This window comes from Callorhinchus milii, unplaced genomic scaffold (genome assembly GCF_018977255.1).
Source record: "Callorhinchus milii isolate IMCB2004 unplaced genomic scaffold, IMCB_Cmil_1.0 Scaffold3, whole genome shotgun sequence".
Lineage (NCBI taxonomy): Eukaryota > Metazoa > Chordata > Chondrichthyes > Chimaeriformes > Callorhinchidae > Callorhinchus > Callorhinchus milii.
In genome coordinates, this window is record NW_024704744.1 from 46,841,091 (window position 1) to 47,417,806 (window position 576,716).

A 576,716-nucleotide genomic window follows, 5' to 3' on the forward strand; every position below is an offset into this window, starting at 1 on the left:
AAGAGGAGGGTTTTGAGGCGGGACTTGAAGGAGGGTAAGGAGGGGGCGAGGCAGAGAGATTGGGGGATGGAATTCCAGAGGTTGGGGGCAGAGTGGCTGAAGGCTCTCCCGCCAATGGTGAGGCAAGTGGGTTGGGGGAAGTGGAGCAGGCCGGAGCCGGCTGAGCGGAGGGATCTTGGTCCTCACCTTCAAAGCCCTCCACAGTCTTGCTCCCCCCTACTTCTCCGATCTCCTAAACCCCTATCACCCTATTCGCTCCCTCCGCTCAGCGGGCTCTGGCCTGCTTCACGTCCCCCGTCTTGCTCGCCCCACTATCGGAGGGTGGGCCTTCCACCACTCTGCACCCACCCTCTGGAATGCCATCCCACAGTCCCTCCATCTCGCCCCCTCCCTCTCCACCTTCAAGACCCACCTCAAGGCCCTCCTCTTCGACCGTGCGTTCGATCTCCCTGCTTCCCCACCTGCCTTCCACCCTCCCCACCCCAACCCTCAGCTCAGGTCTGTAATTCTTTCTGTCCAGTGCCTTGGGACGTCCTCCCGACGTGAAAGGCGCTATACAAATGTAATTGTGTTGTTGTTGTTATGTATTTATACATATGCTTAACTCGACACTTCTGAAAACTTGTCACTGACCACTTTTCCCTTGGAGCAACAAGACATTAGGAGTCTACTGCAGTACAACCAACAATTTATATTTATATAGCTCCTAACGTGGAGAATTTTTCAAAATATTCACAACTGACTGGGCATCCGAACTCGGGGAGAACTGAGGAAGAGTGGAGACAAGTGTCCGAGAGTACAGTTGAAGAGATAGGTTTTACCAATGGTGAGTAGAGTGGGTGGAGGACATGAAGCAGCCTCATGTTTGACTAACAAAGGGAGCAATCAATATAGTAGGGTCAGTGGTGGTTGCAGAAATCAGGTTGAAATTAGTCTGTTAGTGAATAACTTGAGAGAGGATATATGATACAATATATAATATATGGTGACATGTTTCTCAATAGATTTGATGTATTATCTAACTACTTTAATGCCTTAAACAAAAACAGACGTCACTGGAAACACTCAGCATTTCAGGCAGCATCTGCAGAGAAAGGAAAGCGAGTCAACGTTTCGGGTCCATGACCCTTCATCAGAACGGTTTCAGATTTCCAGCATCTGTAGTATTTTGCATTTCGTTTATACTCTAATGCCTTGCATGCTGAACTGCCCACCTCCTCCTTAAACAAGCAGACCATCTGCAACACAAATCCTCTTCCGCACCTGGAGCCTGCCTCCAGACCAAGATGTTTAGCAACCATGAAAAGTTGAAGGAAAAGAACATTTACAGAGCGTCTTATATTATACAGCACACAGCAATGTATCCAATTGATTATTACAAGTAAGCAAGAGTATCCAAGAAATAAGGAATTTTCTTGGCTCAGAACTGCGTCTGGGGTAAGGTATGATCAAAGGAGGGCAATGTGGTAGAAGTAAAGGAGCCGGTCCTGGTCAGGGACTGGATGTGGGGAAGGAAAAACAGCTGTAGGTCGAACCTATACCTAGACTGCACATCGGTTAGGTGAGTCTGAATGATAGGCTGGGGAGGTTGAGGAGGTCAGAACCGCAGGACAGAAGACGTTGATGGGAGCTAAGCAGTATGGCTTCCATCTTACCAACATTTAGTTGTAAGAAGGTTGCCCTGATGTCTGCCAGACAAGCCAACAGAACATTGGTGCATTTGGAGTCGCAGCTGGAGGAGAAGTAGATTTGTGTGTCATTCTCATACATGTGGAAGTTTACCCCGTGTCTGCGGATGGCGATCTTCACATCTTATTCACTTCAATTCACTCTGACTTTCATTTTCCTTTGATTTGGGCAGTTAATGAACCCTAATTACAGTGCTCCCAAGTTGCTTGACTGGTCCTCAAAAATGGTCCATTCCTGATGGAATATTTTGACATGGCTCTCTAAACATTTTGATTGTCATACAATCGAGAAGGATGGTGTTGTCTTTACACAGAGACTTTGAGGAAGTACAAGTATACTACAGTATTGTGTGAATTTCTAATGTTTCTTTCACAGGGAAGCCAGGAGTCAGAAACAAGAAACCTGCTACCTTTCTGAATACTGAGCATGAGTCAGTAGAGAAGGAAACTAGAGGAATTTGGGAATATAATCAGAACATTTACAGTATATGAAAATGTATCAATTATATGTTTTAGTTACATGAAAAGTAAAATTCAGTATTTGTTGTGATAGATACGATGCTGATAACCATTCACATATCCCTGGAATTAGATTGAATCTCTGCACTTTCTTATCCAGCTTCAATATAGACACAAATATCTGTCACTGGTTAGGAATTGTTCCATTACCCACTCGTGTCACCCCGCAACTCTATTAGTTTACAAGAACGCACTCACACTGACAGACAGACACCAAACATCCTGCCTTCAAATGGGCTTATTTAACTGGAGCTTGATGGAAGTTGACAATGTTGTCTATCAGTTGTATCTGAAGTCATCGTCCTGGGGTTTTCCTTTCTATTATATTTTTTCTAAGTAAGAGTTAGGTGTGACTTCAATATCTCATGTTTGTCTGGAAAACGGTTGACACACCACTGAAAGATATTGCCATTCCAGTCCTCTGCTTACTATTGTTCTGCCAGATTAAGACAGTGTCAATGCAAATGACTTGCGCGATAGAGTCATCAGTGAGACTCTGAGATAACATGTCCAAAAGGCTATAGCCTCATTTTCTCGCCTTATCATTTACGCTCAATTTCTTCTTTGGAAACAAAATGACTAGACATGGAAATTGAAGCCCTGAAGATCTCTTGCACTTTTCTGTGTTAATTACTCTGTACTAAGAGGTCTGAGCATTATAGACACATTACAAAGCTGAATTTTTCTTCCGCAGCCTGTAACACAGACTTCAAAGTTTCCATCTATTCTTTGAATCTTAAACTGAAGATGTTGCGTTAAAGAAGAAAAGCTGGAACAATTCATGTTTTAGTGAAATTTATTGAATGAAAGATCTGTCCAAACTAAAAGGTTTCTAAATAGATCCATGTTGTCTTGTCTCAAGTGGACAGCAATACTGCATTAACCCTACAAATGTGTATTTGTCAGGCTTAATTTAGGGGTTGAATTTATTTTTGAACAGGATTTCTTAATAAGGAATCTGAATCACACAAATAGGGACTTCCTCTAATACCAGAAATTATCACACTGACCCAAGGGAATTCTGCTTCGGAGCAAAGTTCCTGTGGATTGACGGCAATTATTGAGGAGTTCAGTTAAGAAACACCACTTTGATAGGCTGGCTTTACATAACATTGCTTTGTGATCCTAATGCAGCAATTTTCAAGGATGTACATTCTACATAACAGGAGAACCTCAATAGACTTGGATGCAATGTCTTACGACCACAATATAAGGTACNAAAAAATGCCGGACTTCAAACTGTTGTTGATGACATCACTTCCGGATGTCTTACTGTGCTAAGTGGCACCTGCTTTGTTTCTTGAACATGCAGTACGTGACATCAGCAATGTTTTTTGCTTGTGCATACAATCAGAAACGAACAAAATACAATGGTGAAAAAATTATATATAGATGTAACCCTTGTGTCTACCATATGTTGGTCACTAAAAATTGAAATCTTTCACTGCAAATTTACTGGGATTTTTCATTTTAAAGATATTGTAGTGGTTTGATGGGCTATGGGGATAGGGATTAGATGCTTAAAGGGGTATGGAGATAGGATAGGGCAATGGGATTGAAAGAACAACTTGCTCTGGGAGCCAATGCAGACTTGATGGGCCAAATGGCCTCCTTCTGCGCTGTCAATTTATATGATTCTAACATTATTTTTGTGATCAGCAAAAGCTGAATCCCAAAATGTAAAAAAGTGAAATCAAAAGATAATTACATCACAAATAGATAACATTATATTAAGGGCTGGTATCAACTCACATGTAACAATTAATTATAAATGTTATAGATAGATGATAAGAATAATCCTTGTATTTGATATAGCCATCAGGAGGACATCTTAAAGCACTGTACAGGATATTATTATAAAATGTTGTGACTGTATATTCCATGGAACTCAATCATATTTTGAAGATACACAGAAGAAGTTTGGGGACAGAAAAACAATTGAAAATGAAAAGCCATAATAGCTGAGTTTTTTCTAGTGGCAGCAGGGAGGTTATGTAGGTGAAGGGAGGTTGAGCAAGATAATGAATCACAATGAAACATGAAGAGGTAATGTAGCAAGTGGATTTAATCAATAACTGAAATAGGTTTTGGAATAAGATTGATTTCTTAAAAGGCAAACAGTTTCTTACTCAAATTTTGAGTTAAGAAGATGGCTTTCAAAACAACAACTTTAATTGCAATACAGTTAACTGGGTGAAACATGGTAAAGGGAAAGACCAGGAAAAGAGGTTCAACTGAGTGGAAGTGACTGCAAGAATGTCAGAAGACACATGACACTGAATAGAATTCCTGAAATTGTCTTGTATGTTAATATAAATTGATTTAATACATTGTCATTTCCAACCACATTCTCTAATTACGGACACAGAGTGGGGATTCTTTCTAGTAACTGGACTGCACCTTACAAATGTCATTCATAGCCAGGGGAAGGTCACATCACAAATGTCACCGACCCCAATCCATGAGAAGTAGATCAAGTCAGAGTGGAGATCCCAAGATTTGGTATGATGTACTTCTGTTTTCCTTATTAAACAACTCTATTGGAAATGGCTGTATATGACATCCCAATATACATAAGGATAAATACTTTATCTGGAAGCCTGTCCAAAAATGAAAGTGTAAGCAAGTTGTTGTGTTTGTTGTATTTTCAAAAAAGGAAAGCTTAATGCTATTAGGGAGCAATTTTAATATGAATTGAGAGAAACTTCATGTTTTCCGGGAATAATTGTAAGGCATTCCGTTAAATTAAATACTGCTGAGAAAACTAATAATAAAATCAAGTAATCAAGACACCTGCTCTCGAAGTAGAGAAGCAATAAAGTAATTATGACAAAGAGAACAATTCTACTGAACTCAAGCATTTAGAAGAAGCTACAGTTAACTAAAAATCTACAGATAACTATAAAAAGCTGAAGTTAACTATAAAATATATAAGCAAGAGACCTGGGTTTAATTCCTGGCAGGGCAAAACCTTGGGCAAGTTTCCTTACTCCACATGCCTGGTAATAATCCCTCAAGAAAACAAATTGGTCACTTCAATCCACGACTGTTTGTGGGACACGGCTGTGCACAATTGGCTGCTGCGTTTCGCCCACAAATATACAGTCAATTAATTTTACGGTATATTCTGTGAAGTGTTTTGAGACGTCTAGAACATGTGAGAAATGCTATATCAAATGCAAGGATTATTATTATTATAAAATACTAATACATCTATCACAAGAAAATCAATAATATCATAATAATCCTTAGATTTGACATAGAGTGCTCTGAGATGATCTCCTGACTTGAAAGGCATTAAATAGATGTAAATTGTATTCTATTATTGTAGAGACTCATCACTTCAAAATAGTTCAAAGAACTATACAGAATTTTCTGTATATAAATATAGTGACTGTGTATTTGTAGGCAAACACAGCAGCGCATTTTTGCAGAGCAGTGCCTCTCAAATAACCATGAATTTTTTTACCTTGAGGATTGTTGATTAAGACACCAGGAGAAACACCCTTCTCTTTTCGAACAGTGCTGTGGGATCTTAAATATCCTGAATAGGCAGGCCGGTTCTTGGTTTAATATCTCATTTGACAGGAAGCATTTCCAACAATACAATGCAGTGTTACCCTATGAGCTCCAAGGCCTGACATGGAACTTGTACGCATCCAACAAGGCTTTTGTTGTTCCTAACATATGAAGGATATTGCACGAAGACACAATTCCAAGGGCAATAATACATAATAACCTAAACGTCAATACAAACTAGGTTACATTTTGATGAGTTTGTATGTGATCTATGTCCTATTAATGCACAAGGCTTTCTGAGGGTATCTAAGGTTTAATATTGACAGAACAATTCTGTAGATAGACATTTTAGGCAGCTTTGTGACTGGTTTTAAAGAAAACATGCATAGTATTCGCCATCAAATGAAAATGTAGAAACACACATAGCTTTACACAGGAGCTTTTATTAACACATTCATTTGGAACTAGTGAAAACTATATTTGAAAATGTTGGAAGTAAGCTACATAACTAATCCACATTAATCCCCTCAAACTCTGTGGACACATATAGTAAGAAGAGAATGTAGCATTTATTAAACACTCAAGGAAAACAGATGCATTCTCTATAATGGCCTGCCTAGAATTTGTAGAAGAATTTACAAATCTGCGCCTTTATTTTCAGACCAAAAAAACAAAGTGCGAGAGACTCAGCATACAAATTAAAACAAGATATGCATCAAGGACAAATGAACATTTTGAAACATAGAACAACATTTCTTTACTAAAATCAAAACCATGAACTGGAAAATATATTCAACTTCACTGCTTGGTACGACTAAAAATATGTCGCTGTTTGTGGAACATTCCTGTGACAAATTGTCTGCCACGTTTGTCTACAAATCTACTCTCACTTCACTTTACAGTACATCCTGTGAACTGCTGTGAAGCATTCCAATGAAGTAATAGGTTTCTACATCAATGGAAGGATTATTATAATGATTATTGTTTTAAAGGAAAGCAAAGACTTCTACATTTTTGAATGTTAAAAGGTCTCTCGGTACCCAAAGGGTTAATTTGCAAATACCCTATAATCTTATCTAAATGGAACAATATATGTTTCTTATGAGCCCCAAAAAGTTATTTTTTGAAAAAAATTGTATTAATATATCCAGTGTTCAGTCTGTACGGTATAGATATTTTATAGATATTTTAAATTGCTGTGTTTGTATCAAGAAACTCTGTATCAAAGAATGAGATTCATTTCCACATAAAAGCAGAAGGCATTCTGGAACAGAAGGAACAGAGGGAAGTCATTATTGATAGGGTTAAAAGTGAAGGCGCTCGGCTTGGTGACATTTTGGATCTGTTAACTGTTGGTAAATGGTTGATTTAAAGCCTGTCTCTAATGCTTAGGCCAGCCAGCATATGCAGTTAATTTCAACAGAGCGTCAGATAAGAAACCCAGTGACAAGACCAGCACTCAGGGCGAGCCTGGGGCAGTCAGCAGTGGTAGAATGCTGCACATATCCCCAAATGAAAAGTTCTTTCACCAACACAAAGCTAAATGGATCTGAACCTTGACAATTGTGGCCAACCGGCTATAAGTGATGTCCTGCCCAACATGTCATTATGCATCTCCTTCTTTCTTTCTTCCAGAAGCGATTGAGAAAGCTTTGACATTCAAATACCAGTGCATTATTTGACAGATGATTTAGTACTAAGACTTGATGAATAAGTTCAGTAATAAATGCTCCTAAAATGCTTGAATGGGCGAAATTTCAAAATAGAATTAGAAAAAGAAAGAAGGAAACCCTCTGTTTCAGTGCCTCAAATCTACTTTTTATCTTTTCAATCAGGTCTGTAAGGATCCATTGTTGCAGTGGCTTATACATATCAATGTGTCTGTGTGGGTTACTCTGTTTTTGGCCTTTGGCTCTCACACGGACTAGGATATCACGGCTTTGTGAAAATCTTTTTTTAAAAAGCTTCTAATTTAAGGACATTTGACTGATTTTCGCATGGCTTGCTATTGTTTTGAGATAGGTTTAGCACAGTTTTCAAACAACCTGGGTGTACTTTGGGAATTAAGGTTCAATTATGCGGAGATACGAGTATCGGTCCTCATTATTTCGTCAACAGCTGAGCTGGCTCCAAGGTGACATGCTTGGCAATGGAATGTCGGAATCGAGTCAATCCCCAATGGTGGTCTCATTAGTATGATTCCGTTGCCAGGAATGTCCACAGGACTCTAAGGCATTGCTGATGACAGACCGACCAGCCTGGCTCATCGGCAGGACTCGGAGGGGATGATTTTGTGAAGTGCCAAATTGATGTGGTTTACTGAAACTACTCTGACTGAACATGTGTTACAGATAAAAATATAGAATTTAACCTGCAGACACTGCATGCAAATGTGATTATTCATAATTATTCAAGGAGTAAACCACAGGTATGGTGAAAAGCAGATAAATGGGATTGAAGGAAGTGCTCTTTAGAAGATCGACACCAACACGGTGGGCCAAATGGCCTTCTTTTGTGCTGTAAATTTCTAAAGTTCTATTGTTCTAAGTAATTCATTGTCACACCATAATTGGAATATTCACCCAATTTATTTTTATCAATGAAGAAGTTGTTGTTGTCGAACAATCAAAAGAAGTATTACAAAACAAAATCCTTAAAGTAAAAGACTCACAAACTTCTTCAGCTTATCTAACTTCAATAATGTTATATACTGCTTCTAAATTGCAGATATTATTTAACGCAGTAAATTTATCATCCGGCAATTCCAGGTTTTTAAGCAAAACAATATTGTTTTCCATATAATTTTTTTTCATCATACAATGGCAGTTTAAACAATTTTCTGAGCTCCTTTCACTGGCATTCACAGTGAGGTGACAGCCTGTTTCAGAAATGGAGTGAGTGCATCAGAAAGGTGACTGTTAGATAGATACTGTGCTTACGAGTTGTTCCTGAAAGTGAGGGTGTCTTGCCGCAGAACAGAATAGTATTTACTTTGTATCCTCTGACAGCTCTCAGCAGTACTGTCATGTAAACTAGAGTCACAGATCACAATACAGATCTCTCTACACAACCCTATTGTGTTGTGTATGGTCACAATGAAATGTTACATTTATCATATGCATTTTAATATCTCTGATTCCATACACTGGTATTGGTGGAATAACAATTATAGATATAAGTCTAAGAACACAAGGGCCTTAGACCTAGTTAATGGAAAATTGAAACAACAACACAGAGAGCCCATCAGTCCTTTTCATGCTCATCAATCATCTACGTATAATAATATAATCCTTGCATTTGATATAGCGCTTTTCACGTCTTCTAGACATCTCAAAGCGCTTCACAGAATAGACTGTAAAGTGAATTGACCTTATATTTGTGGGCGAAACGCGGCAGCCAATTTCGCACAGCAGTGTCCCACAAACAGTTGTGGATTGAAGTGACAAATCATAGAATCATAGAATCATACAGCACCAAAAGAGGCCTTTCGGCCCATCGAGTTTGTGCCGGCTCTTTGAATAGAGCAATTAATATCAATCCCACTCCCCAGCCCTTTCCCCATAACCCTGCAAACCCGTCCTCCTCAAATACCCGTCCACCGCGTTTTTAAAAGTAGTTATCGAATCAGCCTTGACCATCCCTTCAGGCAATGCGTTCCAGATTCGAACAACTCGCTGTGTGAAAAAATTTCTTCTCATCTCCTCTCTGCTTCTTTTAGAGACTATTTTGAATCTGTGATCTTGAGTTACCAACACACCCACCAGTGGAAACAGTTTTTCCCTTTCCAACCTATCAAATCCCCTCATGATTTTGAAGACCTCTATTAGGTCTCCTCCTAACCTTCTCTGCTCCAATGAGAATAATCCCAGCCTCTCTAGCCTTTCCTCATAATCAAGGTCCCTCATTCCTAGTACCATCCTCGTAAATCTCCTCTGCGTCCTTTCCAATGCCTTAACATCCTTCCTATAGTGCGGTGCCCAGAACTGGGTGCAGTATTCTAAATGAGTACTAAACAGTGTTTTATATAGGTTAATCATAACCTCCTGACTCTTGTACTCTATGCCCCTATTTATAAAGCCTAGTATCCCATATGCCCTTTTCACAGCTTTTTTTACCTGTCCTGCCACCTTCAAGGATTCATTTACCTGCACCCCCAGGTCTCTCTGTTCTTTTACCCCCCTTAAGATTGTATTAACCAGTCTATATTGCCTCCCCTCATTCTTTCTACCAAAATGCATTACCTCACATTTCTCCACATTGAAATTCATCTGCCATGTGTCTGCCCATTTTACCATTCTGTCTATGTCTTCCTGCAGTTAACTCCTATAATAATATAATAATAATCCTTGCATTTGATATAGCGCTTTTCACATCTTCTAGAATTCCCAAAGCGCTTTACAGAATATACTGTAAAGTGAATTGACTGTATATTTGTGGGCGAACGCGGCAGCCAATTGCGCACAGCAATGTCCCACAAACAGTCATGGATTGAAAATGACCAATTTATTATTGTTTTGCTTTGGAGGGATTATTATTAGGCATGTGGAGTAAGGAAACTTGCCCAAGGTTTTGCCCTGCCTGGAATTGAACTCATGTCTCTCACTTGCAAAGTGAGTGCTCTAACCACTGAGCTATAGGACTCCAGGACTATCCTTCTCACTCTACTATCCTACCCAACTTTGTGTCGTCAAGCAGTCCTGGAACTCATACTCATTTGATTACAAAGGTTGGACTCATACTGTGCTACCAGATCACTGGCTGCTGCTATTAAATCTGAAGGAGTTAAACTTCTAAATATCATTATGCCTCATGTTTAGTCAACAGTCCCTTTGCTTGCGGTCTCTCAATATTTCTCTCTCTTCCTCTGCAATTCACTCTCTCCAGGGATATAGGGTTTAGTGCTTTTCTCTCTCTCCTTGCAGATTCATGATTGACGTACCGTGGGGAACGGAACTACACTGTTTAGCCTAAAACCAACATGCTTCTTGCATTCACTGTAGTGTGTTCACTTGTAAATCACCCCCTCCCCCAGACCTTACTCTTAAATCCACCTGGACTATCTGCATTATGGAGAAAATGTTGGAATATAATTGAATGCATTATTAAGCAAAAAGAGCAAGACACCTCTGCTGGCATTTATGCACAGAAAAGTAGATCACAACCTGGTTTCTCCTACCATGATGAAACGCCTCATTCCCTGATTGATTTTTGTGAGAATTTTCGTATATGCTCAGTCTATTTCCAGTGCTCTTTGACAGTCAGCTGAAAAGTCTAGAAATATATTGTTCAGGGACTGGGAAAATACAGTAGACTTCACTTAAGTGTATATATAAGGAACATCTAACTTTTTGGCCGGATAACATTTTAAAAACCAAACAATTTCCAACTTCCCATTCACTGTCTTCAGCTTTGGTTCACTTAAACCCGTACCTTAAACCTGGGAGTTCGCCTACAAATACATAGTCACTGTAAATCCTGTGAAGCAGTTTGGGGTATCCTTCCAACATGAAATGCCCTATACCAAATGCAAGAATTATTGTTATTATTTATTACACCTTCAGTATCGCCCAACTCATCCAAATCAGGTTGCAACAATTTTCACCCTAGCAAAGATTAAAATTGCATTTATCCACTTTATCTGATCCACAGATTCTCGATCTCATGATGGATAGATTTCAAGGTTTTCACTCTCACTGTAAATCCTTTCACACCCTAACACCTCCATAACTCTGTGATCTTCTCCTGCCCCAGTCCTCTGCTCACCCATCCACTCAGCTAGCTCAGGATGCTACACATCCCCAACCCCTCCACCCCACCATTAGTGGCTGAGTCTTCAGTTTCTATGCCCCTAACTTGTAGAACTCTCTCCCCTCCCTCTACCACGCACTATCACCCCCTCTCTATCTGTCTTTAAATGCTGCCTTAAAACCTATGTATTCGACCACACCCACGGTCCTTTCTTCCTTTCTTTCTCCCTTGCTTGGTTTCTGACTCTGGCTTTGTAAAGCTCTCCAAGACAGAATTCTATATCAAGAGCACTAAATAAATGCAAGTTGTTGTTGCTGATGATGATCGCATTGGTTGCTCAATCATATATCAAGTCTCAGTACTGACCATTTCTTTCCTTCTCCAATAAACCAGTTTGAAACATTCAGTACATTTGCCACTGTATTCTTACTGCAGCTTCTGGATCTCTTTCTTTACTGCGAGCCATCAAAACTTTGAAAGACTATCCGAAACACTGACTGTCCAGTGCCTTGGGACGTACTCCAACGTGAAAGGCGCTATACAAATGTAATTTTGTTGTTGTTGTTATCTCTGTGCAAATACCACTCCCTCTCAGGAGTTCAGTACTGCTATCAAAAGACTGCTGAGATGGAACGCACTAGTTTAATTTGTCCACTACCTGTAGCCTTGATAAATATAGAGGAGGATCGTGCCCCTATCAAAATAAGTACTGCACTGTAGCCAAACTATCGGTGGCCGGACCTTAAGGTTTTTTGCCCTCACTTTCTGGAGCTCCCTCGGAACAGGCTCGACAGGCTGAATGGCCTACTCCTGTTCTTATGTTCCTATGTTCCATCCTGGAGTGCCTCTAACTCACTCGCTGCCTCACCTCGTTCAAGAGCTGTCTCAAGACTTACCTATTTTAGTTACTTACCTATTGACGATATTTTCACCCATCTTACCCCTCCTGACCCCAACTCAGCTCCCACCCCCAGTTTGAGTGCACAACCAATACTGTTACGTTCTTTTAGGTATCCTCTTGACGTGAAAGGTGCTTTATAAATGTAAGTTAGTTTTGTATTGAATTGTGTGTCTTAGCTAAAATAATTAACTGAAATTAAAATAACTGTAACTTATCTCTACATGTTAAAGGAGTCCTGTAGCTCAGTGGTTAGAGCACTTGCCTGGCAAGCGAGAGACCTGGGTTCGATTCCCAGCAGGGCAAAACCTTGGGCAAGTTTCCTTTCTCAACACGCCCAATAATAATCCCTCAAGAAAAAAAATAATAATAAATTGTTCACTTCAATCCGCGACTGTTTGTGGGACATTACTGTGGGCAATTGGCTGCCGCGTTTTGCCCACAAATATACAGTCAATTCACTTTACAGTATATTCTGTGAAGCGCTTTGAGATGTCGAGAAGACATGAAAAGCACTATATCAAATGCAAGGATTACTATTATTATTATAAATATGTGGGCGATGGCAGCAGCTAATTGGGCACAGCAGTGTCCCACAAACAGTTGTGGACCGAGTGACCAAACATACATACAGCCTTTTTGAATTCTTAAAGGATTATTACCTCTGGAAAAGTAATCCGCAAATTGACTAACAACCGGGTTCCTACTTATTGCTCGGTAAACAGTGGGATGTGGAGTAAGGGAACTTGCCTAAGGTTTCATCCTGCCCAAGAAACAAACCCAGGTCCTCTCGCTTGTGAGGTGAGTGCCTTAACCAATTCGCTACAGGACTAAAATAATAAATTCCAAGAAGAGCTTTGAGCCGTATTGATGACGTGACGTCACAAAATCAAATGCAAGTCTTATTATTGTTAATCCACAAAAATATAACCAAGGTTTGGATGAATGAGGATTCCTGGTAGCTTTTTGTTGTCTGCCTAAAGAGTTAACAATGGAATTCTCAACCATTATTGGATTTTGAGATGATTTTTAATGAAATCATACATTTGAAGAAATGGAATCAGCATGTGTCTCACATGCTGCAAGATAAAATAATTAAAAATGTATTATGCAAAAGCAGCGGGGAAAACGGTGGGGGTTCTCTCTTCTAAAGAACGGGCTGCATCAGTGGATTAAGGTTCAATGAAGTTCATTTCATAATAAAAAAAACTTTATTGAGTTCATTGCTTTTGGCTTTCAATCGAAGGTTCTGCTTCACTGTCATTAAAAATGCTTAAACAGCATTTGTTTTGCTCACTAACTATTAACAGCCAACGCTAAAGGTGCTATTGGGTGTGTCAATATATCTATGTTTTATATTACAAGTACCAGTATACACTTAAAAATTCTTACATATCAATAGAAAATTATAATAATTCTTGCATTTGATATCGAGCGTTTCACATTTGGGAGTCTGTCTCAAATTGCTCTGTAGGATTTACTATAATGTGTAGTAGTAGCTGTATTTTAGTAGGCGAATGCAGCAGCCATTGTGCACGGCAATGTCCTACAAACATCCATGAAGTATTTATGTTGGATTATGATGGATTATTTATGTTGTGGAGCAAACTGTATTTAAAAAAGTAACAGTACTTTGTGTCAGTGGTTAAGGAGGCAGTGGTCGGTGCAATATGTAATATGCTTCTGTAATGGTACATAATATCTAATGTGGCAATTGACATCCGTGCATTGTTCACAACTTCCATTGCAATTCTTGCAAGACAAACCCTAATGGGTAGGGTGGTCCTAGCTCGACAAGCAGCGGGAAAAACTTCTATTTTCAACCTTTAGCCTTTTTACAGTCCAATACTCGGTTTGATCAGAAACAGAAGTCTGATATGATTTTTCTCATAGATGTTCACTTTCCGCAGTAGTTAAAGATGCAGCAATTCAAATCTGCAACACCTTAACATTATCAGGATATTAGATGATAGCTTGGATCCACAGGATCACAATTTCTACATGTTAAAACAACAATGTGAATTTATATAGTGCACTTCACGTAGGATAACATGTTAGAACACTTCACAGGGATGGTGTCAGACCAGGAAATGGGAACAAAAGAAGGCAAAAAATCAGTAGTAATCTTAAATCCAACCTGGTTCAAGTAGTTTGTTTTACATTTAGAATAAAATTAGTAAACGGTTGTAGTAAAAAATAGCATTGGGTTTAAAGCACTTACAAAAATAACCACAGTAAGAAGAAAATGCTCAGGACAAAAATGCTTTGAATATTTGACCTTTGTTGTACCATCCTAAAGTAAACTCTTGTCTTTTCTACCATTTTTATTTCATTTAAGCATCTTGCCACAAGACCAAAGAATTAGAATTCCATTAAGTACGTATTTTTATTTTTTTCCCTGCAGTCTTAACAGCATCTTGTAACAGGATGTTTTGAAGTGTTCTGTCATACCAAATTGTACTTTTCTATATAAATGAAATTTAAATTTTGCACTAAATTAAATACAAATATATTATAAGCTTCTTACTGCATCCTAGAATGTATAGTGCCCTCTGGTAATTTTCTGTCTCAATGCCTCCTTCACTGCTCTAGTTATGCAGACAGAACAGTGGGTAGATTTTCCCCCTTTTGTGTCAATTTCTCAAGATAATAACAAACAGTAAGGATCAAATTATTTATTCTCTCCTTCAGCCAGACACAACGTATTGTTTGTGACAGCACCCATTGTTTCTCTACACTGAAGTACCAATAGAAATTTACACAAGGTGCAGCCACATACTTTAAAGAGCTTGAAGTTTTCTATTCAAGCAAAGAACCTGTGTGTTTCCACAATATAAGCATTAGAATTTAGCTCAAATATCCATAGCATCAACGTGCTGCTTTGATATTTAAATTATGTTGTACAAATGTTGGATCCTACTGAGAATTAGTTCCTGCTGGCCATTGAATCAGACCACTGCATGTTAATTAACTAAATACTTATGATGTATAATATTGCTAGAACACCAGTTAAAAAGAGCTTTTCCAAATATAACGCTGCTTTTGTCTAAAGAATTAAAAGTGCTCCAATCAACTTTGCCTTGACAGCAATGACAGAGAAGTTAGGTTTCAGTGTTTTCTTAAAAAGAGTGTAAGATCTAAACAGATCATGGGAATAAATTTACAATATGTAAACTAATAATGATCACTGCTGATAATTAGCACATTACAAATTGGAAAAGAATCCCCTAGTCGGCCGAGAGTGAGCACTACTCCTGTAATTTAACCTTGGTACTTCCTTCAAAATGTTATAAACCATGAGAGCAAACTCTGAGAAGTTTATAGTTATCTCATGTCCCATCAATTAAGTCAGAGATTCATACTCACCCATAATCATGTCAGTGGGGGACTGCATGACTCAGGTGGTAGGACTCTCACCTCTGAGTCAGAAGGCTGTGGGTTTGATTTGAGGATTTTAAGATCATTGCCTGGCCAGTGTTGTTTGTGCTTTGTGTGAATTATCTGCTGCATTTGCCTACAAATACACAATCATTGAACTTTACAGGGAAATTCCGTGAAGTGCCTTGAGCCATTTTAATCTGATACAGATTATCTCAAATGCAAGGATTATTGTAAAGCAATGTCTTAATTAAAGTCATCCTAATAACAACAGTGTTACTTCAGTCAGAGACGGGAGAAGTTGTACTTCAGTCAGAGATGGGAGAAGTTGTACTTCAGTCAGAGACGGGAGAAGTTGTAATAGGGGATAAGGACGTGGCAGAGTCCCTAAATGGATACTTTGCATCTGTCTTCACCCTAGAAGACACAACAAGTCTGCCAACAATAGCGATGCACCAAGTGGTTAAGGACAGGGAGCAATTTAGGGAAATTTTCATCAGTAGAGAATTGGTGCTCGGAAAACTGTTAGCACTAAAAAGTGACAAATCCCCCGGTCCAGATGGCTTGCATCCCAGGATTTTAAAAGAGGTAGCTTATGAGATAGTGGTGGCCTTGTGTCTGATCTTCCAAAATTCCTTGGATTCTGGAACAGTCCCCATGGATTAGAAGATCGCAAATATTTAAAAAATAATAATAATAATAATAATAATAATAAAAAAGGTGGAAAGGAAAAGATGGGGAACTATAGCCCAGTTAGTCTTACATCAGTGATAGGAAAAATTTTAGAACCATTGATTAAGGATGTGGTAGTGCGGTATTTAGGGGAGCACAATATAATTAGGCCAAGTCAACATGGCTTTACAAAAGGGAAGTCATGTTTGACAAATCTCATGGAGTTTTTTGAGGATATTTCGAGTAAACTAGATAAGGGTGAATCAGTGGATGTGGTCTATTTGGACTTCCAGAAGGCATTCGATAAGGTGCCGCATAAAAGGTTAGTCCAAAAGATAAGGGCCCATGGAATTGGGGGAGCATATTAACGTGGATTGGGGAATGGTTAAGGGGTAGGAAACAAAGAGTAGGGATAAACGGCTCCTTTTCAGATTGGCGGAATGTGACTAGTGGAGTGCCACAAGGATCAGTCCTTGGGCCTCAGTTATTTACCATCTACATCAACAATCTAGATGAGGACCTCGAAGTTAATATATCTAAATTCGCGGATGACACAAAACTAGGAAGAAGTGTCAACACAGAGGACGACATTAAAAAAATGCAGCGAGACATAGATAGGTGATTGGGCAGGTAAGTGGCAGATGAAGTATAATGTAGGGAAGTGCGAAGTCATCCACCTACGTAGCAAAAACAGTAGAACGGGTTATTTTTTAGAAGGGGAGAGATTGGAATGTGTTAGCGTCCAGAGGGACTTGGGTGTCCTTGTACACCAATCATAGAAAGTTAGTTTGCAGGTGCAGCAAACAATTAGGAAGACAAATGGTATGTTAGCATTCATTATGAAAGGATTAGAGTATAAGAGTAGGGAAGTCTTGCTGCAACTGTATAGGGCCCTGGAGAGACCACACCTGGAATACTGTGCACAGTTTTGGTCTCCTTATTTATTTAAGGAAGGATGTACTTGCCTTGGAGGGGGTGCGGCGTAAATTTACTAGGTTACTACCAGGGATGAAGGCGATGAGTTACAAGGATAGGCTGACCAATTTGGGCCTATATTCTCTGGAATATAGAAGAATTAGAGGGGATCTTATAGAAACCTGTAAGCAATGGGATATGGGGATAAAGCAGGGTTAGGTTATTAGCTGGAGTTAGATTAGAAGATCAGCCATGATTGAATGGTGGGACAGGCTCGAAGGGCCGAATGGCCTACTCCTGCTCCTACATGTTATGTTATGTTATTTATTATGATGTAAATTGTTATAAGTTTGTCAAACATTGAGGGGTCATAATAGCACAATCGTATCACAAGAACAATCTACAGCTAGTGATTCATCATCCAATGTCACTGCTAAATATTCCTTAAATACCACACTAAGTAAGGATTTTCTACAAAATATTTACACTCTTTATTTGGAATTAGACCAGCATTCACACAGTCCACCTTTCTAGTCAGTTTCCTGAGTCTTTTTTCTAACCAGGCCATCAGTGTAGGAGCGCTCAACAAGGACCAGTGCCTGGGACCAGTTTGTTCACTACTCAGGTAGGTAAATAGATCAAACACCAAATTGAATTATAATGAACACATTTGCAGTATTCCTTAAAGCATTTGTTATCTTAATTAACACAAAGTATACTTTCAAGAGTCTTGCAAATTTGCCTTATAGTGTATTACTTTGAAATGAGAAATGTGGAAAGTGAAAAATGAGTAAAAAGGAATTAAAATAAATCATTTTCAGGATCCATAAAATTAATCCTTACATTTTTATCACATGGAAAATAATAATCCTAATAATAATAATCCTTGCATTTGATTTTGCGCCTTATCATATCACATCCCTCCAAAACAAAACAATAATAAATTAGTTATTTTTAATCCATGACTGTTTGTGGGACACTGCTGTACGCAATTGGCTGCTGCGTTTCGCCCACAAATGTACGGTCAATTCACTATACAGTCTATTCTGTGAAGCGCTTTGAGATGTCGAGAAGACGTGAAAAGCCCTATATCAAATGCAAGGATTATTATTATTATCTTTGAGACATCTCATAGCGCTTCACAGAATATACTGTAAGTGAATTGACTGTATATTTTGTGGGCGGCCCATTGCGCACAACAGTATCTTACAAACAGTCGTGGATTGAGTAACCAATTTATTATTTTTTTAAAGGAATTTTTACCCCTGGAAAAGCATCCGCCAATTGACTTGACAACCAGTTACTACTTACTGCTAGGTAAATAGAGGCGTGTGGAGTAAGGAAACTTGCCCAACATTTCACCCTGCCGGGAATCAAACCTATGTCTTTCACTTGCGAGATGATTGCTCTAACCACCGAGCTACAGAACTCAACAATGGGGTCTTCCTGGAGCTGAACTGGCTCCAAGGTGACATGCCTGGCATTGGAATGGCAGGATTGAGCCAGCCCTCTGTGATAGTCTTGGTAGTCTGATTACTGAGCCACGTGGATCCGCAGTATTCCAGGGCACAGCTGATAACAGCACATCGGCAGGACCTGGAAGGACAGACCAGTCACTGAGGGCAGGGAGCCATTCCACTCAACTCCCGTTCACCCTGCAAGCCAAAGCCCTAACAGGTAGGATGGACCTAGCTGGACAAGCAGTAGGAAAGCTTCCCGGACAGCAATATCAATGGCAAGCTATGCAGTTTTAGCAGTACCCCAATGCATACTCTGGGGTCCCCAAGCCTTGGCTCTTGCTAACCTCCACCTAATACTCTTAAGCATGGTGATGGGTTTCCACATGTGTCAGACACCCAACTGACCAAAACATTTTTTAAATATCTCATAGTGCTTCACTATGTTAAGTTTTCAAGAAAGTGTATTTGTGGGTGAACATAGCAGTCAATTTGCATCAAACAGTGTCCCACAAACAGCCATGAAGTGAAGTGCCATTTTTTAACAAACCTGGAGATTATTGACCAGGACATTTGGAGCACTCCCTTCCCTTTTCAAATCATGTCATGGGATCTTTCATATCCACCTGAACAGTCTTCAATTCAATATCTCATCCAAAGAAAGGTACCTCCAGCAATGCAACATGTTTTAAACATTGCTTTGGAGTTTAGAAAGCTTAGCCTAGAAAGTCCCGATGTAGTATTTCAACCCAATTAATTATTGATTAACAGGCAAGACTAGTACCATCTGAGCCAGGCTGTCACCTAAATACTCTTAAGCGTGGTGATAGGTTTCCACATGTGTCAGACATCCGCCTGACCAAAAAAAAACACCTAAAATGAATTTAAAATTAATTTTAACCTTTCTTTTGGTACCACCCATCCTAACAGAATTAAAATATTTTATCCATCAATACAAGAAACAGTAAAAGTGACGGAAAATTCTGAGATGCGGTTAATACATATTGTGATTTCAATTATTGCAGATTGATAGCAGCAACAAAAACAACTTGGATTTATATTGCACCCTTCACCTGGTAGCATTTTGGAGGGTTTAACAATAAAGTTACATAACTGATGGACGTGATAATCTGAGAATTATTCTGCTTTTATAAAGCAAAAATTTTAAGAGTTTAGTGTATATATATAGTTTAGTACACATTGGGGTTGGAAAAGCAGCAGTTCACTGTAGGATTTAGGTGTCAACATGGCTCAGCTCATACTACTCTTGTCTCAGAGTCAGAAGGTTGTGGATCCAAGCTCCAAATCAGGACTATGAGCTCATATAATCTAGGCTGGCACTCCAATGCAGTGCTGGGGATGATGCTGCATTGATTGGAGGTGCTGTCCTTCAGATGAGATAAATACATATTACAATACAATACAGATCTACATTTATATAGTACCTTTCACATCAGGAGTGCACCCTAAGGTATTTAAACTGAAGACCTGTCTGCTTGTTCAGGTGAAAGTTAAAGATCCCATGAAACTATTTGTAAAGAGAAGGGAATTTCTCCTGGTGTCCTGGTCAAAAATCTTTTGTCATTCGCTTCATAACTATTTGTGGGACACTGCTGTGTGCCAATTGGATCGCGCATTTGCCTAAAAAATACACAGTCATTGCACTTTACATTATATCCTGTGAAGCACTTTGAAAAATTCTTAGGACATGAAAGGTGTTTCACGTGCAAATGCAATGATTATTTCTATTTTCTCAGGATTCACTGAGTGCAGCTCAAACTTCCTAACAATACACCTGATCACCGATTGCAAATTATAACTGACCCAGTATCACTGCTCTCAAACACCAAGTGTAGAACACTGGAATCTCTCAAGTTGGCCTTGATGTACTACGGGTTACCATTTAGAATCCCTGTTAGTGACTCTATGACGTTGGAATTGAATCTCTTTATGAAGTACTTTTTTTTCAGCACAAATTACATAGTTACCACACAAAGGTTTTATTTTGGAAATGAGGAAAGCTCTTTCCTTCTTCAATTATGGTTTTGAGAGCTGCTGGGTAGCCTGCCTCAGGAGCTTACATGAGTGAGTGATATCAGGAAGGTAAATTCCAAAACTTTCTGCCACAATCCAGCAGTGGGGAGATAACCTGCGAGAGATTGATTTGCTCCTCCATTTTCCAGGATTAATGCCTATATCACAAAATGTTACAAACTGCAGCACAGGCAGAATTATTTTCTGAGTATGTGAAAATAATGTATTGCAACATGAGCCTACTGTATTAATCAAAACTGAGCCATTATTTAGATGGCAGGATTAGTTGTGCCAAGATATATGTTCTTGTATATCCAGAGTCACCAAGCATTGATGGAACACAATCCTCCAAATAAATGATTGCAATTCATCACCAGAGATTTGATTTCAGTCCACAGTATTTCTGATAGAGATTCTTAACACCCAGGCTGAACCGATTGGATTATTCTTCTACTTGTCATGAATGTGACAGAATTCCACGAAGGATAATGTCACAGAAAAGGAATATTTGTATGGTCTGGGGGTACATGAAATTGTCTGTAATGGTAATTGTGATCAGACAGAGGTGCAGTCACTACACTTGACAGGAATTACCTGTGAGTCATTTCAGATATCTCAGCAAGTATGGCACTAAAACAAATACAAGTTCTTTATTTTACACAAAGGTATATTTTAATTAATAATAATCCTTACATTTGATATAGCGCCTTTCACAAAGGAAGGATGTCTCCAAGCACTTCACACTATTTACTCTAAAGTGTGTATTGTAGGTGAACAAATTGATTTACTGTGCAAAACAATTTGCACACAGGAATGTCCCGCAAACAGCCATGAAGTGAATGACCAATTTTATTTGGGGGATTGTTGGCCAGGACACTGGGAGAAACTCCCTTCACCTTTCAAGCATCCATTCCATGGGATCTTTAATATCCACCTGATCGGACAGAGAGGACTTTGGTTTATTCTCTCAACTCAAGCAATGCTATGCTCTCTCAGCACTACATAGGTTTGTCAGCCTGGATTGTGAACTCAAAGTCCCAACATGGGCTTGGACTCATAACTTTCAGGCACTCTACTAATGGACCAGAAGGATAGATTGAACTTTTCCCTAAATCTAATCCATTAGGCCTGGAAGCACTTGATTTCAACATCAGGAATCACCCTGAATTCTTTGCTTTGAGCAATACCAAACCAAATAAAGAATTAAATAAAAATCCAGAAAACATTCCACGAACAAATCAACTATTGTCCACCCTAGGGAAAACTTTTCAAGATTTCAAATATTATGACATCCAGTGAGATTTTCATAAAGCACTGCCATTTATTCTCTTAAATTTCAAAGTCTCAAGACCCTCCTCTTCGACTGCACCTTCGGCCACCCTCCTACTCCTACCCTTCCAGCCCTCCACCCCTCCTGATCCCAACCCCCTGCTCAGGTCCAAATCCCTGACTGTCCAGCACCTTGGGATGTCCTCCCGATGTGAAAGGTAATTTGTTGTTGTTGTCTTGATCCCATTGCAGATAGCACAGTTGATCTTGAAACTGCTAAATAATGCACTTAAAGATCAGCCTGAATTAGGATCAATGATAATAATAATCCTTAATAATCCTTGCATTTGATATAGCGCTTTTCACGTCGGGAGGACGTCCCAAAGCGCTTCACAGAACACACTGTAAAGTGAATTGACTGTATATTTGTGGGCGAACGCGGCAGCCAATTGCGCACAGCAATGTCCCACAAACAGTCGTAGATTGAAAATGACCAATTTAATTATTGTTTTTGGTTTTTTGGAGGGATTATTATTAGGCGTGTGGAGTAAGGAAACTTGCCCAAGGTTTCGCCCTGCCTGGAATTGAACTCAGGTCTCTCGCTTGCAAAGCGAGTGCTCTAACCACTGAGCTACAGGACTCCACATATCACTGACAATGATGTCAGTGATATGTAGAGCTCCTACCTCAATCTAAATCATGTTCGCCTTTTTCATGATTTATTTCTCCAATAGTAACATCCGGTTTTGTATCAACAGAACTAAGTGAATCTTTTAGCTTGCTGTTCCAGTCCATTTGTGTTCTAGATTACCTCCTGTGTGACTATAGTAATTATATTTTGAAGTTTCAAAACACAACAGGCTACAAAATTTGATATGTCACAAGATGGAAATATTTGTATTGCACCTAAATCCTTTCAAAAGGAAAATGAAAAGTTAATCTTGTACTTCAAAGTTCAACTACTGAAAGATTTAGTTAGGTTCAGTGTAGATAATCAAAATACTATATTTGAGCAGGATTCTTACACACTAATAGCTTGTGGAATAAATGTTATACTCATTCAAAGAGTGTTATATGAATATGTACCTGATGTAGCCTTGGGGCATACTTCAACAAAGACGTGTGAAGAGAAATACTGTAGAAAATGTACATATTCTTTATTAAAAACGAATTTACATATTAAACAATGATTATATTTTATTAAAAGCTTTTGTTGAAAGATTGTATTAGTCATGATCAATATCTCTGTTGCAATAGCTTCCCGTTATACAGAATCAGATCAACCGGTGCATGACAATCCATTTACCTGGAATGATGGTGAGGTTTTTTCAATCCCATCATCAGGCAAACTAATAAAAATAGTAAGGTTACAAGTATTTAGATTAGGCACATCTAAATTTCTTGAATAAAGATTGGAAAGTATTTTTTAGGGTAATTGTGGTCTGCTGTCCCTACCTTTCTTAATTCTAGCAAAAGTATAAATATACATAAACAAAGGAACATAGGTACAGGAGGAGGCCAGTCAACCCTTTGAGCCATTCAATTATATCATGGCTGATTTATTCAACTAATCCTGTCAAACAGATGTTGAATATCTGATGTTGTTGATGTCTGGTGAAGAACTTCTGCCTTTCAGAATCAGATCCAATTTTTAGCATTTCATTAGAATTCCCAAGAACCTGTTGAAACATTGCTCCAGAAATTGTGTCGGAGGAGTAGAATGAGTCTCTATTTCTGCAATTCAAATTCCTTATAAAAGAATTCCATTGAGAAATACCACACAAAAGGCACTCATAAAAGCTAAACCTCTTAGAGAAAGCAACCAAAAGGCTGACCTAGCTTGTTAAAGGCTATCAAGGTGGAGCTTGAGGCATGCTGCAGATGTGAAGGGAGTAGCTTACTGCCTTCAGACCAAGGGTTACTGAACTTAAAGAAGGGAAGACTTCAAAGTCTAGCAGAAATCACCGAAATACTACAGAGGAATTTCCTTTCTGAAAGCATGGGCAGAAGAGGGATTCCAGGGAGCTCAGAGGATTTTGTAGGTGCACAACTGTCTCAGGTAGTGAGTCTACTACAACAGAGTCAACTCTGTCAGGAATGATTAAGAGCAGTGTTTAAGAGGTTGGGGCCCACTTTGGAAGACTGTATTGAAGCATATCCTCTCATCTAAGAATACTTACACTGACATCATTAGGTTTGTATTGCCAGTGACAACAGGTTAGTAGTACCTTCATGTGCTATTCCATTGTACCTTTCTAAGCAGGGAAATATTGATAGACCTGAAATTACATCTTATTGTATTATTGCTTTGTCTCAAAACATGGCCAGCAATTCACAAAGCCCATACCAGCTGGTTTGCTCATTGACTTTTATAAATAAAAAATAATCCTTGCACTTGATATAGCGCCTTACTATGTCAGTGAGAAGTCTCAAAGTGCTTCATAGAATATACTGTAAAGTGTAATGACTGCATTTGTAGGCAAATTTGCACACAGTAATGTCACATAAAACAGCCAGGAAGTGCATGACCAATTTCTATCTAGGGAATCATTGGGCAGAGCATTGGGAGAACCACTTTCTCAATTTCAAATTCTGTGACAAGATCTTTAATATCCACCTGATCAGGCAGACGGGACCTCAGTTTAACATTTTATCTGAATGACACCATCTCCGGAAATGAGGCACATCCCCCAGCACTGCACTAGAATGATTTGAGATTTAGGATTTGCTGGCTACAATTATTGCCGTGCAACTAGAATTTGCAAACAAGAAGTTGCAAATAGGCATAACAAATGCAGTTTGCAAATACTGTATTGCAAAATGAAAATATTTGAATAATCTGACACCTGAAGTTCTCTCCTCCAAAATTCACAGTCCCCTTGCCTTCTAAACTTTACATCCCGAATAAATCTGCCCTTGCCTCCTCATATGGCATTTGTTGCTTCAGGTATTGGGGTAAAACCGGATGGGCTCTGACCCTTATGGAATAATTTTCCTTTGATCATTGAGAAGTGATGCTTGTGACTCGGTGATTTAGTCAATGCAAAATCTTTTCTGTGGCAAGCATCCTTTCTCTCCCCTCCTTACCTCTTCCTTTTTGTGCATTTGTTGTAAGGAGCTGACCTCTCCCAGCGACACTTCTGCCTATGGATTTTGCATTTCACAATTGCATGTGCTGATTTTTTTTTAAAAAATCACTCAATTGGACATTAGATGTGTACAAGCCTAAACCACTCTTTAATGTGACAGCATTCAATACTGCTTTTCATGAACTCAAACAAAAATGCATTTTTTATGGAATCAGAAGATTGAAAATGAAAAGCAGATGAGTGTAAGGTACTGTATGTAGGAAGTGAGAACCGGAAACAAATTGCTCCATCAATGGGACAGTACTTACCAAGGGGAACACTGAAAGAGATGTAGGGATGTTAGTTGATTCATCAATCATCATGTCAAAGCAGTGTGAGGCAGCAATACACAAAGCAACTGGTTGCTGGTCTATATTGGCAAATCAGTTGAGTTCTGATGCCCAGAGGTTATACCGAAACTATAGTGTTTTGGTTAGGACACACCTAGATTACTGCAGTTCTGGTCATCATGGTGTAAGGGGGCTGGCTAGAGACCTAGAGACAGTGTAGAGTAGAGTCAGATAAGTCAGTGCCCTTCAGGCTTGAAAAGAGAAATCTCAGATGGGACCTTAGAGTGGTGTATAAGTTTCTACTTTTGAATGCACCAAAACAGTAGAATAAGAGAACACAGGTTTAGAGTTGTAGAGCAAAGTGAAATTTCAGACAGACACCAGAAAATATTTTTTTATTATTATCCAGAGGCTACTTAATGACTAGAACAGGTTATCAGGAAGGATGATTGAACTCAAGACATTGGACGCATTTTTTTTTAAATAGGCTCAAAGCAGTGATGGAACGATGGTTGGGTGGGTATTGTAGAAGAATGAGATCAGAAGGACTTTCCTCAACCAAACTGATCTTGTGGGATCTTGTGATCCATCAGTATTTAGGAATCGCTGTATTTCATCAGTGTTTCGCTAAAAAAAAAAAATATGATTTATTCCCAGTATTAATAAAAAGAGAAATGTCAGTTCCTACAGGAATTAATCTTGGCTTAATGAGCAATTAAATAGCCTTGTTAGATGAAATATTTATTTTGTTATATGCTTCAAAATTCTAACAGGCAAACCAAGTAGTCAGCAGATTTAAAGTTGTTTAGCATGCTAAATAAATCATTAGTTTTTTTCAGAAAGGATGGGTTTACAATTTAACAATTTAGTTGGCAACAAATTTTGCCTTATGGATCCTGGGATCTGGGAAGCACTGCAGCAATGTCAAGAACTACTACGGTGGTCAAAGAAAAATGTAGCTTATTGGTAGAATGCTTTGAATCAGAGACAAAATTGTTGTCAGTTTAAAGGAAAATATGGGGTGAAAAATAATTATCACATTGAATTGCACCTGCATAATAATATTACAGTACTTGTATTTGATATAATTGGCAGCAGGTCTGAAAGCATTACACAAGATTTATTTTGAGGTTGATTGTGCATTTGTATAATAATAATCCTTGCATTTGATATAGGCCCTTATTATGTTGTCGAGGTATCTCAAAGCGCTTCACAGTATATACTGTAAAAGGATGTGACTTGTGTGGGTATTTTGTGGGTGAACAAGGCAGCCAATTTGTTCACAGCAATGTCCCATGCACAGGCAAGAACTAGTTTTATTTGGGGGATTGTTGGCCAGAACACCAGGAGAAACTTCCTTCTCTTTTCGAATAGTGCCATGGGATCTTTAACGTCCACCTGGGCAGGGAGATGGGACCTTGGTTTAACATCTCATCTGAATGACCGTATATGTATATGTCTACATGTACGGAATATGTAGCATATGCATGTATATGTTTACATATATCATTAATAAGCACTGAAGATTTACTGAAGCCTTTAAATTTAGTTTTATGATTCAAAATTCCTTACTTTACCTATTTTTGACTGCCCAGCTATCTGATTTTGACAGATTCCACAGGTCTCTCAATCAGCACCTTTTCCTGTTGTTGACTCATTCTTTATCTAAACTCCTTCATTTTATTTATCCACTAATTTTAGGTGTAGTTAAATATATAATGTTAAAATAATTTATATCTATATGTATGACAAATTAATTTTTCCCATGTCATTAAATAAGTGCCAGAGCAGCTATTTGCACCTTCTGTATAGTAAAATACAGAACTTCACAAACTTAATGTTCATATTAATCACATCTTATTTTTATACCTGGTGTAAAAGACATGATTTCTGTGCAATATCTTAAAGATTTTTTGATCACCTTAAAATGTAAACCTGTTTTGCAAATCTTTAAAGGTAGAATATCGCTTGTTTTTTGCTGTGGCACGGGATTTATAACATACTGTTTTCGAAAGTGCTGTTTTGCAATGACTTATAAATGACTGCTCATCCCTATATAACTGCTGTCTTTAGTTACAGGCATATAGGTAACATCAGTTTTCCTTCCCCCAAGGTGGAAATACCAGATATCTATCTAGCCACTTGGCAAAGAATTCAAAATCAGAACATTGAAGCAGATTTGAGTATCTAGAAACCTTGAGGCTCACGTCCCTAACATCCAGATTATGATGTGCATCAGCACATTTACTGCCTTTCTCCTCAGATCCCTCAACCATATTTTCTGATGTGTCAAGTCCTTTGGATAAAACGGAAATAATTTCAAATCATAACATGTTTCACCTGCTACATTTTTCCTTGAGTTTTGTGAAATTTACTCTCAATACCCTTTATTCTCAATCTTGCTTTCTCAATGAAATGCAACTTACTTTGTCAAACACAAAAAAAACTTAGAAAAGACCCTAGGTACCTTCAACTTTAAACGCAGATGAAAAAATGGAACGCAGTAAACCTGTTAACTGCATTAACCACTTTACTGATCCATGTATTTCTTGCAGTACTTTGATTATATGACATAGCCCCAGTAGTTGGAAAATCATTAATTTTTTAAAATAATAGTTTATTGGTATGCCATCCCTGTAAGTGCAGTACTGGAGCATTGGCCTCTCAGCTGGGAAAGCTGAGCTCAAATCCCAGTCTTGATTGACATTCGCACTCCAGCTTTCCCTAGAGTGCAATTTGCCAGTCTGAGCTTGTTCATCTGGAGGAGGGAAAGGAACCTGGCCAGAGAAGCATCCTTACCGTATTACTCAAGAATAATCCCTTGCAGGTCTACCAAAATACAGAAAAGATTCCATACAAGGATATCTCTTTAGGCTGCAGTATTCCAGCCTCCTAACCAAGGTGGATAGCATGAATGACACGGGAGGCTCATAAGATTACAAGAGAGGATTAGATGACTAATAGGGGAAGAGAGAAAAAGTAAAGGGGCACACAATCAAAATAACGGGACAGAAACATTTTCCAATGTATAACAAGACAACCCGTAGTAGCCAAAAGAACATAACTCAATGTAAATAGAAATAAAATGATTACATTTTATCCACTGACTGATTTAAAGGAAACTACTGCTAATCTTTGTGGAACTGCATCTGTTTCGTGTTTATGTGTTCAGCAAAGATGTGACATTTTACAGACTGTACAAAACCTGAAAACAGCAGCTCAGACCTTAATATAGGTTAATGCTGTCCTGGAGGCTTTTTCTTCAGACCCATAAAAAGGTTTATAATGGCAAAGCGGTTGAGATTCAGTCTATGCAGCTTATTTCTGAGTTTTGACTGTTTACAAGTGTTCACTTGAAGACACAGCTCTGTGCTTAACTGAAGTAGAAGCTCCTGCAAATCAAGGTCAAGGGAATAGTTGCAAGTGTTAGACCCTAAGGGACCATACAGTCTACGATAAATCTACAATTTCTGTCAAAGGACCAACTTTTGGGGTTCTCTACTCAAAAGAATAAAGCAATTTGGATTTTACAATGATTCGTACAAAAGTATTTTTTCCAATAATTTAAGTGACTTATTATTAAACCAGCAATTTATTGTGAGTCTAGAATTTATTTTAATTGGAGACAAATTTGCACATTTAATACCCACATTATGATATGCACATTTTAATCTGCGGAGATCTTGCATAAACAAAATACATTAATTTATCTGTGTTTATGCAGTTTAACAATTAACAAAAATAACAAACAGAAAAAGTACCGCTGATCGATCTGTTTTAAGATGCAGTCTGTCTTCAATAAAATAATTTTTTTTCAAGCCCCCACCTAAGTGGAAGAGTGCCTTCTTAACCTTTCTAACCATGGCTCATCTGGCCTGCAAAGCTCTTTCCCCCTCATTTCCCTGCACCAAGCCATGAATGTTAATTGAAGCGAGTAATTCGGTGCATTGTTGAAGGCCAGCTGACGGGGAATGGTGTCAGCTGCATAGGCAGCAGAAAGCCGACATCTTAATAAAATAGCCTCAGGCAAAATCCCATTAAAGCCTTCAGAAGCTTGTTTCCCTGCAGTTGAGCAGGTAGGCGGCGAGCGGTGCGTGGCAGCCCGAAGCACTCTCGGGGAACACAGTTCAAATAAAATGAGTGCTGTTAAAAAAATATCATCCGGGCTGGCTCCTCAGAGTCATTTTGCAGGCAGGGAAACAGAGAGAGTTCCTTGATGTAGGGGCTGAGTGGCTCTGGTATGACGGCACTGACAGGGCTGTTAGCAAGCTGTACTCTTCCATTAACGAGTCACATAGACCTCATGGTGACCTTTGGGGAAAAGAGGAAGAGACAGTAGAGAGAATTCAAGAAAAAAGGGGAGTAGATATTAAAAAAATAGACAGGAGATTAGTAAAGTAAAATGAATTGATAACCTGACCACATATGTCAAAAGTGAATTTTAAGCAGGATCAACAGGGCTGACGGATTAAAAGCGTGCAGACAATTTCTAAATGATTTTTTCACATTCCATTATAATTTAGGATAGTGTGGGTGAGAAATATTTATTGCAATTTGCTCCAGAGTGAGATCATTTACTTGTACCAGAATTAAATATAGTGTTAGCGTTGTGAAATCCAGTTTTCCTGAGTAACAAACTAAAATCACAGATATAGCACAGATGAGAGGGATCAAGCAATGGTATATTATAGTTACCATAGTATGTAATGCAAACATCACAAGGATATAAAGAATTTTACGATTTGCAAATGATTTGTACGCTAACTTTCTTTTACTGGCTTGGAGCTCTCTAAATACAGTCGATCAGGTTGTGTTGAGGCAAATTAGATGTGATTGATTGTAATCTTGTGTTACAGTGTGATATTAAAATGCATTACGCATTGTTTGTTGGTGTGGTTTTGCGACTCTCTCTCTACTTGCTGTAATAGTTCTATTGTGTTCAGACACTTTACAATGGTTTTGCCACAATGATGCCTGTGGTATAGAACTGAAGGGGCAAGAATGGCCTTTTCTTTTTAAACGAGAACTGATGGTAGATTTGGCAACGTATTATTATGTCTTTATCCATTAATTTTTTTTATCCTCCAGTTAAATTGATCATGCACCTGACTGTTTCTGGGAGCTTTGATGTGTGCAAATAGGTTGCACTGCACTTGACAGCTATTACCTGTGAAGCGCTTTGGGACGTTTCAATGTCGTATATACTATGTTTCGATACTATGCCTAATGTATTATCATGTCTGGAATTACAGATCTAAATATTTATAGTAGTTTCATGACACAGTCAAAAAAGGTAGCTATACTCAAAACACAGTGAATGTGGCACATAATCCCTGACCTTGCATGCCTGTGCCCAACCATTTACAAAGAGAGTAACAGATTGATTCAACATTTTTGGAATTTAGACAATCTAGAGTGAATGCCCTTGTGGAACTAATACAACTTGAAAAGGTTATGTCTGTCCCTGTTCAGGTATATTTTAAAGACCCCTATTTGAAAAGTGTTGGGAGCTTCTCCTTGTGTCCTGGCCAACAATTCCTCAGAGAAAAACTAGTCATTCACTCCATGGCTTTCTGTGGGACATTGCTGTATGAAAACTGGCTGTTGCATTCACAAACAAAAGACAGAGTCACTTTTACAGTTTATCCTGTGAATGACTTTGGCACATCGAATGCAAGGATTGTTACTATTGAGTATGTTGTGACAGCCAGCAGGAACTCTGCTCCAAAGCAATTACTTCTGAGAGGAGTTTCTACAGGTTGAGTGATATATCTCCAGTTACAGGAAGGTGTTCCTTTTTGCCGCTATAGGTGTTATTACTAAAGAATCCTGTTTAAAAGAGTGCTGGATTTACATTACAGTGTAAATGTTTTTCTAGAGGAAAATTTGGACAGAAGACTTTCAAAGTTAATTCCAAATCAGATTTTAGTTGTTTGTCCTAAATTGACCCATTTTGGATCATCTCAGATATCTCTGCCCATCCCCCAGATAATTTGGTAACAGGTGGTGTATCAAGTATTGCCCAAGGCTGTGCTATTCAACAGTCATAAGTCCAAAGTTTAGACTTAAAGAGCTGAAGAAATAGTGCAATACTCTATTGAATCCACATCTGAAATCTGGACTCGCATTTCCACACAACATCGGGCTCAGAGGCTGAAGTGCAAGTGACACCAATGCATGGTTGTCATTACTGTGACCAAGGCTTCAACATCTGGACCTCAAAACATTAATTTTAATTGTGAAAATGTTTCCTCAAGATGTTATTATAGATCTCAGAAGTACGTTCTCAGAATATTACTCTAAATTAGTTACACACAAAATTCCTATATTCCATAGCAAGTGAGACAACAATCATAATACATGTATTACTTCTAATAATAATAATCCTTGCATTTGATGTAGTGCCTTATCACGTCTTTGAGACGTCTCAAAGCGCTTCACAGAATTTACTGTAAAGTGAATTGACTATATATTTTGTGGGCAAAACACGGCAGCCAATTGGGCACAGGAGTGTCCTATAAACCGTTGTGGATTGAGTGACCAAATTATTGTTACTTTTTTAAAAAAAAGGGATTATTAACCCCAGAAAGTGATACGCCAATCATCCAACAACTGGGTTCCTACTTACTCTTAGGTAAATAGAAGTGTGTGGAGTAAGGAAACTAAGATTTTGTCCTCTCACTTGTGAGGTGTTCTCTAACCGATATGCTACAGGACTCCACAAATGAGCATCTGTTTGCTTAACCTTTGTAAAATATGAATATTTTTTGGAAGGAATTATTACCCCCAGAAAAGTGATCCACCAATCAACCAGCGACCGGGTTCCTACTTACTGCTAGGTAAACAAAGGCATGTAGAGTAAGGGAACTTGCCCAACATTTGGCCCAGCCGGGAATAGAACCCAGGTCTCTCGCTTAAGAGGTGAATGTTGTAACCACTGGGCTACAGGACTCCACCTGTAGCTCAGAATAATATTACTCAATAGCTGTAATAATCAGAACCAGAGCATAGTTAGTTAGGTTTGTGGACAATTTTGTTAACCTATGATTCTCATTTACGCCTTTGTTAAAAGTAAAACTTCTAATACTGTAGAACTCCCTGAGAGTAAATATTTGTATGGCTTGCTGATGAGCCCCATAGAACAGAAAAGTCCAAGATTTGATCTCTTATAATACTGAACAGAACTGTGAAATGCTACAACTGGCCTCAGTGCCTCAGGACTAAGGAGAAAAAAATCAGCTGGAGATCAACAATATCAACAACAAAATTACATTTATAGAGCGCCTTTCACATTGGGAGGATGTTCCAAAGCGCTGAACAGTCAAGGGTTGGGGTCTGAGGATGGGGGAGGAGTGGTGGAGGGGTGAGGGAAGGCAGAGAGGTGGGAGGGTGACCAAAGGCACAGTCGAAGAGAAGGGTCTTGAGACCGGCCGGCCCTGAAGGAGACAAGGGAGGAAGCGAGGCGAAGGGACCATGGGATGGAGTTCCAGAGTGTGGGGGCAGAGAGACTGAAAGCCCGGCCACCGATGGTAGGGCCGGTCGGGCAGGAGAAATGTAGCAGGCCGGAGCCCGCTGAATGGAGGGAGCGAGCAGGTTGGTATCAGTTGCTATCATACTGTACCTGCTCAAAAATTGATATGGAACAAGTTCAGAATCATGCCACCCTGAGATACACCCAGAGTCCAATAGCCTGCTGACAACAACAACAACAACAACAACAAGATTCCATTTATAAAGCGCCTTTCACGTCAGGAGGACGTCCCAAGGCGCTGCACAGTTGGGTCATGACCCGAGCAGGGGGGAAATGGTCAGGGTGAGGGGAGGGAAGGGAGGGAGCGAGGAGGGGGGAAATGGTCAGGGTGAGGGGAGGGAAGGGAGGGAGCGAGGAAGGGGAAGAGAGTCGAGAGGGGAGCTGAAGGCTCGGTCAAAGACCCTCGATGAGTAGGTTTATTGATGAAAAACAGTATCTTGGATGAAGAGCAATGAGTGGAAAACCTTGAATAATTTCCTCCACATTCTTACATTAGGACTTTGAGTTTACAATCTGGGTTTACAATCCAGTACGGTACTGGGGGAGTGCTGCATTGTAATAGGTGCTGTCCTTCAGATGAGATTTTAAAACAAATCTTTGTCTGCCAGTTCAGGCGAATGTTAAAAATCACATTCCACTGTATGAAAACAGAAGGAGGTTCCTCCCAGTATCCTTGCCAATAAACTTCCAAATAAATTGATCATTTTGTGATGTTTGGTTGAACTTGCTGTTTGTTATTTGGCTGCTATATTTGTTCACTCAACCAGTCACCACACTGGACAGCAATTACCTATAAATGTACTTTGAGATGTTTAGACATTATAGGCACCTTATCAAATACATTGATTATTATTTATTATTGATTGACCTGAATTTTAAAAAAAATAGCAAAATGTTTAGCTATGAATTATCTTTGGCCTTTTTAAACCCTGCCAAGAAATGAATGAAACTATTATCTCTGCCACTGGGGAGTTGCTGAGTTGAGGCCTGATATTTCCCTACAGGGACTGAAAGAAATCAAGGGTTAGTCATCCTGGCTTGCCCTTGTAGTCTGTTAGCAGCTGGATTAATAGCAACATTAACAGATGCCAGGCAGAACATCCCCCAGTCATTAGAACAGTGTAAAGTTGCAGCAAATTAAAACAAATTAACAAAAAAACACCAATAATATAAATATGAGATAACAGGCATTTGCCAGTAAGTACACAAGCACTACAATTCCAAATGATGCACATTTAGATATTTCAATGTTATAGGCACTGTATCAAATCCAATATTATGTTATTAGAATGTAATAAAATAGAGACGTTTTATTTATGTACCTCTTGTCATGTTGAAACAGCTAAACAATAACAATTATGTGAATATATAGAGGACCCTTCATGCAGGATAGAGTCTCAGAGCTCAAGGTGCTTTAAAGTAATTAAAGGAGACAGCTTTTAATTCCATGGTCTCAAGGCTGAGAGCCAGTAAATGACCAGAGTCAAAGGTCCACAGAGAAAGATATTAGTTTATTACCATTATAAGTATTGCAAATGTACTTAGTTTACATACAGTTACTACAGCTATCTGTTAGTTTGTTAGCATATTTTTGAAACCTGATCAAAAAATGTGCATTTCTATAGCACATTACAATTATTATATATTGGGGGTACAAAGGTTTGTGTCTGGGTGTGTCTGACACACGCAGAAACCCATCACTCTGCTTAAAAGTACCAAAACCAAAGGTCCACATATATATCAGCTATACATGGAAACTTCCCTGTGACTAGAGCGAAATGCACATTCTCTCCCCAGAGAGTATTAGGCACAGGTTGGGAAGAGCCAAGGGTTTGGGGACCCCAGAGTGTGTGTTGGGGTACTGCTGGATGGAGTTTAACCAATTAAAACTGCACAGCTTGCCATTGAGAGCCTGGTATGGCAAGTTTCCACTGCTTATCCAACTAGGACCATTCTGTTTGTTAGGACTTTGACTTGCAGGGTGAACAGGATCTGAGAGGGTAGAATCACTTGCTCCCAGTGGATGGGTAGAAGCAAGTGTTGCCTCCAAGTCCAGGCTGGTCGATCTCTCACCAACTGTGCCCTGGAGTACTGCAGATCCGTCTTGCTGAGGAGCCTTCATACCAGTCAAGGAGACCCCGGTTAACCCCTCCCCAGCCCCCATCCGCCCCCCAAACTCCTCACTCTAGGAGAATACAAAGTAATACAGTAATTTGTTCATTAGACTCTGTGTACGCTCAGCATCAACAGCATGTTGCTTTGTGAGGGAACTCTGGTATCATGTGAGACTGTTAATGGGTTATTTGAGTGAATATATCCACATTACTTTCTGTTCAGGAATATAATGCTAACAGCTTAAAAAGATGTTCAAGCGAAAGCAATATAATTGGATGTGAACTATTTTATTTTTTGTTGTTTGTTTCTTCAATACATTCAATTTACGCACATGCACTTCTAACGTATTAATAGTTATGTTTTCTCAAGATAGGCTGCAAGATGATGGCGCTTTTTATGTTGAGCATGGGTTCACTACTGGCCAAGCTGAATCCAACCCAAATACTTGCATATCTTGGGACGTCCTCCCGACGTGAAAGGCGCTATACAAATGTAATTGTGGATTGTATTTACGTTGCTGGTGTCTGTTAAGTAGTAGTTGACAGATCCTTTCACTCTTACTTCCATTTAACATCTCTGTTCATGTCTGTTCCCATTCTTTAACTTAATACACTGCATAATTTGTGTGTTGCGCTCAAAGGCTTGACGCAGTTTTTAAATGTTTCAGTTTATTTTAGCTTGTGAGCTAAATCATCTGCACTGACCCTGTAAGTGTCAAAAAGCAACACTTCAGGCTCATGACCTGAGTGTTTTTCCAATTTCCACACTGTAGCTCATTCCAGTTTGGGCCATTAATGTATTCATGTTTTCAGATACTCTAAAGCCTTTCCGTTCATGTACAGTAGCACCATTACAGGCCGATGGGGTAGGTTTATAAGTAAAGTACTGCAGTCAGTTTCAATGAAAACAGTTTGGCAAATTAAAGCTTTATTTTAAAAGAATCCTCTCTCAACTGTTCCCAACAATGTAATTTCTCAAGAAACCAAAGCTTCTTTAGTTGAAGCCCCTAGTGGATAAAGCAGTGGATAGAATGAAGTGAGAAATTTATTAGAATGATACCAATACACATGACACTTTCTGACGTTCTGCTAGAATCGTAGAAATTTACAGCACAGGAGGAGATCATTCGTCCATTGAGTCTGCACCAGTTCTCAGAGCAAGCTGTTCAATCAATCCACATACCTTACTCTATCCCGACATCACTCTATCTTTTATATACCTGCTTCTGCCACATTACTTGATAGGTCATTCCACATCCCAACAACTCTCTGTGTGAAGCAATTCTACTAGGCTTTACTTTCTATCACTCCGAGACACCCATGTGAAGGGGGCTGTATAAATGCAAGTTGTTGTTGTTTCTAGGCTGGATAAAACTGTTTCTATACCTATCAAAAACATCATAGAAGTAACCCAAAAGGTCTAGGCAACTACCTCCCATGTATTTAGAGATGATAATTTGAAATTATAAGCACTATTTCAAATGCAAGGATTATTATCCAATAATCAAGGATAATATTCCAATCAGCAATTTACTCCTAATTGGGTGATGACACCAGATGGAATGAAGGCACCTGATTTTTCCTCATTACTAGATGTCTAAGGTAATAATTTCTGCTTGGTTATTGGACACAAACTTTCACTACTGTGCTGAGCATCACTGCTCAAACCAGCTGTCATCTCTCCTCCTTTTTAACCTGAATTGAACTGAAAGATCGCTCACATCAAAGCACCAGCCTACTTGGAGTTCTGTTCTTGAACCTCAAAGACATTCCATGTTTATCAGAAGCACTGCTGTCTTCTTTAAAGCTTTGTTTATACTGAGCGTTTGTCAGCAAATTCCTCCAATTGTGGCAGCGGTTTGCCACCAAGCTTACAGTATAAATGGGGGTGCTGCCAGCGTGCTTTACACTGGAGGCCTGCTCCGTTGGCAGACGTGTTTTCAGTCACTGTTCCCGGTGTCCACAGTAGTATAAACGCATCCGGTGCAAATTTAACAGGTTTCTTCTTCAGGATCTTGTCCAACTCTACAAGATCCTATAGAATAAATAGCAAATTCTGCAATTTTTTTACTGTGTCCCGTGGATCTGATGAGATTTAGTCGAATAAAGTAAAAATCCTGTTGAAAGATTTTGGCAGGAAGGTAATTATGAAATCCTTAACTTCAAACCAACTTCTTTATTAGAAGCAGGAGAAGGATTGTGTTGTTTCATAAGCCACCAGTCAACGCAGTTTGCAATTCAGTGGTCCCTGGAAAGCAGAAGGAATAACAGGCCAACACTCTTATATATACACAACACACATACAAATTTTAACAGTTTTTGTTTTTGAACATCTATTGCAAAAGATAGTTGAGGTTTGAAAGAATTGTTTTAAGCTAAAACAAAAAGCTATTCATCTTTTTGAAAACATACCTTCCTTCTGAACAAATACGTAACCTTTGGATTTAATGACACACAAACTCTTCTTTTCTACGGTCAACATGAAATCCAGTGGCTTGCTGTGCTCTTCTATTTGTGCTGAAGGCAGAGAAATAGAAGCATTTCTAATGTCTAAAGCAAGCAGGAAATGAGCATGTTCTATTAGTCTTGAGTTATCTGAGAGGCATCCTGTTTGAACAGAGAAGCATATCTTCAGTGTTTGCCAAAGTCATTAGAATTTTATTACATCCCTAAAATATCTCTGTAAATTTTTCATAGATTTTCAAAGCTTTTAATAATACGCTTTCAATATACTGTTTTCATTGCATGCACCATAATAGACAGCCTCTTCCAGTTCAATGGAATTTTTATTTTAACAGAATTCAGAAGTGCACCATATGATCAAAACCCTCTAATGGGTATGGTTGTCTTTGCTGGACAAGTGCAATGCTATGAGATTACAATAAAGATGCATCTTAAATCCCTATTTTGCACTAAATTCCCCTTTATGTCTCTCGAACTGTATGTTTTAAGACAGACATATCACAACTGCTATTTTGTATGATTAAAAATGATTAAATGATTGCTTTGTGGGGTGTATTTTATTCTCTCCTGTTATATTTGTCCCATAGTCTCTCTGGACTATGACTTTGCTACAGCATAGAGAGCAGATGGGAATATTTGCTCTCTCTGAATCATGTTCTTCAAGCACTCAAGAGTGCTTGTGAACAGATTTGTGAAAACCTTGTCTGATATTCCCTGTAGGTGATTTGATTGAGGTATTTAAAATAATGAAATAAATTGTCAGGGTAGATAGTAGATGACTCTTCCCTCTGGTAGACAGATCAATTACAAGAGGTTATAGCCTTGAAATCAACTAACTCAATTAGAAATTAAGAATTTCTTAACACAGAGAGTTGAAGTGTGGATTGTTTTGTCCAAGAAAGCTGTAGAGATGGAATCAACAGGGATGTTTGAAAGACAAATAGACAAATGCTTGAGTAGTAGGCAAAAAGGATGAAATGTTGCATTTTTTTAAATTCTGCCGAAATATAATAAACCAATAGAACTGGCTCATTGGGCTTAGTGACTTCCTCCTATTCCTATTTCCTAAGCTCCTAGAATGGTTCTTGCCTCTATTTGGCACTTGACACAGTTTCCCCTGGTTATCCAGACCAACAATCCCCGAGATAAAATTGGTCATTCATTTCCTGGTTGTTTGTGGAATATTGCTGTGTTCAAGTTGGCTGCCGTATTTTCCTACAAATATATAGTCACTGCAATTTATAATAAATCTTGTGAAGTACAGTGAGATATTTCAACAACATGATAGGTGCTGTATCAAATGGAAGATTTATTGTTATTATTATCATCACAAGAGAGGTTCAGATGGAGAATCTTCAGCCCATTTGATCTCAGATTACAGAACTTTGGCTCTGATGAGATTTCAGGTCCAAGCTGAAGCATAGCATCACTGTGTAATGTACAGGGGATTTACTGGAGAGAGAAACAAAAGACAGGTATGCCAAATTGCAGCCACAAGTTAGCCATCCCTGGTCTAAACTGATCAAAAGACATGTTTGTAAAATCATAACATTTCAATTGGGAAAGCCTCTAAGGGATGTAACAAGGAGAGACACTGTTTTCTTTCTGAAATTGATTTTAAAAAAAACATGCACAAGAATCACCAGAATAAACTAATGTCTCTATACAAAAGTCAGAGTTACAATAGTCTGGTGAGTTTAAAAAAAACACATGAATTGAAAACAGGGATTCTGGAAGAATAGAATGAACAGGAATAGAATAGAACAGGAAGAGAATGAACAAAACCAGGGCACTCCTCGTCAGGTCGGGCATCTAGGCAGCTTGGTATAGATGGAAATCTGTGAGGCCACAAACCTACATAATCAGAAATACTGAAGAACTTGCCCAATACTATTGAAGCTCAATGCCGCTATAGAAGGATGAAGGATGATCCACTATGGTGGGTATTCTGAAAGAAGATCAGAAGGGGTGAAAGACATTTTTCATCTGAACTAATCTTGTGATCTTGTAATCGTGTGAATTGCAACTACTTTCCTCCCGACGTGGATGGAGCCCATTGGTGAGGAAACCTATGATTTAGAATGGTCTGCCATTAAGACTGAAGGAGAGCAGCTTGGAGATGGAAATGCAAAGAATAGAGGAAGTCTAAGGAAGCTTTCTTTTAACAATAGGGTCTAAAATATTCACAAACCAGAATCCAACATGACCATTTGAATTACTATTGTTTTAAAATAGATTACAGCACCATCTTGTGGCAGAACTGGGGCTCTTATTTTCAATGGAGGTGTGTTAACGTGGTGCAAGTTTAACTGTCCTATTAGTTTCACACGAATATATATTTCAGCATAAAGCTCTCCATTTATTTATCTCAAACCCCTGAGGTCATGTGTCATATATCATAGGATTATTACAGCATGTAAAAATTAATTTGTCAGCTGCCTGGATAATCTACTGTTGCATTGGAGATATGTAACTTATATCAACAAAATCTATATCAGATGTGCTCCAGACCGTTATAAAATACAGCTACACATGTAATAGTACTAGTCTTTATTTTTCAATGAGCTTCCAGTAAAGATTAAGCCATTATGTACATGATTGTGACAGACCAGATCTTGCTAATGTAATAAATGATCTTCGCACTTGATATAACACTTTATCACATTGCCAAAACATCTCAATTCAACTTTATTGTAAAGTATAGTGAATTGTGCATTTATGGGCAAACAAATATACATTGTAAAATGCACAATCTATTCACTTCATAGCTGGTTGTGGGACATTGCTCTGTGCAAATTGGCTGATATCCTATTTACCTCCAAAAGCTACACAATCACTAAACTTTACAGTATATTCTGTGAAGCATTTTGAGACATCTTTCTGATGTGAAAGACGCGATATCAAATATAAGGATTATTTAATCAGAAGACTGAGAAAATTTTCAGAGAGGGAAATACTAAAATGATATGTTTGCATTTTAGTGAGAATTAAGTAATTTACGGATTTGACATTTTTCCCAAGCAATTCATTTAAGAAGTCACAGAAGAAGAATGGTGAAGGAATCTGAAACTGTCTGTATGAAAAGATAAAACTTTAAGGTGACCCAAATGAAGTTTGCAAGATCATGAAGATGACTCACAAACTGCTCATGAGGGTATACATTTCCAGGGGATACAAATTAAAAGTCAGGAACTTAGTATTAAGAAAGGAAAACAGGCAGAACATTTTTTATACAATGAATAATAGTCTTGTGGAATAAATTTCCAGAGAAGGGCATTAAAGCGGACAGTATAAATGGGCTCAAGGGGCAACTGGATGTCTTTCTGGAGAGAGTGAAGAAATTGAAAGATATGGTGAGAAGGGAAGTAGCAGGGATTGATCAAACAAGAAAAGACAGGTTTGTAAGGTCTAATGGTCTTTTCCTGTTCCTTAAAATTCTTCTGTGCCTATATCTAAAAGAGCCATTAATAACACTAATAGGTTCCCAAATGAGTTAAGTTCATTGGTTCAATGAATCAATGCAATATTTCACAAAATGAAAAGGAGGAGCCTGTGTACAGAAAGAAAAAAAACAAATGTAAGAGGCAGAGTTTCAAATTTGTAAGGTGCTTCTCCAGAGAAAGATAGAAACAACTGAAGAGTGTATCAACTTATGCCACTCTCATGTGTCTGGAAGGTAATAGTTTCACTGCGCGTTTATCAGAAGCTTCAAAGCAAATAGTTTCCACTTGTCCTTTCAGCAAGAGAATTGTCCAAAGCTCATTTGGAGAACCTTTGCTCTTTCTTATCCTATGTTCCTATGTGTCTTTTGTGGTCTGAGTGATATATCATTTCCATGAACATTTGAAATAATACTGCTCTGGATAGGAATAAACATATTTATTATTAGATGGACAAGTCAGCATTGTGATGATGATGATAATAGTGAAATTTGATTTAAACGCACTTAATGCCCTCTGATCAAAACTCAGATATTATAATAATTGGGTGTTAGTTTGGATCATGGAGCATGCCCCTTTGAATATATGTCTTGAACTTATATGTATTAATCTGCAGGTTTTAGTGCCATTCCTATTCTTGGAGTTGTAATGTTTAATTAATTTGAATAAATAAATGGTGGATTGATATTCCTCCTAAACGGCAACCAATATAATCCATAATGTTCAATAGCACTGTTCACCCTTTACATAGAATTATGTAAGGCAAAGGAACAAGCCATGTGGTCCAATTAGTTTCTGTATACTCCACACAAGCTTACACCCTCGTATTCTCCTTTCCAAATCCCCGTTGTTCCTTTCTCGCCTCTATATCCTCTTAAAATATTTTTTTACTCTAACGACAGCTTCTAGCAATGAGTTCCACATTCTCACCAACCTCTACATAAGACATGTCCTCCTAAACTCCCTATTAGATTTGCTACCGTCTCTCGTATATTTATGGCCTCTTGTATTAGACTCACCAACAAGTGGAAACAGCCTATCAACCTCCACCTTATCAAATTCTTTCAGAACCTTAAACATCCCGATCAAGTCCCCACTCAACCATCAACAATTTAGAGAGAAAAGCACCAACCTGTCCAATCGTATTGACAGATTTATCTACTCATTGATGGTAACTTTCTTGCAAATCTTTGATGTACTTTCTGCAATGCTACTATGCTACCCTTCAGGACAAATGTGAGCAAATGCAGCTAAAGTAATTTATTTTGACCCTCAAGTGTCAAGTTAACAATTTTTTAGGGTGGTAATTGGGATAAACCTTGATGACATAATTGGGAGATATTGAGTCTTTTAACCATGAGTCTTCATAGTATGACCCTGGCATGCTCTCAAGGCCAGCATTATGGAACATATAATGGTCTACAAATTTTTGGACGTGGAGCCAGGTGTGTAACACATACGGAAATCCATCACTTTATTTAACAGTATCCAAACTAAACACAGCATGTGGAAACACCCATGTATTGAAGTGAAATACACTATCTGGAAGGACTCATCCTGCTTACCTAATTCTGGAGAGTGCTAGGCACAGGCTGACAACAGACAAGGCTTGGGAATCCCAAAGTGTGCATTGGGGTGCATTGGAATGTGCTGGAGCTACCAGCAAAAATGCACAGCTGAAAGCTATCGTCTGGCATTCAAAGCACTGTCTGGCTTTCAATATTGCTTATTCAGCTAGGATACCTATTGGGGTTTTGGCTTGCAGGGTTTAATGGCTTGCAGGGTTTAATGGTCTTCAATATCGACCAAGCTCGATAATGAATTTGACCATGATGTGGATGAACATTTAGACAGATGCCGCTCGAATCTAATACATTCTGCAAGCAGTAGTTATACTATGTGTATGATAAAAACAAAAAATGATAAAAACAACAATTTTACATTTATATAGTGCCTTTCACATTGGGTTGATGTTTCAAAGTGTTTCATAGAAATATCTGGGCACCCAAAATGAGGGTGGGACTTGGAGGAAGAAAAAGAAGAAATAGAAAAAAAATATGAATACTGATAATCTAAAATTGAAACAAAATCCTGGCAGCACAAGCAGCTTTTGAAAGAGAGAGGTAGGTTGCCATAACGTATGTGAACCTCCACTGGCTCCCCATCCCCCAGAGGATTGATTTCAAGATCCTCATCGTAACCTATAAGGCCATCCACGGCCTTGCTCCCTCCTACCTCTCTGACCTACTATCCCCCTACCTACCTGCCCGTACCCTCCGTTCCTCCGGCTCCGGTCTGCTCCACGTCCCCCGCCCCAATCGCCCTACCATCGGTGGTCGGGCCTTCAGCCTCTCAGCCCTCAGGCTCTGGAACTCCATCCCCCAGTGCCTTCGCCTTGCTTCCTCCCTCTCCTCCTTCAAGGCCGGTCTCAAAACCTTTCTCTTTGACCGAGCCTTCAGCTCCCCTCTCGACTCTCTTCCCCCTCCTCGCTCCCTCCCTCCCTTCCCTCCCCTCACCCTGACCATTTCCCCCTCCTCGTTCCCTCCCTTCCCTCCCCTCACCCTGACCATTTCCCCCCTCCTCGCTCCCTCCCTTCCCTCCCCTCACCCTGACCATTTCCCCCCTGCTCGGGTCCTGACCCAACTGTGCAGCGCCTTGGGACGTCCTCCTGACGTGAAAGGCGCTTTATAAATGGAATCTTGTTGTTGTTGTTGTTGAACCTTCAACAGAACTGCGAAATGATGCTTCAGCAACTGACAGAATTAAAGATAACATAAATATCCCCTGCTCACAAAATGTAGAAGAGTGAACAAATTCAAGCCAAATATATAAATTATATTGATAACTGAGGAGCAATTCTAATGGCTTTCTAAAATTGATTATGAACACTGATAGAAACACTTATTGTAATAACGCTTTCATTTGATATAGTACCTTTCACATCAGGAAGACCTTTCATATTGCTTCACAGGATTTCTGTAAAGTAGTAACTGTGTATTTCATAGGTGAACACGACAGCTAATTTGCAAACAGCAATGCCCTACAAATAGTCGCAAAGTGAATGACCACTTTTTATCTGCAAGATTGTTAGCCAGGACACTGGGAGAAACACTCTTCATTTTTGAATAATGCACCATTAAAGTACACTCGTGCATAAATATGAACAGAACTAGGTTGACAAATCTGTTAAAAAGTTTACAGGATTGAAATATAGCCCATAGGGACAAGTCTGGCTGGGCATCTACAGAACATATTGTGGCCTTTTAGAAAGGGAGAGGGTAATACAACCTTCAAACTAATTATTTTATTTTGATCAATCCAGAGTTGCCATAATTCACAAAAGGCAGAGAAGCACATATTAAGTACTATATTCACATTATGAAGGTGATAAAAGATTTAATTTGTACATGGCCTGTGGCTGAGTTAGAAGTGCTGCTGAATTGTTCATTATTGTTAACTTATGTCCTCGATAATCACCATCTGCGAATGGTATGGTGATATATGTGATTTGAAGTGCAGTAGTGAGGATGGAACACACTGTTGCAGATTGTCTTGAGTTATCAGAGCTGGTGGCATTAAATGCATGTGTTTTACAGAGAGTGCGGTCTACACTGACACATGAACATTGCTAACAGTCCATCTGTACAATTGTATATTAAGTGGTCAATCTCTGATCATCAGTGAATTTACCAGCCTTGATGTTGTGAGCTTCTAATGATAGTTTCCCATTGTAATCACACATCACAAAGATCAGATAATACATTGACCAGCAGGGAATAAGACAAGGTCGCTAAATTTATTGACATGAGAATCAGCCTTTTGATAAAGAACATGGTTGATGAACAGTAGCAATCGCCTTTATTTTATTTTATTCCTTGATGTATAATAATAGTAATCCTTGCATTTGACATAACGCCTAATCAAGTTTTCGAGACGTCTCAAATCGCTTCACAGAATATACTGCAAAGTGAATTGACTGTATATTTTGTGGGCAAAATGCAGCAGCCGCTTGTGCACAGCAGTGTCCCACAAACAGTAATGGATCGGTGACCAAATTATTACTATTATTTTTTGAAGGGATTATTACAACAACAACAACAAAATTACATTTCTAAAGTGCTTTTCATGTCGGGAGGATGTCCCAAGTTGCTGAACAGTCGGAGATCAAAACCGAAGCGTGAGGTGCGAGGGTTGGGATGAGGTAGGAGGGCGGCTGAAGGCACTGTCAAAAAGAAGGGTCTTGAATCATGCCTTGAAGGAGACAAGGGAGGGAGCAAGGTGAAGGGATTGAGGGATGGAGTTCCAAAGGGTGGGGGCAGAGAAGCTGAAAGCCTGGTTGCTGATGGTAAGGTGGGTCAGGCAGGAGACATGGAGTAGACCGGAGCCTGCTGAATGGAGGGAGTGGACAGGTTGATAGGGGGTCAGCAAGTCAGAGATGTAGGAGGGGCAAGGCTGCGGAGGACTTGAAAGCAAGGTCGAGGATTTTGAATTCTATCCTCTGAAGGATGGGGAATCAGTGGAGCCGAGCAAGGGTGAGGGCGATGGGGTCACGGAGCCTGGTACGGGAGAGGACATGAACTGCAGAGTTCAGGATGATCTGCAGCTTGTGGAGGGAAGAGTTGGAGAGGCCGACAAGGAGGGAGTTTCCGTAGTTGAGCCTTGAAGTGATGAATGCGTGTATGAGGGTTTCGATGGCCTGAGGAGTGAGGCAGTGGCAGAGTTGGGCAATGTTACAGAAGTGGGGGAAGACAGAGCAGGTCATGGCATGGATATGGGGGAGAAAGGACAGTTGAGAGTCAAACAAGATACTCAGGTTCCTGACTGGCTTGGTGAGGTGAAGTGTGCATCCTTGGCTGCTGATGCTGCCAGTGACCGAGGTGTGGAGGCGCTGGTGCGAGCCAATCAGGAGGGCCTCAGTCTTGCTGACATTCAACTGCAGAAAGTTGGCTCTCATCCAGGACTTGATATCTGACAGACATTCTGTCAGGACATCAGTTATCCTGGAATCGGGGGTGGAAGCAGGGAGATACAGTTGGGTGTCATCCACGTACATGTGGAAGTTGATCCCATGTCTACGGATGATGTCACCAAGAGGGAGCATGTAGAGGTTGAGAAGGAGGGGACCGAGGACAGAGCCCTGAGGAAAACTGCACAAGACTGTGCCGGGGGCTGGAAGAGAAACTATTGGCAAAAACAAATTGGAGATGGTGTGAGAGATAAGATCTGAACATTCAAGGACAGAACCTTGAAGGTTGAGGTGAGAGGAAAGGTTGGTGGAGGAGGATGGAGTGGTTCACGGTATCGAAGGCAGCAGAGAAGTCGAGGAGGACAAGGAGGCAGAGGGAGCCCTGGTCACAGATGGACAGGATGTCATTTTTGATCTTGACCAGATCAGTTTCTGTGCTGTGAGCAGCACGGAAACCTGGTTGGAGGGACTCGTGAAGGGAGTGGTAGGAGAGGAAGGAGCAAAGCTGGGAAGCAATGACTCTTTAAGGACCTTGGAAGAAAAGGAAGGTTGGAGATGAGCCGGTAGTTAGAAAGCAGGGATGGGTCCAGGGAAGGTTTACCCCCGGAAAAGCGTTCTGCCAATCAACTAACAACTGGGCTCTTACTTACTGTTAGGTGAACAGAGGCGTGTGGGGTAACAAAACTTGCCCAACGTTTCGCCTGCTTGGGAATCAAACTCAGGCTCTCTCACTTGCGAGTGCTCTAACCACTGAGCTACAGGACTCCACAATAAATAAGAATATATTGGGATATAGTGCAATTTTTAATAACGCATTTGATGTGTTATTTATCATGTTAATATTAACTGAAACTCCCTTCTGTTTTCAAATAATGTCCAGCATTTCATCTGAAGTTCAGCACAGCTCTCCCCCAGCACTAAAATGTCAGCCTAGGCTATGATTTCAAGTCCTGAACTGGAGCTTGTACCAAGAATCTTCTGACCCGGAGGCAGGGTGACACCAACTGAACCAATCATACAATCATGCAATTAGTTTGCTGATGTATTCTGCTTCTTAGGCTTTTGAACATTTATTACATTTTAGAACTCCTTCACCCGCAGCAAGCTGTGGTGATGAGAAGACTTCAATTTTGGGGTGTAACAAGCCTGGTGTGCTTCAGAGGTGCACATCTGTCCGCACAGCCACCATCATTCCGACATGGCAATTAAACTATCCAACATATGCCCCTGATGACTGTTGGATACATTTCGTCCTTTCATGAAATTAAACCTAAGCTCCACGGACAATGTCCTTTATTTGGATCCCAAACATCCTGGAGGAGCCTCATCAGTTGCTCAAACTTTCTTCCTTGTACTCATAATGTTGGTGCATTTCATATTGATGCATTGTAGCCAAAAGCTCATTCTAGCAATTTTGCCAGTAGCCTAGGGATGCACATATATTTCTTGTTGATGAGGAGCAACTTAATTATACGTAGCATATGTCTTCACCATAGAAGTGCAATTTTTCCTGCTGAAAACATAAGTTATGATCCAAGCGATTTAGAGATCACATTTATTAAAAACATGGTTAACAGAGCTTCTGGATATTATTGGAAAAACGAAAAGTGTGATTTAGTGTTTGTAATGTAACTCAAAATACTTTGTTGGGAATATTGCTATTGTCTGTGAAGAATGATAATTTGTATCACAAACTCTGCAGTTCAAAAAGGGGGATTAATACCATAAAAAATGTACTTTGCATTTTTCATATATGTCAATAACAACAACAACTAGCATTTATAAAGCGTCCTCCATGCCAGGCCATATCTCAGAGCACTTAACAATGGTGGAGCCCAATGCCGAGCCAGGGGGAGAGTGAAGGTGCCCATAGGCACGATCGAAGAGGAAGGTCTTCAGGCGTAACCTGAAAATGAGGAAAGAGAGGACGAGGCAAAGGGATTGAGGGAGTTCCATAGCTTTGGGGCGTAGTGGCTGAAGGCATGGCCACCGATGGTGGAGCGGAGGATTCGAGGGACAAGGTGGAGGCCAGATCTAGTAGAGCGGAGGCAGCGGGTAGTGCAGTGAGGAGAGAGAAGGTTAGAGAGATAGGGTATGCCAAGGTGTGGGCCGAGGGATTTAAACACTAGAGTGAGGATTTTGAATTTGATCCCCTCTGTGACAGGGAGCCAGTGGAGTTTGGTCAGGATTGGGGTAATCGGTGTGCGGAATTTAGTGCAGGTGAGAATGCGGGCAACGGAGTTTTGGCTGAGTTGAATTTTGTGAAAAGTGAAGGGAGGGAAGACCGGCAAGGTGGGTGTTAGAATAATCCAGCTGAAAGGTGACAAAGGCGTGGACAGGGATTTCGGCACAGATTTGAGCACGGATTCAGAGAGTTTTAAGGACAGATCAGATAGGTTGAGGTGGTCAGAATCGCAGTAATAATAATTTACTAAACTGCACTTAGCATTCTGACTGAATGGAAATTTCTCTTCAAAAGAGTTACATTAACAACAATCTTCATTTATATGGTCTTTCATGTAGGGTAATGCCTCGAACAGACGTACCGAGATGGTGTCAAACACCAAGTGGGGAAGGTGGGGAGTGGGGAGTTGGAGAAGGAAAGTGACTATCATTGAGATAATATCAGCTGAAAATTTTAGCACATTAAAGTTCAAAAAAGGTAGAGAAATTTAACATACACCTTAAAATTTAGCATCTTTTTGTAGGATTATAGATTTTTGAAAGTTATTTAAAATTTCATGAGTTACAATTATTCAAAATGTAGGAGCCACAGATGAGGTAAATTCATCTTGTGCTCTGGAGCGCACCAGGCTTGTTACACCCCAGAAATGAAGTCTTCTCATTGCCATGGCTTGCTACAGGCCAAGGAGTTCTAAAATGTAATAAATGTTCAAAAGCTTAAGAAGCAGAATACATCAGCAAACTAATTACATGACAATCTGCCCATGTAGAACAATAAAATGTAGATTAAAACATGTAAATGCAGAGGCATTTGCAAATGTGTTTGTTGTAAATAGAGCAAGATGCAAAGGATCATTTTGATTCCTTCCTTTCTCAATAACTAGAATAATTTTTCATCAGGAACAAGTGTCACAAGACAATATTGAAAATCATGCTAGCTGAATCGAAGTTGGTAATAATGTGGAGGGAGGAGTGAAGTGCACTCACTGATCACAAATATTACCAGCCATTTCTTCACAATTATAATAAATGGGAGATCAAACAGAAAGCATGGAGCCTTACTGGAGGAGATGGTTTGAAGAACAGTGTGATTTGTGTGGTATAAATAGAAGGGGTGGGTGACAGCAGTTTTGAAGGCGATGGAAACTGTGCCAATGGACAAAGAGATGTTGATGATGTATGTTTGCAGGAGGAAGGCAAGGAGGTGGACCAAGAGATTGGGTTGAGGTAGCATGTGATGAGCTTCATTCGGGAGATGACAAAGGAGAGAGGAAAAATAGAGACAAGCTTGAAACTATGGTGGGAGGGATGGGTGGGACCCGGAGTGGGTGGGGGAGGTGGGGAGAGGGTGGCAGTAGCAAGGGCAGAGACAGCAGAGGTGATTTTCTCAATTTTGAACCCATGAAAGTCCATCATCTCTTCGCATCTGGAGCTGGAGGAGAGAATGAGCAAGACGGGTGAAGGAGCTGGTTTGCGGTGTAGAAAAGGAGCCTGGGATTATCCTTGGTCTCCAGGATGATCCAAGAGTAGAAAGAAGATATAGCTGAGGTGAGGGAAAAATAATTAGTCTTAGTGCAATCCAGCCAAACCTGGCTGTGGACCGTTAGGTTGGATTTGAGCCAGGTCAGCAGCACGTAACTGTGACTTGAAAGGAGTGAAGGTGATTGGTGTACCAGCAGGCAACGGTGTCAAGGATATTAGTGAGAGTGTTGAAAAGGAGAGTGATGAAGGAGGTTAGGTCGCTCAGGAAGAGATCCAGAGCGGCAGGAGTTCAGATGATTCAAGAACAACAGAGAGGCAATTGTTTTCAGGGGCTGAAGGAGATGGAAGTGGGTTGGTGGCAAGGAGTGGGTTGAAGGAGTTATGGGAAATGAAGGAATGGTCTGAGATGGCTTTATCAGTGATAGTGATGTCCGAGACAGTGAGGCCCTGGTAACCAATAGGCTAAATAATAATAATAATAGGTTAAAGAGTTTACCATAGATGTGAGTGTCCGAGGGAGAGATTGTGAGAGGAGATAAGGGAGGAGAAGTCAGTAGGGGTGAAGCAAGAAGGGGTGAAGTGGCAGTTGAAGTCACCCAAGATGAGGAGGCGTTCAGAGCAGGTATTGAAAATTGCCCCTAATGAAACTTCAAAATAAAACTTTGTGCAGCTGAGGGAAATTTAGAAGGTTGGATATATAGGAGAGGAAAACGCTGGAGTGATTGTGTGTGGGGTGGGTGGCGGGATTGATATATAAGGAAATTTTTTAGGGAGAGATTGGAAGGATGGTATAAAGTGAGGTGTTCATAGGAGGGAAAGGTTACAGAGGAGTAAAGGGATACACCGAGTGGAGATCTGGAGATGAGAGTCACACCAGTTGGGTCATGAGGTATGCTGGAAGGGTAGCATCAGTGAGGGGTAAGATGTCACGGGGTAATTCAAGTTTCACTGAGAGCGAGGATGTGAATGTTTTCATCCACAATGAGCAGAAAAGTACTTAGAATAGAACGGAATGAATATATTTTTAAAAAATTGATGGAAACAATTTTAATTTTAAACCTAGATAATCAATAGAATAAGTTCAGTGGGACAAATAGCATCCTGTTAAGCTACAATTTGTATGATTCTGTAATCTATTTGTGTACCAAATGCAATTTGCACTTTTGTAAATGCAACATATGTTTCTTTCTCTGTCAATTTCTTGAATATTCTGAAAACTAGATAAATTAGAACAACAGACTAGTTTTGAATAAACATTTATAAAATTGAAAAAAAACTTTGTGCAGCAATACATCAAAACATTACTAAAGCCACTATTCTGGGTGACAATGTGTTAATTTTGTTTTCAAATTCTGGATTAAATTTGAAAATATTAACCTTAAAGATTATGTTTTGAAAGACGAGCTTCAAAAAGTGCCTGATTAGCAAAAGCATATGTTTCTAACTATTTTCTTTGCCTCCTTCCCACGTGAATTTGACATTGGTATCGTGAGGGGTTGATTTTTTAATTAAAGACAAGGCAGATTGAGGGAGTATCAGCATTCAAGATCTTCAAATAATGAAGGAAGTTGATAATGTGGGGCTGATTCTCAGGATACAGATTCAGAAGCTTGAGTTAAGGAGGTACTTGTTTTACACAAAGGTCAACAATTTGAGCAGATTGCCTTGCAATGCCAATTGATTCCTTTAAAGATGAACTGAAGAGTTTTCTATAGGAGAAATTTAGAGTCATAGAGATTTACATATAGAAAATTGCAGTGATATAGATTAATGTACAGAGTGAAATGCAGAATGATATAGGTTTATGTATAGAGAAATGCTGTAATATAGATTTATATATAGAGATAAATGCAGAAAAATACAAATTTATATATAGAGGAATCCAGAGTGCTGCAGATTTAATGTATTGAGGAATGCCGAGGGGTACAGATTTTTGGAGTGAGGATGCTAGCTTTAAATTTGGAGTTAGGAACAACTTTCAGTGTTCTGAGACATTACCCGTGGGAAGCGCGCTATATAAATGCAAGTCATTGTTATTGTTGTATTAGTAATTGTAAGTGATGATTTTAATGCTCATGACTGGGAAATGCTCATTAAACTAGGTGACCTCTTCTGATCATCTTAACCATGGCTTTAGTTTCATAATAGAACCCTGAACACGACCACATAATTAGCAGGGTAGAAAAAAAGATCATTATAAACGTCGCATGGAAAGACTAAGTTCAAAGAATATTTTAAATCGTATGAATGAAAGATAGAATCAATGTGCCTTATTTACTTTGGTATTTCACTAAGCCACTTTGAATCGATTATCCATCCTTTAACAAGCTTCCCCCAAATGGTTTGATTACTCAGACTTCCCACTAGAGGATAGTTCATTACCACAGGCAGTGTTTAAAGGAATATTTTAAGTATGATTTTGAAAAAAGGAACTTTTGGTATGGTTGAATGCTTACGTTGTGAAATTATAACTCACTCCCAAATTTTGTTCAGAATCATTTGATGCTAAGTCACTATTTGTGCACAAGGATTTTCCCTGACGGTAATTCCTTTCTCTAATTCAATCACATAAAAAACTATGCCTGGAGTTGTCGAGGACTCTTCTGTTTTAAATACAAGGAGAGAGCTGTGCTTGAATTGCTGCAAAAACTTAGTGTGGGTGAGGGTAAATGTACATCAAAGTCAACTGTCAACAAGGATATCAGGTGCAGATGTGTAGCTTTTTAAAGACAAAATTTATCCCAGACGCACCGGATTTTATCAATCATAATGTTTATTCATTTGAATTTCTCTTTGTTTCATGCCTTCTAAGCTGAGTGAGCAAACATTAGACTGTCCTGTGCCATCCGGTATCCATTCTGTACTCAGACATTGTTGAGGAATGGAATCAAAATCAGAGCAAATGCAAGTGGATACTTTTTTTGGAAGCAAGCAAGTACTGGAATAAGGGATTTTTTAAAATATTGTTTAGTTAGACAAATTATGAGAAGAGTTTTAATAATAATAACAATCCTTGCATTTGATATAGTGCCTTATCACATCTTCTAGATGTTTCTAAGCGCATCACAGAATATACTGTAAAATGAATTGACTGTATATAATAATAATAATAATAATAATAATAATCCTTGCATTTGATATAGCGCTTTTCACGTCGGGAGGACGTCCCAAAGCGCTTCACAGAACACACTGTAAAGTGAATTAACTGTATATTTGTGGGCGAACGCGGCAGCCAATTGCGCACAGCAATGTCCCACAAACAGTCGTAGATTGAAAATGACCAATTTATTATTGTTTTGTTTTTTTGGCGGGATTATTATTAGGCGTGTGGAGTAAGGAAACTTGCCCAAGGTTTCGTCCTGCCTGGAATTGAACTCAGGTCTCTCGCTTGCAAAGCGAGTGCTCTAACCACTGAGCTACAGGACTCCACGAATATATTTGTGGGCAAAGCATGGCAGCCAATTGCACAAAGCAGTGTCCCACAAACAGTTGCGGATTGAGTGATCAAATTATTATTTTGATTCTTTATTTTTTTTCTTGAAGGATTATTATCAGGCATGTGGAGTAAGGAAACTTGCCCAAGGTTTCGCCCTGCTGAGAATCAAACCCGGCTCTCTCGCTTGCAAGGCGAGTGCTATAACCACTGAGCTACAGGCATATATTATTGATGCTTCGAAGAATTGTTTTTAATATGACAAATCTCTGCTCTTGCAATTTTCTCTAGTTCCATGAGAGATTTGATATAGCACCTTATCACATCTTCGAGACATCTCAAAGCGCTTCACAGAATATACTGCAAAGTGAATTAACTGTATATTTTGTGATGGTTTTTCTCATCTATAACCCACAGGGACAATTATACTACCCTGTACTTCTCTGATGGCTGAGATCAATTTATTCAGCTCAGAATATGCATTAAAATGTGGACCTTCCAAGCCAGTGCAGTCTAACGTGCTGTTCACTAACACTTGCAAATGTCCGCGCTTATGATAGGAAATCCAATTGAACGAAACGTTCACCAGTGCTAATAAAACAGCACATGTTACACATCTGGGTGATTCAGTTGGGGACAAAGGGTGGACTGGATATACTGGTAATCAGGAAATTTCCTGAGTGTCCCTGGGAATGGTTCCCGATGCTTACCAACCTGTCAGCCTATTTCAGAAGTGCCATTTAAGCCCGACAAAGTTTTACACTCGTAGATGTTTTATGCTTTTGGGTGCCATGAATCGTCGCCCCCATTTTACTCACAGTCCCAAGCCCTCTCAGGGCGCCAGTCCACCCTTGTCAATGATGTACAGTTTTATTGCCTTAACCGCCTCTGACTCACAAAAACACTTACCAAAGTGCCAATTGACACTAATTTAAGAAGACCTGATTGAAACAGACGACTCTGAGCTTGCTGGTTTTACAGCATTCAAGCACAGCAGCACATAGATTGACAATTGCCCCATTTCTAACATGCAAGAGTTTACTGTACGTTTATTTTAGCCACGACTGTTCATGGGAAGCTACAGATAGTGGAACTCAAAGTGATTGGATTATTCAATAACTCCATTCTGATTTACAATGACATTTTAATGATGTCATCAGTGAAATATTTAGCAGGAATCAGTCTCCATGCTCCACCGTCCTGCAAATTTTAATTATTCAAATCCTTTGCACAGTGAATGTGCCCTGTAATTTGATTGAATCCATATGAATTTAGTGCAGAATATTTTCCATGCAAGAGTTGTTTTTTGGCTCCAGAGATTTTAGCCTTGAAATTCTTATGCTAAGAGTTCAGTGTAAGAGTTCTAAAAAAGGCTATGAGCAAAAGGCAAGTCACACATGTGTAATGGTGCTTTGCAATAAGCAAAAGAAACATAAAACATATTCTAGTTTCTCTGGCTCAGATATCATGTGTGTCAGTCTGGTGCAGTGGTAGTACTCTTACCTCTCAGTCAGAAGGTTGTGGGTTCAAGCTAGGAGTGTGTTGTATTGTCAGAGTTGCCATCCTCCAGATGAGATGTTAAACTGAAGTCCCATCTGCCTGTTCAGGTGGATGTTAAAGATCCCATGGCACTATTCAAAAACAGAAGGGAGTTTCTCCCAGTGTCGCGGCCAACAATCCCTCAAATAAAATTGGTCACTTACTCCTTGGCTGTTTGCTGTGCACAACTGGCTGCTGTGTTTCACTCACAAAATACACAATGACCTTTACAGTATATCCTGTGATGCGCTTTGAGACATCTCAATGACATAATAAGGCGCTATATAAAATTTAAGGATTATAACGATTGTTATTATTCATTCTAATATCTTTAGTTACTCCAAATATTCAGAACCTATGCTATTGGTGAATGGCAAGTTTCTCAAGGGGTTGGGCTTGGAAGCATGACATGGGGAGACCAGACGGTATGAAGGGAATAATCAGATGGAATTGCTTTGGGAAACAAATACAAATACAACTGTAAAACAAAACACAAATTGTGCAGATGCTGGAAATCTGAAACAAAAACAGAAGTCGCTGGGAACAAGCAGCATCTATGGAGAAAGGAAAGTGAGTCAACGTTTTGAGTCCAAGACCCTTCATCAGATCTGAAGAGTTCAGTGTAATCTGTTCTGACGAAGGGTCGTGGATCCAAAACATTGACTCATTTTTGTTTCTCCATAGATGCTGCCTGACCTGCTGAGTGTTCCCAGTGACAAATACAATTGTACAGTTTACATCAATAAAGAAAATCATCAATATATTTGACCACATCAGCAGCAGTAGTGAGGATTTAGGGTGGGGGAAATGAAGCAGGCCAGTATTTGCCAGACAAAGGGAGTGGCCAGGTCAATTTAATTGAAAGAGGTAGAGTGGGACGAGATGGTGGAGGGATTTGAACATGAGAACAAGGATATTGAACTCAATCCGTTGGGGGTTGAGGAGCCAGTGGAACAGAGCGAGGGTGCGGATGAGCCTATTGCATGTTGTTTCTGGGAATTTGCTGTGTTTGCTGCCAAAATGAGTAACTAGACATGGCAATAATCACTGTGAAGCATTCTGACAAGGTTTGATGTTGTAGGTCTATAAAAATATATGTTCTTCATCATGAACCAGAGATGCAGCTGCACAGCTGAAGAAATACTGACATCTATTGACGACTTTAAGATTATCATTCTCATAATGAACTCAGATACTGGAAAACTGACCGTGACCTGACACCGGGAATGAAAAGTACCATTCATGCCTTTGCTAGAGTAGATTATTCATGTCATTACATCAGGGCAGCTCAACACAAAATTTATTTTCCCAGGTTGTCTCTAATCATTAGTTTTAAAGCACAGCACAGAACAACAAGGAGAAAGTGCTGTCTCCTTTATATTGAGAAAAAACAATAATCCTTACATTTGATAAACTATCTTTCATGTCAGGAAGACATGATATGCACTTCACAGGATTTGCTGTAAAGTGCAGTGACTGTGTATTATCCAGGACACCAGAAGAAACTCCCTTCTTTTCGAATAGTGCAATAAGTATTTTAACATCAACCTGAAGAGGCAGATAGGAGCTTGGTTTAACATCTCATCTGAAGGACATCATCAACCGCAGCAGCTCCCCCAGCATTGCATTCGGGTGTCATTCTACACTGTACGTTCAAAGCCCCGACAAGGGGCTTGACTCAGACGCAAAACCTTCTGACTCAGAAGAAAGAGTGTCAACAACTGAGTCAAGCTGACGCACTACAAGTTTGGAGAACCAGACCTGAAAAGCTGGAGCATGTTTTTCTGTGGAATTCAGCCTGTTTAAACTGTTCATCAGATTCCATAGAATATAATAATAATCCTTGCATTGATATAGCACCTTATCACATTGTCGAGACGTCTCAAAGTGCCTCACAGTGTATATTGTAAAGTGAATTGACTATATTTTGTGGGCAAAACACAACAGCGCACAACAGTGTCCCACAAACCGTCTTGGATTGAGTGACCAAATTATTATTACTTTTTTTTTAAAAAAGGGATTATTACCCCCAGAAAGTGATCCGCCAATCACCCAACAACTGGGTTCCTGCTTACTCCTAGGTAAACAGAAGTGTGTGGAGTAAGGAAACTAAAATTTCGCCCTACCCGGGAATCAAACCCAGGTTCTCTCGCTTTCAGGTGAGTTCTCTAACCGATACCCTACAGGACTCCATGAATGAGCATCTGTTTGCTTAACTCTTGTACGCACTTGCAGTTTGTTTGTAAGTCTCAAATGACAACTTTTGCTATCAAAACTCAAACCTTCCCAAAACCAGAACTTTCTGCTCAGAAGTGACGAGCACTTATATTTACTACATAAGGAGTTCTGAAGCAACTTCTCAAGGTGGGTCTTAATTCATCGAAAGGCACAAGAATTGATTCATTTACATAGAGTGTGGTGGAAATGTAGACTTCCTAGGGAGGTAAGTGTATCAATAAATTCAAAAGGGAATCAGATAGCTACAGTATATAGAAAATAATGCCACTGAGAGGTCCCGACCCCTAACTATCCAGAGCTTTGGGACGTTCTCCCGACGTGAAAGGCGCTTTATAAATGTAACTTTGTTGTTGTTGCTGTTGTATAAAATATAGCCCAATGTAAGATATTTAGTTGTTATTTTTCAATGTGAGACTGGTCAAATGGACTTCAATATAATTTCCGCCCTGCATATTCCTATGTGCACCACAACACTGCCAGCAGTAAAAGCTACTATCAGCCTCAATTCTGTAATGTAAAGGAAGGCATGATAGATATCATGCAGATGTGGATTGAAGTATCTTAGTGGTTAGAGCAATAGCCTCGGGTTTGATTCCCAGGCAGGGCAAAATATTGGAGTAAGTTTCCTTACTCCACACACCTCTGTTTACTTAGCAATAAGAAGGAACCCGGTTGTTAGACAATTGGCAGATCACTTTTCCAGGGGTAATAATCCCTTCAATAAATAAATAAATAAATAAATAAATAATTTGATCAATCAATCCACGTTTGTTTGTGAGACACTGCTGTATGCAATTGGTTAACGCGTTTCACCCATAAAATAAACAGTCAATTAATTTTACAATATGTTCTGTGAAGCGCTTTGAGACATTTTAAAGATGTGATAAGGCGCTATTTCAAATGCAAGGATTATTATTATTAGATATTTATTTATGCAATACTTAGATTAATGGGTAATGACTAACTTCTCCCTTTTAACTTGCAGGTATGTTTATGTCTCAAATACTACATGAAGTAGTTAAGACTACACTTAAGATGTAAGCCTAGCTCAGTTGGTAGCAATTTCGCCTCTGAGGAAGAGAGTTTATGTTTTAATCCCCCACATCAAGATTTTGTGCTCACAGTCCAGGTTGATGCTGCATTGCAGGACTGTGGGAGTGCTGCATTGCCAGATGTACTACATTTATTATTATTATTATTAGATTTATTATTATTAAATGTCCTCCCTCTACAAGCTGCAGGTCATTCAGAAATCTGCAGCTCGTGACCTCTGCAACTTGTGTCCTCTCCCAAACATGCTCCATGACCCTTTCACCCCCACCCTCACCTGGTGCTACTGGATCCCCAACCCCCAGAGGATAGAGTTCAAAATGCTTATTCTCGCTTTCAAAGCCCTCCACAGTCTTGCTCCTTCCTACCTCTGTGATCTGCTAACCACATATCAACCTGTCCATTCCCTCCACTCAGCCTGCTCCATGGCCCACGCCTGGCCTACCCCACCATCGGCAGTCAGGCTTTCAGCTTCTCTGGCCCCACCCTCTGGAACTCCATCCCACAGTCCTTCCATCCTGATTCCTCCCTTGCCTCCTTCAAGGCACGTCTGAGGACCCTCCTCTTCGACTGTGCCTTCAGTCAGCCTCCTACACCTGCTCTCCACCCTTCCTGATGTCAACCGTCTACTTGGGTCTAAATCCCTGACTGTCCAGTGCCTTGGGACATCCTCCCAATGTGAAAGGCGCTATACAAATGTAATGTTGTTGTTTGTTTTTGCTGTTGTTGTCCCATCTGCCTGTTCAGGTGGTTGTTAAAGATCCCATAACACTATTCAAAAAAGCGAAGGGAATTTTCTTCCTCCAGATCAACTGATCGTTAGTTTTATTTCTGTTTAAGGGACCTTGCTGTGTACACATTGGCTGCAGTTTTTATCCACAAATATAGTCACTAATTACATGTGAAGTACGATGAGATGTTTTGAGGCTAAAGGCACTATCTCAAACGCAACAATTATTAAAATGGAAGAGTTTGTGTGCAACAAAGAGTTGTCCTTCTTTATCTATCTTTTAAATTCCACTTTAAGACCTACCTCTTTGACATTGGCTCTGGTCATCTCCCACTCCTCTTCTCCCATGCTCGATGTCTAACCCTACCATTGTGCAATGCTTCGAGATGCTATATGACATGCAGGCTGCTGCATAAATACAAGTTGTTGTTGATGATATATTGCTGCCTGTTATACTGTGAATGTGGCTGTCGAGTTCTCAATGTGGCACAAGAAACTGGTGGGAAGCTGGTCCGACTGTGACTATAGTGGCTAGTATTTGGATCATTTAAAATAAATAAACAATCACAGGTCATTACACAAAAATTTGGACCATGATCTGAGGCAAAAATCACAAACTAATAATTACTAAATATTTAGAGTATTGTGGGGTTTCAGATTCCTTATTATTTACTTATTTATTATTATTCATTTATAAGCATTATCCACAGAAATAAGTATTTTGACAAATTTCAACTGGAATACCCCAGATTTTTGTTTGAATATTCTGAATTCAGATTCCTAATATTGTGCAGTGTCAGTATGAAAGAGGTCAACAACCTTTTCTATCATTTAACTGTATATTTCACCAGAAACAACACTGAGAGCAATATTTAGAAACTCAAACCATGAGGTAAGTGGCTGATTTAAAAGGAAAATTGTACATCATATAGAAGTAATGTCAGACTCTATACCTACAGCACTCCAGGCCATAATCATAACTGCATTAATCCAGAAACCACATTTTTCAGTGGCACTGGAAAGAAGGTCAACTTCTTGTTGGCTCTTTTCTAACAGTTGTAACTATAAATTTCAATGATATAAAATCTTTGATTCAGCTACGAAATCAAACTGAACAAAGACACTATTATTCCAGCAGTAAGACAGCGTTTAATTTTTTATAATGAATATTTAAGAATGTTTTTCCTTCCAATTTTCTCCCCTCAACTCATTTTCTCCGGAAGACATTTGACTCCTTTTTTTCCTTAACAGTGTTCAACTACACAAGCTCGGTACCTTGTCCAAGTTGTCATTATAATAATAATCCTTGCATTTGCTATAGAGCCTTACCACGTCTTCGATAAGGTCGTTTTTGTGGGCGAAACACGGCATCCAATTGCACGCAGCGGTATCCCACAAACATCCTTGGATTGTGTGACCAAATTATTTATTTATTGTTTATTTATTTTAATTTTTTTGAAGGGATTATTCCCCTCGGAAAAGCAATCTGCCAATCGACTGACAACAGGGTTCCTACTTACTGCTAAGTAAACAGAGGAGTGCCAAGTAAGGAAACTTGCACAATGTTTCACCCTGACTGGGAATCAAACCCAGGTCCTCTTGTTTGTGAGGCGAGTGCTCTAACCACTAAGCTACAGGACTCAACACTCCATGTACAAGGTTTCTTGACAGTGAGTATTGGCTGTTCAGCAATTAAAGAGAATTCAAATAGTAACCAAATGCAAAACAAAAGTCTGATAAAATGCTAAAAATTTACAAAATAATATTTATTTCACCTCAGGGATCACAAAATGGTGGTGCAGGGATCCTGAGAAGAAAATACACTTACCTGGAAAGGGGCACCGCAGGCTGGTATTCGTTCAATTGTTCTGTAAGTAAGTTAAGGAATGCTTTACAGAACACTGCAGTTTTTTTACTCTATAGTTTTAACCTATGGAGTTTTCAAATCCTAAATTCCCAATGGGTGCTTGGAAATTTTTCTCCAGGAATTGCCCCAACCAATTGAACGTTTTCACAAATTAAACTTCCATTGGCTAATTTTCTCAAGTTATTCCAGGGTGTAATTAAATCAAAGTTATTACTTAGATTCTCCGAACTGAAAGGATAAATCAACCACTTTAGTTTTAAGCCATAAACCTAGGCTAAGGTGAAGCTATTTATATATCATTATGAACTGCTGATTCAAAGGGACAGAAGTTATAAGTGTGTTCATGATAAACATCTCTGGAAATGTGTGTATATGTCTATATATATATATCAGGTGAGGATACAATATTCAAATATTAAATATCTAGAGGTATATCAAAAACAAATGCATTAACTATTATACCGAGTTTGCAAATGTAGACGTACTAACATCAGTAAAATGCCTTAATATATTGAATAATAGAAAAATCATTGCTTTTATTAGATTATGTCATGTTTGGTTTTGAAGTGAGTTAACTTAATCATTAATCATTTATACATAAAGAAGATGTATTCATTAAGCGAGGTGGAGGAAAAAAAGGTGATTAACAACAACAACTTAGTTTATATAGCACACTTCATGTGGGGTAGCATCTGGGAGCACAGATCATTGATCATTGGTCATGTGCTGAAATGAGGCCAATGAGATTGTTCTCCTTCTGAGACACATCTATATTCAGTGACCTGCAGGATTTCAATACTTACAAGTCCTTTCTGAATCCTGTGGAGAATACCGCCCTTTCAACTCCAATGGGAAACTCTTAACAACAAAGCTAATCAAATACTTGATTGCGTCTCGAGGTCTTTTAAATCTAAATAGAAAGATGTTATTCTAACATCTGAAAGATTACTGATGAGGCCAAAAGAAAATATGACTAGTCAGAACAGGCCAAAGTAGCCTTCTGTGGAGCTCAATATCATTCATTGTGTTCTTCCAGATTAAATTTTGGTTCACTACTTTTAAACCAAACTATTATTGCTTTGCAGATATTTAACAGATTGTATACTGCTTTCAATGTGACATAGCATCAGGAACTAGCGCTGTAGTTTGGAGAATGACAAATATAAAAAGAATCAATGTTTGTTATAATAGGGTGGATCCATCTATGGGTGCAATTTCATTGAATAAAAATGTTCTACTTCAAAGCAAAGGGTCCAGCATACTGAGACTTTCACTGACATTCACATAAAAAGCTACATTTGTTGCACAGCCTAAACCCCTGTCTTTCTTGCCATTGTCTTTGAATGTTTCTATTTTTTGTCACTGGTTTGTATCTACTGTTAATTTTGTTCCGCAAAATATGTGTGTTGCATTTTCCCATAGGCTTTTAGAGCTTTTGACATCAAGCAAGAAGAGTTTGTCTGATTCAAAATACACTTTAGACTGTCACTGTGTTTCATAGCAGATGTCATACTGTAACAGTATTCTTTTCTACATCCTCTTTGATTCCCTTTGAAGACATCGATGTCCTTTACATCCAACGCAAAGTTCCATCATACCACATTTCTACATATCATTTTCTCCAAATATTGAATAATGAATATTGCAAAATAAAATTAGCAAAATGTATGGAATGATGGGACATTTTCTTATTCACCTCATTCTTTGAGTAAACTGAGAATAAATTATATCACCCAGTACACTTAATACATGTGTACAGAAATGGATCTGTAATTCTACAGGGATTCAATTTAAAACTCTTTGAATTTAATCCTTAGTGCTAGAATATCATTAAACAGTATATTGTAGAAAATTACTACAAAATCTTAGCTAAATTATATTTATAGCCAGTGAAATATTTATGTGTTTGAAAGAGATATGCAATTAATTGCAATGGACACTGTACTGGAATTGTACAAACTTCCTTTATTGATACACTTATAAGTAGTATATAATTAAGTGAAATCTATTGTTTATACACAGCGAGGATGCTTAGTAATGTCATATCATTGGAGAGCTGTCAGTCAGGCCTCCATCCATCTGGCTAATTGGCTTCTTGCCGTATTTCACTCATGTTTTTCTTAACTGGTCGCCTCTGGCAAGAAATGCAAATGACAGACAGAACAGTCTGGCAGGCTGCAGCTTCTTAATTATCTGTCAGTGTAAAGACCAGTAGAGCCCAGGTCGCACCGTGGAGTTATGCTAAGCAGCAATGCATCTTGGGGATAGAAATGACAGCTCATTTTCCTTTTGCGTTTTTGTCAGACTGACACCATAGGTATGTGGATTTCCCAGTTTTCCAGTCAACACCTGGGCCATTGCTCAAGAGAGAATAGTGCCAAGTGTCTGCCTTATTAACTCAATGGCTTCTTTCCTTCTCTGAGACAGAATTGTTGACAAAAGTCAGTGGTTGTTCATGCATCATGGGAAATGGCTGCCACAATTATGTCAGGAGACTGCCAGACACTGTTTTTGTTACAAATCCAGGTGACAGAACACTGTCAATTCTGAAAACACTTTCCTCCATGAACTGCAAACTTTATCAAATGACAAATTAGGCAACACTGCATTTTCCTCACTCTCTGAACTACAGTTTGCCTACCAGTGTGTAAAAAAAAAGGTTTGGGTGCCTCATGTTAAAATATTGTTCAAAATCAATAAAACATTGATCAGCAACTTTTATCAGTTGATAAAGATAATTAGGAATTTTTTGAAAAAGTTAAACAAATAAAAGTTTATTATCAATGCCAGATAATAATACTCTTGTTTGATATGGCTAGGGGAATATCTCACGGTAAAACGAGCGTAGTAACTGCAATTTGTAGGTGAATTAAATTAATATTGCAGCTTTACAAGATGAGGTTGTACAGATTGGGGCTGTATAGACAGTTTGAAACTGCATTGTCTGAAACCATTTAACAAGAACTATGCTGTCTCAGTTTATATTCAATTAAACAGAATTGTATTGTCCACTGGTAGAGGTTAACATACTGATGATACTTTTCTATATATATCAAGATTTGGTTTTACCCACTTAACCATAAAAGACTGCTATGTACAAATTCCACCTGGGTCTAGATTTATTCTGTTAACATAGCAACAACAACAACAAAATTATATTTGTATTGCGCCTTTCATGTCAGGAGGACGTCCCAAGGTGCTGGCATTTGAAAATGTGCTGAGCTTGGCAAATTGTTGAATTCTGTTTTAAACTTTGAATACCATATTCTGGAGTTTCTTAAACGAATTTACAAAAAAAGGCTTCAAAATTAACTGCAGTACTGTATTTAAGAATTTGACAAATTCTGGACAATGCAAAATGCAATCTAACTAAATGTGTAACTGATCTTCTGCTGGAAGCACACGGATACCGGGCGAGAATAGAGTTGTTGATCTGTGATTTCCGCCCTCTCCTCCTCCCTCACACGTGAATAGACCACAGCGCTGTATATCCACATGCTAGATAAGTAACCGTACAGTACAGTTAAGTAATTAACCGGCACAGACACGATGGGCCGAATGGCCTCCTTCTGTGCTGTATAATTTTATGATTTTATGAATTACACATCCTTAACTGCACTGGAGCTGAGTTCTTGAATGAAGTCAGTGAAATTCTGCACAGAAAATGCCATCCTTTGTGTTTGTTCTGTGAACAAGGGCACAATCCCCACCACCCCAGTGCAAGTTTAAACTAGCAACTTAATTTAGTTTTGTCATTCAAAATTAGGCACACTGCATGATTTGAGAGAAAGACAGACAACAACAGACAAGACAGACAGCAAGATCCAGAGGAGAAAGAAAGAGAGATGGCATATTTGAGTAGCAACTGTTTCCTCTTATAAATTCAAGGGCTCGGACAATAGCCTACATATTAGTTGGGAAGGCAGAACAACAACAACAAATTACATTTGTACTGCACCTTTCACATCAGGAGAAACCCATAGCGACAGCTAATAACTAATAAAATTCACTACCCTCTTCAACAGGAGCATTCTCGAGGACTGAACCCCTCAGGAGTACATCATATCAACAGGTTTTATGGTATTTACTTGTTAAAATTATTTTATTTACGATCACCATTCATCCTACACCCCTGTCTTATTGTTTGTCTTGCAGTAACCAATTGACGCTAGTACTTTGGATCAGACATTAAACTAAAGTCCATCTGCCTGAAAGGGCATGATTACGGGCTGATAGAAATACTGGGCTGCATTTTGCACTATTTCTTAGTAAGATTTCTTAATTAAGAAATTAATACATTTCTTAATTAAGTAAGAAATCTTGTAGTATATGATGCCAACAGCAATGCCATTCCAATTCAAACTATTTTGTGAACAAGCTGACGTGACATCATTTCCCTTACTGGAAGGAGTTCCTTTCCAGATTTCTCAATTAATCGCATGAAGAAAAATTTCAAGATACCTGACCATCAAGTACTAGTACGTGCAAGCACAAGTTTGTTTAAAGAGTGTGGTTGGTATTGTTACACTTAGGGCTTGTAGATAGTTTGTATATTCCAAGGACCAGCTTGTAATCCTGTATGCAATGACTATATTTTAAAAAGTAAAGTTATGATACATAGAATCATTATGGTTGATTTCTAGTGTGTAGAGTTCTCAGTGCAACATCTGACCGTTTTATTATGTCAGAAAACGGGATCTGAATATTTACATCAATATCCTTAAAAATCAATCCTAAATGAGCTGTTATTTAACTGCAAATCCATTCCACAATAGATGTTAATTGTTGTTTAAATACCATCAGTTATTTTTTACACGCAATTTTGCCAAAGTCTCTAGACAACCTAGCAAAACAATGGAGTTGGTTTTTTTACTTGCAGTCGTGCCTTGGGGTTATTTCAAAGTATATGAAGGCAACACCATTTAGTTGGCATTTTTAACTGTATTTCCTCTTGCCAATTGTTTCCATAAGGAGAAGTTTAACTCAGCCTCAATTAGAAGAGTGAAACAAACCCTTTCCATGATCACCAATAATTTTCTTTTAGTCAACTGGAGACTTAATTGTACAAGGGCAAGATAGTACTGTCTTATATTCCTCTCATTTTGTTAGGATACTCAATGGCTGCCAGGTCAACTACAGCTCAGAATTCAGATTTAGAAAAACTCAGCATAAACATAATGAACAGAGGAACGTAAGATTCAAATGCAGTCTTGATTCCCTCTTACACTTCACTGGAGCATCGCCAAAAACAAATAGAAACATATCACAGAGTCTTCTGAAGACTCTTGTGGTGGGGATGGGTGCGGGGGAGAAGAGTGACATTTCCATTTCCTGAAGGGAAAAGGCATTCCCCCTCAAACATTCCCCACTGCTCAAACATGCCTCCTAGTGGTTACCTGTGAAAATGTATCAACATAATCCCTATAAATGTCCATCAATTGAGCAAACCCACCCTCTTGGTCAAGGAAGGCAGAAGGGATGCTGTGTGAATTTTGGTGCAATGAGAGAGAAAAGCTGCATCATGAAGTTGGCTCCATACTTCTTATTTTACAAATGTAGCTAGGGTAATATTTAATGTGTAGGGTAATATTTAAAAAAGTGATTATGGTCATTGGTTTGAGTTGAACAATTTATAGAGTATAGACTGAGTTTATAGTTTATAGAGTACAGAGTGGCAGACTTGTCCAGTGGTGGCCAACCTATATGGTCGGCCAACAAAGAAAATGTTCTTGATTGAATATTTGTTGATTGAAGCCATAAATTAAGAAATATTCAATCAAGAAGAAAACTGAAAACACACTACCAATCAAACATGGGCTTACTTAGACTTTGGTACAGTCCAAATTCCCAAAGATTCATCCATTTCAAACAGAGAAAAAGATGATGCCCAAGTATAAAACACTTGCATATTTCCCTTCCCCCCCCCCCAGATACCTGCCATTCATGTGTGTTATGCCACCTCAGTGATCACGTACCAGTTGATCAACAATAGCAACAACTTCATTCATATTATGCCCTTCATGCGGGGCAGCATCTCGGAGTGCTGAAAGGTCACTTAAAGAATGTAAACCTTTGCAGTTTATATATGCCATATCCGAGAGCTGTTAGTTGTAGTCTGTATAGTTGTAGTCAATCACACTCCGGTAAAACGTTCCATGTTATAAAAAGATTATAGCCTCATTTCAGCCTACTTGTCTGGTGACTAATGCCAAAATGTGGAGTCCTGTAGCTCAGTGGTTAGAGCACTCGTTTTGCAAGTGAGAGACCTGAGTTCAGTTCCAGGCAGGGCGAAACCTTGGGCAAGTTTACTTACTCCATACGCCTAATAATAATCCCTCCAAAACCAAAAACAATAATAAATTGGTCATTTTCAATCTACGACTGTTTGTGGGACATTGCTGTGCGCAATTGGCTGCCGCGTTCGCCCATAAATATATAGTCAATTCACTTTACAGTGTGTTCTGTGAAGCGCTTTGGGACATCCTTCCGACGTGAAAAGCGCTATATCAAATGCAAGGATTATTATTATCAGTATTAAAATCAATATAATGCAATGGCCAGTTGTTTTGTGATGTAACCTCCTCAATAACAATGCGTGTGGTATATTTGCTTATCCAAGACATGTCCCCAGTGGGAGTTTAGAATGAGCCACTAGCATAACAGTTTGTGGCTGTTGTAATTTTGACTGTCATGAGTAGTGCTGTGTGTACTGATGAGATCTCCTGCAGTTCAACCTGCACTAGTTCATGGAGTTCAGCAATAACTTCCCTTGGGAGTTGCAACATCCTGATGCATTGCTCCTCACATAAAATTAAATGGCTTGATCTACTTCTGGAAAGATACTGCCTAGGTCGTGGGACAGAACTGGCCTCCTGCTGTTATACTGTGATCTGCCATCTCTCCCTGATCTCTCTCCTCCTCCTTCATGATTACAAATCCTATTAGGGGATTCAGCACCACATCCTTCTCCAAGACAAGTTAAAATACTATGTAATATTTGCACCAGCATACCTCAATTATCCCTTGCAAAAATGGCAGTGAAGACAGTTGCTGATTGCACTTAATCATGCACAGAATGTTTCACACTTAGGTTGAAAAGGTGAGAATTTGACCCAAAGTTTATGAATATTGAGTCCGGCCAACAACCAGATTTGCACACATGTGAACTCACATTCCACCACAATTTACTTCTGCATTCAGCGGATTGCACTTCCCACGAGATCAGTGTGATGCACATCCGATTACTGGCACAATTAAAGATTTATGAATCTTTTGCAAATACTGCTTGTCTGATCCCACTCTATTCAATAATGGCCTATAATTATGGGTATTTTTGAAGGTTTTATTCTTTAGCTAAACGATCTACAAAACAATGGTACCCAAAGTGTTTTGCAGATCATTCAGCTAAAGAATAAAACCTGAGTTTTTCTGAATTATAGATTTTAGATGTGTTCCTTTAAGTCATTTTGCTTTCACAATTGCAATAACTTTCTAAAATTGAATTATCTTGGTAATTTGCTGCTTACTTGTTAAATATTATTGGAATACATCATTTTGTTAAAGTTGTATTCATTTTCAGATCGAACGAAAATCAGAAATGATCTTGTCAGCATTCTACGGAACTGTAATTCAGTGTTCCAAGACATTACATTGTGTGACCAGTGTCATAGTGCTATGCTAAATGTAAGTTGCTGTTTTGAGTTGCAAACAATTACAATTCATTCACCCATAAGATTTCTGGGGCCAAGGTATAATGTATTTATGTTTTGTGTGGGAAGTATGTATAATGATGATCTAGGCTTAAATCAATCATTATATAATAATAATAATAATTTGATTTTGCATTTGATATAGCTTTTTTCATGTCTTCTAGACATCTCAAAGTGCTTCACAGATTATACTGTAAAGTGAATTGACTGCATATTTTGTGGGCGAAAACGCGGCGCACAGCAGTGTCCCACAAACAGTCGTGGATTAAAATGACCAATTTATTATTGGGTTTTTTGAGGGATTATTATCAGGCATGTGGAGTAAGGAAACTTGCCCAAGGCTTCACCTGCCGGGAATCGAACCCAGGTTTCTCACTTGCAAAGCGAGTGGTCTTACACTGAGCTTCAGGACTCCATCTGATGGAAGCAGAAAGTGCAGAAATAAATTACGTAACCTTCCGCAATAATCTGTGTATGATACTGCCAATGGAATTTTGGAATAAGTAGTTTGAATTCTCCTGTCAAATGAAAACTGTAGATTGATTATGCAGTTTATTTCGGTCACATATCTGGTGCATCCATTGACGAAAAATGTAGACTGTTGCAGTACTGGTGTTGCACCACAGGATGTCACTAACACATTTAGAAACATTTATCAATTACAACTCATGCTTGAAGATATCCAACCATCATGAGAATAGGAGGAGGTCATTCAAATTGTTCCATCGGTTTAATAAATTAGAACGACTAGGGAAAAATTCCACCTGGGTCTACATTTACTCTAATTATGGAACAGGTTAGAGTATCCAGAACTTGGCACAGTTTTGAATTTAGTTTTATCTCTGAAGCCAGTTTTCTGTAGTTCTTGAACATGTTTAAGTTTCTAAGACATTATAACATGTCCACCTAGTACTAAGAATAATGATGGCTATGATAATTGCTTTTAAAAAAACTGTATAAAAGATTACCTCAACTTTCAGTAGATAACAGCGAGGAAAGTGCTCTGACTCACACAATCAGGTTGGCTCCAAATGATTTAGCACCTCTACATATAGAGTGAATGTGCATCAACCTGAAAGAGGCAGTGCACCTCTATATGTAGGTAGTTCAATAAAACTATACAATATTTAATTTCTCAATCTATTAAATTGCTTATTTAAAATAGCAAATGCAATAAAATCATTATCTTTTATTGCCTGGAAAACCTGGTTGACTCCAGCATTATTTGTAAGTTTATTAAGTGCAAACAAACAGGAGGAAAAAAGGAAAGAAACTCTTCCCCTTTCCCCAAAATATTGGAAGTGCATAAAATAGCCCCAAATTCCAGATCAACAAAAGACTTTAACAAGTCCCATTTGTATACACAATAGATCTATGGAATCATTGCTAATATCAAGACTAATTGCTTTGGATCAGTTACTTCAAATGAACATTTGACAGGCAAGCAAGCACTGATGCCTCCAGGCAACTGTTGAAGAATTAACTAGACCCACAGAGGTGATCATGTGATGATGTGAAAGCCAGGAACCTTTATTATAGTCAAGAGGTATTTTACTGTAAAATTTACAACACAATGGTATGCACCAGATTAATTTACATAATAATAATATAATAATCCTTGCATTTGATATAGCACCTTATCACGTCTTTGTGACATCTTAAAGCGCTTCACAGAATATACTGTAAAGTAAATTGACTGTATATTTTACATTAGAGCAAACTGCAAATAGATTCAATATAGTTAGTTCTCCAGTTATCATAATTTAAAACTATTGCCAGCGCCTTGGTATGTGAAAGGTACTGTATAAATCCAATTTGCTATTGTTGTTGTTGAATATGCAAGGCGCAATGAGAATTATTGACATTTTGAATAAGAGCGAATGTTTAAGATTAAAACTATTGCCTCAGACGCACATATATATATATACACATGTACTAATCATAGAGTTAGTATCACATAGAGTTAGTATCACTCTCATCTCAGAGTCAGAAGTTTGGCACCAACCCATATCACGATTTTGTCATCAATCACACCATTGCGCAACTAACTAATGTAGGGAGCTGGGGGGGGATTTCCATCTGGGTTTGGAAATTCCACTGCTCTACCAGTTAGCCAGAATGAGAGATGTATTTTGTCACTGCTCACCCATTTTTGTGCCCCTTATGTGCATGTATTGTGTCCTGAAGTACTCATATACTGTATCGCAAAATATTATTTCCAAAATAAATATATAAATCTAATTTGCATTTGAAAATATCAACATTTTCTATGTTTCGTAGATTTGCCACTTGCTCACTGAAATCCTGTTTCCACATATTTGTTTTGAATTTACCCCCATGTCCTCTGGCTCTACTGTTCTGGATAAGATGAAACAACTTGTCATAGTCTACATTAACTATTCCCTTTAGAATCTTAAAAACAATAGTCATGTCACCTCGCAACCTTCTCTTTTCTAGTGTGAACATGCCCAACTTAATTGCTCCTCATAATCCAGTCCCTCCATTCTTTCAATCATTCTGGTTGCCCCCTTCTATATCCTCTCCATTGCTGCAATATCCTTTTTGTACTGCAACAACCAGATCTGTACACACACAGTATTCGAAGTCTGGTCACACCGATAATTTATAAAGTGGTGGGATTACCCTCACTATTTCGACTCAATATCGCCATTTTAATATAACCCAGCATCTGATTTGCTTTACTCACTGCCACCAAGCATTGTTGTGAAAGCCTCAGTTTATTATCAATCAGGGACCCCCAGGTCCTTTTCATTTTCCACACATATTTTTTTCCCATTTAAATAATAATCCCTTTCTGGATTTTTTGTCCCCATGTGAAGCACTTTGCATTTCTCTACATTGAATTTCATCAGCCATTGGTCTGCCCAATTCCCAAGTATGTTCAAATCCTCCTGTAACCTATCCTGTTTAGCTTTGCAGTGGACCACCTGCATTAGCTTTGTATCACCTGCAAATTTTGCCAGTGTGCTTGTGACACCTAGCTCCAGATTATTTATGAAGATATTAAACAAAAAAGATCCTAAAACATACCCATGTAGAACTCCACTAGTAACATTCTCCTCGCCTCATGAAGTTCCTGTACCACCACCCTCTGCATTCTATCAACCAATGACGTATGCATCGTAAGATACTTCCACTGATTTCGGCTTCCTTTATTTTTAGTACGACTTATGTGAGGTTTACTGTGTACACCTGAAGCATCTCAACAATGTGATTATTATTATTATTATAATAGTTTGCTATTAATGGTGACCTAAGCAAGGCTCAATATGATTATTGTCTGATCCTTATGTCATGGTGACCAGAAATGTGTAGAGTATTCAAAATGCAGTCTGGACCAGAGCACTGTACAGCCTGAGTATGACTTCTGGGCATCTAAGCAACTGATTTAGCAATATTGGCTAGCTAAAAAGTTTGTCTTGTTTATTGCTGCCTCAATGGTTTTGAAATGGTGAGCAAGGAATCAACTAACACCCCAAGATCTCTTTCAACTTCCCTCTTGGTAAATTCAATCCTATCTATGGAATACAGTACTTGTGTTTCCTAATCTTGGATTGTATACCTTGCATTTTTAGTATTAAACTTCATTTGCCAGTTATCAACACATATCCTATCGACTTCTCTTTGTAGGACCCTTGCTGTCTCCTCTGATTCTACAGTTCCCCCCAATTTGCAGTCATTTACAAATGTAACTATCTTATAATCCTTACATTTGGTATTGCGCCTTTCATATCAAATGGATGTCTCAATGCACTTCACAGGACATGCTGTAATATGTAGTGACTGTGTGTTTTGTGGGCGAACAATCTTACAATGGTTTTGCAAATCCAGGTCATTCATATATACGAGGAATAGGAAGAACAGGATGGGTTGTTGTACAGACCCATGAGGCACTCTGCTTAACACCTCTCCCCATTTTGACCTCGCTCCCTTAAAAAAATCCTCTGCTTCCTTTTCTTCAGCGAATCCATGTCCATGTCTTAAAAGTTACAAGTAGTTGGTTCTGAGAATGAGTGCAGTGTAATACTTGGAAGAATATACAGTATTTTGACTTTTCATTTATAACTTGGGCATCAAGGACTGAACAGGATGTAGTTTAATACAGTATTAACAGTTAAATTATTTAACTACACTCTATCGAAACATGCAATGATTGCTCAATCCAATCATTACAAGCAAAACAAGCCTAGTTTCACAATAGCACAAGATTAGTTGGTTTGAACTAAAAGACCTGTAACAATAAGATTCATGTTTTATTTTATCAGTGCATGCTTGTCAAAGTTAGCCTTGGTCATCAATCTTAGGCTTCCAACCTTAAGTGTGTGACTTGGATAATCGTATTGTTGTTTAAGAACATATGGGCTCTTAGATGTAGCAAGTACATTAACTGAAGGGGTGAAGTAATTTTGTGTGTGTCTCACTGTGGGGGGTAGATTCTCTGGAATTTTTCCTTTTTGTAATGTAATTAGAGTTATAATTCGCCTATTTTGCTAAAATCCTATATTCCAACTTTTACTGCAAGTCTGTTTCATTTGGTTATGTTTTTTTTGTTGGTTAATTTTCCACAGACAATTGACTAAAACAGCAAACACTAAAGAATGAATGACTGTTGATAGATTATAAACGGATCTGGGCAGCCCTGTCAACCATCCATCAAGCAGGATGACATCTGAGTCAAGGAAACAACGCTTGGCTCTTTTTCTGCCAAGACTCCTGATAAGCAACTTAAATACTGTACCTTACATTGTCGCAATAGATACTTTGCCTCAGACAAGCAGAACAATGCCAGAAAATAAATCCCCTTTTTGCATATTGTAACATGACCCCAGGATGTCTCGAAGGGCAATGGGGAGGAAGAAACAGGCACAGTCATCAAGGTGGGTTGAGCACAGGTGGCTTTATTAATATCAACCACAAGCACACACAGGTAAGACCCGCAAGTAACAAAGGACACACACATTCCTGCGGAACAAGCTCTGGCAGACGAAGAACGTATCATGTTACACAGTCAGCAAAGAAAGACCATCGCTACCCTTTACCTCGATTCTGGCAACTGAATTTTACGAACTGTTTTCTTGAAGGGAATAGGCCATGTAAACCTATACCAAAAGGAGAAGCACTAGATGAATGGCTAATGACCAACTGAACTGGTCTCATCTCTGAATGGCAATGATTATCTGCCTTGACTGAAACTTGGGCCACCCATCATCTTGGGCTCAGAGGAACTTGCTGCAGATGTGTTACAATTAAACAATGTAAACATATTCTAATTAACCAAATAACTTACATATATAAAATCTTCCTTCATGCAATTCCTACTTGATTAATAGGATTAATAGGAGTTCATTTATAAACCAAAAAGGATAAAGCAATGACTTAGTATCAAACAACGAGATATTCAAGACAATTTCAGTTTGAGTCCCGGATACTCAACCAGTCAAATTGTTATCAAAATTACAAAAAATGTATCACTGATACATACATTGACTATCTCATCTTAGAGTGTCATTTAGATCCTCAGTAATTTGTACCACAGTAGACTCCTAATAACTCATCAATCTAAAGGAAAAAAGCTCAGGAATCAGTTTTCCAGAGTGGCGAGTTAGGCATAGGTGCTCCCGATCCATGAGAGGTCTCTGTGATCGGTGTGGGCGCTTGGCAGAGATTGGGTGCGCATGGTCAGATGCATCACAGAGGCCTCTGTTTATTGGCAGGCTCTGTATGAACTCCTGCTCTATCTTGTAAGTACTTACAAGAATTTCTAGAATGCTTCTGGTTATGTGTTAAGCGGAGTGACAAGTAAAGCAGAATTCCTTATTAACATTTTGCATGGGAAACAACAACAACAACAAAATTACATTTGTATAACGCCTTTCATGTCGGGAGGACGTCCCAAGGCGCTGGACAGTCAGTTTTTCAGACCTGAGCTGGCGGTCGGGGTTGGGAAGGGTGGAGAGCAGAGGGGGGAAGGAGGGTGATTGAAAGCACAATCGAAGACGAGGGTCTTGAAAAGATGGGTCTTGAACAACAACTATTAAGATGGGTTTTGAGGACAGGAGGATGTCCCAAGACACTGGACAGTCAGGGATCAGGACCCAAGCATTGGGGAGGGGTGGGGTAGGGGTGAGGGAAGGCAGAGAGGTGGGAGTGAGACTGAAGGCACGATCGAAGAGGAGGGTCTTGAGACCGGCCTGAAGGAGTCAAGGGAGGAAGCGAGGCGAAGGGACTGTGGGATGGAGTTACAGAGTTTGGGGGCAGAGAGGCTGAAAGCCCGGCCACCGATGGTCAGGCTGGAGACATGGAACAGGCTGCATGCAGCCTGCTGAACGGAGGGAGCGGGCAGGTTGGTAGGGAGTCAGCAGGTCAGAGAAGTAGGAGGGAGCAAGGCCATGGATGGCTTTGAAAGTGAGGACGAGGATCTTGAATTCGATCCTCTGGGGGATGGGGAGCCAGTGGAGTCGGGTGAGGGTGGGAGCGATTGGGTCACGGAGCCTGGTGCGCGAGAGTACACAAGCTGCAGAATTTTGGATGATCTGCAGCTTGCGAAGGGAAGAGTTGGGAAGACCGATGAGGAGGGAATTACCATAATCGAGCCTTGATGTGACGAATGCGTGGGTGAGGGTTTCGGCAGCCTGACGGGTGTGGCAGTGGCGGAGTCTGGCAATGTTGCGGAGGTGGTGGTAGTGTTAGAATATACACTTTTTGTATAATGTTAGAATCATAATAGATGTTGCAAACAGGTTAACTTTTAAGTTAAGTGTGGGGGGCAACTGGACTGACACTCATGATTAACACTCAAGAGTAACAAAAGGCAACCCTCAAGAATAGCAGCTAACGAGCAAGTTGCTTAAACTAGAGGGCCTTAGTACCATCCCGGGATACTGATAAGAAATAACCAGTCACTTAAAAGGAATGTACTAATGATCCCACCTTACAAAATAACAAGCACCAGATAACAGGGGTCTTAAGGACAATGTGTATGTGGGCTGAGGAACGTACACCCGGCATGATTTCAACCAGGTGATCTAATGTCCGCACCATGATTGGATGAACATCGGTGTAAGAGTTCCGTTAACTTTGTGTACGGGGCCGTCCCGGGTCGCGGACACAAGGATACGGTAGATGGGGCCATCCCGGGTCGCGGACACAAGGATACGGTAGATGGGGCCATCCCGGGTCGTGGACACAAGGATACGGTAGATGGGGCCATCCCGGGTCGCGGACACAAGGATACGGTAGATGGGGCCATCCCAGGCTGCGGAGTCAAGGGTACGGGAGATGGAAGACTGAGAGCTAGAAACACTAAGACTGAGGATATCAGATGGAAGATTGAAAGCTGTAAGCAAGAAGACTGAAAGCATGAAGAATCAAGCTTGTGTGCTGTAAAGGCACAGTGTTGAACTCGAGATATCTACGGTGGTATTGTTCTGTTATAAGATCTGTTGATTGTACCGGCCTTTGGTCTGACCCATCGGGATATTGGGGAATAACGAACGACTAATAATAAAACAGTCAGATATCTGGTTGCAAACGGATTATGGCTGATTTTATTTTCTAACAGTAGGCAGTGCCGGTCATGGCACAGATGTGGGGGAGAAAGGACAGTTCGGGGTCAAACAAGACACCCAAGTTCCTGACTGGCTTAGTGAGGAAGCCGTGGTGCCGTGGACACTGATGCTGCCAGTGCCTGAGGTGCGGAGGCACTGGCCAATCAGGAGGGCCTCAGTCTTCCTGACGTTCAGCTGGAGAAAGTTGTCCCTCATCCAGGACTTGATGTCGGTCAGGCAGTCGGTCAGGACGCCAGTAGTCCTGGAGTTGAGGGTGGAGGCAGAGAGATAGAGTTGGGTGTCATCCGCATACATGCAGAAATTTAGCCCATGTCTGCGGATGATGTCACCTAGGGGGAGCATGTAGAGGATGAACAGGAGGGGACCGAGGGCAGAGCCCCGAGGAACACTACATGAGACGGTGCGGGGGCTGGAGGAGAAGCCGAGAAGCGCTGTGGGCAGCACGGAAACCCGATTGGAGGGGCTCATGGAGGGAGTGGGACGAGAGAAAAGAGCAAAGCTGGGAGACAACGGCTCTCTTAAGGACCTTGGACAGAAAAGGGAGGTTGGAGATGGGCCAGTAGCTGGTTAGCTGTGTTGGGTCAAGGGAAGATTTCTTCAAGGTAGGAGTGATAGTGACTCCTTTGAGGGGGTAAGAAGATGAGAGATTGATGATGTCGGTGAATAGTGGGGCAAGGAGGTGGAGCTGGGATTTAAGGAGAGGGGTGGGGATAGGGTCCAGGGAGCAGGTGGTGGACTTCATGGAGGATATGGTGGTGATGATAGAGGAGGGGGTGACAGGTTCAAAGATGTGAAAGGAGGGATGTGCAGTGGTCGAAGTGTGGGAGGGCTGAGTAGGGAGGGGGTGGAAGTTGGGAGGGCAGTGGCAGCTGAGCAGATTCCCTCGAAGGAGGCAAGGGAATGCGGAGTGGCAGAAGACATGCCCACCAATAGTGGGGTAAGCGAGGCAGGGGATATGAAGCAGGCCGGAGCCCGCTGAGCGGACGGAGCGAGCAGGATGGTAGGGGGTTAGGAAATTGCAGAGGTAAGGGGGAGTGAACGGCCAGGATACTGACAGCATGGTCACTTAAATATTAGTGACAACTTAAGCTAGGGTAGAGTTATCAAGAATTTACTGTATTTACTACCATATATGTTATTCCCACTACAAGGCCCAGCAGAGTGGTACCATTTAACTTACTGTATTGCAATCTGAGGTTATGGTCCAAGGAGCTTAAGCTACTGGTATAGACCAGATGGACAGATTGTCAGGAGGAGGAAGCGATTTCTGAGGAAGGTAATGATCACGTACATTTTTCATATACTCCTCAGCAGTGTTGCTTTCTTTCTTGAAGCAAATGATGTAGCATTTTGGAAAGAAATGGCAACACAAAATGCCGTAGTTTGATGCTAAAATGGCAACCATTTCAACTGCTGGGAGATATTGGCCTTGGGTGTTAAGGTACACAGGGACAAAAGACACCCATACAATGAGGTAGATAAGCATGCTGAATGTGATAAACCTGGCCTCATTATATGCGCCAGGCAGCTTTCTCCCCCTGAATGCAAGCAAAAAGCAAAAAGTGGCAAGTACAGCAATATATCCCAGCATCACACCAAAGGCAACATTAGAGCCTTCATCACACTGTAGCAAAATGATTCTTGATTTGTCGTAGCTTTCCGATAAACGTGGAGGTTTAATTCCTAACCAAATTGAGCAAATAATCACTTGAATTCCAGTGCAGATTATCAGAATTAATGTGGGCTTATATAATTTTTTCATTTGTTTATGGACAACGGGGTCAAATTTAAATGCCAGATTGATCCTAAAAGATTTGATCAAGATCCACGAAACGCAAACAGTGAAGCTTATGCCGAAAAGAGGCTGCCTAATAATACAGGTGAACTTTTCTGGCAGACCAATAAAAAATCCAGTACTAGCGAAGCTGAGGATGAGGGAGACTAGAATTAAATAACAGAGCGAACCTCCAGCAGCCTTTACCACTGGTGTACTCCGATTCAGGATGAAAATGATTATGGTTACAATTATCAAAAGGATTCCCAAAAAGGCAAAAACTAACAGTACAATCGCAAACCCATTGCTCCATCTAAAGAATTCCGTCTTTCTGTCAAAGCATTTTGAGCTTCCATGCGGAGACCACTGGTTATCTAAGCATTTGAAACAAGTATTTGTATCTGTAATCGGGAGAAAAAATGAATTCATCATTTGATAAATAAGAACGTAGGAACAACATACAAATATTTAGCTCATCAAGTTGGTTCTGCCAGTTTATTAAATCGTACCATAATTTTTAAGTCCCACTTCCCTGTCTTTTTTTCATACCTGTTAAAAACTTTCCTTCTCAAGTATCTATCTCCCTTTTAAACATCCCAATTAAATTTGTTTCTCTAATTGTCTGAGCAGAACATTTCATGTTTATACAACCACAACTCTCAGTTTGAAGAAGTGCTTTCTATTTTTTCTGATAATAATAATAATCCTTGCATTTGATATAGCACCTTATCACGCCATTGAAATGTCTCAAAGAGCTTCATTGTAAAGTGTATTGATTATGTTTTGTGGCCAAAACACAGTAGCCAATGGCACACAGCAGTGTCTCACAAACAGTCGTGGATTAAGTGACCAAATTTTTATTTTTCATTCATTTATTTTTGAAGGGATTATTACCCTTGAAAAATGATCCGTTAATCGACTAACAACCGGGTACCGAATTACTACTGGGTAAACAGAGGCATGGGGTGAGTGAGGATCCTTGTCTAAGATTTCGCCCTGCCCAGGAATCGGACATGGGTCTTCTCGCTTGCGAGGCAAATGCTCTAACCACTATGCTACAAGACTCCACGTGATCTAACTTTTTAGATGTAATTTTAACATTATATCCCTTCATTTTGAGGTAAAAGTTGTCCACTATCTATCTGTCAATTCTCTTCATTATTTTAAACTGATCTGAAAAGCAAGTGTCAAATTCGTACTATTTTCGTAATGCAGCCACAGTCTGATAAAACATATTGTTTAGGTTCCATCTGCCTGTTCAGGTTGATGTTAACGAACCCATGGCACAATTTGAAAAGAGAAGAAAGTATCTTCTGGTTTCCTGGCTCACTATCCCCCAGACAAAAAAGGGTGATTCACTTCATGGCTGTTTGTGTGATATTGCTGTGTGAAAACTGGCTGCCACATCCACCTACAAAATACACAGTCACTATACTTTACAGTAAAATCCTTTGAAGCCCTTTAAGACGTCTTGACCAACATGATAAAGTTATCAAACTATATAAAAATGCATGGATTATCATTATTGTATTATTATTTACTGATGGCATGTCTTATCACCTTTTCATATCACATTATTACTCATTGATACTTACCCCAATGTTTTGAGTAGAACCCCTCTGAACAATTTGCACATTCATAGCAACAGGAGGGTAAGGTATTATTTTGAATCTTCCATTGTCCGGGTTTGCAGGATTGGGAACATTTGGAAAATATTTTCTAGGAGGAAGGTAATTAGGAAATAACATTATCGGATATAGCACATAGGTAGCTTGGGACATAAGTGCATGCATCCACCAGGAAGGTGGAAGGCGAACTAGATGGACCTTAGTCTTTTTTGTCTAGCATTTCTTATGTTCTTATGTTCTTATAATTAAAGCATGATTACTTCTCTGATACAAATATCAAATTTTCATAAGATATGGCTATAGCCTTTGTCAGAGCTGTATATTCTCCTCCATTCTGGACTCCCTTGCCCCCCTCACCTCCCGAACTGCCTCATACTCCCGTAAATCCCCCTGGTACACCAACCATCTCTGTTCCCTCAAGGCACAGGTGCGAAATGCCAAACGGCCTGGACCAAATCCAAACTAACGGTACATCGGCAGATTTGGCTTCACCACACCAAGACCTACCACTGCTCTCTTGCCTCTGCCAAATCCTCCTTCTACTCCAAGGTTAACTTGGAGGCAAAGGACAACCCCAGGCTTCTCTTTTCCACCACTAACCATCTCCTCCGTCCACCTTCCCATACCTCGCCTATCCTCTCCTCAAACTCCAACTGTGAGGAGATGCTGGACATCCTCGAATCTAAAATCGAGGGGTACATTCTGCCACTTCAGGCCCATCCACAGCCATCCCCACATCACCTCTCCCCCTTGACCCATCCCCCACCCATCCCCGCCTATACTCCTTCGACCCTATCACTCCCTCCTCCCTCACCACGATTGTCTGCAAACTCAAACCCACCACCTGCTCCCTCGATCCCATCCCCCGCCTCTCTCCTTGTCTCCCAGCTCCACCTTCTGGCCCCTCTCCTGTCCGATGTCATCAATCTCTCCTTGTCCACCGGTTCAGTTCTCACCCTCCTGAAAACAGCCATCATCATAAAAAAACCTTCTCTGGATCCAACCCTTCTCTCCAGCTACCGCCCCATCTCTAATTTCCCATTCCTCTCCAAGGTCCTGGAATGAGTCGTCGTGTCCCAGCTCTGCTCCTTTCTTTCTCGCCATTCCCCCTTTGAACCCCTGCAATCCGGCTTCCACGCTGCCCACAGCACGGAAACAGCCCTGGTCAAAGTCACTGATGACATTCTGAACATCTGTGATCAGGGCTCCCTCTGCCTCCTTGTCCTCCTCGACCTCTCTGCCGCCTTCGACACTGTCAACCATTCCATCTTCATACACTGCCTCTCCGCTTTACTCAATCTTCGCGGACCTGCCCTTGCCTGGTTTGATTCCTATGTCTCTCACCGTCTCCCTTTTGTCGCCTCTAATGGTTTCTCCTCCAGCCCCCGCACTGTCACGCCTGGTGTCCCCCAGGGCTCTGTCCTTGGCCCTTTCCTCTTTAATATCTCCATGCTCCCTCTTGGTGACATCATCCGCAGACATGGGGTCAACTTCTACATGTATGTGAATGACACCCAACTCTATCTTTCTGCTTCCATCTTCAACTCCAGGACCAATGCTGTCCTGACAGACTGCCTGTCGGACATCAAGTCCTGGATGAGGGCAAATTTCCTACAGTTGAATGTGAACACGACTGAGGCCCTCCTGATTGGCTCGCGCCAGCGCCTCAGCACCTCAGGCTCTGGCAGCATCAACCTCCATGGTTGCTCACTACAACTCACCAAGCCAGTCTGGAACCTGGGTGTCTTATTCGACCCACAACTGTTTTCTCTCCCCCACATTCAAGCCATGACCCGCTCTGCCTTCCCTCACTTCCGTAACATCACCCGACTCTGCCACTAACTCACCCCTCAGGCCGCTGAAACTCTTGTTCATGCCTTCATGACCTCCAGTTTCGACTATGCAAACACTCTGCTTGTCGGCCTTCCCAACTCCTCCCTCCACAGGCTGCAGATAATCTAGAACTCTGCAGCCCATGTCCTCTCCCGCACTAAACTCCGAGACCCCATCTCCCCCACTCTCGCCCGACTCCATTGGCTCCCTATCCTTCAGAGGATCCAGTTCAAGATCCTGGTCCTCATATACAAAGCCCTCCAGGAGTCTGCGACCTCCTAACCCTTCCAACCAACCTGTTCCCTCTACTTAGCTGGCTCTGGCCTGCTTCACGTCCACTGACCCACCCACCCCACCATTGGCGGGAAAGCCTTCAGCCACTCTGTCCCCAACCTCTGGAATTCCATCCGTCAGTCACTCCACCTTGCCCCCTCTTTATCCTCCTTCAAGTCCCACCTCAAGACCCTCCTCTTCGACCATGCCATCAACCAGCCCCCTTCCCCTCGCCTCCCTTTCCCCCCACCCCAGCTCGGGTCTGAAATGCTGTACTCTGTCCAGCGCCTTGAGATGTCCTCCCAACATGAAAGGCACTGTACAAATGTAATCTTGTTGTTGTTCTTGTTGTACATACGTTGGGGAAGAAAATTTTGTTATATTAATTAACAATAGTGCTGCTAATTAATATATCGTTGAAAAATGTGATCAATCAATAATTAATGCATTAAATGGTCCATTCGTGATCTCCCCTCCCCCCTAAACTATAGTTCAAAAAGAGTTATCTCAAAGGAGATTTTATAGAGGTATAAGCACCCCATGATGCTACCCCATGTGAAGGTCACTATATAAATGCAAGTTGTTGTATATAAGATGATGAAATGTGATAAAATAAAACAATAGTTTAAATATACTGTGGTAGCAGAATAAAAGGTCACAGGTTAAAGTTATGAAAGACAATATTAAGACAGTATTTCTTTGAGATATCTTTACAACAGCTATCTGGGTAAGTAGAGAGGGTTGTAAAACCCAGAATGGTGGGCCTATGTAAGAAACATGTCCTACTCTAATGGGAAATTTGGAAGATTGGTATTCAGTAAGGATGAGCTGAAATGAGCCAAAGGACCTTCTTCAATTGAAAGTCTCTTGTGATCTTGTGATGGAAAGCAGTTGTCTCACAGTATTGTCTTGTAATTATAAATGAACCGTGTGAGTTAGTATAACAGAGAATAAATAATCACCTTCAGAATTCTGCTGAAATCTGGGTTATAAATATATATCTTCTTATCCATAATGTCGTAATTTCCTATGATTGTGAACTTTGTGGTGCCATTGGCCACCTCCCAGTTTATTAAATCATATCCATTCATTGAATCTCCAAATCTGTTAAAATAAAAGTCTTTCCCCATTTCAGGGAATTTAACCTTTCGCAGTTCTTCAAGTAGCTGCAACCAAAAATATTGATTACAAATTGAACAATCATACATCTAAATATAACATTGAAATATCAAAAAGCACATCAGCTTATCAAGCCACTTTCCTTAGGCTCTTGAAGAAGCAGAATTATTAAATGAGAATTTCAGCCAATTCTTTATTAATTATTAACATAATTATTAATTTTCTGATTCTCTCAACTGGGCCAATTTGCCTTCTTTGCCATTTATATTTTACTCTCTCTTGGGAATGTAAACAACATTGACTCTTTTGCCAGCATTATTGCCCATCTCTAATTGTCCTGAACAGGTGATGGTGGGTCTATTGTTTAAGCTGCTGCTGAACTCGGGCAATGATCCTCCCACGATATCATTCCAGTGAGTAAAGAAAATAGCTTGGTTCAGTCAGTGATATTCTTGCCTCTGAGTCAGAAGATTGTGGGTTCATCAGATAATCAAGTAGGCTAAAAGTGCTGGGGTTGAATTGCATTGGTGAAGGTGCCCATCCTTTCAATGAGATGTTAAACCAAAGTCCCATCTGTCTGACCAGGTAGACATTAAATATCCCTGGCACTATTTGAATAGAGGAGGGACTTTCTTCCAGTGTATTTCTTTGAGATAAAATTGGTCATATACTTTACAGGTGTTTCACTCCTCATAACACCTGTAAAGACAGGGTGAAACCTTGGGCAAGTTTCCTTACTCCACACTCCTGATATTAATCCCTCAAGAAAAAAACAATAATAAATTGGTTATTTCAATCCACGACTGTTTGTGGGAACACTGCTGTGCGCAATTGGCTGCTGCTTTTCAGCCACAAATATACAGTCAATTCACTTTACAGTCTATTCTGTAAAGCTCTTTGAGATGTCGAGAAGATGTGAAAAGCTCTATATGAAATGCGAGGATTATTATTATTATTATTAAGTGAATATTCCTCTTATTTCAAGCATGCTTTATTGACGGGATATAATTACAACCAAGGGTACCACAATTTTGACCCTAAAATAAAAGCCTGGAGTGAAAGATTTAATATTATTTTTAATATTATTTTAGAGTGCCCAAGTCTGCAGCGACATTATTTATTTAAATTGTTCCCTATGCAAATCTTTATTTCTCATAGCTAAAATAAAGTGTTACTTCTACGAGCTCACCAAATGATAAGTGTTAAATTAACAAAATTAAAAAGAGTTTTAGAGAATTCTGACCAAAAACATTCATAATAAAATGACTACAATAATTGCTAACTTTGAGTCATAGATTGCTCCATCACAGATAATGTAACTTAAGCAAACCTATGTAAATTGATCACTTTCCCTTTCTCTGCTAAGCAGCTCCTTTAAGCAACCTACCATCTGATCTGAAAGCACATTAAAGCAGTTCAAAGTATTTTGTTGAGATTTGGAACAAAAGAAGCAGTAGTGGTGCTTTCTTATTACTTGAACTGTGTAATGAATCAATGGCCTAAATCAGACCAACGTCTCTGAAGTCTCTGAACTGCCAGGGCTGAGCCTGTGGTGAGGGAGGACAAACCCTGGCAGTCTAGTACTGCAGTTACAACAATTAGTGTGACATGAGGGAGATTGATTTCTATGATGACTACAACAGGGAATACGTACCAGAACATGCATCTGTGTGCAAATGCTTTGGAATTCCAAGGGGATTTGAGAATTAATTTATATTTAAATAAATAATTGTTTTCTTTAATCTTAAAAAAAACATGACTAATTACCTGCCATGGCGCAAAACTGAATGTTCTTTGACATGTTCCTTCTTGACATTTTAGGACCTTCTTTATAGCGTAAGCTATTGTTCTGACTGCCAAGTATGTTGCGTAAGTGCCACTCATCTCAGCATTTCTAACTAAAAAATCATCATCAATCTCTGTGAACGATTCATTTCTTTTGGTGCAAGCAAGAGGTGACAATAACTTCAGGGAGTTGGGCAGCGTGCATTGGTGTGAGTTTGAATTGCAGGTCTCATTGTATCTGAAATATTCATCTGAACAATTGAAACGCAGTTGCCTGTATTCTTCAAGAAACCTGTTCATGGTTCCTGGAGCAGCCCTTAACTTCTTTAAATGCTCCAGAAAACCTGGAATGTTTCCATTTTTGAAGGAAGTACCAAATACCTTTCCAATCTTTTGAATATTCATCATGCTGGAGACTTCTCTTGAAGTTGACCAGACATCAGTGGCAATCCATGTTCTGGTAACATTGTGTTCCATTACTTGAGTGAACAATTTAATGATAAGTGGTATTTTAGCAAATATAACAATGACATTTGCATTTGGAGTATTTTTAATTTTGGAAACTACTGCTTGTATTTTGTCGTCAGTTGTTTTGTCACCTATGTAAGTTGGAATCAGTTCTTTCAGACCGAAGCATATGTTAAGTTTTTGTGCTTTCTCGACAAAGCTGGCCATTGCAGACTGGCCATAGTCATCATCTGTCGCGATGATGCCAATCCAGTTCCAGTGAAAGTTGCTGACGAGACGTGCCAAGGCTTCCGTTTGGTGGATGTCACTTGGAACTGTCCGACAGAATGAAGGAAATCTCACTTTGTCGCTGAGGATTTCAGCAGATGATGCATAACTAACCTGCCAAAACATTCAGAATAAAAGCTAATTTATTTGGTCAAGAATGTTTGTGAATGTTACATTCAACAAAGACATTCATCATTTATCCACTATTAACACCATTGACCACATTGAGCAGTGCTAGTTTAGATACAATTGGATCTGATACAAAGCAAAGTTTTCTTTTTACTACTGCACTGTTCTGCTTAAAAGTTAGGGTTCCCAATAGCTTGACTGATAAAGCCTCTGCCTCAGGTGAAACTAAACCATGCAACAAATCTGAGCAGTCCCAGGCTCTAACCCCAGCCTCTGCTAACTTTGCTGATCTCAGCTAGCGAATCAGTTAGAGTCATAAAATAAGTAAATAAGTAAATAATTCCCTTATCTGCGATATGGCACTTGTAGATGTGGGGTGAAGGCAGGACTGGTTGAACAGCACATTATAGCTTTGGCTGAAACTTTGCTCCAAATGCAGTGAAAGAGGTGTTCACTTTTGATGAGACTTAAAAACAAAATCCATCTGTCTATAAAGGTGGACATAAAAGTGTCCTAGACAACAATCCCCCAGATCAATTGATTTCTCATCTTATGGCTGTTTCTAGGGCCATATAATGTACAAAATGGAAGTATAGTACTTTGCAAGCGAGAGACCTGAGTTCAATTCCAGGCAGGGCGAAACCTTGGGCAAGTTTCCTTACTCCACACGCCTAATAATAATCCCTCCAAAACAAAACACAATAATAAATTGGTCATTTTCAATCTATGACTGTTTGTGGGACATTGCTTTGCGCAATTGGCTGTCGCGTTCGCCCACAAATATACAGTCAATTCACTTTACAGTGTGTTCTGTGAAGCGCTTTGGGACGTCCTCCCGACGTGAAAAGCGCTATATCAAATGCAAGGATTATTATTATTATTATAGCTGAACCTAGTGAAGGTAACACTTAATGTATTCAGCACTGAAAATAGTTCACTTACTTGAGGCATGAGGAATAAGTTGAATATCCTGGCAATTGAAATTGAAAGTTCAGAGTAGCCTTCACCAACAACAGCTTTTACAATGGGTTGGTAATTTGTATAATTGCATTGAACGTCAAGGCAGGTCCCTGATGAATTTGCAGTAGAAAGAAATCTCATTGACGCTGTTAGAGCCCTGGAGGTATCTGCGCAGGTGTCATATATTTCATATCCAAGCTTGATACCAGGCAATAGAGTAGAATTGTTTATCAACTGAATGGTGTACATCATGGCCTCTGCTCGGAGAAACCCTTCAATGTCAAATCTATTTTAAAAGAGAACAAATCAACGTTATATTATTTAACATTTTCTTTGTCTTTAAATGTCCTGCAATGCTCATATTAAACAAATAAACATTCCGGAGCATATTGCATTATTCCGAAGTGGATTCAGTTCTTCAATTGTTATCAGAAATAATTAAAGAACAGTAAAGTCATTGTGGTTAAATCAAGTCTTTAAAACATGTCCTTGTCTTCAGGTTTCAGATTGAATAAACCCTCACTTCCGGAGATTGATTTCTCCCACAGAATTTTCACTTTTCAAATAGCGACCATGTATTACTTTACTTAGTGACCAACAACAATTTCATTCTCAACAAATGGAACAACCTTTTAACTTTAACTATTGCTATTATTAACAAAAACAACAACAACAACAACAAGATTACATTTGTATAGCGCCTTTCAGATGGTATGCAGCAAAGAATCACAAAATCAAGTCTTCTAGGAGTTGAATTCAAGACATTCATGATCCTTGCTCAAATTTTGTTTTAAAAAGCGAGCAACAGTGTGAATCTGATGCCTGGAATCGCTGATATCACAATTTTGTGCAAATACTATGATAATTGTTCACTGGAAAATTAAGAAAATAAGGAAGCATAGAATGCCAAAAGGTCCTACTGTCCATCAAGTTCATGTTGCTACTGTGTAGATCATTGGCTCTGGAACTCTATTCCCCAGTGCCTTCGCCTTGCCTCCTCCCTTTCCCCCTTCAAGGCCAGAAGTATAGTACTTTGCAAGCGAGAGACCTGATGAGAGCTACAGATGCAGAGCTGTTTTGAAGAAGTTAACTGATGCAGAATCAACTGCACTAGTTAGTTGATAGTCTGTTCCACACATACCACATCCCTTGGGTTAAAAACAGTCATCTTATTCTCCTGCTTTCCATTGGGCTAGTAAACGTTAAATCTGTCAAGTAGCTCTTTACTCACATGCTATGCAAGTTTATGTATGTCCACATCCATCAATATTTTAAAGACCTCAATCATGGTCTTGCACCATTCTACCTTTGCAACCTCTAAAACCCTACCAACCTGTCCACTCCCTCCACTCACCCAGTACTGGCCTGGTTTATAACCCCTGCCCTGCTCACCCTAACATTAGCAGTCCCTGACCTGTCCCCACTTTCTGGAACTCCATCCCAGAGTCTATTTGTCTCGTCCCTTCCCTCACTTCATCCAAGGTCCATCTGAAGAACTTCCTCTTTGAACACACCTTCGGTCATCTATCGCCTGCTCCCACCCGTTTGACCCCCACCTCTCCCAAATCCATGTATCCAGCTCAGGGGGAGGTGGGTGGGAGGGTGGGGGGGGGCATGTAGGGACATCCTCCCAATGTACAATGTGCTATATAAATACAATTTGTTGTTGTTATTGTTCCTCCTCTTCCATCAACACATTTTATTTTCTCCATTGTAAACTAGTTCAACCCTGTAAACTTCTTATTAGTTAACTGAAGGCCCTACATCCTAGAATCATCCTTATCACTCTTCTTTTATCCTTATTACTCTTCTCTTCCTTATCCACACTGTCACGTCTGGCGTCCCCCAGGGCTCTGTCCTTGGCCCGCTCCTCTTTAATATCTACATGCTCCCCCTTGGTGACGTCATCCGCAAACATGGGGTCAACTTCCATATATATGCGGATGACACCCAACTCTATCTTTCTGCCTCCATCCTCAACTCCAGGACTACTGCTGTCCTGACAGACTGCCTGTCAGACATCAAGTCCTGGATGAGGGCAAACTTTCTATAGTTGAATGTGAACAAGACTGAGGCCCTCCTGATTGGCTCGCGCCAGCAAATGACATCCTGATAGTGTTTTGGTAAAGCACACAAGTTACATTGAAACCACTAACTATGTTAATTACTGGAATTTTCTTTATCCTTCCCTCAAGACTCAGATCTGCCTTCAAATAAAAGATGTCGCTATGGGAACCTGCATGAGTCCCAGCGACGCCTGCCTGTTTGTTGGCTAGCTAGAACACTCCTACTCAGGTCCACTCCCTGACCTGTTCCTCAGGTACATCGATGACTGTGTCGGGGCTGCTTCCTGCTCTCGCAGTGAGTTAGAAGCATTTATAAATTTTGCTTCCACCTTCCACCCCTCCACAAAATTCACATGGACCATCTCTGACTCTTCCCTTCCTCGACTTCACTATCTCCATGTCAAGTAACAGACTATCCACAGACATTTTCTCCAAGCCCACCAACTCCCACAGCTCCCTTGATTACACCTCATCCTACCCAGCCTCCTGCAAGGATGCCATTCTATTTTCCCAGTTCCTTTGCCTCCGCCACATCTGCTCCGACAATGCAACCTTCCATGCCAGAGCAACCGAGGTGTCCTCATTTTTCCTCGACCGAGGATTCCCATCAACAGTAACAGCCAAGGCCCTTGACCGTTTGCTCCCTACTTCCCTCACCTCTGCCCTCACCCCTTCCCCCCACAATCTTGGAACCAGGATAGGTTCCCTTAGTCCTCATCTACCACCCCACTAGCCTCAATATTCAACACATCATCCTCTGAAAGTTACGGCACCTCCAGCGTGACTCATCTAACAAACACATATTTCCCTCCACTCCCCTCTCTGCATTCCGAAGGGATCGCTCCCTCCGGGATTCCTTAGTTAATTCAGCTGTCAGCACGACCAGCTGCTCTCCTTCCCCTGGCACCTTCCCATGCCAGTGCAGGAGATGTAATACCTGCCCTTTCATCTCCTCCCAGACCACTATCCAAGGCCCCAAACACAGGTTCCACGTAAGACAAGGGTTTACATGTACTAACACCAATGTAGTCTACCGAATCCGCTGCTCACGGTGCGGTCTCCTCTATATTGGGGAGACTAAGCGCAGGTTGGGTGACCGATTTGCAGAACACCTCCATTCGGTACGCAAGGTCAACCCTGATCTTCCGATCTCTTGCCATTTCAACTCACACTCCCATTCAGAGTCTGACCTCTCCATCCATGGTCTCCTATGCTGTTCCAGTGATCCACAGAGAAAGCTTGAGGAACAACATCTTATCTATCTGCTAGGGACCCTACAGACCTCTGGCCTCAATAGCGATTTCAGCCACTTTAAACTGTAACAGCTCACCTTTCTCTCCCCCCCTTCTGTTACCAGAAGAGCTATCTTCTGTTATCACTACAATCATTACCCCAGACACTCTGGTGTGTTGCCTGTTCTGCACCATTAACACCTCTTCTCCTCCAGTTTTGTTTCAACACCCCCCCCTTTTGTTAAAAAAAATACCCTTTTGTTTTACGCCACTATCACTTCTTTAACCCATAAACTAATACATTCTTTCCTTTGTCTTCTCTCCATCTTTTTGTCTTCTTTGTTGTCCTTGTTCTGCCTCCCCCTCTCAACTTGTCCTTAAAAACCTTTCCCTCCCAACGTACCTCAGTTCTGATGAAGGGTCATGGACCCGAAATGTTGACTCACTTTCCTTTCTCCACAGATGCTGCCTGACCTGCTGAGTTTTCCCAGCTCTCTCTGTTTTTGTTTCAGATTCCAACATCTGCAGTATTTTGCGTTTTGTCCCCCTGCTCGGGTCCTGACCCAACTGTCCAGCGCCTTGGGACGTCCTCCCGACGTGAAAGGCGCTCTATAAATGCAATCTTGTTGTTGTTGATCTGCCACTTGCTGCTCAGTGAGTTGCCTCTATTGCCTAAAGGAAAATGCATTGTGTGGCGGGATGTACCTTGGATCCCGATGTGTTTTTTCTCAGCATTAAGGCACTATTTATGCTAGCATTTTCCAAACAAGCTCATCATATTTAGGCCAGAATGCTTCAGGCAATATGCATCATTTTAGTTGACCCACACTTCTGTCGGTTAGGTGAGAACATGCAAATACAGAATATAGTGCTCTCTAACCACTGAGCTCCAGGACTCACCAAGGTAGTGAGATTGTGGAATTCGCTGCCTGAAGTTGAAGTTTAGTTGAATCAGATAGTATAGATGTATTCAAGAAGAAGGTAGACATTCCCACGAAGGAGAGGGGAATAGAAGGGTTTAGGTAACAGATGGGTGAAGACTCGTGTGGAGTATAAACAGTGGCATAGACTGTTTGGATTGAGTGGCCTCAATCAAGACTGAGATTGATAGATTTCTTGTGGATAAAGGGATTAAGGGATATGGGGATAAGGCGGGTAGGTGGAGTTAGAATAGATCAGCCATGATCTTATCGAATGGCAGGGCAGGCTCGAGGAGCCGAATGGCCTACTCCTGCTCCTATTTCTTATGTATGCCTGCTTCCATGCTGTACATTGTATGTAAACAAAACAGACTCACTGCAATAAGTGGTGCTTGGCTCACACTACTTTTTATTCAAGTCCTGAAGGTATCAATCATAAAAGTAAAAATAGTAGTGATAGTTTTCTACCAGTCAGGGATAAACTTCAAGGTAAGGTAAAAATAAAATAACAGCAAAAACATCTGCATCAGTATTAAGGTTAAGGCAGTATCACACTTCCCTGGAGTTTCCCTATTAAATATGTCTTCAGCTCCAAACCACTGGAATTGATTCCTATTGATAATACAAATTAAAGCATTTTCTAACACTAAACCCTTATTGCTATGCATTTCATGAAGAACAGAACTCATTTAACCTGATGTTAGGGCTCATTTTTTAACTGGGGGAATTGACAATTCACATCATTGAAGTTTATAATACATTATGTATTTGAATCACACATAAAAACAGCTGTATTTTGCACCAGATGCATAGATGTAATTAAACGCATCTTTAATTAAGTAGTTAACAACAAATGAAAAAGATTGGTTGCTAATTATATAATTAATAAACTATTTCCATTGGATATTTTAATCCAGGACATTCCATATTTTACCAATGTTAACACATGGCACACCCTAAATCTGTGTTTATAATAATAATCCTTGCATTTGATAGAGCGCTTTTCACATCTTCTAGACGTCCCAAAGCGCTTCACAGAATATACTGTAGAGTGAAATGACTGTATGTTTGTGGGCGAACGCGGCACCGACAGTTTATGCACCATCGCCTATGTTAAAGTGCTTCATTTGTAAAATGAAGTGACTGTGTATTTGTGGGTGAATATTTCAGTCAACATGCACACAAACAGCCATGAGGTGAATGGGTTTATTTTTTAGTTGGGGGATTGTTGCCCAGTATACAAGGAGAAACTCCATTCTCTTTTCGAACAGTGCTTTACAGCGTGCTTTCAAATAATAAGTCTTTAACATCCATCTGAGCAGGCAGATGAGTTCTCAGTTTAATTTCTCATCTAAAGGATATCATTTCTGTCAATGTGATACTCCTCCTGCACTGTATTTGAGTGGCAGCTTGGACTGCTCATAGATAACACATGCATGTAACAGATGTCATTGTCTCTTATTGCATTGGTATCAGGTGTTTCAATTCATATACTGATACAGATCTACAGTAACAATGTTTTAACTCCAGAAAATAACTTGTTAGAGAAAATGCAACAAGATTAGTATTTTCCCTCTCACCTATTTCATGTTTTTAATTTCCTTCACCTTTAATTCCCGCCTTCTCTATTTGCCTTTATTCTTATTGGAATTTGATTTTTTTTGAAAAGAACAACAGGGGTGTTACCAATAAGAATGGTTGTTTATTCAGTTCCTTTCTTCTTTCTCCAGCTTTTATATTGCTTTGGCATCAACTAGAATCATATAATCTCCAGTAACATATTGTCCTTCCACTCTTTTTCTCAAGACCATGCTTGAGGCTCTGCTTCACCTGAACCTCTCTTGTGATCTTGTGATGTATCCTCAGTGAGAGACATACCAGGAGCATTATTGAGTGACAGTCACAAAAAAGTAAATCATGTCTCTGGAGGAGGCTCACCTTACAATGTGCTTTTTTCCTTGCAATGAAGGTATGATTTATGCTGTCAAGCTTGTTGACTCTTTTAAAGCAACTTCCATTATTTCAATCGAGTATGGGATTTCTATGTCTGCAGGTGCCTAATAATGTTGAGTCCTTTTTGAAGCCAAACCCAATCAATTTAAGATTAAATACAGTTTGTTCATATAGATTTTATTTTCAGCCTAGTAATGTATCACTCCTAATCAAAAAACCGAGTGCAAACATTTTTTTTTGTCATCCTACAAATTTACAAGTACACAGTCAATACATTTGGCAACAATTTGCCTCTGAAGCATCCTTTATAAGTGGCTATATGATTATTATTACACAAATTATAATCCCAACAACGAAAGACTTACCCTGTGCATGGTAATGGCTCTGGTCTGGAGCGGTTCGACAATCCCTTCACTTGCTGATGAACTGCAAAGACTCCACCAAGGATTATATCGCCTGGATCTTTGGCTCCCACAACATCATTTGGTACAACACAAGGATTTCCAAGTGAGAGATGGAAAATACAGTACAAAAAAAAGCACGCAACATTCACACTCAGCATGATTCTTCAGTATTGCTGGAGTTCTGCAGTGCTCTATTACAATCAAAGAATTTAGAAGGAACACAATGTATACCACGGAGAGAGCGATGGCGGTTTCAAATACCCTGCAATCTCCTCACAAATATGTACTACTGGTTTCAGAACAATTTCATTAAATTAGCTGCTTCTTGTACATCGAAAATACAAGCCACACCCTGCCTCATTGGTTAATGATTGTTAGACTGAAAGGAGTTGCATTTATTCCAATCGAGCAGAACACGATTACGTTTCACTACGTCACGAGATGCCTCTGCTAAACCAGTAAGTCTATCAATTCTGTGGCTATTCATTTCAATAGTAATGTTGGGCATGTGAAAATGTGGCAGAGGGCCAGGAGATCACAAGATATACAGATATACTGATATATATAAGATATACTGGAAAGTGCTGTGTTTGTATTTCATAGGCAAATGCTTAAACCAATTTGTATGCAGCAATGTCACATTGTCCAGGACTCCAAGAGAATGTCACTTGTCTTTATGAGCAGTGCCATAGCATTTTTAATGTCCGTGTGAACAGGCAAACGGGAATTTGGTTTAATGTCTTATCCAAAGGACAGCACCTCCATCGATGCAGCAACACCGCAGTACTATTTTGGAACATCAGCCTGGATTGTGTGAGTTCAAAGTCCCAACATCAGGCTTGAACCTGCAACCTTCTGACTCAATGGTGACATGTTCGAGGTTTTTTGTTTCCAAGAACATTTGTACAGAATTTATATATTCTTTTAAGTTGTTGCTATGAAATTAACCTAAGGTAAATGGAATAAATGAAGTAAGTTAGTTCAAGGGACCAGAGCAGTGTGGCAGTGCTGGTCTCATGACTAGGGGACCTGCAAACTTGTATGAATGGAGACCGATGTCTGCTGGAATGTTGCCTTTGTTGTTTGCATGGTAATGTTTCGGTCATTTGCACCCCGCAGGTAGCAGGAACTGTTAAAGGAAACTATGTCTGAAAGAGACCTGATTTACATGGAAACTTATCGTTTGCATGAATGTGTATTGTGACTGTGCGAGTGCACTCACAAGGGGATAAAAAAAATAGGTTTTGAGCAGGCAGCAGGGTTGCACCCTGGAAGGGACTTGTAACAAACAACAACGACAAAGTTACATTTGTATAGCGCCTTTCATGTCAGGAGGACGTCCCAAGGCGCTGGACAGTCAGTGGTTCAGACCTGAGCTGGGGGCCAGGATCGGGGAGGGTTGAGGGCAATGGGGGGGGGAAGTAGGGTGATCGAAGGCACAGTAGAAGAGGAGGTTCTTGAGATGGGTCTTGAAGGAGGCAAGGGAGGGGGCAAGTCGGAGTGACTGAGGGATGGAGTTACATACGATGGGGGGCAGAGTGGTTGAAGGCTCGATCGCCAAAGGTGGGGAGGGCGAGGTGGGGGATGTGAAGCAGGCCTGAGCCTGCTGAGCGGAGGGAGCAGGCTGGTTGGTAAGGGGTTAGGAGATCACAGAGATTGGGGTGAGGAAGGCCATGGAGGGCTTTGAAGGTGAGGAGCAGAATCTTGAATTCTATCCTCTGTGTGATGGGACGCCACTTGGTGTCGGGCAAGAATGGGAGTGATAGGGTCACGGAGGCTGGTGCGGGAGAGGACACAGCCTGTGGAGTTCTGGATGATCTGCAGCCTATGGAGGGAGGAGTTGGGGAAGCCGACAAGCAGGGCCTTCTTTATCCAAATCAATGTCAGTGTATGATCCCACTGTCCTGCTCTATTTAACGATCCATGCAATTTGACACTTTTACTTTCAAATGGACAAAGTTAGTGACAAAAATACTGTTTAATACTTTGGTTTAGTTTTTGCTGCTTTATTTGATTTGTCTTTGTTATGTACCATTTATTTTAGCTATAAATGAATAATGGCACATACAAGATATACTGCAATGGAAATTTATTTCTTTATTTGTGCAGTGCTGGAGGTATTTAATATGATTTGCTCTTACATATGTCATAAAGTTCCCACTTCTCCCTCAGTACCCACCACTCTGATTGTCAAGCGCTTTGAGATATTGTTCACCTGAATGGTACTATAATATGTAAGTTACCAAACATATCTGCAGTGGCTGTATGTATGCCCTTTGGAATGCTTCCAGTGTTAGCCCGATTTGCTTTTAGATCATATTGTCCCATTTAACTATTGCTTCAAGTAAAGTCTTCCACTTCAAGATCCTCACACTCACGTACAAAATGCTTCACACCCTCGCACCTCTCTATCTCTCTGACCTACTCGTACCCCACACTTCTGCCTGCCCGCTTCGCTCAGCTAACACAGGTCTGCTGCGCATCCACCTCGACATCTCTGAATCACCATTGGTGGCCGTTATTTCAGTCACAATGCGCTTAATCACTGGAACTCCCTGCCTCTATCCCTCGGCCTTGCCTCCACTATCTATTTTTAAAATCCATCTCTTAAACCACACCTATGGTCACCTCCCTCTTCTCCTTCATGCTATGCATCGTCCATGGGAACTCCATCACTGTTTATCGCTGCAAAATGTTATCCTACATTCACATCTTCTAGACGTCTCAAAGCGCTTCACAGAATATATTGTAAAGTGAATTGACTGCATAGTTGTGGGCAAGATGCAGCAGCCAATTGCGCACAGCAGTGTCCCACAAACAGTTGTGGATTGAAGTGACCAATTTATTATTTTTTTTTCTTGAATGATTATTATTAGGCATGTAGAGTAAGGAAACTAGCCCAAGGTTTGTTCTGCTTCTAAAAGAGTGGCTTCCAATCGAGACCTTTAGATGGATATTGATTGCATCCCATAATAGCAACAAAAAAATTGTGATGAGGATTTGGTATGTTTGGATATTTTCTTTTCTTTAAAGGAAATTGTTCATAACACAAAATTTTCCAAGAAAGATTTTTTAGAATTTCATTTTGTTTCCTGCAACTAAGCACCCTTTTTCCATCACCCTCTTATGTTTTTAATAATCTTTATAGTTAGAATTTACATTTGTCACAAATAATAATAATAATAAACCTTGCATTTGATATAGCACTTTTCACGTCGGGAGGATGTCCCAAAGCGCTTCACAGAACACACTGTAAAGTGAATTGACTGTATATTTGTGGGCGAACGAATCAGAACTGGAAGGACATAATAAGTTAAAAGAATACAATGCACAGACTCAATCTCAATCATTTTAATCATTTTATTCTTCCATCATTCTAGATCTACAAGCATTTTCCAATCATAGGTTTTCTTTTATCATAGTATTTTCAAAAGGCTTCTGGCATTTTAATAANTTTTTTTTTGGTGGTGGGGTGCATATTGGTGGTGGGGGGCAAAGAGCGAGATTGGTATGGTCCAAACTACGGATGAAAATAATGCCCCAGAACCACCAGCATAAACTCCTACTGTTTTGTCAGCACAAATAATTTTCTACATCTTTTGTTGCAATATCAGACTCAAAGATCCCATGTCATCTGTTTAAATTCTAGTTGTTTTCTAATAAACCCACACTGTGTTCATAATGTACCTGATGAAGTAAATTAATAGTCAGTCAACTTGAGAGTTTTTCTAAATGCGCTTACTTACCTTGTTGAACATATTGTTCAAAACCCCCAACCCCCTAAAAAAATCCTCTTAATGTATAGATCATCTAAAACCAGTTTAGAAATGGCCACAGACCAATGGTCAGAGAATAACTGAAATTCTGTTGGACTGATGGCATGCATACGAGGGAGGCCAGAGTTTGACATAATTGACGTAAACACCTGGGAGTTTCCCTCTAGACTGCTAAAAGTTCAATTCAATATTGACTGAGGAAAAGGAAAAAAATCATTGATTGATTCACCATGAGATAATTCTAAGTACCCACCACTGGTAGTCACAGGGAAGCACTGACAAAGGCCGCAGAGGCGCTCACAGGTGCTAATTTGTGCTCTTTGTCAGGATTTGGTACCTGGAACTCAGGAAAATATATGGGAAGAAAATGGGGATTACAAATGTTTTCGTACCAAAAAAATATTGTTTAACCTACAGCACCAATGCCAGAGACTAAAAGCAGCACAGTACAAGAAAGCTAGATTAAACGATTTAACATGCATAAAGTTGAAAGTAATAAACTGATTGATATCACACATGTAATTGCTGCTGGTTTCAATGCTTAAGCTCCAGGGAAGCTGCACTTATTTTTCAACCGTTTGAATCATTGAAGCATTTTCTGGCCAAGTGTAAGAATCGGTTACAAAGTCATCATAATCTGTGCTGTACATCATGGAGCGGACAAAAGTTTCTTTATCTTCAGGCTCTGGGTACACTGACGTCATTCCATTTTTGTATGCGTATTCCACAGTCTGAAAGAGAAACAAAAGCAGGTTTTCGATCTGGACCTGGAAATAAAGAATTTCTATATTTATAGCTTTCGATCATGAAGACGTCTCGATACGCTTCACAAGCAATTCCAATCCAGATCAGTAATTATTGAGGAAATGGATCCAAGTCAGAAACAGTAGAGTTCAACATTTATCATCATCTTCGATCTCGCAATACTTATGTTTGGAGGGGCTCATCAACAACAATAACAACAAGATTCCATTTATAGAGCGCCTTTCACGTCGGGAGGACGTCCCAAGGCGCTGTACAGTTGGGTCAGGACCCGAGCAGTGGGGAAATGGTCAGGGTGAGGGGAGGGAAGGGAGGGAGCGAGGAGGGGGTAGAGAGTCGAGAGGGGAGTTGAAGGCACGGTCAAAGAGAAAGGTCTTGAGACCGGCCTTGAAGGAGGAAAGGGAGGAAGCAAGGCGAAGGCACTGGGGGATAGAGTTCCAGAGACTAGGGGCTGAGAGGCTGAAGGCCCGGCCACCGATGGTAGGGCGGTTGGGCGAGGGATGTGGAGCAGACTGGAGCCAGAAGAACGGAGGGTACGGGCAGGTAGGTAGGGGGATAGTAGGTCGGAGAGATAGGAGGGAGCAAGGCCATGAATGGCCTTGTAGGTGAGGATGAGGATCTGTGCAGACAGATCCCAACATTTCTGACAACTATCTGCTCCTCGTCGTCTATGGAGAACAAATTAAGAGTATTTGTTCAGCAAAATGTAACAAAATGTTATATTTCTTTACTGTGACCAAGGTGTCAGTCTCTCTCCCCACTCCCAGGCATCACTCCACTAAGTCAATCAATCTCAATTACTTTACATTGGATTCCTCTGGCAGATGCATGCAAGACAATCAGATAAAATAATCCAATACTTAATCATTGACTAATTAATCATTAATTGGGTAGGATCAATAAGGGAGCCAGCAAACTCACTATGGCAGGACTTTCAATTTCAAGGAAAGAGGGTTCTATCTTTAACCCCTCAACGGGACTTCCCCCTCATTCTTGACATTACTTTTGTAAAGTCTTTCTTATTCCTCTTTCATTAAATTTGGGCACAGCCTCACATACTTCATTCTACCATCCCCTCAGACCTTAAGTCTAGAGTCATGATACTTTTTAATACGTCTAAATATCCACTTGTTTATTTTGCTATATTTGTTGTGTTAAAGTCAAAAACAATCGAAAGCCACTTTCAATGGTTTTCATGCTTCTGGTCTATCAGAAGAATAAAATCCAAGAATGTGTGAAAGATGCTGAATGAGGAAGACCAGACTATTTGCTAACAGCACTGGCAGACACCATTACTCCCGGAAATCGTCAATTAATTAATGAATGGATTCCTTCTTATTAGTAGGTAAACAGAATCAAGTAAGGAAACTTGCCTAAGGTTTCGCCACTTCCGGGAATCGAACCTGGGTCTTCTCGCTTGCGAGGCGAGCACACTAACAACTGAGCTACGGGACTCCTGGCACCTCATTAAAGGTCTGCTGAAAAGCTGCACATACATAACCTCATGCCATATATCTGTACATTTTTTGAATATCACTTAAAATTTAGCAAGCATGACCTATCCTTCAAAAATCCGTAGCTCAAATAATCCCTGGCTTTTCACATGATCAAAAGTTCCATCTTGTGTAACCATCTCTGAAAGTTTACACCAATTGAGGTGAATCTAATTGATGAAGAATTCCCTGACTTATCCCTTTCCCCTTTATTTGAACAGAGGTTTAACATTTGCCACTCTCCAGTCCTTTGATGCACCATCCACAAACTCTAAAAAATCTTTTGAGACTGCAAGTCTACCAATTGTTTCTGTCTTCTCTGACCTTCATTATTCTGTGATTACAGGTTTGATGCCATTTCTATTTTAAAACCCATTATTTTTTTAAATACATTTTGCTTTTAATATTAATTCTCTTTCTAATCCCTCTTTGATACTTCTACAATCCTACTTTCACTTCCTCTGTAAAAAAACACAAAGAAGATACTAACCATCGCTGCCGTTGCCTCATTCTTAACTACAAGATTGCCCTGTTTGACTCTAAGTGGTTCCATCATTTCTTTGACTATCCTCTTACTTTTATGTGCTTTTAAAAGCCTTTGCTGTTAACCTTCCTGCTCGCTGCCATTTAATCTTCCACCCTTTAAATTTATAGTTTTATATGAAATCTCCTTTACTGATTAGATGTGAAAGTAGTTAAGACTTTTGAAATATGAGATATGAGAAGCTAATGAGTATCGCCTTGCTATAGACTGGAAGAATCAGCTAGGATTCCACTCTGTATCACTATCCGGTGACTCATTCTGGCAAGTGGATATCCGATAAGGAAAGAATGAGAATCTGTATTATGGAATAAATACTACTAATAAAGCTTGCATTTGATACGGAAGTGTTTCACAATATTTCTCCAAAGTATAGTGTTTGTATTTGCTGGTTAAAAAAAAATCCATTGTTAATGATTTTATTACCTGCACGGCCAGTTTTAGAGAAACGTCCCGAATAGTATTGAGTGGTGGGTATAAGCGACCTTCAGCTAAATGTTCCTCACACACCTGCTCAGCCAAAGCCTGAAACACAAGAGTAAAATTATTTAGATAAAATAGAAGGTTTAATACATTATTGAAGTAATAAAATGAAATATTTGGCCTTCTTCCTTCTTCCAATGTCACTTTCTCTCAATTCTCTCACTCTCACTCTTTCTGCCTTTGTCCTATTCTGCTTCCTTCATTCCTTGGTCTGCAAATCTCCCTTTCCCCAAGCAACTGAACAGAAACCTCATCACAATACACTGACAAGCTTAACATTCAAACACATCTAAATCCATACACTTCAACCAACAGGAACTATTTAAACAAGTACACAAATGTTAAATTAGTTGTTGCTGCTCTATGTCGCTGTACTAACCCTATCTCACTCATCTGATATAACTTGCTAAATAAGTTCAGCTGAGCTTAATCATACCAATATATAACATTTAATTTTAACTTTGCTTGAATCAGATCAAAATGTCACAGAATACTTCACACAATGAATGGCAACAAATTACATTTTTGGCTAGCACACATGGCAATCCACCATCGTGCAAAAGAGCATCAAAATCAGATGCCAGATATACATGCCATAAAAATGTCCCTGTGCCTGAAATAGAATGCACGCTATCTATCTGGAGGGACACAACCTGCTTAACTAGTTCAAAAAGTATTAGGTGCAGGTTGGTGTGAACCAAGGCTTGGGGAGAATGTGTGCTTCCTTTTGGTAAGTGGACAAATTGCTGCCCCATTCAAGTCCTGTTGATGCGCCTGGCTGGCTGATCAATCATAATAATAATCCTTGCATTTGATTTAGCGCTTTTCACGTCGGGAGGACATCCAAAGCGCTTCACAGAACATACTGTAAAGTGAATTGACTGTATATTTGTGGGCGAACGCAGCAGCCAATTGCGCACAGCAATGTCCCACAAACAGTCGTAGATTGAAAGTGACCAATTTATTATTGTTTTGTTTTGGAGGGATTATTATTAGATGTGTGGAGTAAGGAAACTTGCCCAAGGTTCGCCCTGCCTGGAATTGAACTCAGGTCTCTCGCTTGCAAAGCGAATGCTCTAACCACTGAGCTACAGGACTCCATCAATAGTATCCTAGAGTGCCATGTGCCTGCATGGCTTAGGAACCAGACAACTGATACCACCAAAGAGGCAAAACTCAATTAAAATTTTCCATTTCCATGCATGACACCTTGGAGCCAGCTCAGTCCCAAGGAGACCAGAATAATCTCCCCCAGGAGGATAGTCACTAGCTTGTCATTAGACTCTGAAAAGCACAGGTTTGAGCCCTCACTATGTGCAAGCACTCGAACAGCAGGTATAAGGAACTCAAATGCAGTGACATGTAATTGTCATGTAACAGAACATACATTAATATCTGGGCAAAATAGTCTGTCTGGAGCAGGGGGAGTTGGGGGTGTGGGGGGAGGAGGGTGTAAGGGAGGAAATGTACTACAAAAAGAGACACCAAATTCCATGCAACTGGTTTAGGAAATTAAAGTCTATTTCCAGTGCTTCCAGTATTGTTCCCAAGCAGTTTGTTTTGATGGTTAATCAATGTTGCTTTAACTGCTTTAACAGGAGTCTGATCCACACATTCACTGTTCAGTGATGAAGCAAAAATCTTTTAATGCAGTCACGAGTCAATCATAAAACTATTCTCTTCCCATTGTTGGCAAGTTCTGACCCTGATTACAATTCACATCAGCTCAAACCAAACAGGTATTGCAACTCGAATCTTCATTATCTTATGCATCACTTCGCATGAGCACACTGTTGTGCTAAGTCATATCTAAAAATTGTTATGCAAAGGAATGCCATTAAGTATGTTATCTCAGGTAATCCCTTCAGTTATTGATGGAAAACAACACGCCAACAAACATCATGCTGGAAGTGGACAGCAAAACTCTCCACAGCTGAGTAAGTGCAAAAAACATAAAAAATGATCTACCTTGAGAGGTTTCAAAGGTATTTGAAGTTAGTAAATTCTACAAGTATTCTAATGTGTTGCAGGATGACCCTCTGGAATTCTGCCAGTAATTGACCTCAGCTTTGACCTCCCAAAGCCAGTTTGTAGCTTAGTGAGACCACTAGCACCTGGCTTCAATGAGAGTCCGAGTGAAGTTCTGTAGGGTCAGCCTGAGACACATCTCACTATCTGCAGGATTCACCACATCAAATCCATTTGCAAATCTTGATACCACTGCCCTACATGCTCAAACAGGGGAGGAATGACTGATGACAGTGTTGCTCAGCATTGCTGCTACACTTAACAAAAGAAGAATTTTTTTGAGTTACAATAATTTTCAGATTTCAACAAAATTGAAAAGCTATGCAAAAATTACCAGCTCTTCCTACTGACCCCCAAAAGGGGTGAAAGTGTAATGTTTCATCAGAGTCCTGTAGCTTAGTGGTTAGAGCACTCGCCTCGCAAGCGAGCGACCTGGGTTTGATTCCCAGCAGAGCGAAATGTTGGGCAAGTTTCCTTACTCCACCCGCCTCTGTTTAACTAGCAGTAAGTAGGAACCCGGTTGTAAGTTGATTAGTGGATCACGTTTCTGCGGGTAATAATTTCTTCAAAATAAATAAAAATAATTTGGGTACTCAATCCACGGCTGCTTGTGAGACACTGCTGTGTGCAATTGGCTTCTGCGTTTCACTCACAAAATATACAGTCAATTTACTTTACAGTATATTCTGTGAAGCGCTTTGAAACATCTTGAAGACACAAAAAGGCGCTATACCAAATGTAAGCATTATTATTAGATACAATAAATTCTTGAATCAATCATGAAACTGTGGAATTTCAATAACTAGTGACTGGTATTGGGTGTAAACACTCTCCAATTTCAATACAATAGTTTGGGCTGATGCCTCTTTTCAGACCCTATTTTGGATATTTACCAAATGATACCAGGTCAAAAACATTGTTTACTAATCCCAGAGACAGCATTTGAATATTGCTTCATAGGATATTTAACATCTAGTTAAAGTGGTGAGCGCTTCTTAGCCCAAAGCAATTGAAAGTTACAGTCCAAAATTCCACTAATTCACTCCCACCCCACCACACACAACCATCTTTTTTTACAATAGTCACAATAGTCAGGCCTGAAGATTTATGTGCGCTCCTGATTGTGAAAAGCAGCACATTCATTCAGCCAAAAATAGAATATCTCAACTCATTTGGTATGAAAGAGTTCAAATGCTTCCTCTCAGGTTGATACACAAAATTTTCTGATAGGAAAATTAATTTCAAGATCTAGGGTAATGTAAAAACTGAATTAACCAATGTAATTGAATTGTACGCTGTACACATTTTGCCCCAATGGCTGAAAGTGCTGCATTTCAGCTATGTATTGAAGTATCAATCATCTACCAGTAGAAGGCAGAGGTTTCCTTTGTAAATGTAGGACACAGTGCAGAACAGGATTAATGCACAAAATTGATTTAATTAATGTATTTGCTCAGGGTCATTTTGGATGCAGAAAACTCAAGAAGGATAGTTTATGAGCCCAAGTTCACAATGTTTCCATGCATCAGGATTGTGTACATTTTAATAAAAAGGACCGATTGCAATCATCAACATGATTAAAGGACAAGGAACCAAAGATCATTCAATAATCCTGCCTTTGTTCAACAACAATACCTTGCATTTATATAGCACCCTAAACACAGGATATCTCCACAGAGTGAAATTATGCCTTCCACGGTCAGAAATGTAAAATTGCACGATCCCTTATCGCTACTGCTAACCATTAAGCTCTCAAACCCAGCTCACTAGTGGGTGGATACCACTAACTCATTTTAACTTTTATATTTCTTTTATGCAATTTATCTACCATCTGACAGCAGAAATCAGCCTCAAGGCTGTGCCCGGTTGTGTAGAGCTCAGAGAGAAAGTGATCTGTCCCACACCACACCTGCTACATTTTCCTGAACTGAACTTTCCCAGGCTCAGGAAGGTACAAAGACGTCATCCTGAAAACAATGGAGCTGCTCAGTGTCCTCAAGTAGATTGCATCAGAATCGTAAGCATAAGGTGGCAAGTTCCAGTGTCTTGACTATTATAAAGAAAATACTGGTTTATAACTTTTTTTTGTACTTTATGAATGTTGAACAAAAAGATGTTTTTTAGATTTTATTCGGCATTCGCCTCAATCATCAATTAATGTTCTATTAACATTCCAGCCTCCTCCCACCAAATATAGTGCCGGTAACAATACTTGGATCTCAACGCAGCATCGGCAAACCAGACATCAATGTGCTCTTCTGGTTTGGGAATGAAATTAAAATAATCATCATGGTCACATTTGAATTATAATTCTGTATGTTGGCAAAGGCCTTATTCCAAAGTATTTATTTAAAAAGAAGCCTCCAGCATTTATTTTAGCACAGATGTCACAAATGCTGCTCGTGCTGACTATATAGTAAAGGCATAATGAAAGGTTAACAGGTGCAATCTTCAGTATATGGCAGGAGGCAACACAAAGGAGGGTTTGGGGAAATTTCAAACTAAAGCGTCCCCAACAAATTGTTTAATATATAATAATAATAATAATAATAATCCTTCCATTTGACATAGCACCTTTCACATCAGGAGGATGTCTGAATGTGCTACACAGGATTTTACTGTAATTTGGGCACAGCAAATAGCCATGAAGTGAATGACCAATTTTATGTGGGGGATTGTTGGTCAAGACATCAGGAGAAACTCCCTTCTTGTTTCGAATAGTGGCATGTGGTCCACCTGAACAGATAGGAACTCGATTTACTGTCTCATCTGAAGTATTGCACTTGCAACATTTCAGCGCATCCCGAAGACTGCATTGGAGCGTCAGTCTAGACTGGTCGAGTTCAAAGACCCAACAAGTGGATTAAACCCACAACCTTCTGACTCAGAGGGGAGAGTGCTACTAATTGAGCCAAGATGACACAATAAAGCAAAGAATTTATAAAATATAAGGGGCGCAATGCTAACATTTTGTAGCTATTGGTATGTGCCGCCCACAGCACAGAAACAGCCCTGGTCAAAGTGACAAATGACATTCTGTTCATCTGCGACCAGGGCTTCCTCTGCCTCCTTGACCTCTCTGCTGCTTTCGACACCGTTGACCACTCTATCCTCATCCACCACCTCTCCTCACACCTCAACCTCCACGGTGCTGTCCTTGATTGGTTCAGATTGTACCTCTCACACTGCCTGCACTTCATCTCCACAAAAGGCTTCTCCTCTAGCCCCCAGACCATCTCAGGGCTTTGTCCTTGGTCCCCTCTTCTTCAATATCTATATGCTCCCTCTTGGTGACATCATCCGCAGACATGGGGTCAACTTCCACATGTATGCGGATGACATCCAACTCTACCTCTCTGCCTCCACCCTTGACTCCAGGACAACTGCTGTCCTGACAGAATGTCTGTCAGACATCAAGTCCTGGATGAGAGCTAACTTTCTTCAGTTGAACGTCAACAAGACCGAGGCGCTCCTGAGTGACTCCAGTCAGCGCCTCCTCACCTCAGGCACTGACAGCATCACCATCCATGGTTGCACACTCCACCTTGCCAAGCCAGTCCGGAACCTTGGGGTCTTGTTTGGCTCTCATACACGCCTTCATTACATTGAGGCTCAACTATGCAAACTCACTGCTTGTCGGCCTCCCCAACTCCTCCCTCCACAGGCTGCAGATCATCCAGAACTCTGCAACCCATGTCCTCTCCTGCACCAGGCTCCGCGACCCTATCACCCCCATCCTTGCCCAACTCCACTGGCTTCCCATCACACAGAGGATACAGTTCAAGATCCTGGTCCTCAGCTTCAAAGCCTTCCATGGTCTTGCTCCCCCCTACCTCTCCAACCTCCTAAATCCCTACCACCTGTTTACTCCCTCCGCTCAGCAGACACCGGCCTGCTTCACGTCCACCGCCTTGTTTGCCCCACTATTGGCAGGCAAACTTTCTGCCACTCTGCACCCATTCTCTGGAACACCATCCCGCAATCCCTCCATCTCGTCCCCTTCCTCGCCACCTTCAAGACCCACCTCAAGACCTGCATCTTCAACCGTGCTTTCGATCTCCCTGCTTCCCCCCTGCCCTCCACCTTCCCCAACCCTCAGCTCGGGTCCGTAACTATCTGTCCAGTGCCTTGGGAAGTCCTCCCAATGTGAAAGGCACTATACAAATGTAATTTTGTTGTTGTTTTAGAAGAAAAATAAGCAACAACAACAACTTGCATTTATATAGTGCCCTTCGTGCTGGATGGCAAGTGTGGTGAGAATTCATTATGCAGGACATCATTGCAAATGGTCTCGAATGTCTCATCTTCATAAAATTTGTGCTTCAAACTTTATTTTAAATAACAATAACAAATCTTACAGAATTTACTGTAGTGATTATTTCATAGGCAAACAAAATAAACTTTCACTTGTACAATATGACCGAGACTCTTGGTTTTGTTATAATATTATGCTTGTCGTTGGTGTATTACCTCTGTAGCTTTATTTTAATCACTCTATCCTGAAAATACTTTTTTGGGAGGTTTGATTGGAAAAGGCTACAGTAATTATTTTGTTTTCTGAAAAGCCCTGGAGTGCAGCAGAAAACTGCACAGAAACTATTAAATATAAAGGTGTAAGTTAAATAGACTTGAAAATTAGAACATAAATTGAAGGTAATCGCCACAGAAGCAAAAGGAGAGGTTAGGAGATATTTTGGGGGGGACAGAGTGTGGAATCCGGTGCCTTGGAATGTCCTCCCGACGTAAAAGATGCTACATAAGTGCAATTTGTTGTTGGAATGACCTATTACAAACCATGGTTGACGAAGAATCCATATCAGCTTTTAAGAGAAAATTAGATAAAAATCTGAAAGGGAGAAAAATAAGGGTATTTGAAAGTATAATGAGCTGAATGGCCTTTTTCTGTGCTGTACATTTCTACGTTTCTACATTTCGATGGTATGGGAAAAGATATGAGAATGAGACTAATCAGACAGCTCTTTCAGAGAGCCAGCACGCACCCGATGAGCCGAATGTCCTGCTGTGCTGTAGGTTTTGCTTCTATAGTACACCATAGCAAAACGGTGAGTGCTACAATAGTGCATATCTAGTTCATAGGGGACTAGCCTACTTCTCTAATCTTATGCATGCCTGAAGAGAAGTTTGTTCAAGTTATAGTAATGTTACTTCATTCTACAATTTAAGTTAATTAAAAATACACTATAAAAACAACTTGAGTTTATACAGTTCCCTTCACGAAGGATAATGTCTCAGAGCTCTTTACAATGATGGGGATGTGTTGGATGCCAAGCACAAGAGAGTGGGGAGGGTGTTCTCACCGAGGTCCTTCCCACAGTTGCTTGTCAATCAAATACACTTCCTCAAGTTTAGTCAGTCAGCAACAAAATGATCAAATGGAGAAATACCAAGTAAAAAAGAACAGAAAGGACCACAAAATAGAGATATATCAACTATGTCTTTCATGCTCTAGCATCTCCCCAAATGTCTGATTTGCTTCTACCCCATTCCTTTGCTTGCCCCCTTTTATAATAAATAATTATATTTATTTATAAACAAGTTTGGTTTGGACACTCTTAAGCATGGTGATGGATTTCCGCAATTGTCAGACACCCAGCTGAGCAAAAAAAAATATTGCTGATGAGAATGTAAAGAAACCTGTAGCTTGTTCTGACATTCTATCCAGCGGGGAAAATGATCGTCATGTCCTTGGTCCCCTTTGAGCCTATTTGCCTTTTATTACTTCTCCAATATAAACATGTTCCTATTTTAAACATCAGGAATTAAGTCAGACAAAGCACAACATCTTGGCAATTCATCCTAGACTGTTCTTATATAGCAGTAAAATAAAAATGCTAGCAACTACAAAGCATAATATAGTAGAATACTTTTGTGCAATATTTTAGAGTTCCACCCCAATTTTACAAATAGAAAATAAGGCTAGTAAAAATAGGATGTGCTGGTTCTTTAAATTATCTCTGAAATCCCGTTATCCCAAATAACCTTTGCAAATTGGTTCTAGTTTTGCAGCCTTCTCTAGAAAAGAAGTAAAATGCAAATATTCATCACATATTAGTTTGTTAATGCAATTAATGATGCATTTATTCTGGACATTTCATGGTGATTTAGCATTATTGTCAAATTTGGCTTGCAGGATTAACAGGAGCCATCCCACTCAGCTCCTTTTAACCCTGAAAGCCAAATCCCTAATAGGTAGGGTGGTTCTAGCTGGACAAGTAGTGGGAAAACTTGCCAGACAACAATATCAATGACAAGCTATGCGGTTTTAGCTGTTCAGACTCCAGCAATGTCCCAACGCACACTCTGGGGTCCCCAAGCCTTGGCTGTTGCCAAATTGCACCTAATACTTTCCGGAATTAGGTAAGCAGGATGCGTCTCTCCAGGGAGAGAGTGCAAATTCCATTCCAACAATTTCAGTCACAAATGGGAAGTCACAAACAGCACAGTAAATGTTGAATTGACAAACCCAACACTAAATAATGGTTTGTCCAAGCAGACCTGTGGTGGAAAGTATCTATTTTGACTTCTGTGGCTTGTTGAATTTAACTTAAACTCAGATTCCCATTTCTGGGGAATGTTCTAAAGCCATTTTCTTTTGTTTTATCCTCATTTGCTACTTCACAGTGCAATACCAATGTGTTGCACCATGAAAATTAGAGCACAGTGCAACACAGTGATACAAAGTTGGATAAAAAGACTATCGAGCAGTATGGAAAAGATCTGCTCAGAAGAGCCATTTAAACTCTACATAATACCAACAAAAAGGAAGAAAGGTAATTTACAATATAATATTCCTTCATGAATGCTAATTAAGCCGCATTTGCAAATCCTGGTGAGAATGAATGTTCCATGTGTGAAATAATTTTCTTTGTTAAACAGCAGAGCAACAGTTTACATCTTCATTAATACTACAGTGTGTCTCACAAGATAGAATCTCCGCTTCACTTCACTTTTTATTGTGCGTCTCACAACATAGGATTTTCCTAGTGGTTAAGCAGCCTGCGATGTGGGGTTCTTTACAATGCCCTTCACCTTCATCCAGATGCAAATACAAAAATATGGCAATGAAGGGAAGTTGTATTGAAATGCTGTTATCAGCAATTTCAACAGTGTCCTTGACTGGCTTCAATCGTTAAATGGGGGTGGGGGCGGAGAAAAGATGAAAGGGAGGGGTTAACATAGGGAGACTACCTGTGGTAGATTAAAAGCATATACTTAAAAGCACATACTTAAATTTAAAGCATATTTTTAAAGCATATACTTAAGGAATAAAGAAGTCACATGCATCCTGGAAAATAAAAACTTAAAGGGGTAGAGGAGCAAAGGGATTTAGTGGTACACATACACAATTCACTAAAATAAATTTCTTCACACAGAGAGAAGTGGGAATGTGGAACATGCTACCACAAGGAGTTTTGAGGCAAATAGCATAGATGTATTTAAGGGAAAGCTAGATAGGTACATGAGGGAGAAAGGAATAGAAGGTTCTGCTTGAAGGCTTAGTTGAAGAAGGGCAGGAAGAGGCTCATGTGGAGCATAAACACCGGCATAGACCAGTTGGGCCGAATGGCCTGTTTCTGTGCTGTATATTCAAATGTATTCTAATGTAAAATTTGTGCTTAACGACATCAGGCAAAAGGTTTCACCACACACTTTGAAGATTTAGAACTAGTGCCTTGCTATTTTTAGCAAGTGAGGTGCAATTACTCCTGGCCTTGGGAGCAGAGTTCCAACACGCACTTCCCCGGATTAAACTAAATGAAACTAAATTTATCATAACACATTGCAAAATAATTCGACAGGGCAAACGATGGGCAAGTTTCCTTATTTCACATGCCTCTGTTTACCTAGGAGTGACTAGGAATCCGGTTGTTAGCCATTTAGCGGATCATTTTTCTGGGGATAATGACTCCTTCAAAAAAATAATAATAATAAATTGGTCACTCAATCCATGACTTTTGTGGGACATTGCTGAGCACAATTGGCTGCTGCATTTCACCCACAGTATATTCACTTTACAGTATATTCTATATACAGTATAACCTCTCAGTTCTGTGGAGTCGCGTAGCTCAGTGGTTAGAGCACTTGCCTCTCAAGTGAAAGATCTGGGTTTGATTACTGGCAGGGCAAAACCTTGGGCAAGATTCCTTACTCCACACGCCTAGTAATAATCCCTCAAGAAAAAAATAATAAATTGGTCACTTCAATCCACGATAGTTTGTGGGACACTGCTGTGCGCAATTTGGCTGCCGCATTTCGCCCACAAATATACAGTCAATTCACTTTACAGTATATTCTGTGAAGCGTTTTGAGATGTCTAGAAGACATGAAAAGCACTGTATCAAATGCAAGGCTTATTATTATTATGAGTACCACATTCCAAAATCTTCTTGCCTCTCTTCTGTTGTTTTGGAAATAGCTGCCCCGAATTTCACCAACTAAAAATAATCTAAAATATAACCCGACAATGAGGCTTGCAGTGATACAGCGAGTTTTATGTGGAACAAACACCTTTGAGATCCATCACAATGTCCCTTTAACCTTCCTGACAGTATCTTCACATTGACTGAATATTTTCAAGAATCCTACGCAATTCCTGCCACCTTACATCTTTCTTATCCACTCAGTACATATTCTAGATTTTCTGAGCCAATATGTATTCGGCTAAATTCATGTACATTAAAATCCATTTGGCCTGCCTCAACCATTTAATCCGTCCAAGTCCCTATGAGTGCCATTGATCCCACTTACAACAACTATCTTGCCCCATATCTCACCGCAACATCAATCTCTGATATTTACTGTCTCCTGAGATTGGGATACATTTCAGTTTCCAGTCCAATCTCCACCACTGCTTGAAAATTTTGATAAATGAAATACTAAAACATATGTATTCTTCATCTGATTTTTAATAAAAAAAATCCCTGTGTTTCTTGGATAGTTTTACAGAATCCTCTGGTCTAGTTATTGTATGTAATCAACAATCATAAAGGCCTATTCAAGACTAACTTGTTAAACTAACCTCAGTAAGATCATCAGTTGTCAGACTCTATTGTTTATAATTGATGGTGGATGTGCTGAAAACAGTATCCTCACCATGAGTATTCTACACCCCATAATTGTCTAACACCTGGTTTCTTTTCTATCCAGTCAATCACTTAAATTACCTAGAATATTACAGCACGGAAACAGGCCATTTGTCCTAACAAGTCAGTGCCAATATTTATACTTCACACAAACATCCATTCCTCCTAATGCCCTTTCCTCTACCTTTCTATTCCCCAGTGGTATGCATTGCTTCCTCAAAAATAAGTTGATGCTTTTCGCTTTAACCATAACTTTCAGCAGCAAATTCCAGATCCTCACTACCCACTGCATAAATAAGCTGTCTTTTAAGAGAGCAGATAATTATTCGGGCAGGGCAAGTTTGCAGGGCTATGGGGAGAGCGCGGGGAGTGGAATTGATTTGGGTGCTCTTTTAAAAGAGCTGGCACAGACACACTGGGCCGAATGGCCTCCTTCTGTGCTGTATAATTTTATGATTCTATGATTCTAAATATCTCCTAAATTCCATTTTACATTGATTACTGACTATTTTAGATTTATGTCCCACTTGTTTTGCGCTCACCAACAAGTAGAAACAGCTGATTAACATCTACCTTATCAATGCATTCTGTGTGTAAGAAAATGGTCAATAACACAGGAACAATGTTTCAGTGAATTATACTTTACATTCCTGAGTAATACGTTGTGAGGTTACAACTGCAGAAATTATAGTTCAATAAATTACAGTCAGATGTGTTATATAAAAAAATGACATTCGGACTCCTCCCACACATAATTGCACGCCTCAAACAAGTTTTACCAAGTTTGAGTAGATTGGTCTAGAACTCTTCCTCAGTGTCTGCTGGTGAGGCAATATTATCTGTGGACTGAATTCTCAACTATAGTCCCGATCTCTCAGCAAGTTATAAATGACTAGATTAGATGTAACCTTGAAAACCCACATTTTTGCACAACTGATTTTGTTGATATCCAATCAATCAAATAAATGGCTCAATGAATTCTACAGCTTTGTTCATGTTATTAGTCCAATTAGTATTCCTTTGCTGATCTGTCATAAACATCATTCCCAGATATTATATAATAATAATAATCCATGCATTTGATATAGCATTTTATCACTTCAATGAGATGTCTGAAAGCGCTTCACAGGATATACTGTAAAGTGAATTGACTTTTATATCAAGTTTACCCTTAAAAAATCTGTGGACACTAGCACAATGGTAAAGAATGCAGCATTCCTAACTGAATTTCATTCCTCAATAAATAGAGGGATTAGGGGATATGGGGATAGCGCAGCTAATCAGAGTTAGGTCAGAAGATCAGCCATGATCTTATCGAATGGCGGGGCAGGCTCGAGGGGCCGAATGGCCTACTCCTGCTCCTAATTCTTATGTTCATTAACTGCCAGCGTGAAGATCATTTCTGTGACATTACCTGCCGACACTTGCTGCTAATGTGCAAACATAAACAACAGCTGCTCAAGTAGTACACTGGGTAACCGACACCCGTGGAACTGGTGAGGAGAAAAATTAGAAAAAGTTGAAGAAAGTAAAGAACTTTTATGTAAAGGTATCCAATTGTAATACATCAACTGGCCACTGGTGGGACATTCTGCCAAACTGATCCACTTAGTTAAGCACTGTATTGTACGCTCAAAGGAACCTCTACCTATCCCCCCACCTGTGAAGAGGCGAAAGTGGTGGGGAGGGGTGGGAGGGAGAAAGAGGAGAACATAGCCACCAGTCAGGGTATTAAAATAAGGATAACTTTTCATCACAAACTAAGTACCATTCCTAAATGTTACACTTGCAGTAATTAAAGAAAGCAAAACATGCACGAACATGGCAATTACCCCATTTTTTTAGCTAATGTGTGAGAAATTTTACATTTATAATAGTGCCTTTCACCACAGAGGGATAGCTCAAAGCATTTCACAGAATCGGCTGGGAGTCTGACCTGGACGAGGCAAGGTGAAGGTACGAGGCAAAGCGACTCCAGGCTAGAGTTCCAGAGAACAGTAAGTAAGAACAGTAAGTAAGGGAGAACTACTGTGCTTAAGCCTCACCACCACCTTTACGATGTCAGCAGCCATAAGATCCATGGGCCAAAGTTAGGATACAACTAAACCATCTCATTCACCTCATGACTATTTGTACGGCATTTCTGTGTGCAAATTGGCTGTTGTATTTGCGTTCAGAGTCACTACACTTCGCAGTAAAATCCGTGTAGAACTTTGAAATTTTGACCTGATAGAGCTATATTGAATGCAAGGATTATTATTAGTATTACATTCCAAGTCAATCCAGGACAATTTGCTGGACCAGTGAGGTTAGTTTATTTTCTTATTGGTAAACGTAAACTGAATATTGTATGTTTAAATATTGGGACCAGTAAATAGCAATCTCAAAACATCTTATTAATGGGATTTATAATAATTAATGGGGTTTCCAAAAGATGTAGCTACTTTATTGATCACAACAAAATACTTAATTGTTAGTAAATTGGGAATAACATGTCAAATTCCCACCAGACAATGTTTTTTAAAAAAACAATCAAATCTCCTCCGACTTGGCCATTTCCCTGCTTGACCTCTTTTTTTAAAAAAATGTAGGATTATATCTGCAATTCTTGCTAACTAAATGCTCCACACAAGAAAAAAACAACTTAGCTCACACGAAACAACAAGAGTACATCCTTTTTGCCATATTCATGTGTTAAACCAACAACAATCAGCATGAAACATACATCCATACAACTGAACCCAATCAGCTTCCTCAGCAGGTTGCAGCAATATTTCCCCACTCAAGCCCCCACCCCCAAATCTTTCATAAACAGAGTTAAAGACAAGAGTTTATGTACTTAAAGCAATGAACAGAGCAGCTATATAAGTTTTCAAAGTATAGAAGTTTTGTTTCCATGATTCACTCCCTTCCACTAGATTAGTACTATTATGACTGGGTTCTGCTGGTAACCTTTTTCCAGCTGAGAGAACAAAATGGCTTGCACCACCAGTCTTTTTTCTTGTACGTTAGATGACTAAATAAAGAATGTTGCCAGAGGGTAATTAGCAATTGGAACAGGTTGTCACGAGGGGAGGTTGTGGCCAGAACACTGGACTCATTAAAATAAAACTATTTGATGATGTGCTGGGAGATTAGTAGGGTAGGTATTCTGAAGGGTTTGATCAAATGGGCCAAAGAGCCTCCTTCATCCAAACTTATCTCGTCAAATGACATTCAAAGTTAGGTTTCCAAATATGACAGAGCTCACCACTCTGCAATGAACAGGAAACACATTCTGAACTCAGTAGCCTAGATCAGAGCAGATATTTTACATAAATATGACATGGTTAGTGCAAAAATAAAACAGCAAAGCGACTTCATATCTTCATCAGTGAGTTAATTATCTGTAAATTGGAAATACAAATTACAAATTAAGAGCTGGATACCATCTTTAAATGTGACTGAGATTAGCAGAAAATAGACCGTCATCTCTGAATTACTGTAAGAGTTTTCAGGTTCCATTAAGGGTCAATAATTGAGGTAATACCAAGAATTCTACGATCATGTCCATGGTATTTCCACTTAAGGCAAAACTGAAAACTTTTTCCCTTGGTCAGAATGTTAGCTCTCATCTCAACTATTGCAATAATTTAATAGATTGATTTTCATACAAGTACCGAACATGATACATTTTTTCCAGGGAATTAGTGGGGGGGTGTTCAGAAACACAGATAAGCAGTACAATCATAGATTGATAGAATTATAATAATAATAATAATCCTTGCATTTGATATAGCGCTTTTCAGGTCTTCTCAACGTCTCAAAGCCAATTGTGCACAGCAGTGTCCCACAAACAGTTGTGGATTGAAAATGACCAATTTATTATTGTTTTGTTTTGGAGGAATTATTATTAGGCGTGCGGAGTAAGGAAACTTGCCCAAGGGTTCGCTGTGCCTGGAATTGAACCCAGGTCTCTCGCTTGCAAGGCGAGTGCTCTAACCACTGAGCTACAGGACTTCACATTATACATCACAGAAGGAGGCCATTCGGCCCATCGTGTCTGTGCCGGTTCTTTTAAAAGAACTATCTAAATCAATCCCACTCCCTCGCTTTCTCCCTATAGCCCTGCAAACTTGTCCCCTCTAAATAATTATCTAGTAAATCTAGTAAAAAAAATTCTTTCAAAAAAGACAGTTGCACTATGAAGAAGTTCAAATGACACTGTAAACCAAGAGCAGAGCTTGAGAGCTTGCCAAATGTTACCCAAACTTTCCTGTTCTGGAATGGCTGACTGCAACTCATTCCTCGTCTTTTTCATATATCATTTCAAGACTTAAATAGCCAGATCGTAATGTTGTTACTCTGGAGCGTTTAAGATTTGTTAAGATAAAAGGGAATGAAGATATTGAGCACATGACTGCTAAACAGTCTCAACAAAGGCGTACAAGGACACAGAACTACAAACTCTTCCAGCACAGAAGCAGGCCATTCAACTAAATTCCATCCTGGAGTTTATATTCCACATGAATCTTCACCCTCCTTTTTTCTTCATCCTAATCAATCAATTGCTTTATCTGAACCAATCTTTTGGTCTGATAATCACCTTACTCACAGCCCTCTTTCTCTTCTCCCTCTTTTAGGTGTTTACATTTGAGACGTCTTCCCGACATGAAAGCATTCTACCAAATGTGAGGATTATTATTATTATTATTTATGCTTCTAAAGAAGATGAGTTCTATTGAAATACCAGATTATTTGGGGAATAAAATACTGTAATTTCAAGTGGGATTTCTTAATTCAGGAATCTGACGGTATGTCATATATGGGAACCAGGCTCTGAAAGCAAATCTTAATAATAATAATAATCCTTGCATTTGATATAGAGCTTTTCACGTCAGGAGGACGTCCCAAAGCGCTTCACAGAACACACTGTGAAGTGAATTGACTGTATATTTGTGGGCGAACGCGGCAGCCAATTGCGCACAGCAATGTCCCACAAACAGTCGTAGATTGAAAATGATCAATTTATTATTGGTTTGGGTTTTTGGAGGGATTATTATTAGGCGTGTGGAGTAAGGAAACTTGCCCAAGGTTTCGCCCTGCCTGGAATTGAACTCAATCTTGTCAAAGAGTTCCTGTAATTTTCCGTATTGTATTTCTGAATTCCTTGTCCTGCCAACCCATGGGAGCTTGATTAATTATGGAAATCCTATTTGAATTTAGCGATTTAGATTTCAAAATATACAAATAGACAACTCAAAAATAATTGTTTCTAATCTACTACCATTGTTACATTCCATTTTCTTGAGTTTCCTTGTGTCTGTCTCAGATTCCTGGATTTCTGTCCCCTCCCCCACAAATACACACACACACTTTCATGTCTGTGTTTCAACCACACCAAGTCTATGTCTGGTATCAGGATGACATGTTTTTCAAACAAAGTTCATCTGATCAGTCAAATGTTCCAAGTTCCCAGCCACACTGAGGTCTAATTTGTGGTATTTAATGGAATTCCTATCAATTCATTGGAACTTCTCTCAAAGTATAGCACATCAGGCCTGAATCTGCGAGATGAATTCCAGTTGTGGGAAGGAGCCCCCATTTGCATGAGCCAAGATTAAATATTATTATTATTATTATTATTAATAAAGAATCCCACTTAAAGAACCCTCAAAATTACACCCCACTATCCAGGTACCTGGAGCATACTAAGAGTAATGTGTTGTTTTGAAGAAACTGAACAAGTTGTATTCTAACCAAATAGGGTAAAATGTTCATAAGTTTCACTCCTGAACCATGCCGAATATAAATGGACTGAAAAGTCATCCAAAAACAATTTACTCTGAACTGCAAAATTACTGTCTGCTTCTGAAGCACTTCACCCTAAAAAAATACTGAAACGACAAACGTAATTCACGGTGCCAGAATATATCTGTGGTGAGAATTTAAATGTGCCTTGCATTTAGCCAATTTTCAAATAAAAGTTGGGGCGATTTGAATTTATTTTGGAAGCAGATTTTTTGTGAAAGGTGTCACAGCTGTGATCTTGGACAGATTAGCAAGAAGATGTTCTGAAATACTGTATTTAAACATTGCAACAATCATAAAAGAGGACAGATGATGCAAACGTGGCCCCCGCATTATACTCAGTGTTTGGGTTTCAGTGATGATCATTACAAAATAATTGATTACAGAACTATTGTGTTCACAAATTTGTAAATCCAAAAAAGTATATGAATTAAATTCTGGTGTAAAATCTGCAGCAATAGTTTATAGCAACATAAAGGTTCACCAGCATCTTACCAGACAAGATGCATTCCCACGCCCACCAAGCAAGTGGTTTGCTCTTTCCCAGATCCTCAGGCAAACAATTTTTATTTTCTAAATTTTAGGCCCTGCATTTAGCTCTATGATCTTTTTCTTTGTTAATCAAGTAGGCCTCTGGACTGGATGCTAAAAGCTAACAATCACAATCACACTCGTCATAAAAACTAAGACAAAGTCTGTATCTCTGCTTTTCCTTACACACACTCAATACATTACCTTTGCTGCAATAAGGAAAATGTCATTTCCAATGTGTTTCATACGACAGGCAATGACACCGAGAGCGACTCCTGGAAATATATAGGCATTGTTACCCTGACCAGGATACATTACACGTCCATCTGGAAGAGTAACTGGGGCAAATGGACTTCCACTTGCAAATATACCTTGACCCTGCAACATAAAAAGGAAACAAAAATACTTCAGAGATTAAAATTTTGCAGGCTATATTGAATCTCAAGATCATAATCAATCACAAACCATGAATCATAAACTTACTTTTTTCCCCCAAAATGACATCCAATTAATAATTAACTGGTGATTTTTGTCTCTCCAACTTGTAGTTTTCCAAGGCCCTCTGTCATGTAAATTTATACAGAGAGAAGATGTCTAAATAACTGTGGAGTATTGTTTGCAACCCAGTCTGCTGAAACCACAGCACTCAAATTCATATAATAATAATCCTTGCATTTGATATAGCGCTTTTCACATCTTTTAGACGTCCCAAAGAGCTTCACAGAATATACTGTAAAGTGAATTGACTGTATATGTGTGGGCGAACGTGGCAGCCAATTGCGCATAGCAGTGTCCCACAGACAGTCGTGGATTGAAAATGACCAATTTATTACTGTTTTGTTTTTTTGGAGGGATTATTATTAGGCGTGTGGAGTAAGGAAACTTGCCCAAGGTTTTGCCCTGCCTGGAATTGAACTCAGGTCTCTCATTTGCAAAGTGAGTGCTCTAACCACTGAGCTACAGGACTCCACAGGATATGTGGACCCGTAAAATCCAGACGCAACAGTTAAGCAGCGATTTGTAGGGTTATGGCACAGACTCAATTTCACAGTCAGCCCAGCCCTTGCACTGAACTCAACCTCACCTTAGGCAAGTTTTGATTTTGAAATTCCAGGCACAAGGTTCAGAAATATTACATTGGAACAGTCTTCAAAAATCTAGCTGAAATTGCAGATTGCAAAGGATATCAATCACACAGACATGGTGTTTCAACTTTTAAAAGCAGGGTTGTAATTGGTTTACTTTGCTTTTATCTATAAAACAATACCACTATATTCATAATCCAATAGAATCCATAATCAGAGATAGAATTTCACACTGGCCCCATCTTAAAACTAGCTGTGCAGCTAGGCATAAGAAATGTAAATAACAATTGTCTCACATTTGAACAAGTTAAATAAACTAATTTTGACATGAATGCTCAAAAAATATGATTTTCAAATATCGTAAAAATGTAATTAGTGAGAAATGCAGTTTTTTTTTGTCGTTTAAAATAAACTTTCTCCTTCTTCTCTTGAAGGACAAACTCTAGGTGGGATCTAGTTCTGGTTTTATTTGCTCCAGTGCCTCACCAAAGTGGCCAAATACATGAGTGAGCCAGGAAAAGTAGCAGTCAGCAAGCATGTAGACAGCTAAGTCACCCATTGGTAGCAATTTGGCTCATTCATGCATTTGGGTGATATACTGCAGGGCGGTGATGGTCATCATAGTGTCGGACTGGCTCAGTTGGTTGCACTATCACCTCTGAGTCAGAAGGATGTTCAAGCCTCACATCAGGACTTTGAACTCCGAATCTAGATTGACACTCCAATAGATTGCTGGGGGAGTCCTGCATTGTGGAGGTGCCATCTTTTGGATGAAAGGTTAAACCGAGGCTCCATCAATCCCATGACATTATTCAGAAAGCGAATGGGGTTTCTCCAGTGTCCCGGCCAACAAGCCCCCAGATAAAATTGGTCATTCACTATGCAGCTGTTTGTGGGACATTACAGTGAGGAAATTGCCAGCCACATTCACCTGCAAAATATTTAGTTACAATACTTTACAGTGTATCTCGTGGAGTACTTGAGATGTTCTCCTGAAATGAAAGACGCTATATAAAAAACATACTGTATAAATATATTACGATAAACATATTAGGATAATTTAAAAGCGCAATGAACATGAAATCCTCAGGCAACTCCCGATGTAAAGGAAAATGATTCCACAAATTCAGGGTACAAGCCAGAATGTAATGGGATCACATAGCTTATATTAGCTTCACGTAGCGTGGAGTCCTGTAGCTCAGTGGTTAGAGCACACGCCTCGCAAGCGAGAGATCTGAGTGCAATTCCCGGTAGGGCAAAATGTTGGGCGAGTTTCCTTACTCCACACGCCTCTGCTTACCTAGCAGTAAATAGGAGCCCAGCTGTTAGCCGAGTGGCAGATTGCTTTTCCGGGGGTAATAATTCCTTCAAAAAAAAATTGGTCCCTTCAATCCACGACTGTTTGTTGGACACTGCTGTGTGCAATTGGCTGCCGCGTTTGCCCACAAATATACAGTCAATTCACTTTACAGTGTGTTCTGTGAAGCGCTTTGGGACGTCCTCCCGACGTGAAAAGCGCTATATCAAATGCAAGGGTTATTATTATTATTAATGTAAAGTCAGTTTACATTGCATTCATGCACAACCTGATGAACTGATATCTTATACAAATGCATTAAATGTGCTGGCAAGCTACATATATGAGGGCACCATCATTCAGATAAAGGACAAAGTGGGTTGGTGACTTAGGAAAAGTATGTAGGCAATTAGCCTGGGCTAGATCACTGCCAGTTGTGAGGTTTGGAAAGACTATTCTCATTGTATTCAACAACCTTTTTTGTTTAGAGGGGGAAAGAGAGGAGATAATGTGGCACGCTGATAGTGATTGCTCTCTGAGTAGATCTGAGTAGTAGGGAAGGGAGCAAAGATTGCCTGGTGTTCTCTCAGTTCCAAAATGGAGTATAGGCAATTTTGTTCCTGAAAGTATAAATGAACATACTGCAGAGATGTACCCCATACGATGACAGTTCCACATTAAACACAGGCATGAATCACAAAATTAGTAGAACTTAGTTTTAGAACAGAAAGATGACACTTGTTCTGTTCATAAATAACTCGACACTCAAACAGCGATGATTTTGTTTAAACTAAACAAATTGGATTGCACATGATTCCAGCAACTGGCACACCTGCTACAGTACTGAAAGTAGTTGACAAAAGATTGGTTAGGACACCCTGGTGCATATAGGTTCCATTGTGCCAATGTAAATAGAAAGCTTTTCCACAAACTTTGAACAAAACTTGTAGATCAACATTCAGTTTCTCTTTCTAGGTTTATTAAGGCCACATGCTTAATGTCGAGGTTCTATTTTAGAAAGGTTTATACATAAAACGTTTCTTATATGGCTCCTGTGAATATTTTGTGGCACTTTTGAGAATATGAAGACTATATCCTTTAACCAAATGATTAATTTATTGTGCAGCAAAATGAAAACTGTTTCAATGGCAAACATTTACTCTAATTTACGGACATGATTACATCCACAGTTTTTCAAGCTTTAAATGAAGCACTGTTTACCAGATTGCACTACAATCTTTCAATAGTTATCAAACCAACAATGCATAATAATCTATAAAGCAGTAATGTCTAATTTGCAGTAGTTTTTAAATGGGATTTCTTATTAAGGAATCTTGTTAACAGGCCTGTCAGCCCGCAGAAAATCTGCTCTTAAGTAGATTGTGTTGGAGCAGAATCCCTGCAGGCCAGCTACAAGAAAATATGCTTGTGAAAAGAACTGGGATATATATAGCTAGAACTAAAACATTGTTTCCCTTTCAATCAAACAGGTGGTGCACATATGCATGGTAATTTATATTTGTCTGGAATGGAATGCCATTCTCTTACCAGTGGGACAAAAACACTATTTATCTGCCCCCAGAGTATTATTTGGCAAGAGGGAAGACTTGGGAACCCCAGTGTGTGTTGGAGTACTGCTGGAGTTCAACCAGCTAAAATCATGCAGCTTGCCATTGCAAACACTGACTGGCAAGCTTCCCACTGCATACCCACATAGGACCACCCAACCCAATAGGGTTAACAGGAGCCAGGCTGGAAGAATCTCCGCCTCCAGTGACAAGATGCGCCTGCAACTTTTGCTAACAAGTTCATCTTCAACAGTGCCATGGGATACTCTGTCTCGCCTGGCTCAGGATCCTCACTATTGAGACTGCCACAGCGATTGACTCAATTCTAATAGTCCAGTTACGAGATAGTAATTAGACAATTGTCAAGCTTAGGTTTAAGCCCCCGTTAGATGGGTACCAGGAACTCCTAAAGCAAAAGTAACATCTGTGAATCCTGTTCTGTGCTAAATTAGTAGCTTGGTGCACTAAAATTGGCCCTTGTCACCTTCAGATCTGGAAGAGTGAAAAAATATTGGAAAACGCATTCCTGCTCTATATATAATGATTTATACTGAAAAGTACACCAGGCTTAACTGTAATGACCTTCATGATCAATTAACCCTGCTGTGACTCACTGCTTGGGTTCCTGCATTCAATAATTGCCTCTTTAAGTTATCTTCAAGAAAAGGTTGGGGAAAAAGAAAATTGACATAAAAAAACTGAGATGAGAGCAGTTGAATGAAAAGAACTTCTATGTGTAAGTAGCAGGCTGTGTTCACTTTTCAGTAAGGCTGGGAGCTACCTATTCTACATATTTACAATTCAGTTTGGGAAAAAGTTGCTGCAAATTTGATAAATTAGTTGCAGTTGGACGCAAATTGTAAAGGGCTTTTTTTCCCTTCATCCATGGCAGATATAATTTTTTTTAGAAAAGGTTCTTGAACTATTGCTATAAAAACAATTTGGAAAGTATTTTTTATTACCCCACTTGATTAAACACAGCTGGAATCTACTCAATTTTCTCAGACTTTATTTAATATAAGAATATTTTCACAGAAGATGGAAGTGGGAATGGATGATTGTAATTCCTTGGACACCCCTCCTCAACTGGGAAGTGTACCAACAGAATTGGTTTCATGGCCCAGTACTGAAAAGACAATTCCCAGTTGTGCCAGTGTGATTCTCTAAGTTATGTCTTTTTATGTTTCACAGGACAAAGCGAAACACTAAAGAATGTTTTTCACTAAGGCTACTGTTCCCAATAGATGACTCTACGCATCATTGGAGGGGGTCTGAGTGCAGGTTGCCTGGGCCTCTTGGGTGCAGTCGGTCTGCAGTTGACGTAGACCAGAGCAGTAAACAAGAAGATTCATAGCTCATAAAAATATTAAACCCAAGGACAGTGATATCTAACCGAATAATTCCACTACCATTACACTTAAAATACTGTGCAAAATGAAGAGGCACAATAAGCAGACGATAGATTTTGCAGAGGGGAAATTAGTTTGAATTGGCTCAAATTTTGCAGCCATACTGCACTCTAATCCCCCGACTAGATTTAGGTGTGGTGGATGGGTAGTTCATCCAATGGTGAAAAATTTCACTCGTCCTAACTGTGCCAAGTACAAAATGGAATTTTGCCCACAAATTTAAAGTCAATTCACTTTACAGTATATTCTGCAAACCACTTTAAGACATCTCAATAATGTGATAAGGCACTATATCAAATGTAACGGTTATTTTTAACAAATAGTAAATTCTGTAATTTATAGAAAATGTTTACAGATTATTCATAGAACATAATAGCATTTTATATTGTGGTCTACATGCACCAATGTGAAATGGGATTTTTTAATTAAGGAATCCAAAAGTACATCATGTCAATTGGTAGCAACCCCTTCCAACACAAAGTATTTTGAATGTAGTCTGATGAATTAATCTGACATAATAATAATTCTAGCATTTGATATAGCACCTTATCATGTTTTCGAGACATCTCAAAGTCTTCACAGAACATACTGTAAAGTGAATTGACTTTATATTTAGTGGGTGAAACGTGGCAGCCAATTGCATCCAAACAGTCATGTGACCAAATTTTAAAAAATAAAAAACTTTTTTAAGGAATTATTTACAGTTATTGTTAGGAATCACCACTTAATTAAGAAATCCTGTTTGACATTATTGTAATTAGACACCAATGGAAACTTAAGTTTCGAAAGGCTTTTTTAAAAAAACTTGCATAATACAAATGTCATTCTATTCAAATAACTGTAAAAAAGCTTTGCATTTCACCATGAACAACAACAACTTGCATTTATATAGTGTCTTTCACATCAGATAATGTCTCGGATGCCGAGCAAGGGAGATGACCATAAGATTGGTCAAAGAAGTTGGTTAAGGTGGAATTTTAAGATAAGGAGGGAAAGAGGTGGAGGAATAAAGGCAGAGACTTCCAGAAATTAAGGGATGGTGAGTGAAGCTCGGCCATCAATGGTAATGTGGAGTAAGTGGTGGCCTGTTAGCTGAGTAAAGCTAACCCGGGATGCACGAAACCTTAGGCAGGTTTTCTTAATCCACACACGCCTGTTTACCTAGCAGTACACAGGAATCCAGTTGTGAGTCAATTAACGGATCGCTTTCCGGGAGTAATAATCTCTTAAAAAACAACAAAAATTTAGGTCACTCAATCCACAACTGTTTGTGTAACACTGCGGTGAACAACTGTTGCTGTGTTTCACCCACAAGATACACAGTCAATTAACTTTACAATATTTATTCTATGAGTGATTTGAGACATCTCAATGATGTGATAAGGCACTATATCAAATGCAAGAATTATTATTATTTATTGTAAAAGGAGGCATGCAAAGAAGTGGGGTAGAAGCAGATCAAAGATTTGGGGAGATGCTATGGGATGAAAGGATTTAACGGAGCCAGTGGAACCTGGCAAGAATTGGAGTGATGGGTGTGCGATAGGCAGTTTCACGTATTAAGCCTATGCAGCATTGCAGATGTCATTAGCAGGAGGCAAAGACTTCAGGAATCAGCTATCATTGGCAACAAGTTCCTGTTTCCTGTCATTTGCCCCATAAAATTTGAGCACAGTCTTTATTTGGATAAGAGTGGTATGCTCCATGGATGAAATAATATCAGTTTAGACTCAATGGCCAATGGCCATGTCATGGGTTTGGAATTTCTAGATTTCTATAAATCCTGGAGCTAACCATTAATGTTTGAATTAGCATTGGCAATTTCACAGAAACTCTTTCATTTTTGGGTAGCAAAATTTATTGTACCAAGAGACTATCTTTTTGCACTGGAATCAGTATGCATAAAAATTCAGGATTGGTTTACATCAGCATTGCAGTCTTTCAGTAAATCTTTTGTGATCCATTAAGGTTGGATCCTTAAAGTACAATTCCAGAGGCCAACATGTTTTCTCTGTCATGAATGGCACCATTTTGCTTGCCAACAAATACACAGTCACTACACTTGATAGTAAATCTTGCAAAGAGCTTTAAGACATTTCAAAAACTTGATAAAGTGCTAAATGAAATGTAACGATTATTGTTTGTGTTGGTTTCAGTAGTGGCAGCTGGATGAATCAGGCAATGCATTGGTGCTGCTCTCCCCCCTCCCCCCCCCCCCTTTTCTGAATACAGAAGATAGGTTTAGCCAGCATTTGAGGAAGGCTCAATATCATTAAATAAAGCGGAAGCCCAGGATGGAGACAGGAATGACCCATCATCTGATTTTCAGTCTAGACTACTGTACCAATAGTGAACATAATTCTGACTTTGTTATGGCAATGTTTCACAGCTTGCTACTACAAAGTGTTGTCTTATGGTTCTGTTCACTGTGAAATAGTAGTGCAGCTGAGCAAGTTTATCTTTTTTGTTTTGATGAGGTACTGCTCTCTATGAAAGGGAGGCGAACAAAACCAAATGGATCCCAATTTCAATCTCAACTTGTGTTGGAAGTAGCTGATCTCAGCCAGAGCAGTGCTGTGGAAGAATGTTGAGGTCATCAACGAGCCCTCTCTATGTAGAGGAGGGGTAAAGTAAGGTGTCTTTCTTTGGAGCTGAGCTGGTTTTAAGGTGAAATGCTTGGCATGGAATGTCAGAATCGGGTCAACTCTGCGGCAATCTCGGTAGTCCGATTCCTGAGCCAGCCAGGTTTGCAGTTCTCTATAAAATTCCTAATATAAGCTAAATGGTAGAATCCTAAAGGGGGTGAAGGAACAGAAAGATCTGGGGGCACATATAAGAAAATCTTTGAAGGTGGCAGGAAAGTTAGATAAAGCTGTTAAAAAAAAGCCTATGGGATACTAGGCTTTATAAACAGGGGCGAAGAATACAAAAGTCAGGAATTTATGATGAACCTTTATAAAACACTGGTTAAGCTAGAGTGTTCAGTTGTGGGCAGGGCACCACACTTTAGGAAGGATGTTAAGGCATTAGAGAGGTGCAAAGGAGATTTATCAAGATGGTACCAAGAATGAGGGACTTAAGTTATCAGGAGAGACAAGAGAAGCTAGGGTTATTCTCCTTGGAGCAGAGAAGGTTAAGAGGAGACTTAATAGAAGTTTTCAAAATTATGAGGGGATTCGATAGCGTGAACAAGGAGAAACTATTTCCACTGGCGGGTAGGTCAGTAACCCCAGGACACCCATTTGAAATAGTTGTTAAAAGAGACAGAGGGGAGAAATGTTTTCACAGAGAATGTTCGGATCTGGAATGCATTGCCTGAAAGGGTGGTGGAAGCCAATTCGATAACAACTTTTAAGAGAAGTAGATAATTATTTGAGGAGGACAAGTTTGCAGGGCTATGGGGAGAGAACGGCGGAGTGGCATTGATTTGGATAGTTCTTTTCAAAAAGTTGGCACAGACACGATGGGCCAAATGGCCTCCTTCTGTGTTGTATAATTCTTTGACTCTAGTTTCTAATGATTAGGCTTGTCATAGCTGGACAAGCAGTGGGACCAAGCTTACCAGACTGTGCTTTCAATGGCAGGCTATGTGGCACCCTCTGGCATGGTAAGCTCGCTCTCTCCTCTTCCCCATTCCAGCCTCAAAGCCAAGTGAGGCATGAAGCAAGGCCTTAAGGACATAACAATTTGTTAGGTGAAAGAAGACTGCGGTCCATCTAGTTCACCTTCCACCAACAAAACAAACAATAATAAATTGGTCACTCAATCAACGACTGTTCGTGGGACACTGCTGTGTGCAGTTGGCTGCCACATTTCGCCCACAAAATATACAGTCACTACTCTTTACAGTGTATCCTGTGAAGCACTTTGAGACATCTCAAAGACTTGATAAGGCCAGTGCTCCCGTCAGGGCATTCCATATCCCAACTACTCTGTGCATGAACAAATGTTTCCTAACCTCCCCATTTGCTAGATACCATCAAATTGATGCCTAGTTACTCACTGACATATGACATTCTAATCAAAACCCTTCCCAGAATAGCTTTGTATCTCAGCCTTCTTGAAACCAGACGGGGAATGGCCTCTTGACTTATCACAATCTTCAAAGAAGCAATATAACTTTTAATAACTGAAATAGCACATCTGGATGTGTTGGAAGAAACATTAAACAATGGGGAGGAAGTGTGGTATGTGATGGAAAAAATATTACTGGTAATCATCATCACATCACGTGCTGCATTTCCCTGCCAATCTCATGTTCACATTAGAAATAGTGCAGTTTAGCCCTGCGTTGCAACTCTGATTTCAGTGAATTTTGATTTCAGTAATAAATTTTGTATGTGGATGTCCAGCAATTTTACTTGTTAATATGATCCCAGCCCAAGCTAAACCGACTTTCAATGCAGCTCTAACCAAATGCCATTTGATTGAACCATGATCAACATTGCTTCACAGTCCTGCACGTTAACACTAAATAATAATAATAATCCTTGCATTCGATATATTATCAAAAAATCAAAATGCCTCACAGAATTTACGGTGTAGTAAGGTGTAGTGACGACGCATTTAGTAGCCAAATACAGTCAATTTGCAGAGAACAGTGTCCCACAAACAGCCATGAAGTGAATGATCAATTTTATTTTGGGGACTGCTGGCTATTGGGACAATTTCCCTCTTGCTTTTGAATAGTGCTACAGGACCTTTAACGTCCACCTGAAAAGGCAGACAGGACCTGTTTAATGTATTAGCCGATGGATGGCACTTACAACAATGTAGCACTCCTCCAGTGCAGCAATGAAGAGTCAGCCTAAACTGCGAGCCGAAGAACTGATGTTCAGAGTCCATAATCTTTTGACTCAGAGATGAGAATACACTCAACTGAGCCAGGCTAATACCAAGAAGAAACACTTTGATAGACAGCTCAGTCTTGAGTGGGATCAATAAGCCTGTCATTTGTATTTCTATTATCAAAATGAAGAGTAGCATGAAACGGTAGGTGAACCCTTGGCCAGAGGATATAAAACAATTGTACCTCAATTCAAATTCCATTCTGGGGTAAAATACAATGGAAAATATAATCAAAACTATAAGTTACTTCCATCCATTGTCCTCTGGCATTCAACAAATAAGAGGAAATTTGGGGGAGTTTGTCAGTTTCCGTTCATGGTTTATTAATATGTGTGCCGTTATGTTGAATGTTAAGTACCTGTAGCAGTATTTCAATGAAATGAAGTGCAAAGTGTATATATATTACATTGATAATATTCTTCCAGTTGCTTGAGGAGATCCAGTACAGTGTCATAAAACTTTAAGGAATCTCAATTCCACAGTTGAAGCCAATTTTAACTCCTAACTAAAGTATTGTTAGTAATAATAATGCTTGCATTTGATAGTGTTTTATCACGTTGTCAAGATGTCTCAAAGCGCTTCACTGGATTTTACTCTGAAGTGAAGTTATTGTGTATTGTAGGCAAATGTGGCAGCCAATTTGTGCATAGAAATTTTCCACAACAGCTAAGAGGTAAATGAACAAATATATCTGTCCGATTATTGACCAGGACACTAAGGGAAACTCCTTTCTCTTTTCATATAATAATAATAATAATAATCCTTGCATTTGATATAGCGCTTTTCACGTCGGGAGGACGTCCCAAAGCGCTTCACAGAATATACTGTAAAGTGAGTTGACTGTATATTTGTGGGCGAACATATAGTCGCATAGGATCTTTAATATTGCTCTGAACATGCAGACTGAACCTTGGTTAAAAGTCTCACCCAAAGGACAGATAATTTAGCATCCACTCGGTAAAAATTTACATTTCAGAGAAATAATTTCCAAAATTTACACCTATGTGGTGGTGGATCTGCATTAATGACAATGCATACACATTACCACAACAGCAGTCTTGTGAAGTTACATGACTATTCATATGGTTATGCTTGCAAAAACCTTGCTGCCAATTATTGCGAGTAAATGCTTTAAACTGTATATTAGTGTTTCATACAACAAACTAGATTGTTTCAAACTGCTTCTCCAGAGTGGTGCAAACCCAAACTTCAACTGCAAGCGACTAGATGAACGCAACAGATTGCAGAGTTTCTATGGAGAGCGTCCTCTACCAAGTTCTGCTACAAGCCTTCTGGATGCAGTAGTGAAGATGAATTGTAGGGAAGAATTTGCAAAGTTGTTGGTGGAGTTTGGAGCCGATTTGAGTTTATTCAGTTGCAACGAAACCCTTGGGAATAGCCATTTGATTTTGAATAATCCTTGTGCACTTTACTTCCAAATGGCTAGAGCAAATCCAAGGATACTTCAAAGTGCTTGTCGGCTTCTCATTCGAAGATGTCTGGGTGTGACAAGATTAAACTATATCAATGATTTACCACTGCCAAAGTTCCTCAAGAATTACCTCTTCTATAAACCTGTTTGATACGCAGTAACTCAATCAATGAAATGTTGGTACACCAACTGTGTGAAAGAATTAAGTTCTGCAAGATGTAACTCTAGTTTGAACAGAAACAAATAAATTGATAACCATAATTATTGTATTTCAATTTAAAAGCTATTGAGTGGCTTCCTGAACAGACAAGATGATGATTCAAACAGTGTTTTATTAATTTTAAAGATATTTGTTTGGATGATCAGTCTCATACTTTTGGAGTCCTGTAGCTCAGTGGTTAGAGCACTCGCTTTGCAAGTGAGAGACCTGAGTTCAATTCCAGGCAGGGCGAAACCTTGGGCAAGTTTCCTTACTCCACACGGCCTAATAATAATCCCTCCAAAACAAAAACAATAATAAATTGGTCATTTTCAATCCCTGACTGTTTGTGGGACATTGCTGTGCGCAATTGGCTGCCGCGTTCGCCCACAAATATACAGTCAATTCACTTTACAGTCTATTCTGTGAAGCGCTTTGGGACGTCCTCCCGACGTGAAAAGCGCTATATCAAATGCAAGGATTATTATTATTATTATTAAAAAAATCTGAATAAACATTATATGTAATGCTCTTTCTTTTGTTACTAGTAAGTTGCACAGAAGTGGGAATTGTTAGAAGGAATTTAAAGAGATAAAAGTTCTATCACGTACACAGCAAAAAAAATAATGCTTTTGGACTCAAGAGCTTTGAATTACAAGTGAAAACATTGTTTCTCCATCATTCCATTAATCTCAATTATTTCACTAATTTACCAAAGTAATCATAAATTATGTAACACGAATCAAAACATTGATAAAACAGAAAACAATCTTTGAAGAATATTCAATAAAAAGTTTCATAGTCAACTTCAGAATCTGCTTAATTGCAGCAAGCTTTCTGATCGACTTTATCATCTTGTAATATTTTCAATAAATTTTGAATCCATTGTTATGCAGTGGGCTCCTGCCAATTGGAGCACTGAATTGCTGTGCAGTTTATGTTACTATAATGTGGTTGAATGTTTGTGTTTTATTAAGTTTTATTATTAACCAGCATTCCATTAAAAAAAAGCTTAAATACTGTAGAACTGCAAACAATGTTTGGGTTTTCTTTTAATTATTATGCAATTATTATTATTAATTAATGTTAAAAGGGTGGTTTGGATTACAACACACATGTTTTTAAATTAAAAAATATATCTTGGCTTATAATTGATTTGTTTTCTCAGTTAAATATTAGTAGAAGAATGATGATCACTGGTGTAAGTTTAGAATGCTATCGTGGGTTTTACAGCACAGCTGAATAAATCATTGTACATAACCACTTCTGAAGTGGTTTCCTTGAATGGGTAAACTAGTCGGCGAATGAAAGATTTACAGTACAAACTCCATAAGTTTTGAAGAAAGAAAATCCATTTCAGTACGACAGCAAATCCTTGTGAATACTTTCCAAACAGGTATGCTCTTAAGAGTTTAAATGTCAACCTTCTTCCATGCTGAATATCAATCGTCATTAGCTACTTCACAAGCTTGACCATTAATCATTATATTTAAGGATCTTTTTTCTGTGATAAAACTATGAAAGAGTGGGCACCACAGCGTTGGTACATTCCTGTGTCATCCATTGAAACTGGATAGATCAGTATGGTCTCACCAGTAAACATGTCAGCTTGGCTCAGTAGGCAACAGAAGGCATCAGTTTAGGGACAAAAGATTGTTAGCTCAAGTCACAGTCACTACGCTTAACAGCAAATACTGGCAATCGCTTTGATTTGTTTCGATGTGATAATGTGGTTGCATCAAATGCAAGGATTATTTTATGAAAAGCAAAAGTGATGATAGTCACTTACTTGAATATTCTCTACGTTATTAATACAACACCATACTGACAGTAGCTATGTAAATGACAAAAGGAGTGTGATTATATTAGGTACAATACCTCAGTCAGACGGTAACACTGCTCAGCAGTGCATTCTGCTTTGCTAGTTGGGTTGCTCAAAGCAAATATGACAGGATGCTTATTGAAGGCAGCCATATCTTTTATGATCTGTTCAGTAAACACGCCAGGAACAGCAGCGGCTCCTAGAAAAAATAGCTAGATAGGTTAATCAGCAGTGCTCTGCAAAGAATGCTACTCACGCTCCAAACAAAAAGTAGTCGAAAGAGAAATTGAGATCTAACAAAACTTTGCTAATTGACTTTGGACAATACCCATATGAGTAAGTAAATGTAGTTTGAATACCAGTGGTTTGAAGATGCTACAGTATGTAGAAACAACGTAGAATACATCTTAAACACTGTTTATCTTACTGCAGAGACTGCTTTAAATTTCTCTTGATATCTTCTTCAGACAATACAAGTACAGAACGTAAACTTTGCTGACACTCTCCAGCAGGAAATGTCACAATATTGGGATGTGCCTATAGCAAGTTATCGTGAAATCTAGAGCACATAATGCACCGATTGGATTCTTAGTGAGTGTCCGGTAACACAGGCTTATTGTTCATACAAACTAATGGTCAGGATGTCTCAATATTTTCACTTACACACTCGGCCAGACACAGGATTGCCCCTTCCTTCCCCAACTTCAGGTTGTGCCTGAAGACTTTCCTCTCTCCCAGGCTCCGCATCGTGCTCTGCCACTCTCAAGAGTTCTGGGACGCTACACTGTTCTGCGGCACTATATAAATTCAAGTTGTTATAGCGGGGCTGCATTGTAACATGTTCTGGCTGTTGATTATCCTCAGTATAAAGAAATGGTGTCTGGGGATCTGATCTAAACTGTATAACCCTGAAACAGTGTCCTGCTGCACACATACCGATAATTGCAGTAGGCTTAAGATCCCGAACTATATCTTCCAATTTCTTCAGTTCTTGATGAGCGTGAGCAAACTGCAGCTTCTCGTGAGACAAGTTGTTTCGTCCCTGCCAAAGGAAAACATTAATGATGACACAACAACTTCTACTTTCAAACAAAACCTCATTATTCCAGTTTATCTAAAAAACATGCTTTTTTTTGGGGGGTTGAGCCAGGTGTCTGACACATGCTGAAACCAACCACCATGTTTAAGATTATCGAAACCAAGCTGAGATTTCCATGTATCCCACCTACACATGGAAATCCTAGAGATAGATTGTTGGAATGGAATACACACTCCCTCCCTGGAGGAACACATCCTGATTACCTTATTCCGGAAAGTATTTGGTGCAGGTTGGCAAGAGCCAAGGTTTGGAGACGCCAGAGGGTGGATTGGGGCTACTGCTGGAGTCTAACCAGCTAAAACCACATAGCTTGCCATTGATATTGCTGTCCGGCAAGCTTTCCCACTGCTTGTCCAGCTAGGAACACCCTACCCATTAGGGCTTTGGTTTGCAGGGCAACAGGGCTGAGTGGAATGACTCCCTGCCTCTAGTGACTGGTCTGCCCTTTAAATGTTTTATAAATGCTTCATAAAATATGCGGCCTCAGTCACAAGATTGGTTCAGATGAGTTAGACTCCTCTTTCAAGAATACCCAACCTACCACCATAGCATCAACTTTCAAATGAGTCTCGCGTCCTGGCCTCAATCATCCTTCCTGGTAACCTGTTTCAGTCAATTTATTAAAGTGCTCATGTACTCACATCAATGTTGTGATTTCAGCAGCGGTGCTGATTTGACTTGTAAGTTATTGCAGTGATAATAAAAAAGAAATTTGCAGAATTCTAAAATGTTACTTGTAATAATTAGCACAAATTACTGAAGGCTACAAATTTCACCCCATTGTGTTGATTTCTAGTTATAGCTGAATTGCACATAACATTGTTAATAGTATCCCCAATAGTAAAGGTTATTGGTTCAAAAGATTGGTTTTCATTCCTATTTTTACTGTTGCACTTTGTCATCTCCGCCCCACCACCAACCCTTCCCAGCTTCTATCCTACCACCCCACCACAGGAGTCCTGTAGCTCAGTGGTTAGAGCACTCGCTTTACAAGCGAGAGACCTGGGTTTGATTCCCGGCAGGGCGAAACTTTGGGCAAGTTTCCTTACTCCACATGCCTGATAATAATCCCTCAAGAAAAAAAATAATAATAATTTGGTCATTCAATCCACAACTGTTTGTGGGACACTGCTGTGCACAAGTGGCTGCCGTGTTTCGTCCATAAATATACAGTCAATTCATTTTACAGTATATTCTGTGAAGCACTTTGAGGCGTCTAGAAGACGTAAAAAGCACTATATTAAATGGAAGGATTATTATTATTGTATCTCAAATACACAGCCAGTTGTGCGTAACATTTTGACGCATCCTCCTGACAGGAAAGCCGCTTCGCAAATGTAAATTGTTTGTTGTTGTTTCATCGTCATGGGGGGAAAAAGAAGAATCTGCCACAATTAAAGTAAAAGTGAAAATGAAAACATTGTTGAGAGCAAAGGAGACCGTTTGTGCAGGATATTTTTACTTGAGCTGTACACTATAATGATTCTGACAAAAGTGCTTACAAATCACTCAACTGCTCCATCAGCCAGCAGATGGAGCCAATAGCCAGATCATGTCTGGAGTTCCCTTGAAAATAAGGCTTTAAAACTCAACTTCAGCAAATTCATTTCAGGAAATCGATCTTCATTAACAGAATGGGGCTTTGTTTTCTCAGTGACTAGTAAATGCAGACCAGGTGTGACCACAAGCACAAGAAGTGACGTTTTAATAAAATAGTTTATGGGGTTTGATTTTGGAGATTAGTTGACAGATTCCATTGACCTGCAGAAACGTTGGGTTAAAGTGTCCAGCCTGTGGATCAGAGTGGGGTATTCATGGTTATTGTAAGGAGCCCCATTTTCAGGTCAGTCTATTGAAGTCAACTTCACTACATAGATATAATACCTCAGAAACCATTGCACGTTAAAGGCCCTGAGAAAGAGAACTGCTTTATTAGAGAAAGTCATCCGCAGTTCGGGTGCCCAGCCAAGCCACATAAAGCATTCCAAAACGGTTTCCCAATATGAATGGTACTAAATAATGTAAACAATATCTCAACAATGCAATAGGTGCATATAAAATGCAAGGATCTTTATTGCATAGACTAGCAAAATGCTGTAGATACTTTATGCTACTGGTGGAAAGGTGTAACTTTAATCAGGGAACAATAACCATGAATACCTCACTCTGATCCACAGAGGTAGCCCTAGCTGAAACCAATGTCTGCACCACAGGAGTGACTGAATAGTTATCAGGAGCTAGAGCTACAGTGCTTTTTCTCACGTTGAGACATGGAAGCCAATTGCAGCACTATAACCACTGCTCCAAGTGAAATCAGCTCAATCAATCATGGTGTGGAACTGTATAGTTCAATTCCACACCATGAAGTGCATTCACCAGGTGCCCCACCAGCATAGGATATATTGTATATGTTATGAACAAAAGTCAAGAAACTCTTTTCTGATGGCAGGTGCTTGCCAATTCACGCCTGAGCAATACTCAGCTTCTGATGATTTGACCCAACCTCTTTACGCATTGTGAACTGCACATAATAATTTACAGAGTAAACCCTTTGAGACCTCCTACTGATGTGAAGGACACTATATCAAATGTCAAGGATTATGAATTATTATTTTATTATAATCATAAGAACTTGGACTTATTTAGCCAGATGCATGCAAAAGGAAGTTCAGCAACAAAACAACTTGCATTTATATAGCACCCTTCACCCTGGACGGCAACTCAGAGCACTTCATAGAGACGATAAAAGTTAAGAAATGCAGAGAAGCAAAAGTTTAAGAAATGGACAGCAACAGAGAGAAATAAAACAAATAGCTATGGGAGAACCAAAAAAGGGGAACCTGGAAAGGAAAAATATATAGGAAAAGAAATATATTAGGATCAGCTTCTCTATTGGCCAAGGGAAGAATGATCTTGTAGTTACTGCACCACATTGGATCACTCTGTCCCCACCCCCCAGCAACTGACTAAAATTCCAGAGCCCCAACATGAAAGTGCGGCAGAAATGCATGATAATTAGATTACATACATTGATTTGGTGACATAAAAAAGGCATTTCATGCAGCTCGCAGAAGGAAGCAATGATCTTACAAGGGGAGTCAGGCAGTTAAACTGGTAGAATTAATTCTATCAATCTGAAGCAATGCCTCTGCATAAAGTAGANTTTTTTTCTGATGACAATTTTATACTCTAGCTTCTGTAGAATAGAATGAGAAGGAAGTGGAAGCTCAGATAAGCCAGTGCTGATGTTTCAGTGTCCACCACTTTGTTTGTGAACTTTGTTTCCCCACTTCCAAGCCGTTAAGAAAGAGGAGGTGTTGTTAGCAGATTCTGTGAAGCACTTTGAGATGCCCTCTTAACATGAAAGGAGCTATATACAGTATAACAATGTTGTTGTGGGAAAGCACTTGAGACATTCTGACACCAGATATTGCACAATTGTAAAACTCTGAAAAGTTTATATCCAAATTGTTTATATCCCAACTGCAACCTAATTAATCACATCAGAGGCAGTATTTTAGCCAAATATGCTCCATGTTGATTTTACTTTGAGACAATGTGCAATGCAGAGACAATGTGTGTATGTGGGTGGGGGGAGAGAAGCATAGCATTCACAGCTTAGGGATAGTACAAAGGGTTAATACGCAAGTTGATTGCCGACAGGGGTGACTAGATCAGCAGCTGAAGGAGCTGGATTTCCTAGATAGGGAAGAAGTTTCCAGATGCCTGATTCTTTATGGACATACCTTGAAATGTGTCAGGAATGTGAGAAATTGGATTATCTCAGATAGGAGATTGTGCTGCATTCACTAGTTTCAGTTTTGGGGTCTTTAACTTTCATGAAATTGGATCAAATTGTCAAACGGTCTAGCTGCTGCTACATGAAGCCGAATATGTTCTGATTAGACAACAGTGATTATCTCTGTTGAGGCCACAGATAAAACTCGAATTTCCTGTGAACCTGAAGTTTTGCTGATCAATGTTGAGGCTGGTAATCTGACACCCAGCCAAAAATCAACAGTTCTACTGCAACTGGAGAAAACTATCATTAAACACAGATAATGCTTCAATGCATTATTTATTCTACTACAAATTTATGATATTTAGAAGTGTGTAGAGGAAGGCTTGCGTGTCAAGCAAAATGAGAACGTTTGTCTGGATCGCAATCTATCTGGGAAGTCAGCACATACCCACAGCAAGATACACATCATAAAGGGCAACACTGATGGGATCAAGTTAAAAAATGATCAATTGGTAACCGACTTGTTAACTATCAACAAGCTCAAGCCATTCCTTCCCATATTTCTGGTGCTCATCAAATGTATTTTGCTAAACTTTATGTTTTACATTAAGAGAGATTTATCTTCATACACCCACAGATCATGACTTTCTGCAACTATTAGGCAGTGTTTGTCCTGCTCATGTGGCTACAGCATGTACCTCTGTATGAGTCCTGTAGCTCAGTAGTTAGAGCGCTCGCCTTGCAAGCAAGAGACCTGGGTTCAATTCCCGGCCAGGCAAAACTTTGGGCAAGTTTGCTTACTCCACACGCCTGATAATAATCCCTCAAGAAAAAAAAAGAAAATAATAAATTGATCACTTCAATCCACGACTGTTTGTGGGACACTGCTGTGCACAAGTGGCTGGCGCTTTTCACCCACAAATATACAGTCAATTCACTTTACAGTATATTCTGTGAAGGGCTTTGAGACGTCTAGAAGATGTGAAAAGCGCTATATTAAATGCAAGGATTATTATTATTATCTCGTAACTGACAGCAGTATTAACAGTACATTTGGCATCACAGGATTTCAATGTTTCCTCTTTGAGGAACTCAGTAAATATACACAGTATTCAAATACCCAGCTGGCAGGCACTGTGGCTACAAGTTTGGCTAGTTGGCATGGCCAAAGTACTGTATGTGTGCGCGCGTGTGTGTGTATGTGTGCGCGTATATACACACACACACACGTAAGTGAGTGAGCATATGAGTGTGAGAAAGAGTGTGAAATGAGAAGGTAGGATAAAAAGAGTACCAGGGAAGACCTATTAAAATTACGTCTCTACCTATTAAATTATTGTGCCTTACTGAAGATAGTTTTAAGGCTAAAAAACAAACTCACATTTCTAGCCACCACTCTTCCCCAGGGTAAGGTTGTCAGCTTCCATAATGAACAAAATGCTCCAAAACGATACTTCACTCCTCAGCCAAGAGTGCATACAGTTTGGTGCAAATAATGTGAAGTTATGAACAATGCCATTGATACAACTCTCCTCATGTTGAGAGACATCGGTAATTTTCTTTGCAAACATCAGCATTGCAAGATCACTCAAAGGTATTTGTCAGAATGTGTCACCTCATAATGCCAATTTTGAACCATATTATCATTACTACTTATAATGATCCTCGGCATTTGATATAGTGCCATTCACATCAGGAAGACATCTCAAAGCAATTCACAGGAATTACTGTAAAGTCTCGTGTCTGCATATTTTGTAGGCAAACATGTGTATCTAAGATATACCATTTGAACACAGATTCTCACTATAGAATTGTGGAATAAAATAAAATCTGGAGAACCAAAAGGAGTGATTCGGCCCGTATTGCCTGTGCTGTACTAGTTCCCAACTGAAGCAATCTAATCCCATTGCACAGCTCTTTCCCATATCTTGTATAGCTTCAATTGTCAAGTGACGTCTATTGTTCTGTCTACTGTTAACTGAAATTCTCGTCAAAACATCAAGGACAACTGTGCCAGAACATTAATTTGATTCTTCCCTCCCTCTCTTTATGTGTTGGGACAGCTTATTATTGATAGAAACCAAGTTCACCACTATATTCAGCAACACTTTTAATCTAATCCAATCTTTCTGTGACAGTACTCCCACAATAATAATTATCCTTAATAAATCTTGCATTTGGTATAGAGCCTTTCATGTCAGGAGGATGTTTCACAGCATATAGTACAAAGTGAATTATTGTGCTTGTCTTCTGTGGGCATACACAGCAGCAAATTTGTACACAGCACTCTCCTGTTTAGCAGAGCTCCAAATGGGATTTAGGGCATATAGTCAAATACTGGTGATGGCAGGTGTTGTTGATAATCAGAGATGAACCTTCCAAGCAAGTCCATAGCAACCACTCCCACCACCAAAGCCATTGGAGCTACTATGGTTACTGCAGGAGGCAAGCACTATGTCAAAAAAAGATTCCACACTACGGTGGGAGAAATGTTTTGTGAAGCTCAATTTATTTTTTTGCTAGCACCTGCATGATCTCAAACGTTAAAAGTGATCTTCTGTGCATGACACAATTATAGTCATTTACAGGGTGCTGGAATGCAGCATTGAGTGTTACTGAATGGATGAATAAATCACAATTTACACCCTCTCATGTTTTCTGGCAGGATTCCAGACCGCTGCTAGTGTTGTTACAGAGGCACATGTCTCAAGTGTTAAATTCTGAAGTGCTGCTTTTAAGTCCAAATTTTAAGCTTTCAATTGTTTTTCACATTTCAAATAAATGCTGTTTTACAGCGAATGTGACATTTGGGTAACCCTCAATGCTCTTAAGAAGTAATTTAATACACTAAATAATATTGGGTGAGCCTGACTCAGTTGGTAGCACTCTCGCCTCTGAGTCAAAAGTTGTGGTTCAAGCCCCATGTCAGGACCTGGAACTGGGGCGTGCTGCATTGTCAGAGGTGTCGTCCTTCAGTTGAGAGGCCTGTCTGTCTGTTGAGGTGGACGTTAAAGAGTCCATGGCACTATTCAAAAAGAGAAGGAAGTCTTTTCTGGTATCCTGTTTTTTCTGGTGCCCAGATAAAGTTGGTCATTCACTTCATCACTGTTAAACGGACATTGCTGTGTGGATAAATTCATTCCCATATTCACCTGCAAAATGTACAGTCACTGCACTTCACCATCAAATCAAAAAGACGTGAAAAGCGCTATATCAAATGCAAGGATTATTATTATTATAAATATTCTCAGAAGCTAATTTTCTGCAAGAGAATAGGAGGTAAATCTGTACAAATCTAGGGAGGGAGAAGCCTGACTGACTACCACAGCAGTTCTAAATTATGAATCCTTATTATAATCAAAGAATTGGACCCAGGTTGTACAGTATATGTAAACTGCAATTTCTACAAAGAATTGAAATACACAGGACATTCGGAAGAATTTAAGTCAGCAAGTTACAAATACAAACCATGGCTGCCACATGTGGAAGACAAAGAGGTGTCGGTGTGAATGAAGTGCAGCATATGGTCACTTAAGTTCAGCAAATCAACCAGGATCTCATTCCAAACAGAGGTAATCTCAGTTTAGCTTGAAACAAGGATGGTAATTATTTCAGATGCGCCCTGTACAATTAACATCAGTGATCAGTCCACATATATTATTGATTAAAGCAGTAGTTATGTTCTAACATTGTTATATAACTCAAAATCCATTACATTTACAACTGATTAGCTTCTCTTTTCTTAATAACCAGTGAGTATAAACAAAGTATATAATTTCTGCCATAAAGGAAGTATGCTTTGCTTCATATCCCCCTCCCGATCCACCCCACCAATAATGGTCAACCCTTCAGCATTCTTTCCCTGATCTCTGGAACTCTATCCCAGAGTCCAAGTTGCTCACTTCCTCCCAGCCTTCAAACCCTGCTTGGGCTCCCAGTACCAATGAGTTTGCTGATTTTTTCACAGATCAGTAAACATGCTACCAAAATTCACAAAAACCCTATTTGTGATATCCAATCCAAGACACAATCAAACACTTAAGTTTAAATTTATAGTTTTTTTGTTCCGCTGCCAATGGCTAATCTCTACTTTTATCACAATATTCTCACACTATTTTCACAGTATTTGGTTGCTGGGTCTTGTTGTAATGCTGGAGACTGAACCCTTGCTTTTTGATTTCAACAATACGCCAAGTACAAGGTCTTTGCTAAGAAGTTCATAAGATCGGTCTGGATGAAGAAGACCCTTTGGCCAATTTGAACTCATCCGTCAAGAACATCCACCTTACCACCACCCTACCCTCACGCCTCTCAATGCATCAAGTTACTTTTTAAACAAGTCTATATAATCCTTATAATAATAATCCTTGCATTTGATATAGTGCTTTTCATGTCTTCTAGGCGTCTCAAAGTGCTTCACAGATTATACTGCAAAGTGAGTTACCGGTATTTGTGGGCAAAACGCAGCAGAGAAAATTGGAAAAAAAATAATGTAACCTTTCAGGGACACTAAAACCTGTGCAGTGCCTATTAGACTTCTTCCAGCGATGGGGAGTAAAATACACATATATCTGTCTGCGCAACATCAACACACTGAAGGAACTCAGATCAAAGTCCAATGAATTCTATGAATTTCGAAAAACCCAATATTCTTAAGCATTTTCAATTGCTCCATGTCAGAGCATCATATTGAGTCAACTGGTACATGTTCAGTGTTGGAATGTTTGATATTCTTGGTATCCAGTGAGTGCAAGCTGAGTCTTTGATGTTTATCTGTTTCACTGAAAGAAAGATAAAAGTATTGTGTTCTTGATGACCAGAGGTAGAGATAAGTCCATTTTTTTACACTGACCTGTATCATCCAGATAGATGGAGGAGATTTTATCTTTTTTCGAAATCGAGTAACCAGGAGAGTCTTAGTGCTCAACATTGACCTGAATTTCATTCTCGAGTCCTTCGTCTGCAAGTATCCTCATTCACTATGTCCATTTTATTTGATGCCAAAAGGTGACATTCACTTCGCATCACCAAATATTCATAAAGTTAACTATAAATATTTTATTGCTTTTGTAATTATGCATATAATTCACACAGAGGGTTGTAAGGATGTGGAATGTACTGCCCCAAAAAGCTGCCAACACAACATCAACTGGAGTGTTTAAAAGGAGATAGCTACATTCTTGGGGGGTGAGGGTATTAAGGGGCTTGAGGAAATGGCAGGGAAATGGGATTTGAAGATCTGCCATGATCTATTTAAAAAAAAGGCCCAGCAGATTAAATGGGCGCCTTTGTCCAATTTGTAGTATTTCTTTACAAATTCATGATTGAAAGTTTGTTGTCACTGAATCTCTCCAACATCACATGTGCCGAATACATTATTCATTGTATTTTAAATATGATTCTTATTAAGACACAGTGAGAAATATCACAAAATTACACCTCACATTCACATTTTTCAAATCTTCCTACAAAGTGCCTTCATTTTATTTTATATTTCCAATGGAATTTTTTATGTTGACCTGTATCATCCAGTTAAATGCAGGTGATATCAACAACAACAAATTACAATTGTATAGACTCTTTCGTGTTGGGAGGTCCTGCCAAGGCGCTGGAAAGTCAGGGAATTGACCCGAGCATGGAATTGGGATCAGGAGCGGTGGAGGGCAGGGAGGGTAGGGGTAGGAGGATGGCCGAAGGCACGATCTTGAGACATGCCTTGAAGGAGCCAAGGGAGGTAGTGTGGCAAAGCGACTGTCGGGTGGAATTCCAAAGGGTAAAGCAGAGAGGCTGAAGTCCCGACTGTCGATGGTAGTCGATGTGGAGGTAGCAGGTCAGAAGTAGGAGGGAAGCAAGTGCATGGAGGGCTTTTAAGGTGAGAACGAGGATATTGAATTCTCCTCTGGGGGATGGGGAAGTCAGTGGAGCTGGGCGATATCCAAGAACAAATTTAACTATTTCTCGATTTCACACAAGATTGTTGTGAGTTCGACTCCAAGCTCATAAATCTGCCTTTTATTGCTCTGTTAAAAGTATATAGATAGCAGATTATTATCTAGGAAAGCCAAAGTCAACTGTGTTTGTCACATTCACCCATGAGGCAATTTCCTATCTTTTTCAATTTAAGGGGTCAAACATTGGATAAGAATTAAACTTTAGCAACATACAATAATAATCCTTGCCTTTGACATTGTGCTTATCATGTCATCAGGATTATTAAAGTGGTATAACTGCATATTGGTAGGCCAACGGATTTCCAAACTTTGTTTCTGGTTGTATTCAAATATTTTAGTTTCTCTCTAGGTTTTTCTCTTTTATATACATTTCCCCATTTCTGCAACAATCCATCTACTGTGTGAATATGTAGTCTACCGTGTGAATATATTTCTTTTCTTTCCAAAGTGAAGATTTTATTCAGATTTTAGAAAAATGCACAAGGAAGATCAGAAGCACAAAAAGAAACCTACGTACATAAATGGAAGCAAGCTTTCCTAGCTACCATTACTGAGGCATAATCTTTGAAATTGTGCAATACCCTGAACTGTTTTAACAATTTTGAATGTAGCTAGTTCAAAGAGATGCCACTTCTATGGTGGAATACTGCATATGGCAAGTACTTGCTAGGACTAGAATTTTTTTTATGAAAAGAAATACCTAAATATTTTTGGAGCTTTGCAGACCCTCATTTTCACTTGGCAAACCCTTGATCGGATACTGGCTTGGACCATGTAAATCAAGGGAAAGTGCTCGGAGTGTGACAGATCCTCATTACAAGTACTTGTGGGATTAGTCCATTTAAAGTCTGGCCGCCGTATGTTTCCCCCTCCCTCCCAAATTTCCATTAAATAGTTATTAATGTACTATTGCCCTTACTGAGGCCCTCCTGATTGGTTCGCGTCAGGACCTCTGCACCTCAGGCTCTGGCAACATCAACCTCCATTGTTGCACACTAAAACTCACCAAGCCAGTCAGGAACCTAGGTGTCTTGTTTGACCCTCAACTGTCTTTTCTTCCCCACATCCAAGCCATGACCCACTCTGCCTTCCCTCACCTCCGTAACATCACCCAACTACCTCAGCCCTCAGGCCGCTGAAACTCTTGTTCATAACCTCCATGCTCAACTATGCAAATGCCCTGCTTGTCAGCCTTCCCAACTCCACCCTCCACAGGCTGCAGATAATCCAGAATTCTGCAGCCGTGTCCTCTCCCGCACCAAACTCCATGACCCCATCTCCCCCATTCTCTCCCGACTCCATCAGCTCCCTGTCCTTCAGAGGATCCTGGTCCTCACCTAAAAGCCCTCCATGGCCTCGCCCCACCCTATCTCTACGACCTCCTAACCCCCTACCAACCCGCCCGCTCCCTCCGCTCAGCCGGCTCCGGCCTGCTCCACGTCCCCTGACCCACCCGCCTCACCATTGGCAGAAGAGCCATCAGCCACTCTGCCCCCAACCTCTGGAAATCCATTCCCCAATCACTCTGCCTCACCCCCTCCTTAGCCTCCCTCAACACCCTCCTCTTCGACCATGCCATCGGTCACTCCCTTCCCCTCCCCTCCCTTCTCCTTCCCTGACCCCAGCTCGGATCTGAAATGCTGTACACTGTCCAGCGACTTGGGACATCCTCCCGACATGAAAGGCGCTTTACAAATGTAATCCTGTTGTTGTCTTCTTGTTACTCCCTTATCCTCATCCCAAATAGTATGAACTTCCTCTTCCTACCAAGGAAGGGAAGAAATGATTCCCTTTACTTTGGATATCAGTTTGGTTGTGTCTGGTGTGGATTTTAATCACCTTAGTTTGCTAGTTTCACCTTCAACCTAGGTTTCCTCACACCATTCTTCCACTAGTTCACAATCAAAGGCTATTAATCAATATGCCCACAATTTCAAACCAGGGCCAGAACTCACCCACACTGCTGTGAGAACCAGGATTGTGGTTGTTAAATGTCCAATTTCCACCAGCAATAAATCTAACTAAATGGGTCATATACATCTCCAAGTGGAAAGATAACCCAAGCTGAAACTTGCATCTCAGTAAGATCTTGTATCTACTAATCGGAGGAAAGAGATTTTTAGTGCTATGATTTATGGAGTATTTGAATGACAAAGAATGTAAGAAAACTTGGAACCAGATATCCTTTTGAAGGTAGCAAACCATGGACAATAGTTATTTTGGATATAAATAAACAAATTTTACATTTATATAGCGCTTTCCACATCGGAGGGAATGTTCCAGTGTGTTTAACAATACTGATGTGGAACCTGAGCTGGTGGTGGGAACTGAGTGGGGTGGGGAGGGGAAAAGATGACCAAAAGTGCAGGCAAAGAGGTAGGTCTCAGGATAGATCTTGAATGAGGTGAGAGATGGAACAGGTGAGAGATGTTCCAGACTGGAGGCAGATAGGCTGTGCTGGTGTGGGGGTTGTGGAATGATGCAGGCCTGTGACAAATAATAATAGTATTCAGGTAGCAGATTTACAGCACACAAGTTTGATCAGTTTATAATCTTTTACATTTCTTGAGATAGATTTCCTTTACCTTAACAATGAGACCTTTAGAGTCAACCATCCAGATCTTGGAAATACCTTCTTCTTTAGATGTTCCTTCCTTCTCCATCGCCATGACAATAAGATCAGCTATTCCAAGGGCAGCCTAAATTGGTTTAATAAAAAACTAGGTTTTAAAATATATTCAAACCTTTGAAGTAGTAAGAGCAGGCATGCCTGTAGTTTGCATATTTTAGACAAACGCATTTTCTTTAAACCATTATATTGTATTTTATAAAGAAATACAAACAAAATTGGGCCTACTTTCGAGACATTTTTCCCAAGGAACCATCAGATAGTATAGAAGAGTGATCTGAGTTGACTCAAGAACATAAGAAAACAATTGAATAAGAAAAGGCCATTCCACCCCTCCATCATCATTGTCACAGATTCCGTACTGTCTATACTATGGGCTTAATCCAACCAATTTGATCTCAAGATAACAATTCCTCATGGTAGCAGAGAGGTCTTCAACCAGTGGGGCTTAAGGTCACAAACTACACCCAACTATTTTGTGACATAAACACAGAAGTTGCTGGGAACATGCAGCAAGTCAGGCAGCATCCATGGAGAGAGGAAAATGAGTTAACGTTTCAAGTCTATGACCTTTCGTCAGAACGTTAACACATTTTCCTCTGGTGCTGCCTGACCTGCTGTGTGCTCCCAGCAACTTCTGTGTTTATACCAGATTTCCAACATCTGCAGTACTTTGCCTTTTGTATTTTGTGATACAGCAGGTTGGAGCTCCAATAAATGTTATTATCATGTGGCTTGGCTGTTCAATATTAACGTCCTAAATGTCAAACTGTATCAAATAATAGACATCCTGCAGACCTTTTATAATGTTCGTAAAGAATTTGCTAAGCATATATTGCTAGCACATTTCCATGTGATGCGTGTTAAAACCACCTGTGTAAATTGACATTGTTTTGAAATGAGAGACCAGTATTTCAGTTTTGACTGATATTGGGCTGCCGGGCTTGAATCCACAACCTTCTGAATCAAGGTCAACAGTTCTACCAACTGAGCCAGGCTGACACGTGGACTGTGCCATGGAATAAATCAGAATCTCCCTCAGAATTTGTAATATTGGTAGCAAGAAGATGCCAAGCAGAAGGAGAGAAAAATATGTTGCGATTCCCAACTTGTTTTTGCCACCTGATGATAACAAACAAGATAGAAATATGTATATTGAGCAGGATGGGGCAAAAGCCATCTGGTTATATATAAAAAGAAGCTGGGAATCATAACAATTTAATTATCATTAAGTAACACCTCACACAATGCAATTTTTAGCCTTTACGTGAAATGGATTTTACCCTATCAAGGTAAGAAATTAATTAATATTCCCAGCAATAACTATTGTCCACAGACTTACCTCTCCAGCTCCTTGAAAGAGAAATTTATGATCAGACAACTTGGTTTTAGTGATACGCAGGGATGCCATGAGACCAGCGACTGCCACTGCAGCAGTTCCTGAAGAAGAAGCATGTCAGTTAACAAATAGTTTTTACAAAGGTTCAGCTAATAAATTTAAAATACCTGCAAGATATGAAAAATGTAATAATCTCAATTTGGTTTTATTACATCAAAATTGCAATTGTTCTAAATAGTCTTCAACAACAACTTACAAGAGAATATAGCACTTGATTTCAGGAGGACGTTTCAAAGCACTTTACCCTTCTGACTGGGGATCCAAGCAGGGGAGCTGAGGAGGGTATGGGGGAGGTGGGGAAAGCTGTCAATTTCTTAATTTAGGAATTGGTTCCTGTGCTGTACAAACAACTGTCCAAGGAACGTGGAAGATACAGTATCATAGGGAGCAAATCCCAATTCGGTTCTCACCCAGATTACATTGCAGTGGGTGATTCAAAAGGTTTCTGAAATCATCTTCTCTCGGTAGTGTCAGAAGCCAACTCAAGGTCAATTTCTCACTGACTCAACTTTGATTTTCGCTGTACTTTCCCACAGCACAACTGCACATTATGCATTGTAAACTGAGGGAATGTTTAGCATCCTGGATTCCATGTATAAACACAAAAGCATGGAAAAAGAATTGGTCACTCGGCTCAAACTGACATCTTCCCATGTCTATGACTGTATGTAAACATCATGCATTCTACCCATTTTATAAAATCTCCTGGGAAAAGTGAATCACAGGTAAATCTGCCAAAATGTTGCCTTGAGAATAATATTTTGAGGTGCACATGTGGTTAGCATTCTCCAATCCACTTGCAGGTAGCCAAGACCAGGATCAGAAATTGGCAGGGGATGTTACCTTAAGATATCAATGACCTGAAATGGAAATCATACAGCAGTTGTGTTATTGCCATTTCAACTCCTTCCCCTTCCAATCTTTCTAACTTGATCAGACAACAACAACATCCAAATTATATTTGTATAGCACCTTTCATGTTGGGAGGACATCCCAAGGCGCTGGACATTCAATGCTTCAGAGCTGAGCTGGGGGTCGGGAAGGGTGGAGGACAGCGGGGACGCAGGATGATCAGATGCATGGTCGAAGAGGAGGGTCTTGAAGGATGCGAGTTGGAGGTGGGGGGAGCGAGGCAGAGGGACTGCAGGATGGAGTCCCAGAGTGTAGGGGCAGAGTGGCAGAAGGCCTGCCCGCCAATGCTGGGGCAGGCGAGGTGGAGAACGTGAAGCAAGCTGGAGCCAACTGAGCGGAGGGAGCGGGCAAGATAGTAGAGGGTTAGGAGGTCGCAGAGGTAGAGGGGTTCAAGGCCATAGAGGGCTTTGAAGGTGAGGACCAGGATCTTGAACTGTATCCTCTGTATGATGGGAAGCCAGTGGAGTCTGGCAAGGATGGGGCTGATAGAGTCACGGAGCCTGGTGCAGGAGAGGACACAGGCTGCAGAGTTCTAGATAATCTGCATTCTATGGAAAGCGGAGTTGAAGAGGCAGACAAGCAAGGAGTTTGCATAGTCAAGCCTCAATGTTACAAATGCATGCATGGTTTCGGTGGCCTGCGGTGTGAGACAGTGTCGGAGCTGGACGATGTTGCGGGGGTGGGGGAAGGCAGAGAGGGTTAGAAAGGATAGTTGAGGTTCAAACAAGACCCCAAGGCTCCGGACTGGCTTAGTAAGGTGGAGTGTGCATCCATGGATGGTAATGGTGTTAGTGCCTGAGGGGAGCCAATCAGGAGGAACTCGGTCTTGTTGACGTTCAACTGAAAAAGTTAGCTCTCATCCAGGACTTGATGTCAGACAGACATTCTGTCAGGACAGCAGTGGTCCTGGAGTCCAGGGTTGAAGCAGAGAAGTCGCCTAGTATGAGGAGACGTTCGGAGCAGAAGGAGAGGGAAGATAGGAGGGTGGAGATGTCGGGGAGGAAGGTGGGGGAGGGCTTAAGGGGGGCAGAGGAAGAGGGAAGATAAGAGAGTGGAGTTGTCGGGGAGGAAGGTGGGGGAGGGGGAGGGATGGGGGGCAATAGTGGCATGTTTAGCCCACTGGCATGGATCATCATGACCAGCATTATAGCCTCAGTAAGTCCAAGCTGAGAAATTCAAAGGTGGAGGGCGGTTGTAATATCATGCGGCAGCTGGTCTCTGGTTGGATTGGCTGAACAAGATCAAGGCTTTTTGTTGCATTGAGGAGCAACTGCTTCTTCCTTAGAAAGGACTGTCTTCTTCAACCTCAGTCATATCACTCGCCTTCGCCGCCATCTTACTTCAAACACTGCTGGAATTCTCATTCATGCTTTCGCTACTCCTACTTCGATTTTTCCAATGCACTCCTCGCCAGTCTAACCAGCTCCACTATTAATAAAGTTTTGCCCCACCTCTTCCCATTTTCAATACCACTTGAAGACCTTGCCTTCGGTCACCCCCCCTTTTCCGGTTTAGCATCAAGCTGTTAAGCACTCCGAGATTCTACCCCAATGAAGAGTGCTATACAGTGCAAGTTGTTGTTGTATTAATTTAGAAGCTAATCCTACAATCTGGACATATACAAGAACTTTTAATAAAAGCAGACATCAGCATAGAAGATTGCTTTATGTTGAGTTCATCGGTTTATCACCACTCCAAATAAAGATTAAAAACATTGGTCATGGCTGTTTGTGGGCCATTGATATGTGCTAATTGGTTACCGCATTCACCCAGAAATACATAGTCACTGCACTTTAAAGAAAAACTTTAAATCACTGGGAGACCTTTCAAGATTGATTTCAGCGCTGTATCAAATGTGAGGATTATAAGACTCCAGACTCACTGCAGCACAATTTATAATTGTGGTTTCATGCATTTGTATACAGCATTATATCCATCTGCCTGCAGTCGTTAAACAGAACACCCATTCCTCTCAGCTGCGTTCAGTCTGAACAAGTGTGAGAGTTTTAGTTGCTTGAAAACTGCACGTAATACCTCACGGAAATGGGTGATTTTATTGGGGGTAGAGGTAAATCTGACAGCATATTGGCTCATCAACACTCATCAAACTATCCTAAAACAGAACAGTCCACAATTGAAACAAAAGATTCTTTTGTGGGCAGNAAAAACAACATTACATTTGTATAGTGCCTTTCACGTCAGGAGGACATCCCAAGGTGCTGGACGGTCAGTGTTTCGGGCCTGAGCTGGGGGTCATGATTGCAGAGGGTGGAGGGCAGGACGAGGAAGCAGGGTGATCGAAAGCACAGTCGAAGAGGAGGGTCTTGAGATGGGTCTTGAAGGAGGCAAGGAAGGGGGCAAAGCAGAGGGACTGAGGGATGGAGTTCCAGAGGGTAGGTCGGGCGAGGCAGGGGACATGAAACAGGCTGGAGCCCGCTGATCGGAGGGAGTGGGCAGGATGGTAGTGGGTTAGGAAGTCGCAGAGGTAGGGGGGAGCAAGGCTATGGAGGGCTTTGAAGGTGAGGACCAGGATCTTGAACTTTATCCTCTGAGTAATGGGAAGCCAGTGGAGTGCCAGTGAAGGGGAGGGAGTGAACAAAAGAAATTTAAAGCATATGGTTTCATACTTTAAATCCTATGCTGAAAGTGAGCTTAGCTTGGCATTCATAAAGGCCTACACATTAACAAAAAATAACTCCTGAAACTGGTTGAAACAATGGTTTTACAAATAGTTTCACCATACATAGTTTAGGACAAGGCAGATTATAAATAACACGTTACAGGATGACGAAGGGCAAAAATCAGAACAGTACGATTAGATATTGATTTATCTCAAAAACCTTCAAGGGCTCTTGAAAATATTAAAATAATCAATCATCACGTTTTTGGCCAGGTAGAAATATAATTTTCCATCATGACATGTTCTGAATGGATTTTGTAGCCTTGCTTTCAGTACCATGTGTGCCTTCAAGAAATGCAGAAGCAATAGATTACAAAGCATAGGAATCAGAAATGGGAAGAGAGAACGTTGGAAATGTACCAGCATAAAAAAACAGCAACTTGAATTTTACTGCAGCTCATCATATTGAAAGATATCAGGCTTTACTGTGGAGGCCAGTGACTGCTGTTATCTCTCAAAGCCAGCAAATCACACCGATGAGTCTCGAGTTCAATGGCAAATTAATTTGAGAACAAAAAGTGAAACTCCCTTATCTTTTTGAGAAGCATCATTCAGTTTTGAATACAGAGAAATTCCTGTGTAGATCACATACATATTGGGAAGGGGCAGCTAAATGGAACTGAAAGGATTGCTCTTTAAAAGAGCCAGCAGAGGTGGCCAGCACCGAATCGCCTTCTTCTGTACTTTACTGTGCTACATTGCGCTATGCTGTGCGTAATTGGCTACCACGCTTCGCCCCAAAAATATAGTCAATTCACTTTACAGTATATTCTGTGAAGCGCTATGAGACATCTTTAAGATGTGATAAGGCGCTGTATCAAATGCAAGGATTAACGTATTATTATACATTTCTATGGTTCTATATGTAGAACTCTCAGTCTGGTATGGATACTCCTAAACGTGGTGATGGATTTTTGCATGTGACAGACACGTGACTATCCAAAAAATAGTCTAAGATCTGCAGCAGTGGGTAGCACTCTCGCCTCTGAGTCAGAAGGTTATGGTTTCAAGCACCCACACCCAAGCTAGTGTAAGACTGATACATCAATGTAGTGCTGGGCGTATGATGCTTCGTTGGAGGTGCCGTCCTTCAGATGAGATGTGAACGCGAGATCCTGACTACCTGTTCAGGCGTACATTAAAGGTCCCATGACATGATTGGAAAAAAGAGAGGTTCTGGCTGTGTCCTAGCCAATGATTTCCCAGATAAAGTGTGGTCATTCACTTCATGGCTGTTTATGGGACAAATTGTGCTCAAATTGCCTGACATATTTAGCCACACTTTGAGATAAATTGAATAATTGATAAGGTACGATATGAATACAAGGATTATTATTATATTCGTCTCTGCTGAAAGATTAGTGCTATAACTTGATCATCTGCTGTATAGTTGCTTTGCCAGTACTTCACATGAGCAAATGTGATTTGCTCATGTGAGACTGTTCTCAAGAGTCACTCTCAATTATCAGCAAGAAGCAGAAATTGGTTGTACAATAAACATTCAGATTTCTAGCATTATAAGAATTTTGTAGGTTATGCAGTTAAGTGGGCTTGAGGTTTTGAGTTTGTTTGCATTCCACTTAAACTACAATTTAATTGAAATAACACTAATAAATGTAAATAACCGTAAATTGTTTACAAAGCATTTCTGGGAAAATCTATTTTAAAAAAATTGAGGTTAGCTCCTCATTCCCACTTAATCTGGAAAAATTCCCATGGTATTGTTTCAAAGAAAATGTTCTTCCAGTATGCTGTAAACATTCACCCTTGTTCAAATTCACCAAAAACAACACATTTATCTCAATTCTGTTCATTGGACATTCAGCTGCCAGATTTACCAGCATAAGTCACTACACTTCAAAGTAATTCAATATTCTGGCACAGATATTTTAGCATGAGGTACAAGGTCACTTGAAAGTATTATTTTACTATTTATGTTTGGTGAATTTTTTTTATAAACTCTAAATACTTGTAAACTAAATGTTGAGTACATAAGCACAGAATTAGATAAAACAAACCAGCTGCATGCTTCAATCCACAACTGCTTCAATGAGCAACTCAGAATTTTCTTCAAACATCAAAGTGCAAACAGTTTAGGTCTGATTATAAGCAGCAATGCATTGTGCTTACAATGCCCTCAGTTGCTCAGCTCGTTATTTGGCAGAGGGATGCAGATATGATCAGACCACTCTTTGGGTTCAATGAAGCATAACAAGATTTGCTAAGGAATTTCGCAATTTCAGTACAGACCACCAGGAAGCATATCTTAACACAGTAAGCATTGAATAATCAGAACAGGTTATCGGGAAGGGTGGTTGGGGTCAGCACACCAGACTCATTTAAGGAACAGTTTGTTACTATAAAGGGGAAGACGGTAAGGCGAATATTCTAGAAAATGTGATGAAACGGGCCAATTGGCCTTCTTCATCCACATCTTTCTTGCAATCTTGTGACTCACTAGGAAGGAAGGTAACAAGTGAGTTCCTGCTCCCAGGAGCACATATTTAAACATCGACTTAACTTAGCCCAGAGACATGAGTGAACTGAGTTTAAATCAGAAAATGATAAATCTTTGCTTTTTTTAAAAAAAACACAGGATTTCTGACATCCAGGTTCCCTCATTAATGTTCTGTGCCTCCTTAAAGGGCACACATTCCTATTCATTTATTGCATAGGCGCTGTTAAACAGATTTCCAGGCAGAGGGCGAAAACTTGGGCAAGTTTCCTTACTCCACACAGAGCCTTATAATAATCCCTCCAAAACCAAAAACAATAATAAATTGGTCATTTTCAATCTACGACTGTTTGTGGGACATTGCTGTGCGCAATTGGCTGCCGCGTTTGCCCACAAATATACAGTCAATTCACTTTACAGTGTATTCTGTGAAGCGCTTTGGGACGTCCTCCCGACGTGAAAAGCGCTATATCAAATGCAAGGATTATTATTATTATTATTATTATTTCATTTAGGTCATTTTGTAACCAATGTAATGAACATAAATGCACTTCCCACATGGTGCTTTAACATAATCAAAGGTTCTTGAGTCATTCTATTTCACTTGGACCCCTGGCACTAGATTTAATGTATTATAATCTCAAGGAGCAACCAAGTCCATAACAGCTACAAATCACACCTCATTCAAATATCCTGAAAGAACAGAAAGGTGTGGAAAGTCCGTTTTGAATCATGCACAGAACAAAGGATTAAAACCACTCGCAGAAAAAAATGACAAACCTATAACATAAGCTTTAAAAATCTATTACAAAAACATTGTTCAGGTACCTCAACCTCAGACAGCTACAACAAAAAACAACAAAGAGTGGCACCATGGGAATCACACTGATTGAAAACATTTTTTTGAAAAAATAACACTTTCAAAGCTTCTTTGCAGGAAGAAAACCAAATTGGAATATTGGAAAAATGCAATCTTATCCACAGTAGCATGTTTTTTCTCACTTCTTAAAAATCATTCCAGGCATTATTCCGGTTTCTTTTTTCATGGCATTGAGCAGTGTTTCAAAGATTTATCCCCTTGTTGGTGTTGACACAGGTTATGTGTCTCCATGGAACAACCTTATAATGCATCTTTCCCTTACTACCATTCCTACTCCTACTTAGATCAGTGGCTCAGTGGGTACAGATCATCCAATGAAAACAAACTACATGTACAACAACAACAAGATTATATTTGTAAGCCGGAAGGACGTCCCAAGGCGCTGGACAGTGTACAGCATTTCAGACCCGAGCTTGGGTCAGGGAGGGAGAAGGGAGGGGAGGGGAAGGGGGGTGACCAATGGCATGGTCGAAGAGGAGGGTTTTGAGGCGGGACTTGAAGGAGACTAAGGAGGGGGTGAGGCGGAGTGATTGGGGGATGGAGTTCCAGAGGTTGGGGGCAGAGTGGCTGAAGGTTCTCCCACGAATGGTGGGGCGGGTGGGTCGGGGGACATGGAGCAGGCCTGAGCTGGCTGAGCAGAGGGAATAGACGGGTTGGTACGGGGTTAGGAGGTCACAGAGGTAGGGCGGGGCAAGGCCATGGAGGGCTTTGTAGGTGAGGACCAGGATCTTGAACTGGATGCTCTGACGGATAGGGACCCAATGGAGTTGGGCAACAATGGGGGAGATGGGGTTGCGGAGTTTGGTGCGGGAGAGGACACGGGCTGCAGAGTTCTGGATTATCTGCAGCCTGTGGAGGGAGGAGTTGGGAAGGCCGACAAGCAGGATGAAGGCATGAACAAGGGTTTCAGTGGCCTGAGGGGTGAGGTAGTGGCGGGGTCGAGTGCTATTCGGAGGTGAGGGAAGGTAGAGAGGGTCATGGCTTGGATATGCGGAAGAAAGGACAGTTGAGGGTCGAACAAGACACCCAGGTTCCTGACTGGCTTGTTGAGTTGAAGTGTGCAACCATGGAGGTTGATGCTGCCAGAGCCTGAGGTGCTGAGGCGCTGGCGCGATCCAATCAGGAGGGCCTCAGTATTGTTCACATTTAACTGTAGGAAATTTCCCCTCATCCAGGACTTGGTGTCCGACAGGCAGTCTGTCAGGACAGCAGTGGTCCTGGAGTTGAGGGTGGAGGCAGAAAGATAGAGTTGGGTGTCATCCGCATACATATGGAAGTTGACCCCATGTCTGCGGATGATGTCACCAAGGGGGAGCATGGAGATATTACCATATTGTTTCCTTATCCAAGAAATGGTTTGGATTCCACAAACAGGGTGATGGTTTCACACAAGAACTCAACTCTCATTGATGAACAACCACCATGAGTTTTAGCACAAGGCAGGGAATATTAATGAATGGATAGTGGATCTTATTTATTTATTAATTTCTTAAAGTCGCATTTAGATGCATTCTGAAATTGCCATGCCTTTCAAGGGATAGTTGTGTCAATCAAACAAGCTGAAGTGCTGAACTGAAAGAAACATGATTTGGCAGAAGTCATTTCCTTGTATGTCAGTTATTGATTTCAATTGAGAATCTCTATATCCACATGGAGAGGCGGGAAACCATAATGGCACAGATTGGTTTATTTTTTAAACTAAGCATTGTAAAATTAACAAAATAGTTATCCTATGCAATGTTTGATACAATTCATTCAGCAAACTTGATAAACAGAGCAAGAGCTATTAAATTCAATTTCCACCTCTTACCATCCTGTACAGAAACATTTCTATCAAGTTATAAAATGACAGAGTCTATCAAAGGTCTTTCAGTCATCACTCCAAGAAATCAGCCTGCCATATTGCCTTCACCGTTAAAGGAATCTCAGAGAGAATAGCAGTTTTGTTTAGCTTGCAGCTGTATGAATATGAGATGGCCTTAAATTTCAACTCTGATGTCACCTGAACAATCTAAAGAGGATAAGCCAATGTTCTGCCAAGGTCTTGTAAGTCGTTCATGAATTTACAGGAATAAAACTTGCATAGGCTTGCTTCATCTGTTAGATTTTCTGGAATAAAGTTCAATGTCATAAATCAATAGAAAGTTTATTGTGTACACAATATCAGCATTCAACTAACTGCCTGCAGTTATTTACGATATACTAGTCTTTAAATAGGATTTTTAAAATTCCACTTCATAACAATTGAGCAGAGGCAGGAGTAAATTGCATGCAAATGCCATGGTTTTAAAAGATGCAGTGTGGAAAACAAATCCTCACAATCTTGGGACAATCCATGCCATGGATAGTTTTACATTCAAGTGCTAACACCTCAAAAATCACTTTAATGTACAGAAGGGAAAAATGTTTTAATGTTCATATAACACTTCCAAAGGATCAAGGAGGGAACTCTCCCCAGAGAGTTCACTTAATTCCAGAAAGTATTAGGTGTAGGTTGGCAAAGAACCAAGGTTTGTGCACTGGGAAAATAAGGCATCATTAGAGTGGGAATAAGACGGAATACCTCAACTACATTCATTGTTGATCAGCTTTGATGAATGATTGTAAATCTTCCCATCGAAAATAGACAACATCTGTTTGGGTGTTTCCTCTTCCACCCTGCCCTCCACTGTTCCCTCCACAACCCCTATTTCCTTTTCTACAGCCCCAATCACTGCTCCCTCCCTGTGTTCCTTTTCCCCATTTCTACCTTGCCTCTCAAACACCTCATCAATCAAATGAAACCTACCACCTCCTCTCTTGACCCCCTCCCCACCCAGCTGCTGACCTCCCAACTGCTACTCCTCTCCCCCCTACTGGTGCATATATTCACCCTATCCCTTTCTTCCAGTGATCCTCACACTTGTGTCCAAATCCCTTCACTCTCTGGCACCTCCCAATCTCTCTGACCTCAATCCTGACGTCATTTCCCCAATCCACCACCCAGGGCCTCCGCTCGACTTGCACCAGCCTCCAGCTCGTCCCTCGCACCCTCCGCTCACCATCGGAGGCCCAAAATTCTGGGACACTCTCCCTCAATCCCTCTGCCTTGCCCTCTCTTCCCTTTTTCAAGTCACGCCTGAAAACCTTCCTCTTTGACCGTGCTTACAGCCATCTCTGCCCCCTGCTCGGAGTCAGGCCACTGTTAAGCGCTCTGAGACGCTACCTGCATGGATGGCACTATATAACTGCAAGTTGTTGTATTGGAATCAATATACCTAAAAATCCATGATTGGTTTACATCAGCATTGCAGTCTTTCAGTAAATCTTTTATGATCCAGTAAGGGTGGATCCTAATGGATCATAAGGTTAGATCCTTAAAGTACAATTCCAGTGGCCAACATGTTTTCTCTACCATGCAACATGGTTTCCTTTGCCTCCTTATCCTCCAGCACCTCTCTGCTGCTTTTGACACTGTGGACCATGCCTTCTTCCTTGATCCCCTCAAACACCTCACTGGGACGACACTCTCTTGGTTCAACTCCTACTTGTTTCACCGCTATCATTTTGTTCCCTCAAATTGTTTCTCCTCCCAGGTCCGCACAGTCACCTTTCACAGTCAACTTCCACAGGTTTGTGGATGGCATCCAAATCTATTTTTCCTACAGTTGCAATTACATTATAATCACATCAAGTTAAGCTCACAAAGGAAATTGTTTTGTTGCCAAAAATATATATACTTTGTTGCTAAATTTCTGTAGATGGTCATTTTGTAACAATAATATGCATCTGCACCTTTCATGTTGGGAGCACTTCACAGGATTGTATATTTAACAAAATCAATTATAAAGAAACCTAAACTGCAAATATTGACACCTCTACACTGCCCTTGTGGCTCCTGTGTTTGTTCTTTAAAACTGCTCCACTTTTAGTGCTATCACAAAAGGTAACTTCAGTGATAACTGGTGTTAGAACTCAGCCTTAACTCATCCTTGAAGTCATTGAAGATTTCAAAGGTTGCATTTCACCAATAGTTTTAAAATGCGTAGAATAGAGCAAAGAGGAAGGAACCCAATGAATGGATTGGCAACACTACACAAGTGAAATACCCTTTCATGATATTTTTATTTACATACTTATTGAGATGAATAGAAATCTCGCTTAAGCCAACATTGTACACATGAGTTCTCAATCCAACATGAAATGTAGAGCATCAACCACTAAACAAACCATTACAGTTTGGTAAACTTCTGAAACATCTCTATAAAATGCCCATCTCACAATGCTATAAATACTGGACAGAGATGTTTCATATTCCTTGGCGTGGTATCACTTTAGGTTTTCGATTCCCTGGTTTAAAGAATTTTGCAGGCTAGTCAGATTGTAACCCTTGTCTAATTGAATACTCTACATTTGAAACTTAATTATAAATAAACCAGTGTATTCTAATTGTAAATACATTAGATATTGTGCTTTTTCGTGCCATTGAAATGTCTCAAAAGCAGTTTACAGGATTTTACTGTGAAGTGTTGTGACAAGTGTTCTTGTAGGCAACACAGCAGCCAATTGTTATGCAAGTGGGTCTCACAAACAGCCATGAAGTAAATGAGCAATTTTATCTGAAGGATTGTTGGACAGGAGTCCAGGAGAAACTACCTTCTTTTATTGAACAGTGCCATGGGACCTTCAATGTCAATTTGAACAAATACACAGAACCTTGGATTAACACCTTATCTAAAGGACAATACCCCCAACTGTAAGAGTATGAGTCTAGACTGAATTCAAAGTCCAGACATGGAGCTTGAACCAATAACCTTTTGATTCAGATGCAAAACAAGAGTGCTAATGCAGACTGACATCCATGAACAAAGAAAAACAACATTTGAAAAATTGCAGCGTTTATCATTGTTAAAGAATGGTATTTTGGAAATAGTTTTTAAAAATAGCAAAAGTACATGGTTCATGCCACGGAAGCGCTCTTTTGTAATACTTTCTTTCCCATATCACAAACTTTAACAATCATAATTCAGGTTTTCCCCATTAATAAAGCTTCCTCACAATATATATTATGAGGGCAGAATTTGAAAATAATTCCCAGTCTTCAAAATAGTTGCCAACCTTAATTGTATAGTTTTCAAACATCCACATTTGGTAGGTTTTATTCAGAAATAAATAAAGAATTGTTATATTAATATCAACCTTAAAATCAATTTTAGTACAGTGCTGATGACACCACTGGCACTAGGTTGAAGAAGTTATTGTGGAGCCTCATTGTGGTAAACATTATTCTGTTTACTTAGCATTTCAAAGTGTCCAAAATGTGCAAAACAATACTAATTTAAATTTATAAAGCTCCTTTCATGTCGGAAGGAAGGCATAAGGAGCTTAACTAATTCTTAAATAAAGCCTTAATTTTGAAGCCTGTTTTCTGCAAGTTCTTTCAACAACTTACTAATTTTAGATACTTTGACATGCTACATAAATAAAATAATGGTATTTCTCTCCATACAAATACTTCAGCTTACAGTTAAACTGAACAACCTTTCAAAATTATTATCCTGCTGATGTGTGAGCATTACAGTTTTCAAACAAAATACCTAAAACCTATTGATGGAAAGCTGGATAATTTTGGAGCAAACCAGAGCGAAGCTCACATTTTGGACAAACACAATGACCCCCTCATCTTTAGTAATCCGCACAATGGGAATACTACAATTTAGTTCCAAATGTTTGCAATTATTCTTTTTTCCTTTCTTGCTGCACGTAACGCCATACTCACAAAATGCATTTCAGCATTTATTTTGTGAGGAAAGTGGGTGCTAAAGTGAGTAAACAAAATTCTTTTTACATTAGCTATAAGTTGTGCACTGCTTTAGGCTAAATATTCTGTGGATCAATTTCAAAAATGGTTACTTTTATACGTGTTAAGACACACTGCAAATTCACTAGAAAAAATTTAACTTTACCAAATTGTGTTAAGACCACAAATTGTACCAAAATGAACATTATCATTATTATAATCTCAAAATACCAGAAAAGGTATAAAACACCAGGTTATATGATCACTTTCAAACTGGACTTTTGAATGCCTTATTTTTGAAGGGTTTTGGTTCAACTCTTTTAATAAGCTTGCCTGCATTTAGTTTCCTAATTATGGGTGGGCATTTAAACACATTTTGTTTATTATAATAATAATAATCCTTGCATTTGATATAGAATTTAATCATGTCATTGAGACATCTCTAAGCACTTCATAGGCTATAGTGTAAAGTGGATTGACTGTATTTTGCGGGTGAAATGCAGCAGCCAATTGTGCACAGCAGTATCAGACAGAGTGCAGTATCAGACAGCAGCAGACAGAGTGACCAAATTAAAATAAAAAAAATAAATTAAAGAATACTTGGGACACTGTACTAAGTGAAACAAATGGATCAAGATGACAGAGTACATCAAGATGTGTATTGAATTCATCAAGACACACACTCAGAAGTAAAACATTGGTTCATTGGTAAGACCATATGTACAGTGTAGCTCCATTACCACACACTTCATTAAAGCACAGATTTGGTTGTACTAGAGACCCCATTCTCTTTGAAGGCAACAGCCGCTCCTCTTTCTAACGTGTGAGCCAGTTTTGCACTAAAATAGCTCACTTCTAGTTCAATAGGTCACCACTGGCGTCTATTATTGATATGTATCTGGAGCAAATGTTAAAAATGACGTTAGGATTGAACTGACTACCAAAAATTGGCCATTTCTTTCTTTTTGACCATGAATTGGCTGGAAAGAGTCAGACAGCTACACATTAGCAGTCAAATCTGCTACTGTACCTCACTATAGTGAGGGTCAGGATTTTATGGATCCCAAACAAATGTGATATTGAGACCTGATTGCTGTAAGAACTCATATTTCTATAACGCCTTATCACACTGAAACATTTCAAACACTCAAAAGTAATCAACTGTTGAATTTGGCAAGTCACCACAAATGGGCAGAAGTATTTATGAGTCTGTTAAAACTTTTACTTGCACAACACACTGCCAATGTGCACAAAGTTATATTTATTCCTCCCAGACAATTATTTTTTAAAAAATGCAATGGCTACATTCAAGTTTGACAGAACGTAGGCAATGGCCAAGCTCAGCATCTGAATCTCAGCTGCTTTCAGGACAGGACCTTCATGAGAGAACATTTGGTGCCTGAAGGCATCAGTCTAATCTGTACCTAAACAAACAGACTTCTCATAATAAAGCATTGATGACCCGTTATATTACTCAAATGACCGTGAACTCATTTGTTGTATCACACAAATGATTGTCGCAAAGAAAAATCCTCGGTGCTCCAATAGGATATCTGGATCCTGAAAAACTGTTTACAGTAAAACTCACATAAGTCGTATCACTTGGGACAATAACATTTAATATGACTTACACAAGGTCAGAGTTGCAGGCAAACTGTACAAGTCACATAAAATCTAATTTAATTAATAATCTACATCATGCATGTGTACCTCAATGCAGCCTGCAAGTTTGCATTTACGCATGCAGTGACGGGTCAAGACTACATTTCCTGCGATTCAATGGGTCTTGATCCACCGCCGAATGTGCACTTACCAGCAAGTGTTGGAATTGCATTGAATCGTGGGAAATGAAGTTCTTCTCCGTATCAGTTAACGGAAATCACGGAAGCGGTCTCATTATCAACTCTGCTCCCAACAGCAGAAAAGTTGTGGCCCCAAAAAACAAATGGTTGATGATCAACCTGGCCTTGTATCATTGAACAAAATGCACAGATTTTAACAATTTAATAATAATAATCCTTGCATTTGATATAGCGCTTTTCACGTGTTCTAGACGTCTCAAAGCACTTCACAGAATACACTGTAAAGTGAATTGACTGTATATTTGTGGGCGAAACGCAGCAGCCAATTGCATACAGCAGTGTCCCACAAACAGTCATGGATTCAAAATGACCAATTTATTATTGTTTTTTTTGAAGGGATTATTATTAGGCGTGTGGAGTAAGATTTAAAATAAATATTGAATGAAACTCCCTGAAGATGCAGCCATGTAGTTATCAGAAAAATTGTTATCAGGCTCCTGTGTGGAACTTCCCCACCATCATCAGCAATTGTTATAAGGTCTCACTAAATTGCCATTTAGGATCAATTTGATGCTGAAGAATTTTAATAATCTTTGCATTTCTGAGAGTACCTTATCACGTCATTGGGATGCTTCACAGAATATATTGTAAGGTGGAATGCCTGTATTTTTTGTGGGCGAAACACGACAGTCAATTGCACAGAGCAATGTCCCCTAAACAATCGTGGATTGAGTGACCAATTTTTTTTTGTGGTATTATTACCCCAGAAAGCAATCTGCCAATTGACTAAATCAGAAATTATTACAATTTTGGAAGAAAAGGGAGAAAGCACGATGCTTTCACATCTGACAACTGCGTTGGAACATAAGTCTGCTACCAGCTGTAAGCAGACACATGCTTAGGAAGTTTCAACCGAGCTTCAATTAGTCTAGGTCAAGTATCTATAATTTGCCACTAGCCCAGAAGGCTAGGAGCGCAGGAAGTGGTAAAGATCAAGCTGGTGCTTGCTCAGTTTGTTGCTGAACTCAGGACAGGGCAAATTTGGCCAGGGACACAAGACGTCATCCAGGGACTGTCCCCAGAAATCGGGAACGTATTGTCACCTTGTAAAGGTAGCTATAATTGCCTTTGTTCTGTGTGTTACAAGAATTAAGGACACATTATACAATCTCCAGTTAAGTAGACAATACTTCAAATTGTCCAGCTTCGAGCTAAACAAAAAAGTTTCAGACATCTGCAACACAACATTAAACAGAGGGCTCTCAGATGAACGGAAATTATATTTCATGGGCCTAAAGCTCATTTTCACTTCACTAAGATGGTATAATGCATGGTCTATTCTCTCCTGGTTTATGATGATCATTTTCTTCATAACACAGCTGAGTTAGCAGAAGGCTGTGCACACGTCCAGGTGTTAAACACTGGGGTGAAGACTAGCACATTCTTCAGGACAAAAGACAAAAAGATGTGGAAAGAAAGCATCATCACCAGGGAAATGAGCTGCGTGGTCTCTACTCTCCATACGGTTAGTCTCATGAGTGTCAACAAGTTTATGTCAGGTGAAGAGTTGATGAACTAGCAAAGGATTCAGTCAGATTTTCAATCTAAATATCTTAGCAGGTCACTAATTGTCCTAATTATAGTAAGCTCTTCAACTTGACTCATAAAACAAAAAGATAAAAGGAATTTTAGGAAGAAATTATAATAAAAATCCTTAAAGTGCTTCATAAGATTTACTATAAAGTAAATATAAATACTGTATTTGTTGGTGAACATAGCAGCCAATTTGTGCGCAGCAATTTGAGTAACGTTTACCTCAAAGCTGGTAAAACGCCTTTGTATTGAATCTTACCTGAGAAAAAAATATTTTAATCTTCATTTTCTTTACTAAAGCTTTTATCTTTGTTTCATGAGTCAAATTGATTGAAGATCTTACTACAATTAGTACAAGCAACCATGAAGTGAACGACCAATTTTATCTTAGGGAGTGTTGGCCAGCTCATGACACAGGTAGGAACTCACTTGTCATCTCAAAAAATTTTAAACTTGATAACAGTGATTATAACTTGAAATCAGAGGATTCAGAACTATTATAAAATGAACGAATGAAACAGAAGTCACTTGTACCATCTCTCCAAAACTAACTGATCTTGTAGTAAAGAAAATGATGGTTAAAATAGTCAATATGGTGTCAATAATTTTTTCCTCAGGTAAGACTCTATAAAAAGGTATTTTATATTCTTTGAGGTAAATGTGCATTGTTTTACTTGGAATAACTACAAAACAAACATATTGTAGAAAATGTAGCCTCAATTTAGAAGCCGGTTATTTTGAAGAACTGTGGAAAACTCTCAGTTTTCCGGTGAAAAAATGTGCAGTTTTAAATTTAAAGACAAAAATGGTCTGACTGGTTAAAACTAATTGTACTTTGAACCCTTAAGATAAAAACTTACTGGACAACAATCAGCTCATTCTGTATTAATTATGGTTAATTAAATTTTTGACAGGTATTTCAAAAAACTAGGTTAAATGAGCTGATAATCTTTTTGACAGTACACTGAACAGGAACAGGGCAGCATCTGTTTCTTGACCCTACGATTAACCTTTGCCATGGCTGTCTTTGAACAAATGTGTAGTTGTTAAAATAACTGATCATTACAAGACATAAAGTTATCAGTTCAGTGACTTATATGCAATGCAATTTATCTACCCTACATATCCACATGGGTTCAGTTGAGCAACCATGTAATGCACTGCAGGCCCTCTATTGAATAGAACAGTTAAACATCGGATGAGGAGAGATCCCACAAATCTAATCAGTTGCTTCCAGAAATTGAAAGTTACTGTGTGGAACTTGTGCAGAGTGAATGGAAAGGTAAAGCTGGCTAGAATTGCCTGCCTTTCTTCTTTGTGCTCTGAGAATTATAATAGTTTGCAGAATTAAGAACCCTCTCCAGATAAGCAGACAATATGGCAAAGGTGCAGGGAATGAAGACACCCGCTTTGACTCTTTATGCACTCTTCACATTTGCAGCATGAAGATAGAGAAATTAGTGCAACCTAATGACCCAGCTATCCGCCATGTTGGCTTCCTGTACGCCAGCTGGTCTTCCGAAGCACCTATGCAGCCAGAGTGCAAATTATGGATTTTCTGGATAAGAAACGTCAGGTTCCATAAAATCCCATCAACTACAGCTTGCTATTTTATGTTGTGCAATAAACAAAACATACCCTGGATATCATCATTGAAGGTGCAGTACTTGTTGCGGTACTTGTTCAGAAACTTGAATGCATTGGTGTTAGCAAAGTCTTCAAACTGAATGAGGCAATTCTGGCCATACCTGTTGAACAGCAGATACAATAGTTTATTATAGGAAATACAATATACAATGCCATTTAGACTTATACAACGCCTTTCACATCAAAAGGATGCCCCAACGTGCTTGACAATTCCGGTTGGACACTGGAGCTGAAGGTGCAGCTGGGGGCAGGGGGAACAAGGATGGAAAGAAAAAATGCCCTGGAAAAAAACCAAAAGCAACTGTGGTTAGTTGTACCAGACAGAAAGAGGAGCCTCACAAGGAAACCACTGACAAAATAGGATTCAATATGATAATAATGCTTGCATTTGATAGAATGCTTACAATGTCTAAATGGTTCAAAGTCTTTCACAATAATTACTATTAAGGCTTACGACATTACGACAGGGTAAGGGGGTGGGATGATGGGCTGTGGTTGACAGACTGGGCTGCCAGTCAGTCAGTGGGCTGTTGATAACAGGAACGTGATTGCAAAAAAGTACAGGTAAGTGAGTCAGTTTGAGTTGACTTTCAGTGACTTTTGGCTAACCTCAAAGTCACATGGGGTGGTGGGTGGGAGTTATGAGCCCCCCCGACCCCACACTGGTTCCATCACTGCACAGGATGGCTAATCTTATGTTAGTTGTGTGCTGTGTCATTGGGACTTCACTTCCAGTCAAAATTCTATTGCCCTTTTACATCTGTATCATGTCTGCCTCTGGACTTGGTTTGGGCCCACCTGGTTCAGTAGTAAGCCGTGCTGGTCAGCAAATTGCAGGTTTCAACCTCAGTATGGGCTGAATTAGCCAATGTCAGGCAAGGCAGCAATTGGGACACAATTCGCCTCAGTGCCCCATAAACTAGGAAGTGGAGGTGGAATAAGACTATAACTTACACATCTGAGGTTTAAACATCTATCTGGTCTGACCTTGTAAGACTATTTGGTCTTAAATTATAAGATCCTTAAATTCTGTTTTAATGTGGATGTCGGTTATCTGCAGTTCAACCCCCCACCACCCCCATCTTCAAAATTAATGCTGAATTAATAATAACATTTTCCAGAGTTCTGCACTTCGTAAACGTCAAGACAAAATGGTTCTGCAGGCTAAAACTAGGTAGAATTTCAGTCCTCTGATTCCTAACCCAAATCCAAAATTTGTACCCAGAAGTCAGAATCTTGTAATATAATACAAATTTACATTTATATAGCACCATTTTATTTAGGGATTGGGAGGACATCCCAAGGTGCAGAGGGGAAAAATTGACTGAAAGTGCAGTGAGAGTTAGATCTTGAAACAGACCTTCTAAAAGGTGTGGAAGGGAGTGAGTTGAGTGATTCTTGGATGGGGAAGATAGGCTGAAAGCCCGACTGCTGATGGTAGGGTGGGGGAACGTGAAGTAGGCCCATTAAGTTAAGTGGGCAAGAGAGAAAATTGGCAAAATAAAAAAATCTATGTGCTAAGAAAACCTCTCAATCTTCTGCAAGTTCAACACTTTTTAAAATATATAGACTCTTATCACCATTTTAACTTTCCTCTGAACTTTCAACACACCAATGTCCTTCAGAAAGCAGACCACCCAAGACAACACACCTCCAGTATTGAATGTGGCCTTCATCAATGAACAAGATAAGGATAGAATAACAGTTATAACTTCTTAAACACACAGTCCTTTTAAGCCTTTACAGAATTACATATTGAAACGTTGCTTGCCATTTCAGCAAATGAAAAAATAGCATTGCACAGATCCTATTTTGCTGCAATTGCTTTCTCGTTTTCCAGTGCTTTGTTTTTAACCTATTCACTGAACGTAGTAATATCCAGCAGTCATGCTCCTTTTCTGACTTTATCCCTTTTTTTTGCTTCAAAACAATTAATGGTTTAATCTACTGATTTATCAAATTATTTTAAAGCCTAATTTTTCAACTACTAATTTCTATAGGAACTTGTTTCAGTTGATCAAACTATTACAAATAGACCATGAGATTTCCATGACTTCTGCTTTGTACTGCAGCAACGCACCTGGAGAACTATACACCAGCATGAATCAGCACTTTCAAGACTGGAGGGGAGGACATTGAAAGAGAGAAATAGCATGCATAAGGATTAGAAAGAGAGAATACAGATTCTAAATACTGTAATAGTTACCATTCACATTGTAGCCCAACAAAAAACATTATTTAAGAGATGTGAATACAGTTAAAACAACCTTTATTTGTTGCAGTACAGACCATTATAATACAATGGTCGGGGTCCATAAAATTTCCAAAAGCATTAATCACTGCACATGTACAAAGAGAGAAAATGTCAGTAAGGGTTACTGAGGCCAAGGCACTGGACTAATTAAAAAATCAGCTCATCACCCCCATCCTCACCTGGCTTCACAAGATCCCCATCCCCCAGCAGATCAAGTTCAAGATACTTGACATTCTCAAACCCAGTCCCTCCCTCTGCTCAGCTGTTTAATGTCCCTCATCCTACCTATACAAATCATTGGCCCATCTGCTCCTACTCTCTGGAACTTCATCCCAGAGCTCCTACAACTAATCTCTTCCCTGCTTTTTTCAAGGTTCACCTCAATAGCTTCCTCTTTGGCTGCTATTTTGTAGAAATCCTGTGAAGCATAGGATAGATATGTTGTCCTGATGTGAAAGGCACTATATCAAATGCGAGGAATATTTTAAAGTGGCATGATTGTATATTTGTACATGAAAACAGCAGCCAATGCATGCACAGCAATCTCTCATAAACAGCCATGAAGTGAAATTTATCTGCAAGATTGTTCACCAGGATACTGGAAGAAACTCCTCTCTTTTTTCAAATAGTTCCATCTTAGGCACTGGACAACAGCTGCCCTGGAACAGTGGATATTGGGAGTTTTCTTCTGAGATACTTTATCCATAACATGATAATTATGCGGTAAGATGTGGAGTCGCTCCAACAATTACTACAGTATAGTGAACAGTATAGTTAACAAGAAAACAAAGCTTTTTAATGCTAAGAAATACTTTGAAAAGGACAAAAGATCATAGAGCCAGCCTGCGGGCTCGGTGGTACAACATCTTCCTGTTGCACCATTTCAACTCAGTCAGGTCATTATGTAGTGGGGCAGATAAGTCAAGTGATAAAATATTCACTCAGAAATATTCAGAAGTTGAAACACGGATGTGAACATTCGTAAAATGGTTTAGCAGCTCTTATAATCTGACACAATATTCTATGTCACAACTCTTTTTGCGCTGTTCTGCAACCCACTTTGGAAAGAGGTTTGGAAATACGTAATGTTACCCCTATTCACTGAATCACAAGATTGTTGGTTTTGTTGAAAAAACAGAAATTACATCCTTACCTGGCAAAAATTAAATCTCATGCAGTGGTAGCTTTTTACTGTAAACAGCACAACATCTGGGGCCTAAGTAAAATTATATTTAAGTGGTGGGAATTATAAAATATCCACAATGGACATGTCATATGAAAAACTGCAGCTAATCCATACAAAATGCTACAGACAACACATTTCCACATGTTATCTGTGATTCAACGCCCGCAAGGGTTGTTGCAGACAGACACAACACATCTCATAATTCAAAGCTCTGCACAGCATGAATCACAGTCTCTCTGTCTTCAAACACTAAATACCCTTTGAAGTTTTTCCAATTAAGGCAGACATACAAAAAATTAAAATAAGCAGTTTTAGTCAAACTTTGCTAACTTTGTTAGCACTGGTTTGCTTCTTAATGCTATCAAAGAGTCAGTAACACAACAGCAACTTACCATTAAAATGCAATCTGTTCAGTTCTCGGCAGTCCAATGGACGAGCCACAGAGGCACAGACGCAGTTTGTACCACTGGGTACATAGTGTGAATCAAAAGGCGTAACCACCTGCTCCAGGTACCTGTTGTATCAGAAAGCTTGGTACCATCTTGAGCTACTGTTTATACCATGCCATACATCAACATTATTCTACAAAAAACATTCAGTATAAATGCAGCATTAAACTATCAATAGGTCAGGCTGGGTCCTGGAAAAAATCTGACTCAATGGGGGCAAGAGGTAATAGCAACTTGTGAACTGCTGCACAAGAGGAAATGCAGATGTGTTGACTGAGCAAAGGTATAGTTAAAAATACACTTTTAAGAAAAAGATTTAAGGCTAGGAGTGAAGGTCCAGGGCAAAGGGATTTGGGGAAACAGTTCCAGAGAACACGAAACTCATGATTGAAGGCTCGACTATGGTGTTGGGACAGAGGGATGGACTGAGAAATAAGCAGTTGACTGGAGCAGAAGAAGCATTAGGACACAGGGAGGAGATTAGGGCTTGAGGCTGGCAAGATCATATAAAGGGGAGCAGTATTGTCAAGAGATTTGGCTGTCAGGCTGAGGATGTGAAGGTAATCCTTCACTTCTGCGTACTGCTAGCCAATGGAACCTAGCCAGGATAGGGATAATGGGTGGAGCCTGATGCAGGAGAGAATATGAGCTGCAGTTTTGAATGAGTTGAAACTTTTGATCATGGTATATTGCAACTCTTAGCACATCAAGCCAACCCTAATTACTCCCACCACAAACCATAAGGTATAATTTCCTTTTGTTGTTACCTGCACCCAAGAACATCCATCAGAATTGACACATATATATATATATATTTAAAAAACTCACACACACCTCCATTCCATAACCATGACTCCAGCCTCCTTCAGTTGGTTCACACAATTTTATGCACATGAATTTCAACCCCACCACATCAATTTCATTATTTAATTCCTCCCCCACACCCGACAAAGACCAAGTCGAACATTTTGCTATCTTCTTAAATGGAAGACAAACTAGTCCTCTGTATCTATTCATAGGTCTGCCTTCATCCAATTCCTCAAATAACATTTTCTTTATGTCTTTTAATGTCTAACCAATAACAATCATCCCTTACACTTGCTAACTCCACCCTCAATCTTTCTTCTGCTGACATCTTGGCATTATCTGCTTGGATCTAACTTGGATTTCTCACATCTCCATTGCTAAAGCAGCCTCTGAGTTTAGTTTCCATTTTTACAGTAAACATTTAATAACCCCTCATCAGCTTTGGAGACAAGATTTGTCCAAGATTTTATTAATGCTCTTTAATTAATGCTCTTCCAGCATGTTCCTCATAGTTATGGACTGAATACAAGAAAGAGTTTCTTCCCTGCTGCTTCTTCCTACCCTCTTCTCTCAAGCACAACTTTTTTTGTTTAGCTTATTTTAAAACTACAGTCATTGCTCCTCCAAACTCTTTCTTCATGTTCTTCCAAATATTCATATTTTTAGTTTTATGGTAAACATTTAATTGCATTTATTATTAATTTTATTAATGCTCCTTTATCCATGAAGGCTCCTCCAGCATTGGTTCTTCCAAATGTTGAGGTAAAAGACTGATAATTATTCATGAAACTTTAAGGTTTCAATACCAGTTAATAGTCAGGTTAGGACACATTAAACATAGCTAGTTTATGCAAACCTTATTCTGAATAACAAATTGCCAAACTTGGAATTGTGAGCTTTACAAAAGAAAATAACTTCGGCAGTACAGACATGTGCATAAAATTAAATAAATGATTTTCAGTGGATTAGTAGAATTTTTAAATCAACAATTTGCATTTATACAGTGTCTTTCACTTAGGGTAAGATCTCAAAAGTGTTTTACAGAGCATGTGAGCAGGGAAAGTGGGAACTGCAACAACAAATTACATTTATATAGCGTTTTTCACATCGAGAGGATGTCCCAAGTCACTGAACAGTTAGGGATTTGGAGCCGGTAGGAGGGTGACCTAACACCCAGTCAAAGATGAGGGTCTTGAGGCGTACCTTGAAGGAAGTAAGGGAGGGAGCAAGGCAAAGGGACTCTGGGATGGAGTTCCAAAGCATGGAGCAGAGAGGCTGAATAGACTGCAAGCACAATGAAAGAAATCTGCTTTTAAAGACAGAGTGGGGGTGAGGCAGAGACATTTAGGAGAAAGTTCCAATGGTTACAGGAATGGTGGCTGAAGATTTGGCCACTGGTAGCCAAAAAAGGAAAACCAAAGTTACAGTAAAGCAAATATCAATGCACCAGAACAACTTCACTTCCAGCAACAATCAACACCCAGAAGCAAAGCAATTTGTCATGGAATAGATTGCAGCTCTTTCAGGTTTTAATTATGATAAACGATGGGTCATCTGTGATTAAGTATTATCTGCATGTATTTTTGACTTCATTTCCATCACTTAGGAAATTTTAATCCATTTCTTTGAAAAGTTGTTTATTTGGCAGAAAACTCAGTCCTTTTAAACAGAAAATTACTCACAGATGTATTTTTGATGAGATTCTTATTTTGCATTTTGCTGACTAGTCCCTTTCTAGACTTTGTGGTTAAATAGGACACACCCTGCTCTGAGAGGCTTTAATTGAAATCATGTTTTAATCCCCTTTTAGTCTTTGATATGTTCATTTAACAAGACTCCTTCCCGCAGCCAAGGAGATGAACAGACAACCCATTAACAGGTCTATGCAAATACCTATAATAACAGGGTCACAAGATACTCTCAATTTTTTCTCCCAATATTTCACCATGTGTATAAGAGTTGAACTATATCTGTGGTTCCTACTCGAAAAGACAAGGTAGTATTTCCCAGTGTCCTGGCCAACATTCCCTGGATAAGATTAATCATTCACTTCATTGTAATGAGTAAACGAGGCTCTCCTGATTGGCTTCCGTCAGCGCCTCCATGCCTCAAGCGCTGACAGCATCACTATCCATGGTTGCACACTCCACTTTACTAAACCAGTTGCAGAACCTTGGCATCTTGTTTGAAACCTCAACTATCCTTTCTACCCCACATCTGTGCCATGACCCGCTCTGCCTTCCCCCACCTCCGCAACATCGCCCAACTCCGCCACTGTCTCACACTGCAGGCCGCCGAGACCCTCATACACACATTCATAACATCCAGCTTTGACTATACAAACTCCTTGCTTATCGGCCTCCCCAACTCCTCCCTCCAAAGGTTGCAGATCATCCAGGACACTGCAGTCCATGTCCTCTCCTGCACCAGACTCCGTAACCCTATCACCTCCATCCTCGCCCAACTCAACTGGCTTCCCATCACACAGAGGATACAGTTCAAGATCCTGGTCCTCACCTTCAAAGCCCTCTATGGCCTTACTCCCCCCTACCTCTGCAACCTCCTAACTCCTTACCATCCTGCTCATTCCCTCCGCTCAGCTGGCTCCGGCCTGCTTCACATCCCCACTTTGCCTGCCCCACCATTGGTGGGCGGGCCTTCTGCCACTCTGCCCTCACCCTCTGAAACTCCATCACACAGTCCCTCCGCCTCGCCCCTTCCCTTGCCTCCTTGAAGACTCATTTCAAGGCCATCCTCTTTGACCATGCTTTCGATCACCCTGCTTCCCCCTTGCCTTCCACCCTCCCAAACCCAAACCCTAGCTCGGGTCCAAAACACTGACTGTCCAGCACCTTGGGACATTCTCGCAACATAAAAGGCGCTATAAAAATCCATTGTATATATATGTTGGCTGTTTGTCGTACATTGCTGTGCACAAATACACAGTCACTACACTTCACAATAAAATCCTGTGAAGCTCTTTGAGGTATCTCAATAATGTGATAAAACGCTATATCAATTGCAAAGATTATTTATAGGATTGTTTAAAAGATGAAACACTTAAGCAGAGTCACTGTTGATATTACAGAACACTGGATAAGGTTGTTTGAAATATTTTGGTGATACAGATCTACAGAAGAAGGGGAAAAAAACAACTATGGTAATTGCTCCTCCAAACTCTCCCTCTTGTTCTTCAACTTCAAATTAATTCAAATTTCATAAATAATTATCCATGAAATCTTTTACAGTTTCAGTGATAATCAATGATCAGAATACATTGAATACAGCTAGTTTACGCAAACCTTATTATGAATAACAGTTGCGTAACGACTTACATTCTTCACACAATAAATTGTGCTGATGCATGTTCAAAAGATCATTAGCTTCCCATCGGGCACAATCATTCATATTAGGTCTTAGATAACACATTCACAAATTGTTTGAAATGAGTTTGATGCCATGCAATCATTTGCTGCCATCCCTGAATCGATTCAGTTTTGAAATCACATCATTGAGTAACATATTGGTAGGACTTCAACATTCCTTGAGTAAACATGTAGCTGTCATTTCTATCTTTTATTCCCACAGGGGTAATGGTAAAATGATCACAGATAGTGAGAGCTTCGTCTAAACAAAGTTGGGTCCTTCAATTGCATCAGAAGAGCAGTAGATTTGCTTGGCATGGTAGTCTTAACGGGCACAAGGAATAAACATCACTGCTATTCTGCCACTGCAGCTCACAACTCAAAGTATCCATTTATTGCTTTTTCCAGTTGTCAGGAAAGAAATACACCACATCTGGTTCAGCTGCCATTTTCTAGTTCTGTAGAGTGGGTAGCACAGTATTTCGACACTACATTGGAGAAGGCATAAAATAATTTTCCTTACATAAACAGAATGCCTTTAGAAGCAATAGAAAATCTAGCTGCAATTAATAATGAGCAAATGGTCCATCAGTCAAAAGTTCTCCGTCATCCACTTCATATCGGCCAAAAAGCATGAGACGGTGTATGAAAGCAGCCTTGCATGAAGAATGACTGTTATTTGTTTACAGCAAAACATTTTGGGGGCTCATCAGCACAGATCGCTTCTTTGAACACACCTGTTTTGTGGATTAAATCATACAATCAAAAATCCTTTCCAAAACATGCTAGAAATTCAATGCTTATAAACCGAATAGTTTTAGCTTTTTTAAAAAATATTAAAACAAAACAAAGCTTTCTCGGAATCTCTGAACGTCACTGACAATTTGAAATATGATTGTCCAGTGGACTCAACAACATTTCTCAAATGGTGAGGGAAGAAATGCTTCAGACAAGAGTCACTTTCATGGCATGAACATTTATGGTCTGATGTCTGCATATCCTCCATCCAGTGGGCCTATCTTGAGCTGCCCTTCAGGACTACAAATGACTAGTTCAGGCGAGGTTGGATACAATTGCTCATTCGTACACACAACCAACTGCTGAGATGTTTCCAGTCGATTTCAGAGAACTCCTACTGTAGAATTGTCTATGGGAAATCAGGCGGCTTGAGTGAAATCTACAGTGAATACACAGGAATTTATGGAATTGGAAGAAAGAAGCTCAGTTGGGTATAAATTGCCAAGTGTGTATTTCTGTTTCAAAATTGACTTATTTTTACATGTTTAAATCTGGCACATTTACACTTGCAACACTGTGAAAATAAAAAGAGGTACAAGATTTGGGAAACATACAAATTAATTGATTAATTGATTGATAAATTAAATAGAAATTAATGAATTAACACCTACTGGAGTGGGAGAGTAATGATGAGAAAGAATGCCTGAGATCTTGATATTAGGAGTCCTGTAGCTCAGCAGTTAGACCACTCGCCTCGCGAGCGAGAGACCTGGATTCAATTTGTAGTAGAATGAAATGTTTGGCAAGTTTCCTTACTCCACTGTATCTGTTTAGCTAGAGGTAAGTAGGAACCCAATTGTTAGTCAATTGGCGAATTGCTTTTCCAGGGGTTATGATTCCTTCAAAAAAAAAATTGGTCAATTCAATCCACGACTGTTTGTGGGACACTGCTGTGCACAATTGGCTGCCATATTTCACCCACAAAATATACAGTCAATTCACTTTACAGAATAATCTGTAAAGTGCTTTGAGACGTATCAAAGACATGATAAGGCGCTATAACAAATGCAAGGTTTATTATTATTATTAATAGTGTCCTTGGGAATGAGAATGAGAAGTGGGATTAACATGATCTGGAACTCAAATACAACACGGTTTGTGGATGTCAACATTGAAAATCATTGAGATCCAGTGCATCAAGGCAATTCCTATTCTAGACTTAGAAATTTTTAAAGTAAACTGCATGTCCTTACCCCAATACCAGAGAAAGAGAGAAAGAGAGAGACAGAGAGAGAGAGGGAGCAAGAGAGAAAGATTTTAAAAATTTACAAATCCTGTCACCAGTGGCAATCAGAAAAGCCCAAGAGGTTGATATTGATCTTGCAGAATGTCCCTTAAATCAAGCCATGTGGTTTCCTATCTACTTGGTGATAACATTCCACCAAACCCTAACGCAGCCTTAGCTTTGAGATTACTATAGATCAAGAACAACTGGCTACCTTTCGGAACACAGGAAGAAGAGGAGGCCACAAATATAAAAACCTATGATGACCCTTTAATTCTAGTTCCCTACCTATTCTCCATATCTCTTGAGAGTGTACTAACTGACTACAAACAAACCTACAGCCATAAGCATATCTAAATATGTACTGCAATTGCCTTTCAGGTTTGAGAGAATTCGGCAGTAGCTAAAAGGATGGAAAGGCACTTGTTTTTGAAGATGAAATAGAGAAACTATTTCAAGCAGGAATTAATTACAATTACAGCAAAGTATGGCTTAAATGAATGTGCCAAACAGAAAGAGTCTTAATTACAATTACAGAGAAGTATGGCTTAAATGAATGTGCCGAACGATTGGAGCCTAAAACTGGTCTGATTGAAACATAAGCATCCAGACCTGTGGTTTCCCTACATCAAAACTCAGATCAATTGAGCCAAGAGCCTCAAACCAACAGAGAACCAATGCAGGAGGAGTGAATGTGATTTAAATTAGATTTGATTTCCCTTTCATAAAATTCAACTCTTTCTTCCCATCCCAAAAAAACCTGATAAGTACAGAATGTGAAAGCCACAGCTGATGTTATGTGAAATCTTGCAGAAAATGTATCCAGAGAATGATTGATTGCATGCAAACTTACAAAGAAAGAGGTTAGGATTTTCATCAGTGCTACCAGTTCAAAATCCTGCCTCAAATCGAAAGCTATGGCGGTTTCTTTGATGCAAGGATCCGATGCTTTAGAATACATTCTCAATAAGCTTCCACATGGCTGCAACATCCCGTGGCTCAGATGGCGAGTTAGACCACAGTAATCTTGATACTGAACTTATGAAAGAAAATCTGCCTTGATTGTGGGCCGGAAGCAGCAGATTGAGAAAGGGATCAGGTCCATCTGTGATGCTTGTCACAGCAGAGAAGCTTCAACATCTTCAATTTAAACTCTCACGTAAATTACAGGCACTAGAGCGAGGTGCAGGAGCAATGCCAGAGCTCCTGAAACTCTGCACCACCAAATGCTTTCAGAAGAGATGACAATAAAGAAATTTCCCCAAAACAATTATTTTTATTTAGGCTGTTTAAAAAAAACTTTTTTCCAGTTTAAAATATAATTGTGGAAAAACTACACATCTTGCTGTTCCTTTTCATACATCACAACGGCCAAATAATTGACCAGAACCTGTCAAGAAAATATTTGGCTACATTACCTGGCACTGACAGTACGTTATTGGCAAGACTCCACAAAGGGAAATAGCAGCATAATGTCCATCTCGGCTTACACTACATTCTCACCAAGACATACATTATTCCACCTGCTGGTCTCAATTCTTCACTCTAGCAATGGGAATTTTTCCAACTTAAGTTAAGCAAAATGAACTGAAGCTAAAAGTATCCTGCAACATACAGAGAGTGGCCTTGTTTACAATGAAAGCAATCCCATGTGATTAATCTGGTGTTGCTAATTTCGATTTGTTTTAAATAATAATAATCCTTGCATTTAATATTGCGCTTTTCACATCTTCTAGACGTCTCAAAGCGCTTCATAGAATATACTGTAAAGTGAATTGACTGCATATTTGTGGGCGAAACCGGCAGCCAATTGCTCACAGCAGTGTCCCACAAACAGTTGTTGACTGAAGTGACCAATTTATTATTTTTTTTTACTTGAGGGATTATTATCAGGCATGTGGAGGAAGGAAACTTGCCCAAGGTTTCAACCTGCCGGGAATCGAACCCAGGTTTCTCACTTGCAAGATGAATACTCTAACCACTGAGCTACAGGTCTAAATGCTAAACACCTAAATTGCCCAATTTAGCATCTATTGAATCATTATAATAATAATAATCCTTGCATTTGATAGTGTTTTTCACGTCTTCTCAACGTCTCAAAGTGCTTCACAGAATAGACTGTAAAGTGAATTGACTATATATTTGTGGGCGACACGCAGCAGTCAATTGTGCACAGCAGTGTCCCACAAACAGTCGTGGATTGAAAATGTCCGATTTATTATTGTTTTTTGTTTTTGGATGGAATATTATTAAAATTGTGCACTTAGTTTATGGGAGTCAACATAGCAGAAAAACAGAGATGCACGATTACATCTGCAAATCATTTTCTGCTTCTCTTTACATACGAGTATTCTTAAACACAAAGGCCATTATTCAATTTTTTCTTTAACTTAATCATTATTATCCACCTGAAGCGAAAACATTTTCAAATTGAGCAGTAGACTAAAATTGACTTGTTGCAGTATTAGCTTGAATTTGTTTCAAACTACACAGCTAATGTACATAATTGTTCAGAGAAGCAAAAGGCATGAATTTTGCTGATAAAGAACCATGGAACAGCGCAAATTCTGGAAAATCATCCAATTGGTGCAACTGAAATCACGACAACAACTTGCATTTTTATAGCACCTTTCATGTTGGAAGGATGTCCCAAGGCACTGGATAGTGAAGGGTATGCACCTGAGCTGGGATTAGAATCAAGAGAAGTAGAGAGCAAGGGGGTAGGGGTGGGAAGATGACTGAAGGCATGGTCGAAGAGAAAGGTCTTGAGAAAGGCCTTGAAGGAGGCAATGGCGGGGGCAAGGCTCAGGGACTCCGGAATGGAGTTCCAGTGGACGGGGCAATTAAGTGGGAGGCCTAACCGGCAATGGTGGAGAGGGCAGTGTGGGTGACTTGGAGCAGGTGAGTGCCCGTCAAGTGGAGCGAGCAGGACAGGTTGATAAAGATTTAGTAGGTCGCAGAGGTAGGGAGGAGTGAGACAAGTGGAGGGCTTTGAAAGTGGGGATGAGGATCTTAAACTCAATCATCTGGGGGATAGGTAACCAGTGAAGCAAGGCAAGGATGGGGGTGATTGGCTCACGGATCTTTGTGTGGGAGAGGACACGAGCTGCAGAGTTCTGAATAATCTGCACCTTATGGAGGAAAGTGTTGGGAAATCTGGAGAGCAGGGAATTAGCCTGGATGTTATGAAGGCATGGATGAGGGTCTCAGCAGACCGAGGGGAGAGATAGAGGCAGGCAGTTTTGCAGAGCTGAGGGAAGGCAGAAAAAGTAATGGAATGAATGTGGGGTTTAAAAGACAATTGAGGGTCGAACTAGACACGAAGCTTCCACACTAGCTTGGTGAGGTGGAGAGTGAGTCCATGCATAGTGATGCTCTTAGCGCCTGAGAACGCCCGCGAAGGATGCACATTAAATTGTCACCTGCCCACCCTGGAAAAACACGCCTACTGGGGTACTTCAATTTAGGTCAGTATTCGGAATACTCGGATCTAAAAAGTAAAGCATGACATACTACACTTGTAAATATAGCTTTTAGTGATGATTTGAACTGTGGCGTGAGTTTGGTTTTAGTAAAATGTGCCTGGGGATATTTAACATTTTTTCTAAATTTTGTCCTGCACTATTACTCTTTAATGATACAAAGATGGTGTTTTACGTGGTACATTGCAAAAGTTTTTTCAGCTGCCAAAGCCATTGCATTATAAAAAAGCTTTATGATGAATTAAGGCTATAGTTATGGAATTTATGGAAATGAACTTTCGATTTTCAGCTTACTACGCCAAGCAAACTTAATATTTTTCCAGGTTGAAAAAATGTTTCCAAGTGAGTATGATTAATAGCATTCTGTCATTATTTTGTATCAAATCTATCAAGTTACACTGCAAAGCAGTGGCAGAAAAACAAAAAACAGTTTGTATTCAATGTAACCAATATTCCTTGATACTTGAGCTCAATCCAGACCAGGTCTTTGAATTACAGATGTTAAAACTATATAAACTCTTTGGCTACACTAGTTCTTCAAAATGATGGTTTCTTCAAAACCTTCACATTTGGATCAGTTATGTTAAACTCTTCCGGTCTTTATTTGAAAGACTATTATTTGCAACATGGTCTGTTCTAAGATCACTGAACCTTGAATCTCTTCATCATATGGTACTGGATAATTGAAGGACATCTACTAACAACATTTAGCTCAAACCAAAAAACATCGATCATCTTCTAAGGGGAATTCTGAAAAGGCTGTGCACAAAACTTTGATTGTGCAAGACATAGTATTAACACTAATAAAAGTAGTAATTAGTGCTACGTAACACTTATTATTAAAACTACTATTAAGACTAGTGGTAGTGGCTATGTAACACATATTAATACAATTAATATTACAAATTAATACTCTTAATATTAATTATCAATACTGTTAATAGTAATCAATGGTCAATGGATCAGAGTCGGTCTTGCAGACAACTAAACAAAATAGATGCATCAGTTTTTATTGACAGTTATTATAAACTCAGACAGACATTATTAGTCCAGGTCTGAATCCACATATTGAATACCAAGTAGCATTTATAAAGTGCCCTTCACTCAGGACAGCATCTCAGAGTGCTTAAAATTAATTGAAGATGGTTGTCCACCTGGTTAAAACTGCTCAAAAGGATTTCCCCTTTCTGTTCTATTTGACCTAAATTGTAGCATGTTTGTTCGTTTAAGCAGAATAATTAGAAAAGCACAGTACAGTAAGTAAGGAAATAGCTGTTACAAGCTGGCAAGCAATCAAAGCTTTATAGTTTGTCATCAGTCACAAATGAGTTATGTAATTGAAGAAAAAGTAGGCCATTCACTCAAGTTTCCTTTTTGTTCATTTAAACATTGTACCTTAAATCATTTTGTGAAATGTGAAAATAGTCTTAATCAGAATACAGTCACTCCACTTTACAATAAATCATGTGAAGTGCTTTGAGACATTCGTCTGACATGAAAGGCATCATATCAAATGTAATAATTATTAGTCGCAGTACTGTAGTACTTCTGGAGTACTCATTAAAAATAAATGTATGAAAGAAATTGAATAGTAAGCCTTTGAATATGAATTTATCCCAAATCAAGTACCATCACAAGAATTGGCTTGTGAGCAATTAGAACAGAAAAAGTGTTTGTCTTATTTTTATCATTGTGTCCATTTTAGGTGGCTGCCTAAATTGGCTGCCACATTCACTAGTAAATATATACAGTCACTTGACGAGAAGAGAAATCCTGTGAAGTATTTTGAGACATCTCAGTGATGCAATAAGGATTTAATCTTTAAATTTACAGCTTTTGGATCCATGGCTCTCCAAGCTTTCCGCTATTGGCGGATTTTCCTTACCTCATGTCCGAGTTGGCGGTAAACTAATCAATAGAACTTGATTGCCATGATTGGTCAACATCTTTATTATTATTGTAGCATATGACAAGATGGACCTTGGTCTTTTGTCCAAGGTTCCAATGTTCCTAAGTCCTCATGATTGGCGGTATTGGAAACAGTGTCAGATGAGCCTGTCTCCAGGGCTTCTGGGCACATAAATGACACATTATCGCTTATTAAATGCAATCTAGATGTTAGACCCCATTATGGCTTTGTTGGAATTCTGTTACAACACAATAGTGCTCTGACATACGTCCTGAGGATACAAATGTACATAGAATCTGATCCCAGGTATGTCTCCACTGAGAGGAAATTGTTTTTAATAATTACTCGAATGATGTTCATAAAAATCATGAGCTGCCTGATTGAAAAATTTCAACACTACAGGAATAAGAAACAATTAAAATGGATCAGGAAATGAAAAAACAAAACTACTGCAGAACAATGCAACTATTACCCTAAAATTAAAAGCCTGATGCATCCATATTAACATATGAGGCAGGACACAACCACAGCAGTTTGTAAACCAGTTTTGAAGCCCCAACTTTAACTGATTGAACACTTTCACCCACACTCACTGAGATTCTGTTCCTTTAAATAGGAAATTTATGGATTCAATCTGATTCAAGCAGACTGATCTGATTACATTTTCTACACATATAACCAGAGTACAATGGAATCAAATTCCATCTGTAAAAGAAACCCACTGAGAATCTGAGGATTTAGTTAAGCATAGGAAAAACAAGATCCCAAGTTTCCAAAAGAAATTTAAGTTTTCAATAAATTCTGGACAGGCTCAAAAAGACTGGAAAACTTCAACAATATTCCCAAAAGTAACACCAACCTTTGCAATAAATCTGTTTCTAACTTCAAATCATTGAACTTAATGCAAGACAGTACTAAGAAGGAAAGAGCAACAACTGGAGCAATTTCCCATCCAGCACATATGTGCAAAAAGAAGCAAACATTTACCTATCAGTCACTGCCTGCATGAATTCTTCCACAAGATCTTCATAAGCTTGACCCCGGACCCTCTTATGTCTTAGTCCGATGTACAAGGGATCTTTCAGCAACTCCTGTGAAGAAATAGTACAAAATCTTTTCAGTTTCACTTGGAAATAAAGCAGGTGGCTTTAGGGACAAAGCAGTCACAGCCATGAAGCTGTCTTCAGTTATCAACTCAAATCAAATTTATTAACAAGGTGATAATTACCAGCAATGGAAAAAAATTACATTCTTCACATCAGAATTGTCACACCCACTGGTTCTTAAAAATAGTAACAACTTTGTATAGTCAAATCATGGATCAAGCATGCCTGCCTTTGGGTGAAAGGCCTTCTTTTCGTCCAAGCGCTCTGGGACGCTACCCTGCGTGAGGGACACTATATAAATACAAGTTGTTGTTGTTGTTCATCCAGACCAATCTTGTGATTTTCTGTGTATGCAGAAGTGTGGTCTTCAGAATAAAACGTGCAGACAGAGATCAATTATTTTCAAAGTAATGCCATCCTAGCAGTTCAAAATGGTGTAAAAAAAAATCAAATTTTTCATGTAACAAATAGATGCTCCTCACACAAAGAATGAAGGCCTTACTTAAAATGCAAAATTGTTCTCCGCAGATTGATCATCTCCTGAAGATATGAAAAGCAATTGCACAATATGTCGCTGCAGTGCATTAGACCCAGAGACAAATTTCAAAGCACAATTATTTGAGGCCTGAGAGAGTTATCTGCCCTCTTGGTACAGGAAAACAGAATGAAAATAGGGAGTTCCAAGAAAAGTGGAGAAGAATGAATATACAAAGTTGTTAGCATTTTAAGAAACATTATGATATGCGCATTTCATTGCCGAGAATTATTACCTCGTTGATAAAGCTCTATTTAATGTCTCCATATGATAAAACACAATATTTTTTGTTACAGGAAGAAAATGATTTTTTGTAACACTATCTAAAGGAGGGCTTTCACCAATTCAATCTCATCCCTTCAGAACATCCACCCACCATCCCCTCATCACTGCATCAAACTGCTTTTTAATGAGTCGGTGTCCTAGCCTCCACCCTCTTCCAGGCAACCTGTTGCAGCTTAATTAATCTCGGTGTAAAAACAATCTTCTGATATCTATCCAGAAATTGCCCTTTACAACTCTAAACCTATATCCACTTGTTCTACTGTCTTGTTACATCTTAAAAGTATTGATCTGGATTAATTTATTCAATCTCATTTAAAGTTGCATTTATATAACGCCCTTCATGCCGGACAGAGTCTTGGAGTGCTCAAGACTGAAGAGCTTTACCCCACCCAGATCTTTATCAACTTGCCAATAGACGTTATTAAAAATATATCCCTTTGGTGCTAATGCTAAGTAACAGTGTGGCGAGACAGATAGCGACAATGCACAAACTATGATCTTGAGTGAAACAACAATTATGGCGATAGTGACTGTAGCTGAGAAAGCTGGTAAAAAGTGCAAATCATTGAAATGTTTCCTTTTTTATTCTATTTACAATTTTGGTGACACTACAAAACTTATTTCTACCCAGTGATGCAACATATTCTTCCTATTTGTTGGGTCATACAGAGCATCACTCCCAGACTCATTCAAAGCCACGCAGAATACTGGTTTTGTAAAAGCCTGCGAAACACATACGATTCCAGCCACGATTAGTTCTTTACACTGGTATTTCTCAACTTTTTTGATTCCAAGGATCATCTCTGTTAAGCCTTTCAGGCCACTCAGTCTACAGAGATCACTGGTAAGTAACAGTCATGAGCTTAACATTGATCAGCAGCTCTCTTTGAACCACAAGAAATACTGCTTTAAAAGATTAGAGGAGCAGCACATCAAGATCACTTAGCATTTAAGACACTGAAGTTCAAGGTTTATATCCCAAGCACCAGAAGTCCTGCAGGTGTCCCTTAATATTTTGTATGTATCGAGAACACCTGCACAGAATGCCTGCAGCAAGCAGAATGCCTGTTTCTCTCAGTCGTGACAAAGCATCATTTAATTATAGGTAACTACTGCTTTCTAGCAAGATGTTTGCAAGAGGTTCCATTTCACTGACTTAATTACATATATTTTAAAGACTAGAACTACTTAAAGTTCTGCAGATGAAAGTTACCCATTAAGGGATACGGAGGCTAAGAACAACAATGAAGAATTGTAGTTATGAGGAAAGGTTACAAAAAGTTAGTTTTGTTTTCTTTTGAAATGGGACTAATTGAAACTGAAGGTTATGAAAGGAATTGACAATGTTGATCCAGACAAATCCTTCACTACAATGAAAGGTTCAAACACCAAGAAACACAAGCTAAAAATTAGGAAGTAAAATATATCAAGTGAGACATTAGGCAGAACCTTTTACCTTTTGGGTAATAGACTTGTAGAATAAAATAACAGAAAGGGCCATCGATGTAGATAATAGTAATGAGCTTCAAAAAGGAATTAGATGCACTTTCGTGGGAGCGGAAGGGAGAAGGGATTGTGGGATATGGTAAAAATCTTGGTCTGCCAAAATAGTTGAGGTTTATTTGATATAATGGCCTTCTCCTGTTCCTAAAATAAACTTCTAATTTCCAGCAACAGCCCATTGTTGTTATGTACTTTAAAAAGCAAATATCTTAATGATAGAGATCGAAATAACTTTCCTCCAGATTGGCTACAACATGGGAGTGCATTACGGACCTCATCACAAATTAGCATCTCCTTCAAACACTGGCAGTTCTATTGTAATCCCATGGATACAATAATTCAGTGTGTGTGGTACAGCCTGCTTAAAGTATTGTAATCCATCTGACATTGCCAAGTATTTGATCCATTCCTCTTGGCACTTAATTATAATCAGCTTCCATGTATTTTAAAGCAAATATTTTTGGCCTGCCTCCCACAGGAACAGGATAAGTCAAATGTGCAGCCTGAACACAAGCTTCAGTCTCTTCCTACACATTCTTGCATGAAGAGGTTAAAAAAGTTGTTTTTACACATGAAGTAAATCAAATTTGACCTGCTGACTGCCTTCCCTTTTGAGCATCTTCAAATAAAGATACTGTTTCAAGCCCCTGCCTAGCTCCTTTAATCATCTTCAAAGAACATTTTTCTTTATTGGACCAGCACAAGCTTCTTTGTCCTTCTTCGTTCCTTCTGGCTAAAGATAACGCGTTTCCGCTACATTTTCAGTGTTTTATTACACTAGAGCACAGATGCCATGAACCATAGCAGCTCATCACCAAATAACTTGCTGTATTGCAGAAATAGAACATATGTAAAAGTCAATACTTTTGACTGAATAATTTGTGCAATGGGTCACTGAGCCATAAACACCTCTCAGTCGTAGATAATGGGGAAATGAGTCTTCTCTCGATCTGCACTCAACCTTAATCACCTTCTCTACCCCCAGACATCTTTCAAGTGCCCCAGCTTGGAGAGGAATGCAATACAGTCTAGGCTGGGTAACATTCAGATTGCTTTCCTCCATTAGCTTCTGTACAGAAGAACTAATTGTAGCTTATTGTCAATGCCTACAGGTTTTTGCTAAATAGCTCCTTGAGGAATGCACAAGGATTCATCCAGAACTCTGCAGCCCGTGTCCTCTCCTGCACCAGGCTTCGCGACCCTATCAACCCCATCCTCACCCGACTCCATTGGCTTCCCATCACACAGAGGATACAGTTCAAGATCATGCTGTGCAGCTTCAAAGGCATCCATGGCCTTGCTTCCCCCTACCTCTGCAACCTTCTAACCCCCTAACAAACCTACCGGCTCCCTCCACTCAGCGGGCTCCGGCCTGCTTCATGTCACCCACCTCGCCCACCTCAACCATTGGCGGGCGAGCCTTCAGCCACTCTGCCCCACCCTCTGGAACTCCATTCTGCAGTCCCTCTGCCTCTCGCCCCTTCCCTTGCCGCTTTCAAGACCCATCTCAAGACCCTTCTGTTCGACCATGCTTTCGATCACCTTCCTTCCCTCCTTGCCCTCCATGCTCCAGCTCGGGTCCGAAAGACTGACTGTCAAGCGCCTTGAGACATCCTTCCGACGTGAAAGTCGCTCTACAAATGTCATTTTGTTGTTGTTGGTCAGAGCACCAGGGCACGTACCAGAGGGGTTTCCTTCACCTGTTTGTGAAGTCCAGGACAAAGCAGTAAAGTGGATTTGGGATAAACAAAAAGGGGAAGCATCTGCACAGGAGGGCTCCAACATTCACCAACTCATCACTGAGCACCTAAGAGGCAGAGGTGGCTTTACAGGAGCATGTCTATTTGTCAAATCCATCCCAATAGGACCTGAATTAAGCAATTGGTGTTGGATAATTCAACTTGGACTTTAGGAGCATCAAGGTGGCTAACACATTACAAATTGTCCGGTGATGGGTTCTTCCACCACACTGAAGGTAGATATTCATATCTGACAAAGAAGCTCTGAAACCCGGGATAACAGCTGCTGGAAGGTGTGCCTATGTTGATAAAGACATGGTTCGATTGATTGGTATGCAGAGAGGTAAGCAGTGCTGCTGAAAAGTTCTACTCTTCCAAATCGTGAACCCTCTGCTCAAGGAGTCAGGATGTGTGTCTGAACTATGAGCAGAAGGATGATGGCAACAATCTCACACACAAGTGGCATGTACATATGGAACACTTACTCTTCAGCATTGAGATAGGACGGAGTGTTACAGCATTGATTATCCTCCTAATGTTTCAAAAATGCCACTCCAGTGAGTTATAAATACTGTCATGGCTTTTTTTGGGTGGGGAGGTGAAGATATCAAAACAACCAGCCATAATCAAAAAAACAAGCCTAGCAGATTTTATTCAAACATAAAAAATACATGAAAAGTAAAAATAGTATGAGTCAAGTCTGGAACAAACAATATGTTGGACCTAATGTGCAACAATCCCAGTCTTGCTGTGAAAGTCACTGGGTTTAGGGACAGACTATGATTGATTTGAAATATTTCAGAAAACAGATGATACTTTTCCTGATGTACAATAAAAGTAAAACTACGGCCAGATATTTTACACTATTTTAATGATTCATTCAAAGCAAAATGTTAGGGAAATATGCAGTCTTGCAATACAAAACGGTACATTTCAAAAGTTTTCTCATTAGAACTATTATGGCAAATAACCCAAGCCACTGACCACAGTTATGTAGCTCAGAATATCACACCTGACTTCCTCCATTCTTTCCCCTTCCTGCTGTACATCTGAGCAGAATTGTATCAAACTGCATTGCAAGCATGTGATCTTTTGTTTTCTGTACAACACTGCCACAACATTTTGGTTCATAAAAAAGCAATTGTTATTTAAAAAACAAATTAATCCAGTTAATAGCAACATTGGACATAATTTTTTACCAGGAAATATCAAAAATGTAGATCTTGGGGAAAAAAACCTAAATATTTTTTTTCCGGAATTCTATATTCTTTGTCTTTTTTTCAAAATGCAAAGATTATTAGTAATATTTCATGTTTGGAGGACATTTCAAAGTGCTTTGCATATCATATTATAGAGTGAAATGACTGTGTACCTAACACCTAAGCAACAGCTAATTTGCACATAGCATTGTCACACAAAACAACAAAGAACTGGGAGACATTCTCTTTTCTTTTCAAATAGTATCATCAGACCATCAACATCCACCTGAACAAGTAGATGGGATCTCAGTATAATAATAATTATCCTTGCATTTGATACAGCGCCTTATCACGTCTTCATGACTTCTCAAAGCGCTTCACAGAATATACTGTAAAGTGAATTGATTGTATTTATGGGCGAAACACAGCAACCAATTGCACACAGCAGTGTCTCACAAATTGACCCCTCACGCTGCTGAAACTCTGGTCCACGCCTTTATCACCTCAAGGCTGGACTACGGGAACTCTCTCCTCGCCGGCCTTCCCGGCACCTCCCTCCACAAGCTGCAGGTCATTCAGAACTCTGCAGCTCGTGTACTGTCCCGCACCAGGCATCGCAACCACATCACTCCCACCCTCGCTCGCCTCCACTGGCTCCCCATCCCCCAGAGGATCAAATTCAAGATCCTCACCCTCACCTACAAGGCCATTCACGGCCTTGCTCCCTCCTACCTCTCCGACCTACTATCCCCCTACGTACCTGTCCGTACCCTCCATTCCTCTGGCTCCGGTCTGCTCCACATCCCCCGCCCCAACCGCCCTTCCATCGGTGGCCGGGCCTTCAGCCTCTCAGCCCCTAGGCTTTGGAACTCTATCCCCCAGTGCCTTCGCCTTGCTTCCTCCCTTTCCTCCTTCAAGGCCGGTCTCAAGACCTTTCTCTTTGACCGTGCCTTCAGCTCCCCTCTCGACTCTCTACCCCCTCCTCGCTCCCTCCCTTCCCTCCCCTCACCCTGACCATTTCCCCCCTGCTTGGATCCTGACCCAACTGTACAGCGCCTTGGGACGTCCTCCCGATGTGAAAGGCGCTCTATAAATGGAATCTTGTTGTTGTTGTTGTTGTTGTTGAGTACCAAATTTTTTAAATTATATTTTGAATCGATTCCCACGCCCCAGAAAAACGATCCACCAATCGACTAACAACCGGGTTCCTATTTACTACTAGGTAAACAGAGACATGTGAAGTAAGGAAACTTGCCTAAACGTTTCACCCTCCCGAGAATCAAACCCAGGTCCTCTCGCTTGCAAGATGAGTGCTCTAACCACTGAGCTACAGAACTCCACACGACATAACCCGAAGGACGACATCTCCAACAACCTAGTACATCCTTCATCAGTGTATTGGTGTGTCAGCCTTGATGCTGCAGCTCATTTATCTTTGTAAAATAAATGATCTCCTGACCATTTATGTTTTCCACACTTGAACAAAGTCTGTCCCTCTTGTGATCTCATAAGTCACTCCTGAGCACTTCAACTGCAGTCATCAACTGAACAGTACTTGCATTCCTTAAATCACCATAACTGTCTAAAGGCAACATAGCATAAGGTTACAACAGTTGTAATCCAGATATTGGATTTATTATTTTCTAAAAGCTGGCAGCTTGTTGGTTATCACCAAAATACAGTACAGCCCTGTTGTAACAAATTTCAGTACAGCAAACGTACAGATTCTGTTACAACATGGTTGTGGTATTGATTCCCATTCTGCATGCTCGCTTCCTGTGTGCCGGCTGGCTCTTGAACTAAAATGGGCAAGTTCTGGGTCATCTGCTGACTTTATTCTACCAACTGAGCCAAGCTGTCCACCTGGGATTTGAATGTTTCATTTTAACTGGACATTGAAGCTGAGTCCATCACAAAAGCTTCAGCAATATCCAAAGGAAATTCCCCAAAATAATAATAAAGTACATTTAAAGTAGCACCTTCCACACTGAGGATGTGTCAAATTTATTGTATAATGTGGTAAGCAAACGTGTTCAAGAGGTGTTGAAAATAGGTATTGGATCAGCATACTGAAAAATCAGTTAATCACTGATGAGTCAGCAAGCATCTTCTTTAACTTTAGAAAGTACAGAGTAAACCCTTAAAGTAATCTTATCTTTAATAATATTTCATAGAGGCTAATTTTATTTTCTAGAGCCCTGAATTTTGAGCCTTTAATATATAAACATAAACCATTGCTGCAAGAAATATACAAAGAATGTGAAACAGTAGTAAAGCAAAATGAAATAATTTCATAGTGCCATTTAAATTTGGCAGTGCTACACATTTACAAACTATCTTGGATGAAGGAATAGAACATTTCATATCCAAGTTTGCAGACGACACTAAGCTAGAAAGCTCAGTAAGTTTTATAGGTGGGAGTATGAAGTTACAAAGGGACTTTGACAGATTAAGTGAGAGGGCAAAGCTGTGGCAGATGGAGTTCAATGTAAGGAAGTGTGAGGTCTTCCACGATCATCCAAAAAAAGATAAAGTAGAATATTTTCTTAATATGGGAGAAATTAAGAACTGTGGAAGAGCAAAGAGATTTGGGTGTCCATATCCACAAATCACTAAAGCTAGTTCCGAAGTACATAAAGTCATCAAAAAGGTGAATGGAATGTTGGCCTTTATCTCAAGGGCCTGAAACACAAAGAGGAAGAAATGCTGCTTCAGCTATATAGAGCATTAGTCAGACGCCATCTGGAGAACTGCGTTCAGTTTTGGGCACCACACTTCAGGAAAAATATATTGGCCCTGGAAGGGGTGCAGCACAGGTTCACCAGTGTGTTACCAGGCCTAAAGGGGTTAATTTACGAGGAAAGGCTGCGTAAACTTGGATTGTATTCCCTTGAGTTTAGAAGATTGAGGGGTGATTTGATTGAAATGTTTAAGATGATAAAGGGATTTGATAAGGTAGATACAGAGAAGCTATTTCTTCTGGTGGGGGAATCCAAAACAAGGGGGCTCTTAAAATTAGAACCAGCCATCTAAGAATTAAATCAGGAAGAATTTTTTCACTTAAAGGGTGATAGAAATCTGGAATTCTCTCCCCCAAAAGGCTGTGGATGCTGGATCCATCCACACCTTCAAGAGTGAGGTTGACAGATTTTTGGTAGGTCAGGGTATTAAAGAGATATGGGGAGAAAGCAGGCAATAGGAATTGAAAAGATTAGTTGAGGTAAAGATCAGCCATGATCTAATTAAATGGCAGAACAGGTTTGAAGGGCTGAATGGTCTACTCTTGTTTCTATGTCCTGTGAGAACAGATTCTGTACTTCAGTTATTTCCCAATCTCTCCATTTAAGTGCAATTGGAAAACCAACAAGTCAAGATTATGAGATTTGACTGACAAATCACTGAAACAGATTACTGGCGAAGACCAAATTAGGTTCTTGGAAATGAGTGGAAAAGGGAATTAGTCCCGTGTCTAACTGCATTGAATAAATTAAACAACAAAAAATGCATCCAATTCTACAATCCCACATGAATGATCTACTAGGTAAACAGATACGTGTGAAGTAAGGAAACTTGTGTTTGCAGACTTCCTTCCATTCTATTCACAGCATTATTTTTATTAGCATGTGGAAGAATGTTCAGAATATTATAAAATGTTGGACTTGGATGTGAATCCAAAATATGTGCTCTTGAACTGGAAAACTAAAATAGTCAACATTGTGAGAAATATACAAAGAATGTGAAACAATGGTAAAGCAATATGAAATAATTTCATAGTGCCATCTAAATTTGGCAGTGCTATACATTTACAAACCATCTGCTGCTGTGGCTTCTCTCCTCTTCCGCAACAATTCCCCTTCCCTCTCACTCCCACACCATTGGAACCTACTTTTTACTTTCCCTTTTCCAGAAGAGAACAAGTATTTTACATCCTTAACTGAATTTTTCGCCAAATAGCTATCCAATTCCTTTTTGAATCTGTTCACTTCTTGAACGTCAACAAGACTGAGGCTCTCCTGATTGGCTTCCTTCAGCACCTCCTCACCTCAGGCGCTAACAGTATCACACTCCATCTTGCTAAGCCAGTCCGGAACCTTGGGGTCTTGTTTGGCCCTCAACTATCCTTTCTACCCCACATCTGTGCCATGACCCACTCTGCCTTCCCCCACCTCCGCAAAGTCACCCGGCTCCGACACTGTCTCACACCGCAGGCTGCTGAAACTCTCATACATGCCTTCATTACATCGAGGCTCAACTATGCAAACTCACTGCTTGTCGGCCTCGCCAACTCCTCCCTCCTCATCCAGAACTATGCAGCCCGTGTCCTCTCCCGCACTCCACGACCCTATCACTCCCATCCTTGCCCAACTCCACTGGCTTCCCATCACACAGCGGATACAGTTCAAGATTCTGGTCCTCACCTTCAAAGCCCTCCGTGGTCTTGCTCCCCCTACCTATCTGACCTCCTAACCCCCTACCATCCTGCTCACTCCCTCCAAGCAGCAAGCTCCGGCATGCTTCACGTCTCCCGCCTTGTTCCCCCCAGTATTGGCAGGTGGGCCTTCCGCCACTCTGCACCCATCCTCTGGAACTCCATCCTGCAGTCCCTCCGTCTTGCCCCCTCCCTCACCATCTTCAAGACCTACCTCAAGACCCTCCTCTTCGACTGTGCTTTCGATCTACCTGCTTCCCCTCCACGCCCTCCACCCTCCCCCAATCCGACTTCCAGTTCGGGTCCGTAACTCTGTCTGTCCAGCGCCTTGGGACCTCCTCCCGACATGAAAGGAGCTATACAAATGTAACTTTGTTGTTGTTGTTCACCCAATCTATCTCCACCACCTCCTTGGCTGGTCTCTTTTACATATTCACCATTCTCAGTGTAAAACAAGTCAACCTGAACTGTCTGTTCATCTTCCCCTTCTGAGCTCAACTCGTTGCACCCTTGTTCTGGATTTGTTGGCCACTAAGTGTCACCATTGTCATATAGTGGGTATGATGGGGTCTATACAACCCTTTGTGCTTTGTGTGGAGCAGCACAGTGCCACGTAACATACTACCAAATGAGAGGCAGTGAAAGAAGTCACTCATACATACCCTTGCCAATGGCCAGGAATTTTAAGTAGGCTAAGTGCCATTTAATTTATTTTGGTTCCTACTCCTATTGTGGAATTGATTGTTATTGACATTTTTATTGTTACATCAAGTAAAAAGACATGTCCTCTTTATTGCCCTCAATGTAATTCCACTAATGCCAACATGACAATGCTTCAGAAACTCATTTAAATGGGTTTCTGCACATTTATTTGGTAACCCAAATTGGCATGTCGTGCCACTCAGTCGTGTAGACTGAGCTCTGCTGCACTGAAATAATTATCGAGTCAGCAGCACTACAATAATAATTTGATTTTTACAGCATAGTACAAGCTTTGGTTCCCTACAATTATCACAGATGTGAAAGGAAGGCAACTTCTGCTTACAGTACCAACTCAAACTATTTTCACAAGCTTTTTATAGAAGTGATGTGTTTACAATGAAACAATATATGAAAATGCAACACATTTTAAAAAATAATTGTTTTTCCAAAAAGCCAGTAAGAGCTTAAACGTCTGCCTGTCCTTTTTCATCAAACCATTGGTTCAACTTTCAACACTAGGAATAAATATTCATTTATTTGGGTTTGAGGCCTCATCCTCACTCACTTACATATGGTCTTCGGAGCATTATTGCTATTGGTATGACAAGTGCGGAAACCCATCGCCATGCTTAAGATTATCCAGCTAAACTGCTGGGAGTTCCATATATTCATTAAAAGTCCATGTTTGTGTGGAATGGAGCGTGTATTCTCTTCCTGGAGGGGAGGACTCTGCATGCTCTATCCCAGAAAGTATTAGGGTGCAGGAGGGCAAGAGCCAAGACTTAGGGACCCAAAGTGCGAGTTGGGGTACAACTGGAGTTTAACCAGGTAAAATAATGCAGCTCACCATTGTAGACAATGACTTGGGAGCACCCCACTGATCAATTGGGGTTTGACTTGTACAACTGCTAGGAGCAGAGTTTGAAGATTTCTTGCTCCTGGGTCTGCCACTCCCAGCCTTACCAATGAGCAGGGTTACGACCTTCAGAGTTACTGAAGCTAATTCACCCACTACCATTATGAAGCTTCACTGTACAAACTTAGATAGAGACCTTTCTTGTATTAATTTGTAGATTTAATATAGGGCCTGGAATGTTGAAACATCTCAAAGCACTTCAAAGGTAATTGTTGTCAAGTTGTATTTGTGGACACACATGGTAGTTAAACTGCATCCAGTAATATCCTAGAAACAACCAAAATGAATGTCTAATTTATCTGGAGGATTGGTGGTTAGGATAACAGGAGAATCTTCCTTCTCTTCTGAACCTCAATTTAATGTTTCATCTGAAGGATGGCATTCAAACAATGCAACGCTCCCCCAGTACCGCAGCAGAATATCAACCTAGACTTTGAGCTCAAAGTCCCAACTTTGGGCTTGATCCCCCAACCATTTGGTCCAGAAGCGAGGGTGCTGATTGCTGCCAACCGAGTAAAATTGACCAGTTACATATAAATCACCTATATTTCACTTTTAATCATAAACAGTGCATACACATTAAATCCTACTATGCAGCCGAAAACACATCTGTTTTATCAGGATTATTTTGTAATACACCTCAAATAGATTGCAATGTGGCCTGCAGTCTGTACTGTGAGAACTTAAAAACGAGCATTGGCAATTTCAGCTATCAAAAGTTTCCATATTTTGAAAAGAATCCCTGTGCAGTACAACTCAACAATCAAGCTGTCTGCAATGGAATTTTCTTTGGAACGGTCAGCAATGCATTTTGTGGGAAGGCAAACAACCTCCTCTGCAGCTGTCACAGCACATTTTTGAGAAGGTTGTCATCAGCTACAACAGCAATTTTCATGCGTTTGTTTATAACCTTAAGCCACGTTTCTTAAAATGTTTACTAAGTAGGTCACATTTGGTGTTTAGCAGTTACTGTTGCATAGAGGCAAGTTTGTATATGCACATTGCCTAGCACAGTAATCAAGAAGTGTCAAACTTGCAAATCCCAACAAAATACTTTGGAAGTCTCAATTTACAGCATTTCTAGACAGCGAACACCTTTTTTCTATAAAATACATATGTTGCATTTTATTCCCCCCACTTGGATCTGTCCTGTAGGCCCATTGTTATTGAGCTGTACATGCCCAAGAATGAAAAATCTAAGGTAAAATAAATGAAGAGCACACTGATTTGATACTTTTGATTATAAAGGAATACAAACTGTTAAATGTACACCAAAAAATATAAGATGTGATGTGCAAAACACACAATAATATTTTGGTTCTAAAATCTGATATTTAAAAACTGAACAGAAAACCCCAAATGTATCTTTTTTGTCCAATGTAGATGAACGTTTAGTGTAAATAAACTCCCTTTTTGGAAAAATTACAAATCTCCCTCGATAGAGAACCTTTGCACTTCTATACTGTAGATTACAGCATATTGTAACAGCTCAGTATCCTTGCTAAACAAAATATAAATTTCTCCACAGTAATGTCAGTACCATCAATTGGAATCAGGGGGAGCAAGGAGAGGTGGAGGAGGCAGGAACATTTAATAAACGATACATGAGAAGGTTTCTCATTCACAAAGAATAATTAGGCATTAGTACCTTATGTATAATTAATTGATACCTCATTACTAGAAAATGACTCATTTATATTTGTGTCGCACAGATAATAGCAACAGACAGTCAAAGTCTTTCACAGCACATTAACCACAATATTATTCAGCTTTGTGCAATTTCTGAAACAATGTCCAAATTGAATTGTATTTTCTGATATAAACTGATAGAATTCTTGGTAGGTCAAAAGCTTGTATCAGAACTGAAGAATTATTCTCTTGGTGGCTCAAAGGAACAGTGGTCCTTTCAGAGCTGAGAATGGTAAATAGTCGTAGCAGCTCTGAGTCGGAGGACCATTGAGCAGTGAAAAGCTGCTTAAGCACATCATCCCCTTATACTGGTCAGAAAAACACCACCAACGCAAATGGCATTGAGCTGAAAGGAAAAAAAACTGTCCAAACATCTCGAAAAGATTAGCTTATTTAGTCTTCAGCTGTTTCACGGTTTTCACATTAGTATAATGAAAACACAAGACAGTGCAAGCTTCTCAGACTCATTTGTTTCTATAACTGTTGCTGACCTCTCTGTGAGGACAGTAATAAGTCACACGCTGGAGTCTTTGACTGGAATAAATCGTAAATGATTAATCTGTTTTTTATTACTTCTATTAGGCGATTTGTCTGGATGTCTATGTCAAACACAGTTCCATATTACAAGTTCATATAACAAAAACGTGCATTTATACAGCGCCTTTCACACTGGCAGCATTTCAGAGAGTTTAAGGGTGGCAGAACTTGACCCCAAGCTGGAGAGACAGGGGAGATAATCAAAGAGGAAGGTCTTCAAGATGCAATATGAAGATGGGCAACAAGAGCAAGACAGAGTGATTGAGGCAGAGAGCTCCAAAGTTTCGGAGCACAGTGGCTGAAGGCACAGCCACCAATGGTGGAACGGAGGGGATAAGGGACATATAGAAGGCTGCAGCTATATGCCATCCATGATTTTGCAGGGTTCTCTGCCTGCGTTTGGAAATTGGGCAGGTAAACACACGCTGACAATGTTCATCACATTAATCAGTTAAAATTCCCTCAGGATGTGGTAACAATCAAAGAGTGAATATATAGAGAAGCAGAGGGAGAGAGATGTAGAACAACAACAAAATGACATTTGTATACATTTCACATCGGGATGATGTCCCAAAGCGCTGGACAGACAGAGTTACGTACTTGACCTGAGGGTCGGGGTGGGGGAGTGGGGAGGAAGCAGGGAGATCAAAAGCGCGGTCAAAGAGGAGGGTCTTGAAGGCAGCAGACGGAGGAACTGCAGGATAGAGTTCCAGAGGGTGGGTGCAGAGTGGCGGAAGGGCCGCCCACCAATAATGGGGCGAGCAAGGCGAGGGACGTGAAGCAGGATGGAGCCCGCTGAGCAGAGGGAGCAAACAAGGTGGTAGGGGGTTAGGAGGTTGGAGAGGTAGGAGCATAGCAAGACCATGGAGGGCTTTGAAGGTGAGGACCAGGATCGTGAACTGTATCCTTTGTGTAATGGGAAGGAGTTTGGCAAGGATGGGGGAGATAGGGTCGCGGAGCCTAGTGCGGGAGAGGACACAGGCTGCAGAGTTCTGAATGATCTGCAGGCTGTGGAGGGAAAAGTTGGGGAGGCCGACAAGCAGTGAGTTTGCATAGTCAAGCTTCAATGTAATGAAGGCGTGTATGAGGGTTTCGGTGGCCTGCGGTGTGAGTCAGTGTCGGAGCCGGGCGACGTTGCGGAGGTGGGGAAGGCAGAGCGGGTCATGGCGCAGATGTGGGGCAGAAAGGATAGTTGAGGGTCAAACAAGACCCCAAGATTCCGGACTGGCTTAGCAAGGTGGAGTGTGCAACCATGGACGGTGATGCTTTCAGTGCCTGAGGTGAGGAGGCGCTGACGGGAACCAAACAGGAGAGCCTCCGTCTTGACGTTCAACTGAAGAAAGTTAGCTCTCATCCAGGACTTGATGTCTGACAGACATTCTGTCAGGACAGCAGTGATCCTGGAGTCAACGGTGGAGGCAGAGAGGTAGAGTTGGGTGTCATCCACATACATGTGGAAGTTGGCCCCAAGTCTGCAGATGATGTCACCAAGAGGGAGCATAGAGATAATGAAGGGGAGGGGACCAAGGTCAGAGCCCTGAGAAACCCGCACAGGTGCGGGGGCTAGAAGAGAAGCTGTTTGAGGAGATGAAGTGCACGCGGTGTGAGAGATACGATGTGAACCAATCTCTTTGGTAGCTCTTTAAAATGTTCTTCTGACATGAAAGGCGCTATATCAAATGCAAGGATTATTATCTTTCTGCCTCCACCCTCAACTCCAGGACCACTGCTGTCCTGACAGACTGCATGTCGGACATCAAGTCCTGAAGGTAAAGAAGGTAAATTTCCTACAGTTGAATGTGAACAAGACTGAGGCCCTCCAGATTGGCTCGCGCCAGCGCCTCAGCATCTCAGGCTCTGGCAGCATCAACCTCCATGGTTGCACACTTCAACTCACCAAGCCAGTCAGGAACCTGGGTGTCTTGTTCGACCCTCAACTGTCTTTTCTTCCCCACATCCAAACCATGACCCGCTCTGCCTTCCTTCACTTCTGTAACATCACCCACTCCGCCACTATCTTAACCCTCAGGCCGCTAAAACTCTTGTTCATGCCTTCATCACCTCCAGGCTCGACTATGCAAACGCCCTGCTTGTCGGCCTTCCGAACTCCTCCCTCCACAGGCTGCAGATAATCCAGAATTCTGCAGCCATGTTCTCTCCCACACCAAACTCTGTGACACCATCGCCCCCATTCTCACCCAACTCCATTGGCTCCCTATCCTTCAGAGGATCCAGTTCAAAATCCTGGTCCTCACCTACAAAGCCCTCAATATTCTCGCCCCACCCTATCTCTGTGATCTCCTAATCCCCTACCAACCCGCCCACTCACTCTGCTCAGCCAGCTCTGGCCTGCTCCTCTTCCCCCGACCCACCCAACCCACCATTGGTGGGAGAGCCTTCAGCCACTCTGCCCCCAACCTCTGGAATTCCATCCCCCAATCACTCCGCCTCACCCCCTCCTTTGCCTCTTTCAAGTCCCGCCTCAAAATCCTCCTCTTTGACCATGCCATTGGTCACCCCCCTTCCCCTACCCTCCCTTCTCCCCCCTGACTCCAGCTCGGGTATGAAATGCTGTGCACTGTCCAGGGCCTTGGGATGTCCTCCCGACATGAAGGCGCTATATAAATGTAATTTTGTTCTAATAAAGTGGAAGAATTAAGATATGTTAGATTAAGTCTGCAATTAAGTGTTTCTGAACTCTGCTTCAACTATAAATTCATTTGCATAACATGGTTATGTTGCAACATTCAACTTACTGCTATAAAACAAACAAATGTGCTTCAATTAAGGAAAAGGAATGCAAAAAGAGACAAGTTTGGGTTCATAATGCACAAAAGTAAACAGAAAATGGGGACTCTAACAGTCCTCAACAAGTAAACACACTTTCAAATTGTTCAGAAGAATCTTATTGAGACAACAGGTTAAAATCACCACCATTTGTTGGCACTATGATTATATTCTGTCACATGCTCTCAATCGGATTTAAGGAGTTAAGTGATTCAGACATGGTTTTGATTTTTCAATAAAACTAACATTAATCAACATCATCTGACTTGCTGGCATACATCTGGCTCCAGAAAATAGCAATGAACAGGTTTGTAGAGAAGCATGAAAAACTAGTGAAACTGGGATTTAGCGGTAACATGTCAACAGCATTATAATTCTTCTGTTTTTGGTCAGTTTAGAATCCTGAAAACCCCTTTCATCTACAGCTGCAGGACGGCATTGCCACGTTTGCAAGCTTCTGTGGCGGAGAGTTGGAGTATGAATGTATCATTTTAGCACATTCTTGTGGTGAAACAATGAGAAATGCAGTAGGGTTGATACAAAAACTGCTGCCAAATTCAACAGAACAAAATGGTAAGAAATCAGAAGAGAATATTGAAATAAGAATATTGTGCTGAAATTTACTGTAACATGCTTACAGCATTCATTCTCCATACAGATTGAACGCCCGTCCATCATCAGTTTGCCACCGACTTTTTTCTTCTTTGATGGCCAGTTTATGACCAGCCCAAGAACCATTCAATCTAATAATTCTCCGAACATAGCGCAAAATTACTTCACAGTAAAATCCTGCAAAAAAATTCTGTGAAGTGCTTTGAGATATTTCAGGGACAAGGCCATTTGATTACTTAAGATAGACGGACAATTAACGACTGACGATTGTGTCCATGCCTGCCCCCTTCCCACCCCCACAATGATTGGACTTAAAGCTGACCACCTTACCACTAACAAAATTGGAGTGCAAGGAACTCATTTTGGTTCCTGCATTTTGGTTCAATTAGTCAGTGCTGGTGTTTATACCTTATGGGAGCTTGTAACCTTCTAATCCCCTCAAACAAACCCCTCTATTCCCTTCTACCTTATTTATGAATTATTATTCTTTCACACTTTTCTTCTCAACATGTTTTTCTTTTTAAACCAACACCTTGCCTCACTCTCACTGCTGCCAAAATTCACTTTCATGGGTACCTGGAGGATAAAGCTTTCCATCCATCAGTTGTAAAAGTCCCATTCTGGGTTGACTAATACCTTTAGATGAAAGTCAATGTAAGTTGTGACTTTCACATAATAATAATCCTTGCATTTGATATAACGCTTTTCATGTCTTCTAGATGTCTCAAAGCGCTTGAAAGGTAGATATACCTACATGAATGAATTTTGTAACATAAACAAAATACTACCACTACTAATAATAAATCCTTGTAATTGGCATAGTGACTTTCAAGTAAGGAGGACGCCTCAAAGCACTTCATAGGATTTACTGTGACGTCTAGTGACCGTTTTGTAGGTGAATGCAGCAGCTAGTTTGCATGCCACAAACAACCATGAAGTGAATGATCAAGCATGTACACAGCACTGATAAAATGGGAGCATTTCCAAGAATATAATGCTTGGAAATTTCTCTATTATTGCTTTGTGCAATATGTGCAAATGTACATAACTGTAATCCATTATACAAACTATATTTGAGGTGGGAGTTAAAGACAGAAAGAGAGGTGATTTGGATTTACAAGCAATTTCAGAACAGCAAAATCTATCCATTTGCCCAGATGGTAGCTAATGATTGGAACGATTTACTAGGAGGCTAGGAAGCTGGTCTTATAAGAAACATCTTGATGTTGTAATGGGAAAATAGTTGGGTAGATATTCTTGAAGGATTAAATCAAATGGGATGAAGGGCATTTTTTTCCAATCCTCTCATTATACCCAAATTCTGAGGAATATCCTTTAACAATTCATATTCAGTCAATGAAAGCAGACGAGTTGGTGCGCCAAATGACCTGTCTCCGGTGGCTCGGAGAACTTACTGCTGCTTTTCCTTGGCACAATTGTTTATTTTCCACAATTGGTTTCTTCTGCCTGTTCCAGTGATGAGATCCATGTTATTCAATAATAAAATTGAATTGGTCACTTCAGTTCACAATTGAAGCTCCATGAGATGACTAGAAGACCTGAAAAGCACTATATCAAATGCAAGGATTATAAAATAATAATCCTTGTATTTGATATAGCCCTTTGTCACATCGTTGACACGTCTCCAAGCGCTTCACAGAATATATTGTAAAGTGAATTAACTACATATTTTGTGTGCAAAATGCAGCAGCCAATTGCGCACAGCAGTCGCGCACAGTGACCAATTTTTGTTAATGGATTATTACCCACGGAAAGCAATCCGCCAACCAACTGACAACTGGGTTCCTACTTACTGCTAGGTAAAGAGAGGCATGTGGGAGGGAGTAAAGAAATGGCTGGAGACTCGTGTGGAATATAAACACACAGACTGGTTGGGCTGAGCGGCCTGTTTCCATCCTGTACATTCTTTGTAAATGCCACCTGGCTTGTCAAAGCTACCATATTCTATTGTTCTTAATTGCCATGCATTCAAATCTGCCCAAGAACACCCCCATCCCTTCAACTTCTCCAACTTGTAATTCAACTTTCCTTCTTGTAAATGTGCTCTTCTCAATTGGTAGAACTATCTACACAGGTGCTCATAAATAGGTAATGGGATGGGGGGGAGAGGAAGAAAAAGGGCACAGAAATACAAAAACCTGTAGTGGATACTTTTTGGCAGTAACATGAGATTTCAAACTGCCTCATCACTGCATCTAGTCATGTTTGTAATACTATTGCTGTGAAAAAAATCAGGTCAATGTTTTATTATAGATTTGTTTTACATTTCTTTTTAAAATAGTTTCAATAGAGATTACTGAAATATTCTCATTATACCACATTGAATGACACACCAAACATTAGAATGTTGCTACCTTTAAAAACCTCTCAGTTGGTGGGGGCATAAAATTCATGGGTTCAATTATCTCCTTCTCCTCCTCCTGAAATGTTATTTCTTAAAAAGATAGCCAGCAAGAAAGGTTTAGCTCCATGACCCCATATAATGGTTCTCTGTATGTCGTTAAATGGACCAGATGGTTTGCATCAAAGAACACAGCTCGTGCTTGTTGGTTTAATTTCCTATAGAAAACCAAGAGCTTGAATACTGAAATTTTCAGCAGCAGTCAAAGCGACAGGAGCAGCTCCAGTCACAATATTGTGGCATAAAATAAATCTTGCAACATGCCAGTGTGCAATAACATCTTTCTATTTAGCAGCATTGATCAAAAACACCTAATGCATAAACAAGAGGCATTCATTAATTAACAGCAAGAAATTGAAGGAATGGTGCTTGGATTTGGTGTCCTGTGCAACTTGTAAAAGCAGGAATATGAAGCACCAAAGAGCAAATACAAACTAAATTATATGGAACGCAACTCTGAAATACAGCCATTTATCAGAAAAATTAGGTGCAGTAATTTTGGAGTAACTTTGGTCATTTGGGTGATTTGGAGCCCGATCTGGGTAAATATACACTAATATAGCTAATACCAGTCTGCTTCCTCTACCCCTGCCAGATACATCTCACTATCGGTGGGCAAGCTTTCAGTCATTTTGTTCTCGCTCAGTGGAACTCCATCCCAGAGCCCCCCCGTCTCATCCCACCCTCCCCATCGTTAAAACCCACCTTCAGACCTATTTTTCAATTGCAGTTTGTCACCTTTCTTCTGCCCAACCCATTCTCAGCTAACTCTCCACCCAGTCAGTCATGTAAAGTGCCTTGAGATGTCGTCCTGATTTAAAAGACACTATATCAATGTAAATTGTACTTGTTGACAATGTTGCAGCACCAGGTCACACCTTTTGATAACTAAATGTTGCATTTTATTACAGAATCACATCTATGTCAGATGATTCTGTGACTCCAAAAGGCAGTGAAATCTGTTCACATTTCTGGTTTACAACATGAGCAGATTCCATATTGACAGGAACAATAAACTGCACGTGGTCAACTCAGTGGTTTGAAACTTACGCTCACAACTGTTTCTGGATATTCAACTTTGTCAGTTAATGGAGAAGGTACTCCAGATAGCCTGTAAAATGCAGCATTGCTAACTTTTAGGAGCACGATCCACATTTGAATCTAATAGTGACTGGACAAATACAGTAGCTTCCAGTTACAACAACAACTTGACTTATACAGTGCCCTCCACTCAGGGAGCCTCTCAGAGCGCTTAACAGTGGCAGAGCCTGACTCTGAGCCAGGTGGGGGAGGTGATCACAAGCACAGACGAAAAGGCAGGTTTTCAGGTGGGACTTGAAAAATAAGAGAGGGGGCTCGAGGGATTGAGGGAGAGTGTTCCAGAATTATGCAGGCTAAGCATTGCTGCATAAAATGTATACAACTGTAATAGTTTCAAGGCCGTAATTTAAATGCACTGACCTCAGCGGTTGATCAGAAGATTATAAACCCGTTCCCACAAGATTTTGAAATAAGGTGAGGCAAATTTAATTAAGCCTCACCTTTTCCTATTCCCACCCCTTCTAATTCATTATTACAAACATCCTGGTGCAAATTGTTGTTCGTAAATGGACAATCAGAACAGTATTAAGGATTGAACATCAGCTAAAGTTTTAGAATAATGAAGAAATACAGGGCGGACTGGTATCAAACACCATTGAAAAAACACTCTGGATGGCGATTCTTGCTTTGATGAAAGCTGAGAATGATGAATAAAATATTGGTTTGTTATGAAAGAAACTGGATCTAGTTCAGAGTGTATTGTGTAAGCTAAGAGCTCAGACTGGTATTGTACAAACACAAGAACGGTGCAAGGAAGAGAGTCTAGTACAATCTCATGTCCGAATTGAGCTGTACAATATATAAATCTTTCATTATTTCAATTCAACATAAGACTGCATAGATTTTAGGGAAAAAAAGGCTTTCACCTTGCAATAAGGCAGGACCGCAGGACGTCACTTGGGGAAAGCAAAATGGGTCTTTTTTTAAATGAGGTAGTAGCGTAATTTTTAAACTGTATCTACTTTGTTTTGCCCAACTGAGCTTCAGCAGTCCTTTGCCCTGTCACACACATGGGGAAAGGGCAGGTAAACAGATATCATGTGGTAGAATGGCGTTCTTCTGTGGTGTAAATGTCTATGGTTCTACACTCTAGGTGAAGTCTATGAATGATTTGACTTTGCTATACTAACTAGGAAACTTCTCTTCAATGTAAGTAAATCAATGATTAATAAAGAAAGCTGTGTGTATAGGGCTAGGTAAGTGTCAGACTCCAATCTTTTGTACCCTCATTATCTAATTCTACTGTGCTGATTTATCTTGGGATCTCAAGGCAAAAGGTGGTAGAGAATCGGTCCATTTAATCCCATAAACTGTGAAGAGAAGTTATGTGTGCGGCCCACTGGTGTTACATAAATAAGAACTTGTGCAGACATCCATCACATAGTACAACTGCCAGAAATCTGAAAAATAAGATAACACCATAGGATATCATATTAAATGAAGCACTGAATGAGCCCTTATTTGTGTAACTCTGCCTTAGTCATTTTACTTTGTGCTTCCCATTATTAACAGTTTTGAGCAAAACTGCTTTGAAGTAATATCAATGTTCAACAAAAGTCTTCAGATGATTAGAACAGTTCATATCGCAACTTTGCCCGATCTGTGATTTGAAACATTTGTGGTAATCACAATTTGAGTGCTTGCAAGAGCAGAAACAAAATGTGCAAAGCCACTTGCACTGAAATCAACACAAAGGAACTTGGTGAATCATGTAAAGGAAGAAAAATAGCACTCTCATTAGAATAAAATCTTATTTAAAACATTATGCAACAATGGGCAAAGAGCAGATTCCCAAGTTGTTGTCCTCTTTACATAAGTGGTGATAGTATCAGGTGCATCATGCAAATATACCAAATGCAAGGATTATTACTATTATTATTAAAATGTTAAACAGAATACAAAAAGCGCTAGATGTGGATTGGGTCCTCACCTGCCAGTGGGTCAATAGCCACTATCAGCTTGTTTTCAATCATAGTGATTCACTGCTGGAATGCCAGAGAACCCTGAATTAAATGTGTATATGAAAATAGCACACAAAGCACACATGATGAAAAAAATTAATGGGGAATCTATGCAATAATGTTCTGTGGAAGGAATTCCCATAAAAAAATAAACTTAAGCTGTTTTAAGAAACATTAGTAATAACCTTGTTATGGTCCCACAGTTCTAAGACAAGCCAAGGTATATTATTCAGCTATTCAAACCTGACGAAGAAGCCAAAATCCCACACACACATTCTCCTGAGCACTGAAATATGCTTAGTGAGAAATATTGTGATGTTGAAATCAATACTGACATCTCAACTCACTGTGGGTTGTAAGCAACACAGGAATAAAACTCAAGACCCAATGAGTTTACATTTTTAATGCCTTGAGCTGTGCTAACATATGGTACAAATGAAATAATGGATCAGAGGTTACTGGAAAAGAGCACATAATGTGTCCATCCCTGAGCCAACATCAATGGGTGGAGTATCCTCCACTGAATGATTTGCATCACTAGAAAAGCTATACCATCATATTCTCCTCTTCACCAAATTAACAACCTGAATATAGGAAGACCACTTCACTCTACAATGATTCTGTCCTGGTTTCTGATCCCCACATTAAGGTGCTACACCATTTACCTATTAATTATATATTTGTCTATAAAATACAATCACTATACTTTACAGCAAATTCTGTTTGAGATATCTGCCTGAAAGGCATTATATAAGGATTATGTATTCATTTAATATTGCTGAATCTTGCTAACGTGTTGAGGTAAATGAGGACAAGCAGTCCACAAATACCTACTGTTCAAACCTTTAGGTTAATAATAATCCTTGCATTTGGTATAGCGGCTTATCACGTCAAGACGTCTCAAAGCTTTTCACAGGATATACTGTAAAGTGGATTGACTGTGTATTTTGTGGGCAAACGTGGCAGCCAGTTGCACACAGCAATGTCCCACAAATAGCCATGGAGTGAGTGACCAATTTTATTTTGGGGATTGTTGGCCAGGACACTGGGAGAAACTTGCTTCGCTTATCAAATTGTGGCATGGGATCTGTAATATCCACCTGAACAGGCAGACCGGGTCTCGATTTAACGTCTCACCCAAAGGAAGGCATCTCCGACAATGCAACACGTCTCTAACACTGGAATGTTGGCCGAGACTATGCATTCCAAGCTCTGACTTGGGGGCTTGAACCCATAAGCTTCTGACTCAGAGGCGAGAGTGCTACCAACTGAGCCAGGTTGACACAACCAAATCAGAGAAACAGAAAAGTTACACAAAGGAGAACAAATACCTTAGCCAGAATCTTAGCCTATATGAACGTTAAAGGACAGTACTCTACAAGGTTTTCAATGTCTGACATAGGCAGGACTCACTGGCGTATTCTCCCTTTGTTGGTACGTGTATTATCACAAATGGACAATAAACCCTCAAAGCTGTATAGCACCTCCTCATATCACTTCCTCAGAGGCCAACTGTGTCACGGCAGCCAAGGGTGGCAACAAATTGCAACCCTGTTGAAATACCTATTTAAAAAGACAATGTCACATCGCCAGACAACAGAGCCATAAAACAAGCAACCAAAATGCACTGTAGATAGCACAGTTTGTAAAATGAGATTGATCCAAGGTCATGCTCTGGTAACAGGTTCACAATTTATGTGACCCAATTTTAAGTTGGAAGTCCATGAAGGTTGCAGACTAAAGCAGACGAGCATGTTGCTAGCCACATCGTTTCCCACTGTGTTGTGACCATAGAAACAGAGAGGCATTACAATGTTATGCTCCAATAGCTGGATCTGGCTTAACTCATAGCAGCACAGTAATCTTGACCTAATTTTAATCTTAAAGCCATTTGTCCTGGAACGCAGCATTGTAACCGCTCAAGATAGAACTATTTAGAATGAAAGAGAATACTAAAATCCTGGCCATTCTACCAGTGATGTTAGTCAATAAGAATAGATGCTAATACAAAAAAAATCAAGGTTTTTAAGGATTTCTGTTTAACCACATTTCTTAGTGATATCAAGCATTGCATGAGCTGTATTTGGAATGGCTTTTAAAACTGACAAACAAGATTACGTATAAAACCGGTTGATTTACTTAAAGATTAAGACAACAAGAAATCACAAAGAATGCCATGCTAAAAAGATAGCCTCTTTCAGGTTCAGAACGCATTGATAATGCATATCAAGTTTCATTTAATTCCAACAGAGCATGCATTTCCAGAATGCCTGTCTCCAACATAGTCTCCCAGGCTAGATTTTGAGAGCTCCCCATTCCATTTGTGGCAGAGCAGATTAAACAACAGTTAATTTAAGATCTATTTTATGCTGTTTGCATACCACTAAAACTGAATTAACTCATTTTCAGCAGAAGGAAATGCAGCACAAAACCTGATTTATATCTCTCGACTTCTCATCGCATCAGTGGCTGTTTAAAAACTAACACCTGAGTGTGAAGTTCTGGGCATGAACCAGGAAATTACAATGCTTTTGAACAAGTCATTTGTTGTTTATCATTAAAACCTCCATCCTTGAAAGTTCTTGAGCTGTCTAAGAATGTTCAAGGGACCACTGGAGGGGAGGGGAGCCTTTATCAATTGGTACTGCTGGGTTTCAACTGCAGCACCATGAATCAAGGTCAGGAAAGCGATTCTGGCGTGACTCGTATTTTTGCAACCTCATAATATACTGTATATTTTATTGTGGCAATTCACCAAAGAATGTGTAATGTAAAACAGATTTCAAGTCACTGTTTGCAACTATGACTCAACTCACAGGATCCACCCCAGAGAGGAAAACTTGCTTACCCAACTTGGTCATTTACTTCATGGTTGTTTGTGGGACATTGCTTTGTGCAAATTAGCTGTCACATTCACCTACAAAATACAGTCACTAAACTGAACAACAAATCCTGTGAAGTGCTTTGAGAAGATGATAATGTAATAAGGTGCTATATGAATTGTAAGCAGTATTATTTAGTGTAACCATTGTATTTCTGTGTCTAGCTCAAATAGGTGAGTCGTGTATACATTAGACACTGATGGCAAGTTTAAGTTGCTGATAAAGGTATGAAAGCAACCCTCTGTTTTACCTCATTCATAAAAATATACATTCCTCCCAACATGAAAGGCACTATACAAATGTAATTTGTTGTTGTTTGTTGTAGTTATCACCATCCGGGATGATGCACTTCTAGTTACCAGCAGCTAAGTATCATTACACACCAAATTCCAGTGACTCCACTCGGATATTTTACAGTCACGAATCACATATCAACTGCAGACTAAGTAGGTGGTGTGTAATACAAGGAATTCTACTATATTTGCATGAAGACTTTCCTATGGATGGCAAGAGGTCCATATATGGCAAATACTTAATATAAATGATTTATTGCTTAGATACTATGTAATGCAGCACTTGAAAGCACTCGACATCACAACAAATCATAAAATCAAAACATGTCACTTTGTGAGACGCTGTTGTCGAGAATTTGATAATTAACTGTGTATCGCAATGCAAAAGAATAAATGCAAATTAAAGTAAATTGTTCCACCCCTTGTGCTAGTGGTGATCATTAACAACTGGACCAAAGCAAACAACAGACCCACTTTCTATACATTGGCTGAACATTTAACAATTTGGTGAAGAGGGGCGGACACCCCCCATCGTGCTCCTGAATTTACTGAAAAGAATTAGCCAAAGTGCTGAGAAACATTTCTAATGAATGACCTCATAGCATGGTTGTGAATGGACTAAGCTGCTCCTAAAGACAGTTGATCACCGAAAGAGGTCAGTGAGCTAGCCTATATAAAGTTAACACCGCTTGAACATTAAGACTACAATTTTCAGGGTTTTATATTTGATCAAATCCCTGAAAGCCCAGTGGCAGTCTTTTCAGCAGAGGCAATCTTTTCAGCAAAGACAGGAGGACTGCAACTATCAAGACGTGTCACAGGGCAACTCTTAAGGGGATGACTAAAGGCCTGCCAGGTTCACACAGCTAAAAGCCGCTAACATTCGTGGGATGTGTTTGCTCCAAGTGATTTAGTTCAGGAATCGACATGGATGTTAAGGAAGGGAGGGTGATGTAATCCATTCTGGTCCCAATACCATGGCAAGAGCTGCAAATTGGCTACAGCAAAGGCAAAGGTAATAAAGTCACCATGCTTGAAGGAAACACGATCTTAAGCAGCATGCAATCTCCTGAAAATATTGACAATAAAAGCAGTGGCAAGGTTTACAGGTACATCACCGTGTATCCCACAGTCACGTTCATGGCTTTGTATCCAGATAATGAAAATTATTGAAAATGTCCATTAAGTACATATAAGTCCAGGAGGAAGTCAAAGGTAAGTTACACAGCAATGTACAACCCTCTATCAAGGAAAAAAATCATTAGCACTGTGATTTTGTCAAGAAAAAAGGCGATTCGCCAAGGATTCATGCACAAAGTGTGAACCAGATTCTTTCTAATCCACAATAATTGAAGTTTCTTATACAGCCAACTGTGAGAAGGGCAGCCAATATGGCAGAAATTGTAAATAATACCCAGCAAGCTGTTTGCACAACAGTAGAGCAGTTGCCTCACAACTGAAAGTTGCAGTTTTATGGCTGAGGATTAAAATGGTTCCAAACCACCTACCTCAGCTTTATACCAAGTTTCTGGCTGAAGGTCTGAACATGAATCGCCACATCACCAGAGGAGAATTTCCTCTATTTAAGGATAGTAACTGTTACTATTTTTATAATGGAATCTCCTACTGCCATATAGCACATATTGAGGTATTGGTGAAATAAAGGAAACAGTGCAAATATTTTACATGACTGTTTGTGGGACAGTGCTGTGCACAATTGGCTGCCGTGTTTCGCTCACAAAATATAGTCAATTCACTTTACAGTATATTCTGTGACACGCTTTAAGACATCTCAACGAGGTGATAAGATGTTATATCAAATGCAAGGATTATTATTATTTTCCACAGTACAGGTTTAGTGCAAGAGGTTTTCCTAGCTATTTGGTCTATTCTATGTCCATTTCATCTCTCTTGAGCTGCAGGTACTACGGTGTTGTGATATTGGATGTACAACATTGATAGGAGCTGTGGAAATGCCCATATCGCAGGAAGACAACATTGGTTTCAAACTTCCTTGGGAGTTTGTTCCATTCTGCTTGCACATCCACACAGTACATAGTGCTAGCTCTTGTCTAATGCTGTTAAAAATCTCCCAATCATTTGAAATGGCAAATGTAGCTCATTTTTAAATGCAAGCTAAACTGACATTTAATGTTTTATTCTTTTCAATTAAACTCAGTTGAAGTAGTCATAATATAAAGTGGTCTTAGCCACAACTCCATGGTGGAGCACAATACTGCACTGTAAACTAAGGGTTTTATATTCAGAAACCCAATATGCATCATTCATGGAAGAGGCAAACCTATTCATTGAGATATTAGACGGCATTTCGTGAGGTTCACACAAATAAGAATTGTTGTTTAGCAAAATAACAATGTTACAATGCATTTTGTATTGTACATTTTCCATATGAGGAAGAGAAATGCACTGTTTGATTCTTCATAAACCATTCTGATATTTGTAATTGTTGCAGAGGCTCAAGGTTAAAACCTTGCCACTGTTTCATTTAAAACATCTGCAAGAACATCTATTACTACTGTGTTAATTCAACAAAGGATTAAAAAGCAAAATGTAGATTTAAGTATTCTAAACAAAGGAACTGAATTAAAAGAGAAGGTGGAGGGGAAAGAGTCCAGTGGTTTAGTACTTCCACCCCCATTTCCACGGTTTTCGAGCCTTTCAACAAACGGATTATTGTGCGGAATGATTATAGAGAAGCTAAAGCCATCAATCACAAATAATCCTACTCTGTGCTAACAGAGCAGTTTCACAATCTGAAGTCAAAAAGAATGGTTAAATTAAGTAGATTTTTTCCCAAATGTAAAACTTATAGTCTTAAAAGTTGAATTTGGGCTGCAACAACATAGGAGCAGGGCCTATCGCAATCATTGTGTAATCTAGCATTTATACACTTTTTGCCTTGTGTTCCGCTCTCCAGCTTCTTCATCTTATTATCCTGCATCAGAAACCAAATTCCATCACATTGCAAGGCAGATCAAGGTTAAAAGTTACAGTAGTACTTATGACCAGACATGACTGCAGCTTGCAAACTGGCTTAACTGTATTCACATTTCTAATAGAATGCAATTCATCTTGTTTGACAAACTAGGTCAAGACAATGACTGTTTCGAAATGTCCTCGCTACACCCACACAGAGACTGGAGCAGCTGTTGACATAGTCTGCAGATAAAGGACTGATAGATGGCTGTGTTTTTTTTCCTCATCCCTTTTCATCCATCACTGCTAATTGATGGAGAAAGACGAAATAATTTAGTCACTTACATTCAGACAGATACCCAAATTTAATGAAATTTATTCTGGATGAGAACCTGATCCTGATCGATATCACAAGCTGAAAGACGACTTCGCACAACAGTGGGCGTTCTTCTGTACTGGCACAATGCTTCTACTTAGACAGGTGTACACCTGTCGATTCATTGGCCAGCCGATGTGAATTGCAAACATTAAAATTTGGGACACATTTCCCAAAACTGGAGCCTTTGATAGCACAGAATGCCAGAATCGTTTTCCCCTCAAATATTGGTTAATAATAATAATCCTTGCATTTGTCTTTGTGTTCAGTTAAGATAAACTCCTATTAATATCAAGTGTATCAATCATTTTTAGAAGAGAAAGTCAACATGCTGAGCTCCACCACACGTGGGATGTTTTAGAATCCCCGAGAAAGAGAATGCCCTTCAATGTACAAGGCACCTGAGTGTTAAACAGCACTGGCGATTGTATGCCAGCTTTCAAATGAGACGGTAACTCAAGCTTCACATCTCCTATGGTTGGTAATGATTTTCATTCATTCTCAAGCAGATTAATATCACACCCCAAGAACAGGGACAGAATAGATCCCCTAATACATGTTGGATCCAATCTGTCTTTTCTTTCCTCCCCTCCCCACCATCCATTTGATATAGGAGAATAGATTGAACAACGCCTTGCTTTTGAGAGGGGGTGGGGTTGCAGTGCTTAAACACTACAGAGCAGGAGAATAGACAGTCAGCTTGCTGCATGGTAACTGCTCTTTTTTGTATAAGCCGATCAGAGAGCAGCAAAGACAGTCTTCTGTTCAACCTCAAGCCAGATTCCAGGATCTTTTGACTGCACGTTTACCTACAAATACACAATCACTGCTCCTCACAGTAAAATTCTGTGAAGTGCTTTGAAACATCTCAGAATAAGGCACTATATCAAATGCAAGGATTATTATTATTATAATAAAGTTCCTAAGTGTGTTTAAATAAACAAGCTTAATGTAAACATGTAAAACAAATAATTTTAGGCAACAGTCATTTGCAAGTTAATGTTAACTGCAAAGTGATGTGATTTATATGCACTCCTGATTCCCCACACAATAAGTTCCTGAACTCTAAGCCATAAAAAAGATGAGTGATGTAAGATATTTTATATATCAGGATCTGATATCCATAGGCTTTATTTTATTTACAAAACATCCTCTTACAGTGTAACCAATAAATGGCAGTTAAACACTAAAGTGGGGATTACATACGTAGATCTGTAACAGAAGCAGTTTTATGTCATATTAATTTTTATCAAAGTGGGGATTACAGCACTAGATCTCTTCATCCATACAAAAATGTCTAAAACTAAATTCTAAGCATCTTTCCACATATACACTCAAGGAACACTGTTCACCAGATTCCAACTACTAGTGGAATTCTTAATTGCTGGTAAACATTGACAAGATGGAAAGTCAAACCTTTCAAACACCAACATCTGAACGGTAATTCAAAGGGCCGCCAGAATTTAAACAATGCAAACTCACTATATTGGTGGGGCTTTGCACCAGCTACTTTTATAATGCACGTCTAGGACATTGTCAATCAACTTGACAACACCTTTGTCCAAAAACTGGCTTCGATGCAACATTTGTGCAAAGCAGTTTCTGTGAGAGATTTTCAGCTGAAGGACAGCACCATTACCACTGGACAAAGGCGCTACAACTTTAGTAAAGGTTTAGTCTCACTTTGAACAATTAATTGTAGAATAGGACACTTTATTTCCTTTACCTCATTATCAGTGCCAACATCAAGCATCACCGGCAGACACTGCTGGGGGTTGACTCCACCGCACGCTGTGTAAAGGGCTAGCTTACCCACTGGAATACCCATGCCATAACTGCCAAGATCACCAAGGCCCAGAATGCGCTCTCCATCAGTTACCACAATGGCCTACAAAAAAGCAAAGTTAGAAACCATAGTAGCAGCACATTAAAAACAATTCAGTGCATCATGTACCAGAAGCAAATACACAATCACTACACTTTACATTAACAACAAAATTATATTTGTATAGCTCCTTTCACGTCAGGAGGACGTCCCAAGGCGCTTTACAATAAATCCTGTGAGGCATTTTGAGATGTCTCAATGACGTGATAAGGGATTATATCAAATATAATGTATATTATTACTATCTGTGTCACGGTTCACCTCAAAGTAAGGAGAAAAAGAAACAATTGGGGAATGAGGAAGAAAAAATTCTATGAATAAATACCAACTTTGGGATATTAATTAAACACCCTGATAAACATTTGGACTTGGTACAAATGCACAAAACTCCAATGCCAAAACAATTAACCCCTTATTTCAAAGTGCATCATTTCAAGTTACACGAACACTAAGATGTTAATACCTTTAAGTATATTGAAATAAAATCTCAGATTGTAAAGTTAGTTTATGATACAAATTTAACTTTCAGGGTTTTTTTCCTGCAAATAAATAGGTCAAATTATTTTCTCTTGCTTCTCTTGAAGCATGTTTACATTTGAAAGAAATGGTTCAATTTACTTAAATATATCATCCTAGTGTTCGAAAGGATATATAGTAAAACTCGCAGAATTCTTATCTGTATAAATCGTATCAGACATTCACCTGAGTCCCATTCACTTCCCTATTAAAACCACTTAGATTTCTTTGCTTTTTTTTGTAGGCCATTGCTCATATTTGTCACTTCCTAACTCGTAACTCTGCTCCCATACCCTCCATTACTCCCGCACACACCGGCTGCATCGAATCATGCATTAGCAATGTAGATTAGTGATTAATCTACAATTTATACAGTTTGCATGCAACTTGGACTTTGTGCGTTTTACTTTACAATCACTCAAAGTGTAATGTAAGTATGTATTTTAAAATAAACAGTTATAATAGGTTTGACATTGGATTCTTGTGCATTTGTAAAATCATAATGTTTGTTATCAGAATATTTAATCAACTTTTATGGCCCAAATTATTTATTCATTTCCTTTCTAATCCTCCCCATCCCCAAATTTCTCTCCTACTACCCTGGAAATACTGACACTTCTGACACTCAGAGCCCTCTGATCCCTCATTCTTCATGTGTGAACCAAGGCATAACATGTCATCAAGTTCCAACCATAACCAAATCTAATCCTTTCATCATTTGGCATTCACACATGTAGTTTCCAGCAGATACTGGATACAATTGGGAGTTGGAAACCTGATTGATTTGAACATTTTCTGGTCCAGGGGACATAAATTCTTCTATTAGCATCCTGAATGAGCCAAGCTAACTCATAAACCAGGAATCAATCCAGAGACCTTCCTGCTGCATACACCTCAGTGGGAATGCAGTTACTTTCAGAATCATAAGTCATATTCAGGACTTTACTTAGCCAAATGTTAAATTCATGATATTATATTGTTAGTAATAGCAAACTGCTTTCGGAGGTATCTATATTTATTTTTTCCAGTTCCTTTATATCAAAAAGTCACGTTTTAACTCAATTCATACAGTGTCAAAAGCTGAGGGAACCGGTAATTTACTCCATTTCAAAATTGTTTCCAGGGTAATCCAAGCATGATATGAACATGTCTGCAGATCAGTCTGCAGTATATAGGTCCAGAAATGAAGTATGTTTTACTTTTGCAGCTGTATACCAACCACATGGATAGCTATCAATGATATTCCTACAGTGCTAAAGATAAATTTGATGTTACTCTAATTTTGGAAGTGAATACAATAAGAGCCATATTTGGGAGGAAAAAAGTTGGGTTTATCATGAACAAAGCTTAAAGACTACATAAAATTGCATTGTTTGTTCCCCCATATCTAAGAACAGTTTTCTAATTGCCAATTATTCTTTTCCCATCAATTAAACAGTTTCACAGATGTGGATGCAACAATACATAGGAGCTGTTATGTACATTAAAACAGAGCTGAGACTTTAAGTTTTCCCCAAGGGAATAGAGGTAAATGAGAAGGAAGGCAATCATGAACCTTCCTCATATGTCTATCAGGACTTGGTAGAGAGCAATATTGACTTGAAAGCAGTTAACCTCAGATGAGCAATAGCCCTTGGAGACAAAGGACAAAGGGGAAGCGGAATGGAAAGTTCAATGCTCTAAACTGATGACAAAGAAGATTTCAAAAATATAATTATGAACATACATTGAAACACAACACATTCAGTACATATTGCAATTCAAAGAAACATACCCGAATATCTGTTTCAGGCCAGCACTTCAACAGTGTAGCAATGTGTCCTCGGTCATGGATTGTAATAAACAGACCTCTAAAATAGAACAAAATTGATTTCATTTAAAACATACACCACTAATAATACCACAATTTAAGACTTCCAATGCAGGTACATTGTCCTAATTAAATTAAGATATTTATATATATACAGATAATACAGACACCTGGATTGAACACTACATCAAAGTAAAACATAGATGGAGAGTTGACAAATTGAAGTAGGGAAGACTTGACATACAATATAAAATGATATTTATATAGCGCTTTTCACGTCGGGATGACGTCCCTATGCGATGGACAGTCAGAGATTTGGACCCAAGCGGGGGGGTCGGGATCGGGGGTGGGGTGGAGGGCAGGAGAGTGGCCGAAGGTATGGTCGAAGAGAAGGTTTTTGAGAAGCACCTTGAAGGAGGCAAGGAAGGGAGCGAGGTGAAGGACATGTGGGATGGATTTCCAAAGGGTGGGGACAGAAAAGCTGAAGGACTGACTGCTGGAGCCTGCTGAGCGGAGAGGTTGATAAGGGATCGGCAGGCCGTAGAAGTAGGAAGAAACAAGGCTGTGGAGGGCCTTGGAAGGCGAGGACGAGGATATTGAATTCTATCATCTGGGGAATGAGGAGCCAGTGGAGCTGGGCAAGGGAGATGAGTTGAAGAATTATCTGCCACCAGTGACTGATTTGCCCTTCCAAGTCCTGCCTGTCATCAGCAGCTCCCTGGATTTTGGAAGACCCACCTGGCGGTGTAGGTGGCGTGCATGGATCTTATTTGGTTTGGAACTCGACTATCAAGACCCCCCACAGAGGCTTGGCTCGATTCCAACACTGCACTGGCAAACATGTCACCTTGGAGCCAGTCCAGTTCTTGGGCCAGGCTCTAAGGCAATGCTGTTGACAGACCCTCCAGCCCTGGCTCATTGGCAGGAGTTGGAAGGACAGACTACTGGGGGCAGGAAAACTTCTCATTTGTCTCCTGTTGATCCTGGAAACCAAAGTCTCAAGAGATAGGGTTGGCCGAGTGGACAAGCAGTAGGAAGCCTGCCAGACATTGCTCTCAATAGCAAGTTCTGCAATTTTAGCTGATTGAGCTCCAGCAGTACATAAATGCACACTCTGGGGTTCCCAAGCCTTAGCGTTTACCAACTTGCACCCAATATTCTCCAGAATAAGGTAAGAAAGATGCATCCCTCCAGGTAGAAAATGCACATTCCAGACACAGGAAACTCCCATTCATATGTAGCATGCATATGTGGTACTCTGTTTGGTATAAATGCTCCTACATATGGTGATATGTTTCCTTCTGTGTCAAATATCAAGCTGTCCAACATAAAAACAGGAGCAAGCAGGCAATCTCAACAGGTTACATCTTTTGTATTTTGAGACTGTTTGATACTAAAAAAAAGATAATTAAATCAGAGCAAGGCATATCAAATAGTGCCAAAACATCTAGTTGCCTTGTGCCAGATATAGCAAACTAAAACCATTCATTAAAATGTCCCTCCTATGTATTCAATCCATACTAGTGTCTGGTGCTTGTTTGATAGATATGCAAGTGTTGACTAGACACATGGAGCTCTGCCAAGGCAATATACACAGTGCTTAGCAGCGCTGGGACCATGCAGCCATTAATTCATAGTCAAATAAACATTATTTTATACATTGATAGATTAATACTTGTACGCTGTAATAGATTTGTTGTACTCTTTTGAAAATCCATTAAGTAAACTCCTTAAAGACACGACAGTAAATCAAACAAAAATATACAAAGCATTAACATAAGCACAGTAAAAATTAAATACAACCAGGCTTACATTCAACAGCAATATCATCTGCCTCACTAAAAAGAGGTTCTGTAGTTCTTCAATAACCACTGTAAGACCAATCAGATAAGCTGATGTTTACCATGTTATGACAGAAATGTCAAAGTGAAAATCTCTTGCCCTGAATCTCTCTCTGCTTTCAGTCCTTGAAAATATTTCAGGACACTTTCTAACCTCTCTGCAAGCAAGTAATATTGCTTAATAAGCTTTCTTGTTAACATACTTAAAACTCACATAACTATATTTACAATCTACGATATTTTTTTGGAAGGGGGGAGTGGAGATAAGCAGGTTCCTCCTTGCAGCTTAGCTGGCCGCTAGGTGACATGTTTGGCAACCAAATTTCAGAATCAAGTCAATCCTCTTTGGCGGTCTCAGTAGCCGAGTTCACGAAACAGACGGGGCCAAAGTATTTCAGGGCACTGCTGACGATAGACCAACCAACCTGTCTTATTGGCAGGAGTTGGAAAGGCAGACCAGTCACTGGAAACAGAGATTCTTCCCACTCAGCTCCTGTAAACCCTCCAAGCCAAAGCCCCAATGGGAATTGTGGTCCTAGCTGGATAAGCAGCAGGAAGCTTGCCACACATTGCTCTTATTGGCAAACTGTGCAATTTTAGCTGGCTAAACACAGCAGTACCCTAACACACACTGTGGATTCCAACCTCTGTCAAACACTCTCCGGAAATTAGGTAAGCAGAGAGAGTCCCTCAGGGAGAGTGTGCTTATTCCATTCCAGACACAGGAAAATTTCCATGAGTAAGCAGCTTACAGATGTGGAACTCAGTCTGGTTTGAATACTCCTAAAGGTGGTGATGATTTTCTGCACATGTCAGACAGCTTGTCTGACACAGATACTCGTCCTCACTTTCAAGGCCATCATGGCCTTGCCCCCTCCTACCTCTCTAACCTGCTGACTCCCTACCAACCTACCCACTCCCTCCATTCAGTGGGCTACAGCCTGCTCTATGTCTCCCGCCCGATCCGCCCTTCCATCGGTGGCCGGGCTTTCAGCCTCTCTGCCCCCACACTCTGGAACTCCATCCCACAGCTCTCTTCCTCCCTTGCCTCCTTCAAGGCCGGTCTCAAGACCCTCCTCTCGATTGTGCCTTTGGTCAATCCTGACCATCTGCGACCAGGGCTCCCTCTGCCTCCTCGTCCTCCTCGACCTATCGGCAGCATTCGATACAGTCGACCACGCTATCCTCCTCCACCGCTTGTCCTCCCACCTCAACCTTCAAGGCCCTGTCCTTGAGTGGTTTAGGTCGTACCTCTCCCACCGTCTTCATTTTGTTTCCACAAACTGCTTTTCCTCCAGCCCCCGCACTGTCTCATGCGGTGTCCCTCAGGGCTCTGTCCTCGGTCCCCACTTCTTCACCCTCTATATGCTCCCCCTTGGTTAACTTCCACATGTATGCGGATGACACCCAACTCTACCTTTCCTCCTCTACCCTCAACTCCATGACCACCGATGTCCTGACAGCCTGCCTGTCCGACATCGAGTCCTGGACGAGAGACAACTTTCTTCAGCTCAACGTGCGTAAAACTGAGGCCCTCCTGATTGGCTCACGTCAGCGCCTCCGCACCTCAGGCGCTGACAGCATCAGCATCCAAGGCTGCACTCTCCACCTCTCAAAGCCAGTCAGGAACCTCGGCGTTCTGTTTGACCCTGAGCTGTCCTTTCTCCCTCATATCCGCTCCACAACTGGCACCGCCTTCCATCACCTCCGGAATATCGCCAGACTACGACACTACCTCACCCCTCACGCTGCTGAAACTCTGGTCCACGCCTTTATCACCTCAAGGCTGGTCTATGGGAACTCTCTCCTTGCCGGCCTTCCCGCCACCTCCCTCCACAAGCTGCAGGTCATTCAGAACTCTGCAGCTCGTGTACTGTCCTGCACCAGGCATCGCAACCACATCACTCCCACCCTCGCTCGCCTCCACTGGCTCCCCATCCCCCAGAGGATCGAATTCAAGATCCTCATCCTCACCTACAAGGCCATTCACGGCCTTGATCCATCCTACCTCTCCGACCTACTATCCCCCTACGTACCTGTCCGTACCCTCCATTCCTCTGGCTCCGGTCTGCTCCACATCCCCCGCCCTAACCGCCCTACCATCGGTGGCCGGGTCTTCAGCCTCTCAGGCCCCAGGCTCTGGAACTCTATCCCCCAATGCCTTCGCCTTGCTTCCTCCCTTTCCTCCTTCAAGGCCGGTCTCAAGACCTTTCGCTTTGACCGTGTCTTCAGCTCCCCTCTCGACTCTCTACCCCCTCCTCGCTCCCTCCCTTCCTTCCCCTCACCCTGACCATTTCCCCCCTGCTCGGGTCCTGACCCAACCGTACAGCGCCTTGGGACGTCCTCCCAACGTGAAAGGCGCTCTATAAATGGAATCTTGTTGTTGTTGTTGTTGGTGGTCACCCTCCCACCTCTCTGCCTTCCCTCACCCCTACCTCACCCCTCCCCCAAGCTCAAGTCCTGACCCCTGACTGTCCAGCGCCTTGGGACATCCCCCTGTGAAAGGCGCTCTATAAATGTAATTTTGCTATTGGTGTTGACCAAAAAAAATCTGTTGTATTTAATTAAATCTAATCTCAGAATTCAAGAACAGGGAAGCCAAGGAGCATTTCAGGTTATGAATAGTTTGGAGAAGCTCAATTCAGATAATAATCTTTGCCCTGTATAAGATCTAAAAACAGGAATTATATACGATAACAAAAGTGAATAGGCATTGCAAGACTTATTTTAAGTAAATGAGTGATAAGATTGTGTAACTGACTCCACTGACTGGAACAAGAAACTAAAGGGCTTCAAAAGGGGACTGGACAAGTTCTGGTTAACTAAACCATTCAGGTTATAAGATTCAGATATCAATCTGCAGCACAGAGCAGAACTATAAAAATTCAAGTAAACAGTTTCTTGGGGAGGGTTGTGAAAAATTGCATAAAATCTATCTCTGAATCTCAATCAATCTCAGTCAATCTCAATCTGCTGAGTCTGTTAAGAGGTCAGTTTATCTTTTGCACATTAACTGCTCTCTAAATGCATCCACACTTGCTAAGGTTAAGAGTTGCACAGATACATGCAAACTTTCCATACTCTCAGCTCCTCCCACCAGATGCCTAAAGCTTGTAATTATACAAATGCAAACATTATAAAACCTTGAAATTACAGCTCTCCTTGGTTCATTAGTTAGAATACAGATAGATGCATACAACCTTTTGCTCTCAGCTTTAGTGGTCCAGAACCCACGAGGATGGTGAGATCATGTCCTACACATGAATCAAATTTGCTTTTGAAGTCAAGTCCATGACTTCAGTCAACTCACTGTCCATTGGGTTGACTGATAAAGATGATCTTAAAATGTTTTCCACTCACCAGCCCATGTGCTCCAATTTTATCACGATTCTTCCACTCATAATGAGATGAGTAACTCGTCTCAGTAACATAAACGAAAGATCTGGCAATTCTGGAAATTTCATAGTCTACGTGGCTTAATAGTTTATTAACAAGGCAAATGTACCCAGCTAGCAACCAAAAGCATCTCAACACACATCCATACCTCTTCTGATCGTTGGCACGTGGAAGATGTTGAATGAGGAATAAGCCAGTATGATTTTAAATTCTATAACGGATCACCAACATATGTGATATCAAACTCCACCACCAAAAAGAAACAAATCGCACTTGTTGAACTTTCCTAAATGCTGCTTTAACCAATTCCCACAACCTGAAGCCAAATTACAGCAATTGATTTGGGAATGCAAAACAATAATCCTTGCATTTGATATAGTGCTTTCACTTCTTCTAGACGTCTCAAAGCGCTTCACAGAATAGACTGTAAAATGAATTGACTGTATATTTGTGAAAACAAGTCTGTTAGAATAAGGCAACTGGGTACAATTCTACCACCTCCAGTAAATCCATCACTTGTAGAACAGAGCCTACAAATTACATTATACTGCTGGTTACAAGGTTAAAAAGCTGATCAGGAAAATGAAACCATCATCAATTTAGAGAAAGATGGATGATGAAGTCAGGAATAAAATAAATGGGAATACAGAAAGTTTAAATGGAACAGATTATAATTCATATTTCAGTGTTACGTTTTGAAAAATGAAGACGATTTCAGCTCTTGCAGACGATTAGGTCAACAACAACAAAATTATCTGCATTATAGTGTGTCAATTTAACACAACCTAAATCCAATTTGTAATTTTATTTGAAAATCCTAAATTCCAAGTTGATTTTCATGACACAAAATGACAGTTTAAAATGCTTTCACAGTCTTCATATGTTACCAAAAATATAATATTTTACCCTGCATACAGCATTTTACAACATTATTGATGTTCGCTACAGTTTATAATAGCTAAGCAAATGTTTATAGGAATAATATCCAACCGATGTTAATGGGATTGTAAAACACAAGTGCAAAGATGTTTGTTTCAATATTTCTCAATATTTTGAGCATGGTTACTGCTTAAGAGGACATTTCTCGTCCTTTACATGTTACAATGTGAGCACAATCTGAAATGGTATATTATACAGGTTTACGTGATACGTGATCATTTATGTGAACAATCGAAGGAACAATGAAAAATGATTATTTCTGTGAAATTATTTTTAAAAATAATGAATGGTAATTAATTAATGGTAGCCTACAAAATACAAAATCACTACACTTCACAATAAATCCTCTAAAATGCTTAGAGACATCCTCCAGGCATGAAAGGTGCTATATCAAATGCAAGAATTATTTGAATATTATAGGTAAAATAAACAAACAGCAGTTCATATTCATTCATCTTAGAATGTTTGCCTGGTTCATCAATAGGAAGGAAAATAGATTAAATCTATCATTATTAAAGACTGAAAAATAAAGTAAGGCCAAGGAGTATAGCATCTGGCATTTGATGTGAGGATGGAGGCAGCTTGGGGGGTGATGGATGGTGGAGTGTCTTTGGGTTGTTTTTGGCCTCCAAAATAGTTTGAAAGGAAAATGCAGTAAAAATGGTTTGGCCTGCGAGAGGGAGAGGCAGTAGATGCAGAGGTGCTCAAGCCACGGCTAGCGGTGGAATGTGAGGCCGGATTTGTGCCATCTGCACTCGAGCAACCAGGGTTTGTATTTTAAAAGAGTGGAGGTGACTGTTATACCAGGGGAGCTGATATATTTGGAGACTATAGGCTGAGGCCCCATCTGCCTGTTCAGGTGGACATTAAAGATCCAGTGGCACTTTCCAAAAGAGACTGGAGTTTCTCCTAGTATACTGGCTGACATTCCCCAAAATAAAATTGGTCATTCATTTCACAGCAGTCTGCGAGCATTGCTGTGCGCAAATTGGTTGTTTTGTTCACTCACAAATGGTTACTTCATAACAAAATCCTGTGCAGCTCTTTGAGGCATCTTCATGACATATAAGGATTCTTATTAAAAAAAATGAAACAAGCATCTCCTGACCAATAACCCCCAGATAAATTAATTATTATTAATTATTCACTTCACATCTGCTGTGTAAATTGACTAGTTGTAAATTTGCCTACAAATAAGTAGTTAGCAATTATCTGTAGAGCTCTTTGAGAACTTTTGACATCGGCAATGCTATACCTAATGCAAGGAAATTATTTCGCCCAAAAAATATAAAGTCAATTCACTTCACAGTCTATTCTGTGAAGCACTTTGAGACATCTCGAAGACGTGAAAAGCGCTGTATCAAATACAAGGATTATTATGATTATTAATAATAATCATTTTGGTTTCCTCATTTTTGGACAATAGCAATGTGGATCAATGCTATTGAGTGCCCATTAACAAATAAACTTGAGGGGTCAATCCACTACATTTTGTCATCTTAAAACAAATAAAATATGCTGGAACCCCCAAAGAGGCCAGTCATATTCTGAAAGAGAGCCAAGTAATACTTTGAAAGGGTACATTCTCTACAAAATTACAAATGTTATTTTATCAAATTCATTTAAGCAGCAAATGTAAGTTTTTTGCAGCAATCCATTGGATTCCCCAAAGTATTATTTTTGCTCCAGATGTTTCCAACTTTACACCTTTTTTTTAAAAAAAAGTAAAATACAAAATGTGTATATAAAAATCTATATACACACACATTATATAACTGGAAAAACACAAGGAAAAAAATAAAAACTGAATTCTGAAAATTCACAGCGAGTCATCAGCATCTGGAAACTAGTTCAGCATTTCATGTGTGACTCGTTTGAAGGATGTTAACTGAAACATTAAGCAAGTTTTCTCTTTTGGATGATGACTGAGCTGCCATGGATTTTCACCATATTTAGCATTTATCTCAAGCTGAGAAAACATAGTCAACATGCCCCTTAATTTTGAATTTAGCCTTTCCTCCATCCAGAACAGTACTCAAAATAGCAACACAAGCATCAGTCTGAAACCCTCACTCCAATGTAGAATAATGTATAACATGTACGATTGTACCCTGGAGTGGAACAGCAATTTTTTTTAAATAAAATAAATAAAAGGCCAAAAACTTCCCATACAATTGGGCATTCATTTCATGGCTGTTTGCAGGATATTACAATGCACAAATTTGTTGTCATGTTCGCCTATATCAAATCCTTGCATTTGATATACCACTTTATCATGTCTTCGTGACATCTCAAAGCACTTTACAGAATATATTGTAAAGTGAACTGACTGTATATTTTGTGGGTGAAACACGGCACTGAGTGTCCATTAACTAGTTGAACTCAACGGACAATCCACTACATTTTGTCATTTTAAAACAAATAAAATATGCTGGAAACCCAAACGAGTTACATATCCAGTAATTGCGTACAACAGTTTTAAGTGCTTTAAGACGTCTTGTTGCTGTGATAAGAAACTAAATTAAATGCAAGAATTATTATACTTCTAAATGGCATGGTTCTACTGAAGAGGCTAAATTTTGTATATTGAATCTCGGGCACCTTTGTGGAGATTTCTTACTTGGACCAAATGTTCTTTCCTCTCTCCTCAATCCCACTATAAGTGACCAAGCATTCAGCCAATATGTCCCCACCTCTGGAGCATCTTCTTTCAACCCTTAGTCTTGCGCTAACCTTCTCTTATTTGTCTTCAAAACCCCCATCAAAACTGCCTTAAATCTCTTCAACCATGTCTCCAGTTATCTCATTCCCCTGCACCCCCATTCCCCACTCGGTGTCTGGCACTGTCTCTGTAAAGCATACCAGGACATTATGGGAAGAATGCTCTATAAGTTTGAGTTGCTGTAATAATAATAATCCTTGCATTTGATATAGCGCTTTCACTTCTTCTAGACGTCTCAAAGCGCTTCACAGAATATGCTGTAAAGTGAATTGACTGCATATTTGTGAGCAAAACACAGCAGCCAATTGCGCACAGCAGTGTCCCACAAACAGTCGTGGATTGAAAATGACCAATTCATTACTGTTTTGTTTTGGAGGGATTATTATTAGGCGTGTGGAGTAAGGAAACTTGCCCAAGGTTTCGCCCTGCCTGGAATTGAATCCAGGTGTCTTGCTTGCAAGGCGAGTGCTCTAACCACTGAGCTACACGACTTTGGCTCCTAAAGGACTGTCTTTGTAGCAGCCAAAAATCACAGTACTGTACTTGAGATGAATCAGACTGAATGTAACAATCCATTCTACAAAGGCAATGTTTACCGCTCCCCCCCAAATTATAGCATACTGGCACACTAAGCCTGTGATGGTTCTGAGAAAATGCCATCCATTGAGTCCCATTCTTTTGCTTTTCCACATAACTTTATATTTCTACAAATAGGACTTTTCCAGTAATGATAATTGATCTTCAAAACCAACTGCCAACAGTCATTGGTTTTAATAGAGGGTTTTCATCCACAATTTGACTGCCAGGATAGTTTTGCCTCTGAAACATCTTCTTAGAACTGAAGCACATAAATGGCCTTTGCAAGACAGACAGAAAGAAGGAACGCGGACAAAAGGAAAAAGTAGAGAAGGGAGAAAAGACAAAGAAAAGAGGCAAAAGGAAAATGTCAATAGTTTTGTTTTTACATCTTTTTGCTTCTCTCTTTGCTTTCCTTCACATTTTTCTCTCAAGCACTTTGGTACTCTTTCTGCTGGGTTGCCGCACTGACCATTGCCCGCTGACATCTAATATGCTAGATGCTGAAAATAGATGAGAAGTAATATAAAGTGAACAATTACCCTCAATGTTAAAATGGAAAGAGAGGTAGAAACTAGTCACTTAGCAACTCAAACCTCAGCACTATATGAGTTTTTTTTAATTATATTGTATTTTTAGTACATTTTAATAATTTAAATACTCATAGTGACTAGGTGTTTTTTGTACAATACTGTGATAAAAACAGTCACTTGGGGAGATGAGAAATTCCCCCAACTTGGCAGCAATCAAATTCATTTGCTTGTTTAGAGTCGGTGGAGAAAAGTATTTAATGGGCAACTGGGGAATAATAGAACAGATGGTCCTTCAATTCATGCAATTTTAGTTCACAGTGAAAATAGCTCTTTCCTAACGTGCTCAGGAAAGATCATCTGTGTTCTCGCAGGGTGAAAAGGACTGAGGAAACTAAAGCACACAGTCAACAATGATTGGGATTGTTACACATGCTGATTCACACATGCCATGCACACTGAGGATTTTATCTATGTGTTGCGCGCGGGAAGTTTTGCCCACCTAATACAGATGTAGGATAAAGGATAATCAGTCAAGCAATGAAATACGTACAAGTACCAAACTACAGTAGATTGTTCTTTGTAATATGTATGTAAAATGAATAAAAGTTTTGATCAATTCTGCTGTTAAGAAGATATAGCTTGTGTCAGTACTTGTTGCTTGTGAAATCTTTGGGTGATATGTTGAAAATCAGTAAGAACAAATACACTGTATACTATGATTAACATTGACCACACCACATAATGAAGCATGGCCTGATTCATTGGCAGGAACTTTTAGCCCATCGTCCAACAAAAATATTTTTGTTTTGGTGAGAATATACTGTAATTACCAGTAGCTTCTGAATTCAAGGCATGAAATCAATTCTCCAATGTTAATAAAAAAAAGCAACTGAAACAATAATATCCTTTCAGCTCAACCAGATTTACAAAACAAAGCCAAGGCGTCTAACAGCACAGGGGGGAAAAAAAGTGCCACCTGCTTTTAAGCATTCACTGTTCCCAGAGCGCAACTGCAGTTGGTTTCAATATTGAGCCATTGAGCCCAGAACAAGACAATCCTAAAATCACCCTTAGAAGTTCAATATTTCAATCTAATAATTTCAATTTTCAATTTAATTATTTATGTCATTAATATTCCAGGATTTTACACTCACAGAATCAGCTTGTAGTAATTAGAAAGCACTATTTTCTCTTAACCCTTCTCTAGCCCAAGAACACCAAGACCCATAGTCAGGTCCCAGCAGTGTCCATCCTGCGAGGGTCAGAGGTAAATTTACTAATCAAGTTCAAGCGAAAAATGGGTAACTGAAGAGTACTTCTGTTCAATAAGTAGTTTATCCGAGTGCACCCCCAATCCATATGATCCACCACGACTCCAGGAAGAATGAGTCTGAAGCATCTCACCTTGTCCTGGCTGAGAAACAGAGCTGCAAGTGATGGAAACTCATGGCAGCAGTTCCCTCGGCCTACCCACATTCACACTGGTGGCCTTAGTAGGATAGCTACTTGTCGTATGTTTTTTAAATTAGCTTTTTATTCAGTCAAATGTTCCCTAAATTCAGGTAATTTGCTGCCTGTGAACTGGGTAATTTTTTATAATCAGAATCCAGTATTCCAGAAGTGACTGATCACTGGGTGATGCTTTTGAAGTGATCTAAAGCTTGAATTTGGAGTGGATGCGATATATAACAGATGCGAAATCACATCCAACTTTTCCACCAAACAAAGTTTCTAGTGTTATCCAAGCCATCTGAGCTGAAGTCAGATCTAGCCAATTTGGGTACTTCGCTGAAGATAATCAATCATGTCAGCTCTGGAGTGCTTTTGTACATACATTTCCTGGAAGATAGGCACAGAAGAACATGAGCAAATAAGTTGTACCACATCTGGTTTACAGAGCTGCCTTCTCCACAGACACAGCGTTTTTTAGAAGTAGGTGCTGCAAGCTAAATTAGGCAGCCTTTCATCAGTTTTACATAGTTTCCACATTTGGCATAAACTGGTTCCTAGGGAGCTCTGCCCTTTTTGATTGCATTTGCGAATACTGCAGTACAATTACTTCAATATTAATTCCATTCACTTGACTGCCATTCCTTCTAACCTGCAAATTGTTTTTGAACCCAGATATTGAGGTGTTGGGGCAGGGGGGAGGGGGAGGATGAGGAGAAGGAAGCCTTGAGGGAATATTACAAGTTCCAGAAAAAAGAATGGAGGATGTGTAAAAAGAGCTTCCCTCATGAAGATGTAAAGCATCTTACTTTGTTGGAAGACAAGTAAGTTTTAAATGGTTTCCTCCCTGCCATAATGGGTTCCATTTTCAGGGAGAAACTATTCACCTGCAAAAGCCTCAACAACTAAAGGTGTAGCAGCAAGCAGCTGTATCAGAATCAAACAGACAGGCATTGTTTCTCTTCCTGATATACAAACCAGGAAAATCCAGCAACTATGACTGCTTTTTACTCAATGGATGTTAAATGGCACGCATAGTCCACAAATTGGGTCACAAATGTGATCTAAGTTGGGTCACATGTGTGACCGAAAGTACAAACCCTGGTTACCAATGCTCACATCATTTGCAATAAAAGTAACTGCTCTGTGAAGCGATTTAATTAGTAAATTACCAATGAAAAGGAAAAAAGCTGCAACATTCAATCCTAAAACAGATTTGGATTATTTGATCTAATGCTTCCAAACTACTAATGGTTATTGCCTTCCCCATTATAGATAAAGCTATTTTTTAAGATTCCATTGTCCTGACCTCTATCTTCCTGCCAACCCATTCCAGCTATTGATTAACATTTGTATAAAGAAATACTTCCTGATGTCTATCTTGAACCTGCCCTTCATAAACTAGGACCTGCTGACCTCTTGCCATGCTACCCTGAGATATCCGAAAGTTTGATTCCGTAGGTGTTCTATTCCACACCATGTTAAAGTTATAATGTTGCTGTTTTCCCCCATATATCTATTATTCAGGAATAAGACAGATGTCATGTATAATCAAAGATAAACAGAGATTTGATCTTAATAGAAATTGGAATGGTTGAGCAAATCTGCCTTTCTTCAGTTACTATGCATTTTATTATACGCATACTCCTTTGCTGGGTCTCAACAAGAAAGGCAATGTCTTATGTCTGGAATCAGTTCATACTTTCAAGATTTAATCAACAGTACGTTAAGTAAAAAAAAATCCTACACAGATCACATTTATACTAGTTTCCAAACAGCAGAACAAGTTGGCTTTTATCAGAAATTAATTACAGTGACAGGTAGTGTGATTCCCATCTGGCTGATAAAGGCAGCAAAGGAGGCCAAGTATGGTTTAGATAAAATAAAGTGTTTGGGGGATTTATGATGTACTGCTAGGTGGAAAAGGGCAACAATATATCACAAAAAGACATTCTTTCAGTTCCTTCACCAATTTTGGTGCTTCATGATCACTATCCTGATAGGATCAGGCAACAACTTTCCTACTTCAATGAGGTGAGATTTCTTGCTCAGTGCCAATTCTAGTCATCCTCAACACATCTGGGTTACCCTTATCAAATTCAGATCTCAGATAATCCTTCACTACCTATAGTCAGTTACGGAATGTACCTACAGCAGCCAAGACCTTATGCCTCACCAGCAAACATGATGGATACCACATGACAAAAGATGGTTCAAATTAAACTTGCACATATAGAAGGAATTTCCCAATTCAACAATAACTTCAATTTTTAATAAAAGTTCACTCTGTCTTATCGCCTAGAGAATAGTCACACCATTTTACATTATATTGTGTGAAGTACTTTGAGACATCTCGACACCTGAAAAGGCACTATATCAAATACAAGGATGGTATTATCATTATAACAATAATTCTTGCATTTGATATAGTACCTCATTACATTCTTGAAAGACCTCAAAGCACTTCATAGGATATACCGTAGAGTGGATTGACTGTACTTTGTGGGTGAGACATGGCAGCCAATTGTGCAGAACTATGACCATGACCAATTTTATTTGGAACAATTTTATTTTGTCGTCCAGGACGCCAGGTGAAACTCCCTTCTCTTTTTGAATAGTGCCAAGGGATCTATAACAGGCAGAAGGAACCTCAGTTTAACGTCTCATCTGAAGGACAGCATCTCCAAAATGCACTGCATTGATAATTAAACTTAGAACTATACAATTCCAAGTTCTGACATTGGGCTTGAACCCATAACCTTCTGACTCAGAGGCGAGAGAGCTACCAATGTGCCAGGCTGACACACATATTATCATTATCAAGCAGCATCAAACTATTCTCATGAAAGTAAGACATATTTAGCTTTCTACTCCTATTACAAGGGCTACATTTGTCAATGAGGGTCTAATGTACACCAAATTCTAAAGGGACTACTTAATAAGGAAGCACGCCCAACAGGAAACAGTAATACCCCTCTAAAGAATTCTACTCGCTAACAATAATTCCACATGTCAGTGCTATTTGCAAAACATACCTCTGCTTAATGGGAGAAATTCTGCCACAGATTCCATCCTTGGGAAGTTGGTTAAGACCCCCATAGTAGGCAATTTTTTTATATGTAATATTAAAAAACATAACACATTGATTATGGTTCAGAAAAGTGCAACAAACATAGTTCTAAAACTCAATATTCAAAGTTATTAAGACTTCAAACTGGTTTTCATTAAAATAAATGATTGAGGGGGAAGAGAAAAGTTGAATTCCATGATTTACACAATAAATTTATTTTACACCATAATTGGGGGGAAGGAGAGAAAGAGTGGCTTGTTCTTGTTAGTTTTGTCATTTATTGTAGCCCTAATCCACCTAAAGTACGCCATAAATCCCACAAACACTTGCATCCATGGGCACTGGCTCATTTCCAGNTTTTTCACCCAATGTGTTGTTCTTTGCATGTGGTCCTAGACCATGATTGTGATCAAGCTTGTGATCCTATGGACCCCCACACCTTGTTTTGATCTTAAAGGATTCATAAAGCTCCTCCCTGGAATCCCCATTCAGGTTCCTCAATTAAAAATTGCCATACATTAGACAACCCTATTACCATGCACACCATACCCAGAGGGGCTCTTAATAGTGTTCAGAAATGGGGAACCTAGGAATTTTACCCCTTCCTAATCTGAAAGTTTAACAATACTACATCAGTACACAAGGTGAGATCAGAAAACTTTGTACAAAGCAAGAGCATGATTTATTCTACACCAGGTGTTCAGTTACCAGCCATTGAAGAGCCTATAAGCAGGCTAAGAACAAGAATGAAGTATAGAGGGAACCTGAACTGGGTATGGGATTGTACCTGAACTGCTTGATAGTATAAATATAATGTCATGCAAGTCTCGCAAATTTCATATAAGCATATCCTACAAAGCATCTGAAACATAATTCAAGATACCATTCATCTTGGAACAGTTTGAACTGACTTGGAAAATGCTTTGAACATAAACCTGCTAAAAAATCATATCCACTGTTATGGCTAAATGTGTTTTACCTACAAAGAGTGGGTAATCTGTCTCACTCTAAATCAGAAGGTTGTGGGTTCAAGCACCATGTCTTGTGCCAGGACTTTGAGCTCATAGTCTAGACAAGGGGTTTACAAACTGGGGGTTCACCTGAACAGGTTACTGGGTAAGACTATTTTCTTCCATGAAAGACGAATCGAGTGCGAGGAGAAGCCAAGCCTCAGAGAGAAAGAACCATTCGACCTGTTCCCTCTGATTGAGATATCAGTTGCTAATCAGCCTGGGGACAAGAGGTAGACAATCCCTACCTCTCGAGGAGGGTGTGAATATGGTAGGTTACAGAAAGGCAGTGGCGTGCATGGTACATTAAGCTCTGAAGTGAGGGGGAGGGGTGGGGAGGGGGCATGGCGCAAAAAAGTTTGAAAAACGCTGGTCTAGATCCTAGGCAGCAAGTGAATATATTCTGGGGTGGGGGTGGCTGAGGTGGGCGAGTGTCACCAATGAATTCAGAGAGGGGCACACTGGGTTCATAGGTGCGGGCTGGGTTCCTCCTCAGGGCTTTCCCCTCCCAGCTTCCCTTAAAGAGGTGAGCTCTAGATAGATTTAGGGGGCACTGGACATCCTTTCACCCTAACCTATAATATAGGCTGACATTCCAATACAGTGCTGGAGCTCTCCTCCATTAGTACAAATAATCATAATATAACCATTGCACTTGGTAATGTGCCTTGCACGTCAGGAGGACATTCCAAAGTGCTTCACAGGATTTACTGTGAAGTGGCTATGTATTTGTAGATGAACGCAGCAGTCCAATTGCACACAGCAATTTGCCACAAACAGCCATGAAACAAATTAACAATTTTATTTTGGAAGATTGTTGGCCAGGACAGTGGGAAAAACACCTGCCTCTTTTTGAAAACTACACCTTTAACGTCCATCTGAACAGGTAGATGGAAATTTGGTTTAACATGTCAGCTGAAGGACGACACCCAACATTGCATTGGACTGTCACCTTAGACTATATGAGTTCATGTACCAATGTGGGGCTTGAACCCACAACCTCTTTACTCAGAGGCAAGCGTGCTACCACTGAGCCAGACTGACCCACGTCAATCATATCATTGTCAGGTGTGCTGTCTTTCAAATGAAGATTCAATTTGTCTGTTCACGTGGATGTCAAAGATCCAATAATGATACTTTTCATAAAGAAACATTTTTTTTGTAATAAAAATAGATTACCAATAATCGTCCAGATTAAAATGGGTCACTCACTTTGTGGGTGGTTTGTGGAACACTGCTGCATGTAAATTGGCTGCCATGTTTGCCTGCAAACATACTTCGCAGTAAATCCTGTTTCAATGTGATAAAACGCTATATCAAATTCAAGGATTATTATTATTATGAGTCATGACATTTCACAGTATGGTACCTTGAAGCAATTGGAGATGTTTCAAAATAATAAGGTATTTCTTTTGTCTTTTTGAAGGCGAGGAATTCAGATTGCTTAAAGCTAAAAAGCAATGTCTGTATACCTTTGAATAAAACTGGATAAATGCATTTCAAAGAAGCTAAATTAAAATCGAGTACACAGTGGAGTAACCCAACCCTATGAAAGTTTCTAAAGTAGAGCTGAACAAACACAACAGTTACTCAACATAAACCACTCAATATGGCTAGTAGTTACAATTACAAAGGATTAATGTTGGACAACAGGCTGGACCAATTTAGCAATCTCACTATTTTTCAACTTCTATATTATTCTTCATCCGAAATAAAATAATTTATAATACTTGCATTTGCTATAACACCTTATCTCGTCAAACCTCCTGAAAGTGCTGTACAGAATTTCCTGTAAAGTGTAATGATTGTCTTTGCAAATAAACACAGCAGCCAATTTGCACACAGCAATGTACTACAAACAGGACAATTTAACCAGGTATTTGACGAGAAGGACATGGGAGAAACTCCCTTCTCTTCGCAAATGATAATAAGGGATTTTTTTTAACATCCCTCTGAACAAGACCTTGTTTCAACATCTCATCTGAAGCACAGCTACCATATTACTGGAGTGTCAGCCACGGTGTCATAGTGTCCAAATATGAGACTTGAACCCCCAAACTTCTGACCACAGAGGAGAATGCTACCAAACCCGACTGACACAGCTTGATTTCGTGTCTCACGACATTTTGTCTCGGGTGAAATTCCCAACTTATAACTCAGACATCCCTCACAGACACCAAGAGCTTTTTAATAGCTCCTAAACCAATCTCCTGAAGAAAGTCTCTGAGAACTCACATGTACCCATATGAGAGTCCATCAACATTAAAAAGTTGGATTTAGAAGGAAAAGATAAATTTTTCAGCAAATGTAAATCTTTCATGCTACACTAGAATCCAGCAATCTTGACAGACTAACCAACGATTAATCAACTGTACAAACCAATTCCTTCATCATTAAAACAACAACAATTTAAGTTTGTGTCTAATGCTATTCAGCATTCCAAATAATAAAGTGTATTGGTCTTCATCCTGTTTTCTACGGTAACAAATAATGAGCACGAAACTGTTATCAAAAATGAACACAAGCCGTCACTTTCTGACAAATCTATGGTGGGCACAGTGTAAAAAGTGACAAACCAATTTGCACAAATAGGTGGTATCTTTGTAGTAATCGAGGAGGTCTATGCCAAGTCAAAAAGTCATGACTAATATTCTCCTCTTTACCCACCTAACCATCAATCTCAAGGGGAAGAATTCAAATGTATTTCCTGGCACTCGTCAATCAGAAGCTTGAAGGTTTGGAAGCCTGGTTGAGGTCGAGCTATCCTTCAGTATTCGTACTTCATCTCAGTTCCTACTCCACATCATTGACCTCCATTTGTCAGCAGAACCATATGCCTTTGCTCATGATTCCACCCTGCCATAAAACCTCAACTGAAATATAATTTGATATATTTTAATTCCTCAGACAATTTTGTCATGCCTGTTCCAAGTCTAAATAACAACTAGTACAGTAAAACTCACATAGGTCATATCATTCAAGACTATAAGATTTAATATGACTTACGCGAAGTCTGGGTTTCAGGCAAACTTGTACATACTTGTATAGGCCCTTTACTTATACTTATTTTTTATGCTCCCACAGGATGCCATCAAAAATCTTCCATTAATTTCTTGTTTAAAATCACTCTAGTCCCACAACCTGGTGATTGAATCAATGTGTATTGGATTAGATACCTCTGTTCTGGTATCCAAATGGTGACATTTGAATGTTTCTCAAATAGACTATTACCAAAATAAACCTTGCATTTGATCCAGTGCCTTTCACATCTGGAGGACGTCTCAAAATGCTTCACATGATTGACTATAAAGTGAAGTAACTGTGAACCCTGCAACCTGTTTGGGCACAACAACATCCCAAAACATTTATGAAGAAAATGACCAATTGTATCTGGAAAATTGTTGGTCTGGTCAAAGGGAGAAACTCCCATCTCTTTTTGAATAGAGTAAATGGGATCATTAACATCTACCTGAGCAAGCAGAGGGGTGCACAAGTTTAACGTTTCATCTGAAGGACAGCACCCCCAACCTTACAGTAGTCTCCCAGTACTGAATTGGAGTGCTAGTCTAGATTGTAAATTCAAAAGTCCTGCTATGGGGCTTCAACCTACAACCTTCTGACCGAGATATAAGAGTGCTACCAACTTAGCCACGCTGACACCTGATTAACAGTGGTATAATATTAACAATAATAATCCTTCCATTCGATATAGCACCTCATCATGTTTTCAAAATGTCTCCAAGAACTTCACAGGATTTACTGTAGAATAGTGAGTGAATTTTGTAGGATTATAAAATCAAAGTTTTCGCAATATGACAGTACCTACTGTGGCTACTGACTAATCTTAAAACAACTGTTCCAAAATGCCTTCAGGATTTCAAACTCAGATTGAAAAAACATAGGTCTTAATTGAAAGCAAATGGAGATCTAAAACAAACCGCCTAATATGTCAACATAAATTAATGAAAGTCAGCTACTAGTTTTAATACAGGTATAATATTCCTCTTGAAGTTTCATCTTGTATTGAAAACCTTTCAAATCAGGACAGCAAAGATGACTGATAAATTTGCTGCATAGCTCTGCGATGGGTAATGTCTTCCAGGTTACCTTCAGGCTACTGCAAAAGAACCAACTGTATTTCACACTAGTATCGATTGTGGTGCTGGTGACATTATAACCAGGGAACCTGCAAACTCGACTGAATACTCGTTTGAATGGAGACTCAATGTCTGTTCGAATGTTGACTTTGTGTTTGGTGGTATTGTTTCAGTCATCTACACCCTACAGGTAGCAAGAACAGTCTCACTGTCCCAGTTAAAGGATGTTGTTGTCTGAAGGGGGCCTGATTTACATGAAAACTCACTGTCTGTAAGAATGTGTATTTTGTGATTGCGAGAATACTCGCACAAGGAGATAAAGCACTAGGTGTTTGAACACTCATAGAAGCTGGACTTTGGAGGGACTTGCAACAAAAAGTGGTCAGCTCACTCCCCTGCTCAAACCATTTTATGTATTACAACTCCGACTTAATCTAAGGCTTTGGGGTGTTGTCAAAATATATGCTTGTGTCCATTAAATATTTTAAATTTATTTCAAGAATTGCGTATGTTAAATTTGTTAATATAAATGGGATACTGATTTTGTCCTCCCAACTCAAAAAGACCCACTCTAACCACTGATGCAATGGATATAAAATACCAAGCTCTGTGACATCTGATGCCCCACATTTATATTAAATTAAGTTGGAGTCGTAAAACATAAAATGCTGGCACTTATGGCTTGAGCAGAAAAGCGATCTGATCTGAACAAACAGAAACAATTTTATAGTATCCTGAGACAAACGCTGTGGACTCACTTTAGTCATAAACAAAGTGGACTACACACTATTGCTGTAACACAAACTGTGCATACACACATACCTTTCAAAGTTTGAATATTTTCTGGATGTAGATCATCCCTGCCATACAAGGAAGAGCAACTCTTCTCTATTACCCAATAGGGTTGCTTCCTTATTGTTCTCAGAACCACCTCAATGGGCCATTTTGCCTGATGGACTTGTGCTCCTGGGAAGCGTGCCAAGAATGATATTCAAGTTATACAGCTTCTGGTTACTGCTATGCAGGATAGTTCAGGCCAGCTCTAAAATTATAATTCCCAAACCAGTCATAAACGTGTGGGACGAGATGCTGAGGGATATCTAATAAAGGTTATATTGCACTACTCTTGCCCTTTTCAGTTATAAACGGTTGAACTTACGCAGGATGGAGTACAAAACTATTATTTTTTATCGAAAGACTTTACAATTAAACCTCCTCAACTTTTCTTCTAAGATTGTGCCCAGGAAAATGCTGCATATTCATATGTGTAATCATACTGTTGTCAATTATAACGTTGACTTAACTCGTATTGAATAAAATAACAGCACATTTGAAAGGGTCTTGGTAAAGTCTTCTTGGTCAACCAAGAGTAAACTGTCAAAGCTCAGAGCTGGATTGTGGCAGGAAGCCAGTTTTGACCAGTTGAACACAAAACAGTGGTAAAGTGGTAGGGTCTGGAACTGACCTTGGGATATATAAGGTTTTGTTTGTGAAATTTACTGATTTGGTTAAGTAAGTTAAATCTAGACCAGGATGAATATGGAAAATATCTTAATAAACATTTTCAGCATCACTAAATTAATATTAAACTCTTAGATATTGAAGATATTTCCCCAAGCCGATCAACATTTTGGGGAACTCTATCAGTATCCAAACAGAGGGGTGTATGTTAGATGTGTACACACAACTCATGTTTTCATATTCTGACCATTACCCAGAACAAACCTGGTTCTTCAGAACCTCCACCAAACCCTAAGGGGAACTTTGAGTTTTAAAGTCAGCTTAAAACTGTAATTTTAAAGATGGGCTCCTTTACTGTGATGGACTATTCTAAAATATACTGTTCTTTGGGGGTGGAAGTGGTGGGGGGAGGGGAGGAGTAAGAATGGACTCCTTGGGCCAAATAAACAAATGGTTACACACTGGGCGTTAGCTTGGAATATACAGGACCGATTTTCTTATAATAGTAGATACTTCAAACTCAGCAAGCTTTAGTTTTTTGTTCAGCCAGAATGGAATACTCTCTCCCAGTTTACTTGGACAGCATGAGGTACAGGTTGGCAAGAGCCAAGCCTTGAGGACCCCAAATTGTGCATAGGAGCACAGCTGGAATTTAATCAGTTAAACCACTTCGCTTGCACTGTCTGGATAGTTTTCTGCTGTCTGTCCAGCTAGCACCACTGTACCCATTAAGGTTTGGCTTGCAAGGTTAACAGGACTAGAGTTGGAAGAGTCACTGGCCTGTCTTTTCAAGTCCTGCCGATGAGCTAGGCTGGCTGATTTGTCATTAGCAGTGCCCTGCATCACCATGGATCTGCCTGGCACAGGAACTGGACTATCAAGGCCACCACAGAGGATATACTCAATTCTGACAATCCATTGCGAAGCATGTCACACTGGAGCCAGCTAAGCTCCAAAGAGACATCATTTAACCTTCCTTCTCCAAAGAGAATAGTTTTACACTTGTCTATCACAACAAAGGAGCCCATCTTTAATAGTATAGTTTTAAACCGACTCTCAGCCCAAAAGCTGCCCTTAGGGTTTGGCTCAGGTTCTGTAGACAACAATCACTGTAGATCAACAATGGACTGCATCACATTTTGGATTATTTAATTTATGCATGAAATGTATATGATGTTCAAAGAAATGTGATAAAGAATGCAGCTACAAAAAACTAAACTTCAAAAGCGAAAGCTCGTAAAGTTTCTCTGATGATAGAGGAGTTGGGGTTTGTAAACAAGCCAGATTGTTTTGGTCAAAACAGCCAATATTTCTTTCAGATGGTATTTGAAATGCCAGAGCTTCAACTGTTTTCAAGTATTCAAGTGGAGTCCTGTAGCTCAGTGGTTAGAGCACATGCTTTGCAAGCGAGAGACCTGGGTTTGATTCCCGACAGGGCAAAACCGTGGGCAATTTTCCTTACTCCATATGCCTAATAATCCCTCAAAAAAAAAATTGGTCACTTCAATCCATGACTGTTTGTGGGACACTGCTGCGTGCAATTGGCTGCGCGTTCCACCCACAAATATACAGTCAATTCATTTTACAGTATATTCTGTGAAGCTCTTTGAGAGTCTAGAAGACATGAAAAGCACTATATCAAATGCAAGGATTATTATTATTTATTATTATTTCACTTTTCTGTTTTAATTCATCATCAAATCCCTCCACGGGTCTTGCCCCACCTTTGCAACTTCCTCAATCATCCCAACCTCGATGCTCCCTTCACTAAGCGAGTGCCAGTCCTACTCACCCCTACTTAATCCTCGCATTTGATGTAGCGCTTTTCACGTCGGGAGGACGTCCCAAAGCGCTTCACAGAACACACTGTAAAGTGAATTGACTGTATATTTGTGGGCGAACCGGCAGCCAATTGCGCACAACAATGTCCCGCAAACAGTCGTGGATTGAAATGACGAATTTATTATTGTTTTTGGTTTTGGAGGGATTATTATTAGGCGTGTGGAGTAAGGAAACTTGCCCAAGGTTTCACCCTGCCTGGAATTGAACTCAGGCCTACCCACCATCGGCAGCTGGGCTTTTAGCTATCTGCCCTCACTCTCTGGAACTCCATCTCAGGTGCCAAGCCAGGGATTGCTAAGCACCTTGGGATGTCTTCCAGACATGAAAGGTACTACATAAATGTAAATTTGTATTGCTGTAATGAAGCTTAAAAGGACTCGGCCCCATTTTTTACATAACTAGAAACAAAACCCTAAAGCATTCTCATCATCATATCAGCGTTACATTTGAAAAATAGTGAGTTTTTTCCCCTTCATTTGCCACAATCTGCCTTTTATGGCCAGCTTTTTTTCTGTGCATTATTGTGACCTTAATAAAAAGGAAAGTTCATTCATTATAAATTCATGAACAAATGACCCATTGCATCATGGAAGTTTTCAGCACTGACATTTCTCCCAGATTCCAGCCTGATGATGCAGAAACTCAATTACAGTTGAAACATTTATTCAGTGTAAAGATAGCTTTGTGTCATTGAATTTAAGACATCTACTCCCTTTACAAATGTACTCTTATGACTGACTTAGGCTGAGAATGCCACAGTGAAAAATACTATAGAAGCTCCAACATCAAAAGGATTCTATCCTTAATAATGACCCTTCACTTTCTGAAATGTCAGTTTCAGGCTGGCTTTGGTTCCACGATTGGACTCAACATTATCACATTTCATACATAATGACAATTATATAGGGAGTGGCATAGTCACTCATGTTATGCAGTGATATCACACATGCCGCTTGTGGGCAGACCAATGCTGGAGGCCAGTCCTGCAGTGAAATAGGTTTAGCGGAAGTTGAGCAGTGTGTCCAGATGAATATCAAGCAGCTTGAACCAAAGGCAATTTACAGCCTTTACTAATTCTCTAAGTACCCACATCTTCTCAACTGTAGCACTGAACAAGCATGGATAGAACCCAACGTCATGAGATCATGCATATTACCAATTGGTGTCAGTTTTAGTTAACTACAAATTGATTTCTGCAAGGTAAACTCATTTCAACAACAATGTAATTTTATAAGTACATCACCATTCCTCCATTGGGCTTGATCAGTTAGGAGCACTCGGTGGGTTGAGAGAAATAGACACATACATAAGTAGTAGTGAAAGAGAGTTGCATGTTTTAGCAAACAGCCAGTGAAAAATGAAGAAAAAAAAGTCCACAATTTCCAAGCCAACTGACTGCACTGGCACATGTTGTCAAAATCCAAATATGAACTAAACTCATGTTATCCCAGCACATCATTTCTAATGAAATGGATACACTACTCCACAGACAAGCCCTTTAAAATGATTACATTTTCAAGGAAACTTAATAAAGCAAAGTAATTTATCCACGTGGTGCTGCGTTGTTATGTAATCATTTAGCACCCACACGCGGCTTACTGCGTGCAGGTTTCAATGATAATGTGAGGTGTGATACCCTTTCATTTCTAATGTATAAAAATTCACTCAGCAGATAACAAGTTTGAAATACCTGGTATACTATCCAGTTATACTCAATTTCAAGTCAAGAATTTGACACCTTCACAGTACAGCAAGAGTTGGCTTTTTGACCACCCCACCCCCACTTTTAACCAGCACCTTACAATTTAATCATTGCACTAAAAATCAGGTTTTACCTACAAGTCTCAGGAGCTACTTTTCATAACTCCCAACACTTGCTCTCAAATGAATTCTTCTTACCAACACAAAGAGAGTTAATACATTCTTACTAACCAGAAGGTATAGTTACATTTAATTTGCACTTTACAATCCCAACAATAAAAGTCACTGATCATGCGTTTTATGCATTTTGTAAAATAAGAGTGGACGTAGTCTAATAAATGGCAAAGTCTGACCCCAATTGATATGATGCAATCTACAGAACCTTCATTTTCAGCAATTTCACTGCAAATGTACAATAGATGAATCATAAGGCCAAAAGCTGATCAGATTTCTTGCTAAACCCTTAGTATTCAGGCAAGTCCACAGAGGCAGCTTTCTTTGGGTGCAAATCAGCTCTGCACATTTTCAGTTCACACATTTAAACGATCAGATTTAATGGTGGAATATTAACCCTAAACTGCTAAAATAAATGTTACGGAAACATTTTTTTATGTTAATTGTCAACCTAGTTCATTCCAACTTTTAAAGCCCATGACTTGTCATTCTCCTGCATCTACTTTGGAAGGTGGGAGCAAAATGTTCCCTCATTTATTCAGAAGATGATTATGCAGATCACAGGTTGTCAGGGTGCATCCTTACTCCACACGCCTAATAATAATCCCTCCAAAAACCCAAAACAATAATAAATTGGTCATTTTCAATCTACGACTGTTTGTGGGACATTGCTGTGCGCAATTGGCTGCCGGGTTCGCCCACAAATATACAGTCAATTCACTTTACAGTATATTCTGTGAAGCGCTTTGGGACGTCCTCCCGACGTGAAAAGCGCTATATCAAATGCAAGGATTATTATTATTATTATTATTATTATGCTTTGTGTGCATCTCTCGCCGACAAAAAGAGAAGAAAAATCGGGAGTGGGGATCATGAATGCCAGCACATGTCCATGCTATCCAGGAGAAATATTGTGGCTGGATATAAAATTACATCTGCAGGATGTACTTTAAGGAATAATCCCACAAATTTTGTGATAAAACAGCTTTGTTAGAGAGGTTCAGCTCTAATGTTTGGACTGCTAAAATCGATTTGTTAATGGTACCATTAAAGAGCAAGTAATATAGAGTCCTTCACTGGACGCAACTATTCCATTGTCCACAATTATATTGGGAAATAAGAAGTGAAAGTAATATTGTATAATATTTCATTGAGAGAAGAAAAAAAAGAAATACTGTATTGTGAAAGCCTCCAGAAAAAACTCATTTCTCAGAGGCCTCAAGATTTGGTGTGCAATTGGATTGGATTTTCCAAATGTTTGCAATATTCAGTGCAACAGATAGAATTACAATAGGACCATGATAAATCCATCAATCAGTTAACCAAGGGCAAAAAAGTAACCTACGTACTAACTTGAACTGTGAATGGTAAAATGGACTGCTTCCCAAGATAACATTTCAAAACCTTATGCTAAACATCTGGAATATATCCGAGTGCTTGTCAAAATAAATTAAGAGGTAAAATGTCAGAAAAATTGCTCAAATTTCCATTTTCTACCTTCTGCAAATAAATTACATCATAGTTTTTTTTAGAAAGGTCCCTTCATAAAGGAAGATTTGAAATATTGACAAGAATAGAAGCACTAAATCTCAGGTCACTGCATCTCCTGCAATTGGAACGCTCAAGTATTATCTGATCATAGACCAGTATTAAAGCAAAAACAATTATGTAAAGATTTTGGCCCCAGCAACATATACATACAATTTAAATTTACACAGCAACTATCGAATCAGGAAGCTGTCTCAAAATACTCTACACAGCTGGTGGTGGGGGAGATTGAATATCTGACCCAAAACACAGTCAAAGATTTGAGACAGACTCTGAAAGTCGGGAGGGGGGGGGAATTTTATCCCCTTTTCTTCTCAAGCAGTTATAGTTATGCATTGAATTAATACAGCTTTGAACATCTAACCAACCAAGGTTCTAAATTCCTACACGAGATATACCTTACTTGGTGAGAAGACATCTAAACAAGGCATGTCTCAAGACTATGCCTAAGGCCAACCTCCTACTTTCCCTGATCCCAACCCCCACCCGCCTCAGGTCCATATCCCTGAATGTCCAGCGGCTTGGGACATCCTCTTGACATGAAAGGCGCTATACAAATGTAATTTTGTAAGATAGGTGGGAAATCGCAAATGAGTCTAAACTCTACATGTGGGGCTGATTATTCTCCTTGCATTATAGCTTGAGAAGGACACTCCCCACCCACAGTCTATTGAAGACTGAGTGGATAAAGGCACCACCCATTGCAGCATTAACGATACAGACCACAAATCTGCATATTCGAATTCCAGGCACTGTCAACTTAGCTGAACATAACTAAAGCAGCAGTTGCGAAGCCTTAATTGGCCTTAGAGCCCTTAGTTAGAGGGGAAAATCTGCCATTGTAGCATTCCTGAGGCTCCAAATACTTCTCTCAAGACATCATCTTTCAATATAAGATCAGACAGAATCGTTAATTTGGAACCCAAATCTGACCAGAAAGAAAATTTCAAAATTTGGAGTGAATTTAAGAATTTCTTAAAATTCTGTTTAAGCTTTTTAAAACAAAGGCATGAAGAATCTTTATTTTGGGTTTCTCGTCTATTGGAGAGATTCTCTACTTTGATGTGCAGCACCACTATCAGCAGGTAGCTTTTGTGACTTTAAGGATCTCCCTTCCTTGTTTTGAATATAAAATTTTCACTCATTTGTTAGACATTGGTAGCATAAATTAATTGCTGCATTTTCCTACTTGACAGTTTGTATTATATCATTTTATTTATAACAAATAATAAACTTACATTTGATAAAGCTCCTTTCCCATCAAGAGAACAACTCAAAGCACTTTACAAGAATCATGTCTGTGTATTTGTAGGCAAATGTTGTAGCCAATTTGGCACAGAAATTACACATAAACAACCATGAAGTGAGTGAACAATTTTATCCACGGGATCATCGACCAAGACACCCTGGGATCTTTAACGTTTTATTATTATTATTATTGATCCTGATTTCCAGAAGATTATCCCATTCTATGATTGCATTATTCATTTCCATCTGCCTTGACCTTTAGGTGGGTTTAAAGGAACCACCCTTGCCATTTCTATTTAAAAAATACACATGGTTTTTGTTGGTGGCCTGTCTTAAACACCAAAATTTTCATATTTATTGGTTACTCGTCTCATTGTTTATGGGATGTTGCTGAGGCAAATTAGCTGTCAGGATTGCCTAGAAACTCACATCATTTCTAGTCAATTATATTTGTGCTTCAAGTGCTTCAAGATGTCTGTTTTTATATGAAAGAGCCTATAGAAATGCAAGTTATTTTTGCAGATTTCAACATTCCAAATTCATTACAATCTTCAGTATGAGCCAGGATAAGCTACAGAAGTTATAGAATTAACATCAGTGATCAGTAAAACTGCAATGCCCCTTAGTGCAATAACAGATGTCTAGTGCTCGGTCTACCAAATATGTTGACAGAAAGGCTTTGTTACACGTGGGAGGCTCAATATATTGGGTCTTTAGCAGGATTAAAAATCGGGTTATTTTCAGCATCCTGTTGGGATAATAAGATCAGATTTTTTCTAAATGAAGAAGGAAAAAAATTGCCTTTATGGGGAAAGGACTTTCTCCCACTAACTCAGTGCCAGGTACACAAACTGATTATAAGGGAAATCACACTGAATTGACTCATTCCTACCTGAATCAATTGTACCCCATTTTCTTGAACAGAACTCAAAGCACAAATACATAAGCACATTTTACGTTATTTAAACTGTGATAAAGTTTGGTGATCAATTCAAGAGAATGTCAGATGCACAAGTTAAATCTTGCAGTGGGAGATTCACTTATTAAACAACTAGGATGAATGTACTGAAATGTACCGGCTGTAAGGTACTTAGCAAAGTGATTCTGGAAATTGTCAAATCAATTTATTTAGTTAGCACGCAAATAAAACATCTGGCTTTTAAAAACCTGTTCAAGAGAGACAAGGCTAGTTTATAAGCCAACATCTGTCAATTGCTGATTTTAGAAAGATTATGCAATACCTGATTAGACTGCAGGGTGGTGTAGTACAGAAAATAAATCATTGGTGACAGCTCTACACAAACTTAATTATTCAATAATTTAGTTTTAAAATCTAAGACTCATTATCATGTGTTTTTAAGTCAAAAATGTGCATGAAATTAGTTCATACACCCTCAAGCTTTAGGCAAACCAGATAAAGATTTGAGTTGTGAAGGGTTCACTTCATAGGTTTAGAAGCATCAGAAAATTACCTCAACCCTTCAGAAGTAAGAGGTACTGAGGCTGTTCAAAATGTGCCCAGTAGCAATAAAAAGCAATAAAAAGCAAGCAAGATATCTTTTTAAACCATTTTAAAAAATGGCACACAATAGCCCTGCTCCCCAGAATTACAAGGATACATATTTCAATGAAGAGGAACAAATCATTTTTTGCCCTTCAGGAAATTGCCATATCTACTTAGTTATTTTGCAATGTTGTTTTTCATACAATAAGATCCAACAAATCATAAATCTCAGGATACTAAAACAGATTGTTCAGAAGAAAACAGAATTGATCAGAAATCTGTTACTCATACCTAGAAGTTTGTACTCCTGATAAGAGATGTACAAAATTATAAGGGGTTTTCACAAGGTAAATAGAGAGAGGTTATTTCCATTGACAGTTAATAGGGGACATAATTATACGATAGCCACAAGAACAGAGAAAGATTGTTTTCACCCAGTTTTTTGGGATGTGGGATGCCCTGGAAGCAGAGTGGCTTTCAAGAGGGAAGTAGACTGGCATATAAAGTAGAGATGTTTGATGGGGTATGAAGATAAGGCAGGTGGTGGCATTGAGTTGATCTCCATGCTCTCTGAGGCGGTGCAAACTCAATGGCCTCCCTCTGCGCTGTAGATTCCTTGGTTACTGTGATATTAGCCTCCTGAACTTGTAGCACAGGACTCAACTTTCATAAGCTTTCCATCAAAGCTCATATCCAGCATATAAAAAAATACAAACTCATAATATCAGTGGTTGAGCAGTATCTAAGAAGATGCCCAGTTTATATTCTATTGATATCTATCCATCAAAATTATTTCAAAATTGAAACAAAGAAAAATAACAATAGTGAAATTCTTCCCAAAATATTACTCACAAAATTCCAGTTAATCAATTCAAAACAGAACATAATTACCCTTATATAGCACCTTTCATGCCAGGATGACATCTCAAAATACTCAAACTGGAGATGGGAGGAGAAAGAGGAAAGATGACCAAAAACACACTCAAATCACTCAGTTATTCAGACAATGTCCTTTAAACTTATCCCATTAAAATATTTGGATAAAACCCAAGATGAAAGTATAAATTGGATCACATCAGGAAAACATTCTTGGCTAAAATGTTTCCAGATTCTGTTAGTCCCCAACACTGTAATTGTTTTCATATAAAAACAGTATATCCTTTAATATGCTGACAGATAAGCAGCCATAATGAAATACAATAAAACACAACGTACAATTTTCTAGAAACTTAAGATGTACATAAAAACAAGCTCTAATCTTACATGTTCTCCACTTGTGATCTGTCGTTCTCAGTTTCTTTCACCCCCAAAAAATAGCTATCTACATTTAATTGGACACCTCTTATTGGAACCAAAGGTTATTTTAAGGTTACAAATCACTAGAAACTTATTATGTCCATTTTCGTTTCCAAAATATTTTCTTGTTCCAGGAAAACACCTCCTGAGTAGTTGAGAAGTACACTTGCAATAAAGGCACAAGCCTCCTTCAGCCTGGCAAAACAGATTATCAGCTAAAAAGCCAACAGCAGGCAAGTACTTTACAATGTTTCCATTGTATCTTTAAGCTAATGATTTATTTGCCTAATAATGTGGAATGTTTAATTTTCAAACACGGTGGTTCAAGCAATACAATAAAACTCCAATTCAGAAGGGATTCATTATTGGGCTGACAATGCGTGCTTTTTTTCTTGCAGATCTCCCAACTGTCAACTGGGGCACTGCTCATCACCAAGAAGAATAAATCATTTAAGGATAAAGAGGAAATGGTTAGCCAGTCAACAGAGCTAACTGGCAAAAGCAATTTGGGGTGACTGATTCCAACACTGGAATCCACCTTCAGGTCTTGCCCTGACATTCCCAACACTCGTGCAATGTACAGGGCAGTGTAGGGAGCACAGTGCTGCTTAACTAAACATTTGCTAAACTCGCCACAAATTAATGCAGATGTCGCAGCTAAAAAAGTGAACCCAAATATTCTATGCAGTTTGTAAGACTGTTTTGGTCTTCAAATTTTAGGTGGTGCAGAATTGATAAAAATCTGCAATTCATTCTTCGTTTGAAAGCTGATTTTCCAGAGGTTCAAAGGGTTAAGACTAGGTAAAATTTCAGGTCTGCTTCATTTCAAACCCCCAATGAATAATTCACCAATCAAATTAATCCACATGGAATTATGGAAAGATTAAAATGTGCTACAAGGTCAGATTCCGTCCAAATAGAATATATCATTTACATGTAGCATACATACTGTAGCATGGTTAGGTGATTCAATAGTTTCTTACCAAGTGTAAGTTGTAATTGATTTAACGTGCAATTCTTGACAGGTTTCACTCTAGAACATATTCTTGCATTTATTACTTTTAAGATACCAATATACTAAATGAAAGGAAAATAATGGACATCTTACCCAGCATAAAAATCTGCATTTTGAGGACAATCAGGAGTATACTAAAGAATACACTCAAATGCTCAGTTAAATATTATGACAGTCGATATTACCACTTTGGGGGAAGAGTTTTTTTTTTGAAAAATCTGTTTCCCAGTTCCCATTTTTAAAATGGGTAATTTGATAAAATGCCTCATCACATGTAATCATCTTAAAGCACTTTCTGTTTTTCTGTAAAATGTAGGGTCTGAATTTGTGGGCCTCGTTGAACTTCTAAGATTTTCTTATGGGTATCAGTGGTGCAGCTATACAGGAATACCATTTTAGTGTCAGAAAGTTTGCACGTAGTATATTTACAATCATTTCACTGGAACTGATTGCCAGCAATAATTCTTCACTACACAGTGATTAACAGGCAATTAACGTCATCAAAAGGGGTAAAATGGAATCAAATCCCCTGCACAGTTGACAATTGGAAATTCCTGAGTCAATTCCTGGTGGTGCAGAGGCTAATTCAAACTTCATGCCAAAGAGTTATAGAAATGCTCACAAAATTGCAACCCACTCAAATTGCTCATGCAGCAGAGGCTGTAAACCAGCAACAAGATGAACAATTCATTTGGCTGGAAGCCCACAGGCCATTCAACAAACCCAGCTGATCCTGGTTTCTGTCCCAATTAATCTCCTGGGGAAAAAAACTGCAAAATTTGTCCCTGAGATCCAGACAGTCAAGCTCAGTATCCTCCACTCAAAGTTTATTTGCTTACACCACACTTATTCAAGACTGCCAAGTTGCTTACCACAGATGACTTGTTTATTTTCTTCCTCTGCTTTCCTCATCACTGTCTCATTGTAGCATGCACCCCAGAAAGAGATTGGTTTTGATATCATATTAGGAAAGAAATCTAATGGGTGTCCCAGCCAACAGACCAACAAGGTCTGAGCTGCACCTGGTAAACTGCTGAGCAAGGTATTGGAGTCAAATAAAGCACTTCAGAGGTCATGTATTGGATGTTATGTAAAGTTACATTAATATAATAATTCATGCATTTTATATCGCATCTTATGTTGTCGAGACGTCTCAAAGTGCTTCACAGAATATATTGCAAAGTGGATTGACTGTGTATTTTGGGGCGAAAACAAGTAAGTGAAACCATGCTGTTTATCAGTACAAAGCATGGAAAGCTTCCCTATAGCATAACATAAAGCCACAATGGATAAATTCTTAATGTACCAGTGGAAACATCTTCAAAAGCACCTTGGTCTTCTTCAGAGTGACATGTGAGACATGGTACATGTGAACTGAGGGAATCATAGGCACCCATGAAAACAATAACTATAAGTCAAGATAAGGTATTTTAATCTTGTAATAGACAATTGTTGGTTTGAAGATCATTGGTTTCACTAAATGTGTGTGGATATGTTAAGGCAAATGCTATCAGCAAAAAATCAAAACCTAATTGGTTACAATCTCTTAAAATATTATATTTAAATTACAACCAAGACAAAACTAATATCCACTGGTAATATTTTATAAAAATCTAAAATAGCAACAAGCAGTGGAAAGATTGTGTAATAGGTGAAGTACAGGGCGTTTCTAAAGCTGCTGTTCAGCTGCCATCTCTTTTGTTATCTATTACACTCTTCATTAAATCTGACATTAACAGTCAAGATTTAACATGGATCATTGTTACATTGGCCTTCATTGGCAAACATTGTGTGGAGGTTTTCATTTCTTCTGTGCTACTCCATTAAGCCTTGTTGTCATGGGAAAGAATCTTTCATCAGTGTTTGTTTAAAACACTGAGGTCAGCAATGAAGTTAGCTTGGAAACCTATGCAGTGCCATTTGCTGCTTGAATCCTGGAACTAAGGATGATTGGACCAACCCATTCCTTCTCACTAAACTAGCAGCTTTCACACGACAGAAACTCTTCACATCACTGTCATACCATGTTTAGAGAATACACATTAGCAGGTGGTAAATTACACTAAATATCCAATGAAGTGTTGTACAACAGCACTAGTGATTTATTAGTCAGAACTTGATCATCTCTGCACCACATTTCTTGGCGAACTGACCTCTCATTTAGCAGAATTCAAACACTCTCTATTTCTACTGAATACTCATTAAAGTGTCAACGGTCGATATGGTTTGCACTCAGTCCATGAGGATTGAAGAGGCCACCTTCAGTCATAAATCAACACTTATTTATTGGATCACATGGGATCTACATTAGTCTGCATGTCAGAGCTGACTAATAAAAGTATTCAAATTCCTCTGTCCAGTTATTGGAACCAAAAGTATTCTGGCAAAAGAAATAACTGTACAGTTTTTAGCTAAGTTAACACAATGTGTCTGGCTCAGTTGGTAGTACTCTTCCCCTCTGTGTCAAAAGGTTATAGGTTCAAGCCCCATGTCAGAATTGGAATTCATAATCTAGGCCGACATTCTAATGCAGCGCTGGGGGTGTGCTGCATTGATGGACGTGCCGTCCTTCGGATAAGGCGTTAAATTGAGGTTCACCTGTTCAAGTAATCATTAAAGATCCCATTGCACTACTTGGGGAAAAAGGCAGTTTCTCATGGTGTCCTGGCCAACAGTTCCCCAAATAAAATTGGTCAGTTGTTTCATTGCTGTTTGTGGATACTGCTGGACACAAATTGGTTGCTGTGTTCGCCTACAAAAATACAGTCACTACACTTTACAGTAAATCCTATGAAGTTTTTGTTTGATGTCTCCTGACATGGAAGCAAAATCCCCATTTTTTATAATTATTAATGTTATAATTATTGTTATTATTAATTTGTTTTCTTTTATTATTATTACTGTATATGTGGCTATATGGCCATATAATTGGTCAGTTAATAATAACCTTCACTTTTAATATAGCATCTATGTATTTTATATAGTGCCAGCTTAGTTATTGTATTTGTAAGCAAATGTAACAGCCAAATTGCACAGAGTTTAATCCACAAACAGCCATGAAGTGAATGACTAATTGTATCGGGGGTGGGAGGGGGGGAAATTGGTAGCCAGGACACCTGGAGAAATGCCTTCTCTTTAAGCAGTGCCATGGGATCGTTAATGTCCATATGACCAGGCAGACAGAACATTTGTCTAATCCAAGTGATGTCACTCTGTAAATACAATCCTTACATTCGCTTCTCATGTTAGAAATTTAGAAAGTGTTGTCAGTTTTCGGTGTACTATTTGTCAGACAATCAGCAGCTCATTGTCCAATCTGAATGGTGAATACAAATAATTGAGGAAAAGAGGCCTTTCCTCTTTTTATTCTTTCAATCTTGAGAGAAGATGACTCAGAGGGGACCTCATAAGAGGTGTACAAAATGTTAAAATGAGACTGAAAAGTAAACCCAGATTTAGGTTTATAGTTGTAAAGTGCAATTTCAAGACAGATACCAGAACATTTTCTTTACAACGACTTGAACAGATTGCCAGGAAACATAGTAGAAACCAGGACCTAAACGCATTTTAAAAAGTAGCTTGATACAATGATGAATGGATGATAGGAAGGATGAAATGGGATGGACCAAAGGACCTTCTTCATCTGACCAATCATGTGATCTTCTCAGCTTCCTTTCATATTCATTTTACAATAAGCATCACCAATGTTTATTCATTTATATGGCACAGTTCCCAGACCCTGCCCCCCACCGCATGTTCAAATGGGTTTTCATAGAAAAAGCATTGTGTGGCATCACATTTGCAGGTGGCAATTTATACCAATATCTAATCAATTGATGAACAACAAAGAGTCACTTACCGTGGTCTGCGAAATGCAAGTCCATACTGTTGGCAAGCCAGGCCCACAGTGGGTGTGTAAACAATGGGCATAAACTTCTCTATATCTAAGGTCAGCACTTTGTAGAAAAGCTTCTCATTTCGATCTTGAAGGCACATTAGGAATATATAACTAAAAAAAAGAATAAAACAAGAGTATTAATAGACTAGGAGATATTATGTTACAATACACTGTGGAAAAATGTGAATATATTTTCCATTCAACAAATGAGTAAATATAGAACTCTTGTATCAAAAGTTAATATTTACTGTAGAAGAGGCTCAAAATTTTTATTTAAATTACACCAAAGGAGGAATAAAAGAGGATTTTTTCTCTTCTGTTTGTTCAGCTATTAAATATATTTTCTTTGGCTGTCTAATTGATCTCATATTGCTTAGGCATTAAAAATTAAACGAGACATTTGTACCACTGAAAATCAAATTCTAATTAATTGTGGTATATTTTGAGGTCTGCTCCAGTAGTACATTAAACACTAAGTATAAGAAAAGTAAAAAATAGCCACATTTTCATTTACGTTTCAGACCAATAACCAACAAGACCTTGGATTTCACAACCAATTTAACAAAGATTGTTGAGATTTTCAAGAGTTGAAAAACAAAAGTGACATTGAAAACACAATCCCCCAAAGCATTCTCTGTAATGGATTGAATTTCTTAATGTTGACTTCTGGAATTTGAGTTTCTTACTTCCCTCACAGTCTCCAGTGCACTGTAATTAGATTTCCAAATTCCAGTTTCTAATACACACAATACAAAATTACATTTATAAAGCGCCTTTCACATCGGGAGGACATCCCAAGGCGCTGAACAGTCAAGGATTAGGGACCAGGAACTGAGCGGGGGTTGCCATCAGGAAGGATGGAGGGCAGGGAGGGTGGCTGAAGGCACGGTTGAAGAGGAGGATCTTGAGGGGCGCCCTGAAGGAGGCAAGGGATGGAGCGAGGTGAAGGGATTGTGGGATGGAGTCCCATAGGGTGGGTGCAGAAATGCTGAAGGCCCGAATGCCGATGGTGGGGTTGACTGGGTGGGGAACATGGAGCAGGCCGGAGCCTACTGAGCAGAGGGAACGGATCGGTTGATCTCAGCTGTGCACTGAAGTTGACTGTAATATTTCCAGAGAGTCAATAGAAAAGGGGGAATAAAGGCACAACACTCCAGATTACTATTCGATGACTCTTGCTTGTACAAAGCTGTGGGTGTCAGGGAAAGAAAACATCAAACTCGATTGAAATGCTGCTCTTTCTCCCGCCCCCCCCAACCCCATGCCTCCGATAATTAGTAGCTTCGCAATACTCATTCACCTTATTAAATTACAGTAGGACTAGGACTTGTTGCCCATTTCCAAAGTGTTGAATTCCTGGATAATCCCAAACCATTGTCCCTGATAAAAAGAAAATGGTACAATCTAAGGATACATATGGCACATGACCATGAGTGACACTACTGCAGCAAACTAAGAAAACAGGAGGTGCGATCCAGAAATTCTGCTATATGAAAATTGTGAGTTACTGGTATATTATGCCAGTGTATTTTATCGGATAATACGCCAGTGAACCTCATACAGTATTTCAGTTCCTCTTTAAAATGTCAATATGCAACTGACATTGACTACAGAACATTTGCAATGGAACCTTTGTGATACAATCTCAGGATATACCACATGTGCTTTTGGATTATGATCCAATTAAATGGTTATCAGTGCCAGATTTTGTACCAAGGCTGCTTCATCTATCGCAAATTAGTTCCACTAGGAAAGATTCAGCGGTTTCATACAATCTAACTGAACTATAGTGACAGATGGCTATTCATTTTCAAGTAACACTACGCTAGGATGGGCTCACTGTTCAGCTCAATCTCTATTCAGTGCTTGCACTAATGGGAAAAAATGCAATAAATGCCAATGAGGAGGCTTTGCTATGTTCACATTCAGTACAAAGGAGTTATTGAGAGTACATTTTGTTACAGTTGCAATTCAGCACTGCTCACAGATATTGATCTTAATTTTCTTTCCTCCAAGCTTAATTTATAAATCACTTTAACCAGCAAAAAATCTAGTGTAGTTGTTTTAGACTTGCCCTCACTTTTCAACATGTGAAATTCACTTTGTGCTCACATTCTAAAGGATAATGCGATTCTGTGATATAACACAGCAGCTAACATTTTCAATGTAGAACAGAAGTAAATGCTACAGAGGAACAGAATATAGCGCAATTGTTCACCTACAAATACGTGGTCACAAAACTTTATAGTATATCCTGTGAAGCATCCTCCCAATGTGAAAGGCATGATACCAAATGCAAAGATTATTATTACTAACAGGATTTAAAACTGCACACACTCAATCAGATTTGTCCTTCATAAAGTCCTTCATAAAGTACTTCAATGTTCTTCCATTTCCAAAATATACAGCATTTGATTTGAGGCACAATTGTATCCCTGGTTATTAAAAATAACCAGTGCAGAAAACCTACATTCTATACACGATAACTGTAGGTGATCAGCCTTATACCTAGTGTTAGAATGAGGAATCCACAGGTCATCTTAAATTATTGCTGTGTTTCTAATGCAGAGAGTACATTGGTGCTGCACAGCACAATTTGAAACCCTGACTGCTGGATGATTCAAAAACTTTAAGACAAGTTTGTGTTAATCTTTTAAACAAATCCTAGAACAATATTCTAGCATTTGATTTTGGAGTTCTGATGCGGTGCTAATTTACAATTCCCTGACACTACGATGAGGCATTGCCAGAGCAAGTTGCTTTGTCTCCAACAGTGTAAAGCTCTCTCTACATAGCTACAAAAAGCAACTTAATCCTGATCTCAAAATTTCCATTATACGATTGCCTACATTTCCATTTCTCACACCAACCATTTTTATGTTTCTTGTAGATCTCATTCATGATGCAATTTATTAGCATAATCTGAGCTCAGCAAAGAAACTGTACATGGGTGGATTGAAGAACTGGCGCATTTGTGGGCAGCTCTACTGAAAGGGAACTTGTATTCTCTTTTAATGTAGATTTCATGGGTATTTGGAATATTCAGGCACATTCAAAGATTTAAGAAATGCCTGCAAGTCAACCAATCTCTGTTTATTCAATAATATAAATTTGAATCACTCAAAATTTGTAGTCTGAAGTGACAACCATTTAAAATCCTAAATCAATGTTATACAAATGTTTGATGTTTGGACATGGCATGAAAATGTTGGTTCGGTGGGAGAAATCTACACATCGTTAATGGTGCATCTTATTCTTACCAACTAACATTTTCAGCAGCGTGAGGGGTGAGGTAGTGCCGTAGTCGCCAGACTCTGCAGCTCGTGAACTGTCCCGCACCAGACTTCGCGACCACATCACTCCCACCCTCGCTCGCCTCCATTGGCTTCCCATCCCCCAGAGGATCGAATTCAAGATCTTCATCCTCACCTACAAGGCCATTCATGGCCATGCTCCCTCCTACCTCTCCGACCTACTATCCCCTACCTACCTGCCTGTACCCTCCGTTCCTCCGGCTCCGGTCTGCTCCACATCCCCCGCCCCAACCGCCGTACCATCGGTGGCCGGGCCTTCAGCCTCTCAGCCCCTAGGCTCTGGAACTCCATCCCCCAGTGCCTTCACCTTGCTTCCTCCCTTTCCTCCTTCAAGGCCGGTCTCAAGACCTTTCTCTTTGACCGTGCCTTCAGCTCCCCTCTCGACTCTCTACGCCCTCCTCACTTCCTCCCTTCCCTCCCCTCACCCTGACCATTTCCCTCCTGCTCGGGTCCTGACCCAACTGTCCAGCGCCTTGGGACATCCTCCCGATGTGAAAGGCACTCTATAAATGGAATCTTGTTGTTGTTGTTGTTGCTGAGCTAAGGCTTCATTTAATGTAAGCCTTTGCTTCGGTGAAAATGTTAGTTGAAAAGAACATGTCATTCTACAGGCTACTATTAAGCATGCAACAAGTATGAGCAAAATAAATAATAACAGTAACTTGCAAATTGCTCCTCATGTGTAAATTTATTTGTTGGTCAGTATAACACAAACAGGGGTTACTTTCTGCAGTCACCACCAACAACAACTTGGATTTATATAGCGCCCTCCACGCCGGACGTCATCTCAGAGCACCAGTCTCCCACCACCAAAAAATATGCTCTGTGTTAACATTCATTTGGCAAGCATCAGTGAAAATTAAAGCTATGCTTCCAATTGTTATGACATTGGAACAAAATTACCAGAAATGACTCAAAGTAAATTATTGGGCTACAAGACTACTCATTACATCTTACTCCCAGTGGGTTCTTGTTCTCCAATTGTAAACCAGTAAATGATTAGAATATATATAATATATAATGTATATATAATATATAATGTATATATAGTATATAATGTATATATATGATATATATATAACATATAATGTATATATAATATATAGTGTATATATAATATATATATGTATAAACAGAGAAGCCCTGCAGTTCAGTGGTTAGACCGCTCGCCTCACTAGTGAGAGACCTGGGTTTGATTCCTGACAGGGCAAAACCTTGGGCAAGTTTCCTTACTCCACACACCTGATAATAATCCCTCAAGAAAAAAACCCAATAATAAATTGGTCAATCCACAACCGTTTGTGGGACACTGCTGTGTGCAATTGGCTGCTGCGTTTCACCCACAAATATACAGTCAATTCATTTTACTGTATATTCTGTGAAGTGTTTTGAGAAGTGATAAGGCACTATATCAAATGCAAGGATTATTATTATATATAAGATGGCCACATCATAATCCTCCATATCAATACAGTGCACACAGGGTTACTCACTAATCTTAGGGTAACACTCTTGGATACAGCAGCAGATAACCAACAGTAATAATAATTTTTCCATTTGATATAGTGCCTTATCACATCGAGATATCTCAAAGCACTTCACAGAATATACTGTAAACAGTACTGGTTTATGTTTTGCCAGAGAGTATTATTAGTCAGAGAACTAATCAGTAGCTCAGAAATTAATATTTGAAACCTTTATTCCATGTCCATTGATTCACAAAGGATAAGCTCCAACTATTACACTACCCACACATTTCAAACTAGTCACCAGTATTTTCAGATGACTCATGTCATTGTCTTGAGAAACAAATAAGTTAAGAATTTGTTCCCATTCAATAATTATTGCCAGACCTAGAACCCCCACCCCACTTAACGTAATTCAGTAGGAATCTGCTCTGCAGCACTCACATGCTGATCTTGGCAATTGAGGCAGCTTTTCAATATAAGGATTCCCTCGAGTGTTATTGTGCTGCAGCCATGAGGAGAGTGGGGAGAAAAGGAGGAAAATCATTATGTGTGGCTACACTGTGGATTTAATGTGTTACATATAATTACCAATTTATTCTAAGTAGGAACAAGTTTCATGATAACAATACAGTATATTACTATGTTGACATATCACCACAAGAGGCAGGAATTTAAATTTACTTTGAAAGGTCAGTTAATGCTAGGGAGTCATTGGGGCAGGAACAACCTGAGGACTGAACAGAACATAGCACGAAGACTAATGCTGAGGAAACTACACCTAAAAGAGCGTTATTTGCTGAACCAAATCCTCATCATTCTTGTGGGGATTTCCTTTTTTTTTGGTCAGCCTAGGGTCTGACATACACTTAAGAGTAACCAAATTGAGAATCCCATGATTCCTGTCTTCGAGACATCTCAAAGCGCTTCACAGAATATACCTTAAAGTGAAATGGCTGTATATTTTGTGGGAGAAACACGGCAGCCAATTGCACACAGCAGTGTCCCACAAACAGTCGTGAATTGAGTGATCTAATTATCATTATTATTATTTATTTATTTTGAACGGTTATTACCCTCCAGGAAAAGTGATCCACCAATCGACTAACAACCACTGCTTACTGCTAGGTAAACAGAGGTGTGTGGAGTAAGGAAACTTGCCCAACATTTCGCCCTGCCCGAGAATCAAACCCAGTCCTCTTGCTTGTGAGGCGAGTGTTCTAACTAACCACTAAGCTACAGGACTACACATGGAAGTCCCTGAGATAGATTGTTGGAATGCAATGCATTCCCTGGAAAGTATTACCTAATTCTGGAAAGTATTAGGTGCAGGTTAGCAACAGCCAAGGTTTGGGGACCCCAGAGTGTGCATTGGGGTACTGCTGGAATCTGACCAGATAAAACCACGTAACTTGTTATTGATATTGCTGCTGGCAAGCTTTCCCACTGCTTGTCCAGTTAGGACCACCCTATCCATTGGGACTTGCCTGGTTAACAGGAGCTGAGTGGGATGATTCCCTGCCCCCAGCGACTGGTCTGCCTTCCTGCTAATGAGCCAATGTTCAGTTCAGCCAGTTTAGCTCCAAGGAGATATTATCCTTAATACTGTTTTAAATGCAAGATCATGTTGAAATTTCAAAAAAATCTTAGATTCAGTCTAAATTTTTAAGTTGATTTTCTGCAGGTCTTTAGAAAAACAACTTAATATTAAAACTGAATTGAAGATTTTTTTAAAATCTTAAAATTTAAGACCATATAATAATCCTTGCATTTAATACAGTGCCTGAGGAAATTCCAAAATACTTCACAGGATATATTATAAAGTGTAGTGAGTATAAGCAAACACTGCAGTCTATTTGTACACAGCAATATCCCACAAACAGCCATCCAGTGAATGGCTAATATTTGGGGGATTGTTGACCAGGACACTGGCAGAAACTTCTTCCACTGTGTCTTATGAGAATTGAGAACCTCATGATGTACCAAATAGTTTCCTGATTCACATGAATTCTGATAACATTTACCAACAGAAAGAAGCTTACTTCACTATAACCTCTTCTATACGTTTTGTTTGTTTCTCTCGGTTACTGCTAATAAGATGGTACTCAAAAGGTAAAGCGGTACTATCCATACACCGAAAAAGAGAAGGCAGATGGGAAAGTAGCATTATGCCTGGCATTCTAATCAGACAGTCTACTAACAGCAGAGACAGCTTCAAAGAGATTTGTCTTTAATTGCAATGTGAGTGAAGGCGGACTACAATTTAGAAGCATTAAAAGACCAACCTGATTTCTTTCCAAGATGGTACAGAGAGGAAACAGTAAGTTCTGATGCATAGATTTCTGCCTGAACTCTTAAAATCCAGATGCAGATAATCTGCAAATAGCCGATTGTTGATTTTCCTTTGAGGCTCAGGCTTGTTAGGTATAATGGCTTATTTTCCCCATTCATACAACTTCTCTCCCTACACAACTTCCACATGAAATATTCTTCAGGAAGGGTTTATCGCCTCTGCATTGCAAGAATATTATTTCAATGACAAAGCTGGCTGAATGAGATGACGAAGTTGTTTACTCATTGTAGTTAAAGTTTTGGGAAACATCTGAAATTTACACGAGTCTCTTATAAAATCCTTCTGAGCATTATTGAAGGAATCAAATTCCATACCAAACGGATCATTTAGCCTGGATCATTTTACCAGTCTCAATGAAGGTAACCAAAGTAATTCATACACCCACATATGGTTGCATTTTACATCCTCCATTTCAGATCACATGTAAAACCAGTCTGCAATTTTTCTCAGAGTACTAGTGTTGAAAAACCCGCTCCATTAGTACTGCAGGTGTTTTGCAAAACAGGAAAGAGTACAGCAATCATACAGCCTTTAGTTTGCAAATGTGTACTTGTTTTTAAATTATATTCGGCTGATCATACTACAGATCTATACAAAACCAACACAGTGGTCAAAATATGATTGCTACCTCCTGCTTAGACTGTAGTGTTTACATCGACATTAGGATAAGTATTGCCTACATGAGGTAACAACATAATTAATTTATTTAATAATCCTTGTATTTGCACTTGATTTAGCGCCTTTTACTTTTGGAGGGCATCACATAGCAATACACAGGATTTACTGTAAAGCGTAGTATTTGTAGGCGAATATGGCAGCCATTTTTGCACCCAGCAATGTCCCACAAACAGCTATGAAGTGAATGACCAGTGTTTATCTGAGGGATTGTTGGACAGGATATCCGAGAAATATCCTTCTCTTTTGAAATTGTGCCATGGAATCTTTAACATTCACCTCAATAGGCAGATGAGACCTTGATTTAATATGCCATTAGAAGCATGGCATCTCTCACAAAACAACTCATTCTCAGCACTGTATTGGAGTGTCAGCTTGAGTTCCAAGACCCAACATGGGGCTTCAACTCACATCCTTCTGACTTGGAGGTGAGGTTGCGACCAAGTGAGCCAGGCTGACACAGCTGTGGGCTTCATAACGTCTGAAGGCAGCAGTGACTGGTTTACCTTATCCAGCTTTCAAAGTGAATTCACTATTTATGTTCAGAAAGATTTTCAAAGCAAACCTAACTGGAATTTGGTGAATGACTTAGCTGTTTTGTATGAAGGTACCTATTAATACATAGTGGTCATCGTGGGCATTGTTTGCTCCAGGATTTGTACATCAGGCTGGAAATGAACGCTCCACATTTAAAAAAGTATATATTTTCTTCACTGGAAAATTGGCTTCCTAACAAAATAACCTATGTGCTCCTGAAAAACAACAATTAATGTGTGGAATTCTCACCCATTTACTATGGTTGAAGGGTTACTGTTGAAGGTGCTTTCTGTGTCCTACAAGTCAGGTGCTTCAAATAGGGACAAGCCTAGAATCTTTCATGCTTTTGCATCGATTAACAAATGAACATGGAATTTTCTGTTATACTGTTTCTTTGAATACTGTGCACGCACAAGTAGTCTTCAATAATGTATTGTAAAAAAAAAGGAAGCATCATTGCAGCTGTGTAGAGCACTACAACATCAACAAAATTACATTTGTATAGCACCTTTCCCTAGGATATCTGATTAATCAGATATATAATGACCATTTCTGGGCACTAATCTTAGGAATGATACACGAGTATTGCAGGAAGGCCAGAATAATAACTAAGATGAAAAGACGCAGCTATGTCTGGAGGCTGAGTAAATTAAAACTCCAGAGTTCTCCAGAGCTGAAGATGTTAAAGAAGTGATTGAGGTGCTGAAAATAATTGACACCATTTAGCTATCAACAAGAAACATTCTACTCAAACTCTAAACTGTTCCACCTTTCTTGCAGTTACTAAATGCAGAATAATTACCCAAAATCTTATAACTGGAGCCAAACCAGTCCAAAAAAAATCAGAAAGCATTAGACAGAAGTTTGCAATATCATGGAATACACAGCCTCATCCACTGCAGAATCAACTCAGATATTTAATAGGAAGATAGTTAGATATTTTGAAAGTAGCAATATCAAATATAGAGCCAAAACGCACAACATTTCTCAAGGTATTCCTTGGGTTAATTAGTACAAGAAGACTGAGGATGAAGAAGGTCTCAGAGGGAAAGAGAACTTGGTTGATTATTATATCACTGAGAGGTTTGGTTTCAAATCAATCTACTAGTAATAGATACAGGAGAATTGGCTTATATTACCTTCTCCCCCATCCCAGTCCACAACCCATGAAATAGCACTGCCAGACTTATAGGAATGGTAGCTTGTGGACCATGTTGCAATGAGGTTTCCATGTACATTGCAATGTTGGCTGATATACTCATTCCCATTCTAAAATGTAACCAAAAAAACAGCAATTTCTGAAACTTTAATTTACCGTAGAGATAGATTTTCCTCACCAAAGGTCCCCTTAAATGAATTGGGGGCTGCATTATTGGATTCCAGACCACTTGTGGAAAAGTCAGTAACACAGTTGACAAAGTACTGTAAAGCAATCTTTTGTAAAGTCGAAGGTCAAATGTGGCTGTGATATTAAAAATGTTCCCTTCAGATGAACAGCTAACAGGGTCTCTATTGTTGGTATATTGTGCACTTGTGGAAAGTCTATTATACATTTGATAAAGTTCTGCACTTAAAAGAAATCTATTGTAAAGCTAAAGATCAAATGTGCCTGTGATATTTTAACTGTTTAGTGAGTGTGGGAGGCAGAAATTTGCTAATATCATGGTCAGCCTGTACTCTTGCATATTTAATTAATGAATCAGTTTCTAACATGGTACAATACTGATCATTTAAGTATTTACCATCGCATTACCAGAAGCTTCATTCTATACAGCAATATAATTCTTTACCATTGCATTACCGGAAGCCTCAAACTATGCAGCGATATAATGTGATCTCACACCTGTAAGCTATTCGTATCATCAAGTCTGCTGGATCCTTGATGATGATGGCTCTTTTGCAATATTTCTTGAGGTGTTTCTTGTGTTAAATAGCATAAGGAATGAATATCGATTAAATTTCCCAGAAGCCGAAAAAGTAACTACATTTATTTTTGTTAATCTCATGCTAATTGCCTACAATAGATCCAGTCCTAGAGCAAACATAATATTTAATTTCCAACAGTAGGGAGAATTCTTGTTTGCCATTGCACTGCCTTGAGGATGCAGGCCATCCCCTATGTCGTGATGACCAGAACTGTTAGAATATCAGTATTCTAGGTGCAGTCTGACCAGTGGGCAGCACGGAAACCTGATTGGAGGGGTTCAAGGAGGGAATGGCAGGAGAGAAAGGAGCGAAGCTGGGACAGGATGACTCATTTCAGGGCCTTGGAGAGGAATGGGAGGTTGGATATGACATGAGCTGGAGAGTAGGGATGGATCCAGGGAAGGTTTTTTGAGGATGGGGGTGATGACAGCTGTTTTGGGGGAGGTGGGGGGGGGCGTGGGTGGGAACAGTGCCAGTGGATAAATGAGAGGTTGATGGTCGGTTAAAAGAGGGGCCAAGAAGTGGAGCTGAGAGGTAAGGAGAGGTGTGGGGATGGGGTCAAGGGGGCAGGTGGTGAGCTTCATTTTTGAGATGGAGGTAAGGGAAGAGAGGGAACCAGGGTCAAAGGTGTGTAGAAGGGATGGGTGGGGGCCAGGGCGTGAGGGGTGGTGGCGAGAGGATAGCGGTGGATAGGGGAGAGGTAGCCGAACGAATCCCCTCAATTTTGGACTCAAGGAAGTCCAACATCTCCTCGCAGTTGGAATTGAAGGAGGCAGTGTGCCTCACTCAAGAGGAATATACAAGACAAACTGACTAGAATGTGTTGATAGTACAGCTAGCTACCTGAAATCTTCATTGAGTCAATTCAGAACCAAAATCATGGCAACAGTGGAATCAGCTTCAAAACATACATCATAAAATGTTTTTCCTCAAAAAATTGCATGAAACTTAATGATAAGCCTTAAATTGGGTCCATTGAAGTTTTTAAACTCTGAGCAAGACAAGACAAAAGTCTTTATCAAATACTGTACAGTGTATGAAAATGTATCTTATGAAATTTTGGTTCTTACCGATCAAAATCATCTTTCTTCATGTCGTAGTTCTTCAGAACCCGTAGAATCTGAACCTCTTGACTGAGAAAACAAGGCGGTAGCAGGCCATGGATTTCCAGCTGAAGCCTCTCTTCCAAAGTAAAGGCCATGCCCTGAGAAGAAAAAAAAAGATTGATTGTCCAGTGTTCACTACAACAAGCAGGTAGCAAACTCACAATGTAAGTTTGTTCTGTTCAACTGTTAAGAGTAATAACAATAATCCTTACAATTTGCATAGCACCTTTCATGTCTCAAAGCACTTCATAGGATAAACTGTAAAGTGGAGCAACTGTTTTTCTGGTAAACCCAGTAGCCAATTTGCACACAGCTATTCCCCACAAACAGAATGACCAATTTTAACTGAGGGATTGTTGGCCAGAACACTGGGAGAAACTCCCTTGTGATCTTCAATGTCCACCTGAATGGGACTTTGGTATAACGTCTTATACAAAGGATGGAACCTTCGACAAAACAGTACACTTTCAGCACTGATTGGACTGTCAAGATACTTTGATCCAAAACTCCGCTGCCCACATACTCACCCGCACTAAACTCTGTACCCCTATCACACCAGTTCCAGCCAGGGTCCACTGGTTCCCTATTGCCGAACGGATCAATTTCAAGATCCTTGCATTTGTTTTCTAATCCCTTCATGCCCTGGCATCTCCCTACTTCTCTGACCTGCTTACCTCCCAACCCACAACCCTCTGCCTCCGCTCGACTGGCTCCGGCCTTCTGCATGTCCCTCATGCCCTCCATGATTGGCGGCCACGCTTTCAGCCACTACTCCCCAAAACTCTGGAACACTCTTCCTCTACCCGTCTGCCTTGCCCCTTCCTTAGGTCGCACTTGAAGACCTTCCTCTTCGACCGTACCAACGGTCATCTTGCCATCCTCCCCGGCTTGGCGTCATGCTCTGCCATTGTCAAGCACCCGGAGACGTTACCCTGATTAAGAAGCACTGTATAAATGCAAGTTGTTGTCAGCATATACTCTGAGTTCCAGGTCCTGATGTTGGCTTGGTCCCACAACCTTCTGGATCAGAGCCAAGTGTGTTACCAACTGAGCCAGGTTGACATAAAGCCCTGGTATTGGAGGGGTTGAAGGGAGTGTAAAGTAGAAAGCAGTTCACTCTAGAATAAAGGGGGGGAAAAAACATCTCCTAATGATGCACATCTTCAAGATCCAGCATTTTATATTAACAATCCTGGGTGTGTGAGGTGAGAAGGTAGGTGGTGTCTCATTGGAGCTGAACTGACTCCACGTTGACCTGTTTGGAAACAAAATGTTGGAATCGAGCCAGCCCTGTGGCAGCCTAAGTTGTCTGGTTCTTGAGTCCATAATACTCTTGGGCACTGCTGATGACAGCAAAGCCAGCCTGGCTCAACGGCAGGACTTGGAAAGGCAGACCAGTCACTGGAGGCATGGAATCATCCCACTCAGCTTCTGCTAACCCTGCAAACCAAAGTCCTAAAGGATAGGGTGGTCCCAGCTGGACAAGCAGCAGGAAAGTTTGCCATACAACGATACCAATGGCAAGCTATGTGGTTTTAGCTGCTTAGACTCCAGCAGTACCCCAACGCACACTCTGAGGTACTCAAGCCTTGGCACTTGCCAACCTGCGCCTAATACTTTCTGGAATTAGGTAAGCAGGATGCATGCCTCCAGGAAGAGTGTGCGCATACCATTCCAACAATATATCTCTGGGATTTCCATGTGTAGGGTCGGATGCATGGAATTCTCAGTTTGGTTTGGATACTCTTAAGCATGGTGATGCATTTCCGCATGTATCAAACACCTGGTTGACTTGAAAAAAAGCAGCCTCTACATGGATTTGCAACGAAAATTCAATGGCTATGGTAAGCTGGCATATTGGTTGATTTTTCTACTTTAAAGTTACTGATGTGTAGCATACACGATCTTAGTAACCTCAAAAAGTGACTATTGCATGGGAATCTATAAGCTTGCCAGTGCCTTAGGATATGGTGCCAAGGCACTGGCAAGCTTATAGATTCCCATGCAATAGCTGCTTCACAGGTTATTTAATGCATGGTGCACCTCCCAACACGAAAGGCGCTATACAAAATTTAATTTTGTTGTTGGTTGAGCAATGCAAGGAAAATCTGGAAGCCTTTGCATAATTTACAGAGTAATTAAATGGAGGGGAGCAGGTTAAGGGGTGACCAAACAGAATGCTTTGAGATTATGAAAAGTTCTGATAAATTGAAGAGTAAGATTATTTCCATATTTTGAGAGTCAATTAGAGACCAAATTAAAATGATCACAAATAGAATTAAAAGGAAAATGTATGGAAATTGTTGGTATGTGGAATAATCTGCTACAAGCTTTAGTTGAAGCAGAATTTATTTGAAAACAGTTAGATACTGAGAATTATACAGGTGCTCAAGGGGAGAAATATCATAGGATATGGGGAGCGAGGAGGAATGTTGTATTACATTAGGTGGCTAATGTGGAGGAAAACAGATTTTCATGGCCTGTTCCTGTGCTTTAAAAATCTTGTGATCTAGGAAAGTTTCTAGCATTCTAGTTGAGTCAATTCCAAATCGATTGAAGTTTTTTTTAAAAGATTGAGGTCCAGAAAGCAGTGATTGGCTTTCTTCCCTCAGAGCTCAAAGTTAAATTGCAATGTATCAAATATTGCCCAAACCACCAAAATACTGAAACACTAAAGCAATGGAAAAGTTTGGTAATCCAGGAAGTTGTTTGAGAAGTTTCCACTGTCAGATTTCCATACTCCCTCAATCATCAACTTTGAAAATAAAATGCATTGCGTCATTTTGCCTTTCAACAAAAAAAATATCATCCAGTCGAATAAATCAAAGTTTTATTTGGTTGAATTTCAGCCAAACCATAGATGCTTCACAGGTTATTTACTTATGGTCGCAACGTGGTTTGAATTAAATATCTGGTCTCCATACTTTCTTTTACTTGAATTGTCATATTTTTACTGTGTACTTGGACACTGGTCAATGTACACAACACAAGACCTAAATGGATATGGACCAATAAAATTGTCATTCACTTATAGCCGTTTCTGGGACATTGCCTTGGGGCAAATTGTCAGCTGCCTTCGCCTTTAAAAAATGTACAGTATATTCTGTGAAGTGCCTCGAGACATCCTCCTGATATGAAAGGTGCTGTGACTACAGCAAATGTAAAGTATATTATTGTATTTCATGCCACTTTATACTTCTGGAAATGATCAGTCGGTCACCACCAGTAGCAGAGGCTATTTGGGACTTTTTTCAAAACACAGGATATACAATGATGTCTTCTCCAGATGCCATGTTGTGGGTTATAATGAAGCAGAACTAGTAAAGAGCAGACAACCAAAGCATATTCATTCACCATAACAGTAACCCATACATTTGATTTTCATATTTTAATAAATATTAAAAATCTGTTTTTTAATGCACCTTCTGGCTTTACACCACCTAATTGACGTGAATAGTACTGGGCAATGCTCATTTCAAACAACTCCATTAGCACTGTATATGACATTCCTTTCCATCTTGCATGCCTGTTGAGCTATGTAAATTGCAAAATAAAACAAAGGGAAAGTATTTAAATTTCCTAGTGTAAACACTTAATTAGACATATTTTCTCCTGCATGACTTTTTAAATCAAATGATTAATTACATAAATATGAAAATAATCATGCTCAAAGGATTATGAAACTTGTCACAAACACTGAATTCTTACGACCTACAATGAAATACACTAAAATTCCTGCAGTATTTTGTGCTGAGGGGATATGGAGTGGATTACACAGTTGAGGCAGCAGATCAAAAGTAGCAGCGTATTTAATCATAATAATAATCCTTGCATTTGATATAGCGCTTTTCACATCGGGAGGACGTCCCAAAGCGCTTCACAGAACACACTGTAGAGTGAATTGACTGTATATTTGTGGACGAACGCGGCAGCCAATTGCGCACAGCAATGTCCCACAAAGAGTCGTAGATTGAAAATGACCAATTTATTATTGTTTTGTTTTGGAGGGATTATTATTAGGCGTGTGGAGTAAGGAAACTTGCCCAAGGTTTCGCCCTGCCTGGAATTGAACTCCGGTCTCTCGCTTGCAAAGCGAGTGCTCTAACCACTGAGTTACAGGACTCCACGTTAACACTAACACTAACATGCAACTTACTAAGATAGCACCACTTGGGTGAACAGCTAGAGAGCTGCAGCCGAGACTCATTTTTTCACATGGAAGAAGTGTTCAGACTTTAGTTGGAAAACAGCCCTACTGGAAAACACATTACAGCTCACAACCAAGAAAAACTGTGATTGGATTGTAAAAAAAAGTCATACTGGGAAAATATGTCTCCCACTGTGCACGTTTAAGTGTTTACATGCCATACGGATTGCATCCAAGGAAATTTTATTTCTTTCCCTTTAATTTTTTTTATTCAGCAATTTACATAGTTCAACAGGCAAGCACAATGGAAAGGAATGTCATATACAAATACTAATGCAGCCATTTGAAATAACTATTGCCCAAAACTACACAGATCAATTAGATGGCATAAAGCCAGAAGGTGCCCTATGCATTATAGAACCAGACTGATGTTCACCCTGCAGTACAATACGTGCACTTTTGCATCAAATGAGAATGTACAACAGCAAGTTTTGGGAAATGAGAATGTACAGTAGATGAATTAAATATGGCTTTATGGTACTACAAGCCAAAGCCCTTATAGGTAGGGTGGTCCAAGTTGGACAAGCAGTGTGGAGCTTGCCAGACAGAGCTTTCATGGAAATCCACATGGTTCTATCTGGTAAGACTCCAGTAGCACCTCAACATACACTCCATAAGCACTGGCTTTAGGAATTTGGTAATGTAACTCTGGAATTAGGTAAGCAGGGTATACTCTTCCAGGGTGAGAGTGCGCATTTCATTCCAGACCCTGGGAAATTTCTACATAAATATGTGGAACTCTACATGGTTTGGATTCTCTGGTGCATGTGTAAACCCATCACCATGTTTAAAACACCCTGCTGACCAGAAAAAAGACACCTTTGCTCTCATCTTTTTCACAAATTCTGCATTGATTGAACCATCCCAAGGTTTCCAGCTTTGTCCTGATCAAAACTTGACAATGGGGAGTAAAAGGATAGCGTGGAATATTAATGCTTGCCTTAATAATAAAACATCTCACAAGAGTGGAGTGACTTAAGTAGACAGGAACAAAAATAGACTGTTCAGCCCTATGGGTTTGTATTTAACCCATTTGAGTAGCGCATTTTAGATCTGTAAAAAAAGGGCGAAACTATACTCTGCCTCTGCCCATGCATCACGGTAGCTTTTTGGATCCAAATATAATCACGTACAATTTTCTTCTGAATAAACTGTGAACATTTTTTTCAAAAAATGCTTCTATGACTTTGATAATAGTGAAATAACCCACGTTTGCAGTTATGAAATGCACCTCCCTCGGGCTGTACGTTAACCTTTCAGACGCTCCGATAGTAGTTTGTTTCAACATGCACTGAAAATATTTTTATATTTGCCATAGGCCTTCTCACCATCCTTTTCCTCTTTAGTCAAACCTCCTGTTGCTATGCTTTCATGCGTTGAGACTCAATCCTCCAGATTCAGTCACCTCATGGCCACTTGTGGGACTTTGCTTATGAAAATGTCTGCCAGTTACCTATAAAAGGCACAATGCTTAAATACCTGTCAAGCACTTCGAAATGTTCAATGTGATAAGGCACTATAATAATGCAAGTCCCCCCTTTCCTCTCCTTCAGACCTACAAGGATTCTTTTAAGTAATGAACTTCTCCATTGTCTACTAGCAAGCAGTAGTTGTGTAAAACCAGAAATGAAGGGCAAAACCGACTGGTATCTATCCTGAAATTGTCCTTTACAATTCTAAACCTATACCTTTTTGTTTTACTGTCTCAGTGCAGCCTAAAATATTGATCTGGATTTAATTTTTCAATCCCATTTAAAATTGTATGCCCTTCTATGCGATGCTTTTTGAGTCGTCTTCAAGACTGAAGAGCTCCAGCTTGTGTAATCTCCATAAGGTAAAGAACCAACTGATATCTATAGCCATTGATCAAATCATTATGCACTGCAAATTGCCTCAGGTAATAATTACCATATTCAAACCAGTGGAGAGAGCACTTCAGTTGGGTTCAAGATCCCTAGGCTATAAAGAAAGAATAGCAAGATATAATTCATGCTACAGTATATACCAACCAATGCTAGTGGTAACCCCTACTGGGTTGCAAGGTCAAGCAAGCAAGATGCAAACATTCGCCTAAAAAATACATTCGCAGCATTCACTTTACAGTACATCTTGTGAGGCACTTTGAGATGTCGACAATATGATAAGGTACGATATGATCAGATGTAACAATTAGCATTTTATGATCTAAATTGGTTTAAATGCAATATTGCTCTCTCTCTTCCAACTCCCCATTCCAGTCAAACATCATTATCTGGCCCACACACAAAGAATGACACTTCTGTTTGGTTCATCCATCGCCAAGAATTACAACCCCAGGGGTCAATAACACCAAAGAAGTCAGATTCACGAATTCAAGTAAGAAAGGATTCTGCAAGATGACTTGGCAGCCTCTGGTTTTCAATTGTTGGGCTACTTTTTAGGAATTGAGTTAATACATAGTTTTGCTGCTGGTACTGATGCATACTACAAAAATATTTTTTTGAGATTTAAGAATAATTTCTTGTCCTTTGTGAACAGTTATCTTGCCCTGGACTAATCAGCAGAACATTAAATGAACTTGAAATAGGGCACAGGCAAGCTGAGCAGTTGTTGCTCTCCACTCCCGTCTCCTTCAAGGATACTCAGCACACATTCAATAACCTTGAGCAGTTGAATAGTTAGAAATAGTTAGCAGTTCAAGCATGGCAAGGGGTTTCTGAACATTTTAGACTCACAGCTGACAGAAAACATTTGCAACTCACTAGGTAAAGAAAAATCTTTAATTTAGGCATTAAAACATTAGAAATGAATGTTTATCACATTAAAGTATTACTTAGTTTAAGTTGTTTCAATTCAGTTGACTCCATATGTATGTATTAACCATGGTTTAGAAAGTGCTAGTTATGCAAATGTTCCTGGATAAAACTTTTGTGGGTTGCAGGATTTACATACAGAAATACAGTACAATTTTTGACAATGGTTTATTAAGTAGTACTTAACTGCCAGCAACAAGAAATGTTTAGACATGGGGCTGGTTTCAACTGATTGTGCTGATAGTATTGTATCGGCCTGACCAGTAGATTGAAAGGATATAAGCAAAGCTGCTTTGCAACAGTTAGTTGTACTGAGTGATGGTCTGAAGTTCTAAAATATACAGTAGCTGTTCCCTGGGGCCTGTGCAATGCTGTATATACAGTGTTAACATGGTAGCGCTCTGGTAAGACTCAGCTGGCAAAAATAAAATGGAAAAAATACCTCCATTCAGAGGGTGTATAGACTAAGTGAACTGCACTGCACTACATTCACCGCCGACAGTATTGCACATGTGGAAATTCCCAGACACACTTACTGATATTTCACAGAGAACAGGCCCAACATTTAAATTCTGCAATAAAATGTCAGAAAAAAAGTGAAGTCTGGTGAAGCCAGACATCTTAGCATACAAAGGGATAGAAAGGCTCGTCAAAGTTGCAAAACTTTTACTAGAATTACCTTGGGTTAAGGCTCAATTGTTCTGACGCAAATTAAATTGACTAATAGTCAATTAAATTAAGTACTTTGAGTTTAAATGCTTTTTTAAAAGAGTTATCACTAGGATTTAAATAAAGTGTAATGGACATATGAAATGTTTATACATCATAAAAATGTTTGCTTGAACTGTGATACAAAACAAATACCCAACATTCTAATGCAGTACAATTATAGATTTAGTTACTTGTCTGCAGAGCATTTACTGAGCTGTATAACATAAGGATGAACTAGGAATGGGAATAACTTGACATGAAAGCATCACATAACTTTGTAAAAGTACATTTCATGAAAGAAAAACGTGATTTAAAATATTGATGGGGCATTACATTTCATGGCTTAGTATGCTTTTATTTCCTACAGCTATTATTAGGCTAAAACAGCATTATAACAATGTTAATAGTCATAAAGCAGGATTTTCAATTTATACAATGATTGATATTATTCCCAGGAAGGAACATAAAAAATCTGCACTTTAGCCCTGGGAACCATTTACTAATTTGAATATACACTGTTAAATGAGCACAAACAGAGCCTTTGATATATGGACCAGAGAGGAAAATAGGTCATTGCATACAAGAAAGAAAAACTACCTGAATGTCCACATTTTATTAGAATTGTATTTCATTGATTTTCCCCCTTGATCTATTATATAATTTGCAATAAACATACTTCTTGTAAACTTCTAATACCAAATGGAAAAAAAGCACAGAGCATTTCAGTAATGTAAATGCTTCTGCAGAGGTTAATAAAACACCAGGAAGAAGTTCCACTTGACACTAAATGCCTGGCCTTTAATAAAATACACTTATAACGGTATTGTCAAAGCCAGTGCACTTAAAGTAGAGAGGAATCCCCCAAAATGTCAATAAATCATCAAGGCGCGCTGGATTTAGTCTCGTCAACTGCACTTTTATACTAAATACAGTACTGTGCAGTTGTGATTCCGAGTGCACCGCAGGATCCACAAACTAGGCAAAGAGTACAACTGGTTCACAGGCCAGAACTTGATATGCTCATTACTCTGGGTTCAGACTGTACATCAGTCACAGGACAACTATATTTTGTTGGGACATGAGGGAATAGTTCAGTGCAGTGTTAGCGTATTACCATCTGCACTAGCAAACTTTGCCCTGCTTGATTTCTGTTTCCAAACATCAAAACACTTCTGAGCCTAGTGATGTGGCCACAGGGCAAGAATATAATAATCCTTGCATTTGATGTAGTGCCTTTCGTGTCAGGACATCACTACCATTTTACTGAATGCACTACAAAGTGTAGTAACTATTTTTTCTGTGTGAACTCAGCAGCCCATATGCCCACAGCAATAGCCCACAAATAGCCATGAAACAAATGATCAATTTTATTTGGGGGATTGGGGAATCTTTAACATCCATCTGAATAAGAAGACTCAACCTCAGTTTAATGAGGGACACCACTTTCAGTAATGCAGCGCACCCCTAGCAGTGTATTAAAGTGTCCGAGTTCAAAGTTCTAACGTGGGGTTTGAACCCATAACCTTTTACCTCAGAGCTAAGAGGTAGCACTCCCACCTTTGAGGCAAAAGAATGTTAAACAAGACTGGGTCAGGCTCAACTGCAACTTGCCTACAAGTCATTATACTTGTCAGAAATTAACTGAGGCACTTTGAGAGAAGTTTGGTTGCTTGGGCACAATATCAAAGGCAATAATTATTATTAGAATGTTTCCCACTTTCCAAGAAAAAGTACTCACTCCCCTTGGAACAGAACCTTAGCATGACTAATCACCTTTGGGACTGAAAGGGACAGTTCATATGATCACTTAGTATTGGCAGCTCCTTTATAAAGCAGGTGAGGCGTGATTCCCATGATAACAGCATTGGTTGCCTATAACAGATATTGCCCATCAGATTGATTCTTGAAATGACTGGACTTTTCGGTACAACATTTGTTATTAATTTTATATTTAATTGCAAATAGATGCTACACCATTCCTGCTGCTCATTCACAGACTATTTTATTAGTTACTTTTTAAAAAAAACTATTTTAGCCTCACTTTGACGATTAAAGGCTGAAGGAATAGTGAGATCATAAAACATTTTTTTAAAATCCATCTTGAAGGGAACATTTTCCACAAGAGGATTTCATTATTTCAAAAAACACAGAACTGTTCTTCAGATGGATACAGAAATTTTTCCGCCCATCCAGCACCTTAATGGTATTTAATTGCACAGCAGTCACAGACTTCTATGCTTCATTTACAATAAAAGTTTATACTGAAATCAAAATAGTAATCACGTTTTGTAAATATGCCTGGAGAATGCAGTTCATGCACATTAAATACAGATTGGCTTCTGTTTATATAAAGGTGCCATTACATGTACAAACATGATTGTGCATGCTAGTTTCAAATGAAAGTCCACTTCCAGCTCCCAGAGAAACGGGTTGTTTCACGACTTATCAAAAAAAATGCCCATTCGGAATTAAGGATATCTTTGTTGCAAGTGTGCACTGAGAAAATTGGTTCAAATATTAATATATTCAACAGCTAATAGAAATAGCAATTAATTTTAAATACAGTAGAAACTCACTAATCCGGTTACTCAAGTGACTGTGCAAAAATGACCTACTTAGTGACGTGACTTGATTACTGAAACGGGTCGGGTGATTCAACTCACTGAGATAATGTTAAGGGCATTGGTAATGGGCAAGGTTTATGAACATTCAACAACTATACTTTGCAATCTTATTAAAATAAAGGCATTGACACATCTAAAACAAAAGCTGTTATGTATTCAGCCTACCTTTTGAGAATGCATCCAACTTGTGCTCTGCCAATGCCATAGATCACAGCTAACTGTCTATGACTTTTGCCCGCACTGTTTTTGATCAAGTCCACTCTCTCACGCAAGGACAACTCCATCCACGGTGGCATGTTTACAGCACTTGTCAACAGTCACTGAATCAAAACAATGTTCACACAAAACATGGGCTATGAGTACAGCACTTACCAAAAACTGGCTGCAGGAACTCAGGTTAGGCCACGGGTGCCAGGCAAAGTCGATTTTCCGCTTCCACAATCCCAACACTCCCCGCGCCACACATGCGCGACTGGAGCCCACAATACCAGCATTGAGGAAACAGTGTAAGAAGCCCGAGGCCTAATCGCTGTGTTCTGTGCAGTTTAGTAGCAAAGGGGGGTATTTGTGCCACGTTTATACTGGAAATCAATAACCGTTGTCCTGAATAGTGAAGCAGGCAGACAGCCTATCTTTTAACATTGACAATGAAAAAGACTGTGAAAATGCGCCCGCAATTGTAAGGTGGCTGGATTACCGAGGTGACTGCAAACCGGGTTTCTACTATCGTCAACCTATTCCATCGTGTGTCTGAAAATGAAAGAATTCAAATGAGTGTCTTGCCTTTACAGCATTTTAACAAGAATTTGTTCAAAAAAACTCAATTACTAAAAGCAGTCACACTTGAGATTCGTACAACAATTTACATTTATATAGCGCATTACACATTCGAAGGACTCCTCAAATCACTTCATTCGACCAACTGTGAGCTCGAGCTACAGCCGAAAATGCAGTCACCAAGTAATGAGCCTTGAGGTATGTTATGAAGGCACGGGGTGGGGGGGATTGTGTAAACTGTTTTGGTGCTTTACAGGAGTCTACAGTTCCAATTTCTCTTTGTTAGTTTGAAGTGCATCAGATCAGACCACATAAAGCCAAGATATAAATATTTAGGAGTCAGCCTGGCTCAATTGCCATTCCTCGGAGTCAAAAAAACACAAATTAGGACATAGAGCTCACAGTCTAAGCTAACATCCCAATCCAGCGATGGGGGAACAGTTATTATAAGTTATCATAAGTGCCTTGCTTGAAGGTCTCATCTGCTTATTCAGGTGGACATTAAGTTCTTATTACATTATTGAAAAGAGAAGGGAGCTTCTCCTCGTGTCCTGGCCACAATCCCCCAGACAAAATTGGTCATTTACTTTATGGACATTGCTGTGCGATAAATTAACTGTTGCATTCACCTACAAAATACATTTACTATACTTTACAGTAAATCCCATTAAGCACTTTGAGGTTCTCAATGATTGTTATAAAAACGCAAGAGCAGCTTCTGTTTAACAAGTGAGGTCACTATAGCCCCTAGAAAACTTAAGATGTTATGCAATTTTTTTAAAAAAGGCTGAATGGGAATTGAGAAAAAACAGCAAAGCGGAAATGTAATATTTAATGATTATTTGATTGAGTATTTTGGTATAAATCAATTACAATCAAAGTACCATTACTGTGTCATCTTCTTCAGTGAACAATTTATGCCATTTAAAGGGTTAAGCCAGGCTAGAAAGGAACAAGAGGATTGTGCTTTAATAACATTTCAAGTCATAAGGTTATTGTTGGCCTCAGTTCAAACCTCAGCCACAAAGTTTCCATAAGTCTTCAAAAGTGCAATTTTATTACCTTGCATAAAATCACTATGAAGATTAGTTTTGAGTCAATACAAGTCTCAAATTTAAAAGAAATCTGCATTGTTTCCATGTGGCCCTAATCATGTGCATTAGCATGCAAAACACTGGCACTGAAACCACACATGGCAGTAAAATTGGCACCACCATGGAAGTAAAAAGAATGCAAATAGTGTACGTCCATTGCTTACATTAAGGCAAGTGACTAAGGCAGCTAGTCACGCAAGTTTACCATTATTCTGCAAGATTCAGAAGAGATTTTCTTTTTCATCTGATTTTAAGCAGAATGAGAATGAGACCCTTCCTTGGTAAATTATTCAAAAGAAACTGTATTTTTATACTTCATGGCAAAATATTTCAAAGTGTATGATAGGTACCTGTAAGCAAATGTTTTTGTAGAAACCTTACAATCAGCTTGCACACACTTATGTTCTGCAAACAAAAGACCCAAGTTATCTGGAGGATTGTTAGCTAGGAAACCAGAAGAAACCCTTTCTCCTTCAAATAATTAAAATCTAACTGAACAGTCAAATGCTATTGTATCTTGGTTTAATGTCTCATCTAAAGAATTTATTAAAGGGATTAAGACAATTGGTTATGAATGAAGCCTTCTATACATGCTCTGTGAAAGATCAACCTAAAATCCAAACTAAGAAGTTATAATAAAGGGTTTTACATTACATCCTATATTAGTAAAGTCAGCCAGATCACCTCCTCCTGTAGTTCTATGTACCAGTAGCATAGCACTGGTCCACTTTGATGAATGGGAGTTCTATTCATGTCATGGTACTTTACCTGTAGATCATATATTTAAGGTAACTTGAATTATTGCAGAAAGTTATGTAACTTAATCTGCAGATGGTGATCGCATATCCTCTCAGTGTTGAAGTACAGTGAACATACAGTTCTGAAGTCACTCCAAGGGAAAAGAGTTCAGTACTAAGTTAATTAAAGGTCCTTTTGGGCCACAAGGGGATGCTGTGACTGGTACAGGGCTCGGCAGAGGTTGGGCGCACACAATCAGATGCATCACAGAGAACTCTGGTCTATTGAATGGCCCGATTAATTTGACATTACAAATACTTACAAGAATTTGTAGAATGTGACTAGTTAAGCATTAAGTGGAGTGACAAGTAAAGCAGAGTCGCTTATTAACATTTTGCAAGGAAAGCAGCCAGGATAAGCTGGGGTCGAGTTATCAGGAGTTTATTGTACTCTTGAATTTCACAGAGCTAAGAATTCTACACTATTCTACTTCAAAAACTTAAGAAATAAAGAATGCAATGCAAGACAACAAAACTGGGTATAAGCAATGGGATCTAAAATGTAAGAATTGAAGGTGATTTATTAAAACGGAAATCAGAAGTATCTAAGCCTATGCTATTGGAACTCCCATAAAAGCTATTTTAAGAGCAGAAACACTGCTGGTCAGCGTGACATCCACTGGAATGAGACCCTTCTCAGTTAAGGAATCTCATCAGAAAACCACTGCATATTTTGATCCTTATGTGGGTTCTCAAACACACAGATTTATTGCTTCTGCCCCATTTTACAGGCACTAAAAAGTTATCATACTATAACAATTATGACTAACTTGGAAATGTTCCAGGCAAACATTTTAGCCTGGTCATGGATTCTCTTTAGGTTCAGTGCCAATTAAATTCAGCAGAAAAACACCTTCTGCCAAGCATACTTTTATCTTTGTTTTCTGCTCTGTACCATGACGAAATATTCACTCCTCCAATTGTTCATTCCGCACCACATATAATCACCATTGATATTATAGGAAACCTGTTTTCTGTGATGATGAGTCATTGCTGTCCCTTTTAACCATTGAGATGACATTTCTAAATGTACATATTCATTAGTCAGTGCAGCTTTTGCAATAACCACCATTTGAGATAAGAGATGTTGTTGTTGTACTCCCATTGAGCACAAGCAGGGAAATTCTAGCTATTGCAGTATTATTTATCCAATTAGTTTAACATGGTACACATCGCCAAGCACATTGCAAATATTGTCTGCTATGAATTTTATACATAGAACATCTCAGTTCTGTCAAGATGAACCGTCTAAAATGTTTTTTTCTCCCCCCATCTTCAGAATGCTCAACAGATGAAGGCTAAAGGCAATGGGTAAATAATACTGCAATACTCCTGAATATACAGTGTAGTGCTTCACTATTGAGTTACCCTGTTCCAAACAGAGGATAATGGTACAATGAAACAAATAGATCCAAACACATAATGGAGGACATTTACAACTTCACTTGTGATCATTTGCAATAATTAATTGGATAAATGTGGCAACACAACAAAACTCTTGTGCAGTGCTCCACTGGTTCAATTGATAAACACTCTGACAGTACCTTTTGCAGCTGGATTTCCTTGAGGAGGAATACAAGGTGTGTCCAACAGTTTTAAGGATTACGTTGGTAAATTCAACATTTGATCTAGATTCATCTTACAATGGTTCAAGACACATCTCAATCTATTATTGTGTGGATTGTTCCTTCAGCCAAAATAGTCAGTGTCAGGGTTGAAACACCAAACAAGACTCCTCATCCCCTACCCCTCTATTCTGTTCTCTATCATGTATGCATCAAATGTTTCCTCTTAAATACTCATTGCTAGACTTTTTTTAAATACATTGAGTGGTATTGAGTGGAGTCCTGTAGCTCAGTGGTTAGAGCACTTGGGTTCGATTCCCAAATGTTAGGCAGGTTTCCTTACTCCACACACCTCTGTTTAACCAAGCAATAAGTAGTACCCTGCATTTCTGGGGATAATAATTCCTTCAAAAAAAAATAATAATTTGATCACTCAATCCACGACTGTTTGTGGGACACTGCGCAATTGGCTGCCGCGTTTCGCCCACAAAATATACAGTCATTTCACCTTACAGTATATTCTGTGAAGCGCTTTGAGATGTCCCGAAAACGTGATAAGGTGCTATATCTAATGTAACGATTATTATTATTATATCCAGATACAAGTCGAAATGGAGGATCCATAGAACAAAATTGTTCCTGGTACTTTGCTAGAAGAGTAGAAAGAATGAGAAGTTGTATTGGGGCACCAACAGACAAGACAGACTTTCCACAGCCAACATGTTCTTTGTCAACTCAGAAGCATAAAAGTATAATAAAACAGCACATCAAGACTTTTCACTCATCTGTGAAAGCAGTACCAAAATAGAATGCAATTTTTTTTTAAAAAAGATACAGTACTAGTACTTACACTTAACTATTGCTTAAGAGGAAAGCAGGAGTGAAACAGGGTCTGCAATGTTATTAATCGGTCATTGTTTAACCAGAAATTTATCGGGTTTGATCCCTAGTCTGATCCCAGCTAGGGTAATAACAACAGGCCTTACTGCCCTCAATTATGATAGGTATCCTTTATCAAGACAAGAGAATTAGTTCTGGCGTCTGTCTCAATGGCTTTTTTGAATTATTTCAATCCCCGAAGACAATATAGATTATAAATCCCCAGCGACAGCCTCAGGAACATTCCAATGCAATTGTATCCTTGTATTTACTATTATGTCTTCAAGTCACCCGAAACTCTAGCCACGATATTAGGCTGTATCTAATCACGAATAAAAAATGCTTGCATTGTACTGTCATCAACTATAGCTACAATACATGTCCCAAAGGGAAACCAAAGATCTAATTATAATCTGCACAACATTTAATAATTTTGTCTTTCCTGCTTGTATGAATTGCTCTGAGTTGTTGCCCCATGTGAAAGTGCAGTATAAATGCAAGTTGTTTTACTTAATATAATATTAATCCTTGCATTTGATTTAGCGCCTTATCATGTCTTTGCAATGTCTCAAAGTGCTGTGTTTTGTAAATTTCAGCCAATTGCGCACAACAGTGTCCCACAAACAGTCGTGGATTGAGTGACCAAATTATTATTATTTATTTGTATGGATTATTACCCTCGGAAAAGTGATCCGCCAATCAGCTATCAACCCACAAACTAGTCGCCCACAAATATACAGTCAATTCACTTTACAGCACATTCTGTGAAGCGCTTTGAGACGTCTAAAAGACTTAAAAAGCGCTATAACAAATGCAAGGATTATTATTATTAACCGGGTTCCTACTTACTGATTAGGAAAGAGAAGCGTGAGGAGTAAGGAAACTTGCCCAAATTCAACTCAGTTCAGAATGTAATGTTGCTACTATTCCACAGTACAGAACTTGTAAGATCTGCACTCTTCACATTCCTCGAGTCACAGTAGGGATTCAGCCACTATCAGATTCCAACCCTAATTTTGAGCTGAATTGCAGCCAAAAGGAGACTCGTCAATCAACACCATGGTCACCTGGTTCACACCATCAATAGTCAGTGACAGATGTCCTGATGGTGACGGTTCTGGTCCCAATCAAATATCCAATAAAATCTTCAACCAAGAACAATTCTTAATAAATTGTCAGCAAACAAATCTAGTTTTCCAACAACACATGCAAAATAATTTATGGAAAAAATTACATTTTAGATCCCAATTGTTTTTTCCTCCAAACTCTAGAGAGAAACATCAGTGTATATGAGCTTCAAGAAGCGCATATTCAGCAGAGCAGCCAAAGAACAAGAGATTTACCTCTGTGAGACATTTGTAGATCAGTAAGTTTTACGATCTAGTGAATAAAAGGTTTGCCACAACAACAAATTACATTTGTATAGCACCCTTCACATCGGAAAGACATACCAGAGCGCTGGACAGTGAGGAGTTCGTGGACCCGAGCTGGGAGTTGGGGTCAGGAAGGGTAGAGGGCAGGGTGGGATGGCCAAAGGCACGCTCGAAAAGGAAGGTCTTTAGACGGGACTTGAAGGAGGCAAGAGAGGGGTGAGTCGGAGGGATTGTGGGTTGAGTTTCAGATTGTGGGGACAGAGATGCTGAATGCCCGACTGCCAATGGCAGGGCAGGAAGCAAGCTAGGGTCTGCCAAGCAGAGGAAGAATCAAATACAATTTCCATTTGTGGAGGATTGATTTAAGTCATCTAACAATTACTGATGCAATACAAATATTTGTACTTAAATCCATTCAAAGCACTAATTTGGTCTATGAAATGCCATCTGCCTGTAATCCTACAATGTTTTTAAGATTCCTCTTGCTTCTTTCTACGACTGTCTAATACTTATTTTATATATCCTCAGCTGACTTCTATACAACCATAAATCAACACTGATTTAAGACTCTTTGGCCTATAGGTTACTTTTAACTTCTTTATTCAACCACTGTGGTCCAGATCTTGCTACTTTTTATACTCATAGGAAAGTAGTCTTGCCAGATTATGGTTTTCATTTCCATTTTTTCTTCTGTTTGGTTCAGTTTCCCCACTTTCCCCAAATAATGGTGCAGAGCTGCCAAACGTCAGTGCGTTTGCTCACAGTCAGTCAAAATCAGTTATTTCCTTGGTTCATCAGTAAAATGAAATTCTCCAAGATAATTATTTCCAGCCCTCACCTCAAATCCCCATTCCCACAATGCCTCCATTCCACTGCTATCACAGGATTGAGCAGTTTTCATAATGACACACAGATCACACAGCAGGACTTGAGTTAAAGGCCAGGACTGAATGTGTTCAGCAAGTGATTTGTGATGCGCGGTTGAGCAAGAGAACGGTGGTGGTGGAGGCAGCTTGTGGTTTGAAATGAAACAAAGGCATAAAACAGATGAGTAAAAAAGGTGAACACCAGATGGAAGAGCAACAAACAAAACCCAAGGGACACACATAAAATAGCAACTAGGGGATCTAAAAGAGAATTTTTTCATGGAGTCCTGTAGCTTAGTGGTTAGAGCGCTCACCTCGCAAGCGAGAGACCTGCATTTGATTCCCAGCAGGACGAAACCTTGGGGAAGTTTCCTTATTCCACAAACCTGATAATAATCCCTCAAGAAAATAAACAATAACTTGGTCACTTCAATCCACGACTGTTTGTGGGACATTGCTGTGCACAATTGACTGCCCCGTTTTGCCCAAATATACAGTCAATTTACTTTACAGTATATTCTGTGAAGCACTTTGATACGTCTAGAAGACTTCAAAAGCACTATATCAAATGCAAGGATTATTATTATTTTATTATAGTTTAGGTGGAACTACTTCACAAGGAGAGTAGCGAGATTGTGGAACTCCTGAAGTGATAGTTGAATCAGAGAGTGTAGATGCATTAAAGAGGAATGCTAGACCTTCACATGAGGGAGAGAGGAATAGAAGGATATGGGAGGGAGCAGAGAGTGGATGTGGAGTATAAATATCAGCATTGTCTTCTTTTTTGTAATTATATAATAATCCTTGCATTTAGTATATTTATCTTTGTATTGAAACTAAGTCAAGAATGACAGAATAAAAAAATTACTCTTTCTAATACTATTGTGACAGTAAAATTATGAGTTAGAAAAAATAATTGAATTACTTGAGGATGTAGGTGACCCTCTAATAAGGAAAGATCCCAGATTGGAAAAGATAATGGTCTAACCAGGTGTTGCCACAGCAAACCCCAAGCACAATCTGGTGCTAAAGAGAAGATACCGAAGGGTATCTGAAATGTATGGTGGGAGGAGAACATTTGGAAATTGGAAGAGCTCGGTCAGAATTGATGAAGTTCCAGGATTGCATAGTGTTTAGTATTGAATTAATTATTGCAACAGCATGAGTCAGTCACATCAAGCCAATTAAGTTTATGTATTGTCCATCCAAACTACAGCTATGGGTTTTTATTTAGGAAGCATGCTTTAGGGCCAGATATAGTTTTGCCATCACTTGCCACAGATTCTTTTCTGGAGAATAGCTACACATTTTGAGATATTCCTTCCAACTGTAAATGGGAAATCCAAGGTATCTCTCAATTCCACACCAGGTAAAGGGCACAATATAAATGCAAATTGTTGTTCTGAGTATGATGGTGTCTAGACAAAGAATGCATGATGGCTTTTATGTGCTCAGCATCTAGCCAGTTGGCTTTAACAATCTGAATAGAAACAAACTCCAGAATACTTAATCTGGTGCTGTAATACAATTTCAAAAACATATGTAAAGCATGAAGAAGTTAGGGGGTTAACAGCTCCAATGCCCAGGAGAGATACCTTTATACAACACAGGAACGGAAGGTTGGGATGGTCATTCAAACTACAGGACTTTAAAAACAAATCCATCACAATTTTTTTTATGTGATGCCTTACTCCTGACTAACCACAGAATGGGGATGGGGGGGGGAATCCATGTGAGGTTTGACCTCCTGAATAACCCAGTTTCCTCAAATATTGAATAGACGCATTGCTAGCTGGGACTCAATAAAGTAGTGGATTGCAAGATTAATTGTGTCATTCTCCACCTAGAATGGCAGTGATACAGAAAGGCATTGAGAATAGAATAATGACTCCAAAATGCATTCAAGTACAAGAACAGTTCATTGGGCCAAGGAAGAAATAGCTAGAGTCATCTAAATTCACGATTTAAACCATTTAAATCTACAGCACAGAAGGTGGCTATTCAACCCATTGTATTTGTGCTGGTTCTTTTAAAGAGCAATCCTTTCAGTCCTATTATCTGCCCTTTTCCCATACCCACATTCCATAATTTAATATGTAAAACTGAGTAATATGCAAGGAGGTCTTTAAAATCCAATCACTTTTGCCCGTAATACAAAGCGCCCACATTTTGTTTACAGCAGTAGATTTGCTAATGTAATCATGAAGTTTACCTACATAATGTATATGATTGTACATCAGTACAATGTTTCTAATAGAGTAATGTCCCATTTGTTACACCGATAGAGCAACAAAATTCAAAGTTACTTGACAACACATTCTATTAAGCGTCTTCATATATTCACACAGTGGGATCAATTGTATGGTATTTCCTAATGCTATTTTCAAACCAGAAATCTGGAACTCTTATTCATAGTAACACTGCTCCCAATTGATCTATTTTCAGAGTGGGGCTCTCTCAAGTCAGCATAACATAATTCTCAATACTGAAAGGAATCCACATTCTTAATTAAGAAATCCCATTAAGAAATGTACCATTTGTGAAGATTATTATGAAATTTTGTCTGCATCTATTGTTGGTTTCAAAACAGTTTTTGAATATACTGGTAAAAGTCCATTTTGGTGGGCCAGTAAATATCCAATTGATAGAGTCTTGTACATCTCTTGAATGTAATACAAGGTGACTGGCAATAAAATTGTGCTTGGTCAACTAAACATTACAAACCAGGGCAGATACACTTTCATTTGCCTACACAAAAATGTTACCTGCAGCACATAGATCTAAACTGATGCATTATAAAATCATTTGTGAAGAATACTCGATGGACTAAACGTCAATCCCAGATTCTCCAATATTCTGTGTTTGTGGAGTTCTGTAGCTCAGTGGTTAGAGAACTCGCTTTGCAAGTGAGAGACCTGAGTTCAATTCCAGGCAGGACAAAACCTTAGGCAAGTTTCCTTACTCCTAATAATAATCCCTCCAAAAAAACAATAATAAATTGGTCATTTTCAATCCACGACTGTTTGTGGGACATTGCTGTGCGCAATTGGCTGCCGCGTTCGCCCACAAATATACAGTCAATTCACTTACAGTATATTCTGTGAAGCACTTTGGGACGTCCTCCCGACATGAAAAATGCTATATCAAATGCAAGGATTATTATTATGATTATTTATGAATTGAGTGGATTACATTTTTTTAAAAAGTCAGAATTTAGAAGTATGATGGATTTTCTAAAAATTGTTTCCACGTTTGTCACAACTCATCATTAAAGGATATGTAAGCTATCAAATTATAAGAGTAATGCGATTTTCAACCCATCATTTAGTGGGCAGAGCCACCCATCAATTTTAAGTGGGCTACTGTAAAGCATTCAGTGCAGGCTCTCGACCACATCAAAATAACATGTACGATTCTGAACGCTGATAATCATGAAACAAAAATCAATCAAATCGGATCAATTGTCATTTGAAAACCAAAAATAAATTTAAAGTTTCAAGTATGAAATTTCAAAAGGAACCATCAATTTCACAGCATCAAGAGAAAAATATTTCTGGAATTAAGTTTCCGTTCATAAGATTCATAACCAAAACATAAAATCTATTTTCATCTTGCAGATGCCGGTTGACTTGGTGTGGATTTCCAGCATTTCAGATCTGCCTTTCACCAATGGGCGAATTAAATTCAAAAACAATGTGAAGCAATATGCAAGTATTGTTACACAAAACATTGGATCGATACAAGTTTTAATAAGCAGGATTTTCAGATTTAAATACTTACAATTAATATAGCACCTCTAAAATCAGGAAGAAGTCTCAACATGCTTCATAGGATTCACTATAAAGTGCAGTGACTGCTTCTTCATAATTTTGTAGGCAACACACAACCAACTTGCACATAGCCAGGAAGGGAAATGACCCATTTCATTTAGGTGATTGTTGGCCAGGACATACGGAGAAACTCTCTTCTCATTTCCAATAGTGTCATTAGATCTTTAACATCCATCAGATAGGAGCTCGGTTTAACATCGCATCTGAAGGATGTCACCTCCAGTAATGCTGCACACCTCCAGCACTGCACTGGAGTGTCAGCTTTGACTACAAGTCCCAATATGGGGCTTTGAATCTACAGTCTTCTGACTCAGAAAAGAGACTGTTATCAACTGAGCCAGGATGACATACACAAAGTCTTCATTTGCATTCATCATCAAGGGACTTTATGATTGTTTCATTACAATGTCATTAAATGTACTTTTCCACTTAATTATTCACTATTTTAAGAAATCTCCGGTGTACATTTAATCAAGACCTCACTGGAAATGGAAAAACATTAGGCATGAAATATTCTTCACAGAAGCTAAGTGAGAATACTGGAGCAGAAAACTAATATTTGAATCAGGAGGCGGGGGAAGTTGGAGGAGGGCTTGGCAGTCACAGCGTGGGAAATTGAGGGCAGTTTGGCAGTCTCAGCACACAAGTATGCAAGTACAGCCACATGCATGTGGCTTCGGTCAGCTCATAAATCTTTTATCTATTAGTGAGGCATTTCTTATGTTTTATTTCCACAGCAAACATTAATTCTACCCTGGTAACATGAGGTAAATACACATTACAAACAACTTTAATTTTTATGACAAGTTTATATCTGGCTCAATAACTTTCAGTCCAATGAAGGCAAGACATTTCCATTACATAAAGACCTCATGACAATTCCTTGTAACATAAAACAATACCTTATTATGTTCAAACACAATCATAGAAATTTCAGTACACGAGCTGATCTTTCAACCCACTGATCCTTTGCTCAACACAGAAGTAGGATCAGCTTATTTAAGGGGTAACATTGCCTCAGAGCAAGAAGGTTATGGTTCAAGTCCCAGATTGAGAGCTCTATCTTATAGTCTCGGCTGGCACTCCAGTGCAACAACATATCGCAAGCAATAATTATTATGTATTATGTTGGAGCTCACTTTGTGACCTCAGCTGCTATTGTAATCACAATTCTTTGCTCTTTGCCCTGTCCCCTTTCCGATGTTTTCTTTCTAAAAAGGTTCATCCAGTTCCCTTTTCAATGTTATAAACTCAGCTTCAATAGCTCATGTTCTGAACAATCCTCTGCATGAAAATATGCCACTTGGCTCCTCCATTAATATTCCCAATTTATGTCCCATTTCTTTCAAATTATCATTTAGTGAGAATAACCTTTCACAGTTTCTCCCTTTAAAACATTACAGAATTTTGGAAATGACCATCAGATAAGATTATCCATGCAATGAATGGCCCAAATAACCTAAATCCCATAAACTGAACATTTTTCAATACATCAATATCCCTCAAGAGTGACTGTTATTGATTTGCAGATTCCAGGCATACAAAGCTTTTAAAAGAGTAACAAAAATCAGCACAATAATGCAATTTTCAATACAGTAAGAACTTTACATTCATCTTGATTTCCCAGATCGGTTTCTTCACAGCCCACAATAATCAAGATTTGTACCCTTCAAAGTGACCATTAACCATGTCCAATTCATGCTATATAACAAAGTGAATATTTCTACAGTGGCTTGTTATTGCAAAAATACTAATTATTACTAAGTAATAATACTAATTAGAATGTATAGGAGGGAAAGTAGAAGTATTCAACAACTCCTATACATATTCTGGACCTGCCACAAGTTGAACACTGGGCCAGAGGTCTGAAAATCTTTAGCCTTAAGATTGTGAAGCATTTTGTAGGATGTAGATTGTTCTCAATTTGCAAGAAGCAGAAAAACGATCCTTACATTTGGTACAGCACCTTTCACATTAGAACAATATCAGAAAATGTTTCACAGGATACACTGTAAAAAGTAGTGACTGAATATGTTTTATGGACGAATGCAGCAGCCAGTTTCAGCACAGCAACGTCCCACAAACAGCCAGGAAGTAAATGACCAACTTTGTTGGGGGTGGGGGGAGGCAGAGAATTGTTAACCAGAAGAAACTCCTTTCTCTTTTCAAATGGTGCCATGAGATCTTTAACATCCACCTGAACAGGCAGGTGGGACCTTGGTTTAATGGCTCATCCGAAGGACAGCACCTACAACAATGGAACACACCCCCAGCACTGCAATTCAGCTTTGACATCTTTAAAATCCCAGCAGCACTAAATTTATTACCATGGGAACATAAACTTTACTAAATATACTCTAGCTCTGTGTGAGGAAAGTAGTTCTATGTAATCACACAGCAGTGAAGTTGAACAAAGAACATATCTTAGAGCTCTCACAGATGCCTCTTGAATTCTTCTTTCAGTGAACTAAATATGAATCACTTTGTAACAGTAAAATCCTGTACACCATCAACTAAAGTTCAGTTTGACACCTGCATTATTCTGTGTTAATTTTGTAAAACTATTAAAAATGTAGGACTATAACAGTGTTCATTATTGTCGGTCCTTTTCCAATCATTTGATCGTCCCAAGTCCCTTTGTGTTATACTCTGCCCTCTCAACTCTTCCCTCCACAAGCTGCAGATTATTCAGAACTCTACCACTACACATCATCCTTAAAGCTGAAAGGTGGGTTGGTCAGTCCATTAAATCTCACATCTCTACCCTGACCTAGTCCTTTAAACCCACATCAGGGCCATGACCAGTTCTGCCTTCCCCCACCTCTGCAATATTGCCCACCTCTGCCATTACCTCTACCATCAGGCCCCAAGACCTTCATCCATGCTTTCATTAGATCGAGGCTTAACTATGCTAATTCTCTGCTTGCTGGACTTCCCAACTCTTCCATTCACAAGCTGCAGATTATCCAGAATTCCACAGCTCGTGTCATCTCCTGCACTAGACTCTGGAACCGATGATCCTCATCCTCGCCTGGCTTCACTGGCTCCCCTTCCCCAAAAGATCAAGTTTAAGATCCTCGTCTTCCCTTTTAAAGCCCTTCATGGTCTTGCTCTTCCCTACCTCTGCGACCTTTGACAACCTTACCAACCTACTTGCTTCCTCCGCTCAGCGGGCACTGGCCTGCTTTATGGCCTCTGCCTGTCCCACCATTGAGGTCGGGCTTTGAGCGTTTCTGCCTCCATCCTGTGGAACTCCATCCCAGAATCCCTTTGCTTCGCCCCTTCCCTTGCCTCTTTCAAGGCCCGTCTCTATACCTTCCTCTTTGACCTTGTATTCGGTCATCCTCCCAACCCCCTTATATTCCAACCCCCAGCTCAGGTGCAAAACCTTGACTTTTTGTCGATCCTTGCAACATTTTCCTGATATGAGATACACTATACAAATGCAATTTGTTGTTGGAGACTCTACATCATGGACTTCCATAGACTGTGTGCCAATGGGGAGATCTCAATATAATTCACATTTGTAGTGATAAATCACATAAAATGGACAATCACACCACCTTACTTTGTTTTAGGGGGTGTCTGAATAGAAAAAAACTCATCTTATGGTTGGGACAAGATTACCAACAATGAGCTGTCTGCATTCATCAAAACAGGCCAATAGACAACAGAAAATCACATTGCTTCAACTTGCCAAAATTTGCCGGCATTAGATTACAGTGTTGTATGTGAGTCTGAAATCAAGAAACATTAAATTAAGTGCCCGTAGTTCTAACCATATCGACGTTTGGAAATATAGAACTGTACTTTGAGTTATACTTGGCCATACTGAAGCAACTTAACACAGATTTTGTAATTGCTTTCAATACAAGTCAAACCTGCAAGGGTATGCACAAATGCCAGCACTAATTTATTGGTCGATCTGACCCGTGGCACAATTGTGCGATGTGGGAAGAAACTCAAGCCAGTTCTCTCCCCCATTGTTCAATTCTACAGCAAACCCTTCCTGCAAATCACGCCTACAGATCTAGTCCACTGGATTCAAAATGATCCTGCTTGATAACTCATGCCAAATACTCCTCATGTGGAACCATACCCCATTAAGTCAGAACATGGGAGTGGGATAGATAGAGAAGAAATGAGGAGGAAACATAGGGGGAATAAACTACCAATGTCCAAACTTTGCCATCTGTGTGCTGTAGGAGTAAAACTTGCGTTCCATCATCTGAAGCACAAGTCCACAATACCAAATGTTGTATAATGGCTGTTTAAATTGGCCTTTATACTAAGAACTTCTATAGCTTGAGGGAAGATTCAGCATTTAAATATTTAATGCATCTCATTTAGTGTGTAGAGCTAACAGCATATTGCATATACTGTACAGATCATACAGTAGCCAAGTGACTTAGATTTAGTGTCAAGGTAGGGGGTGCAGAAGGAATAGAGGAGGATTTGCAGATTGCTTTAAGTGGTTAGCTGGATGACATTTGTTGAGAAAAGCCACGAGAACAAAATGGAACAATTACTGATGGCATCTTTAAGTTGTAGGAAGCATCACTGAAAGGAGCCAGTCTGGCTAGGTTAGTTGGCATCAACGACTTGATCATCATTTCACTGGAAATGTGCAATAATTTCCCTGAATTTTTAAATCCATCTTTATGAAAGCAAATGACAGGCAATTGGTCTGATTATGAAGTCTATGAGAAAAAATTCCACACATATACTTCAATCACAACTCAATAACCTTTATTAATAATAGTTAATAAATAATAAGTTCCTAATCATAGAATCATCATAGAATTAAACAGCACAGAAGGATGCCATTTGGTCCATCGTGTCTGTGTCAGCTCTTTGAAAAGAGCTATCCAATTCAATCCCACTCCCCCGCTCTCTCTCCATAGCCCTGCAAACCTGTCCTCCCCAATGTAATGCATTATTGGCAGCTCAGAATTAAGTTAAACTATAATCTTTGATTTAAAAACAAATGACTTCTAATGGCTCAATAAATCTATAATACATTAAGTTCCTTATAACTCAACCCTGACATAACTTGTCTACCATTTAAGACAAGTCATCATGTGTCAATGTTATATTGACCTAATGTTACATGACCCAATGTTATATATATATACACACACACACATACCTACACACAAAATGTATACATATATATATATATATATATAGCCTAACTTGCCATCCTGGATAATGCATCACCTTTTCCCTTGGAGTGAGGAGTTATCACAAATTTACTGAACTTAATTCGTATAGTGCTTTCGCATCAAGAGGATGACTCAAAATGCTTCACACGATTTACTGTATAGTTCAGTGATTTTTGTAGGCAAATGTGGCAGCAAAGTGTGTACAGAGAGCATTATTTACTGAGCAGCTCAGCTAATACAGATTGAGAAACTCAAATAAGATTCTCAGGGTGTGCTCAATTAACCAATTTTAGCATGGCTGGGGTTAAGGGTGCTGCATGACTTTTGTATCCTAGGTGAAAGGAGGGAGAGAAAAAAAGGTCACTACTATTCAGAGGCTCATGCTGGAAAAAGTGGATGTCAGATGAGGTCAATCTCAAGCAAATTAGTGATGTCTTCCAATGGTCAAACAGCCTGCAGACATTCACCACCAAGGCTTACTGAGGCACAGGATTGGCATCCGTGGAACTTTGGCCAATGTAAGCAAATGTCAGCAATGAGGAGTGGTGAGAGCTTGGAAGCGTTGACAGATAAATTTGTCATAACTTACAGGAAATTCTATTCTACACCCTGTAGGTATTTTTCAAATTAAGCAAACAACCTGTCAGATTAAGTAAAAATATAAAGAACAAAAAGGTATATCCAATGGTCAAACATACTGGAGTATGTTTGTGCCCTGTAGCTTAGTAGTTAAGAGAACTCGCCTCGTAAGCGAGAGGATCCAGGTTCGATTCTTGGCAGGGCAAAACGTTTGGCCAGTTTCCTTACTCCACACGCCTCCATTTATCAAGCAGTAAGGAACCCGGTTGTTAGTCGATTGGCAGATCGCTTTTCCGAGGGTAATAATTCTTTCAAAATAAAAATAATTTGGTCACTCAATCCATGACTGTTTGTGGGGATCTCCCGTGCGTAATTGGCTGCCGCGTTTTGCCCACAAATATACAGTCAATTCACTTTACAGTGTGTTCTGTGAAGCGCTTTGGGACGTCCTCCCGATGTGAAAAGCGCTATATCAAATGCAAGGATTATTATTACTACATTTAACAGTTAAAATGCTTTAATGTGTTACACTTTTGCTCCAAAGTCCAAGTTGAAATTCTTTTGATTTTTTTTAAGAAAACCCCCCTCTTGCAGGGTGCGGTTCTACAATAGCTGGTTGTTCTCCAATATCCCACCCAAATAGCCACTGTTCATGGAATAGCCTCGGGTACTAGTATCAGCAGCCACTCAACTGTGGAGAGCAGTACATCTGAGGATTTCCACACATACACACACAAAAAAAAGAGCATTGGCAGGCCAGGCCAATTTAGCCTCTTCCATGCAGCCTGGCTGCAACCAACAAACTCTGCTTGAACCAGGACGTGTACATTTAAGCTCCCAGTCCATAAGATGCAGCTCTATCGAGTACACCATCCTCCCTGCCCCACAAATCCTACAAGTTGTTTGTTGTGCAGACTTTTAAAACCTTTACAGATTTTCTAAAAATTAGTTTCCTGATCTGATATACCTAATAGTCCAATGAAAGTTGCACCCTTTTATAATTAGTTGAGAAAATATTTCACCTTGGATATGGAGGAGGAGTGATTAGATATTGTAGATGTGTTAGAATGGTATGAAACTAAAAACTTAACACTGGTACAGATATCTTAATTGTGGAGATTTCCTTTCAACAAAGTCTCCTTCTGATGATTCTGAAGGCAGGTGGATAGTGCACTATTATGCAAGTTTGGTTTAGTTTAAAAATGATAATTGAATGGCAACACATGGTGAGACAAGTCCTAACCCTAATTTAGAAACATAGAAATGTACTGCACCGAAGGAGATCATTCAGCCCATCTGTGTCTATGCTGCCTCTTTAAAAGAGTGATCCTTTCAGTCCCATTTACCTGTCTTTTCCCAATACACTTAAGTCTATTCACTAAATCATTATTTAGTGAAGTTGAGACTAAATAATTAATTTCTGGTTCTGTGGTTTATATACACGCGATTACTTAACCTTACCACCAGATTTTAGATAACCCGAATGTATGGATTCCTCGATTTAAAGGAAAGATGCGTGAACAGCAAGTTTTAAAAACAAGCTTGCATTTTCTAGCTTGTAAACCAAACTTAACTAAAAACGGTGTTTGGATACAGTTTAAAGAATTTCTATGGCAGCTGCTTTTTAATCCAGCACCCAAAGAATACCCCTCCCAATCACGTTTTTCCATACTCTTATAATAGCTACATCTGTTCCTTCTAAACATATACAGGACATAACAAACCTCACAGTAAAGTGTGCACTTACTTATTACCAGTACAAACAGATTCTGTTCATGGCATGCTTCAAGTCATGCAGCCAGAACATGCATTTCTGTATGCCATTAGGATGTACAGTATTGGATACTTACACTAATACCTCAAGAAATCACATACCCTAGGTTAAACTGGTAGAGTAAAACAACAACTTGCACTTATAATAGTGCCCTCCACGCAGGGTAGTGTCTCAGAGCGCTTAACAGTGACGGAGCCTGACTCCAAGCCAGGGGGGAGGTAGTCCTAAGCAAGGTTGAAGTGGAAGGTTTTCAGGCAGGACTTGAAAAAGGAGAGGGGGGGGCAAGGCAGAGAGATTGAGGGAGAGTGTTCCAGATTTTCAGGACATAGTGGGTGAAAGTGCGACCTCTGATGGGAGGGTGCGAGGGCCGATGCCAGTCGAGCGGAGGCGCCATGTGGCGGATTGGGGAGCGAGGAGGTCGACGAGGTAGGGAGGTGCAGAGAGTGAAGGGATTTGAGCACAATTGTGAGGACCTTGAAGTCGAACTAATTATGCACACAAATACTAGAAACATTCAAAATTGAATACTGGAACCAGATGCCCTGGTGATTACAAAGTGGTAGGAATCACAGAGACATGATGACTAAACTTGGATGATGGAAATAAATCAACTTAAAGGATACAGGCTTTATTCAGGAAAGATCAAAGTGATAATAAAGGTGGAAAGGTTTCCATGTATGGAAAGGACACCTGGGAGTTTATGGCATTTGAGATAACATCACAGGATCAATCATGGTATGAAATTCTCTGGTTAGATGTGCTCAACAAGAAAGTGGTTCGATTAACATTTAGGGTTTGCTAAAGACCGCCAAGCCAAAGTAGAGAACTGCTTACAACTTGAGAATATTAGGAGTGTATGTGAGAAAAGTGTATTAACGGGGAATCAGCCCGATATAATCTGTGAATATCCAAGTGAGAAAGACAGTCATTCACTGCATTCCCACTTGATGTTGATCTTGTGAATGTAGTACCCGTCTGCGTCCTGACTCAGTGGATCGGGGAGACCACACAGGGAGCTTCCTTTTTTGACTTAGTTCTAGTCAGTGACCCAGAGACTATTTATTCAGGAAGTGGAAGTAGTTGATAATAAGAGGACTGTGACTACAGCTCACAGTTTGACTTGGGAAATGGCACAAGCCTGCAACCAAACTCTACAGTACAACTTTAGACCTTCAAGGGTATGAATGTTAAGCTAAGTGATCCAGTAAAACTCACATAAGTCGTATCATTCAGAACCATAACAATTAATATGATTTTTGCGAAGTGCGAGTGTAAGTCGTATATATCCAATTAAATCTATAATCTACACTACCCATGTGAAATTCAATGCAGACGGTAAGTAAGCATGTTGTAGTTTGTCACTGCAGCTGGCAAGTGCGCATGTAGTGACAGGTCAAGATTATGTTTCCCGATTCAATGCATCTTGACCCATCGCCGCATTGGAGTCACACTGAGTCGCAGGAAATTAAATTCTTCTGTACATGCGTCATCAGATCAAGACAATGTTTCCCATGAATCAATGCAGATGGACGATAAGTGCACATGCGTTGACGGGTCAGGACATAATTTCCCGTAATTCAATGCAACTGGTAAGCACGGGATTAATGGAAGATAGGAGAGCAGGGTTATGACATGATTGATACGACTAGTGCAAAGAAATTTAAGTGGTATTGATAGGAAATTGACTAGAACTTGGCTGCATGTACAACTTACAACTAAATTAAATTACAACTTAATTTATAGAGATAAGACTTGCGTGAGTTTTGCTGTATAGAGGGAGGCAACACTTAAGTACAAATCAGTTGAAGATGAATAAACATTCTTGAAAAAACATTATGCCATGCATGCAGAACAAGTAGCACCATGGGATAGATCTAGGGGTATTAGATGACGCACCACTCACCATGTCAACACAATGTGAGACAGCAATATAAACACAAATATATTGTCAAATCAGTAAAGTTCAGAATCCCAGATGTCGTAATCAAGCTATAAAGTGCTCTGGTCAGGCGAAAGCTAAAGTATTGCACGCAGTGCTGGTCACATAAGGTGTCTGTCCAGGTCGTAGAGACAGTGCAAAGGAGAGCAGTGAGGACAATCCCCAGTGTTAGAAGAATGAGCTATGAGCAACAATTGGACAAAGTAGCGCTCCAGCTCTGAGATAAGAAATCTTGGAGAGGGCCTTAAAGACGTGCATACGAGTAGGAAAATAATAATAATTTGGTCACTCAATCCACGACTGTTTGTGGCACACTGCTGTGAGCAATTGGCTGCCGCATTTCGCACACAAAATACAGGCAATTCACTTTACAATGTATCCTGTGAAGCGCTTTGAGACATCAAGAAAGATGTGATAAGGCACTATATCAAATGCAAGGATTATTATTGTGGGTATTCTGGAAGGCGAGATGAAATGTCCTGAAATACACTTCATCCAAACCTTATCAGATTTATACAAGCTGATATGAAAGGCTCTCAATCTAAAGTCAAAAGTTACATGAACTTTTTCTGTACTTACTGCTGAAGAAAACACAATTCTTTGTTCCAAAGAATATCTGACACATTGTTCAAAAATGAATTTAACGATCTGATCTAAATAAGTCACTGCAAACCGCACTTCATTACAAGGAAAACATGACTCATAACATGTTCCAGCTTTAAAGAATAAACAGCTGTTTGAAAGGATTCCCCCAACTCCAGAACAACAGGAATATTTGTTCATAACACGCAAACTAACACACACACACACACAATAACCCCCATAACCAGCACTGCTGTCCCAACACACAGACAACTACAACTGAACCTGTGAATGACATCAATGTGAAAACAAATTGAGAAAACAGGATGCTTCAATTTCATTGCTAATTTTTCAATTTGCTTTGCAATTGTCCATAATATCACCCTGAAGTACAGCTGTGTTCATCAATAACTGGTACTAGTTTGCTTTGCACGCCAGAATCTGGCAAAGGGAATTCCCTTACAGCTCTGTACTAAATCTAAGGGAACTTGGCAGCATCTCAGCATTAGAACTGCCAAGTCAAGTAAGCCAGTCTGCAGTCAAATAGGATAAATGTTTGGCAAGATTTTGAACCATAGGACTATCTAAGTCTACATCAAGCCAATATTACAAAGTACTTGACTGGGTATCCTATTTTTGAATACTTTCCAAACTTTTGTTAACATTAAAAGGACGTTCCTGAACTGAGCTTCAAATCAAACGTAAACTATAATTCAGGATTATTGCTATTGCAGGAGGACCAATGACAAGCCAGTTAAAGTGGTTTCAAAATGATTTACAGAGCCAAAAATAAAATCATTTTGTGCACCACTTGAGTTTCCTGCAAAGTATGGCCATTCTAGAAAATTGGCTTTGCTGAAACAGGCACCTGCTGTTGAAAATGTGTTGCCCACTGTAGATGCAGAGACAAAAAGGGGCAAAACTCAAAACCATTCATAAGCATCACTTTACACAATACTACAGTAGAAACTAACATTCAAATGAACAGAATACAAAACATTTTATTTTATGTCTAAATACTTTGTAAGATTTAACATCTTTCCAAGACATTTAGTGCTCCAGCCAGGACATGTGATAAATACAACTAGCATTTGTACAGTGACCTTCACGTAGGATAGCATCCCTTCTGCAGCACTAGTAGTACAGCAGCAATTGACATTTCTAGCTAATTAAACTCCAGAATGTTGTATAAATATGTGCATTTTGGGCCATGTGTAAATGCATGTGTATAAGACGGAATCACAGGTGTCCTTACTTATTTCACAGCCAAGCCACTTATTAGATAATTTCACAATAAAGGGCACTTATAATTTCATCTGTATATGTGATGAACATGTAGTGTTTAATACACACATTTACACAACTCGCATAATAGACCTCACTGACCTAGAAGCCTTTTGATCTATGCTGATCAATATAATTCGAACGATTACTTTAAAAATTCACTGCCAGTGTGCAAAATATTACCCAGTATAAATCACGTTTCGCCCACAAAATACACGGTCAATTCACAAATTGTATCTTTGCAAGCAAAAGCATTGTGGAGTCCTGTAGCATTTTAGTTATAGCACTCGCCTCACAAGCTAGAGGACCCGGGTTTGATTCCCGGACGGGGCAAATACTTAGGCAAGTTTCCTTACTCCACACGCTTCTGTTAACCGAGCAGTAAACAGGTACTCAGTTGTTTTTATTCGATTGGTGGATTGCTTTCTGGGGACAATAATCCCTTCAAATAAATAAATAATGTGGTCACTCAATTTACCACTGTTTGTGGACACTGCTGTGCGCAATTGCTGCATTTTGCGCACAAAATACACAATCAATTCACTTTATGGTATATTCTGTGAAGTGCTTTGAGATGTCTCAAGGATGTGATAAGCCACTATATCAAATGCAAGGATCATTTTTTTCATACAATGCAGTAGGTTTCCAAACATCCTATATAGTTCTCATTCCATGATATTTTTGAAGGTATGGTTCAGAATTTCTGCCATTTCAATTAACATAACATATAGGAGCAGGAGTGGCCATTCGGCCCTTCGATCCTGCCCCGTCATTCAATCATGGCTGATCTTCTAATCTAACTTCAGCTAATAACCTAACCCTGCCTTATCCCCATATCCCTTAATCCCTTTTGCAATAAGAAATCTATCTATCTCAGTCTTGAATATGTTCAAGGACTGAGCGTCAACAGCCCTTTGGGTAATGAGTTCCATACATTCACCACACTTTGAGTGAAGAAGTTCTTCCTCAATTCAGTGCGAAAGGGCTGGCCTCTGATTTTAAGGTTGTGATCCCTGGTTTGGGTTTCTCCAACCAGAGGAAACAATCTCCCACTATCTACTCTATCATGCCCTTTGATGATCTTATAGGTTTCTATAAGATCCCCTCTAATTCTTCTATATTCTAGAGAATATAGGCCCAAATTGGTCAGCCTATCCTCGTAACTCAACCCCTTCATCCCCGGTACTAACCTCGTAAATCTACGCTGCACCCCCTCCAAGGCAAGTACATCCTTCCTTAAATGAGGAGACCAAAACTGGACACAGTATTCCAGGTGTGGTCTCACCAGGGCCCTATACAGTCGCAGCAAGACTTCCCTACTCTTACACTCTAATCCTTTGATAATGAATGCTAACATGCCGTTCGCCTTCCAATTAAAAACTGCCCATGTGTATGAAACTCCCTCAATACCCAATTAAGAAGCTGTCCCCTACTAGACAAAATTTAGACCTGGTCTGCAATGAACCCTATAGTTCCACTGGAGTGCCAGCATCCAGAACTGGGAAGAATGTCAGTCTTCATTCCATAGTGACAGCTGCCTTACAATATTCCCCACATGACCTGGGCTTACCTCATTCTACTCCCTGCCCCCCAAAATACACATAAATCAGGATATTAAACATGGTGAGTCTCTAGGAAGCTGCTCTGTTAAAAATGAATATTTCTGTCAGGTATGAAACTTTTAAAAGAAAAAAAAACTTGAGAGCCAAACCATTTCCAAATGTTGCATATTTTAACCCTAGTAAATTTCCTACAGTGCGATTATGGCTGGCTGCAGTCCTCCTGCACACTGTGGAGGCTTACATAAAAAGGAATTCAAATTCTGCTCTTGCATCGTGGAAAATCCCAGCAATTCAACCAGTCAAAAATATGCCTGAAAATTTTCCTGGAAAAGTCTCTCATTTTATTGATCCCAATGGAGTTGTAATTAGAGGTTTGATTTTAGTAAAAACAATATTACTGGGCAAATAATAAAAGTTTCTTCAGAAGTTATTTTCTACTAACGATGACATCAGGTTTCAGCAAAAGTTAAGAAACTCCTCCTCGATATGTAAAAGTAATAATTTAAGGTTATTTTCGGCTGCTGCCTGGAAGATTTGACATGCTAAATGGTCTATTTCAGTAACTAAATATAGCAAGTCAAAATACATTTTGGAAAAAAAATAAACTTGAAAGAACAGTTATTATACACATAAGATTTGTTACAATCTGGAATGCACTGCCTGAAAGGGTGGTGCAAACAGATTTGAGAACAGCTTTCAAAAGGGAATTGGCTATGTACTTGAAAAAGAAAGATTTGCAGGGTTATGGGGTAAGAGTGGGAGAGTGGGTCTAGTTTGATAGCTCTTTTAAAGAGCTGACAATGGGCCGAATGGCCTCCTTCTGTGCTATAAGATTCAATGATAAGATTAAAGTTTAGTGAACGTATTTTAAACAACACATCCACTGAAAGACTTCTTTTTCCAACACTAATCAGCATTAAACATTTTATCTCCTCTACAGTTAGCTTACTGAAGTCCACAGAGCATTCAACCTCATTTCAAAAATCGAGGGAGAAGACAATAACTGAACCTGACCACGTTCAACTCGTCTCCTTCCTCTTCTCTTTGTTGCATCTCATTCGTGTTATGAGTTATGACCTTCCTCTATTGACAGCTGACTAGCTGTGCTGTGCTCTCTCCAACGGGCTACTTTCAGCCATCAACTATTCTGCTCCTACCCAAATCCTTGCAATAAATATTTGGTATAGTGCCTTTCAGGTTCCTCTTTACAATACATTGTGTGAAGTGTTTTGGGACGTCCTACACGATGTATTGTAAAGAGGAGTGACTGTGTGTTTTGTACCCTTCATAACTATAAACCATCTAATGATTTTTTATTTGTATAGTAAAACTTAGTAAACCCATATATTTTATATTACCATTAATGTACTTAGTTTGTCAATTGCTAATTTCTTCTTTGTACAATGACAAATGCAAGAAAAATGGTACACACATTAATGTTCATGTGTGGAATCTACAGGAGTTACCAGGCTACAGGCCATATCTTTTGTACAATGCTATGTTTATCTTACTTCTTAGTAAACAGAGCCGTGTGGAGTAAGGAAACTTGCCCAACCTTTCTCCCTGCCCGGGAATCAAATTCAGGTCCTCTCGTTTGCAAGAAGAGTGCTCTAAACTAAGCTACAGGACTCCACTTTAGTCACTCAGTAGAAGTAACTTTGCTTATGCTGTTACAGCTAAACTTTCAGTCTTTTTCTACTGGAACACTGATCCAATGGCACCATTCAAAAAGAGAAAGGCATTTTCCCCAATGTGTTGGCAATAATCCTCCAGGTAAGAATTGATCATTTACTTCATGGCTGTACTTCATAAGACATTGCTGTGCACAAATCACTTGCAGAATACAGTCACTGCACTGCTCCGTAAATCACGTGAGGCACTTTGAGACATCCTCCCGACATGAAAGTTATGTACCAAACGCAAGTATTATTATTAAGATTGGACAGTAAAATGCTGAGGCTACAGATTAATGCAAGTTAATATGCAATAAATTAACCTTAAAAGGGAAAGCAAATATAAATCATTGGTGAAACCATACTTAAGAGTAATAATAAATAATAATCCTTGCATTTGATAGTGCTTTTCACATCTTCTAAACGCAACAAGGCACTTCACACAATATACTGTAAAGTGAATTGACTATTTGTGGGTGAAATGCGGCAGCCAATTGCAAATTCAGAACAAATCTACACAAACACTATTTCATTGAGCAAATAGTGAACCTGTAGAACAGGTTCTCCTAGGGAGGTGGCTGAAGCAGGAAGTGTTGATTTTTTCAAACGCAGATTAGATAGTTTTCGTTTAGGAAATAACATTATGGGATACAGTACATAGGTAGTTTGGGACAAATGTGCATGAGACCACCAGGAAGGTGGAAGACAAACTACAGACCTTGGTCTTTTTTGATCCAGCACATTTTATGTTCTTATATGTCCTCATGTTCAAATGCTAATGAATTATGCCATAATCATAAGATAACTGTACATATATTGGTGTTTTAGCAACCCCTTACTACATGTAGTCACACTCTAGAAATGCAGTGCTAAAAAATGTATTCTGGGAGCATTTGTAATGTAGAACTCCTCCCCCCTCCCCTGATGTATCATGTGTAGCTCTACTCCAATAGCATCATGAGTAGCTACAGCTTCCAACTCAGTTCACAATCACCTCACAACAGGGCCACTTTCCAAACAAAACTTCTGTTTTTCAGCTGCATCTGGTTTTATGCCCCTTTTCATTTAAGAGCCTTCCAGAAACAGATTAACTTTCAATAGCGTAGCAAAAGTGGGGAAAACAGATTCATATTTTCCTCCATCTCATTTTCTGGGGTGGGGGGAGGGGAGGAGAACTGGCTGAGAATTTGACAATTTTTTGTTAATTTTAAGGATTCTCTTCACATTCAGCTGCAGAAAAACATAAATTTTATACTGGCATTGGTTGGGTTCCTGAAACTACTGCCTCACACTACAGCACTTTCAATGTTGACTCAATACTAACAAGTACAGTATGAGTGACCTATTGAAAAACTAGCAGAAACAAGGGCAACTGAGGACATGATGGAAACTGCATAGTTTTTTTAAACATGTAGGATTTCACTCAAGTCCAATTGCAAATGTCTCATTTTGTGATTAAGTTCATGGTTTCAATTTTTCATCTACAGATTAAGAANTTTTTTTCCCGTAGAGTAGCTTAGTCTAAACCCAAATCAAGCACCAGTTATACCACCATAAGCAATAACGTGAAGCCCAGTTTATATAATAATAATCCTTGCATTTGATATAGCACTTTTCATGTCTTCTAGACGTCTCAAAGTGCTTCACAGAATATGCTGTAATGTGAATTGACTATATTTGTGGGTGAAACGCGGCAGCCAATTGCACACAGCAGTGTCCCACAAACAGTCGTGCATTGAAAATGACCAATTTATTATTGTTTTGTTTTGGAGGGATTATTATTAGGTGTGTGGAGTAAGGAAACTTGCCCAAGGTTTCGCCCTGCCTGGAATTGAACCCAGCTGTCTCGTTTGCAAGGCGAGTGCTCTAACCACTGAGCTTCAGGACTCCCACATTTATACCACATTATTTTGAATCAAAGCCAACCTCCTCTACCCCCATCACCAGATTGCAATGTTCCTTTGTCATAGATTTTTTATTGTTATAAAAGTGAGTCAGTTGTATGATGTTTTTCCTATAATTTTAGAACAGCGCTTTGCTATTTAATAATAGCACTTTTAACTACAGGGCATTGCAAGCACAGTACTATATTTGCTTCTAGTGGCAGAAAATAAGTATTCCTAGATGTTAAACCTGAAGAAATGTGTGGTTCATTAAACTAGAAGAAGAAAAAGCAAGTAAAGACAGCCCAGGCACATTCCATCACTGCCTAGAACAAACCTACTGTCAGTATTTAAGAATGGATTATGCTGCCTTTATGTCCAGTGACAAATCATTTTTATTGTAGGCAATTATTATGCACACAAGAACAAGTGGTGAACCTGGCAACTCAGCTGAAACTACGCTTTATGAATAGTGCATAATCTGCTCACTTGAAAAAGACAGATACGTCTTCTGCAACTTTGGCAAGGCTGCTGCATAAAGTTTCACACCACAGCAAGTTTTAGATTTATTGTTCACTTGCTAACTTTCTGCCAGATTTTTTTTTAAAAAAACAAATTGCTTACTATGGTAATTCCCATTATATGAAGGATGGTCCTCTACAGACATTATCTTAAAAGGCATTCACTTATTAGTAAATACCAGTAAAGCAGTTTACAGGGCAATGACTTGGATCTCAATCCACGAGTGTTTGTGGGACACTGCTGTGCGCAATTGGCTGCTGAGTTTCGCCCACAAATAGTTAATTCACTTTACAGTTTCTTCTGTGAAGTGCTTTGAGACATCTCAAAGACGTGAAAAGCGCTATATCAAATGCATGGATTATAAGGATTATTATCTGTTTGTATGGATTGGGAAAAAAGTGCCACCTCCCAGGGCCTTGAAAGGAAGAAATAGATGTCAGTTGCTTCTGCTCGGACGAACACTCTACACCTAAACCGGAGTATAATGCACACCCTTATGTATGACTCTGCAAACCAATATGGTATTCCCTCATACATATTCAGCAGCTTTACATGATCCAAGAGTCAGAGCTTCAACCTCACATCAAACATGTGATAATACATCAAGTACCATGAACCCATATCCAATACATCACAAGCAATGTGCAACTAAATGAAAACTAAATGACTTTGTACACCCATTTACTCATATCATTTCACTTGGGGTGAGGTGGGATGTGGGGGAATGCTCCTTTTAATTGTTATTTTAGAAAATAGCTGATATGCAGATCAGTCTCCCAAACTGATTCCAATTTAGTTTCTGTACATTGACTACAGAAGAGTGACAGTTTCTAAAGTTTAAGGCAGTATTGCAGAAAAAAAATAAACAATTTTGAAACTTTGAAATTTTCTGGAACACATATCCATGTCTCAGTAGAAGCAAACTGAAGAACGAGATTATTTTGCCAATTATCAAATTAATTTGGGATCTTAAAGGAACATTTTGCTCTCAAATTTACAGTCAATTCCCTTCACAGTATGTTCTGTGAAGCCCTTTGAGACGTCTCAAAGATGTGATAAGATGCAATATCAAATGCAAGGATTATTATTATTGTAGAAGAACCCCTTCATCTCTTTCCAATGCATTTTTTTTAAATGGAAAGCTTTTGTGCAGTACTTCAGAGTTTTGTGGCCAAGCATAAGAGATGCCAATTGCATTCTAAGTATTTTGGAGAAATTGAGTTGATTGAATAAAAGAATTGTGGATTGATTTCAACTGGATAGCTGGAAGGTAATGAGTGTAGGAATAGATAACATTTCATGCGATTTTCTATTCCTAAATGTGAAGCAATTATTATTTCTTTATCATTTCAACCTTGCATAACATCAGAATGGATATGCTTTCAATGCAATTCTGAAAGCCTTCCTTCTAAAGGCATTGATGCCCAGAAAGTAATCTTGAATTAAAGATTTAGAACACCAAGTGAAAGTCAGTGTTGTTTTGCATTGGGAGTCAATACAGTGAGGAACAGAGCATACATAGACAAGTTACAACATAATAATAATCCTTGCGATTGATGTAGCGCCTTATCATGTTGTCAAATGTTTCAAAGTGCTTCAAAGTGGTGCGACTGTATTCTGTGTGCTTGTATACTTAGAGTTAGACAATGAGATCAGAGCGACGAGACCAAAAGTAACAAGTCTCTCATAAACTAAATATTACAAAGAATGATCTGAAGGATTTTGGCCCCTACTGTATGTGACCAGAGGAAAAAAAGCTCATATTCCTCAGTCATGAACTCTCCACAATTTATTTAATCTTCTGAGGCGATAAGATAATAATAATCCTTGCATTTGATATAGCACTTTTCACGTCGGGAGGACATCCCAAAACACTTAAGATGGCTCAAAATGACAATTGGGTTCACTTGGTCTCCACTAGACAAAGTAATTTGCTACAGCTCTATGGAAACAATATGAATTAGGAAAAGCCCGGGTGCCTGAATTGCTGCTTATATCTGATTTCATCAATGTAATTTTAAATGTCTATCAAATTGAAAAACTAGTCAGCCACAAAAGTTACTGGTTACATGACTCCTAACAATTTAATTTTACCTGTAACAATGGATAACATTTTCATAGTTTGTCCCTTACACTCCTCCCCGCCCCCGGCCATGTTGGATTGAGCTACTCAAGTCAATAGAATGGATATACTGTACACTTAACATTCCACACATATGTAAAATGTGGCACTTCACCGATGTGAGCAAATGTATAGTGTTAGTTTTCTCAATATCATTTATCAAGTTTCTATTGAGTTCACATGCTGAAATTGATCTAAGAGTTTTGCAGGTCTCATCATGATGTTCACATACTTTATGTTCAACAATTGCAACAGATAACATTTTAGCTCCTGGTTAAATTCCCAACCCCAATGGTTCAGTTACATTTAGTGATTGATAAGTGATTCATAATCAACATTTGCAGGCTTTGGAGAATCGTTCTGATCACAATTTGAATGACACACTCTTAAAAGGTGCTGGCTTGCTGCAACATATGAGTGGGATCCATCAACAGTTGTATTCATTTCTTCAATGGAAGAATTATTTATTATAATAATCTTTGGTTTGATGTAGAACCTTATCATGGAGGCTTCAAAACTCATTGCAGAATTTTACTGCAAAATTTGACCATATTTGTAGGCAAACACAGCAGCCAATTTCCAAACAGCAATGTCCTATAAATAGGCTGTAAGTGAATAACCAATTTTATTATGAATTGTTTTGAAATACTGCCATGGAATATTTAACATTCACCTGAACAGTCAGACAGGAATTCAGTTTAACATCTGATCCAAAGGATGGCACTCTGACAATACAGCATACTCCCAGCACTGGGAATTAAGAGTGTCAGCCTGGACTTCAAAGTCCTGATGTGGTGCTTAATCTGGAAACCATCTGACTCAGAGGTGGGAGTGCTATCAACTATGCTAGGCTAATACTAGGGGTGAAAACAACGTGAAAAATTAGCATTGGTGGCAACCTCCATATTAAATTTAGCAATTTTAACCTATAGCCATAACAAATTGCATTTAATAATCTTTGCATTTAAGTTAGTACCTTACATCATTGAGAAGTCTCAAAGTGCTTCACAGAATATATACTGGAAAGTGGATTGGGTGTATTTTGTGGGTGAAAGCCAGCAGCCAGTTTGCAGTCAGCAATGTCCCACAAACAGCCATGGAGTGAGTGGCCAATTTTATATGGGGAATTTTGTTGGGCAAGACACCAGGAGAAACTCCCTCTTTTTTCAAATAGTTCTATGGGATCTTTAATATCCACCTGAACAGACGGTCAGGATCTTGTTTAACATGTCACCCGAAAAACCGTGCCTCACTCACCAGCACTGCATTGCATTGGATTGTCAGGCTTAGTCTATGTGACTCCAAGTCCGGATATGAGGCTTGAACCCATAACTTTCCTATTCAGAGACAAGAGTGCTTCCAAATTACATGTAGACTCATTGCCAATCAATAAAATGGGTGGGGGGGAATAAAATCCTAAATAAAGTATAAATTAATGTGCTTGAATAGTCCTATTCATATGGTTGGTATGAAGGTCACTCATCCTTCCTAAATACCCACCTATCACTTTCCACTACAGCATCTAGCATTTTTTGTTTAAATTTATCAGAATCCTGTACTCAAACCGCAAAGTTTATTTTTGGCTCCAGCTATATAAAGAATTCTTCCTGGCATTTATCCTAAAATTTCTCTTTACAACCTTGAATCTGTGTCATCTTATTTATTGCCTTTGATTATTCAGAATCCTTCTGGATTTAATTTCTCCATCCTATTTTATGCCTTTCATCCCTCCACATAGGTCCTCTGAGACAGCTCTTTCCATGGCTCCTTCCATGGTTCACTCTTTGAACACTAGGAGATCAGTTTTGTTACTTCAGGAACCAGGCAGCTCCCAGAATTAATCACAATGCTCCAGCTATGGCCTGACCATAGGGGGTATACTGAGAACACCCAAAGCACTTGAACTGTTAAGATTGTTGATTCTGAATATTTTCTGCCACAAGCAAATCTCAAGCCTAATTTGTTAAGAAGTTCATACACAGACAAAACTATTTATTTTGTTGCTATCCGAGTTGCTCGGATCTGGAATGCATTGCCTGAAAGGGTGGTGGAAGCCAATTTGATAACTTTTAAGAGAGGAATAGTTAATTATTTGTGAAATACAAGTTTGCAGGGCTATGGAGAAGAGAGCAGTGGACTGAGATTTATTTGGAAGCATAGACTCAAATTCAAGATCCTCATCCTCACCTACAAGACCATTCACGGCCTTGCTCCCTCCTACTTCTCCGAACTACTATCCCCCTACTTATCTGCCCGTACCCTTCGTTCCTCTGGCTCCGGTCTGCTCCACATCCCCCACCCCAACCGCCCTACCATTGCTAGCTGGGCCTTCAGCCTCTCAGCCCCTAGGCTCTGGAACTCTATCCCCCAGTGCCTTCGCCTTGCTTCCTCCCTTTCCTCCTTCAAGGCCGGACTCAAGAACTTTCTCTTTGACCATGCCTTCAGCTCCCCTCTCAACTCTCTACCCCCTCCTCGCTCCCTCCCTTCCCTCCCCTCACCTTGACCATTTCCCCCCTGCTCGGGTCCTGACCCAACTGTCCAGCGCCTTGGGATGTCCTCCCGAAGTGAAAGGCACTCTATAAATTAAATCTTGTGTTGTAAACACGATGGGCCGAATGGCCTCCTTCTGTGCCATATAATTCTATGAAATGTCATAAGTTAAAAATGTATGCGTGGTCAGGTAAAAGCTGTCTTTTGTCCCTCTCCCCACTTCAGAACAAACACATAATCTACTTTATGTTTCTATATTCTTCATTAAGAGAATACAGGTTCCCTAATGGCACAGTTGGTAAAGAAACTGCTTAATATGCAATGAAGGTACACAATTTGCCAGGTCTAAATTTCAATTCCTTTGAATTCCTAAAAGTAGTATTCAGATGTCTCAAAGCTCTTTACAGCTCTATGTATTTTGGGGGCAAAGCGTAGCAGCCAGTTTGCGAAGTGGAAAAGTTTGAAATAGTCTGCATCAAATAAATCCAATTTGCAGCCTCCCACTCTAGTTGAGAATCAATATCTGAACTCTGAAGCTAATGGCTAGGATAATAAAAGTGCACATCTAAAAACAGTGAAAACATCAAGCGTAAAATTGCAGTTTCAAAACATAGCAACAGAAATATTTGTTGTTTAACAGTGTACAACATGGAGCTTTTTTCTTTTCAATTAATATTCACATTTGTTTTTGAATGAAGCATTACCCAAAATAACCTACAAAGCAGGCAGACATACGTGCACATAAGGACATCAAAAGATCTCCAGTAAGCAGTTATACTATTTGGGAAGAGTCCAAGTCTGACAGGCAGCATGAAACAAAACACTGAAGTCCAAAGATTCTTCTACTTCCCAAAGAGACAATAGAATTACATGCAAATTCCACAACCCTATCCAGACTTGAGACACTATTTCTAAAGGATCTTTTGTTCCGTTCAACTAGGTTATTGATGCCAATATTAACAGATGAATAACACATACTATACAAATAAAGCAAATCGCCTGCTGGAATTTAATATGTTTTGTATTACTGATTATTTCAACAGAAACAAATTGAAATTCAAGCAGGCTTTTAAATGTTTCGCTATCAGTTACCACATCAATAAATTTAATAAAACTGATCTTTTTAAAATATGCATTTGTGATGCTCTAATTACAATTGACTTGAGATGACTTCCCAAATCAATGGTTCTCTCTTTTTTCCCCATTAGATTAATATAAACCACACAACTAGAAACAAACAAAAAAAGGTCAGTGGGCACAAAGACAACTTTAACCACTGCTGTGAAACACTGAACCAGGGAATAGTAGAATACTGTACATGCAGTATTCATAATGGGTAAAGCATGATAACTAAGATCAGATCTTATTTTCATTATAGTTAGAAGTAAAGTGTTGCTCTTTAATATATTTTGGCAAGAATAAGCACTGTAGTGTATTGTACACACAAAATAATCAGTGAGTTGATCTACATGAATAAATCTTGCAGCTCACAGTGTAGGGTGACACTCCAACGCAGTGCAGAAGGGGGCTTCATTATTGGTGCCGTCCCTCAGATGAAATGTTAAACCAAGGTACCACTTATTCAGGTGAATGTTAAAAAATCCCATGATACTTTAGAAAGAGAAAGGAGGTTCTCCTGGTGTTATGGCTAACAATGCCCCATATACGTGGAGTCCTGTAGCTTAGTGGTGACTGCATTTGCCTACAAATACAGTCACTACATTTTATAATAAATCCTGTGAAATGCATTGAGACGTTCTCCAGACATGAAACCGCACTATATCAAATGCAAGGAATAGAGATGGGAGTTTCTGCCTGGGCTGATAATCCTAAAGATCAATTTCCTTCATGGCTCTTTGTGCGACATTGCTGTGTGTAAATTAGTTGCCATATATTTGTCTACAAATACAATTTACACAAGTTGCCTGTGATACAATTTGAAATATTAGACCTTTACAGGCACCACATCAAATGCAAGAATTAAGTTTACTAGCCAAGTATTTAAACTTCAACAATTTCAACTTATTTTCAAATTATGTTGACCAAGATAAACAATTTTGGATACCCAGGGCAGAATTAAGAAACAAGATGTGTCTGTGGTTACAACAAAACATGTTTTTTTAAAAAAAGATATTCATGATTCTCAAACCATTGGTAAATTTACCAGCATTGGTAACGCAAGTTTAAAATGGGAAAAATCTACCCATTCTCCTTTGGAAATATATTGATTAGATTAATCATACTCAACGCCCTGCTGTACAACAATCCTTGTGTTTGATATACTGCTTATAATAGGGAATGGCTCAAAACACTTCAAAGTTTCTGTGAAATGTAGCAACCAATTTTACCCACAAGATGTATTTTATAGGTGAATGTGGCATCCAATTTACATTCACATAACTGTCCCGCAAACATCTATGTGAATCGGGAGAAGCTCCCTCATCTTTCCAAATAGTGGCATAAAATGTTTAACATCCACCTGAACAAGCAAATGGAACCCGTCTCAGTCCAATTGTCAGCCTAATACTGAACATGGTGTTTAAACCCACAACCTTCTGATCCAGAAGTGAGAGTGTCACCAATTGAGCCAGGCTGATGCCTGGTGATTTTACAGATTTGTTTGGAGGGGGGGGCGAGAAAGAGGAGGAAGAGAATATGTATACTCAAGGTGAAGGATGTTACTGTTATGAGAATGCTTTCAGGCACTAAGGGCAATACATCCTGGGTGCTGCTAAGTGCAATGACTTTTGACAGTGTGCTTTGAACAGGAAAATCTCTCATTGCAGATACCCTGCCAAAGGTGTTGCACTAAAGTGATGAGCAGAACATCACCCCCTAGTGTTAGCACCAAAGTGACTGGGAGAGTGATAACCAAATTGTTCCACCTCTTTTGAATTGGGTTACTTGGAATTACAATTTATACACACCACACTGATCCAGCCCCTACTTTAATTACAAACTTAGAAATGGTAAATGCCTACAATTATAAACTAAAAGAATGCTACAGTCAATTCTAAATCCTGGTTTAAGAAAATCTATGTCTCGTAAAGTAGTGGATAAGTTGAAGAGACAAAAGCACTTGATGCTGTGTCAACTAATTCCTTCAAAAGTGAATAAGCATCTGCTAAGAATAGTAAAGAAAGTTTATGGGGATGTGTTCAGAGCAAAATGAGTTACACAGGATACATGGTTTCTCTCCTGTTGGGGCTGTCTAGGGGAGGCAGGCAAACATTTCGCAAGGGAAGCAGACGAGGGATGCATATTGGAAATGTGGGAAATAAATGAATATTCTGGCAATTTTGCTTGATTCACTTCAGGGATTATGAAGCATCTCTGCAGAACTTTCCTTCAAAAGATTGAATGGCTGGGGTGAAATTCATGCTGGGGAGGTTTCATATGCTCTATGAAAAGTAGGATGGATGAATAGCTTCTTTTTTGGTTCCATGCTTTATGTTCTTAGCTGTGACACTATTAAAAACAGACCACATTAAATAGGATATTTTAAAAGAATTCTTTTCAGACCAAATCTTTCAATCACCTACAATTCCAAGAATGTAGTGTGAAACTAAACTCTAATTCAAATATAGGAAGTGATTCAGTGAAAGATTTCACTGTACTTTCTCATGGGAGCAATTCTCTGTCTGCAAATGTAGAGACTGGCAGGGTGAGTTTACAATGGGATTTCCACCCAGATAAATACATTTATAGACCAACAGAGAATAAGACTGCCAATGTCTGTAAATTGCCCCAATGTGTTGTTACCTTTATTCAAACAATATTGTGGCTTATATAGTTTGTTTCCTTTTTTGAAAGCTAGTTCAGTCACAGTAGGAAGATTTCTTACAATAATCAACGTTACTTACAATTACATAAATTGTACAGCACCCAAACAGGCCATTCAGGCCAACTAATCCTTGCCAGCGTTTATACTCCACAAGAGTCTCCATTCCTCCTAATCCCCTTTCCCATACCTTTCACCCTCATGTATACAACAGCAAAAATGTTTCAAATTCCTGCCCATTCTCTTTTCAGAAGGGAACAACTAATATGAAAGAGCCCCTTTCTCTGTGTGGCTCAGATTTGTAAAGATTACCTTTCTTGTATGGTTTGCCAATCGTTGCCAATGCAGTTTGTTCCATTCTTTAAACTTCAAAACAAACCGATTACAGGATCAGCTATTAAATTCAAGTGCAACATAATTATAGGTCAGCTGGACTGCTTTTATGTTCTCAATATACCCCAAACTGCTTACACTACAAAGCTGAATTATACATGGGCTATTCTAAACATTTTTGGTAATTTATTGTTAATTGGTTTAGATAAGGAAGGAATAAGCCTCCAAATAGATTTTATTGGAAAATAAAACTGAATGGAGAATAACAGGACTGTGCAGAAGCCACAGGCCTGAACAATTCTAAGTATGTACAGCTCCAATAGCACAATATTACTTTATCAGCAAATCAAGTTTCAAGCCATTAACATTATTAAGGTGATTAACATTATTCAGTGTACGCGCACACACACACACACTACTAACCACTATAGAACAAGTAAGTGCTCTGGGCCACAATGATGTGCCTGGTTTTCCATCCACATTGGAAAATAACATCTAGCAATGGTGAAAAATTTCTGAAGTCTCTATTCAACAAATGTTCCGGATAACAAAAAAAAGTACATTTGTTTGAATTGTCTACCTCAGGGCAACGTTAAAGGCACTATACAAATGTAATTTGATGTTGTTGGTCAGGAATACAAACTTCCTGCTCACTGTAACATTAGGAATGGCAGCCTGGCTCCAGTGGCAGCACATTCTCTCTCACCTCTAAGTCAGAGGGTTGAGGGTTCAAACACCTCAGCAGGAATTTGAGCTCATTGTTTAAGCAGATAGTCCAATAAAGTGCTAAGGGAACACTGAACCGTTGCAAATGTCATCCTTCAAATGAAGCATTAAACCAAGGTCCCATCAGGCTCTATTTGTAAAGAAAAGGGAGTTTCTCGCAATGTCCCAGCCAATATTTTAGATAAAATTGGTCATTCATTTTGTAGCTGTTTGTTGGATATTGCTGTGCGCAAATTGGCTTCAGTTTTCACCTAGAAATGCAGTTATATTTTATAGTTAATCTTGAAGTGCTTAGAGATACAAGGCACTATATCAAATTCAAAGATTATTTATCTCATAATCCAGTCTGATATTCCAGTGTAGTATAGCAGAATTAGATTGTTGGAGGTGCCAACTTTTGGATGGAGTCTTATTTCCTTAGATGAAGATTATAGATCCCAATGCACTATTTGAAAAAAGAGAGGACACTAAGCAGAAAGAAAATTACATTCATATAGTACCTTTCACATCAGAAAGACGTCCCAAGGTGCTGGACAGTTAAGGGTTTACTCCTGGCTGGGGATTAGAATCAAGAGGGGTGAAGGTTAGGGGAGTTGGAAGGGTGGCAGAAAGCACAATCAAAGAGGAAAGTCTTCAGATGAGCCTCGAAAGAGGCAACAGAAGGGCCGAGGTGGTGGGATTCCAGGATGAAGCTTCAGAGAGTGGACAAAAAAGCTGAAGGGCCAACCGCCTATCATGGGCCAGGTCGGCAACTTGAAGCAGGCTAGTGACCACCGAGCAGAAGGAATGGAACAGTTGGTATGATGTTAATAGGTCGCAGAGGTAGTGAGGCAGTTTTGAAGTTTAAAGAACAGTAGCTAAGGCAAGGATTTTGAACTCAATCCTCTGAGGGGAACCAGCAGAGGTGGACAATGTTGCAGAGGTGGTGGTGAGGTAGAATGGATCATGGCGTGTACAGTTTGAAGGATATTGAGCATTGAACAGGACACCAAGGTTCCATACTGGTTCTGTGTGGTGGAGAATGCATCCATGAATGGTGATGCCATCAGCGCCTCAGGCATAGAGTGTTGACAGGAGCCAAGTAGGAGGGCCTTGGTCTCGTCAACATTCAACTGGGGAAAGTTAGCTCTCATCCAGGACTTGATCTCTAACAGACAATCCGCCAGGACAGCAGTGGTATTGGAAACAGCTCCTTTTCAGATTGGCGGGATGTGACTAGTGGAGTGCCACAAGGATCAGTCCTTGGGCCTCAGCTATTTATCAGCTACATCAATGATCTAGATGAGGACATCGAAGCTAATATATCTAAATTCGCGGATGACACAAAACTAGGAGACAGTGTCAACACAGAGGACGACATTTAAAAAATGCAGCGAGACATAAATAGGTTAGGTGATCGGGCAGGTAGGTGGCATATGAAGTATAATGTAGGGAAGTGCGAAGTCATCCACCTAGGTAGAAGGGGAGAGATTGGAATGTGTTAGAGTCCAGAGGGACTTGGGTGTCCTTGTACACCAATCACAGAAAGTTAGTCTGCAGGTACAGCAAACAATTAGGAAGACGAACAGTATGTGGAGGCGGTGCAGCGTAGATTTACAAGATTAGTACCAGGGATGAAGGGGTTGAGTTACGAGGATAGGCTGACCAATTTGGGCCTATATTCTCTAGAATATAGAAGAATTAGAGGGGATCTTATAGAAACCGATAAGATCATCAAAGGGCATGATAGAGTAGATAGTGAGAGATTGTTTCCCCTGGTTGGAGAAACCAAAACCAGGGGTCACAACCTTAAAATCAGAGGCCAGCCCTTTCGCACTGAATTGAGGAAGAACGTCTTCACTCAAAGGGTGGTGAATGTATGGAACTCACTACCCCAAAGGGTTGTTGACACTCAGTCCTTGAACATATTCAAGACTGAGATAGATAGATTTCTTATTGCAAAAGGGATTAAGGGTTATAGGGATAAGGCAGGGGGTCAGGTTATTAGCTGAAGTTAGATTAGACGATCAGCCATGATTGAATGGCGGGGCAGACTTGAAGGGCCAAATGGCCTACACCTGCTCCTACATGTTATGTTATGTTAAAAGAACAAAAGTCTGTACCAATGTACATCCTCAGTAAAAATATTGACATTTAGTTCCTCTTGCTACTGATCTGGGATATTTAAATAAGGAATCATCCACAACAAATTACTGGTCATGTCCATAAAAGACCAACATTGGTATAGTATTAAAGCAATCTTAAAAATGAACTAGAAAAATGTGAAAAACACCATTTCTTCACTGCAAAGAAAACAGAACCACAGCAATGGACAGAGTGGTTAATCGGTAATAATAGTTGCAATAATAGTTGGTAAAGCTTTTGAAACAGATGAAAAAGTAAAACTGCAGAAGACAATGCAATGTCATAGCCAATACACAAGTGTTTTTGAAGCACAAAAAGAAACCATGTCCACATTGTGTAGTCCCTTTCACGGAATTAAGTAATTGATGGCTAATTACAATTTTTTCCATGATATTAGAAATAAAAATGTAATGCAGTCTGAAGTCCAATTACAGCTGTTGAATTTGCAGAATATTACACTAAATTGTGTTGTTTTTGCATTGCACGTTTCCTTCCTATGTTGTATTTGGCTGAAATTTACTAATGGGAATTATAATTATCCTTTGCACTGTACCTGAATGGATCAGAAAATCAGAAGTAATCAAATGTAATCAAGTAACTACAGTAATGGTTACAAAATTACTGCTGAGAAAGTCAACTGAATGGTTCATCAATTTCATTCAATTTTCATAGAATCAGAATTATACAGCTCAGAAGGAGGCCATTCAGCCCATCGTGTCTATGCCAGATTTTCCATTGCATTGGCTGATTAATGTTGTCTCAATATATGTTTCCCAATATTTCAGCTATAAGTGTAACTCCACGATACCTACTGAAAACCCCTACCCATGTTTAGTAAATTCTCAACACAAAACTAGTTCAAATAGACAGCTCCCATATAAAATAACAAGGAAGAGTTGCTTACGGCATGATATATTATGAATACATATTCCAAACTACAGTGCAGTCAAACATGTTAAAGCAATCATCTTCATTCAGCAACCACCTGTGGTCAACCACCACCCTGAAACACTCCTGATTGATTTTCCATAATAAACCACCTTTATTCAGTAACCATTTTTCTAGAGCAACCAGTGGCCATTTTTTTTTTATCTTGCCTTGTACAGATACCCTTTTCAGTGGCAGTTCTAAGTGAATTTAAATGTACTTACCGGTAAGGCAGTACCAATTTCTGTAGGCCCATGTGTAGCTACCGTAAATGTACTCCTAGTGCATTTAGCAACCCCATACTGAGCAGCCAATGTGATACCCAGCTTCCCACTTCACTGGTGAGGTGATGTTGGAAAATGCATTAGAAGTCTAGCAGGAGTCTGCATGCAGGCCCATAGAAAGATTTTGCCTGTGAAAATTTCTTTGTTTTTTAATTTGGGGCTTCTCTTCAACCGTGCCTTCAGCTCCCCTCTCAACTCTCTACCCCTTCCTCGCTCCCTCCCTTCACCCCCAGCTTGGGTCCCGACCCAACTGTCCAGCGCCTTGGGATGTCCTCCCGACGTGAAAGGCGCTCTTTAAATGCAATATTGTTGTTGTTGTGTTGTGGTCAACAAACTAAACCTGGTCAACTTCCTCATAGGCCACCCTTACATGAATGTCACTTTGATCCAGTCCCGAGTGTTGTTAAGATTGACTGTACTTTCAATATATTAGATGGGATACAATTTAACATCAGCCACCATCCTCCTGATGTGAAAGGTGCTTTACAAATGTAATTTTGTTGCTGTTGTTAGGGTGGAAGGAACATACAAATGTATGTATATATGGGCAGCCTGAATTTGCCGAGCAGTGGGATGAGAAGAATGGGATAGAAGAAGATCAGAGATAGGGCAAGTGAGCAAAAGGCTTATACAGCGCTTGGCATTGTATGTAGGGCAGAGAGCAAATATGAATACTTTAATACGGTTCTGTACAATGACAAAGAGAGGAATTCACCAACAACAACTTGCATTTATATAGCACTATTTACGCAGGGTAGCATCCCAGAGTGGTTGAGAGTGGCGGAGCACTACTCCGAGCCGGGGGGAAGGGGGAGGTGACCATTGCTATAAATGAAATTAAACTTCAGTATCTCTCTTGCAAATATCTATGGGCAATATCAATCCAATCAACGCCAATAGGAGTTATTTAATAGGATATTTAATATACTCTACATCATCAGAAGTGTGTTTGAGAAGATTCTAAGTGGTCCATGCAGTTAGGTAACGTCAGGCAGAACTTTGCAGGAGCTACTGTAATTACCTTCAACATGCCTGTATCATGGCAGGGATGGAGGGGCGGTAAGAGAACGATGAGAACTAAACTGCTCTAACTTCCCATTATTCTGTGGAAACAGCTGGAAAAGTGTGCATGTGTGGATTTCTGAGAACTGGACTCCACAAACATCCACTGTCTAGACTCACGAGAAGAATGGGCAGTTGGGCAAGGTACCAAGAGGCTCCTACCACCCACGGGATTGCACACAGGCATGAGTCAGGTCTCCTGGGAAAGAAAAGAAACTTAAATCATCAAAAGCAGTGCTGCATTGCAGACCTTCACAGTGAAAGCTACAGGTCTGCAGTAGCTGATAGGCCTTCAATTATGTTTGATGATAAAAATTGAATGGAATTTTTATTTAAAAACTAAAGTTAAAAATCATATTTGTATTTTTGGAAGTTCCTCAGATCTTTCATTTTGCTTTTGAGAACGGCATGAAGACCATAAGCACTGAAATGGTTTGTTCAATGACAACATAATGTTCCCAAACTTAGAATATCAGTTCAAGCTCTCTAATTTTAAGTACTGTATATACATGCTGCAGTGCAATCATGCTTATATGATGAGATAAACAAGGTACTAGTTGGTGACTGCCACATTTAAAAACTGAAATATCAATTTTTAAAAAAAGGAAGAGGCTACAAGGGAGGAGTGGGAATAACTCCAGAAAGTAGCACAGGGATTTGAAAAACACAATTTTACATGTATCCAAGAGATGAGAATAGCAAAATACGTTACTCAATACCTAACACAGCAGACAAAGTTATTGTGTTTATACTATTCTGAGTAAAGCTGCTTCACTCCCAGTAATGTAATGGTGTGAATATTTGCCTGGATTATATAGCTGGCTGTTCGCGTATAGAAGATAGGGAATAAAATTGTGACTGGCATTCCGTAAATTTATAGAATTTAAGCACTCCAGCATGTTATCCTATGTGAAGGGTGCTTTACAAATGCTATTTGTTGTTGCTGGAAGAATCCTTAAAATGCCACTGTTAGGTGGTGGCTTTAATATGTCATGTGATCAACATACAAAACAACACTACAAAAACAGCTATGGGAAGGGTGAGCAATCCCCTATGGTTCAGACACACTGCAGTTATACTCCACCAAGTACAGTGCTAAAAGCGTAGACTGGAAGAACATATGTACAATACAGACCTTCACAGTCAACATAGCAATAGAAACAGATGATGCTGTTCATCATTCTTTAACTTTTGATGGTTAGAAAAAAAGTTAAAAGTAGTAGTCTTTGGAGTGGTACACGTTTACTGACATTCAGAAAGTGTTTAACACAATCTCACACAATTAAATCAAGTCACAAACATTCGGGGTAGAGGATGGAACTGGATAAGAAGCTGGTTGAAGTAATTGGGGGTGAGAGAGAAAAAGTGAAAGTGGAATTGCTGAAAATAATAGATGCAACAGAGAGGTGTTAAATGAATTTGCATCGCTCCATCAGCATTGAAGCTTCAGTCTAGACTACAAATTCAAAGTCCCAACATGGGGCTTCAACCCACAGCCCGCTGACTCAGAGATCGAGAGTGAGATTGACACCTGTTAGTACCAACACAGAATGTGCATTGGACATTGGTTGAAAAAAACTACACAATGAATTACCAACAGGAGACCTTGAAAATATACTCTATTTTGAGAGCAATGGTAAACTGAATACTTCAATGAGCCAAAACGATTTATAAAAAAAGTAAATTGAATGCTGTGATACATACTGAAAAAAGGTCAGAGGCTAGGGCTTTCAAAATATTGACAAGAGCAGACAGAACTGTATTTAGATCATCACATCATAAAATATGCATTACTCTGGAGAGGAGAGAGAGCGGAAAAAGCAACAAGACTGATCTCTGGTTTAAGAAGCTTACAGATAAAAAAAGCCTAATCTCTAGAGTCTGAAGGACAGTTAAGAGGGAAGCTCAACGAAGTGTATACAAGGTACAGTGTAAATCTGAACTATTAATTCAGATTAAATGAAGTACAAAGGCCAAGGGGACACAATTAAAATAATATACACCAGATGGAAGGAAGAATTACTCAAAGAGCAATAGATGCATGTAACCATCAATGTGGGCAATTTTGTAAGTGCGTTGAAGACTTCCAATTGACAGCCTAACAAGTAGGGCTGAAACTCAAGTAGCGTAAACAGAAAATCACTGACAAACATACAAGATAAAATCCTCAAAATCAAATTAATGTTTTGAATGCATGAACAATTGTCAATTATTGTCAAATATTATATAGTAGTCAGTATAGTATAGATACTAGTCTATCCCTTTAATGTCACAAGTATTTTGCCTTCGAGATTTGCATACTATGTGACCAAATATCTCAAATTACAAGTTTAATGTGATATAAGCTTGTTCTGAGACTATAGTCATCCATTAAACATCAAAAAACTGTTCTGCTTCATTGTATTTTTCCAAACAGCTAATTTTTAAAATGTACCAAGGTTAAAATACTATTTTTTGTGGGTGGGCAAGTCATCTTCTACTGTGAATCCAGAGGACCAAAATTTCACCCAGTCTTATCATTTAAAGATTGAATTCAAGTATTTTCCACACTCCTGCTCAGAAACAATTAGGAAGCCAATTTTCTCAATTCTTAAAATAAGTCTTCCAAATTAAGATTGAATTTACTCAGAATCAAGACAAAGAAAAAACATCATTATCTTAAAGACAAAAAGGGGATGAATGAACACAAGTTTTTGCAACCTTCATTCAACAGATTTTGCAAGAAAAAGCTTTACTTACTTCAGAGGCATAAGATACTTTGTTTTATTGACAGTTAAATAAAACAGCATATTTAAGTAAATCACATCAATATGATTAACTACACTGCAACTTCTCCAGGGAGCCCAAGGGTAAGCCCACCCAGGCAGTGGTCACTTTAGCAGAAAACATAACAGAGAAAGTACAGAGTGTTGACAAGGGTCATCCAGAGCTCTTGATATTACAATAACTTGTGAAAACTATGAACCCCTCTTTTTGCTTAACACATGCAGTGCATACAGAGAAACAGCTTGAAATGCTGATTTTTCCCTCAATTAACGAAAACCAGCAGGTCAAATCCTACAGTAAAAGGGTACTTAGCGATCTAATCATTTAACACTACCAAATGTATTGCCCATTAAGTGGGACACGTGTTTTGACAAAGCATCAAAATGATTTCAAACACACAGCATTTAGACAACTGAGCAGATCAAATAAAGTTGGCCCACCCACATCCCAAGTTGGCAGCAACAGAAAGCTTTCCGATGCATTTTAATCTTAAGTAGTAACAAGGATCTGAAAAATATAATGGCCAATATATATTGCTTTCAGCACAGAAACTAGCAAATGTACAACACAGCTGGTAGCATTCTAACCTCTGAATCAGAAGGCTACAGATGGTCACTATACTTGTCCTGTAGCTCAGTGGTTAGAGCACTCGCTTTGCAAGTGAGAGACCTGAGTTCAATTCCAGGCAGAGGGCGAAACCTTGGGCAAGTTTCCTTACTCCACACGCCTAATAATAATCCCTCCAAAAACCAAAAACAATAATAAATTGGTCATTTTTAATCTACGCCTGTTTGTGGGACATTGCTGTGCGCAATTGGCTGCCGCGTTCGCCCACAAATATACAGTCAATTCACTTTGCAGTATGTTCTGTGAAGCGCTTTGGGACGTCCTCCCGACGTGAAAAGCGCTATATCAAATGCAAGGATTATTATTATTATTATTATTATTTACTGTAAAATTCTGTGAAGCATTTTGACACATTAACAACATGGAAGAAGTTAACCGAATACAAGGGTTATTATTATTATTATATTATCATCATCCACAACAGAATTTTCAATGAGTGGTAAACCATATACAGCCGTATATTTGAAAGTATTATTTCACAAGTCAACATTGTTCTCAACTCGTTTTGCCACTAAATTTGAATTCACAGATCAGAACACATGGGATTCAATCTGCAAAGGGTTAATGAAACAGCGCTCAGTGTAGCCAGCCTGTCAGCTTCACATGATGAAGTTACACTGCTTGGACACAACAATTAGCATTCAAAGACCCGATTCAAAATACATTACACATTTGCGTCTGCATATTGCATGGCAAGATCAAGGAGGACTTATCAAGTTGCATTTATACAGTATCTTTCACACAGGGTACTACCTTGGAGCACTCAATAGTGGCGGAATGTGATGCTGAGCCAGGGAGAGAGGGGAGGTAACTAGATATGGTCAAAGGTCTTCAGGTGCGGGCAAGGCAGAGGGATTGAGGCAGAGGCTATAGAACTATTAAACAATAGAAAGGCTTTACTAAGTTCTTCGTTGATCATTAACTTGTATAAAGTAACCCACTGACAACTGATTTCAGGTTTCAGTGAGCGTCAGTAAAACAGCACATCACTGTAACAGAGAACCTAAAACTATTTTATTTCTGCAAGATTGCTACTGTGGAGACTATTTTTGGACATTTGCAAGAATCAGACTTTTTTTTAAAAAATGATTTCTTAGTTTATTGTATTTGTGGCAATAGATAGAAAAACAGACATTTTCAGCAAAGAAGGTAATTCAGCCCAACATGTCTGTGCTTTTTTTAATATAAAAAGAGTACGTGGCAATATTCTTTTTGCAGATGATGTTGCTTTAATGACATGCAGGCATCTCACTAAAGACACTGAAACCGGGAGGTTTGGCATGCTTGCCTCAGGGGGCCAGTCCACAGGTGTTGCAAGAAAGCATCCATTTATGAGGACCGAAACTATGAGCTGTGGAGCTGGATCTGGAGCATTCTCAGGCACTCACTTGCACAAAAGCAGCCAGGATTCCCAATCAGGTAGTGATTCCACACTGCTCTAAAGCTCTCCAGAACGGTGAATGGATGCTGCTGAAACTATTATGGATATTTTACACTCCAACAAACAACCTATTCAAAGAATTCAATTCATGTTCCAAGTATTAAATAGGGCAGAAGGTACCTGGAGGTTATGAATTTGAATTTTATCACAGGAACAGGAATGATTATTATCATTTTATTAGACCCAATAGGTCTTTTAATCCTATTTCTCCACCTTTTCTTTGACTTCCTTAATACCCTTTATTTCCCCAGGATACTTATCTCTCTATCCTAGCAAATACAAGGAGTATTACAACTATGATTATTAAGTATTATCATTCCAATTGATTCTACACCTATCTCTTGTTTGGGGCAGTGCATTCCACATTCTCACAAGCCTCTGGGATATGTTATGTTGGAGAAATAGTTCAGAGTCCTGAACTCCTAGATCAAGTTCAGACCCACTCCACTAAGAAAACCATAACCTTTCTTTCACAAACGTGCAGAGACGGGTTAACAAATTTAATTTAAATTTCTCAACCCAAAATTAATGCAATATTATAGAAATTGTTCCAAACACCTCCATAGTTTTCACATCTCAGATCTGCTTCCCCATAACTGGATTAATTTGTCTCACTGACAAATCTTTCCACGATTCCCACCGTAGAGAAGTTGCAGTCAGATTAGCCTTGCCTCACAACCAATGCGTCTTATGTAGCAATGATACAGACTCACTCGTCTGACTAGCTTCCCTTTGTACAGAACATGTCTGTGTTTCTATATGAAAACTAACAAGCAAGTGGAAGAAGAAAACACATTAAAATTGTTTAGCAGTACAATTTTACATGGCTACCTTTAAAGGTTTAATGGCCATTTTATTTTGTGATAATTTAAGACTTAAGTTTTAAAAAACTAAATTGAGGTACATATTGCATTTCAGTGAATTCATCATTTTAAAGCAATATATGTTCCTTTAGATGGAGGAACTCATTCCAAAGCATATTAATGACATAAGTTTATTCAAATTAAGATAGTATTTTAGCCAATTTTTTTTAAATCAAGGGATTTCCAATTTTTTTGTCAATCCCACAATAAGTCTGGGCAGCGAATTTCTGGAAATCTGACTCTCTGCTGATTTCAAGTCGAGAAACCCAATTTAGATTTTTGTTGCACACAAGAAATTTACCAGAACTGATCTGATCAGCCCAGAATGTAAGAAATACCTAATTGAACACATCAGGATCCAATTGGCAGCACCATCAACTGGAATCAATGTTAGCAAACTTGAGGGTCATTTCCAGACCTTGCCGGCTTGGAATTCACGGGCGCCTCATTTTTCAGAAAAAAAGTTGCTGTTGCAATGAACACAATGATTCAAATCTACAAATATTACAAAATTGGACCCCACTGACAAGCTAACTCAGAAGTCCATCTATGTGAAAATATTTTTAAATCCCAATCGGTGCACTCAGAAGTAGTTTGCAGCTAATTTATCATGTAAATGATGATAAAATGAAGGGCGTTACCACCTTTGTATGATCCATTCATTAGGTAAAATCTGAAAGCTTGAAAAAATATCTTGGCACAAATTAGAATTGGCTTGGATCTGTCCAGTATTATAGCCAGTTAAGGATACATACTTTCAAAAGTAACTGTAGGATTGTCCAAAAGAGCAGTTTTACCAACAAAAAAATGAAAGCTATTTCTATCTTTCCATTATTTTCTCTCACAGACGTTCTCTCTAGAACACACAAGCTAGCTGTTGCCCAAACATTTATTTAAACGTTAGAAAAACAGCCACGGCAAACACAGCATGGAGTGTCATCTTGCTATGCTTCACATACAATTCAGCTCTTTCTGAACTCTAAAGATGGAATTATTTAAATGAGAACATATCTTCTTTGTTGCCACGATCAAGTATTTTGGGTGAGATTGAAAATATGGGCTTTTGTCCAACTTGATTAATGCCTTAAATGAATGGGGTTAGTTATAAGAGGCTTGCTAAACATGGTTTATATTGACTGGAGCTGACAAGGTTAGGGTAAGATCCATTGGGTCATTTAAAGTAATTCATGACCTAGATAACTGACAATGCTTCATTCTCATAGAGGAATCCCAAACAAATGGACATAGTCAAGTGGATGAAACATTTCTTCAGACAAATGGTTATGAAAACTTGGATTGCACTGCTTCATAACCCACAGGATGTTTACATGTGAGATGAATTGATATTAGGGAAGTGCATCAGGCAGCCAAGTAAATGCATTAAAAGATCTGCTGTCATCTAATGGAATGACAGAAGAGCCCCTGACGAGCCAAATGGTGCATGTCCAGTTTCTGCAACTGTCCCAAGCAGGCGCTGTGAAAGTGTCTGGACATAAAGCACTGTATCCTTAGTCAGCAAATCAACATTAAAGAAGTGATAGTTCACACCACCAACGATCATTGCAGTTGCCTAGCTAAGCAAGTTTCAGTTCCTTGAAATCATTGCCATAGTATAATAACTGGTTTTAAAATAATTATACTATTTAAAGCACAGGAGAATGTAGATGCATTAAAGCAACCAAGACTTCATTTTGAGAGATTTGCTTGAGGACATTACAAGGCAAGTCCTAAACTCACTCCACCTCAGATCAGATTACCTAACAAAGAAACCTCTGGAACTCCCTGCCTCAATCCCTCAGTTTCGCCCATTTTCAAATCACGATAAAAATTACAATAGCCCTTTCAGGTCAGGAGGATATCCCAAATCACACTGGAAGACTCTCTTCCTCAGTTGTACCTGGCCCTAAGACTATTGTTAAAAGATGAGGCTACCCTGAAATTGAGATTAACTTCCAATGACATTTAAATTAGCTTCTTCATTTTTATTGCAATTCCAAAAGACTCGAGCAATTACATGACAGCCTGGATAATTCAAAACATCAAGATCAGTAATTTATTCATCAAGAGTATTTATGGTACTTGTGCACATTTCAAATGCGCCAAAATATGCAATTTAGTGCCATCCAACTGTGCATTAAAGACTATATCAACATAAAATTTCTTGGGAAAATATTTCGCTGATTTCCTCTCAATTGACAGAGTTTAATAACACGCTAGTTGCACTACAATTTTCCTCTCATGATTCCAAAGTAAGCAAATATTCCTTTGAAAAGACAGTATTCCCAGCAGACAAAATGTTTGAAGCAGCTTTAACTACTAACAATACAAGTTAAAAAATATTTTCCTGTGCTGTCTTGGGCATTTATTGGTCATACTATTCTATGACTTCTAAACACACATTGAGAAAGGATTTCAGATACAAACAATAGCTGAGGTATTGGAAGACTACTTTTGTTTAGACAAACTGAAACCGAATATGCAACCAGTTGTAACATCAAAAGTGTTCAAGTCACATCTTCAGAAAAATTAAAGTACTGATTATGCAAAAACATTATTCAAGCATTCAAAAATAAATTCAAAGCCAGTAAGAAAATATTTTTAAAAAGTATTTATTCACAATCATAATATTTTCAGAACTTATAAAAAGTTCCATTTATTTTCTTTATCAATTATGTTTAGCACTCAAGAAAGTTCCTATTTAAACATTACTGTTGCGAAAATAGCACTGAAGTTACTAGCATTTCATGGCAAAGTCAAGTGTCAGCACAACTCATTTGGTAGCACTCTCAGCGCTGGGTCAATCGGTTGCAATTTCAAGCCTTGCATTAAGACTTCATAGATTATTACCACATTCCAGTGAAGCACAAGGGGAACACTACATTTACAGAATTAGAGACATGTTAAACTGAGTTCCTGTCTACCTGTGCAGTTTAACATTACCAAATCCATGACAAGTCGAAAAAGAGAAGGGGGCTTCTATCAATATCCTTCCTACCCAGCAATTCTCTAAATAAATTTATCATTCACTTCATGCCAGTTTGTAGAACGTTACTCTGCATAGATTGCCTACCAGGTTCATCTACATTAAAATCCCTTTGAATAAAGAATTTCTATAATATCATACCGAGATAATAGCCTGCTGTCTGGAGCCAGTAATATTCTGTGAAAGTTTGAGGTTGCTAATATGTTAAGCATTGTCCCAAGAGAGAAAAAATATAATATACTGATCTCGCAGATTGTTATGCCTTTGAAAGTAGAACAAACATTTGCTGATAAGGATTTTTTTAAAAAAAACATTCAAAAATACGTCCCCAACAGCCTGAACAAAACCTAATTCTGCAGACTTTTTTCCTGCACATTCCTCGGAATGATTGCCTAGCAACCAAGCCGAGCGTTACTCCTCTGTTTCGGAGAGTGGCAATGTTAAAAATAGAAAAACCCACTGAACAGCTAAAACCTGATCAATCCGGTCAAATGTCAACAAGCTACAATGATAAAGCAGAAAAATGAAGGCATTTCCCAAATGTTGTTTAAAATTGCAAGATCTGAAAATTTCAATGCATTTTTGAACATACACATTGAAGATACAAACTGTCAATTGTAAAACAAAAGATTAGTTTGTAATAAAATTTGAATATGGATTTCATATATCAGCAGCTATATGAAACAAAAAAAACAAGTTCACATTGTTACATTTGATTCACATCATAGCATATGTAGTAATTAATACATTACTAGGTTGTGATCCAGAACACTGTATCTAGCCCAGGCTGCCACAGATGTTTTACACTGGACGTTGATACCAGGTGTGAAAACATAAAAACATAAAGGGACTTCAGCTCATTGTCTCAGCTGAGATTCCAATCCAGTTTTGCAGAAGAGTTGGATTGTTATCAGTGTGTCTTTTTTCTTGAAATGAGATGCTAATCTGAGGTCGCATCTGCTTTTCCTCAGGTGGATGTTAAATAATCCAAATCACTATTTAAAAAGAGGAGGGAGTTCTCCAAATTTTCTGGCCAGCAATCCTCCAAATAAAATTGATTACCTATTTATGGCTATCTGTGGGATCTTACTATGTGCAAAATAATGACTGCATAGGCCTACAAAAGTAATTGTTGCACTTGACAATTACTGTAAATCATTTCAACATGTTTCAACATGATAAAAGTACAAATCATTTCTTTCTCAATAAACAAGTTCAAGGTTTCCGCATGAAGTAACTATATTGTACTCTTGCAACATGCAGTTATCTTTGATCAACTGGGTTACAAATTTCTGCCTGAAACCTTCAATGGACATAAAACTGCTCCAAGAGAATGTATTTAAGATTTTCTACAGTAAGGGTTGAGGTTAAGGTACAGAACATTGGTAGCTTAAATATGTGGAAGGAAAGCATCCAACACATGACAACTTCTCATGCTGTTTCTTAAATCAGTCTCTTCATTCTGCAGGTGGTTAATGGTAAATGGCTTTCTCCTGAATTTTTCAAAAGCATTCCTGTACAGCTATACAGACGTTGTCATGTCTGAGATGCCTTCAAGATCACTCAATAGTAATTACAAACTTAGCATTAAAGTGGTAACACGAGAGGGGGGGGGGAGAGACAAAGATAAACATGAAGCGTCAATCTACACACATGAGACCCAAACATAAAGTAATCCATAAGGTTCCATACATCTACTCATGGAAAGAAAAAGTAACTCATGGAGTTAAGGGGCCCAATTTCTTCTCCCTTCCCCATATATCAACAAAATGAATTTACAAAATTGAGTACTGGCAAAGGGTATAGAACAGCCATAGGGAACTCAGAGAATATGCTGTTGAGTGATAACAGTCAAGCTCTTTCTCTTTCCTCCAACACCGCCTGCTCCCCCCACCCATGTAGTACTAAGTATTACTTCAAAGCACAAAAAGATGGATTCTTACTGGCAACAACATACTGGGGACCTATCGTGGGAGAAGGGGCAATGATGAGACGAAGCACATAAAGGTGGCTGGGCAAATAAGAATAGTCACTGACTTGAACATCAGAGATAAAATGTTAACTGTGGATGGAAGGAGGTGGAAATGGATGCATATTGTGAAATTTTTCCCTCTATTACCTTTAGCGATCAGGAAGCAGCTATACATCATTTTCGCAATGCTTGAGGGGTTGGGATGAAATCCCTTCAGGCATGGTTTTGCATGGCTGTCAGCTGGGTGAAACAAGAAGGGTTAAAGCAAAAGGCAGTACAGTGCATTGTTACCAGTAAAAGACTAGATCAGTAGCTGAAAAACTAAATTTCCTCTAAACAGAAGAGGTTTCCAGATGCTTGCTGAAATTTAGCCTGCCTTGAAGAAAGTAAGGAATGTGAGAAACTGGATTATATCATATTTGAGATTGCCCTATATTTACTGGTTTCAGATTTCAGCTGTTTCAAAATTCAAAATGAAGATGGACAAAACTAAATATAGTCGATACTAATTAGACTGACAAACATCATTTGGTGCAAAAGGAAAATAGATTATCTACGGTAAACCTAATAAGTCAATTTATATTAGCTATAAAGAGTGAAGACGAGATTCGCTTCAGACCAAATATTGCGACTCGGACATCTGAGCCAAAGAATGGTCTTATAATATTATTCAATCCTTGGTAGGATTAAAAAAAGGTAAAGTAACTGGGAGGCTATTGGAAGAGAGGGAGAAACAATATTGTGGAAGGAGGCTGCTTAATGTGCCAAATAATTTCCCTCAATCTAAATTGTGTGGTGGGGGGTGGATTTGCAGTCTCCTTGGGGCTGGGCTGGCTCCAAGATGATGTGCTTGGCAACAAAATGTTGGAAATCAAGCCTCTGCAGCAATCTCTGTGGGCTCCTGAGCCACCAGGACCACAATACTCCAAGGCCCAGCAATTGACGCAGCCAGGCTCACCAACAGGTCATGGAAGGGTTGACAGGAAGCAGATATTCTTCACACTCAGCATTTATTAACCTTCTAAGCCAAAACTATTACAGAAACAGCAGTCCTAGTTCAATAAGCAGGTTTCCTGGTAAAACTCTATGAATATCGCAAAGCATAGGTTTGGGGTCCTATATTTGGCTTCTCACCATCCTATGTCTGTATGCTCTGGAATTAGGTAAGCAAGGCATGTCCCTCCAGGGAGAGCATGGATACAGAGAAATGTCCAGCATTGGCAGCACACACATGTGGAACCCTCAGGCTTGTTTGAACATTCTCAAGGTTGGGGACGGGTTTCAACAAGTGTCAGACACCCAACTTACCAAAAAATAGAAAGCATATCCAAATATTCCACTATTCTGGGTTTTAAAATCATCCACAAATTGCAAAGCATTCTTATTTTTCACCTTTAAAATGGTCAAACTTTATTTTTTAAGTTAGAGGAATTAAACAAAAAATTTCATATCTCATCAAATCTCCGACTCAGTACAGAATGTACTATTGATCAACTTCAAATGAACAAACGAACAAACACACACCACAACAGGACTGGGCGGAGCACTTTTTGCACCTCTTGAAATATGGATCCAATTATTAAACTATTCCACCTGGAAGCTAGTTTGTGAAAACAAAGCAGCCCAAATTTGTCTCCACTTCTAAACAATTCTGCTGATTTGATACAGTATCTAGCAGCAATAGTGGTGTCACTTATCTTAGAAAGTAGATTTCACATAGTCTGCAGTAAATGTTTGATTGGGCTCTGCAGTCTTTAACTGTAGATATCTGTGAGCACATGCAGTTATATCTGAACTAGATCCAATCTTTCAAACATCTCAGGAATCAATTCCTTTGAATTATTTTCTTCACACTGCAGATGTGAGGGTTAATGACACATGCAATGTCTGGGTACTCTAGCAGAAAATCGTGAATTATCCACCAATTTCAAACACCCTTCAGTATTAAAGTTACACTGTATACAAGGACCAGTATGGATATTCTATCAACATGTAAATTTACAAACAAGAACGTGTATGCAACAATAACTCAATTTAGTTTTGTGTTATTCACATCATGGGGTTTCCCTGTTGTAAAATTATGTTAGAGAGTTTAGTGAACCAGTCCCAGTCTCTCCCCAAATAATTCCAGTCTAAACCATCCTTCTAATTCGGAAGATAGACAAGGTCAAATAAAGATAAATTAAATTAGTTTTTTTAATAAACAAAATGTATTGCGTTCATAGGTGTTCACTCCAGGACAATACTGGGGAAGTGGTGGGGGGAGGTCAATGCAATATTGGGAAGCCAGCTGTCAGGTGAGATGTTAAGGCAAGATCCCCATCTACCTGCTCAAATGGGCACAAAAAAAACTGATATTCAAAAAGAGAAGGTAGACTCTTCTGATCAACAATTCTCCAGATAAAGTGCTTATTCACCTCATAGCTATTCGTGCAAACTTGCTACTCAGAAAATCAGCAATTCAATGGAGGTTTGATCTAAGATCTGCAGTTCAAGAAAAGTGGAATTTCCCCCCTCATTGCAGTATTTTGTTCTTAGAACAGTTTGCTTTAACCATTAAAAACAATTACTACCATAGAACACATAAACCTGCCATGACACAAGTTTTATACGTTAGCATGACTCAGTGGAAGCACTGTCACCTCGGAGTCAGGAGGTTGTGGGTGTTAGCCCCTTGTCAGGACTTCAAATCACATAGTATAAGCTGACACTCTAATACAGTGATAGGGAGTGTTGCATTATTGAAGGTGTCATCCTTTGGATTAGACGTTAAACCGAGGTCCAGTTTCCCTGTTCAGGTGGAAATTAAAGATCCCATGGCACTACTCACAAAGAGAAGGTAGTTTCTCCCTGTGTCTTGGCCAACAAGTCCCCAAAATAAATCGGTCACTTACTCTATGGCTGCGTGTGGGACAATGGTGTGCACAAAACTGGCTGCCACATTTCAAACACAAAAATACAAGCAATCCATTTTACGTATACCTTGTGAAGCACTTTGAGAAGTCTCGATGATGTGATAAGATGCTATTATTAAATGCAAGTATTATTAGTGTAGAGTCCTGTAGCTCAGTGGTTAGAGCACTCGCTTTGCAACCGAGAGACCTGGGTTTTGATTCCCAGCAGGGTGAAACCTTGGGCAAGTTTCCTTACTTCACACATCTGATAATAATCCCTCAAGAAAATAAAACAATAATAAATTGGTCACTTCAAACCACGACTGTTTGTGGGACACTGCTGTGCGCAATTGGCTGCCGTGTTTCGCCCTCAAATATACAGTCAATTCACTTTACAGTCTATTCTGTGAAGCGCTTTGAGACGGTTAGAAGACGTGAAAAGCGCTATATCAAATGCAAAGATTACTATTATTATTATCATCGTGTTAAAATACACTAATTTCACCATGAATGAGAGCTAGGCTTACAAAGCAAGAAGTGTACAGCAAATTTACTTTAGCTGCAAATCAATATTTTCCTGATTTGTCATTGAGCAAACTGCAGTTCAGCTTAGTCATATGCTAGTTCATTGATGGCATTTTTTTTACTACCAACAGATGAATGAAGATAAGATTTAGTAACAATATATTAAAAGGATTTACAAAAGCACAATATCATTTGCTTGACTGTTCTTATTTATTATCTTCTTGTTTAAAGCTTAGATCTAATGCAAAGTACTTTCGCCCAAAATATTTTGATTTGCACTTCATTCCTCCAAATCCTTTTAAAAGGGGACCTGAGTTTATGGGGATAGGAGAAAGGGAAGGCAAAACAGCTTTCATCTTTCATCATACCATTTATTCTTTACAAATAGAATACGATTCCTTCATGCACTAGTTCCAGGACAATTCAAACCCATTTACATGTTCTACATGTTGAGGTAAGTGGTTGCACATTTTAAAATTGCTTACTCTATGCAGATCTATCACAAATGAGGAAGATTATGCAAAGCTATGTAATAATGACAGGTCAGTAATCATATTGGACGTAAGTATATGAAGCTATAATAAACAGCCACAACATGGACTTTGACATAGTGAACATCTGAGATGATTAGTACATTCATACAATACTGACAATTAAGTGTGCTGCATTTTGGGACACTGAACAATGAATTGAGTTACTGAAGAAACACAAGATAGAATCAAAAGAATATTCAGACATAAAATCTATTCAAAGTTAGTTTTGTCAGGAAGTAGAAAATTTGCCAAGTCTAGCAAATACATTTATGGTTTCTCAGTAAGACTAAGTTTCAGAGTGGGTGGGGGGAGAAAAAGAAGAAAATGCAATTTACACGGCCAACTGTATAAGGGACACTGTAGAGAAAGCTCCTACTTTGCCATCCTTTGAGTTCAGAAGTTTGACATTGAGTACATAACTAGAACAAACAAGCTGAAGCTATATAAACTACTCCAGTGTTGTGCAGCAGTGATAAAGGAATCACACTCGCAACTACACATCATCTGTTGACACTATTAGAGATATCAATGCACAGGGTTGAAGTGCAGAAGTCAATTGATCACATACTGTAATACTGAAACTGTACTTGAGAACATTACATTTATTCATAACACAAAAAAACATTTAGAAAAGTTAGAAATAAGGCCTACAGTTTAAAAAAAGACATTGAAACTTGATGGATTGCAGGGATTCTTCCCACTCAGCTCCTATTAACCAGGCAGGGCAGGGGACGTAGAGCAGGCTGGTGCCTACAGAGCAGAGGGAGCAGACAGGTTGGTGAAGTTTTAATGGGTTGCAGAGATAGGGAAGTGCAAGACTGTGGAGGGCTTTAAAGGATCTTGAACTCTGGGAGACAGGGAGCTGGTGAAGCCAGGCAAAGCCAGGCAAGGATGAGGGCGATTGGTTCACGGAGCTTAGTGAGGGAGAGGTCATGGGTTGCAGAGTTCTGAATAATCTGCACTTGTGGAGGGAAATTGGGACGTCTGGCCAGCAGGGAGTTAAAGTAGCCAAACCTGGACTTAATGAAGCCAAGGATGAGAGTTCAGCAGGCTGAGAGGAGAGCTAATGGCATAGCAACAAGCAATGAGAAGCTTGCCAGATGGTGCTCTCAATGGCAAGTATGTAGTTTTAGCTGGTTGAACTCCAGCAACACTCCAGCTCACACTCTGAGGTTTCCAAGCCTCAGCTCTTACCAACTCACACTTAGTACCCTCTGCAATTAGCCAACCAGGGATAGAATGCACATTCCATTCCAAACATGGAGAAATTTCCATGTGTAGGTTGCACACATACACTGAACTGTTTGATTCAGAAACTCTTAAGCACTGTGATGGATTTCTGTATGCGGCACAGACATCTGGCTGACTCAGTTTATGCATTTGCTTTTCCTTCTCATTCTAGACCACCAACAACTGCCTCCTGCATTGTGTTATTTATTCTCCAACAATTTAGAATTTGCAGTCGGGGGAACCCATCTCCTCTCACTAACTCTATAAGAGCTTTTCTTTCCCTTCAATACTAGTTGATGGTTATTTCCATTGCTTTATATAATTCTTTATATTTATTGGATATTTGACACATTTTTTCATTGCAGGCTTTTTTCTGCTGTTAAAATATTGTAGGTTTACATATATCAAATGGAAACAAATTTCAGCACAGAAGATCATTCAGCCCTTTGTGTCTGTGCCACTGGATATTTCTGGTTGCCAACATCTGTTCTGAAGCATTATTAGGAACAGAAATGAAAATGCATGTCATCTAATTTTCTAATGCAATTCAGTAAGTTGCAAAACAAGCCTCTTATTTCAGACCATTTCAACATCTTTCAGTTCTGTGCCATATATCAGAGTCCAATATTCAATCCAAAATAGTATCTAATTCAAAAGTTCTGTTCTTGCACTTTCTGTTGAAATATATGAATCCTGTAGCTGTCTCCATTGTGCCAGTTCAGAAGAACATTAGCATCCAACTGTAGACTCACGATAAGTTTAACTTCTAGCATTCAATATATATTTTTCTGGTGTCTATATCCATGTTCATTCAGAACTAGGTAATAATCCTTACATTAGATAGAGCACATTTTATGTTGAGAACATCTCAAAGTACTATACAGGATATTCTGTAAAGCATTCTATTTTTGTAGACAAAGATGCATCAAGTACAACCAGTTTATCAATGTGTCTAAAAGGTTTCCGATTTTATGCTGTACAGAAAAGCTTACAATAATAATAATAATCCTTGCATTTGATATAGCGCTTTTCACGTCGGGAGGATGTCCCAAAGCGCTTCACAGAACACACTATAAAGTGAATTGACTGTATATTTGTGGGCAAACGTGGCAGCCAATTGCGCACAGCAATGTCCCACAAACAGTCGTAGATTGAAAATGACCAGTTTTTATTATTGTTTTTGGAGGGATTATTATTAGGCGTGTGGAGTAAGGAAACTTGCCCAAGGTTTCGCCCTGTGCCTGGGATTGAACTCAGCACTTGCAAAGCGAGTGCTCTAACCACTGAGCTACAGGACTCCACATGATAAAACAATATAGAATAGCGGCCTTCTGGGGTGACAAAAAGAGAATCCAAAAACAAGGGCAGAATTAGTTAAAACGTACTCTGACATTCTAAAACTAGGGCAAAACAAGGTGCAAAACAGCAGCTTTCAAGAAAAAAACATAATTTGACTCTTCCCCCAGCGTACATAACGTAATTCTGAACTTCAAAGGACAGGTGCATGAGATTAGAAGAATTCTATTGAAGAATTCACTAAACTAAAAACATATACAGGTAAATATGATCAAAAGCACAAAAAGTAGAATACATTGAAAGGTAAATGGAGCTAACAGTAAATAAATCTTACTGAAGTTTTTAAAGCTACATCAATAGTGATAAATTACAGGTCCATATTCTTTTCGACTTCAACAATAAACACTGCTGTGAGAGCTACTGGAAGAAAATTAAAGAGGTAAAATGAAATTATTCAGGATTCTTTACCATAGAGATCAGATAACCATCCAACATGCTTCAGCATCAATGTAGCAATGCTTTTGTCTATTTGTGATGCAATGCAAAGTTGTGCAACATGCTTTTGCGAGCAGTCGAAAGTTTATGGAAGCACATACATTGTAGCACAAATTGGCATAACCTACAAGGACGAGTTCCACTAACTGAAAATATTATTGAACAAGTGGTGCCCCTCATCACTATTCATTTGTATTCATTAAATAGCAACAAATTAATTTGTTTTGTTGAAAATACAACTAACATTTATAATAGCGCTTTTCGTGTTGGGAGGACAACTCAAGGCACTTTACACAGCTGATTCCTCTATTGAGGAAATGGGGGGTGGGGGCGGGGAGAGAGAGGTGGCTGAAAACACAGTCAAAAAGATGCGTCTTAAGATAGGATTTCAAGGTGGATGGGAAGGAAGGGAGTCATGCAGAGAAATTACAGGATGGAGTTTCAGAAAGTAGGGGTAGAATGACTGAAACCTCATCCACCAATGGTGGGGTAAATGACAAAATACCGCATGGAGTAGAAGTGGAAGAAGATTTAATTCCAAATTATAAAAAAAATCTATACAGTGGTCTGGGAACGTCAGCTAAAACTGCTCCCTCCATACAAAACAAAGGGTGAAAATAATGATAGCTGTCCACAAAACTTATAAATGACTTGCACTCTAGCAAGGTACTTTGTAACAGAATCGCCCAATAATTAGTGCAATTTGATCCTATAGTTGATCTCATAATTGGCCTTCTGATTTTTGGAGATTCTCATTGTGAGGCAATAACTCAGCCACTCTAGAAAACCATTGAATATATATGGTATTAAAATGCTCAGAATAATTGACTAAATGTGCCGAAAATACGTAGCTGTAACTGTAGGTTTGTACTCTAGTAAGTAACTATTAAAACTTGGGTTTTTAGTTTTTTTTAAAAACTCTTTTACCTTAAAAATGGAACCACAGTTTGAACAATTAGTGATACGTAACATTAATTTATGCAGCTATTTCAGTTATCCTACACCTTTGGCAGTGTTGCTGTAATTTACCAACACACTGGATATGGGATCTCAGCCAGGGCAAAGCATACACAAGAGCCATTCCTGACACCATGAGTTTCAGGAACATTGCAATGACCTGTGTCGTATAAACTCAGCATGTACGAAAAGTACCAGGCTTGCTCCCTTATGGGCAGTTGAAAGGCAAGTCAGCAGGAAGTTACAGATGCAGTCTTAAATCTCACAATTCCTTGGTACAGTACTGCCAATGGGAGCTGCCATATTTGGCATATCTACGGCAACTGTGCTGAGACTCTTTATGTTAGTAGCAAATCTTTCATATCCCCTTCCTAAATGAATTTGGTGCCTTTAATGTATTCAAAAAGTTATTTCTAGTGCAGTTTTAATAACAAGAATTGCTAAATTAGAATTATTCAGATACAACAGAATTTTGCAACTACAATATTTTATCCTTAAAGTTGAGATACCTACCAAACTGTAATAGCACTTGCCCTTACCATAGTTTATGGATTTAGTTTTTAGCTAAGGCTAATGTTACAGTAAGTGGAGTCCTGTAGCTCAGTGGTTAGAGCAATCGCATTGCAAGCGAGACACCTGGGTTCAATCCCAGGCAGGGCAAAACCTTGGGTAAGTTTCCGTACTTCACACGCCTAATAATAATCCCTCCAAAACAAAACAATAATAAATTGGTCATTTTCAATCCACGACTGTTTGTGGGACACTGCTGTGCGCAATTGGCTGCCGCGTTTCGCCCACAAATATACAGTCAATTCACTTTATAGCATATTCTGTGAAGCGCTTTGAGACATCGAAAAGACGTGAAAAGCGCTATTTCAAATGCAAGGATTATTATCATAAACAAAGCAAAATTGAAACTTGTGAATTTAAAAAACAAAGCATTAAAATCTGATTGATGGACTATTAAAATGTTCTGCTATATTAAGAGGTACAGAGATATGAACAGAAATAATCCTTGTAAATTATGAGCTCTGCATTAAAATTAGAAACCAAAATTAAAAGACCAAATGATTCAAGTGTAAAAGCAAATCACCTTTCTACATTACTCAGACCATCCACAATCCACCGATGAGATTACTAAAAGAACGGACTGTCTTTGTGCAGGGACAAATAATCTGCTTAAACACTTCAAAGAACACTGCAAGAGATAAATAGAAGCCACATAAAGAATAAAAGTCTCAAATAAGAGTAGAATTTGCACACTAGCAAGTCATCTTAACATCTCAGACTTGACACTTCATAGAATTGGCAAGAGTTGCTCTACAAAAAGGTTTTGTTATCAACCAACAAGTTCAAACAGTAACAAGTTAGTGAAAAATTGTGAGCTGCTTGACATATCTACCCAACACATACTTAAGGCTACACCTTTGAAACATACTGGAGATGCAATTGTTTTCGTGGAATGCTTAACCTTGCTGCGTAGGGAAGGGGATGATGGGTAAGAATCCATTCAATGGCGCACGATACATTGAATTAATACAGACTAACCCACCAACTTGGAAACTGGGTTCCACAGATTTAAGGAAAACACAGATTTGAAGTTGCACAGCACTACATCATTGATGACGAGTGATCCAATAAAGTGCAAATTTCTGCTTCAACTGCTTGGGACATTCTTCTGAAATGAAAGGCACTACAAGTGTAAATTGTATTGCATCATCCACGGTCTTGTCCACTTGTGCCTTCATCACTCGAGTCATCTATTCAACATTAATTGCAGAGATTTTATTGTATAATATATTCTCCATTATGCAACTTTAAGCTATAGCTGGCTGAACCAATGGCCTGAAATGAAATATGTTGTATGCAGAATATTTTGAACAGAAGGAATTACAGCAATCTGTTGTGCATTACCCAATGTGCAAACTATAAAATATGCCACATGATTTAATTTTCTTCCATCAATTTAAAATGGGTGGAAAGGTGAAAATCCAATGTTAAAGCTTTGTTGAATTTTGCTTTGGCAGCAGATTGAAAGAAAGCTTTCATTGCAGCAGTACAACTAAGATCTGAAATACTCGCTGATGCAATTATAGGACCATTTGCCAGCAGCAGCAGGCTCCTTCAACAATGCAGCTGGGGAATAAAATCTCTGATAATTAGAGTCAGAATGCAGACAGCAGCATTAGTAAAACTGTATTCAGCAAATGTGACAACTGGTGAGTGGTAGACCAATTGCTGTAACCCTTTAACGTTGTCAATCAACTTTCAAGTGTACATTTTCTTGTTAAGTGAACATACTCACCAGAGTAAAATAGTCAATGATAACCTGAATGGGATTAAAACATTTCTGCAGATGAACTTTGCATGGTGCTGAAGGGGTTAACGGGTGATATTTAATGGAAGCTATAATAATGGATTTCAAAGGTTTCCCTTCATGTACTGCACCATAGTAAACTCCACTTCTCATTTCTAAATCACAACACTTATGGTTTTATTTACAAACATACAGTAGAATAAGCACAGTTTGTGTGGGAAAAATAAAATGTGTTTAGTTATTTAGTCTGTTTAAGGAGAGTAAACATTTCAACTTCAGGAAGTATAACTATAATAATCCTTGCATTTGATATTGAGCTTTTCACGTGTTCTAGACGTCTCAAAGCGCTTCACAGAATATACTGTGAAGTGAATTGACTGTATATTTGAGGGCAAAACGCAGCAACCAATTGCGTACAGCAGTATCCCACAAACAGTCGTGGATTGAAGTGACCAATTCATTGTTATTTTTCTTGAGAGATTATTATTAGGCATGTGGAGTAAGGAAACTAGCCCAAGGTTTCACCCTGCTGGGAATCGAACCCAGGTATCTCGCTTGAGAGGCAAGTGCTTTGTTTGTATACACAAGTGAACCATTAACATACACATCCTATTAACATGGGTCACTTCCATGACAAACTGACATTGTAATACTTCCCTGAAAATAACATGACTGTTAATCTTTCTTCCAGCTCATCAGGCTGTTAGTGACATAACTTCTGGTGTCTGCAGCAGGCTGGCTGGCTTCTTGAACAAGCACATAGGAATCTGACCAGTCAGCAATGAACATTTTCACAAGTATTTCTAGCACTAAAACACTCACGAGAGCGGTCATGGCAGACTGCTAACTATGCAGGAAGCTGGCTAGTCTGCAAGGGAAGCATATCACACCCAGTAACATTGCGTCCACAGAAGTGAACTTGCACTCTAACAAGGCACCTTAAAATGTGTGTGGGTTTGGTGGGTGGGGGGTCACCTTGTATGTCACAGGGACAGGGAAGAATCAGGTTTGCGTAAAAGTTCACAGGATTGGTTTGGATGAAGAAAGTTGGATAAAAGATTAATCATTGGTGCAATGGGAAGAGTTTGACATGGGGCAGTGGCCCAGAATTGTAATAGGTGAAATTACAAGTGACTTTAATTATTTTTTTGGGGGGGGAATATTTTGTGAACACTTTGGTGCTCTATGACAGGAGTAAAACACCACATACCCAAAACAAAGCTGCACACTGACTGTAATGTTTTTTTTAAATAAAAAGTGCACGACTGCCTCCGAAGCACCAACTCAAGACCTTAAAATAGTTAAAATCTTGAAACACATCATTGCAGAAAAGGGTGCGGCAGGTCACTTATCTACACACATCAAGTCAATGGCAATCGCAATGTTCAGAGTTCAGACATGTGTCATTTATTAAGTGTGGCAAGAATGACTCACTTCAGATTTTTTTTAAAAAAAGGGATCTATTTTTGGGGCATATGCAATAGAACTCTTCAAAGTTTTAAAAATAAATAGAGCTCCTTATGGTTAAATAAGGATCAGTGCTGGTTCCCCCTCCTCCCTGAGGTTGGTGCTCAGTGTCTATCACAGGGTCAGCAGCAGTTTCCCTTCCTACAAATGGCTGGAGCACCAGGCCTCAGATCAGACTCAGAAAGGGTCCTGGGAAGCAGAGACCTGCCCCATGACTGTGTTAAAGGGAGGTCCCTCATTCCATAAATTCCTCTGCAATTCCTTAACGTGCACCGTAAACTACGAAATGATTTTTTTTTGCATGGGGGAGAAAGGGCAAGGTTTGCAATAAAAGATACGTTTGTTTTTTGGTGGGGGGGGGGGGGGGGGAGATTTCTGTTGTACTTCAATATTATATTGGATAAATAAATATATATTTTCAACAACAACCACACACAAAAAAAGGAGCAGAGAGAGAGACCAGCCCCGAGCCAGGAAAGCAACTTGGAGCCATTGCACACACACACACATACACACACACACACAGGAAAGCAGAGGAGGAGAGTGGGAATACAGGAAAGTGGCTGCAGACATTGTGAGCTGCTCCTCACTAACCTCCTGCCCCCATCACAACCATTTACTAACTTCATTTATGATTAGCATCGTCATTGCTAAGTCGCTGCTTCCAAGAACCAGGAATAGATCGCAAGGAAAGCAAATGAATGCAGGAATTAATTGAGATTGCAATTTAATTTATTCCTGCCTTAACTTAGTTATTGATACACAATGCATCAATACAATTAATTCCTGCATCAACTTACGTTCCTCACACTCTTTATTCACGCATTCCACCCCCCCCCCCCCCTTACAATAACCTTTTTTTTAAAAAAATCGTGTGCACGTGTGGAGATATATATCAATATAAATATATATATATAAATATAGATAAATAATTCGCTGAAGTTTTGCCCTCTTGGTGGTGGAACGAGAAATGTCTTTTTCTTTGAAAAAAATTTTTTTTTTTTTTTTAAAAATTGTTGCCAAAAAAAAACCACACAGCAAACAAACAAACAAAAAAGCCTGGTTTCTTTCCATTGCAACGCAAAAAAATACGAGCCAGAGAGGGAGGAAGGGAGGGAGAGGGAGGAGAGGGAGAGGGAGGGAGAGGGAGGGAGTGTGGCCTCAGATGGTTACCTTGTTGAGGTGTGGATTCCTGATCAGCTCATAGCCTCCTCTCCTGACATGGCCCGAAGGTCTCCCCTTGGCTTCCTGCAGCTCCTGCCTCACGTTTTCCTCTCCCACTGAACATTGGGCCATCTTAAAAAAGAGAGAGAGTCACACACACACACACACAGAGAGAGAGAGAAAGAGAGAAACAAAATGACAAGCCTCACAGGGAGATGTAACCAAGCAGAGACAGAGAGAGAGAGAAAAAAAAAGGGCTTAAAAAGTTACAGAGACTGTCCAGTCAGCAAACAGCAGTGACCAGACCTCAGCTTAAGACTGACACTGACTGACACTGTGTGTGTTGTTCTGCAAAGTGAAAGCCACATCTCTCATTGGAGCGAAATTAAGTGTATTTCCCCATCAAACCTTTGATTGTATTTCCCCATCAAACCTTTGATTGTATTTCCCCATCAAACCTTTGCTTTGGTTTCCCGAGGGAGGAGGGAGGGGGGAAGCGCCAATAAATCAATGATAACAAGTTCAATTACTCCCTCGTTGGTAAATCAATCTCAATCGTGGTTTGGTTTAACTCCCCAGTCCCTCTCTGCAGGGTCAACAGACTCGAACTGTGATCGACACTGTTGCATTAAAACCAGTGAAACCGAAGGCTAATTATGTTGTCAGACTAGGCTCGTGTATTACACCATAACATAATCTAAGTATGAAACACAGTATGGGTGTATCTTGTATATTTCCAGTGCATTCCAGTCATCTCCACCTTCAAACCTGTCTCCCACTCCTCTTTCACCATCACTATAACCCGCATGAAACCGAACACCTGCTCCCTCGACCCCTTCCCTACCCCTCTCCTTACCTCCCAGCTCCATCTCCTTACCCCTCCACTCACAGACATCATAAAACTCTCCCTGTCCACTGGCACCATTCCCACCTCTTTAAAAACATCCGTCATCACTCCTATCCTTAAAAACACCCTCCCTGGACCCATCCCTTCTCTCAAATTACCGCCCCAACTCTAACCTCCCTTTCTTTCCAAAGTCCTGGAACCAGTCATTGCTTCCCAGCTCAGCTCCTTTCTCTCCTGCCACTCCCTTCACCAACCACTCCAATTGGGTTTCTGTGCCGCCCACAGCACAGAAACTACCCTGGTGAAAATGACAAATGACAATCTGTCCATCTGCGACCAGGGCTCCCTCTGCTTCCTCGTTCTCTTTGACCTCTCTGCTGTCTTCAATACCCTTGACCACTCTATCCCCATCCACCGCCTCTCCTCTCACCTCAACCTTCATAATTCTGTCCTTGAATGGTTCAGATCGTACCTCTCACACCGTCTCCGCTTCATCTCCACAAACGGCTTCTCCTAGAGCCTCCACACTGTATCATGCGGCGTTCCTCAGGGTTCTTTCCTTGGACCCCTCCTTTTTAATATCTATATGCTCCCTCTTGGTGATATCATGCACAGACATGGGGTCAACTTCCATATGTATGCGGATGACACCCAATTCTATGTCTCTGCTTCCACCCTCGACTCCAGACCACAGAATGTCTGTCAGACATCAAGTCCTGGATGAGAGCTAACTTTCTTCAGTTGAACATCAACAGGACCGAGGCTCTCCTGATTGGCCCCCGTCCGCGCCTCCACACCTCAGGTGCTGACAGCATCAGCATCCAAGGATGCACATTCCACCTCACTAAGCCAGTCCAGAAGCTTGGCATCTTGTTTGACCCTCAACTATCCTTTCAACCCCATATCCATGCCATGAACTGCTCTGCCTTCCCCCACCTCCGCAACATGGCCCAGCTCTGCCACAGTCTCACACCACAGGCCACCAAAACCCTCATACGTGCATTCATACCATCCAGGCTTGACTATGCAAACTCACTGCTTGTCGGCCTCCCCAACTCCTCCCTCCGTAGGCTGCAGATCATCCAGAACTCTGCAGCCTATGTCCTCTCTCACACCAGGCCCCGTGAGCCTATCAACCCCATCCTCGGCCGACTACACTGGCTTCCCATCACATACAGTTCAAGATCTTGTTCCTCACCTTCAAAGCTCTCCATGGCCTTGCTCCCACCTACTTCTGCAACCTCTCCCCAGCTCCACTATTAACAAGGTCTAAATGAATCAAAATGAAGCCACTTCTGTCCTCACCCACAGCAGGCTCCGCACACCTATCACCTCAGCTCTTGCCAGGCTACACCAGGCTACAAAATATACAGTCAATTCACTTTACAATATATTCTGTGAAGCGCTTTGAGACGTCTCAAAAGACGTGGCCCTATATCAAATGTAAGGATTATTATTATCTTCACATAACAGTGAAGACTTTCTTCTTCATCCATAACGTTGGAACTTGCCCCTCTTTCCAGGACGGAATTAAACATTTCCACTGTGAAATGCTCAGTGACGCTACCTATGTGAAGGGTCCTAGATAAATGCAAGTTAATATTGTTGTAGTATCATCAGTATATTTTTTAACAAGAAGTGGTCAACTAGCCCATCAAGTTGTGTCCATTGAACCTATATTTTTCACTGATAATGGTAAATTATATTGGTGTATTACCCTCCTCACACCCCTCAGCTCCTACCCTTAGCTCCGGTGTCCAGTCAGAATTGTGAGCTTTGAGTTGTCCTCCAATCATTAATAATAATAATAATCCTTGCATTTAATATAGAGCCTTATCACGTATTCCAAACGTCTCAAAGCGTTTTTCAGAATACACTGTAAAGTGAATTGACTGTATATTTTGTGGGCGAAACTTGGCAGCCAATTGCACACAGCACTGTCACACAAACAGTTATGGATTGAGTGGCCAAATTATTATTTTTTTAAAAGCAATTATAGCCCCCGGAAAAGGGATCCACCAATTGACTAACAACTGGGTTCCTACTTACTGTTAGGTAAACAGAGGCGTGTGGAGTAAGGAAACTTGCCCAACGTTTCGCCCTTCCAGGAATCAAACCCAGGTATCCCACTTCTGAGGCAATTGCTCTAACCACTGTGCTACAGGCATTGTATAAGTGTAAATTATACTAATGAATACAGAACGTTTAAAAATATACTTAAGTGCAAAATCTTCTGTTCTGATATTTCCACTGCAGTCAATATTAATCAAAGGCCAGGTGTAGCAAAAGTGCACATTTTTGGGCTAACTTTAAATAAAAGGGTGTAAACATTTTCACAATATCTTCTTACGAAAAAGGCAAAAGGAGAAAAATCTACAAATCACACCTCACTCAAATCTATTAAAATGTTATAGATTGATCCAAGTAATTTAATTCAGAGATATGTTTTCTCTACAACTTGATACATTGTGTGAAACATGATATTGTGCTGACAACTAGGGCGAAGCTTTCCAGAGATCCCCAGATTTTCCAGTCATATTTGCCACTTGTTTGGCTCAATGTCAAACACGTGATTATCAAGTCAAATAACTCATTTTTTTATGGAATAGTCCAGTTGGATTATAGATGTGATCCATCATTCTTGACAAAGTCTTAGTATTCTCAATGATGAAGTTATAATGTTATTTTTCTGTCCAGGTGTACAATCTTACTTAATGTATTGGCAGATTGCAATGATTCAATCATCATTATTTTTTCAAATGGGGGAGTTAATCTCTCAGTTTATGACATATATGCAGCTCAGTGGTTAGAGCACTCGCCTCGCAAGTGAGAGACCTGGGTTCAATTCCCGACAGGGCAAAATGTTGACAAGTTTCCTTACTCCACAAGCCTCTGTTTAACTAGCAGTAAGCAGGAACCCAATTGTTAGTCGATTGGTGGATCGCTTTTCCAGAGATAATAATACCTCAAGAAAAAGAAATAATAATAATTTGATCACTCAATCCACGACTGTTTGTGGGACACAAACGCACAATTGGCTTCCGCGTTTCGGCCTCAAATATACAATCAATTCACTTTACAGTATATAATGTGAAGCACTTTGAGACGTTTAGAAGATGTGAAAGCGCTATATCAAATGCGAGGATTATTATTTATTTATATACATTGAATTGTTGATAAACAACAGTTGTTTTGTTAGCCGGGTGTCTGACATGCGTGGAAACGTATCACTATGCTTAAGAGTATCCCAACAATTCTGCATATGGGCCATTTGACTCATGACAAGATAGGCCGGATGACCTTGTTTTGTGCTATAAGTTTCTACATGTATGCTACCTACACATAGAAATGTCCCTGTGTTTGGAATGAATGTGCATTCTCTCCCTGGAGGGATGCACCCTGCATTCCTAATTCTGGAAAGTACAGTATTAGGCGCAAGTTGGGAAGAGCAAAGGTTTGGAGACCCTAGAGTGTGTGTTGCAGTATTCCTGGCATTTCATCAGCTAAAACTGCATAATTTGCCACGGTGAACTCTCTTCCTTGGCAACCTTCCTACTGCTTATCCACCTTGGACCAATCGATCCGGTAGCTCTTGTAGGGTTAACGAGAGCTAAGTGAAAATAATTTCATCCCCCATTAATTTAACGCCTCTCTAAGAGACTGCAACAATTTGATTTTGACATTGCATTACCAAGCATTCTATCTTGAAACCAGCTCAGCCCCAAAGTGACCATGTTTATCCCCCACTCCACCCACAACTAATAAACACCAACATACACTTACATTGTATAATACTTTTTCCGTATCATAACATCTCGACTTATCTACAGAGAAAGAGTAAAAACCTGAGCAAGGGGGGAAGTAAAGGAAATAGGAGGGAAATAACTCACGCTTAGTTAGAGATAGGTTTTCAGAAGCGTTTTGAAAGCCAAGAGGAAGAGAATGAAGAACAGGAATTTGCGGAACATGTTCCAGAGAGGACAGGCCATAGGAGTTAATAGCTTATGAAAAATTAATTTGAACCAAGCACGCTTGCCTAGGGAACTCTTGGTAGGTGTAATAAGAAGGCAAATGTCAAGTTATTATAACTTTATTCCTGTATTCTGATATGCAGAGGATATTGCATATCTAGTTCAGTAAATCACCAAATGTTCACCAAAGAGACCAATTTCCCAATCAGTCTGAATAATATTCAAAGGCTCTCAGAATAGCAATGCAACAGATTCTTAAGCATGAAATTGAGTGCAGCAAAATGTATGTTGTACTTCTTATACAATGATATGTTCTGTATGGTTAACATAGGTTAAACGAACATGAGACATAGGAGCAAACTTTTGCCTTAATTGGCACAAGGAACGGATTAAGGAATGTCACAAATGTTACCTCATTGTCCATTGCTGATGTCAGTTCAGATCATTCCTCATAGTAAGCATATCAAGGAGAAAAGTAGCACAAAATACTCTACCAGAGGTTAGTTAGATTTGTAGATATTGGTGCCTATTTATGTTCAACCATTAACACAGGACATAAACAAATTGCAAAACATTCTGCAATGTCGTGGGAGTCTGTTTACCATTGTAATGTAATGTGGAGTCCTGTAGCTCATTGTTAGAGCACTTGCTTTGCAAGTGAGAGACCTGAGTTCAATTCCAGTCAGGGCGAAACCTTGGGCAAGTTTCCTTACTCCACACGCCTAATAATAATCCCTCCAAAAAACCAAAAACAATAATAAATTGGTCATTTTCAATCTACGACTGTTTGTGGGACATTGCTGTGCGCAATTGGCTGCCGCGTTCGCCCACAAATATACGGTCAATTCACTTTACAGTATATTCTGTGAAGCGCTTTGGGACGTCCTCCCGACGTGAAAAGCGCTATATCAAATGCAAGGATTATTATTATTATTATTATTATTATTATTATTAATGTAATGCAATGTAATGCAGCCATTGATGAGACTCTATTACTCTTTCCTAGCCATTCAGACTGTTATTGACTATCACCTGATAAATGTTAAAGGAAATGTTGTGGACCATCACCATTGTAACTGATGAACCACTCTCTTCAAAAGGAAATCATAAGAAGAGTATATCAGTAAGGAATCCTCCTAAACCTCCTGAGTTAATTATATGTAAAATATATAAATATATATAATACAAAACAACAAATTACACTTGTACAGCGCCCTTCACATCGGAAAGACATCCCAGGGCGCTAGAAAATCAGGGATTTGGACCCGAGCTGGGAGTTGGATTCAGGAGGAGTGGAGGGCAGTGGGATGGCGGTGGCAGGGTGGCTGAAGGCATGGTCGAAGAGGAAGGTCTTTAAACGGGACTTGAAGGAGGCAAGAGAGTGGGTGAGGCAGAGGGTTTGCAGGATAGAGTTCCAGAGTGTAGACAGAAATGCTGAATGCCTGAACGCCAATGCTGGGCCGGGAAGTGCAGGGGACATGGAGCAGGCCGAGTGAAGGGAGCGGACAGGCTGATATGGGATTAAGTGGTCACAGAAGTAAGGGGGAGGGCTGTAGAGGACTTTGATGGTGAGTACAAGGATTTTGAACTCGATTCTCTCAGTGATGCGGAGCTAGTGAAGCCAGGCCAAGGGTGGGGATGATCGATTTGTGGAGCCTAATGCGGGAGAGTGCAGGAGCTGCAGAGTTCTGAATAATCTGCAGTTTATGGAGGAAAGAGTTGGGAAATCCAGTGAGCAGGCAGTTGGCGTATTCAAGCCTGGATATGATGAAAGCGTGGATAAGGGTTTCAGCGGCCTGTGGTGAGAGGCAGTGGCGAAGGTGAGTAAAGTTCTGGAGGTGGGGAATGGTCACAGCATGAATGTGGGGTTTGAAGATACACAGAATTATTGAAATTAGATTTTCACAATATTATACAGCTCTTTCATTGTTGCAAAGTAGCTACATTGACAGCTGGATATTGGCATTTTTGATGTTTAGTACTATGCTAAGTACAAGTCTTTAACTAAAATATTTTGCTGCTGCTTTCAAGTGTTTTTTGGTGGTCATATGTGTTTTTAAGATTTCCAGTTATATAGGCATTGATTCATAAAACAATCACGATACAATCTAAGTTATTTTCTTACCTTGTCTAATGTTTCACTTTGATCACTGTTTGTAGGGACACACTTTGTATAAATATTTTCCTCCTGTGCATTTTCTCTTGGCTGTAGCAGCTTTTCCTTTGCATTATATTTAAACTTGTACATGATTCCCAAACACACCCTGTGTTTCCCGAAGAGCTAGAATTATACATACCACGTCATTCTCTTTCATTCTGTTAGCCCTATCTTTATTTATGCCTCTAGATATGTTATGTGTTGTTCGATTGTACTATTTCATAAATACAGCTGTGCAGATGACTTAATACATTTGTACAAAAATGATTTTTACATGTTCTCAAATGGCATTTTAATGGTATAAAAGGTAAATTCTAAGGATTCATCAATATATACTATATCAGAGTGATTTGTTTACCATTAAAATCATTCTTATGAAAAAAGCTACAAAATTGCATTCTTTTGAAAAAATATTTATTCATAATAGAGGCACAAAAGTATCAAATCAAGGAACACTGAGACTTTGGGGACCAGCCTTACTGATATCAATATGGATTCAACATCATCAGTAATGATTGAATTATTTACCTTGTCACCTTCCAACACAGTTTATTACTCAAAAATTTCATTAATTTTTTAATGCCAATTTTTGCTGCCAATTGAATGCAACAGTACACAACGTATTAATATGTTGAGCTAATAAGAAATATTGTTGCATGTACAAGTTGTACATTAATACTGTCGATTTCTGATTCCATCTTTAATTTCATTTTCCTTAAACCCTTATTTTGTTCTTGTTTTCCTTTTTCAGCCTTCATTTAGCATTTGTCTGGTCTATGATAATACACTGTTGAGGCAATACAAGTAGCAACTAGAAAAATAGCAACAGACTCTACGGGTCTCACATTGCTAAGAACTTGCTTCAACTTTAGTTTTCCAAACATTAGAAGGAAAATCATTCAACAGCTGCCAGACAGCAATAATTGTGCTTATTTTATATCAGTGAAAAGTAAAACAGCAGACAAAGTATGAACTTGTCATTTGGACAATGACATAACTGACAATTTGTGGAGTTAACTACATTCCAAACATCAGAGTAATTTCTATCCTTGTCAGGACAGATCTGCCTGAATTGGATACCTGATGCTTTTCAGAATTTGGGCTCAAAATCGTTTGACAGAAACTTATCCAGAATGCTCATTGCAATCACTTTGCATTTGAAGTTCTGATACTGACTCCATTATGTTTTAGAATCACAATTTCTATTCAAGCATGCAAGTGTTAAAAGAATAATTATCACATATTTGGACACAATTTTCTTTTTCATGATTCAGCATAATCTCCTATTAATTATATTTTAGAAAACATGCAGCTGGATGTAAATCCATATTCAGCATACATTACATACTTTAAATATATTTGCACATTTTAATTCTTGTTTAAATGGGTGAAAAGGGATCTGTCTCTGTCTGGTTTCTCATCTCTTTCCCCAGGTGACCCAGCAAAAAATTACAATCTTGGGCAAATGTCAGTCAAGATTAGGATTCAAACTCTAGTTTTCTGTTACAGTGTAATTGAGAGAGCTACTGCTTTTGGTCACTTCACCTTGACTGTGATAGTGCCTGGAGAAATGTTTTTACTTGAAATTAAGCCTGAGTAGGCTCATTTGCAAAAGGCTGTAATGTTTCAAACTGGATAAAGTGACAATTCTCTCTTTCCCAAATAAAATTGAGTAATCCCATGCCTCAGTATATTATCTAAGGTAGAAATAAATCTGGGAAAACAAGACAAAGTGATACTGGACAGATCAGCTGTCTGAGTTCTGGTCAGTATGTAAGATTAGACAATCTTATAAATGGAGGCTCCTGGACAATCAAAAATTCACATTAGAAATAACATATGCTCCTAAAACAACTAAGGCTGTCAAAGTGAGTTCAGAGCAATGGAAATAGAGTGGCACAGGAGAGGGGTTTGTTTTTGTGTCAAATCATTCTACATAATTCTATAGTTCTAAGTGGGCAGCAATGATGACAGGATTTCCCACAAGAATTTATTTTCAATAAATATTCTGAACCTTTCCTTTTCAGAATATTTATTGATGACCTAGGAGAAAGAATTGCCATTATCATAATCAATTGATTTGGTTTGCCAACAACATTAAATTACGGGATCTATCATAGTGGTAATTACTAAAATTAGAAATATTTTCTTCAGGAAAATGCTTCCAAAGCATCAGCCAGAACTCATTTGGAAGTCACCATTTTCAAATACTTTCGTCAATCTTTCTTGTTAATAAGATTGGAGGGCCATATTACTTAAAATCCATCTCTGTTTAACTAAAGAGTTTCCTGAAATGTCACTTTGTTGGTCGTGTTTAGGAGGGTTACATTTTTAAATTATAAATGGAGGAGGCCCAGTGACATAATATGACAAGGCAAAAATTCATACTTATTATTCATGTGGCAAGTTCCTTATCTTGGTTGTGTTTAGAGATACCGAATACAGGTGAGGCTATTTTCTCTTTGGATGGAGAGAATTTGGAGGGAGTCACCCTAGATTAGGATGAAGCAGGAAAGCACACATTTACAACAACAATTTGCATATATATTCGGATGCCTTTGGGGTAAGGTACAGTCAGAGGCGAGCAACGTGGTGGAGGTGGAAAAAGGCGGTCCTGGTCAGGGACCCAATGTGTGGGAGGAAGGGCAGCTGGGGGTTGAACCGGAAGCTGAGGTTGCGCAGTGGTTCAGTGAGTGTGAGGGAGAGCCCAGGGAGGTTGAGGCATTCAGATCCACAGGAGTGAAGACATTGACAGGAGCCAAAGTGTATGGATTTGCCTTGTCCACATTGAGCTGCAGGAAGTTTCCACTCATCCAGACCCTGATGTCTGCCAGACAAGCTGATAAAACATTGGTGGACCTGGAGTTGGTACTGGAGGAGGCAAAGTAGATTTGTGTATCATCCGCATACTTGTAGAAGTTTACCCTGTGTCTGCGGATGACATCGCCCAGAGGGAGCACATAGATAAAGAAAAGAAGAGAGCCAAGGATAGAACCCTGCGGTACTCCGCAGGTGACCAGGCGGGGGCAGGAAGAGAAACCATTTGCTGAAATAAAATGGAGAAGGTTAGTTAAGTAGGACTCGAACAATGCAAGTGGGGTCCCACTAAGGTGGATGAGGGAGGAGAGGTGATGGAGGAGGATGGTGTGGTCCACTGTGTCGAACATGCCAGAGAGATCCAGGAGGACGAGGAGGCAGAGGGAACCCTGGTCACAGATAGAGTGGACGGTGTTGGTGACTTTGACAAGTGCTGTCTCTGTACTGTGGGCAGAGTGAAAACCAGACTGCAGGGGCTTGAGGAGCGAGTGGAGAGAGAGGTGTGACCGAAGTTGACTTGAACAATGCATTCCAGGACTTTGGAAAGGAAGGATAAATTGGAGATGGATGGCAGTGTGAGAGATTAGAGGGATCGAGTGTGGGTTTTTTGAGGAGGGGGTATGATAATAATGGTATTCAGGGGAGAGAAGGAGAGGAGAGAGATTCCCTATTTTTCTATTTACCATTAAGATTAAGGTAATACAGACAACCTAGAAAAGACTGATCTAGATGGTCTAATCAAACAATAGTTCTTAAATTCCACATAGTACCTGTGGCAGTAATAATAATTTTTGTAATTTAATTTACAAATAACATTATTCTCTATTTTACTGTTTGTACATATTGTACAATGTGCATACATTTAGTTGAAAGATATTTTTTCATGTGGCTTCATAAATACCTAAATTAACTAGTTGTCAGCTCTCACTCTTGTGAACATTATAAATTGACATTCTTACAACTAAAGCAATTCATGTTCTGATAACTTTGCCAAGAACAACAAATGCTTGATTAGTCAACCTTTAGGACTTTGAGATCACAGTCTAGGCTGATGTTCCAGTGAAGTACTAGAGGCCAACCATTGTTGGAGATGCAATCCTTTGGATGAGATGTCAAACCAAAGAACCGTCTGCCTTTCCAGGTGGACATTAAAGATCCCATTATATTATTCAAAAAGTACAACAATCCCCCAAATATAATTGGTCATTTATTTAATGGCTTCATTTGTATGACAGTCATATTCAAATTGACTGTTATGTTAGTTTACAGATACGCTTTATAAAAAAATTTGCGAAGCATTTTGAGACATTTTTATGTTAAAGTAGCTTTAACAAATACAAGGATTATTATAATAACCTGTCAAAAGTCATATTTCATTTCATTCTCAGCAATCCCCTGCAAAGATTCTCACACCGACTTGGATTACAGTTGTTCTTATAGCCTCACTAACATCTATTATTGGAAGTCATCATATTCTGCATGTTAGTAACTTTATCTACCAGTCTTTGTCAGTCGATTCTGTCAACGAACTTCAATCGTTCTAAGGTTTAGTGCTAAGTAATGTGAGAATTGTTTTTGTGCACTAGGATAATTCATATGTTGAAGTTACTTACTGGTAAGGATTAAAACAGTTGACAAAAAAAATGTTATTGAATGTTGATATAATCAATATTGAAATATATTTTACTGTTTATTTTAATCAGAATAATAAAAGGCGACTTTATCAGCTCTCCTCACCAAAGGCAATTTTTTCTGCATTTAGTATTTTTTGTTGTAAGCTTCTGCTGTCGAGGTTTGGCTTCCTTCATGTTTAATCCTGAAGGCTGTGTGAAGGGCACGTATTGGAACTTGCTCCTTGAGGAGTTTGGGTGTGGGCCCATATCCTTTTTTTCTGCCAATTTTCTTGCGTTTGTTTCTCCTCTACCTGAAATGTTTTACTCCTATTCACTTCTACTGCGGTACAGTTCCACAGGGGCTGACTGCTCGCCAATTCACACCTTAAATGACCATTCTGATGTGTGAGCCTAAATAGCGAATGTTAGCAGTCTATTCAGCAGTAGCAAACATCACAGTTGAGCTCAATTCAGGCCTCACCTGATGTTCATGTATGGCTATCTTCCAGCAATGGTCTGTCAATAGCGATTAGAATCAGGAACCGTGGATAATTTTTCCCATTTTACACACAATGCAGGGACATTCACATCTAATCCAGAAACCTTCATCCACGCCTTCATCACATCCCGGCTGAATTATTCCAATGCTCTCCTCGTTGGTCTCCCCAGCTCCACCATACACAAAATCCAATTAATTCAAAACTCCGCAACTCAGATACCCTCATGAAACTCCTTACCCTTAGCACACCAGTCCTTGCCAGGCTCCATTGGATCCAATCACCAAATGGATCGACTTCAAGATCCTCTCACTCATTTTCAAATCACTTAATTCCTCCATACCTATTTGACTTGCTTACCACCCACTCCACCACCTGCTGCCTCCGCTCAGCTGGCTCTGGCCTCCTAATTGTCCCTCGTGCCATCCGCTACACCATCAATGGCCATGTCTTCAGCCACTTCACTCCGAAACTCTGGAACTATCTCCCTTGATCCCACCACCTTTTCCCTTCCTCCCACTTTCAAATCCCACCTAAAGACCTTCCTTTTTGATCATGCTTACTGTCCCCTCTCCCTCTTTCCTTGGCTTGTTGTCAGACTCCGCCTTTGTCAAGCACTCTGGGATCCCATCCCGTGTGAAGGGCAGTGTATAAATGTGAGTTGTTGTTGTTGTTGTTGTTGTAATAAAACACATCCAGACTACTGCTCAACTGAGATCAGTTAACTTGGTACTAACTAAAACTTGCAGCTTTCTGGTCCAAAAGGGTAAATGTTTCATAGGACTGTGCTCACAAGCTCAATGGGCCCATATAATGCGGCACCAACGCACTGGTCTGCAACACTGGCTCTAACATGAGTTAGGACATTACTGAAAATTCAGTTCTTATTGAGCTAACCTGAAATATTATACATTGATGTATTTCTTTTTAATTGTGTGTTTGTTTCTATTAATCTGTAGAACTGATATAGATCTTTGCCATGCTCAGTTTAATCCTCCTGTAAGCTCTTATTATTGCACTTCTCGTCAGTCTCCCTAGTTCCATAAATTCCAGCTAATACAAAAACCTGCTGCAATTCATCCGCACCCATATCTAGTTCTGCATGCTCATCACCCTAGGGCTCGCCAGACTCCACTGACTACCTGTCTTTCAACTGACTTCAAGATCGTCACCCTCACCTAAAATATCCGCTTGTGCCCTACCACCTCCCTATCTCTGTGATCCTCTCCTTCCACATTTGTCTGCTCACCTCCTTTGCTTGGCTAACTTGGGCCTGATGCACGTGCCCAATCCTTCCATGTCATCATTGATACCATCATCATCAGTTATTACACTCCTAACCTCTGAAACTTTCTGTGTGCCTCTCATCTCATTTCCTTTCTATCCATCGTTAAATTCCATCTAAACATTTACCCTATCTAAAAACTGGCAGGCTACTCAGTTCTGGGATCACATCCAAGATCACCCCAATCTGTATCCTGTACCCAGTATACAACAATATCAGATTATTGCAAAGAGATTCTGATTGTAAAGATTTATTCCATATCAAAGCCTTTCATTATTTTTCACTGTTGCATATCAGAACTTTTAACCCATCTTAAGACCTATTTTTCGACTGTGATTTTGGTAACTTTCCTCCTCTACCCTCAGTTTCCACTCCCAGCTCTGGTTCCTAGCTGTGTGAAGTGCTTTGAGGCATCCTCCCGATATAAGTGTAAATTATTGCTGTTTTAAAGTCAAGTTAGTCAGTCACAATTAATAATAAACAATACATTTTAAAAATGTTATTAAAAAATAAAAAGTTGTATATGCACAAATTAATGAGTTTGAAGGTTTTAGCTCAACACTGTCCATATTATCTCATGGTTTTGCCATAAAGAAGGATCTTTCTCATTTAGTCATTAGTTTTTAAAGTCTATGGTGGAAGCTGATAAGAAACCAAATAGTTCTATAAATATACGTTACCTTATCTTATGGAGACAATGAAAAACAGGAGAAAACGCCAGTGAATAAGAATATATAACCAAGAAATATGCAGAGACATTTTTCCAGTAGTGAGCAGACCTCTGCTGGAATGCCCATGGGTCACTTTCACTCCAGTTACTGACTAAAAAGACAGCTTGCTTTACAATTTGATGTAAAATTTGGGTAAAGTACTAATTGTTAATTGTATCCACTTAGTTCTCCAAGGAGAATTGCATTAGATAAATATATAAATTAGAAAGAAAGTGACAAAATGTGACATTTGATGTTATAATTAGAAGATTTTTCACCCATACTTTATGTAAAGACTCTGTATTCCTGCCATCAATGCCAGTGATGATACATGGTGTTACAATATGCAATAGAGAAATGAATATGCATCAACAACAACTTGCATTTATATAGCACTCTTCAGGCAGGTTAGGGTCTCAGAGTTCTGATATATATGATATAAATCCAGGCGCAATTGCTTCCCACAATTTTATTGTATCAGCATTTCAACAAATGTATCATCTTCTGCTTGACCAGAAATTACATTTAATATTTAAGAAAAACTGTGTTGAAAAGAATGAAACAAATATAGTCCATAACTGTGTTGCGGTTCATTTTACTGTATTTAATAACATACAGTAAGTCTGGCTTTGAAGAGAGGAATAAAGGATTTCAGTACCTATTGTTTATTTTTGTTCCATTTGACCCTTAAAAAGTTTCACAGTCTATTACATGGGATTGAAATATTCACAAATTTGAATAACATACAAGAATGGTATCTGTGCTGATAAATGACTGCTACATTGGGCTCAATATATGGATTAGGGAGGAATAAAAATCAGCCTCTGTTCTCTTCAGATGACAATTTATAGCATCTGGTATAATGCTGTTAAGCATCTGCCCCACTGCAGCCAAGACTGTTGGAAGCATTTTCAACTCATTTTGATAGCTTGTGAACCATAAATCAGCTTGGCTCATTCAGTAGCACTCTTGCCTCTGAGATGTGGTTTCACAAGCCCCACGTTGGGATTTTGAGCTCACAGACTAATGTGGTGCTTCAGTTCAGTGCTGGGGGAGTACTGCATTGTTGAAGGCACTGTCATTTTGAAGAGATATTAAATCCAGGTCCCTTCTGCCTGTTTAGGCAGATGTTAAAAATTACGTAGCGCTATTCAAAAAGAGAAAGGTATGTATTCCTAGTGTCCTGCCAGGTAAAAATATTGTTATTCATTTCATGGCTGTTTGTGGGACATTGCTGTGCACAACTTGGCTGCCATGTTGTCTACAACTAGACAGTCAATACATGTTACTGATACTTCGTAAGGTGTTTTGTATTGTTATACTCACTAGGTCAAATGCAAGGATTACTATAACTGTAAGCCACCTTTCTCCTCAAATATCCAGAAGCTTATTTTCAAAATGTTGTTTTCTACATCTACTTAAATATTTTCTCACTATTCTCTTTCTTTATGTAGCCTTTCGTTTGATTTTAAAAATCAAAATTTTTATTTAGTTTCTTTCTGAAAATGTTATTTTGTATGAAAGCTTTGTGGGTAGAAAAAATGACATATTTCATAAAAGACTTAATGTCACATAAAATCTGTTACAAAATCAAATTTTTCACCTCATGATATCTAACTTTATCTATAACCTGATCTGAGAGGTCCCTTGATAAACAAGTGGAAATGGCAAAGCGTAGCTGAGTACCACGTTACATAGACTCAAAGGTCCCAAGTTCGACTCCTGGTCTGGACTAAGCTAGTTGGTCTCAGTCTAGGAATAGTTGGAGCATCCCTAGGTTAGCTAATGGTTAATGAACTAGGTTTCCTGCTCCTGATTCCCATTTAATGCTCTGCTGGAAAATGTACATCTGTGGAGTTAAAGGTGAAAAGGGTTTAGGGTCATTTGTGATGCCATCTAAGTTTGAACAGCTTGCTGACAATTACTCTCGAGTCTGATGCTTGTAAATTGGCTACTAAATGAGATACCAGAGGGGGCTGCCAGCATCTTTGGAACTGTATACTAACATAATTCAGGAGAAAAGGGAACATTTCTGAGGGAAGAAAACTTTATCTTGTAAGTGTTTTGCATACCTGTCAGGACTTGCATACCTGTCAGCATGTGTAGCAGGTATTTTGGCCATGATGCACAGGAGTTCACTGACAAGATAAGGCAGACCAGGTTCAGGCAAAAAGTAGTATTGTTGTTATCTAGCTTGCTTTAATGGATCCTAGCGGCCTAACTAAGGATATTTATGAAGCTTCTAAGTAGTCTATATTCACCAGAGTTTTCTCTAATTCTTCTCACATTTCTTTATGGATAATCTACTTCAAACCAGAGGTATCTTGAATTCAAAGAAGAGTAAACAATTGCTAAATTTATTGAATGATTTAAATAAAGCATCTAACCTGAGACGTTGGGTGGGAGAGATGGAGGAAACTGAAAGGAGAGTATAAATGTCAATGTTTTCACAAAGGTATTTATAGCTCTGCTATTAATCACATTTTCAACACATTGAGATGATTTATGCTTCTGAATGTGCTTTTATCCCTACTCCCTATAGCTTAGTAAGTGGAACTCAGAGGTCATGGTGGAACAACAGAACTTGTCAGACCAGGACTCTGATCTACAGGAAGAAGGTGAAAAATGCATCCAGAAACATGCATTACACTGTTGACTGAGACCACACACAAGATATTAGTTTTGTAAATTTCATCAATCATGTATATTCCAGAGCTTTAGATAAGATAACAAGACCTTAAAACTACCTTGATGCTGGTATATATTTTCTAATCAACTTTTCAGAAAAAGAAAATTATTCAATAGTGAAAGTTATTAAATATAATCACAGCTTTGCTTGATAAGGAACACAGGCTTCCTGACGAATTCACGAAACCTTATGTTCTTACAATGCCTTAACATGTCAAAATGTCTCAATTGGTTTCAAGTGCAGTGACTGTTTTTGTAAACAGTAGGATGCAGCCAGCAAGGTCCACAAATAGCCATGAAGTGAACAACTAGTTTATCAGGAGGATGGCTTGAAACAGCATAAAATAATTCCCTTCTCTTTTCGAATAGTGTCATCCAATTTTGAACATTCACCTGAACAAACAAGGCCCTCCGTTTAACATTTCATCTATCTGAAAGATGGCATCTCCTACAACGCAGCACTCCCTCAGTCCTTCAGTCTAACCTTCGAACTCAAAGCCAAATATGGAGCTTGAATCCACAACCTCTCACAAAGAGACGAATATACTGCCAACTGACCCAAATTGATTACATGTCATCGTCACAAGTGAGATGAGACATTAAACCAAGATCCTGTTTGCCTGTTCAAGCAGTTCAGGGAGACCTTAAAGATCCCATGGCACTAATTTGAAAAGGGGCAGGGAGTTCAACTGGTGTTCTGGCCAATATTTCTGACTACAATTGCCGATAAATTTAGTTGCTGTTTTTGTAACTTTGTTGTTGCTGTAGATCAGCTGCTACATTTTCCTATATAAGTCATTTTATTTCAACGTAACTCCCAATGAGTTCAAGACATTCTGACCATGTAATAACTGTTTAGATGGACAGAATCTAAGGTTTTTTGCTTTGTTTTGCTTGTGGTGTGAAACCTCCCATTGCATGATTTCAGGCTGTGAAGTAGCAGATGCACACCAGGCTATCATAAACACCTGTTAGAAATATCCTGCCGATTTTAGCTGGAAATGAAAACTCTGTGCATGTTAGGAAAGTAATTTAATAACTTCCCTGCAGGATACAGAGCAGTCATTAATATTGTACATAAACGCTAGGGAATTGTATTCTGTTTGGATCATTCTGCCCTGAAGTGAATGTGATCTGAATGAAGCAGACAGTATAATCAGTGCTTTAAGCTTTCAGTTATTCCATATCCACGGAATGATTTACACTTTACACTTTAAATGTTTCCTGTGCAGAAATATGGATATGACAGTAACAATGAATAACAGTTTCAAGTAACTTGTTGTCAATGACTAATTAACAACTTGCAGTGATTTTAAAAGTACGACATGATAGAATGAATGAAGTAGAATGGAGGATGGAACCAGACATCACCAGACTAGCAACGTTCAGGGCAAGTGACCCATTTCAGAATGGTAATTTCAGAATATTGATGTGTGACATTCTTCCAGCTGTTTCCATTGTATTCCCGTACTCTTATGGTGAAACAACACAATTTGATTGTTTCCATACTTTGCATTTACATATTGTTACCTAAAGGGTAGAATATTCAGCCAAATACAGAAAATCTTCAATCAAAATCTAAGGTCAATGATTAAATTAGGTCAGTATATGCAAATCCTGTCCATGTGGTGCATTTTTATGTTATTGATGTACCTACTTCTGTGAACTTGAAATCTAACCTTGCAAGATCATAAAAATATGAGAGCTTGAGAAAATGAAGAGAAGGAAAATATCGCTCACCCCATGAAATGCACTCCTGGAACTTCATGGACTTCACCCGCCCACGCTGTCTTCTGGAGGAAAGCTTCAAGACACCTTGAATTTCAATGTCAATAAACAGCAATAACCATTTCCATTTATATAACATCCTTCATGCAGGTGGTGTGCCAAAGCACTTAAGAGCGGGGTGGTTTGACACAGTGCTGTCAAACAGAGGGGAAGGTGACTGAAGGTACAGTCAAAGAGGAAAGTCTTCAGGTGTAACTCAAATACGGGCAAAGAGGGGGCAAGACTGAGGAATAGAGGCAAAGAGGCAAGGAAATTGGGCATAGTGGCTGACATCACGGCTGCCAATGGGGGAACAGAGGGGACAAGGGACGTGCAAAACGATCCAAGCCAGTTGACCAAAGGCGATGGGACTAGAGCACGATGTGAGCAAATTAGAAAGGTAGGGAAGATCCAGGTTATGAAGTGATTTGAAAGTGAGTGAGTATCCTGAAATTGATCCATTCTGCTACAGAAAGCCAGTGCAGCCTGGCAAGAACTGGGGATATGGGGTGCAGAGCCTCGAGCAGGTGAGGACATGAGCGACAGAGTTTTGAATCATTTTGACCTTGTTTATATGGAGGGAAATGTGATGGAGGTGGAAGAAGGCAGTGCTGGTCAGGGACTGAATGTGAAGTAGGAAGCATAGCTGGGGATTGAACCTGACACCAAGGTTGCATACAAGTTCAGTAAGCCTGATGGATAGGCAGAGTAGGTTAAGGAGTTCAGCACCACAGTTGAGAAGACATTGACGAAACCAAGGAGGGTGGCTTCTGTCTTGTTCATGTCCAGCTGCAGAAAGTTGCCGCTCATTCAGATCTTGATGTCAGACAAGCAGGCAGTTAGAACATCGGTAGGACTGAAGTTGTGATGAGAGAAGGAAAAATAGATTTGGGTATGATCTGCATACTTATGGAAGTTGACCCCATATCTGCGGATGCTATCACCAAGAGGAAGCAGAGAAATTAGAAAAGTAACAATTTGTGGAGTCCTGTAGCTTAGTGGTTAGAGCACTCGCCTCACAAATGAGAGGACCTGGGTTCGATTTCCGGGGAGGGTGAAATGTTGGGCAAGGTTTCCTTACTCCACATGCCGCTGTTTACCTAGCAGTACCTATGTGGAATCCTGTAGCTCAGTGGTTAGAGCACTTGCCTTTCAAGCGAGACACCTGGGTTCAATTCCAGGCAGGGCGAAACCTTGGGCAAGTTTCCTTACTCCACACACCTAATAATATTCCCTCCAAAACAAAACAATAATAAATTGGTCATTTTCAATCCACGACTGTTTGTGGGACACCGCTGTGCGCAATTGGCTGCCACGTTTCGCCCACAAATATACAGTCAATTCACTTTACAGTCTATTCTGTGAAAAGCTTTGAGACGTTGAGAAGATGTGACAAAGCGTTATATCAAATGCAAGGATTATTATTTATTATTTTAGTAAGTAGGAACACAATTGTTAGTTGACTGGCAAATTACTTTTACAGGGATAATAATTCCTTCAAAAGAATAAATACATTTTTAAAATGATAATAATTTGGTCACTCAATCCACGATGGTTTGTGGGAGACTGCTGTGCGCAATTGCCTGCCGTGTTTCAACAACAACAAAAATTACAATTGTATAGCACCATTCACGTCAGGAGGATGTCCCAAGGTGTTGACTTCGCCCACAAAAATACAGTCAATTTGCTTTACAGTATATTCTGTGAAGCGCTTTGAGACATCTTGAAGATGTGACAAAGCAATGTATCAAATGCAAGGATTATTATTATTATAATTCCATGTGTCATGAATATATGTATTAACTATTATTATAATTCTAAAATATTTTTTCATCCTTCCCCCTAGGGACAACAAAATATCCCCATTTCCCCAGTTTTCACCACAACGTATCCTAGAATAATAATTTAAATAATAAATACCCACATAGCTTGATTTACCACAAGTCATATGTGAATGTGAACACAGACCAAAGCTCTACAGAATTCAGCTACTCACTGCCATTGCACTGAACTTTATTCTTTTAGAATTATTTTCTACTTCCTATTCCTAATCCAGTTTTACATTCAATGATCTGATTCAGCATAGTTTTTTTTAATCTCCTTTAAAATATTAGATTAACCAAATAAAAATGAATCTTAAGAAGGATTTGATTTAATCATTGAAGTTTATGTGTTGAAAATCAGTCTTTTGGGCACATTATTCATTTTTCACCTTTTAAGTGGCCTTTTTGTGTATGTAATGCCACTGTGGTTCGGTACTTGTTATGTAGGGTTCTTTTTCCATTGTACAGGGTGACAAATGCTTTCGGGGTAAAACAATTTTCACCCCTATAGTTCTAAAACAGGCAATAGAAAAATACAAAACCACCATTCTTTATCCAGAAATTACCATTGCTTGGTGTCAATCTAATTCCAAGGAGGAGAAAACATCACAATAACCCAACAGTCCATTGAAGCCACAGTGGTATTGTGAGCTTTTCTGACCACTTAAAAGTATTGCAGTGAAGTGGAGCAAAAGCTAATAATGTAATGAAAGGATTGCATTTAACATTTGGTTTATTTTAATCAGGCTGATACTTTTAAAGGCATTGAGTATCCAATGATTCACCCTTTTTAACCCAATAAAGGGTCTACCAGCATCTATCAGCTAGACTCCCACATCTGCAGCTGGAATACCTTTTAGGAAGGATTTTATTTTACATCATCTTCAGTCCATTGATTCTTTGATCTGTAATAGAATCTGCGATTAATAAAACATTTCACTTTTGCAAATGTATCTGTGGGGCATCGATGTGCACAAATTGTCTGCTATGTTTGTCTACAAAATATTCAGCACTACAGTTCACAGTATATCTTGTCAAGTGCTTTGAGATATCTGACCAACATTAAAGGTGTTTTTCAAATGCAGAGATTTATAGTATTATTATAGCTATGAACCAGTGGAGTTCTACAATATTCCAGCAATGTCCCACAAATAGCTATGTAATGACAATGTATTTTATCTGGAAGACACCGGGGGAAAGTCTCTTCTCTTTTCAAATAGTGCTATGGGATCTTTAATATACAGATGGATTAATGTCTCCCTGAAGGATGCCACCTCCAACAATGCAACACTCCCCTTTGCACTGCACTGGAGGGCATTCTTCTTTGCTGGCAAAACACTTACTGCAGCATGTGCCTTGTGCCATCAAAACATAATTTCCATCACTTGTGTGTAAAATCATTCGAAAGTGATGAGCCAATCCACCAGGATCTGGGACAATCCCCCGTTAATACACTATGCAGTTAATACACTAGATCCAGGTGAAGTTCAGAAAGCTGTCCCTAGATGGCTGTGTGCAGCATTTATTATCCAGAACTTGGAACTTGAAAGCATGAATAACTGAGGAAAATTGTGAGGTTTCACTGGAAATATCCAGAAGGTGTTTGTAATGCAACTGGAATTCTCTGTTTGGTTCAGAATACGCGAGGTTACTTGGAGTGGATGGTATGTCTGAAGATGGGACAAAGGCGATAAGGATATAGACGGGTGGATGTTGTCTGGGCTACCAATTTCAATAGCCTCTAGCTGCTCTGTGTTATCTGTGTTTGAGCTGGCCAGGAATACATCAGTCTGAAGTAGCACAATACTCTCACTGCAAAACTTTCTTTCAGACATCGAGGCATTGCTCAAACAACTCACATACTGTGTCTGTCTGTCTGTCTAATTATTTTTTTACATTAACCTCGTTTAGTTTGCTGATTGTATCACGCTGGTACCCTGCTTAAAGGAATATTGTTTCCAATGAATACATGATTTGTAAGGGCTTGTTTTTTTGGAGGTGGAGGGAGAGGATGTGCCAAAAGAATCACAAGTCGGTTTTGACATATGGCTTCTCACATGTAACGTGATGATGCAAGTCGTGGGTTTCTAAGCAAATAGCAGTGTATGCCCCAAACCTTATTTTTTTTTAGTGGAGACAGTGCTAAAAGCAGAATTGTATTTCCCCTTTTGTTTTGCTTTTTTTTTCCCCCCCCCTCCTCTTTCTGGCTCTCTCTTTCCCTCCTCTGTTTTCAACCCCATTCCTATTGCAATTCTTGTCTTTAGCTATTTTCGATTATCTGTCTACCTATAAAGAGTGCATTCACTCCCAGGACAGCCTGGCTGTTCTCATGCCTGACTCCTTCCACTCAGCGCCTCTCAGGGTTTGACCCCTGGGTCAGGTACTGTTGTGCTCCCCTTCCTGAGGCAGAGTCTTGAGAAATACAAAGCCTCTCTATTAAACAGGTAATGACCTTTTTTCTCTCGATCGCTCCCCCATTTTACTTGTCCCCACACGATGCTTTTATCCACAAGTTGTTTGTGTGGGAGATGTCCAACCCACAGCTTAATTTTGACAGCAGTCGGACTCGAGAGCGAGCAACTCGTTCTGTTAAAAAAAACACTTGAAGAAGGTTGGACGCCAAGTTCTGTGCTCGCCTTTCAGAGCCCTTTCCAGAGACATCTCAGTTAAGACGTTTCACCTCGTAAAAGGATTGCAAAAAGTACGAAAAGAAAAGGCGTTAAGCAATAAAAAAAATCATCTCCATCCCTAATCCTGAGCTGTGAAATCCATGTCTGTAATATTCCTTTCTGCAAGATAGATTCATGTTTCAAAAGATCTCAAGAGTGTGCATTGCACAGTCCATGGACTTGTCCTGGCGTTTTGCTTTCACCCTCTCCTCTAAATTGTTGTAACATCTTAAAATTGAAGCACTTTTATCCAACGCAGCATCAAGGACGCGACCCTGGGAGCAAACCCAAGGGCAGACCTGCCTCAAATGGGATTTTTATATCAATTCGTGTGTGTTGGAGAGAAAGGTCGTGTTTTGCAAACAGCAACTTGGCAACAAGAAAACAGCAAAGGGAGAGCAGGGCTGTGCATCTCAGGCTCCACGTTTAGAGGAGTGCGGCATTGCTGATCCTATTGGACACACCCCTCTGAGTCCCCTTGGGCTGGGAAAAAGGGAAGCGTTTGCACTGTTTCTCTCTTTCAATTGCATCAAGTGTAGTGTGCAGACGAAGCTTGGGCTGGTAGTGTTGTGTTGGTGCTCAGTGTCGAAGGACTTTTACAGTCACAAGCCCTTCCTTCCTGAAATCTCTTGAACACAGGCTTTTCGTTTGAGAAGCCAAGAGGGATCCCAGTTTTATTTAAGCCCCTGCAGAGAGAGGATCGTGTAGATTTTCACCTTTCGAATGATAACAGGTAAGAAAATGACCATTGCATGCACATGTTAGGGTCAGGGTGGGTGAAGTTTTATTGGGAGAGAAGTTTGCACCAGTGAAAGTGTTTTACTGGGTCAGTTGAGTTAATCGATTCATGTAACGAGTTTACACAGTGAATAGTACATAGGAAGTGTACATTTCAGCAGTTAAACACATTTATATGAAGCATTCCCCCAAGCCCTCACCACACACACACACACACACACACACATATACACACACCATTACTTCCTAATATCTGAAGCAAATTACCTGAGAAAACAGAAGCTTTATTTTCAGGTCACCTTTCAAAGATTTTTAAAAATGCACTCATGTACTAAGTCATTGTAGGATAATAACAAGTTACCTACCGTGCAATAGCCATAATATCGCCTTGACATATTTCTTGACTTTAAAACTACAGTTTTTTCCAAACTAGTTAGTTTTGTTTTATTGATGTTGCCCATTTCGGTCTAAAGTGCAGCAAATAAAAAATGTGTCTCCGGGGAAAATAATGTATGAGATGAGCACACTGTGGTAATTTGGAGCTGATTTCACCTCTTGTTTTCTGGACAAACAGGTATGTTTAAAGCTTGTGGTTAGTGGGGTCTGGCTTTACCTGCAACAATAATTATAATAAGCAATATGTTATACCGACTCTGTCCATTCTATTCCATGTGTATGTGTATACATAGTGTATCGCGGATACTCTTCCAAAGACGAGACAAGTTGAAGAAGGTATTTTTTCTCCTTTCTGGTAGATATCAGATGCTGAGTTGTGAGAGTGAGGTCAGGAATCCAGCACTCAATGAGAGCAGAGCCTGTGGGCAAACCTCTCAATGCCCTCGAAGGCTTGATTCAGGCAAGAATGTTTTTCCTGAACACACACACACACACACTCTGGCACTCTGGCAGCTGAACAGGAGATCTGCGAGGCCATCTATTGTTCAGTTATGTAAAATCCTCAACTTTCAAGGTTTTTTTTGCAGAACGTTAACAAAAAAACCTCTGTTGTTTTTTTTCAAAAAGTCACACCCGGAACATTAGTCTATTTTTCTCTGTCATATGCAGACGTATCTGAACTTCCAGGATTTTCTGATTGTGATGTTAAAACAAACTGTTCCCCCAGAGTCCCAACACAGCCAAATACCTAACTGTGCGTGCTGTTTCCATCGTCTTCTCCACAACCACTGTATTTATTTGGTACAGGTTCCAACTCTAATGTTAAGATCACCCTGAAAGCCTGTGAAATTATGGGTGCCATTGTCATGTAGACATGTACAGTTTGCTTAATACAGTATGACCTAAGCTTAACTGCACCAAGGCTCTGTGCACCAAGGCTCTGATTTTATTTCCGTGACCAGGATTTCAGCCAGAAAAGAAAATCCCTGGCTATTTAAGGAAATATTGTGGTCAATTATAAATAATGATATAGTCGTTTCTAAGCTCTGAGGGGAATAAAGTATAAAAGCTGCACTTAATCAGATTGAAAAGTGAGTCCAGATTGTTTTAAGTGTTAGAAAATGTCATAACTTGAGTCCCTTGACATAGAACGTCATTAGTACGAGGTTTAAAGTAAAGGTTTGCAGACATTAAGGAGGTTTCAGTAGATATGTTGGGTCAACCAAAACCACGCAACGCAGAACAAAAGATTCGTAAGTGTCCAGAGGAGAGTGGAGAAATGGTTTTAAAATGGGGAGTGCAATGAAAGTGATTGACTTGCAAACAAAGAAGTACAACTTCGTTCAAACCCAAGTAAAACATATCCCGAATGACAAGAAGCTATTGCAGTACCAATGGTTAAAGATGATCTCTTAAATTTTGAATTAATACTGGAAGAAAGGGAGGATGTTAGGATCGAGGCGAGAGCCTTCTGCTCTCCCTGATGTCAATGTGAAGGGGACTTGTGCCAGGAGCCCCCACCATACACACACACCACACACACACACACACATCTCAGTGAGCACTGCTTTCCTGAGTAATGCATAAATACAAGTAAGGCGGGTGTGGACCCAGTATTAATTGTCTCAGTGCTGACCTGGGAATTTATAAGTATGGCAACTGTCCCAGCAGCTTCTTGCTCTAGGAGTTTTTATGTCTCATTACAAATATTCAAATAAGACAAAATCCTGTGCTCATCTGCGTTGAAGGAAACACACACACAAATGCCTGAAACTGCATTTCTGATTTGCCACACTGATTGTAACACTGGGCTAAGCTGGCAACCCATCCACAGGTTCAGTTCTTTGAACACTCAATGTGAAAACGTCTGGAATATATATATTACATTCATTTCACATAGACCTCATATAGGATGCAGATTTAAGATACTGTAATTTTACTAAAGAGGATTGGGAGAGTTAGGGGGAAAAATTCACCCCTTAGGTGACACTTTTATCACTTGAGTTGTTGGGATGCGGAGTGCCCTGTCAAGTAAGGTGATAGAGACAGAGTCCACTATGGGTTTCAGGGGGAAATAGACAGATCCAGTATGTGAAGGATGGAGGCTTGAGGGAGTTTGGGGACAAGGCAAGGCGGTGGGATTGAACACCTCACTCTGAGGGCCGGTGGAGACTCGATGAGCCGGACAGAGTTCTTAAGATGTGGCATGCCCTACCTGGAACCGTGTGTTTTTTAAGTTTTAAGAGGGAATTAGATAAATGTAAAAATATAAAAGGATACAAGTGAAAGGAAGGAGAATGGGACTAAATGGTTAGCTCTTGCAGAGGATAAACACAGGCTTGATGGGCACGATGACCTCCTTTCTGTATTGAAAATTTCTGTGGTTTTATGATTCATGCTTAAATGTGTGATAATTGCTGTATTGTACACTTAAAACAAATTACGGATCTATAAAAATAGCATTCAGTTTTCAGATAAAAATACAAAGAAATGCAATGGTAAATGTTTCAAATGAAAAGTTTTCTTTTGTTCAAAATTAAAAAAAAACAAAATGACAGAAGTTATTTTAAGTGGCACTTCAAGGCTGCGGTTGGGAGCTACGTAGAGTCCTGTAGCTCAGTGGTTAGAGCACTTGCTTCGCAAGTGAGAGGCCTCGATTCGATTTCCTTACTCCATATGCCTGATAATAATCTCTCAAGAGAAAAAAAAACAATGAAAATTGGTCACTCAATCCAAGCTGTTTGTGGGACACTGCTGTGCGCTTTTCACTGTGCGCTGCCGCGTTTTGCCCACAAATATACAGTCAATTTATTTTACAGTATATTCTGTGAAGCGCTTTGAAACGTCTCGAAGACATGAAAAAGCGTTATATAAAATGCAAGGATTATTTATCATTATTGATTCCCTTGTTGCGTTCTGCCACCTAGTGGATACTTAAAATCCAGCATCCAAAGAGATTTGTCTGGGGAATGCAAGGAGTGGGAACATAAGAAAGTATAGAACCAGAGCGAAAGAAAAGCCTTCAAACCCATTGCCTCCACAACCACACAAAATCTACTTTAATGTGGACTTCTCCACCCCATCTCCTGGTCAACAGTATCATATTGCACAATTGGCTGCCGTGTTTTGCTCACAAAATATACAGTCAATTCACTTTACAGTATATTCTGTGAAGCGCTTTGAGACATCTCGAAGACATAATACGACACTATGTCAAATGCAAGGATGATTATTATTATTGTATAGTCGTTTTGGTCAAAAAACTATTACCATTAAATGTACTTCTTTGACAGCTTTTGGTCAATTTTCCCTTCCTCAGCTCCCACCCCCAGCTCAGTTGCGCATCCAGCACCATAAATGCACTTTGGGACATCCTCTCGATGTGAAAGGCACTGTATAAATGTGAATCGTATTGTATTACCATGCTCGAGTCTCCAAAACAAAGTACTGAGCATTCCACATGTGTATGCATAGCATAGATACTTCCTGAACCCACACTCGCATTTAATCTGCAGCTGTCTTACTCACTAAACAATTTGGAAGGTGTTCTTGTTACCAGCTATTTATCTACAGTAGTAGGAGCTCAAGCTTATGCTTGTCAGATATCTGATGATCAACTTGTGATTGCCTTAAGAGAAGTAAGAAGTGGGGGCATGGGGGGGGGGGGAATTCCTCCTTTGATTAAGCTGCCACATAGTGACACATTTGGTGAAGGAGGAGTGGAGCTGTGGCATCTCTCTCTGGTGGGCCAATATCTGATCCAACCAAATCCTCAATACTCCAAGGTGCTGTTGATGATTGATCAACCCATTTGGATCATCTCTGGAACCTGGAGAGAGAGTCATGTGACTGGGAACAGAATTCTTCCCATTCCCCTTCTGATAACCCTGGAAACGAGCATGATAGCAGATTAGATGTTTCTCAATAATCAAACATCAGAAAGCTTTACCAGTGCCTCATACTAACAAGATGTACAGTTTTGGGAGTTTTGGCAAAGCGCGAGACATGAAGCAGACCAGATCCTGCTGAGCAGAGGGAGTGGACAGGTTGATAGGGGGTTAGGAAGATACAGAGGTAGGGAGGAGCAAGGCAGTGGAGGACTCGTGGAGTCCTGTAGCTCAGTGGTTAGAGCACTCGCTTTGCAAGTGAGAGACCTGAGTTCAATTCCAGGCAGAGGGCGAAACCTTGGGCAAGTTTCCTTACTCCACACGCCTAATAATAATCCCTCCAAAAAACCCAAAAACAATAATAAATTGGTCATTTTCAATCTACGACTGTCTGTGGGACATTGCTGTGCGCAATTGGCTGCCGCATTCGCCCACAAATATACAGTCAATTCACTTTACAGTGTGTTCTGTGAAGCGCTTTGGGACGTCCCCCCAACGTGAAAAGCGCTATATCAAATGCAAGGATTATTATTATTATTATTATTATTTGAAGGTGAGGACCAGGATCTTGAATTGTATCCTCTGAGTGATGGGGAGCCAGTGGAGTTGGGTGAGGATGAGGGGGATCGAGAGAGGACACGGGCTGCAGAGTTCTGGATGATCTGCAGCCTGTGGAGGGAGGAGTTTGGGAGGCCAAGAAGCAATGAGTTTGCATAGTCGATAGGATGGATGGGATGAATGTGTGCATGAGGATTTCGGCAGCCGGGGATGAGAGACAGTTGCGCAGCCAGAAAATGTTGCGGAGGTGGGGAAAGGCAGAGCGGGTCATGGCACGGATGTGGGGGATAAAGGACAATTGAGGATCGAGTGACTGTGTTTTTGTGGATGAGCAACTGATTGATTTTATTCAAAACAAAATTTGCTCCTTTGGGTTCACTCCGGGAATGTGTGGACATCCACATTGTGAATCCAGTTATGCCAGTGCTCAGGGTTCCTAACTGCATTTTGAACAGCAGAGGAACCTCACTTGCAATTTGACTTATTGCTGGTAATTCATTAATACAAATTTCTGTACAGTGTAAAGTTAGAACTAGAAATAGGAAAGGTATGGAAAGAAACAGAAAATTAGAGATTCAGATCTGTGAGAGAATATTCAAGTTAAACTCAGACTCAGAGCGTGAGAGAGAGTGAGTGAGAGGGGAAGGGTCAATGAGAGAAGGGAGAGAAAGCAAGAGAAGGGTTAGCACAGTGTAGTAATACAGAGGCAGTATAACTCCTGATGAAACATTTTTTTAGTTAAACCTGTAGCCAATTTGGTTTTGGGTGATGTCCAATTATCACAGTTTACTTATCGGCAATGGAGCTGGTGCCAATAAATGTGAATACTCAGCTTTGTACTGAATAAACAATTGTGTTCATCAATAAAACAAATTATATCTGGCTTGTTTTCTTGAGTTTTCAAAGTTCAAAAAAAATCCTGGTTTTCAACAAATTTACCTAGTTTTTATTTTGCCCATTGTGTATTGGGATATTGCTGAAGTTTCACCAATTAAAACTGCATAACTGGCCATTGTAAACACTGTCTGGCAATCTTCCTACTGCTTATCCAACTAGACCACCTTTATCCATTAGGGCTTTAGCTTGTAGTTAACAAGAGCTGAATGGGAAGAATCCCTGCCAATTTTTATTTTGCGGATAAGATTTCATTGTGATAGTAGGTAGAATGAGGGTATTCTTCCTTGAGTAAACTTGATGGGCCTCCTGACTTTTTTCATGCTTTCCTGTTTATTTATCTGTATCTATGAAGATTTGCCCACTCAAATAAAAATAATTATTCACTCACGATAACAACACATCACAATGTTGCTTTCTTTCTGATTTGGTGGAAATTGGGAAATCGTGTGGATATTGGGTGATATTGCTACCATGTCATGGTGTATCATAAAGTTGGATTGAGTTTCTTTTATACTCTAATATACAATATTTAACAGATTGCTACCATGTCATGGTGTATCATAAAGTTGGATTGAGTTTCTTTTATACTCTAATATACAATATTTAACAGATCCATGGTACAGTGTTAAATACTCACGGTGTTTTTTATTCATTAAGTACAGAAGGCATATTTTTGATGAGGTTTGTCATTTTCTAACCAACCTAAAATAGTATTTACAAAATTTTACAGGGAATAATTCATATTACAGATTATAGATTAAGGTAGATGCCTAATATTATTTGTGTTTTATTTAATTCCACATATATTTTTTTTATATCTTACTTCTCAAAAGGTACTGGTACATTGCAAAATTGTGTGGATGGTGATAATGTGAATGTATTCATGCCTCTGATTTTTCTGTGCAAAATGTACTTTAGATTCATTTTGGGGAGTGTGCCAATCATAACGTTACAATATTAAAACTGCATATTAAAAGGAGCACTACGTTTATGCATTGCCTCATCTAATTCCATTCTAAGTTTCTGCATTAAGAATGGGTCACCTATTCTGGGTGCACTTTGAAAAGCCACAAACCATACTGCTTGAAGAATGACAATACTACACATAACAGTTTGAAAGATGCTCAATCCCTAACTAAATGCAGTTCAATCTGCATGTACACAATTGTAATATACTATAAGTAAATACCTTGTGAGTTCCCAATAAAATCAAACATTTCTCAATCTGTAATGTCTTCTAACAGAGCCAATTAGCACAGTTAAAGTTATTGTTAAGAAAATCTAATGTTGTCAAGCTTTGATTTTTAGCCTTTCCAAACAATTACATTTATATATTTCTATATTTAGTTTTTTTTGTCACTCTAAAACTGTTGTGATAAAATACTTCATATTATGTAAGCAATGAGCCCAACCGTTCATTATGTATCTACGTCCTGGCAATACTTTACAGGAATTGAATAATTATGTTCATCTTAATCAGGACATTAAATGGTTTGATCTCAGATCAATGACTTTGCTTTCAAAACAGACCATGATCAAAATGAGTATTCACTTTATACTCACTTTAAAAAACCAAACCACAGTGCTTTCTTCCACGATGGGAAAATGTTGCAAAGCATTTCACAGCATATAATGTAAAGTCCAGCGACTGCTTGTTTGGCGGACAAACCTATCTGAAAAGAGAAGGGCGTTTTTCCCAATGCCCTGGCCAACAATCCCCCAAATAAAATTAATTACTCACTTCATGGCTGTTTGTGGGACATTGCTGTGTAAATTGGCTACTGCGTTCGCCTACAAAATACAGTCACTACATTTTGCAGTATATCCCGTGAAAAGCTTTGAAATGTCCTCCCAACATGAAAGATGTTATACGCTATACTCATACGCACAAGCAAGTAGGCATGAAGGGTATCAGAGCCATGGAGTGAACAAGGGGATTAGAAGTAAGGAGAGAAATGACTCAAATGACTTTATTATTGATAAATAGTTCTGATGCATAATCAGCAGGTCTAGAAACATGATTTTTATGTTAAACTTTTTATTTTCCCTTTTTCTTGCAGGAGAAGAATCGGCTTCACAATGGGACCTCTAGTACTTTTAGTTATACTTTCTATTAGCACATTAACTCTTGGCTTTGGGTATGATACTGATGAGGATTACCTCTGGCACTTACAGAAAGCACCAGTAGTACTCGATAGACGAACCATAGCCATAGAAAGTCCACAATTCAAAGCCGAATCCAAACTGTCGATAAACTCAACGTGTGGAATTGATTGTCAAAAGAGATTACCTGTGCCCAATGTGTTTGACCTTCAGAATTACCTTTCATATGAAACCGTTTATGAAAACGGTACACGTACGTTGACCGAGGTAGATGTCAGAAACTTTGACCTGAAAGCTGAATATGGGGTTACTAAGACAGCAGGCCATTCTAGGAGGAAGAGGGAAGTCTATGGGTTGGACAGTAGATTTACCATTAGTAACAAGAACTTCATGACCAGATACCCTTTTAGTACAGCAGTGAAGATCTCCACAGGCTGTACTGGAATTCTAGTGTCACGCAAGCATGTGCTAACAGCAGCTCACTGCATACATGATGGTAAAGACTATGTGAAAGGTGCCAAGAGGCTACGGGTAGGATTTTTGAAACTGAGATCAAAAGGAGGAAGAAGAAAAGGATTGAAGAGGAATAAATTGGGAACAAAGGACAAGCCAGCTTTCCAGTGGTCCAGAGTAACACGCACCCAGGTACCAAAGGGCTGGTTCAAAGGTGTGACTGATGACATTGCTGTGGATTATGATTATGCTGTCCTTGAACTAAGGAGAGCTCACAAACAAAAGTACATGGATATAGGAATTAGTCCACCTGTCAACAAGATGCCAAGCAATCGGATTCACTTTTCAGGTTTCGACAATGACCGACCAGGTCTGTTGGTATATCGTTTCTGCACTGTGTCTGATGAATCTAATGATTTGTTCTATCAGTATTGTGATGCTGAGCCTGGATCAAGTGGCTCAGGAGTCTATATTCGCCTCAAGGATCCAGACAAGAGGAAGTGGAAACGCAAGATCATTGGGGTCTTTTCTGGGCACCAATGGGTCGATGTCAAGGGTGCTCAACAGGATTATAACGTAGCTGTACGCATTACTCCACTGAAATATGCACAGATATGTTTCTGGGTACATGGAAACTATGCTGATTGCAAAGATGGTTGAACAAATCGGACAACAACAGCACCTGTGTTTGCATCTATGTACTTGTGTGCAGACATGGGATTACATACACAGTGGGATGATAATGGTGCTTCCTCTGCACATTGAATAAAAGATATGTGCAATTTCATCTCGATCAAAATAATCTGTTCAGGGTGCTCTAATTTACGAATATAAAATGTAAAATTAAGGGGAACCTATCAGAGTATACTGTTAACTGGGCAATATTACTGTTCAATTTGTTTAGTTATGCAGTATCAAATTTGCTATGATAATTAATCTGAGGGAACAATTTATGCAACGTTCGTTAATTAACTCAGCATGTATTCTACTTAACAAGTGTGGAAAATGTGTGCATTAGATTGAGCATGTTTGCTTGATTTTCCTTTTAAAGTTCAATTTTCAAGGGGTTAAAAACTCCTTTGGACTAGTGAAACTAGTGGGTAACCTTGCAAATATGAAAGAGCTTAACTCCGTCAGATGTGAACAGTATAATTGCATAGCTAGCCAGCATCATCCAGGAACAGATATCATCCACACTAAAACCTAAAGACAAGTTTTATATGATTAGGTCCTATGTTGAAAAATGTTCGACCTCTATTATTTTCTACATGTTTTTCTACATTTTGAAATATTGCATTATATTTCATTCATTTGGCTACCCGAGGTTTCTGCAACGTTATATAGTACAATGGGATAAAGCATGCGGCAGTCTCTTAATTCATTCTTTGTATAAATTTGCATTAGGAATAGTTAAGATGCTAGTACACATTCTAACCCAGGGTTTCAATTCCGGCTTCAATATAAGAGAAATGCCCTACATAACCTGAAGATCTGGGACACTAATCTGTCATCTTGTATTTGCTTTTTTCTTCGCACAATTTCTAACCAGTTTAGGTTGGCAAGCTGGCGCTTTTAGTAACCAGAGACCATCATTTCTGCCTCCATTTTTGCACGAAAAAGACAAAAAAAGTAAAAAAAAGCTTATTTATTTTCTCAGCATTTGCTTCACTTTAGGTGAAGTTTCCCATGCCCAATTATGTATCCTATGAGCTAATGCAACTTTATATATTCTATTAAGTGCATGTAAAAAACAAGACAAGCAACATAGGAGTGCCAATATTCTGAAATTTAACAACTTCAGATCCCCATTCACTTAGATATGCAATTCAATGATTCCTTTGTAGTAAATCAGTATTCATTATTTATCCTGTATACTTAGCCATTACAGTGCCCGGAGAGGTTAAGTTCCTGGAGATGCTTACTAAAAATTCGCCAGTTTTCTTATTTTAAAAGGGGGTAGGGAAGGGGAGGTAGGTTTTTCTAGATTCAAATTTCTAAGCAACCACATTTATTACAGTTCAAAATTCTTCTCATGTCAAAATATATTATGTTATCAACGAACACAAGGCATTTTAATTGAATCTGATAATGGTTGATTGTATGGAAAAAGTTGTCATTTTCCATTCCTTTTTATTGATGATTGACCATTACTGAAACTGTAACTTCATAATGAGTGCCCTTCACATTCCATCTCCTCCACAAGGAGTTCAGACATTCTGCAGAACTCCGGAAATTGACTGAAAGAATGAACTTTAGCAATACAGCAATTGTGTGAAGATAAAGAAAGTAATAAGGGTTGCAGTTTCTGTTACACATGATCATAGATTTAGACACAATCCTTTTGTTCTTGTGTCCCCCCAAAGGTTATTGAATATATAGATATGAACATGATAGGTATAACAAGGAAAATAAATAAACTTGGGCCTCGTTCACTCATAGATCCAGGTTCCGTGCACCTTTTCTTCATTCCCATCTGTCCCAAAGCACAAAGAATTCAAATGGAACATGAAATTCCTTAAAAAATATATAGGCTTTATGGACATGTATAACTGACTTAAAGCAGGTTTTTGTACTCTGAAGAATTTTTGTGAAAGTAAGTTGTGAGAGGCTTCTTTAATTCAGTTACTTTTAGGATATCACTAGGATTACAATTATAGCAATTACAGCAATTACAGGATAGAAGGAGGCCATTCAGCTCATTAGACCTATGCAGGTGCAAGATCCTTCACTGGAACTAACTGCTCTAATCCTAAATTCCTGCTATTTCCTGTATACTTTTATATTCTTCTGAAAATGTTATCCAGAGATGAATCCTTATCATGCCAGAATCACCATTTTTTATACTAACAGGATGCAGTTCCCATTTATATAGCACAGTAACATAGTTAACATTGTCTCCGTCTTGCCTTGAAAAAAAAGCACAAAAGGCCAACGTTTTTCTATTTGGTGTGGCAGCAGAGATAGGAGTTAGAAATTTAGTGGCAAATGCAAAGTTACCAATGAGCAGTCCTTTAAAGTGCATTGCAGAATCTTTCCTAAATAAAATTGAAACATGGATTGGTGCGCCAATAGTTCTTTGTGTTATTTAATGTGCTGTCACATGTAGTACATACAGATTCAGTACAAGAGAAAATGGTGCCATGTAAATGAAATTGTTTAGGAAGGTTCTGCCGCTTCAAGTGCACTGGTGCTATTTTTGATACGCTCACTGTCTATGCATGTTAAGTAATATTCATATATCAGAACTCTAAAGATAGAATAGGGGAATTAATTAGCTATACATTGTAAAGTGGTTTGACTGCACTTAGATCAAACCTTTCTCTTTTTTCAAATTAAAATGGAATTGTGTTTGAATGAAACACGGCAACTTGGTAAGAAAATCTGAGCAATGCTTTGACAAGCAGTGAATGGTGATGTTGCTGAGAATCACAGCATAATACCTTATCCTATGCGTAACGTAATCTAAGGTGTCTGCTTGGAAGGGAAGGGGCATCACCATGAAAAATAAGTCATCAGTGTGATGGTATGTTTATGGGACCTACAAAGGCCATATGCACTAGTAATAACATGTGGAAGACAATATTACTGGATTGCACAGAAGGGAGTACCCACACTACAAACCAAATTTATTTTTTAATAAATTAATCTTGATGAAAATAAAGTTATACAGTAAACGTTGCTGATGTTCGCCATCACTTCAAATATTATCTCCCTTCCTCAATAGCATAACATTACACAACTCATGGAACCAAACTGACCCTAACATATGGCTTCTATGTGAATATATTCTGGTTCAAGATAGTGACATGTGACTGCCAATGGTCATCAAGCAAAAGAATCGTACAAGGGGAAAAAAAGTGAGAGCTGATCATTTATTTCGCTTCAGCTGGAACACTGTTTGCTTTGCAGATTTGTTTGTTTGTGTTTTTAAGGTTATCATGAAATGCATGTTTGGAAAGTGAAGTATCTGTAGATTCATTGAGCTGTTGTATACTGTAAGACATGATCTACACCCTTGAACCTCACTGTATATTCAGCAGAAAAATACAGGCCTTTTCTGTGTTTTGCGATCTGTTGTGGTTTTCTTCACACAGGAAGTGGTTGCATATTCTGCATGCATACATTATTTGTGGTAATACTGAGTCGTATAAGTGTCCTATGAACACAGATTTCATTAAAGCAGCCAATATGCCTGGAACATACCCAAATAAGCAGCTGAATGATCACTTTATATCACTGTGCGATCCCTGGCATACTGCCTGGTCTGCACAATATCTCATAGAGTCATCCCTTTAGAATTCCTGTCAACTGCACTCAGAGTAGAACTCCGCTCTCAAATTAAATCAGTTGGACGAGTATTCCCGTGGGTCAGTGTGACATGCTTCTGGTTAATGGAAGGAATCCCCATTTGCATGGCTCATATTCCTTATTAAGAACTACTACAAGTTTGTCCTCTACGTAGTAATTACAGCGCAGAAGGAGGCCAGTTGGTCCAAAGAGCCTTCATCTGTTAACTCCAACAAGAAATGCACTTACCTCAAGTGAATAATTTGTTTCTCAAAGGCAAACAAGTGTTAATTTTACAGAATACCGTACTTTACATAAAATAATGAGTACAGTTACTCAAGAGCAGATACTTGGAATTCAGGAGTTTGCTAATCCAGTAAGTTACTCGATCTTACTCTCACGATTTGTGATTTTTCCCAATCGCTTCACTATCCTTGGCAATTAAATATAGCGAATACAACACATGTCCAATGTACATCTCATACTTGAACATTTTCAAATTAGCAGGTTATGCAGCATTATACAAATACTTCAGATACTTTTGCCCCAATTTGAATGAGTCAGTATCGACATAAGCTCAAAAAATTACTTCAGATGAAGAAGGCTCTTTGGACTATCTGATCTCATCCTTCCAGAATACACACTCTTTATCATCCTCCTATCACATCATCAAGCTGGTTGCACTGAGTTGTTAATGTAGAAAGAGGACCAGCTACACTCAATGGCAGACACTCATGTAGCTCGGAAATAATCGCTCACAACAATGGGCACTGCCTGGAAAACCACGTAGATTGGAGAGCTTGACCAGGAGAAGGTGATCTAGAGATATTGATTGTGGTGAAGACGGTTGCTTCAATTTGTAAAGACTAAGTAAGAGTGATGGAGCTGGCAGAGGACGTTTTTCGGTCAGTCACTGATAGCAAAGGAACAACACGAAAGTATGCACAGAAAAGGGAACACCTTAGATACAAGAGAGCAGCTACTGAGAGAATTTAAGAGAATTTACTGTATGTAATAAGAATCGTTACATTTGATATAGCATCTTTCACGTTGAGAAGATTCTTAGAGTGCTTCACAAGATTTACTGTAAAGTGTAGTGACTGAATTTTGGAGCTTGCCAATGTCGCATTTGTGATATTATGGGGTGCAATGGTCTCCATAGTGGAGACACTACATACTAAAATAATCAATAATAATAATAATCCACGACTGTTTGTGGGACACTGCTGTGCTTCGCCCACAATATACAGTCATTTCACTTTATAGTATATTCTGTAAAGCGCTTTGAGAAATCTCGAAGATGTGATAAGGCGCTATATCAAATGCAAGGATCATTATATTAATACATAGCAAGAGAAGACAGTAAAGTACTGTACTAGACAAATACTTTAATTTATTTCATAAATACAGATATACAAAATAAAATTAGTTGTCCTATTCAGCTCAGATTAGTGAGGAGACTTTCTGAGTTATTTATTATTTTTACCATGTTATGTAAAATTATTTTCCTCTCTCTCTCCAGGTTCTCCTGTGAGATGTAAGGCAGCAGGGCAGATTGCCATTCTGCATCTCCAATGCTATTATTCAGTTAATTGCTGGAAGGTGTTGAAGAATGTTGAAGTATAACATGCTGTTACATCTGTCTCCTCTCCTGTATGAAATGACTGGCTTTTCACTTGGAAAATGACCATATGGTAAATTTTAAAGACAACCCTGTATCCAACTATTTACTGTACATGCTGTTAAAGCATCTGCAATTTTCCTTTTAATATGTGTTAAATGAAAACCAATGCACTTATCAATAACAAGAAAATTAATGGAAGAACATATTCCTCCCTTCAAATATGATCAAAATGGTGGTTTGACAATATCAAACGGGGCTGTAGGGTCCCTTTTAGCCTATATCTTGGGTGTATAACAGTGGGTCTTGCTTTCATACAACTTGGATATACAGTATACAAACCCCTACTACAGGCACTTTTCCCTATCTTTTAGAGACAGGATATAGGGAAAAGTCCTGTTTCTCTGCAGGTCAGTAACATTTAGGATCTTAGTGGTATGAATTTATAATGAGATTAGGAGTGATGAATGCGATGTTCTTGTCTGCCAAGATCTGTATAAATATAACCTTCAGAGAATTATCTCTAATGTATATCTCTTTTATATAGAAACAATGTTGGTAAATGCCACTTTTTGCCTACCTCAACCCACATCCAGATTTTGCTCCACTTTTGGATATTGAATTCCTACATAATTTTTCTAATTGTAAAATTCCATCCTTCCAGCAGTTACAATTCCCTAGGTAATATTTTTGTTTCATGTAGAAAAGTTCAGATCTCCAAGGACGTCAAGAATGAGGAGAAAAGTAGGCACATTGAACGTCTAACTTTACATTATGCAGCAAAAAGAGCCAGATATGCAAGACCCAACCACCTTCATGTTCTTTACAAAGACTGAATGAGGACAAGCTGTGAAGTATTACATCCTTTTAGAAAGCTAACCTACTTAAGGTGATTAAAAATAAGACAAGCCAAAATGATTCTTGGAATTCATTCCAAATATGGTTTGACAGTCTGAAAGCTTATCTTCAGATTATCTCCAGTGTGCTGTGCTTTAGTTACAAATAAAAAATAGGCCAGTTGACTGATAAATGGTGGTATCTGGTGGAAATGATGCCACTAACTAAAGGGCAGCTGCAAAGAGGTTTCACTATTTTGTATTTTATTTAAACATAACCAAAGTAAATGCTGGGGACAACATACTACACCAGACTGAAAGACCAAGGTTGGAATCTTACCTTCAAGTGACACCGCTCTTTAATTTTCTCTCTTGGTAAGGCAGGCAGTTCAGTCTTTAGCAAGTGTCTGGTAGGCCAGTAGGTGCTGCCGTTCACCACTTGACAAGTGTCTGGCAAACCAAAAGTTGAGGCACAGAGTAAAGCAGACAGGAAGAAGGGAGGGAAATCAGACAAGCCGCAGTGTAGCATCCCCTACTAAAGAGATATGACACAACTGCATTTTACCTACAAATTACAGACACTCCACTTTTGTATAATCTGTGAAGTAGTTTGAGATGTTCTCTCAATGTGAAATGCGCTATATCCAATGTAAGGATAATTATTATTGTGGTTGTTTCTGCTAGGCTAACAAAGAGTTTAATTGAAGTCCAAGATAAATACACATAGTAATGTTATTGTGCTATTTATTAGTAAGAATTCACAGTCCAGGAATAAAATTCTCAAAGCACATTTCATAGATTCATAGATTCATAGAATGTTACGGCACAGAAGGAGGCCATTTGGCCCATTGAGTCTGTGCCGGCTCCTTGACAGAGCAAGTCACTTTCACTAACCCCAATACCAGCTTTCTCCCCATAAGACGCAAATCCCGTCTTCCCCAGATACCTATCCAATTCTCTCTTAAAAGCTGTTATCGAATCGGACTTCACTACCCTTTCAGGCAGATTATTTCAAATCCGAACAACTCGCTGAGTGAAAAAAATTCTTCTAACCTCCCCTCTGCTTCTTTTGGTAGATATCTTAATACTGTGACCACAGGTCACAGACACACCTATCAGCGGAAACAGCTTTTCCCTATCTAGCCTGTCGAAACCTTTCATGATCTTGAAGACCTCTATCAGGTTCCCGCGTAACCTTCTCTGCTCTAATGGGAAAAATCCTAACTTCTCCAGCCTGTCCTCATAGCTAAGGTTCTCCATTCCTGGTATCTCCTCTGCACCTTTTCCAGTGCCTCAATGTCCTTCCTGAAGTAAGGTGCCCAGAACTGGACGCAATACTCCAGCTAAGGCCTAACCATTGTTTTGTATAGATTAACCATGACCTCCCTGCTCTTATACTCTATGCCCCTACTAATAAAGCTCAGTACACCAAATGCCTTTTTTTACTGCCTTATCTACCTGCCCCACTACCTTTAATGATTTGCTTACTTGAACACTCAGATCTCTCTGTACGTTCACCCTCCTTAAGATTGAGCTACCAAGTCTATATTGCCTCCTATCATTTTTCCTACCTAAGTGTATCACCTCACACTTATCCACATTTAATCCTTGACTAGTTTTCTCCTTTTATGTCAGTTACTGGGAAGGCTCGGACAGCCCTACAATATGAAATTTTGATAATAGGAAATCTAAGTACAGTTTATGAAGTCAGAGTTTTGAAAATAATTAATTATACTGCTCCTACCAATTGACGGTGTCAATCAATGTGTGTAGCTACAATAGACTGTAATACAATGTATACATTACACAGGTACTTACATAGCACCTTTTACATTGGGAGAATGCCTCAAAGAGCTTAATTGTGCACATATTAACCCATTTATTCGAAAAATTTTGAATAGGAAGGAGATAAGCGAAATCCTTATGAATACTCTTGAGTGGTTAATGCAAAGTAAATTATGATATGGTTACTGGGAATATTTATTTTGGTCACCTAGGTGTCTTGACACATGTAGAAACCCATCACCATGCTTAAGAGCATCGAAATCAAGCTGAGATTTCCATGCATCCCACCTGCACATGGAAATTGCCGAGATAATTATTGGAAGGGAATGTATGCTCTCCCCTGGAGGGATGCATCCTGCTTCCCGAATTCCGGGAAGTGTTAGGTGTAGGTTGGCAAGAGCAAAAGGCTTGGGTACCTCAGAGTGTGCTTTGGGGTACTGCTGGAGTCTATCCAGCTAAAGTCGCATAGCTTGCCATTGATAGAATTGTGCGGCAAGCTTTCCCGCTGCTTGTCCAGTTATGATCTCACTATACATTATGGCTTTGGGTTGCAGGGTTAACAGAAGCTGAGTGAGATGATTCCCTGCCCCCAGTGACTCGTTTGCCCTTCCCAGTCCCGTTGATGAGCCAAGAATAAAATCCCTGTCAAAGCACATTTAATCCTTGACCAGTTTTCTCCTTTTTGATGTCAGTTCTTGAGAAAACTACAAACCTCTGACAGCCCTACAATATGAAATTTGGCTGGCTGTGCAATCATCAGCAGTGCCCTGGAATACTGTGGACCCGCCTGGCTCACGAACTGAACTACCGAAACCGCCGCAGAGGGCTGGCTCAATTCTTACATTCCATAGACAAACATGTTACCTTGGAGTCACCAGTCAATCATTTGACATCTGACAAGTGCAGGTTTGAGCCCTCATTAGGTGAATGGCAGAAAGCAGGAAATCCCTGTGAGCTTGGCACCATATTCCTACCTGTAGCTCAAGACACATTCCCCTTCCCATTGAGCAATGGTTCCACCATATGGAGGTGCGGAGATTGAGCCGCAGCTGCTCTCTGCAAACCAGTCAAGGTGGATTCCAAGAGCTGGATGTATGAACATGGACTCGGACTCCAGGTAACGCCTTCCAGCAGCTGTCACCTTCAGAGTTCCCTCGTCGGCTATCTGACGGATATTTGCCTTCCACATAGTGGGAGGACCTTTAAAGAACATCCTGTGATGTTTCCAGCCACCTTGATATTCCCGAGGTCCATATTCTGGAAGTTGTCACTTGTCACAAGATATCATAATCTCCAAGGATGAATTTTGAGAATAATTACATCTTAAATCTAAGATTTTACAAAAAAAATTCTAAAGATAAATAATATTTGCAATTTGTATAGGATTTATAATGTTGGCTAGATCTCAAAGTGCTTCACAAATCTTCTGTAAAGTGTAGTAACTGTATTTGTAGGTGAACAAGGCAACCAATTTGGAAACAGAAATATCCCACAAACAGCCATGAAGTGAATGACCAATCCTGGACGATCGTTCACCAGGATCCTGCTAGGAAGCAACTGACTCTTTCAAATAGTGTCATGAATTCTTTAACAGGCAATCGAGACCCCAACTTAATAGTTTATTTTAAGGAGGGCATCTCTGACAATGTGTCGCTCCCCAGGTAGTGCATTGGAATGTTAGCCTTGACTGTGAGTTTAAAGTCCTGGATGAAGCTTGAACCCACCACCCTCTGACTCAGAGGCAAGAATGCTAATATCTGAGCCAAGCTGACAGGAGGGTGAAAGTATTAAAATGGAAACAAAAAAGCGATTAGAGAATATCCACTTCATTGCTAAATTGTTTTGGTCTGACACGTGTGTGTGAAGATCCTTTGCTGTGATTAAGTCTTCAAATACCAAGCAAGGACTCTGAGAGTCATTTTTTGTTTGGCAGTTCTGGAATGTCCTGACATGGGAATAATGTCCTTATCCTGGGATGGGAAACAGCGTGAGGGAAATATGTGTGTGTGTGGGTGGGGGTTGGGGAGAGAATGAATAGGGTGAAAAAGAAAAAAAAACTGCTTAGGTAGTAGGGAACTGAAGTATGTGTTTCGATACCAATGTCATTTTATCCGATGAAACCACACTGTTTACTATTTTAAATTTCCTGTTGCTTGTCTTGCCATGACAACCCTATCTGTTGGCCTGACTGGTAATTAGGAGCTGAGTGAGAACAATCTCAAACCCCACAGTACAATAAGCTTACCTTCCTTTATACATTGTAGCAATATTTTGTGCATGTGTTATACGTGTCTGTTCATACATGCGAACACACACACACATATATATATATATATATATATGTCTGAGCGAGTGTATACAGTATGTGTGTGTGGCTACGAGGTTGTGGATTCAAGCCCCATGTCAGGACTTTGAATACACATAGTCCATGCTGACACTCCAATGCGGTGCTACGGTGCAGTGTATTGCTGGATGTGCCATCCTTCAGATGAAACATTAAACCAAGGTCCTGTTCAGGTGGTTGTTAAAGATACCATAGCACTATTCACAAAGAGAAGGGAATGTCTCTCGTGTCCCGGGCAACAATCCCCCAGATAAAATTGGTCATTCATTTCATCGCTGATTGTGGGTCACTGCTGTGTGTATATGGCTGCCACCTTTGCCTACAAAATACACAGTCACTACACTTTACTGTAAATACTGTGAAGCGTTTTAAGATGTCCTTGGAATATGAAAGGCGCCATATCAAATCCAAATATTATCGTTTTGTACATATTCTTGGTGTGTGTGCATGTGTGCATATATAAGTATGCATTTGGGGTATAATATATTCATCACTTCATCACTATTTGTGGGATACTGCTGTGTCCAAAGATCTGATTGAATTTGCTTATAAATAATCCTAGCGTGTACACAGCACCTTTAAAATCAAAATGTCTCAAGGCAATTTTGCAAGTAATTACTCTTAAGTATAGGGATTGTGTTTTAGGCAGGCTCGATAGCCAGTTTGTATGCAGCAAGCTCCCAAAAACAGCGATGTGGTAAATGACAAATTTTATCTGAGGGATTGTTGGCTTGGTATCTGTGAGAAACTCTATTTTCTTTTCAAATAGAATTAAACTTACATTTATATGGCCCTTTCACATTGGGAGGACGTCTCAAAGCGCTTGACATTAATGGCAGGGCACCCGAGTTGAAGGTGGAATGAAGAGGGCTGAAGAGAGGGGAGGGGAAAATGACCTAAAGTGTGGTCAAAGAGGTAAGTGTTGAGATAGGCTTTGAATTTGGGTGGAGGGGAGCAAATTGGAAGGACTCCAAAATGGAGTTCCAGAAAGCGAGGGCAGAATGGCCCACTGGTGGTGGAGCAGATAAGGTGGGGGACATGAAGCTGGTACGAAGGGAACGGCCAGGCCAGTATGGTTGTAGGAAGCCACAGAGGTAGGATTAAGTAAGGCCAGAGAAGCATTTGCCATGCCATGGGATCTTTAACATCCACCTGAAAGGCAGACAGATCCTCAGTTTAACATCTCATCCAAAGGACGGCACCACCAACAACACAGTCCTTCCCCCAGTACTCTATTAGCCTAGACTTTGAACTGAAGTCCTGACATGGGGCTTAAAGGCACAATTTTATACAGTATATATATATGTATGCTTTCTTGCTGCAGAGCTAAGTCTAAACAAAGCGAGCCAGATGCCCTGCATATGCATTAATTTGGATGGAGTACATTATACACAGGTCCAGATATTTGCAATGTGCTATATAACGAAGTGGAATGCAGTTACATTTTTCCAAGGTAAGTCCGCCATAGGTAAACAACTAACTGAATAATTCTGGACGATCAGTGACAATATTAGCATTGTTACTGCACTGATATGTTTTGTTAAGATGGCCAATAAACCACAGAATATTTTCATTTTTGGCTGCCGCGTTTCGCCCACAGATGTACGGTCAATTCGCTTTACAGTATATTCTGTGAAGCACTTGAGATGTCTCGAGGACTTGATAAGGCGCTATATCAAATGCAAGGATCATTATTATTATAATTATTTTTGTAATTATATATATATATATATACACACATATAGCAATGTTTCTACAGCAAAGTTGAAAGCAAAGCTCAACTCTATAGAAGAGGGAGAAACACTTGTAATAGATAACAAGCAGCATCTGAAACAATTTTTAAGAGGGTGATTCCCCGGAGAGTGAGCTCAGGGCGTGTAGTGTGACAATGTAAGCAGACTGTGGTAGGTCTGCACTCTCTCCCCTATTCCTCAGCCTGGAAAGCTTCAGAGATCAGGCTGAGGACAGCAGGAATCCACAGTGCAAGGGGACAATAACATTGTTATTGTTAAGCAATTTTGTTTGGCTGCTGGGTCGCTGGCAGATTGGTAAATACGGGCTTCCGTGAATACTCTTGCATCTGGGTTACGATTTTGAAATTAAAATGTATCTAATGTGGTTTCTTTGTTATGATCACGTTGGCACTCCATGTTATGACTTAGCTGAAAACATGTGAAGTTGATATGTATTGGGTATTTGAGATCACAAGGTGAGTTGTTTGATGCAGTAGGTTAGTGCTGTAGACGAGGGTAACAGATACATACCCAGCAAATCAGTCACCAGTTATGATCACATCCCTTTAATGCATTCAGGAGGCGCTGGACTAGGGAAGAAGGATCTCTCTAGGCTTGGGCCCTAAGTTATGATGAGGACAGATTTGCAGTCAAAATAAATATCACTGCAGAAAAGGTCGAGAGAGACGTGAACCATGAAATGTTTATACTATGTTTAAATGTAAGTGGCTGTGCTCCTGGTCCGCAGGAATGTGGAGTTAGCAGGAAGTCATGCTTACACAGTACAGTAGAGTACTGCCTGCTCCTCATTGCATTCATTTGGGCTGGAATCAAAGCAAGCGTCTGGTTTTGGAATTTGCACATGAGCTTCTGTTTTGTTCTAAATGTTATTAAAGAGACAGTTGTGAGAATCCCCCCGGATGACTTCAGGAACCATTTGCGGTGTCTGAGACCCCATTTATACTGCACATCTATCAAGAGAATCACTGCCAAATACATTGAGATTCACCACTAAACATTCAGATCAGGACTGTTTGTGGGACCATCCTGTGTGCAATTTAGCTGCTGTGTTCGCCAAAAACAACTATATAATAATATTAATCCTTGCATTTGATATAGCGCTTTGCACGTTTTCTAGACTTCTCAAAGTGCTTCACAGAATATATTGTAAAGTGAATTGACTGTATATTTGTGGGCAAAACACGGCAGCCAATTGCGCACAGCAGTGTCCCACAAACAGTCGTGGATTGATGTGACCAATTTATTATTGTTTTTTTTGAGGGATTATTATCAGGTGTGTGGAATAAGGAAACTTGCCCAAGGTTTCGCCCTGCCAGAAATCGAACCCAGGTCTCTCACTTGCGAGGCGAGTGCTCTAACCACTGAAATACAAGACGTGGTTAGAGTGACTTTGCAGCAATTACTTGTAAAGCTGTTTGAGAATTTTCATTGTTATAGGCATGCGATTAAAATGCAAGATTATTATTTTAATATGAACTTATCATCAAATGTTGAGAAGTATAAATGATGTAGACATAGTCGAGTGATTTAACTGACTATGGGAATAGGAATGGATATGAACAAGCCTTAAGTGAGATAAGAGGTTTTTTTTCGACAGAAAAAATGTGTGGGAGAGAGAGACTCCAAGCAAAACCAACTGATGCTATATCAGTTAAATCCTTCATAATTGCATGAGTATCTGTTAAGGAACAAGGATTGGTATGAAGAGACAACAGCAATAACTGCACATTATCACAGTGATTTCTGTGCTGCTGGGGCTGAGGGGAAAGAGTGCTTGGAAATGAAGGATTACTTTTCAAGTAATTGCTGCAAAGTCACTCTAACCACGGAGTCTTGTATTTCAGTGGTTAGAGCACTCGCCTCGCAAGCGAGAGACGTGGGTTCGATATCAGAATAAAATAATAGCGATGTGATTAAGGGTGAATATTATGAAAGTTTTGCTAGAAACTTTGAGATTAGATATACAGTATAATAAATATCTTTATACAAACACAGTAAACTACTCCCACCCCCAAGGCCTGGACTGAGATACAAAGGTGACGATCTCCCTGTATTTTATTCTTATAATAATATAGTAATAATCCTTGCATTTGATATAGCACTTCTCACGTCTTCTCGATGTCTCAAAGCGCTTCACAGAATATGTTGTAAAGTGAATTGACTGTATATTTGTGGGCAAAACGCGGCAGCCAAATTGCGCACAGCAGTGTCCCACAAACAGTCATGGATTGAAAATTACCAATTTATTATTGTTTTTTGTTTTTGAAGGGATTATTATTAGGCTGTGGAGTAAGAAAACTTGCCCAAGGTTTCGCCCTGCCTGGAATTGAATCCAGGTGTCTCGCTTGCAAGGCAAGTGCTCTAACCACTGAGCTACAGGACTCCTTCAACAGTGTTGCTGTACAACTTGGGGGTAACCGAAGTATCAACCTGGCTCAATCAGTCACGTTCTCCACTCTCAGAAGGTTGTGCGTTCAAACTCCACATAGGGGACTTTGAGCTCAGTGTCTTAGGCTGATACTCCAATGCAGTGTTGGGGCCGCATGGCCGTTGGATGAGACGTTAAAACCGAGGTTCTGTTTGTCTGTTCAGGTGGACGTTAAAGATCCCATTGCACTACTTGAAAAGAGACAGGATATTGGTGGAACCTCTTTTTCTTTTCAGAATACTCTGAATCCCCTGGATAAAAATTGGTCATTTACATCATAGCTGTTTGTGGGACATTGCAGTGAGCTAATTGGCTGCTGAGTGTCCTACAAAAATTGGCGCCACTATTTTACCTCAAAATGCCGAGCCCTTTAAGGGAACCAATATGCCACCATTTATAAATAGAGCACATAAAAATGTGGGCCCACAGATGTTTTTGATGCCATGTCCGCAAAAGATAAACCCAGCTCTATATACCAAATGTAAAGTTTATTATTATTTTTGATTGTAACTCTTTGGACACTCAAATTCAAGTCTTCAAATCAGTGATAATAATAAAAAACAATAATCTTTGCGTTTGATATAGCGCCTTATCACGTCTTATAGACATCTCAAAGCGCTTCACAGAAGTGAATTGACTGTGTATTTTTTTGGCGAAACGTGGCAGCCAATTGTGCATAGTAGTGTCCTACAAACAGTCATGGAATGAGTGACCAAATTATTAATGATTTTTTTTGAAGGATTATTATCCCCAGAAAAGTGATCCGCCATTTGACTAACAACCGGGTTCCTACTTACTGCTAGGTAAACAGAGGCATGTGGAATAATAATAATAATAATAATAATCCTTGCATTTGATATAGCGCTTTTCACGTCGGGAGGACGTCCCAAAGCGCTTCACAGAATATACTGTAAAGTGAGTTGACTGTATATTTGTGGGCGAACGCGGCAGCCAATTGCGCACAGCAATGTCCCACAAACAGTCGTAGATTGAAAATGACCAATTTAATTATTGTTTTTGTTTTTTGGAGGGATTATTATTAGGCATGTGGAGTAAGGAAACTTGCCCAAGGTTTCGCCCTGCCTGGAATTGAACTCAGGTTTCTCGCTTGCAAAGCGAGTGCTCTAACCACTGAGCTACAGGACTCCACTAAGGAAAGTTGTCCAACATTTTGCCCTGCCAAGAATAGAGAGCCCAGGTCTCTTGCTTGCGAGGTGAGTGCTCTAACCACTGAACTACAGGACTCCACAAGTTCTAAATTTCTGAGCATAGTGCTTGCCACCAAGTTAAAAAAAAGGACTCATACAACAGATCACTGATATTTTGGTTTCATTGGAAAGGATTATATTCTTCCCATGGGCCAGATCAACTCCTGGGTGATGAATCACTGAACTGTTAGGGGAGAAAGGAATAATAGTCTACTTCTAATGGTGTCCAATACAAATACTAAAGTGCCCTCAAGGGTTATCCAGTATATTCAATCTCAAACTCTGTCTGTAATTTTAAAACTATTCTATCATCTGCAAGATTTACATAACTGGCTATGTCAAAGTATGAAACCCAATCTTTTTAGCACTAAATACAAAATTTCAAACATTCATGGCTTCATGAATCAAAGCGGAGACAAAATTTCATCAGGCTGCACGTTATGTGGGTGATATTGGGGAGCTGGCATATTCACCTAGAGAGCTTTTGTGCTGCACTGGGTTGTGCTGTATTTTGTGCATCATGAACACTGGGCCACACAGTAGGACATGCTGGTGTGTGCCCCAAGTGTGGAATCATGTTCTGCACAGCTCAAGAAAAGACATTGAGGGTACTGATTGGAATTTACAAGGGGAAATCAATCCAAATTGTTGATTCTTATCCGTACCTGTGAGTTGTGGTGGACAACTTTTGCCTGGACACTGTCCTGAAGGACCGACAAGAGAAGGCGTGAAGAGCACTCTGGCCATGCTCATCCCTCTTCAAGGACAGCAAGGTCCCAATGCAAGTCAAGCTTGTGGCATATCAGACTGTGGGCAAGCAATCTTCCTTATGGATCTGAGCTCCTGGGGATGTAGCAAAGTCCAGGATCGAGCAGCAAGGTGGATTTGTGGCAAATATGGGAAACAGCTGCAGAGAGGGAGGACTCCGACCCTATGTTTCGCCCACAAAATATACGGTCAATTCACTTTACAGTATATTCTGTGATGTACTTTGAGACGTCTCAAAGACCTGATAAGGCGCTATATCAAATACAAGGATTATTATTATTAATATTACACTGACCTGTTACTGAGCACCCTGAAGGTGGAGTTAGCTTCATAGTATGCCTATTTGCCAAAGCCCCTCACATAAAGATCTGGATTAAGCAGCAGTACGCAGCAATGGACTTGCACTCAGAACATCAAGGTTGCTGTCCTATAAAGATCATTCCACCTTGCTGAAGGCAGATGCCTGTCAGATAGCTGATGAGGAAACATACGACACAGCGTACAAATGCCATGAGTGTAAGTCCAGAAAGAAAATGATTAACAGTGTCCATAATTATCATTTATTGTATTTATCAAAGTCTATCTTTTCAGAAGTGGATTAAACCTGAAAGTTTGTTGCAAATATAATAGCACATTGTTGGTTAATTCAAAGTAACGAGTAAAGAATGCCTTTGCTACAACAGTACCCCATAAACTTATGTCACTTACAAAGTATAACCAAGTGTGTAGATTTTACACAAATATACAGAGCTACAAACATGCCTCCGAAAAATAGGCCAGACATCAAAGAATAAAATTAATGGCAGCCTTACCACAATCATACCACTTTCAGTCTCACAGTTATGTCTTGCTATCTGCTCAGGTCTTCGAATACGGAATTTTATTTTCTTCATGAACAACTGAGAGCGATCCTTTTGGTGCAACAAAACCTTTTGCCAGAGTCTTAAAAGCAACATCCAGTCATTGAACCATGAAGACATCTCTCAAATCAATGAGAAGGTTGCTACGAGCAGGGAAAGCACTTACTATACATTTGGCCACCTTCAAGTTGTATCTCGTAATTTAGAAGACAGGAAAGGATTGCTTCTGGGAAGCTTTGCCAAGAAGGCAGCAATATATACCATGCTGGCTGGAGACATTAACACTTACCTGCTGCTCCTCAGGTTCAATGGAACTCTGCCCATTTTGAGTGCCATTGTTAAAAGAAACCATCTTCCCCTGAGTATTGAGGAAAATGCCATTGTTTTGAGTGAAATATGTAATACAGAACTGACTCTTGTCTAAGAGACAGATACTTATATCTGAAGACAGAAATAGCTGGATATAAAGTTTCATTCAAAGGAACATGTACCCCTTACTACCAGTTGTGCACCCTAACCATGACAACCCCTTCTTACAGTAGCCTGTAGCGTGTTCATGCCAATATATACTAAACATAACTCAGCACTGATCTGAAACAGTCTAAATCAATGGCGTTTACAGAGAAAAATAATGACAATCCGAATCTTACCCAATAGTGAGGTCCAATCAAGTTTTTTAATGAAACTTTTATCCTACAAAAAAGGGTCTACATAGAAACAGGGGTAGGCTATTCAGCCCCTTGAGCCTGTTCCACCATTTTATAAGATCATGGCTGATCTTTACCTCAAGTCCAATTACATGCCCTTGTCCCATATCCCTTAATACCTGACCTAACAAATATCTATCTACCTACGTATCTTGCTAGGATATTAAGATGGGTTGTATTATTTTACTCTCTAAATTCCACACATGTAAAGACAGAATTTTGGACAGAATTTTAGGTCTGATGAGCAATAATATTTATATGGTAATTATATATTTACCAACTGAATTAAAAATTAGACATTGCAAAGGATAAATTGTATAACATCTGCATCTTTTGTCTCTGGCTGCAGATTCAGACAGTTTCAGCAGGTATCAAAGCAGAAGTTTGTGTTTAATCTACAGAACCATGAAGATATCAACCACACAGTTGTGTTCTGATAGGAATTCAATTTCCAGAACAAATGGGCACAGCAGTTTACTTTGCCTACCCTGATCAGGACTGTGTTCCAGTGTGGCAGCTGCTAAGATTTATTACAAAAGATAAGCCGAGTGCAATTTTCAAGCTTGCCAGAACCCAACAAGGTAAAAATAATGATGCGTAATAAATTAACTCAACTTTGGTGATAAATATCAACACTGTTCTAGTAGTTTGAATCACCTACTACAAAATTGTTACGCTATATTGCCAACTTAGTCTTCATATGTGATGCTTAAGCTATAGAGGGCTCTGGTCAGGCTACAGACAGAATATTGCAAACAGTCCTGGTCACAGTTTAGCCCGAGAGGCCATGCAGAAGAGAGCAATCAACATGATCCCTGGGATTAGAGGAATGAGATAGGCTAGGACTCTTCAGATTTGAAAGGAGGGGCATCTTGAACAAGACTTCTACAAGATTCTAAATGAGACTGAGAAGGTAAATCCAAAATAGCAAAATTGGAGAATAAAGTTGAGGAATGTGGGGAAAGAGCCAGAATATGAGACTAAAGATGTAGGTTGGGAACTTGTGAGGCATATAAACACTGACTGGACTGGATGGGCTAATTGACCTGTTTCCGAGCTGTACATTTTATGGACTTTGATATAATTTGCATTTATATTGTGCACTTCACGCAGCTAATGTCATGGAGCACGTAACAGCACGTGGCTTGACACTGAGCAGGAAAGTTAAGGGGGTGGGGTGGGAGTTGCCGAAGGCACAGTCGAAGAGGAACAGTCATTCTGTTGCACAGATAGGCATCTCAGTGAAACTGCTTGGATAGTTAGCTCAGCAGATTTCCGTGGCAGGAGTCTGTTTCTTCTCTCGATTCCTTTGCAGAGGGACGTTTCTTATTCGACCCTGAATTAATATGCGTGTTTTAGTTTGTGTTGGAGCAGAGTTCTCGTGAGTTGGCAATGACGTATTTAAAGTTACTATAGGGAGTCCCCACTTTATACAACTCAGGATCCTGTTAGAAATCAACATATTTTCAAACCTGATATCTATTCCCTTCACTTTTGAGTTGAGAACAGTAGGAAAGGAAAACTTGCATAAGTCGTATTAGTTGCGACAATTACATTTAATATGACTTATGCAAAGTATGCAAGCAAATTTGCATAAATTGTATCATGTATGACTTAATCAATGACCTGCACTGTGCATGGTTACTTCAATGAAGACAGTTCAGAAATGGTTTATCTCCACAAAGGATGAAGTTACATGTATTACAACTGGTGTTGACAATGGTACAACCAAGTGAATAGGATTGAAAGGGTGGGTCTTAAGAGATAAAGGAAGAGTTCAATCTTCATGTTCAATTTTAATGGTGCAGATTTTACCTTACACGTAACCAGTGGAGCACATCCTAACTAGGAATAATAAAGACCTTATGCAAAGAATTATGTAAAAGGTGAGTTCATTAATGCATTAATGCACAATCATTATTTTATATGTAAATGAATCCAGTCCATGCTTTTTTTATGTATTTTATGAATCAATAAATGCCAAATCGTAATGGTTTCTTTGTCCCATATCCCAAATCCTGTGCAATTCATCTCCTAACTTGTAATGTCTCTACTGCACTTAATAGCTGCTTTGAATTGCTAGTTAACCTATCGCTACATTGAATTATAGAAAATTAAGTCTTGACTCGTCACCACATGGGCACTTACTTGCTTCGTTGCAAAGAAATCAAAGGGTTTTTGGTAGGAAACTGAATGGCACTCGAGTGCATGTACGACTTAGGCAATTGTATGATTTATAAATATAAGACTCATATGAGTTTCACTCTATATCTTGTCTTGTGCTGTCCGAGGCACTGTCTCGGTTTTGAAATAGTATCTAGATGATCAAGTGGGGAGGCTGAATGGCCTTACCTCATCCTGACCTTCTGTGTTGGTAGCTCTCATTAAGCGAATAAATATTTATTAGATCAATAGGCTGAATGCATTGAATGACGAGGATTCATTTTGATTTACATTTTTTTCATTGAATTATTTCCAAGATATTTGCCACAGTATAACTGTATGTGATTTACATTAAATGACAGTCCTATATAAACACTTGCTTAACTTAAAAGGTAATATGCCTTTATTATATTAAATACAAAAATGGTAAAAGACAAAAATGAGACAGATGTAACCAGTCTATTTGAGAAAGCTGATGTTAAAATAGCCAATTTTTTTTTGGGACTGTGTAGACTTAAAACGTCCTCTTTGACCACCCTTCGATCAACTTGCCCCACTCTTTACTCCCCTTGGCTCCTACTCCCAGTTTGAGTGGCCATCCAGTACCGTGGGATGCTTTTAGACATTCTACCAATGTAAATGCAATATAAGAATTACATATTGTATTGTAGACTTAACAATGTGAGTACTACAATGTGTTATATGTGTACAGGAAATTAGAAATGTAGCCACCTTTTCCAGATTATAAAACTTCTGCTTTCTTAATTTACAAACAAGATGTTGGAGAATATTGTTAACTTTGCTGCATCATTTGCTATAACCCAGTGCCAAATAGTACCCAATCTATCCGAACTGTATATTCCTGCAACAGTGGTAAGTGCTTTCTTAAAACAAAAGTATGAAACATTGGAGAGGGTTCAGAAAGAGCAATAAGTATGATTATGGTACTGAGAGTCAAAGAACTGGACGCGTTCTACACAAAACTGACAGAGAAAGAAGACACGATTCAGATCTTCAAAATGGTAAGAGGCATAAATGACACAGATGTAAGCAGTCTATTTACCTTGTGTTAACGAACTAGAAGGCGCAATTTTAAATTTATAAAGTTTGAAGCAGGAGTTAACATTGGAAGCAGGTCTGTTTGTGTCATAAATTTGTGAATCATCTCTGCAACCATTTTATTTCCCTCATTACTTTTTAAAAAATTCTCTCCTTTGAAACTTTAAAATTAAAGGGAAAAATATGAGGTTTACTAATGACTATTGGCCATCCCACATCTGCTGAATGTGAAAGAACAGCTATAATTTAAACATTCAAAACATTCTAAAATAATGATAATCCTTGCATTTGATATAGCTCCTTATCATGTCGTTGAGGCATCTCAAGCGCTTCATAGAATATATTGTAAACTGGATTGACTGTGTATTTTGTTTGCGAAATTATCTCATTCGATATAAAGAATGTTCTTGGTTGGGCTGTAACATATTACAGAGATACCTGTGGAGAGTGAGCACAGCTATTGCTGAAATATCATTACCTAATAATAAAAGTTGTCAAAATCTTTCTTTATTGCTCGTCATTCAATAGATACGAAAACCTCCAAAGGCGGATGACCCACAATCCAAAGTTCTGGAAAAACTGACTTTGTAAGTAATTATTTTTTACTGAGCACAACAAGGTGATAGGCCTTTAGAATCATGGGACAAACATCTTATGAAGCAAATCTGGAGATGAGTTTGGTCCAAATACGTACCTGATTATTTTTCAGATGAGTTAGTGCTGTCAGTCACAAAACATCTCAGTTTAAATTAACTTTTAAGTATTTAAAGCATGCTGTTTTATACCAAAAGCAAAACAGACCTATTTTTTGACAAGTAAATTTCACTGCATAAATGTGCAATTCATTGCTAAAAAGTTTTATAAGGGGAAAGCAAAGGATGTGTGAAGGTGAATTATCAATGTGTTGATTAGCTGAAACAGAGCTGTGACTATGCACGAAAAAAAATCTTTCAAGGTACAGGTTAATAAAGTATTCATAGGAAGGCTACTCTAGTGTATTGTAATACTATGGACTTAAAAAAAGTCCATTATTATTTCAAAGCAGGTTATTTCATGCCTTTTTATAAATGTTTTGATTTCATTTACTGTCGGTAGTCCAGGAAGGTGCGGGTGGCGAGAAACAAAGGGATTTCAGAATTGGGTCAATACTCTGCTGTGGTATCAGGTTTCCTGAGCGAGGTAGTTCAAAATCTACCAGAGCACTGTTGGTGACAGACCAGCTAGCTTGGCTCATCCGCAGGACTTGACAGACTGGTAACTGGGGACATGGATTCTTCCTGCTCTGCTTCTATTAACTCTGAAAGCCAAAGCCTTGTTATTTACTTTTAAAGGAATTATTAAGAAAAGCAATCCGCCAATCGACTATCAACTGGATTCCTACTGACTGCTCGGTCAACAAAGCCACATGGAGCAAGGAAACTTGCCAACGTTTCGCCGTGCCAGGAATCAAAACCATGTTCTTGCTTGAGGGGCGAGTGCTCAAACCACTAAACTACAGGGTACCACAAAGCATTGCTTTGTTTATTCGTCCAGATGGTAGCCAAGATTATTTGGAGGCAAAAGAGTAAATCTGTACATTTGTTGGTCAGTTCTGAGAGCCTTTTGAAAGCATATCCAGGATTGGGGTTCAGGCTAATTGAAGACAGTTCAGAAATGGTTTATCTCCACAAAGGATGAAATTACATGTATTACAACTGGTGTTGACAATGGTACAAACAAGTGAATAGGATTGAAAGGGTGGGTCTTAAGAGATAAAGGAAGAGTTCAATCTTCATGTTCAATTTTAATGGTGCAGATTTTACCTTACACATAACCAGTGGAGCACATCCTAACTAGGAATAATAAAGACCTTATGCAAAGAATTATGTAAAAGGTGAGTTCATTAATGCACAATCATTATTTTATATGTAAATGAATCCAGTCCATGCTTTTTTTAAAAAAAAGATGAGCAACAAATTCCTCCCCCATTTAAAAGTTAAACTTGAAAGAATTGAAGAACGGCCTTTTCAGCACACTCTGTACCCATTTTTCCACACACATTAATAACTTTACTACTCCAAACAGTACTTTCAACATATTCTGAATTTATAACTTAAGTGCAAAGGGACACAAAATTAGAACTTTCAGCTAAAGTAGCATTGTCCAATTGCGCCAAAGGAGAGTAAGCCTACTTAAGAGATTAGTGCCATACATGGTAAATATATCATTGATTTCACTGAACGAAGCAGGTTTGTATTACGATAGGACACTAAATTATGTTACATATGTCACAAAGGTCAGATCCATAGTGATTAAGTAGTAGTCTTCAGTGGTTCCGCTTCACTTTAGATATCTACGTTTGATTCGAGCTTAGATATCTAGGTTTGAAACATTGCTGGATGCTACTTTGGGGTTCTACTGATATCCATTAATGGGCGTAATACAATTCTACTGTATTAGAGTGACACAGAGTTGAGTTTGCTAATCTAAATCCTGTAACTTATTGAGTAGTTTCGGATCTGACATGCCTGAAATAGATATCAGAAATGGAATGAGCATGCAGATTTCTTATAAGGCTACATATCTGAGCAATGTTTGGGAGCCTAGATTTTCTACTGTTCCATACAATGATAAAACCCAACTATACCTGAATGCAAAAGGAAAATGCTCTTTTCAATACCCTCAGAATAAACCTCTTTATGTGGACACCGAAAAACATGTACGCAATTACCTTAGCAGAAACATTTTTGTATGTTTACTATGTTCAACGGATTTATTGCATCTCAAAGGGCGTACATGCACTGGATCATTAACAGAAAATCAAACAAATTTAAATAAAAAGGGTAATAGTTTAAATGTAATGTATTTCCCCACATTAATTGCAGATACATTTACTTGGAATGGTACAATATATAGATATACTGATAGATTTGAAGAGACAGAAGTGAAACATCTTCAAACTGCATAGCCTTTTTACAAAACAGCTGCCATGCCTGAGAACACTAATACCACTGATCAACAGTGAACTCTTCTGTAGATGCTGACACCATCTGCCAAGCAGTTTACGCAAACAACGTGAAACTTCCCTGGGAATCACACAGTAAATGTAATTTTTAAGGTGGAAAAAATGCGGATGTGTTTCTGGGTAAAGGTTTGAGACTACCCATTCACAATATAAAAACTTACAGACAACAATGTTCTTCTGCTAAAAGTACGACCTTTAAAATAAACATTTAAAAGTAAGTTAAGATATGCTGCTTTTATGGGAATCCAAACCCTGACATGAAACAGCTGATATTGGGCAGAAAAAGTGCTTTTGAACGAGCTTGTAATCCCTTTAATGAAGAGACACCTGAGAATCTTAATCCACTATTGTCTTTGCCAAAGTAAGAACCTTCATACTGCGTCTCTTCAATATTTTAGTGCTGGTTCATCGAGAAAGAATATAATATGTAACTTAAAGGAAATTAAATATGACATTTTAACATACGTATAGATATAAATATGCAATCTGTTTAGATAATATTTGTCTTAGCATATCATTTGTCAAATAATACCTCCTTATGCCAAGATGAGTGCAGACTATGGAAGCTTAACACATCAAATTTTATATTACTTTAAAGAATTATAAATAATTCTGAACATAATGCACAAAAAAACCTTTCCTTACAAAATAGGTCTTATAGAAAGTTTAACCCAATTTGCACGTGGGAATTGTTTCAGACAACAAAACCTCAGACTTGGAAGATTTAAAGGATGCAGAGCACATTAATGTATATGCAAATTGCTATCAGAATGAGGATTATAAGCTTGTAACAGGTATACAGAACGGACGTGACATCCTAGGCTCTGCAATTAAATTATATACATTTGCACTTTCAAAAATACAAACACGTTACTCCAAATGGTTCATCACACAACAGCTGCAAATCTGCAACCTAAGCATTCCAGCTAGGTACAGAGAAGCACTAAAAGGCATCAGTAACATACACCCACCTTTCAAGTTGCAAAACACTTAATCCAAAATACACGACTTCTGATAATTTAGGGCTTTAACACCAAAAAGTACACATTTCTAAGATTTACGTTCACAGTTGTGCTACACCTTTTACAATATGGAAGTCTGAATAAGCACTGAAACATAACTGGTGGCTTGCTTGAAGTATTGAGTTTTTAACTGTGTAATCTTCAGGGGTCCCATTATCGCATGAACTGCAGCTGAAAAGTAAAGCAGAAATAAATGAGGCCAGATGTTCGAAAGCACCTTGAATGTTTAGACTAAATGGTTTCCAGTCACTAAATGTTTTCGAGCTCAGATCCTTGTTTGTAGCACAAAATCTATGGCAAATAATTCTTAAAGTACTTTAAAGTACTGACGGGCAAAAATAGCATACCTAAAAAGAATGGTGCAAAATGAAGTTACAGCTAAAATGGTCTATTTGCTATTTAGATCATTTATTTTCAATAGTGCTTGAAATATAGTGCACAAAACACTTTTACTTAATTCCTTTTTTAAAATGCAAATGATGACTGAAACAAGGTTTTCTGAAATGCCACTTAAATGTCTTTGTTCCACCAGTACCGTCCTGTAGAGTAAACACTAAACACCGAGAGTAAATAACACAGAGAGATGCACATCTTTGTCATCTGCACTCTGGTAGCATGGTCAGCTGAATGTCAAATTGTCTATTGGGCACTGTAGCTGAAAGCACAGAATAGTTTACACCTTGAAAAGATTAAATTAATTTCAATAAGCTTTTTCAACATAAGAATTAATTATTNAAAAAATACAATTCAAACTGTGGCCACAAAATGGGTGAACAATCAATCCCATTTGAGAAAGGAAGTTCTCATTGAAAATTCCCTAATCCATGAGATGATACAGAGACAATCTATTTTGATTTGTGGAACCTGGTTTTACCTCGATTGAGAGGATGCAATCTAGGTAATACCAGGTCCCAGGAATCAAAATAATGACTATTGATGAATGGAATTGGTCTTATTCTCTTTGTTAAACAGAAGACTATGAGATGACCTAGAATACATTAGAATATACAGCACAGAAACAGGCCATTCGGCCCAACTGGTCTCTGCCGGTGTTTATGCTCCACATGAGCCTCCTCCTGCCCTTCCTCAACTAAGCCTTCAACCATAACCTTCTATTCCTTTCTCCCTCATGTACCTATCTAGCTTTCCCTTAAATACATCTATGCTATTTGCCTCAACAACTCCTTGTGGTAGCATGTTCCACATTCCCATTACTCTCTGTGTGAATAAATTTCTTCTAACTTCCCTATTTGATCCATTTGTGACTATTTTATATTGGTGGCCCCTGGTTTTGGGCTCTCCCACAAGTGGAAACATCTTCCCTATGTTTAGACTATCAAAACCTTTCATCATTTTAAAGACGTCTATCAGGTCACCTCTTATCCTCCTCTTTTCAAAAGAGTCCAAGCTTCTTCAGCCTTTCCTGATAGGATAACCTCTCAGTTCTGGGATCATCCTTGTGAATCTCCTTTGCACCCTCTCCAATGCCTCTACATCCTTTCTATAATGTGGGGACCAGAACCTGATAGAACTTTTCAAGATTACGAAGTTGATTCAGCCGCATTGTTCAATTTATTGAAACTTTGATAAACTAGGGGCGAGACATTGGTTGAAAATGAGGAAAGCAAAAGGTAAGTTGTGCGATTTTAGCTGGTTATACTCTAGCAGCATTCCAATGCACACTCTGGGGACCCCAAACCTCAACTCTTATGAATCTGTGTCAAATACTTTCCAGAAAAGGGGAAGCAGGATGCGTCCCTCCAGGGAGAGCGTACATTTCATTCCAATAAACATCTCTGGAATTTTCATGTGTAGGTGGGTTGCATGGAACTCTGTTTGGTTTGTATACTTTTAATTATGAAAAAATGCCACATGATATTAATATACAAGGTGCGGTAATTCATGATGATTCACTGAGCTTTTGAGCTAGCCCATACTGCTTTAGAATGCCTATCCTATAGCAGAAACTGGTGCAATCAATTTCTAACATTTATACCAATCACTCTTCATAATACATATATATATACACATATATTATATGCAGTGTTAAATACATACATATTTACACACACTAAATTCATGCAAATATAACCTGCAGCACCCACAATATGATTCCCAGATAGAATCTGGAATGTACCTTTTTATGTTTACAAGAAATCCTTGATGTTTAGATCTGCTAGAGGGTCCTTTGTTGGTGGTTTCTTGGGGCTCTGAGTGGCAGGCGTTGGACTTGGGGAGAGCTAACAAGGCAGACACCAGCCAAAGAAAAGCAGGAAAAGCAGCAGCATCGTGAGGCAGAGAGATTAGAAAGAACAGAATTATATCTCACATGCAAATTCTGCTCATGCAACAATTTGACTCCATATTATAAAACACCACTCACTGTACTGTATTTTAGTTTTTTTTAAATATTAAAGAAGGTACAGACTACTGAATTGATAATGAAGCCATTGACAATATTAAACTTCAATTTAAAATAGATCAGATACAATGGGTCTACAGCTCCTACATTGCTGGATAATGCACATCAATCCCACTTCAGAAAGACAATCTCTCTTGCATGCTTAGATTTTGATTGCACTTTAGTACACATTTCGGGGCCCATACCTTCAGTTCTATGACTAAAAATATTCCATGCAACTTTCATAATTTATACCTTCTTATCCTTAATTTAATTGTCACACAAAGTTGGTAGTGAAAGGATAGTCTAATCTTCTATAGGGGATAGTTTCAGTCAGAGCTCTTTCTTCGTAGCACCAACAGATCAATGCTGTTCATAGATGAAATCAAGTTACTGAATAGCTTTAAAGAGATACTATTCACCTGAAATAACCATATAATCATAGAAAATATAAAGGCAGATATAATAATAATAATCCTTGAATTTGATATAGCACCTTATCACATCGTTGAGATGTCTCAGAATTCTTCATCACAGAATACAATGTAAAGTGGAGTGACTGTGTATTTTGTGGGCGAAACAGCCAATTCAGAACAGCAATATCCCACAAACAATCGTGAATTCACTGACCTTTTTTTTGGGAGGAATTATTACCCCCAGAAAATGATCAACCAATCGACTAACAACAGGTTCCCACTTACTGCCAGATAAACTCCATATCTAACTTACTTGGATGTCTAAGCCCTCTCTTTCACAAAGGAAGTAATATAAACACGCTTCCTGTGATTGGGCAGCACACAGAACGTGATTTTAGCAGTGCATGCAATGACATCAGTGACATCAGTGGTGATGAGTTGTCCTCATCACCCTTGTATTCAAATCCCTCCATTCCTCTGCACCCCCCTACTTCTCTGAACTCCTCTCTCCTCAAAACGCCTTCGTTCCTTCGGGTTTGGCCTCCTCCTTGTGCCCTGAGTCCTCCGCTCCACCCTCGGCAGCCGTGCCTTCAGCCACTATGCCCCAAGGCTCTGGAACTCCCTTCCTCACTCCCTTCGCCTCGCTCCCTCCCTCTCTGCTGAAGACCTTTCTTTTCGACCGCACCTTTGGTCACCTTCCTCCCCCTGCCCTTGGCTCGGCCCCGGGATCCCTTACTGTGAAGCGCTCTGAGACGCCGTCTGGCGTGGAGGGCACTATATAAATCCAAGTTGTTATTGTTGTTGTCCTGGATGTTGGCCAATTTTTAGCAGCTAATTTATAATATAATTGCTAAGTTTTTGTGAGGTTCGCTTGTACATCCTTCTAAAACACTTAGAATTGTGGTAACTCAGATAAAAATAGGTTCCCCTTTTGACGGCAAAGATTCATCTATATTTTACAGCTACTTTCATTCTAAATCATTATATAAAGTCCCCCAGATAAGCAGAAAGCAAAATGCATTGGGATACAGTCCTCTTATCTGGTCTTATGTGACTTCTGACTCCCTTCAACTTTAGTACGACTCCCAGTGATATACTACCTGATATCTGCTGATATTTTAATATTAATATTTTAAGCATCTGTCTCACCCTTCCACTGCTATAATCAGTGCACTTGAAATTGAAATTCGTCCTTCTACACATTTTGCTTGAACTAGTGCAATAACTCCTGCGTATGAGTAAATTTTACAAATTATTGCAATAAAATCACTCATGAAATACTGTAAATACAGTATTACTAAATACTAATATCATCGTACTTTAGAAAGATAAATGTGCCTACAGCATTAATCACCACAACAGTTAGAAATTTCCTTTCATTAGTAGCTTGATTTTACTTCTAACTGTTGGTAAATTTCTCCAGCATTTTCTTATTCCTCCTTTGAAGAGCACTGGTGATGCTGTGACATTTTCTCAGTTAAGAATCATAGACAAGAACAATCCTGCTACACTTCAAAGAATTTTGTTTTTCTGTTTGTGATACGTTCAGGATTAATAGATTTCTGCTGTACAGCTTATCACTACAAAGGATTGGTAAGTCTCATGGTACTTTGTCCCCACCAGTCACCTCACAAAGTCTTTGAGCACTACACCTCTTAGTCTGAATGTTAAATCTAAGATACAACTAAGTCCGAATTCAACCCCAGGAATTTTTTTTCTCTGACCCATCTTGTCCAAGACGTCTTATCAGGACTAAATATCAGTGCAGTAAATGGAGTCAGCATTAAGTTAACTGGTTAAGATTAATTCCTATGGTATCTTAGCATCAAAAAGCAGGTCAGTAATGACATTACATTTTCTTGAGTATCACCTTATCATTTGCATTGATCAGTAAGTTGGTAAGTGACAGAGGAGGTACACATAAGTGTTAGTGCAAAGCAGAATAAAGCAGAGACCTGGTGAAAGAGATAACATCCAAAGCTAGAAGCTTTTTGTTTGGGAATTGTCAATACAAGAAATATACAGGGAAAAAAGTGAGAAGCATTTTCACTGAAAAGACCTATTTTTAAAATATTTATCACAGTTTTTTTATATATTAGCTTCTAATAAGACAAGTGGTCAGAATAACATTGTATAACACTCTCCGTGGGCAGGTCTGAATGTGTAAGCAAATTTTCTTCAGCTATTTAAAATTTCCTTTTGTCCTCTTCTTTCAATGCATTCAGTAAGCAAAATAATTTGGCTTTTTAAACTTTTATTTTGTAGGGCAGATGCAAGAACAATTTTACACTATGTAAACTCCATTCACTGGGAAGAGGTAACATGGAAAATTTCCACCGCTGCAGAATTAGCGACAATCTGGTTGCTGAGAAAAAGTATACATCAGTCAGCCATTATAGATATGTAAATGCAGGTTTCAATGATCAACTATTTAATGTGCCCTCATTGATTTTTTTATGCTAATCTTTTTTAATGATTAATAATATTTCTTGTTTATACCCCTTTTGGATTTTTGCTCCGTGAAGCAGTTTACTCTCCACATTCATTTCCTTCAGGGTCAGGGTTCCCTTTCCACCACTGTGAACCTCTCCACCACCTAACTCAGCTGAAGATGAAATCAACACGATTGACACTCTGATCAATATGATTTACTGATACTGACTGATATCAATACGTCTGATACTAACTGGTATGACTGACGGGCAGCCCTGTGACTAACTCGGTCTCTGATAAAAATCACATTTTGTTTTCTTACTGTTGTGCTAACATGTTGGCACAGATGTGATTTTTCAAGGTGGACCAATCTACCCCTGGTAACATAAACCTTCTGAACAATAAACCTTACCGGAGCTCCAGGTACGGCTCCAGCTCCAAACGGTGGTCTCATCATGGGTTGAGAGTACATCATTGGCTGCTGAGGCATCATGGACACACCTGCACCTGGGGGCGGCTACATTAAACAAGTACATTTAGTGCTGTAGCCCTTGAGGTTATCACATCACCAATAAGCAGAGTGCTCAGAGACCTGTGTATTAATCTGCAATACACATCGTCTGAAAATTTAATTTAATTTCAATATTTACAAATTTATTGTATGTTAATTGAATTTGCCCATTATTGGCTATTTTGTCATATCACATAATTTAAAAACATGCTTGTAAACGTCTGCCACTCACCATCCCAAATCCAGGGACAGGCTGAGCAGTGGGTGGAGGGCCAACAGGAGGAGCAGCTCCCTAGAAACAATTCAAAGATCAGTGGTTGCATGGAAGGATACACAGGTATAACTTGGTCTGAAATACACTCAACGCTTTTGCTGGATCAGCGATAATTTGGGTTCTTTTGTTTTCTCAAAAATATTTTGTCATTTGCCATGCCTCTCTCCAAAGTCTAAGCCATCTCCCACTGAATCCTTTTGTTTATTGTCGTTTTGGACCTCCGCAGACCTCAAGTATTGTATCCCCTCATAGTTAAAGCTGACATTTACTCTTTTGTGACAGATATTCCTGTGAGATCCAATGGGGAGATAAGGAACAAATATAAAAGGCGGTTTCACAAACAAACTTCATCTCGATCCCATTTGACCATCACCACCTGACAGATTACTGGATTGTGATCGAAAGTGACATTGATTTTCTTTGTACTTTTCCCGAAAGCACTGAAGACAACTGCCCCACTGTTGCTCTGGGAGGGTATTATTACTCAGTACAAACCAGGGTTGTACCCGTTGCCTTCCCGATTTCGACGACAGAGCTTCATGCCACATCTTTGAAATAGAATGCCAGAACATGCCAATCAGCAGCATTATGAAATCTGGCAATGCAATGACTGACATATTAAATTGACAATTTAAGGCAAAAAAATCTTGAATATAGTATAAACGTTGTTGCAAACAAAATTGATGGATCCACACCACTAGTGTAGGAAGCTTGCCGATATGCTGTGCAGTAATTAGTGAGAAAAAATATTGTTTAGTACAAAGAATTTGATATAAAACAAAGGAGGATACTTGGATTTCATGGAGGTCATGGACTTCTTTTCATCTAAAATACACATCCGCCAGGCAGCCTCATCCACCTGCCTCTGTCACCCACCACCACGCCCTGTCTGTCCCCCTTACCCTTCCCATCATCTGATCCTACCATGACCCTCATCCTACATTCCTTTCTCTCCCTCCTCCCTCTCATCCATCATCACCTCCATGAAACTGACCACCTGCTGCCTCGACCCCCTCCCCGCCAACTTGCTGGTCATCCTCCTCCACCGCCTTTCCTGCGTCATCCACCTCAGTGGGACCGCACTCGCCTGGTTCGAGTCCTACCTCATACACCGCCAGCAGTACATCTGCACAAACGGCTCTCCTCCCGCTCTCACCCGGTCACCTGCAGGGTACCCCAAGGATCCATCCTTGGCCCCCTCCCCTTTCTGATCTACATGCTCCCTCTTGGGGATGTCATCCGCAGACATGGGTTACACTTCCACATGTATGCGGACGACACCCAACTCTATTTTTCCACCTCACTTTGCAACCCCCAGTCCCTTGATGTTCTGTCAGCCTGGATGAGCGCAAATTTCCTTCAGCTGAACGTTGACAAGACGGAAGCCATACTCTTTGGCTCTCGTCAACGTATAAAATCTCACGGTTCTCACCTCCTCCATCTACCCAACCTCCCCCTAAAACCCTCCAAACCCATACGCAACCTAGGCATCTGGTTCGACCCCCAATTATCCTTCCTCCCCCACATCCAGTCCCTCACCAGCACCGCTTTCTTCCACCTCCGACGCATTACCCGTCTCCGCCAATACCTCTCTCCGAAAGCCACAGAAAGCCTGGTCCATGCCTTTGTCACCTCTCTGCTGGACTACTCAAAACCCCTCCTCGTCGGCCTCCCCTCCACTACCATCCATAAAGTCCAGATTATTCAAAACTCTGCAGCCCGCATTCTCACCCACATCAAACTCCACTCCCCGATTACCCGTCCTTATCAGACTGCACTGGCTGCCTATCCCAGAGAGGATCGACTTCAAGATCCTCAACCTTGTCTTCAAATCCCTCCACTCCTCTGCACTCCCCTACCTCTCTGATCTCCTCTCTCCTCAAAACAGTGCCCGTTGCCTTCGTTCCACCGGATCTGGCCTCCTTCTTGTCCCCCGAATCCTCCGCTCCACTCTCGGCGGCCGTGCTTTCAGCCACTATGCGCCGAGGCTCTGGAACTCCCTTCCTTACTCCCTTCACCTCACTCCCTCTCCCTATTTTCAGGTCTCTGATGAAGACCTTTCTTTTCGATCGCGCTTTTGGTCACCTTTCTCCCCTTCCCCCTGGCTCGGCCCCGGGATCCGTTACTGTGAAACGCTCTGAGATGCCCCGGCGTGAAGGGCGCTATATAAATCCAATTTGTTGTTGTTGGATTTATGGAGAGCAAGTTTGAAATTCCACCCTAAGTGCATAAATCTTTGGAACTTCCAGTCATTTTCCTTTTATATACCATAATATCAATGGTAATTCAATCAGTTTACTCTCTATAGAAGAGCAGAAATGTACCTTGTTTGACAAATTCATGGTTCGGTGTTCTAAACAGTTAAAATCGTCAAGACATTAACGATTGAGCGTGAGGAGGTTGTTTAGATTTTTTCCCAAGAAACTAAATGTTTTGTAAACCAAATGCTGAACTCCAGGGGTTGCCCATAAAAAAAATCCTTCAACATTCTTTGAACATTTGGAAGTTATAAATAAAAAGTAACTTTCCAAGCAAAAAACAATCTGAGGACAGAAAGCTCATATACAGTATACAGTATGGAAGTGGTGACAATGGTGAACAGAGGAAAAAAGGTGGATCTTGCAGGTATACTGACTTTAGAATTCTCAGACTGAATAATAATCATTTTATAAAAGACTAACAAAATGTTGATTAATACAAAGCACATTATTTCAAACATTTCTTTGATGCTTTTATAGTTACCCTAAAGAAGAATGATAATAAAAAAATAGTTAGTAAAATGTCTGCATTTTGCTGCACGTTGCCCATCTTGAAAAAAGAATCATTGAAACAAACTATGAAAATTCAATTCTCCAGCTCTTTGGAAGACTGGTGAAGTCTTAAAAGATTGCAAAATGCAAATTTGAAACATTCTGTGAAATTTGAATGTGGAAAATTACAAGTATGGTTCTTTAGATGCCAACAATTCTTCGCTGCTTGTACTCTTGAACAAATATTTAATTTAGTTATATTGCATTTTCTATTATGGTGCAAACGTGCTAAATACAGTGATTAATTGGTTAGATTAGTAGAGCTGAACTCAAGGAGGTGCAAAGGATTCATTTCTGCAGAGAAAGGAGAAGTTGCACTGAAAGAATGGCTCGCCAGGTTCATTTATTATTGTTAAATATAAATGCAACAAATGCACAGCAAATCTTCCAAAGACTTTAGAAACAGTCATGGTGGAATTGGTTAAAAGAAATGGTAAAAACAATAAAGATGAACCAATGTGTACAACAACAGAAACCCATATTTGTTTTTACAATTTTGCTTATGAAGTAAATATCCTGTCTGCAAAACTGAATGGAGAAGCAAAGATTTCAAATAATAATAATCCTTGCATTTGATACAGCACTTTTTCATGTCTTCTAGACGTCTCAAAGCCCTTCACAGAATATACTGTAAAGTGAGTTGACTGTATATTTGTGGGTGAAACACGGCAGCCAATTGCGCATAGCAGTGTCCCACAAACAGTCGTGGATTGAAGCGACCAATTTTATTATTTATTTTCTTGAGGGATTATTATCAGGCGTGTGGAGTAAGGAAACTTGCCCAAGGTTTCGCCCTACCAGGAATTGAACCAAGGTCTCTCGCTTGCAAGGCGAGTGCTCTAACCACTGAGCTACAGGACTCCTCAAAGCCACAAATCAAAGAACTGCAATCCTGGTTGCATTACATGCATACAGTGTATTATTAAGTGAATTAGCAGATTGACAGCTAAATGCACTGCTCAAAACAGTGATACAAATCTAGCACCTTGGCATATGTTTATTTGAAATTTACTACAGTATAATCCTGAAGAGAAATCATTTAGTCTCTGAGTGAACTCTGATGTTTTCCTTATTTGAAGGATAAATTCCACTGATTTGTACAATTTATATTATTGGTGAAGAACTTTTCAGCTATTTTACTAGAAATCAAAGTTGCAGGCACAAACTTTTTAAGCCTTTCAGAAAATAAAATGAAGTCAAGCACACGTTGGGAAAGTAAGCACTCCGAGACACGGTATACCTGTGTGAAGCCCACTATATAAATGCCACTTGCTGTGAAAGTAAGTGTCATAAATAAAATGTGCTGTGACAGGGCTACTTGTACACTAATTTGAGTCAGTTTCTTGACATGTGTGTTATCAAAATTAGCTTAGAAAACAAACCAATTTGAAACTAAATATTTTGTAATACTGATGGAACGTAGTTGGAAAAAAAGTTGTTTCCTGATTTTCAATTTAAGTTGCATTTTTTTGCATTTTAAGTTGCTTTAAAAGAATGAACCATTATCAGAAAATGCAGTATTGATTCAGAGCACTATAGGTTAGATGAAAAAAGTCTCATTTTAGTTGCTTGTTGGATGGTTTATGTCACAGTTCCTGTGCAGTTTGGACCATCAGATTGGCACTTTTTATACAGGCAATATTGTTAAGGTTAAAGCTGCTGTTCAAAAAGCAGTTAGTAATGCTGCCCAAAGGCTGTAGCGTAGAATAGGTCTCACTTACATAACCCGGGATTGGCCAACCATTCTGTTAAAAGAAATTGAATGTATTACTGGTTATTATCATTTGCTTCTAATAATCGTTCCACAACATGGACACAAATTCATTTTTAACAATAGTAGTTTCAAAGAATTTTAAAGCAATGTACTTGGAGATATTAAGCTATATAATCATGAGATTCAGAAACCTTTTACTTAATTATAGCTTCCAAAGATCATCTCACAGGTCATCAAAAAAGTAGATTAACAAGCAGGGTGAAAATCTGAAGTCTAGATACAATTGTCCATCTTACTAGATTCATCGATTGTTATGTGAAGGGCGAACCCAAAAATTACAGCATGACGGCAAGGTTGAAAAGAGTAAGAGACATGAAGTAGAGATTGAATGGCATCAAACACGAGGTTTAATAATCTCTAGATAATAAGACGAAGGGAAGCCGAAGGGAGGCAGAAACTGATTTACACAAATTTACAAAGAATGTACAGCATGGAAACAGGCTTCTCAGTCCAACCAGTCTGTGCCGGTGTTTATGCTCAACACGAATCTTCACCCATTCCTTTACTCCCTCCCATATCCTTCTATTTCTCTCTCCCTCATGTAAATGTCTAGCCTCCTCTTGAAGCATCTACAATATCTGATTCTACTACTGCTTCTGACACGAGTTCCACAACGTTATTAGACATTGCATGAAATAGTTCCTCCTTGGTTATGGACTCCCCAACCAGTGGAAACAACCTATTAAGACTGCTAGCCCTGGTATCCTCCTCGTAAACCTACAGTGTACTCTTTCCATCACCGTTGCATCCTTCTATAGTGTGAAGGCTAGAATTGGGCAGAGTACTTCAAATGTGGTTGAACCAAGGTTTTGTATAAATTCAACATCACTTCCTCATTTTTATATTTTATCCCTCTAGATATGAAGCCCAAATGCCAATGGCCTTTTGATAGCCACTACCTCTGCAGTACTTTTAGAGATTTGTGGATCTGAATCCGCAGATCTTGTTGCTCCTCCGCTATTCTTAGTCCCTCCGCCTCACTCCCTACATTGCCTCCTTCAAGACCCATCTCAAGACCCTCCTCTTCAACCATGCTTTTCGATCTCTCTCCTTCGCCCCTGCCCTCCACCCTCCTCAATCCCAACCCCCAGCTCGGGTCCGAATAACTGACTGTCTAACACCTTGTTTATATCTTCCTGCTTTCTTCTGCAATCCTCTTCACTGTTTACCATGGTCCCCAGTGTGATTTAATGTGCAAATTTTGATACCACACCTCCTATACCTGAATCCAAATGATTTATGAACAATAATGGTCCTAATACGGATCCCTGCAGAACACAAAATCAGCAAAAAAGTCAATTTTCTTATTGGCAAGGAGATCCTAGAATGAGGTTTCATCTATTTATTCTGTTGGCACCATTGACATGCAGCAAACCAGCCCTTGCACCTATAGGAAAAAGGGAGGTGAGAAAAAGGATGGACATTATACCAGCCGGAGACTTAATATGGAACCACAGGACTCGGGGAATGTGCATTCCTCCATGTACAGAATATTTTCATGGACTCTTAATCAATTCTAAAGCCAAACAAAAGTATTAATTTGAGACTTTACTTCTCCTAGTTCACTAAACTATTTACTGGACAAGGGTGGTGGTGGGGTGGGGGGGTTAGAGGTGGAAGGAGAGAATGGAAGAAGAAAGAGTGAAAGTTGGGGACCACTACCAACATGACTTTATCACCCATTTATTATTTCAGCTCCAAACCTAAATAAATTCCTGATGACCTCAACAAGTCCCTCCAGCTGGCCAACATCATAACCTGTACAAACAGAACAATGGGCGTCACAGAATCATGGAAGAAAATATCAGTATTAGCATCAAATAAAAATAGACAACACAGTCCACAGTCCTTCAGTAGCCCAACAGAATGTGCTACAAACTGACAGGAATGTACATTCTTGTCAACTGGAAGCCATGCACAGCCTAATAGAGAGGGAGAAAATAATGTGGCAATGAGTTGCTCTGAAATTCTGCTGTGCACATTCCAGAGTCTGGACGTGGAGTGACATTGCCTCTATGCTCACAGTCGGGGATGGATGCGCAGAGAGCTAGAGAAAGGAACGTTGAAGTAAATAATAAACATTTTTAAACACGAACACATATTAAAGACTAACTTAATACATTCAATGGAGATCCAAAAGATTATGCAATATTTGGTTGGTTGGCTGTATGTGTATATAATATATATTTTATTAAGATAGGTACCTTGTATACAATTTCCTAAATATAATTTCAAATGCAGCAACACACAGTGTTTTATATGTGCATATACATACTTCTTGAGGTGCATCAGTGTCTCTTAAGATTGATGGACAAGCTGTTACTAATTTAAATCGGCCCCTACCATTATGCAGAAATTAATGTTAAAACGACGTTCACCTTAGGATCAATTACCTGCATTCAGTAAAATTAAATTATGTTCTCAAGAGGTTGTACAGAACTTGATCTGGAGAAAAACATAACCGTGGTTATATTTTCACAACATGATAATAAAATAACTAGTAGGTAGTTATGTGTATTTTTTTATATATTATTATCTTTATTTCAGTTGTGGCCACCTTGGATTAAATACAGGTATATTGATAGTTACTTGCAAATTTTTACATGGTGCTGAGGTTTAAAGTGCCACATTGCTAAATGTTCACAGCTTTCATTGGAGCAAATTGCATAGAATCAACATCCATAATAAAACAAATGCTATTTAGTTGAAGTAAACTGAAATGTGGTCCTACCATTTGAGTGGTGGGTGGAACACCTGCTGACCAAGCTGTAGTTGGGGCAACCTTAGGTTGCCAGTTGGCTCCTCCTGTCAATTTCTTTTCAGAAGCGTTCCACTGAAGGTCACTCCTGTCAAGTTATTGGAAAAATGATAGATGAAATGCTGTTTAAAATTCAGTCATTATTAACCAGCTTTTTTTTGTTTCTTCCAAGTTTGAAACATTCAGAAAGTCTGGCTGGGTTTGTAGCAAGCCCACAACTTAAAAAAAACTTTCTGTAATGGGCGAGGGGGGTTGCCTGGTGGTGAAGGCCTGATTGGAGAGTGGCCACGGGAGCAGGAGTGAAACCAATGAAGTCCTCGGGTGGCTGTCCAAGCTGGAATGTGAGTGGTGAGTTAGTCGGTCCATGAAGTCGGGTGCCAGTAGAGCATTACAGGCTTCAGGGCTCCAGGGAGGAGCTGTATTTGATATAGCGCACACTTTTCATGTCATGTCAAAATGCTTCACAGAATTTACAGTCAGTTTGTAGTGACTGTCTATTTTGTAGGCAAATGCAGCACTAATGTGTACACAACAATGTTTCACAAACAGCCATGAAGTAACTGAGTATGTTTATCTGGGGATTTACTGGCCAAGAGAAACTCCCTTCTCCTTTTGAATAGTGCCAAGGGATCTATAATGTTCATCTGAACAAGGACAGACTGGAACCTTGGTTTAACATCTCATGAGAATGATTCCTCCCTAGCATTGCACACTGGCACTTGCTTCCTCCCTTGCCTCTTTCAATAAAGCTGGTCACCTGCACTTATGGTCATCCTTCCCCTCCCCACCTCACACTTGGGTGTCCACCTAGCACTGTGAAGTGCTTTGAGACTTCCTCCCGATGTGAAAGATGCTATAAAAATGAAGATTGAAAGTGTCAGCTTAGACAATGTGTGTTCAAAGTCAAGTATGAACCCGCAGTCTTGACTCAGTGACAAGAGTGCTACCAACTGAGCCAGACTACGTGTCATCTCAGAATACCAAGTTTGCTTAGGACTGATTGCAGCCAAGTTAGGATACAGATAATTTGCAACTTCAGTTTAACAACGAGCTGGCTGCACAAAAGCTGTTTGGCAGTTAGTTAAATAAATGCTTCAAACCTGAACACTGGTGTTTTTCCCAGTTTAATTTAAAGAAAATCTAACATATCAGTAAGTGTGAATGAAAATAGTTGTTTTTAAAATAAACCATAATACATAGAAAAGGTTTAATCTGCTAATCATTTGCACCATTTCATTTTGGTAAGGATCAAGTTTAGATTTTCAATGTGCTTTTTAATTTATCATATGACTCAGAATAAACTGGGGTATTGTGTCCTCAGCATGAGATTTGATGTGCATATTTAAAACTACACTGTAATCATTAAGCTAAGTATTAATTATCAAATCTCTGCTGAGTTTCAATTTTGAGGCTAAATTAACCCAACACTAAATGCATAAAATAGAAATCTAGCAGAAGTCTATGGTTTACAAAAAAGCACATTAGACAGATGTGTTCAAAATAATTACCTGCTCTGACTGAAAGCAGTTGTGGAACAATTTGAAAATAAATTAAAGTGCCACAAGATGATAAACATGCCAAATATCACCGAATGGAAAAGGATAGTTTTCAAAAATATAATTGCTTCTCTAAAAACAGGCACATGATTTTTTAAGACCCCTACACGCTTGAAGAATATACTTTTGGGACTAATCCAAGTCTGACATCTTATGCAAGTGGAAACTTTTTAACCACAGAATTTTTACAACTGACAAACTCAAAGCCATATGAGAGTTTTGTCAAAATGTGAAGTTTTAGCTTGTTGAATTTGCAAGTTTTTTTAAATGGGTGTATTGGCATAATTGTGCCCTTCATGTTACTTAATGTTAAAAGTAGAAGTTTTAATGAGAAATTCCCTATCAAGCTGGCCAAACAGACAATAACAATGCTGTATATTTAGACACATTCTGCAATACAGTGACTGTTAATATTCTTGGTTTTAGAAGGGTTCCAAAGGGTGAAGAAAGCGAAAATTACAGATCTTGAAGAAAGATCATTGCTTCTTACAGAAACAGGAGACATATGGCCAGTTCCAAACATGCACATTTTCAAAAGAAGCCAATGTTTCAATTTAGTTACAATCCAACAAAGTAGTTTTAAGCTGTTGAAGGGATGAACGTATGTACGATGGAATTGTAAATTAGCTTCATATGAATAAACAGGAGTTTAGTGAGAAGCTTTCCCTCCTAGAGAAGCTTTCCCTCCCTTCTAGACTCAGTTGCTTACGTTTGGAAAGCAGCTGGAAAATGGACAAACAAATAAATCAAATGAGGATTGCAACAAATGAGAAAATTCTGTATTATAAAACTATTATATCTGCGGAACCTCACTGTAATCCATAATATTTACAGCACAATACAACTTATATCTGATATAGCGCCTTTCATGTCAGGGAGATACCTCAAAGTGCTTCATGGGATATTCAGTAAAACTTACAAAAGCAGATCAGTTGGGATCATAACATTTAATATGACTTATGCGAAGTCCGAGTTGCAGGCAAACTGTACAAGTCGTATAAAATCCAATTTAATCAATAATCTACAGTGTATACATAATTCAATACAGCCAATAAGTGCAGATGCAGCGACAGGTCAAAACTACATTTCCCACGATTCAATGTGTTGAATACCTGTTGTTTTATGTGCACTTAGCAGCAAACATTTCAATCGCCTTGAATTGCGGGGAATGAAGTTCTTCTGCACATACATCGACAGATCAAGACTACGCTTCCGTGATTCAATGCAGCCGGTAAGTGCGGGAGCAATAGAAGGTAGGGGAGCAGCGTTACAAGTTAGGAGGTGATTAATATGAGTAGTGTAAAGAAATCTAAGTGCTTTTGATAGGAAACCAAGACCTTTTCAATGGGAAAAGAAAGGTTGTCAGAAAAATGACAAATCGGGATTACTAGCAGGTGATATCTGGTACCAGGTGATATTGTCAGCCTGGCTCAATGGTAGCACTCTAGCCTCTGAGACAGAAGGTTGATGGTTCAAGCTTCATGTTGGGACTTGGATCACATAGGCTAAGCTGACACGCCAATGCAGTGCTGAGGGTGTGTTGCATTGTCGGAGATGCTGTCCTTCAGATGAGATGGTAAACCGCAGTCGTGTCTGCCTATTCAGGTGGACGTTAAGGATCCATGGCATTAGTCGAAAAGGAAAGGGAGTTTCTCCTATCCTGGCTATCAATTAAAATTGGTCACTTACTCCATGGTTGTTCGTGGGACATTGCTGCATGCAAACTGGCAATTTTGCCTACAAAACAGTCAATCCATTTTACAGTATATCCTGTGAAGAGCTTTCTCTTGATGATGTGTGAAGAGCTATATTAAATGAGCGGATTGTTATTAATAGTAGTAAGTTGGGTGAGTGGCATAAACAGCCGATTTGCAATTTCAAATTGTGATATTCATCAGCAGGTAATCGGTTGAAGTCAGAAAATTCAGATCATTAGCTCACCACTATGAGGTGTGCAACAGCTTCAAGTGTGAATTGGCCTTATCTTCCAGTCACCCAAGGATTTGAATGACCTGTGTGGTTAGTTTTTGCAAGTGTGCTCTCCTTGTCCCATCTCAATTGGGATCTTGCAGCAGTTGTCATTTTACCATTCGCTGGAGTTATTAAAAGAATCTGTACAAGACCTAGTGGTAATGGAAAAGGCACCAAATATAACCGTCTCCAAACCATGAGCTTTTTAAACATAAAACCTGAAATCCACTGAAATCCCAGAGGAAAAAAAAATCCCTCTCTCTTAGAGGGGCTCCATAGTCCAGTTGCTGAGCTAAGCAGACCTGTATTACCCAAGGACATTGCTGGTGTCAGCCCAGTCAGCCTGGCAGCCTGGCTCGTCAGCACTGGCAGAAGTGATAGACAGGGACCAGGGATCCTTCTCACTTGGCTCCTGTTAATTCAAAGCTCTCCCAGGTTGTGTTCCCAGCTACATAAGCAGGGGAAGCTAGGCAGACAGTGCTCACAAGGGCAAGCTATGTGATTTCAGCTGGCTACCCTACAGCAGTGCCCCAAAGTACACCCTGGGATCGCCAAGTCATGCTTCTTACCAACTTGCACTTAATATTCTTTGGAAATAATATGCAGGGTGTGTCCGTCCAGGGAGAGTGAGTGCCTTCCGTTCCAAACACATTCCAAATTTCCATGTGCAGAAAGCATTTGGAACTCCCTGATTTGGATACACTTAACCATGGTGATGGATTTCCACATGTGTCAGGCATCTGACTGACCTCCCAAAACATAATTTGTACTGATTTGCTAAATCATGAATGTTGAAGCACCAACTTTTTTTTAAAGCCACAACAGTGTGGCCATAGGCTGTTGAACAAATTAAATAGCATTCTGTGAGACATTTCAAGCGCCTAAAACATTTAAAAATAACGGTCTTGAATAGAACCAAACCCACTGTTAATCATACAAATTCAAGTCTTACTCTGCTGAATCATGGCACTAAGATAATGGCATGTTATGGCAATATGAGAAGGGCAGTGATGTGGCTAAATGTACAACCCATTATGAAATAATCCTTACATTTGATATAGCACTCTTCATGTCAGGAGGATACTGTAAAATAGAATGACCTGTGTATTTTGTAGGTGAATGTGGCCGCCAATATCCATACAGCAATATCCCACGAACAGCCATAAAGTGAATGGCCAATTTTATTTGGGGGAATTGTTAGCCAGGACATTGAGGGAAACTCTCTTCTCTTTATCAATAGTGCTATGGGATCATTAAAGTCCACCTGAACAGGCAGGCTCTGTTTATTGTCTCATCCAAAGAATGGCACCTCCAACAATGAAACACACCCACAACACTGCATTGCAGTGACATATTAGACTATATGAGCTGCAAGTCCCAACATGGAGCATGAACCCACAACGTCCAACTCATGAGTTGCGAGTACTAACATCTGAGACAGCCTGACATCCTAATTAATAATTGATTATTATGGTTTGCTTTTAATGAATAATACAACACTAATACAATTAAACCGCTATTTTAGTCAAATGTTAGTTTTTTGCCATATCTTTAAAACGCATATTTTCAACATTAGCTGGGGACATTTTTGTACCAGCACAGGCTTTTTTTCCAGCTGCCACTATTAGTTTTATAGCATAACTGTTTCAGGATGTTTCAAAGACTGACCTAATTTACAAAATGAGCCTTTTCAATTCAGATGAAGTACATTTTCATGCCTCTAGATGTGAGTAACTAGTGCACTATGCACTAGTTNAAAAATGTACAAAAGACAGCAAAATAGTTGTTGATATTTCCTACAACTATTTTAAACCAAGTAGTTCACACCAACAGCAATAACTTGCATTTATATAGCACTCTTCAGGCAGGTTAGCATCTTAGAGTGATTAAAAAGGCTAGAAATTACTTTAAAATCCAAACTGAATGTAACTATCCCATTTGTAAATGGGGGCGGGCACATACTTAGATGTAATAACACAAATGGACAGAATAGTTATTTTTGATGAACTACTTCAATTCCAATTCCTGCTCAATCCCCATACCCTTTTTGATGCAAACTGTATTTTCATGTAATGCGAAAGCTGACTATAAATTTGACTTTTTTTTTTTAAAAAAGGCAGTTTTCATGGTTTTAGAAACCTACTAAAAACGTTCATGACAGTATTTTGAAACATAACCAATCGGATAAAAATCAATTAGTATTTTCCTGGCAAATAAAATCAGTAATCTGCTGTACATGTTAACAGAGTTGTAAACACCACCTTACTTACTTCTTTCCTGGAGCAGGAGTAATACCCAGATCTACAAACAGAAAGAGAGAGACAATGGATTACTAGAGCATTAAACACTGGTTTATGAATAGAAAAATAATCTTCACATTTCAGGAAGTGCCTCTTACATTGGGAGGAGTCTCAAAGTGCTTCACAGGTTTTACTATGAAGTGGAATTACTCTGTATTTTGCAGAACACAACAGCTAATTTGTATGCAGCAATGTCCCACAAACAACCAAGAGGTGAATAATCAATGTTTATTTGGGGGATAGTTTGAGACCTGTAGCTCAGTGGTTAAAGCACTCAACAACAACAAGATTTCATTTATAGAGCGCCTTTAACGTCGGGAGGACGTCCCAAGGTGCTGGACAATTGGGTCGGGACCCGAGCAGGGGGGAAATGGTCAGGGTGAGGGGAGGGAAGGGAGGGAGCGAGGAGGGGGTAGAGAGTCGAGAGGGAAGGTGAAGGCACGGTCGAAGAGAAAGGTTTTGAGACTGGCCTTGAAGGAGGAAAGGGAGGAGGCAAGGCAAAGGCACTGGGTTATGGAGTTCCAGAGCCTAGGGGCTGAGAGGCTGAAGGCCCGGCCACCGATGGTAGGGCGGTTGGGGCAGGGGATGTGGAGCAGACCGGAGCCAGAGGAACGGAGGGTACGGGCAGGTAAGTAGGGAGATAGTAGTTCGGAGAGGTAGGAGGGAGCAAGGCCGTGAGTGGCCTTGTAGGTGAGGATGAGGATCTTGAATTCGATCCTCTGGGGGATGCGGAGCGAGTGGAGGCGAGCGAGGGTGGGAGTGATGTGGTCACGAAGCCTGGTGCAGGACATTACATGAGCTGCAGAGTTCTGAATGACCTGCAGCTTGTGGAGGGAGGTGCCGGGAAGGCCGGCAAAAAGAGAGTTCCCGTAGTCCAGCCTTGAGGTGATAAAGGCGTGGACCAGAGTTTCAGCAGCGTGAGGGGTGAGGTAGTGCCGTAGTCTGGCGATGTTTCGGAGGTGATGGAAGGCGGTGCCAGTTGTGGCGCGGATATGTGGAGGAGTCTCAAAGTGCTTCACAGGATTCACTATGAAGTGGAATTACTCTGTATCTTGCAGAACACAACAGCTAATTTGTATGCAACAATGTCCCACAAACAGGGTTAGGGTTAGGATATGAGGATATGAGGAAGAAAGGACAGCTCAGGGTCGAACAGAACGTCGAGGTTCCTGACTGGCTTTGAGAGTCATCTTGCAAGTGAGAAACCCGGGTTCTATTCCCGGCAGGGAGAAACGTTGGGCAAGTTTCCTTACTCCACATGCCTCTGTTTACCTAGCAGTAAGTAGGAACCCGGTTGTTAATCGATTGGCGGATTCCTTTTCCGGGGATAGAAAGAAAACAATAATAATTTGGTCACTCAATGCACGACTGTTTGTGGGACACTGCTGTGTGCAATTGGCTGCTGCGTTTCGCCCACAAATATACAGTCAATTCATTTTACAGTATATTCTGTGAAGTGCTTTGAGACGTCTAATAGACGTGAAAAGTGCTATATCAAATGCAAGGATTATTATTATTATAATCATAATTAATAATGATAATAATACGCCTGCCTGTTTGTTGGCCATCTGGAACACTCTTTGTTCCGGGCCTACTCAGGTCCGCTCCCTGACCTGTTCCTCAGGTACATCGACAACTGTATTGGGGCTGCTTCCTGCGCTCGCAGTGAGCTGGAAAAATTCGCCAATTTCGCTTCCACCTTCCACTCCTCCATAACATTCACATGGTCCTTCTCCGGATCTTCCATTCCCTTCCTCGACTTCACCATTTCCATCTCAGGGAATAGATTATCAACAAATATCTTTTACAAGCCCACCAACTCCCATAGCTTCCCGGACTACACCTCTTCCCACCCCACCTCCTGTAAAGATTCCATTCCCTTTTCCCAGTTCCTCCACCTCCGCTGCATCTGCTCTGACGATGCCACCTTTCACACCAGAGCAACCAAAATATCTTCCTTTTTCCTGAACCGAGGATACCCATCCACTGTGGTAGGCAGGGCCCTTGACCGTGTCCGCCCTATTTCCCGCAACTCTGCCCTCTTCCCACAACTGTGATAGGGACCCCAAGTCCTCAACTTCCACCCCACCGGCCTCAACATCCAACAAATAATTCTCTACCATTTCCGGCACTTCCAGCGTGATCCAACCACTAAGCGTATCTTTCCCTTCCCTCTCAGCATTCTGAAGGGACCTTTCCCTCCGTGATCCCCGGTTTGTTCCTCCATCACCACCAACAGTTCTTCTCTCCCCGGCACCTTCCCATGCCAGCGCAGGAGATGCAATACCTGCCCTTTCACCTCCTCCCAAACCACTGTCCAGGGCCCCAAACACAGATTTCAAGTGAGACGGTGATTTAAGTGCACTATCACCAATGTAGTTTACTGCATTCACTGTTCAGGATGTGGTCTCCTCTACATTGGGGAGACAAAATGCAGACTGGGTGACTGATTTGCCGAACATCTCCATTCTGTCTTCAAGCACAACCCTGAGCTTCTGGTTTCTTGGCATTTCAACTCTCCCTCCCACACACGATCTCCTACTCTGTTCCAATGAGCCACAGTGCAAGCTCGAGGAACAGTACCTCATTTAGCTGCTAGGAACCTTACAGCCCTCTGGCCTCAATATTGATTTCAACAATTTCAGACCATAAAAGCTCACCTTCCCCCTCCCCCTCTTCTGTCACCATTATCACATCATTTGGATCCCAGACACACTTTTCTCTCTCTGGTCTGCCTATTTTGTTGCAATCTTTCCTNCCCCCTTTGTTCTGCAGTATTAACACCTCTATTCTCTTGCTTTGTTGCAATCGCCCCCTTTGTTTTGCATCATTCGATTTCAAGATCCTCACCCTCGTATTCAAGTCCCTGCACTCCTCTGCACCCCACTACCTCTCTGACCTCCTCTCTCCTCAGCACAGTACCCGTTGCCTTCGTTCCTCCGGGTCTGGCCTCCTCCTTGTCCCCGAGTCTTCCGCTCCACCCTCGGCGGCCGGGCCTTCAGTCACTATGCCCTGAGGCTCTGGAACTGCCTTCTTCACTCCCTTCGTCTCGCCTCCCTCCCTTCCCATTTTCAGGTCTCTGCTTTTCGACCGCGCCTTCGGTCACCTTCCTCCCCCTCCCCCTGGCTCGGTCCTGGGATCCGTTACTGTAAAGCGCTCTGAGACGCCGTCTGGCGTGGAGGGTGCTATATAAATCCAAGTTGTTGTTGTTATCATTAACACCTCTTTAATCCATCATCCTCTGTCCTCTACCCCATTTTCTCTTTTGTCTTCTTTGCCCTGCCTCCCCCCTCTCTGTTAGCCCTTAAAAGCCTCACCCTCCCAACATGCCCCAGTTCTGACGAAGGGTCGTGGACCCAAAACATTGACTCATTTTCCTTTCTCCATAGATGCTGCCTGACCTGCTGAGCGTTCCCAGCATCTTCTGTTTTTTTTTCCAGATTTCCAGCATCTGCAGTATTTTGCCTTTTTTTTATTATTATTGTTATTGTTCGCTAGGATACCTGGAGTTATTCCCTTCTTTTTTTCAATCGTGCCATGGCACCTCCATTGCCCATCTGACAGGCAAAAGGTACTTCAGTTTAACAACAACTACTTAATAATAATAATAATCCTTGCATTTGATATAGCGCTTTTCACGTCTTCTAGACGTCTCAAAGTGCTTCACAGAATATACTTTAAAGTGAATTGACTGTATATTTGTGGGCGAACGCGGCAGCCAATTGCACACAGCAGTGTCCCGCAAACAGTCGTAGATTGAAAATGACCAATTTATTATTATTTTTTGTTTTGGAGGGATTATTATCAGGCGTGTGGAGTAAGGAAAACTTGCCCAAGGTTTCGCCATGCATGGAATTGAATCCAGGTGTCTTGCTTGCAAGGCGAGTGCTCTAACCACTGAGCTACAGGACTCCACATTCTTGCATTCATATAGCACCCATCACGTGGGGTAGCATCTCAGAACCCTTAACAACTCATCCGAAGAACGGCACCTCTAACACTGCATTGGAGTGTCAGCCTAGACTAAGTTCAAAGTCCTTTTACCCGCCACAAGTAATTATTAATATCTTGACCCTTGTATGTAATAAACCCCATCTTGACCCTTGAATGTAATAAACCCCATTGAATAGGGTAAAACCAATCCGGGAAATAAATACATTTCGAAGTGATTTCAAAATTATATTCTTCCATACAGCAAGCTACAAGTAAGTCTCCTCTAACGTTAATCTTCAGGGGAGACATCTCAATAAAGATTCAGTAGTTAAGTCACTAAACCCAGTTCCCTTTGTGATTCACAGGAATAATTTAAAGCTAAGTTAACTTAAGAAAAAAGTTTATTTTTCTATTAAAAAAGGACAATGACAGAGGATATCATTTAACGACTGCATTGAAAAACCATTTAAAAAAATACTCTTGCATATCCCTGACCCAGTTGGTTGTAAACTTTAAAGAATTTTTGGGGTGTTTTAAGGTTAAAAATGAGTTAAAACTATACTCTTGGCAAATGAAAATATTAACCTACCACTATTCTGGCCAAAAGTCACCTCCAAATAGTTGGAAGAATGGACACAAGATTATCACTGGCACTATATCCCCTTGAACTGCTGAATATTTAAATGTTGCAGAACACCAGAGTGATACACAACAACTTCCATTTATATAGCGCCCTTCACCCAGTGTAGCATGTCTGAGCGCTGCTTATCCTCCAAATGACTCATAAGCATGACAAATTGGTCTTGTATCCTACATTTTCTTTTTCGAAGGGGGATGGGTGGGAGAGAAGGACAATTGTCAGCAGGAGACCCCACCCCTAACCTAACTTCCTGCTGAACTAAGGTAAGTCTCAAAAGGAGGAGAACCGTTGATGCAAGTTGAATTGCTTATAGCATGCCTACAAGCTGAATTGAATATTGTAGAGCTATTAATACACATCTGTTAATGATATCCCGTAAACAAGTGTCCAACTTACTTCCTACAAGATTTGCAAGAGAGGAATCCAGGTCACCTCCAAGGCCTTTTGCTGATGATTGCATTCCAGCAACTGTTGGCATCCCGGAAGGCATTGCTTGACCCTGTGCTGCCATAGTGGGCATAAGAAGATCACCTAATCCATCAAAAACTTTGGAAATAGAAAGAATGCGTTAATATCATGGGAGTGGAACATTCAATATTCTATATTGAATTCAAATTTATTTTTCTGTAAAATTAAATTTACATCACGCAGGGAAGATTCGATAAATAGACAGTATAACTTGGGTATACAGTCAAAACATTTACGGTGTTTCACATAACTATAAAATCGACACACTGAGAACTGTCAGAATTTAATAAGATGCTCAAATTACTGACAATTTAATTTAATATTGAGGCCAGAGTACATATGTATGTTGGAATGATAATAGGAGTGCAAAGAGTGGTCTGGTAGTGCTGTGAAATGAGATAGGTGCACATTGAAACTGCAGGTCATCACAGGATATTCAGTCAGTCTTTCGGCACCTTTCAAAGTGGAGTGTTCCACTCTGTCCTTGTCAAGGTCACGATAGTAATATAATTATGCTTTGCCTTCCAAACGTTTTGCAGAAATTTGAATTAATTGCGCCTCACCACCCTCACCAAATAACCCAGATGTGAATGGGATCCGACTCGGGAATGGAATAAGTCTTTTTAGAATCAAAATTACTAGCGTGCAATGTAGTTTCTCCTTAACAACATGAGGAGAAAAATATTTTCTGGTGGAATGGATTTACATAACCTAGGACTCCATGCATCAATTTGCAGAGCCCCATAGCGTAGTGGTTAGCACGTTTGCCTCGCAAGCAAGAGGACACGAGTTCCATTCCCGGGCGGGGTGAAACGTTAGGCACGTTTCCTTACTCACACATCTCTATTTATTTTAGCAATAAGTAGGAACTCGGTTGTTAGTCGATTGGAGGATCGCTTTTCCGGGGGTAATCATCCCTTTAGAAAAATGTCACTCAAATCCATCGATTATTTGTGAGACACTGCTGTGAGCAGTTGGCTTCTGCGTTTTGCCCTCAAAATACACAGTCAATATATTCTGTGAAGCACTTCAAGGTGTCTCAATGACATGATAATGTGCAAATGCAAGGATTATTATAGTGCAGGTACTGGTCAAGTTAAACACTGTGCTCAAGTCTGATAATAACAAACTTGCAAAAGCCGGTTTGCACAGAGCAGTGTCACACAAGCAGCCATGGAATGAGTGATCAATCGTTTTATTGGGAGGATTTGTTGGCCAGCACACCGGGAGAAACTCCCTTTCTGTTTTCGAATAACGCCATAGGATCTATAACATCCACCCGAATGGGCAGACAGGACTCAGTTTCATGTCTCATCCTAAAGTCGGCTCGTCCAACAATGCAACACCCCCCAGTGCTACATTAGAGTGTCATTTTAGATATGTGATTCCGAATCCTGACATAAGGGGTTGAAACTACAATCTTCTGACTCAGAGACTAGAGTGCTACCTCTACTCCAGACTGACACAACTGACATATCTATTAAACAAATGGCAAGATTAATCAGATAGAATTTCTTTAATAGTTATATCATATTGATTATGCATATTATCAAAACAGGGACAGCATTTTTTTCTTTTTAACTGATTCGTCATATTTGTTGCATGTTAATCTTTCCACTTATAGCTCAAGCAGCACTGCAGCATACAATGTGGCAACTGTGCGTATCTGATCATTGTACAAATTAAGCCAAGTCAGTTTTAAGGCAAAAAACTCACCAATAATGAAACCGTGGCAAACAAGGACCCAACGTTGATGGTGTGAAATGGAAGAGAAATAAAAGGTGACAGCACTGTTAAGAACTGAGAGCTATAGCTCAATACTGAACAGCAGTTGTTGCATTAGAGTACGTTCTTTACAGCAGAAGCAAAATCATGCAGAATTCTTAATTTTAGATAGCAACTATTCAGCCCTGGCAAATACTGAGAGTAACGAAGGTGCCACTATTTAACTGTGATTAGAAACAGAATCTTCAAGATCCATCCTAACTCTCATGCAGCTTTGACGTACAAAAAATGGACACTATTGTAGTTAGCAAGTGTCTATTCTTCATTCATCTATTAAACAAACGCAATCCTTTGAGTACTGAAATAACTGCAAGCATTTCGCAATGCAATTCTCTTTATAAACATAGCATTTAAAATTTATTTTACAGTATATATTGTTTTTATGTTTTTTTAAAAGTACAATACTCAAAGGACTTACACAATACGTATATTACTGACCTCTTTCACATGTTTACATTCGAAATATAGTATTTCAAATGGTTAGTAACTATCTTTCCTAATAGGATACGAAATATGGTAAGCTATCAGACAATCAAGCACATTTCAAACACTGTGTAAAACTGTACTCTTGAAAGATACATTCAAATTTAATATGTAAGAATTTGTTCTTGCATTAATATTCTGCTCTGAAGTTTTACATGAATATCCCTTTCCCAGCACTTTGAGAGTCACCTGCTAAATGACAAATTGGCAAGTAAACCAAAGAGGACATGACTGGAATTCAATCTTTATCTCTGTTGGGAGATGAAAGTTTGCTTTATATTGAAACTCTGAAACAGGCCAGTATTTATTAAAGTTGCAATCCAGTCAAATAAAGTTGCAAATCCATCAAGCTGTTTTGAATACATTACGAGCTTCCCCCCTCAATCCCTTACCAAGAAAGCAATACATTGATTTACTTGTTTTACCTGATGCATCAAAAGTCCCGCCTGTGGTTGTCATACCAAATGCTGCTTCAAAGTTGGGCTGCAAAACATTGTTTTGAACTGCAGGCAAAGGTGCAGCAGGTGATGCCATAAATGCATTTCCAAAGCCTTAGAGAAACAAACAACAAACGTAAGTATGGTACTGCCACACCAAGTGTGTTCTGTTCTTTATGGTTATGAATAGTATTGAGAGGGATTACACTGATTTCTAACAAACACTTTGTGAATAGACAGACATTTCAACAACAACAAAATTACATTTGTAGCGCGCCTTTCCGTCGGGAGGACGTCGCAAGGCGCTGAACAGTCAGGGGTCAGGACCCAAGCATGGGGTAGGGGTGGGGTTGGGGTGAGCGAAGGCAGAGAGGTGGGAGGGCGATTGAAGGCACGATCGAAGTGGAGGGTCTTGAGACTGGCCTTGAAGGATGCGAGGGAGGAAGCGAGGTGAAGGACTGTGGGATGGATTTCCAGAGTGTGGGGACAGAGAGGCTGAAAGCCCGGCCACCGATGGTAGGGCGGGTCGGGCGGGAGACATGGAACAGCCCGGAGCCCACTGATCGGAGGGAGCTGGCAGGTTGGTAGGGAGTCAGCAGGTCAGAGAGGTAGGAGGGGGTAAGGCCATGGATGGCCTTGAAAGTGAGGATGAGGATCTTGAACTCAATCCTCTGGGGGAGCCAGTGGAGTCGGGCGAGGGTGGCAGTGATGGGGTTGCGGAGCCTGGTGCGCGAGAGTTCACAAGCTGCAGTTTTGGATGAACTGCATCTTGTGACAGGAAGAGTTGGAAAAGCCAATGAGGAGGGAGTTTCCATAATGGAGCCTTGATGTGCCGAATGCGTGAGTGAGGGTTTCGGCAGCCTGAGGGGTGAGGCAGTGGCGGAGTCTGGCAATGTTGCGGAAGTGGTGGTAGGCAGTGCTGGTCATGGAGCAGATGTGGGGGAGAAAGGACAGTTCAAGGTCAAACAAGACACCCAGGTTCCTGACTGGCTTAGTGAGGTTGAATGTGCAGCCGTGGAGGCTGATGCTGCCAGTGCATCAGGCGCTAGCTTGAGCCAATCAGGAGGGTCTCGGTCTTGCTGACGTTCAGTTGGAGAAAGTTGTCCCTCGTCCAGGACTTGATGTCGGACAGGCAGTCGGTCAGGACGCCAGTAGTCCTGGAATTGAGGGTGGAGGCAGAGAGACAGAGTTGGGTGTCATCGGCATATATGTGGAAATTTACCCCATGTCTGCGGATGATGTCACCAAGGAGAGGGTGAAGAGGAGGGGACCGAGGACAGAGCCCTGAGTAACGCAGCATGAAACGGTGCGGGGGCTGGAGGAGAAGCCGTTTGCAGAGACGAAGTGGAGGCAGTGTGAAAGGTAGGACGTGAACCAGTCAAGGACAGAACCTTGAAGATTGAGGTGAGAGGAGAGGTGGTGGAGGAGGATTGAGTGGTCCACAGTATCAAAAGGGGCGGAGAGGTCGAGGAGGACGAGGAGGCAGAAGGAGCCCTGGTCACACATGGTCAGGATGTCATTTGTGACCTTGACCTTGTGGGCAGCACGGAAACCCAATTGGAGGGGCTCATGGAGGGAGTGGGAGGAGAGGAAAGAGCAAAGCTGGGAGGCAATGGCTCTCTCAAGGACCTTAGACAGAAAAGGGAGGTGGGGGAGATGGGCCAGTAGCTGGATAGCTGTAATAAGTCAAGGGAAGGTTTCTTCAAGGTGGGGGTGATAGTGGCTGTTTTGAGGGGGGAAGGAACAGTGCCAGATGACACGTAGATGTTGATGATGTTGGCGAGTTGTGGGGCAAGGAGGTGGAGCTGGGATTTAAGGAGAGGGGTAGGGATGGGGTCCATGGAGCAGGTGGTGGGCTTCATGGAGGTTATGGTGGTGATGACAGAGGAGGGGGTGATAATTTCAAAGGTATGGAAGGAGGGATGGGTAGTGGTCAGAGTGTAGGGGAGGGGTTGTTAGGGAAGGGGTGGAAGTTGGGAGGGCAGTGGCAGCTGAGCGAATTCCCTCAATTTTGGACTCGAAGAAGTCCAGCATTTCCTCGCAGTGGGAGTTGGAGGAAAGAATCTGCGAGGATTGGCGGGGAGAGCAAAGGAGCCGGTTGGTGGTGGAGAACAGGAACCTGGGGTTGCCCTTCACCTCCAGGATTAACCTGGAGTAGAAGGACGATTTAGCCAAGGTGAGAGCGGAGCGATAGATTTTGATGTGGTCCAGCCAGATGTGCCGATGGACCATTAGGCCGGATTTGAGCTAAGTGGATTTGGCAGCCCACACCTGGCCCTTGAGCGAGAGGAGGTGGCTGGTGAACCAGGTTGAGGATCGGGAATAGGAGGCAGTTTGGGAGGTGAGGCAGGCAAGGGCGTCGAGTGTGGTGGATTCTTGACAACCTGAAAATCATTGGATTTTATAATATTGAAGTACAATGACATCAATCTCTCATCATCACTAACTTAATAGCCTAGATTTTCATACAATCAATATAAAACTAGTAACGATCACATAAATAATAAATAAATCAATCAATCCACAGCACTGCAAACAACATTCACTCAGGAAAACACACACTATCACCAAATTACTTAGCAAAATACCTAGTATAAATCCAGGCTACTGACACTTCAAGAGTAGACACCATTTGTGTCCGTCTTCTTCTCTTGCACAGTACACACCATTGCCCACGCCCAAGCCCCAAATAAATTAAAAATCAGTTACCAGCTAACAGATCCGCCGATGAAGCAGATGAACTGGAAACAGCCTGGGTGGAAGATTGAGGCTCGGCAGCTGAACTGCCAAAAGCATCTATCAATGTGATCCAACAATGCAGCACAAAAATGAAGAAAGCACCAAACTCAATCCAATTGTTTCCACGAGCATTAGAAATTGTACACATAGGTCTACATTTCTATCTTTTCAATGAAGTACCAGATATGATGAAGCTTTAATTACACCACACTTAGATTCAAACAACAAATGTTTAATACATGAGGCAGCAACGGATGTGAAGACATTCCGCCAATCATTTCGAACTTATATAATATATAAGTAAAGATGATCAGGTTTATGAGTCAAACGTTTCTGTACCCCATGGTGTCCTGAGGTATTAATATGATCTATTCCACATAGAAACACTTCAACAAAGTTTAATTTCACACTTTGTTGTTGAACCACAGTACACCACCAGTAGTGAAAGGTTTAATAATGCAGGGTGATGTGGCTCGGTCAATGTGAATTCTGAAACCTCTGTGGAGCTGTTACTACAGTGGAGAGTCAGAAAAATAATGACTAGCATAAGCCAGGAGAGAACACTTGACATATTTTATTGTTTTTTGTCTGTGTCGTGATTATAAAATAGCATTTTTTTAAAAAAAGAAAATTCTGGTTAAAGTTAATAAAATGAATTGTTGGTGCTTAAAATATTACATTCAAAGACTACTAGAATTCTGGGGATGGTGCTAAATTCTTTCAGTAAAAAATATTTGGTTAAGAGCGTTAATTTTAGACAAGACAGGACAAATAGAATGGTTCGCAATATTAACTTTGATGGGTTCATATAATAGTAAAATCCCAATCTGAAGCATCAAATTTCCTTGCCCTTATTTCAAACATGCGACACGTTGGAGATTGCATTCCAAAACCATGTTGAATTAAAACCTTTATTGAGAAATAAAAATAATATTTTACATTTATATTATTGAGGAGAGATAAATGGGTATCCATTGAAATGAAAGCCTTTTGAGGTTTGTATGTTCTGGCAAAATTAGAAAGGGCCAAAACAAACAGCCCAATTAGTTAGGTGAAACTGTTGATAACCAAAGAGAACACTGAAAACAATATACATCTCATAACACGGACTGGAGCCTTTAGTGGTGATCACTCACTGGAAGGTTGGAAAGTGTAAATCCTCGTCTGTGCCTGATTTTAACTGGGATAGTAGATGGGATATTACTTTGGAAGGGAACAATCATTATCTGCTGACGTTAAGTATATGGACAGGCTTGGTTATAAAGTCCCCCCTGTAAAATTTAATGTCCGAGCTCGCTTACAAATAAATGTCTACACGGGCAAGATCGCCAAAGATCCCCAACATCCTTTTTTAATCAAGGAGCAAACTGAAGACAATGCCAATGGAACCATATTCCAATAATAGGGGTAAAAAAAGCTTCAGGGGGAAAATTTGAGGGGAAAATAGTGAAAACAAAAATGCAAAAGTACCTACAGTATTACAAATGGTTTAGACATAATCTTACTGTATTACATTTACACTTCATTTTGGTGAAAAACCTTCAACTGATTTAGAAGTTAGGAATAAAATAATTTCAATCATCATCATTATTATGAAGGAACTGATATTTAACAAAATGTTTTAATATTTGTGATTACTTAAAAAATAGTTTTCAGGGTAAGGAGGAAATTAAAGACAATGACATTGATACTGTCAAGGACATCAAACCTTGCAGTGTTAGATTGGGCCAGCAAGTCAGAATGTATTGGAAAACAACAAAGATAGGGATAAGGCTTGTACGTATGGCATGTGTGGAGTTGTATTTTTAAGAAATCCTTTTCATTGTCATTTTCTTTAGGAAATCCTATGCCGTTCCATTTGTGAAAGTATAAAAATTAAATCTGATCAATAAGTATTCAAACCCTCCTCTATATTACGATTGAGGGAACTTTTTATTTTGCCTGGTATTTTCATTTGTTAGTGTATATAAAAAAAAGTACATTTGTTAGTGTTCAACTATAACCCACATTTATAGAGCACCTTTCATGTTTTAAGTCAAAATAAACATCTTAAAGTGCTTTAGATATATTAATTAGAAATTAAAGTTATGTAGGCAAGCAAAACAACCACCTCAGTTTTAAATAAGATCAGCACAATTTAACAATTTAGTTGTTGCATAATTGCTTAGTGTGTGGTTAAAAAAGACTGAAAGAGTATACCCACCACCAAACAGATCAAGTACCGCTGAAGGTTCTGATTTAGCAGGAGAGGCACTGATTGTAGGTGGCGGTGCTACAAAAGCATCAACTGTAGCAGGCAGAAAATGTAAATGAAAATAATATGTGAGCAACAGCAGAAGCACAGGATACCCCCACCACCTAATATTTAATAGACCTGTGTCACCTTTGTAGCACTGATCCCAATAGTCAAGAAGGCATGCAGTTTGTCAGACAAGAAATGAAGCTCGGAAATCTGTTCAGTTGTTTTCACTAGGTTGCCCCTGGCTTAACCTCCCATCAGGACAGCAGACTCATTTCAGACATCCAAACCCTTACTCTGCATGAAATACTTGTGCAGGCTCCAACAAGTCTGTACAGGTTCAAAGTTGAACAGCAAAGGTTTTCACAACCCAAAATAAAGGAGTCCCCATTCCTTCAATTTCTGAAGAAAGGAATTTTAATGGTTGTGAAAATTCCCAAGATAGCTGAGAATAGGGATATATTAAATGCAGAGAGGTTCCTGTCTGAGATCTAATAATCCAGTTTCTAAATGTGCAAAACAAGAATTGTGACTGACACAAAAAGTCAGTTCAGTGGATTATGGTTACTTTGTTTTTAAGGCTTCAAGAATGTGAACCTGTAAAACCTACAGATAGTGAATTAAGATCATCAGATTGGGCACTGCTTGATTACACTTCCATCTACTTTCTAATACCATTTTTTAGATTTCAATTGTCAGAATTTAAAGGTAAACTTTGCTTTACTTCAAATGAAGACAAAGACGCAATGCAGTTCAGTTTTCAAATTTGCCAATTTCATCTGCTCAGACTTAGAAGGATGACTCACCAGATAACAGATCACCAGTGAGACTACTCTCAGGCAGAGGAGAAGCCCCACGAGATGGGGTTGAAAAAGTATCTTTAAAAAGGGAAAGTGAAAGCAAGTAAACATCAACAGTTTAAAACCCAGAGAATTCCCTCTTCCAAATAAATGGTTTTATATTTAATGTCTGAATGGATTCCAAGAAGATGAATGAATTCCAAAATTATTACTCGTTTTTTTTCAAATAAATATTTTTTTCTTCAAAATCTGAAGATTTTGGAAGGGAATTGGACACCGTTTTGTACCTGAGGCAAACAGGTCTATACAAGAAGCTGCGTCTGGTTTTGGAGTTGTAGACGCATTTTGTTCTTGAACGGAATCAAATAAATCTAAGAACAAAGACAGAAACATTAATTTTCCCAAAAAATCTTAGTGCAAAACACGTTTTGTGGGTGTGATCCACTGCTTGTCGCAAATTCAATGGCCTCAGAGGCGAACAAGTTACTGACCAGCAGAAAACATGATTAAGTTCATCCAAGATCAGTAGACTTTCCCTTTAAATCAGAGAATCAGCCCTTCCGTCCCCGGCCCAATAATTTTCAAATATTTACAAAACAAACTCACAGATATCAAATGGTGTAGAAATTACACGTTAGCTAAAGTTTTAAGTCTATTGTAAAGCATTAATCGTACAATGTTAAAATTGTTCTTGTTGAGCTAGCTGTTGTCTTAGATCAGAAATGTCAAGATAAAGAATAAAATTACCACCAAAAATATCAAGAACTGGTGCAGTGGTGGTGACAGTGGTGGTAGCAGCAGTTGTAGTGGTAGTAGCAGTAGCAGTCGCAGTAACAGTGGTGGTAGCAGTAGCAGTCGCAGTAACAGTAACAGTAGCAGTAGTAGTCACACTAGTAGTTGCACTGGTAATGGCACTGGTCATTGCACTGGTTGTTGCACTGGTAGCTGGACTGGTAGCTGTACTGGTAACTGCAGTGGTTGCTGGGATAGTTGCAGGAACGCTGGCCTCAGCAGGCTTCATAGCAAAAAGGTCCAGTTCAGGAGCAGCCTCTGCACTACCTTCAGATGGGGCAAAGGGGTCTTTGGAAATGGGTTGAAGTGGGAAGAAAAAGGGTCAGAAGGATGGAAAGGTAAGGATTCATAACCAAAACTAAGGTTAACAACTATGCACTTGCAGATCCCTTGGTCTTGCATTTACCAAATTGTATCAACCATATTCAGTCGCATCATGCTTTTGTAACATATTCTGAATTTTGCATTTACAAAAGGATCATTCTACACTAACAAGCCACAACAAAAAAACTAAACAGGCAATTAGATGTTCAGGTTATCCCACTACAATTGCTATCCACCACCCAAAATTAGGCAAATGACCAACACAAATTTGAACACTTCTTAATTGAGTGTTGAATGGTTAAAAGGGAGTCTTAAAACCAGACCCTGTTTTATAAAAGCTCAGAAAAAAATGAAGATCGTCATTTTTGTAAGATATTATTTTGAGCACTTGTTTGAAACAGTCCAGCTGACATCAGGAAAACACTGGAGTTACTGAACCTGACAGTGTGATCATGGCTCATCAACACAAATAGTTGTAATGGCAATGGTTCTGCAACCCTTGGATTGAAATAAAATATTTTAACGGGGAAGGGGAGAGGAAGCAAAGGGAAGCACTCTTCTCCTTTCTCTCCCCACCTCAAAAAATACTGCAAGACATTACTGAGAACATATCTTCCAACAGAATACATTCACAGCTTTAAAGTAGCATCCTGCAGACTGCCATTACCAAACAAGCTCAGCTTTCGCAATCCACCACTGTAGTTCCTGGAAAGTAACAGACAGAACTGGAAGCCTGTGGGGACTCTGGTTCCAGTTATTAGTACTTCACTACTGTAATGGACATCTAGGACAAAGAAGGATATTAATCTCTGCTTAGCTCAATGGCAATAAGCTAGAGTTAGAAGTTATGTAAGCAGGTCTTTTTGCATCGCCTTCAGGCCAAAGGAGTGGACAACCTATCACCAGCTCTCTAGCATAATAGCTGTTGGGAGGCATGTGTCCTGCACCATCCTCTTGTGTGATGTGCAGCCTCTGCTTCATACTTCTTCATACCACACACAGGCTCAAATCAGGAATTCAGCAGAATAGGTTTAGTTGAAAAAAAACCTTTCAGAAAGAAAATTTCACTGTGATTGTGGGACCACCTACCCCAAACTATTTTAGGTTCTAAATTAATATCTACAGATGTTTAACTTTCTCAAACCATCAGCCTCAATAACTCCCCCAGACCAGAGTTCTCAATGATGTCATCAGCACTCACTGCACAAACATGACGGTTAATTAATATAGTGACAAAGGACATAATCACAATGGCTTTTTTTAACAAGGGTTAGATGATGAGACCCCAATGCCAATACGCTGCTTTGTTTATAATTTCAGACAACTGTTTTGGACAAGAATACTTTTAAACCATATGCACAGGATTCAGTGGATATGTGGTACCTGGCAAATAAATGTCAGTCTCATCATTCAAATGAGACTGGTGATAAGTAGGGGAAACAAACCATTATTCAACATTTGTTCATATAGTAGCCTCAATACAAATTAGCTTTAGGTTGCCAGATCTTGAATCAATTGTTGTGTGATTAAAGAGCTTGAATTTAGGAAAACAGATCAAGTAGTTTTCTAAAAAAAAACTTTCACATATAAACCATTAATGTGGAATCCTCCATTTCAGTATTGGTAAGGACCTCAAACTTGAAACCATATGTCTGTGTACGTATGTCAAGTGAAGGGCAGGATTGAGATCAGCTTTGATGCTCCCCAAAGACCGAATATCTTGACAATTCTTATTATCTCACACAATAATGAGGGCAATTGGTGCCCGTGGAACTGAATCTCAGAAGAGTTTTAAATAAATCTCCAGGTGAAGAGGACAGACAATTGGAGAGAAAAATGAAGTTAAAAAACTCCTGAATTTTTCGATGGCACCCGATAGACCATTAGAAACCTTTCAAGGGGCCATGGGGGAACAAGCTCAGTTTGAGTCACATTTGCTGTGTTAAGTCAAGTGCTCCTGAAACCATCTCTTCCATGTGATGTTAGTATTTGGGTTCCTGCATAATTCACACTGCATGTGCAGTATATGTTGAGCATAGCACCGCATGCTGGATTATTGTACTATAGCAACAATGAGGCAAAAACCTCAACAGAGAACAATGGCCGTTTATTGTATTTAATATATTAAGTGTTCAGAAAAAGTTTGGATATGCCGATTGTAAAGTTGTGTACATGAAATTCAGATAAATGGCTCAGCTGCTGGCTCATGAACCGCTGAAATTAACTGATGGGGTTGTGAAGATGTTTGTAGCCTCGACTATACTATACGTGCAGCTTGCTGGAGGAGCATGGCAAATGATGGCAAATGGCAAATGATCTGCAAGGATACAAAAAATCAGCAGAAAAGGAAGGTCAAGAAAATGTGAGTTCTTGGAAAATGAGAACCATTTTGTATAGCTCTGAAACCCAGTGCAGAAGAACATGGACAATACATACATTCCAGGACTTACTTGAAGGTGTCTTAATGCTCAAAGTAGCCACACTGCACTAAAATACAATCATTTAAAGCTTGGAAAATCACAGTTTAATTCTTTGTAAGGCTCCCATGTTAGTAAAGAATGACTCACAAAGATTACAGACCACAAATAAGCTAATATCAGACCCACCAGTTCCAGCACATGCATCAAGTGCTGCTGCTGCAGGGAGTGCTGCTGCTGGTGCTCCTGCCCCTTCAAGCGTTGCTGACTCTTCACTAGGAGAAGTTGCAAATGCATCTGAGATGCAGTACCAACACCATTCACAACAGGATAGAAAGAAAAGCAAAAAGGATATATAGAGCAAGAATCAGATCAGAAATCTGCAGGATTACGCCCAGTTAAAAGCCCCATTTATAGCATGCAAATTTCAAGACTAGTAAACCAGACCGCAACAAAATCCAATCTTTGTAAATGTTTTATAACGTGATAGATACAATAGGTGATCATTCTCTCACCTCTCGCTTCCAACCTCTCTGCACCACAACCTTTCTATGTTTACTAAATACTGTGCCCATTGTTCTTCTATCTTGTCTTGCTCCTCCAAATCTCAAAGTAAACCATTCTGAATCTTTTCCTCCTCCCCATGTCCTCACTGTTTTCAAAAATATTTTTGGTTCCAATACACTTTCCCAGATCTTCTAAACTGTGGAATTCATCTCCTCCTGCCTTTGTTTTTTTCCTACAACCTACAGGCTTAAAAAAAATAACCTTGGTGTCATCTAACCACTATTTATTGTTTTATCTATTTTTCACTCCTATTCTTTCAACCTTGGTAGTGCACAATGCGCCCTTCACCTTGGTTAATAGAATAAATACAATAGGTGCTCTATGCAATGTGCTTTCTTCATATTTTAAGTGTCACACACCTTAGGAAAGCACAGAAGACACAATATAAAGCCCTTGGGTGTTGCCAAGGCAATGCATCTAAATGTCAAGCTAAGGAGGACACTTTCAACAACAGCACCAAAGCAATTTTCTGCAGTGGTATAAATGTAGCATGAAAGTCTTAGCATAGAGGTACTCCAGCTACACCGTATCTATCAATACCCATCCACGGTGGTGGTGGAGCGGATATGCAGCAACTTTTTATTGGCTGCAATGTAACAGTTGAAGACACCAACACACCAGAAGCCTATTTACAACATGAGGTGTATTGGGTGGCCCTCTATTGAACAATATACTGTATGTGCTCAGTACGTTATATACTGGGAAACAAGCATAATCTGTGAAGCAACACAGAATACTACTGTGAAGGCATGTATTCTGTCTGTGCAGTGATACTCTAATGTTTGTAGGATGCCTGAGTGCCCATTTGTGTTTCGCCAGTAACATGACCAATGATGGAAAGGTAACATTTGATGTGCTTCAGTTACACGGCCAGCATGATAAAATGCATCGGTTCATCCTCCTTGGGTATTTAGTGCTTTTCAGCTTCTTGAGACTATTCCCGGAGCACACACAATATCTGGTGGATGACTTATTTTTAAAGTAACCTCCCTGGTAAAAAAAACTCCAAGTAAGACAATTAGTACATTTACTATCTCCTGTTCAATGCATATGTATTAATATTGACTGTATTTTCCATTTCATGATTGGCATCACACCAGTGCCAAAAACTCTGGCTACAAGTATCAAGTTATATGTTATATGTAGAAGCTGGCTCCTTACTCACAGCTTATACACTTAGAGTCAATCTTCAAATGCCAATTGACATTCACTCTTCAAAATTATACCAATGGGAAGTCATTCCATCTTTACCATCCTATATTTGACTGTTTACAGACAGAATTTTTTTTAGAAAACTGTACAATAAGCTTTTACTGTATATCAAAACAGATTCTAACATAAAAGGCACAAGATTAAAGATTGTAGAAAACAGTTGCCTGGCAAACCTTGGTTGCATACCAGACTGTAGAAACTTCAGCAGATAATAGACATGTTTTGTTTTGAGCATTTCTGCCACCATAATTTGAAGAAATAATGGAGATTTAGATTTAAAATAAACAAGAATAGGTTATTTCAGCGCCTTGGGATGTCCTCCTGACGTGAAAAGCGCTATACAAATGCAATTTTGTATCGTATTATTCAGCTGTTAAACGGCAACCCCCTTTCCCCGAGCCCATCACTGACAGAGCCATATCCAGGGCACTATGGACACAAATACCGGATTCTTCTAAATTCAGCAGAGACGAATGTGTCCACAAATACAATTTGAGGGCACTGTGGTCTCAACAAGGAGTTCCTTTGATAATTTTCATTGAATGAAATGGAAAATGAGTCTATATCACTTATTAGCAAAATATTAGCCACTAGACATCTATAATAATAATCCTTGCATTTGATATAGTGCCTTATCATGTCTTTGAGACGTCTCAAAGCGCTTCACAAAATATACTATGAAGTGAATTAATTGTATACTTTGTCGGCGAAATGCAGCAGCCACTGGGCACAGCAGAACCCCACAAACAGCCATGGATTGAGTGACCAAATTATTATTTTTTTTAGGCATCTATGCACATAAATATTTCCAACCTATTTCCAAAGAGTAGTGGGAACACTTAATAGGAAGCCTATTGCTAATAAAATATTTGCTTAAGAATTGGCACTTTTATGGATGGTTTGCTGACATCTATTCTCAACTATATTAAAGGCACTGCCCACTGAGAAGGTGAATGCCTGTAACACAAGGCATCCACCTATGTGTATGCAAGTAGAACAATTTTTACAGTACAAAGAAAATTGTGAGAATGAAGCAACAGGTCGCTAATGTCTACGAACACCAGGATTACTTAGGAAGATGGATGGTGAAGATGCTAGAACACCCAAACTGACCTCCGAACAGATCCAGATCAGTGGTAGTTGACGTAACAGCAGGAGGTGTAGGTGTAGGAGCAATGGCATCAGCAGTTGTGGAAGGAGTTGTCAGGGAAACCTCTGTTGCAAACAAATCAGTAGGTGGTGCCTCAGAGGCATTAGGAAGGGCAGAAGCCAGAGAATCTGCATCACCAGTGTCAAAGGAAGGATGAGGAAGAAAGAGAGAAAAAAAAATTCTCCTGAAACCAGATGCCAACAGTCTGTTTTAGAAAAAAACAGGCAAACAATGCAAAGACAAATGAGTTCGCAAGCAGCTGATTCCATATTTCAGTAGATGAATGAATTATAGTAGACCACTCACCTTCGCCCAAGAGATCTGTTTTATCCATTCCAAAGAAGCAGAGTTAAAAAAAAAGGTGAAAGAGGTAATTTATTCAGATGCATTGACAAGAAGAAGTTCTATATTAGAAGAACTTATTATGATGGTTTCCGAGAAAGAAATGAAGACTCCCCAAAATTTAGTTCAGGTTTCAACAAGCAATGCAATAACTAAGCATCTAGGTAATTTCTTAGGATAAAGAAAACAATGACAATTAAAAATTATTATCACATATGGTGGGTTTTTGTTCTCTTCCCAATACATCTTGTAGTTTATCTGCTTAATGAAATATCACTCCACTGCTATGCAAAATGTCAAAGTAAGGTATCAAAATTCAAGTCCCACAAATATTTTTCTGTCAACAAGTAAACTGCATTTTCCCATTAATCTCAACATGCTATTCAAAATGGCTGAATATATAGAGTGAACATCAATATCAACCACAGAGTATGATCTATTGCCAGAAGGTACCAGGTTAGCTCACAAGTTATAAATTATTATGTGCATAGGTTTGCAACCAAATAATTTTGTTTTCTTAGAAATATATGTTTCTGTAGATAAAGAAAATGAGTTGAAATTATTTGGTAAGAGAATCCATGCGGAAACAGGAATTTTATTTCTGAGTTATGGCTCTGCACAAGAGTAATACACTTGGCCAGCTTGAGATAGTCACCTCAGCTACCCCAACATGAAAACAGCAGCCCTGATAGGATAGCAGAGTGTTGCTCATGTTAAATTTTGCTTTGACAGATCGATGGTGTAAGTATCACAGTTTGAAGTGTTATACTACCAACTCTGCAATCACAGCTATAGCTTTTTTCAAACATTTGAATTGATTAGCTCTTCACTACTGATATTTTCAAGATTTTATGCATATCTGACAAAAAAATTGCCAATGAACAGAACTGAAAAAAGATTCATTCCTAGTAAATACGTTGTTTTAAATTCTTGCAAATGCAATCACATTTGTTCCTGCAATCTCAGATCCGACAAAGTATTAATCAAAGTATTCGTATTTTTCTGCATTTGTTTTTTTTAAATCTCCATCATAGCATTACACATTAAAAACTTACAATACATAACTTTTGTTGCAAGAAAAGTCACATCAGAAGGTTCACAACATAATACATATTAAACACCCTGACAAAGCTTCTCTTCCACGTGTTGTTGATCAATATGGGAAACAGATACCAGCAGTTTAAAATTACGCCTGCATGCCAATGTAGCAATGCACCATTTCTCACCTCCCCAAGCACTGGCTGGTGGATTAGCAGCAACTGTCGATTGCACTGTAGCGGTAAAGTCTGGTTGTAGATCGAGAAGGTCACTGGATAATTTGGATGCACTGAAGTGAAAGAGGAAATGGGATTAGCTGTTTTGCTATTCCAGTTTAGAATCATCAAAACTCATTTCCCCTCAGCATCAAATTCTGGAATTATATTTTAAAAAAGATACCATCAGCAAGCTTGTGGCTTCTGATATAAACATCAGATGCATTACTGCAGAGGAACATTCTAAATACATTTTTAATAAACAATATCCCCAGGAAGTCATGCTGCCTATCACATTCATATCAGTTAAGTTTTGGAAGTGGCTACACTCATTGTTTAAATGAGACACTAGCCATTTTTCACAGCCCAGTAAAATATTTGTAATTTTATGTTGAACTGCTAAAAATTAGTACTTTTGCCAAGAATTGTCCACGTATTATTTTGTCCTGTCCTACAGGAAATTGTTTTACTGCAAACATCTGCCATTCCTGAATAGTTCTACTCTCCTAAATGCATTTTTCTATCCTTTTTCAAAAAATTATGAAACATAATCCTTACATTTGGTATAATGCCTTTCACATGGGGAAATGTCCCAAAGCAATGATGAAAGCATAGAAACAGGAGAAGGCCATTCAGCTCCTTGAGCCTGTTCCGCCATTTTATAAGATCAGCTGATCTGTACCTCAACTCCAATTACCCACTCTTAATACTCTTAATACAAATAGCTATCCACCTCAGTCTTGAAAATGTGAATGGATCCAGCATCCACAACCTTTTGAGGGAGAGAGTTTCAGATTTCCACTACCCTTTGGATGAAAAACTGCCTATTGATTTCACTCCTATATGGCCTATTTCTAATTTTAAAATGATACATTTTTCTGGATTCCTTCACCAGAGGAAATAGTTTTTCTATATCTATCCTATCGAATCCCTTTATTATTTCAAAAACCTCAACCTTCTAAACTCAAGGGAACAGAGAGTATGTTTATGCAACCTGTCCTCATAATTGAAGCCTTGGTATCATTCCAGTGGATCTGCAATGATGGCTGGGCACCCAAGCTTCAATTGGAAGCCAAGAAAGATCAGGGCCAAGTGGGCGGGGAGGGGAAAGATAACCGAAAGTGGGGCTAAATTGCTACCATTTACGATGGGCCTTGAATGAGGGGACAGAAGGAGTGAGTCAGTGGGACTCCAGAATGGAGTTCCAGAGAGTGGAGGCAGAATGGCTGAAAGACCACTTGTCGATCGTAGGGTAGATAGGGTAGACATGAAAAAGGCAGGTTTGCACTAATCTCCATGCTGTTCAAAAAGAGGCATGTTTGCACTCTCAGAAGCATCAGGATCTCCATACAGAAGTCCACTTCCTAGCCACCAACATTATATTCCAATGTAGCTAGAAATGTCTGCATCAGCTGAACAGTTGCTGATATTTATTTCACATGAGATTGATCTATGCTGCTTGCAGGTTAACTAGCTTCTCCACTCCTTTCTCCAAAACATGGAATAAATAGTCAATAACTAAATGCTGGGTCAGCTCTAACTGCATTTTTGGATTCTCCTTTAATGAAATAAGATGGTGTATTGATGACCAGAAGATCCTTAAGAAATCAAACTTTAAAACAAACCAAGAAGAATTGTTCAAATATATACCGAGACAGATTGTTTAATACTAATAATAATCCTTGCATTTGATATAGCGCCTCATCACATCATTGAGACATCTCAAAGCCCTTCACAGGATATATTGTAAAGTGGATTGACTGTGCATTGTGTTGGCGTTTGTTGCATCAAAGGCAATTACTCATAGGACATTCTGGATTTAATCCTTCTTTTAAATGTAATATTTATATCCAGAAACCTTGAGATATAATTTTTTTAGTAATTGCACATCACCCTCACTTTAAGAGGAACTCTGACAGTGAAAATTTGCACATTGTAACAAGGTGCACACTACAGGAAATGTTCAACAGCAAGCAAAAGTAATAGAAAATTAGGTGCCAAAGAATATGTAATGAAGCCTTTTAATGTGTTGGTGAATTGAACTTGAATATCGACTCACTTTATTGGAGCTGCAGAAGATGGGGAGGAGAAGAGATCAACTGCTGATGCTCCATCAACACTTTTTCCAGGAGTGGAATTTGGAGACATGTTGTCTGGAGAGCCCTGGAAGGATATGTAAGGAAATTTTTGTTGCATGAAAGTAGACAACAGGAAAATCTATCGACCAGCAATTCACACTTAAATACAAGTTTTTTGGTGTGATGCATGACATGGACTTCCACACCTCCACCTCACCAGAAAATATAGAATAGAGCTGGATTCTCCAGAGATGTGTATACATTTTTTAAAATTTATTGTACTTATATTTCTTATATTTTAGTTCCTTGATGTTCGCATTACGTCTCAGTTTCTAACAACTGTTCTGAACTGGTTCCAATTGCTAAATTTTCTGAACAAAATCCAAAGCAATGCCACTTGTATTTAAGTTAAGTTCAGAATTCATAATGAATATATAAATTTGTGTTTTGGGCTCCAAAAGGTGGACTTGTGAAGCAGAGGAACTAAAAAGGGGCAAAGGAGTTTTTTCATCCAAACCAGTCTCATGATTTTTAATGCGACAATATTGAAATTAACATCTTGGAAATCACATAATCTGTGGCACTTGCAACATGTAAAAAATGTTTTATTCTCATCACCTAACCCAGAATCTGAACTTTTGGAAGGAGGTGTGTTGTTCCAAAGAAATGCCTTAATCAACAACTAGAACTTTTCACGTCTTTGATTATGACCTTTGGACACTTCAAAGAAAATGTGATATCCTAAGTAGATTCCTTATAAAAATGCACCTCAGCCTGGTTTGGATTCTCTTAATGGGTTCGACTCAAAAAAAGTGCAAGTTAACAATTTTTTTTCATTACCTGATTCACTGGCGTTCCAGTTCTAAAAAGGAGGAAGGGAGAAAATTATGTTTTTTTTTCCATTTAATCCTAATACTGTCTCTACATTTAATTACTGATTTCCTGTACTTTTTACTTCTGCACTCGAAGATATACAAATGTTTCAAACGACTGGCCAACAAAGGGAAAGATCCTACCCATGAAGATATTTGAAATGGCAATGACCGTCATTTAAGATGAATAAAACCCACAGAATTCTTGATCTGAGAAAAGGTGCGATTGTCGCATTTCACACTTTGTTGCAGCATTCTCCAAGCAGCTGAATGTAATTAGTCTTGCATTTGATACAGCACTTTATCAGGTAGTCAAAATGTCTGAAAGTGCTTCACAGGACTGTAAATTTATTTTTGTAGACTAAAGCAGCAGCCAATTTTCACCAAAGTGCAATGTCTCAGTATTAAAAGGAAGATGGTTGTCTTGTTGACAGTCCCATGGATCGGTGTATGATGTGATGTATTCCACAATCATCCATCCAGGGACTTGGTGAGCTTGGAAGCAAAAGCCTTTGCCATGCTGTTGGAATTAGATCAAAGACTGTATGTGGCTTCAGTCATTTGTATACGAATGATATCTTTTGGAATTGAATAAATAAATATTTATGTCCTAGGAGAGAAGCATTGTGAAGAAAAGAAGGTGCGGTAGAAATCTACCTAGACAAGTGAAAAACACCCACAGTTACCGTGCAAGAAGAGGATTGAGGCAATAATTGAATATTGTGTAATCTGAAACATTAGCTCATCTTTCCCTTTCAGATGCTGAACAACTTTTTTTTAATCTCCACATTATTTAGAAACCTCGTCTGTTCAAGGCCAGTTAAGCTTTGGAAACACTGCTTATGTTGAGTAAGTAGCAACAAATACAATACAAATACATTTTATAGCGCTGTTTATGTTGATAGGGCGTCCCAAGGCACAAGACAGTCAGGGATTTGACCGAGCTGGGAGTCGGGATCGGGGAGGGTGGAGGGCAGGGAGGGTAGCTGAAGGCTTGGTCGAAGAGGAGGGTTTTGAACCGCGCCTTGAAGGAGGCAAGGGAGGGAGTGAGGCAAAGGGAATGTGGGATGGAGTTCCGTAGGGTGGGGGCAGAAAGGCTGAAATAAAGAAAGGGTGTTTAGCTGGTTATATTTTTCAAAATTAATTGCTTGCTAAAATGAAAGATGTGTTCAATGAATAAAGCAGGTCCGAATTGAATAAGATTTATGTCCAAGATGTTCATTTGAAACACAGTATGCGGTATTTCTGAGATACGATAGCAATCAATGCATCAATCTTCTCGCTTAATTTATATCACCCACATCTTACAAAAATCATTCTTCAGCATGTCTTACAAAATGACCTTAATCACACTGGCATGAAGCCATAAACCTTCAGATGTTACCCTAATACCAGCTGTGATTTTAATAGAATTGCCTTGCAAATTACGAGTGAAACAGATAAAAATGCAGTTTTTGTTAAAGATTATAGATGTATTTTTATCCAAACTTACCCTTCACTAAGTGTTCAAGGCAGCAAGAAAGAAGTAAAAGTGTTAAAGGTTATACCATCTACAGTAGTGGATGTACAAGTTTAAGAAAAGTGACCAGACAAATTATTTTCAGTCCAATTTTTGCTACACGTTTTATTACATCATATGTCAAATGTTTTATCATATCATATATCATATGACAGCATTGCTAATTCAATTCTTAGTAATTTGTTCAGTTGTGGAACAGACCTAATTTCTTATACTCCGAAATTACTTCAATCATATCTTCAAACATCCTATCCCTCATGAACTCCTGTCTCAATCCCTCTGCCTTGCCCCCTTCCGATCACAACTGAAGATTTTCCTCATTGACCGTACCGAGGGTCAAGATCCCATTTTTTCCAGCTCTGCATCAACTATTTTGTCCCCAAAATATACAGTCAATTCACCTTACAATATAATTGGTGAAGTGCTTTCAGATGTTTCAAAGACGTGATTAGGCGCTATGTCAAATGCAAGGATTATTGTTATTATTACTATTGTTAAGTGCTCCGAGTCACTTCTGCGTGAAGGGCGCTTTATAAATGCTTATAAATGTTGTTGTTGAACCATTCTGTGGTCACTGGATATTTTAGTGTTGCAGCTCTGACATTCAATAGCGCTGTAACTATTATAAAAATAAGTATGTTATATTTGTGACTTTGCCACTATGTTCCACGAATAAATGTACTCTGCTTCAGTCCAAACTTGGTTGTTCACGGAGCTAACTGGAATAATGAGGCATTTCCTGTTTAGCTGAAAGGACAATTCCTCACATTTTTTGGTTGAGGGTATTTACCCTCCAAGTGAAAATGATTTTACATGAAGACTGCTACAGCTTTGAGTGATTGGAAACTAAGTAGAAGTGATCCAGCTTCATTCTGATCCAGAACAATTGGTCTCAATGAAGCCCATGTATATCTAAGGGTTGAACACTGCTTTATGCCTTCTTCACTTATAATAATATTAATCTTTCCATTTGATATAGCACCTTATCAAATCATTGACATGTCTCAAGGCGTTTCACAGAATATATTGTAAAGTGAGTCGACTGTATTTTGTGTGCAAACGTAGCAGCCAATTGCGCACAGCAGAGTCCCACAAACAATGGTGGATTGAGTGATCAAATTTTTTATTAGGCATTATTAGCCCCGGAAAGCGATCCGTCAATCGACTAACAACCAGGTTCCTACTTACTGCTTGGTAAACAGAGGGGTGTGGAGTAAGGAAACTTGCCTAAGGTTTCGCCCGCTCAAGAATCTACACAGAATGCAACAAAATGCTAGTCATCCAAATCGATGATTTGTCTATCACCTCCAATCTCTCTCTCTCTCTCTCTCTTTACCCAATCTTTCTTGCCTCATTCAGTTATAAACAGGTCATAGTCCCTGAAAAATTCTCTTGATCCACCTGATCTCCACCTCAGCATGGACTTAACTCTGTGCGGTAATGTTCTATGCAATTCTATCCACTTCCAATCACACTGACTAACATATTCCTCTTCCTCCCTTCATCCTCACTGTGTTAATGAGCTCTAAGATCACACCCTTTTCATCCCCAGGAAATCAAATATTTGAATATGAATATTTGTATTTATTAATACATAAATAATTTTAATAGTAGCTAATTCACAAGCAGCAGTCATATGGTTTTGAAAATCTTCTAACTGCAATGTACTAGAAAATGCTATAACTACGATATTTAAATAAGTGATTTGATGCAACAGTATAATATCCCTGATGATTTCTGACAATTGAATAACTTGATGGCTGTATTTGGCGAGCAATCCATCAGAATTCTACTTTTGCAGTGTCAAAAGTCCAGTAATAAACAGCTAATCCCCTCAATGCAAAGTGAGCGCAGAGATGTGCTCTTGGTTATGAAAGAACACCACACGTATATCATGAAATTAAAATTTGAATAGAATAGACGAGTCCCTACCTATTGCCACCTTTCTTCCCTTCCAGTGTGTTCAAATGTTGTTCAAGAGCTTCAAGGAGACTGCTGGGAGCCTAAAAATAAAAAGGTACAGTACAACGCATCAACGGCATATTTACTTGAGACCATGTCAGACAGCTACAAACTGCCCTTCTCTGTTGCTTTAGCCAGAGCAACCTTTTACAATCCTGCTGACTGGATCAGAGGACACCACATGCTCATGCTTTCTTCTACCAATCTCTATAAAACCACACCAGGATAAAAAACACCTCATGCTTTCAAACACAACCCAAGCATTTTTGAAAGCACACACACTCTTGGAATATAAAAGATGGAAGATCATAGGAGCAAATAGCGTGAAGCAAGATTAAGGCGAAACTAATCATTTAATCAATGAAATCTATTCAAGCTTTTAAAAACACAGCAAAAGTGATATTTTCTTTAAATTCACACGCAACACTCACAAACCATATTGATTTCTACTTTCCACAAAATACATCTATGTTTGCTAATTGGACAGGTTAAAAAGTGTCCTTTAATGTAAACCATGTATCACATGGAAGGAGTAGGATTTTTGACAACAGCGTGAGCATTCAGTACTGAGGTATCCTTAGACTGGTTGTATTTTTATTTGTTGTGTTGTTTGGCAGTATAACTGCAGACTGTAAAAATGACAGGATGCAGTTTTACACTCAGCAGTTACTGTAAAATAACTCATCCAAGTTCACTATTCTTGAAAAATATTTTGTTTCCTAGAACAACAATCTACTGTGTGCTTAGATTTAATTACTTCACAAATAATCTTTACATTGACCATAGCAAAACAATCCTCTTGTCAATCAAAATTTCAAATCTGATTTAACACATTCTGACTGTACTTTGAGGTAACGTCCAAATATGATACAAAGTTTGGAAATCAATCTAAATTTGGAACAATTAGGTAAATCTGATTTGGAAACTACAATTTCTAGAATGAGATTTTATTTGGTGAATCTGAATTTATTAAATTCCAAGGTGGAATTCTAAATGTTTAATACTGATTGAATTGTTCACAAGATCACAAGCGAGGTTCAGATGAATGAAGGCCATCTCAAAGCAGGATATACTGTAAAGTGTAGTGATTGTGTATTTTGTAGGCAAACCTAGCAGCCAATTTGTGCATAGAAATATGCAACAAACAGCCATGAAGTGAATGATCAGTTTTATCTGGGGACTGTTGATCAGGACATAGGGAGAAACTCCCTTATCTTTTTTGAATATTGCTATTTGATGATTAACGTCCACCTGACAGGACCTCAATGTCTCATATTCTCACCCTTCCAATCAACACCCATCCTACCATTTTCCTATCGCAGAATAGAACTGTTTTATAAATGACTCCAGCATCCTGGCCTCAACTCCCCTTCCTATCTTACTGTTGTCTGTCTTGAATTACCTTTTTAGAAACTTTGTTCAGAGGATCGATTTTACTCCAGGTTAGGTGACTGACTGTGATTGGATCATTTAGCATTAAACTGGTTAGTGTGGCAAGTGAATAATATTATTTTGGATTAGAAGGTGACTGATACATGTGGAAACCCATCACCATGCTTAAGAGTATCCAAACCAGATTTGCATATATGTATGTCATGATCACATGGAAATGTCCCTGTATTTGGAGTGGAATGTGCGCTCTCTCCTGCTTCCATTGGCTCTAGAATATTCGGCACAGGTTGGTAAAGAACAAAAGCTTGGGGATCCCAGAGGGTATGTTAGGGTATTGCTGGAGTTTGATCAGCTAAAACAGCATAGATTTCCATTAAGAGCCTTGTTCAGCTAGCATCATCCTACAGGTTAACAGGAGCCAATTGGGAAGAATCCCTTTTCTCAGTGGTCTCTCTAAGGCTTGCCAATAAACCGGACTATTGAGACCAGCCCAGAGGGCAGATTCATTCTCAACATTCAGCATGTCACCTGGCATCCAACAATGTCCATAAGTAAGTGAAGCCTAAACTTTAGTGTTTCATTTGAAACATTTTTTCTGAGGATTGTGCCTCACTAAACATTATAATAGATAGGCTTAGGGTGCTTAATAAATAGAGTTTAATGTTCACTGTAACACTGGTAACTACAGATTATCCAGAGCCAACTCCGGAAGACAGGAGGTAGGGTGGGAATATTAGAAGAATGAGATTCAATGAGCCAAATGGCATTCTTCATTTGAACCAATCTTGTGATCTGAAGCACCAAACCTCAATTCTGCTACAACATATTTGAATTAGTTCCTTGCCCTCGCTCCTCGTTGTTAAGGTGGTCTTGTAATCCTTCCTTATACACATTATATAAAATATATTTTACAACTCTTTTAACTTGGAGATTCTGGAACAAAGCAGCATGCAGCAGTTAGGAACAGTGCACCTCTCTTACAAGGATGAAGGACAAATCACACTGATCCGGTTTTCCTTTGACAAAATAATTGAAAACAGCACACAAATAAACAGGACTATGCTGCAATATGAACCAAGATGAAACATTCAGCAAATTGGTCTCAATTAGATGAATGAAAGCAAAACATCAAGTTTTGTTTTACAACAGGATAAAGATGAGCAACTCGTCAGTCTTTTACCAGCATGCTCCAGCTGTTGTCAAGTCGATTTGCTTAAGAGGCTGAGTTACATAAGTCAGTTCATCAAATGCTCAATCAATCTGAATTTGAATTTGATTACAGTCTCCATTGAGCAACCTCATCCAATAACCCATAGATTTATTAACAGATATTAGCTGTAAACGCAGCACACTTGAGGTATAGTTAACAGTGATGAGTTACCGGATTATCAATGATACAGTCTTTAAAAGAAGAATTTTCACTGTCAGAACTTTTAAGGTCAACAAGAATTCTTTGATGTAATTCCTGCATTTTCAAAGAAAGTCATCGTTATAGGTGAAAGCACATAACCAACTATTGTACAGTTTTTCCTGAGATAATTGTTGCTTGTTCGGCAACTGTTGGAGCGAATAGCAGCTACAGAGGATTTAATAGTAAAATATTTTCTGGTCAGCAGAACTAATTCCCAGAAGAGCCTTCTTGATGTCTTTATAAGCATCTCAGGATTACCATCTAGCGAGGGTAACCTTGCCTTAATAGTAACGTTCTTAATACAATGTGATCTTTTCCATGTATTTTTTTAAAGGTGTGGAGTTCCATTAGTTCTTTGCAAGGCACGTTTTCAAATGCAAAGCATCCAAATCAAAGTTCCTACATAACATTAGAATTCAATGCAAACAAATGTAGTCAATGTCTTTTAAGAAATTGATGATGTAAACCATCTTCCCTTTACTCCCCTCACTTGGGACACTGGTTCATGCACCATTCCTGTGAGACCAGCTCTCATTCCAAAACCCTTTTCGTTTTGCATGAGCCTAATCACAATTATCATCAGACTATTTGGTAGTGAGGCCGTTCTAGCTGAGCCCAAACCTCAAACCTGTCATTACCCTGAATCCAGACAAGCAATTGCAGCAATGGTCACAAGATAATGATCAGGAACAGGAACTTTGGCCTTATTTAAAACCTCTGTAGTTTAAGTCTTCAAGGCCATTCCAATATTCACGCTGCGGCTAGCTAACTCAATACATCCAGGGGTCAAACTTGGGACCTTCCTGATCAATGATCCTCCTTTGAACAAACTTCTAAGAATCTGTAGTAGAGAAGTGGAATTAAAGTAAGCAGCTCCAATAGATATCTAGCAAGACAGAGGCTGAATGGCTTCCTTCTGTGTTGGCATTTTTAAGATCTACGTGCTGCATTACATAACGCATTTACCCACAGAACACTAAGGGGATCACTGTGAATATCTTGGTCAATTTGATACTGTCTGCATCATATTCAAAACATTAGGTTAGATCATGGCATTCTGCAATCCAGGTTGTAACATCAAGCAGAAAAAAATACCCAAACTTAAAAAGTCTTAATCCTAAGGGTGTCCATTGATTCATATAACACTTAAATTATACATTTGAATTCAACAACAACAACAAGATTCCATTTATAGGCGCCTTTCACGTCGGGAGGACGTCCCAAGGCGCTGTACAGTTGGGTCAGGACCTGAGCAGGGGGGAAATGGTCAGGGTGAGGGGAGGGAAGGGAGGGAGCGAGGAGGGGATAGAGAGTCGAGAGCGGAGCTGAAGACACGGTTGAAGAGAAAGGTCTTGAGACTGGTCTTGAAGGGGGAAAGGGAGGAAGCAAGGCGAAGGCGCTGGGGGATGGAGTTCCAGAGCCTGGGGGCTGAGAGGCTGAAGGCCCGACCACCGATGGTATACTGGTTAGGGCGGGGGATGTGGAACAAACCGGAGCCAGAGGAACAGAGGGTACGGGCAGGTAGGTAGGAGGATAGTAGGTCGGAGAGGTAGGAGGGAGCAAGGCCGTGAATGGCCTTGTAGGTGAGGATGAGGATCTTGAATCCGATCCTCTTGGGGATGGGGAGCCAGTGGAGGTGAGCGAGGGTGGGAGTGATGTGGTTGCGAAGTCTGGTGCGGGACAGTACACGAGCTGCAGAGTTCTGAATGACCTGCAGCTTGTGGAGAGAGGTGCCGGGAAGGCCGACGAGGAGAGAGTCCCCGTAGTCCAGCCTTGAGGTGATAAAGGTGTGGACCAGTGTTTCAGCAGCGTGAGGGGTGAGGTAGTGCCGTCGTCTGGCGATATTCTGGAGGTGATGGAAGGCGGTGCCAGTTGTGGTGCGGATGTGAGGGAGAAAGGACAGCTCAGGGTCGAACAGAGCGCCGAGGTTCCTGACCGGCTTTGAGAGGTGGAGAGTGCAGCCTTGGATGCTGATGGTGTCGGCGCCTGAGGTGCGGAGGCGCTGACGTGAGCCAATCAGGAGGGCCTTAGTTTTGCGCACGTTGAGCTGAAGAAAGTTGTCTCTCGTCCAGGACTCGATGTCGGACAGGCAGGCTGTCAGGACATCAGTGGTCGTGGAGTTGAGGGTAGAGGAGGAAAGGTAGAGTTGGGTGTCATCCGCATACATGTGGAAGTTAACCCCATGTCTGCGGATGATGTCACCAAGGGGGAGCATATAGAGGGTGAAGAGGAGGGGACCGAGGACAGAGCCTTGAGGGACACCGCACGAGACAGTGCGGGGGCCGGAGGAAAAGCCGTTTGTTGAAAAAAATGAAGACGGTGGGAGAGGTACGACCTAAATCACTCAAGGACAGGGCCTTGAAGGTTGAGGTGGGAGGATAAGTGGTGGAGGAGGACAGCGTGGTCGACCGTATCGAATGCTGCCGATAGGTCGAGGAGGACGAGGAGGCAGCCCTGGTCGCAGATGGTCAAGATGTCATTGGTGACCTTGACCAGGGGGGTTTCTGTGCTATGGGCAGCACGGAAACCCGACTGAAGGAGTTCGAATAATGCATGGGTGGAGAGGAAATAGCTCAGCTGGGAGGTGACAACTCTTTCAAGGTCAGCAATCTTACTTGATTGTTGTGAAATAAGCAACCCAACTTATTTTAAAAAAATGACATGTAATTGTAGCAAATGTGCTGATAAAATATTTTATGTTTGCTGTACTTTGAAAGTTGAAAAGTACATTGACAATTGTCAGTTATAAAACTTAGGACATCTTCAAATTTATTGGGCATCATAATTTGTCTCTATGTACAGCAATAACAATAACTTGCATTTATATAACGCCCTTCATGCAGGGTAGCTAGCATCTTGGAGCGACCTATAAATTCAATAGCAAGTCTAAGAAACATAGGTAATAATCAGGACTATAAGGTATAAAAATCCAAGGTTCAATGTTGCAGTGAATGTTAGTGTGAATTATGACAAATGCAATTTGTAAATAATGTAGATATGGGTTCAGTTTACACACACACATTTATACATTAAAATATTTTTGAACAGAAACGTGTTTATTAGATGCATTTGGGCACCTTATATGCAGCCTTTCAAAACATCCAATTCACTGCAAGATTATCAAAATAGTTCTCCTTTAGAGAGAGCTAAATACTTTCATGTCAAAATGTCAGAATGTGATTTACTGCATGTCAAATGTTTATTGACTGAACTCCTGCATTTGCTGTTGTAAGTAAAGTTGCTGTAGTGTTGGGCATTAGAACTAAGAGTGCTAACAATTCACTTGTACAGTATACCAGTCAACATAATGTAGGCAACATAATACATTCTGATAATAACCTGCAAATCACAATGCAAGGATTGAGTAAATCTTGCTGTGAACTATAAAGATACCTTGTGGAATAACAGCAGAAATTTATTACACAAGTTGTACAATCCTATTAAAGCTTTTTAAAATCTCATGATTGTCTTGGACCAGTATCAATTTATGTAGTTAGTGTGTATAAACAAAACCAAAACCATCCAATGACATGGTATTAAGCATTTGCTTGGGGCTTTTATTATGCAAAATGCTTGGCAGATGAACACTTAATGTGCAATCATTAAAGGCGGTTGTCATATTGCAAATAACATGAACAATTCACGTTTCAGGAACGGGGATAATATTCAAGTTGATGACTTATGTTGACACTGTAATCCACAAACACTGGATATTTTCAAATGAGTGCAGCAAACAGCTACAAAGAACTAAGTGGAAGAGTTCACCAATTTTACTTTCTTACGTGGGCTTCAAGTTTAAACATTTTATTACTGTATCAAAATATAACCCTATTTGCTCTGCAATATGCAATAACATTTCAAATTGTAGGAACCCTGATCGCATTTTTGGATCTCTCTATTGTATTTGAAAAAAAATGTGTGAACCCCACTGAGAAGTGCTGTAGAAATTCTGTGTTGTACATTTGGATTTTGTTCTTAGCTTTGATGATGTTCAATCTGCGAAGCAATATACCTACTCACTCTCTCAGTCTCAACAATCGGCATCGCTGAAAGTGAGAACACAAGGGGCATTTGTCTGTCATGATTTGTGGTAAACTAAATACTATTCTCAGCACTTGCTGTGACTGGGGTGATATCCTGAAATAGAGTACTGATATAGGACCCCTGATGCTGCACAGGTTACATGTGAACCAAATGGAATCATTGTGAGGAGGTGTGGGGGGAGAGGAGAAAGAGAAACCAGTGTAAATGAGACGGTAGATAGAAAGCCTTTTAAAAACTGTTAAGGGCTCCCTCGACTCCCATATCAAGATTACAGAATTATTATGCTTAGTTAACAAATATTTGCGAGACATGTTTTATAAAAGTAAATCCCAATATACAAAAGGAATAGCCACTTACCTGTGTGAGGTCAGGAATGTCACCTTTCTCAATTCCTACTCGCTGCAGAAAGAAAACAAAAAGCGTTTAAAACATGTGCTGTTTCTACGAGACTTTCATTTATTTCTAAAGTATATTTTCTGCTAAGATGTAGGAATCTCTACGTTAGGTCATTTAAGATCTCCACTGAAGCACATCTTGTACAAGCTGTAAAACTTTTAAACCGTACGCAAAATACTGCAGATGTTGGAAATCTGAAACAAAAACAGAAGTCGCTGGGAACACTCAGCAGGTCAGGCTGCATCTATGGAGAACGGAAAGTGAGTCAACATTTTGGGAAATGTTACCCGAAACATTGGACTCACTTTCCTTTCTCCATAGATGCTGCCTGACCTGCTGAGTGTTCCCAGCGACTTCTTCTGTTTTTGTTTCAAACTTTAAACCATCCTTTATATCTAGACTTCTGGTGATGTTTCAACAGCGCATTTCACTTTTGTTTTTGCTTTTCACTCCTTTAAATAATACATAAAAGCTTCATAAATATCATTACTGCTCTGAAACACAACTTTCAAGTTGGTCCTGTGCTTTTTGAGATTATTAGATTGAGTGATGGTTTTGACTGGTTTATTCTCTTGGTCAAACACAACATTAATATATCTAATTTACCCACTGGATCCTTTGCCCTATGATACACTGGCAAAGAAGCCTATTTACACTGCTTTCATGACAACAGTACAAACAGTGGTTTTATAACTAACCATTCAGTTTAACTTTACATAGGAACATAGGAACAGGAGGAGGCCATTCAGCCCTTCGAGCCTGTTCCGCCATTTAATTAGATCATGGCTGATCTGTACCTCAACTAATCATTTCAATTCCAATTTCCCGCTTTCTCCACATATCCCTTAATACCCTGACCTACCAAATATCTATCAACCTCACTCTTGAAAATGTGGATGGATCCAGCATCTACGGCCTTTTGGGGGAAAGAAATCCAGATTTCTACCACCCTTTGAGTGAAAAAATGCTTCCTGATTTCAATTTTAAATGGCCTGGTTCTAATTTTAAGACTATAATATTTACAAAGTATTATGAAAGATTTTTGAACAATTGCAGCATTTTTTCAACAAGCTACTTTAATATTAATTGATAGATAATAATAAATAATAATAATCTTTGCATTTGATGTAGCGCCTTATCACGTCTTCGATACTTCTCAAACTGCTTCACACAATATGCTATAAAGTGAGTTGACTGTATATTTTGTGGGCGAAATGCGGCAGCACAGCAGTGTCTCGCAAACAGTCGTGGATTGATTGACCACATTATTTTTGAAGGTATTATTACCGCTGGAAAGCGATCCACCAATCGACTAACAAGCGGGTTCCTACTTACTGCTAGGTAAACAGAGGCATGTGTATGTGTGTGGAAACAGATCTGAAGTTACCTGTCATAAAGATCAAACAAGCTGCAGACAGAATTATAATAGCACATTTATTATAATAATAATCTTTGCATTTGATATAGCGCTTCTCACGTCTTCTAGACGTCTCACACAATGTACTGTAAAGTGAATTGACTGTTTATTTGTGGGCGAAACACGGCGGCCAATTGCGCACAGCAATGACCCACAAACAGTTGTAGATTGAGTGACCAAATTATTATTGTTTATAATTTGTACCTACCATGTTGCTAAAGCAATCAAAGCATAGAGTTTCCTCTTTAATTCCAAGCATTCAGTATTAGAACAACATATGTCAACTCTCTGGTAGATATTCTGTCAAATCATGCTTGCTGAGGACTTTTGGCACACTGTCAAAAATAGTCATTTATGCATTTTGAATCCTTGTTGATTCAATCCCAGATTTATAGTTATTTACAAACCCATCTAGCCAATGTTTACTTGTACCAATGTTGTTATATATGCAATATTGGTCATCTTATGTCTAAGCTACAGTCAGAATTCCATTGGTAAGAGAATAATCATCTTTGCAATTAATATAGCACCTATAACATTGAAATGGCTCACATAAACTCAGTTTTCTGTTCTGTAAGGAACGTGGCAGCCAATTTGTGCACAGCAATGTCCCAGAAACAGCCATGAAGTGAACTATCACTTTGTTTTAAATGGAGGATTGTTGATCAGGAAACTCTTCTCTTTTCAAATACAAGTTATGGGAATTTTTTATGTCCACCTGAGCAGGAGGATGGGACTTTGCAATTAATTTAAGTAGCTTAATTCATCTGAAGGACCCTGAAGGATAATACTGAAGTCCCTCAGCACTGCACTGGAGTATCATCTTAGACTACGAGCTAAAAGTCCCGAGGTGGGGCTTGAACCCAAATACCTATGACCCAGGGACAAAAGTGCTACCAACACCATTGTGCTATGGTATCATTCCGTAGTTGCAGTAACATCATCTAAAGCAATCCTAAACAAAATACAGTTCATATGAATCTGAATCTGTGCTTCTATTTCTCTTGCTTTTCTTAAATACTGCATTGCATTCCTGGATGTGAAATGGTCTTGCTCCCAGAAGTCAAATGGATTGGGAAATCTGATTTACACTTCACACTCACTGCAACACATTGAGGCTACAACAGAAAATCACTTATTTCAGAGTTCAGTAAATGCGTACTTGACACAGGCATAGAATTTGAAGACTGGGTGTTAGTTTCATTTTTAAATGATACTATTAAAGAGCCTGTTGCGCAACTAACTCCATCCATCCATTACTACAACAAAATAAATTTACATAGCACCTTTCTTATGAATAAAATATGACTTTAGTGGTGCACACCAACCGAACAAGGAAATGAGAATTTTAATGGTGTTAACTTAAGGCATGATCAATTGTCAATAGATAGGTTTTAGGAGGTATTTGAAGGCAGAGAAAGAGTAATAAGGCCAACAGCAGAAATGGTAATGATTCACACCCAAAGTGTTTAAGCTTGAAGTAATCGCCTTGATGATTGGATTTTTTCCAAAACGTTGCACATATTACACTTCAATTTTAAAGCTGGAATCCCACTGTACAAAGTACATTAACGATCACTTACTTCAGCAACTACAAGAAATTCAGAAACTCTGGTCATTCTTGTGAGGAATTTTTTATAAATTTCTAGAGCTTCTTTACACTGTCCTTTCTTCATTTCAAAATATTTTTCTGAAAAAAACAAGAACAGAAGGTTACAAATTACCTCGATGACAATGAAACATTAAACAATATCACCAGACAACTTTAGCTGCTGAGGAGAAAGTAGCTGAGGGATCTATACACACGTGGCATCAAGCGAGTCCTGGCCCACCTAGAAATCTCATTCATTAGAGAGATAGTTGGGTTAACTGGCTTTCACATTTACACTCGATTGCCAGGAAAGCTGGTAGACATGCCATGAAAGATGGTAGAGCCCAAGACACTGGAGTCATTTAAAAAGCAGATTGATGCAGTGATGAGGGGAAGATAGGTGGGTGTTCTGGACGGGTGATATTGGAAAGGTCTTCTTCATCCAGACCAATCTTGTGTTGTTGTGTTTTCTTATGTTCTGGTGAATTCAGTGTGGGGAGCTGTAAGCATGAACCAAAATTCTGCCATTTCATAACAGATCTGCAATACCACCACTCATAGCCAATGTCACATCAAGGTTTTATGCTACATTTCATTCAGAAGGGCAAGCTAAACTGCTGATAATTACATGAATTTAATACTCGGTCAAACCCACAGAGAAATATTTCTCTCTCTTCCATTCTCCCCCTCCCCCCCCATACCTCCCCAGATAATTCCTAAATGGTCTGATCACTCTCCTAGAGTATGTGGAGGGAAACAGCACAACTGGGTATTCCTGACCCAACAGAACAACGCAGCAAATTGACAGTACAGAACTGATTATGGACTGAGACCAACCCACAAACTTCTGACACACAGCTGAGACTGGCCCCAAATTATATGATTTATAATGTATAGTAGGTTATGGTTAGAAAAGTCACAAGAGAGAAAATGACACAAAAGCAGATCTTTGGGTCTTCTTTGACTTCTAGCTACAGAATATTTTGATTCATTAATCAACCTGAAGTTAACTTGATTTCGCATCTGCTGTAAATTCCACTTACCTAATAAATTAATGATTCCATCATTGTAACAGGCAAATAGTTTGATTAGGTCTTTGAAAAGTAGCATGAAAGCAGCATTTATTACTCCATTTGTCAATTCACCTGGGTTTACCTGTAATATCAAGTTCAAATTAGCTTTTTTAACACACGTTCAAATAGACATTTACATTCTTATTATATCTACACAACTGCAGTTGACTGTTGGTAAAAGGAGGTCTAAGCTTGCACTGAGGTCATGACAGAATGGTGTCACAATTCCTATAACAGGAAAAAAAACATACAATCTACACAATACAGCAAGTAGTACAATTCAACAGATGTGTTGAAATATCTGACAGCCAGTATGAGACGTTGCCACTTAAGACTCTGACATGATGATCAAAGAGAGTGAGACTTGCCAACAAAAAACAAAGCAAAAAATCCCATTAAACAGTAATAGCTTCCCCCACTATACATTTATTTTATGTTTCATGAAACTCCACTTTCATAGTCATGGGACTGAATAGAGGAAGGCAAAAATAAAGAGAGACGAACGATTCCATATAGCTCTCTGATCCATACATATTCTGATATTGATTTTACCCAGGCTAAAGTTTTCGATCAGTCTGACTCATAATCAGACTATACCTAAGACCAAATTCTCAGAAGCCTGCACATTTTCACAGTGTTTTGATCATTTACAACAAAGCAAAAATCATCCCATGATTTCAGCTTTCTCCACTCTTTCAATTTGAAAAGAGCAGAGGTTAATAGAGGTCAACAACCCAAATTCATCTTGCAGTTATTCAAAACCACAATGTCCTCACTACAAGATTATGAGGATGGAATAATATTGAATACTATTAGCCATCCACTTCAACTCAATAAACAATTGATTCTTCCTCTATAGAAACTTATTTATAGGATCAAATTGTCCCTTTTTCTAAAGCAGTCATTACAGGTTTATGATTGAAGACTGCCATGCACTCTCATCTCAGCCCCCTTACAATAATTACTGAAAAGCAAGCACATTGATGTTCATCAGATGAAAGGCATTTTAGAATCACTGACAGTAGTTGCTGCATCACACTGGGTACTATCATAACAAATTACCCAATTTCACAAAAGACTGCTACTGGCACTAGAGACAGATTTGAAGGCTGTTGAGGACCCAAAACCTTTTGTCCTTTTCTTCCTGGTTTATTGCAAAACACTGCAAAACATACTCCTTGGTACAAGGTGAGCTATTGAGTGCAAAACCCATTTTATGCTGATAAATGAGGGCAGCCACAAGGGGTATGCTATCAACATATTATGGGAATAGGATAAGACATCTGAAGAAAAGGGAGACATTTCAAGGAAGCAGCTCTGTTGCATCCAAGCTAATGTCTTTACTCTAGACTTATATTTTTTTCTGCAAATCATGTACAATCTTGTAGTTAATGTATGGTAAATAAAAGAACTGCAATCAAATGAGAATGAATAACTTCAATTATTGCAGGGTTTGATGGGTCTCTGGTCCAATGGCAGATTATTCCAGGTTTTTTTTTAAGTTTTAAAAATAACATTCAACAATTCAAGAAACAATGAAATAGTCACAGGATTAGACCCAATACATTTGTAAAAATAAAATAGCTCAGTTCCAGGGAAGCCAATATTTGCATGCTTCATGAAAACACAACTGGAAGCCACAATGGAAGTGTAATGATGCAAATACATGCTATCACCTATGAAGAGAAAATCTGAAATGCAGGAACATTCCTTTATAAATATGCATGCAGATTTCAGCGGGAAGTTCTACTAAGGCCAGACAATTCTACAAATACAAAAACGTTTCCATGCATACTTAAGCAGTTTGACATTTGCAAGATGATATGCACATGCTTTTGTTTTGATATACTAGCAGATCTGAGCATGCATTCAGAACTGAGAGAAATGACCCTAATTAATTGCGAAACTGAATTGTTCAGGTCCACCAGTGATAACTATGAATTCAAACCGTCATGCTAATTTGTTCCAACTACTCACGTCGAACTCCAGCAGTGCATCCAACTGCCCTTGCAGTATTGGCATGCCTTTCAATAATTTTTCTGGAGCCATGGTTCTCATTACACCATCAGCCCTGAAAAAAAGAGCACCTGTGAGCGATGGAATCGGTTTGACTCATTTGGAATTACTTACATCAAACTCCAGTAGTGCATCCAAATGTCCTTGAAATATCTGCATGCCTTTCAACAATTTATCTGGAGCCATAGTTCTCATGACACCATCAACCCTGAAAGAAAAATATTTTATCAGCCTTCAAACCCATTCTTGCCATTCATACTCTTGATTTGTGATTTCATCCTGAATGGAAGATAGGTAGATGACCTAACCTTGTGCATGCTTTAATACTTGAATGCGCAGCATCCTCATCACACCTCTGGGTTCCAGTATTAAAAATTAATGTTTTAACCATGAGGGGAAAAAAAATCACAAAACTGAGGTCTAATTAAACTATTGTGAATCCACCCATTTGATTCTTTCTCTCTCTCTCACTTTGCAGCTATATTACGAGAACCTTGGCAAATGCAAGTTGGTTTAGCTTGATTAGTTAAGTTTACCTCATTAAAAGCATCATTCCCCAAGGAGTTGAGGACAATTAAGATGGGTATAGGATAGGTCACGGATGCTGCTCATTTTAAAGATGAAAATATTAGGCATTTTCCTTCAGTCGTAATCATCCAGAGACTATTGGATACGAGCTAATGACAATTACAAATGCAGGGGAATAGAGACCTTAGCCACATGGGCTAATATACCAAAGAGATGGATATCTACAGCTGCCTGCCATTCAGAACAAAAAAGGGTGGATGTATGTGCCTTGCTCTGGATTGCAGTTTTCCAATGTACTTTCTATCAAAAACTGTATAAAGGAGATCCGCTGCAGCCATTTACTCTAATCCCATTCTCTGAATATAGTTTATTTTCTATATAAAGCACCAAATGGGAGAAAGTTTTCAACTGCTTCTCTCGAGTGTTACCTTTTCTGAAGTCACTGAAAAATTATCCTATCTGCATGAACATCACCCACAAACTAGTCTTCCAAGTTTTGTTTCAACAACAATCTACACTGGATGAAACCATCTGTCTAATATATATTTTTTGGTCAGCCGAGTGTCTGAATTGTGGAAACCAATCACCATGCTAAACAGTATCCAAACCAGACTGAGAGCTCCACATAAAGTGGAAAAACCTTTTCAAAGTCAGATTTCCCATTGCCCCTCGATTGGACATCCAACTATGCAGTGAAAAGGGTCAGTGCTGCAGCAATCACACCGAATGACATTTCCTACAGGAATTATTATTGCTGAAGTAGCACAGAAATTTAGACGCCCATGCGAGCGTGCAATACCATAAGAAATTTATTTTTGTGATTTCCACTACAGTAATAATTGTAGCACTTTGGGGAAAAGTCAGAAGCAAAGTTAGCTGTTTTGCAGATATACATTTCTAACCTTTCCCTTCCCAAATTCCCCCACTGAAATGCAGAGGCAATGTAAAAGCAACAGAGGTTCAAAATGTGTGGGGCAAGTGTTTAGCACTGCCTTTCAACCTTCTGGATCCGCCATATAAAAGCAGCATTAAACAAAGATAGATACTTGGGAAGTAAAGAAATGAAGAAATGTGATTAAAGATTTGCCACATGCTAATAATAGTCCAGAGCTAATGAACAGGTTACAGTACAAATGTTATATTCCTCTTTGTAAATACAGCATCATTTTACTAAATAACTTTCTTGTTGCCGGAATCCCTCCAACTCGCTTGTTCCCTCCCTACCTTCGTAGCTCGTTTCAAGAATTTTGTCTTTTGAATGCACTTTGAATCATCTTTCCTCTCCCCCACTGACCTCAGCTCCCACCCTCAGGTACCCAGCCAGCAGTGTAAAGTGCTTTGGGACATCCTCCCGATGTGAAAAGAGCTCTATAAATGTAAGTTGTATTGTACTGTAAACATTATGGATTATAATTCGGTTCAGCGAGTAGAATACTCTCAAATAATTAAGAGGTCTAGAGACTCTTTTCCTCCTCCTTAAAATATTGTTCTGCTGAACACAATGAGACACAGTATTTGTGATGATAACAGTAATAACTGAAACAACACCAGCAGCTAGAGTCAATTAAAGAATATTTGCAGGAAAAGTCAATCATTTGTAACTTTTTAGCCTCAGCATAATTTTCCTTGGTGAGTCACATCCTGTTATTATTTTGAGACATAAAATGAGCACAGGACTTGGTTTCAGGATATGCCTAATTTTAAAGTATGGCTTCTGTAAAGGACTTGATTTACAGTCACCACATAACCTGCAAGTGGCTAACTAATCCTGAAAACAATAAGGCCCCAAAAAGGTAAGAAGTTTAATATAAACTTAATAACAGGAATTCGATGGTAAGAATTAAGTCCTACGGGTTCAGAGCTCATGTCCTCTCCAGTACAAACTCCATGAACCGATCATCCCCGTCTTCGCCCGGCTCCATTGGCTCCCCATTCCTCAGAGGATTCAGTTGAAAATCCTAGTCCTAAATTTTAAAGATCTCCACAGTCATGCTCCTCCCTACCTTTGGGACTTATTAATACCACATCAACCTGACTACTCCCTCCCCTCGGCAGGCATGGCCTTGCTCTATGTCCACTACCCTGCCTGCCCCAACATTAGCAGTCAGGGCCTTCAGCTTTTCTGCCCCCACCTTCTGAAATTCTATTACAGAATCCCTCCGTCTTGCCCATCCCTCACCTTCTTCAAGGGCTGACTCAAGTCTTTCCTTTTTGATCATGCTTGTTAAACGTTTGTTTTGAACCTGCAAATTGCTTATCTCCAAAGAACCACATTACCAATGTTTCAACTGACCAAGGTTAATTCAAGTACAACACACCTGAAACAGGACACAGAATTAATACAACAAGCAAATTTATTTCTGCAAGTTACTTACTTTGCTCGTTGCCATTCCTGTTAAAATTGGCTAACTCAGTGAAGACTATGAATCAAATCTAGGAATTGCACGCTTGTGTGGAACACACTGCTCAATATTACACTTCACGGTACTTACAGCTTACCACCTCCTCTACCAATGCAATATTTCTCAGATACAGATTCTCAGAAGTGAATAATTATTCTATTAGAATTACAGATTGTTCAATAGAGATTGGAATAATATTAAAAGTTTGCTCAGGCACTGAAATAAAAGTTCCAGTGAGCATTGATAAAGACCGTAAAACTGTCTTATTTTACAGAATCATTAAAACTGCTAGGAATAACAACAAAATTACATTTGTATAGCGCCTTTCACATCAAGAAGACGTCCCAAGGCGCAGGACAGACAGAGTTTCAGACCCGAGCTGAGGATCGCGATGGGGGAGGGGGAAGGGCGGGGGGGAAGCAGGCCATGAAGGGCTTTGAAGGTGAGGACCAGGATCTTGAACTGAATCCACTGTGTGATGGGAAGCCAGTGAAGTCGGGCGAGAATGGGAGTGATTGGGTCACGGAGCCTGGTGCGGGTGATGACACAGGCTGCAGAGTTCTAGATGATCTGCAGCCTATGGAGGGAGAAGTTGTGGAGGCCGACAAGCAGGGAGTTTGCATAGTCAAGTCTGGATGTTATGAATGCGTGTATAAGGGTCTCGGTAGCCTGTGGTGTGAGATAGTGGCGCAGGTGGGCGATGTTGCGGAGGTGGGAGAAGGCAGAGCGGGTCATGGCATGGATGTGGATTAGAAAGGATAGCTGAGGGTCAAACAAGACCCCAAGGTTCCGGACTGGTTTAGCAAGGTGGAGTGTGCAACCATGGATGGTGATGCTGTCAGTGCCTGAGGTGGAAGGCACTTATGGGAGCCAATCAGGAGAGCCTCGGTCTTGTTAACGTTTAACTGAAGAAAGTTAGCTCTCATCCAGGACTTGATGTCTGATATTCTGTCTGGACAGCAGTGGTCCTGGAGTCGAGGGTGGAGGCAGAGAGATAATAATTGGATGTCATCCTCATACATGTGGAAGTTGACCCCATGTCTGTGGATGATGTCACCAAGAAGGAGCATACAGCTATCGATGAGGAACCAAGTATAAAAGATTAATCTGACTACCGTAAAAGAGGGAGCTCAGGTACATTAAGCACTAAACTATTCAATTGCATAGGCCAATGATTTTCACAACAAATTAGTTCCAGCCCATCATTCTCATGTCAGTAATAGACAGATGCAATGTAATAATAATGCATTGAAAAAATTATGAGAAATGCGAAATGAAATAATAATCATTGTATTTGATATAATTATTAAATTAATGTTCCGTTTTATATATTATTTATGTACTTCTTGAATCACTGGAATCCAAATCATTAGAAATGTATGGGACTTTGAATTTTTCCAGTGGACTTTTTGTTTAAAAAAACACATTTTAATGTTTGTGCCTATATCTTAGCCCCTCCTCGATTTTCAAAATCAACCTTAAAAGTGTTTGACCATGTTTTTGGCAACGTTTCCCTCCCCAGCTCCCCACCCCCAGCTCGAGCTCCAAATCAGTTGTACAAGACATCCTCCTAATATTAAAGTCCCATGTAAATATGAATTGTTGTTGTAATATGGCTTTGAGAAATCGTATTTGGCAAGTCAAAGAAAACTTGAAAAGTATGGTTGATGTGGAAACGTAGGACATTTATTGTTCATGGCACACAGTTGAAAAGGGTGTTTGGAAGCCGTTTTAAATAAAAACAATAATTTACTGGTTCATTTCCTGGTGTATGCTGAGTTAGCTGATCTAGGGTTGAGGGGGTCCTACAACTAACCTCAGCAATCCTGAATATGGAAACGGCGCAGTGGTGGGGGCGTTGAGAAAATCAATCTTTGATCCTGTTCTCAATGCATCCACTGATTCCTGCTGAAAATTGGGTGTATCCAGCAACAATTGGATTTGTCTTACCCATTTCCTAGGTCAAAAACCTGCCACCACTCAAGTATCTTGGCTCATACATGAACAACAACAAAATTACATTTGTATAGCACCTTTCACGTCGGGAGGACATCCCAAGGTGCTGGAAGAATGGCCTGAAAATGATTGCAGTATTCAGAATGTATGAACTGTGCTCGAGAATAAGTTAACAACTCAAGGAAGAACAAATAGACCTATCATAAAATTAATGAGAAATATGTATTTGCAACTCTGGTTTCACAGGAGCAGACTTTGATAAATGTCATAGATGAAACAAAGCTTATTCTAGGTTGTTAGAAGTATTCTTTCTATGGGCAATCTTAAATATATTTCAACTCATACGAGACCATCTGCTTAGAATTCTGTGAACAAAGGGTCAGGAAGTAAAGCATTACCTTTTATAATTTATTGCTTTTAGTGTTCCCACAAAGACTAATTGGAAAGCAACGTTAAACTCAGGGTCCCAAGAGGCTCACCAACAAAATGCTACTTGTGGCTGGAAAGCTAGATGGCAAAATCAGACAAACTATCATACTCGCTGGCAGCTAAGATTGAATTGTTGCTCCTCACACCAACTATGGACTCAGAACAAATAGAACTTCAATTATGCCACCACAGATCAGCTCAGAATTGGTAATTTTTGTCCTAAATTGTACAGGAGGTCATAATTATCCGGTAAGAGTTGATAGTACATTCAAACCAGTACCTCAGCCCATATAATTAAGTATCAACACACTCCCTGCCTTTCCAAGATTACTTAGGAAGTTTCTTCTTCCTGCAATAAATCTTTATGTTGGATCATGTTATTTTTGTTTGTAAATGTAATAATAATAATAATCTGTGCACATGCACATTATATAGCACTTTTCACATCGGGAGGATGCCTCAAAATGCTTCACGGAATTAACTGTAAAATGTAATTACTGTGTATTTGTAGACAAAGTAGTCTTTTGTACGCAAACAAAATAGTCTGTTGTAGCTTTTCATCCTTTCCTGAAGACATTTAACTCTTTTTTTCTTTCTATTGGAATAAGGTTCCATTCTCACTATGCATTTCCTGATACCTCCCCCAAATATTCTTCTTTGAGTGAGTAAGTGCTTGACAGCAAGTGTTTGCAGGCTATTCGACCACTGGGATCATTCATGTACACACAGCTCCAGAAAGACTAACTAGGTAACAATTACCTGAAAGAATCCTAGCTGATTTTTCCTTGCCTAACCTGGGACACTAATGTCAACTGGATGGTACTTAAGAGTTACTCTCGCTGAGAGCAGTTAACTCCAAAGCAGACAGAGTTCCACGCATGCCATCTACTCATGGAAATTCCTCTGTCTCAAATGGAATAAACACTCTTTTCCTGGAGAGATGCACCCAATTTAATAATTCCATAGAATATTAGGTGCAGGTTTGCAAAGCCAAGGCTTGGTGTGAGTTTGAGTCCTGCTGGAGATTAACCAGTTAAAACCACATAGCTTGCCATTGGAAGCACTGTCTGTCAAGAGCATTGGCTGCAAATGTGATACTGCATTCTACATGGAAGAGTTTTCAATGTGCTGACTAAGACCTCTCCGCTGGCTTCAACACTGTTGACCACCCTATCCTCATCCACCACCTCTCCTCTCACCTCAACCTGCACCTCAACCTGAACATCGCCCGGCTCCGTCATTGTATCACACCACAGGCCACCGAAACCCTCATACACACATTCGTTACATCGAGGCTTGACTACGCAAACTCTCTGCTTGTCGGCCTCCCCAACTCCTCCCTCCATAGGCTGCAGATCATCCAGAACTCTGCAGCCTGTGTCCTCTCCCACACCAGGCTCCGTAACCCTTTCACCCCCATCCTCACTCGACTCAACTGGCTTCCCATCACACAGAGGATACAGTTCAAGATCCTGTTCCCATCTTCAAAGCCCTCCATGGTCTTGCTCCCTCCTACCTCTGCGACCTCCTAACCCCCTACCATTCCGCCTGCTCCCTCCACTCAGCGGGCTCCAGCCTGCTTCACATCCCCCGCCTCACCCGCCCCAACATCGGCGGGTGTGCCTTCTGCCACTCTGCCCCCATCCTCTGAAACTCCATCCCGCAGTCCCTCCACCTCACCCCCTCGCTTGGGTTATAATTCAACCCCCATCTCAAGACCCTCCTCTTCGACCGTTCTTTCGATCACTCTGTTTCCTCCCTTGCCCTCCACCTTCCCCAATCCCGACCCCCAGCTCGGGTCCGAAACTCTAACTGTCCAGCGCCTTGGGACTTCCTCTCGACGTGAAAGGCGCTATACAAATGTAATTTTGTTGTTTTTTATACCACTTTATTTGTTTTGATACATCCTACCATAAAACTATCACACCACCTGAACTGCACAGGGAGAATTAATGTCCCAGCAAAACTTCCCAGGTAATCTTGGTACCTGAGCTCAGTGTAAAATGCATCACAAACACATCTTCCCAATTCACATTAAGTTTTTTACACCAAGTCTATACTGTAAGATACAGCATATGAAAGACATTAGTTAAGTGTGGAGATGCACGAGGCACAATGAATTGACTTCTGTGGTTCAAAACAATCTTTCAAAAATGTAAAAGAAATTACATTAAATGAAGTGCTCAAGATAAGGATCACAGGTGAGGGACAAAACAAATAAAGTGGTGCAAACAACAACAACAAAATTACATTTGCATACCCATTGATATTAGCTATTAGATCTGCAGCTTATGGACTACTAGCTAGCTGGTTTGATGCCTGCTCTATGCTGAATTTGCTGATCTCAGAGCTGTGTGGAGAGGGGGGAAACATACTGGGGTTCCTGGTCCCTCTACAGCACCCTCTAGTGCCTGTGGCAGCCTGGTAGGGAGAGATCAGGCTCGGCTGTGATTATCCACAGTAATTACCTTCTACAGTTGAGTGGCCTGCCAACACTTACTGCTAAGGCTCACACACGTACAATGGCCATTTAAGAGGGGGACCAAAGGGCAACCAGTGCCTGTGAAACTTCACCCCAGCAAGAGGGGCCAGGCCAATGGGGAGAATACAAATCACAGAAGAATTTCAAATAAATAAAACCTTTTGTCCATTTGATCTCAGCCAAGCAAGACACAATGATACGCAAGGGAGAAGGGAATAGAGTGGTATAGGTGAAGGGAAAAGGAGAGGCGGGACTTGTGTGGAGTATAAACACTGGCCTGGCCTGGTTGGGTGAAATGGCCTGTTTCCATGCCTATGTAACACTGAATTTTGGAAAACTCTTGAAACTTAGTCTTAACCTTCTAAATCACTTAATTTGGAAGCTGGTTTTCTGTGATTTTTAAAACATCTGCAGAAAGAAAGCTGGCTTTCAAATTAGGGCCAAATTTAAGAACGTTGCAAATTCTATATGATGCTCTTAAGGTTAAGACCACTTTCTAAATATACTTCCAAGGGCTTAAATATAGGAGTACGAGAAATGCTAAGAATTGTTTTGCCTCAGGACATTGAATGCCTGACAATGAGAAGGGATTGAACCAGTCACTTCTAATTGGTATTGTACAACATTTTGCGAAGGTTAAAAACAAGTAGTTTCTCGCATTTCTCTAAATACTACTCTCAATACCTCACTTTTCTATTAATATTCAGGGTCCTTGTTATGATTCAAACGAGGCAATAACACAAACTGTTTTCACAAAACCCAATAACAACAACAACTTGGATTTACAGAGCGCCCTCCACACTGGACGGCGTCTCAGAGTGCTTAAATAAGTGTGGCCAGAATGAAGAGACCCACTTGTATAAGCAGTTTTAACAGAGTTTTAACAGTTTTTTTATTATGTCACAAGATTATATTTTAATGCATAACTGACTTTAATAAGAATTGCCACAAAAACTTACCCCTTCTTGACTCTCGCAAAGTCAAATGCCATCTGTCTATACGAATATGCCTTTTCATTTAAATATCTGCTGTATCGTCTAATGAATGTAGACATATCATAACCTGCAAGAATTAAAATAGAGATGCTGGTTAAGACATGTTTAATTTAACAGAAGAGTCCAGAATATTTTTTATTTCCACCATTTTCGTTCAAGATTTAGCTACTGTCTTTTAAATTACCCAGGTTATACAGTAAAACTCGCATAAGATTTATATTTATAAATCATATAATCGCCTAAGTTGTACATTCACCTGGGTCACATTCAGTTTCCTATTAAAACCACTTAGATTTTTACCTACCCCCCATTACTCCCACACTTATCAGCTGCATTGGCGCATGTGCACTTACAGGCTGGCTGCACTGAATCTCAGGAAATGCGGTCTTGAGCCATCACCTTACCGCCTGCAGCGACAAACTATTCACTTACCAGCTGCATTGAATTATGTTGCGCAGTGCAGAATATTGATTAAAACGGATTGTATACAACTTATACAGTGTGCTTGCAGCTCGGATTCACGTAGGTCATATCAAATGTTATGCCCTCTCGTTTAAGGAATTCTATCAGATCCTTAAAGAGACATTCTCGATGTATGTCTCTGACTTATACTTTCATCAGGAATGTGTGTCAGTGTAAATAATCCAGTGCCAAGCCAAGTCAGCAGCAATATCTCCTAGACTGAGATAATCAAGTAGTTCTGTTCAGAAGAGCCAGTGTCCCTGATGACTTTCATTAGCGGGATATTGTCCATTTTCATTACAGCTAATTGAACGACTAAGGAACATTGTACATTTCAATTCATCTCAATTACATTTACACAATGCATGCATTAACAGCTCCCAGCACGATCCTTGTAAAAGCCACACAAAATATGATGATGATGAAAATTTGGTGAAGATCCAATACTGCTTTTGATTCATTTTTAGGAGTTAATCAGTCCAACAGCAAGAAGTTGCATATATAGCACCTTTTGCTTAGGATAAGACCTCAAAGCACTTTACAGAAATGAAGTTGGACACCAAGCAAGGGAGAAGGAGTAGGGTGAGAGGGAGGTGGCCACGTATATTCATGGATACATATGTGGCTGGAGCTTCTAAAGTGGTCATTTTTGAAAGAAAGCAAAAGACTGAGGTGTTTTAAGCACTTATACCTTTGGAGAAAAGATGAAGCATTTGAATTTACAGAAGTAGCAAATACCAAATTCATAAATACCAGCAATGTAGATTTCCAACATGTCAATTTTTAAAAGTAACCTAGAATCTGATATGAGTGTAATCAGGATCGGTAGAAATTTACTGATGTGTCCATTTACTTTTCAATGGCAATGTGTAGCTTCTCGCAATTCTTAGAATCCCACTTCCAGATGTAAAATGAGATTGATCAGAGAAGAACAACAAAATAAGTCACTTGATTTGATGCTGGGGCTGCTCGCACATACATCACCAATTATAAATGTATAAATAGAACACAGCTGGTTCCCAGGAATTCCCTTTTAGAAACAATTATCCAATGCAGTGGTTTTGTCCCAGAATTATGAGAGGCAGGATCAAGGTCACTGCTCTTTTGGAAACCTCGAAAAAAGTAAAGAGAAAACATGGTGAAGTAGGTCTATGAAACAGAATCAAATTGCCTGCAGCAAAATCTTAATTTTGTTTAGCATTAGATTTATAATTCACAGCACACAGGAAACCCATTAAAAGAAGCACAAACAAACAGTTTCAGCTTACATTTACCTCTCCAAAATACAAAATCATTCAAATGCTGGATTGCATCTTGAGGACATTTCACTGCGAGTAAAACGTATTTGTTTTACCATTGTAAAGATCCCAGGTGGAATATTTGTGCCCAATATTTGGAGTATAGGGAGGGGAACGTGATGCATGCAGTATAATCTTATGGAACTTCATTCCACATTTCCTTCAACTCACTCCCTCTCTTGCCTCCTTCAGGACCCATGCCTCAAGACCCTCCTCTTCAACCACCCTCCTATTCCTCACGGCTCGGGTCCTAATCCCTGACTATTCAGCGCCTTGGGATGCCATCATGACATACATGAAAGGCGCTTTACAAATGTAATTTTGTATTGTATAACACATCACAGTCACATAACTGGCGATAAATAAAAAGAAGACAAAGGAAACCCTACAAATGTTGTCCATGTGATAGTTTCCAACTGAATAGCAACATAGGTTTTGCACAACGTTGCTAGATAGTCTCATAAAAATATTTCTAAAACTAAAACATTTAAGTTAAAAAAAACTAGAAGCTTGGATTAAAAAAAAGATTAAAATTCAACACTTCGCTGATCCAATTGTAGAAGCACAGAACTTTACAGCACAGAAGACAGCTATTTGGCTCATCGGGTCTGTGCTGGCTCTTTCAGTCCCATTTACCTACTCTTTCCCCAAGCCCCTGTAGTTTACTCCTTTTTAGATATTTATCCAGTTTCCTTTTGAAAGCTAATATGGATTCTGCCTCAACTATAACTCCTGGCAGGAAATTCCGCATCCTAATGACGTGCGTGAAATAAATTCTTCCAACCTCCCACCACAAATCAGTTGGCTGGAGAAAACATGCTCTATAAGTCCATTTTTTGTTGGGGAGGTTAAAGGTCAGGGTTCAAACCAGTCACTAAGTGCAAGACAAAAATGACCATAAATTCTGTCTTAATGATAATTATTAGAACACGTGCTGTGAATCCCCCCCCACCCACCCCCCCACTGTGTGCAATAAGTTCCAAATTGACTCGTTTGCAGAATGTTATGAAAAGAACAACTGGAATAAGGAATGCAAGATTTAAGGCTCTAACTTTTCGGGAGAGATTAGCTTAGCAAAACTCTTTTTCATCAGAGAAAAGATTCAGTGGAAACAGAAATCAGGCCTTGATAAATGCCTGCACAAATACAGTTCACACAAATGTAAGCAGACTAGTTGACTAAACTGTGACTGCAGAAATGAAGGACACAGATTTATAAGCAACAAAATAAGACTAAAGAATCTGAATACATTTCTATGTCCAATAAAGTAGCAGATACTTAGGACCATCACCGAACACAAGCACCTGAGGCTTAGCTGCGTTTAAAATGAGTCCCAGTGTTCTGGCCTCGGCCACCTTTCCTGGTAACCTGTTCCAGTGGTTGCAATGGAAGTAAATACATCTTTCAAAAGTTATTCAGGAAAGAAAGCAGGATAGGAGAAAGGTGAAAGGTTTTCAGTATAGGTAAGGGACACATGGGAGATTAAGATAGTTGAGTCAGCATCACAATATCAATCATGATATAAAACTCTCTCGTTAGTAGGTAAAACAGATTTACAAAGCTTTCTGGGGAACATGATAGGGTGAACATTGGGCTGAATACAAGGCAGCATGGAAAAGGTTAAAAAAAAATTGGGGGAGTGAACCAACAACAACAACAACAACAAGATTCCATTTATAGAGCGCCTTTCACGTCAGGAGGACGTCCCAAGGCGCTGCACAGTTGGGTCATGACCCGAGCAGGGGGGAAATGGTCAGGGTGAGGGGAGGGAAGGGAGGGAGAGAGGAGGGGGGAAATGGTCAGGGTGAGGGGAGGGAAGGGAGGGAGCGAGGAGGAGGAAGAGAGTCGAGAGGGGAGCTGAAGGCACGGTCAAAGAGAAAGGTTTTGAGACCGGCCTTGAAGGAGGAAAGGGAGGAGGCGGCGAAGGCACTGAGGGATAGAGTTCCAGAGCCTGGGGGCTGAGAGGCTGAAGGCCCGACCACCGATGGTAGGGCGGTTGGGGCAGGGGACGTGGAGCAGACCGGAGCCAGAGGAACGGAGGGTACGGGCAGGTAGGTAGGGGGATAGTAGGTTGGAGAGGTAGGAGGGAGCAAGGCCGTGAATGGCCTTGTAGGTGAGGATGAGGATCTTGAAATCAATCCTCTGGGGATGGGGAGCCAGTGGAGGCGAGCGAGGGTGGGAGTGATGTGATCGCGAAGCCTGGTGCGGGACAGTACACGAGCTGCAGAGTTCTGAATGACCTGCAGCTTGTGGAGGGAGGTGGCGGGAAGGCCGGCGAGGAGAGAACCAAGAGGAAACTGGAAAGAAATAGCAGCAAATGCAAATCACAATACTAAAAATAGTAAGTGGATTGTCAGAGAAGGTATTGAAATGCTATGGAACTTGGAGTGGGTTGAAAAAGACAGGAACAGGAGACAAAACAGTGATTAAATGATACTTTCAGGAGTTTCAAAAAATGTTTTACCAGGCAGAACAGTAAAAACATAGGGCTGTTAGTCAACTCATGACCAAGTCAAAACAGCGTGAGACAGTGACAAACAAGGTAAACAAGATGCTGGGCTATATTACCATATAGTTGAGTTCGGATCTCAAGAAGTCATACTGAAGCTACAGAATGCTCTGGTGAGGCAACACCTGGAGTCTGGTCACTGTCGCGTGACCAGACTCACAGGCACAGCCCAGGCACGAGAAGCAATGCAGTGGAGAGGAACAAGGATGATCTCCATTGTTTTTATGTCTAATCACGTCTTCGAGAAGTCTCAAAGTGCTTCACTTTGTAAACTGAATTGACTGTATATTTTGTCGGTGAAACATGGCAGCCAATTGCACACAGTATTAGTATACCAAATGCATTCTTACAGCAACTGAAACCCTTTTAAGATTAGCGGTTCCTGCTCTTAAAAACAAAACTGCTGATTTACTTACCATGTGTTCCACTTTTATCTAAGAAATTGCTGAGGTTGAACAATGTATTCCTAGAAGCCAGGTACTGAATAAATCTCTGCAAAATTAATGTACACATGTGTTAAATTCATGAAAAATAATACTTTGTTTAAAAAGAAAATACACTGCATGAGAAAGGTTACACAGAACAAGGTTATATCATATATATCATATAAGGTTAGACAACCATTGCTAACAGTTGATTATATGTTTGACACTGTATTTCTACTTTCAATGATAGCATTTGAAAGTCCAATTATTTTAACCCTTACTATGCTGAACAGCAATTATGGACTTAATCATAGGCTTTTCGTGAAAGTCATTTGTTAAAGTGATATGATCTGATTGCTGAATTAGTAACACATTTGTACCAGATTGCTCTATTTCCCAGAGCATTTAGTTTATTAGTCTTTACAAAAGAGTAAAGGTCAATGAAAACACCAACAGTAATCTTAAAAAGTTATAAACAATGGAATAACAAACAGTAGAATGAAGACTTTACTGAAGCAAGCAGAAGCACTGAAATCAATTTGCTTTGTAATTACTCAAGGATGAGGGACATGAGACAGGAAAGTCCAGTCTTTCATGCCATGAACAAAAGCCTCAGCCTCTTGAGGACTGTTATAACTCATACAGATGCTGCATCTCGGGGTACTAATCCAAGAACAAACATAACACAGCTCCTTGTCTTTACTGTAATAAAGAGCGACCCAGTTATAAGGCTGAATTATTCTGAGTCTGTGCAATATTGAAAGTGTGGCACATCCGAAATCTGGCGCTGACTGGCCGATTTTCAGCACTACACCATGGCCACCCCTGGATCTTCAGATCATTACTGATGTCATCCCCTGTCCTCTATCCTATTTTCTCCTTTGTCTTCCTTGCCCTGCCTCCCCCTTCTCTGTTAGTCTTTAAAAACATCTCCCTCCCAAGATGCCCCAGTTCTCAAGAAGAGTCGTGGACCGGAAACGTTGACTCACTTTCCTTTCTCCATAGATGCTGCCTGATCTGCTGAGTGTTCCCAACGACTTCCGTTTTTGTTTCAGATTTCCAGCATATGCAGTATTTTGCATTTCATTTTAATATGGGTCTGACTCAAACCACCATTTTTTAAACAGGGTTTCCTTGTACTAATAACAATCGTTGCGATTGATATTGCATCTATAATGTTGGAAGGTTTCAAAGCAGATAGTTTCCGTCGAGAGTTGCAACTGTTGCATTTATTAGCCCACAAATGCCTTAGAAGACTCACCCTCTATTCAGAGCATCAAGCAGACTTTTAAATAAATCTAGCCTCAACCACTCTTCCCAATGGGGTCGAGAGATTACTCTCTGGTTAAATAAATACTTCCTGATACCTGTCCTGATATTGCCCTTTGCAACTATAAACCTATGTCCTCTTGTTCTGCTCTCTAGTGCAATTAAAAAGATGGACTTTCACCCAAGTTCGAACAGAGGACATGATGACATGCTGAAGTATACAATGGTCAGGCACGATTTGGATTGCTGCATTCAGTTCTGGTTGCCTTAAGACAGGGTGGTCCAACTGGCTGCCCACAAGTCGATTTCATCCACCCACCCCCTCCATTTCATCTGATCCACCCGCTCCCTCCATAACTCCTAAATGTTGTTGTTGTTATGTTTCTGGAATAGAAAAATATTACTTTTGTAGCCTGAAGACATTTCTTAAACAGGGCAATCAGCCCTCAACAGCCAAAAGTTGGACTGCCCTACCAAAAGATAAGGCTGTGCAGAGTATAACAAGACATAACTCAATTTGGAGGGGACTTACTGCAAGAGCACATAATCTTTAACAGGATAGAGATTCAGTTCACTAACCAGCACAATCAGAGGGAACAGGTTCAAGGCTGAGAAGGGCAATATTAGGACAGACAGCAATATTTCTTTGCAAAGAAGGTGGAATAGGTTACTGGGATGTGTGATTGAGACCCGGATATTAAATTTGATAAATAATCCATCTGTTTACTGCAGCGGGGAAACTGGTAGGATTGTTATTGGAAACTGTCAAACCTCATTCGGAGTACTGATCAGTTCTGGGCACCCAATCTTAGGAAGGATATCCTAGCCTTGGTGGGTGTCCAACAACAGTTCACTGGATTAACACCTGGTTTTAAGGATTTAGCTGAAATAAGAGGCTGGGTAGATTGGGTTATATTCTAACAGAGTAGGTTGATTGGTGATTTGGTTGAGGTATTTAAAATAATTAAAGTATGTAACAGGTTAGGTTGTGGTGACTACCCTCTGTTAGAGGGATTCATTACATGGGGAGATCAGAACTAGTATAGTTAGAACTGAGATCTGGAAGCATTTTTGTGGAGTCCCATAGCATATTGGTTAGAGCACTTGGATGACCTGGGTTTGATTCCAGGGCAGGGCAAAATCTTTGACAAGTTTCCTTAATCCACTCGCCTCTGTTTTCCCAGCAGCAAGTAGGAATCTGTCTGTTAGTCGATTGGTGGATTGCTTTTCAGGGGTGTAATATTCCCTTTAAAAATAATACCGATAATTTGGTCACTCAATCCATGACAGTGGGACACTGCTGTGCGCAATTGGTTGCCGTGTTTTGCCCACAAAATACAGAGTCAAATTTACTTTACAGTATATTCCGTGAAGCACTTTGAGATGTCTCAAAGATGTGAAAAGGTGCTATATCAAATGCAAAGATTAGTATTACTATTAAGATGTGTGATGCTTTTCCCCAGAAAGCTGCAGAAAGAGGCAAAATCAATTGTGATGTTTAAAAGAATATAGTTCTGAATTATTTTTGTTCGAACATTTTCATATTTACAAAATATAGCACATTTTTGGTAACAATATCAAAGCTGGGGGCATTGCAAGAAGCTAATTTTACTATTCTATTGAATGCTTCTATGCTTCCACAGATTACATCAGCAAAAACCTAGATCCGTGCTGCATCAACTGTGATTTCATCTCCCACTGAGAATCCATCTGTTTCCTTACACTACATATTTAGCAGCAGAACGCAAATGTCTATCCCAGCAGTACTGAATGTAAAATTTGAGAATCAGTGAATGTTATTTTGCTTCCTCAAAACTCATTCTAAAGTGTATACCTTTACTTAAATACAATCTGCAGGCACAACCCAAATGTTATGATTACTTGCTGTAAATGAGGGTCGAGTTACACCTGGACATATATAGATCTAACTACAAACCTTTTGTTCTTTGCCATCTGTTTTCCACAACATCTCAAGCTTTGAAAGCAAGCATACTGCAACATAATTTTCTTTGGCCATCCTGGTGTCTGACACATGAGGAAGAAACCCATCACCAGACTGAGAGTTTCACATATGCATGCCATCTTATGCATTGAAATTGTCCTGCGTCTGGAATGGAGTGAGCCCTCTCTACCTGGAAGGACATACTCTCCTCAATTAATGGCTTTGAACTCACATAGTCTAGACTGACACTCCAATGCAGCGCAACATTTCAGAAGTGTCCTCCTTTGAGGGAGACATTATAAACTATGGTTCGTCAGATTGTCCAGGTCATCATTAAATATCCCATGGTACTATTTGAAACAAGAATTAAGTTTCTTCCGGTATGCTACAATCCCCCAAATGTGTTCATGTCTGGATTCACGTCATGGCTGGATGAATGCTGGACACTGGTGTGTACAAATTGGCTGCACAAAAATTGGCTGGCATATTTACCTTATAAAATACAGTCATTAGACTTTCCCATGAACCATTTTGAGATGCTTAATTGGTTCCACACATATACAGAACCGATGAAAAAACAACTTGCAATTTTCAATGCTGAGGGGAAAGGAGCAGTGGTTAGGAGCTCAGTGCAGGGTGGCATGGGGTCAAGAGACCAGGTATAGGTTTCATCTGATTGATGAGGGTTTTGAGGCATGACGTAGAAATGGGGGCAAAGGAATGAGGCAGTAACTAATGGTTACACATGTAGAAGAGGAAATAGGGTTCTGGAAGATGAAGATTGAGGAGTGGGGGGGAGTGGAAGCAGCTAGTTGATGTTGGTTTATTTTCGATGTGAAGAAGTTCAGGACATCTTTGCATTTGGTATCTGAGGTAAGGATAGACGGTGCCTGGGAAGGTGATATGCGGTGGAAAAACAGGAGCTTGGAATTGATTTGGGCCCCAAGATAAGTAATGAAGATAGATTGGAGTAAAACACGTTTGGCTTTTTTGAGGGAGACGCGATAAGTTCAGAGGTATTCAAGCCAGATCTGGCAGTGAAACACGAGGCTAGTTTTATGGCCTTGGATTTGAGTGTAGATGACAGTTGTGGATTTCGGGGGGGGGGGCGAGTGAGTTTAGGGTGGAGGAGCCAATGCCAGTTAGCAGCTTGACAGGTAAAAACAGCTGTCATCACCCCCATCTTGAAAAAACTTTCCCTGGACCCCATCCCTACTCTCCAGCTACCGACCCATCTCTAACCTCCCATTCCTCTCCAAGGTCCTGGAATGAGTCGTCGAGTCCCAGCTCTGCTCCTTTCTTTCTCGCCATTCCCTCTTTGAACCCTCGTACCTCTCCGACTTACTATCCCCCTACCTACCTGCCCGTACCCTCCGTTCCTCTGGCTCCGGTCTGCTCCACATCCCCCGCCCTAACCGCCCTACCATCGGTGGCCGGGCCTTCAGCCTCTCAGTCCCTAGGTTCTGAAACTCCATCCCCCAGTGCCTTCGCCGCCTCCTCCCTTTCCTCCTTCAAGGCTGGTCTCAAGACCTTTCTCTTCGACCGTGCCTTCAGCTCCCCTCTCGACTCTCTACCCCCTCTTCGTTCCCTCCCCTCCCGCCCCTCACCCTGACCATTTCCCCCCTGCTCGGGTCCCGACCCAACTGTCCAGTGCCTTGGGACTTCCTCCCGACGTGAAAGGCCCTCTATAAATGAAATCTTGTTGTTGTTGTTGTTAATCTTCACGGACCTGCCCTTGCCTGGTTCAATTCCTATCTCTCTCACCGTCTCCACTTTGTTGCCTCTAACGGTTTCTCATCCAGCCCCCGCACTGTCACGTCTGGCGTCCCCCAGGGCCCTGTCCTTGGCCCTCTCCTCTTTAATATCTACATGCTCCCCCTTGGTGATATCATCCGCAGACATGGGGTCAACTTCCATATGTATGCGGATGACACCCAACTCTATCTTTCTGCTTCCACCTTCAACTCCAGGACCACTGCTGTCCTGACAGACTGCCTGTCAGACACCAAGTCCTGGATGAGGGGAAATTTCCTACAGTTGAATGTGAACAAGACTGAGGCCCTCCTGATTCGCTCGCGCCAGCGCCTCAGCACCTCAGGCTCTGGCAGCATCAACCTCCATGGTTGCACACTTCAACTCACCAAGCCAGTCAGGAACCTAGGTGGCTTGGTCAACCCTCAACTATCTTTTCTTCCCCACATCCAAGCCATGACCTGCTCTGCCTTCCTTCACCTCCGTAATATCCCCGATTCCGCCAATACCTCACCCCTCAGGCCGCTGAAACTCTTGTTCATGCCTTCATCACCTCCAGGCTCAACTATGCAAACGCCCTGCTTGTCGGCCTTTCCAACTCCTCCCTCCACAGACTGCAAATAATCCAGAAGCCCGTGTCCTCTCCCGCACCAATTCCGTGACCCCATATCCCCCATTCTCGCCCGACTCCATTGGCTCCCTATCCTTCAGAGATCCAGTTCAAAATCCTGGTCCTCACCTACAAAGTCTTCAATGGTCTCGCCCCACCCTATCTCCGTGACCTCCAAATCTCCTACCAACCTGCCCGCTCCCTCTGTTCAGCCGGCTCCGGCCTGCTCCACGTCCCCCGACCCACCCGCCCCAACATTGGCGGGAGAGCCTTCAGCCACTCTGCCCCCAACCTCTGGAACTCCATCCCCCAATCATTCCGCCTCGCCCCCTCCTTAGTCTCCTTCAAGTCCCACCTCAAAACCCTCCTCTTCAACCATGCCATTGGTCACCCCCCTTCCCCTCCCCTCCCTTCTCCCCCTTGACCCCAGCTCAGGTCTGAAATGCTGTACACTGTCCAGCGCCTTGGAACATCCTCCCGATGTGAAAGGCGCTATACAAATGTAATCTTGTTGTGATGGCTGCATCAAGTATCTGTGGGTGGAGGGCCAGAGAAAAAGAAAGTCTGAGGATGAGAGAGAGTTAATGATTGACTCGGGAGGAAAGAGATAGTGAAAGGTTTGGTAAAATTAAATGAAATGTGGGAAGAGAGGGAGGTGAGAAAGTGGTCCGAGATGCCTTTGTCCGTGATGAACAACTCAGAGACGTCAAGGCCATGGGATGATGTGGTTGAGAGGGTGGGCGAAGTTGTGGGTGGGGGATTTTATGCGTGGGGTGAGGTTAAGGGAGATGAGGAGGGCTGTGAAATCAGAGGAGATGGGGCAGGAGGAGTTAAGGCGAAGCTTGAAATTGGCTATTATGAAGAGATGCTCAGTGCAGAGGCAAAGGGATGAGAGGAGAGTGGGGATGTCCGAAAGGAAAGAGCCAGGTACTTGGGTGAGGGGAGGGGGAGGAAGTAGACTAGGATTTTGAAAGAAAAAGAGAGGTATAGTACAGGGCAAGGTGCTTCAAGGAGCACAAGATGTCAGAGGAATAGGGGAATAAGTTAAGAGAGGGTTGGGAAATGAAGGACCAAACCTGCTAGTGCAAAGTATGTGGTGGAATGTGTAAATTGGCTTTAATGAGAAGGAGGAGATCACTGGGGGACAGCCAGGCTTCTGTGAGCCCAAGAAGATCAATGTGAATTTATTTTGGAACACCCGCTTGACATACAGATCCTGAAATCAGCAATGCTGCCAGACAGATTTGACGAAGGGCGTGTTTTGATGGAAACAGTGTTATGTGCATTCCCAGAATCGGGATTGCAGACAGGTAGGTTTTGGAAGGTGCACACACAATCATAGACACTGAAAAAAAAAGCAAATTCAGGTTCTAAAATTTAAATTCAGGTGAAAATTGTTTCTTAATGGACTTCCACCCAAAAAAACTGCATTTCTTGATGAAAAAAACAACAAAACAATAACAAAATTACATTTGTAAAGCGCTTTTCATGTCGGGAGCACGTCCCAAGGTGCTGGACAGACAGAGTTACTACCCCGAGCTTAGGATTGGGGTGGGGGAAGGTGGAGATCAGGGGGGGAAGCAGGGAGATCGAAAGCACAGTCAAAGAGGTGGGTCTTGAAGGTGGCGAGGGAGGGGGCGAGACAGAGGAACTGCGGGATGGAGTTCCAGAGTGTGGGTGCAGAGTGGCAGAAGGCCCGCCTGCTGATAGTGGGCGAGCAAGGCGGGGGACATGAAGTAGGCCGGAGCCCACTGAGCGGAGGGAGCAAACAGGCTGGTAGGGGGTTAGGAGGTCGTCGAGGTAGGGGGGAACAAGGCCGTGGAGGACTTTAAAGCTGAGAACCAGGATCTTAAATTGTATCCTCTGTGTGATGGGAAACCAGTGGAGTTGGGCAAGGAAGGGGGTGATAGGGTTGGAAAGCCTAGTGCGGGAGAGGACATGGGCTGCAGAGTTCTGGATGATCTGCAGCCTGTGGAGGGAGGCGTTGGGGAGGCCGACAAGCAGGGAGTTTGCATAGTCGAGCCTCGATGTAATGAAGGCATGTATGAGAGTTTGGGCAGTCTGCGGTGTGAGACAGTGTCAGAGCCGGGCGACGTTGCGGAGGTGGTGGAAGGCAGATAACCATTATACGCTAAGGTCATAGCGCAGATGTGGGGTAGAAAGGATAGTTGAGAGTCAAACAAGACCCCAAGGTTCCGGACTGGCTTAGCAAGGTGGAGTGTGCAACCACTGATGGTGATGCTGTCAGCGCCTGAGGTGAGGAGGCGCTGATGGGAACCAATCAGGTGAGCCTCGGTCTTGGTGACATTCAACTGAAGAAAGTTAGCTCTCATCCAGGACTTGATGTCTGACAGATATTCTGTCAGTGATCCTGGAGTCAAGGGTGGAGGCAGAGATGGGTATCATTCGTATACATGTGGAAGTTGACCCCATGTCTGCGGATGACGTCACTAAGAGGGAGCATATAGAGGAGGGGACCAAGGACAGAGCCCTGAGGAACACCAGACGAGGCGGTCCGGGGGCTAGAGGAAAAGCTGTTTGAGGAGACGGAGTGTAGGCGGTGTGAGAGGTACGATCTGAACCAGTCAAGGACAGCGCTATGGAGGTTGAGGTGAGAGGAGAGGCAGTGGATGAGGATAGAGTGATTGACGGAGTCAAAAGCAGCAGAGAGGTCAAGGAGAACAAGGAGGCAGAGGGAGCCCTGGTCACAGATGGACAGAATGTCATTTGTCACTTTGACCAGGGTGGTTTCTGTGCTGTGGGTGGCCCGGAAGCCCGAATGGAGGGGTTCGAGAAGGGAGAGGAAGGAGCAAAGCTGAGAAGCAACAACTCGTTCCAGCACCTTGGAGAGGAAGGGGAGGTTCGAGATGGGCAGTTTGGGAGTAGAGAAGGGTTTTTTAAGGATAGGAGTGATGACAGTGGTTTTTAAAGAGGTGGGAAAAGTACAGTGGACAGGGAAAGGTTAACGATGTCAGTGAGTAGAGGGGCAAGGAGGTGGAGCTGGGAGGTAAGGAGGGGGTTAGGGATGGGGTCGAGGGAGGGGGAGATAGGTTCAAAGGTATGGAAGGAGGGGTGGGCAGGGGTTTGGGTGGGAAGAGGAGATGAGGAGGGGGTAGCAGTGGTAGGATTCCCTCGACTTTGGATTTGAGGAAGTCCAGCATCATCCTGCAGTTGGCATTTGAGGTGAGGATGGGTGAGGCATGAGAGAGTGGGCGGAAGGGTCGGTTCGTGATGGAGAAGAGCAGCCTGGGGTTGTCCTTAGCCTCCAAGATTGTCTTGGAGTAGAACCATGATTTAACCAAGGCGAGGGGGGAGCGATTGGATTTGACACCCCGCCCCCAACTGAAAATGCCCAACCAGGATTGTTAAGTGTCTTGGGACATTCTCACAATGTGAAAGATGCTATATAAATGTGTAAATTTGTATTGTATAGTAGCTGAATATATCATGGTTCATGGTTCAGTCCTATATGCTGCTTTGTGACATTCTGTTGATCGCTGAGGCATTTAATCACACTGAAGCATCCTGAGCCACTTTAATGTCTGCGCGTAACTTTTCAATCCTACTTTTGGAGCCGTCTAAATGCTACTTTATTGAAAAGAAACATCAACACATCTTTCTGCCCCATTTGCAGCAATTTTCTTTGGCCCTTTGCCAAAACTGTCTTGCATTGTCTGCAAACAGTTGACCACTGTTGATAACTTTTTCACTCCCACCTCTAATCTTAACCTTGATAAAGAGGCTTCTTCCTGTCTATTTAGCACTTTGACGTCTAGAATTACGTCATTCAGGTCAAATCATCCATCACTGAAAGTTCTAGCTTAATACATGTTTGCCATATTTTATTTTGGCCCATTCACTTTAATGATGATCTTGGATGTTGTGCATCTGTGGATCTTTTCTTAGCCTCCTTCAAGTTCCGCCTCAAGACCCTCCTCTTCAACCATGCCATTGGCCACCCCCCTTCTCCTCCCCTCCCTTCTCCCCCTGACCCCAGCTCAGGTCTGAAATGGTGTACACTGTCCAGCGCCTTGGGATGTCTTCCCGACGTGAAAGGCGCTATACAAATGTAATCTTGTTTTCTTATGAATACTTTGACTTATTTTGCATCACCTTGGACATACTCAAGCCTTTTTACAGGATCCTGTGATCTGTGTACTGCTAAACAAGTTAGCTTATGGCTTTTAAACAAAGTTAAGGTTAACCAGTTTCTATTCAAATCAGTCTCTCACTGCTGACTTAGATGGTTCATCATCCAATTTATTGCTGTTCTCTTCCTCCCCAATCAACAGAGCTATCTTCTCTCTTACTTTGTTCCTTTCTCTGTTTTCTCTGAATCTCTCTCTTTCTCACATCCGTTGTTCTTTCTACATCCAAAATCTCTTCCATTCATCATCCATCCTTATTCCATTTTACTTTTCATCTACCTTCATGCCATCTGTGCAAACAACCTTCACTGCTTTTGGAGTATAATGGTTGAATGATTAAACCCAGATGATTTTCATTCTTTTCAATGTGCCCAGTGATTTCTCATTTGGGAAGTGTGGAGGTGTACCATTGTCCTACCATCTATTCGATCATATCTCAACAGCAAAATGCAGAATATTTTAAATGCTGTCCATTGAATCATTTTAAACAGGTTCTCAAAATATTTTTCAGTTATCTCAGTGTCACAATTTATTAGAGTAATAATTTGTTAGTGCCTTTAACATCTTGGGGGTGTCCCAAAGTGCTATGGGATCTTTAATAATTTGTGAGCCCACCTGAAAAGGCAGACAGGATCTTGGTTTAATGTTTCTTCTGAAGGAAGGTACCTCCAACAATGCAACACACCCTCAGCATTGCATTGGAGTATCAGCTTAGTTCACGTGATGTGGGGTTCAAATCCACAAACTTCTGCCTCAGAGGGGAGAGTGCTACCAGCTGAGCCAGACTGACACTTAATTTGTCAAATAAAATAGCAGTTTTCATTATCTTTAGAAAATATATTTTATATTGATGGTCCTCCATGCTTTTAATCTTTCTATAATTAATACATCTCAGATAGACCTTACAATTCAATGTAATGCAGTCATATAAAATAATGGATTTGTGTTTGTAATGCCCTCCTTTTTGTAATGCACAATCTGGCTTGTTGCCAAATGGCACATTATAGCAAGATGCAATTGTAGCTTGGCCGAGGGGAGAGAAAAAATGGCGGAAAGCGAAGTCAAAGAGGAAGATCTTGAGCAAGGGAAGGAGTCAAAGGAACTCCCGGAAAGAGAAGTGTAGTCTGGCAAGCAGAGTTGCCGTAATCTAGCCTGGATGCAATGAATGAATGGATTAGGTGGCCCAAGGCAAGAGGTAGTTTTAAAAGTAGCCATTGTTACAGAGGTGAGAAAGCTGAGCGGGTCAGTGCACGAATGTGAGGTTTAAAGGACAGTTGAGAGTCGGAACAGGACACTAAGGTTCCCCCATAGACTTTTTGGGTTTGGAGTGTGCATCCAAGTAGTTTGATGCTGTCAGCGCCTGTGGTGAGAAGTTGCTGATGGGAGTCAAGCAAGAGGGCCTCTGACTTGTCAGTGTTCAACTGGAGAAAGTTAGCTCCCATCCAGAACTTGATGTCTGACAGGAATCAGTCACAATAGCAGTGGTCCTGGAATCAAAGAGCAGGCAGATCGGACTGAGAGGTCCACATACACATATTCCACCTACATATGGAACTTTCCTTGTGTCTAGAACAGAATGAACACACTCCCTGGAGGGACACATCCTGCTTACCTAATTCTGGAGATTATTAGCCATAGGTTGTCAAGAGTCAAGACTTGGGGATCCCAGAGTTTTTTTTTAAAAGCCTGCTTCAGTGATAAATACTTCAGCATATTGATTGCTGAAACATAAAGAAGATATTTGAGATTATGCAAAGTAGTTCATCCTGTAGATTGCTGCAGATTTACAAAATAATTCTCCATGTCTAAGTGGGCTGTTGGAATGAGATAACTAATATTTTGGAAAGGAAGGAGTAAAACTAACATGTGTCTATTTTATTGGTACTATTTTAGTCATAGTTCCTTTGACAATTTCTAACTTTTTCTCAAGCTTCAAATACATCTAATAATAATAATTAATAATAATAATAATCCCTCAAGAAAAAAATAATAAATTGGTCACTTCAATCCACGACTGTTTGTGGGACACTGCTGTGTGCAATTGGCTGCCGCGTTTTGTCCACAAATATACAATCAATTCACTTTACAGTATAATCTGTGAAGCGCTTTGAGATGTCTAGAAGACGTGAAAAGCGCTATATCAAATCCAAGGATTATTATTATTATTATTATTACATTGTCCCCAATGCTTTTCTTCCTCCCTTGTTTTAGCTGTGTTGAACGCAAATTCCACCCTCTCCTGCCCCAGCTCATTCTTTTTCAGCTTATTGAGATTGTAGAACTCCTTTCTCCTCCTCAGTTTGCCCTCATTTATACAAGCTTTTAAGATCCCAAGTTTATATCATGTGCCAACATGAACAGCTTGCCCAGACCCACGACAGACTACAGAGGCGAGAAATGAGGATGAAAGTCTTGAAAGGAAAAGTTTCAGAGGACCTTGCAGACAAATAAAAGATTTTGAATATAATTGAAAAAATAAACCCAGAACCAGCTGGGAAGGTAAGTTTTCTGGAAGAATGAGTTCAAATGGGCCAAAGGGCTTTCTTCAGCTAAAACATGGCTGAGGTTTTTTTTTGTGTGAGATACCAGCGTTTCCATGCTTCAGTCACACTGCAACAACAGATAAATTGCCAGTTTGGTAACCACAATCCTAACAAGGTCAGCATTTCATGTCTTTGTTCAGTGACCTCTGCAGGTCAGATAATCAATCTATGTTAAATCTCAAATCTTATCTGAAGAGCTGTTTCCATCTTTACTGACTGTAAGAGGAGGGGAAAAAGTTCAATGCAAGGAGAGGAGGAGCTGAGTATTGGTTCCTTAAGGAAAACTTGTCAGTTAAAATCTACCAGAGCTGCTTGTTGGGTGGCTGAGATCTTCAAGGTGGCTGACTGCCAGATGCCAGAGCATTGGCTCTGTAACCCTACTGACTTGGTTGTTCCTTTTGCTCAGAGGGTATTGACCCACTTGACGTCCCTTTTGCCCTCCACCCCAGTATTGGTGGTCAGGCTTTCAGCCTCTCTGCCCCACTCTGGATCTCCATTCTGGAGTCACTCTGACTCGCCTCCTCCACTCATGGGGTGGAGGGCAAGGGACTTTGTTTAAGGTCTATCTCAAGATATACCTCTTTTACCATGCATTTGCACATCTTTCCCCTCCCCACCACCCTCGGCTTCCATCTCCAGCTTGGGTGACAAGTCATTAATGTTGAGTACCTTGGGAAAGGCACTATATAAATTTGTCTAATTGTCTAATTTTTGAGGACTGCAAAAGCTGACTATATATTGTGTGAACAATGGCAATATTATTCTGTGTATATTTCTTTTAAGAACTATTAAAGTTAGACCTATCCTCCCACTTTCCGCCACCAACTGTCCCCTCCGCATCGGTCTACAAAACATCCGTTCCCTCTCCAACAAAACAAACAGCATCCAAGACCTCCTCGTCGATGAATACATCGACATCTTCGACCTCACTGAAACCTGGAGACCAGGCGACACCTTCCCCCTGACTGAGGCCACACCACCCAGCTACACCTTCCATCATACCCCTCGATCTAACCACCATGGTGGCGGGATGACTCTTATCTCCCGGTCCCCGCTCGGCCTATCCCCTTACTCCTCTGGAACTTTCCCCTCCATTGAGCACCTTACCCTTTATCACCCCTCCAACCTTTCCCTCAAAATTTTCCTTATCTACAACCCCCAAGCTCTCCCCCACCTTCATCCCTGACATCTCCACCCTCCTATCTTCCCTCTCCCTTTGCTCTGAACGCCTCCTCATCCTTGGCAATTTCAACCTTCACTTCAACCCCTCCTGCTTTAACTCTGCTGACTTTTCCTCCCTAATCTCTTCCCTCAATCTCTCCCTCCACATCCACTCCGTCCCCCACATCCGCAGTCATCCTCTCGACTTGGTGATCACTCGGGGCCTCAACGTCTTGGACCTCACCATCATCGACAAAAAGGATCTCGGACCATCACTTCATCTCCCTTAACTCCTCAGTCCGCTCCCCATCGCCACCCAACACACCTCCATTTCATACTGCCCCTGGAAAAAAAATCTCCCCCCCACTCCCTCTCGGGTGCCATCTGAACTCCTTCCCCTCTGGGCGTCCTCCCGCAATGACCTATCCTCCTCGGTCACCCTTCACCACGGCTCCCTCTCCTCCACTCTCGATTCCCTCGCTCCCCTCTCTTCCTGAATCATCTCCTACTCACGCAAATCACCTTGGTACACCAGCCACCTCCGCTCCCTTAAAGCCCAGGGGCGTTCCGCTGAGCGCACTTGGCTTAAATCAAACCTAACTGTCCATCGGTAGATTTGGCTGGACCATGTCAAATCCTACCGTTCCCACCTCGCCTACGCTAAATCATCGTTCTACTCCAAGACAATTTTCAAGGCTAAGGACAACCCCAGGCTCCTCTTCTCCATCACAAACCGACCCCTCTGTCCACCCTCTTCGCCTCACCTCAAATGCCAACTGCAAGGGGATGCTGGACTTCTTCAAATCCAAAGTCGAGGGAATCCATTCAGCTGCCTCTGCCACTGCAACTGCTACCCCCTCCCATCTCCTCCTCCCACCCAACCTCTTCCCACCCCTCCCTGCATACCTTTGAACCCTTCTCCCCCTCCTCTCTCATCATCACCATAACCCGTATGAAACCCACCATCTGCTCCCTCAACCCCATCCCTATGCTCCTCCTTACCTCTCAGCTCCACCTCCTTGTCCCTCTACTCACTGACATTGTTAACCTCTCCTTGTCCTCTGGTATGTTCCCACCCCTTTAAAAACCGCTGTCATCATTCCTATCCTTAAAAAACCCTCCCTGGACCCTTCTCTAGTCTCTAACTACCGCCCATCTCCAACCTCTCCTTCCTCTCCAAGGTCCTAGAATGAATTGTTGCTTCTCAGCTTCACTCCTTCCTCTCCCACCACTCCCCTCTCGAACCCCTCCAATCGGGCTTCTGTGCCACCCAGAGCACAGAAAACTCGCTGGTCAAAGTGCCAAATGACATTCTGTCCAACTGCGACCAGGGCTCCCTCTGCCTCCTTGTCCTCTCATCTGCTTTCGACACCGTCGACCACTCTATCCTCATCCACCACCACTCCTCTCACCTCAACGACGCTGTCCTTGATTGGTTCAGATCGTCCCTCTCACACTGCCTGCACTTCATCTCCTCAAACGGCTTCTCCTCTAGCCCCCGGACAGTCTTCTGTGGTGTTCCTCAGGGCTCTGTCCTTGGTCCCCTCCTCTTCAACACCTCTTGGTGACATCATCCGCAGACATGGGGTCAACTTCCACATGTATGCAGATGACACACAACTCTACCTCTCCGCCTCCACCCTTGACTCCAGGAACACTGCTGTGCTGACAGAATGTCTGTCAGACATCAAGTCCTGGATGAGAGCTAACTTTCTTTGAAAGTCAACAAGATCGAGGCTCTCCTGATTGGCTCCCGACAGCGCCTCCTCACCTCAGGCGCTGACAGCATCACCATCAGTGGTTGCACACTCAACCTTGCTAAGCCAGTCTGGAACCTTGGGGTTTTGTTTGACCCTCAACTATCCTTTCTACCCCACATCTGTGCCACGAACCGCTCTGCCTTCCGCTACCTTCGCAACGTCGCCCGGCTGTGACACTGTCTCACACCGCAGGCCACCAAAACCCTCATACACGCATTCGTTACATCGAGACTCAACTATGCAAACTCACTGCTTGTCGGCCTCCCCAACTCCTCCCTCCACAGGCTGCAGATCATCCAAAACTCTGCAGCCCGTGTCCTCTCCTGCACCAGGCTCCATGACCCTATCATCCCCATCCTTGCCCAACTCCACTGGCTTCCCATCACACAGAGGATACAGAGCAAGATCCTGGTCCTCACCTTCAAACCCCTCCACGGTCTTGCTACCCCCTACCTCTTCAACCTCCTAACCCCGTACCACCCTGTTTGCTCCCTGCTTCACGTCCCCCACCTTGCTCTGCCCACTATCGGCGGGCGGGCCTTCCGCCACTCTGCACCCACCTTCTGGAACTCCATCGCGCAGTCCCTCCATCTCGCCCCCTCCCTCACCACCTTCAAGATCCACCTCAAGACCCTCCTTTTCAACCGTACTTTCGACCTCCTTGCTTTCCCCCTTGCCGTCCCCACTCCCCCATCCCGACCCTCAGCTCGAGTCCGTAACTCTGTCTGTCCAGCGCCCTGCGACGTCCTCCTGATGTGAAAGGCACTATAAAAAAGAAATTTTGTTGTTGTTGTTCAGCATCTGAGAAGAGAAAGCATCGACTGGGAAGCAAGCAGAAGGGCCTCAGCTTTGTCAACATTCAGGCTGGTGCTCAATGAGCAATTGGAGTGGCCAGGTTGGTACTGTTTGAGGAAATTGCAGAGGGGACAAAATCGTGAAGGGATTTAAAGGTTAGGACAAGGAGCTTGAATTTGATCCCCTGGAGGTGGGGAACTGATGGAGGTGAACACGCGTGACAGGCCATGGAGCCTAGTGTAGCGAAGGACATGGCAGAGCCAAAGGCAGAGTTCTGGATAGTCAGCAGTTTGTATAGGGAATAGCTGGGGAGTCCTGCAAGCAGATGGTTGGCATGGTATAGCCTGGACATGATAAATACATTGATGAGGGTTTTGGCAGCCCGAGGGGAGATGAATTGGCGGAGGCAGACAATGTTATAGAGGTGGAGAAAAGCTGACTGGGTAAAAGCATGGATGTGGGTATTAAAGGACAGTTGAGAGTCAAACAAGACATAGAGGTTTTGCACTGACTCCACAAGTTGGAATGTGCATTCATACAGTTGATACTGTCAGCATCTGAGATGAGAAAGCTTAGACTGTGAAGCAAGCAGGATAGCCTCGGTCTTGTTGACATTCAACTGGAGAAAGTTGGCTCTCATCCAGGACATGATGTTTGACAGACAGTCTGTCAGGACAGCAGTGGTTCTGGAGTCGAGGGTGGAGACAGAGAAATGGAGGTTGGGTGACATCTGCATTCATATGAAAGTTAACTCTATGCCTGCAGATGACATGCTGAGCGGAAGCATATAGATCGTGAAAGGACTGGACTGAGCTGGATAGCACCCTGAGGAACGGTGCACCTGACGGGTTGGGAGAAGAACTATTAGAAGAGAACTCCGGTCTAGACAGCCTCAGAATTTGGGTGGACTTGCAGGATCACGGTAGACAAAGTGAATCTGCACTCAACATGGGGGATGTTTCTAATAGGGTTGACGTGTAATTCTCCAAGAACATCTATCTCTAGGTAGTTGCTGCAAATCACAGGTGAGGCAGAGTTCATAAATTATTTTAAAAGGTGATGAAACAAATGGAGGAATAGGGAGCTTGCAACACAGAAGAATTCGATCAGATGACTAATCTGGAAAAAATTACCAGAACAAATTGAATGAGCTAATTGGACCATTTGGGTGCTGTAACATGGTAAACAATGTCGACATTTTACAAGAGGCAGATAGAAGGCTGTGGTTAACTGTTCAGGATTGAGTAGCTGTGAAGGTGAGGAAATAGCAGACTAATGGGGGAGCAGAGTGGACTGATCAATAACTTATTCAAGGATATTCAAAATAGCAAATAATTCAGCATTAGTAGTTGCCTGTTTAGTTAGAAGAATCTGAATCACTGTGCTGGGTGAAAAGTGAATCACCTAAAATGAAAATTAAAAATCCACAAGCAAGACTCAAGATTTTTTTGGCCCACAGAAAAATGAAAGCAGTGATATATCAATGAACTCCTTCACAAGAACTGGCTTAGTTTCTGCTTGAGTGCAGCAATGGAGGATCTAAGGGTGGATGCAATTCTCCACTAGCAACAAAACTGCTTCCCAACAGCCTGGGCACCGATCCAAACCGGGGCACGGGGGGAGGAGGCAAACACTGAGCCGAAAATGCAGGGTGCTGTGCCACAATCTGGCTAAACACTAAACTTTCAATTCAAAAATTCCAGAAGTTGTCACCAATTGTAGCATTTCAGGATCAGGATAATGTGTTAATCGATATGTGTGAAATTTTTGTTGCAAAGCCCACCCAAATAGCCATTCCTATCAGATTTAAACACAACAGCGGGTGAAAGGCGCTATACAAATTGTTGTAGATCATTCACTTCATGTTTGCTTGTGGGAATTTTGTGGTGGAGGACGTCTCAAAGCGCTTTACTGGACATATTGCAAAGTGGAGTGACTATGTACCTTGTGACCAAACGCAACAGTCAATCTCCACATAGCAATGACCCACAAACAGCAATAAAGTGAAGTGAATGACCAATTCTTATTTGTGCTTAGACAAGGCATCAATTTAACATTTGAAGCATGCCACCTCGAACATGCAGCATACTTCCAGTATTGTATTTGAGCAACAGCATAGACTATGAGAGCAAAGTCCTTACATTGGGCTTGAACCCACTACTTTTGACTCAGAGGTGAAAGTGCTACTAACTGAGCCAGGCTAACAAGTAAGTCATGAGGTCTGGTATCAACTAGGTTATGTTTTCAGTAAGGCCAGAACCCAACCTCACCCTCAGTGTTTCACTTGTTTTAAATAAAGCGTTGCTTTAGCTAAATAATTTAAAACCAGCTAAGTGTGTACTTTAACCAAAAAAGAATGCAGAGCAGGAAATAAGCAGGTCCCAAGTGAAATAGTAAGTCTGTCTCCAAGGTTCTTCGACAGAACATCAATTACCAGAAGCTTGAGGTGCCAACAAGGGCTGGATGCATTACCAGATGAATTAGATGGTTTGTATTTTGATTAAAATTGGTCAGTATTGTGCTGAACAAAAATGAAATTTTGGAAAGTTATCCCTGTCTTTTACGTAAAGCTGTAAATGAAGTAGCACTCGAAAACACACACTGGATCACCAACACACTGCATCATGGAACACAACACGTGTCCCTGCGATTTCTCAACACAAATTATTAATCTGCTGCTGGTAATAATGCAGGTAACAATGCATTAAAGATCCAATGGGAGAAAGAGAAAAAGGGTTTGAATTTGTTCAGAAAGTCAGAAAATCATTTATCTCCTGTTGGATCAGCTGATAATGATTGCCCATATGGACCAGAAATATCCATTCTGTGCTGAGTGAGATAATATAATTATAATTTTCTGCATCTGATATAGCGCATTATAATGCCACTGGGACATCTTAAAATGTTTCACAGGATTTTACTGTAAAGTGTAGTGATTCTATGTTTGTAGGTCAAAGCAACAGACCTTTTGCATACAATGTCCCATAAACAACCATGACGTAAGTGACCAATTTTATTTGGAGGCAATTAATCTCACACAAGGTGGCAATTTTGATCCTACAAGTGGCATTATACCTCTGCTACTGGAGGACATACATAGACACACACACACACACACACATACATACGGTCTTTATGTGCGGTAAAAATTAAATATACAGAATTACCTAAGGTACCATTTCATACAAAGTATTTCCTGAGAACACCTCAATCATTTGATAATTCTGCAGAGCTGTAATGACTGCTGCATCAATGGTGATCTCAAAGCTTTATGCAATTGTACAATCCAACATGGGAGCAATTTAGCAGGTATCTCTTTTCCAGGACATCCTTGGGAATGAACACAATGCCCTTTTAATATTCTATTCTGGTCCGAGATTAGAGGTGTTATTATTTGACGAACTAGAACCCAGGATCTTTCTAACTAGGTTGAATGCACAAAACTGAGGCCCTCCTGATTGGCTCGCGTCAGCGCCTCCGCACCTCAGGCGCTGACAGCATCAGCATCCAAGGCTGCACTCTCCACCTCTCAAAGCCAGTCAGGAACCTCGGCGTTTTGTTCGACCCTGAGCTGTCCTTTCTCCCTCACATCCGCACCACAACTGGCACCGCCTTCCATCACCTCCGGAACATCGCCAGACTATGGCACTACCTCACCCCTCACGCTGCTGAAACTCTGGTCCACGTCTTTATCACCTCAAGGCTGGACTATGGGAACTCTCTCCTCGCCGGCCTTCCCGACACCTCCCTCCACAAGCTGCAGGTCATTCAGAACTCTGCAGCTCGTGTACTGTCCCGCACCAGACTTCGCAACCACATCACTCCCACCCTCGTTCACCTCCACTGGCTCCCCATCCCCCAGAGGATCGATTTCAAGATCCTCATCCTCACCTACAAGGCCATTCACGGCCTTGCTCCCTCCTACCTCTCCGACCTACTATCCTCGTACCTACCTGCCCGTACCCTCTGTTCCTCTGGCTCCGGTTTGCTCCACATCCCCCGCCCTAACCAGTATACCATCGGTGGCCGGGCCTTCAGCCTCTCAGCCCCTAGGCTCTGGAACTCCATCCCCCAGTGCCTTCACCTTGCTTCCTCCCTTTCCCCCTTCAAGACCAGTCTCAAGGCCTTTCTCTTCAACCGTGTCTTCAGCTCCGCTCTCGACTCTCTATCCCCTCCTCGCTCCCTCCCTTCCCTCCCCTCACCCTGACCATTTCCCCCCTGCTCGGGTCCAGACCCAACTGTCCAGCGCCTTGGGACGTCCTCCCGACTTGAACGGCGTTCTATAAATACAATCTTGTTGTTGTTGTTATTGTAGGAAGGAGCAAGGTCGTGGAGGGCTTTGAAGTCGAGGACAAGGATTTTGAACACTATCCTCTGGGGGATGGAGAGTCAGATAGAGTCAACTTGCAGGAATTCAACTGAAGTAGCCCAGTGTAATTTAGTCACAATTCCAAAGAATAAAGCTATCCCAAAACATATGTTAAAATGTTAAAACCAAAGGCAAAGTTTTTTTAAAAAATATGCAGATGACAGGAAAGGTCAATGACAGAATGAAGGATGACAGACAAGTGTACAACTGAAAGAATAAAGAGTACAGACCAGAACAGTAGACGTTCATCTTATCTTGTGCATGAAATATTGAACAAATAATGTCTCCAGATAACTGTTCCCCAAGGGATGGAGGCAAGTCCTATTTTACATTGAATGAATGAATCCACATTTATCCTGAACACAAGTTTATTCACACTGGAACAGGAAATATGCATGATTAAGAGCTGTTTGTTTGCAAAAGTGGAAAAACAGTTTTGGTGCAAACATTGAAAGTTCCTTCAAAGTATTCATTCAGGAAGCATTTATCAAATAAACTACTGATGAATTGAAATAAAATGCATCTTAAAGACACGAATAAAGTTAAGAATAACTAACTTATTTTTATAGAGATGGTTTTCAGGCCCCACTGGGAATTCTGTGGCAGTGTTGTGCACAAATCTAATGTTGATTGGCCAAATAACTCATTCTCAGTAAACACTTAATGTTGTATTTGTCTCATAGTCATCCTACCCTCACAACCACAGTCTCACTGGGAAAAATACACCTTTTATTCTGCCACACCAACACGTGGAGGGGGTTAATTACATCTCATCCTTGGGTTAACTCTATTTAAAATACTTTAAGGGAGAGAAAGAGGGTGGTTTATTTTCCTCGGGATCTCACTTTAGAGGGTGTTTTCAATGTGGGACAGGAAAAGTGTGGCTTCTGTAGAGCTGAGGGAGCACTTGAGATTAGGGTTGTGCTTTTTTTGTTTTAAATGGGCACGGGCGGGAGGAGCTGGAGAAGAATATGCCAACCATCGAAAATAGCTAATGAAATATTTAACAGGTATCTTGTTAATGGTGGTTTTATTTTTCATTTTCTATTAACTTCAATGCCCGAGGCAATCCTTCCAGATACAGTCAAGCTGTGATCTCAATTGTCAGAGCACTCGATCACAATTCTACCTTTTGCTATGACCAAAACTTTTGAGACCTCTACACAGAGTGTTGAATTGAGCAGTCTGCCGTTTCCTCTTATTATCTTTAAGATGAGATGAGAAAAAATGTCACCACATCCATTACTTTATTAACACATGATGAGCACAGCGGCTTAGGAAGAGCAATACTGATTTGCTAAGGTTTGTTGGGTCGGTACATTAGACCTCAATTTGAAAGACTAATGAGCATCAATGAATATGAAGCAAAATTAAATCACCACGATTCACTAGAAAGCAGTTACTGCAACCTCATAATTCTCATTCAATGGTAAATGACATACCTCGTATAATGTCACTGAATTATTCACAATACAAGTTAACAATGACAGACACCAGCACTGATATGACCTGAGCCTGTAATGCTCCAGTTACTTGATGTTTTCGGATCATACAGTAGTTTCTTGCAGGACTAAAATGCTGCATTTGGAATTGCAATAGGAATAAGATGTACCTCATTGCCATGGACCATCAAGTGATGTGTGGTAACCAGAGCCTTAAACACCACTACCCAGCTGCTATTTGTCGCTCTCTCAAACAGTGTGTCGGCCATCAGAGGTATATTAACATTTGTCTCATTTGTAGCTTGTATCAGATCTGAAAAAAATACAAACAATATTATAATCTCAGGTAGAACACATGTTCCAGCATATACAAGCAATATACAACAGTTGGAGCAATCATGGCAATCAGGTCCTTTGAACAATAACACCTACCTTCAAAATTAAATCAGGAAAGTCTTATGAAGCTACATGTTAAGTACTGTAATTAGGCAGCAAAATATGGAGGCATCTTTCAGCATTGCAAACTTCATTTTCCACAGCCGCACATTGCTGAGAACCTTTAATAGAATGAGTATCAGAAAACTATTGAAACCTATCATTTTAGAAGTAGCCTAAAAGTTCCCTTGTAAGTAAAGCAATTAAATCAAATTTGCTGTGGTTTTCCAAATATTGGTACTATTATTTCTAAACACTTCATTTAGCTCACAGTTGCCAGCCATGGTTTGTACATATAAAAGAATAGTTATACAACTGCAACCTACAGAGCAGTATTAGTTACAGTCATCCACTAAAGATTGCATTTCTGTAATTGTACAATGAAGACATCACAATTTAATCTTTCAGTGAATGTGTTATCATGCATATCAGGTAAGTGTAGTGTCTGTACCATCAACGTCAGCCATAACACCAACAAGGGACAGCAGGAAAGGCTTAACATATTTCCTTCGATAGAACATGGATGTGGAAAAAGATAATGAATTGATGGAGGAGATTACAATGAAGATAACCTCCTCATGGGGATTTACACGGCAAACCATTTGTGTTCATTGCAGTGATGTGACATTTGTAACCTATCTTTGCTGGATATCATTTTCTGCAACCAGGACTTTTTCTTTGATAAACAAGGGCACTTTGCTACCTTCAATGTGCCTGGGTATAAAAGTAAAACCTCAGCAGGAATTGCCATATGACTAGAGTGACTGTGACTGTTGCTGGACATTGTTAAGTGTGTAGGAGGGAGGGAAAATCGGATGAGAACATGATCGGACTTGGCCCTCTAGGATGAGTCATGAAGGTTAGCAACCAGGTGAGGTAGAGAAGTGGTATCTCTTGCATTCATCACGCTACATCACAGCCAAGCTCAACTACATTAACTCCATGCTTGCCAGACTTCCCAACTATTCCCTGCACAAGATGCAGATTAGTCAGACCGTTGCAGATTGTGTCCTCTCCCACACCAAGCTCCGTAAACTGATCACCCGCATTCCTCGCCTGGCTTCATTGGTTCTCCAACATCCAGAGAATTTGGTTTAAAATCTTCATCCTCACTTTTAAACCTCTCCACAGTCATGCTCCCCCCTTCCTCTGCGACCTATAAACACCATAACAACCTGTTGGTGGTCGGGCCTTCAGTTTTTAATAATAATCCTTGATTTGATATAGTTCCCTATCACATCTTCAAGATATCTCAAAACCCTTCACAGAATATACTGCAAAGTGAATTGGCTGTATATTTTGTGGGCGAAACTCGGCAGCCAATTGCGCACAGCAGTGTCCCACAAACAGTCGTGGATTGGGTGATCATTTTTAAAAAATGTTCTTAAGGAATTATTAACCACCGGAAAAGCGATCCGCCAATCGACTTACAACTGGGTTCCTACTTACTGCTCTGTAAACAGAGGCGTGTGGAGTAAGGAAACTTGCCCAACATTTTGCCCTGCCGGGAAACGAACCCACATCATCTCGTTTGCGAGGCAAGTGCTCTAACCACTAAGCTACAGCACTCCACGTTAAAAAGCTCGATATACACTGATTATACCATTTGAAATTGTAATCTGATAAGTTTAGGTATAATGTACCCAGTGTTTCTGCTATATTATACAATAAACCATGTGCAAAACTTGTGTGTACTTTACAGCATATGTCACAGTCATTGTAGATGCTCTTAATTTTCTAATTAACCAATGAAAATAAATTATTATTAATTCCATAAATAATAAATCATTCCAGAGTTAAGAACACTTGTAATTCCTTCTGCGTATATGGCATATAAAAACACATTCATATTTGGTGCATAATAGACCTAATTCATAGAATTATATAGCATATAAGGAGGCCATTCAGCCCATCGTGTCTATGCCGGCTCTTTGAAAAGAGCTATCCAAATCAATCCCACTCCCCCGCTCTCTCCCAATAGCCCTGCAAACTTGTCCTCCCCAAGGTAATTAGGTAATTACCTAAAAGGAATTTCAACAATTACTTACATTGATATAGTTACTGTATAGATCTTTTAATGGTGTTTATAATTTGTGCCTTCATTCATAGTTCACTTCTCAATTCTGCAGAAAGAAATTTGCTACATTATGTCTATCATTTCTCGGCCAATAGACAGTCTGGTAAATTTGGCAGATGACATTTAAAGCAGCAAAGTTTGAGGTTATAAGTTGAGGTTATACATTTTGGGGAAGAAAATAAGGAGAGGAAGTATGTGCTCAATAGTCATTTTAAAAGAAATTGAAGAGCAGAGAGAATTAGGCTTCATATAAATCTTTAAAGGTGGGAAGGCAGGTGGACAAAGCTGTGAAGAAAGCTAATGGGATTTACGGTTCTATAAATAGGAGCATAGAATATTAAAACCAAAGAGATGATGCTTAACTTGTATAAATCATTGGTTAGACTGCAGTTAGATTACTGTGCCAGGGTCCAGTTTTGGTCACCTCACTTCAGAAAGGATCTATAGAGAGAATGTAGATAGGAATTACTGGGATGACACCAGGGATGAGTGGTTTGAACGATGAGCAGAGATCGGAGAACTGGACCTATTTTTACTGATTGCGATGAGGCCTCACAAGAGAGGTTTGAATGGACAAGGCCATTCAACCCATTTAATCTTAACCTACCAGAATAGCTACCCTACATCCCATCAACCATCATCTTGGTAACTTGTTCCAGTCAATAATTACACTCTGGCTAAAAAAGAAATCCTCACGTCTATCCTGAAATTGTCCTTTGCAACGCTAACTTTTGTGCATATGAAACTATTGTTCTGAGTTTATTTTCTCAATCCACTATTTTAAAAAAATGATACCTCTATGAGGTCCCCTCTGAGATGTGTTGTTTCAAGACTGAAGAGCCCTAGCTTGTCTATTCATTGCTCATCGCTCATTTCTCCAACATTGGGGATCATCTTGTTACTTCTTCTCTGCATCGAGGCTTGACTATGCAAACTTACTACTTGTCGGCCTCCCCAACTCCTCTCTCCATAGGCTGCAGTCATCCAGAATTCTGCAGCCAGTGTCCTCTCCCGCACTAGACTCTGTGACCCTACACCCTCTTCGAGCGGGCTTTCAATCTCCCTGCTTCCCCCCTGCCTTCCCCCCTCCTCCACCCCGACCCTCAGCTCAGGTCCGAAACTCTGTCTGTCCAGCGCCCTGGGGCGTCCTCCCGACGTGAAAGGCGCTATACAAATGAAATGCTATTGTTGTTTGCTGTTAAGATCTTTGGTTCTACACATAACCTATAATTCTAAAGTACACAAAAATGAGCTAAAGGATGCGATAAAAAAGCACTTTATTAAGTACACTCTGTTGAGTCCTGTAGCTCAGTGGTTAGAGCACTTGCTTCACAAGCGAGAGACCTGGGTTCGATTCCCGGCAGGGTGAAACTTCGGGCAAGTTTCCTTATTGCACACCCCTGATAATAATCCCTCAAGAAAGAGAACAACAATAAATTGGTCACTTCAATCCACGACTGTTTGTGGGACACTGCTATGTGCAATTGAATGCTGCGTTTCGCCCACAAATGTACAGTCAATTCACTTTACAGTCTATTCTGTGAAGCGCTTTGAGACGTCTAGAAGACATGAAAAGCGCTATATCAAATGCAAGGATTATTATTATCATTATTATTAAAGTATTGAGCTATACATAATAGGAACCCCTCATGTTCAAATCCTGGTCTGCACTGCTCACGTCAACAGGGTACTATATTTACAGTGCTTCTGCAGGAGCCCAGCGTTTCTGCGCTAATCACTCCCTAACCCACAACTCATGCTGAAGTGTGCATGTGTTTGCTGGGTGAGACAACCTAGTGACTAAGCCTATTTAGCGAATGGCTAAGCACAACAGTATATTGCCATTTGGGGAAGATAGGTGGAAAGTAAACAATTTGAAAGAAAAAGAAGATCACTTTATTTAATACACTTTGAGATGGATTCTCAAATGTGGAATTTATACTGTACCTTTGACTGTCAGATGTGTAGGTTGCCATGCAGGTGTAAGCCAGTCCTTGGAGTTTCGCTTCCTAACAAAGTTATATTCTTAACACTTTTACACGTAACACTGGAAAACTGATTGAGCAGCAAACAGACTGGCTCAGTACCTGACTGCATCAAACTACCAGTAGAAATAAACCCATTCACATCAGCAATCTGGTCCTTTGCTTCCCGCCCCACCACAAAGGTTCATAGCAGGCCCCACTCCTTTAGCAATGGAGAATGGACAAGTAATACAGGACGCTGAACATGATCTTTGCACAAGTGTCTGACCTCATGTATAAAGCCAGAGGGGGAGGTAACTGGTAGCTCAGCTAAGTACAGCCAACATAAACCTCAGAGGGAGATAAAGAACAGCATTCAGTAGAGAAGCTAGGTTTGACTGCTTGCTTTATACCATAGCTTTCCCTTTGCAATTCATCTGGTTCGTGTTGAATGTTAAGGTTGGCTGTATTAGTTTAGCACAAGCCATAGAATGTACAGTGGCATTTTCTATTAGAGGTGTGAGTGTTTAGATAGGGATTGATTTATTGTGTAATGAATAAATGGCTTGGTTCTCGATTCCTCTGTCTTGTTTATTATTTGACCTCTGATCTAACCTGGCTCTGCTCCAGGTCTGTTTGTCAAGAGGGTCACCACAAATCTTCACAGCAGCTTCATTTATTCATCAGTTCTATAGTTCAGAATCCAGTGTACAAGTTACAACAGTCTAATCCTCCCAAACATTTTCAACACAAATGCAGTTCTTAAAAGAAAATAGCACCTGAAGGACAAAGACAATACAACTTACATTGCACCCTTCACTTTGGATAACATCTCAGAGCGCTTCAAAATGACAGGATCAAATGACAAGAAAGGGAGAAGGCAGAAAAGGAGGGGGAAGTGACTATAGGCACAGTTGAAGAAGTAGGTTTTAAGGTGGAATTTACAGATACATAGATCACAGGCAATGAGGGAGGGAGTTCCAAAGTGTAGTAACTCAAACCTCAGCTGTAGGGGGTTCGTTGTAAGCCTGAGTTAGCCAAATGGAGATTGAGCAGAGGAGTGGGTAGAAGATCAAGAGACAGGGAGGTGCTGGAGTGTGAAGGAGTTGTGAACTGAAGAGCTCCAACACATTATCCACATGAAGGCTAGGATATAAGTGCACGTTGTCTTTGATGTTGTAAGGTGCTCAAGACTTGAATTCTAGTAATATGAACTGTGTTCTCCTATTATGGACAAATGTGATAATGTTTCAGACTTGTGGAGTTTGTCCTCATTAAAATAATACACATCTATCTCAGGCAGATACACTAATCAGACAGCTTTCCACTATTTAGCCTCAAAGGAACCAAAAAGAAAGAAACAAAATGCAAAATACCGCTGATGCTAGAAATTTGAAACAAAAACAGAAGTCGCTGGGAACACTCAGCAGAAGACGAAGGGTTGTGGACCCGAAACGTCGACTCACTTTCCTTTTTCCATAGATGCTGCCTGACCTGCTGAGTGTTCCCAGCGACTGCTGTTTTTGAAAAAGAAAGTTAGGTGCTGTATTTCCCCTATTTTGGTATCAGACCGGATTACTTGGTAGCACTCTCTTGAGTCAGAAGGTTGTGGGTTCAAGCTCCACGTCGGAACCTTTAGTGCCCAGGCGGACACTCTATAATTGATGCTGCGGGAACGCTGCATTGTTGGAGGTACTGTTCCCACCCCAATCTGCCCCACTATCGCCATTTTGCCTCCGCTCTCTGGAGTTCCATTCCTGGGACTCTCCAAATTACTCCCTCCCCTCTTTCAAGGCAAGTCAAGACCTAACTCTTTGACCACGCTTTGGGTCATCTTTTCCACTTCCCATCCTACCTCTCTTGGATTCCACTCCCAGCTCAGGTGCCCAACCGACCTTCCCACATGAAAAAGGTGCTGTGTAAATGTGGTTATGTTTCTGGAAGGGAAACACAAAATATTACTTTTGGTGCCCGCGGACCTTTCTCAAATACGAAATCCGACCCGCGGCAGCCAAAAGGTTGGACCACCCTGAATTAGAATATGGAAATGCCCTGCCAGGAAAGGTGGTTGAGGCAAAATCCATACTGGCCTTCAAGAGGGAACTAGACAAGACACCTTAAAAAAGTCAACTACAGGGGAAAGGGCACATAAGTGGAACTGAAAGGACCGCTCTTGAGGGAGCCTCTGCACAGACAGAGTGGGCCAAACATTCTTCTGTGTCGTAAATTTCTATGGTTATATGGTTCAGGTAGACTTTAAAGATTCTATGGCACTATTCTAAAAAAGGGGATTTCTCCCAGTGTACTGACCAGCAATCCCCCAGTAAAAAAAAGACTGTGGGATATTGCTGTGTGCAAATTGGTCAACATGTTCACCTAAAAAATACTGCACTTTGCAGTAAATCCTGTGAAGAACTTTGAAACGTTCTCCTGATGTGCCAATTGCACACCGCAGCGTCCCACAAAGAGTCATGGATTGAGTGACCAATTTATTATCATCTATTTTTTTGGAAGCATTATTACTTATTACCATTATAAATCGACTAACAACTGGCTTCTACTTACCTCTAGGTAAACAGAGGCATGTAGAGTAAGGAAACTTGCCCAACGTTTCACCCTGCCCGGTATCGAATCCAGGTGTCTCGCTTGTGAGGCGAGTGCTCTAACCACTGAGCTACAGGACTCCACGCAAGAGTTATTCTTATTATTACAAGCTCCTGACAAATCAACATTGGCTTAATTTATCACTACCACTTGTCACCATGCTGTCAATATCCCTACTCCATTTATTTATTTTAAAAAATGCCCAACTCGCCATTCCTGATAACCCGTCACTGAGCCCTTTTCCCAAAGTTTATTGCATGGAATTGCTGGCACTAGTAATGATCTCCATCCAGCAAGGACAACAGGTCTGCAGAGGGGAAACGAATGAGACACTATCTGGTAGCATTCAGAACTCATCAAAAGTAACAGCCAACTCACATGATTTCAGTTTAAGGTCCACAAGGATTCACCACATCATTTCTTACCATATGATAACCAAATGTCTGGTTCATATATGGCAGCATGCTGATCATATCCTGACACTTTTTGACCCCAGAATGAATGTCACATAAGCTACTCCAAATGTAGCCTTACTTTGCTCCTGTCACTTCTGCGTGAAAGATTTAACGTTTTTAATCAGAATAGCTTGTTATTTGAAACCCTGTAGCAGTGGGAGAACAATTGGTTTACAGTGTTTCTGAGGAGGGTTGGGCTGGACTGGGAATTAAGAGAACAGAGGGAGAACACATGGTTCCTACTAATGATTCTGTCTGATGACTCCTGCTGGAATATGCGCGAGGGTTAACTTTCAACGAGAATAGGATAGGTTCCAAAAAAAAACAATTGAATGGTCACTAGACACGGAAGCACATGTAATCACTTAGCGCTGTCTCTCAGCACCCTCACTGCAGAAGACCAGGCTGGACATTAAGTGTTCCATTTCTGCACCTCATCTCAATGCACCACATTAAGCATGGATGCACACTCAACAGGCAAGCTATGTCATGCTGAGTTTGAATTGTGTAAGGTTTGAAAAAGATGCTGTTCTGAACACTTGTATAGTTTCTCCTGGAGTCCAGGCCAACAATCCCTCAAGATAGAAAAAAAAGGTCATTCTCTTTGTGGTTGTTCGTGGGACACTGCAGTATGCAAATTGGCTGCCATGTTTGGGTACAAATACACAGTCACTGCACTCTAAAGTAAATCGTGCAAAGCCCTTTGAGACTTTTTGTTGATGTGATAAAGTGCTATATCAAATGCAAGGATTATTTTTTAAATTCTTTATAGGCTTATACATTACACAAATATTACATTTTCAAAAAATTGCATTTACGTAGCACCTCTCATATTGGGAGATTGCCCCAAAGTGCTGGATAGCCGAGAGTTTGCACCCGAGCTGGGGATTACATTCGGGAGGAGTGGAAAAAATGACTGAAGGCGCAGTCTTCAGTCTGAAGATTTTGAGACAGACCTTGGAGCGGCAAAGGAAGGCGTGAAGTCCACTTTTGAGTCAAGTGGACAAAGTTTAGGTGTAAACTGATACGAATTGCAACACCAAAAAAACTTTAAGAACTGGAGACAATTTGTGAACAGGCTACTTATAACCAGTATAGACATATGTTATGTTGGTACAAGATGTGTCTAATCACCAAGTCTGTATGAAACTTATATCCTTAAACAAAACTGTAGAAGCTACACAAGCAGCGCTGTCTGCTTGCAATGCACACACATTCCCAGCTATAAATATTGCACTTCACATTTCATATCAGTCAGAAGTATATCATTTGGAGGAATCCCAACTGCAGAACAACAAAGCACCTCAGGAAATTAATTTGAAAAATGTTCTCATGTAAATCATTGTAAATGGAAGGAAATGGATTTTGAAACTAGTATGAAGGCCTAATTGACTCTACTGAGACTACATTACATGTAATTTGGTGTCTTCATTTATTAGTAAAATAATAAAAACACATAAAGGCAAGATTCCTTATTGAAGGCATTAAGAGCAAATACTAACTTGGCAATTTCGTTCAAAAATAAGTTACTAGTACAAGTGTTTACAACAGTAAAGAGTTTACAATTACAAGAGTTTATTGTATTTGCAGTTGTGCATGTTCCTTATACACATTTAATCTCATGAAGAAAAATTCTGCATAAATACTCTCACCGCCACAGCAAATCCAGAACTCAAATTAATTTCCACATCAGAAGTTATGTCCCATTATCTAAGTCTATACCCATTCTTAAAAATTCTCATCCCATTCACAGATAACTTTTTGAGTTCACAATTTTATGTAAAGTGTAGTGACTTTGTATTTTGTAGGTGAATATGGCAACCAATTTGCACACAGCAATGTCCCACACACAGCCATGAAGAAAGTGAATGACCAATTTTATCTGGGTCATTGTTGGCCAGGACACAGAGAGAAACACCCTTCTTTTTTCAATTATACTGTGTGGTACTGACTCTCTTTATACACAAAACGTATAGAGATAAATGTACAATAATCCCTTAAAAAAATTAATATGGTCACTCAATCCATGACTGTTTGTGGGACCCTGCTGTGCGCAATTGGCTGCCACGTTTCGCCCACAAAACACACAGTCAATTCACTTTACAGTGTATCCTGTGAAGCGCTTTGAGACATCTCCAAGACATGATAAGGTGCTATATCAAATGCAAGGATTATTATTAGTATATATAGTGCCATGGAATCTTTAACATCCACCTGAACAGACAGGACCTCAACACCTCAACCGAAGGACGACACCTCTAACAATGCACACTTCCAGGACTACACTGGAGTATCAGCCTAACGTATATAAGTTGAAAGTCCAGACGTGGGCATGAATATGGAATCTCTGACACAGAGGCAAGAGTACTACCAACTGAGCCAGGCTGACAATTCATGCCAAATTTAAAAGGGCCAGCCAACATTTGCCAAATTTGGCAACAGCTACATTAAAAAGAGTATGAGCAGAAAATGTCATGGAGACAAATTAGTGCCAGAAATCCATGAAGCACCAATTTGTCCTCAAATGTTATGATTTGTAGAGTATTTGCAATATGAACCAGTAGCACAGAACATAGTAGTATCTATCTACATTGGAGGGTTTTCTTTCCTTAAGGTGAGGCATCCTCAACTACATGCAGATATTATATCAATTAAAGGTTCTGACCATGGAAGTAATTCTTAAGGGTTCCCATCCCTTTAACAAGCTTGAAGGGCATAAATCATGCAGAGATTATTTCCTGTTGATACGTTATATATATAGCCCTTAGGTACCTTTATTTTGTTTTAATTCAATTGATGGGCAGAAAAATAGTTGTAGTTATCTTGGTAGTCCACCAAAAGCAAATTAAAACATCTTTAACACTAGCAGGATAAGAACACGACATATGTATGCACGCCTTAACTTGAGGTGAGAGAAAAACAAACACACTGATATGGAAGCGATATCAGAAAAAATTAAATAAGAGAAAGATCTATATTTCCCTTCATTTATTTACTAACAATCACAAGCCAGCATCAATCCTCTGAACTGTAAATTAGTTCTTAGTACTGACATTGGGCATTTGAATCCTTGGTTCAAAATACCTCTATGCTGGGGATGGACACAAACTGCCTTTGCATCACTATAGTGATTTGAGAAAAGTAATGAAATGGTGGTGCTTTTTCACATTATGCAACTGTACCATCTGCTCAGTAGTTTCTGCTTTGCCAAGCACCATGATTCAACAATTTGGGCATATCGTGGATGAAGAGTTTTCCACACGTATCCAACCACCCAAGCATCAATAGCATAATTTGCAGAACGATGTTCTCAACAAAGATAATGACCTCAAGTTTGATTTCGTAGAGTTAACATTTTTAAAGCCTACTCAATAGGCAATACATTTTAAAAATGCATTTATCATTACACTACTATGTTCCTAAAGAGAGATATACCAAAGCATAAAGCACTTCCTTCTTAATACATGTAATGAAATGGTCCCAAAAGAAGCTCAGTGGTTAGAGAACTTGCTTCCCCAGCAAGAGGACCTGGGTTCGATTCCTGGCAGGACGAAACGTTGGGCAAGTTTCCTTATTCCACACGCCTTTGTTTACCTAGCAGCAAGTAGAAACCCGGTTGTTAGTCGATTGGCGGACCACTTTCTGGGGATAATAATCTCTTAATAATAATAATAAAAATGCGAGTCATTCAATCCACAACTATTTGTGGGTCATTGCTGTCCGAAATTGGCTGCTGCATTTCACCCACAAAATATATTTAATTCACTTTACAGTATATTCTGTGAAGCGCTTTGAGAAGTCTCGAAGACATGATAAAGCACTATATCAAATGCAAGGATTATTATTATTAAATAGGTGAGCAACAAAAATGTTAGTGCTGTATTTGCCCAAATAACCATTATGTAACAGCCATTTATATAGAATCTTATTTATATAATAACTGGTGCAGCCTTACTTAATTCTGCACACAATTGTTCTAACAGATTGAAAACAGATGCTTCTATTATGGATCTGAACAAACATGTGGCCTGGATAATAAAGTGAAACAGGAAGGCATCTCTTCCAGTTGGTTGAACTAAACACAGTGTTACACATTGGCAGAAGCTGCCACAGAAAGAACAACCTTCCATAAATCTGACCTAATGGCAGCTGCTGTTAACATGCTAAAATAGGTGACACCCAGAAAACTAGGAAAGGCGACAAGTAGGTGGCAAAGGCTTCCTTGCTCCCTTCATGCTTTGAGAATGAGACAATCAGATGACCGATAAACGCAGCAATCATCGTAACCACAAGATAAAATTCTGTGTCTGTGTGTGTGTCTATGGGGGTGGGGGGGAAGGGGGAGGAATGGAATTTTATTCTGCAGTGTGTTAGAAGGAAATGTGGCAGCAACTAATTGCATGGTTTGAGGTGGGGATTCACCACAGCAAATTCGGCACAAAAAAACATGCGGCAGTTGAAGGAAACAGCAGCAATAACTTGCACTTATATAGTGCCCTCCATGCAGGGTAGTGTCTCAGAGCACTTAATAGTGGAGGAGCCTAAGTTCAAGCCGGGGGGAGGTGGCTGTAAGCACAGTCAAAGAGGAAATTTTCAGGCGGGACTTGAAAGAGGGGAGAGAGGGGGCAAGGCGGAGGGATTGAGGGAGAGTGTTCCAGAGTTTTGGGGCGTAGTGGTTCAAAGCAAAGCACGATCTCCGATAGTGAGGCAGAGGGTGTAAGGGATGAGCAGGAGGCCGGTGCCAGTCGAGCGGAGGTGCTGGGTGGTGGATCGGGGATTGAGGAGGTTGGAGAGGTAGGGAGGTGCCAGGGAATGAATGGACATTTCATCATATTGTAGAAATGAACAGGAGGTTCAAAGTGATTCTACTAATAATAATAACAATCGTTGCATTTGATATAGAATCTTAACATTGTTGAAACTTGTCAGTGCTCTTCACAGAATATACTGTACAATTAAATTGACTGTACCTTTTGTGGGTGAAATGCGGCAGCCAATTGCACACAGCAATGTCCCACAAACAGTCGTGGATTGAGTGACCAAATTATCATTGTTATTATTATTAAGAGATTATGATCCCCAGAAAGCGATCCTCCAATTGACTAATAACCAGGTTCCTACCTTCTGCTAGGCAAACAGAGGTGTGTGGAGTAAGGAAACTTCCCCACAGTTTCGCCCTGCCCAGGAACTGAACCTGGGTCCTTTCGCTTGCGAGGCGAGTGCTCCACCTAATAGGGTGCAGCACGCCACATGAATCCTAGTCTAAAACACTGCCTTTGAACATGCAATTGTTTCTATCGACTCAATCACACGACGCCTCCACGTGACTGGCTCCGGCCTCCTACTTGTCCCTTGCCCCCTCCGCTCCGCCAACAGCGGCCATGTTTTTTGCCACTACCCGAAACTTTGGAACTCTTTTCCTTAATCTCTGCACCTTGCCCGATCCTCCATTTTCAAATCACCCCTAAAAACCTTCCTTTTCAACCGTACTTATAGTCGCCTCCCTCTTCCCCCGGCTCGGTATCAGACTACTCTGAATCAATGGCACTATATAAATGCAAGTTATTGCTGTTGTTGACATATCTTTGGCCTTTCAGATTTTTTCTCTCTTCGATTGGGAGTTTATGCTCAGAGCATGCCAAACTATGCTTTCAAAGTGTCATCTGCCTGCCAAATCTCTCACATTTTGTGATACTGTTATCTGAGCTGTTACCTTGTTCAGCTGCTGAGTAGTTTTCTGTTGCTTTGAACCACAAATGATATCTGATCTTTATGCAGTAAGTTTTCTTTCTAACAAACTCAATTGCACTGAATTCTTTTTGAAAGGGTTGCTTATTACTGTAATGCATAAGCTGCGTTAAGAAACCTTTTATTCAATGATTTCATACTTTACATGAGTGCTGTTTGATCAATCATAAAGCTCAGATCTTTAGTGGATTGAGGTTCCTATGCTATGGTAATCTTCCTCCGAACAAACAATCAAACAAGTTGTCAGTATAAACAGTGATTGCGGTGAGCAAAATAACTTTTAACAAATCACAAGAGTGACCAATGCATGGCACAGAACAATTACATATATACTGTAATGCAGGGAAAGTGTAACTTGATCAAGTCAGTGATGTTAAGTCCTTAAGTGCAATGCAAATGCACCCAGCCATGGGATATCAGATTATTTGTACGTATAAAGTAGTGCAAATGAGAAGTATGCATTTTGAATTTCATTGTACTTTGGTTTACAGTAATAAGAAAAGAATGCACTAAAAGGAGAAACAGCTTTATCGGAAATAAAATAACCACAATCATTTGAACTGCATACGAAGAACAGCACCCACAAAATATACAGTCAATTCACTTTACAGTATATTCTATGAAGCGCTTTGAGACGTCGTGAAGACGTGATAAGGCTCTATATCAAATGCAAGGATTATTATTATTTTTATTATTAACAGTTTTACAGTGTTTCCTCTCTTAAAAGAATTAACACCAACTAAAATATTACAATTCCTGCTGATATTTTCCAGATAGCCAATTGTGATACATAAGTCTCTTTGCAGTTTGATCCTGAAGAGCCATTTCAGAAAATCAATGGTCTTCTCTAGAATAAATTTGGCTAAACTAATAAGTCAGAAGTATTTTACAGAATTGTTCTGTAAAACGAGTCATTGACAGTTTAATTCCTTCATAAAGGAGTTATAGTAGTAAACTAATACCTTGCAGGAAACAAAAGTCTGCCAATAACTGGCATTACTCTTAAATTGCTCCCATAACACTGTGGAAAGGACACAATCATAATAAATTATATAATACAACTGGCTAACAACATGTCAGAGAATATGTTTTATATTAGCAATATACTGTGGCTCAGTGGTTAGAGCACTCGCTTTGCAAGCGAGAGACCTGAGTTCAATTCCAGGCAGGGCGAAACCTTGGGCAAGTTTCCTTACTCCACACGCCTAATAATAATCCCTCCAAAAACCAAAAACAATAATAAATTGGTCATTTTCAATCTACGACTGTTTGTGGGACATTGCTGTGCGCAATTGGCTGCCGCGTTTGCCCACAAATATACAGTCAATTCACTTTACAGTGTGTTCTGTGAAGCGCTTTGGGACGTCCTCCTGACGTGAAAAGCGCTATATCAAATGCAAGGATTATTATTATTATTATTATTATTATATTATACTGAATGACAAAACCTTGCTTCTTCTGAACAGTTCTTGTTCCATTGTCTAGACCAAATGATTTGTCAGCATGGTATTACTGCAATTTGCATACAACATAAGAACTTAACATTGAAATAGCACCTACATATCGTGAGGACATCTCAAAATGCTTCACACAATCGACTGGTAGGCCGAGTTGGGAGGAGTTAGCCCACAGTTGAAGAGATAGGTCTTAAGGTGTTTTTTGAGGGGAGGGAGAGAGGGGCAAGACAAGAGGGGCAAAGGGTAAGATAAGGGTCTTTGAAATTGAGTTCCGAAGAACAGGGCAGAATGGCTGAAAACTCATTCACTGATGGTTCACTTTTACCTTTCCCATCGCCTCCACTTTATATCCACTAACGGCTTCTCCTCCAGCCTGGGCACCATAATGCATGCCGTTCCTCAGGGCTTTGTCCTTGGTTCTCTCCTCTTTAATTTACATGCTCTGCTCAGTGATACCATCCGCAGACATTAACCGCAGGGGATAACTTCCTATTGCATGCAGATGACACCCAACTCTATCTCTCTGTCTCCACCCTCGACTCCAGGACAACTGCTGTGCTGATAGATTGTCTGTCAGACATCAATTCTTGGCTGAAAGCCAACTTTCTCCAGTTGAAGGCAAGACCAAGGTCCTCCTGCTTCACTCCTGTCAGCGCCTCCCCACCTCAGTCGCTGACAGTATCACTAATCATAGATGCACTCTCCACCTCACCCAAATCAGTAAAGAAACTGAGTGCCTTGTTCCATCTCAACTGTCCTTTGAACTCCACATTTGTGCCATTGACTCGTTGTGCCTTCCCCCACCTCCACAATATTGCCAGCCTCCGCCACTACCTCTCCCCTCAGGCTGCCGACACCCTCATCCATGCCTTCATTACGCACAAGCTTAACTATGCATAACTATGCTCGCTGGACTTCCCAACTCTTTCCTCCACAAACTGCGGATTGTTCAGAACTCTGCAGCTCATGGCCTCTCTCCCATCAGGGAGCCGATCACCCCCCATCCTTTCCCGGCTTCACTGGTTCCCCAACCCCCAGAGGAAGTGAGTCCTTACTTTTAAAGCCCTTCACAGTCTTGCTCCTCCCTGCCTCCACAACCAACTAAAACCATACCAACCTGCCCACTCCCTGAAATCGGCAGGCACTGGCTGCCTCAGGTCACTTGCCATGCCCGTCACATCATCAGCGATCAGCCTTTCTGCCTTCTTTCCTCCTTCAAGGCCCAACTCAAGACCTTCCTCTTTGACTGTGCCTTCGAGCATCCTTCCAGCCCCACCTCCTTGTCTTGATGCCAACCCCCAGCTCAGGTGCAAAAACTCAATTGTCCAGTGCTTGAGGACCATCCTCCTGGTGCGAAAAGCGTTATATAAATGCAATTTTTGTTGTTCTTGGATCAGGTGGGGGAGGTGAAGCAGGCTAAGGTCAACATCATCATCAAAGTGCTGAGAAATGTACAAAAACAAAATGAAAATCTAGCCAGGAACAAAATCACCTTTACTAATCATGCTTTTCCAAAAGACTCACAGCTACTGCAAATCCTGTTTGAAAGACTGTTCGCATGTGAGTTTACATTCTCAATGAACACAGTATACTAATGCACCCTTATTAAAAAAAAGACAACGCATCATTAAATTCCAACACACGCCATCAACTAAACTTAGTTTCAACCATGAAATTGCATTCTAGCAAGCTCTAAGAAAGCTTTCATCTTGGAACCAAGGCAACCAACATAAAAAATTTAATTGACTTCATGAGTAGAAATTCTCCTTGAAAAAATATTGCTCCATGTTGAACAGAATATTACAGACCAGATGGCCTTTAAGTTTACCCTGATATTTTTCTCCATGTTAACCACCTAGGCTACACCCACACACTCATTCACTCACTCCCCATATCTTTTGATACTTTTTTTCTTTCACAGAATCACAGAAGCTTTTATCTTCAACACGCTTTGGGATTTCACACTAAGCAGGCTCGTTGGCTGGGTTCAGATAAAGTCATGGCAGTTTGGTCATCAACTGCAACATTAAAAAGTGCGGAGATCCTCATTAGAAACCCGAGACAGAACTTTCTAAGTTGAATAACTGATTGAGGCACTTTAAGCTTGTGTTGCTATTTACCCACTCAGATCAGGTACAGGAAAATTCTGCAGCATTACAAGCAAACAGCTCACTTAACTATTTCTTGTGGTTTTGTCACAATGTCTATTTTTGTACTATTTTAATAACATAATAATAATCCTTGCATTTGATATAGCGCTTTTCACGTCTTCTAGACCTCTCAAAGCATTTCACAGAATAATGTATATTTGTGGGCGAAACATGGCAGCTAAGTGTGCACAGCAGTGTCCCACAAACAGTTGTGGATTGAAGTGGCAAATTTATTATAGTTTTTTTTCTTGAGGGATTATTATCAGGCATGTGGAGTAGGGAAACTTGCCCAAGGTATCCCCCTGCCAGGAATTGAACCCTGGTCTCTCGCTTGTGAGGTGAGTTAGAGGAGCTACAGGACTCCACAATTTTTTAAATAATTCTAGTTTTCTTATCTAGTTGGTTTTGTTCATTTAGGGGTCAGCTTGGCTCAGTTTGTAGCACTCTTGTTGCGTTTTTGAGCTCAATGACACTCAGGTGCAATACTGTGGGAGACTTGCATTGTTAGAAGTGCCATCCTTCAGAGGAGACAATAAACCAAGGTCCTGTCTGCCTGTTCAGATGGTCATTATTTTTAATTATAATAATCCTTACGTATTAATAATCCTTACATTTGGTATAGTGTCTTTCACATAAGTGGACATCTCAAAGCGCTTGTAAAGTCAAGGGATTGTACATTTAGTGGATGACATTGAAGATCCCGTGATATTATTTAACAGTAATAATCCTTGCATTTGATGCTAGACGTCTCAAAGTGCTTCACAGAATATGCTGTAAAGTGAATTGACTGTATATTTGTGGGCGAAACGCAGCAGCCAATTGCGCACAGCAGTGTCCCACAAACAGTCGTGGATTGAAAATGACCAATTTATTATTGTTTTTTGTTTTGGAGGGATTATTATTAGGCGTGTGGAGTAAGGAAACTTGCCCAAGGTTTCGCCCTGCCTGGAATTGAACTCAGGTCTCTCGTTTGCAAAGCGAGTGCTCTAACCACTGAGCTACAGGACTCCACAATTTGAAAAGAAAAGGGAGTTTCTCTTTGCGTGCTGGCCTCCAGATACATTAAACATTCACTTTGTGGCTATTTGTGGGTCATTGCTGTGAGCAAATTTGTTCTGTTCTCCTACAAATAGAATCACTACACTTAACAATTATCTGTAAAGCATTTTAAAATGTTTTGACGTTATGGGCATAATATCAGATGCAAGGATTATTATAAATATTGAAATAGGGCTCAAATTGGCTTTGCAGGTCACAGAACCTCTGCTTGCTGTGACATGGGAGGCTGAACTTTCCTGAAGAATCTTCCTATCTTGATATTATTTGCTGACCTACTTGAAACAGCACAACAAATAGGCTACAAGTTAAAACTTGGCACAGAGGACAGACAATCTGACAGTAATAACGTATTCTTTGAAACGCTGAAAATAATATTTTCTCCATTATCAGTTCCATCCGCATATGACTTCAGTGATTTGTTTATTGCTCATCCATCAAATGAAGGCTTAACTACCCTATGGGAGAGTGGGTAACACAAAAAAAAACAGATGCCAACCACCAGATTGTTGATGAAGAAGGAAGACTGAGGTCAAACCTGCTTCCCCAAGACTGGAAAAAGCAATCTTGGTACGTTACCTTACTATATCAGAATAGCAAGTAATCAACATTTAACAGGTTTTGAAACCACTAATACCCCCCTCCCCCCCGAGAGTTTCCCATTGTATCAGAATGGCAAGAGAGCTGCAAATCCGGCCAGAGCAGGGCTCAAAGTGAAGTTGATGTTTGCACAACGTATATGCACAATTGGCTGCCACATTTCACCCACAAAATATACAACCAATTCACTTTACAATATATTCTGTAAAACGCTTTGAGACGTATTGAAGACTTGATAAGGCACTATATCAAATGCAAGGATTATTATTATATATATGTGTGTGTGTGTAAATATGTGTGTGTGTAAATAAATGTGTGTTTCAAGATCCTCTCACTCGTTTTCAAATCCCTGCATGCCCCTCGCACCTCCCTACCTCTCTGACTTGCTTACCCCCACCCCCCCACCCCCACCACTGCCTGCGCTTGGCTGGCTCCGATCCCCCGTTTATCATTGTCCACTCCACCATCGGTGACCGTGCCTTCAGCCACTACACCCCGAGACTCTGGAACTCTCTCACTCAATCCCTCTGCCTTGTCCCCTTCCCACCCACTTTCAAATCCCGCCTAAAGACCTTCCTTTTTGATCGTGCTTACGGTCATCTTCCCCCTCCCTCTGACTCGGCGTCAAAGACTCTGACACTATCAAGCGTTCCAGGATGCCACCCCACGTGAAGGACGCTAAATAAATGCAAATGCAAGTTGTTGTCATATGTGTGTGACTGTATATTTTCCACCTCAGCTAGTAAGTGCAAAATAAACTCAAATTGCCAAAAAAAAGTTGTGCTCAGATTTAACTGTTAAAAATAACACACTATCAGTACCAGTAGTTACGGGGGTAGGAAAACTGTGCAACTGAATCCTACAAGGCCTAAATGTGTTACACAACAGGTAATGTAAGTTGAGCATGCACTTCAAACAGAGTTAAACTCCCCAAAGTACCATAATAGTAATAATAATCGACAGACTATTCATAATAGAAAATAAAATCTAAAATTGAAAATAGAATGTAAAAGACTTTTAATAACTGGGAGGCTGCTTCTGACAACCACAGTGATCCTCGTTCCAAAACTTTAGTTCAAATGAACCATTTACCATTATGAATAAGATCATAAAAAATGGCCCCAGAGGAATCCTTGCTCTGACATGCCTGAGATGCACTTCTTCCTGCAGTAATTTCTGTTACGTGTAGAATCCAGGTGAAACCTGGAAAAGCGGCAATGACTTTCAGGAATTTTAGACTAGTCTTGGAGTTTGTCTAGTGTCACCCACCCACTTTGCTCAGTCTCTCGTCTCCTCCATTCCACTGCTGGCAGGGGTACTTTTCACCATTACTCTCGAAACTCAGGAACTCTCAGCCTCAATCCCTCATGCGCTATATAAATGAATGTTGTTGTTGAGAAAGGACCATTAAGGTAATTTATTTTACAATTTTCACCAAAAATACTTACTTTGTTTGGTTATGGGCAATTGGATTTTCTCTCACTTTTGATTGATAAACAAAAGAATCAACAGATTTATTTCTGGTGTTTGGAATTGTGTTGTATTATCACTTTCACTTTGATCACGCAATAAGTTGTGAAATGAGTGGTGTACATGGATCAGATTGCTTATTCGGTTGCAAACTAAATAATTTTAAGTTTATATAGTAATAATAATAATCCTTGCATTTGATATAGCGCTTTTCAAGTCTTCTAGACGTCTGAAAGTGCTTCACAGAATATACTGTAAAGTGAATTGACTGTATATTTTGTGGGTGAAACGCGGCAGCCAATTGTGCACAGCAGTGTCCCACAAACAGTCATGGATTGAGTGACCAATTTATTATTATTATTTTTTTTGAAGGAATTATCACCCCCGGAAAAGCGATCCGCCAATCGACTAACAACCAGGTTCCTACTTACTGCAAGGTAAACAGAGGCATGTGTAGAAAGGAAATTGCGCAACATTTTGCCCTGCCAGGAATCAAACCCAGGTCTCTCGCTAGCGATGCAAGTGCTGATCTACAGGACTCCTTTTAGTCTTTATTATACATAAAAAGTTGTATATAAATGCAAATTGTTTTACATAGTATATAATAGACTACAGTTATCAATAATCTGAAGCTTTGCAGCATAGCACAATTAAAATAAAAAACTGCAGCACAGCACATTTCAAATAATTTGAGCGACTATACCAAATGTCGCCACAATTAAGCATTCACTAACAATCACCAAGACTAATTGCTGGTGCAGCATTTTGGTTTTAATCCTTGGAGTTGTCAGGAGCATATTTCTTGGCAGATTACAGACATTATATTGTGCTCATAATCACAATTAATTAATCTCACTTTAGGTGCTACATTCACTTCACCAGGTCCAAGATATGCAAAAATATCTCCAGTATGAACGTTGTTCTCAAGTTCAAGGACATGAAAGCTTGAAACTTCCATTAATAGACTTTTTTTATTAAAATACATAGTATACATATTGTGCAAATAATGATAGTTCTTACATTTGATACAGTCACTTTCCATCAGGAGATCATCTCAAAGCACTTCACAGGATTTATCGTAGAGTGTAGCTACTATATTTTGTGGAACAACACGGCAACCAATTTGCGCAATGGAATGTTCCACAAACAACCATGGAGTGAATGACCAATTTCATTTGGGGCATTGTTGGCCAGCACACAGAGAAACTCCCTTCTCTTTTCAAATAGTGTCACGGGACATTTAACAGCTACCTGAACTAGGAAGATCAGTTTTACTTCTCATCCGAAGGACAGGACTTCTAACAAAGCAGTACACCTTAAGACTTCTCCAATGCACTCCTCTCCAGCCCGTGTTCTCACCTTCACCAAACTCCACAAGACCATCACCAGGTTCCACCGTCTCCTATAAATCCCTTCACTCCCAATTACCTCCCCACTCTCTGATCTTCTCTTATACCTGCCTCAATGTGATAATTCATAAGTGGGTTATGCTTTGTGGCTCGCAAATTACTTTGCCATCTTTTCAGGAAATTTTAATTAAACTAGAAAGCTAGATAAAATATTCTGACAAGAACTTCAGCTGAATCCAATCCTGCAGTCCAAACACATCCTGTAGCGAATTTTGCCATTACATTTCAAACCCCTGAGACCTCTTAACCCATATGGGGATCATATGCACAGATTTCTAAATATAGAATTGACATCACACTGAATTACAACAGATGTGTTGCTCAAGTCAATCCTTTTTTACCTTCTATTCCTTTAAACCCCAAATTAATTCCACTAATGCTCGTGTTAAACAATACTTGGGAATCAGTACTTCAAAAGGAAAATATTGTTCTTTAATTGGTAGGATAAAAGGTTGCAGACCTGCTGAAAATACTCTTGGTTCTGCCTCTAAAGTACTTTGTGTATATAACAACGCAACTTGCTATACTTCCTTTCAGCAAATGTTCTTGAAAACCTCAGTGAGGCAAATGTGATTCCAATATTCAAAAAAGGCGACAGAACCTTACCTGGCAAGTACAGACTCATTTGCCTGACCTCAAAAAAGGGATTGATGGAGTCAGTCATCAGAATTTTTTTTACTTATAACCTAATAAATGACAGCATGGATTCAGCAGAGTAACTTTCAGAGAAGGGCCGAGGAAGGCAGCACACACGGACAAACCACAGTGAAACGTACAGCATACATTCAGGTCATTGAGCCTGCTCAAGCCTGGTTGGAGGCAAACTCCTTATACCACTTAGAAAGTGGAGTCAAGTAGTTTCAAGACCAAGCAATTTACACCATCTGCATTATAACCACGGCAGGTATGAATTGAACCAGGTTTGCTCAGAGTTGGTTGAAAGCTCACATCATTCCAAGAATTTTTAATGGATTTTTTTTTAAAAAAGCTATTAAAAAGCCAACTGTGCAATCAAAACCCAGTGTTCAAGTGCTGTATGTGCAAAAATCCCAAAAAACAGATGAGTGTTTTTTTAATAGCAATATAAAGCTGGAAGTTTAAGTGTGGCTTTCCTCACCACACTGCCACCCTATGAAGTGTGAAGTGGTTTTAATAAACTAATTACGAGTCTTCAGTTAATGAACATTTATAATTGAATAGGATGACTGCAGCCTCACTAAGTAAATGAGTCATAGTTCTAATCATGTCAAAACCTACTGTAGCTTCTATTACTGAAGGCTTGCTTAAGAGCAACATTGTTAGGAGTTGTGCTGGTCATTGCCTCTGAGAAGTCACATGTGATATTAGTTGATGGACAGGACTTGAGATGCTCCAGGAACAGGCTAGAAGTTCACCAAGAAGACTAGCTTTCTTCAACCAGATTTTACAAGCATCTGTAAAGAAGGCTGTGTAATATTTCTGTAATTATAGTTTCTGAGCCAACTAATGACAGGAGTTCCCCTGTTTAAATGGCTGGAACATTTCTGTTGAGAGCACACAATGCAGCATCCCTTTACTAGCTGCAAGATAATGAACAGAGTAGACAAGTGCACCGATGGTAGAGGGAATTCAATTGTATGCTTGAATTAACAACCACGGGGCTGGTGCTACTTCTAGATGTGTTCCATCTTGTGAAGGTGGTTTTCAAAAGAAATCCATCATTCCAAGAAAGGCTACAATGGACACACTATCCTGTTTTCCCTTATTCTGTATGCAATAGTATTGGCATCTTAGGTTTTCCTTCAGTAACTTTGAAGTTTTAGCATCAGCGCAGGTCTTTAGTTATCCTTTTGCGGAAACATTAACAGAACGACAAACAACAACTTGCACTTATGTAGTGCCCTCCACACAGCGTAGCGTCTCAGAGCGCTTAACAGTAGCAGAGCCTGACTCCGAGCCGGGGGGAAGGGGGAGATGGCCGTAAGCACGGTTAAAGAGGAAAGTTTTCAGGCGGGACTTGAAAGAGGGGAAAGAGGGGGCGAGGCGGAGGGATTGAGGAAGAGTGTTCCAGAGTTTTGGGGCGTAGCGGCTGAAGGCATGACCTCCAATGTTGGGGCAGAGGGTGCGAAAGATGAGCAGGAGGCCGGTGCCGGTCAAGCGGAGGTGCCGGGTGGTGGATTGGGGAGTGAGGAGGTCGGAGAGGAAGGGAGATGCCAGGGAGTGAATAGATTTGAACACAAGAGTGAGGATCTTGAAGTTGATCTGTTTGGTGATGGAGAGCCAGTGAAGCCTGGCCAGAACGTCAATGTTTGCGTGGCGCAACAGCACCTATGCTTTTTGTCTTTCATAATGAAGAAATATCAATAAGTCTAGTGTCAAGAGATCTTTCATTAATTATTAGTAATGATATTTGCGTTTGATTATCGTGCCTTTCATGTCGTGAGGATGTCTCAAAGCACTTTGCAGGATTTACCGAAAAAGCGCAACGTGTACATTTTTTTTAGCAAATGTAGCAAGCAATTTGCGCACTGCACTGTATGTCCCACAAACAGCCATGAAGTGAATGATCAATTTTATCTGTGGGATTGTTAGCCAGGACCCTGGGAGAAACTCCCTTCCCTTTTCGAAAAATGCCATGGTATCTTAAACCTGTTGAACAGACAGATGGGATGTCTCATTCAAAAGATGGCACCTCCAACAACTTATTCTCCTCCAGCACTGAAGTGTCAACCTGGACTATGTGTTCAAAGTTCCAATGTGGGACTTGAACCCACAACTCTCTGACTCAAGGGAAAAGTGCTACTAATTGAGCTGACACTTTTTACTACTAATTGTCCATAGAGAATAAACATTCCTTGACCAATAGGATACTCCATTAACTGAAGGAAACAGTTCCTCAGGGACTGATAAATTGAAACAAGGGCCCATATATCTTGAAACCGTTTCAGTGAAATTGAATGAATAAATGAAGGAGGGTGCAATGTACTATCACATGATTCATGCACCAGAGGAAAAAAAACTGATATTAATTTAATTGTATCCAAACATATAATCTTATCAGGTGCTCACCATACTGTAATTTCACTGTTTTAGCTTCAAATAACATATTCTATCCTTTAATGATTTGCCACCATCACATGCAATTGACAGATTTATTAGCTGTAATACTAATTCTATGTATGAAGAGCAGAACACAATAGCCACAACAAATTTACATTTATAAAGCACTTTTTGGGAAGAGGTCACAAGGCGTTGGAACAGTCCAGAGTTTGCACCTAAGCTGAGGGTGGGGGGAGGGGGGAAGGAAGATGACTGAAGGCATAGTCAAAGAGGCAGATCTTGAGATGGAATGCAAGTGAGGTGAGGGAGGGAGCGAGTCGGAGGTTCCTATGTTCCTATGGAGGGACTACAGGATAGAATTCCAGAGTGGGGGCAGAAAGGCTGAAAGCCCGACTGCTGATGGTGGGCGAGTACAACAGGGAACATGAAGCAGGCTGGTGCCCACTGAACAGGGGGAACGGATGGATTTGTACGGTTTGATAGAATAGAACAAAAACAAAGAGATTTGCTCAAGCATGGTAATTCCTGTTCAAAAGAATGGATCAACATTAAAATGCTCTCTCGGTGCACATTTGTAACGCTAAGACTTTTACAAACGATTATTGGCTTTATACAACATTTATGCTCAGTTTATAATGTTGGAAATGAGTCTTCATCATTACCTCTTTGTCCACCTTTCTCCTCCCCACCCCTCGGCTCCCATCCCCAATTCGGGTGTCAAGCCAGTACTGTGAAGCTTTTTAACAACAGCAAAATTATATTTATAGAGCGCCTTTCACGTTGGGAGGACGTCCCAAAGCGCTGAACAGTCAGGTGTCGGAGCCCGAGCATGGGTGAGAGGGGGGGGTTGTAGGGGTGAAGGAAGGCAGAAAGATGGGAGGGCGACCAAAGGCACAATCGAAGAGGAGGATCTTGAGACCGGCCCTTGAAGGAGGCAAGGGAGGAAGTGAGGTGGAGGGACTGTGGGATGGAGTTCCAGAGTGTGGGGGCAGAGAGGCTGAAAGCCCGGCCACCGATGGTAGGGCGGGTCGGGCAGGAGACATGGAGCAGGCCGGAGCCTGCTGAATGGAGGGAGCGGGCCGGTTGGTAGGAAGTCAGCAGGTCAGAGAGGTAGGAGGAGGCAAGGCCATGGATGACCTTGAAAGTGAGGACAAGGATCTTGAACTCGATCTTCTGGGGGAGCCAGTGGAGTCGGGAAAGAGTGAGAGTAATGAGGTCGCGGAGCCTGGTGCGCGAGAGCGTCATCCCAATGTGCAAGGCCTTTATAAATGTAAATCTGTATTGTAATTTTTATCATCTAACTCATTCTCTACTCTCTGTATTTAGGCTCCATTAGGCGAGAACCCATCCTATGAATTTGGCTTTGGATGACAATGGCAGCCAAACCATTAAGGACTTCATCACTGTATGCCCACCACTGCAGAGTAAGATGCTGCTGGTCCTTGGTAACAAGCTGGCAGGTGTCAAGGATGTCAAGACACCCAAGGAGGTTACCTGCACAAGCACATGAACAACTGTTCATAGCTGGACACAGAATTTATAAGTATATTGCTATATATGCAAACAAATATACGTATATGCTCTTTATCCAAGCTGTGTACAATTCTGAAACACGAGTTGTTCTCCAAAACCTACGATATCTGTATTGCTCCAGTAGGGTACCTGAGTTCTTCATTTCCTCCAGACAACAGTTTGACCGTTAGAATTTTTTTAAAATGAAAAAGTAATACATTCTTTTTGTTTCACATTAAATAGTGTATTTCACTTTTTGGGGGATCACATGAGTACATCATTGGGTTCTTGATGGCTGTTTTAGTCCAGTAGCAGATTTCTTATCCTTTCCTTTCATTGATTCTTGTGCCCGGTTTCAAAATCTGTACAAAACATTATGCATTCTCTCCCCAATATCCAATAACCAGAAAGAACCTCTGCTGGGTACTAATGGTGAACAGGGATCTGGATTTACAGCCTGCCTTAAACTCAGCAGCATGGCTCATCAATTCAACAGAAATAAATCTTCCAGTTCATGTGGATTTCCTCAAATGTACAATACAAAGACTTCAATGTGCTAGAATTTAGCACTCCGAGTCAGAGATTCTACCTTAAGTAACAGTTGTTTTACTGAACAATCTCAAACGATAAAATGTATTACCTCAAACATCTAAGACATTCTTCATTATAACAGCAGAACAAAATGTTTTTATGGTGTAAATCTTTGCAGTTTCTACCAGTGGAGACATGCATGACTGTACTATGACTAGTATAGGTATAAATATAATAATAATAATAATAATAATATGTAGTATAAAAATATGTAGTATAAACACATCCAAATGCCACCAGTCATAATGCATCAACTTTTATATTGATAACAATCAATTCTTTTTCTGGAGTCTCAAGAGTCGAGCATGACTGACGGTTCTCACTAACATATTTTCTAAAATGGCTTGCCTCTAAGATTTTCTTAAAAGGCTTTTGACTCCACTGCCTCAAAACTGCAATAAAGCTCTTACCCTGCATGGCAGAATAGTCCCTATTATGCAGTTCCCATGATAGTGGCACATGCACTGTTAAACGTATGATAGATGAGATTCAAAAATTGTCTTCATTGATCAATGACTCCTAATCATATTTCACTAACATCTAAATGTAAATGAGGATGAATGTCTGCTTGACAACCTCATAGTGCCAGCGATTCAATGGAGAGGGCGTAAACTACCGATGCATGGTTCATTCACTCTCAAACTTCTTGACAAAATCTGCTCATTGCAGCAGTATTTTGCAGATAACAGCATTTTTACATCTGCTAATATTGGTGCTCCTTCGGCACAATATACGCTAATAGATACTACAAAACCATAACACATTGCTTTCTCATGAATTCAAAAATCCCAGTAACAGTCAGGTCAAACTTTGCAAGCAGCTGTTTCAGACAATTTTGGAGTGTTATTATTGTTAAACAACAAGATTACATTTGTATAGCGCCTTTCACGTCGGGAGGACGTGAAAGGCGCTATACAAATGTAATCAATATTAGGGTTAAAGTAGTTTAAGTCCATGTAACTCAAATGCTCCATCTTCGTAAAGGAAAAGATCGAGCTCGAGCACTAAAAATAGATTCCAAGATTAATGGAAGCAGCCATGAAGCAGTCATGGTGCGAGCAGCAGTTGTTTGAGCTTTGTCCCGTACTTGTAGTCATCTGAGACTATTGGCATGCCATTATCCTGTTATCCATTCTCTGTAATCCAAGAAATCTGTATATTTTTAGAACATATACAATGAAAATCATGGAATTTCTATTTTTGTCTTTCTGACACATGGACATGAGTATCAGTGAGTTTATTGTCATTTCACACCAGAAGACTTATATTTTAAGTATTGTATGCTCTCTGCAGCAGAAGAGAAAATATCTTTCCAATTCCTCCACAAAACATTTCCCCTCCACAGGAGGAGATTTCTAGTGATCTTTATCTAATTTGTAGGAGGGAAAAGCAAAGACATTTCAGGTTCTTAAATATAGGCATAGATTTGCCCATAAAATGTTGATGAAAATATATGGATGTTCTTACAAACGTTACTAACGTTCAAGTTGAATATTTCACTTATGAAATTACCACATTCTGCATAGCTTTTTGCCACAGTCTTTTACTTCTACACCATGCCCAAGTTCAATATATTCCAATAAAAATGTGTTCAAAATGAAAATAATGGAACTTGAGTGCAGTCCATTATATTAATCCGAAATCCTGTTTTCCTTTGCCCAGTAGCCAAGGTCACATAGCAACTGCATGCAAGATGGCAGGTGGATGACTCACTCCCAAATCTGCCAATGTTGCTTTCAGCCAGCTGTCAGCCACGTCATAGAAGCTACAGGCCTAAACTCTCTCCCAGAATTCTGTTGTAGTACCTGAATTCTTCAGCATCTCTTCCTAGTGTAGCTAAGGTGGGAAAACGCAGTGCAGGAACCAAGCTTACATTCCCCAATGGCGCATTGTTCTCCAATGTACTCCATTTAGTGGCATAAAGTCATTTTTAAACGGACGCACATACAAATTCAAAAGACTTTGAAACTTGTGCCAAACGCTTTTTTTTCCCCACTTTGAATTTGTTTAAATTTAAAGTTTTAAATTCACGTCCCAAAAATTGAATGATACTTAACTGTACAATAGTCAAAATGGATTAATATTACAGCCACAGTGGGCCGTTTAGTTTAGTGTTGCACATTCAAGGTAATTATCCAGGCAAATGATCCTTACACTTCATTGTAAAAAGGAAATGGAAAATCAAATCACATCCCTTTGGCTTTGTAACTCAACGTCCCATTTACAAACTAAAAATAACATATTTCTAATACATTAGACAGCCCAATAGTTGTAATAATTGTGACAACCTCACTATGGATATGAAAACAGTAGATATAGGGGAACCTCAGTATAAGAAAACCCTCTGGATCCAATAGCTCAGGGGCTTCTTTATACATAAATAACTTCTAAATCCTTTGATGAGCGATGCCAGTGGAGCGTCCTGGTCATAGCATGTATGGTGTGCAGGAAGTGATATAAACAACACTTCCTGTGCGCAACACAGACAGCCTGGAATTCAACCATTGATTAGCGCAGTCAGAGCCAGAAGCTGGATGTCCACAGACCTGTTCTTTACCAAATCGTGTTAGTAAGGGGTCATTTTGCAAAATAGAATATACAGTACAAACCAAAACCTTTCTATCAGGAGTTATACTTCCCTCTTCTCCCACACGATGTCAGTTTGTCTGTATGTTTTTGAGTGTGTATCCGACTCATTCTAATTCTATAATTAACCGTATCAATCTTCCCCTTACCACCGTTGTTTCAATTTAGAAAAAAATATGTATTGCATTACCTCGTGCACATGCAAGCAACCAAAATATTTCTCTGATATGTCAGCCAACTTCACCTTCACATATTAGCCCAAGTGTGGATAAGCAGCCATTCATTTATTATTTATACGAGTAAAGCAAACTGGACTATTTATGTGAATCCAGTCAGGTGCATGTGGAAGTAAGAATAAAAAATCTTTAATCTCCAGGGATGACATATACAGCTTACCATAAGATATAGTTAAACCAAAGGGTATCAATATAATTAAGAGGTAACTTGATGCATTCGTGAGGGAGAAGGAAAAGATGGGTATTGGTTTAGGAGAAAAGATTAGGATCAGAGGTGTATAACACCAGTATGCACTGATTGGGCCAAATAGCCTATTTCCCTATAACCACTAATAACTCTAAGGATAGCAACAACAACTTGCATTTATATAGCTGTAGTTTTATCATGAACAACTATAACAGCTGGTACGTGAAGTTGTTCATGCAGGATAGTGTCAGAGTGATAGCAGCTGAACACAGCCATGACAACAAAGCCAATTTCTGCAGAGATTTCATTCATTTCACTTTACAGGATTCTTTGACCAACCACAACAAATTACATTTTATAGTGCCTTTCACGTCGGGAGGATGTCCCAAGGCGCTGGACAGTCAGGAATTCGGACCCGAGCAGGGGGTTGGGATCAGGAGGAGTGGAGGGCAGGGAGAGTAGGGGTAGGAGGGTGGCCGAATGCGCGGTCAAAGAGTAGGATCTTGAGACGAGAATTTTGAACTTTATTCTCTGGATGGGGAGCCGGGTGAGGGTTGGATTGAAAGGGTCACAGATCAGCATTTTATATGTTAGTTTAGCAAGGTAGCGGGCACAAGCAACGCTTAATATTCGAACGCTGCATTAAATGTAGACCATCTAAATCATTAAATGTAGACCATCTAAATCATATCATGTGCAACAATAATACAGAAAAATTTAATTAGTTTGATTGTATGGCTTCTCTAATCATGAAAGTATGAAGGCAGGACATATTAATGGTTGCCTTCAAAAACACAGTTCCAAAGAATGCCAACACTATTTGGCTTTGAACACTCTGCAATCTTACAAGTGCACACTGTAAATAATTAATACCATGCAAACCGTATATCCAATTTAATAAGATACCATCTCAAGATTTAATTTTCATGGGTTTGGAACCTGCAATTTCCTCACATATTGGAGTTCTCAAACTTAGCCAAACCATGGTCAAGAATGCCAGACATAGAATGTAACTGAACATTGTCAAAGGGAAAGAACGATCCTTGGATACATTCCTGCACCTCATGAAGCTTACTTTTTACCAGCAAAAAAATGTGCCAAATTGACAAAAAAGTTGAGAATGTTGAGCTTCAGCACAGCGAGTTGTCTGCCAAGAACATCTTGAGGAGCTGATATTACCAGCAAAGCAATTTACATTGCTGCAGCATACTGTAAATGATGCAATTCGACCTCTGTTCAAAAATAGATCCACAAAAAGCTCGAGAGCAGTCCATTGGATCAAAGCGCTTTTAGCGTAGTGTTTTTAGTTTATTAAAGAGCAAGTTACATTCTTGGCTCTTAACAACAATAAAAACACAAATTGGTATTTGCCACATTAACTTAAAAGTTCTCCTCCGCCTTTTCACTCCAAGTTCAGTCAATGTTCAGATTTCCCCATCCTAGAAATAAATCAGCTTCCAACAATACAAATGAGGCACTAGTAATAGTTTCAAAACAGCATTGCAGAAGCCAACAGATGACAACTTGATTTAACAACTCCTCTGAAGGACAACACTGCCAATGAAGCAGTGCTCGACCATTTCCATACTGGAGTGTCAGCCTGGACTGTGAGTTCCTGGCCCAATGTGGAGTTTAAACTCACATAACCTTCTAACTCACTTCAGGCTGACCCCATATCATCAATCCAGAGATCTATTATTATTAGTAGAATTGTTATCACAGTTTCAGTTTTAATCTGGAAGCTACTTTTCTGCAATTCTTCAAAATGAACATCTTCCAAATTAAGACTGAATTTCAGAATTTCCACGTCAATTTCTGTGTGCTTTTAAAAAGTATAAACCAATAGTCTTAAACAACAACAACAAACGACCACAAAATTACATTGACAGTGTGCCTTTCACGTTGGGAGGACGTCCCAAAGCGCTGAACAGTCAGGTGTCGGGGCCCGAGCATGGGGGAGGGGGGGTTGTAGGAGGGAGGGAAGGCAGAGAGTGCGACCAAAGGCACGATCGAAGAGAAGGGTCTCGAGACCGGCCTTGAAGGAGGCAAGGGAGGAAGCGAGGCGAAGGGACCATGGGATGGAGAAACCATGTGGAATTTCGGGCTCAGATTTCCATAGGCTCCACTGTTCAGTTTAAACCAACAGAAAAGATTTTGAAAGTAATGAGTGAAAGTGACATTAAAAACATCATCCACTGGTTCAGCAATAGAATTCAATCAGAGATCACCAGTCCTCCTCCTCCATCTCTGCATTGGTACTCACTTCCGCTCCATCTCACCTCAAACCTTCACCTATACCTTCCCTAACTACAAGCTTGATTTCTCCAACGGTCTCAACAACCTCCCCCACTCCACCCTTCCAGTTCCGGTCCGTTCACAACTCTCCCACACGATACTCCATGCATTCTTTGCTTCTCACTGTCTTAAGGCCTACCTCTTTGACCATGTTTCCGGTCACCTTTTCTCATCCCCATCCCCAAATAGGATGCCCTCCTCCTGACGTGAAAGGCGCTAAATAAATGTAAATTTGTATTGTATTAAATGGCCTGTGAGTTATCCAAACTATTAACTCAGCAGTTGTATGGCATTGGTAGAAAGTATCCTAAAATGAATTCAAGGTTAAATGTAAAATCTTTATTTCTTTTTACAAAGAATGTAGATTACAGAAACAGGCCGCTCGTACCAACCAGTTTGTGCCGGTGTTCATACTCCATACGAGTTTTATTACCTCCCATACTCTTCTATTCCCCTCTCCCTCACGTGAAAATCTGGCTTCCTTTTGAATGCATCTATTCTATTTGATTCAACCACCGCTTCAGGCAGCAAGTTCCACAATCTCACTACCCTCTGTGTGAAGTAACTCCTCCTAATTCCTATCTTCCACAAAGCATGTACTGTAGCTTCATGTTACAAATACCACATTTGAAGAAAAAATATAAAATATAGATATATATTGCCCCAGAATTTTCTTTTCATCTCAGTTTCTTCAATAATTGAAAAGATGTTGCGTTATTATCAGCTCATCTTATGCTGTATTTGAGTGAGACGGGTCCACAGTATACCAGAACACTGCTGATGGTAGACCAGCCAGCCTGGCTCATCAGTAAAACTTGGAAGGGCAGATAATAATAATAATAATAATAATAATAATCCTTGCATTTGACATAGTGCCTTATCACGTCATTGCGACGTCGCAAAGCGCTTCACCATATATACTATAAAGTGAATCGACTATGTATTTTGTGGGTGAAACACGGCAGCGCACAGCAGAGTCCCACAAACCGTCGTGGATTGAGTGACCATTTTATCATCATTAAATAAAGTATTTAGAGGTAATCTTCCAATCAAAAACTCATGGGTTATCCCAATCAGATAATCACTGGGAAAGCAAAGATTATTCTCAATCAGCTCCTGTTAACACTGCAAGTAAAAGCCTTAACAGGTAGGGTGGTTCCTGCTGGACAAGCAGCGAGAAGCTTGCCAGACAGTGTTTTCAATGGAAAACTATGAGGTTTTAGTTAGTTAAACTCCAGCAGTATCCCAACTCACACTCTGGTGTCCCTAAACCTTTGCTCTTGCCAAACAATATTCTCTGGAATTAAGTAAGCAGGATGCTTCCCTCTGGGGAGAGTGGACATTACAAGCGAATTTCCATATGGCATGTATGTAAACTAAAACAGAAGTCGCTGGGAACACTCAGCAGGTCAGGCAGCATCTATGGAGAAAGGAAAGTGAGTCAACGTTTCAGGTCCACGATCCTCCGTCAGAACAGTTCTGACAGTTTCGACGAGGGGTCAGAACTGTTCTGACGAAGGTTCATGGACCCGAAATGTTGACTCATTTTCCTTTCTCCATAGATGCTGCCTGACCTGCTGAGTGTTCCCAGCAACTTCTGTTTTTGTTTTCAGATTTCCAGCATCTGCAGTATTTTGTGTTTGGCATGTATGTAACTGTTTCATTTAGATACTGTTAAGCATGGCAATGGATATCATCTGCACATCATGTCTGACCAAAAAAAAAACCTGACCCAAGTTTTCCTGACCAAAGTTTGGCTACCTCTTCCAGGTGGTCTTGTTCCTTGCATCGTTTGAAAAGGGACGAATTGTACAAATTTCTAGCTTGTGTTTCATGTCTTCCAACAGTATCAAAACACAAGCATAACTGCAGAGGTTGATCAACTATGATCAACATAGTTGACAACGTCATATATTCCAGTTTCTACTCCTTTCTTCAAGCTTCCCACAAATCAGATACTGCACGCCATTTCTTAGCTTCATAGTTGCCAATAATTAGTGCTACAAAGCATGAGGCTGACATAGCAATGCAAGACATTTGAAATAGAGGTATATCACACGCGAGTAATGACTGATCTCTGCGCGTATTTGATCAGATGGGTGTCTGACCTATGCCGAAACCTATCACCATGCTTAAAAATAACTGAGAATTCCACACGTATGCCTCCTCCACATGAAGATTTCCCTGTGTCTGGAATGGAATGTTTCCTTCCTCTCCTTCAATAACATGCAGTGCTTACTTAATTCAGGAGAATATTAGGTGCAGGGTGGAAAAACCCAAGGCTTGGGACCCCAGAGTATGCGTTAGTAAGTTATTCAGCTAAGACTGCACTGCTTGCCATTGAAGTACTGTCTGGTAAGCTGCTTTGATACCTCTCTCCCTCTACACTCGATTCCAGCACCACTGCTTTTCTATCTGATTGTCTGTCAGACATCAAGGCCTGGCTGAGTTCTAACTTTCTCAACTAAATGTCAGCAAGACTAAGGATCTCCTGCTTCAATCCCATTAACACCTTATCACCTCAGGTGCTGACTGCAACAATATTCACAAATAAACACTCCTCCTCAGTGTGGAACCTTGTGTCCTCTTTGACCCCCAACCGTATTTTAAAAACATAGTTTCCCACTCGCTCGGTTTCCCCTTACCTCTGCAACTACCTTTCACCAGGCTGCAAAGATCCTCATTCACACCTTCATCACATTCAGGCTTGATTATTCAAACTTCCAGCTCGCCAGGCTACAGAAGCTGCAGGATCCAGAACATTGCACGCAGCTCATGTCCTTTCTTTACTCCCTTCTTTGCTTTGCTCCCCTGTATCCCCATCCCACGGCAGATTGAATTCAAGATCACTTGTCCTCGCGTTAAAATTGCTGCATGGTCTTGCCCCACCCTACTGATGTGACCTCCTATAATTACCACCACAGCAACTCAGTGAAGAGCGGGCTGCTTCATGTGCCTTCCTCCATTCCCCCACCCCCATTTGCAGGTTAGTTTTCAGCCATTCTTCCCCCCCTCCCCCCGACTCTTTAGAACTCTACCCCAGAGTCCCCCTGCCTCATCTCCTCCCTCCCCATCTTCAATAACTTAAAACAACTTGCAATTATACAGCATCATCCATATATGATCACATCAGAGCACTGTACAGTGGCAGGGTTGGACACAGAGCAAGGGAGGAGGAAGGGGAGGTGACCATAAGCATGATCGAAGAGGTATTTTTTTTCAAGTAGGAACCACAGCGTCCTATTGGATTCTCAACTGTCCTTCATACCCCATATCCATGCCATGACCCGCTCCGCCTTTCCCCATCTCCGCAACATCACTCGGCTCTGCTACTGTCTCACACCACAGGTTGCCGAGACCCTCATACCTCCAGGCTCGACTACGCAGTCTCCCTGCTTGTCGGCCTCCCCAACTCCTCCCTCCATAGGCTACAGATCATCCAGAACTCTGCAATCTGTGTTCTCTCCTGCACCAGACTCCGTGACCCTATCACCCCCATCCTCACCCGACTCCATTGGCTTCCCATCACACAGAGGATACAGTTCAATATCCTGGTCCTCACTTTCAAAGCTCTTCATGGCCTCGCTCCTCCCTACGTCTGGGACCTCCTATCCCCCTACCAACCTGCCCGCTCCCTCCGCTCAGGGGGCTCCTGCTTGCTTCACGTCCCCCGCCTCACCTGCCCCACCATTGGTGGGGGACCCTTCAGTCTCTCTGCCCCCACCCTCTGAAAATCCATTCCTCAGTCCCTCCTCCTTGCCCCCTCCCTTGCCTCCTTCAAGATCCGTCTCAAGACCCTCCTCTTCAACCGTGCCTTCAGTCACCCTCCTTCCCCTCCCCGCTCCCGACCCCCAGCTCGGGTGCGAAATCCTGATTATCCAGCACCCTGGGACGTCCTCCTGACATGATAGGCGCTATAAAAATGTAATTTTGTTGTTGAAGTAGGATTTAAAGATAAAGAGAGGGCAGATGTGGAGGGATTGAGGCAGGGAGTTCCAGAGATTAGGGGTGTAATGGCTGAAGGCACAGCTACTGATGGTGGTGTAGTAGGGATTGGGTGGCAAGCAGCAACACTGTTAGCTGAGCAAAGTGGGCGGCAGAGGAATGGGTACAAGGGTCAGAGAGGGAGGTGCTAGCACGTGAATGGATCTGTATACAATGAGGATTTTGAAGTTGAACTGTTCAGAGACAGGGAACCAGTGCAACCTGACAATGATTGGGGTGATGATGGTGGGCAGTTTGTTGTGGGTGAAAATGCAGGCAGTGGAGTTTTGTTTCTTATCAGCCCTACTTTGGGTCACCTATCCCCTCCCTCCTCCCTCAATTCCCTTCACCCAAGCTCAGACTCCCAGTTGACTCTGTGAAATGCTTTGAAATATCCTGCTGATATGAAAGGCGTTATATGAAATTGTTGTTGTTGTCTGGCTAGAACTACTGCAGTTCCTCAGTTCCCTGCTGGGTTTCGCTGGTCATTGAATACAAAGAGGCAAGATGATGACTCTCTGATGATCTGAAAAGGATCATCGATTTGTCAATTTTCAGCGAATTCTGTGACTCTCCGACTGTCTTGGGAAAGTTCTTCCATTTTTGAACTCAGACAGGCTCATGGCTTAGTCAACCAAAACAGTACTGCTTGTGAGACCTGGAGTACTTTGTTGTTCAAATCCAAATTGGCACTTAGGATTACTAGCAATTGGCAAGTCCCAGTTTGGTTCATGTAATAAATTGATAGTTTTGTCTGAACGCAGATGTCTTCCCGTTGGATGGGAAGGAAAAAGACAGGGAGAGAGAGAGGGCGGGAGAGAGGGAGGGAAGATTCACTCTCCCAAAGTCCACGTGAAAATCCCTTCAATACAACTGTTCTTATAGCCGAGACTGGGAATTGATGAGGTAGAAACTATAAAGGTAACAATCTGCATCACTGATATTATTTGCAGAAAACATAAATAGGAACTTCATCATAAATTTACTGTATTTCTACAAAATACACAGCTACAACATTTTATAGCATATCATGTTAAGTACTTTGAGACGTCCTCCTGATGTGAAAGGCACTTTATCAAATGCAAGGATTATTATAATTATTATAATCATTATGTTGAACCAATTGCTTCAGATCCCTAGGTGATATCTGTTTGCTGTTTGATATCCATTATCTTTACAAATACCCATGTGGTGACCACTGACTGAGCAGGTTGAATTAGAGCTAACTTATGAAAAGGGTCGAGGTTGGAACCACAAAGACAGCTGAACTCACCCTTTACAGTAAACCTTTTGCTGACTTTTGCTTCTTCTAATTGCTTCCTTGAAATTAAGTTTCAATAATGTTGATGAGGTCTTCCCTTCAGAAAAATTTCCTCTTGGCATCAGGCCAGAAACTGTTCCTATAGCTGGAAAGGAAGTCAGCTAGTTGAGATTGTACTGGGTACATCTAATTTTAAGTATTCGTCTGAACCAAATGTTGCTCCACTGGTGGATGGTAGCCAGCAAACTTGGCATATTTAAATCAATTCCTTTTCATAAATTTTCAAACTCAGTAGAGGTGAATGGTGAGCCCAGAATCTGAAACAATTTCTGCTCCCAAGCCATATTCTCCAACTATCCGGCCAAGGGCATCTACAGTATAACAATAACTTGCATTTATATAGTGCCCCTCTTGCAGGGTAGCGTCCCGGAGCGCTTGTCAGTGCCGGAGCACAACTCCGAGCCGAGGGGAGGGGGGAGGAGACTGGAGGCACAGTCGAATTGGAAGTTCTTCAGGCTCGACCTGAAGATGGGGAAGGAAGAGGCAAGGCGGAGGGATAGAGGAAGAGTGTTCCGGAGCTTTGGGATGTAGTGACTGAAAGCACGGCCACCAATTGTGGAACGGAGGGTATGGGGGACATAAGAAGACGAGCGGAGCCAGGGGATTGTGGGTTAAGCAGGTCGGATAGGTAGGGAGGTGCCAGGGTATGAAGAAATTTAAAAACGGAAGTGACGATCTTGAAATCAACCCATTCGGTGATGGGGAGACAGTGAAGCTTGGCTACAACTGACGTGATGGGGGTACGGAGTTTAGAACATAAGAACATAAGAATTAGAAGCAGGAGTAGGCCATTCAGCCCCTCGAGCCTGCCCCGCCATTCGATAAGATCATGGCTGATCTTCAGACCTAACACTAATTACCTGCCCTATCCCCATATCCCCTAATCCCTCTATTTTTTAAAAATCTATCAGTCTCAGCCTTGAAAATCTTCAAGGACTGAGCATCTACAGCCTTCTGGGGTAGTGAATTCCATAAATTCACTGCCCTCTGAGTGAAGAAATGTTTCCTCAACTCTGTTCTAAAAGGCTGACCCTTAATTTTAAGACTGTGACCCCTGGTTATAGATTCTCCTACCAGGAGAAACAGTCCCTCAGTGTCTACTTTATCCAGCTCTTTAAGAATCTTATATGTTTCAATAAGATCTCCCCTAATTCTTCTGTACTCTAGAGAATACAGCCCTAGTTTATTCAGCCTATCCTCATAGGTCAGTGCCCTCATCCCAGGAACTAACCTAGTGAATCTACGCTGCACCCTCTCTAGGGTAAGTATGTCCCTTTTTAAATAAGGAGACCAAAACTGCACACAGTACTCTAGGTGCGGTCTCACCAAGGCCCTATACAGTTGCAGCAAGACTTCCCTACTCTTGTACTCTAAACCTTTTGCAATGAACGCTAACATGCCGTCGCCTTCTCAGTTGCTTGCTGCACCTGCAAACTAACTTTTTGAGACTGGTGTACAAGGACACCCAAATCCCTCTGCACACTAACACTATCTAATCTCTCCCCCTCTAGAAAATAATCTGTTTTTCTATTTTTTCTACCTAGGTAAATAACTTCACACTTCCCCACGTTAAATTCCATCTGCCACCTACTCGCCCACTCCCCGAGCCTATCTATATCCCGTTACAATCTTTTTGCATCATCCTCAGAGCTTACTCTCCCAGTTTAGTACGGATGAGTATGCAAGGTAAGGTACAGTTGGAGACAGGCAATGTGGCGAAGGTGGAGGAAGGTGGTCCGGGTCAGCGACCGGATGTGGGGAAGGAAGAACAGCTGTGGGTCGAACCTGAAGCTTAGATTGCACACTGGTTCGTTAAGTCTGAGGGATAGGCCGGGGAGGCTGAGGAGGACAGAGCCGTAGGATAGAAAACATTGACGGGATCCAATTATGGAAAGTTTTCTCTCATCCAGGCTCTCCGGTAATAGTGATTTTTAAACCATTTGGAGTTATTATCCACAACGTCTGCTTTTACCTCTTAGCAGAAATATATAAAATCTGCCAGAGTCTTAATGGTTATTTCTTGGGAGTAAAGAACTGAAAAATGGTTGAAATATTATACCAATATATTCCAATAAAAGCAAAACAATTTGGTTTCTGGGCTTAATTTTTCCCACTTCTATTTATTTTTTGGTCAGCTGGGTGTCTGGCACATGCAGCAACCCACAATGATTAAGAGTCTCCAAACCACTGAGAGCTCCACATGTGTATGGTTTCCTTTTGTCTGGTATGGCAATTACACTCCCTTCCCAGAGGAATGTACCCTACCTATGTAGGAGAGTTTTGGCACAGGTTTGTAAGAAACAAGCCTTGGGAACCCCAGAGTGGGCACTGCGGTATTACTAGTATTTAAGTACTTGAAACTGTGTAGCTTGTCATTTCCAACACTGGCAAGCTTCCAGCTAGCACCAGCCTACCTACTGACTTGCAGAGTTAACAGGAGCCGAATTGGAAGAATTCCAGCTCTCTGACTGGTCTGCTCGTCGAAGTCCTGATAATAAACTAGGCTGGCTGGTACATCATCAACAGTGCTTTGGACGACCGCAAACTTGCCTGGCCTACAAATTGGATTGTAGCTAGTTAAAGCTTTAAATATCTCCAACTCAACATCAACACAGGCCAACTATTTTGCTTGGCTCCCACCAATTTCAGGTGTGGACCACAATGACGTCTTTGGTTATTCACTCCAATTGACAGAGACTGCGCAGAATCTCAACTCTCCTTTAAATCTTTTTCTCAAAATCTGATCAACTCCAAGTTCTTCAGGCTCTGCAAAATCACCCACCTTTGCCCTTATATCACCACCAACACATCAACATCCTCATCCACACCTTTATGACCTCGAGACCAGACGTCTACTGCTCACTGATCTCCCCTGGTCCACCCTCCAAAAGTCCCAGCACTCTGTTACCTTCATCTTTTCCTGCACTAGGTTCTGCAGTCCCATCACTCCTATCCTTGTCCATGTCCACCAGCTCCCCATCTCCACTGGCTCCCCATCTCCACCGGATCAAAAGCCTCCACAGCTTTACCCCACATGTAATATTTGCAATCTCCTGCAACCACCTCCCGTTCCACCAATTAATAGAAACATAAGAACAGGAGTAGGCCATTCCGCCATGAGCATACTCGGGGCTGTTTCATGCCTCCCACATGTCCACCGCAACATCTGCAGTTGAGCCTTTCCGCTATTTTACACGTCATTGGAAATTCTTACAAAATTCCTCCATCTCACCCCTTCTTTGATGGAACCTTTGGCAATCTCCATCCTAGCTTCATCTCTCTGCTAACTGAAGCTCCCATTCACTTTGTGCGTTGAAATTCATTGCTCAATCCATTTCTGAGACGATCGTGAAATAACTTGCATTGCCTGCACTTAAACCGTAGTAGTATTAAATTAATTTTCCTAAAAGTAGTCTTGGCAGTTGTGGTTTTGCACAATTGAGTTTCAGATGCATAGCCCAACCCAGAATTATGCATCATTTTCCTCATCAAAATACAACAAAATTGGACATGCACGCTTTGAAAACTTTTTATTTGAGAACTGTGTCTAAACTTGGCCATCATATGCAGCTTCCAACTAAAGGCTTGACCTTGTGTGTTCATCATGAAAGCCATTTAGGTATTAATAATAATAATTTCACATCAAGAAGAAGTCTCAAAAGTATTTCACAAGATTTACTGTGCATTTTGTACGTCAACTCAACTCTGGTCCATCCTCAGTTGATCCTTCCTAACATTGTAAGGATAACACTTGGTGATTTCTGCCTCTTGTATCAAGCTGGATAAATTCTTCTAAATTAGAGCAAAAATAAATGCTTATTCTTAATTAATTCTATTCCTGCCAAAACAATCTGGATATGGCATCACAAATAATTGTCCCTGCAATACCAGTGCAAGCTTATTGCAATGATTTCCCAGAATCATAAAGTATTACAATTTCATATTGTACATCTTACTCCCTTTGAAAGTTTTTATGTAAAATAATACAAAATAATCCCTGCATTTGATATAGTACCTGTCACATTGGGAGACTCAAACTGCTTCACAAAATATACTGTGAAATGTAATGGCTATGTATTTGGTTATTGTAGGTTATTTTGTGGTATCACTGTAACTGCAACTGGGCTTTTTTTTCTTCTGAAACTAGGAATTCAGTAGTTTCAGAATGGTAGACAATCTTTGAATGAATTTTCCACATTCCACATTAACTTGCCAGCTGTAGTATTGCTCAGTACAAACAGGTCTTGATCATCGACATCATCTACCACAATTATTGATCCTAGTCTAGGAAAAAAATGTATTTGCCTGAAGACGATAATAATGCTGCAATTTATTCAATACTTGCTCCAGATTTTGGAGATGCTCTTCCTGGGTGCTTAGTGATATTAAATGTCATTTATAAAGTAAACTTTCAGTCCGTTCCCCAATACCACATGATCCCAAGCAAATTAGAAGATAGTAGAAACTGCTGATAATCCACAGGATAAAACCTGTGATATTTACACAAGCATTTACAAAGGGGACTCTTCTGTCTCTGGATCGAGTTTCAGGTAGTAGTGTGAAATCTAATTTGTTAAAAATGTTACCTGCTAGCACTTCAAAGAGGTCTTTTATGTTGGGCAAAAGGCAAAATTGCTCAAAACATTAATCTGAGCAAAAAGCTTTTACTCCATAAAACACGTATGTTACTGGCAGGTCTGCAACCTCCATTCAATGCTACAGTCTAATTCACAATAATAATCCTTGCATTTTATATGTTACCTCCCACGTAGTCAAGACATATCAAAGCATTTCATGGTATTTGCTATAAAGTGCAGTGACCTTGTATTTTGTAAGCAAACGCAGCAGTGAATTTGCACACAGCATTCACTGTCCCATTGTCAGGAAGTGAATGACCAATTTTATCCAGGGGGTTTGTTGGCCAGGACACCAGGAGGAATTACTTTCTCTTTTCGAATAGTGTCATAGAATCTTTAACATCTACCTAAACAGACAGACACAACCTCAGTTCAACATCTCATCCGAAGAACAACAAAAATAACAGCACCCCATCTCTGACAACCATGGAGTCCTGTAGCTTAGTGGTTAAAGCACTCACCTAGCAAGCAAGAGGACTTGCGTTTGATTCCCAGGCAGGGTGAAACATTAGGCAAGTTTCCTTAATCCACACGCCTCTGTGTACCTAGCAGTAAGTAGGAACCCAGTTAGTAATCGATTGGCTGATCACTTTTTCGGGGGTAATAATCCTTTCAAAAAAAGTAAAAAAAATAATAATTTGGTCACTGAATCCACGAATGTTTGTGTGACACTGCTGTGCGCAATTGGCTGCTGCGTTTCACCCACAAAATATACAGTCAATTCACTTTACAGTATATTCTGTGAAGCGCTTTGAGAAGTCTCGAAGATGTGATAAGGCTCTATATCAAATGCAAGGATTATTACTTTTATAACTCAGCACTCCCCAGCTCTGTGCTATAGTGTCATCCAAGATATATGAGTATATGAGTATATGAGTTCCAAGTTCTGTTGAGGGGCTTAATCCCACAACGTGGAGTCCTGTAGCTCAGTGGTTAGAGCACTCGCTTTGCAAGTGAGAGACCTGAGTTCAATTCCAGTCAGGGCGAAACCTTGGGCAAGTTTCCTTACTCCACACAGAGCCTAATAATAATCCCTCCAACACCAAAAACAATAATAAATTGGGCATTTTCAATCTACGACTGTTTGTGGGACATTGCTGTGCGCAATTGGCTGCCGCGTTCGCCCACAAATATACAGTCAATTCACTTTACAGTGTGTTCTGTGAAGCGCTTTGGGACGTCCTCCTGACGTGAAAAGCGCTATATCAAATGCAAGGATTATTATTATTATTAACGTTCTGACTCGAGAGTCGAGAGTGATCCAGGCTGACACCTGATAGGTATGGAATGCAAATTTTCTCACTGAAGTCTGAAAATGTTCAGTATTATGTGAAATGCTAACAAATCTAAAAATATTTCAAAGGTCACACTTTACCCTGCTCAGTTACATAAAGTGGATGAAACAAAGACTTCAGAACCTTGGAGTTGTGGAGATAGAAATGTTAAATCTACTCCATAATCTGAAAACCTCCAGAGATTGTTCTTCTTTGGAAAGATGCTCTGGAGGAACTAAGAAGGAGAATGGAGAAGCAGCTTGAGCTTTACTTTTTAACACATATCTTAGGTTAGATGACAGATCTTTAAAGGTCACATTACATTCAAGATATGGCACTTGCAGACTTCCTGACATCAAGATATTTCTTACTGTGTGGAAATGGAAAATTCCTTTACTGTGTCGCCATAGCATTGAAGAAATACAATCTTGAACCATGCCAACTGGGCACAATGAGCACAAATTGTGCGGGGTAAATTTCTATTGATTTGAGGGAATATTGTCGCAATAATGAGAATGACATGTAACACTGGTAGCCTGAGGCAGGACACAAAGTTCTGACTACACTGTGGCTACCTGCTTGGCAAAATACAGTTGATGAAAACATATGGAACAGTTTGTCCTCAAATATTGGTACTGAAGCAAAGATTTTCTTCTTACTTAATTGACCTGTAACTTCAAGTCATTCCATATTTAAATGACTTGAGGGAACCCCAATTCAAACTGCAGGCCGGTCCTGAGCTTGCTGGGACCAGGGGAACAACAAAGTTTCTCACATCTGATGATCGCCTAACAACCCCATCTCACCCATAAAGTGTTTGCGTGAACATCAAGTGAGAACGGAATCTGGCTCGTCTAACTCTAAATAACCTCCTGCTAAGTTTGCTAAATTCTCATTAGGACTCCTAGTATGTTAACTTCCTTCTCAAAAAACACTGCAGGGTGTAATGTAATGTTCAACCTAACCTAGTCCATGTTGAGGTACCATAGCTACCGCCAAGTTGTCATGTGATCCCAGGAAGAGTCCAGAACTAGTCATTGCAACTCATGACTAATTCATGTGCTGTATACAGCACAATTCAGCAAAGTATACCTCAGTGTACTATACAATAGGTTTTAAAATTGATTTATTTTGGTGGGAGGGATTTTTAAAAATTCACAATTCTTACCTCAAATATTCAATCTCATTGATCCTCCAGCAACAGTAGCAATGGGATTGTTAATCTATTATTCCATGTATGATGACGATAATGTAAGCTCATAAATATAACCAACCATTAAAAAAATATTTAAAGTGCCAAAGCATAACAAACTGAAATGTTACCTTTTCCTTTGTAAATATTTTTAACTTGCCGTCATCAAAAAATATTCATTTTGCTAACATCTCCCAGACTGTTCTAATCTGATTCTAAGGTGCTGCATTTTACACCACCAGAGAAGCCAAGGATACAACTGCAATATGTATTTTTTCACACACACAGCAGAAGAGATAAGATACAATTTGTCACGGAGGAAAGACATTTATTGCACCACCTTTTTGAATATTCACCATTGCTTGCTTCTTTCTTAATAAAGCCAATCTCCTAGCTTGCTGTAACACAAATTTTCTATTACATTTTCTCAGACTGGCATGAAAATAGAAACAAAACACCACACCTTGGTCCACGGACAAAAAAACAGCAAGCATTCATCTGCATTAATAGTTCGCTCCAGACCTTTAGCTGCCCTGTGAAATTACCTTGTGAAATTAATAAATTAATTGTGAAATTAAAAATTACCCACCCCCCCAGACTACTGTTCTGTACCTAAGCCCCGCTCCCCCCTACAGCCTTGACCCACTACGCACACACCCGCACGCTCACACACACACTATTTGTAATTGGGCAATCCTGGCTAACTTCTGCTGAATTTCATTCCACAGCAAACAGGCTAGATATCAAACTACAAACTCCTAGATTGATCAAAAGCTGGGAGACTTTCAATCCATTATTAACACATCAACATCAATTTACATGTCTGTAACATCTTTCATATTGGGAGGATATCTTAAAGCTCTTCGCACAGCTGACTATGAGCTGAGGGTTTGGGGGTTGCTGAGGAGGATGGAGGAGGAAAGGTGACTGAAAGTGCAGTCAAAAGGATAGGTCTCAAGTTGAGGTTGGTGGGGGTGAGGCGGAGGAACTTTGAGGTAGAGTTCCTGAGAATCGGGGCAAAATGGCTGAAAGCTTACATATTGATGTTGAGGCAGATCAGGCGGGGACATGAAGGAGGCTTGTGTTCCCTGAACGGCTGGGGAGGTAGTGTCGCAGAAGTATGGTGGGTGAGGCCTTGGAGGGATTTGAACATAAGGGTAGCAATCTTGAATTCGATCCGCTGGGGGCTGGGGAATCAGTGGAACGAGCAAGGATGGAGGTGTCAGGCTCGTGGATACTGACTTTATTATCCTGATTTTAGTCCCGACTCTGGAAGGTGTAAATCCCATAACCAGAATACCTCAAATTATTTCCGTAAATGTACGGAAACAAACATCCACAGTAGGAGTATGCAGAATAATAAAAATTTTCTTAATTCCTTAAAAATTGTGTCTGCATAATTGAAGAGAATTGTATTACAATTAAACCTATGAGCGGGATAACTTGAGACTGACATCAGGCAGTAGAATGAAGCTCAAGGTCATGAGCTGCTTCCAAACCATATTGAAATTGAATCCTTGTTAAAATGGAGGAATGTCAAAAGCTGGACTGATCATATTGGGGATTTCGGTAAATCAAATGGACACCTTTGTGAGTGGGGTCTAGACATCAGGGCATAACATTGGCACACTTCCGCAGATTATTCAGATCTCTGCAGTTTTTGTCCGCTCCCCCACTAAGCTTCATGAGCCGATTCCCCAATCCCCCACCCCATCTTCGCCCAGCTTCACTGGCTCCCCATCCCCCAGAGGACCAAGTTTAAGATCTTCATTCTCACTTTTAAAGCCCTCCATGGTCTTGCTCCAACCTTCCTCCACAGCCTACTGAAACCTTACCAACTTTCGCGCTCCCTATGCTCGACGGGCACTGCTCGATGTCTCCCACCCTATCTGCCCCACCATCAGCAGTCGGGCCTTCAGCCTTTCTGACCCCAACATCTGGAACTCCATCGCAGAATCCCTCCGCCTCGCCCTTTTCCTTGCTTCCTTCAAAGCCCTTCTCAAGACCTTCTTCTTTTACCCCGCCTTCAGCCATCCTCCTACCCTCATTCCCCTTGGCCCTCACCCCTCTTGTTTCCAACCCCCAGATCGGATGCAAACCCTTGACTGTTCATCTCCTTGGGGCATCTTCTCGACATGAAAGGCGCTACACAAATGTAATGTTGTATTGTATTGTATATAAATGCAATTTGTTATTCCTATCATACCCTATTATTCCTGCTGCAAAGCATGGTGTTCTGCTAAAATTTTAATAAATACTTGTGTTCTCTTAAAAGGTCCAAATGGGGAGGTCTTTAATTGGATTCGGTATTCCAAATTATGTATAGGGACGCCTCAATGCTAGTTTAGACACTAGTTAGTGGTAACAATGTCTGATCAGCAGATTAATCAAAAAAAATTGTAATTTACAAAACACTGTAAGACCTGTTTGGAAAAACACAAAGTACATTTTATAAGATTATCCAAACATGGCAAATGGCACACCACACAACTGACACAATCTTCCTTGCTCTGTTACATAACCTCCACAATGCTGTCTGCCATGGTGTTATGTGAACAATAATAACTGGACAATGTTACATTCTAAACAAAAATACATTGTCAATGCAGGTTGTTTTCAAATCAGAATTGTTTGTTTTAAAAGAAAACAAGCCGTCGTTTCTAAAATATTTCCGCTAAACTGCAGTTAAATGAGATGCAAAACGTGCATCAATGTCAGGCAATGATATCAGACTGGGGAAATTAAAGGACACTCCAGTTACAATCACTTTGGAGCCATATTTGAACGACAATACCCAAGAGGGATTAGCAATAGCAAACTGAGTGTGGGGGCTGGGTATGAGGATCATGGCCACACACCAGAATCATACATTGATGCTCAGTAAACTGCACGTTTCAAACTCAAACCTGCAGCTGCAATTTTTTATATGTGTGTGGGGGGGGGGTGTCATTTTGAGCCCAATTCCTTCTCTCTCTCCCCCCCCCACCATACACTCCACCCCCACACAGAAAAAGTGCTGATGCTACTAAAATATTTATACAGCCCACTAACTGTGCAGACTGTAATCCGACCTAAAATTCCGCGTTGCAACAAAATTATTTCAGTCCAGCTCCTGTGGGCAAGAGAAAGAAGAATGCATTGCTTTAAAATAAAAGCTAATGGAAAACCTCCCATTTCCTCTGAGCTAAATGCTGTGGTAAACAGATGGGCTGGCAACCCAAATCCTCCCTCCCTCCCTCCCATCCCTCTCTCTCTCCTCTCTCTCTTTCCCTGCACATCAGGAATTAAACCAAAGAAAGAAGCCTTTTAAAACCAGGATTTTTTTCCCCCCCTTTTCACATTGCTTTCACTGAAATGCAGGAAAAAATATGGGAAAGGAAGGGAGGAGGGGGTGTGGGGAGGGAGAGAGAGAGAGAGAGAGGGAGGGAAGGATAGAGGGAGGGAAGGAGGGGAGGGGGGAGAAAGAATCCTCCCATCTATTCCCAGAAATGTCCATCTGGAATAAAGTCCTTGCCCTCTCGCTGTCTGTCTGTGTCTCTCTTTCCTCAGCAAAAAAAAATGTGCTGGTAAAATATTTATGCAATGTCTGTCTCTGCCTCTGCTCTGGCTGTCACCACCGTGAGTTACCTGCTGACTCCTCTATCCAAAGCCCTGGATACAAAACCCTTTACAGACTGACTCCATTACGAGAGAGAGAGAGAGAGAGACACACAGACAGAGAGATAAGGCAGGAGGGCTGCTCCCTCAGCACTGCACAGGCACAGCAATAGCACAGCAAACACAAGCAAGACTGGGAGATTTGCATCTGCATTTATATATATAATTATATCGATATAATAATAATAATAATATATATAAATATATTATATAGATGTGTGTTTATGTCCGAGTGAAATCTACATTGTTAGCAGTATTTTCTTGCAATTCCTCTCACTGGGGTTAGAGGCTGTGAGTGGGTGGTTTGGATGAGGAGATTGTGGAGGGGGGATGGGATGGAGGTAGGAGGGTGGGTGCATGGGGTGGGAGGGTGGGTGCTGGGGTGGGTGGGTGGGGGTGGGGTGCAGGTTGCAAACGATTGCAATTCGTCTCTTAATGTTACAATGTGAAAGAAATCCATAGCAGCAAATAATCATAATAATAATTATTAATAATAATAATAATGAGGAGGAGCTGCTTACAGTCCAGGTGTTTTTTCTTGGGTCCCATCACCTCGTGGGTCGTGGCTTTGCAGACGGCTCTGGCCACAGCCGACCCGGTCACACTGTACTGAGCGGCCGCGATACGGTCTGTGATGCTCTGGCCCGACATCTTCTGCTCCTTCTTCTTCTCCTTCTCCTTCTTCTTTTCCCTCTTCTTCTCCTCCTCCTCCTCCTCCTCCTCCTCCTGCAGCAGCAACAGCAGCAGCAGCGACGACAGCAGCAGAAGCAGCAGCAGAGCCTCTGCTCCTCACTTCACAACCAAGTCAATTCGAGACAGATATGAAGATGATAAAATATTGCCCTCCCAAATCAAGCCGGAGGGAGGGAGGGAGGGAGGGAGAGAGGGAGGGAGGGAGAGAGGGAGGGAGGGAGGGAGAGAGGGAGGGGGGAGTGCAGGGCTGTGCAGTGCAGTGCAGGGCTCGGTGTCTGGGAGCGGCTGTGTCTCGGGATAGTGAGAGGGGATTCACACAGACACTCACACCCTGACTGACCGACCACAGCAACACCTGAGCCCCTCACACACCCCCTCACACACCCCCTCACACACCCTCACACACACACACCCTCACCCACACTCACCCTCACACCCTCACCCTCACACACCCTCACCCTCACACACACACCCTCACACACCCTCACACACACACAGGCCACCAGCCACTCACTGTCACTGTCACTACCACAGCCACAGCACAGCCCCGTCAACCTGAGCCACTGCAGGGAGGAGCCATCACAACCCCTCCCCCCCCTCCCTCCTCCCTCCCTCCCCCCTCCTCACTCACTCCCCCCTCACTCCCCCCCTCACTCACTCCTCCCTCCCTCCACACTCACTCCCCCTCACTCCCCCTCCTCACTCACTCCTCCTCCCTCCACACTCACTCCCTCCTCACTCACTCCCTCACTCACTCCCCTCCTCACTCACTCCCCCACTCCCCTCACTCACTCTCCTCCCTCCACACTCACTCCCCCCTTCACTCACTCACTCATCCCCCATTCACTCATTCACTCACTCCCCCCTCCCTTCACACTCACTCACTCTTCACTCACTCCCTCCTCACTCACTCCCTCCTCCCTCACTCACTCCCTCCTCACTCACTCCCCCCTCCCTCACTCCCTCCTCACTCACTCCCCCTCCCCTTCACTCACTCCCCCACTCCCTCCTCACTCACTCCCCCACTCCCTCCTCACTCACTCCCCCTCCCTCCTCATTTACTCTCTCCTCACTCACTCCCCCTCCTCCACACTCACTCACTCACTCTTCACTCACTCCCTCCTCACTCACTACCTCCTCACCCACTCCCCCTCCCCCTCACTCACTTCCCCCTCCCTCCTCACTCACTCCCCCCTCCCTCCTCATTTACTCTCTCCTCACTCACTCCCCTCCTCCTCACGCACTCACTCCTCACTCACTCCCCCCTCCTAACTCAATCACTCCCTCCTCACTCACTCCCCCCCTCCCTCCACACTCACTCCCTCCTCACTAACTCATCACTAACTCACTCATTCACTCCCCCCTCCCTCCACACTCACTCACTCTTCACTCACTCACTCCTCACTCACTACCTCCTCACTCACTCCCCCTCACTCACTTCCCCCTCCCTCCTCACTCACTCCCCCCTCCCTCCTCATTTACTCTCTCCTCACTCACTCCCCTCTCTCCTCACGCACTCACTCCTCACTCACTCCCCCCTCCTAACTCAATCACTCCCTCCTCACTCACTCACTCCCCCCTCCCTCCACACTGCTTCCCTCCTCACTCACTCCTCACTCACTCCTCACTCCCCCCTCCCTCCACACTCACTCCCTCCTCACTAACTCATCACTAACTCACTCATTCACTCCCCCCTCCCTCCTCACTCACTCACTCCCCCCTCCCTCCACACTCCCTCCTCACTCACTCCTCACTCACTCCCCCCTTCCTCCACACTCACTCCCTCACTAACTCATCACTAACTCACTCACTCCCCCCTCCCTCCTCACTCACTCCCCCCCTTCCTCTACACTCACTCACTCAATCACCCTCCCTCTGCACTCACTCACTCCCCCCTCCCTCTACACTCACACCCGCCTCCCTCATACTCATTCACTCCCACCTCCCTCTCCACTCACTCACTCACTTCCTCCTCACTCACTCACGCCCCCCCTCTCTGGCTCATTCACGCCCCCCCTCCCTCCTCACGCACTCACTCCTCCTCACTCCTCACTCACTCCTCCCTCCTAACTCACTCCCACCCTTCCTCCACACTCCCTCCCTCCTCACTCCCTTCTCACTCACCCCCCTCCCTCCACACTCACTCCCCCTCCCTCCTCACTCACTCACTCCCCCCTTCCTCTACACTCACTCACCCCTCCTTCTACACTCACTCACTCAATCACCCCTCCCTCTACACTCACTCACTCCTCCCTCCCTCTACACTCACTCCCGCTTCCCTCACACTCATTCACTCCCCCCTCCCTCTTCACTCACTCGCTCCCTCCCCCTCCCTCTACACTCACTCCCTCCCCCTCCCTCTGCAATCACTCCCTCCCTCTGTACTCACTCCCTCCCTCTACACTCACTCCCGCCTCCCTCATACTCATTCACTCCCACCTCCCTCTCCATTCACTCACTCACTTCCTCCTCACTCACTCACGCCCCCCACTCCCTCGCTCATTCACGCCCCCCCTCCCTCCTCACGCACTCACTCTCTCCTCACTCCTCACTCACTCCCCCCTCCTAACTCAATCACTCCCTCCTCACTCACTCCCACCCTTCCTCCACACTCCCTCCCTCCTCACTCCCTTCTCACTCACCCCCCTTCCCTCCACACTCACTCCCCCTCCCTCCTCACTCACTCACTCACTCCCCCCTTCCTCTACACTCACTCACCCCTCCTTCTACACTCACTCACTCAATCACCCCTCCCTCTACACTCACTCACTCCTCCCTCCCTCTACACTCACTCCCGCTTCCCTCACACTCATTCACTCCCCCCTCCCTCTTCACTCACTCGCTCCCTCCCCTTCCCTCTACACTCACTCCCTCCCCCTGCAATCACTCCCTCCCTCTATACTCACTCCCTCCCTCTACACTCACTCCCGCCTCCCTCATACTCATTCACTCCCACCTCCCTCTTCATTCACTCACTCACTTCCTCCTCACTCACTCACGCCCCCCCCTCCCTCGCTCATTCACGCCCCCCCTCCCTCCTCACGCACTCACTCTCTCCTCACTCCTCACTCACTCCCCCCTCCTAACTCAATCACTCCCTCCTCACTCACTCCCACCCTTCCTCCACACTCCCTCCCTCCCTCCTCACTCCCTTCTCACTCACCCCCCCTCCCTCCACACTCACTCCCCCCTCCCTCCTCACTCACTCACTCACTCCCCCCCTTCCTCTACACTCACTCACCCCTCCTTCTACACTCACTCACTCAATCACCCCTCCCTCTACACTCACTCACTCCTCCCTCCCTCTACACTCACTCTCGCTTCCCTCACACTCATTCACTCCCACCTCCCTCTCCACTGACTCTCTCATCCCCCTCCCTTTCACTCACTCCTCCCCTCCCTCCACACTCACTCCCTCCTCCCTCCTCACTCACTCACTCCCCCCCTTCCTCTACACTCACTCACTTACCCCTCCTTCTACACTCACTCACTCAATCACCCCTCCCTCTACACTCACTCACTCCCCTCCCTCTACACTCACTCCCGCTTCCCTCACACTCATTCACTCCCACCTCCCTCTCCACTGACTCACTCATCCCCCTCCCTTTCACTCACTCCTCCCCTTCCTCTACACTCACTCCCCCCTCCCTCTTCACTCACTCGCTCCCTCCCCCTCCCTCTACAATCACTCCCTCCCTCTATACTCACTCCCTCCCTCTACACTCACTCCCGCCTCCCTCATACTCATTCACTCCCACCTCCCTCTCCATTCACTCACTCACTTCCTCCTCACTCACTCACGCCCCCCCTCCCTCGCTCATTCACGCCCCCCCTCCCTCCTCACGCACTCACTCTCTCCTCACTCCTCACTCACTCCCCCCTCCTAACTCAATCACTCCCTCCTCACTCACTCCCATCCTTCCTCCACACTCCCTCCCTCCCTCCTCACTCCCTTCTCACTCACCCCCCTTCCCTCCACACTCACTCCCCCTCCCTCCTCACTCACTCACTCACTCCCCCCCTTCCTCTACACTCACTCACTTACCCCTCCTTCTACACTCACTCACTCAATCACCCCTCCCTCTACACTCACTCACTCCCCCCTCCCTCTACACTCACTCCCGTTTCCCTCACACTCATTCACTCCCACCTCCCTCTCCACTGACTCACTCATCCCCCTCCCTTTCACTCACTCCTCCCCTTCCTCTACACTCACTCCCCCCTCCCTCTTCACTCACTCGCTCCCTCCCCCTCCCTCTACACTCACTCCCTCCCCCTCCCTCTGCAATCACTCCCTCCCTCTATACTCACTCCCTCCCTCTACACTCCCTCCCTCCCCCATCCCTCTGCACTCACTCCCTCCCCCACCCCTCTACAAACACTCCCTCCCCTTCCCTCTACACACACTCACTCACTCCCTCTCTCTCTCCCCCTACACACACTCCCTCCCTCTCTGCCTCTCTCTCTACACTCACTCCCTCCCTCTCTCTCTGTCTCTCTCTCTCTCTCTTTCTCTCTCATTCACTCCCTCCCTCTCTCCCCTGCCTCTCACTCTACACTGACTCCCTCTCTCCCTGACTCTCTCTCTCCACTCATTCTCTCCCTGCCTCTCTCTCTACGCACATTCACTCGTTCCCTCCCTGCCCCCACCCCCTCTACGTTCAATCACTGCCTCTCTCTCTCTCTTTAAATTAATCCCTGTCTCTTCAGATTATTTCTCTCACTCCACTCACCCCATCTCTCTAGTCAGATTATTTATCACTCTCCGTTCACTCTCTTTTATAAAATTATCTCTCCCTCTCCACCCACTCACTCTCATTTCTGATTATTCCATGTGTCTCATTCTTCTCTCATCTCATATTATTTTTCTCTGATTATTTCCCTCACTACTTGTATTTTTCCTCTCCTCAGATTATTCATCTTTTACCCATTCATCTCTGTCTTCTCTTATAATACTCCTCTCTCTTCTCAGGTAGCCCTGCACAGCTCGAGAACGAACCTTGAGATACTAATTGGAAGATGCAAGAGGCATCGGTCCCGATTGTTGATTTTTAGCACTGTCTGGGTGGTTGTGGTCGATGGCTGTCTGCTTCAACATTGTCTTGTGGAATGGTTCTAAGAAAACCATCTGATCTGTGATTGAAAGAATCAACACTTCCTACTTCAACCATCTTCCTGGGGAGCCTGGTCCACAGGTTCACTATTCGCTCACTGAAATAATGTTTGTGTAGATTCATTCTGAAGTTACCCCCTTAATGAGGAATTTACCCCCCATCTCATGCGGTGTTCCAATATACTCATTCTTGGTGGCATCATCTGCAGACATGGGGTCAATTTTCACATGTACACAGATGACACCCAACTCTACCTCTCTGCCTCCACCCTTGACTCTAGGACCACTGCTGTCCTGACAGAATGTCTGTCAGACATCAAGTCCTGGATGAGAGCTAACTTTTTTAGTTGAACATCAACAAGACCGAGGCTCTCCTATTTGGCTCCCGGGGGAGCCTCCTCACCTCACGCGCTGACAGCATCACCATTAGTGGTTGCACACTCCACGTTACTAAGCCAGACCGGAACCTTAGGGTCTTGTTTGACCCTCAACTATCCTTTCTACCTCACATCCATGCCATGACCCACTCTGCCTTCCGACCTCCGCAACATCACCCGGCTCCGCCATTGTCTCACACCGCAAGCTGCCAAGACACTCATACACGCATTCATAACATCCAAGCTTGCCTATGAAAACTCCCTGCTTGTCGGCCTCCTCAGCCATAGGCTGCAGAACATCCAGAACTCTGCAGTCCGTGTCCTCTCCTGCACAGGCTCCGTGACCCTATCACCCCCATCCTCACCCAACTCCACTGGCTTCCCATCACACAGAGGATACAGTTCAAGACCCTGGTCCTCACCTTCAAAGCCATCCATGGCCTTGCTCCCCCCTATTTCTGTGACCTCCTAACCTCCTACCAACCTGCCCGCTCCCTCCGCACAGCCGACTCCAGCCTACTTCATGTTCCCCACCTTGCCCGCCCTACCATTGGTGGATGGGCCTTCTGCCACTCTGCCCCCACCCTCTGGAACTCCATCCCACAGTCCCTCCACTTTGTTCCCTCCCTTGCCTTCTTTAAGACCCGTCTCAACATCCTCCTCTTTGGCCTTGCCTTCGGTCATCCTCCTTCCCCTCCCTGCTCTCCACCGTCCCCAATCCCAACACCCAGCTCAGGTCCAAAACATTGATTGTCCAGTGCTTTGGGACATCTTCCCGACGTGAAAGGCCCTATACAAATGTAATTTTGTCATCAATGTATTCAAATTAACATTTTCAGTAATTTAAACATAACTATATGTTCAGGAAATATATGCCTATAGTTTTAATCCGGGTGGTTTCACAATATGTATCCCTCAATAGCACCAATCAAACCTCCACAATTTCCTGCAAAATTAAATTTCTCCATTATTTTCCATAAAATTTGTCAAATGCCCCACAAATTTTGGAAAATATTTTCGCACTTTTCTATTGGCCCAGCTGATAACGCATTCCTCTACTACAGGGATTCATTATTGTTGCTCTCCTGTGCCCTGCCAATGGGGCTTGTCAATTTACTTAGCAATATATTCTGTGAAGCACTTTGAGACAGCTCAACAATGTGATGAGGCGTAATATCAAATGCAAGGATTATTATTATTTATTATCCCAAACTATGCAGACTCCATTGATTCCCTGTCTCCCACTGGATCAACCTTAAACCCCTTGAATGCCATCACACTTTCCTACCTCTGTGATATTCTTCAGCCTCACTCTTCTGCTGAACCTCACTGAATGGCTTACTGTTTGTCCTTTGACCCCTCCACCGCACCATCAATGGTCAAGTTTTCGGTTACTGTGCCACCATATTCTGGAACTCTCTCCTCAACCCCCTCAATTATGTTCTCTCTCCATCTACTTTCAAAGACCTATTGGTTAATGTTAAAATTAGGTCCCACCTACATTTAATGGTGAAACCAAATTGAGTCAATTATTATTTGGGCAGATTAACATTATCCGTCATGAATATTCTGAATCATTTTGTGTCATGTTCTACCAGTACGGTTCTCATCTCCTCCACCTACCTAACCTCCCCCTAAAACTCTCCGAACCCGTACACAACCTAGGTTCGACCCCCAATTATCCTTCCTCCCCACATCCGGTCCTTCACCAGCACCGCTTTCTTCCACCTCCGACGCATCACCCGTCTCCACCAATACATCTCTCCGAAAGCTGCTGAAACTCTGGTCCATGCCTTTGTCACCTCTCGGCTGGATTATTCTAATGCCCTCCTCGCCGGCCTCCCCTCCACTACCATCCATAAAATCCAGATTATTCAAAACTTTGCCGCATTCTCACCCGCACCAAACTTCGCTCCCCGATTATCCCAGTCCTTGCCAGATTGCACTGTCCGCCTGTCCCAGAGAGGATCGACTTCAAGATCCTCAACCTTGTCTTCAAATCCTTCAACTCTTCTGCACCCCCCTACCTCTCTTGACTTCCTCTCTCCTCAAAACAATGCCGGTTGCCTTCGTTCCACCAGGTCTGGCCTCCTCCTTGTCCCCCGAGTCCTCCGCTCAACCCTCAGCGGCTGTGCCTTCAGGCACTATGCCCCGAGGCTCTGGAACTGGAACTCTGTTCACCTCTCTTTCTATTTTCAGGTCTCTGCTGAAGACCTTTCTTTTCGACCGCGCCTTTGGTCACTTTCCTCCCCCTCCCCTGGCTCAGCCCTGGGATCCGTTACTGTGAAGCACTCTGATATGCCGTCCAGAGCATGGAGGGCACTATACAAATCTAAATTGTTGTTGTTGTTGTATTATAGATTACACATGGACTAAACCAGAAAGGTTTCTGTATATAAAGAGCAATTATGGCTATTCCACCAATTGTTAGAACCAACATCTTATTCCAGAAAGAATGGGAGGATAGGCACTTAAGAAGTCAAACAGGAGATACTCTTAACCTAGTAAGAGTCTTTATAAATTATATCCTGGCAGATCAGAGGAACATTATGTAGGCAGCTTCAGATTTTCCATGAAGGCTTTGTTGCTGGCTTTGTGTGCGTCCATGGAAACCAATTTGAAGAGATTATTGGTTAATAAAACTACTCTGGCTATGACTCTGGCTGTGAATGTGACAGTAGACATTCATGTTCTAGTTTTTAGGATTTTTCAATCATCAGGGGATGACTTTGATTGCTAATTGGAGTGCTATGTTTCTCTGTATTCTACAGTTAAGCAGCTGGTGCTGAGTAAGTCTAGTTCATGGCATTGGACTTGGACTTCGAGAACATCAAAGTGGCTGAAACATCACAAGCTGTTCCCTAAAGGCCCTCCCACCAATCTGAAGGCAAATATCAGGGCGCTGATGAGGAAATTCTGAGACTTGGAGTGGCAGCTCCTAAAGATATTACCTGGAGTCCGAATGCGTGAATATGCTCATATGTCCAGGACTTGGAATCCACCTTGATTGGCTTGCAGAGAGGTAATCATCTGTTGCTCAAACTCCACACCTTCAACTGAAGAAACCACTGCTCATTTGATCAAATGGAAAGGATGCGTGCCTGAGCTATGGATAGAAAGATGATGGCAATGCTTTCACACAGGAAGCTCATAGCTCATCCACCTAGTGATGGCTCAAATCTGTGCTTGTTGGATGTCAAATGACCAATTAGTGACTATCATCCTGAGGGCAGGGAACCTAACTGACTCCACGGTGACGTGGTTTGCAATGGAATGTAGGAATCGAGTAAACCCTCTGTGGTGGTCTCGGTAGTCTGGTTCCTGAGCCAGGTGGGTCTGCATTACTGCAGGGCACTGCTGATGACAGCACATTGATAGAACTTGGAAAGGCAGAGCAGTCAATGGGGGCAGGGAATCCTCCCACTCAACTTCTGCTAACAGGTAGGGTTCCTGCAGTTAAACGTCAACAAAATGGAAGCCATACCCGCTGCCTCCGCCCTACTGGGTCTGGCCTCCTCCGTATCTCCCAAATCCTCCCACCATTGGTGGTTGTGCCTTCAGCCACTATGCCCCAAAACGTTGGAACTCCCTCCCTCAACCCCTTCGCCTCACCCCTACCTTCCCCAGCTTCAGGTCGCGCCTAAGACCTTCCTCTTCGACAGTGCCTACGGTGACCTCCCCTTCCCACTGGTTCGGCTTTGGACTCCGCTATTGTTAAGCGCTCTGAGACACTACCTGGTGTGGAAGGCGCTTTATAAATGCAAGTCTTGGCTTTTGCCAGCCTGTGCCTAATACTCTCTGGAATTAGGTAAGCAGGATGCGTCCCTCCAGGGAAAGAATGCACATTCATTCCAATACATGGGAATTCCATGTGCAGGTGGGACGCATGAAACTCTGTTTGGTTTGGATACCCCTCGAGCCTGCTCCTCCATTTAACAAGATCATGGCTGATCTTCTAACCTAATTCCATTTAACCCCCTATCCCCACATCCCTTATTCCCTCTATCCTTTAGAAATCTATCAACCTCAGTCTTGAACATTATGATGGGTTTCCATATTGTCAGTCATCCAGCTGACCAAAATAAAATACAGTTCCAGAAATTGATGTACAGTTTTAGAAGATTTGCAGGCTAATCTGTTTCCACAAACATGCAGAAAAGCCTTTGGAAAGCAAAACTCCTGCACCATTGATAACTTCCCCCACAAGGTCGAGTTTTGTCCAGGATGTGTTGTACAGGTGCTGCCAGTCACCGATGATTTACATCAGCAGGAAGAGCTTTAGTGCCCTCAACATTTAGGTGGTTTGTGACAACTACAAAATATCTTCCCTGTGAACACAAAAAGCATAAGGTTTTGTGTGTTCAAGATCCCTTCATCCTTGGCCATGGTTTTAGGCATGCTTGAACATGTTAACCTACTGCAAGCTGTGAGACTGGCTTTTGGGGGCAAATTATAAATCGCAAGTCGCAGATGCCAATGAAACACAAGTACAACTAGACACGTAGCAGCATGGTTCATTAGAACAAGTGTTCAGCTTACTCGTGCAATGATTTAAGTGCCTTGATTGCTCAGAGGGTCTCTGCAGCCATTCAAAGTACTGTTGATTTTTTTGTTGGGGCTGCAGACCACATAGCTTTCCTATTCTCATCCTAGTCTTCAAATCCCTCCACTCCTCTGCACCCTCCTACCTCTCTGACCTCCTCTCTCCTCAAAACAGTGTCCGTTGCCTTTGTTCCACCAGGTCTGGCCTCCTCCTTGTCACCCGAGTCCTCCGCTCCACCCTCGGCAGCCGTGCCTTCAGCCACTATGCCCCGAGGCTCTGGAACTCCCTTCCTCACTCGCTTTGCCTCATCCCCTCTCTTCCTATTTTCAGATCTCTGCTGAAGACTATATAAATTAAGTTGTTGTTGTATTCAAACAGCAAACATGTAGCATGAATGAGGAAATGTTCCATGCCATGCCTGTGGAAGGGGAACAATTTCTCACATCCTGCACTCATGAAAGATGAGGCAATATTAGCATGGGACATTTATGAATCTCTGGTTTGGTTGCCTCGCCTGTGAGTCAGAATATTTGGGGTTCAAGCTTGCAGCCTTGCCCTCCACCTTGCCCAATCCTTTTGATCTTTTATAAAGTAATCCTGTTACTTTTGTTTGCACAATAGTATTTGATTAAGAATATGATTTTTTTTACCAAACACGAAGGAGCCTAGCATGTACTGATCACTAACACTAGCAATCTTAGCAATTTTGTATCTTTAATAGAACTTATATCACTTTTTGTCACGCAAAGACTTATTTTGATGGCACATAGCATGTGATAAGCTCTAAGAAGTAAGGCAAAATTGTAAGCATCAAGTATTTTACTAATTTATATTTTACAGGCTGGGAACTGACACAAGAACATCAGAATTGCGAGAAGAAGAAAAACCAAGGTCCATCTAGTTCGCCTTTTACCTTCCTGGTAATCGCATGCCACAGTAATGAAGTGACTAGTGATCAAATAATACCCTTGACGAGTGTTAATTTGCTAACTCCCCACGGCCTCTCAGCTGCCACCCCACACTTTTTGGCTCCCACCCCCACCCTTCCCAGCCTATACTGTTAAGAGCTTTCAGACGGCCTCCCAGTGTGAAAGGTGCAATATAAATGTAAATTTATATTGTAACCTTCTTTGCATTCCATTTTTCAACTCAAAGCAAAGAATATGAGGATATCATAGTATCATGATATGACCGGTTAATTATATATTCTATGAACAAAATGCATTAAAAACTATATAAGAGAATGCTGGCAAGCACACATGCTCAGGAAAATAGAAATAGAATAGAATAGAAAGTTCAGGCTGCAGTGATGCCAAAATTTTAAATTCAGTGAAATTAAGGATTACGATTGCAACAGCACATTATCAGATGACCTTTCCCAAGCCTCTAATGTGTCTTTCCTTTACTAATAAAAAATGTCAACAAAAGTGAGATCCTCTTTGAGACTATGAGGACAATTTGCAATAGACACAGACAGGAAAGAACAAAACAAGGTCCAGGGCTCACTCCCTGGAGATTGTCCCATCTCCATCTTCCATACAATATTTACCTACACAGTTCTCCTGGTTCTGGGCACTCAGTCTTCTCCTAGTGAAAGCAAAAAAAAATCGAATGTATTTTGTGATAATTACCCTTGAAACATCACAGATTTTACACTGTTGTTTTTTATCTCATTTTTTGGAAAACATAAGTTAGTCTTAATTCCAAATATTTTTGCTAACATATTTCTTCTTTTAACAAGTACACTGTGAAAGTGTTTCCGAGCATCACCAATTTTACTTTTAATGAATAATTCGGTGGGACTTTGCAATCTTTTCCCCCAAGTTGTTCTGATGGGTTTGAATCAGAATCGTTCATTTTAGGGGTGTTTATTGCATCTTGAAAGATTTCACCATTTCTAAACAATTTGATATGTGTTAACCATACAGATTTGAAACCATACAGATTTAAAAAGACTTTCCTCTGATTTAGCAAAATTTAGTAGCAAATCCGAAACAAAGAAAACATGTCAGATCAATTTGTGGCAATGAAATTATAAGCATATAATTTATATTACTCACTGGAAGATTATTTTTACAGAAATGTATTATGTATTCCTTACAGGAAAACCAAAGCACAAAACATATACAAAACAATTGTAATCTTGTTTGAAAAAGAACATTGTAAGAAAATCAAGAGGCAGTAATTTTTTTTGTAAATCACAGTTGAGTGGCAAAAGTATACCCTAAAAAAGTTTCACCTAAAATTTTTTTATATTTTTTATACAACATTCTATTGTTATCATTACAATTGTGCCGGCTGTAGTAACCAGAAACATGGGACTTTACATGAAAAAACTGATAACCACATTAAGGGCATTGACTTTACATTTTTGGAAGATTTATGTAGAGATGGTCTCACATGGTGAAAAAAGATTAACAGAGCTTTTTTAAATTTTCTCTCCTGTCGTGTTTTGGCAAGAAATGTCATTTTACACTACCAAACTTATTATCCCTTTTCCTTCACCTTTTCACATCGGCACAGCACAAATGTGTGCCTGTGACAATATACTACAGCCATTTGCCTATGACAATGCAAGTAACTTATAAATAATAGTAATACTAATTCTTCCATTTGATCTTCCATAGCACTCTTCATGTAAGAGAATGTCTCAAAGCGCTTCACAGCTTTTGCCATAAAGTGTGTATTTTTGTAGGCGAATGCAGTAGTCAATTGCATACAGCAATGACCAACAAATAGTCAGGGAATGAATGGCCAACTTTATCTGGGAGATTGTCGGCCAGGACATCAGCAATTTATGTACAAACATAACCATTGAGCTCATCAAACCTTTCCTCTAGCTTATTGGATGACAGAGTATCTTTTAATTCCATATTCCTGCGTTTTCCTACATCCTTACTTCCTGAGTACTTATGTATTTGTATCTCACTTTTAAACATCCCAGTTGATTCTGCTTGACCTGTCCTCTGGGGCAATGCATTCCACATTTTCATAAACCTTTGTGTGAAGAAATATTTGCGAATCTCACTTCAGAATTTACATTTCTCAGATGTCAGCCTGGATTAGATGATAGAATTCTCACTTCAGAGTCAACTGGTAGTATAGTCTGGCACTTCAATACATTGTGGGGGAGTTGCATTGTTGGTCATTAGGCCAGATTTTATGGCAGTCAAATACTGTGCTCCTTGTGCTAAACTAAAATTAATCTATTGATCCGGAAAGAAAAACTATGTGGTGTATATTGGGGGCCCAACAACAACAACAAAATGACATTTAGAGAGCATCTTTCATATCGGGAGGACATCCCAAAGTGCTGAACAGTCAGGTGTTGGGGCCCGAGCATGGGGGAGGGGTGGTGTAGGGGTGAGGGAAGGCAGAGAGGTGGGAGGGAAACCAAAGGTACAGTCGAAGAGAAGGGTCTTGAGACCGGCCTTGAAGGAGGCAAGGGAGGCAGCGAGGTGAAGGGACTGTGGGATGGCATTCCAGAGTATGGGGGCAGAAAGCCCGGCCACTGATGGTAGGGCGGGTCGGGCGGGAGACACGGAGCAGGCCGGAGCCCATGGAACGGAGGGAGCGAGCAGGTTGATAGGGAGTCAGGCGGGACTTGAAGGAGGCGAAGGAGGGGGCGAGGCAGAGTGACTGGGGAAGGAATTCCAGAGGTTGGGGGCAGAGTGGCTGAAGGCTCTCCCGCCAATGGTGGGGCGGAGGATGTGGAACAGTCCAGAGCCGGCTGAGCGGAGGGAACAGCCGGGTTGGTAGAGGGTTAGGAGGTCGCAGAGGTAGAGTTGGCCGAGGCCATGGAGGGCCTTGTATGTGAGGACCAGGATCTTGAGCTGGATCCTCTGAAGGATAGGAAGCCAATGGAGCCAATTGCAGAGTTCTGGATTATCTGCAGCCTGTGGAGGGTGGAGTTGGGAAGGCCGACAAGCAGGGCATTTGCATAGTTGAGCCTGGAGGTGATGAAGACATGAACAAGAGTTTCAGCGGCCTGAGGAGTGAGGTCGTGGCGGAGTCGGGTGATGTTACAGAGGTGAGGGAAGGCAGAGCAGGTCATGGCTTGGATGTGGGGAAGAAAAGACAGTTGAGGGTCGATCAAGACACCCAGGTTCCTGACTGGCTTGTTGAGTTGTAGTGTGCAACCATGGAGGTTGATGCTGCCAGAGCCTGGGGTGCTGAGGCGCTGGCGCGAGCCAATCAGGAGGGCCTCAGTCTTGTTCACATTCAACTGTAGGAAATTTCCCCTCATCCAGGATTTGATGTCCGACAGGCAGTCTGTCAGGACAGCAGTGGTCCTGGAGTTGAAGATGGAAGCAGAAAGATAGAGTTGGGTGTCATCCGTATACATATGGAAGTTGACCCCATGTCTGCGGATGATGTCACTAAGGGGGAGCATGGAGATATTAAAGAGGAGAGGACCAAGGACAGGGCCCTGGGGGACACCAGATGTGACAGTGCGGGGGCTGGAGGAGAAACCGTTTGAGGCAACAAAGTGGAGACGGTGAGAGAGATAGGAATTGAACCAGGCAAGCGCAGGTCCGCGAAGATTGAGTAAAGCGGAGAGGAGGTGTATGAGTGGTCGACAGTGTCGAAGGCGGCAGAGGAGTCGAGGAGGACAAGGAGGCAGAGGGAGCCCTGATCACAGATGTTCAGAATGTCATCAGTGACTTTGACCAGGGCTGTTTCGGTGCTGTGGGCAGTGCGGAAGCCGGATTGTAGGGGTTCAAAGAGGGAATGGCGAGAAAGAAAGGAGCGGAGCTGGGATGCGACAACTCATTCCAGGACCTTGGAGAGGAATGGGAGATTAGAGATGGGGAGGTAGCTGGAGAGGAGGGATGGGTCCAGGGAAGGTTTTTTCAAGATGGGGTTGATGATGGCTGTTTTTAGGGTGGTGGGAACTGAACCGATGGACAAGGAGAGGTTGATGACATCAGACAGGAGAGGGGCCAGAAGGTGGCGCTGGGAGATGAGGAGAGAGGTGGGGATGGGATTGAGGGAGCAGGTGGTGGGTTTGAGTTTGCGGACAGCCACGGTGAGGGAGGAGGGAGAGATAGGGTTGAAGGAGTATGGGGGTGATGGGTGGGTTATGAGGGAGAGGTGATGTGGGGGTGGCTGTGGATGGGGCTGAGGTGGCTGAACATACCCCTCGAGTTTAGATTTGAGGAAGTCCAGCATCTCCTCACAGTTGGAGTTTGAGGAGAGGATGGGCGAGGCATGGGAAGGTAGACGGAGGAGACGATTTGTGGTGGTAAAGAGAAGCCTGAGATTGTCCTTTGCCTCCAAGATAACCTTGGAGTAGAAGGAGGATTTGGTGGAGGCAAGATCGCAAAACTAGGTTTTGGTGTGGTGTGGTACAATATATCACAAATTAGAAAGAAGAAGACAAAAGAGAGCCTTTCACGTCGGGAGGATTTTATCTCTGTTTTTGAAAACATGTAAACACCGTTGTCTTGATTTTTTATTTAACAAATAAGAGGGTGGTACGCTGTTTAATTGTTAGTTTGATTGCATATATATGGCCTATTAAAGGTTATATTCTCTCCTTTGTCTTTTTTTTGTTTTCTTTGTCTTCCTTGTCCTGCCTCCCCCTCTCAACTTGTCCTTAAAAACCTCTCCCTCCCAACATACCCCAGTTCTGACGAAGGCTTGTGGACCCGAAACATTGACTCACTTTCCTTTCTCCATAGATGCTGCCTGACCTGCCGAGTTTTCACAGCTCTCTCTGTTTTTGTTTCAGATTTCCAGCTTCTGCAGTATTTTGTGTTTTATATCACAAATTAGACCCATTATGTAAAAACAAATTCTTGTGCTGCTGTGCTAATCTTTTGTAGCAAAGTTGAGATATGTGAGTCTACTTCAATGGTCGCAGTGCAATGCATGTGCTACCTGTCTGAATTCATTGCAAATAATATATATATTCACAGAAGTTTAATGTGATCCATCTAAAGATGTCTTGATTCATTACTCAAGTACCACCAAAATATTGTTTTATAGATTTTCTAGTTTGTAGTAAGAAACAAAATTAATTTCACTGCAACTTAATCTGTTTTACAGTGCAATGGGATTAAAATCGAAGAAACAAATTTAACTTTGTTGATTGAACAAAAGAAGAATTGTAACTTTGCTTGACTGATTGGTGCATAGATCGCTGTCTGCATTTGTTCATAATGGAAGCCATCTGTATAAAATCAGATTGCGATGTTTGCATTTCTACAAAAACAACGCACCTGAATGAAAAATCTTTCAGCAGTGAATGACGTAAGTGCAATTAATGAATCACTTAAATTGTGCATTTAATGAATCACTTAAACCACTGCGACTGCCAAAAAATGATCTGTTGTGAGGTATACCATATTTGCTAATATAATTCCTCTAGTCATGGGCAGTAAAAATTATGATGTTATCATCTTGGTAACCATCATTATTCAGGCAAACTTGGAACTAGTATAAATCAAGGCCGATGCATAAATGACAATCAAAGTATTTTAATGGGGATTTTACTGAGGAACTGTGCAATCACATTAAGAGAGTCAAAGCACATTGTGTCCCAGGAGGTGTTCACTGCTCTTAAAATCCTGACTCTTTTGTAAATAAGATAGCGTGGAATAATATCACAGCTGCTAGGTTTATACAAGAACAACAACAACAAAATTACATTTGTAAAGCGCCTTTCACACCGGGAGGATTTTATCTCTATTTTTGAAAACGTAAAAACTGTTGTTTATTTAACAAATAAGAGGGTGTTATGCTGTTTAATTGTTAGTTTGATTGCATGTATGTGGCCTATTAAAGGTTATATTTAAAGCAGTCAACCCAAAAATATTTTTAAACAACCCACAGCATTGAATTAAAAATTTGATAATTTATAAACATTCTGTATACAGAGGCACTATATATGCTCTGCACCATGTGTCATCTATCCTGCTTTGTAATATTCAATATCACTTTTGAAAATGAAGGGAATATTTTATATTAAGAAATAAAACCGCAGCTACAACAAATTGCATTTATATAATGCCTTTCACATCGGGGAAACATGCTTTCAAAGTCTGAATTGGCGAAGTTGAGTGGATAAGTGGCAAATATCACTTAATATGCACAGAAACAGAATTATAAGCTAGAAGTATAAACGGTGGGAATATAAACTGAATTACATTAGTCCTGCTTGCATTCTCATTGTTTATTTTTTTTTACGTGTAACAAGAGTGGAATTTTAGAATACTTATGGACAGATTTCTGAAACCATCAACCTTTGGCAAAGATAAAGAAAGTGAGCAGGATCTTTAATACAACTAAAGTGACACACAAAAAAATACATGGCTTGATACTGAATTTCAAACTATGTTTCCAGCCTCATCTGGAGTACAGCATATAATTCTAATTGTAAATTAGGTGTAAGGATATCTTGACATGGGGGGATACAGTGAAGACAAATAATCTGATAGGTGGAATTTTGCACCTGAGTTATGAGGGAGAAAAGGCTTTTAAAGATGAGAATATTCACAACATAGAAGAGAAAGCTCAGCAGGGATCTAATTGAAATACTTAAGATCTTATAGGATATACATGTCTCAGCCTGTCTCAGTTGATAGCACTCTCGACTGTGAGTCAGAAGGTTATGGGTCGAGACTTTGCACTCAAGCCAATAACATTATTATTATTATTTGAGACACTTTGGTGATGAGATAAGATACGATATTAAATGCAAGCATTATTAATCTTTTTATTCTAAATTATAATATATGGTCAACAAATCCAGAACAAGGTGACACAGACTCAAGCACAGAGAGAGAAGGTGAAGAGCCAGAATTAAGTACCATAACAACAACTTGCATTTACATAGCACCCTCCACCCTGGGCAGCGTCCCAGAGCGCTTAACAATGGTGGAGCCTGAAGCCAAGCCGGAGGAGGGGGAAGGGGACCAAAAGTACAGCTTTAATTGTTTTAAACAGAGTAGTGAATTTAATAATATAGTAATAATCCTTGCATTTGATTTAGAGCCTTATAATAATAATAATCAATAGCAAACCAAAATAGTGGGGTAATGTATAAATCATTGGTGAGACCATACTTACTTTGTACAGTTCTGTCGCCGCAGTACAAAAAGGATATTGGAGAAATCAAGAAGATAACAGAGGAGGGCAACCAAAATGACAGAGGGTATGGAAGGACTGGACTATGAGGAGTAACTAAGGAAATTGGGCATGTTCACACTGGAAACGAGAAGATTGAGAGGTGACAAGATTGCAGTCTTTAAGATTCTAAAGGGCAACACAATATAGATCATGACAGGCTGTTTCAACTTGTCCAGGATAGCAAAACAAGAGGATACAACCTGCTGTTGAAAGGGTTAAATTCAAAACAAATCTATGCAAACACTATTTCAGTGATTGAATAGTGAACCTGTGGAACAGGCTCCCTCGGGAAATGGTTGAAGCAGGAAGTGTTGATTCTTTCAAACAAGATTAGAGAGTTTTTTTTTAGCAAATAACATTATGGATATAGTACATTGGTAGTTCAGGCCATATGTGCATGCGACCACCAGGAAGGTGGAAGGCGAACTAGATGAACCTTGGTTTTTTTTCGTCTAGCATTTCTTAAAGATCTTATTTAATAACCTTTACATTTGATTTAGCACCTTATCACGTCTTCGAGACATCTCAAAGCGCTTCACAGAATATACTGTGAAGTGAATTGACTATATATTTTGTGGGTGAAAACTGACAGCCAAATTGCACATAGCAATGTTCTACAAACAGTCATGGATTGAGTGACCAAATTTTTTTGGAAGAGATTATTACCCCCAGAAAAGCAATCCGCCAACCGACTAACAACTGCGTTTCTTCTTACTGTGAGGTAAACAGAGGCGTGCAGAATAAGGAAACTTGCCCACCATTTCACTTTGCCTGGGAATCGAACCCAAGTCCTCTCGCTTGCGAGGCGAGTGCTCTCACCACTCAGCTACAGGACTCCATGTGGAGTAGGCTACACAGAGAGGCAGCGATGGCAACTTTTGTAAACAAATTCAAGAGGAGGTACTTGTTGGCTAGGAATTCAGTTGAGTAGTATGAGAAATAAAAGTAGTGTCAGACTATTTAATTGTTAATTATTTGTTTGTTTTTAAAAATGTTGAACTGGCCAGATGGACCACAAATGTCTTGCCCAGTCCCTCACATTCCAATCTTGAACCTGTGCCTTCTTGTCCTGCTCTCATGACAAACTGAATGGTGTGAAGCTGTGTGGTGCAAAGGCATAACCATTAACATTGAATGGTTGAGGGTAGAGACGCACAATCACTCCTGAGTCATGGTGGCATGTAAGTGAGATACCATAATTATGGCTAGTCTTGCATCTGTAGTTAAGCAAAAATTAAGTTAAGTAAAAATAAACTTTTCTGAAAACTTTGCTAGCAGTTATTTCTCGCTTATTTTGCTATTCTTCCAAGATAGGAGAAACAGTGAAATTGTTACTTGCACTGCCTGGGGTTGATGAAGTACAATGGATGGGGGTTGGTACAGAATGCTGTAAGTGATGCAATTATCACGTGAGCAGAAAATGCACTAAGATGTCCTTAAAAGCAATTGTTAATATCAGGCTGCAAGTGAACAACCCTCCCTTTGGTTTAAAATGAAGCCGATATCTGGTGAAGCAGTGTTGAAATGCACTCCTGCCTCCCCCTCTCCCCCATGATAAAAGCTGGGTGACTTCCAAGGGCAACAGCAATCAGGATACTTGACTAATTTTGTTTTCAGTAACTTTCTGCTCGTGATACAATCTAATACGAGTTAATTGAGTCTACTTTGAATGGTTTCCTGTTCCTCTCAGTATAGTTTTATTATTCTGCAGAAAAAAAGGATGTATTCAGCAAACAGGGTGCTCTTACGGCAAGTGTTTACTTTTCATTAATCTGAGCAAGTAAAGAAGGGTCAGCATTCGTGTTAATGGATTAACTGTAATCAGCCTTTCTCTTTAAAGGCTGTTTAAGTGCTCTGAGACGCTACTCTGCGTGGAGGGCGCTATATAAGTTCAAGTTGTTATCATAAATAAAAAAAGTTATTTTTGTTTCTGACCCACATTCCAATGAAATGGATGCTACGTTATAAATGGTCAAGCAAATAATGTACTTTCATTTAATGCTTAAATTACTGGGAAAAGCTTTTTAAGTTATGAATGTTCCTCACAATTTGGATTTGATTGTTTCTTGTTTGGAAAGTATATTTCTTGGTCGTGGAGCTCGCGACTGGAGGACGTAGATATAAGATAATCACAAGATAATAATCCTTGCATTTGTATTTAGCGCTTTTCACGTCTTCTAGACATCTCAAAGCGTTTCACAGAATATACTGTAAAGTGAATTGATTGTATATTTGTGGGTGAAATGTGGCAGTCAATTGCGCACAGCAGTGTCCCACAAACAATCATGGTTGAGTGACCAATTTATCATTATTTTTTTCTTGAGGGATTATTATCAGGCGTGTGTGGAGTAAGGAAATTTGCCCAAAGTTTCACCCTGCTGGGAGTCGAACCCAGGTCTCTTGCTGGATGAGCGAAAGGAGAGTTTAGGAGAAATGTTTTCACACAGACACAACAACAACAAAATTACATTTATAGAGCGCCTTTCATGTCAGGAGGACATCCCAAAGCGCTGAACAGTCAGGTGTCGGGGCCCGAGCATGGGGGAGGGGTGGTGTAAGGGTGAGGAAAGGCAGGGAGGTGGGAGGGTGACCAAAGGCACGATCGAAGAGGAGAGTTTTGAGACCGGCCTTGAAGGAGGCAAGAGAGGAAGTGAAGCGAAGGGACCGTGAGATGGAGTTCCAGAGTATGGGGACAGAGAGGCTGAAAGCCCGGCCACCGATGGTAGGGCGGGTCAGGCGGAGACATGGAGCAGATGAACGGAGGAAGTGGGCAGATTGGTAGGGAGTCAGCAGGTCAGAGAGGTAGGAGGGGGCAAGGCCATGGATGGCCTTGAAAGTGAGGATGAGGATCTTGAACTCGATCCTTTGGGAGATGGGGAGCCAGTGGAGTTGGGCGAGGGTGGGAGTGATGGGGTCATGGAGCTGGTGTGCGAGAGTACACGAGCTGCAGAGTTTTGGATGATCTGCAGGTTGTGAAGGGAAGAGTTGGGAAGGCCGATGAGGAGGGAGTTCCCGTAACCAAGCCTTGAGGTGATGAATGCTTGGGTGAGGGTTTCGGCAGCCTGAGGGGTGAGGCAGTGGTGAAGTCTGGCAATGTTGCGGAGGTGGTGGTAGGCAGTGCTGGTCATGGCGCAGATGTGTGGGAGAAAGGACAGTTCAGGGTCAAACAAGACCCCTAGGTTCCTGACTAGCTTAGTGAGACACTTTCTGGGATACGGAATACCCTGCCCAGTAAGGTGGTAGAAGCAGAGTCCATTGTGGTTTTCAAGAGGGAAGAAGTCAAGTTTATGAAAGATCAAGGTCTGGGGTATGGGAATTGGGTGGGTTGATGAGACAAAATGAACACATTACTCTGAGAGCCCATGCAGGCTCGATGGACCCAATGGACTCCTTCCATGCTGTAAATGTGTGTGTAATTCTATTATTCTATGTACATTTAATCTAAGTTACACAATATGTGCAGCAAGTGCATTTTCTTCAAAATACAATCACTATACTTTACAGAACATCCTGTGAAGTGCTTTCGACATGAGAAGAATTATAATAATATTAATAAACTGTAAGTTTACTACACCTTTTATGTCAGGAGGACTTCTCAACGCACATCACAGGATTTACTGTAAAGTGTAGGGACTGTGTATTTTATAAGCACTCACAGCAGCCAATATGTATACAACAAACAATGTCCCACAAACAGCCTTAAAATGAAATGACAAATTTTATCTGGGAAATTGTTGGCCAGGAGACTGGAAGAAACCTCTTCTTGAATAGGAATGTTAACATCCACCTGAACAAACAGACGGGTCTCGGTTTAACATCGCAACTGAAGGATGACACCTCCAGCAATGCAGCATATCTGCAGCACTGCATGGAGTGTCATCCTCGATTATATGCTCAAAGTCCCAACATCGGACTTGAACCTACAACCTTCAGACTCCGCGGCAAGAGTCCTACCAACTAAGCCAGGCTGACAGATATCAAATGCACGGATTTGTTTTGTATGTTTGACACTACCTTCAGCAAGAGAATTCTGAAAGAAAAACAAGTTTTCAACAGTATCTTAAATAAACAGCATTGGAAGGCAAGAATAAACTGGAGTCCTGCTCATCTGATTATCTGTGTTTCTATAATGTGTTTTCAAAGGCTTGTCTTGTCGTCAATGTGTTAATGAAATGTGATCCTACGTTCTCATGAATCATTTGAAATTGACAGAGGTTTCACATATTGGCTGGCAATAGTAAATTGTCATTATCATCCAACTCCTATTCAGCCTGTGTCCTGTGAGTGACAATGCAAGTCCCTGCAAGCTGATAACTGTGTTCTAATATTAAACCAGGCTCTGGAAGAAAATAGAAAAAGGTCACTAACAAATCTAAATATGAGTTATAATTAAATTAATTACATTAATAAATGAAATCACAGTTGAGTCCTATGATCATGATCACTGCCAACAAGAACCCACATCTTCAAGAGATAAGGATGGCAGAAAAGGGGAAACAATTTTGCCCAAACTAACTATAAACCAATGGATGGGATTTAAACCAAGAGGCGCTATATAAATGCAAGTTGTCTGTTCAAGAGGACATCAAAGAACCCTTGGCACTATTAGTAAAGAGAGGGGAGTTTCACCCAGTGTCCTGGCCAACAGTTCTCAAATAAAATTGATCATTCATTCAATTGCTGTGTGCAAATTGTCTGACACACTTGCCCACAAGTTGACAGTCACTACCGTTTACAGTAAAATCCTGTGAAGTGCTTTGAGATATCTTGACAATGTGATAAGGCACTGAATCAAATACAAGGATTATTATTATTATTAAACATAAATATTTGGACAAATGTTTACCTAGAGCCAGGACTCCACACTTGTATTATATCTGGATCAGAACAAATTAGTTTATATTTAATGTGATTATATCACATCTAGTTTTCGGATTTAGCATAAAATGTTAATTTTAATAAGTTAATAACATTTTATTTGTTTTCCACAAGTGTGTAAAGAAGCTGCACAAGAAAAGACTTCTGAGAGGGTATCTCGCTGTAAACTCTGGTCCCCATTCTCTCATTTTGTTGTATATTTGTATTTATTTTATCAGCTCTATTACTATTATTGATTCCCATGCATTCCTCTGTTGCTCCTTCTGAGCTTCATGTAAATTTCCCCACAGGCAGCAGCAACAACAACAACAACAAATTACACTTAGCTTAGCTAACTTACTTGTATAGCTCCCAGGGCGCTGGACAGTCAGGGGTTTTTTCTCCTCAGGGTGTTGAAGCTTAACCACATTTTCTTTTATTCTTAATTTTTTTCCTGGATCTCAAGACTTTAGACCTCTTTAGTTCCCTCAGTCTTCCCTTAATCTATAATTTACAGGCTTTTAAAACCTATGTTGCCATTACTGAACCACTTCGGGACTTAATTAATTCTCTCCATTCTGCTTTGCCTTTTCAATCACTATGGTTCTTGGTCATTTGCCTAAGTTCTCAGTGAGCAATTTTGTCTGTTGAGTTCACAGTAAAATTGGTACCCTCTTCTCGCCACTATCAGAGGTTGAGCCTTCAACTATTATCTTCCTAACCTCTGGAGCTCCCTGCCTCAGCCCCTCTCTATCTGTCTATAATTCTCACCTAAAGACGTCCTCTTCGACTGCAGCTATTGTCACCTCACCCTTCTACCTCCCTCCTTCCCACCTTTCTTGCTCAGCATCTGATCCTATAATAATAATAATAATAATCCTTGCATTTGATATAGCGCTTTTCACGTTGGGAGGACGTCCCAAAGCGCTTCACAGAATATACTGTAAAGTAAATTGACTGTATATTTGTGGGCGAACGCGGCAGCCAATTGCACACAGCAATGTCCCACAAACAGTCATAGATTGAAAATGACCAATTTATTATTGTTTTTGGTTTTGGAGGGATTATTATTAGGCGTGTGGAGTAAGGAAACTTGCCCAAGGTTTCGCCCTCTGCCTGGAATTGAACTCAGGTCTCTCACTTGCAAAGCGAGTGCTCTAACCACTGAGCTACAGAACTCCACTGTCCACTGTCTTTGTGAAGTGTTCCGAGACATTATCCTCTGCGAAGGGGCTGTATAAATGCAAGTTGTTGGAAATCTTTTTAACCCATGTTCATTAACCAATACCAATTATTCATTTTTATAATTCAGTCAGTCACTCAGATGATATGCATGAAGCTGCCAACATATTGAGTGTTATGATTATAAATATGTTCTGCAGTTCCCTGGTTATCAGAACTTGGAATAAGCAGAACTGAAACCATATAAGAAGTGCAAGTGTTTCAAGATTACAGTTAGAGAAATATGATTAAAATGAATCAAAATTTAAAATATTACTTGTGATACAAACCACATACTGTAATTTGTATATATACTGTAATTTTGGCTATAAAGCTAAATTCTGTACTTGAATGACAAGGTTAGTACTGCTGTAATTCATGCAGTCATTTCAATCAAAAATCAAATATAATAAAACAAACGACTACCCACAAAACACATAGTCACTAAACTTTACAATACAGAATACCCCATGATGCGCTTTAGGCCATTCTTTTAACGTGAACACTGCTATACCAAATCTAAAGATCATTATTTTTATAAAAACTGAAGAGGACCTTGGTTTCATGTCTTATCTGAAGGATGGCACTTCCAACAATGTAACATTTTCCAAGTTCTGCACTGGGATGTCAGCCTAGACTGTGAGCTTCAGCCATTATTTTTTTACATACATGTTGGAAAGGGCTTTGATGTGACCTCTCAACACAGAAAGCACTGAATCAAATATAAGACTTACTATTAATTCTTACTACTAGTGTGGAGTCCTGCAGCATATTGCTTACAGCACTCAACTCGCAAGTGATAGGACCTGGGTTCGATTCCCAGGCTGGGCGAAATGTTAGGCAAGTTTCCTCACTCCATATGGCTCTGCTTACCTAGCAGCAAGTAGGATCCCAGTTGTTAGTCGATGGGTGATCACTTTTCCAGGAGTAATGATACCTTCAAAAAATAATATTGATTTGTTTACTCAATCCATGACTTTTTATAGGACACTGTTGTGGCTAATTGGAAGCTGTGATTCGCCCACAAAATCTATTAATTCAGTTTACAGTATATTCTGTGAGGCGCTTTGAGTGTCTTGAAGATGTGATAAGGCGCTATATCAGTGTTTATGTGGGTTATGAATCGACAATTGTCTGATTCAGAAGCAGGAATGTTACCAACTGAATGCAATCAATGCTCTAACAGAAAATTAGGATGAGAGTAGGAGATCTGACTTGTGCATCATGGGCTGGTGGCAAAATAATAATTGGGCAATAATTATTAAAGGAAAACAACAACAACAAAATTACATTTGTATGACGCCTTTCACGTCAGGAGGACATCCCAAGACGCTGGACTATCAGTGTTTCGGACCTGAGCTGGGGGTCAGGTTTGAGGAGGGTGGAGGGTGGGGGGGAAGGAGGATGACCAAAGGCACATTCGAAGAGGAGGGTCTTGAGCTGGGACCTGAAGGGTGGGGGCAATTGTAGCCCCCTCCCTTCAGGCCACTCAGTCAGAGATTGGGGCAGGCAAGGCGAGGGACATGAAGCAGGCTGGAACCGCTGAACGGTGGGAGTGGGCAGGATGGTAGAGGTTTAGGAGGTCGCACAGGTAGGGGGGAGTAAGGCCATTGGAGTGCTTTGAAGGTGAGGACCAGGATCTTGAACTGTATCCTCTGTGTAATGGGAAGCCAGTGGAGTTGAGCAAGGATGGAGGTGATAGGATCGCAGAGCCTGGTGTGGGAGAGGACACGGGCTGCAGATTTCTGCATGATCTGCAGTCTATGGAGGGAGGAGTTGGGGTAGCTGACAAGCAGGGTGTTCACATAGTCGAGCCTGGATGTTATGAATGCGTATGAGGGTCTCGGCAGCCCGCAGTGTGAGATAGTGGCGAAGCTGAGCAAAGTTGCGGAGGTGGTGAAAAGCAGAACGGGTCATGGCATGGATGTGGGGTATGAAGGATAGTTGAGTGTCAAACAGGATGCCGAGGTTCCTTATTGGCTCTGTGAGGTGTAGAGTGCCTCCATGGAGGGAGATGCTGTCAGTGCCTGAGGTGTGGAGGCGCTGACGGGAGCCAAGCAGGAGGACCTCAGTCTTGTTGACATTCAACTGCAGCAAGTTAGCGCTCATCCAGGACTTGATGACCGACAGACAGTCAGTGAGGCCAGCAGTGGTCCTGGAGTTAAGGGTGGAGGCAGAGAGGTACAGTTGAGTGTTGAACCCATGTCTGTGGATGATGTCACCAGGGGAACATATAGATATTGAAAAGAGGAGGGCCAAGGACAGAGCTCTGAGGGACGCCACATGTGACAGTGTTGGGGCTGGAGGAGAAGCTGTAAGTGGCGATAAAGTGGAGACGATGGGAGAAGTAGGATTCGAGCAAGGCAAGGGCAGGTCTGCAAAGGTTGAGCTGAGAGGAGACCAAAGTAATTTAGTAATGATGAGATCACACTTCAAATAAATGGAAGTGAGAAAGACCAGGTAAACCTAAGAGAACCAGCATAATTCATAAAACGTGGATTAAAAGCTGTTTCCTTTTTAATCGTCATATGAACATTTTTCTGCATTTTTATTGACCTTCATGCTGAAACTGCCAAAAATGTGACATTAGTTTATTATTGGAAGACTGTTTCCAGGCAATCTGTATTTTTTCAGTGGATTTTTTAAGATAATTTCTGTTAAATGTACCAGAAAGGCTAATAGTGCTCAGTAAGTGAGCTCACTAGTTTGATCTAGGCAGCAATGAAATGTGTATAAGGACTATTAAAGTATCAGTTTTATTCACGTAATAAGAATGTTTTGTTTGTGTCAAAAAATAGGAAAAAATTCAACAGATACATTTTTCAGGTAAATTTTGTGAAAACAGATTTATTTTGCAACATTAAAAAAAGTCAAAGAAGTCAGGTACTAACATAACAATTGCTTTTGTTGATGAGCACAAGCATTGATACACTAGAGAGCCAATTATCAGCACTAATTGGGACTGGCCCCATTGGAGATAAGTTAACAGTGCAGAAAATTAGACATAACGTAAAATGAAGGCCACAGCGCTAAATAAAATAAACTATTCCATTGGAAGTTATAATGCTACTATAACCACCACTGAATCAGTACAATGCAGCGCAAGGGGTGTGGATTCAACAGTTCCACTGTTTGGACCATTCAGACATTGGTTTCCAGCTCCACCCAAATAAAATGTTACGGTCTGCTGCGTGTTGCACGATGTAACAAAGGAGGGAGGCTTCTGTTAGTCACAATGAAGAATTGTGTCTCAGGGGGAGGCAGGGAACATTGCAGCTCCTGATTAAACAGATGCTCAGTTTGTAACAGACAGACTTGCCCACATTGAAATCATTGACAACACGCTTGGGAGTAGAGGGCAAGGTTGATGACAGTACCAGCCATTCAGAGGTTCCTCAAAGATGTAGGTGGGGGCGCGGTTTGTAGGGGGCATATTAGGGATGGGGGGAAGAATTAGTGCAGTTAGAAATATGAACATACAATTTTTTGTGTGTCATTTATTGTGTTCTTGAATGTTGCAGACAAAAGCGCTCAATATTAATCAGTGCCCTCCAGTGGTTGACATATGCCATTGTCAGTGAAAATTACATTACACTTGTCAGATCTCACAGTGATAATGTTTTGGGAAAAAATAGATTCCAAATCCAGTGAAGTTAATACCACTTAAGTTATTTTTACAAAGAGAGATAGAGACTACTTTTTCCCACAAACATGCAAGAAAAGAAGACAAAATAATTTCAAAACTTAGCCATCAACGTGCAGTCATGTAGCTCAGTGGTTAGAGCACTTGCCTCGCAAACGAGAGAACTGGGTTTGATTCCCAGCAGGGTGAAACCTTGGGCAAGTTTCCTTACTCCACACACCTCTGATTATCTAGCAGTAAGTAGGAACCCGGTTGTTACTCAATTGGCAGATCCCTTTTCCAGGGATAATAATCCCTAAAAAAAAATGATTATTTGGTCACTCAAACCATGACTGTTTGTGGGACACTGCTGTGCGCAATTGACTGCCACATTTCACCCACAAATATAGTGTCAATTCACTTTACAGTATATTCTGTGAAACGCTTTGAGATGTCTAGAAGACGTGAAAAGTGCTCTCTCAAATGTAAGGATTATTATTATTAATATTATCAATCAAGGGACAAAGAGAGTGATGAACATGCAGTTTCGTATTCTTCTACAAGAGCACCAATCTTCCTTTTCACTTCTGTTGGTTTCCCTGCCCATGCATTGGTGTCAACCTAGATTACGAGTTCAAGTCCTGATGTGGAGACTCAAGACAATACCCTCTAAGCTTCCTGACCCAGTGCTGTGAGTGCTACCCAGAGTCAAATTATTTGAGAGAATCAAATTTGTATAGTGAGCATATGCCATTGGATAATCTACCAAATATTCTGGGGAAATAAGCAATACCATGATATTTTTTGCTGACTCTGTGACTATCTGTCAAAACGTTTGAGGGAATAGATGAGTTTTTCGCCTCTAGAACAGTGTATCAGTCACCTGTCTAGTGTTCATCGTGGTTCCCTGTCTGATGCTACAGAAAGCTACATCTGCCATTCAAAACCATAGAAAAACCCACCTGCCATTCATAGCAACAGGCAGAGTGAACCCTTTAAACCACAATGCCACAATTACACATAGCTCCATGATATAACACATTGGGGACCTTGCTCAGCTTTAGTTTTGCTTTGCTGCTTCTTTTATTTAAATGTTTCCTTTTTAACCAGTTCTTTGTCTCATTTGATAACAACGACTGGAGACAGTGAAGATAATCTACTTACAGAATTCAACTCAATGGCTATAACTCACTCTTCCAGCATCAAGTGAGATGTGTTCTAAGTTTAACTTATAGAGCAAATCGTTGTAGCAGTCTAGAAACTGAAAACCAGATGAAGTGGTTTGGGGTATTCTCCCCCCACCTCCAACAAATTGCTAAATTGCTAGTTCTTGTCAATTAAAATTCCACTGGGTTTAGAGTTTCTCCCAGGGCCCTGGCTAGTGTGTCAGCTTGGCTCAAATGGTAGCACTCTCGCCTCTGAGTCAGAAGGTTGTGGGTTGGAAACGCCATGTCACGACTTGGAAATCACATCGTCTAAGCTGACAATCCAATGCAGTGCTGGGAGCCATTGCATTCTTGGAGGTGTTGCCCTTCAGATGAGACGCTAAATAGAGATGGCGTCTACCTATTCAGGTGCATGTTAATGATCCCATGACACTATTGGAAAAGATAAAAGAGATTCTCCCGGTGTCCTGGTCAACAATACCACAAATAAATATTGGTCGCTCATTTTGTAGTGGCTGCTGCATTAGCCTACACTTTACAGAAAATCCAGTGAAGCGCATTGAGACGTGGAGCTCCAAAGTGGTAAGTGCTGTATTTGACCTATCATGTAAAATATGAACGGTTCTAAATTGCAACAGTTGCAGTACAGGTATATTATCCATACGGCATTGTTGGGGTTAATATTACCATATTTAGAAAAGTATCCGCGGGATTTAACCACACCAGTATCCATGTATTTCCTAGTGAAGGTAGGCAGTGTTTTAAAGTTAATGATCCTCAGAAGAGAAATAATAACAGTAGTAATCCTTGCATTTGATATAGCGTGTTATCATGTCTTCGAGATGTTTTAAAGCGCTTCACAGAATAAACTGTAAAGTGAATTGATTGTATATTTTGTGGGTGAAACACAGCAGCCAATTGCACACAGCAATGTCCCACAAACAGTCGTGGATTGAACTGACCAATTTTTTTTAAGGAATTATTGCCCCTGGAAAAGTGATTCATCAATTGACTAACAAGTGGGTTCCTACTTACTGTTAGGTAAACAGAGGCATGTTAGGTAAACAGGGGCGTGTGGAGTAAAGAAACTTGCTCAAGGTTTTGCCTTAATTCACCACAAGATGGCAATGCTGTTTAATGCTCAATTATATTGTTGATATAATAATAATAATAATAATCCTTGCATTTGATATAGCGCTTTTCACGTCGGGAGGACGTCCCAAAGCGCTTCACAGAACACACTGTAAAGTGAATTGACTGTATATTTGTGGGTGAAACACAGCAGCCAATTGCACACAGCAATATATACAGCAGTACTGAAGGGGGGGTAGGTATGCTTGAGGAATCATTGTCAGGGGTGTGGAGTAAGGAAATTTGCCCAAGGTTTCGCCCTGCAGGGAATCAAACCCAGGTCTCTCGCTTGCGAGGTGAGTGCTCTAACTACTGAGCTACAGGACTCTACATTGATGGCTAAGTTTTGAAATTGTTTTGCCTTCTTTTCCACAATGCTCTGTTACTTCAGTTTCAGATTATATTAAACTTACACAGACAGTGGATTCACCAGCCTGCAAATACTGATGAAATGTATAAACCTCGAAAAGAGCTAATTTCTATCATTAGAAGTGTAAAGACACAGGTCCTTTCCCTTTCTATATTAAACTTTAAAACTATGGCTTTGCACTAGTTATACAAATATCTAGTTATGTTGCAGGAGATGCACCACAAGAGTTGTGAGAGCACCCAGTGCTGAACTGACATGTGTTGAGTTGAGTTATATTGAATAATAATTGTGTTAGCCTGGCTTAGTAAGTAGCACACTGAGTCAGAAGGTTATGGGTTCAAGCCCACCTCAGGACTTTGAACACACAGTATAGGTTGACACTCCAGTGTATAGCTGGGGGTGTGGTGCATTGTAGGAGGTGCTGTCTTTCAAGTAAGACGTGAAACCAAAGTCCAGTCTGCCTGCTCAGATTCACGTTAAAGATCCCATGTCACTATTTGAAAAGAGAGGGGAGTTTCTCCTGGTGTCCTTATCAACAATCCCCCAAAGAAAAATTGGTCATTTATTTTGTGGCTGTTTGTGGGACATTGCTGTGAGCCAATTGGTTGCCAGTTTTTGCCGACAAGATACATGGGGACTACACATTACAGTAAATCCTGAGCACTCTAAACCGTCCTCCCAATGTGAAAGGCACTATATCAACTGCAAGTTTTTTTATATATACTGTATATGATTGAGAGAGGGATCAGCAAAAGGAGAGATTGATAGCTGAAGAAATCTGGGGAGAAATTAGAAAGGACTGTACAGGAAAAGAACAGGGAAGAGCTCCAGCTAAAGCAGAACAGATGGTTCGAGAGGTGTCTGTATAAATATGGGGAATTTAAAATCCTTAGCAATAAAGTGGACAGACTAGAGAACCAGAAGAAATTGTGTAAGAAATGTCATGGAGGTAATTGTAGAGTGTTAGAATGTTGCAACCCAGAAAAAGGTCATTTGTCCCATCATTGTCTGCAATACAGTTTTTCTTTTTTTGAGGCACTGCATCTAACCCCACTCTCCCGCGCACTCCCCATATTCTTTAAGCGTTCTCTTTTTGAATCATCTATCTTATCCAGGTCATTACTGTGCATACGGAATGGACGTAGGGTGGGGGAGTTTGTAGCACAGATCCCTGAAACACAACACTCAATATCTCTCTCTTAATGACTCTCTCAGTTTTACTCTATTTAGCGAGTTATTAATCCACATCCATTTCTTACCCTGAATACCCCATGATATCAATTTGTAAATAATTCTCTCACGTAGTACTTTGTTAAAGGCCTTTTGGTCCAAATTGCCATATCACATCCTCATAATAGTCTTTGAGGTTCACATAGGTTCAGGTTAGAACTTTGGCACATTGCTGATGTGTATCAGACTGTGGCTGTACAGTAAAAAGCATGAGGGACTAGATCTATTCACACTGGAGCAGAGGAGATTTGGTGACAATCTTGTCGATATCTTCATGATCCTGTATGGAATCAAGATCTTCATCATTAATACTGTACATGTTCTGGAACTAGAGGTCACACCTACAAACTGAAGAAAGCGTGGAACTGAGACACCACTTCTTCGCACGGAGTGTGGTGAACATTTGCAACAGACTCTAAATAATATTGTCTGGCCCACCTGACCACTCCAAGAGTTTATTATTTTTGTACACTGATCAGAAATGTGAAATCTAACAAGTTCGAATAATAATTTAACAAAGAAAATCAAAGGCATTGTGCAGTTATTTTACTTTTGTCAACAAAGTATTATCAGAATTTGTCATTTAAAACACTCATTTACATGTACAGTACTTCTGTAGCATTTTAGAACACAATTCAACATACAAGATAAATGAAGCAATGTTAATAAAGTTCACACAATTCTTATATATCTCTCTGCACTCCTTACATTGTACGACTAATTAAGTGATATATAAAAACAAGCAAAACATTCACTATTAATGAAATATACAGAAAAATCTGCCATATGTAAAAGAGCGTTTTTGTCAACTAGCACTAATACATTAGTACAGGATTATACTCACATACACACACACACAAATATACAGTTGCACTTATTTCTGAATAAGTGAGGAAATGAGGAACTTGTGGAGTTGAATATAAGAACATGCTTTTAATAATGTGCAGATTATTTGTGTGATACCGTACTGCATTAGTCCTCTGAATTGATTGTGTTTGGAATCTGATGAGGTTACTTATTATTTACATTCTGATGGTTTGCTTTGTATATTATGTGCTCAACAAAAACTTGGATGACACTGAGAGGAGTTTAGACATTTGCCAATTGATGAATCTGTGGTGCATTTTCCTGTGCATTTTAGTGTTTATTATTGGCCTGACAACAGATATCCATGTTTATGATATCTTCTCTTCAAATGCAATTAAGAGTTTTTGATCCAGGCTTGTGTCAGCTGGGAATTAAACTGAGCCTCTTCCATTTAAATTGTGACACTTACTGGCTGTCAGAGGGAAACATTAATCTCCTCTGTCTGAATTGGATTCACACTGTGAGTATTGAGATCACAATAAAATATGCTCATACACATTGTATTATCAATTTCTTTGACAATGAGTACAAATATTGGAACATAATGAATGTTCTCACTGTATTCAAAAGGTAAAAAGACTTAAGAGTTGACAGTGTCACAGAATACAAGTATAGACCCACTTACATCTGAAATAGTGATTTGAATATTGAAATCTGCATTACTGGACAAGTTAACACAGTAATAATTCACAAGCACTTTTTTTTGAGAATTCATATATGATTACATCTAATAATTTGAAGGCAATGTACTTTCTACGTTATTATTTTCACGTTCAGTCATTTGCATCCGAAAATTTGTGCAGCCAGTCAGCCTCTTTTGGAAGTTGCCGCTGAGCAATATGTAGAGGAAGGGGTTAATGCTGCTGTTGGCGTAGCTGATGCAAATAGAGATGTAATAGCTGATGTAGTAACCAGGAGTCGGCTGCATTGTTTGAAGATTTACCAGTTGCATCACATGATATGGTGCTGAACTAACCATAAATACACCCACAAGCACCAGAACCATTTTGGTTAGTCGCTTCACCCGCTCCCTGGGGATAGTCATGTCATATCTGAACAGCAATAAGAAAAAATGTTTATTTGCAACTCATTTATCAGCATTCATATTATTTACAGCAAGGCTATTCCAGTGCCAACATAACGACATCCTTTGCTCTTTGGATGAGACGTTAAACGTTAAACTGAACTGCCTGTTCAGGTGGACTTTTAAAGATCCCACAGTACTATTCTCCTTGTATCCTAGCCAACAATCCCACAATTAAAATTGGTCACTCACTTCATGGCTGTTTGTAGCACATTGCTGGATGCATATTGGCTGCTGTGCTCCCCCCAAAAACACAGTCACAACACTTTGCAGTATGTTTTGAAGTACTTTGGGAAATCCTCCTGATGTGAAAGGCGCTATACCATATGTAAGGACTATTATTATTATTATTATGGATAATATTATTATGGTTTGCAAGTACACTGAGCTACAGGACTGTGGAGTCCTGTAGCTCAATGGTTAGAGCACTCGCCTCGCAAGCGAGACACCTGGATTCAATTCCCAGCAGGGCAAGTTTCCTTACTCCACATGCCACTGTTTACCTAGCAGTAAGTAGGAACCCGGTTGTTAGTCAATTGATGAATCACTTTTCCAGGGGTAATTATTCCTTTAAAAAAAATTGGTCACTTCAATCCATGATTGTTTGTGGGACACTGCTGTGTGCAATTGGCTGCTGCGTTTCGCCCACAAAATATACAGTCAATTCACTTTACAGTATATTCTGTGAAGCATTTTGAGATATCTCGAAGATGTGATAAAGTGTTATATCAAATGTAAGAATTATTATTATAACAAGTGACAAATCTTAAGATTCATATTGTATCTATAATTTTTAATTTGCAAAACAATTATGTTTCAGTATAATGGGAGCATATCATCATAACAAGTGCTGCATTTCTGTTTTTTTAAGAATACATTAGAATTTGAATTCTAATACTACCTTGGTTTCCACCTCAGCTCGGGTGCTCAGCCAGTACTGTTATGTGCTTTGAGACATCTTGATGATGTGAAATGTTCTGCATTGTATTATAAGTTGCAGTCACTCCACTTTACAGTAAATGCTGTAAATTACCTTGAGACTTCCCCTCCTAACATGAAAGAGGCTATATCAAATGTAAGGATCATTATCACTCAATTTCATTAGAAATTATATGAAAGAAATTGTGTGGCTGTTTCTTTGCCAAAATTGAAGTGATCTTTAATTGCATAGATATGGGGTATAATTCAATTACTAAATGAACTGTATAGAAAGATAGAATTGCTAAAGGGGAAAAGAAAAAAATATTTGGTATGAGAAAGGAAACCGAGCTTCTTGGAGGGATATGAATTCCACTTGAGGTCAGAGGATTCAGTGAGACTGAAAATGTTGATGGATGATGAAAAATGTAAATTGGACACATAGAACAGCTAAGAGGTGGTAGCTTTTTCTTAGAACAGGAATTGAAAAGAACCGTGTCTTTGAGAATTGAAAGATTGTCCCATTAAGACATGAAAGAGATCATGGAAGAGTTGCACTACCATGCTCTGGCAGACAGTAACTTCCAGCTCTGAGACCTCCACTACACAGAACAAGAGCAACAGTACAATACAATTTGCACTTTTATAGTACATTTCACATCAGGAGCATATCCTAAAGCAGCTGAGAGCTCTAAGTTCCAAGTTTGACCTCCAAATTCCTCTCCAAGTCCCACACCACTCTGGCCTAGACATATATTGCCTCCTACACTCCTTCATTATCACTGGGTCAAAATCAAAACCCCCGAACTCCCTATCAAACATTATAGAAGCCCTAGCCCGCAAGGACTACAACACCACCATCACCTTCTCAGGGGAACTAAGAGTGGGGAAGAAATGTTGGCATTGCTAGTGTCACCATATTTTGAGAAAAAGCAAACAAAACACTTGTGATCTCTCAAACCATCATTGTTTTGTTTTTTACACACGTATATATCACAATATATTCAAATGAAGGACCACTGATCAATTTAATGTTACAATCACAAATACGTACACTTTTCAAAATGACATCAGTCTGAAATTAACCATTTAGCCACAAAATTGTGGGAAAGACATTTTGCCTTGTAGAAAATGAGCAGAAATATATTATACTGAAAACAAATGTACCTTCCAGCTCTCTTGTTTTCTTGATAGATCTTCCAAGTGTGGCATAGAATTAATGTGTAGCAGATCAGTATTAGTGGTAAAGGAAAGAAGAAAGAAGTTAAGGTGTGATAGAGCGTATACCTGTGAAAAAGATAAAACATAGAGATAAGTTATCAATAGATCATATGTATTTTTTTTCATTTTGACCAATTATTGTTCAGGCTTTGAATTATTTAGTCTGGAAACTCCAATGGTAACTTTACTGTCTTATTTTCCAATCATTTTATTTAGTAATAGCATTGACCACTGGGTTAGACCTACTGGTCCCTACATTGACAGTGCGGATTGAGGGTGGTATAGAGGAATTGGGTTGAATTGGCAAACTTACTTAATTATGTTTGTCTTTCAATCCCTTTTGGGGTCAGTATTGATAAAAAATATATTGAAGCAGGCGCTAGGACCACAACAGCAATTCAGAAATACCTCTCCCCTTGTATCCATGATACAATGATGTCTTCAGCACCTTGGGACATCCTCCTGACATGAAAGGCGCTATACAAATGTAATTTTGTTTGTTTGTTTGTTGTTTTGTGGCAATGCAGTTTTCACATGATATTGGAGAAAGTAGTGGTCAAAGATGCCTGAACATTTTTTCCTCCAGCATACATTGTGTCACATGACAAGATTTATTTCCCTCACCTTTAATTATTTCATTATAGAATAGAATTATAGAATTATAGAATTATAAAATAAAAATAATTTACTAATAAACATAATTTTTATTTTTGTTCTGGTGTTGAAATAGCCAAGCAAAGACATTCACATATAAAATTGTCCAAGGACAATTGGACAATACTGAGGAGGTATTTTTAATAGTGGGCTTTGACAATGGGGTCCAGCTGTTTACCCTTGGAATATTCAATCAATAATATCAAAGCTAGATTTGTGTCTATTATTCCATCCTAATACTAACATGTAACAGCTGATAAAGAAGTGTTTATTTCATATTATTCCAAAGTAAATCAATAACATGCTGTAAATGTTGCTTTTTATTGTTAAAATGTTTCAAATTGGGGAAGTGGGTTTTCTTTAATGTAAGCTTCTTAAACAAGTTAAAATATGTTAGTTGAGAGAATAGAACGTACACTTACAAATCAAGATTTTTCTAATTTTCTTAAACAGGAATGTTTGGATCATTGTTTCAGATCCTCACATATCTATGCATCACATTATTTGATATTGTCTTATTAAAATATTGCATGACAATTTACTGAACAAATTGCACTATTTTATTTTTATTAGAAAAAAAATAAATAATGATTAATTCCACAAAATTTATAAATGTACTTTAGGTATGAGATTGCTGTAGTTAGAAAGGAAAATGTGCACCAAGAGCTTTCTGTATAAACAATTATGATGGCTATTTAGAAGTACACTTACCAAAGAATGTCCTGTGATGAAGTCAGCTCAAAAGCGCAGCTTTCCAAGCCATCCTTAAATGTAATCACTTTTGCATACATCCAGACAGGCATGACCAATATGAATGAGGTAGCCCAAAGACATAGATTGATTTTAATAGTCTTTGATCTGGTTCTGAAACTTGTCAGACGGAATGGATGAACCAGGGCCAGGTACCTATAACCCAAATTTAGAGATGAGTTTCATAGACTGGTGCCATTTTACAAAGCAATTATTTTTCAAGTTGGGTTTCTGGAGGGATGAGATCAGATGCAATGAAGGGCCTTCTTCATCCAGATCTATTTTGTGATCTTATCTTGTGATGTTATTATAGATAAATGATCTGGATTGCTCCTTAATTATACTTAATAACAGAATACTACATTGGCACTCTAAAGAAACATTCATGTTTCCAGGTATCTTAAGTGTAGTGTGTCTGTAACGATTGAATTAAATGGGCTACTGTTTTATTTCCTGTGTACAATTTGCAAAGAAAAAAAAGTATTTGATTTAATGAAATTTATGTTTTAATTTTTTCCCCAAAGGTGGTTGAGCTATGTTTGGACATTACATGAAACAGAGGTGTATGATGTAAAAGATATTTCACAAGCAGCATTCAGGTTTTGAGGGAACATAATTAGTGTTCATTGTACTGAGAAGCTGGGTCTCGGATAAAATTTGGGAAGTCTGGATCTGCTGGAGAGAATGTGTTTGGATAAATAGTGAATAAAATTAAGCAAAGGAAGATGAACATGTAGGAAAGTGAAATTATTAAAAGAGTGATACTGAGTCAGTCAGGTGGTGAAGCACGTTGGGTCAGTCAGTGCTCAGAGCAATAAATCAGGGTTTAAAGGGAAACAAAGACAAAGTCAAGTGCAGGCACTTACATCATTTGAGTACAACACGAATGGCTGTCATCAATTGTCAATTTGATAGAAAATGAATAAGATCACATAATTCTATCAAACTGTAATACAGTGAACAATGCAAATTGAGTTTTTACCTCAAATTACATAGAATTACATAGAATATGCAACACAGAAGCAGCCCATTCAGTTCAACTGGTCTATGCTCCACATGAGCCTCCTCCTGCCCTTCCTCAACTAACCTATCAGCATAACATCCTATTTCTTTCTCCCTCATGTACTTATCTAGCTTCCCCTTAAATGCATCTATGCTATTCGCCTCAACTACTCCTTGTGGTAGCATGTTCCACATTCCCACCACTCTCTGGGTAAAGAAGTTTCTTCTGACTTCCCTACTCGATTTATTGGTTACTATTTTATACTTATGGCCCCTGGTTTTGGTCTCCCTCACAAGTGGAAACATTTTCGCTATGTCTATCCTAACAAAGTCTTTCATAATTTTAAAGATCCCTCACTAGTCTCTTTTCAAAAGAGGCCAAACTTGTTCACCGTTTCCTGATAGGTATAACCTCGCAGTTCCAGTATCATTCTCATAAATCTCATTTGCACCCTCTCTAGTGCCTCTATATCTTTCTATAGTATGGGGACCTGAACTGTACACAGTACTTCAAGTGTGGTCTAACCAGAGTTCCATATATGTTTAGCATAACTTCCCTGCTTTTCATTTCTATTCCTCTAGAAATGAACCCCAACCCTGGTTTGCTTTTTTATGGCCTTATTA

The 576,716-nt window shown here is 40.2% G+C and overlaps 5 protein-coding genes, 3 non-coding genes and 1 pseudogene across 14 annotated transcripts in view; 5 read left to right on the plus strand and 4 right to left on the minus strand.

The window, feature by feature from the left end:
• The first annotated feature begins 12,606 nt into the window (after positions 1 to 12,606).
• trnaa-ggc lies at positions 12,607 to 12,678 on the plus strand. The gene has a single exon. It is a non-coding gene; the product is annotated as a tRNA-Ala (tRNA).
• A 64,385-nt stretch (positions 12,679 to 77,063) lies between these two features.
• Positions 77,064 to 92,819, minus strand: LOC103178352 (G-protein coupled receptor family C group 6 member A-like). Its single transcript, XM_007893038.2, has 6 exons — positions 92,623 to 92,819; positions 86,069 to 86,372; positions 84,245 to 85,111; positions 82,321 to 82,524; positions 79,220 to 79,343; positions 77,064 to 78,025 (listed from the first exon to the last, which is right to left on the minus strand). The coding sequence occupies exons 1-6, from the start codon at positions 92,817 to 92,819 to the stop codon at positions 77,064 to 77,066; spliced, it is 2,658 nt and encodes an 885-aa protein (XP_007891229.2).
• A 3,182-nt stretch (positions 92,820 to 96,001) lies between these two features.
• On the minus strand, positions 96,002 to 336,690 carry me1 (malic enzyme 1, NADP(+)-dependent, cytosolic). Of its 5 annotated transcripts, none has more exons than XM_007892968.2 (15): positions 336,669 to 336,690; positions 335,658 to 335,780; positions 259,756 to 259,889; positions 248,376 to 248,525; positions 213,059 to 213,134; positions 210,610 to 210,771; positions 179,860 to 179,963; positions 163,389 to 163,498; positions 145,593 to 145,690; positions 144,207 to 144,320; positions 131,766 to 131,871; positions 130,886 to 131,028; positions 117,374 to 117,547; positions 99,660 to 99,758; positions 96,002 to 97,168 (listed from the first exon to the last, which is right to left on the minus strand). In XM_007892968.2, the coding sequence occupies exons 2-15, from the start codon at positions 335,778 to 335,780 to the stop codon at positions 97,001 to 97,003; spliced, it is 1,761 nt and encodes a 586-aa protein (XP_007891159.2). In that variant the 5' UTR covers positions 336,669 to 336,690; the 3' UTR covers positions 96,002 to 97,000. The 5 variants fall into 5 exon arrangements, with proteins under 5 accessions (XP_007891159.2, XP_007891153.2, XP_007891157.2 ...); XM_007892962.2 differs by lacking the exon at positions 336,669 to 336,690 and adding an exon at positions 336,580 to 336,601; XM_007892966.2 differs by lacking the exon at positions 336,669 to 336,690 and adding an exon at positions 336,505 to 336,529.
• Positions 132,884 to 132,955, plus strand: trnav-uac. Its single transcript has one exon. It is a non-coding gene; the product is annotated as a tRNA-Val (tRNA).
• trnat-cgu lies at positions 287,183 to 287,256 on the plus strand. The gene has a single exon. It is a non-coding gene; the product is annotated as a tRNA-Thr (tRNA).
• Positions 336,691 to 358,943: 22,253 nt separating the features above from the next.
• Positions 358,944 to 371,587, plus strand: prss35 (serine protease 35). Its single transcript, XM_042333674.1, has 2 exons — positions 358,944 to 359,226; positions 367,030 to 371,587. Exon 2 carries the CDS (start codon positions 367,049 to 367,051, stop codon positions 368,183 to 368,185), a length of 1,137 nt encoding a protein of 378 aa, XP_042189608.1. The 5' UTR covers positions 358,944 to 359,226; positions 367,030 to 367,048; the 3' UTR covers positions 368,186 to 371,587.
• A 5,477-nt stretch (positions 371,588 to 377,064) lies between these two features.
• On the plus strand, positions 377,065 to 389,266 carry LOC103178351 (annotated as a pseudogene).
• A 1,842-nt stretch (positions 389,267 to 391,108) lies between these two features.
• Positions 391,109 to 537,836, minus strand: snap91a (synaptosome associated protein 91a). 3 transcript variants are annotated; one of them, XM_042332910.1, is made up of 30 exons: positions 537,662 to 537,836; positions 489,375 to 489,517; positions 467,405 to 467,480; positions 462,684 to 462,786; positions 454,042 to 454,135; positions 451,882 to 451,993; positions 450,831 to 450,937; positions 447,792 to 447,833; positions 440,558 to 440,628; positions 438,599 to 438,604; positions 437,075 to 437,096; positions 436,216 to 436,319; positions 434,130 to 434,230; positions 432,868 to 432,882; positions 432,525 to 432,689; positions 429,822 to 429,929; positions 426,847 to 427,179; positions 426,387 to 426,470; positions 426,106 to 426,177; positions 425,264 to 425,347; positions 423,031 to 423,117; positions 420,310 to 420,435; positions 417,545 to 417,694; positions 412,546 to 412,576; positions 406,722 to 406,836; positions 403,938 to 403,961; positions 399,365 to 399,424; positions 399,034 to 399,138; positions 395,509 to 395,611; positions 391,109 to 393,542 (listed from the first exon to the last, which is right to left on the minus strand). In XM_042332910.1, the coding sequence occupies exons 1-29, from the start codon at positions 537,789 to 537,791 to the stop codon at positions 395,519 to 395,521; spliced, it is 2,763 nt and encodes a 920-aa protein (XP_042188844.1). In that variant the 5' UTR covers positions 537,792 to 537,836; the 3' UTR covers positions 391,109 to 393,542; positions 395,509 to 395,518. The 3 variants fall into 3 exon arrangements, with proteins under 3 accessions (XP_042188844.1, XP_042188845.1, XP_042188846.1); XM_042332911.1 differs by lacking the exons at positions 403,938 to 403,961; positions 454,042 to 454,135 and adding an exon at positions 453,889 to 453,982; XM_042332912.1 differs by lacking the exons at positions 391,109 to 393,542; positions 395,509 to 395,611; positions 399,034 to 399,138; ... (4 more) ...; positions 417,545 to 417,694; positions 454,042 to 454,135 and adding exons at positions 419,229 to 419,282; positions 453,889 to 453,982.
• A 33,354-nt stretch (positions 537,837 to 571,190) lies between these two features.
• mchr2a (melanin concentrating hormone receptor 2a) overlaps positions 571,191 to 576,716 on the minus strand; it is a 20,581-nt gene continuing 15,055 nt past the window's right edge. Inside the window, exons 3-5 of the mRNA XM_007893036.1 lie at positions 575,052 to 575,246; positions 573,633 to 573,752; positions 571,191 to 571,515 (exon numbers count right to left, since the gene is read on the minus strand). Of these exons, the coding sequence (XP_007891227.1) occupies positions 571,191 to 571,515; positions 573,633 to 573,752; positions 575,052 to 575,246 (640 nt within the window). The remainder of the gene's footprint in view (positions 571,516 to 573,632; positions 573,753 to 575,051; positions 575,247 to 576,716) is intronic.

What these genes read in the sequence shown, in the direction of transcription:
- prss35 (XM_042333674.1), top strand. Translation starts at nt 367,049, where the DNA reads ATGGGACCTCTAGTACTTTTAGTTATACTTTCTATTAGCACATTAACT.
- LOC103178352 (XM_007893038.2), bottom strand. Translation starts at nt 92,819, where the DNA reads ATGCTGAGTGTGAATGTTGCGTGCTTTTTTTTGTACTGTATTTTCCAT. An exon ending in GAGCCATTACCATGCACAGG is followed by an intron (nt 86,373 to 92,622) that starts GTAAGTCTTTCG and finishes CTTTTAAAATAG; the next exon opens with ATTTGACATTGAAGGGTTTC. An exon ending in ATTTCAGCAGAATTCTGAAG is followed by an intron (nt 79,344 to 82,320) that starts GTGATTATTTAT and finishes CCTTCCTCCTAG; the next exon opens with AAAATATTTTCCAAATGTTC.
- me1 (XM_007892962.2), bottom strand. Translation starts at nt 336,600, where the DNA reads ATGACGGATGTTTTTAAAGAG. An exon ending in CTAAAGGTCTCATTGTTAAG is followed by an intron (nt 131,872 to 144,206) that starts GTAAAGGAAATC and finishes TTCCTTTGGCAG; the next exon opens with GGACGAAACAACTTGTCTCA. An exon ending in TTTTCCTTATTGCAGCAAAG is followed by an intron (nt 99,759 to 117,373) that starts GTAATGTATTGA and finishes CTTGTGTTTCAG; the next exon opens with GCTTTGGCTGAGCAGGTGTG.
- snap91a (XM_042332910.1), bottom strand. Translation starts at nt 537,791, where the DNA reads ATGTCGGGCCAGAGCATCACAGACCGTATCGCGGCCGCTCAGTACAGT. An exon ending in TGATGGTCCATGGCAATGAG is followed by an intron (nt 467,481 to 489,374) that starts GTACATCTTATT and finishes TTAATTTTGCAG; the next exon opens with AGATTTATTCAGTACCTGGC. An exon ending in TGATGCATGTGCTGGAACTG is followed by an intron (nt 427,180 to 429,821) that starts GTGGGTCTGATA and finishes CCATTTCCAAAG; the next exon opens with ACCCCTTTGCCCCATCTGAA.